Below are 439,712 nucleotides of genomic sequence, written 5' to 3'. Positions count from 1 at the left end.
CTTTGTGAGAGGCTATGTGGAAAATCATGTCACAAACACCCTACTTGTTGCGGCCTATCATACTCCACAGAAGGGAAAGCACTGCAAGACTGGATACGTTGTTAGCCCTAGACTGCCTGTAATAAGGAAAGCAGCCAGCAACTCTAGTCACCAAGGCCACCTGAGCCTCTAATAAGAAAGATGGGTCTAGGAACACAGCCAAAGCTACACACCTGTACGCTGCCCTGAGATCCTAGTGATATAGGGTGTGATACAGATTTTTTAATAAATACACCTGCTCCTTCAAGGGAAGTGCAACAAATCTGGAAGAGGAAACTGGGTTATTTCCCAGACCTATGACCCACCTACCCAACTTGCCTGGATTAAAACTAAGTTTATTGTTCCTCATCCAACCCACCACAATCTCCAGGCACTGGACCAGACCTGCATGACTATATAGGGGTGTGCACTCCGCCCTGGAATTATCTGGTAACTGCAAAAATCCACAGAGCATTTGATCTTCCAGAACAGAGATTGGCTGCTTCCAAACCCATCAATATCAGAGCAGACACATGCCCAATTGGAGCTCCTAAAGTCTATGGAATTAACCTGCTGTTTGTCTGTCTATGTGTCTAAAGTGAATATCTTCATATTTGGAAGATGCTGAGTGGGGAGAGGGGTAGCTTTGTTATTGACTTCTGTGGCTAACCAACAGGAATAGCCACAGCGCTGTCCCTGACCGTGATCTCCAATCGCAGTGTTCAGGGAAGTGGGAAACACTAACTGGCTGCTGATTCTGGCCGTGGGGTGGGGGTTGGGAGAAAGGGAGCATGTTTCTGCTCAGACTCATAGAAGTCAATCATCCATATTTCCACAGTGTGAAAGTGTTGCTGGGCTGGCTGGTGAGTGAGAAAGCTGCTACACCTGAGTAAGGCACAGGCAGGCTCCTTAGTTCAGTGGCTCGGTGCGAGGGGGGTTCCATCCAATAGATCTGGAGGGCACCATGTTGGAGAAGGCTGGAGTAGGGGATTTTTAAAAAAAAATCCTAAAAAATCAATGCATAAATGGATCTCATTCAAACTTGGCATGGCTAAAGCCTTCCTTAAGAGCTATTACCTTGCATGTTTCATCTCTTTATCTATAAAAATTACCCAGATGTAAGCATTTTTGTTAATTTCTATTTTAAAGTTCCTAAAATATCAAAGCATGAACTTTGATTCAATCTTGGTAGGGCTGAAACTCTCCTTAAGAGCTATTACTTTGCCAAGTTTTATCTCCTTAACTTTAAAAATGAGGGAGCTGTAAGCATTTCTGGTAATACCAGTTACCAGAATACTGGACGGATTTGACGAGGGGGAGAGGCTCTGAAACTGAGGCAGAGAATCACCTCTAGGAGCTCCAGATCGAATTTCAAGGCAGAGAAGACCCACTTTGCACATCTTGCTTCAAATCCCCAGATGATTGCTCCCAACTGCTTCTTTTAGATGTTTTAACAGCACTGGGGACAGTCAAAGCTTCAGAGTTTAAGCAAGATTGCACTTCCCGTCCCTTCATCGATCCAGATCATCCAACAGGGCAACCTAGGCCGATCTAGTCCAAAACTAGGCCTCAACCCAGACTGGAACAGATCTAGATAAACAGTTTCATCCAAGAATGTTTACAGCTGCCACACCACAATCCTCTCAATGACCTTCCCTATAAATGAGGTATTCACAACCACACAACAGCTATTATTAATCCTTGGGAGCGAGAAGCCCATGCTTATCTACTACTGCAAATTACCTGGAGATCTACCAGTAGATCCCAATATGCCTTCCACCTGCCCTTGCCTAGATAGCCTTAGAAATTATGATGCAATCCACACATACAGTTTAGTGCATGTTTACAAAGCCAGAGCATGTCAAGTGGATGGGGGTCTCTGCACAAGGGCAAGGTGCATTCAGCAGCCTTTACTTATGCAGTCTACTTCCAACCTCAACTCAAAATGAATCTTCGCTTCCACACTGAGATGTGAAGCACTGGTCACTTTTGAACCAATTGTTTATTTCCTGCAGCAGAAGTTGTATGTAATTTTTAGTATTTCTGAATTGGACTTTCGATTACTATGAAGTCACTAAAGCAATAGTGATGTCACCAGCCTTCATAGAAACAGAATACTCATCATTCTTAGATAAATAGCTGTGTCACTGATATACATTGCTTTGATCCATGGAAATCTGTTTAGTTCAACCCAAAACAGGATTATGAGGTTAGTAAATTTTTATTTAATTTTTGTTTTTTTGTTTTTATTAAACTTAAACATACATCAATACAGTAACAAACAAAACAAAACAAAATTTTACAAATTAAAAACATAATACATAGAATTGCATAACCTTATAACATTTCTAATTTAATATTTTGACATCATCCCATAACATAAAGTGCGCCCCACCCACCCCTGGATCTATTCCTGTTTCCAAAATCTCATTGTTTCTTCTGGAGGTGGTTTTCCACACCCCTTAGATAATGCATATTCTAGGAACTGATTTCCAAATTCCCTCAAAATCATTCATTTTTATTATCCCTCTTCTTACTTTTATATTACATGTCAATTTATCATTTATAGCAATATCCCAAATCTCTTTATACCAATCTTCGACATGATAATCTCCTTGTACCTTCCAGTTCCTAGATATGATCAACCTTGCTGCTGTCAGCAAATTCGTTATCAGTTCTTTTGTTTCTATATTACACTTTAATTCTCCATATAATGATAGCAATGCCACCATAGGTGTCTCTTCAATCTCCATTCCAACAATGTCTTTTATCTCTTTAAACAGCATTTTCCACAATTTTTGAACAAATTCACATTCCCACCACATATGTAAATACGTTCCTTTTTTTTGACATCCTCTCTAACAATTTGCTGAGTTCAGCTTGTTCATTTTATTTAATCTCACCGGGGTTAGATACCACCTCCATATAATCTTATAGTAATTCTCTTTTATTCTCACTGACATGTTTCTCAACACTCTTTGTCTCCATATTCCCTCCCAACTCTGTTGCCCTATTTGTACCTTCAGATCCATTTCCCACACCATCTTGCCCATATTTTCTGACTCCCCCTTCCCAACCAATATTCTATATATTTCACTCATTAAACCTTTTATCATTTTATTTCTTCCCTTCTCTACTTAAAATCAATTCCTCAAATTTCGTCATTTCTCTACACTTTCCGTTGTCCTTTAACCATTTCTTCGTCCACTGTTCTAATTGATAATTTAACCACAATAAATTCTTCTCCTTTAGTGCCTCTTCTAATTCTTCTCGAGTGTTCATCCTCCTTAACCAATTTTTTAGCTTATATCCCTCTCTATTAAAATTTTCCCCAATTTATCTTTTAGGTTCCCAGGAAAGTTTCCTAACATTATCACTGGTGTTATTGGGGAAATACTTGGAAGTAAATCCTTTTTATATACACGCCTTATTTCCCAGTGATTTTTTAGAACTGGGTTCTCTATTTCTTCCCCCCATTTTTTATTATATTCTCTAAAAAATATATTTTCCAATTTCCAATCTTTGTCCATTCCTTTTCTATCCTCCAACCAACTTAAATCTCCTACTCCTAACATACTTTCTACTATATGTCTTAGTCTATTAGCTACGTAATATAATTTTATATTTGGGAGTCCTAATCCTCCTTTCTTGTGTGTTAAATACCACCTTTTTCATTTAATCTCGCTTTCCTATCCCATTACAAAAATTATTTAAAATATTTTGCCAACTTTTTATCTCTTTTTCAGATATTCTTATTGGTAACATTCTAAATACAAAATTTACCTTTGGTAATATCTTCATTTTTACTAAAGCTATTCTTCCAAATCACGATAAATTTAATCCTTTATATTTTTCTAATTTATCTATAACTTCTTTTTTCAAGTTGTTTAAGTTCTCCTTTTCTAAATCCTCTAAATTTTTTGTAATTTTAATTCCCAAATATTTAATCATTTCCTTAATTTTCATATTCTTCTCTTTACTTTCCCAATCTTTCCCTTCCTTTTTGGTATAATTAAGTAACATCATCTCTGATTTTGTCCAGTTTATTCTCAATCCTGTAACTTCTTCAAACTCCCTCAGATGTTGCTTAATTCTTTCCATTTTCTCTAATGGATTCTTAATTGTCAACAATGTATCATCTGCAAACATATTTATTTATTTATTTTATTACATCCTACTTCCTCTATACTATCATCTTCTCTTATCACATAGTAAGTTTTAACAGAAACCTAGTGATTAAGATATTAATTGTCTACGATTAATAACATTTTCCTATCCTCAGAGTTTGAAAGCAATAAACAACTTCAAGTAGGAAGGCCCTTTGAAGAATGGCTGAATTTATTAATCTGAGTATACTAGAACTGTCAGAAAAATTACCTCAGCTAAAAAAGAGCATCAAGAAACTGAATAGCAGATTCACAGCTTTCTTAAATATCAGTACAAAAATGCAAAGAGCAAAGGTGGGGACCAAAAGGCACACCAATACTGATAGCTACTGGTATTTTAAGCTATTCTTCAGAGAAAAAACACAACTCAGCAAGTACATGGCTATGAAAAATAAGGTTGAAAATAAAGAAGAAAAGAGAGACGAGAACCAAGGAAAAATTTGCTATTTCCTGAGATTGATTAAGAGGCTGAGCACCTGGTGGACCCAACATAAAGACACAATAGTTGAAGATCAGGAACTGATTCCACTAGATTTATTTGATGTATCTTGTGACATGGCATAGGTTATCTGGTGCATTGAGTTTTCTTTACATTTTCCCCTATACTTTAATACATGATATACTCTTCATTGCCACTAAAAAAAGAATAAAACTGCACAGACTAACACTATGTATTTGGTTAAGCTTTTATGCTATTCAGTGCACTGCAAATTACTGCTCTGGCATTTATTATATATTAGCTATGATATCTAAGCAGGGTCTGCTTTTAGAGATGGTATACCTCTAAATGCAAGATGTCAGGGACAAACAACAAGGGATGGCAATTGCCTTCATACCCTGCTTGTGAACTTCCAGTTATCTAGGTGGTTGCTACTGGAAACAGACTGCACTATTTGGAACTTGGTCTGATCCAGCATTTAAGTTTGATCTGTCATCCCCTCTTTCTCTGAAGCAACCTCTAGAATCATTTGGGGGAATGCTATACAAGTGACAGTTCAGACCTCTGGCAAGAATAGCCTGTCCTTTCCTTGGCAGTCTGCTGGGCAGAAAGAGAGAGGGTGACCCTGCTCACTAATGGCTTTGGTCCTCGCACATCACTGTCAGGCATTACCCGATATATTACCCATGAGGGAATGTGGCTCTCAACAAAAAGAAGGTCCCCACCCCTGCCTTAAACCTCTAACTTTTGCCTCTACTTCCCCTTCCGTTAGTATCCTATCCCTATTCTGGTTATCTTCTTTTTTGGTTTAAATGGTAAGGCTGCAGCCAGAGTTTGTTCTTTTTAATGTTATTACTGAACTGTGTCTTGATGTTGAGATGATGATGACAATGTGGGTTCCTACAAAATAGCTTGAGAGAGAAATCAGGAAACATTTGTATTAAAAAGGATTTCAACCTTGAAATCCTTTTTAATACAACCAAGTTGTAGGAAGAAATCCTCTAGGAACTTTTATCAAAATTGATCAAGTACTTACCCTCATCTAGAGTTGTTTTTTAACTTGCAAAAATATGAAGCTGTCTTTGTAAGTATCAAGTGCTCAGTAAGGTATACAGCCCCTTTGGCTGCCAACAGGAAAAACAGATTTTCTCTGAGTTCAATACAGGGGAGAACACAGTACATCTGCTCAAAATGGGGATGAATGCACTTCCACAGCAGGCTCACTTCCAAAATGATGTATCTCAGAATCTACCCTGAGTAACCTGAAGGGGCAAACTACTTTTCTTAAAAGCTAAGACAACTTAATATGCAACCACCAGATGGCACATGGAACTAATTCTCTTCACTATAAAAAATTCTGTCCAAGTTATATGTAAAATTAGACAGTATCAGTAATATTTTATCATATATTTTAAATTATGTTAACACGTTTACCTTGCTTTTCCAAAGAAATAGTTCAAGAAAGCAAAAAGTACAGAATAAAATGAGAGTATTTTTAAAATATTTTGTATGTATCAAAATGCTTGCAATTCATTATCTCGTAACACCACAAGTGTTTATAATTCATTGCATGTATCACCCATAATCAAGGTTCTCTGGGGAACAAACAATGTTTTTAAATCACAAAAATCGATTAAAATACATGTCAGATAACAGCAACAAATAACAGGGCAAAGACTGAAACAAATTTAGCTAAAACAAAAACAAAAAGCTGTAATACCATCCTCATAGAACTAAAAATATGTCACAACTGTGTATGAGATTACAATGTTGAAACGTTAACATTTTAGTTTGCAATCCTATGGTCTCTGAGAGGTTGTCTACAGGACCACAGAATCAATTGGAACTCCCCCTCCAAGAATGGGCAGAGACGTCTGCCTTCATAGGGGGAAATCCAACCTTGGTTCCCCCTTTTAGTACCCATGGAAACATTCATAGCCATTACCAATGTTATACGTCCAATGTCAAGTCAGGGGAAAAGGGCAGGTTCCCAATCCCCTTGACATAACCCCAACTTGGCAGAGCAGTGAAAGATTTATGCCAGCCCTTGAGCTTGGGTAAATAATTTCCCTCCCATTGCAAACAATAGTTAAAACACATACAATCTATATGGAAACTAGTGGGGGGGGGGGTGGCAAACACCTGCCATGTTAGGTTCCCAATTTGGATGTCTTTGAGGCTCCAGTCTTAGAGCTCTCCACAAATGCAGGTAAGATTACAAATTTTAAAAGGCCTGTGTGTATGTAGGAGGGAAATAATCTTCATCCGGTGCAGAATCCACAACTGCAGGGTGGGGGCACTACTGAAAAGACTCCCCTGGAGATTTGGTGTTTATTCGTTCAGTCGTTTCCGGCTCTTAGGGCGTTACTAGATGAGGCTGTAGCGCGCATTACCTTCGGCAGTCGCGTCGAGGCTTCCAGATGACGTTCACGACGATCCGTCGTTATCCTGGGGTGAAGCCTCTTTATCCCGACTTTAAAAAAGTGAGTTCAAGTGTGCCTTTTCCTGCCGGGCCGCGGTAATTCAGAGTACGTGTGGGACGATGTGAGGTCACTGCAGTCCGCACTGGTCAGGAAAAGGCGTGCTAAGGGGAGTGGCCAGCGGCTTCGGTCAAGCCGCCTCCGCCATTTGCGCCCAGCCTGCCAGCTGGGGCAGCGCGGCGGAGCGGCTTTTTTTATTTATTTCCACAATGACAGTTAGCGCAGGAACGGAGGAACGGAAAGTGGCTGGTGCGCTGCTGGGGCATGTGCACCTGTTTTTTCTACTGCAACCTCTGCGTGGGTCAGTTTTCGGAAAGCCGGGCATCCCACAGTCCACCTTCATGGGGAGTTGGTGACTCCTTGCGGTGGGCAGCCACCGTGGCCGCATAATGGCGGTGCTATACGCTGCCTGTTGGTGTGGGTACCAGGCTGGCAGAGGGCAGAGCTGTTTGTGGGCTGCTGCCATGGCTACAGCCAGATGTGGGTTGGCTCCTTGGGATGGGGCAGAGGGCACAGAGGCGGTCATCGGTGGCGACACCTCAGAGGCATGATGGGAGATGTAGGCACAGAGTGCCCATGCAGACGATTGACCTCGGGTCATATTACACCCGCCACGACCCCCATCAGGAAGTGAGCGCATCAATGTTGACCCTCAACAGCACCAGCAGCACTTCAGCTGGCACTGGCACTGCCGCTGCCGCCGCAGGCTCCGGCTCCGCCAGCATCGCTGACGGCTGCGCAAGTTTGCGGTCTTTCGGACTTGCGCAAACCGTGCGGCGAGCGGAAAAAAAAGCCGCGGCAATCAGGCCGGTGTGGCTGCGCAACCGTGCTCGCGGCAGCAGCAGCACAACCGGCGCAAACTTCCGCCACAAATCGAAGGCAGGTGTGGATGATGAGGCGTCACGGCTGAACTGGAAAAGCCGCTTTCACCGCTCCTCAACGACGGAACACCCGGTAGGTCTAGCAAAGCCCTTAGTGACTTCATGGACCAGCCCACGCCAGAGCTTTCTGTCAGCTGTCGCCACCCCTAGCTCCCCCAAGGTCAAGTCTGTCACCTCCAGAATATCATCCATCCATCTTGCCCTTGGTCGGCCCCTCTTCCTTTTGCCTTCCACTTTCCCTAGCATCAGCCTCTTCTCCAGGGTATCCTGTCTTCTCATTATGTGGCCAAAGTACTTCAGTTTTGCCTTTAATACCATTCCCTCAAGTGAGCAGTCTGGCTTTATTTCCTGGAGTATGGACTGGTTTGATCTTCTTGCAGTCCACGGCACTCTCAGAATTTTCCTCCAACACCACAGTTCAAAAGCATCTATCTTCCTTCGCTCAGCTTTCCTTATGGTCCAGCTCTTGCAGCCATAGGTTACTACGGGGAATACCATTGCTTTAACTATGCGGACCTTTGTTGTCAGTGTGGTGTCTCTGCTCTTAACTATTTTACCAAGAGTTGTCATTGCTCTCCTCCCAAGAAGTAAACGTCTTCTGATTTCCTGGCTGCAGTCAGCGTCTGCAGTAATCTTTGCGCCCAGAAATACAAAGTCTGTCACTGCCTCCACGTTTTCTCCCTCTATTTGCCAGTTATCAATCAAGCTGGTTGCCATAATCTTGGTTTTTTTGAGGTTTAATTGCAACCCAGCTTTTGCACTTTCATAGTTCTAATTTAACATCTTGTCCCCAATGTTATTTAACATCTATATGAAGCCGTTGGGAGCGGTCATTAGGGGATTTGGAGCTAAATGCCATCAATACGCCAATGACACACAGCTCTATCTCCCTGTGACAACAGAATCAGATGAGGCTGTGCAGGTCCTGGACCAGTGCCTAGACTCAGTAATGGGCTGGATGAGGGCCAATAAACTGAGACTGAATCCTGGCAAGATGGAAGCCCTGTGGGTGAGTGGTTCCCGAGTCCTGGAGACAGGCTCATTGCCTGTTCTGGATGGGGTTGCACTGCCTCTGGAAGATCAGGTTTGTAGTTTGGAGGTACTCTTAGACCCATTTCTGTCGCTGGAGGCTCAAGTAGCCACCACAGCTCGGAGTGCCTTTTACCAGCTTCAGTTGGTTCACCAGCTACGGCCTCTCCTGGACAGGGACAGCTAGGCCACGGTGGTACAGGCATTGGTAACCTCAAGATTGAATTACTGCAATGCGCTCTATGTGGGACTGCCCTTGAAGCTGCTCCGGAAGCTGGAGCTAGTGCAGCTCGGCTGTCGTCTGGAGCTGCCCCTTTCCAGCATGTAACTCCTCTGCTGAGGGAACTGCACTGGCTGCCTATTCGCTACCAGGCCAGGTTTAAGGTTCTTGTACTTGTGTACAAAGCCCTAAACAACTTGGGACCAGGATACCTGAGAGAGCGCCTTCTCTCTTACCAACCTGCCCGGTCACTGAGGTCATCCGAGGGTCTGCTCCTGGTGGTTCCACATAGATCCATCCTCCGATTGGAGTCCACCAGGGGAAGAGCCTTCAGCGTGGTGGCTTCCCTCCTATGGAATTCCCTGCCTCTGGTGGTAGGCAGGCTCCAACCTTGTACTCCTTTCGGCGCCTCCTGAAAACATCTTTATTTCAGGAAGTCTTTTCTTAATATGCAGCCTTGAGTCTCTGTATTTGCTTCTTTTAAAATTTGTTTTAAGTGTTTTATTCTGTTTTTATTTTCATTTTATCTTGTACACCGCTCTGAAATTTTTCAATGGGGAGCAGTATATAAATATTCTAAATAAATAAATACATGGTTCTACACTTTATGACAGTTTGTATTGGCTGACATCTGACTATATTAATCAGTAAGATTGAGAATCAGTTTCTGTCTAAACATGTATAGGATTGCAGCCTACATCCGTAATATCCTCCTAAGCCCCATTTTAAAACAGTGACTAAGCCTGAAATTCTATACACACTTAGCTCAGACAAGTGCTACTGAGCTCAACAGGGCTTACTTTATTAAATATGCAAAGGATTGCACTTTATATGCAGATTTTGTGGCTTCAAAATTACAGCTACAACCCTGTACCTACTCACCTGGGAGTAATTCTCATGACATGTATAGGACTGTACTGTAATCAAACCTTTTCTCTCTCCCCCCCCCCCGCCCCACTTCTTTATTTAACACCCTGCCTAATGAAGAGTTCTGGAGGACTCAAACGCTTGCTCACTATTTTGTGACATTTTGGTAAGTCCTAATAAGATATTGTCCCATTGTGGATATTTAAATTGTGTTGCATTAAGCACTACTGAGATATTAGGATACATGACAGTTCCCAACATTTGTAAATTACAATTCTGAAAGTGTTGCAAAGCAGTTCAAGTAGGTCCATTTAAAAAAAAGAAATCTCCCTACTTTTCTCCAAGGAGCTTACACTGACATACATGGTGCCCACTCTGCTTTTCATCTCCACATCAGGCCAAGAAATAGTGATAGGGATTTAAACCTCTTCTGTGTCTGACACTTACTACCACACCACACAGACCCTCACCAGCCCAGGGTTATTTTTTAATTCACAAGCTTGTCATTCCAGAAACAATCCCAATATTTTTTCTAAAATGAAGATTTGCACTAATCATATCATTTAATAAAAAATATCACTGGTTGTTTAATAAAATGGACAAGAGTCCATGGGATGTAGATTTAAGCAATCCTGTACACGCTTTCCTGGGAGTAAGTCCTACTGAATGAGACTTACTTCTGAAGAGACACATATAGGATTGCACTGTAACACCCCCATTACAAATCATTTGTGGCGGTCTTCCTGCCATAGGTCTTTCCAATCGTAACAGCAACCAGGCCCAACCTTTTACGATTTAATTACCTCACATTTACTACACGATTCCCCCTCTCCCTGTACGGGCGGGAGCGCCACCCCGGCTGCAGAGTGAACGAGCGCACCCCTGACGTGACAGTTATGGCGGGAACGGACGCGGGAGCGCGCAAGGTGCGGGGAGGGCCACAGCCGAGGACAGCGGCGCGGATGAGGGAACGCGCTCACGCACGCGCACATGCGGCGCGCGCGCTGCTCCGTGACCCATCTCACTGAACAAAGGATTCTTGCTCGAAATCTCCTCTCCAGACCTAAAATGGCGTCCGTTCTCTCTCCGAGCACCATAGAGATAAAGGCGGGGTTATGTCGAAAAAGACGGCAGGGAGAGGCGAATGGGTAGAGCGGCTGCCTCTATCGTGGAGCCTCTCTGCTCATCTCCGGCTTCCGGCTCTTTGGTAGTAGTTTGTCGACGGAGGAGGGAAGCCGTCAGCGTGGAGCGGCGCTATAATGGCGAGTGAGGGAGAGACCAAGGACTCGGAGAAGGTAATGAGCCGAAAGCGACGGCGGAGACGGGCCTCGCTAGCTCCGCGCCAGCGGCCATTTGCATCTTCTTGGTATCATGCCTTCCGTGCCTGGGGAGCCACGGTCGTAGCCTATTTGGATGTATGAAGGGCTGTGGCTTCTTTGCAGCCAAACCGCTGTATGAGCCACCTTGATGGAATCAGACTAGGGCTAATCGAGCCAAGGATTGCGTTTCCAGCAGCGGCCACTCCATGCCAGTGGATTCTCACCAGCAAGCTCTGATATGTGCTGTCTTCCCCGTTTCACCACCAGCAGCTGACACTGAGATACACTGCCTCTGAACTGGGAGGTTCTGGCTTAATGAACGTGGTGGCTAATTGCCGTTCATGAAGCTGTTCTCCCCTAGAAAGCTGAACGTAGAAAACCCAGGGCACGCTTAAAGTAGATCCTGGAACACCAGCAGAGAGCCAAACCAGTCCTCCTGACCACCCCTGACCCCCCTCTTCATAGCGCATTGTTATCGTCGGGACGGTGACAGTATTCCTGGAAACGCCATTGCGTTCAGAGTCTTTGCTCAAAATCGCTAACACCCTTTTTGAAAACAAAAAAATCCCTGCCTTTTAGATGGGAGGGGTTAAGAAGGCAGCAGAAGGAAGGAACACTAACAAAATCTTGCTGAAGGGATTGAAAAATCTTTAAATTAAATATGGCTCAACTTAATCTGGTTATGGGTTAGACTGCTCAATTATGAAGTTATTCATATTTATCTGTGTTGATATACAATGTAATTGGAGATGTAATTTCCACAGTCTTAAAATATAATGTAATGTAACAATAGCTCTAAATACTTAAATTCTTATCTTTTGTTTTATGTTCCCTCTTCCCAGCATGGTGGGAGATAGAAGCCAGGCTTTTAAAGAGGCCTTTTGCTATTTGGGGAGGGGGGGATTCTTAATATTATTTGCAAACGTATAGGCCAATCAAGTAACCCTTATTATTGTTCTAATACAAAAGCAAGAACATATATTTTAATAATTTATTATGGTGTGAGTGTACCACTTTAAAATGATTAAATTAATGAAGTGCTCTCTACTAAACACTAAGGGAAATTGCAGAGCAACATGGTGGATTGCATCTTGGATCTCTAGATGCTGAATGCTCAGCTTCTACTGAATGTAGTCTTAATTTACTTCTTTTTTTAAAAAAAAATCTTAGAAAATTTTGACCTTTATTCATAGATTTTATCAGTGTTAGGCTCAGTATTTCCATGATAATGTAACTATAGCTCTAAATACTTAAATTCGTATCTTTTGTTTTATGTTCCCTCTTCTTTGCATGGTGGGAGATAGAAGTCAGGTTTTTAAAGGGGAGAAACATTCTTAATATTATTTGCTAATGTATAAGCTGAACAAGTATTGCAGCAAGTACAGAAACATATACATTTAAGTAGCAGTGCTAGATACAAATTAAATAAGCCCCAAAGCAATAATAGTGAATTTAAAAAACAAGAAGTAGTTGTCTCCAGAAATCTCTTAGGGTGCAGCGTTATGCATGTTTAGATAGAAAAAAGTCCCACAACTTCCAGCATTCCCTAGACAGCAGTGTTGGCTGTGGAATGCCAGGAATTGTAGGACTTTTTTCTATCTAAAATGCATTGGATTCTTAGTTTTCATCTTCATGCACTTAACAACAATAAAAATAATGCACTTGAAACATAATTTGGGCAGGAACTACACTACTACTTTAATACGGTTTATAACAGTAGTGACAACTGTTGGGTTGGGGCCCAGAACACACCCCATATAGTTTTCAAAGTGTAATATCCTGCTTGGTGTAGATCTGGCCATAAATATTTTAATAAACTATTTCTAGATCAGTTTACCGAAATACCACTTTGTGCATGCGGCAGCAAAAGAAAATGCAACACAGCCATAGGCAACAGATTCTCTGCAATAACCATGTCTTAATGTGTCATCTGAACCTTACTAATGAATGAGGTGGGTCTCCTTTGGGAGAAAGTTCCACAAAGTAGGTGATGCCTCTGAATAGGCCCTGTTTTTCATAGCCATCCACTGCACTTCAAACGGGGAAGTGGGGAGAATATAGAATGAGACTAAGGAAATGGATAGCTCATATGGGAGGGGGATGTCATACAGATATCCTGGTCCCAGTTGAGTTGGAACACTGGGGTACTTTGCAGATCAGTTGCTACAGAGTAGGGCAGCAGTCCCCTATCACCATTTCCTGTAACCTACCATCCAAAAAGTATGGGAACCACCACAATATGGTGCCACCGAATCCAGAAATATGGCTCAGAAGCACAATGTAGTTGATAGCATCAACTGACCAAACACTAACAGATCCTTTCAGCTCGCTTTATCTCCAAGTTCCAAAATAAGGATAGTTTTGACACCCCCTTCCACCCTGTAGCTGCATAGTAGTTGACAATCCAAATGACTAAGTATGTTTTTTCCCTTTGAAAAGCATCCTTTAGTAGTAACCAAAAATCTACTGTGCCATAGTAATATACGTGAATATACCCGGTCACTATGCTCAACATCTAAGGTCCTCCTCCGGGTGCCTTCTCCGAGAGAGGCTCAGAGTGTGGCAACGAGGGATAGGGCCTTTTCGGTGGTGGCCCCCAGACTATGGAATGATCTCCCTGATGAGGCTCGCCTGGCACTAATGCTGCTATCTTTCCGGCACCAGGTTAAGACTTTCCTCTTTGCCCAGGCATATGGCGGCACATCTTAATCACCCACATGTTTAGTTTTTTAACGGTTTTTAATGCTTTATGTGTGTATGTTCTGTGTTTTAGAGTTTTAAATTTTGTATACTTTTAGAGTTTTAAATTTTTAGAGTTTTAAATTTTGTATACTTGTTTTTATCTCAATTTTAGAATTTCTGTAAACCGCCCAGAGAGCCCTGGCTATGGGAGCAGTATATAAGTGTAATAAATAAATAAATAAATAATGATTAAAAATTAGTTTTCCTAGAATAGTCATGTAGGAGACTTGTACTCGGTGCAGCTTTTCTGTCATTGTGATCCAGTAGGAGAAGCTGTGCCTGCTAAAATTCTCAAAACTATTTAGTCCTTTCTTGAACTAAATTTGGCAGTCCTATTGGGCAGGTAGATGGTTGCTCTTGTTCATTAGAAAACCATACAATAAAATTGCATTGGTTCTGTGAGAATGTTTTGATGTCATATATTTCATTCTTCCCAAAGTCTTTTAAACTGCTGGGAATACTTGATGTCAGAAATGTCCCTTGTGCTCGAGAATCAGTGCTCTATGGATCATTGGGTAGTGTCGCTGTGGGCCTTGGACACTTTTTGGCAACTAGTAAGTAAAAGTGAACATCCATGTAAATTTGCAGGTATATCTTTTTGTGTGTAAAGTTGTCTGTTTCCATTTTCCCTTTACACTTTCATATGGCTCCATTCCTTTGCCATGCATGCATCACTTTAATGCACACACTGTTACATTTTATCAACACTTCAAAGGCGTGCCTACTTCCTTCTCTTTAAACCCCTTCCCAGCAAAGACATTCAGACCCGTCTTTTTCTAAATCTTGTATTCTGACAGTTCTTTAAACTTCTGAGCAGTTGGGATATTCATAAATATAATTTGGCAGCTGAATCAGTAAGTAAAGAGGACTCATTTCAGTCAATTGAAGTTAGATCTCTTTCAGCTGATAGCTACAGAGCCTGCATTATTTACATTTTTTGTTCAACACAGCCTGTCTTTGTTCCCATTATTCCGGTTTTGTCAAATTTCTCTTATGGTAGTGGTTAGCCAAATTTCCCCGTTTCCTGCAGTTTCATTCTGTGATTTAACATGTAATCTCATGGGACTAACTCCAAAACTACAGAAGTGGATGTATGTTCACACAATGGAAATTCCCCTTCCCCTCCTCCCTCTGCACACAGGGGCAGGGGAGGAAAAATTAATTTCCACTGGTGGAAAGACACTGTTGGTTACAACCCATTGGGCTCTGTACAAGCATAGTAAGTGTCCTGAAGATTATCTAAACCTCAATTATACAAATAGATATGTAAATACTTCTGAAATATGCTTGTTTTATATTTTTCCTTTCTTCATGCTAACTGCTTTATATATTTTAAATATGAATGAACTTCTCTTTCCCCTCAGGCAGAGTGAGACGATCCTGTGACTTTGGAGTGGGAGGTTTTATCCTGACAACACTAGGATGCTGGTGTGTATGTTTTTGGAATTATGGTAAATTATCACTGCAAGTGTGGACTGTCACATAATCATGCACGCATGATGGACAGATTTTGAGTTCAGCTGTCCCACATCACAGCATGCCAGACCATTCCTGAGGATATGGCAGACAGCCCGTGTGCACTTTCAGCACCTCGCTCTAGCCCTTTTGCGTAGGATTTTTAAAGTATTCACATGAAGATGCAGTATAGTCCATTTCATGTCTTCATTGTCTTCACTGATGCAAATTACAAGGTTTACTTCCAATTCTTTTCTTCTATGTTAATTTAATTCAAAATTTCTTTTAGGCCATCTTTAAACATAAAATCCTCTCAAAGCTTTTTATTTTAAAAATTGTACAGGAAGAGGGAGACAGCAACTAAAAGAGTAAGCATGCTTGTGCTCCTTATATAGCATCTTACTTGGGGTGGGTGGGTTGAGAGCAGTCGTATCAATATATATTTGTGTGATCTAAAAGAGGCGGGAGGGAGGTCTGTCATCCAGCTGCAACAGCCCAAACTAATATCTGAAATAAAGGGTTTATTTTCTTCCAGCAGGAGTATACCAAGTGGAGTTTCACTCAGAATGCACCTGCTAGCAGAAAGGTGGGAGGGCACCCTTTCTGATTCCCCCTTCCCTCTGGTATGTGGTAGAGGGGGGAAACCAACCACCTCCCGCTTCCCTCTGCCAACCCAGCATCACCTTTCCCCACTGTTGCAAAGGGTCCCCCAACCCTCCAGAGCAGATTTTTTGGGGAAGACAGGGACTGCACTGGGAGGAGGAAATCAATGAAGATCACCTCCACCCCAATTTTACTAATAGAAATGCTTCAATGGATCAGGAACCTTCTGTTGATGGAAGGAGCCCTTCCATCTAGGAAATATAGACCCTGAATCCAGGGCAGATAGGTGTGTGTGTGTGTGTGTATAGATATACATACACATCTATTCTATCGTTTGTTCCCAGAATAGTCTTGTTATCTGAGGAAGTCCTGTAAAGCATTTGTATCCTCTTTAAAGCTGGTTTAGTATGACAACATCTGAACAAGTAGTTTCTCTAAAGCCGGAAAATGGATAATACGTGCTTGTTTTTCTTTCCTAAGGGTCTATTGCAGATACAATAATGCAAAACTAAGGATTCAGCAACGCATGATTCAAGAAGGTATAAAAAACAAGATTTTGTTTGAAAGCACTCAGTTTGATCCAGAGAAGAAGACAGTAACAAACAGTGAAGGAAACAGCTCATAGTTTTTTGTAATAAAGAATTTGTAGTGATTATCTGTAACTCCAGTATGATAACGAATCTGCAAAACCATGGAACTTGCTTGTTGCTAAATTATTAAGCAAACAGAAACAGGCCTTTCTAGCAGTGCACCATTTCCCAGATCCACTTTGTATTTTACTTTTACTAGTTTCACTTTTGGCTGGTATGTAAATATAACCTGACTTGTCAGTGGGGGTCAGGGGTCAGGTATTGTTTCAGAAAGGCACTAAGTGATGCTTAAACACTTCTCCAAAATTGCTTAAACTACTAGTGCAGAACTGCAAGTATTTTGGCTTTGGAAAGTGATTCTGTAATGGAGAGCTGCAATCTATGTAAATTAGACCTTGATAGTAGTGTATTAAAATAGAAGAGCTGTGTAACAGGACCTAGGCAAAGTTTAATATGTTGGGACTTCAAAACCCATCAGCCTCAACTGGCCAACGGTTAGGGAAGATGTTAACTCATTTTCCCTTCCAGTTTAATGGGAAAGCTGAATTGTGTTGATTAGCAATTTGCCAGGAACTCCTTCAACCTCTTGTTTAATGGAGATATGAAAGCATATAATGCCATGTAAAATATTCCTTTTTTCTTCTCCAAAAATAGGAATGTATTTTCTGCACTGAAATAATGTAAACATTGACAATCACTGTGTAAATTATTTACCAAGCGCTCTTGCCCTGTGTGCTTGACACTGCTTTGCACCATTGACTGCAATCTCATTTGACATTTAGGTATCAGGCTTTATGCATTGCCTACTCTTTATGTTTGTACATAAGCATCTTTAGAAAGACATCTTCCTACAATAGTGGGCATGGTAGAATATCAAATGCTCTTCACCCGGTTATGAACAACAGGTACTATAAAATAGGATGCCGAATTAAAACACTGGCACAACCCCAATTCAAGGCAAATGCTTAGGAGATAAGATAGGAATAATAGTTGAGAGTTCTTTGATGTTCTTGCTAGAACTATTCTCAGTAGTGGAGGTAGGATGCCTGTGATACCAGTTTCTGGGAACATGAGATGAAGGGTGCCTATTGGATCTTGTCCTATGTGAGTCTCTCAATGGCAGCTAGTTGGCCACTGAAAGACATGCTGGACTAGGTAGACTTGTGGTCTGATACACATAGCTTTTCTGTCTGGATGCAGTTTGGCTTTTTTAAGCATTTTGCCTTGGTCACCTTTGAGCCTCAATATAATAACCACCTCCAGATTTATTTTACCATTCCTGAGCATATCTATTCATCTAGATCGTTTGTAGAGTAGTCTCAAAACGAACAAATTATTTTATGTTTTCAACTGAAGTTATTTTTAAAGTGCTCAGGTGATAGTTATTAAATCCATTTTCTTCTAAGATGTATTGGAATTTCTAAATATTATAATAGTTTATTTGAGTGTTTAATATGAATGCCTTGCCATTTAATTATACTTTCAGGAACCAGACTTACTTGGGACAATTTCCTAAGCATAGCCATGCCTGTGTTATGGCACCTTAATGACCAACGAACCACATCCCAGAATAAATTTTAGTCTTTAAGGTGCCACAAGATTGTTTGTACTTAATAGGAAGTAAATCTTAATAAACTCAGTGCGACCTGTAAGTAAACATGCATAGGATTGCACAGCAGTGTACAAAACTAGCATTTGTAAGAGAATGAAGCAAATGATACATGAATTATGCAAAGGCCATACTTTCTTTCCAAGCCTTCCATTTTTGCCTTTTACTTTATAAGATCATAATCACTCATAGACCCTAAAAGAAAGCAATATGTAGCAATGGGGAAGTATGGTAAATACCATGCAGAGAAAAGTAAATACTTGGAAGGGCAAATTTATTCTTTGACTTTGGATAGAAAGACTACATCAGCCATCACATATGAATTTGTCTAGCTAATGTTGCCTTCTCTGCCCCATTTCTCCTTGAGGAAAAAGCAGGTGAATCTACTAGCCCTGTTTCTACCAAAGATTATAATTCGGAAAAGGTCCATCAGTAAGATAAATGAATTATACCCCTATTTCTGTTCAGCCCACCAACCCCTCTAATCAAATCCTTGCCGATCAGATTACACATTTATGCAAAGTAAATCCAAGGTTAAACGAAGCAGTGATGCATTCTAACCCACCCCTTCCTTCTTCCAAATGTATTGGTATGCTTCTCCACCCTGATGCTCTCCAGATATGCTGAATAACTCCCAGCACGCTGACAGGGAGATGTTCCACACATCTGCAGGGCACCAGAAAGGATGCATTTAGAGACTATAAAGTAGTAGTGTTTACTGGTAAAAGATGAAAGTGGCATTTCATGAAAACTACATATGCTTGGTTATACACAAAGGCACGGTTTTGAGCCATTCAGTTGCTTTTTGGATCAAGTACTTAGAATAGCATAGACAAAACTTTTACAAGACAAGGTTTGATTAACATGTTGGTTTTTTGACTATACACCTGTTACTACACTTCCTGTGCTTAGATACCCTTGAATCTATAATCTATATAGGTCACAGAATGTCCCAGCCACTATTTCTTTAAGCTTTAAATATTTGATTTCCCCCCCCCCCAAAGAAAAATGAAATAGTAACTGTTATTCTAAAGCTTATTTTATATTCATTACCAGCCAAAGTAATACATACTTGAATCATGCTGGTGGGTATTGCACCTTCAGTATAGCAAGAGCTTCTACCCAAAGCTTATGCTTTCATTTTAGGATCATGATTTTGAAAGCCTTGACTCTACCCTCTGTGTCCTGGCACCCTGTGCATATGAGAGCAATTTAATTCATAAATTACTATGTTCTTGGCTAGGAATTTGTTTGTAAAAAGTGATGTGGTCTGATTTGAGCTACATTTTCACTTAACTGTTAAACAGTGTAATCTAATTGCACTGGCTTAACTGTTAACTTTCTCCCGAGCATGTAGTGGATTTTACAGCATCTTAATCAGGCCATAGATTTCCATTTCATATCTAAATATCCCACTCCCTCCAGTTAAGATTGCAGGCAAAATTCCTGTTTCACAAATCGGGTGAAGCCACCCAGTTACACATACCACAAAGAATCTAGAAAAGGGGGTTGGACTTGATGGCCTTATAAGCCCCTTCCAACTCTACGATATTATGATACTTCTGTCACTCCTAAAGTCATTGGAAGTTTGCGAAGCAATTCTATGTTGGCAAGACCTACGACTCCCGCCGCTCGTGTTAAAGAACTGCTGAAAACAAAACTGGTGAAGAGGAAGAATGAGATTGCAAAAATATAGTAAGGCGTGACAACAGATCACAAGAAACTGTGTTTTATATAGCACTATCAGTGTCCATAGCACTTTTAAAACAGCCTTCCCCAATCAGGCATCTTCCAAATGTATTGGGGACCAGAACTCTGATCACCCTGTTAGCATATATGAAGTATAAATGATGGCAGGCATGGCTAAATTACACTAGCTTGAGCTGAAGATCAGCCTCTGGTAAGACTTAAGACTTTCAGAGTATGTAATTACATCAGCACACATTCAAGGCACCCAATACATCAACCGAGGCAGTGTTTAGACATAAGGTTTAGACATAAAGTTCAAAAACTGATTAAGTCTGTGTGGCCACCAAACCCATGACAGTTAAACTGATTTATATCACTTGACACCAACATGCCTACTATAGCAAATGAGACATAGCACACATCCTTAATATATCCAGTTTAGTCAGTATACCAAGCCTTGTTTTAACCTGTTACATTTCACAAGGCAATATCCCACCCTTGAATACCCATCTGTTGGATAGATTGCTAAGAAGAAGAAATCAAGCAGTAAAGACAAGTGCAAGCAGCCAAGCACAATAGACTCCTGCAAATTCCCTTATCCAGGAATTAAGTTCAAGAGAACTCAATGGGGTTTACTTTTGAATAGGCAGGCTTTTGTCGCTAGCCGTTAACATGCTGGAAATAGAGCTTTCCTTACAAACTACGAATACTAAACTTAATAACTGTTAAATGCCAGAATTACTTCAACATATAGTAAAAGGTATATATAATTACAAATCATTCTTTTCTGAGTAACCTTTAGCAGAAATGGTTGTTGTTCTGTACAACAGACATCTACAGCCACTGCTATGTATTCTCACCAGAATACAGCCCCACCCTTATATAACTTGCTACTAATAGCAGCAAGCCACGATCAGCCTGAGCATCAAACCTGTAATAAAGAAATACTACTGAACATCCTTACAAGATTTTTGTCAAGAATAGTGTATTTCCATCTGTTTCATGAGAAAGGGAGAGTAGAATTCCAGATGGCTTGTCAGGAGTTAAGTTGCTTGAACACTGTAGCAACTGTTTTTCTCTTGTGTGAAAGCATGCATGTAGCGTGTATATACACCTCACTACATTTGTGCATCCTGCTTCTTAGTCATTAAAGGGATTTTAGACCAATGTGGTGAGAATCCCGGAACAAGAGTAAAATGATTTTATTTTATTGCAAACAAACGGCTAAAGTTAATTTCTCCACCCACTTTCTTTAGAGAAGTAAATCAGCAGGCTAAGGAGACACACCCATCTGAGAACTAACATGATTAAAAATTAGATATAAAATGGGTGAATCACAATTTCATTTGTTTACAAAATGGTGGAGTTTACTACTACAAGCACACTAAATTACACAGTATTTGTGGGGAAAGGGTTACAGACACACAGCTAACTTCATATAGATCCCATTAGACAACTGGATTTACAACAAGTTTGTTTAATAAGAAATGGGCAGAGCCAGCTTTTTCAGAATCAAAATGCAGAACAAATGGAAAAAGTTGATGGTGTGTACCTTCACAAGTTGAGCCTCCACAGACAATTGCAACCAGGTTTTATATGCACTCCACCTTCACTATTTAGCTTTAGGTTTGCTTTGCCCCCCTCAAAAACCATTTGCCAAATTAAAAAACAAAAATACACCCTAGTTTATTGCCAAAAGACTATTCTGATTTCCCTTCCGTTTTCCATACCTAGAAACCGCATAGAGAGGATGGAGTGGAAGATGGAGTGTAATGAGCATTATTTACATTTGAATTAATATTCATGGGGGCCACAAAAAGCCTGGTTGCTAACTTTTCTGTTGTGATGACTCACGACTGTTTCTTTGAAATTTGGGGGGGAGGGGGGAAATAAGAGAAAAGAAAATCTTTAATAAGAGGACACCAGATACAAAGCAACATTTTACTTTTGTTGTGGTAAAAAAAAGTCACATTTTACAGATAAAATGTAGAACCCTGAAATACTGACACATTCTCTTATCGTGCACAACGCTGAGGTTCTTTTAAGATTCACTTTAAAACTGCAATTAAAAATGTACAAAAAAAAATCAAAACCCACAAAGCTTCTAAAAAAGGAACCTGCAGGCACTTCCTCTTGTGGAATGTTTAAAAAGTTAGCCTACTAAAGAAAACAGTCGACTTCTTGTGAAGGTTTTGAAGAAATATGGATCAGTTCATTTTATTTGGGAATTCAATAGTATCCTTGGTGATAATGCTGACTCCATGGCTTCTGACCCCAGAATTGCTGCAAAAGAACATAGAAAAAAATAGTGAACTATTGTGTCAAATACCACACATTTTTTTTATTACTAAATAGTACATGAATGTTTTGGGGGAGGGGAATTACATGGAGCTTCTGACACATATGACAAGGAGGGAAGATCTCTGCACTGAAGCTTGAAGTTCCACTGATAGCATACAATATGTGTTACGTACAGGTACAGATCAACCCCCTTAACTTTACTCTTAAAACATTTTTATTTCTCATGAAGATCTCCCAAAGTCCTGCAAAAAGTTCCTATCCAAACATGCTTAAGACTACATATTCTACTAGAAACTGAAAAAGTCTACTTACACCCTGCTGCCACTGGTTGTAGCCCTGAGATTGATTTTTGTAGCCACGATTGTTTCCCCTTCCTCTGAAGTTCTGCAACAAAATAAACGGCATTGACCAAAAGCATACCATGGCTCTAGTGACAATTTACACAACAAAAAATTCAGTTTATCAAGTTTCACTGATGGAGTCTATTACATCAACCATCTAGTCCTCACATCAAATTTCCAACTGCTAAGGTATCATCCTGAGCATGATAAATCAAATTTCTCCTTCAAGTTTCTTGCTAGTCAGTACTAAGTTTTTAGACACCAGATAAGTACTCCTGCTGAATACATGCAAGAATCAAGGGGGCAAGACAAAACCATTGTCTGTGTAAAGAATTCCATATGCTTTGTTCAACTGATTTGTTGAAAGACTACATAGAAGCTTTAAAAAGAAGCACAACTGCAATGTTGCACAAAGTATATATGAAATCGGTGTTAAGGTTTTAGGACTCCAATGCATCCTTTAGACACTATGTTTTAAACTATCACCATCTCGACGTATGTTTTGTTTTGAAGCTAATTCTATTTAGCTTCACAACCTTTGCATTCAAAAGCTTAACAGAAAATGGGGTCTGCAAGTGGTGTGAGAGGATTTGATGCTTTCCAGTGCCAATGCTGAAAAGGTGTGGACTTTTCTTTGGGTAGAAGACTTCCGGGAACCCCACGTAAGATTAACACAAGTATAATTTAAAACATTTTTAAATTTAAAAGGAAACCAGTTCAGCATATTTTGTTTAATATTTGTTAAAATTGTAGAATATGCTAAGAGCTTCAGTAATGCTGGAAGTGCCTTTCAGAATGCAATTTAAAAGAAAGAGCCAGGAGTGGTTACCATTAACATGCAAACAAGGTTCAGACAGAAATACCATCTTCTGGCTTCAGCAATAAATTACCTGGTTATAGTTCCCTCTGTTGGGCATTCCACCTCTGTTATAGTTTCCTCTGTTTGAATAGCCACCTCCACCTCCACCACCTCTGGCTGGAAAGACAGGACCACGAGGGTATGGATAGCCTATTGCTCCGCCACTGCCACCACCTCCTCCACCTCCACGTTGGGGCATATTGCCACCTCTCCTGTTATATCCACCACGATTTCCAGGGACTGTGGGAGAAGGTTTATTAGAGGAGTAGAAGCTCTTTGGTTTAAATTGATCTGACTGTGGTCCCCCCTCCCCCCCCCCAAATTTAAGACAGTAATCACCACCCTTTGGCACTAGGAACAGAGACTGAGTAATAATTTATTATAGTAAAAGGTGAACAGTTGCACATGGAAGCCAAAGGCAGTTCTAGGTAACAATTGGTGCAAATAACTGTAAAATCTGATTAAAGCCCTCCTGAATCGAAGGCGTTTTAGGAACCGTTATGGGAAAAGTGACAACTCCTCCCCATTGAAAATGTGTTTAGCTACACCTGACTTTGGAGGCTTTACCAAGCACTTCCAATATGATTTTTCACAGCTATAATGGCTAGTTTTTTTGTTTTTAACTGAAAGCTCAGGTCACTGAATTGTCCTTTCTCTTAAAAAAACAAAAAAAATGGCTTCTAATGTTATTTTACAAAATTATATTGTTTATATAACCCCATCAATTTTCATGGTGCTGTACAGAACAAAATAAAACAAACCTAGGCTTGTTTTACTACCTAAGTTTTTGGTAATTAAGTCACTGCTTCCATCGAAAAAAGTCAAGTATCTCCACAGCCCTTCTCTTCTTTGGATATGGTATTTACTTACAAAATTATAAAACTATTAAGAGGCAAAGTTTAACAATACAGTCTACCTCCTCCTCTGAAGTTGCCACGCATGTTAAATCCTCCACGTCCTCTCTGTCCACCTCTGTTAAACTGGTTTTTACCACTCTTTTTATTACTCTTCTTTGAGCCAGTATTTTGTTTCTTTTCTGGAGGAAGGGCCTTTTTGCTTTCTTCTTTGTACTGCTCCAGAAGCTTCTGGGCTTCATCTTTTTGCAACTCTACGTAGTTGATTTCATCAAAACATTCTGACACCTCTGGCAGAGTAAAATTTCCTACAAGATAGAGAGTCCTGAATATTTAGCAGTTATTTTTGAAGGCATTAGAATAAGCCAAAGTTCCCCTCCTATATAAAAGGAATGTAAGACAAGTAATGGTCACTCAAAATACTAGGAACAAGATTCTTGAAAACTTGACACATTCTCCCTATTAAGTTGTACCGGGAACACATGTCTGCTAAACATGTTTAACTTTGTTTCTAGGGCACTTTATGCCAAGACAGCTTTGTGCATCTGCATGAAGCATATCATGACTGAGTAGTGTTAAGGACTGCAGCAGAGGGAACACAATACAGTGTTGTCTTACAAAGTTACAGAAGTCTTCCAGTTTTTTTTTTAAAGAGGCATTAACTGTTTTAAGGCAAGAAATTTTGAATCTTTAGATTTTACATTATTCCTTTAAACAGATACTCAACATCCTAGAACACAGTATAGATTATGTTCCATGCCTTTCATTTTGAGCACTGCATGCTCTGGAAGATCTTTTCCCTCCACCTCTGCCTTCTTTTGTGTTCTTTGCTTGTAGTCTTCATCTTTTGGGCAAACAACAACTGCTTTGCGCTGGAAGCCTGCAAACAGGCACATTTTTCTCCTCTGCGCAGCTGCAGACACATTTGTCTGAAAAAAATGCAGTAACTTACTACACGTAGCTGTCATTGTTAGAGCTAAGTTAAATTAGTGTGCTTAGATTTCACCTCCACATGTATAATGCAATGAAGTTTACAAGTAGAAGGAAGTTATCTACATGTTAGGCCCTAGATTCTAAGATAACCATTCTCCCCCTGATTTCAAATATATTACGAACTTGAATAGAACTGCTGTAATTTCATCTTTATGCCTCAAATATATATTGCATCTCCCACTGAAGTTAAGAACCTAACCCCCTTACACAAATAGCAGATTAAATGCATTATGTTACACAATGAACTCTAGCCCCCATACCTGATCCAGAATAAAGTTCCGTTTCTTACGAGCAGCAATCTCAATAAACTTGCCAAGACACTGTGGTGCTCTCTGCAACAGTGTGTTAAGTTTTCCTGTATCAGCCATCTGCCGCTTAAAACCTGCAACCTATAAAAACCAAAGTTATCCAACATTCATTGCCATAATTCTCTTCAATTTTCTATTTGCACTTCTTCATTTAAGAAATTGTGGGATTCCTAAAATCAGGCAAGTTTTTCTAATATGCCAGCCTAATTCAACCCATGTTTCAGAGACCTGCTTTTCTTCATGCAATGTTTCAACCCTGCAAGTAGCCTTTACAGTCTTTCGTAACCATAGATCCAATCTATTATCAGAATACCATGCAACTAATAAAAACAGTTGTCTCACCTGACCAGTGTAGAGCTTAAAAACCTGATCTGGTTTCGCTATTTTTTATCTGAAGTTTCAAAACTGCAATTTAATTATGTTAAAGGAGGAACTTGATACATATTCCTTATAAACTTTTTAAACTTTAGAAAGGGGCAGTTGAGATAGTCTCCTCCCCACGGCCACAACGTTTAGTAGTTCTAACAATCTACGAAGAGCTTTAAATGGATTCAAGATTGCTAACCTTAATACTACACATGCAAGATGGCTGAAAGTTCCCAAATACATGAACATAAGACTACAATGTTACAACATGTATAGGATTGCACTGCAAGTTGTAATCAGGACTCACCATCATTTTGTCCATAATAGTATTTGTTCCAAGGATGTTGTATTTTCCAGGGTTTTCTGCTGCATGTTTAGTGACCCATGTAGTCTTCCCAGCCCCAGGCAAGCCAATCATCATCACCACCTAATGAGAATTTAGCCATGACTCTAGTTAAGCAGGGCCATAAAACAACTTCATTCTATACTCAAAATGCAAAGTAGGTTAAGATTTCTGTCATGTGTGCCATCTTGGTCAGGTGACTAAACCATAAGCTGTGCTTCCTTTAGGGTTACAGGGCACACTGTGGCAAGCCGGCATTGACAGATCTTAATGCTTGGATAACTACTTACTTCACATTCTTTCTTGTGTTCTGGTCCCTTGGGTCCTCTAACTCTATCGTCCAAGGGAACATTCTGGATGAAGGTGTACCCCTCTGGTATGGGGAAATAGGGCTCATCTTTCTGCCCAAAGTTGAATTCAACTGCACAGTTATGGCAGAGAACATGCGGGAAAATGGGCCTTCCAGAAAGAACTTCCTTACTGATCTTGAAAGCAACTCCAAGTTCCTGTCCATTTTTTGAGTAAGAGAGTTCCACTTCATCACCATCAAAATTCTGTATTAACAGAGAAATGTTCTGTATTAAGATAATGGCAACTCATAATACAGATACACATATTTTTAAAAATTCCTGGAGTAGCTGAGGTTTAAACTTGAAAGCCAAACAAAGAAATAGCAGAGTCACCAAAATGAAGTTGCAGTTACTTGAACTGGTAGAACATAATAAAAATGGCACAGCAGCAAATAGTAAAGATTCACAATCCAGATGAAGAAATAAATGCAGACTTACAGCAAAACATCCGATCACATCATTTTCATCAAATTTCTCACCAAAATCTTCAATCTCACAATTGCATGTCTTTATGCCTTTTAAGGAGTATCCATAAGAAAATTCTTCCTCACCTGATAAACATGAACAGTTGTAGATGAAATTTCAAATTGTAGAGTGCTAAGCAGGTGCTAAGACACAACCTTTATCTGGATTATCCCCTCCCACAGAACCTTAGCACTGTGGGTGTATAGCAAATTGTCAGAAAGAACTTAAGTGGAACCTCTGCAAACAACTAACTTTTTATGTCACTTGCTAAATCAAATGGGCAGGTCCCATTACTTGCTTCCCAATCAAGGGGATTGGCTCAATAGGTTCCGGACTCTGAACCTCTGTTCAGGCAAGCATACAAGGCCAACGCGGTTCCGATACCTGTGCCAGCCCCATTCCCTCCAGAGCTGGGCTCCTCAAACAGAGATGTATGACAGATTAGGGCTAGGAATAACAAAGATGAGTGTGCAATCGCTTGAAGAATATTTAAGAATTTAACAAAATGCACAAGTGTTCTATCCCCCAAGAAGCATGTTCCTTTTGCATGTCAGATTTAGCCCACACATATTTGCAGCAGATATTCAAAACAGGCAGCATTTATAACTGAAGTTTTCTAGAACATAACTCCATTGGTTCTGTCATTTGTCATTATTTCATAATGACAAATATCAACAACCAGATAGTAGTAGCAGTTAACAAAAAGCTTACTTTCAAAATAGGTAAAGAACCTTCATTACTATAAGATCAGTACTATACTAACACAGGAATAAGCATTTTAAATCTATAGAGAATCACAACTTCATATTTCATGTCACCATCTACTACCTTCCACGACAGAAGAAAAACACCTTACCAAGCAACATCCCACTTGTGTTCAGTGACCAGCCAACTCTCACTTCATGTATGTCAATGTCTTTTGTATACAGATGCTTGACAGGGATCTTTTCAGTTACCTATTTTTCAAAAGAAGAAAAGAAAATCTGTAACTACAGCTGCAGTAATGAAAAAAACCCTGGACCTTGCAAATTGAGGCAAATTCAGACTTGATCAGTACAATAATCTCCTAAATTGTTTCAAGCGGATTAAGAATGGGACTTGCCACAAGGTGCTGCAGTGCGGCGTCCTCCTTTTCAGGTTTTCATCCAGGCAGCCATGCCCTTTTCCAGGATATTCTATTTTATACCCCTCCCATTGATATCCCCAATACACATTAACCATTCTGTGCCCACTGAGCTCAGTCCTCAGTGAACTATTTTTGGGATTACCTGTTTTGCTTTTCTCCAAAGTGATTTTAATTTGCAAACTTTGGGACCAACCCAAGCCTGCTGATATGTGCATGGGTAAGAATCCACATTTGGAGAATGAGTTTATTAGGATACATGGTACCACAATTTCAGTTGTTTCTCAACAGCAGTTCTTCTGTCATTACTCAATAGTTTCACGGACCAAACAGGACATTATGTTCTTTAAACATCATAGTGAATCCAATTCACCTTGCTTCACACATCAATTACAAATGATTCATAGCTACTACTCTGCCGTTATCCTTTGTCAGCTTTGTTTCAGATGAAAGTTTTCAGAAGCACTGTTAGTGAGCAGCTGCCGCTACTATTGATGTGGCTTACCTTCATCTCAAAACAGACTTTTCCTTTGGAAACTCCATAGGAAGCTCTTCCTCCAGCCCAAAGAAAGGCAAAACTTTCCATAGTCAGTGAGGAAGCACTAAAACGGTCTCTTGAAATTTTAAAGTGTAGATCACAATTATCTGTACCAAAAAAAGGGGGGGGGAGAAATAAAGGAAAACCTCACAGTTGAAACATGTTTCAATACATTCCATTGTAAAAAAAAAAAACACGTTACACCAAAAGAACCAAGTATGCACAAATAGCTTTATTTAGTTTAGTGTGATTTATGTTATGACTCTGTATATAATTCTGGATGACTGGGCATGTCTCATAATTGAATTCAAGCCCTCTTATACATGAATTCTCAAGCAAAGAAATAACACCAACTTTTGCACAAGATAGAAGATCCTCCCATTTATTCACTCTGGACCCAGAGTACTTTAAAAAAAAAACATTTAGTCTGACTACATAGTGTGGCCATTTCCAGCCACTTCTATAAAGTTTGCTTCATTGTCTTCTTTGTGCTCAAATACTTTAAAACAGGGGTGGGTGGAATGTAGATGGAGAACTACTGGCAAATCTGTGTGATTTCCAGTGGCAAGGGTCTTTGACACTCAATAGCAAGTAAAAATGCAAATGAATTCTAAAATAAATTCCCTGCCATGGCTGGCCTTATGTCAATAAGTTATCTCCCATCATCACTGTTCTTCGCCTGTAAAGAAATTGTGTTGTCTTTGTGCAGCTTTGCTAGCCAACTTTAGAATTGGATTAGAATCCCTGATCTATAGTATCTTGGATGTAGATTTGTATAATCAGGTCAACCCAGTCTATAGCTGATGAGTTGCACAATGTAGGTAAGCGAATCAACTCCCCAAACCAGGATTTCTTTAGCTTTATTTTTTACATTTTTATCCCCCATGCTTTCTCTCAAGGATCGCAAGGGATGAACATGATCTTCCATTTCATCCTCACAGTCCTATGAGGTAGTGTAGGCTGAGAGATGGTGACTGGCCCACGGCATGGCATCGAGTGAGCTTCATAGCTAAGTGAGGATTTGCTAACCACTATGTAACTCTTTCCCCCTGCCACTATTTTGTAACTGGTTCTGGTTGGTGGACCTTGGAGTTCTAGTAAAAAACAAAGTAGATGCCACAAATTTGAAAAATGCCCACCTTTGCTTTAAAATATACCCTTTATTCTGGTGCTTGCAAAGTATAATCTGGAATAGAAGCCAAGCACTGTACAATCTGGCATTGAAGATTGGAGAAAAGTTTCAAAATGACAGTGCCCCCAACATACACAGGTGCCGTGCAGTCAGCGCCTTGAAAGATTATTGCTTTATATAAAGCCTTTGGGCTAAACAACAGAGCAGGATAGAACAAGGCTATAAATACCCCAAGTGCTCTGCCAAGCAGTGCCACAGGTTATGGACCTGAAGTATAAAGTGTATCATAAGCAGGAACTGGTATCTCTTACAAAGTCTTAGTTATCTGTTTTTGTCCCTTCGCATATCTATACCAATCTTTGCTTTCTACGTCATGGGCAACAATAAATGTTATGCAGGCAGAAATGCATCTTGCCTTCTCTCCTCAGATTCTCCCCAACTGCAGTGTGAGATGTTGGTTCCACTGGCTGATGGACACGGTTTTTTAAAACTAGTATGTTTTGATTGTATTTGTCCTCTAGGCCTACTGTACAAGTTTGATTTTCTAAATCTCCTGTTAAAAGCATTTAAGTCTTCCTAAGCATATTTACTCCAAAGTAAACCCTGCTGAATCCAATTGAGTTTACACCCAAGTGTGCCAAAACAGTTTTTTCTTAGGCCATACCTGGTAGTAAGCTTCAATTAGAATCAGTAAAACAAAGCAAACTTCATGAAAAAAGAGTTCACTCAGATTCTATTAGTAATGCAAATATGCCAAAATAGCTTGACTGAGCCTCAGAAGACCTGAGCAAAGATCAGTGTTAATAACTTTTTAGGCTCACTGTTTTCAATAGCAGTGTCACGAATCCACATATGTCTTTAAGTAAAGAAGAGCTTAACTTCGACTGGACTTTAACTTAATTCTTTGAACATACAATCCAGCCAACTGGGGACAACTAGGTGTATGGTTATAAGAACCTGCAGCATAGATAAATATGGCTTACTGCTATCTCGATACAGTACACATGACTCAAACATCAGACAACACTTTCTATTAGCTTCCATTATTTACCAATACAACTTTACACCACCTCAAGGTGTTATGCCTTAAGACTGAAGCTGCCAATATCTAAGTGATGTGTGGCAGAAAATTCCACTACTGTACTTTTCCATGGAAAATTTCTATTTCTAAAAATGCAATGTTACATAACACATAGTAACATACTTGCTGATATATCCATTCAACTTGAGGAATTTCAAAGTTGTGATTTCATAAGAATAATCACTTGGAAAAATTATCTAATATCAGAACGTTATTTGATCTCTTTTCCCTTTATGATGTAAGCTACTGAGTTTTCATGTCTTAAAATATTCAAAGCATTTGAGTAATGATTAACAAATAAAGCTCTCAATATAAAATAAAATATAAATTTTGTGAACCGCCCAGAGAGCTCCGGCTATTGGGCGGTATAGAAATGTAATAAATAAATAAATAAAATATTTAGACCACATTAGGGCTGAAATTTTATACCAACTCATCTAGGACTGAGCCCCAATGAACTCACTGGAAATGACTTTTTACTTAACATTTAAAAGCGAAAAGGTTGGGTTTTTTTAAAACCCTTTAGTTATTTTATAACTTTAGTAACAGAACATATTGAAACTAGTATCCACATGGTTTGAGGCTTTGTGCCTTACCTTGTCTGAAATACGTTACTTTGGCATATTTCTAACCTATGCTCTATTTTGATTAAATACGAAGCAAACCCACAAGGAAGATCAAATTTGCAAGCTAGAGCAGGCACTGTACCTCAGTTGTGGCAGTAGACACAAGCTGCTTCCTCAAAATAATTGTTTTTAGAGACAAGAACACATTTCTTTACTTACAAGTATCAAGACAAACCACAGTGTCATCAAAGTGTTCATCCTCCTCTTCAACAGGTGGTTGTGGAGATTTAGCCCTGATTAATAAAAAAGTCACTTTAATTGAACTGAATAATTAAAGTCACTTTAACTGAACTGATCAAAGTATCTTTTAGTCTTCCATTAATAAAAATAATATCAAATTACCTGCTATATTTGTTCTCTTCAATATACTCAAAATACCCTCGTCCATGGTCTTCACGTGGCCTTTTCACTCCCCTTTTTTTCTCACCAGGTTTTTGTTCAGTTTTAGCTTCTCCTTAGCATTTTCAGGGGGGAAAATAAGGCACGTTGGAAACAGTACAGCAGAAAGCATCGAGGATCTATAAGCAAAAAAACCTGCTCTCGGCACATTTATAGCAATGGTTTCCACACCGCTTAAAACTTCGATCTGGCAGCCGACTAAAGCGCCAACCTATTAATACTCCACCTGCCGCTTTCAATTTGGCCACCTAGACACAGCAGTAACGCTGCGATGGCTGGAAACTCCGAGAAGGCCCGCCTTTCCCACTCACGGATTTATAACACGGCGCGAGACCTAGGCTCCGACTAAAGCGATTCCTCCGCCTCCATTGTACTCAATATTTGAACTCGAGCCCACAGCGCCCCACGGGCGGATGTGACGCAGAACAGCACAAACGTTCCTCGCACGTTCCACAGCGCGCCCCAGCGGCTCCTGCGAGCCACCCCTCCCCCTCTCACGCGCCCCTTCCTCAGTGCGTTCACGAAATGGCGCAAGCGCCCCTCCCCCTTCGAGACACGCGGCGCGCAAGGCCTGGAAATCCCCAGAGTCTGAGAACCTTCCCTTCCCCCTCCCTCACCACCACCGAAAGGGGAAAAAAAGATGGCGGCGCACCCTGACCCCGCTCCTGAGCTACCAACTGCCGCCGCCCATCCGGGTCCCACGCAGTACTCACCCCCGGGGCGAGCAGGCCCTCCTCCGGGCTTCTGCTGCTGAGCGGGCGAAAGCTGCTTAGCGCCGGGCTGGGCCGAGGGCGCAGGAGTCGAAGCCGAGGCCTCCGAGGCGGCACCGGCCCCTTTCCCGGGCGCCTCCTTCGCCGCACCGCCCTGTTGCTGGGCGCCATGGCCGTTGGCGTTCCCGCTGCTAGTGGCGGCGGCCGCAGCCGTGGCCTCTTCCTCCTCGTCCTCGCCCTCTTGGAAGCCCTGGTCGTCGCCATTCTCGTCGTCCTCAAGATCGTCGGCCGCTTCCTCCTCGCCGGCGGCCACCCCCTCGCCATTCTCCTCGCCCAGCTCCATGCCCTCCTCCTCCTCCTCTTCCCCTTGGCAGGCGCCGAACTCGGCCTCCTCGTCGTCATCGCAGGCCGCGGCCTGGTCAGAGCCTTCCCCTCCCGAGGGAAGCTGCTCCTGGGAGCCCGCGCTGCCCGGAGCGGCCTCCCCCATCTCCTCTGCGTTGCCGTTGCCGGGCTCGGCGCTAGCTAGGCCTCCCCCGCCGGCCTCCTCCTGGTCGAGCGCGGCCTGGAGCCGCTCCATGAGGTCGGCCTTGAGGCCCTTGTCAGAGAGGCGCCGCTTCTTCAGCTCCTCCTTGAGTTCCGACACCTTCAACTTTTTCACGTTCACCGGCGAGCAGCTCATGGCGGCGGCGGCGACGGCAAAGACTCGATGCGGTCTGGGCGTAGGTGGCTGGATCGTGTGGCTGCGGCAGCTGCAGAAAGGGACCCGCCTGGCGCCAAATCCTTTCACCAAGGCTCGCGAGGCAGGGACGGTGAGCGCGCTTCACGGGCTCGAGCACGCAAGCGCTGTGTTCACCCCGCCCCCGCCGCGCGCCTAATATACCCTCGCATTTCCCTCCTCCCTCCCCACCTCCCCCGTTACCGTAGCTATCAGCCCTCGCGCAGCTCAAAGCTGCGAATGAGTAAATCAGAACTTCTTTGCTGCCCGGTTCTTGATACGTTTAGGTGGCAAGTCTAAAATCAGGCTGTAGCAATCCAAACCATACTTACCTGGAAATATGCTGCGTTCAAATACATGGTTCGTATTTTTAAATTAATAAAATAAGGCTACATATTGAACAGTGAATATTATCAGCTACGTGAAATGTAGGTGCTCTGGTTAAGTCATACTGAAGTATTTTTCCTCACTCGGGCACCAGCAAAGGCTCCGCTGCCTTCCACAGGTTGCGGACACACACAATTTCTGCCTCAGCAAGCACCCACAAACAAGTTATAGGGTATTGTGCTAAAGTACCACTTGAAACTACTTTAAAGGTATAGTTCACAAGCAACTGGGCTAACAAATTATCCTTGAAGCTTTAACACACCAGTTTTCATGTACCACTTTAAAAATGCCCTTTGGGGATCCATATTCAGCTACTAATGTCTGTAGGAGTCATTACTCAACTGATATTCTCAGGTAAGTGTGCATAGGTGTGCAGCATTAATATCTTTTAACCATTTTTTTAAAAAAAAAAAACACCCCCAGAAAATAGGTCTTTATTTATTATATTTCTATACTGCTGAATAGTCAAAACTCAGAGGTTCACAAAAATTAAAACCATAAAATCTAAGGTGATAAAACATCAAACCTTGGTAAGTTTGAAATAGAATAAAGCCGAAGTAAAAACCAGAATAAAATTAGGCAAAACGAGGCAGCTAACCTCAAGATTAAGACTTTATTTAAATGTGATGCAGGTAAGCAAGAAGGGATTACTGATATGTCATTGCATCATATTTAACTGGGCTTCAGCTGCTGTGTGCAATGTTAGCCCACCAGTGCAGCACCTGACTTAACTAAGGATGTTTGGTTTGCTAATCATTCATATTCAGTGAGGTGACCCAATGTAAACAAGGCACTAGATGGGTATATCACTACACAGATACATCCATTTAAGAACTACCTCACAACAACACAGAATCAAAAGTTAGTAAAATCCATATACCCTGGTTGCAAGCTTAGCACACGTACAAATGATAATCAAAGCTACTTAAAGCAAAGTCTAAAAAGCTGTGCTATAATATCCCCGTCTCCACAAAAATTAACTTATATGGAAATTTCACTCCAGAGTCTTAAGTTACCATGCACAGGTCTGTGAAAACATAACATCCACAATAAATAGACAACTCAGAACTGAATTCCCAAATGCAATTTTTATTATAGTCCAACTCAATAAATTCAATTCTTAAACTTACAAGAGGGCTCAGGAACCAAGCCCAGCTGAAATAAGTTGTACTTCTAAATACCACTCAAAGCAGGAACACAATACTGGTTTTGAGTTTCACCACACTCTTCCTCAGGAACAAGGGAGAAGGTGTGGGAAAGCTATGTTGATAGAGGACATGATGAAAGCAGTTAGGCATTAACCTGTCCTCAGGCACAAACCATCCTTCCAACTGTGAGTGGAAAAAACAGCTTGTGGTTTTAAGGATATTTTGAGAAATAGAATATGGCTTGGAAAATAAATGCCTCAGGATGCCATTCTCCAAGGCCATTTCCTTACCCCTCCTCTAAACTGTGAGGGGGCTTTTGCCTGCACCATGCTCTTTGCTACTAATGTTTGCTTGTAGCATTTAGGCATCTCACATGCACAGCATTCAATCCCTGCTAATTTTTAGGGGAGTTATCATGTTGCCTGAACCCGGCCAAGGTAGCTTATTAATCATGCAGTATGGCTTACTTTCTCAAAAGGCCACCTTGAGAACCCATTGGCTGAGTTAGGATGACACGCTAATCAACGGTTGTTTCCTATTCTGTCCCTATTACCTACCCCAGTTGATTAGCGTGTCATTCAAACTTAGCCATTGTTTGTTGTTAGGTTGTTCAGGGTCGTTAACAAGCCACACTAAAGGTTTAACAAGCTGCCCCTCCTGCATTCAGACAACATGATAAAGCACTGTTCAACAAACAACCTATGGTTCAAAACAACCCACACTCAACTACCAAGTGTGGGTTAGTGTGTTGTGTGAACAGCCCCTCAGAGTACCTTACTCCATTTTGGCTCCCAGCATACCCACAAACGGAATACCCACTTCACTAATAAAGGGAGTGATAGAAGAGTCAATAGAATCCCATCAATACAAATAAAAAATGTTTAATATTCAGGGCCAGTAGCATATTTTTATCTTGTCTCCTTTTTCCTGCTGCTTCTTGGCAATACTACAATGGCCTTATCTCATACTCAGTTTTTAGTATAATAAATGCACAGTTTATATGTATGTATTTGTTATATTTCTAATCTGCCCAATTGTTGTGTAATCTTTATCTGTAGATTGCATTTCTCTTGGGTGTTGTTACATTTTCGCAGGCTGATGTGCACTATACTTTGTACTTGGGAAAATGTGACTGATTCTTCATCCAGGATCAGGGATGGCAACTTGTAGCTCCCCAAAAGTTTTGGCCTCAGCTCCCATCAGCCCTAGCCAGCATAGCCAATAGTGAGAGGTGAGGGATGATAGGAACTGTGGCTATCTAAATGTTTGGTCCTACATGTTGCCCACCCCTGCCCTAATGATTGCTAATGTGATGACTGTGGCCTGATTCGGACGACATACTAGGCAACGGAGGGGGGGGAGAGGCAACTGACCGTTCATTATTTTTCTGGTACTACCCAAACAACTTGTTGTCCCTCCCCTCGCCATGCAACTGAAAGTCTCAGCATCCTTCTGGGCTGCTGGTGCTCCTCCCTCTGTCCTCCCAGCCCTAGCCCATCATGCATTGAAAGTTCTCCCAGCTGTACAGAAGTGACCGGGTGCTTTCAGCCGCTCCTGCTGGAGAACTCTATAATCCACTCCAAAGAATGTGATGTTTAAACAGATGTTAACCTAAACAAATTCTGTACATTTGAAACAGCAACTCCATCCTGATGTCTTTCTTCTTCTGGCTTTGCAGCATAGACATTAGGGCGACAATATGCGAAGAGAGAAAGGGCTTCTGTATCTTTAACAGTTGTATAGAAAAGGGAATTTTAGCAGGTGTCATTTGTATGCATGCAACACCTGGTGAAATCCCCTCTTCATCACAACAATTAAAGCTGCAGGAGCCCTGCCCTCTTTTGTATCTGATCACTCTAGTATAGCTAGAGTCACAACTTCCACCACATAGAGAAACAATCCCAGGAACTGCAGAACAGATAATGGAAGCAAGTCATCCTTACACCTCCCCTGCCTTTGCATTTCCTCCACATTGCCTAGTCCTTGCTCAATCCTTCACCTCCCTCTTATAGCCACCCCAAAAACTGTTTATTCTTTCCAATCTCCCCTTTTACTCCCCTTCATAATCTTCCTTCCCCCTTTACCTCCTCCACGCCACTCTCCAGCCCTCACTTCTCCTCCCACCACCTGTAGCATTTCAAGTAATTGGTTCTGTTGATGTTCTGCACTGTAGCCTGGGTTGCTAAGGTCTGGCGTGGGTTAGTGTTTGCTTGTTTTTTTAAAAAATCAGGGATCAGGTCAGGTTTCTCAAGAAAGCAAGACATGAAGAGATCAGCACCACAAAAAAACTCCAAATGGGCTGGAGGTCAAACAGGATTGTCTGCATGTTGCTCCAACAAGGAGCAGATCAAAACTCGGCCTTAAATAAGACTTTGACTGTCATTATCATCATCATCTCATCTCATTTCTATACTGCCCAAAAGTTGAAGCTCTCTGGACAGTTCACAAAAATACATACCACAATACAAGACAATAAAACCATAGCATCAAATCTTTAATAAAATTGCTATAAAATAAAACAATTAGAACAGCTAAAACAGTTACAATAAGATACGGGAACTGATAAAAACAACTGACATAAATCCCCCATCATACACCCTTTTCACAATGTCATCATCCTCCAGTGTCTCTACCACCATTTTTTAGCTTTATTCAGCCATGATTTAACCTAACAAAAATGCAGTAACAAATATACCGCATCATCAAAGAGCTGGCGTATTTCTGGAATATTGGAATATTGTTGCAATGGTACAGCACAATTTAATGGCTGTATAAATGGAACATATGGAACCTCCCCTCACAACTCATGAAAAAAACTATCAGCTACTCTTTCTTGTAATTTTTATGCCTGTTAATAGCTATCACAAATTAATTGTAAATGAAGAGGAACTGCTGATTTGCAATTATCTGGGTGTGGACTGTAAATTAATTTAAGTTGGAGTTGATTTTGATGAGTCATTTATTGGTAAAATTTAAATAAATCCTAGTAATTATTCAAAAATTTGCACATATAAATATAAATCAACATGGGCAAATTTTATGTAGATTTGTGGCCTGCACCCTGAATCTTTTATGTGCCCAGCAATGTCTTGTTGCCCACCACTAGATCAGGTAAATTCATAGAGAATAAGGCTGAAATCCAATGCACACTTCCTTGGGATTTAGCACCCCACTTATTCAATGGGGCTTCTGAGAAAACATAAATATCATGGCTATTAGCCATGATAACGAAATGAAATGTCCATGTTTATAGAGAATATACTTCTGCTTTCCAGATGCTGGTGACAAGGCAAGAGGAAAAGGCATAACTTCATGTTTGGCTGTAAACTTCCATTGTCATCTGATTGGGTGCTGTTGAAAACCAACAGTTGGACTAGATCTGCGGTTTTCAAATTGCATTCTTTGTTTTCCTGGAAGCCTATCAGAGGTTCCACAATGAGATTATCAGTAATGGTGTACAGGCATCCCTAAAGGACAGCTTTCTCACCACTACCAATTTCCCCCAAAAATCTGAAGTGTTGGGTACACTGATGGTGAGCGTAATGGTCTGAGTATACATCCTAGAACATGTGCCCCATAATCTTCTGCTATGCACAGTTTAAACGGCAGACATACAGAAGTTTCTTAGCAGACAGTAAATTTTCACTGATTTGATTATTTATTATGTATTTATTTTATATATTATATTAAGAACATAAGAAGTGCCATGCTGGATCAGACCAAGGGTCCATCTAGTCCAGCACTCTGTTCACACAGTGGCCAACCAGCCCTCGGCCAGGGAACAACAAAGCAGGACATGGTGCAACACCACCCTCCCACCCATGTTCCCCAGCAGCTGGTGCACACAGGCTTACTGCCTCGAATACTGGAGATAGCACACAACCATCAAGGCTAGTAGCCATTAATAGCCTTTGCCTCCAGGAATTTATCCAACCCTCTTTTAAAGCCATCCAAATTGGTGGCCATCACTACATCTTGTGGTAGTGAGTTCCATAACTTAACTATGCGCTGTGGGAAGAAGTATTTCATTTTATTTGTCTTGAATCTCCCACCAATCGGCTTCATTGGATGACCCCGGGTTCTAGTATTTTGAGAGAGGGAGAAAAATGTCTCCCTATCCGCATTCTCCATACCATGCATAATTTTGTACACCTCTATGATGTCTCCCCTTAGCCTCCTTTTTTCCAAGATAAACAATCCCAATTGTTGTAACCTTCCCTCATATGGGAGATGCTCCAGCCCCTTAATCGTTATAGTTGCCCTTTTCTGCACTTTTTCCAGCTCTTATGATATCCTTTTTGAAGTGAGGTAACCAGAACTGTACACAGTATTCAAAGTGTGGTTGCACCATAGATTTCTATAAAGGCAGTATGATACTAGCAGTTTTATTCTCAATTTCTTTTCTTATAATGCCTAACATGGAGTTAGCCTTCTTTACAGCTTCCTAGACCTTAGCTAGACCTAAGGATTATCCCAGGCAAATGGAGGGGTCGTCCCTGCCTGCTCCCGGGATCCCCTGTGTGTCATTTGGATGTACAGGGATGATCCCGGGACAATCCCAGGATATAAAACTAGTCTAGCCATGGCCCTAGACTAACAATGCAATCCTATGCATGTCGACTCAGAAGTAAGTGAATACAAGATTGCAGGCTAAATCTTTCTATGCATTGTAAAGACTAAAGCCCAATGAAATACAATAAAGCCCATAAACAATTTTTAAAAGGCACAGATAAAAAGTTCAACATCAACAGACATATACCAGCATAATATCATAAAATGCATGTGGTGAGGCTTTTCGCTCCATTGCGACTGCGATTGCAGTTCTGTACCACCCCCCAGGCTCGTCCTCAAAATTTATCTCTGACTTTGATTCATGGCTGTCCTTTTTCCTCTCTGATAACTGTCCTACTCTTATCTTGGGTGATTTCAATATTCATGTGGATGACCCTCAAGACGCTGCAGCTCTACGATTTCACTCATTATCTTCCTCATGATCTTAAGCTTTGGTCTGATGCACCCACACATTCCCTTGGACACTGTTTGGATCTTGTTCTCACTCGGAATTGCTCTGTTTTGGACTTTTCTACTGCTGACTTTCCTTTGTCAGATCATCTAGTTTCTTTCATGATTACTCATAATCCTCCTCCTTCACATCCTGTTTCTCGCTCTTGTCGTGATTTGCAATCTATCAATTATGAGGCTTTTTCTCAGTCTCTAGCCTCCTCTCTTCCTTCTGTCTTTTCTGCTGTCTCCTTGGTCTCAGCTGTCTCCTTCTTTAATTCCTCCTTATCTTCAACTCTTGATAATCTTGCTCCATCTACAACTCGGATAGTTCGTCCTTCTCAACCCCAACCGTGGCTCACCTCTTTCATCCGCTACCTTCGTTCTTGTTCCCGGGCAGCTGAACGCCTTTGGCGTAGGACCAGGGACTGGGCGGACTTTGTCCATTACAAATTTGTTCTCTCCTCTTTCTCTTCTGCTATTTCATTGGCCAAACAGCAGTATTACTCAACGTTGATCCAGTCAAATGCTACACATCCTCAGCGGCTCTTTGCGTCCTTCAATTCTCTTCTGAAGCCGAATCCACCATCTCTCCCCGCCTCTCTGTCTGGTAATAACTTTGCCTCATTTTTCAATGCTAAAATCCAAACTATTCGCTCTGATCTTGCCAGCTCTGCTCTTCTTCCAGCTCCTGTTCCTCATCTGTCAGTTCTTCCTGCAAATTTCTCTGCATTCCCTTCGGTCTCAGCTGATGAACTGTCTACAATACTGCGCTCTTCGAAGCCTTCCACTTGTTCTCGTGATCCGATTCCTTCTCGGGTCTTTATTAATCTTATTCCTGCTATCCTCCCTTCCTTGCTTCATATTATTAATTTTTTTTTGTCCTCTGGTTCATTTCCTTCTGCTTTTAAGCATGCTACAGTCTCTCCTATTCTCAAGAAATCTACACTTGATGTGCTTTCTCTGTCTAACTACCGACCTGTCTCTTTGTTGCCTTTTGTTTCAAAGATCCTGGAGCGTGTGGTCTACTCTCGTTGTCTTGATTTTCTTTCTAGTAACTCTGCTCTGGATCCTTTTCAATCTGGATTCCGTCCTTTGCATTCCACTGAAACAGCCCTTACTAAGATTACCAGTGATCTTCTTATTGCCAAGTCTAAAGGGGTATAAGTATGATAAATAAATAAAATAAAAATAAAATAAAATAAAGGCCTTTATTCCGTTCTTATTCTCCTTGATCTTACTGCAGCCTTTGACACGGTTGATCACGATCTTCTTTTGGATTCCCTTCATGACCTTGGATTTTGTGGCTCTGTCTATAACTGGTTTGCCTCCTATCTAGCGGGTCGCTCTTTCAACGTGTTGGGTAATGGCAGCTTGTCTTCTTCTTTTCCCCTTTCAGTAGGGGTTCCCCAAGGCTCGGTGCTTGGTCCGTTGTTGTTTTCTTTATACAAGTTGCCCTTGGGTAATCTTATTCAATCTCATGGCCTCCAATATCATCTGTATGCCGATGATACACAATTATATCTTTCATCTCCGGATCTTTCTCCTGATGTTCACGATCGTATCTCGGCATGTCTTTCAGATATCTCAGCTTGGTTGCTTCATCGTCGTTTGAAACTTAATATGGCAAAGACTGAATTGCTTGTTTTTCCTCCTAAACCTTCTCCTCATCTCTCATTCTCTCTTACTGTCAATGACGTTACACTTACTCCAGTCAAGGAAGCTCGTAGTCTTGGCTTTATATTTGGTTCCTCGCTCTTCTTTATTCCTCATATTGAGGCAGTAGCTAAATCCTGTCGTTTTTTCCTGTATAATATTGCCAGAATTCGATCATTTTTGTCTGTCTCTTCTGCCAAGACTCTTGTTCATGCATTGGTTATTTCTCGGTTGGATTGTTTTATTATGATTTTATTAGAATGTAAGCCTATGCGGCAGGGTTTTGCTATTTTATTGTTTTACTCTGTACAGCACCATGTACATTGATGATGCTATATAAATAAATAAATAAATAAATAAATAATAATAATAATAATAATAATAATAATAATAATAATAATAACCCTAGATGTAAGTGTTGTAATCTGTCAGGGACTAATTGGAGATGTATAAGAGCCTGGGAGAAAAGAAAGGGCTCAGCCTGGTAATCAAAAGACAGAAATGTAGGCAGCAGGACGGATTCCTTGAATAGAGCATTCCAATTCTCAGGGAGGGGAACACCACTTTCATGGCTGAACTTCGGATTGAGGGTGTATATGGAGAAGGGCTTCTGAAGATGACCTAAAATGGGAGGGAAGCTGGGGGTGGGTGTCTGGGGGGCATTTCCCACCCACCCTGACTCCCTCTCCTGGGAAGAAAAAATAAAATTGCAAACCACTCCATAGCACTTGAACTCTTTTAGCACTATGTAGTGGCTATGGAGCACCATTTTCTTTGGGGTTTTTTCATTTTAATTCAAAACAGCAAGTGCTACATATTGTCTACCCTGGCCTAAGGGTACAGGAGATACATATGTAAGAAAGCATCCCATCAGGTACCAAGGTATGTAGAGCTTTATCAGTCAAAACCAGAACTTTTAATTGGTCCTAGGAAGAAATTGGAAGCCAGTGAAGGAGAGATAGTATTGGTATAATATGTTCATAATGACTGGTCCTTGTTAAAACCCTCACAAACATATTTTGCACTAGCTGAAATTTCCATACAAACTTCAAAGGCAGCCCCATGTACAATACATTATGGTAATCCAAATGGGAGGTTACTCTAGCATGGATCACTACAGCCAGATTATCCACCTCTAGATAAGGATTGTAGCTGGCATGCCAGCCAAAGCTGGTAAAAGGCACTTTACTAGGGGCCACTTGAACCTCTAATGACACTGATGGATCCATGAGCACCCCAAGCTACGAACTTGATCTTTCAGGGGGAGTGCAGCCCCTCCAGTACAAGTTCAATTCCTTCCATCCATCCTGAGGAACCATCCACAATAGGGCCTCTGTCTGGATTGAACCCTTATCCAGTAGGGTGACCATATGGAAAGGAAGACAGGGCTCCTGTATTTTTGACAGTTGTATAGAAAAGGGAATTTCAGCAGGTGTCATTTGTATGCATAGAATCATAGAATAGCAGAGTTGGAAGGGGCCTACAAGGCCATCGAGTCCAACCCCCTGCTCAGTGCAGGAATCCACCCTAAAGCATCCCTGACAGATGGTTGTCCAGCTTCTTCTTGAATGCCTCTAGTGTGGGAGATCCCACAACTTCACTAGGCAACTGATTCCATTGTCGTACTGCTCTAACAGTCAGGAAGTTTTTCCTGATATCCAGCTGGAATCTGGCTTCCTTTAACTTGAGCCCGTTATTCCGTATCCTGCACTCTGGGAGGATCAAGAAGAGATCCTGGCCCTCCTCTGTGTGACAACCTTTTAAGTATTTGAAGAGTGCTATCATGTCTCCCCTCAATCTTCTCTTCTCCAGGCTAAACATGCCCAGTTCTTTCAGTCTCTCTTCATAGGGCTTTGTTTCCAGACCCCTGATCATCCTGGTTGCCCTCCTCTGAACACGCTCCAGCTTGTCTGCATCCTTCTTGAATTGTGGAGCCCAGAACTGGACACAATACTCTAGATGAGGCCTAACCAGGGCCGAATAGAGAGGAACCAGTACCTCACGTGATTTGGAAACTATACTTCTATTAATGCAGCCCAAAATAGCATTTGCCTTTCTTGCAGCCATATCACACTGTTGGCTCATATTCAGCTTGTGATCTACAACAATTCCAAGATCCTTCTCATTTGTAGTATTGCTGAGCCAAGTATCCCCTATTTTGTAACTGTGCCTTTGGTTTCTATTTCCTAAATGTAGAACTTGGTATTTATCCCTATTAAATTTCATTATGTTGTTTTCAGCCCAGCACTCCAGCCTATCAAGATCACTTTGAAGTTTGTTTCTGTCTTCCAGGGTATTAGCTATCCCACCCAATTTGGTGTCATCTGCAAATTTGATAAGCGTTCCCTGCACCTCCTCGTCCAAATCATTCATAAAAATGTTGAAGAGCACTGGGCCCAGGACTGAGCCCTGCGGTACCCCACTTGTTGCCTCTCCCCAGTTTGAGAAGGTTCCATTGATAAGTACTCTTTGAGTCCGATTCTGTAGCCAACTGTGAATCCACCTAATAGTTGTTCCATCTAGCCCACTTTTAGCTAGTTTGTTAATCAGAATATCATGGGGCACTTTGTCAAAAGCTTTGCTGAAGTCAAGATATATGACATCCACAGCATTCCCACAGTCCACAAGGGAGGTTACCCGATCAAAAAATGAGATCAAATTTGTCTGACAGGACTTGTTCCTGACAAATCCATGTTGGTTCTAGTGATCAACGCATTGATTTCAAGGTGTTTACAGATTGACTTCTTTATAATCTGCTCCAGAATTTTCCCAGGGATGGATGTCAGACTGACTGGTCTGTAGTTCTCAGGTTCCTTCTTTTTGCCCTTTTTGAAGATAGGGACAACGTTAGCCCTCCTCCAGTCGTCTGGCACCTCACCCGTCTTCCATGATTTTGCAAAGATAATAGATAAAGGTTCTGAGAGTTCTTCCGCTAGCTCCTTCATTACTCTAGGATGCAGTTCATCGGGCCCTGGAGATTTGAACTCATTCAAGGAAATTAGGTGTTCTTTCACCATTTGTTTATCAATCTCAAATTGCAATCCTGCCCCCTCAACTTCTGCTTCACTTTCTCGGGGGGGGGGGGGTCATAGACCCGCTTTTGGGAGCAAAGTAGGAATTGAGCACTTCAGCCTTTTCTTTGTCATCTGTTATCAATTTGCCATCCTCATTAAGCAGTTGAACCACCATTTCTTTCCTCTGTCTTTTACTACTCACGTATCTGAAGAAAGCCTTTTATTTCTTTTAGCATCCCTCGCTAACCTCAGCTCATTCTCAGCTTTAGCCTTCCTGACGCCATTTCGGCACTTCTGCACCACCTGTCTGTACTCTTCTTTTGTGGCCTGGCCTTCCTTCCACTTCCTATATGTATCCTTTTTTGTTTTCAGGTCATCTCTAAGCTTTTTGTGGAGCCACATTGGTTTCCTCTGTTGTCTTCTATCTTTTCTCCTTGTTGGAATTGTTTGTAACTGTGTCTTTAAAATTTCCTTTTTTAAAATACTCCCACCCATCCTGCACTCCTTTTCTCATTAGGCTCACTTGCCACGGGACCTTACTTATTATAGTTCTGAGTTTATTAAAATCCAGAGTACGTGTATGGCTACACTCAACTTTTGTCTCCTTCGTAATCAAGAATTCAAGTATGATGTGGTCACTTTCCCCCAGAGTTCTTGTAACTGCCACTTTATCCACTAAATCATCCCTGTTGGTCAATATCAAGTCAAGGATTGCCGATCCTCTAGTTCCTTCCTCCACTTTCTGTAGGAGAAAGTTATCATCCACACATGTCAGGAATTTCTTGGAAGGGACGCTTTTGGCAGTATTTGTCTCCCAACAGATATCAGGGTAATTGAAGTCCCCCATCACTACTACATCACACTTCCTTGAAACACTGGCAATTTGTTTCTCAGAAGTTTCGTCCTCGTCTTCTCCTTGATTGGGTGGTCGGTAGTAGACTCCGATTATCATGTTCTTTTCATTCCTTGCCCCATTTATTTTAATCCAGACGCTGTCGACGGTTCCTATGCAACTGTGAAAGATTCAGGAGCCCAGTCCTCCTTTCCATATGGTCACCCTAGTTGCAAGACAGTCATGAAGTCCTGAGCTTGAGCTGTTCCAGACCTGGCAGCTTTGGCACAAATATTAGAGATCCCCCAGGAAAATCAACCTGAAAGTCCTCAGCACCAAATCCAAGACCACTTGTCAGCTCATTCAGGGAGATCACTAGGTAGTGGGGTGGAGAGTATATGAGCGGACTCTCCAGTCACCACCAATATAAAATTTAACTTAAATTTAAACTTTGCTGTTTTAATTCCGTATTTTAACCTATATCAATTTATGCTGTGTGGTTTTATCCTGGTTGTGCTTTTTATATTGTATTTTGTAATTGTGTTTTTAGACTGTTGGTTGTTTTATTATGCTTTTCAAGGTTTTAATTTTTGTGAACCCCCTAGAGAGCTTTGTCTATTGCGCGGTATAAAAATGAAATAAATAAATAAATAAATAAGATACAAACACTCCAGGTTGTCATTCAGCTGGACAGTGAGCCTGGAGAGGGAGAGATGGAATACAGACCATAACAACACCTCCTCCTTGACCCGCAAACCTATTCTGGTGCTGAACAGAGTATCCAGAGGAACATAGCTGGGAGAGACTAATTTTCCCCAGTTCTCCCACCCAGGACTCTGTCATACATATCAGGGTGGCCTTCTCATTCACAATCAAATGATGGATGAGAACTTGGACTCTGAAGCATTGTAGTTAGTTGTTAATAGTCTGTTAACAGGCTTTGTCTACCCATGTGTCATGGAGGAGGATTCCATCTTCAGAGGTTCCCTGACTCTTGTCCTAATAGTTGAGGAAGAGGATTGCATCATGGAGAGGCATCATGAGGTTTCTCTCTCCCCAGGATGTAGTTCCCCAGAAAGTTCCAAGGGATCAGCTTCCCTATGTCCAGTGGAAGTTGCCTTGCCATCTTCAGACTCTGGCCCATCAGGACACTTGCATGCCACAGCCACTGCCACACCATTGCAGCTTCAGCCTGCTAAAACAGGCCATGCCCCTTTAGGAGACAAAGCCTCATTTAGGGTAGAGGTGGAGCCAATTCATGTAAAAGAAAGTACAAAAGAAATGCTAAACTGGCAGCTCCTGCTGGACATGAGTGACTTCAATATGGACCAATTACAGTCCAGAGGCACAAGTGCAGTAAAATGTTCTATAGGCTTCTTTGCCTCATGGGAATCAGTGCATTGTAATGGTTAAAATGTCAGACTAGAATCAAAGAGACCCAGGTTCAAGTCCCCACTCAGATGACAGTGGGCTGGTTCTTATTTCTCAAAGTATCTTCCTTACAGGGTTATTGTGATGATAATATGGGTGGGTCAGACCACATGTACAGTTTTGAGCTCCTTGAGGGAAAGCAGGATATAAATCTACTACTACTAATGCTAATAATTTTTGTGAACCGCCCAGAGAGCTTTGGATATTGAGCGGAATGCAATAAATAAATAAATAAATAAATAACTACTAATAGGCTTTAGAGGGCAGGATCAGGCCCCTACATCTCTTGTACTCTAGAGAAAGCTCCCTCTAGCAGCAATAAACAAGCCTGCAAATTATAGAGGAAAAACTGGCAGAAGTGCCTACCTGTCACTGTCTGAAATTATTCCCAATATAAGCAGCTGGAGTGATGGACAGAAATAGGGATTACTGGCAATCAGCTTGAATAGCTCTGCCATAGTGATCCAACAGAATGGCCTGGTTTACATGTAATGAGAAGCCACCATGGGTGAACATCCCTGTGGCAGCCGCCACTATGTTCAGTATCGGGGCATGGTAGTGTGTCTCTGTGTGCCAAAGCTTCTCATTACATGTGAAGCTGGTGATGATATGTTGTTGGGGTGGTTGACAAACCCCCTGTAACCCTAAAACAGCCCATGGGTTCTGGGTGGCTTGTCAACCATCTCAATAATCCACACTTGCCTGATTTGCACAAGCAATGGTATATCCCAACACATCCTAAACATTCAAAATGGGGTCGCTGCTGCCGCCACAAGAGAAACCCCATGGGAAAATTCCCCCATGGTGGCTTCTCGTTATGTGTGAACAAGGTCAATATACGCTCACATAAAGACATGGCAAGCCTTAGCTCTACAGTTTGAACTAGATAGATTGGTCCAGGAAACAGTCCTTCCGCAGCAAAAGCAAGAAAGAAGAACCCATTCTGCAACCTGTCAGTGACAAAGAGGACAATTAGATTGGAACTTTCATTTGATTTTTTTAGAAATCTGCCTAGAGATCCTTATCTAAGCAGCAGAAATCAACTCCGTTCTGAGACAAATATGAGCTTTTTGAATTATTTTTATTACACCTGCAGTAGGGAACTGGAGATGATTGGGATGACTAGAAACAAATTAGTTTTCTATTTTGTGTTAACAAGACTTCTCTTTCTAGAAAAGGAACAGGTGGTAAAGTGGAATTCTCTCTATCTTCACCCTAAGCATGTCACCTAAACCGACAGTGAAATCCATTCATATTCTTTAAAAATGGCTAAAATGTGAGGATGGGGAGAGGATACTGCTAGCTAGGTTAAGAAAATTAGAACGTAAGGTATTTGTGAGCAGTAAAAAAGATCCTGAAGGAATGTTATTTTTATGTAAACAAGCCAGTACCTGGAAGTAGGACAATGGCTTTGGATAAAGAGGCAAACATCACCATTTGTCTTGCTAATATTGAAGGTCTGACTGGGGAACAGTTCTTTCTCGAGTAAATACATTTATTGGGGGAATATATTTGTAATATGTAGATTGCAAACAATTAATACCTTGTATACTTTTAATTTTAAATCTGATTTGTTATTTTGTCTAGTTGTCTTCCACTTAGGAAACTTGCAGCCATCACTTATTTCAGGCAGTCATCATAGCAGCTATTTCAGCATGGTAACAAATGTTTTCTGAGGGGACAAATAGTGTTGTGAGTCTGCCAGACTTGATCACTATGAATGAATAGCCAGAATCTTTGACAAATTACCCTTAATGTTTCTTAATGACTGTGGATATTGCCTGAATAGGCAATTCAAATGAATGGATGGGGCAGAGACCTGTGCCCTGGAGAAGAATGTATGAGAAACAGCAGTTTTGCATTTCAAATAAGCAGAGAAAGAAAGAGCACTTCTGACTTCTAGCTGAATGTATCTGAAACTCACTAGAGCTACTGCTCCCATTTATACTATGTGTTACAACTGTACATTTAATATATATATATATATATATATATATATATATATATATACATATATATATACAAAGACAAAATAACAAAACTGACTTTCTCATCCAAAGGAAACTCATCCAGACTCATAAGCACTAGCAATTGGAAGGCACTGTGCAGCTGTTCCGGGTTTTTCTCCTTAACTGATTTTTTGCATTAAGGAAAAAGACAGAATCAGTAAGAAAATATGTGTGTGGCAGGGTCATTAGTAGAAGATGCATTGTCTGGACTTCTCATAAACTTCTGAGAATAAGGCAGAGTGATGGCACTATAAAAGCCTACTCTGGAAGCACCCCGGTAGCATTACCCAGTGGGTCATATGTTAGCTGTTCTTAAGTGGACATATATCTGATGTTAGACCTGCATTTCTTCAAAAGTCTATCATTCTATTTCCCCCCTCTATGATAATTTCTCATATGATATTTTTAAGAAGTTAAAAAGGCACATTCTTTACTGTTTCAAGTGCCAAGTTAGTTGTTCTGGGTTCCCTTTACATTTGGCTGAGACAAAACAAGTTCAGTTACTTTAGTATAATTTATTTTGAAGATTTATACTCCACATTTCAATTAAATGCTTCTCAAGGTGGCTTACAAGCAACACATTGTAAAAATACAAAACATAATCCCCTCCTCTCCCTTCCCCCACATGCAGAACACTCCAGCAGCTCTTAGTCCTCTAGTCTAGCTCATGCGATGCAAGAACATGCTTCCCTTTAAAACACGAGAGAACATGCTTCCCTTTAGTTGATGTGAGAATATGCTTCTGCTGTGTGGCCTTTCCTTTCCTCTTGTGTAGTCTGCTCAAAAATAGTGCTTCTGTGCAGTATGTGGCATAAGGGAACTCAAACCCCTGCCTGTAGGGATGCTTGGGAACTCAGAGTAGCAGGGCCGATCCTGCCTATGCCACAGGAGCTCAGAGTGGGGAATACTATAGCACTGTGTGTAGCATGTGGTGAGCAGGACAGGAAGCTGTGCTGTGGGCATGTCTCTGTCGTTGTGAGTTCATTGGCTTCCTTCATCTGCAGGTGATATGTGGGCATCATTGCCACCATAGCCCCTGATTGATGGGAACTGCTGGTGTTTCTATAGCTGCTGTTTTGCCCGGTTTTGTGATTTTCAGAGTTTTGTGTTTTCCCCTCCTTTCCTGACCTGGGCTAAGCAGCTGTTGTTCAGATATAATGCTGGCATATCCTCCTGTCCCCCAACATAACTGGTGTACCGGAGTGCTTGCCCACTTATTTATTTTACTTATTACGCTTTTAAACTGACCAATAAACTAAGAATGCAGGCCATAAAAGTTTACTACCTCATAACTGTTTCTAAAAAGAGAGAAAGTAACAGGCAAACAAATCAACTCCTCAGCCCCACCTGTTTCTTTCTTTTGATAAATAGGGCCGGTTTGCATGTCATACTAAGCCACCATGGGTTTCTAAGCATAACTCATGCCACCCTGGTTTGCATGACATGACAGCTTGCATATTCAAAAGGAAGCCAGCGCACATCACAGCCCACCATGGTATAAATATACCAATGAACTTCTACAGAGCTCAGTCTCACAGTGCATTTACAGTGCACTTTATAAGCCTTGCAACATGGGAAGTAATCATAATTAAATATTTACAGTTCATCACATCTGAAGAACCACAGCAGGACTCTACAGATTTGGGGTTAGTCAGCACAGTATCCAAGTAGTATGTGGCTTTCAGGCATGCTTCAGTCACAGTACTCATTTTGCAACTAAGCATTTCATTGCTTGGATTTCTCAGCCATTAAAAGGCCCAAAGCTTTTGTCTAAGAAAAAGGATGGCAGTCATAAGTAGGGGTTGGGGAGAAATTCAATATTATTATTTTTCAAATAGTACTTAAAAACAAATTTCATGATTCTGCACACTTCAAACAGCTTGTCAATGCTACAAAGGAACTCCCTGCCTTCAAATGTCCCGGATTATCTCCCCTCTGCAATTATCTAATTTGTGGACAGTGCTCACCACGGTTTTCGTTTTCCCTTTATCAAAAGTTTTTCCCCCATCAGGTTTTTATATTAATGCTATAGGGAAAAGTCTTTAAAAACTCAAAATAAGCATAAAAGATGCCCTGTGTAATCTTCCCAGTAGGTCAAGATCTGTTCCTAAAGAGCGCTGCTCACCCTTTAGGTATCTTCTGTCTCAGGTGGAGATGAGCAGCAGTGCCTAGGCTGCGTGCGAGCGCATAATGCATTGTCACTGGAGAGCAGCCTGCACAAGTGCCCCTACACTACAGCTATTTTTAAACTGCTACCCTTTTGCTGTTTCCTGAGATTTCTCGCCTCCTCTTTTGAAAGACTCCTAACAAAACACCGAAGGAATTTTCCATCAATATGCGAATCGGCGTGACGGAACCGGGGGATCGCGAGAAAGCAACTCATACGCAAGCTAAGTTTGAGCTGGGCAAAAGCTGAGCCTTTGCCGCCAAATCAGGCAGCGTGACGGAGAAGCGGGAGGAGGGGCTGGCTAGGCCTCGCGTCTCCATGGCGACCGCTAAGGGAACGACATGGCGACTGCGGAAAAGGAAGGCGCTGCGGCGGGTAAGAACAGACCCCCGGGAGGCTTCAAAGCAGTTGGGTGATGGTCTCTTCTCAGGGCTGCTCCTGTGGTGAAAAGCCTTCCACCGAGGCTGGGTTGGTGCGTACATTGGAACCCAAACTGCTCTCCTCTCCATCCGTCGGCAGCCCTCACTTCTTGCTGCTCTGACTTCTCTCCTCTTCAGTAGTACCTGTCTCAGCACCTCACTGCCCAGATCTTCCGGCCCCTCTTTCATCACATGAATCCCCGGGGCAAAATATGTGCATACTTCAAATAACACCTTGATCTTGTGTGTTGTTAGGGGCTCCTATGATTGTACTGTTTGAAACATGGTTGCCTGCTGTCTGGTTTAAGGAGCATCTCTTATTTCGACAGACCCTCTCTTAGAAATGATTCCAGAATATTCCAGCAGCATGTAAAAACATTTTAGGCTATATTCATTGGTGACACTGGAATTAAAAAATACCCTCAGTTCAGCACTATTATAGCTCTGGAGCACTGTTTTGCTGGTAGGTTTTGTTCACTTTTGATTTGGAATTATTAGGGCTGCCTTCAAGATAGCCCCAAATAAAACACATTCACATATCAAACACTTTCACATACCTTGCATCATTGATCTCTGTAGTATTGTCACTTACGTAGAAGGTACAATATAGGGCTATTTGCACTATTTAACCCACAGTGAGGCTGTGATATGTGCAGGGCATGCGCAGCTGCCATTTTGAATATGCAACCCCTGCTATTGTGGAGTTAGTTGTCTGTTTTAGGGTTATGCGAGGGTTATTTAACGCCTGTATAACCCCATGCTTGCCCTGTTCACATGATACGACAACCAAGTGGGGGTTACATATTCAAAATGGCAGCCACACATGCTCTGCACATGCCACAGCCTCACCGTGCATTAAGTAGTTTGATTCTGGATTTGCAGTACATTGTCCTTTTTTTCTAGAAGGAGATATTGCCATGACAGGCTCTGAACACCAGGCCTGGCTGCAGCTACTCCTTGCTTAAGCCAAGCACCACCGCTTGATATGCCTGAGGTGAGGGACAGACATGGCCTTTCTCCAAACTATGTGGAGAAAGGGGTTAAATGGAGAAAGATTTCAATATATAAAATAATACACTGTGAGTTATATGTGCTGAGGTGAATTATTGTCAAAGTGGGTGCTAAATGTATAAACTTCAGATGATAAATGCCAAACAGACACGTGGGATTTTTGTGGTAGTTAAAAACAAAATAATTAAAATTTATTTTAAAAGTTCACAAGCATTGTTTCAAAATAAAACATTTAAAAACCTTTTTGAAACCTTTCATCCAATCCTTTCACCCATTCACACACGCTTTCCTTTCCCTCACACAATCACTCTTGAGCTTTCTTTATTATCAGCATTGTTTAATATACATCAACTATGTGCACACCACACTCCAAAGACACCACGCTCTACACTGAACCTCAAATTCTCAAGACCCAAGTACTCTAAACACCAAGAGCTAACACAGAGAGAGTGCTAAAGACTCTGAGAGTACCTAAAAAGTCTACCTCAATCCCCTCAGTCAATCCCTTATATATCACTCCCCCCACCCCAGACATTCTAACTCCACCCACTCATTTGGGAACTGACTTGGGTGTAACGCCACAGATATATGTGCATATGCACAGAGATTTCCTGCCTGTGCAGTTTTTGTGTGTTTGTTGTTTTAAGGCTTAAGCCCTCCAAGATTTCCCAGTTGCTGCAGTTCTGTGAGCTGACTTTTGTCATCCTCAAACCACGTTTGCAAACATTGCACTTATATAGTGCTCTTGAAGTAAACAGTTATCTATGCAGGTCAAGAATCCATCAGAAGAGGAATCTATAATTTAGTGATCCACAGAGGGACACTACTGCTGTGAATATTTGCTTCACATCTAATGATCACAAAAATACTTTACAGATATTGGGTACTTCCTGCCCCTGATGATTGGTGGACGAACTTTGTTTTGAATGGGATGATGAGGAGTAGAGTAAGAGTAGAGTAATTGTCAAAAAGACAATTGCCACTTTATTTGAAATTGTAGATCAACTTTGCCCTTCACTAGAGAGGGCAGGGACCATCTTATGAGAACATACCAGTTGAGAAGCAAGTTGCTATCACTTTTTTGAAACTGGCAAATCTGGAATTCTGTCATGTGGTGGCCAACTAATTTAATGTGTGAAGATTAACTGGCAGAAATTGAAATTGAAGTCTGCCTGGCATTGGAGCATGTTTTTCTATGGCAACGGAGTGCCTCAGGAACTGCTAACCACTGTCCCAGGTGGGAATATGTGTCACTACAGCTTCTCAGTAAAGAACTGACTCCTCACAGGTTAGCTGTAGATTCCTCCTGGCCAAGAATGAGGGCGTCCTGTCACTGAAACTTTGCTTGAGCAACAAGGTCTACCTGAGTTCTAGCACATCTTGTGTTTTTGGTCCTGCCTTCGCGACTTGCCCCTCTGATCCTGATTGCTCTTTGTTCCTGACTTCTAGTTTCATCCCCTGACTCTCTAGACTACAGCTCTCAACCCAGCCCTGACAGGGCTTTGAGAAGGCCAATAAGGTATATTTCCATCACCACCCTCCCTACCATTTCCCCCCTTTTCCTCCTCCTGTACTTCTGCAGCAAGGTAGAATACTATATGGTATAGCTGTCTCTTTTTGCATTTCTGATAGTGGGTGGATTTGGACAATGTGGGTTTCTGTAGTTTGTCACTTATGCACAATTCAAATACTCATACAGTGACACTGCAAGAGACAGAAAACCATCACAAATCAGATCAGAAAAAAGTGGGAAAGTGTCATAAGTTGCAGGAACACAGTGGGTTGGCTGTTTTGTTGTGCGAATTATGAGTGAGTGAGATGTACAGTAATAGAACAAAAGGCTAGTGAGTACTCTCCCTTTTGCACCTATTCTACTTTCTCCAGTCATGTTTATTCCTTCCTCTTTTTCCACCTCTTCTCTCAAATCTTCTTTCCTTGCCTGATTTCAAAGCCATATTGATGTCTTTGGTGCCCTAAATATCTGGTGCTGAGTACTCCAAAACTGAAATGTTCAGTGCATTTGAAATGTTATTCAACTCATGTTCAGAGAGAAAATTAATATAACTTTCATTTATGCCAATCAGTGGTCTTATTTGCCTATAATTTATTCTGTTCAATTTAGGATTTTACTTACTAAAAAGAAGTTAGTTGAATAACATAATCTTGCCCTCCCTAGGGGTTTGTTCCCATACTAACAAAATGTAACTCCCTAATTCCCAGTGTAATTTAATATACTATAAATAGTGCTGAAAGATGATAAAAAAAATGTGCCCACCTCTGAAATATATCTGGCACTAGACTGAAGGGTAATAGTATCAGTTAAGTGCATTAGGCCAGGAATGTCGCACAAAAAGACATTTCTGTATAATATGTAGGGTTCTTGTAAAAATACTGAGTAAACATAACAGGACAGTTTATTATATAGATCTTAACCAGTATTTGTTTCAATCCAGTGGCTCCTTACATGTACAGCATCTCCAACATACCAAGTACCAGGATATAAGAGACTCCTTACTCATTTCAATGAAGAGATCAGCTCTGTGTGCACATGCCTTTGCATGTGTAAAGTTGCTCCCTCCATTAAAGTGAGATGGAAATCCTATTGATGAGGAAACACTTGTACTGAGTTCCCAAAATCATAGATATATCTTTATGTTGCAACTCTAAGCATACTGACTTGGAAGTCAGTCTCATTAAAGTGAAATTTGGTTTCCTGGTAGCAGATCCTCCCTGCAGGTGTGGGTGACCAATTAAGATGGTCTGCCCCTGGAGATTTATGGAATCTGAAGGATTCCTGAATGCTCTGGGGGATTTTCCGACTGACAGGGCTGGCGATTTGGTCGAGGCTTTGGTCTCACTATGGAATGGTGAGTTGGGAAAGGCCATCGATACAATTACTCCCGAGCGCCCACTCCAGTGCTGCAGAGCTTGTAATTCCCCTTGGTTTACAGAAGATCTATGTGCACTGAAACAGGCTGGATGATGGCTAGAGTGCAGGTGGCGCAGGTCTCAGAGCGAGTATGATCGAAGTTCAGAAAAACTCTTCAGTATGCCTATTATGCAGCAGTGAGGATGGCAAAATAATCTTACTATGTCTCCATTAACTCATCCTCGAGATGTCGCCCAGCAGAATTACTCCAAGTGGTTAAGAGCTTCTTGGAACCAGGCTCGGGTTTAGAGAAACCAGGATTGGAACCCTTGGTCATCTGCTGTAATAAATTCTCAAGGCACTTTGAGGAGACAGTTGCTTGTATTCACTCAGAACTTGATGCCACAGTTATCACAGAGCCTGGGGAGGTGTCCAGTGCCCCATCTGGTCATGTTTCCTGGGATCAGTTCCAGTTGTTGCAGCCTGATGATGTGGACAAGACGCTTGAATCAGTCCATGCCACCACATGTAAGCTTGACATTTGCCCATCTTGGCTAATACGATCTAGCAGATTGGGTGGGTCCAGGGGGTGGTAAATGCCTCAGGGGGTGGTGCCTGCTGCCTTGAAAGAGGCTGTAGTGCACCCTCTCCTGAAGAGGACCTCTCTGGACCCAGAAGTATGTGAGAACTACTGCCCTATCACTAATATTCCCATTTTGGGCAAGGTGCTTGAGCATGTGTTGGCTGGGCAGCTTCAGACGTTCTTGGAAGAAACTGATTATCCGGACCCATTTCAGTCTGGTTTCAGGACGGCACAGTACTGAAACAGCCTTGGTTACTCTGAAAGATTACCTACTCTGGGTGAAAGACAGGGGAAGTGATCATGGTATCTTACTGGATCAGCTCTGTGAGTTCGGAGTAGGAAGCACTGTGTTATAGTGGTTCCACTTCTAGTTGCAGGGCCGATTCCTGAGAGTGGTACTGGGGGATTGCTGTTCCACCCCATAGCTATTACGTTGTGGGGTGCCACAGGGCTCTATTCTATCCTCCATGCTGTTCAACATCTATATGAAGCTGCTGGGAGAGGTCATCAGGGGTTTGGGGGTTGGGTGCCATCAGTATGCTGATGATTTTTCCTTGTTGTCAAAGTCAGCTGGGGCCGTGAAGGTACTGGACCAGTACCTGGAGGTTGTAATGGGCTGAATGAGGGATAATAAACTGAAGTTGAATCATGGTAAGACAGAAGCTCTGTGGATTGGTGGTTCCCAAGTCCGGGAATTGGGTAAACAACCTGTTCTGGATGGAGTTGCACTCCCTCTGAAGGAGCAGGTTCGTAGCTTGGGAGTACTCCTAGATCCATCCTTGTCACTGGAGGGCTGGAGTACTTGGGGTCAGCTTTGGCTGATCCACCAGCTACAGCCTTTCCTGGACAGGGACAACCTAGCCACAGTAGTCCATGTGCTGGTAACTTCCCGGTTAGACTACTGCAATGCACTCTACGTGGGGTTGCCCTTGAAGACGACTCAGAAGTTGTAGCTGGTGCAAAACGTAGCACTTAGACTGCTCACCAGAACATCTTATAAAGACCATATAACACCGGTCTTAAAAGAATTGCATTGGCTGCCTATACGCTTCCGGTCGGAATTCAAGGTGTTGGCAATGACATGGAAAGCCCTAAACAGCTTGGGACCTCCGTGCTTGAGGTAGCACCTCTCCCTATATATGCCTGCTCAAGATTTGAGATTTGTTGGAGGAGCCCTCCTCTGTGTCCCACCAATGTGAGACATTATGGTGGGATGTGGAAGAGGGCTTTCTGTGTTGTGGCACCCCACTTGTGGAATACCCTCCCCTTGGAGGCCTGACTAGTGCTGACGCTGGCTTCATTTTGGCGCCAAGTTAAAATATGGTTTTTTTATCAAAGCCTACAAGGGTTAAATTATCCATGGTTACACATAGTTTTAATTGATTTTAATTGTTTTATTGCTTTTAACTTTTTTTACTGATTTTAATTTGTTAACGATTTAATACATTTTTAGCTGTATACATTATTTATGTTTATATTGTTCTGATTTTATTGGTATGCCGTTCTGAGATCCCAGTGATAATAAGGCGGGATACAATTGTTTTAATAAATAAATATAGTCAATACAATCTTTGGTGGGGAATGTATTTTCAGTAGTAGCACCTGTACTACAGAGCCCATTTCTTAATAGGCTTGCCAGGCAACTTTGTTCTATACCTTTTTCAAGTGAGTTGCTAAGGCTTTCCTGTTTTAGGCAAGCTTTCAAGCATCTGCCTTGATGTGCTGCTGGCTGTGATATTCTCTGTTGTGGCTATGTGTGAGCTATTATCCCTTCTGCGGTACAGTTTCCAATGTTTTAACTGAGAGCCAAACAAGATCATGTGACTTTAAATTTGCCCAGTTGTAGCAACAAATATGCAGGTTTTAAAATCAGCCAGGGTGAAAATGATCAAAATCGTGGTAGGTGGGCATGAGGAATTTAATCCTTTGCTCCCCTGCTTGGATCCCAAGGAAAATCCCTCCTCTGAAGCTGGTATTTGCTTTTGAAGGATTTCAGAATGTCAGAGGAGGGGTTGACCCCAGCAGAGGAGGAAAGGTTTTAATTCCTTCTCCACGCCTGCTTCATGCCCTATAATTCAATAAACAAAAAACCTACGGTTTACAAAATAACGTTAAAGGCTCTACAGTTTTCAACCAAACTCCAAAAAGCAGGGAAATTGGGAGTTAAGGCTCACAGGCCTATAACGTCACATCCTCCCTAAGGAGGCAGAAAGTGCCAGTGAAATTCTCATTCTCCCAAAGCAGATATAAACCATGAGGACAGGATGGAGAATAGGATATGCAGAGGCGACTGTGGGGTTGTGGAAAACGGATGACGAACAACTTAGGGCAACCTACTTCTCTTTTTTTGTTTAGAGCAGCCCCTCCCCAACCTGGTGCCCTCCAAAGGTGTTGGACTACAACTCCCATCATTGCAAGCCAGTATGTCCCATGGTCAGGAAAGCTGGGACAGCAGGATAGGGAACGCTGTTCTATATCCTTACCAAATACAGGGGCTGCGCAATATTTTTTTCTCACACACATCTCGCATAGAGCAGCACGATTGATAACAGAAGGGGCACTATTTGTTGGAGATGTAGAACCAGAGCAAGGGCTGGCACTTTCAGCTTTTAGTAAATACCCTGCCCGTCAAAGAACCAATGTTTTTTCTTAAAATGTGTTCATACAAAATATACTCTTCACTCCCCACAATCCCTCCACAATACATCATCTCATCAGAGTGACAGAGGAACAGAAGAGGATTAGTTTGGGTATCTTGAATTCCTTTCAGATGAGATTAGTTTGCAGTCCTATACCACTTGGGGGGAAGCCCTAGTAAACTCAGTGTCACTGGCTTCTGAGAAGACATGTATAGGATCCAAGTATAAACCATCCTTCTCCAGCCTAGTACTCTCCACATGTGCTGCGCTGCAACTCCCATGTTATGGTGAGGATAAAAATAATTTTCATCAATAGTTTTTTAAATAATCCTTCCTTACACATGAATCTATTAGGTGGTAGCTCTGCCTTTGATCTCACACTGCTGAACACATAAGAAAAATCCACTGCGGTCACAGCATTCGCAGCATTCTTGATCACTGTCCATGCTGACAGAGACTTTTATGAGTTGAATGCCAAAACATCTAGAGATCTACATTTTGCCTGCCCTTGCTCTAGAACAGCATTCCCCAATCAGTTTTCCAGAGCCCCACAGTCACCTCTCCATATGTTTGAGAATACAAGTCGCAGCATTCCTGTCCATGGGACATACTGACTTGCAATGATGGGAGTTGTAGTCCAACACCTTTGGAGGGCACCAGGTTGGGGAAGGGTTGCTCTAAACCGCCCAGAGAGCTCAGGCTATTGGGCCATATAGAAATGTAATTAATAAATAAATAAATATAGATAAGTAGGTTGCCCTAAGTTGTTCGTCATCCGTTTTCCACAACCCCACAGTCACCTCTGCATATCCTATTCTCCATTCTGTCCTCATGGTTTATATCTGCTGTGGGAGAATGAGAATTTCACTGGCACTTTCTGCCTCCTTAGGGAAGATGTGGCGTTATAGGCCTGTGAGCCTTAACTCCCAATTTCCCTGCTTTTTGGAGTTTGGTTGAAAACTGTAGAGCCTTTAACGTTGTTTTGTAAACTGTAGATTTTTTGTTTATTGAATTTCATGGTTTTGTGTAACAGATGACCACACAGGAAAGAAGCCATATAAATGTATGGAATGTGGGGAAAGCTTTAGCTGTAGTGGGACCTTGAGTAGACATCAGAGAACCCACACAGGGGAGAAAAAAATATTTTTTAAATAATTTCCCAATTTACGCTATTTAAAAAGTTTAAATTATGCCACTATTTATAATTTTTACTATATTGACATTAATGAATCCACTTAAACCAAGGATCAGAGTATCTAGCATTTTTCATATAACTGCTTGATAACCCACATATCACATAACATCCAGATGAAAGGCATCACCAAATGTTGCTTCCTTGCTTATTTATTGCAGAGCTTTGGCTATGGGGCGGTATATCAACGTAATAAATAAATACACCCAGGCTATGGGGTGGTATATAAACGTAATTCCTTATGCCCCCCCTTCCCAGCTTTCCCTCAGCCTACACTACCTCACAGGGTCGTTGTGAGGATAAAATGAAGAGGAAGATGAAGAGGACTACATGCCCTGGACTACTGCAACTACTGAGGGGCATTGAATTCTATGATTCTAAGTCTACAGCAACTGGAGGGTGCCAGGTTGTAGCAAAAACTAGGTCCCTTAACCATTTCTCTGGTGTGAAGTAATGTTTTGGGTATAAGATTCATGGATGTACATTTTAGAAAACATTTTCCTTTCATACAAACATAAAGCAGCAGATTTAGCTTATAAGAAGCTAAAAGAGAACAGAGAAAAGAAAATATTTTCTATGTACAACCAAAACTATTCACCTTCCTTCACACCAAAACCATTCATTTTTTTTCACACCAGAGTTTTTTTTAAGAGACCTATATCTGTGTTCAAATTCAAAATACACACACACACACACACACACACACACACTATAAAAGAAAGCTTAAAATGTAGTTCAGCACCTTTTAAAGAAACACACACTACCTGAAGAAGTTTAAACTTATGACAGATAGACCAGGGTTAACCTCCTCTCATTCCTAGTCTCAAAATATTTTCATAAAGTTTAAACTTTAAGAGGCTTGGGTGAGGAACTGCCACCCCAAAGGAAAGTTTGCCATATATTCTTTACTTTGAACTGAGAAGGATGCACCAGCACTTCAAATACACACACAAACCCCTCCCTCTTCACAATCACAGACACACAACAATCAAACCCCTACCTGAGCCAGCCAGGTTTTCTTTTTCCTTGGAATCTAGGGAAGGGCCTCCCTCCAAGATAGGCAGATAGTTTCTCTCTCCCTCCCTAGCCTCCACAGCACTGTGGTGAAGGTGAGAGGGCCCAGACAGGGCCTTGGCTTATCTGCAGAAGGAAATGGTTCCTAAATGAGCCAGGTGGCCATCTTATTTCAGCCAGGCAACCATCTTATTTCCAACATTCCAATTTATTTGAGACAGGAAGGAGGGGGGAGAGCGATGCTACTGAGCATGCTCCATTTAGGAGTTATGGGTCTGTATTCACTTTAATGGGGCAAAGAAATATTCATTAAAAACCAATGGAAGTGAATTTTGAAAAAAGAAAAGCCATTCCACCAACTAGAAGGACAGGGGGACAAGATCCCACCACTGGTTTAAAGGGTAAGGATCCCAATCCGGAGCTTTTAGTGCGCAAAAAAATCGTAGCCATCCGGAAATAGAAAAGAGCCATTTTGAGCCAGAGGTTTTCCCCATTTTGGTACTTTGAACTGCCATCCTGCCCTCAATATTTCACAAATCTTCTTGAAACGCGCAGGGTATGTAAGACCAGCATTTCTTTCTGGCAGGTCTCCGTTTCAGAAAGATTGGTGAAACATTTTCCATTTTATGAACGTCAGAATGACCCACTCGCAATTTCAGCCTTAACATGGTGGAATGCTCTTTTCACTGATTGCCTATAACACAGGCAGGATCTACACTACTGCTTATAACGGTTTATAATGGTTTTGACAACTGTTCAAGCCCAGGACACATTACATATACAGTTTTCAAAACATTTTTAAAGTGTTGTATCCTGCTTAGTGTAAATCAGGCCACAGGGAAACACTCCCTTGTTTCCCTGTAATTATCACCACCTCCCTCCAGCTTATGCAATTTGCATTTTTTTAAACATGCATGTTAAATGCAAAGATGTATTGCTTGGCCCTCAGGTGTGTGTGTGTAACTTTCCCCCCCCCCCAATACATTGTATGTTTTTTGGATATATATGTTTTATGAATAATTAAATAAAAAACAGGCTTGTACATAACCACTTGCCTGTGGCAAGTAAGAATTGCCTTCAGGAGAGCAAGTAGGGAAGTCTCTGTAAATTATATAAGAATATCATTTGTTTGTTTCTTAAGATTTTGATATTTTACATGATTTACATTAGTATGCGTGGTTAGGTGGGAGGAAATAAAATAAAACTTGTTTAGACTTAAGCTGTAAGTCTCATTGAGTTCAATACGATTTCAGTTTTATCTACTTAATTTCAATTAGTAGGTGCTTAAACATGCATACTTTACTTTCTCTGGATTGGATCCTTTACCTAATTCTCATAATCCCCATCTGAAGCATGTATTTTACAACTGGTTAACAGGGTTGGGCATGATTGTGATTTTCCTTATTTGGAATTATAAGTTCTTAGCTGAGAAGTTTGAAATTATAGAAAGATAGGAAAAGTCCACACTTTCCTAGGAATGATTTCAGCTGGTGACACTGACAATGTGGGCTGCAGGGGCAAAAATGGATAGATTTAGGAAGAAAAGAAGAAATAGTGTGTAAGTGGCTATAATTACCTGGCTTCGGAATAGGAGAACCCAAAGGACTTCACTTCCTGGTTTGTTGCAAATAGTTAGAAAAATTATATGGGCATAGATTACCCTCAGGCAGGGCCGGCGCTGCCATAGAGGCAGCTCAGGCGGTGGCCTAGAGCGCCAAGCAAAGGAGGGCTCCGAAGAAGCTGCTCTCCTAGAGCGGCTTCCAGGCATGCTGTTCCAAAGCCGCCGCCCCCCAACCCCCGTGTCCTGGTTTCGAAGCCAGCGCCCGGCTGGAAGCTGCTCCTGGCTTCGAAGCCAGGATGCTGGGGTTGGGGGGCGGCAGCTTCAGAATGGCGCGCCCAGAAGCCACTTACGGGCGCGCTGCTTCGAAGCCTCCACCCCGCCCCCCCCAACCCCAGCGTCCTGGCTTCAAAGCCAGGAGCGGACGCGGGGGGCGGGGCGGAGGCTTCAGTACGGCGCACTTGCCTAGGGCGCAAAGTAGTCTGGCGCCGACCCTGCCCTCAGGTTTCTCCTCATTTAGTTATGAATTAAAAAAATGGGCCGTAAGCTTCAAGCCACATAGGCATTCTCAAGTACCAAGTTTACAAGAGACAGTCAGATGGCTGATGCTTCCAATTAGAGTTGGACCCTTGATCTCCTAGAATTCATGGCATGGATGAGGAGACTAAATGGAGGCTCAGGCATTATTAGGGACCCTGGAGCCAATACAATGTGGTTTAGAATTAGAATTTGGATGGAGAACCTTAAAATGGGCCTTCTCTGTAGAATTCTCAATAAGATTTAACATTGCTGTGCTCAGCTCAAGACTTTTTAGTGGCTGATTTCTGATGCACTTATCTTGGACTCAAAGACAGCAACTCACACAGAGGGTGCCGGGTGCCCGCATGGACTCCCAGGTCAAACTGCATTCCTGCAATGTTTGGAACCTGGCTCTGGACTCTGAGGACACTTTATCAGAGGTAAAGCTCTCTCTTTGGGTATGTTAGACAAATGGATCTCTTGGGAAGTAGGAAAGCAAGGAACACCAGCTCTGGAGTAAGTGTTAGAGTGGAGTGGAAGATCATACTAGAAAAGAGTCACAAAAATTGATAGTAGAAGTCAATTGGACTCTGAGTTGAGACCAGCAAGTGTGACCGATGCCCAAGCAGGAAGAATTAACAACTACTGCCTGTTGTAGTTGTTAATTCCTCAACCCTCAACCCCATGCTTTCCCTCTCCTAGGGTGTCGTCAGGTAATCCCAATGCCAAGGAGGGAGTGTGGGTTTTCTGGGTAGCCATCCAGGTCCCGGAGTCACCCCCGCCTTCTTCCTGGTGGAAGGCAATCAATCCATGACCCTGGATTGTTCATGGAGCGATGTTACACAGCAGTAAATCCCCGACTTTTTCAAAACGCAGCATCATGGGGAAGCCCCACAGTGTCTATGAACCTGCGCTTGTGTCATCCAACCGATGGGACGCAGATCCACAGCCACCACAGGGCTTTCCTCTCATGTAGACAGCCCCCATGCTTCCCACCAAGGCTCTGAATTGGACAAAACTTCATCACCTAGGTGCTGGCATGCAATCAGGCAGTCATTTGTATGTTTCCATAGTTACAAGGACCAACTCTCTTTCATCTAATTAATGGAGGAAGCATGTGCACACTGTAGCTCCTGCCCCTCTGTGGCCATCCACAGCCTTAACAACGTTCCTGGCAGCTTTCCAGAACAAGAATTTGTTCTTGAAGCAACATGTCAGGGTAATGCCAATGGAATACGTATCACATGTTACACATACCAAAACCAGCATATCTGAGCTCCTTGTAACAAATATTTGTCAAATACTATGCTTAAATCAAGATATACTATCTCCATTGCATTTCCATGGTCTGTCTGACTAGTAACTCCATCAAAAAAAAGGAGATAAGGTTGGTCTGACATGACTTATTCTTGATAAACCTATGCTAGCTCCTACTAATCAGTGCATTCTCTTCTATATGCTCAGACCTACTGCTTAATACTCTGAACAATAACTGTCACTGTAATGACTAATAATTAAACTTTAGGGTATTCTCATGCGTTGTTTCCAAGAGCTTTCAAGGTTGGGACATCTCTTGGGTCCTATTATCTTCAAATATTTATTTATTTTCTCTTTGTATGTAATTTTGATAAAGGTTGTGTGAGAAAAAAACATTTTGTCTAAATTCTAAAACAATGTTATTTAACTCACTGAGTTTAATGAGAAGTTTGATTGTGGATTTATATTCTGACATTATACATGTGTAGACTTGCACCAGAATAGCCATGGGCCATTCTGTTAGTTGAAATGTTTATTATGTTTTGTCTAAATTCTAAAACAATGTTATTTAACTCACTGAGTTTAATGAGAAGTTTGATTGTGGATTTATATTCTGACATTATACATGTGTAGACTTGCACCAGAATAGCCATGGGCCATTCTGTTAGTTGAAATGTTTATTATGTTCTGTTACAAAGTTCATTATAAGACAATAATAATGATTATTATTGGTCATGTAACATTATACTACAATTTATGCCAAAAAGCCCAAATGGCCTTTTGGGTGGCATGTAAAGTAACGCACAGTAACAGCCATCTGCATCTGTTCATGCAGTTGCTTTGGTAGAGACAGGGGCCCCCAACAGGGTGCCTGCCTACACCAAATATTTTGGTTGGCAGTCGGAAGGCTGGACTGAGGTGTCACCCTAGCTATTTCCCCCCTCTGCAATGAAATGGAGCAATTCCTCCATTCACTTTTATGGGGTTGAGTCCTCCCAGCTGAAAAATGGCTGGAAGATGGGTGATCTCCATCCCCACACCCCCACGCAAGAACTCTTGGGGTAACAGGGTCTTTGGCAGGGACTGAGCTCCCCCTCCAGCCAATTTTCAGTAGGGACAGATTCATCCCCTAAAAAAGTATTTCCCCCCACCCACCCCACTCACCAAGGACCCCTGGGGCAATAAGCCTATTCAGAAGTAAGTTCTATTGAGTTCAATGGGATTTATTTACGTAGTAAATGTGCAAGAAGAATAGATACGATAAGCTTTCAGATAGGAAGATGATATTAGAACACAGATTATGTAAGATTATTAAATGGTATGCCTATAAGAGCCCTTTATTTCTTAATTCTGGAATAGCAAGTCCATTTAGGTGACATTTTAATGGTAGGATTAACACCTCTGTTGGAATTAGGAAATGAAAGCTACACTTTGAATGGAGAAAAATGCAACACATTGCAAATTTCTAAGGTTAAACTTTTTCCCATCAACTGGTTCCTTCCCCTTACCATTTTGAGGGCTTGCTGATCCCATTTCTTCTAAGTACTTTAATTTTATTAAATTGGTAGGATTTGAAATTGGAGTGATTCAGCTGCATTGTGTGCAACTAGTGCTAAAACATACTTTTCTAAAGTACTGGTGGACTTTAGCAAAGTATCAGTTGAAAGTCACTTTTTAACAGAACTGATTGTTATAGCTGCACCTCTGTAATTGCTTCTTTTTCCTTCACTGACTTTATCGATGGTCTCTTGAAGAAGAAATGTTAGAACAGACGCACTGATGCTTTGAAGACTCTGTTATACAAGGGAATAGTATTATGGCTGCCATGTACAGATGACAGCAGTCAGAAAAACTGATCTCAGAATTCCTTCCTCCCATACTTACAAAGAGACAACAGCAAGATAGCTTACAAAGCATAATCTGAAGTTCCTAATAGATCTGGAGGTGCTGCTGATAACCCACATAGGTAGCAACAATAGCAAAGTTGCCATTTAACTATGAAATAAAACGTGCTGTGAAAAAAAGGTTTGGAAAGGTCAGGATTGCATCTAGAAGGATTCAGTGATTTAATAATTATTTTGTTGCTTATTATCAAGCTCAATGTTCACTAAAATTATTGCATGTAATAGGATTTTAGGCATGTTGTTGTTGTTATGTTTCTTTATATCCCGCCTTTTTCCCAATACGGGGACTCGAGGTGGTTTACAAGATTAAAATATATACAAATAAAACTTATAAATATAAATTTACAAAAGTTAAAATAGAATTAAACTGTATTACTAAAAGCAATTAAAAAATAACCATAAAAAATCCAATACATTAACATAGGTCCAGAGTATTCCCAAAGGCCTGCTGGACCAAAAAAGTTTTTGCCTAGCCTGTCTCCAAAAGTGTAACAAGGAGAGAGCCAGTCTAGCCTCTCTAGGAAGGGAGTTCCAGAGTTGTATTTTGGGAAGAAAACTTGCTAAGGACACTTGAGGTAAAGTTGTTCATTTGATTGGATCCAGCCTTAGTCGTACAGAGTAGACACATTGAAATCAATGGGAAGTTAGTTATTATTAATTTGCACCATAGATTTCAATGGGTATGCTCTAAGGACAGCCATGTCTGAATGCTACCCGTTTCAAACAGCTGGTACAGGAGCCCCCCAATTTAGATTTGGGTAATGACAGGCAAGGGGTTAAAGCTTCCCTATTTCACAGCCACAGTCCCAAACTCGGTTGGGGGGCCCATGACATCAGTTTCGTGTTGTTGTTGTTTTTAAAAAACCCATGTATGCTAAGACTAAAGACGTGAATAAAATCAAGTCTAGTTCAGCCCTAAGCTGACTAGATTGGTGAAGCTACATCTCCCCAAAGGCCATTCAAAATTGGAGTTACCTAGAAGCTATTAAAATACAAATTCAGTGCCAGTTTGGTAGTGAAAGCAGAATGAGAAGTATCAGTTATGTCCCACTCCCTGTTTTACTTAACATTCAGAGTTCTGGCTAACTCAAAAACTTGCTCATTATTTTGTGGCATGTTGGTTGGTCATAATAAGGTAGGGAGATTAAATTATTATTGATTTCTAAAAAAAAATGTTTTTGTTTCTATATTTTGTTTTACAGAGACTGTAATAGCAGAAATCCAGAAGAAAATCACAGATGCTTTTGAGGTGTTTGATCATGAGTGTAATAAAACTGTGGATGTCAGGTTTGGAAGATCTTTCTTTCAGAAATATTACAATGTTTTATGGCAGTGACAATATTATGAATCCTAATAGCTCTAGTAAGAAGCCAATATGGATATATGTTGATTAAGAAAGACAAATCGTTATTTTAAAGCGATAGTGGCAATAATTATTTGCAAAATAACCAGAAAGTCCTAGGTAATCCTTCCCACAAGCTTCTGGGGTTCTGCCACACAGTGTAGCAGAGTCTGAGGCAACGTGTTCCTCCCTCCACTTTTATTCAAAAGAACACCTCTTCCCTTTGCTCCAGTGCTTTGAATTGGCCTCACTCCTTGTTTTGAGGTGGCAGCAGCAGCAGCAGCAGCAGCAGCCATTCACACTGCATTACCAGCACTCCAGGGAAAGTATACTGCCCTAGAACGGGCTTTAGGAGACACTGAGTGGATAGATGGACTGGTAGCTTCTCTGTGACTTATTTTCAGGGCCCTTGGAGCTGCTCTAATAAGAGCACAAATTGAACGGAAGTTGTAAGACAGTTATGGAGGCAGGTATGACAGAACCAGTAGTGGAAGTCTCCTTTTGCAACAACAACTGAATTGGACTGTAACATTAGGCTGCAGGATTTTGTTTCCATAGAGACCTAAAAACAAGAAATTTACGTTACAGTCGTGTATCTACTTACATATAATCCTATAATAATCCATAGGATGTAGTCATATAAGCACCGACTGGACTTACTTCTGAGTCAACATGTATAGGATTTTTGTTGTTTATTTGTTCAGTCGTTTCCGACTCTTCGTGACTTCATGGACCAGCCCACGCCAGAGCTGTTGGCTGTCGCCACCCCTAGCTCCCCCAAGGTCAAGTCTGTCACCTCCAGAATATCATCCATCCATCTTGCCCTTGGTCGGCCCCTCTTCCTTTTGCCTTCCACTTTCCCTAGCATCAGCCTCTTCTCCAGGGTATCCTGTCTTCTCATTATGTGGCCAAAGTACTTCAGTTTTGCCTTTAATACCATTCCCTCAAGTGAGCAGTCTGGCTTTATTTCCTAGAGTATGGACTGGTTTGATCTTCTTGCAGTCCACGGCACTCTCAGAATTTTCCTCCAACACCACAGTTCAACAGCATCTATATTCCTTCGCTCAGCTTTCCTTATGGTCCAGCTCTCGCAGCCATAGGTTACTACGGGGAATACCATTGCTTTAACTATGCAGACCTTTGTTGTCAGTGTGGTGTCTTATTATTATTATTATTATTATTATTTATTTATATAGCACCATCAATGTACATGGTGCTGTACAGATAACACAGTAAATAGCAAGACCCTGCCGCATAGGCTTACAATCTAATAAGTTGTAGTAAACAATAAAGAGGGAAGGAGAATGCAAACAGGCACAGGGAAGTGTAAACAGGCACCGGGTAGGGCAAAACCAACAGTGTAAAGTCAGAACAAACTCAATATTTGAAGGCTATAGGGAAAAGAAAAGTTTTGAGCTGAGTCTTAAAAGCAGTGATTGAGTTTGTAGTTCTCAAGTGTTCTGGAAGAGCGTTCCAGGCGTAAGGGGCAGCAGAAGAAAAAGGACGAAGCCGAGTAAGGGAAGTGGAGGTCCTTGGACAGGCGAGAAGCATGGCATCAGAGGAGCGGAGAGCCCGAGCGGGGCGATAGTGTGAGATGAGAGAGGAGAGATAGGCAGGAGCTAGGCAGTGAAGAGCTTTGAAGGTCAGTAGGAGAAGTTTATATTGGATTCTGAAGTGAATTGGAAGCCAATGAAGAGATTTCAGAAGTGGAGTGACATGGTCAGAGCGGCGGGCCAAGAAGATGATCTTAGCGGCAGAGTGGTGGACAGAGACCAGCGGACTGATGTGAGACGAAGGAAGGCCAGAGAGAAGAAGGTTGCAGTAGTCCAACCGAGAGATAACCAGTGCGTGAACGAGAGTCTTGGCAGAAGAGACAGACAAAAATGGTCGAATCCTGGCAATATTATACAGGAAGAAACGACAGGATTTAGCTACTGCCTCGATGTGAGGAGTAAAGGAGAGCGAGGAGTCAAATATAAAGCCAAGACTACGAGCTTCCTTGACCGGAGTAAGCGTGACATCGTTGACAGTAAGGGAGAATGAGAGGTGAGGAGAAGGTTTAGGAGGAAAAACTAGCAATCTTAACTCTCTGCTCTTAACTATTTTATCAAGATTTGTCATTGCTCTCCTCCCAAGAAGTAAACATCTTCTGATTTCCTGGCTGCAGTCAGCGTCTGCAGTAATGTATAGGATAGCGCTTCTTAAAATTATATTTTAATAAACAAGGAAATAGGTCACAAATATTATACTAAAAGAAGAAGAAGAATTTACAGGTATCTATTTCACTGTGAGACCATATCATTAAAATAGAAGGACTTCAGATTTGGGTCAGTTCATGTAAGTATGCCTTTCCACAATAATCCATGTATGCTTGGTATTTGCAGTGTCACTTGCAACCTGAGTGCTTCCAGACAGGCATCTTCTAGCACTACAAATCAAAATGCATTGCACAGCTATTCTATCTTCTCCTTAATAGTTTTTCTGTGGTAAGAAAAAAAGATGGAAGCAGCAGCAAGAAAACACAAGAAAGTTACACATGGAATATGATGTAATAAAATTCCATGAATGAGGAGGGCAATTGCACAATAAGAGTCTCGTCTGAAAGCACGCAATGGCCTGGTTCAGACAACATGCTAAACCATGCTGCTTAACCACAAAATGGTTAAGTGGTTAAGCAGCATGGTTTAGGGGGGATCTACACTATTGCTTTTAAAGCTCTTTAAAGCACTTTGAAAACGTTTTGAAACCTGTATATGCAGAGTGTCCTGGGCCCCAACAGTTGTCAAAACTGCTATAAAGCGCTTTAAAGCACTTTAAAGCAGTAGTGTAGATCCCCCCTTAGTGTGTTGTCTGAACCAGGCCTATGTCTCTATGAAGTTGTCCACCTTGTTATTTCCTCTTGGTGCTTTTATCCACTGTGCCAGTTTTTCTGCAAATATAGTGGTTTTTGTGCCAATGTTCTTTTGAAAGTAAAATATTTGATTTCTAGTATACTTCCCTATTCCTTGTCTCACAGATACCAATACAAAAGTTAACACTTATTTATATGACACATCTTTATTTGGTACATCAAAAAGCAATAGTAAAACTTTTGGGGTCACAATTTATATTTGTATTCGCTTACTACATTCATTACATACATTTTTCCAGTAGTCTTTAATAACCTTGCAGTCCTAGCAGCCGACAGAAAGCTCTGGTGTGGGCTGGTCCATGAAGTCACGAAGAGTCGGAAGCGACTGAACGCATGAACAACAACAACCACCACCTAGCACATGTAAAATTACGTTCCCATTTCTCTGCATTCCCACCTGCACATTAGGATAACCTCTTTGTAAATGCAACCTAGAATTAAAGGAGAAAGGTACCACTTTAACAGGGCGATCCTACCTGCTGTGGTAGAGAGCTCTAGAACCAGAGCTTCTAAGATATCCAAAGCTCTGCCTGCACAAAAGGGAGGAACAGCATATCCGCCCTTCTCTCCCTCTCTGAGGGGAGTGTCTTCCATTTAACTCTGAATTCCCTTCCATTGGACACCAGTAGGAGGAACAGATCTATGCCAAATCCAGGAACTGCCGCAGAGGTTTCTGCAACTGCTTCAGGGGGAAATCCAAACTTGTAACTCACTCTCCTCACCCTGAAAGGGGGAGATCCAACAAATTCTGTGGCTCCTTGGACACCCTCCCAGAGAACATAGAATTGTAGCCTTAGGCTGAAGTCTTATGCATATTTAGATAGAAAAAAGACCCATAACTCCCAGCATCCCTTCAGCCAGCTATGCTATCTGGGGCATGCTCGGAATTGTAGGAATTTTATCCTGTCTAAACTTACATAGGATTGCAACCTTAATGTATTTTCCCTTATTTTGGCTGAAACCGACATGAATTATTTTTTATTCGATATACTGTTCCATTGGTCTAGATCATTTCTCTCTCACACCTAAACCCTTTCCTCAGACTTCTCTAAATCCATCTGTATATCCAGGTGTTTCTGCAAAAAGTATTATATTTGTTTTTGATATGTTGGATAGCACCGTTAACCGTCTTAGAATACTGTGTACAGTTCTGGTTGCCGCATTAAAAAAAAGATATTGTAGAGCTGGAGAAAGGACAGAAAAAGACAAATAAAAAGATCAAGGGGCTGGAGCAGCTCCCCTATGAGGAATAGTTATAACAGCTGGGATTGTTTAGTTTGGGGAAATGCTGAGTAAGGGAGACATGGTAGAGATGTACAGAATTGTATGGTGTGTAGAATGTGGATTGGGAGACATTTTTCTCCCTCTCTCATAATACTAGAACCTGGGGTTACCCCATGAAGTTAATTGGTGGGATAGGGCTTGCAGCTTAAGACAAATGAATGGAAAGAACTTTACAGAAGGAAAGTTTCCCATCCCTAGGAAAATGTCCCTTGAGAGTTGAGATGGGTTGCTTGCTTCTGAACAATGTGGGATGGTACACAAGTGGCTGCTGGGGGAGTGGGGAGCTGACCAAACTTATAGCTGTATTTATTAACAAAGATATTCTCTCTTTCAGGGAGATTGGCACAATTATTAGGTCATTAGGCTGCTGCCCAAGTGAAGGGGAACTACATGATATGCTTGCAGAGGTAATGTACACATTTTGCATGTTCTACCATCTTATAACTTCATGCAGGAAATCTGACCTCTTTACCTACATTAGTTGCAGTTAGAAATATGATATGGATGAATTTCATTCAGCAAAAGGAGTATCTCAGTTTGCCTTGTAGCCACACCTAAGTGCCAACTAAACATTATATTATACTCATAAGGAGGTAGTGGGGGCACCACCCCAGCACCACCCCAGCAGGGTACAGGAGGGTACATTGGCAATGTACCCTCCACCTCGCTGCTGCCACCTCACTTTTAATCAGCTTAAGTTAGGGCAAGTGAGCATCCCGTGACTCAAGGCTTATTTATTTGAGAATAGGGAGACCGCCAGCTAAGTTTCCATTCTTCTAATAGTCAAGTCTAAGCCCATCTTCTCTTCCGTATCTCCTGTTAACTTAAAGCCTGTTGCATAATTCAAACAGTCTAGCAGCATGGCGGGAATTTTATCCTTTTGATGATACAGGAATCCAGCAAGCCCAGGTGTCAAATTAATCCTTTATTAAAGGGGAATATAAGGGGGGAAATAGGAGGAAGCCAGCGGCTATGCACAATAAAGTTAAATAATTTACAGATTATCTTAAATTTACACTGGCATAGCAAGCCCACTCATGTAAAGAATTAGGGTCACTCCAATCTTCTGTGGAGCCTCTTGAGATGGTTAGACAGTGCCAAAAATAGGGGCAAATATTCCATTTTTATGTTATCTAATGTCGGGGACAGGGGCTGACAACTGAAGGGTGATCCTCCAGTGGAGTGAGATATCTGGGGATAAGTCTGAGATGCTCATAGGAAAGTCATGTATGAGGAAAGGCAATCCCCTCAGGAAGGCTGAATTTTCCCCCTCAGGAATTTCTTCATGCCAGTCAACCCAGCAGATTTGAAGGAGGCTTGGTAGTACATGATCTGGAAGGTTTCATAATATGATGTCTAGTTATTTTAGCCATGTAAATGGGAGACTAAAGGTGACAGGTCTTCTGGGTTCAAGTCTGCATCACAACACAGTTGTTTTTTTTAAAAAAAAGTGTGCTTAAGTGGGCCATTTTTATTTCTACGGAAAAGCAGTTGTGTCAGGCTTTTATCTAGATGTACTCCTGATGAAACTGCTTTCCTGGCTGCTGCTTGCCCCCGAAGATACTGTTTACTGCAAGCAGCCACTTCATGGGAAAATAATAGCCGAAGGGGATTTTTGGTGGGAAATTGGTGTAGGTCCCTGATCCAGTCACATGTTGCAGAGAGCAATCAGGATCAGGGCTCTTAGTGGCTGCTTTACTTTCAAAATAATTATTTCTTGCTTTGTCTGTCCTTAAAAAAATCATACATAAGTGTTGGGGCCAGTGCTAGTTTTAAGCGGAGAGGAAAACCGTATGGCAGATGTATGGTAATTCCAATTGGAAGATTAGAAAACATTGTGTCATGACTCCAGCACGCATCCTAAGAAATGCTCAAGAACAATCATTGCCAAAATGCAGCTTGCAGTGAAGGCTATGCAATTATGTATCCATAGCATTTGTCCGGAGAGCCTTATTGACTTTTCTCCCAGGGCTGGGGCTACTATGAACTACATGGCTTTGGTGGTGGATGAGGAGGGGTGATGGATAGAGCCCACCCATCCATTCCCCATGGCTGCCACCATCACCATGACTACTGCATCCTGGGTATATGCCAACAAACAAGCACCTGTCACCCAGCAACCCAACATGGAGTCCCACTGCTGATTTTTTGGTATGACAAGTACTGTTTTAATTTTAAACAGTATTTGCCACAGTAGTCAGGCTGGCAGGCTCCTCTAGGGCTTTTTAGAACATCATTCTCAGGAAAGTGGCAGTGGTGCAGGCACTCTCTGGAACCACCTCTCTCCTAATTCCTCACTCAGAATGAGGCATTGTGGGTGAGATGACCCCAGAAAATCTGGGATTGTTTATGCTGCTGCTATTAAAGCAGCAGTAAATTTGGTGAAAAGGAGCAGTTTTAGGGAGTGTTCAGGGGGAGCGGCCAGCAGTGTCCATTGAGTACATCCTTAAACATGTTTAACTGAAATAAATGAATATTCCTACCTTGTTTACTGCACCACCTTTTCTCTACCCTTTATTATTTTCCCTTTGTTGAATTTAGATTGTAATCTCCTTGGGACAAGGACCTTTCCCTTTGGGCTTTGTAAAATACACTGTTCATTAGAAAGCACGATGGTGGTGGTGATGATGATGATGATGATAAGAACAATAACAACGTTCTTATAATAACATTCAAATCAAGACTTTGGGGCACTCTACACAAGCGATTTAGTGCAAAGGGAGAGCAGTTTGAGTTCCTTTGCAACACATGACGTTGTTGGCAGTCTGCAGCTAACCAGCCGCTTCCCTCTTGAAAAGCCACATTTTCTGAAAGTTCTTTTGCTCCATCTTTTTTACTTAAAGTGGCTCTGTCCCTCCACATTAAATCCTGTGCATGCCTCTGTGACATATCAATGACGTGGTCAAGGGGTAGCCCCCCTCCCCCATTCACTCTTTTCCCCCATAAACACTACTGTCGCCAACGAGAGTAACTAGCCTGCCTTTCCCATTTATAAAAGCAGGCTAGCTACTCTCTCTTTCTAAAACAATAAATAAGTGTGCAATTTCAAAGGAAAATAAAATCTCTATCATACATTTATGAATAGGAAAGGCAGTGAGAGTAACTAGCCTACCATTCCCATTCATAAATGCATAATAGCGATTTTACTCCGCTTTGAAATTGCGCACTTACTTCTTTAGAAAGAGAGCTAACCTGCTTTTATAAATGGGAAAGGCAGGCTAGTTACTGTCACTGCTTTCCCCATTAGTTGGTTGAGAGAAGTAGTGGTTTTGTGGGGAGCCTGGAGAAGGAAAGGAAAGGGGACAGCCAGCCACAGGTTTTCACAATTGCGAGACACCTATAACTTCGCAGTAGCGAGACACCTATAACTAAGGAATTCTCTGGAAGGAAAGGGGGCAGCCAGCCATGGTATTTCACAGTTGCATGAGATAGCTACAACTTTGCAGTTGTGTGAAGACATCTACAACCAAGGAATACCCAGAAGGGAAGGAGAAAGGGTGGCCAGTATAGCAAAGGAGCATGGACAGAGCTGGGAACAAGCCTCCCCAATCAGGGAATCGTGATGGTTTGTCCCTTCAGAGGAACGCAGCAGTTTGCTTTTTATAGATAGCAACTGCTGATTCATTCATGTCTCCTCTTCAGAATGGTGCTGTGTGTGTGTGTAGTTTTCCTGTTTATTTGTGGGGAGGGGGAGGAGGCGGATTAGTTCTGGTAGGGGAAATGGAGGCAGCAGTATCAGTAAACCCCCCCCCCCACTGCTGACTCAAGAGTGCTAGCAGCAGGAGGCCATTGCAGCTCTTTCCCTCCCTGCAGAACTTTGATGGCTCCTGTCTGCCCGCATGTCTGTCCCCGAGCTTTAATATTGGTTCTCATTCGGTGAATGCAAGGGGGAAACTATCCCACATTACTCATCTCTTCCATTAAAGTTCCCTGAACAGTGGAGCATGGAGAGGGATGGGAGCAAGTCTCTCTCATTGATGGAGCAGCATCAGTGGGGCTGATGATGTTCACTTCTGCTAAGGAATCCGCCCACTCGATCTTAAAGTAAAGACAATTTCAATGGCAGTCTGACCTTTGAAAAGTAGGTTTTTAGCTACAGTTTACTCCACTTTTCCTACTTCATTTGCCACTGATAGACCAAAGCCGATATCAAAAATCCAGATTATACCCCAATGTGAATCTTAGGCCTTAGCTAGACCTTACTGAAAGTCTGGGGGAGAGGAGGGGAGACCTCGCGTTGCGATTAACGCGCAATCTCACTTTCGTTTACACGTAAGGTGCGACGACCTCAGGAAGAGAGGCGTCGTACTCACCATTTAAAAAATTTTCTTAAAGGGAGAGGAGCGCACGAACGGTTGTGCACAATGGTTAGTGTTTTTTTAAATTTCATTTCATTTCCCCATTCACCCCACCCTAACCCCGTGCACGGCTCCCAGCTCTGTGTGAATAAACCGTGGAAACGGGCCACACGCTTCGCGGTCTCAGGCTCAGCCCGAGACCGTGGAAAAAGCGGACCTAAAGTGTAGGGCTGTATCCCAGGGTAAGGGAAGGATGATCCCTCCCTGATCCCAGGATCCCCTGTGCGTCATGTGGACGCACAGGGACAATCCTGGGGTTCGCCCTGGGATATAGCCTGGTCTAGCTAAGGGCTTACTCTGTTTTCATGTAAACACCCCCATTAGGTTAGCTTCAAAAGATTACATCACAAATCTTGAGTTTGCCTGATCTTTTCCAGAAAAATATTTAGCATTCTTGTATGAATTTGGTATTCTGGTTTATTTCCTACTGTATTTTCCATTAATATTTGGTCCCAATTCCTATATTTACTTAGAGCAAGTTACAGTAATCACAATAATTTTCTCTCATCATTTTCTTAGAAAAAATGTCTCATGTAGTAAATACCAGCTTTAAGGAAATATTTACCCGTGAAAATACTGAAGTAAAATCGTAGCTCAATAATATTACCATATCAAAAGTGAATGTAGAAATAAGTCTTAGTAGTGTGACTTTACCCTTCCTTGCAGGTAAAGCACTTCTGTAACAATTCTTTAGCCAGTGTTTTCTTCTACAAGTGCTACTAGATTACCTCTGTTTCCATTTTAAATCTAGTGCTGGAGACGAATCTTCTGACAAAAAATACGATCTTGACTATAAATAATATATATTGCTTTTCATGGACTGTTTCTTCCAAGAGAAATAACTTCTCCACTGGAAGCAATTGCATATCACAACACTTTGTTCTTGCAATAGGCACCAACAAGAAAAAAAAATCAGAAAAGGCAAGTAAAATTAATTTTGAGATGGGTAAATTAGATCAGGAAGGCAAGGAAAGCAAATGAAAATTCTGTGCTAAATGAAAAAAGATTCTGTTTTGAAGGAATTTCCAGAAGGGGATCTGTGTTAATTTGTTGCAGCAGAACCAGAGTGCACTTCATCAAATGTATGATGTGCTATCCTGAGCTTCATGTGTGTATGTATGTGTGTGTGTGTATGTATATATATATATATATACACACACACACACACAGATGGTTGCATATATACCTGCAGCTCACGATAATACTTCATGTTTCTGTTGAAGCTTATGCCATAATACATTTGATACATTGATGGTGCTATATAAATAATAATAATAATAATAATAATAATAATAATAATAATAATAGTCTTTAAAGTTCTCCAAGACTGTTGTTTTGAAAAAGGAATGTTTTGCATAAATCTCCTATTACCACTAGAGGACAATGTTGAGTTATTGAAAATGCCCACTCTCTCTTGTTTTATGTATGACTTTGGAGTTCTATGCTAAGTAAGTAGTCACATGTTTTTTAAAGCCACATGTTTTTGCTGTATAATTATTAGACTCCTCTCTTAACTGGGTTCTCTTAATTTTAAATTCTGAGAATGCATCTGGTTAATATTCAGTAATTCTTCCAGAATATTTTCAAATTTTGAGATAGGATAGTCTATACAAACAGTAATAATTCTTATGAAGTTTCAATAGAAACGCATCTGTACCAAATATTCAGAAGCTCTTTGAGGGAAGGGGTCATCATTCAGTGGTAGAGTACATGCTTTGTGTGCAGAAGGCCCCAGGTAAGCCTGGAAAGACTAGAGTTTGAAACCCTGGAGACTCACTGCCAATAATTGTAGACAATGCTGGGGCAGATGGACCAATGATCTAACTTGGTATAAGGCAACTTCCTGTGTTTGTAAGATAATTCCAGAGAATCCCAAACTACTTTTTAAACTCCTCCAAGTTCAAAAACTATCTTGAGATTTTAGTGCAAGTGTAGTTTAAAGGGAAAATGGTTGTGGTATACATGTGGTGTCTTCCTCCTGGATTTTCATTTAAACCTATGGTGCTCAGCCTTATTTTCTGTAGAGTGGCAGAAAGGGAGAGGGGGGGATGGGGTGGGAATATGACAGAGATCGGGGATGGGATAGAGGCCATAGTTAGACCAGGCCTATATCCCGGGATCGTCCCGGGATCAAACTGTGTATACAAATGACACACGGGATCCTGGGAGCAGGCAGGGACGACCCCTCCATTTGCCTTGGATAATCCTTAGGTCTAGCTAAGGCCAGAGAATATGAGAGAACTATGCAACCCTGCAATGCTGCACACTCTGCAAATCATTGGCTTCAGCCCAATTTACTTTTTCTGTAGGTCAACAGGCCTTCAATGGAAAAAAAATCCCCACCCGTTTTAAATTATTCTTGTGCTAAATCACCAAACTGTTTATGAACTCAGGAATTTAAGGAGCAATGTGGGGATAGTTTATGAATGAGAAACTTGGAAACAAATGTTGATGCTTTCAGAGAATAGGTTTGTACATCCCTTTGTTTGTAAGAGCAAACTCAATCAAGGAAAGCATCAGAACCATCTATGGTTGTGATCGGTCTCTTAAAGCACCTGTCCTTATCCTACACCAAACTATAGTCAGGCATATCAGGCTTAAAGTGTTGTGTGTGACAGTACGGCTTGTGGTTAGTGCTAACCCCAGAGAACCACAGTTTCACTGACTGCAGAGCCTGAAGTGTTGTGAGTGGCCCAGTGAGTGCAAAGAGGGGTGAGGTCTAGTCTGGTATATCCTCTTCTCTCCTTTCTTGTCTGCTTGCATGGCACAGATACCCCATTTCTCAATGTTGGTTCATAGATCCTCTGCATCCATGTGGAGGACAAGATAGTTGCCTTTCTTTTGATATTTCTTGCCATTATTGGCAAGTTCCAACTGAGAGTGAGCTAGTTTTTCTTTCAGTTTTCCAGTGTGTCATCTTGATCACATCTTGATTTGTTTTTATTTTTAGGTAGAAGAAGAAGAACCAACTGGTTTTATTCGTTTGGAAAAATTTCTTCCTATGATGACTAGAGTATTAATGGAAAGAAGGTAACAGAAAAAGGGGATTTCAGATTCTATAATTTCATGCATATATGGCCAGTCTTAATTAAAGTTCTTTTATAGCTGCATAGATAACATCAGTTAAAAAAAAAAAACCAGTGATGAAAAATTAGGGAGCAATCCTATGCACGTCTAATTTGGGTCTATCCTAAGCATAGAATTGCGTCCTTAGTAGATTTTGTTTTAAAATATTAGTATATAACCACTAAGGGACAAGAAGGGAGCTTATTCTGTCTAATTAACTTCATTTGGTATGTCTTTCAGAGGACTTCTCTTAATTAAAATGCCAGCATTTTTTAAAGAAGAGATTAATAATGATTTTTTTTATATTTGAGTTTTGTTTCCTGATAAATATAATGCATTTCCAATGGTAACATAACATAAATTCACTAGCAAGATGTGCTGAAAACATACTTGGAATAGATTGTAAATGTATCAAACTAGCAGTGCAAATATAAGAAGTATGAAGCATAGAAATTATTCAGAGACCTTCAGTTGAGAGAGAGAGAGAGAGGTGGGCTGCATGGGTTTGTATTTACATTTTACATTAGCAATAGTAAGCAATTTTGCTCAAAACTCATTTAACTCATTTATTTATCTATCTATTTTTATTGGGCAGTATCCAATACAACAGTACCGCTGACATAAATGATGTTGCTCTAGCATAAATGACTTCTACAGCAATACTAATAATCCTTGCTGGCATGCATGATGGGTTTTCTGGGAACAGAAAACATAATTTATGGTAGTAGTATTGCATTGGATACTGGCCATATTTACTTCCTAAATTTATATGCATTTTCCACCAAAAATCATGCTCAAGGCAGCTAACAATAAAATACAGTTTCAATATAAATTATAATTAAAACATGAGAACACATCAATTAAAATACAATTTAAAATACATGGCAACCCCTTTAGGTTATCATACTAAATGGAATATTGAAAATAATATCTTCACTTCTCTAGAAATATCTTTTCAGATTACTGCAGGATTCTCAATATCTAATTTCTAAAATAAGTATTTAGAGGAGTCATTCCTTGCTCTCTAACCAGAAGTACCATTAATCCCTGATATGTGGGGCTGATAAGTGATATTTGATGGTTAGAGGAGAGCCATGCATATTTAGGACAGTTGTCATTATTATTCATAGATTCAAAATAGATTCCAGGGTAAAACCTGATTTGCTCTGAATCAAATTAAGGTCAGAAATTTGTGAATTCCCTTTTAATATTGTACACTTTGCAAAGGAATCTGAACCAAGTTCATGCCTAAATAAAATGTTTTCCGAAATGTTGCCTCTCCTCCTTAAATGTTTCTGATAATTCATGTTCCCACCACTGTTTGTTAGTCTGTTTCTGAGACTTGGTTTAGTGAGGGACATGCCATAAGCTATGCCAATGCACTTTCACTGAACATGGCTTTAAATGTTTGTGGTCCTGATGTTATGCTTATTCCACAGGCAAATATGCCAACACAAGATATTTAGGATTTGGGTAGCAGGGGCAAGGGAGCACAGGCTTCCAAAGTAGCAGAGCAGCCTTTCAGATGCATATTACACCACTGTTTTATTAATTGGATTATTTTAGATACCGGCCAATTCCAGAAGATGTTCTTTTATGTGCATTTGAGGTCAGTATCACTAAAACTGTACTTATAGGGGGTGGAATATTTCTCAAATATTGAGAGAGTAGGGTAAAAATCTACATCCCATATTCTCTTTCTGTTTAGGTTTTAGATCAGAATAAATGTGGTCATCTTACTAAAGATGAGTTGATCAAGTATATGACAGAAGAAGGTAAACATGTATGTGCTTTTGAGAAAATAATATCTTTGTATGGTTCCTTGAGTATCACTGTGTGACAACAGATTGACTGTAGAGATTAGCAACTGGAGGCCCAAGAACAAAATCCAGCCCCTTAAATACTATTAGCTCTTCCCCATTGCCAGTCTAGTGGCAGAAGCAGTGTATGAAGAGAACAGTGGCTGTGCTCATGGAACTTGTCACTAACTTACTGTGAGAACCAGTGAGTGGGCCACGTCCCCCCACCCTCCTTCCCCCCCTCAAACTGGCCCTCCAATAAAACTGGCTACTGATCTGGGATGTACAGTGGACTCCATATTGGCTCAGTTCTACACGCCTTGCTAACATTAGTGTACAGCTGAAGAACTAACCTGGGAGAGGGGATTTTGACCATGGGCCACAGGTTCCTCACCCCCGCATTATACTCTTGTATGTCTTTGTAAAACATTTTACATGTACATCTTGATCATGTAATCATGCATCAGATCTTGTTGTAACATGATAATATAAATTTGTAAATGTATATTTTTCTTTTTCTTGATGTGAATTAAAAAAAATTGAATATCAAGGATGCTTTAGAAGGTTAAGCAATAGAAAATCTCACAGCCATTTGTAAATATTCCTATTTCTGCTTCAGGTGAACCTTTCACACAGGAAGAAATGGAAGAAATGCTCTCTGCTGCTGTAGATCCAGAGACAAATACTGTTCGTTACAAAGATTACATTTCAATGATGGTTGTGGATGACAGCTAAGCACTTTGTGTAACTCATACGCCTGAATCTTCTGCTGGATACTGGCAAACGTTCATTGGAGTTGCTTTGTATTTGTCAGGGGATTTCAGGGATATTGTCCTTTTTACTTAATAAAATGCAGACATTCCAAAAGATAGTTGAAAATATCAGTCTGTTTGGATAAGAGACAATAAGTAAAATTCAGATGTTGCAAAGGAAACATTAACAGTGCCTTTATATACATGTCTACTCAAAAAAAGTACCATTGAGCTCAAGAGGGCTTACTCCTAGGTAATTGCATATAGGATTGCAGGCCAGGGCTGCACACTTACTAGGGAATAAGCCCCATAGAATACAGTAAGATTTACCAAGTAAATATGCATAGGATTGTGCTACTTATGTGGTATAAAATAATAGTTTGAGGGGGAAATACAGACATTTCATGAATACATTCAGTCATAGACAAACTAAGAAAAATATGGCATCCAGAGTGCAGGGAAATAAGCGTATGAATAAGAACATAAGAAGTGCCCTGATGCTGGATCAGACCGAGGGTCCATCTAGTCCAGCACTCTGTTCACACAGTGGCCATCCAGCCATTTGCCAGGGATCAACAAGCAGGAGATGGTGCAACAGCACCCTCCCACCCATGTTCCCCAGCAACTCGTGCACATAGGCTTACTAGAGATAGCACACAACCATCAGGACTAGTAACCATTGATAGCCTTCTCCTCCAGGAATTTATCCAACCCTCTTTTAAAGCCATCCAAATTGGTGGCCATCACTACAACTTTCCATAATTTAACTATGCGCTATGTGAAGAAGTATTTCCTTTTATTTGTCCAATCAGCTTCATGGGATGTCCCCGGGTTCTAGTATTTTGAGAGGGAGAAAAATGTGTCCCTATCCACATTCTCCATACCCATGCATAATTTTGTACACCTCTATGATTTCTCCCCTAAGCCTCCTTTTTTCCAAGCTAAACAATCCCAGTTGTTTTAACTTTCCCTCATAGGGGAGATGCTCAACTAACATTTTGAAGGAAACATTATTAGAAATACAGTCCATAATTAAAATTGATCCTTCTCTTTCGTCAGCATAGATGTCTATCTGTAAAATGCTGGATTTATAACAGACCTCTAAAACATGATGACTTTGTTCAGAGTTCATGAAAGAAGTTGTGCAAAGGTCTGTTGAGTACTCAAACTCAACCTAGTTGTTTGTCAAGGCTTGGCATTTGTAGGGGGAGCTGTTATGGAAAGGATTTTCTAGAACTAAGGGCTTTTGACTTGGGAACACTCTTTTCCCATTGTCCCTAGAAAAGCAGTTTGTTGACTTTCAGGTGTGCTGCAATGCCTTTGTTTACTCAGGATATTTTTAAAATCCATCCTAGGGATGCATTTAAGAAGATTCTCCTGACTGAATTGTGATTGTGCTGAATAGGAATAAGCCTGGAAGGCCTCTGTTAAGAATTAAGCCTCATTGTTTAAGGCTTTTAACAATCACACTTGGAAATATATACCTGCCCCAGAGTTAGCAAACTGGATAAGGCATGCATGATCACAAGAATGGACTTACAGGGAATTGAAAAGCAAAGAACAAGTGAGACATTATTAGGGTGGCCATATGAAAAGGAGGACAGGGCTCCTGTATCTTTAACAGTTGTATTGAAAAGGAAATTTCTGCAGGTGTCATTTGTATATATGGGGAACCTAGTGAAATTTCCTCTTCATCACAACAGTTAAAGCTGCAGGTGCCCTGCCTTCTTTTAAATCTGGTCACTCTAGTATAGCTCCTGCAGCTTTAACTGTTGTGATGAAGAGGACATTTGACCAGGTTCTCCATATATACAATGACATCTGCTGACATTTCCTTTTCTATGCCACTGTTAAAGATACAGGAGTTCTGTCCTCCTTTTCATATGGTCACCCTAGACAGTATAATTTATTGGACCATGAAGTTTGGGGTTATTTAGAATGTTCCTCTTAGCCTTCCTAGCCCTCTTGCCATCCAGCTTCTCAGGCAATAATCTCCCCCACCTTCCTTTGCTACTTTCCTTTCCAAACAACAGTACACAGCCCCTCTTGTCCCTTGGGCCTCTATGAGGTTTAACTTCCTTAGAGAAGTGTCCCTTGTGCTTATATGAAGTTTTTCTCCACATAACATTTATCAATGTTCTATTGCTGAAATCTTCCCTGATAATGTTTATGAACATCCTATGACATTATAGCAGTCAGCTAATGCTGAGGAAAAGGGAACATGCACAAAGAACTTGCAGTCATGTAAATGTTTAGTGTATTGGGTATATGAGATAATTGGGAAAAGAATCAACACACATGATATCTGTGTTGGAAACATTTGTACTATATTCACCGTAGAATATGTATAGTATCTTTTGAGGAAATGGCACAGAATGGTGACTAGAAGTTTTCCAATGGATGCAAATTTACACTTTGTCTGTGTATTCCTTCCACATTGATATACAACCACCATTAACCCCAACTTGCTTGTGGTGCAGGAGAAATTTTGTTTGTTTAAAAAGGAAGATATATAAGGTAACAGAAATACAAAGCTTATCCTGTGATCCCATACTAGTGACCATGGTACAGCTAGATCATCTGCAGATGCTAATATTGATGAATATGGCATGACTCAAATATTACTAAAATTTCCCCTAAATCCATGTTTTTATCTATGCCTCTAAACAGTGCTTCTCTGTACAAGTAATCCACATGGGAATGAGTAACGTTTAATGAATTTTCAACATGTGTCAGTCTAAAAATGTGAATGCTTTCATACCTGTATTAGCTGCTCCTGGACCATACAATATTGACATGTGAATGTTTCATTAGTGCAGACAGAGGCACTGCTGCTGATTTTATCCTGGTTGTGCTTTTATATTGTATTTTATATCAGGGTTTTAAACTGTTGTTTTATACTTTGAATGGTTTTAATTTTTGTGAACCGCCCAGAGACCTTCAGCTATTGGGCAGTATAAAAATGCAATAAATAAACAAACAAACAATAAATTTAAACATTCTCCATCTTGTGGATTGCTCACACAGAGAAGTGATTTTTGGTAGTAACTGAACATGGTGATTAGCATTATTTTGATCAGACTTAAAATGGAATAATACCTTAGTTCGGTCTTAAACTATGAACCCTAGTATAAGAAACTGCATATGGCAGAGGAAGGAAGGCAAAGCGTTATAAGGGGAATTAAAAAACACCTGTCCCAAATAGCTTGCTTCTAAGCTGTATAGAAGCTAATAAATATATCCCAGAAAGAAAGAAAAATGGTGCTGAAAAATAATAATCCTGAGTTTACCTGTATGGAAGGAAAATTATGACAGGCACAATAAAGAGGGCATTCATTCTATTCTCATAAAATGAACGATTTGATGTTTGTCCAGTGCCTGTATGCAGTGAGCTAAGACTACCAAATAGACTCCGTATGAACTAAATACGAACCGTAAGGAAAAAAGACAACAAGCTTCTGCTCTGCCAATAAATATTACAAAGTTCAAAAGATGTTTGAACAATGAAAGTTTATGATTCTTGTTTTAGCTTTGGCTTCCACAGACAACTCTATTAACAGGGCATTTAAGAAAGTGATAGAGGTTAAAAGAGTTCGACAATAAATAAATGTGCTTTATGCTATTCGTGAGCTGTTAATCAGGTTTGGTTTTTTTGACACAATTATATTTACACAGCACAATTAGTAATTTTACAAGGAATATCATGGCGGCTGCTAATGTGGTAGTGAATTCCATTGCTGCTGCCCGGAATTTGCTTATCTCAGGGTGCTTTTAATCTTCTTTTTTTTGTCACTTACGGAGACTACAGGATCACAATCCAGTAATAATTTCTCCTGCATAAAATCCTTATGAACACAAACGCCTCAAATTAATGTAGAGTGAATATGACTAAACACATTGAAACCAATGGGTTTAAGAGTGTTAAAGACCTTTGCTAGACCTACCTGTTGTTCCAGCACGGACAAGGGGAGAGCCCGCGATACAACTACCACGGGATCTCGCCCTTGTTTACACACGAGGCGCGACAAGCTCTGGAGGAGAGCTGTCGTGCCTGCCATTTTTCTTTTAAGTTTTTAAAGGGGAAGCAGCGCAGAAGCGCTCCAGCGACTGAAGGGTGAGGTTGTTGTTTTTTAAAAAAATTCTCCGCTCCCCCCACCCTGCTCTTGATGGGCGCAGCACTCCTGGAGAGTGCTGCGCCCCGTGTGCGGCTCCCGGCTACGCGCGAGTAATCACGCGAAGCTGGAGAGAAGCCACTTCAACAGGCCACACAATCGTGGTCTCAGGCTCAGCCCGAGACCGCAGGAAAAACCGGGCCCAAAGTGGTGCCCATTATCCCAGGGCCAGGGAGGGTTGATCCCTGCCTGAGCCCAGGATCCCTTGTGCATCATCTGGAGGCACAGGGGCGATCCCGGGTATCAGCCCAGGATAACCCCTCATCTAGCTAATGCCAAAGTGTGTGTTGGATTATCTTCACTAGCCATTACACAGCTGGAATTCATTTCTCTGCCCAGCCACAGCCACCCTAAACAGTTAAAGCAGGCAAGCAAAATACATGCATGATGTCTCCAGTATGCATTTTTATCTAAACCAGGCACTGAAAAAATAGAAACCTTTCATCTTCCTATTCCAACTGAAATTGGTAATCCTTTGGTTCAATACAGCAACCATTCTCTATTGAAAAATAGGAAGCATTCAAATCAATTTATAATGTTCAAAAATGCTGATATAATGCTGATTATATCATTAAATGCTGATAACCTGGCTTCAGTTGTCCATGCTCTGGTAACCTCCAAGTTAGATTACTGCAATGCACTCTACGTAGGGCTGCCTTTGAAGATGGTTCGGAAGCTGCAGCTCGTGCAAAATGCTGCGGCCAGATTGATTCGGGAACCAGAAGGTTTGACCATATAACACCTGCTCTGGTCCGCTTGCACTGGCTGCCTGTATGTTTCCGAGCCCAATTCAAGGTGCTGGTTTTGACCTATAAAGCCTTACACGGCTTGGGACCACAATACCTGACGGAACGCCTCTCCCGACGTGAATATACCCGGTCACTACGTTCAACATCTAAGGTCCTCCTCCAGGTGCCTACTCCTAGAGAGGCTCGGAGTGTGGCAACAAGGGATAGGGCCTTTTCGGTGGTGGCCCCCAGACTGTGGAATGATCTCCCTGATGAGGCTCGCCTGGCACCAACGCTGCTATCCTTTCGGCGCCAGGTTAAGACTTTCCTCTTTGCCCAGGCACATGGCGGCACATCCTAATTACCGACATGTTTAGTTTTTAATCGGTTTTTAATGCTTTATGTGTGTATGTTCTGTGTTTTAGAGTTTAAAATTTTGTATACTTGTTTTTACCTCAATTTTAGAATTTCTGTAAACCGCCCAGAGAGCCCTGGCTATGGGAGCGGTATATAAGTTTAATAAATAAATAAATAAATAAATATTATGGCTGCGCTTGTAGCGAAATGACAGACAAAACAATGCATTTTGAGTATTTATGCTCTTCATCAGGGGATATAAGGATAGTTTTGTTATTTGGTTCTCTTTTATGTCACCTTCTGCAAAAAACAAATCGTAAAGTTATCCATAATGAAAAACATAAATCCTTGTAATATACTGAGACTTAAAAAGCAAACAAAAAACCTCATGCTGTTGCTGCTTCACCTGGTGATTATCCTCTTATCTCATTTTGAAATAGCAGTGAACAGTGAGCAGCATCAGACGAGCATTTTATCCCACACTCGCAACTGGCCACTTACAGATCTTCGTGGGATATTTCGATGACGTGCAAATCTCCTGCTCTATTTCCTTGTTTTCACATCTTAAAATAAGCCACACAAAACCTGACTATTTTGAAATAAGTTAGGATTTGTTGGGATTTCCTGCCGTGTGCAGGAAAGTTCCGCTACAAAGGGTGCGGTTCCCATTGTTCTGTAGGGGCCACGTGGTCTTTGCACAATTCCCAGTGTAATTTCAGCTTGTCACTAATGCGGAACTGAAGCAGGGAGCAGAGCAACAGTACGTGATGGTAGGGATGATCCTCAGTGACTATTATAAAGTCATTAAAGAATTATAATCACCACATTTAATTGTTATGCTATATTGGCTGGTTTAAGAAAAAAGATATATTTCAGAGTTAGTGCTGAAATATTTTTATTTTTTCTGGAATTTGAATGTGTTCATCTAATTGTGGCATCAGTTATACATTACAGAACTCTAAACTGTCTTCTGAGGACTCTGTCTTGTGACAATAAAGCAAATCTCACACCTATGCAAACAATTCAGGTGCAAGTTCCTTAGAAGAGATGAATGAAAGTTGCCCCATAGCCAAACCTGCTGCATTCGGTGGTATCCAATGTTTGCCCTACTTGGAGTAGGCCTATTGAAATGAATGGTACTTTGGTTAATCATTATGAAATTAGATCCCATTAATTTCAGCAGGTCTAATCTAAGTAGGACTAACAGTGCATACTTATAATTGTGACTACAAACTGAATAGTGGGGCTCTTACATTTTCTTAAAAATGCTATTCATTTACACGATTCCTGAGAACATTTACTTACCATTTGTATCTAAGAGCATGACAACCATTCTCAGGGACTGGTTTTATTGGCTTGCTTCTGCCAGAACCTCTAATTAAGGCATATGAAATAATTGAAATTGTTGCCTTCTGTATCAGTAATTTCATCTTCAATTAAAATTTCACTTATATTTTTAATAACTCCCTACTCTGCATACAATGCTAATGACTAATTAGCCCCAGTTTCATTTCATTTCAATGCAATAAACAAGTAATGCCACAATTTACTAATTTTTATTCTAATAAAGAGTAGCAATAGAGCACCCTTGAATGCAGTGAGTGAATATTCATATCAAGGCTGAATTCCCTGAAATGTAATGAGAAACACTGGTTTTGTCTGCCTTTAATCTGCAAATGCTCTACTTTTGGGAACTCATTTTGCATAGTAGTTAGAATGACATTTATGAGCGAGCAACTCCTTGGTTAAAATCTCAGTTAATGCATGAGTTTACTGGGTTTCTTTTTCAAGCCATGTCCCATCTCTCTAAAAAAAAAGGGGGATAATAATGGAGGCCAACCATACGGGGTTGTTTTTAGTGGGCGAACTTAGATGTGATGGTGACATGCCTTAGTCTTACAACTGGATCACTGCTAATCTACCTATATAGCAGAGAGAGACGAAAGCTAAAGTGCAGCACAGGCAAATAAGAGTTGAAGTATTCATTCACTTGTGCTCTTCCATCCAAAAGCATTTTCTCCCTTCACAAGGCTATATAACCCTGGCTGGGAGAAAACTAGTCAGGATGAAATGATTGGGGGGTGCGGAAACATGGGTAAGACAAAGGCTCAAAATCCTTCTTTCTTCAGCTGATGTTGTACTTTAAATCTCTCCCTCTCAGTCTCCACTTAATAGGGAATTGGCACAACCTGTATGGGATTGTGCCGCCATTTCCTCTAGTTATTTGTTGGGATATATGTGAAATACTATGAGCACGTAGCAGTTATACAAGGTTTTCCCAAACTATGTATGTATGCATCCTTTTATTTGACTTGATCAAACATTATAAGTTGCTTAAATGTTTATTTTACTTGATCAATATGCCTGTCGATTAAGCAACATACATGCTGTGCCTAGTGAATGATTTGAGAACACTTGATGCTACAATATTACGATGCTAAGCTTGACACCTGTTGCAGTGGACCTTACTTCTGAATAGACATGCATAGAATTGAGTTGTGCTTTGTATGGTTGGAGAGAAAATGTCCAAATTGGTAAAATTGTGTGTGTGTACATGTAACATAAGATATTTGTAAAACAAAAATCTTCGTCAAACAAAAATCTATCTTTTTGTCTCATGACTATCTTTGACTTTCCAACAATTTTAAGTAAATGCATAATTTTCTATATTTGCACATTCATAGTATTATTTTCTTTTCTTTAGTTTTTTTCATCCAACAGTCTTGATAGTAATGTTACCAGATCCACAGACCTTTTTTTTGGAAAGAGACGTTTTAACAGCAAGAGACAACATAGTGGTTAGAGTGTTGGACTGAGAGTCAGGAGATCCAGGTTCAAATCCCCACTCGGCCATGGAAGCTGACTGGGTGATTTGGGTCAAATCATAGTCTCTCAGCCCAACCTACTAAACAGGGTTGTTGTTGTGGAGAGGATTATGTACGCCGAATTGGGTTCCTCGGAGGAAAAAAGGCGGGATATAAATGAAATAAATGTGTACAAGATTACATTCATACTTGTTCAAATTTGTTTCACCCTGTATTACTTCATTTAGTTTTAGATTATCATTTATAACCCACTTTTGTATTAAAATAAGAACAGCAGGTCGCAATAAAAAGAAAATACAATATAATAAAACCACACCAATAAAACAATGCACCATTAAAAGAGAACCATAATAAAATATGGTAAAATGTCAAGAGGCAGCAGCACCTGTTTACACACATCTTCTTTAAACTGGCTTGCTCACTCCATTTGATATTTCCGTTGATGTTCTTGCACAGCTGAATGCATCTGAGATAGAACAAAAGAGTTGGCCAACTCAGTCCACTATAAATGCATCCTCGACAACTACTCTTGTCATCAACCTGGCTAAACAACCCTACTTCACCTCTCTGATCCTCCAGGTATCCCAAGTGCTTTTTCTCTATTTTGATGTCCTGCTAAGGCTTATGCCTCCACCTCCCAAGTCCTACTTTCTGCTCAAGGTGTTGTTTCTTTTATCAGTGCTAAAATAGAGCCAATTCACTCAGACCTTTCACCATGCTCTTCCATGTCTCTCTGTTCTGGCATCTCCTACCATTTCTTTTTTCTCTGCTGTCACATTTAATGAGATTACTACCCCACTATGCTCTTCAAAGACCTCTACATGTCCCTTGATCCTATCCCCACCCAACTTCTACTTGCCATTTCCTCTGCCATTATCCCCACAACATTATCAATCTCTCTCTTTCTCCTCTGGCTCCTTCCCTTCAGCATTCAAACATGTTTCCTCTATTCTCAGAAAAACGTCCCTTAAACCATCCTCTCTCTCCAACTACCACCCTCCATCTCCAAACTACTGGAGAATGCAACACTCCCACTGACCCAACTTTCTCTTATCCAACTCTTTTTTTGACCTCCAATCTGGGGCCAGATCTATACCAAGTAGGATATTGCACTATGAAAGTGGCATGAAAGCGGTATATAAGAGGCAGGAGCCACACTAAGCAGGATATAGAGGTATGAAAGTGGTATATGGTATGTGTCAATGGGCCCCAACAGTTGTCAGTGCACTTCAATACCGCTATAAAGCAGTAATGTTGCTCCTGCCTTTAGTGCATTATCATAGTGCATTATCCTGCTTGGTGTAGATCTGGCCTGGGTCTCACTGTTATGGAAAATAACTGATTTCCCACTATTCCCTTCATCCGTTTCTTCCCTTCCCTCCCATCCTTCTCCCAACATCCCTCATTTCCCTACCCCAAAATGCCATCCTTGGGTGATTCCTAAGTGATATAGACGAGTAAGCCCCATTTACCTATTTGGGTAAGGTCGCTTACTCAAGTGTAAAGGACGAGCCCTAGCCGCTGGTTAAATCACCAGGTGCTTGCTTGTGCAGCTGGCATACACACACATACCTCTTTTCTTCTCTCCACGGCTCGGTGGGAAACCAGGGAGAGAAATAGGTGGAAAGCTCGCCCATCAAAAGAAATGTCAGGCGCCATTTTTGAGGGCTGGGGGCTTCTTCACCTTCCTTTGCACACGCTCCAGTGGGAAATTGGGAAGAGATAGTGAATACTGATTGGATGGAAGGAAGGTGAAGCGGGAAAGTTTCTGCCACGTAGGCAAGGTGGGACAGAAATGTCCCAGGGGACTTTGCGAAAGGGGTTGGGCAGGAAGGGAGATTGTGCAGAATTAACTGTTTCCCTCCCTATCTGAGCATGTCTGATGACATTAAAGGTGACAATTTGGGCTAATAGCTAATTGTAAGTGTAGGATGTTTTTCCCTCTGTATAAAACTAAAAGTTAATCTCTGTTCGTGGCCTCTGCTCCCCCATTTGATCGGAGGAGAGGACCTTTGCGCAAAGAGATTTCTTGGTACCTGGAGTGGAAAATAAACCTTCCTTTTGAAAACTGCATCCGGATGCCTTTTTATTGATTTAATTGGGTTGTAATCCACAGTTTTTACTACATCACCCCTTGCTTGTCACTGAAACTGCCTTCACAAAAATCTTTGCCAAATCCAAAAGCCTTTACTTACTCTTCATCCTCCTCAACCTTTCTGTTCTCCTGCTTGATTCCCTTTATGCTCTAGGGCTCACACACTTCTTTTCCTACATGTCTAATTGCTCTTTCATAGTCTCCATGGGGGACATTCTTCCTCTACTTTCCCTCACTCTGCTGGGATTTCTCAGTGCTCTGTACTTGACCATGTATTCTTTGTTTATATTTTGTCGATGAGTAGCTTCATTACTTCCCATGGCTTTCAGTATGGGAACTAGTGCACTATGCACTGATGACACCAAGCTCTACCTCTCTACCACAGATCGCCCTACATCTAGTTGGACATTTCCAGCTGCATGTCTGATATTTCTGTTTGGGTGCTTCATCATTATCTCAAACTCAATATTGTCAAAGACTGAACTTCCCACCTTTCCGCCCAAGCAATCTTTTCAATGTATTGACATTGGCACTATCCATCCTGTTGATTAGATACAACACCTTGGTTTTCTCTTTGATTCTTTTCTCTCCTCTGCCATCCCCACCTCAAAATTCAGACCATTGCAAAATTTTGTCACCTCTCCCTTTATAGCATCATAAAAATATAGTCCTTCCTCTCTATCCTTTTGGTGAAAACTCTTGTCCATGCTTTGATAATCTCTTACCTTGACTATTGCAATCTTCTCTGGTCTTCCATTGTTTCCCTTCATCTACTCGCATCGATCCAGCACTCCTCTGCCAAAATTATTAATCTGTATGCTGTCCTGAGATCTTATTGATATAGGGCGGGATATAAATGGTTTAAATAAATAAATAAATAAATAAATAAATAAATCTCTCTCATCATGCTGACCATGTCACTCCTCTCTTTAAAATCCCTTCATTAGCTTCTGGTCTACTCTCAGATCCTGCACAAGCTTCTTGTCTTTACTTTCAACGCCTTCCATGGGTTTACCCCTCCTTTTCTCTCTGTGCTTATATACAAACTTCTCCCTTCTTGTGACCTTTGCTTATCCAGGTCCACCATTCTCCACCACCCAAAAGGTATCCTGCTCCTGAAACAACTCTGGCCATTTTCCTTTGCTGTCTTATGCCTTGAACTGCACCCAGAATTCTCCTATGTGACTCCCTCCCTTATTTCCTTTAATCCCCTCCTCAAAACGCATTATTTCCAGGAGACCATTGGATCACCTCCCAGTCCCTATACCTTATTGTAACTAAATCAAAGTATGTGTAATTGAAGAATACATATTATTTCCCTGCATACTGTAGCGTTACCCCCACAATTGAGTATCTTGTATGTATCTAGTTAGTATGTCTGGTGAGTATGGAATGTTAGAACTGAGTGGGTGTGGTTTGTGACGTAATAGGTAGGGTAGGGAGAAGGAGTATATAAAGAGTGACTGAGGGGGGGCTGTTAGGGTGTTGGGCTGTTGAGTTTGGTTGGGAGTAGAGATTGGAATTGTTTGTGGAGTGAGAGGAGATTAATTGCTAGGGATTTAGGATTGGTGGAGAGAGAGAGAGAGAGAGAGAGAGAGAGAGAGAGGTGGTTGGTGAGTGGGGAATTTGGATTAGGCAGGATTGGAAGCATATTTTCAGTTGAAGCTTTTAACGTGACAATAAACTTATTATTTTGTTAGCTACCAATTACCACGTGTCAGCTTGGCATTATTTACCTGCCTCACAGTTATCAAACACCCTCACCAGAATATACCCACAGTACATTTAAAAACTGATCCTATATTTAACCTGTTTCCCTCATAGCTAGGGAAAGGGTTTTATTTAACCCTTCCTCAGGTTTTCACGTGGTGATGCTTGGCCTGAGAAAGGTTTGTGGCAGGCCTAGTATAGGTGTAATGTCGCACATACCCATGCCCCCTTCCTCTGTTGTTCCCCTTATTTTAGATTGTAATGCCTCTGGGGTAGGAACCTGGCATACCTGTTTATTCTAAAGCACCATATTCTTCAATGGCAGTAAATTAATAAACAATGTACTTAACCTTCCCTCTAAAATCAATGGGACTTAAAAGTGTTGGCTGGCTCATGCTCAACATTTGTGACCATCAAATTTTAATAACTATTTCCATACCCTTCTCAATTTTATATATTCTTTAACTCCAGATGGCTTCCCTGGCTTCCTAGAGTTACAATGAAAAATTATATCTGTGGCAGAGGAAATAGTATTTTGTCAAAGTCCAGTATTTGAATTTCTAAACAGATGGAATGGGTAGACCTGTCAATATAGAGCATCCAAATGCATGAAATAACTATAAACTGTAAAATTCATGTTCCATGCCTTCATGGTTATCTGAACGTGTATAACACTATATTTTATTGCTCAGAAAACACATATCAATAGGATATTAATAAGTATGCATTGATTTTTCCTGAGAAGAGCATATGATTTATGAAAGCCAATATTATTGCATGACAAAAAATTAGAAGAGCGCTTTGTATCCAATCAATAAAATATTCTTTTTTTTTTTTTGAGATCCAGAGACAACTTCCCCTCAAAATCAAATAAAACCAGCATAATAGTCCCACTTGGAAAAACAAATAGGCTTAGGTATGCATTGAAGTCTGCATTTATCAGGTAATTGTTTTTGAAGAAGAATAGCTGTTTTGCAATGAAACGAGAATCACTGACCATGTCTGAATTCAAATATATTTCTGCTGTTAGACCAGAAAAATCAGGAAAGCTTGAGTGCTTAACCCTTTTCTTACCTGCCATTCAACTACAGCATCCTGTTCAATCTGCTTTCCCTTCTGTGAGCCCCACTCTCCTGTGGAGTTCTAGGTCTGGTTTGGACGACATATTAGGCAACAGAGGGGGGAAGAGGCAACTGACCATTCGTTATTTTTCTGGTACTCCCCACACGACATGTTGCCCCAACCCCTGTCACGTGGCTAAAAGTCCTGGTGTCCTTCTAGGCTGCTGGTGCTTCTCCCTCAGTCCTTCCAGTCCTTCTTTGGAGTCCTTCCTTGGAGGTGGATTCCAATTTGAGCTCAGTCTTCAGTCTGAGAACTGGAAGATTTGATCCCCATTCAAAAGTGTTGAAGTAGGCACTGATCGGTTAAGGCAGCCTGGACAGAAGCTGCCGGACCAAGGTGACATCCCAAGGGTTCTCAATGACTTTTGCTGCTGGGCTGGCACGCGCCGGAATGGCGCTGAATGGCGTAGAGGCGAGGCGAGCAGCATGAGCAAAATCTCCTGTGTCATTCAGACTAGAAGCCAGGGTTTTGTTGCAATTTTGCACCCACACCGTGCAGTCGTCCGTCAGGCCGTCGGGAGGCTGACTTTCCTCTGCTGGTTTGGTGGCACAGCAGATTACACAAAAGAGCCCTCCACACAACATTTTAATCAGTGAGTCTCCAGATAAGCAACAGAGCAGCCCGTTGTTTTTCCCCGTTGTTTAAATTGACAAAACTACGTATTGTGAGTTGTGTGTCCATTTTGTGTCATTCCCAGCCCCCCACAACACAATAAACATAATGGACAATTGCCTTCCCTCCCCCCCAGTGATTATCAAGTAATCCGAACCAGGCCCTAGTTGCATGTAACCTGGGGCTCTTCCACACGTCGTTCTTGGGGCGCTTCCATCCGCCCCCAGTGCACCCCGAGAACGAGCGTGTAACTTGCCTGGTGAAGAGACGAGGAAGACACGTCCTCGCCGCCACCACAGCCACCCAGCTTCCTCCACGCCGGACGGGACCTTCTTCCGCCGAGCTTTTCGTCCCGTCCGGTGTGGAGGAAGCTGGGTGGCTGCGGTGGCGGCGAGGACGTGTCTTCCTCGTCTCTTCACCAGGCAAGTTACATGCTCGTTCTCGGGCTGCACTGGGGGCGGATGGAAGCGCCCCGAGAACGACGTGTGGAAGAGCCCCTGGAATCCAGGGAGGTGGGAGCAATTGAGGGGATAGGACATTGCAAATAGTGTAAAAGCAATGGAGAATGGTTCAAGCAGCCCCATCCTCCCCACCCACTTTTCACCAGTGTAGATTGCTCCCTCTTGAAGCAGCTTTTCTGGAAAACAGAACAAAGGCCACAGGAGTTTTCTTACATAAGAACATAAGAAGAGCCCTGCTGGATCAGACCAAGGGCCCATCTAGTCCAGCACTCTGTTCACAGTGGCCAACCAGCCATCAACCAGGGATGAACAAGCAGGACATGGTGCAACAGCACCCTCCCACCCATGTTCCCCAGCAACTGATGCACACAGGCTTACTGCCTTGAATACTTGAGATAGCACACAACCATCAGGGCTATTAGCCACTGATAGCCTTTGCCTCCAGGAATTTATCCAACCCCTTTTTAAAGCCATCCAAATTGCTGGCCATCACGACATCTCGTGGCAGTGAGTTCCATAATTTAACTATGCGCTGTGTGAAGAAATACTTCCTGTTATTTGTCCTGGATCTCCCACCAATCAGCTTCATGGAATGACCCCAGGTTCTAGTATTTTGAGAGAGGGAGAAAAATGTCTCCCTATCCACATTCTCCATGTAGAGTTACTTCTTAAAGGGGGAAAGAAGTGGGATGGGAAGCCATATCCCTACTTGGATACCCTACATGCAAATTGATGATACAGCAGATGTCATGTTTTTATGTTCACTTGATATACCTTTCTTAGGGAACATACCATATAGCACTTGGCAAGGCTCTTTGTCCAGATACCAAATGTGTTTTTTTAGGAAAGCAACACCGCTAATTAGCAGGGTCCTTGAGAATGTATGTATGGTGGCTGCTGACTAACTACTCATATATTTTACAATTAGCTCTCATTAAACATTCATTGGATTTTTCTTGTTAGTCTTCTTTCAGCTTGTTTGTATGCAGCCCTACTCAGAACAACTGAGCTGGCTTTCCTCTTGGGTCTCCCAAAAAAGGCTTTTAACATTTTTATGAGACTAACTACTAAGGTTTATTAGTGCCAGTCAGAGTGCAGTCTTCTGTCTGTAATGAGTTGACTCTTCAAAATAAAGCTGCTGTCACCTTTTATTTTACCTTGGTTTGAAATGTCAATCCCATGCAAATTGTGCTTGATATAATCAACATTTTCAACCATTTTTAGTATTGATTGCTATTTATTTAGAGGCATAAGCCAAAAAAACATGAATTAAAGCCCAAAATGAACTTCAGGACTGAGTGAAGGAACAAGTGCAGGGTTGATCCAATACATATTCGACGGTTTGCCCTTAATTCCTAATTGGTCAAGAACAGGCACTTCTGTCTTCCTCTAGGAGATTAATTGGTCCAACCTTTTTGGCCTGTCATGCTATGATGTTCTTCAGGTTGGTCTACTGCTTTCCATTTCCCCTCACCAGGATTCCATCCAGGTATTTGATCTTAGTTTCTATCTGACTCTGAGAATGGATCTGTTTGCACCAGCAGTCTTGACCTAGGGACTCTAGAGGCAGGAACAAGGTACTTTACTCCCAAGGTTGCAGATGGAGCAAACTACCAGGCTGGTCTTTACTGCAGATGGCTGAAGGGCAGCATGTCGGCTGAAGAGCACCTTCATCTGAGCGGCATGATGCTCAGCTGTTGACTGCCACACAACTCACCCATTGTAATAGAACAATCTTTCAATTGAGATCCTTATTCTCTATGTGATGGAATTCTTGAATGGTGCTCTTTATAGTGGAGTCTGCCACTCTACATATTTAAACTAACTTTATGATAGTAGAATAATAAATTAGCAAAGCTAATTTATGTAATCTTAACATGTCCAAAGGCTGGAAAGTTCTCAGAATGAACAGAATGGATATAAGCATGATTTGGGTATAAGCATTATTTATCTAAGATAGTAACATTATGATTGGGTATAAGCTTCATTGGAGTCAATGAGACATACTTCCTGGAGATAGATAGATAGATATGAGTTGTAAGGGGATGTTAGTTAATCCAAAGCTCATTTTTCTCAAATTAATCTCATTGTAATGAACAGCTTGATTATTATGATTATAATATGATTATACAGGAAGACTTAACAGTAGTATCTTCACTGGCTTTGTCTATCCCTGCAGCTGGCTTCCTCCAGGACTGCAGCAGTAGCATGTTTGTGGAGAGGGGGGATGAGGTTGGATTGGGATTTCTTTGGAACCAGCTAAGGACGCCTGAGGCGAAGAGTGAAAAACAATAGACTGGAAACCAAGAAGAGAGAGCTACAGAAAATAGTAGCAAGAATTGAATAAATGTACACGTGGAAATAGGCTTCAATACATGTTGCATTACTATCTACAGCATGATTCTGGTTCATGGGCATGCTTGAAAAGGAAGAATATATATGTTGGCCATGAGAACGTGGCTTCAAGATGGCTGTAAGCAGATTTCTTGTCCACATTCTAAACTAGGTGGCTAGTAGGAGGAGGGCTTTCTCCGCTGTGGCACCCCAGTTGTGGAATGAGCTCCCCTGAGAGGTCCGCCTGGCGCCTACACTGTACTCTTTTCGTCGCCAACTGGAGACCTTTTTATTCTCTCAGTATTTTAACACTTAATTTTAACTTAAATTTAAATTTTACTGTTCTAACTCTGTATTTTAATCTTATATCAATTTTGCTGCGTGGTTTTATCCTGGCTGTGCTTTTTATACTGTATTTTGTATTTGTGCTTTTAACCTGTTGGTTGTTTTATTATGGTTTTAATTTTTGTGAACCGCCCAGAGAGCTTCAGCTATTGGGCGGTATAAAAATATAATAAATAAACAAACAAACAAACAAACAAACAAACTAGCTATATGCTCAAAAAAGGCATCTGGGTTTTCAGTATAAAAACTACATAAAATTATGTTATAAATCAAAACTCAGGAATGAAGCCACAGAATGAACTTAAGACTGAGGGCCTTGCTAGATGACGGGGTAGCCCGATGCGAGCCCTGGGCTGGCCCCTGTGCGTCCAGATAATGCACAGGGGATCCCGGGCTCAGGCAGGGGCAACCCTCCCTTGGCCCGGGATAACCAGCATCGGTTGTGGCCCGGTATTTCCCGTGGTCTCAGGCGTGTAGGCCATTCTGCCGCTTTCCCCAGCTACTGCATTTACTTGCAAGTAGCCAGGAAAAGCAGAGCACTGCGGCCACCAGGGCAGGGTGGGGAGATGCGGGGGAAAGCAGATCCTGGGGGGATGGGGGGAATTGGGGATCGCGGGCGGGTGGGTAGGGGGAGATTGCGGTCAGGGAGGGAAATCGGGGCAGGGGGAGCAGGGAACCCTTTTTTTAAACAACAACAACACCTACCTTTATTGTTGGTGCGCTCCTTCGCACATGGCCCCTTTAAGTTCCCAAACAAAATAGCTGACGCAACGGGGCTTTCCTTTACCCCGTCGCATCGACGTGTGGATAGGAGCGACAGCCCGCACTACTGCTAGCGTGGGCTGGCCCCTCCATACGCGAGGATTTTAAGGTAGGTCTAGCAAGGCCCTGAGTGAAGGAACAAGTGCTGAGATGATCCAATACACAATGGAAGTTTGTCTCTTAACGCCTAATTGGGTAAGGATGGTCACATGACTGTCACCATATCTGGCTTTCATTACAAAGAAAAGTCTGAGAACAGGCGTTTGAAATACAGTATACATTTGCCTTTATTTATTTATTTAAACATTTGTATCGCACCCTATATCACTAGGATCTCAGGCTACCCTGGCAATTCTTTGGCGAGGGGTAAGTTTGCAGTGATTTGTTAATAGAATCTTATATCTAGCTTCCTCCTCTGTCCAGAACTCCTGCATTAGAATTACACTTTTATGGGCTTTAGGCAAACAAGAAGTTCCCACTCTGTTCTGCCCTTTTGGCCCATCTCCATCAAGCCAGTCAGAGCCCTGATTGGCTCTGCAGCCTCTCTGTTAGAAGGTGTTGATGCTGCAGCCTCCCACCAGCTCCTTTTTCTTCCTTTACTATGGGCTCCACAGACTATGGCTACCCAGTAAGCAGGGAACTCGGCTTTCTTTCAAACCTGTGGGATTTCCAGACAACATGAAACTTAAAACAGATCCCAAATTGCAGACAACATAAGGTCAGATACATGATGCATTTTGCATGTGTTAAATCAACACTGACCCTAGAGCAGGAAATGCCTATTCAGATTTAGGATATTGATTTGGAGAATGAGGGCAGTTCTGTAGGATGCATCCATAATCTCAGGAACATGGTAGAAAGTCCAGTTGCAGAAAGTGATAGAGGGATTTTGTTTTTAACTAGTTTTCCTTTACCATGAAAATTAAGAGCCATAGCACAACTTCTGTCCCTGGTTAATACATTCTTGCTAATAGAGGATTAATTTATTTCATGCAGTGAATCAATACATACATTTTCAGATCATTTTAACTTAATGTGTTAACTAAAAGACAACCAAAGACAAATTTGATCTTTTAACAAATAGTGGTTTTAGGATCTGCAGCGAGACTGAGTGATTTAGAAGCACAAATAGATTAGGTTTTATTTTTATTAGTCTTACTTTAAAAAAAACCCACAGCTGTACAAAACTTAGCAACTCATGTTTGAACCAATCTGTTTTTGAGAAAGTTCTTGATGTTCTAAGACAGTGGTGGGGAACCTGTGGCCATATAGGTTGTGGTAGAATGCAACTCCCATGCGTTCCTCATCCTTGTTTTTGAAGGTAATCTAAATGTACTGCCTTCTTAGACCAAGCCAAGAATCCCATAGCCATGCCCTGCTAAAGAACTAAACACTTCAAAAGTTGCTTGGCAGAATTCCAGAAAAACATACCTTCCACAGAACTCCAATAGATTATATACACAAACTGCAAGCATAGCTATCTAGACCTCATGAACAGCAGAGGCTGCTTTAAACAACGTTCTGGAAAAGCACAGCAGCCTCTGGTACATGTGTGGGTTTTGCTCTACAGGCATACTGTTGTCAAAAATTAACATGGAAATTAAATTTGCAAATACGTAACAGTAAATTCTGAATAATAGTACTGTAATAAGGATGGACAATAACACTTCAATTTTACATCTTAGCACTATTATTTATTAAAAATGTAATAAATAAATGAATAAATCTTCTGATATATGTAATACTTATGTTCATTTAGCAAATGCATTCTTTCCCAAGTTACAGATAAAATGTCATCTCTATTTCCACTTTTCTGGCACTCAACATCCTGTGTGGCAATCAATGTTGCACTGTATTCATTGTACAATTGTGCTCCACTCAGCAATAGCTAGTGTTTGGCACACGAAAGGTGGGTGATGAGTCTTACATCATGTAAGTTGCTCTTGGGCACACATTTTCCCTCAGGTAAACACATGCACAGAACCTGTGCTGAGCATTTTGTGGGTGGTGTGACTTCTGTGTCTTTGAGAGACTTTGAAGCCCAAATATGTACACAGATGTAAACAGTGGTGACTCATCCATTTCCATCCCTAGAACTTATCCAGTGCTCCTGGGAGTTATTAAAAAAAAACTGTTCAGGCTCTGTTATGTCACTGATGTAGTGAATTGCTGGGGGAGAAATAACATTCTCCCATCTTCCTTTTATTGCAATAGCATGAAAAACTGAGCTCTGGGGATAGATGTCTAACACACAATTACTCTTGAACCTTCTGTCCCCTAGGGCACCACAAATGTCCAAAAGATCCAAAATCTCCTGGTGCTTGAACCTTGCCCTTTGCTAGTGTTGTCTGAGTTTTCTGCAAAGTTGTCCACAGCTGCAAAATTCTACAGGTGCATGTTTGCAGAACAATTTTAAAATATCTGTGTAGTTGTTCACAGCTGCACTGATTTATAGTAGGCACATATTGGAAATAACACCCAATTAAAAAAAAAGACTGATAATTTAAATGGCTATGTCAAGAAAGGTCAGGAAAAGTCACCTATACCTGATCACAGAGCCATTCTCACCATCAGCAAAAATGGGGGAGAAAAGTCATAAATTGATTCTACAGGCTAAAACCATTCCCATATCCAAGTGTAACAATAGAGTGTTACTGTCCTTGCTGTAAAGTTTCATGCAAAACTCAGACGAAAATCACGTCAGAACACAACAAAATAAGACAGAAATAATGTGGTTTATGAGTGAGCAAGATGTTACCATACCCCCACCCCAAAAAAAATGTCTAGTGTGGATGAGAACCTCTATTGAGAGCTGTGCAAATCAATACATGTTTGATTCAATTATAATATTCAATTATAAAAACCAAACAAAAAACTGGCAGTTTAAGACTACAGTCAAGGCTATTTCGTGTTGGCTGAAGCACCACAAAGCCAAGAAATTTGAAGCTTAATAAATTATTACATTTATAACCTGCCTTTTTTTCCTCCAAGGAACCCAAGGTGGTGTACATAATCCTCCTCTTCCTCTCCATTTTATCCTCACAACAACAGCCCTGTAAGGTAGGTTGGGCTGAGAGTCTGTGACTTGCCCAAAGTCACCCAGTGAGTTTCCATGGCTGAGTGGGGACTAGAACCCAGATCTCCCGACCACACTGGCTTGTCTGATGCCTTAGCAGATGTGCCCTATGATCAGTAATCATGCTGTGCAATGTCACAAATTGTGCTTGCATATATCTTACCCTCCATACATGCACACTTTACCTTGGTCTTTCAGGCCCAAATCCAGATGGGGCAGATGGAATGCCGTGGACCAGCGATGATGACTCCCTGGTCCTGCATTACCTCATCAAGCTGAATGTATCCTCCTGTGAGTTGATCCATGCCTGTTTGTTGCTTGTGAGCAACAACAATTTGTGACATTGTACAACAAAATTACTGTTTGTTCCCAGAGGGAATCTGTTAAGGCATCAATCTAAGCTTCCATTTTCCTGCCTTTGTGGAGCTTGTGCCAATATGAGAGAGCCTTAAATCTGGTCTTAAACTGGCAGTTTTTAATATATATATATATATATATATATATATATATATATATATATATATATCACTGAATTTCCCTGGTTTTTAAAAAGTAAATTTATTATTATAGTATTCTAAAAAAACACAAATCTATGGTGTGATCATACTTAGAATACTGTATACAGTTTTGGTCACCACACCTAAAAAAAATATATTGTAGAGCTGGAACAAGTTTAGAAAAGGGCAACTAAAATGATTAAGGGGCTGGAGCATCTCCACTATGAGGGAAGGTTACAACAGGATGGTTTTGCCATATCCATATATGCATTGCACATTCTTACCAGCAGAGGGTACTCATATCCCACATATTCTCTCCAGAGTCTGCTTTGGGATGGAAATCATTGCTGTCCCAATATGACATACGGGCAACACTTTTGAATTAGCCAGTCCAACTCAATGGCTCAGTCATGCTGCAATTAAGTAAATAATACCATGTTGCTAATAACTAGCTAGTGCTAGTGAAGTCGGAAATACCTTTGTAAGATGTGCTGTAGGATAATACCAAACTGTGGGACTCTTTGCGTTCTATCAGGATTAGCTCTGATGGAACAGAAAGACAGAAACCTGGCATTTAACTAGTGTTAGAAAGTTTAGGTGGCAATAATCCCAATTTGTGGAGGGCATTTAGAGGTTGTAGTTACCTAATGATAATTGGCATATATACATGAATTGCCTCAGTTCCAGTACAGGATCCATTTTCAGATTCTTTCCTGTAGTGCAGGGTTTATTTATTTATTTTATTTATTAAATTTATATACTGGCATATAGCTGAAGATCTCTGGGTGGTTGGCCCATGAGCCACATGTGGTGTGCCATGGACATTTGTGAGGCCCCCATGGGGTCCCTCCCACTGCCATTATCGCTCTCCCCCAAATGCTCAGCGATTCTGTTGGGAAACTAGGCGTATATAGGGAGTATGCACCCTGTTTCCCACAGAATTGGGCTCCTCTCAGCCAGCCAAATAGCTGCTTGCTGGGCTGTCAGGAACATTATTTTGCCAGGGAACAGGACGCACACTGTTTCTGTACAATGAATTGTGATACCATGGATCTGGGGAATGAGCAAGCAACTATGTAGACCGTACTAACCGAGTTGGTCTCTCCACCCAGGCATTGCTGACACTCCCAATTGGATGATGATTGAGTGTGGAATGCCCCTGTGTTTTCTCCATTCACACATAATGGACTTCACAAGTACAGTATGGAGAAGTAGCTTGCCTGCCACTGTGGGTGCATGCAAAGGTGGCCCAGGTGATCACAAGAAAATAAATAGACCTTCGAAAATGTATAGATACATAAAAGACTCTTCTAGAGGACCATGAATACAGTGTGGGTATTTGTATATGATGAACTCTTAATAGATCCAATCTTTAAAATAAGTCTGATTTAATGATTTTATGCATTTTACTCAAGTTCTATGAGTTGTTGTGCTAGGTGTTTTTATTTTGACTTGTAATCTGTCTTGATATTGACAGAATATTGTCCCTAATTTCCACCTGATTAGGATTTCTGAATTATTACTCTGATTCAGGGTTAATCTTCATATTACATTTATCAGGAGTTGCCACCTAAAACAGCTCCAGAGCGTTTTCTGAGTATTGCCACCTAAAGTATCTCGCAGATCATTGGTTGGAAGGTTTCCAGGCCAGCAGAGAACATTTTGTGGCTGGTGCTGGCACAGAAGACTCCACACAATAAGCTGTGCAGCAGGCAACAACAGGATGTGGAAAAGATACCACCCAGGGGCAGTTTCAAGAAGTTGCCACATGATAAAATGGTGGCAGCTAGCCCCAAATCAGGGGAGGTCATCCTCTGGATCACGAAGTCCCAGCATGGCCGTTTCCCCATCCCTCCAAATGTCCTGCCCCCTGGCTTGGGCAGAGGGATCCCCTTGTTAACTCTAATTTCTGTTCAGAGATAACAAGGAGATATCATGGGAATTCCCTCCACTCTTGTCTGAGACTCACAGGACCAGGTCCTGCAAGCGCCAGCCAAGTCCCAATTAGGACACAAGTAGGGGAGAAAGGAGCTGTTGCTTGTAGGAGGTGGCTCCTGCAAGGGTTGGCTGAGTCACTTTCCACACAGAGAAAAGTATGGAGCTCTGTGCCTCTCTCTGCATGGAGAAGTGCATGGGGGCAATGCTGATGTCATGGGAGGGGCCCACCCCCTTGATGTCATATGGCCTGCCAGGTGATCCAGCCCCCAGACTAAAAGAGGATGCCCCCTGGTACCATAAATGAATGCATTGCCAGGATACAGCAGTCAATTAAATCATGTTTTGGCTTCCCCTGGTGATCTGAACCAGCGGCAAATGAACTTTGTTTCCTTCAGCAAGGCAACCCCCAGCTAAGTCTGCCCCATAACCTTGCTGAGCCTGTGTAATTCGAGGTGATATCTAAGGAGTGCTTTTTTTAGTGCCTGTCTTCCCCCCCCCTTTTTTTTCTAAACAGACAGATGCTGCAATTCCCCTTAAGCATTTCTCTTTTCTGAATGGTAGAAACCACCTGATATTTAAATGGTCTTCTGTGCTTGCTGCTCTAGCAGTCATCTGTAAAATATTGCCTCATTGACCATGTTTGAATTGGTGTCATGCATGCTTACTGTTCCTTGTCGGCAAACTTTCGAGGGTAACAGACACCAAGATGTTGCCGTTCCTGTGCTTCCTGGTCTGTAACGAGGCAGTAGCCTGCAACTTGGAATTTACAAGCTCACTGGCCAATCTGTTGCCCACCCCCACCCCCCTTTGATCTTCATATGTCTATAATCTCCCATGGTAGGCATACCATTACACACAATCTGACGATCCCTAACACATAACACAGCAGATGCAGTTCGGCAGGAACATCTAACAATGCGTTAATTAAAGGGCTGATGAAGAACAAAGCAAACCTGCCTGTTCTTCATGTGAAGTGCTGATCCTAGAAAATTAAAAGTTATATACGGTCGCATACATGGCACATGCCTGCCTTTGCTCACAGTGAATATGCTGGCACAGGAGCCAGACAACAATATTAATTCATCATTTATTTGTTCAAGTCTTATTGTTCTGATCTCCACTGTTAGCAAGGGGAGAAATACAATATGTTTGGCTCAAAATACAATTGGAACCTCAACATAAGCACCTAAGAAGAGTCCCGCTGGATCAGATCAAAGGTCCAGGCTCCCGCCTCCCACAGTCAATGAGATGCTGTCAAGAAACCCACTGGCAGAGCTCGAAGGCAATAGCCATCTCCTGCTGTTGCTTCCCAGCAGCTAGTATTGACTGGCATACTTGCCTCTGAACACAGAAGTTCCATGTAGACATCATGACTAATAGCCTAGGAGTGCAACCTACTTGCAGAAAGGTGGATTAGTAGACATTTTCAATATTTCATGTTTCTGAATCTGATCTGAAAATGATCAAATTAAGGACCCCTTATAGCCATGTATATGCACATGTGGAGCTCAGTTTGACATCACTGTTGTGCAACCAGTGTGTGGTTTTCTGAGTGAATCACTCAGTTGTCAATATGCAAATGCAAACCTGCAGGCAGCTATGCAACCAATGCGCAATCTGCTGGGAGTCCAGACCAATTTTCAATGCAAACTGGTGTGATCTCTGTCCCAGTGTGCTGTTGCACAACACCAGAAACAATAGTGGGACATCCCTTATGCTTTCTTTTTTTTAAAAAAAAATACAATCGGAACATCTGCTGTTACACTTCTGCAAGAATGTCAGAACTGCCCTGATGAAGGCCTATGTCTAATCCAGCCGTCCCTTTCACAAACAGAGGCCAGCCAGATACCCAGCAGCAAGCAGGATGTGATCCTCATTTGTCTCCAAAAGATCCAATGCTTCATACTGCCTCTAAACAAAGAGGCTATTTGGTATCATGACTAACATCTAACTCAGCTTTCCTCTTCCTGATGCCCTCCAGATGTGTGGGGACTGTTAACTCCAGCATCGCCAATGCTGGCTGGGGATGATGGGAGTCCAACACATCTGAAGAGCACCAGGTGGGGAAAGCCTGAGTAGGCCAACCTAAGCTCTGTTAATTTTTCTAAGCCTGAAAAAATATCCTTCTGGTAACAAATGCCATGTTAATTAATAATTTTGTGAAGAAAGACTTCTTTTCTTCTATCCTGAACCTACTGCTGGTCAGTTTCAGCCAGAGTTCTAACATTACAAGGAAGAATTTTTTGGAGCACTACTACTTTAGCCCCTCTTTGTACAGAAAGACACCTTAAACCACAGTGGTTAAGGCTTTTTTGTTAACCATCATGGTTTAAGGTGATTTCCAAACTGGACCCATATCACATAAGCACCTATTTTTTAAACCTCTCCCAGATTGATCCTTTTTTTTTTTGAGATTGGACCAGGAGAACTTTACATATATATCCGAAGTAACACTGGAGACCATTTTGTACACTGGAGCTGCCATGTCGACGTCTCCTAGCCACCCTCTCTTAGTCTTAACTCAGCCTTCCCCAACCTGGGGTGTTTTCTAGATGTGTGGGATAGCAACTCTCCTCATTCCCATGCTGGCTGAGAATGATGGGACTTGGCATCCTGCACTTCTGGAGGACACCCAGGTTGGCGAAGCTTGCCATAACACACACACCCTTGACAATATGGGGATAATATTACTGACCTATTTTACAGGGTTGCTGTAACAATTATTGAGATAATGAATGTGAAACGCTTTGAACGCTAAAATGGTATAAATGCTAAGTATTAATGTGATAACAGGTGCCAGATGGAGCGATTTCAAATAGCTTCCATGTGGTAAGTGTAATATGTAGACAGGCCCGAAGGCTTTGATTATGTGGGGAAAATAAATGCACACATTACGTAAAGCTGACATGAGAGCTTGGGTTGAAGCCAACATCGTCAAGTACACACTTACTCAGGGCTATTAGTATTCCATACCGAGTTGGTGTGGCGCAGGACTTACATTTCTGGGGAATCTCAGACTTTGTGTTGCTGCAGAATTTTTACACCCACACCCTGCCTCTATCTCTCATTAACTGTGTGGACATGTTTGCCACTGACCACAATGGAATGTGGATCTCACCCAAGGTCTACAAAAGGCTACGGATTCAAAAGGCAGAGATGCAGAGTCCTGCAGGGCCAATAGTACCTCTCCCTTTGCATGTTTCCTGCAGCGCCACTAGTCCTACAAGGTCACTAGCCTCTTGCCTCTTGGCATGTTTCCTTATCAAAGCACCCAATTTTTCCTCATACCCCAAATTACACTGAATTATAGTCTGGATCCACAACAAAGGAAGTATGTTGCAAAATATCACTTTCTGCTTTCTTGGAATAAAAGGCTACCACCAAGGTTATGCAAGTGGACTTGCACTCATGCAACAGAACTTCCCAATCCTTTCCTGACCCTTGTAGTCTCCTGTGCACCACCCCACATTTGTTACAGAGGGTCCCCCAATTCTCCAGATTAGATTTTATTCTTGGGGGGGGGGGGACTGTAGGGAGAATCCATTCTGCCAGTGGTGTCTGTTCTTCTTGTGGACAGACACCATTGGATACAACCCCAAATATGAATTTGGAGTAGAGGCGTGATGTATGAACTGTTTTTAAATGCCTCTCTGCGCATCTTAACCAAATAGGAGGAATTTGCCTTTATTTCAAAAGCTTATCCAAGCTCTGCCTGATGTTTGGGGAGAAATCTTGTAGAAATATTACTGCTGTCTTTTATAGTTTGAAATAGACTGTGTGAAAATTCCTCCCTGAAGCAGAAGAGTAAAAAAGCCCCACAGTTAAGATCTAAGGAGTTTTATTGTTAACCACTTGGTATTCAAGAGGTCTTTGTCTACACACGAAGACAGTATGACGTCATGTAAGAAAGAAGATGCCAAGGACACAGTCACAGGTGTGTCAAACATTGTTGCCTACTTTTCTCAGGATATATATATACACACACACGCATGCACACACACAATGGAGGCTGGTGGCTCCGATGTGAGTGGGGTGGTGAATCCGCTCCGAGTTTCAGTCAGAACTCTAAAGAACCTCCTTTGGAGTTCTGACTGAAACCCAGAGCAGATTCGTCTCTCCACTGCCATTGGAGCTACCACCCTCCATTGTATAAATATAAATGCACACACACACACACACACACACACACACACACACACCTCAGAGCACTCAGAACACTTGCAAAACCTCTTTCAGTACATTAGAGTCTTTGAATATAAACCGTGAACAACTGCTTTGGTGGAAGCAAGTGCGCTCCCCTCCTTCTCTTACAGAGGGAGAGATTAAAAACAACAACAACCCCCAAACGTCAATCAAGAAATACTGCAAATAAAATGGACCCTCCTCAGTCAGTCAATCGCAAGCCGTCTGCCGTTAAGCACTGGCAGCGTTTTCACAGGCTTCCCAGGCAGCAGTTGCAAAGGTTGCTCTGCAGCTCCTCCGCTGCTTACGGCGTGCTGTGTAGCCAGGGTTTTTTTCTCTTCCCCTTACAAAACTGACAGGCAAAAATGGGGAGAAAGATATTGGCTGCAAGCAACTCGGAGGCTCCTCCCAGAGACTGGATCCCGAGATTTTTGGACGATTTCTTTTAACTCGGTTACGCGAACCTTGGCGAAGGAAACAAGTTACCACACCACTAAGTAGCACAGGGAGAAATCGCTGCCTCTAAAGAACAGCTGGCTCTTTCTCTCTCTCCTCCTCCTCCTCCTCTTCTAAAATCTACCTTGGATGCAATCGTGCCTTTTAGTTTTTTTTTTGAGGGGGGGAACTGGCACTGTCTGCTTGGGAGGAAAAATGCTGCTCCTTGGATTTCTGCACAAATAGAAGAGTGGAAGTAAATGAGACAATGAGGACAAAAATGATCTGAAGAAATGACACGCTCTCTGACCCTTTTTTTTGGTTTCCTGAACCTTGGTGGTGTTTCTCTGGGCTCCAGGAGATAGACATAGAAGAAGAAAACCCTCCCACATAATTGACTTCAAGTGCAGAGCTCACAACCGGTGTGAACCTTTACTGGATTGGAACATTCCCCATTGGATACAAATTTCCAGGAAATTCTCCCGCGTGCACAAAGATCATCATGAATTCCGTGGCGGGGAATAAAGAGAGAATTGCAGTCACCACTCGAAACAGGAAATATGGGGTAAGTTGTCCTCAAGTATGAGGATACGAGGATGCTTTAAACCTGTCTGTGCTTTAATACAAAAGGGCTGCATGCTCTCCTTGCCAGTGGACATAAGCCCCAACCTTATTAAGCTGCATGTTTCCAATCAAGGTGCAGTGGCAGTGGGCATATTAACCAGTCCTGTTCAGTCTTCAGGAAATGGTGTGAAATAAATCTGGGCACGTTCCTTTCCCTACAGCAGACGCCCCTTTGCCTGTGGAGCACGACTTAACTTTTGCAGCCTCCGGTTCGATTTCATTGCCCGAGATGATGTATTTTGCTGCGATTTTGCAAAATCTGCAGGATACCATATATATACAAGGAGAGAGAGTCCTGACTTGTGAATGCTTCGCATGTATACGATAGGGAGAAGGCGGCCGAATTAACAAGGGGAGATCTAACACTCGTCTAGGCTGCCTTGAAAAACGTGCATGACCGTCCCCCCCCCCCCGCCCCTTCTGTTAGGAAAACCGCTCTTAGGTGGTGGCCACCGATTTCTTACGTATTTACTTTTGTTTTCTCGGAGATGAGACAAGGGAGGCGGGGGGGGGGTGTTTAGCCCGCCCGGGGCTATTGTTGTTGCTAATCTCCCCGGGTCGCTGCAGAACTGGGCTCGATTAATACCTTAAACTTTGCTGCCCTCCTTTGCCCACGATTGATCTGCTCTTCTCCTCCACCCCGCCCCCCTCGCTTTCTCCCCCCAGGTGAACGACCCCTGCTCCCCCACCAAATCCGCGGCGCCTTTCTCGCCAGAAAGCTGGTACAGGAAAGCTTACGAGGAATCCCGGGCCGGCAGCCGCCCAGCCCCGGAAGGAGCCGGCTCCATTCTGGGCTCCTCCGGCACCCCGTCGCCTGGATCGGGAACCTCCTCGCCGGGCTCCTTCACGGGGTCGCCGGGCCCCGCCTCCCCGGGGATCGGCACCAGCTCTCCCGGGTCGCTAGGGGGCTCGCCGGGCTTCGGCACCGGCTCGCCGGGTTCCGGCAGCGGAGGAGGCTCCTCCCCGGGCTCCGACCGCGGCGTCTGGTGCGAGAACTGCAACGCCCGCTTGGTGGAGTTGAAGAGACAGGCGCTCAAGCTGCTCATCCCGGGGCCCTACAGCAGCAAGGTGAGTGAGGGAGGAGGGGAGTGAGCTCGCCGTCCTGCTGCCCCGGGAAGGAAAAGCGTCGCCTCGGCTGCACGAGGGGCAACGTCGCGTTTAAAAGCCACGGACAAAGCCAGGAGGGGACGCGCACTTCTGGCCCCCGAGCTCTATCTAGGAAGAGCAGCGCGGGGGGCCGGGGGGGGCGCAGAAGGACACGCGCGCGCACCCGCCCACGTCACGCTCATCCCGCCAAATGGTCCAGGGCCCTCAGCTCAGGGACCCCCCAATGACCGCCCAGAGAGTGGCAGGAGATCAGGGCGGCAGAAGCAAATGTCCACTTTAGTTCTGTAGTCATGATGGTGCTGTTATTTAAGAGAACTTAAAATGCAAAACTGCCCATGCTTGGAGTTGTTGTTGTTGTCATTATTATTGTAGCTGGGAAACAAGTTAACATACCAAGAATGTAGAGGCAATTGAAAAGCATAGAATGGTGATTGTGGAAAGAAATGTTAGTTGTGTGCTTTGCAGCTGAAGTAATACACAAAACCGTCTGAAGCCCATCACCATAAGACCCCTAAAGTCCTGGGTCTAATGATCTACCTGTACACTGTTCCTGTAACCTTTCAGGTTGCAATGCTCTGGATGCTTGCAGTCCAAGTGCCTGCATGTTTGTTTGGATGTAAGCCTCCCGTTTTGAATGGGGCTTAATCTCAGGTGAGTTTGTTTACGATTGCAGTCTTATTTGGGTGTAAGCCCATAGGGCCCAGTGGGACTTAGCTGATGTGTAAACAAGCCTAGGAGCTGTTGACCTGAGTGGTGTAGTCCAATGGCTGGAGAACTGGGCTGGAGTCATTCTGAGGTAACCTTGGTCCACATTGTCATGGCCATGGACAACTCGCCATTTCTTGAGAGGGCAAATCCTCACAACCTTCTCTTTATGTGGCAGGCACAGTTTTCAGTCAATTTATCCTGTCTTCCAGCCCATGGGTCCCACACACTGAAGCAGTCAGGTGGAGAGCTGAGCCAAAATACTGCAAGGGATTCTGAGACCCATGTCTTGCTGCAACTAATAGATTGCCACTTCAAACAATTCTTTTTCCACAAGCCAGGTTGTCTGAAGGCTGGTGCTGAATTCAGTGCATGATGTTAGGATTCATAATGGATTAGCTAAGTAGTCATGTGATAAGATGGGAGTAGGCATTTTGGCCAGGTTTGCACTGAGACTGCATGTGGGTGGGGTGGGTTGTGCCACGTTTTTTGAATGCTCCTCCATTAATTCCCCCCTTCCCTCCATATAGAAAACTAGATGTCAGGAAGTGGTATAGCCCAAACACAGGTATACCAATTCCATGAGAAATGTGCCTTAATTTATCACTTACGAGAGCACAAATGGGAAATTATAGTAATCTGTCTTCATTGCATGACATAACCATAAGAACAATAAAGATGGTTTAACACTTTGTAGATTTAAATGTGCAATGTGTATAAGAAACCATTTTTGATAGTATTTTGAGGTTTTGAAATGACTGAATAAAACCATGTATTAAAATCATGCAATTCATTTCCATATACACTCTGATACTGATTGCATACATTTTAATTAAAAATCCTTTGCAGCTCAATCCTGTGTATGTATACTCAGAAGTAAGTCCCACGGAGTGTATAAGATTGCAGTCTTATTCTCATGTGTTCTGTGTTTTACACATCTGTTAGGCAGCTCTCCTCTGAATTAATTTTACTGCCTACATTTGGTAGTTAAAAAGACTTCTATATTGGCTATTGAGAGTAGCTGTTGCTCAGTTCAGTATTTTGTTGTTTCTGCCCTTTTAAAATACCTCAAATTTCAATTATATTAATGTATTCCCTTATCTAAATCAAGCATTGGCTCCACAGCTCCTTCCCATTACTGCTCCTCCTCCATCATTTTGCTTCTGTTGTGCGTCTGTGTATGCAACATCATATCTCACTGCAATTTCCATTGCAATTGCACGGGACACTTCTGGCAGGTTTCTGTAGCTATGCCAGCAGGCAGGTACATAAAGATTCCATTGCTAAAATGGCACTTGGATGATCAGAGTTACTCATATGCTATTTCATTTGTGCAGGCAGGGAAGTACGTCAGGAGAAAGCCTTGCCTTCTATTGTCATCTCTACAATATAGTATCAGTAATTTCTGCAGTAAACGTGATCAGTAATGATGGGGAGATGGAAGTCTCAAAGAGTCGAGGCATGTTCACAGTTTATGGTGCATCTTAAACTGAGGAAGCTACAGGGTATTGCAATTTGTATAAGCAAGATTTCTAAGCTGCTTGGAGGGGATAACTTCATACTACCGAGCCCTTATCTGGAGAAATGTCACCATGGGTGTGTGTAACAACATTACCCAGGAGCAACTGGTCCCATTGCACATCAGAACAACTTTTAACGTGTAGTGTGTCCATGAGGGCTTGTACACAACTTATATTTCAGTTCTAATTTCTTGCCCAAAGGACTTCCATATTATTAAATTAGTGGTTTCTCTCCCCTGAATGGTCATGACCCTGGAAATTTCTGGGATTTAAAAGGGTGTAGTGATAGCCACCAATTTAAAGGGGGTTGGATAAATTCCTGGAGGAGAAGGCTATCAATGGTTACTAGTCTTGATTGTTATGTGCTATCTCCAGTATACGAGGCATGTGCACCAGTTGCTGGGGAACATGGGTGGGAGGGTGCTGTTGCAACATGTCCTGCTTGTGGGTTCCTGGTTGACAGCTGATTGGCCACTGTGTGAACAGAGTGTTGGACTAGATGGGTCGTTGGTCTGATCCAGCAGGGTTCTTATGTTCTTATAAATGTAACACGGGAACATTACTTGGAAATAATCATGCTTCTCTGTGGATAGCTCTGATGATATATTACATAAAATAAATGTGCATTCCAATAGCCAATGTGAGTTAACATAAGAGAAATATGGAATATCATTTATTTGGTATCTCTTTGGTTTTCATTATCCAAGAGTATAAACCTAATCATGTGATCATGGTTCAAAGCCCCAGAGAAACATTTTATTTTTGTTCAGTAAAATTGTATCTCGTAAATATCATGCATTGATCACTCAGGACTGTGCAGTTATGTCAGCCCTACACATGTTTTGTCCTACAACTCCCATCAGCCCTAGTTGGCATAGGCAATAGCAGGGGATGTTTGGAGTTGTAGGTCAAAATATCTGGAGGGCCATGCATTGTTTATCCCCTCTGCTAGAGTGTTTAAACATTAGGAGGAACTAGGAGCCAGTTCAAATGTTCAAAAGAACATATGGGATCACGGTGTACAGGAGACTGGACCATTTCAAAATAAAGATGGGAGAGTCATATTTGACTCCCTAATCCCACCCCGCAATGCATGTATAAAGTTGGAGAGAAGGTCCCACAAGATTGCTTTCAGTGTGCAGGTACTGTTGATGTGGAGGCCATTCAAAGATGTTTGCCCTTACCTCAGCTGAGTCAGCTTTTTTCTCCTATACTGAAGAACACTATACTGAAGTTTGAATAAATACAATTTAATCTCTACAAATGCCGCAGAATGAGGTGATTGAAAGTATGAATTGTATCACATCTGAATGTCTGTTGGGGAATCACATTTTTGAATGCTCCTATACACTATGTGTATGTATATAAAATCTCCCCTGCAGGTAGAAAGCTAGCATAGCAGGAAGCAAGCTAGGCTACAAGTTCTATATTTGATGTGCTGTTTAAAAAAGGGTTGTTGTTGTTTTTGCATTGGGGAGCCATAAAAGGCATCTGCCACCTGCCCTTTGACGTGAGATAGCCCTCTCTAGCTCCTTGGGATTCACCATTTCATTTTATACTACATGTATAGATCAGGCTCAGTAGCGCACCACCCTGAGACCTGTCTTTACTGCCTCGGAAACTTAACCTGAAGAGATACAAGAGCATGTGCAGAATGCCTTTCATTCATCACTGAATTGCTGTGCCAGCCCTTTTCGTCTCTTGTTATGGGGCACAAGTTCTTCTAGGCATGAGCCCCCACACCTCTCTTCTTAGAAATTAAATAGTGTGAAAAATGTTTTCTGCATATTGAACAGCTCTGCATATCGTTTGTGGTCTTTTGAACATGGAGTTCTTCCGTTAGGTAGGATATTGAGCTGTTTGGAGAAATCTGTTCCCACCCCCCCACCCCAGCATAGCCACCCTTTGAAAGTAGTAGGACAGGATTGCCACATGTATTGCACAAAAGCTTTAACCGTCCCGAAAGCTCAATCGGAGGCTCTTGTGATGATGAAGTGTTAAAAGAATTGTAAGCGTCGCTTACTTCCATAGTAACCCTGTGAATGTTGTAGAGCCAGTGGGTTTCATGAATGTGACACAATGCCCCTAGGTTTGCACTGTCAGGCCCAAGTGTTATCAAATAGTAATATTTACTCTTCTACTTCAAAGAGTTTTCTTTGGCGTTTTGGATCAAGAGCTATCAAGTGAAAACATTGATTGCTGTTGAAGGGTCTCTAGCACTTGTTTGTAGAATTGCATTTCTCACTATTTATGGTGTTTGAAATAAAATATGGATAATCCTAAACTTCTTCCTGAGTTGGATTCTCTGTCTTCTTCTCAGGTTTTATTATATGAATTATTCAGAGCCAAAAGCTGTGATTTCCAAGCGTGCAATAAAATAAAATATAAATAAAATTAGGTTGAATCCTAAAGAAATGGCCCCTTGAGTGTAAACAACGGCTGTAGTGTTGAAGAAGGCTGCTTGGCATATGAGACCAGCTTATGCTGAGAGTCTTCCTGAGTATCTTGAAGGAAATGAACATATAATGTTTTGCTCTAGTGCTTATCCAGAGATCCAGACTATGTGCAGAAAAAATGCAAATGATTTTACAGTGAACAGCACGATGTGCCAAAACTGGTAAATAACATGTAGGACACACCTAGAAAAAGTAAAACAAAATACTGCAGTGGGGTTCTTTGAAGTTCTTAGTTGACTATTGGAAATGCCTGGCATAGTCATCAGCGTTTGGACAATTTATAAATACATCATTATATTTATCAGCTATAACTGAAAATGAAGAGAACAGGAATAGGAAATGTTGCCCAAAGCCAATGTCCAAGACAGCAGCTGTGTTTGCACAAAATCATTCATAAGCAGTGCCCTGGCACACGCTGCCCGATCATTCCTGTCTGGCTCCGCCCATCTACAGCAGCAGCTATAGTAACCAGAAACTCCCCAAGTCAGAATCAAAAGCGTAGCTTTATACCGTGTGGAACTTCTGATTTGTCACTCTCTTAACAAAGCAGAGCTTGAAGTTGGGGTTTGAAGTCAGTTTCTGATTCTTGGCTTGCTTGGGAAAAGCAAGCTAGGAGACCCAGTTTGGATGTAATGCTATCCCTCCCCCCCACTTACTGATGAATTCCTGCTTACTATAGCTGCTCCTGCTGACAGGAGGAGTCAAGTGGGAGCAATTGCGCAGCATGCACAAGCATGTTGCTCATGAACCATAAGCCAGAATTCTCTGCAACTCTGGCTAATAGTTTTGTATAAATGCAGCCAGTGTTAAAAACTGCTTGTAAGCGATTTCCCTAGATCTCTTTGCTTCCTCATATAGATGGTACTGGATTTCCATAGCTGTTAAGTTACATGACATGTGGACTGAGGTTCTACATTGTGCTGGTCAACCCACTTCTCCACCCCATGAGGTGGCATTCTGTTGGGAACTTGGTATCAACAAAATGACCAGAACAAATGCTAAATACTACCAATGTATGAGGTAGTCTAGCTACTGATGGTGCAAGAGGGAGCAAAAAGATGGCAGTGAAGACTGTTTTTAAAATGCTTGACCTGTCATCTTCCTGGAACAATCAAAATTACATTTCATCGGTTTCATAGGTCTAGAATTGACTTGAAAATTGCCAGGTCCAACTTTCATCCTAAGCAGCGTATCTCTTTCTCCAGCAGTAAGCTACTGAACTTTCATCCTCAGTGCTATGGCCCCCATATTGCATATTCCAGAACACAGGGTATAAGAATTGGGCCTTTGGCTTTGGTACACCATGAACCATGCATTTGCTTGGTGCTGCTCCCATCGCCTGCCACACTCTGGCTTTGACTAACACTGCGGTCATTGCCCACCCAGCTCCTTTTCCCCATCAAATCAGCCTCTGGTAAGGATGCCCAAGGAGGGCATGTTTTTTGATGCTGCATTTTCCTGGTCCAAGAAAATAGCTGGGCTGGTGCTTCATTAGCAGAAATTCAGTGAGGGTGGCTGGTTATATGTATGCGTGCAATAGGTATGTCTAGCTATATTGTTTAACCTGACAATGGCATTGATGGGAGTTGTAGTCCTAAACATCTTGAAGGAACCAGGCTGGGAAAGGCTGCTATAAAGCTTTGTCTGTTTCCAATGACTTAAATTGATTACCTGCAACTGAATTCAACATGGGGAAATCATCTTCCTTTGTGTGTAAGCCATAATTTCCTCCATGACAGCAGTTGCTGCTGGTAGTACACAGTTGTCAGTGTGCCCTATAGGAAGAGTCATCAAATGTGTGTTCTAATTCTTGCCCATTTATCATTTACGAATCCAGCTGACTTACAAGGTTTTTTGGGACTCCTGCTGATAACAGCCTGGAAATTTCATTAGGTCTCATAACAGTTGTCAGCAAAAGAACTTTCTAACCATAGTCAGCAATATTTGTTTCACATTTTGCACTTATTCCTTACTTAAAATGCATGTCACATGGACAGTCAAAGGTATGGCAACAGTGAATATAATAATCCCTTAGATGTTTGAATAGAAATAGTATATTTCTGTTTATTGAATATGTACATATGTACCTTTCCATACAGTAATTGTGTATTCTATGTTGGCACATATTTATAAAGTCTTATAATAGTGCTTTTATATTGTGTGACCTGATTGATTTTTGTATATGAAACTATGCAGCCAGGCATTACATTTGGTACAGAAAAATGTATGCTTAGCTTGGAACAAGGGTACCTAGTTCATAGTTATCACTGAAGTGTGGAACATTAACTTTAACAAGGAACATTCACTCATAATATGTCAACATGGGGAGAATTGAGGGACTTCAGGTTTGGTTGTGTTTTGCAAAGCTTTCATTCTAATTTCTGAAGTGGAATCCTTAATTTAGGCTGTAATTCCTATAGTAATTTACCCGGGAGTAGATCTCATTGATCTCTATAGAGCTTACTTCTGAGTAGATGTATATAAGATTGCACATTTAAATCTGCTCCCTGGCATGTCTTAGAAGAAAGGGACATGTATTCTTCCCCTGCTGTTAAACATATATGAATAAAATGTTTTAAAAAACAAACAAAAATGTAGGTAATGAAGAGCTAAGTCATAATTATTCCTCAATTTCCATGTCCCATTGGGGTAGGTGCTCCCAGCCCAAACTATCCCTATTTTGATCCTGTCTTAGGCAGATTGAGGGCTGGCTTTTATTTGATGTGTTTGCCAAAACACAAGACATTTAAGTAGTGGTTGGATGTGGGGTATGGATGATGGAATTTGATTCAGTTACAAATGCATCAACCTTCCAGCACCTACTACCATATTCCTAACTTAATATATATGCCTCAATAAATCTGTTAATCTTTTCGGTATCACAAAACTCTTTTTTGTGTCGGATATATTTTCCAATTCACAAAAGGAGCCTTAATACTGTGTTAAAATGCAGTATTTTTTATGAAACATAAAAGTATCAAACCCAATTGAATATATATATTCTTATATATTTGTTTTTAATGTTTACTGTTTATATCTTTTGTAAACTGCCCAGAGAGCTTCAGTTATGGGGCGGTATATAAATGCAATAAATAAATAAATAAATAAAAAATAATATATTAACAGTGAAGGACTTTAGTACTGTTAAAGAGTAAGCATTAAAGTAACTGGATGGAGCCCATTTTCAAAGCCCACTTACATACGTTTATGTGACTTTAGTCTCAAAAGCTGTCTGCCGCAAGTATGGTAAGAATATGATCCAGGCAGAGATAGGTGGTGTGTGTGTGTGTGGGGGGGGGAGGTGGTTCTATAAACATGCTTTAAGACAGCATGGAATAATATGTTGTACAACCCCACCCCCAAATTCTGCATCGCAGCAACTTCAAGTATTGAGAGCCTGTGTGGTATAGCAGACTAGGTGCTTACTATTTTACAAGGTGGCCAAGTGGTCTCGTCTCCCCCCGCCCCCCCCCCATTTAAACAAGAGCAAGCTGACGGTATGTTAATCTGTTTTAGAATGGAGCTAGGAATGTTGCTGCATAGTGACGTAGCATGGTTCTTCTCAGCAACATTGCCATCCCTGTAACCCACCCAAAGCCCATGCCTTTCCTCCCCCCCTCTCATGACACCCTAGGATCCTTTAAAAGGATATGCCAAGGATTGAACCTGCAACCTTATCCATGCAAAATATGTGCTCTATCAATGAGCTTTGAGCTCTCCCCACGGAGCCCCATGGGTGGCTGGTGGCTGAATAGGTCTGATTTATTCCCCTCTCTGTTAGAAACTGCATTATGGGAAGAAAATCACCCATTTTCTGAAGCTTTCCATCAGTTTTGCTCACATAGTCTTGATTTAGCCTTTACATTTCAGAGGTGCTCGGTAGTCAAATACTTGACTAATAATATTAATAATGAAAGACACCCTGCAGCGGATATAATGGAAAATAGGTCCCTGCTAGCTTGTGGCTACTTTAGAGAGACATTCCTAGCCGAGACAGGACAGTAATGAACCCTTCCTGAAAGCTTAGCAAGTGGCAGAATAATGGAATTTCATTTCCGTCCAGAACTTTAATTTGTGAATAAGCACAGCCAGACTGTATGGGGACTTAATTTCGTAGGGCAAAAATCTCAGTCACCTAATCATTTCATCCCAAGTCAGTGTAATGCAAATAGGATTATTGCATTAGAAATGTGATTTTAAATGGCCTGGAGCAGTAATTTGTCAGCATTTGGAAGGATTAAGGCCATTAATGTTTAGGCAGCAATAACCAATCTTTTGTATTGCATCACAGGTCACAATACCAAACAATAAGCATAACCTGTTGACAGCACATTTTGCAATTGCATGTCTCCTGGCAATGGGAGTGCCTACACATTTTACAGATTGTTCCTTTGCCCTCACATTACAGCACCTTAAATTCAGTGGTGTCTCATGGCTCAGATGTCAGTGGAGCAGTAAATCCGTTCCAGATTTCAGTCAGAACTCTAAAGGAGCTATCCAAGGCGCACATTTTAGAGTTCTGACTGAAACCTGGAATGGATTTGCCATCCCACTGACATTGGAGCTACCAGCCTCTACTGGTCAATGTCACTGCAACACTTTGCATTGTGGGATTCTTGTAACTGTGATTGTGTTGTTTTGATTATCAGTACCAATCTAGCATATACTGGGCTTACCTATTCTGGGCAGGGTGTTGGGATGAGGTATGGGAGTCAGAGATAAGATGAAAATGCAATACAGGAAGGAGTCCAGCTCTTACTATTAACAACAACAATTTATGTTATTAGATTTCTATACTGCCCAATAGTCAAAGCTAAGCCATAAAACCACCAAACCATAAAATACAGCATGATAAAATATAATATGAAGTGTTAAAAATGTTTAAACTGTAGAACCAGCAGTAGTAGCAATTAACTGAAGGACTAAAATATCTGGGAGAATAACGAGGTCTTCACCTGGTGCCCAAAAGACCACAATGTATGTGCTTGGTGAGTCTCTCTGGGGAGGGCATTCCAGAACTTGGGTGCCACAACTGAAAAAGCCCCTCTCCTTAGTATTTACCTGCCTTACTTCATTTTGCAGGGGGTCCTGGAAGAGGGCCTCTGAAGATGATCTTGGGGTCTAGGCAGGTATATGTGGGAGGAGATGATCCTTCAGATAATATGGCCCCTAGCCATTTAGGTCTTTGAAAGGTAATACCAGCATGTGGAATTGGGCCAGGAAATGGACTGGAGATCACTGCAGATTGCAGAGCACTGATGTAATATGATCATATTGACCAGTCCCCATTAACAATCTCACTGTTGTATTTTAGACTATGTTTCTGGACATGAAACACATTGCAGTAATCTAAATGAGAGTATTATCAATGTTCATAATGCTCTGGTCAGCATCCTCACTCTGCTAAGAGCTTCTTTTGTGTTGCTTTTGGAATATGCTGGTACATTGCATGTGCTTCAAAAGAGTCATGAAAATGTAATGAGGGAAATATAATATTACGCCCATAATCTTTTCGAAGAGAAGATTTGTGGAGGACAAAACTCTGGAGAGTGCTGTAGGGTTTATCTATCGTCTTTTGGAAATGAGACTCCTATATTTATTATAGTTCTTTAATAGCATTCTTCCCCTTGACAAACATTATGCTGTCGATCTGGTTGGTGGCATGGGACTTGCAGGCATGTTTTTGGAAAATGTGTTGCAAATGTTTGTTGATGAGAATGTCTTTGAGAATATTTGAGCATTCTGGATGGCCAATACAATTCTCAAAGAACTTAATATCTTCTTTTCTTACATGCCCACATTCTATCTCCTAAGAAAGGAAATGTTATTATTTGTAGTGTTTGCCTTGCAGAGGAAGGGGAGAATGTTATTGAACAACTATTTCATAATAACTTCCTCGTTCATTAAAAATATAATCCATTCCAAATATGGTTCAGCGGTATAACCTGGGCAGGCTGCCCAAATCAGCAGATTGTTAGAGGCAGAATGATTTTGTGTACGTAGGCAAGAAAGCAGTTCACACAGACTCAGTCGCATCAGCAGTCTAATACCCTGGATTATTTTTGGAACATCAGATAATTAGGATGGTTCCAAACACAGAACTGCACAGCTTGCCATGGCTTTCTGTACAGAGCACTTGACCATTATTCCCTGGTTCCTTCTTCAGGCCTGCTTTCAGCAATTTGTAATATTTATTTATTTATTTATTTTATTACATTTATATACCGCCCCACAGCCGAAACTCTCTGGGCTGTTTATAACAATTATATGTGACTGTCACAAACGTTAGAAATGTAAGACCTGTCACATAATGTGGTGGTGTGAAATCTGTTAGCTTTACAACCCAGGGGTGGCTAGATTTTCTGTGATCAGATGCCACAAGATGGAACCTATTGCTGTTTTTCTTCTTCCTCACTAATTCCACCATATGCAGGTTTCCCCTTTTCTCCCATCATTGTTTTGTTACCCCTCAAGTGTTCCTAATGCTAAGATCACTCTTTTCTCTCCCTTGTTTTGACAGCCCTTCTGTCGGGCTACTCTTTCATCATTGGTCCTTCTCTTCTCTGGCTCTTTTTCTTCTTTGTCTTCCTCCCCAGCCTGTTGACATACCAAGTAGCCGAATGACATAGTAATAGGGATGGACAGATCAGCCTATTTCCAGTATATGCCAGTTTCACACACAATCATTTCCAATTCCGTTCCATCCTGTTTCTACATCAATATGTAATCTTAAAAAAAAATCTGCATGAAAACTCAAATTATTTTTCTATATGTTTTTTCACAAAATACTTTTGTATGCATTATATTTTGTATGCATTATATGTAGAAATTTTAATATGAAACATACATTTTGAGCCAAGAACTGCATTGCAAAATTTGGAGAAGTATGAAAACCAAAGGAAAACTGCATTCCAATCTGTGTATTAGTCTGAGAAGTGCAAATCAGGTTGATTCTTTTAGGGTGCAATCCTATGCATGTTTAGATTTTTTTTAAAAAGCCCTACTACACCCCAGCTGGCTGGAGAATGCTGGAAGTTGTAAGACAATTTTTCTGTCTAAACATGTGTAGGATTGTACCCTTAAATACGTGGACCAAACTAAATCCTTGAGCATCTCTAATGAACCATTATTATTATTATTATTATTTATTTATATAGCACCATCAATGTACATGGTGCTGTACAGATTACACAGTAAATAGCAAGACCCTGCCGCATAGGCTTAACAATTCTGTGCTAATAGTTGAGTCTATTAGTTTGACTCATTAGTTTGAGTCAAGGTTTGTAATATGTTAATCCTCATATAACATTAGTCTTAACTAACATGTTAGAGCCAATCTAGGATGTGGTACATGGGGCTATATCACCATAGAATTTATTTATTTGATTTCTACCCTACTTTTCTACCAAGAAAATAGCACTCAAGGTAGTTTAAAATTATAGGAAATAAAAAAAGATTAAATAAAACCATGCTTAAACAGTAATAAAACAAATACATTAAAAACACAATTCAAAAGACAACAATAACAATAAAACAGCATCCAACCCAACAGACCAGCTTACATGCCAAAGGCTTGTGTGAATAAAAAAGCCTTTGCCAGCTGGCGGAAAGACTGCACAGAGAGAGACACAAACTAATCTCTCTCAGCAGGGAGTTCCACAGCTGCCAAGAAGGGCCTCTCTTGCATTGCCACCAAATGCACTTCTGAAGATGGCAGTACTGGAAAAAGTGCCTCTCCCGAACATCTTGCTCAAATGGGAGAAGGTGGTCTTTCAGGTTCCATAGGTCATAATCAACACTGAATTGTGCCCAGAAACAGTGAAGGTGTTGTAACAAGGGAGATGTGCCCGACCCTGGACAACAGTCTGGCTGCAGCATTCTGAGCCAGCTGAAATATCTGAGCAGTTTTATTTATTTATTTGATTTCTATACCACCTTTCTTTCAAAAATGGCACTCAAACCAATTTTCAAAGGCAGCCATACATATATTGCATTACAGTAGATGTACCTACATGCATGACCATGGCCAGTTCAGACATCTCTAAGAATGGGCACATTTGGTGGACCAGCTTTAGCTAGACCCAGCCTACTGGTGGCACCGAGCCCCCAAACTCTGGACAATCTTTTACAGTGTTTTCATGTATATGTTAAACAGCATGGGGGATAAAACAGAACCCTGAGAGACACCACAAGCCAATGACCATGGCGTGAAAATGGAATCTCCCAGCACCACCTTCTGAAATGACTCCCCATCCAAGAAGGCCTAGAGTCATTATATAATAGTTTCCCATCTCTTCTCAGACAAAGGCCTCGTAAGTATACCATGGTAGATGGTATTGAAAGCCTCGGAGAGGTCTTGCAGAACCAACAGGGACGCACTCTGCCTGTTCACTTCCCAGCATAGATTGTCCAGCAGGGCAACCAAATCAGTTTCTGTCCAGAAGCCAATCGGCCAGAAGCAAATTGACTTGGCTCTAGATAATCTGTCTAATCCAGAAATCCTTGGAGCTGAGAAGCCACCATATAACTCTAGCACTTTGCTCAAAAATGGGATATTGGAAATCAGTTGAAATTTATCCAATACAGTGGGGTTCAGAAAGTTTTAAACAGAGGCCTTACCACCGCTTCTTTTAGGCAAGATGGAATCAGACCTTACTGTAAAGAGGCATTCACCACCACTACTCTTACCCACTAAGCCAGTCTGCCCCTGGTTACTTTTACAAGATTAAGCGCAAAAAAAGTAGGCCTCACCTCTCCAAGGATCCTGTCCACATCCTTGGGCTTGTACAAATTGAAAAAGTATCCATTATAACTGGACATACAGGGGCCAAAGTTACATCTACTGAACCTGTTTCAATTATGGCATCCAAGTTGACATGGATATGATAGATTTTATCTACAAAGTGCTGCGTCGGCAGGGATACCATGTTACATCAAAAAACTCTTTGTATCAAAGACTCTATGTCCATGGAAAATGAGCAAGTTGGGAGAAAGACTGGCGAGAATTTTTCTTCTTAGTATGTTAGCTTTGTGACATGAAGGAACAGTTAATCATATGATTCCCTTATTTTCATTCTGAGATCATACAGTCTGACAACATAATAGCATAAGAAAAACCGTGCTGGATCAGTCCAATGCATTCTGTTCATGCAATGGCCAGCAGATGCCTGTAGGATTCCCACAAGTAGGGAACAAACGCAATAGCAGCCTCCCACTTGTGTTCTGCAGCAACTGATATACGAGGCATACTGCCTCTGATACTGGAGGTAATACATAGCCATCATCAGTAGTAGTCACTGATAATCTTACCCTTCATGAATTTGTCTAATTCCCCCTTTAAAGCCATCCAAGTTGATGCCTATCACTACCTCTTGTGGCTGCAGATTCCATAGTTTAACTGTGTGCTGCATGAAGAACTACTTTGTTTTATCTGTGCTGAATCTCCAATGATTCTGCTTTATGGGATGACCCCAGGTTCTAGTATTATGAGAGAGGAAGAAAGACTTGTCTACAGCATGCATACTTTTGTACACCTCTATCATGTCTCCCCTTGCTTGCCCTTTTTCTAAGCTAAACACTCCCAGCTGCTGTAACCTGTCCTCATAGGGGAGATGCTGCACCCCCTTGATCATTTTGGTTGCCCTTTTCTTCATGTTTTCCAGCTCTACAATACCCCTTTTGTGGTGTGGTGACCAGAATTGTACACAGTATTCCAGGTGTGGTCACACCATTGATTTGTATAAGGCCAGTATTCAAATCTTTAATTTGATTTTCAATTGCTTTTCTAATTATGCTGAACATAGAATTTGCCTTTTTCACAACAGCTGCACTCTGGGTCGACATTTTCATCAAGCTGCCCACCTCAATCCCAAGATCTTTCTCTTGGTCTGTCACCACCAGTTTGACCCCATCAGCATGTATGTGAAGTTGGGACAGTTAGATCTGGATTCCATCTACTGATCAGGGTTTCAACAGGATCATTGACAATACCAGCCATAGCACCCTGTAAGTCTTTCTAGAATCCAAGAGGATCCATCAGCCTTTGAGGGTGGACTATCTTAATAGGACTGCCACCCCTGCAGGGGTGGCTAGTAGCCATGATACTAACCCTGACCAGAAAATGGTCTGTCCATGACAACGCAGAGGTATTTATCACTTCTGCCCACAGATCCAACTGTTCGGAACTGAAAACAGCATCGAGGGTGTGACCTGCTGAATGTGTGGGTCCAGAGACCAGATGGGATAGGCCCATGTTTGTCATGGATGCCATAAATTCCTGAGCTGCACCTGACAAACTGGTCCCGAATGGGATGTTGAAGTTGCCCAGGTCCAAAAGCCTGGGCGACACCAACTCCGAGACCAGTTCCATGAGCTCAGCCTCTTGCATAGCGGGGTGGCCAGTACACTAACAGACTCCCCAATCTATCCCTGGTCTTCAGACTCAGGTACACACACTCGATGTGATTCAATTTCAGACAGGAAGTCTGGTCAGGTTAAGATTGTCTTTGTAGACCACAGCTACTCCACCCTCCACCCACTTTTCCTCACCTGCTCACTAACACAGTACCCAGCTGGGAGGGCCTGGACCCATGTCGGGCCACTGTCATCTCCCAGCCAGGTCTCTGTGAAGCATCCCAGGTCGGCCTCCTCATCTGTAAGAAGACCATAGATGATATTTGTTTTGTTTTTAACTGACTTGGCATTGCTTAGGAGCAAGGAGAGGTTCTTTGGGTGGCTTGGTCCACCACATGCCTTAGTTAAATAAAACCTTGTTTTTCAAGGTTCAAGAGATGTAACAAATATCCACTCGTCTTAGACGGTCCCCCCCCAAGAGTCCAAAAGGTGTTGGTGCTGTTGAGCCATCCTATCTCTTAGATGCAATATTACCACAACAAAAACTATTACTCTTTATCTGTCTGTTAGTTTCTCTGCTTGCTTAATGGTGGCTGGTAAAGGAAAACAATAAAAGCCCATTCTGGAGCAAATTAGAAGTCATGACTCATGTGTTTCTCCTTCTCTAATAGATGTTATTAACAGTTAACAAGTTCTCTAAATCAGGTTAATATTGGTGGTATCACTCACAGTTATCCCTCTGAAAGAATTAGCACACTCTTAACACTGTATAGTCAGTACAAGCCTCTTAAGACGGATTTTGGAGTTTCTGAAGCACTGCTTTTTGCTAGCTCTAATGACAGGGTTATCTAAATTTTGGCAGAATTCAAGGCAATATGTAGCAACAATGCTAGAGGTGATTTTCATATGGGTTTGTTTCTTCGCTTACATGTTTTCCTCTGTACTTTTTCAAAAGCTCTTTCATGCAGTGCTTTTGAATGAATTCTTCCCTTTAGGCAAAAACTACCATTGAAGACTGCTCTGAAACTGATAAGCTCCTAACTAGGGAACATGCCTCACCAGTGCTCAAATGGCTCTCCTGTCTCCAAATCCATTTCTGAATGCAACTCAAAGTGCTGGTATTCATCTTTACATGGCTTGGGACCAGAATACCTGAAGAAATGCCTATTCCACTCAGCCTGCCTGTGCAGTGAGGCAGTCTTCAGAGGCCCTCCTCTGGAGGTTTCTTCCATCTGGGGTGAGACAGGTGGTGCCTGGACAAGCATGCTGACTAGGCTTGGTACACTTTATAGGGATCGAGCCCTCTTATAGGGCTTTTTCTAAGGAACATTTAGAATTGCGCAGTGGGATGTGATTTTCATTTGGGTGTGTAGTTTGTGCCTTATGTGCAGGCACATTCTGTTGCTTAGAGTAATACTTCGTGATATTTGGAGTGGAAAAAACATCCACAGGGCTGGGATTTTGACAGCACTAATGCGGAGGAGAAGAATGAATTTTAAGCACATGGAGAGTTTTTCTCATTGCTGATCTAACTTGTCTGATCTTGGCAATATTTGCCAAAATTAAGAAGTGATACTTAGACTTTTAGGTATCTAAAATCAAGAACAGTTCTTTAAATGTCCAGCAGGGATGGCCATTTTCACATCCCCCAAGAAGAGGACTTGCACCACCCAAAAAGAAAACACAAATTTGCACGTGCAGATTTATATTTATAGGTGGAACGATTACAAGAATTTAAACGTCATAGAAGATAAGCCAGTTAAATTCCCATCTAGATCTCCCCAAATGCATCTATTAATTTTCACTCCAAGGCAGATTACTCAAATCAGTTTTTAAATTAATTTACCCACAATTTAATTTCCTACTACCAGATCCTGCACCAAAATCAGTTTTCCTTCAATTAATTACTTCCATTTATTTTCACATTATTACTGCCCATTCCGTTTGAGTGGTGCCGCCATGGTGGGTTCTTCCCTTTGGATAGTGGTGGTGTCTTACTCTGTGATGAGATAGTCAGAGAGGCTGGGGTGGCTCCGCCTCCTCCTTCTCCTCCTCCTGCTTGTGCTGCTGCTCAAAAGCATGCAGCCAAAGGCAAGCCAGCAGCTGAGCTGTGCTACTGCACCTATGGAAATTTCAGCTGCCATCCACTGCTGCAGTCTGGGCTCCCAGTCTGCTGTTACATTCCACTATCTTCTCTTCCTCCTCCCCAGAAAGCCCAGGCCCCCATCCCAGCACCTGAGTTTCTCCCTGCCGTGTGCAAACTGAAGCCTCAGGTGTTCCTGGGAAGGATGTTGAATGGAACATGGAATGGCCTCCCTTATGTAGAGGCAGACATTTCTGTACAGTAGCCCTAAAAAGGAATCGAAAACTATTGTTTTCTTTCTGAGGGCTATCTGAGACTACTGCTCCCCAACTGGCACAGAAGTATCAAGTACTGGCAACCACAGTACTCAGCTTTCTGGGGAGGGACTGGAGAAAATGACAGACAACTGCAGAGTGGGGGGTGGGGGGCAGGGTAGTGGATTATCCTGTGGCAGCCTTGGGAATGCTGAGAGTGGTAGGACTTTTTTTCTGTCTAAACATGCATAGGATTACACTGTTAGCCTCTGGAGCATCTTGTAAAATGCTGTTATTCCACCACCACCAACATTGGGTGTCTATATGTAAGCAATTTCTATCAGTGGGTAAACACTTTAGGGTAGCTAATACATCTTTGTGATTGCAATATATTTAATGATCTCAACCATAATGCAGTTATTAAAATGTTGCTATAATTATATAGTCCATTTTTCTAATAGAGAAGCTGCAACATGATTTATTAGTAACTAAATATTTCATTTCCCCCCTGACACATTGAATGTTTATGTTAAATTATAATTACATCTAAATTTCTAATGTAGATCATGCTTTTTGAAAAGAAAGTATAAACAGTGGGGGGGGTTGTATATGGAAACATTCACAAGGAAGTTTTAGTGTAAGGGCCCTTTTTACAGTGCAACATTAAGTGTATTGACAAAGACGTAAGTCCCACTGTTTTTGGTGGGGCTTACTCCTTGGTAAGTGTGTTTAGGACTGTGGTAAAGCCCACAGTCCTAAATACACTGTGCAACAGTTTATAAAGGTCTCACCATATTGTGAAAGTGCCCCTGAGTGGGTACAGTGCATTTCCCTCAATAACTGCAGAGAGTTTCCAGCTATCAGGAATTTGGTGGGGGAGGCAGGGAGGGAAGAAAAAGCTACTAGAGCAGAACGTGGTGTTTCCAGACAGACAGTAGCTCCAGCACCTCTCTTCCTAAACATGGAAAAAGCTATGTTCTAAGCAGCTTTGCCTCATTTGTAGCCTCCAGCATATGTAGCAGCTGCACAGTTGCTGTCATCAGACGAATACAGTGCTAGCAGGTAGATGGGCTGCACACATGATATGGATCTTTAAAATTTGACATATCCTGGTTTTTTTTACCATTGCCGCAGGTAACGGCATTCTCATATCATGCACGTAGGTATTTAATCCAGCCCTGACATATCCTTTATTGAAGGAAATAAGCTTTTTGGCCACAAAGGTCCCTAAGGAGGGTGGGTTTAGCAGCGTTAAAAAGAAATACACAACAGAACCATATCAAGAAACTACAGAGAGTTAAAAGACTGGTGTTTGGACATCACGACAACCCACAATGGATTAAATAAGCCATGATGGGCTATCGTGTCATCTGTCAGGAGGTTTTTAAATTCGCAGTGGCTTATTTGTCAAAAATAACCCAGTCTGAGAACCCAGAGTCTGCAGAGTGGGTTATTTAACCCATCATGGGTTATCATGTTGTGTGGCGGTCACTGTCGGTTATTTGGGTCACATACAGAGTCGCTTGGCAAGAGTGATCAGAAGAGTGATCAGAATAGCTATCTTCGAGGTGGCAGATCTGTTTCCATAATCTGCCTAGCAACTGTTTGCGCTTATAGCCCAATCCCACCCAAACCCTCCTCCCAGCGATGAGCTCTACAACCTCCCCAAGTGTCAAAAGCCGTCTCAGTTGAGTGGCAGCATCTACACAGGGTTGCCATTTTGCCTTGCATGCAACCTTGCCAAGGGATGCTGTGTATGGAATTTTGTCCCGCTTTTGCAAACTTCCATGGAGTTATAGCCACCACCACCCTTTTGGTAAAAATGTGCTATCACTCACTTTGTCAGTGCACAGGGTTTTCAATGGGCTACTTGTGCACTCCTGCTAAGGGAGGCTGTGTATGAAGTTTGGTCCCAATTGTGCAAACTTCCAAGAGTTTATTTGCGCCATCCCTTTTTGGTGCACCTGGGGTTTTCGCTCCTTTGTATGTAATCATGCAGGGTTTTGATGGTGCATTGGGTGTCTCTGACTAGGAGAGGCTATATATGGAATTTGGTCTCAATCCTGCATACTTCCAGCACCTTAGAGCCACCCCTGCCCTATCTCAGGGTGATGCTGGAAGCGCTGAATTAAACTTTTGCCTCTCATTGGGATATTGCGGAAGGTTAAAACAGGCTGATGCAATGTTGTCAATGGGCGAAACAGCACCACTGATGGGTCTAGGAACTGCAACTGAACAGGGAGGTGGAGGGATTACGCACTGTAGTACAAAAAGCTGCACACAGTAGTTTATTTGTCTGATTGTGGGGATAACAATAGCTTATTTTCAAAACAAGCTACTGTGAGTAGCTTATTAAGCTATCATGGCTTAAAGTGATGTTTGAATATGGCCAAAGTGGCACCATTCATATTAGCAGAAAACGAAGAAACAATCTAAATTAATCCAAATTTACAGTATGAAGTATTTTATTGATTGTTTTGATTTGTACTCTCCCTTTCTACCAAGAAAATGGCACTATGGGCACTCAAGAAAGGGACAAATGGCACAAGCAGGAATTGCACTAGTAGACATCATGGTATATGGCTAAAGCAGAAAAGAAGATGTCACCATGGAAGTTCCCACAACGGTATTCAAATGTATTCCCTCCAGAAAAGTATGAGTATAAACGCATTGGGATGGATGCATGCCTAGTCATACTTTGAGTAGACTTATTGAAAACACTGGGACTTCAGTTAGTCATGACTATGTTCCAGTGGTTCAATGGGTCTACTCTGACTAGGTCTGGATCCACTGCATTGGCAATATTATTTAAACCAGGGTACCCCAACCTTTCCATGGCCAAATTTGGAAATATAACATAGTGCTGTGGGTTCCACCACAAAATGCCTAATCAGTGGATCACCGCTTTGGTGTCTACCTTTCATGTCTATGAATATTAGGCTATTTCTTATTCAGCAAAAACGTTGATACTACAATTTCTTTTCAATAAGGGAGTACCTAATTCAAGGAATTGCTGGCAGTGCATGACAGCTAATGCTTCTTTTAAACATGTTTTGGCAATGTCCAGTAGTTGTTCTTTTTGCAGGGAAGTTATTATACAGAAAAAAATGTATTGGAACAGTTTTTAATATTCCATGATATATGTGCTCTTTTAAATTATTTATCTGCTCCATGAAAATTTACAAATGGTTGACGTAATTTGATTCTCTGCACCCTTTTGTAGAGGGTAATACTACAACATTGGAAGGATAAACACTCACCTCCTATAATGCAATGGACTGAGGAGCTTACAACATTTTCAGTATTTGAATGGGTGGCATATATATGCCCCCTACAAATGGATACTTATTTAGATATTTAGTCCACTTTTGTTGCAGCCCATATATAATTGCTAGAAAACTGTATGCATTTCAAACAAATCGAAGTATGTATATTAACAAATAGATTTATAATAATAATAATTATTTAAGAACTTTGGGTGCCTCATTGGGGAGCTCTGACTTAGTGATCCTGTTTGTAAAGAGCATGTTTTTACTAATGAATGTATTCTGGTATTATGCATGTGGAAAACCAGAATACTGAGATGGGAGGACCAGTGGAAATTGTTTTATGCTTGCCTGGGGAGAGAGGGGCCCTTGCAGGCCACGTAGTTCAAAAAGACAAAATAGGTGAAGCTGGAGCATAATGGTGGTCAGAAAGTGACATGTCCAAGCTCACATATCAGATCAGCACCCAAGGTGGGATTGGATCCCTATATGCCCAACTGCCTGATAAGGGACCTAACCACTAGACTGGTTCACCTTCTATTAGCTGCTTTGTCTTCTGCTGAGGCAGCAGTTAAATAATGGATGGCGCGTGCTTGAGTGCTCCGCTGTAGCTTTGTGTCTCTCTGTATTGCCTGTTTAATATTCCATTTCAGTTTAACCAAAGATGAAGCATCTAAAATGCCCATATCCTTTTAGGAGTAGTTTTCACTGAGGTAAATTCTTGTGATGTCTCTTTATAAGCACCGAACTGCACATAAATAAAAAAAGGAGGAGGATGGGGGTGGAGAAGAGAATTTAAAACAAAACAAAACATGTATTCTGTATGTTTTGCTGCCTTTTATCAGCATAGCAATGAAGCGTCTCCTCTTTCTTTCCTCCACCCTGGGGGAATGAGGCAGGGAAGTCACCCCGGTTTGGATCGTAGCAGTCACTGCAATGGGCACGTAGCAGCGAAGCCAAGAGAAGGGCTCTTTTTGAGGCCATAATATCAGGGGCCAGAGGGTGTGGTGTGGGAAGCAAGGGCAGGAGCGGAGCTGCCAAGGAACTAGTGTATAGTAATGCACACAGATGACATTGATAAATGGCTCCCCATAGCCAGCATCTGCAGCAAATTGTCAGACTGAGAAGAGTTCCCAGCATGCCCTATTCCTCTGTGTGAATGAAATCTCTGTTGAGCCATTATTTACCCATCTACCTGTGAAATGTGGGGAGATAGGATTCATTGCCCTAGTGCAGGTTTGATTTGATTTTGCTTTAATATACTATATATGTTTATTTCTTTTTCTGGTGTCGCCTTCTGCAGTGATGGATAATGGTTAGCCTGTTTCTGATTAGCCACATAGCTCTTTGGGTGGGGGCCGTGTAGAGGTAAAGTAAAGGCTAAATGGTTTTCTGGGTAAAGTACTAGCTTTCTAAGGCCTGGAATCCTGTTTCTACTATAAGGAAATTAATTTAATGGTTCTGACCGTTCTTTGTAGTTGGGAGAATGCACTGTTAAGCAAGTACTAAATATATTCTCAGGGTCCCCCCACCCCCAGAATAGGAAGAACTGAGGAAGTAAGTAAGTATATGTTTTAACTATTCATTGTCTGACTATTAATAACTCACGGGAAATATGTAAAACATGCCTGTTTTTCTGAAAGGGTGCAATTTCTTTCCTAGTACTTCGCCATGGTTAGCTGTGAGAATTGGCATGGCAAAAGTCCTTTCTACCACAAGATTGCTCACACTCACTCAGTTTTAAAATCCCGTTGTTGGTTGGTTTGTCGCGCTATATCTAGTGCACTAGGGTTATTTTGAAACAAATGAACTCTACTTTCACCGCCCCCTCTTTTCTTTCTTTCTATTTTACAATTTTCAAAAGATCACCAGCTTACATGCCCAGTCCTCGTTTATCCAACTACAGGGAGTAAAGAGCAGCAGCACTGAATCCTGAGAGAGCAATCATACGTGAAGGACATCTATATATTTACTCAAGCCATGAGGAAGCTCATGCCTCCCTTTATCACAGTATGCTAACGGATCCTGTCAGGAAGTCTAAAGCCTGTTAGAGCAATCAAAACAGGAGAGGTCCTAATTTGCTACAGCCCTTCTACTTTTTTTTTACATACTGCAGCTTCTTTCCCTCAAACATGTGCACTAAAACTTTAAACCTCTTTTCTCTTTTGTCTCTAATAACCAATAGCTCACCTGGATAGGATTGCCCTGGGCTCTGTGAATGTAGCAATTAAGTCTAACCCCTAAGACAGCAGCCTGCTGTGTTGCCTGGCCGCCTGCATTTATAAGAGCTGGTAAAACAGAGAAGTTCAGAATTGTCTCACCTCTAAAGCTTGTCATACATTACTATGAAGGGCAGATTTCTGAGTAGATGTTCACCGATTCTTGAGACTACTAAATAATCAACTCTCTAGATTTGTTGAGAGTGGAGACAACTCTCTCAAAGTCTGACTTGCTATGGATGACTACTCTTATAGTTCCTTTAAAAAAAAGGATACATGTCAAGTGCTATTGTCTTCTCAGTATTTTGTATTTACAATTGAATGGGATATATTTCATCTGCATGGTTTGAAGGACATAGAACATTTAGATAACCAGATGTTCCAATAACATCTTATTGGATACATCTTCTCTTATTAATAAGTTTATGTGTTGCATTTTGGCATTTCTTTTACTCCTTATGGCCAATATTGAACTGAAAATACAGTCTTCAACCAATTTAGACTTCCAATGAGCCTTCTTCCCTCACAGGGCCCAACCAGAATTGGAACCAGAACAAAGGAATGGGGTTTCTTACTTTTTTCCCCTGGTATGCACCTGCCATTTTGACCTCTGTTTCATTAGCGTGGCAAGCACTGGTCCCTTACACAATTGCCACTGTTGTTTGCTCTCGTGCTATTGTACCTGTCCCACCCCGCCCCTTCTCTTCCCCCCTCCAGTTCATTGGTTCTTGTTGGGTGATGGACGTGGTTGCCTTCTCTCCCCCCCCCCCCCCGCGTTCTGGTTTTGTTGTCTAGGGTTTTATTGATTCAGCATTTAATCGGCTCAGCGCAGTTTCTGCAGGCGATGAGGGTGGGGTTGGAGCAGCAAAAGTCTGTTCCACAGACTCAGCAAGCTGGAGAACTGCCCTCCCCTCCTCTTTCATCAACAGGACCACCCCCAACAAAAGCAACATAGCGGGAAGACAGCAATACATGGGATGGAAGGGCACTTTTACTTTCCTTTGAGAAAAAATATTGGACTTTCTGGGTGTTTTTTGTGACGCGAGGTAGGCCAGAAGTGGCGGGAGGCAGACGACGATGTGAGAGGGATCTGCGAAAATTCGTGAGTGCCCAGCACCAAGCATGCAATAAAATGCACGTCTGATGGAGCTCTAGGTCAGAAAGGTAGGGATACTGAATGTTTATATTGCAATCCTATGCATATCAGAAGTAAGGACCATTAACTTCAGGGGGACTTACTCCCAGGGACATTTGTACTGTATATGATGGCAGACTATTTAGTAGGCATGAACAAGAAACACATCAGAATGCATTTTTGGAATAGGATACCTTGTATTCTGCAGTGCAATTGGCCTAATTTAGCAGGCCAAGAACCAGCCTCAAACGTACATACTATCATTCCTCTGGTGTTGCCATGAGGAAGACCTCAGAATGTTTCATTTCTGTTATAGATTAACTATAGTTTTTCATGCCATCCAAACCCAGACTACTGTGGTTAAATGTTGTTACTTAATTTTAATATGAAAGAAAAGACGCAAAGACAAGAAAAGGAATATCAGCGAAGCATTAGGAAGATCTTCCCGATGATAAAACCTGAAAGGGAAACAGATTGGCACTCCTTCGTTAGAGGTTTTTAAGCAGAGATTGGACGGCCACTTATCAGGGCTGCTGTAGCAGTGGATGTCCTGCATCAGCAAGGGATTAAACTGGATAATTTTTGAGGTCCCTTCCAACTCTATGATCCAAATCTATGATTCTTATTCATCTAGGTACAGCTAGGCTGTAAAACAAGCAATTGTTGTACCTAGGCAGGATCTACACTACTGGTTTATAACGGTTTAGACAAATGTTTGGGCCCAGGACACATAATATATACCATTTTCAAAGTGTTATATCCTGCATGGTGTAGATCTGGCCCTAGGCTGAATAGGGTCAATAGGGTCAACCATTTCCTTAAAGTAGCATGCATATCATGTACTCAGACTCCTCTCCACAGGCATTGCAATTTAAAGTTAAAGAGCACTGGCTGGTTGTGTAATGCCTGTTGACACTCAGAAGTCTGCCTTCTAATTGTGTAAGTGTCACTGGAGTGTCAATAAAGAACAAAGGCAATAATCAATCCAAGGCCTAATTAAAGACTGATGCCAGGAAGTTAGAGGGAACCTAACTTACTTCTAGGCACTCCACTAAATAGGCAAGTGTTCTTCGCAGTGATTCAGTTTTCCACTCCATATCACCTTAACTATGATAGCAAGTAACAGTCCCTGTGGTTTAGTGCTTAGTTCGGTGGATCAGATTAGCTGTGATAATAGGAGTTGTATCTGCTTAAAACACAGAACTGACCCAATTGTATAGAAAGGGGGTGAGGAAAGGCAAAAAGAGTTCAGAGCCCTTCCCCGCCCACTTCTGACCTCTCCATTGCTTCTTTTCCCAAGCTGAGCTCTGATCCTGGAAATGTGCTTGATGGGAGAAACACAGCTTAAACAAATACAGCTGCCATTATAGCTAGGTTGGCTGTTTGCTGTCTGAGCTTTTCTGTGCCCCCAGTTCAGAATAATGATATTTGAAAGGAGAGATACATTAGTTATCCATTTCGTATTTTCTCTTCCATATCCTTTAGTCCCCTCCACCTTTCCGTGACTATAAGTACTGAAGAGAGATGGTTAGAGAGGCCACACACCCCTTTACAATGTTGTATTTTCCTGAACAAGGTGTGCTGCTGTTCCAAATTTCAGCTGCCTAGAAGCTTGTTCTGGTAACTCAAAGATGGTGAGAGGATACATGTTCAGAAGTGCTTTTGCCGGTAAATGTTAGAATGACCTGGTAAAAGAGACCTACCTGGAAGGTAACCTATGTTTCACTGGATGGGGAATAACCTGTGAAATAGGTCAGTTCAACAATACATTCCTGTAGGTATTTGCAAAACTCAGATTATGAAATTAATTACTTTAATGAGCACATTCATGGATACTAAGCACTTCAGAATGAGCAGCATATAGTGGTGATTTGTATGTAATAAATGTTATTCCCAAAGTTATTCAGACTTAGAATTGGCAAACACTACTACATTTGGGTAAAATTCCTATAACTTTCACTGGTCACAAATTAACCTCACTCCTTGATCAGTATAAGATGGTTACTTTAATGCTGTTTCCAAAACCCTCAGCTTGTACCAGTGGAAATGTAATGTGGTTGGTTTTGTTTATGAAGTTATACTTTGTTTAATGTTTTCAGTCAGCTGAACAAGAACTTTATTATATTTAACTGACTATTTATGTAAAATGTACACATACAGACACACTCTCCCCTAAAAACCACAGTAAAACCACTACACTTGTAACAGTCAATTTGTGCGGGTTCTGGAAACAGTGCTCCTGGCAGCCAACTCCTACATCTTGAGGATGGTGTTTTGTTTATGGCCAGTCTGTAGTTTAAGACCTGCCTGTTACACACATTTTTAAGTGTAGCAGTGGGTTGTGGTTGCCTTAGATACAGACTGGTAGAACAATAAGGCTCTAGCATGTTGCCTCCTCTCCAATGAGGTCTGCTGTAGATCTTCTCCCTGAAGTGGTTTCTTTGTTCCAGTGGTGCAGAGTGCCTTCCAAATCTCTTCCTCCCGAGTGTCACTGTCATCCGTTGCTCCTCCTGCTCCTCCTTCATCCTGCCCCTCTTTCTGAGCGGGACCCCACAGCTGTCTTAATAGCATCTCTTGTGCTCTGCCAAGAACACTCCATCTTCTCTTAGACCTTGGAGCATGGCCTCTCTCTGTCACATACCTCTTACCTTTCCTTCTAGTAATGTGACCAGCTTGCACCAGCTGCAAATGTACGCCATGCTATCTTCAGGCAGGAAAACAACCACAGCGCATACCTTGCAGGTCACCAGTGTGGAAATGCATCTGTCCATTTCCTCTTTCTTATGGGTTCTCCCTCTTTACTACCAGTGCAGTGGTCCTTCCTTCTTCTTATTCACTGAGCAGCTCTGTTAGTAGGTCCTTCTGTCCATTTAACTTATAGGGAAATTTTAGAGACCTCTACATTTAGAGATCTCTCCTTGATTGCTTCTGAAATCTGCTGCCAAACCCCTGTTAGTTCCCCCTACTCATTCTCTCAGTGAGTTCACTCCCTGGGAAATGGCTGGTTTACATAACTTCTAAAACTATTGCTGTAGCCTCTGCTTGCTCAGCAGGAAGCCATCACACAATGAGCAATCAAGCAGCTTGTTCAGGACCCACCCCTTGCAATCAAGCAGCACTCAGGGCCCACCTCTTTTCAAACTGCACAGCCTCTCAGGTTCACCTTTCTCCTTGTCTTCCTCCTGTGGAGCTTCTGATAGAATCCCTTGTCTTTTCTACCTGTAGAGCTCCAGTCCCAAACTCCTGTTTGTTCTCCCTATTTGCTTCTCAGTGAGCTCAGTCCAACATCTAGGGGCTTCCAGGTGGGGAAGGCTGCTTCAAGCATGTTTCCCCCATTCCAACCCAATATCTCACCTCCCTCTTTTTTTTTAATGTAAAGAAAGAAAGAAGACACCAAATTCCCACTTTATTTATGAATGGGGCATGACTGCTGTATCTTGTCCTAACTGATCTGCTTTTGATGTGGCCATTTCTTGAATCCTGACCTCACCTTCCCGTTTTATTTATTTATTGCATTTCTATACCACCCAATAGCCGAAGCTCTCTGGGTGGTTCACACGCACATGTCTTTTGCGCATGTGTCTTTATTCCAATTGATGGGTCATTGCTATTATATCCAACATTGTAGCCATAGTGGAACCTGTGGAGACTTAGCTTCTTCTTTGAAGTTTCAGCATTTTTTCTTTAAGAAGTTGTAAGTTTCTAGCCCTTTTACCTATGGAAATATAAGGAAAGTGTGCAGGCAGTATTCTGTTCCTGTCTTCCAGTTTTTCAGCCAATGAGTGCAAAGACACAGGGGTGAATTTGCCTGTCTTACTAGCTTGCAATGATATTTATGACTTGGCTTTGTTCCTTTGTTTTCAGCAGGCCATACATACATATGGGCTCCAGTATATCCTTAGACCCCTCCACACAAAATTTCTGGCAACACCACAATTTTGCACCAGCACATTGGAAGATCCAGCTGCCAGTCATACAATATGCCAATTTTGTAATACAATGATAAACTTTGCACATTGCTTTTGATGTAATGTATAATTAGGAGATGATTCGTGGTTTTTTTTCTCTGATAGAGAAGTGTGCTCCTTTCCTTAGCCTTTATATCAAACATTTACAGTGATGGTGATTAGACTTCTTTTCTTACAATAGTCAACCATTTGCTGTACTTTGCTAGTACATTTCTAGGTATGGACCTGTGCCTTACATGGCCATGATTGTACTATGAATGTAGACTCTTTCATGGAATCTAGGATTCCTGGTATTTCTGCTCTCATTTTTGAGTTGCAAGTTTCTAGCCCTTATGCTAAAAAGCAGGGGCGGGGGACACACTGAAAATATATTGACGGTTTCTACTTGTCTTAGAAATTAACTGTATTAGAGCTGGTTGTGAAGGATTCATTGGCTCCACTTAGCACAGCATCTAGATTCTCTCTATGGTATCCAGTTTCTTTTCCCATTTCCTAATATGCCTGCCATTCCCACCATGTCTCTCCCTGTCCCCTTCTCCATTTATACTAGCTCTACAGGATAACATATGTAAATTAAAGAAACCCACAACATTCTTCCCAATTTGCATAATTTTGGATAGGTGTTTTTTTTTTAATACTGAGCCCTAGGCCCTGACAATTTAATGTCCAAGAAACAATTCTAGCTATAGATCATTTAACCAAATTTCAGATTTATGGCCAGTTAAGCTCACATCTCTTTCGTGTGCACGCACAATGTATTTTCTGCACTCCTCTTGCTTTGCCTCTGCCTTTCCTTCCTTTTAACAGCTGTTTTTTGTGGCCATTGGTAAACTCTAGCCTTCAAGGGCTATTTGCCACCTGGATAATTATAACTTCATAGCTGTTTTAGAACATTTTCCCCAAAGGCAAGGAGAGATAACTTAGGTAAATGACCTATAATTTTAGGCCATAGATCTTTCACCTTGGCACATGTTCAGGATATTCCTTTGAATGCAAGGGTGGGAGGGAAGGCATTTGTCTGAAAAATCAAAGCAGCTATTTCCACAGGTAGTTATCCAACTTTCCAAGGCCTGTTTGAATGGTAACATTCCAGTTCTACTTTTGAGCAGTAAAAATAATGGGCACGTTTCTGTAGGTTACCTTTTCTTCTGAAAATAGTTATATATTCTTCTGCATCTGCAATGCACATTTGTCAATAAGCACATATATCTCAAACCTAGTGTTGTCAGCTTTTATTTTGGCAATGCTACTGCTCTGTGAACAGTTGCATGGCAATGCAGAGAAGAACCAGTGTGGCACAGTAGATAGAGTGATAGATTTGGCCTGGAGAGACCCAAATTCCGACCCTTGCCTAGTAATGAAGCTCATATGGTACAACAGGCAAATTGCTGTCTTCTAGCTTAACCTGTACCCTCACAGGGTTATTCTAAAGCAGTGGTAGGCAACCTTTTGAGAGAGAGGTCCACAGTGGCTCCTGCAGAATCCTTTGGCGGGGGAGTCACATTGGACAGGAGAGGTGGTGAGTGGGGCAGCACTAGATGGGGCCAGGACACGCACACACATTCACAGACATACACAACACGATAGTCAACCCTGGGGAAATAATCAATTCAACAGTTGTTTATCTAGGGGGTACTCCCACACAACATGATAATAATCAACTGTGGTGTGGATTAGGATCAGCATTGAGTTGATTATTAGTACACGCTGAGTTGACTCACTCATCCCCCACCTTCTCCTCCCTCCTTAGGCCTCCTGCTAATATCCCATCAGCCATTGCTGCCAAAAATCTATCTTGCTGGATGGACAAGAGTGGCAGCTGCCACTTTGACAGCTCTTGCCTTGTGACTCTGTGGCTGATGAAATAACCACTGGTGCCCTCCACACAATAACCCACGGTGGATTAAACAACCATCGACTATTTAAACCACCATTGGTTATCATTTTGTCTGAATCCAGTCTCTCTCTTTCTTTCCATCTCTCCCCCCCGCCACGATTGCTGGGGGAGAGGAAACATGCTTTAACTCCCACCCCCAGCATGATCCCGATCAAGATCACTGTTTCCTGATGCTAGGGTTTAGTTAGGTGGTTTGCTATTTATAATGATTGGCTGATTATGTGCATGCCCATAGAGCTCTAAAATCAAGAAAAAATATTACTTAAAAAAACTAGTAAGGCTTTCTTTAACACAGGAACAGAAAGGTGGGATGAAAACATTTTAATAAATTAGTAACAAAACTCGCACAGCAGGCAAGAATTCAGAAGGTGAAGCTTTTCTCAGAGGGGTGGAGAAAAACTCCGTTTATCATGTGATTTCTTTCTCTGTTATACTTTGTGTTCCTCCATCCATAGACTTATCCCATTTCCTCTTCACAGAAACTTGTGAGGTAGGTCAAGCTGAAAGACAGTTCTTTGCCAGGGGGCATAGACAACTGGTAGAAAATGGAATCTCGGGAAATGGTGAAGCAGGCCCCACAATGCAAATGTAAAAACATCCAACCCAACAACGTGTTAAGTACTAGAAGCAATAGCCACTAGAGGTACTTCCAGATGAGGCTTTTTTTGTGCAATCAACCTGCCTCGAGCACAGAATTTCACGCTGGGTCCGGCTGTTGTTGCCTCTCATTTATACCCCCTCCTGTGTTTTCCCACCTCTTCTGTCCTTTTTTCTTACTACAAAGAATCTGTTAAGGAGGGAAAGATAGAATAGCTGCACAATGCCTTTTGATTGGTAGCGCTAAGAGCTGTCTGTCTGGAAGCACCGTTGATTTGCTGCAATGTGCTCTGTATAACCCCGCATTTGAACAGTGTCAGTAAACTTTAACTGTTTCAGAATGCAGCTGTAAAACCTCTGTCTCGAGACAGTTATTCAGAGCAGGTGACTGTCTTCCGATCTCTAGGTGTTCTGGACTTCAACTCCCAGAAGCCCTTGCCAGCATGGGCAATGCTCAGTGATACTAGGAGTTGTAATCCAAAATATCTGGAGACCTACTCTCTGCTCATCCCTAGCCTAAATGACCACCTCCAGTCTCATAAGGCTGCCTGCTCTCTTAGATGTTGTGTTGCCACCACCTGCAGTTTGGTTGGCAGGACACATGAGCGGGAGTTTTCTTTCACTGCACTTAGACTGGAATGCCCTGGCCTGGGAGAGATCCATCTGGCTCTCTCCCAGATGACTTTTCACTCAAAGATAAAGACTTTATTCAGATAGGGGTTTGTCCTCCTGGGGGTTTGATCTCTCTCCCCCTGCCTTGTCTGACTGCTTGCTAGGTTATTTTTGTATTATCTGCTGTCTCCTGTTCATTAAATGGTTAGTTATTGTTTTTATTGATTTGTTGATATAAGCTGTCCTGATTAACTTTAATTGAGGCAGAAAGGCACAGTATGTATCTATAAAGAGGGTATGTACATCTGTGTGTAAAAAGGAAGTAAACAAACCATCCATTTATACATACAGACATATGTACGCTCGTAAATATGGAAATATCTGGGAAGGATTGTATTAACAGATCATCTTTTAGCAAGTTGCACTGCAGCCTAGGTCAGTGTGTTCTAGACAGGACAGATCTGGATTCAGCTCAGGACAATTTCATCCCCTTCCCTCTACTAATCTTCATCCAGTGGTAAAAATGTTTATTTATATCCCACCTTTTTTCCTCTGAGGAACCCAAGGCAGTGTACATAATCCTCATCCTCTCAATTTTACCTTCACAACAACAACCCTGTGAGGTAGCTTGGGCTGAGAGCCGGTGACTGTCCCAAAGTCACCCAGTGAGCTTCCATGCCTGAGTGGGGACTAGAACCTGGATCTCCAGACTCCCAGTACAACACTCTAACCACTACATCACACTGGCATGTGTTGCCAACGGCTTCACTTGAAAAGACACAAAGCATATTTTCAGTTTATGAAAAATGGAGATACACATGAGATTATATACCTCTTCTGTTTTTTTAAAAAATGAAACAAGTAATACCTAAGCGTATGTATTTGTATTTATGGCTGTGCCTGTGCTTTACAACTGTGATGTCTTTACTGCCAGTATAAGTATCATTAGGGAGCTCTACTACTCATGAGAAGATCAGTTTGTGCAGCAAATTGTACTTCTGGATCCAGTGTCTGAACGGCCACCAAGAATACAGACATAAGCCATCTCTGATCTGGGTTGATCCTTTTAAAAATAGTATTACTTCTATCATTATTATCCTAGATCTAATAAAGTGAATTTGTGAAGTTGATAATTTCATTCAAATGCTTTCATGAATGAATATTATGCCAAGTAGCACTAAGGAGTCCATCGAAAGCATTACACACACTGCCATGATTAATAGGAATTCACCCTTGTATTTCTTATACTTGGAGATCTATAAACATCCTTACCCTGGGAAGCATTCTACTTGCAACCTGCTTACAGCAAGCAAGATTTTCCCGACTCTCCTGTCCCTGTTTTGTCAACCTCCTCCTTATGTCCTTCATTTTCTGCTTCTTATCCTTGTCATAGGTGGCTTCCCCAGTTATTGCTCATACCCTCAGCATATGGAACATATAATGGATAAATCCCATCCATACAAAAGAGCAAACACAGTAAGGAATTTGGTCTGTCCCATCTGTCAGAGTGGTGTTACTCTGCGTTTTTTATTTCCAGTTCTTCTCTTATAGGTACAGCACATACCCACCAATTCCCTGGATTAAAATATATCTGCTGGGTGTTACACAGTGTTTCAATTATCCTTATAATGGCCTTGTTCAGAAGACACCTTAAACTGCGGCTTTAACCACAGTGCATAGGGCTTTTTGACATTCACTGTGATTAAAGCCATGGTTTAAGGTGTCTTCTGAACAGGGCCACTATCTGGTTTCTTATCTAGCACCAGCAATTCAGGTGCTACCATTTTCTCATCCAAACATTTCTACATCTGATGCCTGCCAAACTCCCAGCCTGAGAAGATGTAGTGTTTGGGCAAGTGGGATCAAGATCTCTTTGGATTCCCTTCTTCCTCCAAAGGTATATGATTGTGAGCCAACTCTTAAGGATTGTGGTGGACTGAGTGATTCAGAGCCTTGAAAATGTGCTTGGAACCTTCAGCTCAAATTCTAGTTCAGGTCAGCACAGGTCCATAGTGATAAAAACTAATTACATTCTAATGGCCGTTTAATGACTTCTCTGAAATGAGCTGATGGTTATCAGCAACCTCACATTGACCCGGATTAGGCTTTCCACCTGGCTGGTCTAAAACTTGTCTGACCATTGTGTATGTGTGTGTGTTGATTTATTATTCCCACATGCTAATTTGATCACAAACATAATGCCAATTAATGACTTTACATTTTGGATTTATTGTTATTATTATTAGCTATATAAAATGCTCCAGTTTTTTCATTGCTGGGTGTGAAGGGAGGAAAGGAGTCACCCTAGCTCCCAGCTGAGTAAGCTGGGACAAAAGGTTGTTTGGGCTGAATAACAACCCTGCAAAGTAGAGAGCCAACGCCACTTGTGCCCATCTCAGCCTGAGCCAGGGGACTCTCAGGCCTTACAGGACACTCCTAGGGCTTATGAAATAAAATCCCAAATGGGCACCTTCTGTTTCAAAATCCTAGGTCTGAAATTTTAAACTATAGCAATAACTAAGCAGAAGGCTCTGGATTTAGTACCAAGGCTTACTTGGAAGGAAGCTCACCCACAGTCCTTAAGGTAGATAGTGAATTAATTTACAAGGGGAAAGGGGAATAAAAGGCATACAAGTATACTTGAAAACAATGCTTCAAGGTAAAAGCAATAATGCTTACCTAAACATGCCTATATGCAGCTAAGCAGGGGTCTTCCAATAGGACAGGGCCAAACAGGCCTACATTTTGTCCAAAGCAAAGGCAGAAACAAAAACACACATCAAGGGCCACTGTCGCCCTCCTGATTTCATGCTCAAACCCTTGCAACTCCAAGGAGATCACTGTTAGTCAATCGCAGTCTGGCTAAGGCATTTTTCCCAGGTCCCAAGTTAGATGTTAGAATACCCAGACAAAGTCAGCTGAGACCACTCAGTCCAATTAACTGGCTCTTGGTCTGACTTTGAGGCATCTCCCAATAACACGCATGCAGGTGGCACGTCACTATGTGCCACTTCTGTTTGGCAAAATGGAAACTCTGAAACTGCTGGGACACAGGAAAAAAATGAGTTCTTGACACTACAGGTGGAGAGAGGGGTTAGCAAAGTTATCTATCTCTTGGCAATGGCAGCACAAACGGGACCTGTCGTTGGTACCAGCAATGTTCTGTGGCTGGCAACTGCGGGGAAGCCAGCCAGCTAAACTTGCTATCAAGCTTTTTGTCAATCCTTTATCTGACAGAAATCTAGAACTCTATTTCTCCCCCTTGCTGGCAATCTCTTTTTTGATTTGCTTTTCCATAGAGAATTTCAGCAGGATGAAGATTTCTTTGTTATTGCAACTACTGTGAGTGACTCAATATTTCAGGACTCAAGGTGTGAATGTTTCGCAAGCAATTCCATATGTTAAAAGGATGCTAATTCCCTGATTCCTATGTAGCCAAAACAGCACCATCCACACACAGGAGGAAGATTTCAGGTTTGGGGGAACACAAAGATTTCCAGAAAAGGAAAAACATCTTTTGAAAAATAAACAAACCAAGCGGGTCATAACAATTAAAAATGCCCAGTAGGTGTAGAAGACTATCTGGCTGTTCAAACAACACATGAACCTACACTCGGTGGTTGAATGTAGATTGTTTGTTGAATCATGGGTTGTTCTTTCAACTGTGGGTTATCATGTTGTCCAAGCCCATACTATTTTCCACAGAGTGGCTTGTTAACCATGCAGCGTGGCTTGTTAACCACGCTGAACAACCCAGCAACAAACCATGGGTTTTCAAGGTGAATTATTCAAGAAAAATAAGCCACACTGCATGGTTATCCAGCCACTTTGTAGAAAATGTCCTGGGTTCAGACAACACGCTAACCCATGGTTCAGCAAACAACCCAAGGGAGAGAAATATAGTTTTGGATATAGACAGTTTAGAGAATACACTAACACTGCACATGGGTTAGCGCGTTGTGTGAACATCCCTTAAGGCCCCATTCACACTCTCATGGGAGCAGGGATGATAAGGGTAGGAAATCCATGATGTGTACGCCTGCCACACAACTGCTCTCTTGCAGAGTGCTATGGTTAATTTACCCCTCCCTGCTCCATGGATAGATTTGCAACCTCTTGCCACGGCATCCTCATATCCCAGTGGACGCTGCAATCTGCAGCAGCCTCTCCATCCATCCAAAGGGCTGTGCGACCATAGAAAATGACTACGATGGCAAGAGTGGCACAGGAAGTTATGGTCCCCACAAATTTAAAAAACATATTATTTTTTCTTTTTTGTCGAACAGGGCCAAACCACCACAGGATTCCCACCAGATGACATGGGAACCACCATAAATGGCTGCTAACTATCTTGCAGAAGATGGGTAGAGGGTGTGGATACTTGACCTACTGTTGGGGGGGGACGACACCTGCCACACAACGCATTAACCCACTGTCCGGATCGTGTATTTTAACGATCCACAGTCAATTAGCTTGTCATCTGAACAGACCCCAAGTGTCAGGGTGGGGATTCGGTAGCAGAAACCTGGGAGTGGGGAAGGAGTAGAGAAATGAAATGGAGTATTCTGAAAAAGAGCATAGCTGGTTGGTGGGAACTTTTAGCATGAGCACTTTGCACAGTAACATTTTATTGCAGGGTCCCAATGATTAAAATCATAAGAACAATCACCCTCTTAAGGATTGATTAAATGTAGAGATATTGCCTTCATTCAGACAGTTACATAATAGAAATGAAGGATGGGGCGGAGAATGGGGGGATGCAGAAACAAAAAAGCAAATAATTGTACTTTACTCTCTGCAACATATTTAGTTTGCAGCTTCCTGATTAGAGGACAAGGATGAGATCTCTTTGAAAGGCAATGCTCAGCTGTATAAGGCCATCTTTAGTCCATATTGGGGGCGGGACAGAAGAAAAGAATCAATTCCCTTCCCCTTCTATGTCCCGACTTCTCCTTTAACCTTTTCTAACCTTGTCTAACCCATTTTCTAACTTCTCAATTTAAAGTCAATTATTTTATACCAATAGCTAAGAGAAACCCTCCTTTAATTGCTTTATTAGTTTTTCTGGGAATAGGATCAGGCAGTTCCCGTCACGTTTCTAAGCCTCCTTATTGATTGGCAATCAAAAGGCTTGCTAGGACTATCCTGTTCACTGGTATTATCAGCCTTCTCTCAACATGATTTAGATCTTAGTTTTATTCTTTGTGTATGTATTGATCTCATTTTGAGATTGCTGATTCCCTGCTTTCTTTTAGGTCTTTGGTCCTGGCTACTTTTCTTATTGACAGAGGTCTTCAGCCATACATAGGTGATAGTCCCCTCATTAGAGGAGGACATTGTGTCTGTTTTAAGAGTTACAGCTGGTAGTGTTCACTGGTTCACTGTCCATTGGAACCCATTACTCTGGGGGGATGGGGAGGGTTTGCTCCTGTTTATGTTGAGTTTTAGTTGGATTGGTTTACATGATTATCCTTAATGATTATTATTGATGTTTTTATTATTTTGTGAACCACTGTGAAACGGTGTATTTGTAAACTTTGATGAATAGCAGTGTATAAATATTTTCAAGTAATTAAATAGGGTCTCCATGTATTGGTTTTCTCAGGGTATGGTTCAGGCAGCAGAAAATAGGACTCCTCGCAATAGAACTAGTAGCCCTTTTGGCTTTCTAGTGGACTAAAGGCTGGAGGTGGATCTCCAGGGTTTATATCCCACCTACATCACCCAACACCTGTTCATGAGTCATGAAACTCAGGGAACAACCTCTGAAATAGTGCAAGGCTCAGACTTTACAAGAAAAAATAATCAGGTAAGCTTGAATCCTTATATTTACAAGGACACTTGGATTAGGAGTTCTTTGGATCCTGTCAATAGCCAAGAGTTCTTACCTATACTTTTGACTAGCTTCACCCTATTGGCCTATAAATCATGGTGGGGGGTGGGGGCGGAGAACCCAGGCTAAAGGCCTGGTTCTCACATGGCCTACCCATGGTTTGGGTTGCTGAATTCTGAGTTGCTGTGATGTGTGAATGCTGCTGTGCTATGGTTTGTTAATCACAAACAACCCAGAAAGAGAACCCGTAGTTTGTTGTTAGGTTGTGAACTCTGGATTGTTTAAACCTTGGCTTGCTGTTATGTGTGAACCCAGGACCATTGGCTGTTTATAGTTGTTTTGCCAGGCTACTGAGGCGAGTGTTTAAAATCAGCCACTCTACATGCTAGTACTATAGCAATGCAAAGACATTTGGGATATAGGGAGGGAGCGGGTGAAGGAGGAGAGAAGCAGGGATTGAGAAAACAAATCATGGTTTGTTTGATCATCTACCAGACAAATCCTGGTAGGGCAAACCATGGCTTAAATAAATCATGGGCTAGTGTTATGTGCAAACCAGATCAAAGTGTGTTATGAAGGAGTTGTCTAGGACATTTACTTGAATAAGAAATCCCTGAACTGTAACTGCTGCTGAGTTTATTTGGTTTTACGTAGTATTTTAAACTTTTAAAAATACAATTATGTTTTGTGTATTTTATGGTTTCAATGGTGAAGTGCATAGAGAGCCTCAGCTATTGGGCAGTATAAAAATGTAATAAATAAAAATAAATTAAAAATAAATATTGTTTTTTAACTGTAAAAAAAATAGTACCCTGAGTTGCTATTCTGTGTTTGAACAATATACTGAAGATATTAATTACTACAGACTGTATTAAATGGAATAAAACAGAAATTTTATAATGCAGTGGATTTTCATTAATTATTTTCCAAATCCTCTTTTTTGTTCAGTAAAGTTGTTTGTGGATATAAGAAATGTATGAAATGTTTGAGAGTAAGGGGGAGGAAGCTAATAAAGCAGTTAACTTTTTGAGGCAACCAAATTTCCCTGGGGATAGTCAAAAGCAAGAAGCAAGATGTTTAATACCTGATAGGATAAGCACTTTACAGGAGAGATAATAATAGGAGTTTGACAAGTGAATGAATGATTATATTAACATTTCACACAGGAATCAGGTAATGGAGCAAAGAGTTTCAAAAGGCCAATGTTGTAAGACAACAACATGAAGGGCAACACCCCTCATATAACAAGTAGCAACAAATCCCTATAATTGAACAAAGATTTACTGAAGCTGTTGTAGACTTCCCAAATTACTCTTCTTTGGAAGAATAGCTTAAAATGAGCCAACATCTAAGCAAATATATTGACAATTGATATATATATAGAGAGAGAGAGAGAGAGAGAGATTTCTAATTCTTTACATTCTGAAGAATGAGGATCATTCAGTACAATCTGTGTAAAAAATGAAAAAGCCTATAATGTTCAAATAGTACCTTTTATGATAAATTTCCTCTACAATGTTATACTCTAGTCCAATTCTTTTAAACACTTGTAAATTATCTCAAGTTGTGATGCATAAACTAATTAAGCTGGAGTGTTTGGCAGCCCAATGTAAAACCCAGTTTAGTTAAAGTATGTGGAGTGGAGCCAGCTTGTGGCACTGAGCCTTTATTGCTTTTGCAGACAATTAAAAAAACCACTTTCACTTGTGCTGATCAAGCACTCCAAATACACCAGTTTAATTTGCCTATCTTAGAGCTGATCTGCAACCATTTTGCTGGGTTGTAGTGTGAATTACTGAGCTCACAATCTGATACCCATTGCATTTGTGGTGTGGTGGTCATCTGAGTGCTCCATCCATCTTGAACACAGATTTCTGACAAACCTGGGAAGTTCATTGTACTTCCAGATGGATGGCTCCTAGTGCTGCTGATCAAAAGACATTGTGCAGCTATCCTGTCTTTCTTTCCTTGATGGATTTGTTGTTTTAAGAAAAAATTTTTTGAAGAAGCAGCAGGAAAATATGGGATGGTTACAAGTGGAAGAAAATGTTGTCTGGATCCCTTGTAAAGTTCCATGAATGAGAAAAGACAATTGCACAATTAAAGCTATGTCTGGAAGCATCGTCTGTCTTTGCTTGTTCCTTTCTCACTGTCCCAGTTCAGACATCACACAATCTTGGACTGAGAATGAGTTATGTGTCTGTGTGCTTCCTTCTTGCCCCTCCCCTCCCCTCCCCTCCTTGCAGATTATTTCCTGGTTGATAAACAACAATTTAAACTATAGTTCCCTGGTTTGGACATTACAAGGCACTGTGGCCATTCTAGTTGGGGATGATGGGATGTGAAATACAACATCTGGAAAGCACCAGGTTGGAGAAGGCTACCCTATCCTTCCACTTTCTAAACCAGGGCTCCCTAAAGCGAATCACATAGACAAAAAGGCAAGAGGGTTGAAGCAGGGGAAAGCAGCCTTTCTGCGGCATGACAGGGATGGGTGGCCGGTGATGGCGAATAGAATGGGGTCACTGCTGTCTGGGTGGGCAGAGAGTTGTGCAGAGGATGAGGTGGTGCTTGTTGATTCAGGAGCTGGGGTGGGGGTGGTGTCGCAATCTCCGCTTCAAGCTTAGCAAAAACAATATGGGGCTTCTTTTTCCCAGCAGGTTCCTTGCATAATGAAATTTCATTTTCTCCCTGTCTCGTCGATATGTTTTTCTGTGTCAGTGGGACGCAGCTCCATGTCTTCTCCGCCGACAGGATGATTTTCTTGGCAATCGGAGATTATAATTATGTGTTTGAAGCCTACAGTGAGGGACGATTCTTGGCCAGTGATAACATGACAATGATTGCACATAATTGCTGAAAACAACTTTGAGTTTTATTAATGAGATGCTGCAAACAACATCTTGTAGATTATTGTCTCATTTAACAGCCAATTCAGAAAAGTTAAGTGTCCCATAATTTACGTTTATTTTTCCCTGTTTATCCTATACTGGCAGTTACTGTCCATAACTGCCAATCCTTCAGATCCAAAATTGACATTTTTTAATGAGTGTTTTGCTTTTTTAAAGGAAAAAATAAGGAAAATAAATGTATGTGATTAGCACATCATTGATTATTCTCATTGAGGATATGTGAGATTTGCTTTAGTAAGGTAGCTGCTTTGTTTTGTGTGGCAGAAAAGGAGGGCTATCTTTTGTGAACATTTAAAAACAGTGGAAGTGTTTGAGAAAGAAAATCCTTTCAAAATCCTTTCAAATGACTGCTGAAGCTTTCCAGATCTGGTCCTCTAAACAGCCTGGATGACAAAATGCCAAGGCTCTTTGCACAAAGAGGTTTTTTTTACTATTTCAAAAACAGAGTTCAAAATCCTGATTGGCTGGGTTGCTTTTTTTTGTTTTAACTAGAGCCACTGTCCGTGTTCAGAAGACACTTAAAACCATGGCTTTAACCATGGTGAAAAGCCTTATTCACCATGGTTAAAACCATGGGGCATGTCTACACCATGCCTATATCCCAGGATCGTCCCAGGATTATCCCTGTGCTTCCAAATGACACACAGGGGATCCTGGGAGCAGGCAGGGACGATCCCTCCGTTTGCCTGGGATAATCCTTAGGAGTAGAAAGGGCCGTGGTTTAAGGTGTCTTCTGAATGGGCCCATTGTGGTGTAGTGATTAAAATGGTGGATTATGACAGGGGAGACCTAGGTTCAAATCCCTTCTTGTCTATGAAGTTCATAGGGTGACTGTAGGCCAATTACCATCTCTCAAACTAAGCTATCTCACAGGGGTTTTGTGAGGATAAGGGAGGGAGACAGTGGAGGCTGGTGAATCCACTCCAGGGTTCAATCAGAACCAGTCAGAACTCTAAAGGAGCTATCCAAGATTGATTACTCTTTTAGAGTTTTGACTGAAAACCAGAGCAGATTCAATGTCTCACTGACATTGGAATCACCAACCTCCACTGGAGGGAGATGGCCAGTGTCTGGTGCCTTGAGTTTCCTGGAGGAAAGGCAAATATAAATGTAATATATATCAACCAACCCACCAACCAATCAAGGGGAGCTTTGGGCATATTTCTGGTGTGGGGAAATTCAAAGAGTGGTAAGTTGCATCAATGGAATTGCAACAATCCAAGCTAAACAGGTATACTCGCCTTAAGATTTTCATACATTTTAAAGAAATGTTTAAAGTTTTTCCTGTTTTGAGAACAAGGGCCCCCTTTTCCTTCACTGGCAAGCCCTTTGCATTGTGTACAGAGTGGGTGCACACGTGCTACCTGTGCTCCCAACCTCTACTCTAGGGATGGGGAACCAAAGTTGGCCCATTCAGTCCATGGGGGGGGGGCCTCAGGTGAAGCCCCTGCCTTCCCTGTGAGCCAAATCTGGTCTGCTAGGCTGAGGGCACCCTCCTGAAGGCTAGCTGAGAGATTGGAGGTACCTTGCTGGTACCTTCAATCAATGATCAGAGATAATAGTGGGGATTCCTCTTAGGGTGACATTGGACATCCCAATTGCGAGGGGAGCAGCATGCTTAGTGCTTTGCCTGCCCACATCCTTCCCAAGGCGTGGGCCAGACAAAGCCACCCCACTGAGGCACTGGCTCTTCCAGCTGGCATCTGGTCAGGGCAGCTTTGCTGTAAAGCCAGGTCCTTGACCAAAGTGTTGGCTGGAGTTGCTCCAGCTAGCCCTTCAGTCAGGATCTGGATGGCATCAGGGTGCAGCCCACCATATCTGGCCTATGGCGGGCTCAGTGAGGGGTGTACACAGTCTCTCCCCCCCCCATGGCCTTGATCAATGGTCTTCAACTGATCAAGACCTGAGACTTTTAACCTGTAACATGGGACCTACTTTCACAATTTTCTCCATGCCCAACATAGCAGCAACAGCTTTGCTGCGACCCATCTGGACTGATGTCACGAACCACTCTTGTGTCGTGACCAACCAGTTGAAGACCACTGGCCTAGATGTTTAATGGAATGTCTTCGATGAGCTTATGTCTGTACAATTCTCTCTGAGTGATTCCCCCAGCCCTGGCTTATTTACTAAACATTTATTTATTTATTATATTTTTATACCGCCCAATAGCCGAAGCTCTCTGGGCGGTTCACAAAAATTAAAACCATGAAGAGCATAAAAACAACCAACAAATTTAAAACACAAATACAAAATACAATATAAAAAGCACAACCAGAATAAAACCACACAGCAAAAATTAATATAGGTTAAAATATGAGATTAAAACAGCAAAGTTTAAATTTAAGTTAAATTAGGTGTTAAAATACTGAGAAAATAAAAAGGTCTTCAGCTGGCGATGGAAAGAAAACAATGTAGGTGCCAAGTGAACCTCTCTGGGGAGCTCGTTCCACAACCGGGGTGCCACAGCAGAGAAAGCCCTCCTCCTAGTAGCCACCTGCCTCACTTTCTGCAGCAGGGGTTCATGAAGGCATAACATTGGCAAGAAGGCATAACATACTATAGTCCCAAGCAGGATTCATTCCGTGTATATCTTTTTGGTTTCAGATCTTTTCGGTCTGACATAGCTGGTATTAACTCCAATAGACATTGTTAACATTTTTACATTTTTAAGTAGAGCAACAAGAAGAGCAGGTTTCTTGTTAATTGTAATTGTACTTCAGTTCTACAACAAAGCAGCTAGGCAGATTTAGGGAAAACACCACAGAGTGGCAAATACAGTGGTTATTTATTTATTTATTTATTTATTTATTACATCTCTATACCGCCCAATAGCTGGAGCTCTCTGGGCGGTTCACAAAACTCTCTGGGCGGTTCACTTGATTCGTCCGTAATTAAACACTTGCTGGAAAGCTCTGTGCAGTGTTATTGGTGACAAAATCTATGAAAGAAATGCAGAACTAATTAAGCTCCGTCCGACGAGCGTTTTACTGCATGCTCGTTACTGGGCACTCACGGATTGCTCACATGACATCGTCTGCGTCTGGTGCGTCGTCCGCCCCTTCTGGCCTTCATTGCGCCGCAAAACTCCCCAGAAAAAGTCTGGTTGCTGCTCTCTCCTGCTGGACTGAATGAGCCTAATTACTTCCTGTTTTCAGGAAGCGATATCGGAGTGACTACGGAGAAGCAACGGGAGCTGCGTGCTTTGACCTAGATGTGATGGGGATCATTATCACCTTTTCTAAGGTGAAGTAGGTGTCGCTTTCCTGGTATCTGGTCACTTGAGCAAACCTTGATTTGTTGAGGTAGAGAAAAGAAAAGCAGGGAGCCACTTTGAACCTAACATCCCTCCCTTCATGAGCAAATGCCTTGGTTCTATGGAATTGCAGGGACACAGCTGAGCACCATCCAGATGCATATCTGCTTGTGCTTGTAGATTCTCTGGACAGGCAGTACGGCTGTGAGCCCAAGTTGAACCATCTAAAGCACAATTTTTCTGCCATCTGCAAGTTGAGTATTTCTGGCTCTGGACTATAGGTTATATTACTGAAATGCCACCCAGTGTGATTAAATATGAAAGATAGATTTTCTTCTTATTTCCTTTCAGCTGCAGGTCTTACCTTTTGTGCTGCCTTCCTCAAGATTTATAAGAATCTGAAATTCCAGAATCTTTCTCCCAAAGGGCTCTGCATGACAGTTGCATCTTTGAAGCTGGAGATAAAAGGCTTTGGTGTTTTTGGCCTGTGCCGGAATACATGATGTGCTAATGAATCTCAGCTTTATCTTGCAATTGCAGTGTAAAAAGAGATTGAAAGGACTAGCCTTGGTTAACTGTAGAAAGGGCAGGATGAATGGTTTTTTGTTTTTTTAAACAGTTTAAGGGCTATTGGATCTTTGTGAAATATGTATGCCAATGGGACAGTAATAGTTTCTGATATGGAAAAGGAAAGAAAGAAAAGTAGTTTAAGCTGTTTGTAGGACTTTACTAAACCCCTACTTTTTGAAGCTTATACCAGAATTTAAGGTACCACAAGACTCTTTGTTGCTTTTTCTGCAATAGGCTACATGGCTACGCTTTGGACAGTGTTATCTTTTGAATGTCACTATACTAGGGTGACCAACTGTCAGGATTTCCCCGGATTTGTCCTGGTTTTTGTTCTTTCCATAGTGTCAGGGGGGATTTTCTATAATTTTCAATAATGTCCTGGAATGACACACCTTCCCCTTTAAGGCTGCCATTAGCATGGCAGGAGGGAGTGACATGCTTTCCTGAGGCACATCATTCCCCCACCTCGAGCTCCAATTGAGGTCTTAAAGGGAAAAGTGGGTCATTCGTGGACATTATAGAAAAGGCCCCAATTGGAGTGGATGGTGGTGGTGCAGAATGAAATCCTTTCCCCTCCTCCACTCCAATCGGGTTCGTTAAGGTGGCGGGGGAATAACGTACTTTCTGCAGGACTCAGAAAGCTGCTTCCCACACACACACACTAGGAGTCCTCTTTTTTGGTTTCCCAAATATGGTCACCCTACACTATACAACCCTTGATTTCTGCTATACCAAACAATCATGGTAATAACACTGAAGGTCCTTCAACCCTTCAGGTGCATTAACCTAGTGACTTTACAACAATAACATTAGTTTCTGACTGAATCTTTGAAGAGATTGTATAATTAAAGAAGGTCTATATTCAACCAGACTTTTAAATAGCAATCACAGAACGAGAGAAAATAGCCATTGCAGGTGTCTTGGAATATAAAGGAATGATCTTGGATTGTAATCTTGAACTTACATACGTTATGAAATGGTGCTGATTTTGAACAAAGCCTCTTTTATCACATATAATCTTCATTTTGAGAACAGTTTCTCAGAACATTTCTGTTATTTTTGACATTTCAGAAGAAGCAACCCGCTTTTTTTGCAGAACCAAATCTCTTTTTGTAGATTCATTTCAAATGGTGTTGACATCCTCCAGTGCAATTTTTGTGTGAAACTCCTTTAAATCCAAGTATCTCTCTAGTTTTCAGAAAATCCCCTTATTCCAGATAAATTTGTCTCACATAATGAAACAATGCTATTTCTCTTAGATTTCTCCTGTTTTGGTACCTGTAAACATAACACACACACACACACACACACACACACACACACACACACACAGCAAAACTGAAGATTGAGGATTTTACTTGAAGTTATTTTTCCTGTTTATGAAAAGTATGAATTCATATTATTTTATTATTGTGGCTTATTATTTATTAACACTGGCTTATTACTGACATTATTCAATTAATGTATAACTGCTATCCATTTTATTCATGCATTTTCACTCAAAAACACTCTTTCCAATACCAGCTTTATCTTCTCAGTTTTGTCTAATTACATAATATTCCCATAATGATTTCTTCCATATTATAGTAGGACTATGAAATATATGGTATAGAAGCTTGGCAAAAGAAGTTTCCAGAATATATGCTTAATTTCCTGTTTTATTTCTCTATGTGCAACAGAAATTGTTTGTTTCTCAAATTGTTTTGAGAATTAGTCTTGGCCATTCTTTCACCGAATCATTTTCAAGATGTTCCAGAAGACAAAAGAGAATTACATTAGCACAATATACATTTTGACACTGTAACTACAAAAGGTTTTAAATAAAACAATTCCTCAAGGCAAAACATGTAATTTATTTTCCTTTGAGTGAGTTACATGTTTATGAAGATTAACTAAGTCGCTAATGCTAGACAGTACTACAGCCAAGAAAAATTGATTTAGTATAGCCCTTTTGTTTTTGCATCTCATATTCTGTAGAACTACCCTGGCTTTAAATGAAGGAAAATACATTTATTTAGAGAGAAGTACCATTACCCCCCCCCCCCACACACACACACTCTCTGCTTTGGAATGTAAGGCAACACATTCTTTTATGCACAAAAAATCTGTGGAATAAGACTTTCAAACATTTTTCTAACAAGTATTGTCATTTGATATTTGCCAGAAAGAAGTGGTGTCTGTGAACCACATGTATGTATACAATTCTTTTATATACAATTTCAAAATGAAAATGTATTGGTTCTGTGCCAATAAAGGGAAACATTATATCTGAAGGATATGATGATGGGGTTTGGTTATTCCAAATGACTCAGAGATTCCTTACAGCCCAGTGCCTCTGACTGCAAAGAAATGTAGATTCCCTTCCAACTCTGGTGTTTAAGTTGTTTGTAAGTAGAATTCTCAATGTAGATGCCTGGAGGCACGACCTCTTAAGTCCTAATAAGGACATGTGATAGGCAATAGCATTCTAGTAATATGTTTCAGTGGGAGCTGGAATGGCCCAAGTCTCCAAGAACACATAGGTGATATGTGGAGATCACCCATCTTCCCCCCCACCCCCACTAGACACGGGGCGTGAATGAGTGGAGTCTATGTATGTAACAGGAAGTGAGTCTGTGCTGGAACTGGGTCTGAAAGGGAGGCTGCAGGAAATCCTATGGCACTATGGGTCCCCTAGAAATCTGATGGGAAACAGGAATCTGGTGGAATTTTAATGCTGTGAACTCATATCTTACGTTTAGCCTGTATATGTGTAAATAAACATTGTATCACAGAAATACCATAGGTCTCCTGTGACCACCTTCTAAGGAAACTGAACCTTGAGTAAATGCTGGAACCCCTGAAACCTTTCACTGTTTGGAAGAAGGGGGCACACACATAACATTAGATGGAATTCAATTACAAATTCAATTACAAATTGCCTAAGCACGTTATGTGGTCTGTAACTGAATTCCATGACCCTTGTGTCTGAGCTTATGTATTTGTGTGAAGTGAAACAAACTGGGTTGTTTCTCCAGCCCTTGTGCATGCTGGTCGCATTACCCGTGCTATGTCGCAGGTTGCCATGTCATTTGAACCCTGTGCGTCGTGACTGTGGCTTCTCATCTACCCCACAATGCTTACTGCAAGCCATGGTTTATAGGGTGGGTAAGAAGCCATCTCTGCTGTGCCATGTTCTGGGTTTGAACATAGTAAGGGTAATTAGGGAAATGCTGGTTGCATGACTGCCTTTGGGAGAAACAACCCATACTGCATGGTTTCCTCTGCTGATCATCTGAACTCCGTCACTTTCTAGTATGTTTAGGATTGCAACTTGAGATTATACTATCCTGAAGTAATACAGATTGTCCCTCCTTGACTTCTCACTCCTATATATCTGTGACAAAACAAATCTGTAAGATTTGTGGCCTCCAAGCCATTTGTGAAGTGCAAGTCTTATATTGTAACTTGTTTTATATTTTCATTTTTATAACCCCAGGCAGTACACCTATGGGCAGTGGGGGAAGACAAAGAGCTCCAATACTTTATCAAACATATAGAATCATTGTGTTATTGTTTAAACCATTTATTAGACCAGTAACTATCCAAGGCACAGCAACTGTTGGATAACCATGACTCTGGGATAATTGTGCCTCAACTGTTATGGTATCAGAGCAGCTAAAGTTGCACCCTGTCCTTGGAAACTGGGATAGGCACCATACCCCCTGTGTCTTATATGTATCCTTTTACAACAAAGGAAACAGTAGTGCCTGGTTAAGCTGTTGTTTCATCCTCTGAACGTGATAAAATAACCCATTATTATTATTTTTTACTTGACTTGTACCCCACCTTTTTACCAAAAATGGCACTCAAGGCAGCTTACAATCACTATTCAAACTTGATAAAAGCAATAATAAAGCAAATACATTAAACACAATGAAAAACACAACAGTAACAGACCTGCTTACCGGGTCACTTTGGTAAGTTACAGGGAGGATAGATGAAAATTGGGAGAAACGTTTAGATGATAAGAACAGTTTGCCAGTGGAGCCAATTACTGAGAGGGCTTCTGGGTTCTCCATTGCTGGTGGCCTTCAGGCCTTTGTTGGGGATGCTTTAGCTCTTCGTTTCCTGCCTCAAATGGGGTTGGACTAGGCTGCCGACAAGACCCCCTACAACTCGTTCTGTGATTGTGGGCAATGGTCTCAGCACACTGACTGATGGACAGTAGGGTTCAGCGAATGGAAATGCTAGCATAAGTGAGAATTGTTTCATTTTCATTCTACTTCATAAAACACCCATCAGTGTGTCATGAAGAACTGCCTTAGGTCAAGGAATTGGGCAGCGTTAATGGTAAAGATGGCAAGTTGAAAAGGTATGTACTTGACTTTGTTCTAACCTAACTTCATTATTTTCCTTCCAAATAAACAAATAAATAGTTCTGAAGCCATGAAAGGTCTTAATTTCTGTTTCAGTTGGATCTGGCATTCTCTCATAAAAAGGATGCACGGCTTTAAACACAAAATGCCAAATAATTAAAACAGGTGTTCCCAGAGTGTGGTTTAGAAAAAACCCACAAAAAACACCAGCATGCAGGCAACCTAGGACCATTTGAACTTGCTGTAACCTGACATGCTGGCTATTCCAGAGCCCTTCAGACAGGATTCTCATAACATATTAGCATGCTGTTTTAAATGGCCCTGGATGACCAGGTCAGTTTTGGGTTGACCGGAAGACAATGTGATTTTGATCTTGTTCCCTTCTGGTTGACCTGAGAGAGGCCTAGGTCAGCTGGGAGTGGTTGCCCCCGTTGCTCTGTGAACCCCTTGGCCCACCTTATTAATTCTCAAAATGACTCAATTTATCCTGGTGAGTCTTGATTCTGGAGGCATGGCCTCATTAGATCTATCTTGGATCACTTCCAGGTATTTGGGACAGGGAATTGTGAAAGAAAAGAGGTGGGTGGGATTAGGCTTCCTTTTATTTAGTGGTTAATTCAGTTGGTTTATGGCTAGGGTTTGAATGGCAATCAGTCAGCTCAGCAGGGGAGCTTCTCCATGGTATCTTGTGATACGGGCCTGCTAAGTGTTTATAACAGAATGAAGGCATGTTGTGTTAGGACATTGTGTATATTTAACTAGCGGTATATTTCCCAGTCAATCTAATAGGCGCCTTGTGCCTGTATGGATGTTAGAACCAGTCTGTGTTGTCTTTGTTATTTTAAATAAAGAAATGATTATGTTTGTGTTATTGGGCACGTTCTAAATTAAACTTCTGTACATATTTACAGAACAGTTGCAACAGTTACTTTCCTTTAGAAGCCTTTTCTTCAAATTTAGAAGAGACGGACTCTGGCAGAGCGGACGTGAAAGCCCCCTCTCAGTGCCACTTCACTAGTAGATTAATGTGTTCTGTGTAGGTAAGATTACATTGTGAAGGAAGGGGTCAGGAAAAATAAAGCACAAAGCTCCAGTTAAGATAAGGACTAATTGCCTCCCTAACTTGTTAATAAAGTCTCTCATAAATGACCTTTTTAATGGTTCCTTTTTTGATCAAAGTACTTACATGGTCCTCATCAATGTAACATCTGAGCATATGGAAACTATTAGGTATTCTACCCCCCCCCCCGATCTTTCACATAAACCCTATGTGGTATAGAAGCATGTCATTTTACAGCTGGTGATCTGAAGCAGAGGTTAAGTGATTTGCCCAAGGTCACACTAGACGTCTACGCTTGAGCCAGCAATGAACAATAAAGGTGTACATTTTATTTGTTCACAAGTAAATGGATCTCTTCTGTAGAAGCATCTACCAGTTTAAAAAATACTTTATTTTTAAAAAGTTGATTAATCATTTGCTTTCTGATTTGATTAGTCAACCACTGATTTGATTAATCCGTTTGTATAACCAGCATGAACTTGCATGTTCCCTGTTCAAATTTCAATTTAGGCATAAACTTGCCTAGTAGGTGATGAAAAAATAAGTTTTGGTCACCGCCATTTTAGCAACTTAGATAATGGTGGTACCTGAAAGGGTGTTTTTAATCATTAAAACCAAATTTAACATAATGTTATAATATTTCATTTAAGCATGTTGTAGATTGCAGGGGATGAACAATAACTATTAGCGGTAGGAGCCACTCATCTGGAAGCCGCTCAAGGCATTATTCTGTAACCCATCCACAAGAGGACACTGCCCCTGCCCCGCCCCCGCCTCCTGTCCATTGTGCTGCAGGAATAACCAGACCTGGCATACAGGTTGATCGCCCCCTAAAGCAGAAATCAGACCTTGCCAATATCTCCCCTTGTTTCTTTTCTTCTGTAATCTGAATCCGAGAATTCAGCTTGACCGTATTTCCCAACACTGAAGCATTATAGCATTTACGCCATGGACAACTCCTGATGCATAGAGACATACAGAACAGAATACTGAGATGTCTGCCTTCTCTAAGCTCTTTTCTTATGAAGCAATTGCCTTTCCCTCGAGACCCTTGTGTTTCTGTCAGGGCTAAGTGAACATTTCATATAATTAAAGGGGGGGATGCTGTTTCAATACAGCTTTACAAACAGCAGGCAATGAGTCTGCTTTATCTGCAGCATTGGAAATGCATCTTACAAGTTACTGGTGCCAATCATCTTCTTGCACTTGGTAACCTCTGGAGAGGCTATTACTAAGACTTCTATTGAAAAGAATGGGAATGAATGTTTACCTGAAAGAAAGAAAAAGAAACCCCAGCATTTCTGAGCCAGAAGAGCCTCAGGTGTAAACTGCACAGCTTGTGAAGTGTGCAGCTAGTGTCTGAAAAAATCCCAGATCAAGGTTTAACAAATTGTATGCTGCTATACTGTATGTAAACAATCGTATTTGGGTTGGAATGTGATCAAAGTGCTCCTGCTCCAAAATGGCTGAAAAATGAGCAGGTCAATGCCTGGAAAACATAAAACGACTAAATGAAAACGCGGTCTTGGAGTGTGATTAGCAGCTGGCTTTTTCCCAAGCTCTACCTGTTCAGCACGGAGCTAAGTTTGTGGTGTTTATTTTTTTTTAACAGACATTTTAGGCAAAAAATGGGACTGGAGCCAATATATAGTGGGACTCTCTTTTTAAAACACCACAGTACTAACATGTTCACTGAAAATCTGATTTCAAACAACGAAGAGCCCAAATACACCCCCTCCTCATGGTGCAGCTAGGGCTGGAACCTAGGGTCAAAGCCCACAGCCCAGGAGGGTCAAAAGGACCACACAGAGACTAGCAGGTGCAGAAGGAAACTCCACATTATTCCTTGTAGTCGCGATGGTGCAATGTTTTAAAATGCAAAACTGCACATGCAGGTGGTTTTTTTCCATCAGAGTTGACAAACAGCTTTGTTCTTCTAACTGGTCAGGGCAGGAGCTACACTGCTGCTTTAAAACTGTTTATAACATTATTGACAATTGTTGGAGCCCAGGACACATGCCGTATATAGTTTTCAAACTGTTTTCAAAGTCTTACATCCTGCTTGGTGTAGATCTGGCCCAGGAATGTAGAAGCAGTTTTAAAGTCTGGAATGGCGGAAAGAAATACTAGTTGTGTGCTTCACAACTAATATGATACAAATGGCCATCTAAAGGGGGTCCCCATAACACCATTACGTCCGGTGTCTAAAATTACTTAGGTGCACCACTGTCTTATTCACTTCAGTGTTGGAGATAGCAGTTTGTGAGAAGTGGGATTAAGGGGACATTGGTTCCATAGCCTAAACAGGAAGGTCTTATAGTGGTTCTAGGAAATGTTTATGCTTAGGCCAGGGGTCCCCACTGTGGCACACCCCAGCACTATGGCATCCATGAATGAAGATACGTGGTCTACCATAATACAACCTTAATTGAAAATATTGTGACAGGGTTACAGTATATTACAATCATATTTGATATAATGGATGTTTCCAGTTGCATTTTAAAAGGTAGATAAATGTAGTTTAAGAGTGGGGGAACCGTTTTTCTGTCGGGCCACATTATCTTGGGGGAAATTTGGGCGTCCCATGCTGGTGATGGATGGGGCCAAAAAACAAAGTGGACGAGATCACTGATTCTCTCTCTCTCTTGCTCTCTCTATCTCTCTCTTGCTCTCTCTCTTTCTTTCTGCCACCTTTTCTTTCCTGCTTTCTCTCCTCCCCTGCCCAGGGTGTTTTTGCCAGAGGAATGTACTGATCCCTTGCAGAGGGCTATTGAAACTAGTCCAAAGGCCATTTGAAATTAGGCCAAGGATGACAGCTTGTCTACCCCTAGTTTTTAACTATATGATTTCAGTAGTATTGAAATCGAAAATATGCTATTAAAATCACGAGAAACTGTTTCTAGCTTTGCATGATTTCAAACATCTGATGTATTAAGTATATTGATTATACCTAGGGTACATAACATAGCAGGCATGTTTTAGTGGGAGCTCTATACAAATTAATGTTGCTTTCAATATTTTAAGCAGAAGAAAAACATGTTAAGGGTGCAGTCCCATGCATGTTTAGATAGAAAACGTCCTACAATTCCCAGCATGGCCCAGCCAGCATAGCTGGCTGGAGGGATCCTGGGAGTTGTACAACCTTTTTCTGTTTAAACTTGCATAAGATTGAGCCTTAAATTACCCAGAATATCCTGGGTTGAAAAATCTCCCAGCAAGTAGATAATGAATAACTTAAAACACAATCCTGTACATGTCTACTCAGAAGTAACTACCATTGGGTTCTATAGGACTTACTCCCAGTTAAGTGTGTAAAGGATTTCAGCCTTAAGTGGAAATCCTCTTAAGTTGTTTATTACATTTCAATGGATCTAGACAGCTAAACTCTATAGCAAGAGTAGGTAATGGTTTTGGGCTGTGGGTACATTTGGCAATTTGAGAAACTGTCCTCAGCACCACCACAAAATGGCTGCCACAGAAGGTATAACAAAGGATAAATTACCTCCTCAAAAGTCAGAGGTGGGGTCTGAAACCCAATAAACTATGCACACTTTTCAGCACCAATAGAATTTTGTTTCATAGCAGTCCCAGCTGTCAGTAAGAAAATATGTTAATTGGGGGGGGGGGATGGGAGAGATAGGGCACCTTCTTAGGTGCCAGAAAAGCTATCTGGGTGTGCATTGATGCCCACGGGCAACAGGATGCCTGGCCCTGCTCATAAAGTAGTTCATGGCCCTGACTATGGAGCAGGGCTAAGCATCATGGTGCCCATGAGTAGCAATGTGCCACCAGACGCCTTTCTTGGCAACCAACAACGTGGCTTATCCCTCCCATTTCCCGCCCCCCTTCCAGTTCCTGGCTTTATCCAGATGTGTTCACATGGTTAGAAAAGAATAATCTTTGGACGTGCATTCAAAGATAAAGTGAAGAAAATAATGTGCTGGAAATCTTGTATTTAAAGTTAAGAAAATAAAGAGTCTGCAAGAAATAGAGGTGTTTATGTCAGTTCATAGTTTCTCCCGTTCTCTCTCTCTCTCTCTCACTCACACACACACACACACAGAAAGAGAGAGAGAGAAAGCAAGAGAGAGACTATGACATGCTATTAATTTTGTTCAGGGTTTAGCTAACTTAGAAAGTTTTATATTTTTCAGTAGATCTAACCTTGAACACTATTTTGGAAAGTGCAAAACTAACATACAACTGGGGAAGAATTCAACAACCTCTATCTTAACATAGCTGTCAACAAGACAAATTTTCCTCATTCCAAAATCTCTTTATCATTTATCACTACTGATATTTTCAACTCGCGTTACCTACGAACAGAACTATTAATGATAAAGGGTGTATTTGTTGAATTATTATTTGGGATATAGCTAGAAAAAATAACTGAATGCTGCCAACATGCAGTTATCTTTAAAATATCATTTAAGAAAGAGAAATTGCAAGAAATCTTATAATAGGGAAAGCTATTGAAAACTTCAAGACATTACTGAATGTAGAAAATAGAAGAGTATCTGTGATAGTCTGTTGCAAAAACTGATTCCCCCCAGTTCCTCAAAGACTACAAATATATTATGGCATAAGCTTTCATGGGCTAGAGTCCACTTCATCAGATATATGAAGTGCTATCCTCAGTTGGTAGAGAGAGAGAAAATGTTAACAGTGGGGTCAGATGGCAATGAAATGCAATTTATTTTTAATTTCATTGCCATTTGATCCCACTGTTTACATTTCTCCTCTCCCAGTACCATATGTTTACCAATTGAAGATAATACTTCATGCATCTGAAGAAGTGGGCTCTAGTCTACAAAAGCTTACACCATAATAACTTCGTTTGTCTTCAGGACTCTTTGTTGCAAGATTCTTTGATGTTAAATGTCGAGCAATAGATGTTACCAATAAATAAATGAAGCAGACCATGTAATGCTTGTACAATATTAAATTGTATTAAATATTGATGTGGTAATATTACTGAATTATCCAAGTCTTGCTAGATGGTATAGTTTTAACATTTATAGGTGTTGCCTTCTTTCCCCTGCTTTCTGCTGTGTGCAAATGGCGAAGCTTCTCTGTACACGCCAACACTTCAAAGAAGAACATAGGGTGCTCCTATGCATGATTGGCGTGGGCTAGGGGCAGAGTTCTGCTACCCAGCAGCGGGGCTTGGAAGACAACACTGGGGCCAAAGCAATCCAAACTCAAGTGCAGTAAGCAGGAATTTAAAGCACTTTCAAGCAGATGGCTCCAGATGGCAAAACAGCAAGGCAAATGACAGCCTACAAGGCAGTTCAAGTACATATTCAGCACACTTGTATTTAGGGAGGGCCCTAGCTGGCATCTCCAGCAAAAACTATCAGGTACCAATCGATAGGAGAACCCTCCACCTAAGACCCTGGAGAACTGACTGCTGCTAGTCAGAACAGACATATTGGGCTAGGTGGACCTGTGGTCTGATTTTGCATAAGGCAGCTTCTGACGTAGTGTATTGCATTTATAAGACATTGGCCCGACTCATAGCTAAGGACCTCAGAGGCAGAGCAAGAAGTGGTTAACTCCAGATCAGGCTGTGAATTTGTGGCAGAGAATTCTAAAGCGGAAATAACAGTTGAGCCATTATTACCATTGAGTGCCTCTGAGCTTATGCAAAGGGATTTCCTTATGCTACTGAGCAACTGCAGCTTCCTCCCCCTCCACACATGTAGAATTAAGAAGCAGAGTTTATAAGGGGATGATCTCCTGCACAAATTAAATTCTCAACTTCTCTCTCTTTACACTGTTCTCACCGCTGTCAGCAAATTGCAACTAGGCAGCAACACACATATTCTGCTCCTCTCTGCACAATAATGCACTCCTACTTTCCCCTTCTCTTTCCTTCCAGCAATTCTGAAGAGAAGCAGGTTCTTTTTCACATCTCCCTGTTTCTTATTATAAGCAAGCTTTCCCTCCTCCCCCTAGACTTAATTGTGGCAAGTCTCCAGGAGACTATTTTTAGTATAAGGTTTGAGTCCCAGTACATTTTACTTTTTGAACTATCTCTAGGGTGACCATATTTTGGAAACCAAAAAGAAGGACAACATGGTCGGCCCCCAAGGGGATGTGTCCAGCACCAAGGGGATGTGTCCAGCACCCGAACATAGCCTTGGTCACATGTCTGATTTTACAGCATACATTTAAGACAAATCTGTTCTACATAACATCTTAATGTTAAAATCACTGAAATAAAGAACAAGTGAGAGATTCAATGTATCTGAAATTAACTTCACTCACTCCTACTTTTGTAGGTTTTGCTGTACTTTGAAGCTTTTGCTATACTCTGTGTGTTACATTCTCCCCTTCCCTCAAATATATTTTCTGACTGTATCTTCACTCATTGCAAGCTGCTGTTGTTGTTAATAACAGGGTTTGCTACTGGCCGGCCGGATGGCTGGCGTTTTTTAATTTCAATTTTTTTAAAAAGCTTGTGTATAATTGTCACAAGTTTCTCTACTCTAACATTAGGGTGGGTGTTGTGGCAGTGAACACTACTTTGCCCATTCACACTTCTCACTTATATACATTAGCTTCTCAAGGCTTGTGTGTTGGAACCACTTCGCACATCCAGACTTTGAACTCCTGTCTACTTCCTGCACAAACATGCGACTCTGAGACCCTCTTCCTAATGCCCTGCGTTTCATGCCAGCACCATGGGGCTAAGTTACAATAGATGTCTCTGGGTTGCCTGTGCAGCCTCTGTTGTCTCTCACTCTAAGTCATTGCAGACAAACCAAAGCCTCCAGCCTCAAACAATCTCTCTCTCTCTCCCCCCCCACCCAAAGTCTCCCAATGGTCCAGCTAGGCTGCACACTTGTGGCTCGGGATATTGCTTATTGCAGTCTGGTGACTCTTACATCATCATCATCATCATCATCATCATCATCATCATCATTATTATTATTATTATATTATATCCTGCCTTTTGCCCAATACTGTAAAAACCTCTGCCACCAGCCGCCTCCACCTCCTCTCCTCTTGCACAACCTTGATGCACTCTTAAAACACTCTGCGTGGCAAGCCAGCCTCAGGGCCAAGCTACAGGTGCATCTGGGTTGCCTTCAGCCTCTCTCTGCCTTATTCCAGCCTGCCAACATTTCCAGCCTCAAATAATCCCCCACCCCCTCTCTCTCTGCCAAAGTCTCCCAATGGTCCAGCCAGGCTGTGCACTTGTACCCTGTGGCTGGGGGTAGGGCAACAGCTTATGGCTTGGTTGCATCCGGTGACACTTGTTTTTTTTAAAAAAAATCCACCACCAGCCGCCTCTGCCTGCACCAAAACTAGACTCTGAGACGCTCTTAAAAAGGCTCTGTGTGGTACAGCAGCCTCTCAGGGCTCAGCTACAGCCATCTGTGAGTTGTGGCTTCAGTCTAACTCTGTCTCTAAGAGATATGCCAACCAGCCAAAGCCACAAATCTATCTATTTTTCTCTGGTATGCATTTCAAATGTTCTTCATTGCATCCCAGCAGTGCAGTCAGAGCCTAGCTCACAAGTGTACAAAGTGAAGTGGAAGGGAAGTGGTAGCGAAGCAAAGCAATGATATGCCAGATTCCAACATTTGCAGCAACAGGGCAACCTCAAAAAAGAGAGCCTCTCTCTCGACTGGCACCCTACTGTTGGTTGTGAGAGTTTTTCTCTAAAGATGACCCTTCATCGCCCATAATGTGGAAATTTGAGAAAAAGGCCTCTGGCCCATTCTGTTTTGCCCTGTGGGTGGCTTTGACTGACCTCTCCTTTCCCACATTTTGATTTGTGGATGTCTTGCCTCTGCTGAGCTCCAGGTACCCGACTGCACACCAAATCTGCCAAAGGAAAGGTGCCCTGCTTGGCCAGGACTTCTTACCTAAAGACTGGAGATCCCCTTAATGCCAAGGGCTGAAACTGCTCAATATGCAATACCCCAAAGAGGAGGTTTGACAACCTGAGTTTGAAGGATATGGCTCCAGCAGTTTTAAAACACAATAATTTTAAAACTTTGAACTTTTAAAAAAAATCCTAAAAAAAATATGGATGAACAGAACTGATTCAAACGTGGCATGGCGAAATCTCTCCTTAAGAGCTATCATGGTGCCAACTTTCAGCCCTTTCTCTTTAAAAATGATGTTTAAAAATAATAATTTTAAAACCTCAAACTTTAAAAAAAAATTCCTAAAACTCAATGGATGGGCAGATCTATTTCAAACTTGGCATAGCTAAAGTCCTTGTTAAGAGCAATCAAGGTGCCAAGTTTCATCTCTTTATCTTTAAAAATAACATTTTTTTAAAAAAAAATTAAATCCTCAAATTTAAAAAAAAAACTAAAAATCAATGGATGAACAGATCTGTTTCAAATTTGGTATGGCTAAAGCTCTACCTAAAAGCTATCATGGTGCCAACTTTCAGCTCTTTATCTTTAAAAATGATGGTTTAAAAAATAATTTTAAAACAATTTTTAAAAAATTCCTAAAAAATCAATGGATGAACGGATCTGTTTCAAATTTGGTATGACTGAAGCCCTTCCTAAGAGCTACCATCGTGCCAAGTTTCATATCTTTATCTTAAAAAATGATAGAGTTATAAACATTTTTGTTAAGTCTCATTAGAGCTGCTCTTTGGAAAAATCCGGATTTCCCCTCTCCCTCCCGGATTTGTCATCAAAAACCTGGGCAAATCCAGTCATATGGTCACCCTAACTATCTCGTCTTTCCATCTTTCGATCCCAAGGGAGAGGCGGGTAAGAAATAAATAAATAAATAAATAAATAAATAATAATAAAGACAATAATAAAACAACATAAACCATGTAAACAAAACCCCAAAACAGCAGCAGCAATAATTGACACGGCAATAATTGATCACTTTATGTCTGCAGGACAATTTTTTCAAAAAGGCATGTTTTTCACTCAAACTTGGTCACTTTTTGGAAAGGACCTGCCTTCAGTTGGCAGTTTATGCACTAGTAGCTTCGATGGAAATCCATGAACTCGTCCCTTCATCTAAACCTTGTAAACCTCCCTGCTACCACAATCATATATTACAGGGCTAGGGCAAATGGCTGGCATAGTGGGCACCTGACAAGGGCTCACACCCTAGCAAGGGGCCCTCTGAGAAGAGCCCCTGCAACCTGCTTGTTCATCTGCCAGACAACAGTGATGGTGTGAAGGAAGAGCAATAATGGTGGCAGTAATGAAGAAGAGGAGGAGCAGCGGCAGCTGATGAAAATGATGGTGACCGACACTCACTGAGGGAGCGGAGCCCATTGAGAGGGTCTTGCCCAAGAGCCCTCCAAAACCTGGAGCCAGGATTGCATGTTACAGCTGACATGCAAGTATGGATCAGGCTTCCCCAACCTGATGGCCAATGGGAGTGCTAGTTGTAGTCTAAAACATTTGGAGGGTACCAGGCTGGGGAAGGCATGTGTAACTCTTGGGCCTAGAGTCTAGGTGCACCACAGGGAAGTTGTACTTTACATTTAAACCAAGGGAATGTTAGCTATTGAACACAGACCTAAGCTTGAACATAGAACATGGGCTTTACTACAACAGAGAAATATAATCCTACACAAGAAGCATAAACCTGAGATCTTGAAAACTCTTTTCTGCCAACGTTTCCCCTAATCCCCTATTTTAAAGCTTACTATATTTGTAAAGTCCTCAAATAGTTGCAAAAAAATTAAAATAATGATTTCTGGATTCTCTTCAAATATTGGTAAAGAGCCAAAAGCAAGGCTGGTTTTGATTTTGGCCCTGTACATTTTCTTTGAATCTCTTACTAGTTCAGAGCTGTTTTATTATTTATTTATTTATTTATTTATTTATTTATTTATTTATTGCATTTCTATACCGCCCAATAGCTGAAGCTCTCTGGGTGGTTCACAAAAATTAAGACCATTCAAAGTATAAAACAACAGTATAAAACCATAACATAAAATACAATATAAAAGTTTTAAAATCATTTAGTGCCATACAGAAACTTTGTCCAAAGGGGTAGAAAATGTTGTGGTTAAATGTACTGTTCACTCTATGTGTGCTTGCTTCCCCATGTGGGTAGAGGGACTGATGTTTGGGTGGTTGAGCACACAGCCTCTGCTGCTCCCCGGCTGCCTTTCTTGGGCAGAGGCGCATCTCAATCAGGCACGCTGAGCCCACTTTTCCATTGCCTTGTTGAGCAGTTTGCTGCTCAAATGATGGTTGGCGTAATGTCCCGCCTCCATTGCTGATGCCTCTCTTCCTTGTGCATGTAGCATTGCAGCGTGGACTGCTGCGTGGCTGACGGGGACCTGCAGCCACCTTACTTGGGCAGAGGCATAGCTAGATGGGTGGCCGCCACATTCACCACCCCCTCCTCCACCATCTTCAAAGCCTCGCTTGAGCAGCAGACAGGGTGGGGTGGCCTTGCCTGGTGTGTAGCTTCTGCTGCAACTGCCTTACTCCCTCATCTGGGCGATTGCTAGGGCTGGCCAGTGTGCTGCCGCTGCACCGCTTTTGTCAGGGCAGCTCCTCAGCTGCTGCCTCACTTCCTCGTACGGGCAGTGGGGGCAGGTGGTATGCATGATGGAACAGCAGCTTAGCTCCCTCGCTTGGACTAGATGGTAGCTGGCACCCTTCGGCTTCCTCCTTCACCACTAACATATTGGCTGCACGAGCAACTGGAAACAAAGCCCTATGAAGAGAGACTGAAAGAACTGGGCATGTTTAGCCTTGAGAAGAGAAAACTGAGGGGAGACATGATATGATAGCACTCTTCAAATACTTAAAAGGTTGTCGCACAGAGGAGGGCCAGGATCTCTTCTCATTCATCCCAGAGTGCAGGACATGGAATAATCTTCCTGACTGTTAGAGCAGTATGACAATGGAACCAGTTACCTAGGGAGGTCATGGGCTTCCCCACAGTAGAGGCATTCAAGAGGCAGCTGGATAACCTCCAGTCAGGGATGCTTTAAGGTGGATTCCTGCATTGAGGAGGTGGCTGGACTTGATGGCCTTATAGGCCCCTTCCAACTCTACTATTCTATGATTCTATGTGCTCTGGCTATGCATCTGATGCTGCAGCTGATGGCACTTCCCTTTTTCTTGTGCCAGGCATGGCATAAGTGTTGAGGTCGCAGAGTGCAGGTGGAAGCCTGAGCTGTGCCTCTCTGGACCCAGCTGGTAAGAGCACACTTTGGCTGTGTGCTCTTTAGCTAAGAGAGGCCACTACAGTCTGTGGCAGCAACTGCAGCATGTGAGCAGGGTTGGCAGTGGTATCATCAGGTAGTGATGGGTCCTTCTAAGAACAGAGGCCTTTGACAGATGCTCCACCAGCCCTGAAAACAGACAGGGCTTCAGAGTGGGTGTTAGCACACCAGGATAAGAAAGGCCTCTTTCCTTAAAAATATGCAAGTTGCTGATATGAGTGACCATAGTCTAATTTATCTCTAATAACATCCTCCACAACGACAAAATCCTTCCTATTACTTGATATCAAGATCATGTCATTACACCAGAAGACATTTTGTGCCTCTAGGAATAGCGCATTGTCAGAAGGAACTTGAGGCATGCATGGTGCCTCTGAATTGATGCAGACATCGCCATCCGTGCAAATTTCCCCAAGTCTAGACAAGCCCTCAGGTTGTTTCAATGCATTGCAATTTCTCTGTGGAAAATCGCCTTCATTGTCAGATTCCCACTGTACAGGAGACATTCAGTCTGCCAATTATCAGTTTCCCCCACCGAAACCATTTTCCCTGCAAAACATTGACAACAACCAGATAGCCTGACAGGATTTTGCTCTTTGCTTTAGTTAACTGATGGAGGTTATGTTTAGTAGGATGCTGTTTATCGTCACTGGATTGCTCAGGCTTTGTGAACGGAAGGTCATGGGCTGTGTGTGTGTGCTCTTTCTTTTTGTCTTCCTAGTAAAAAACATTGTTATTCCTGATGAAACATTTTGTAATTTAAATATTTCCTTTAAAAGCTTTTACAGCTATTCTCTTGTTCTACTGCAACAGTAACATAATGAGAACAGTCCAGTTTTCCTTCAAAAACAAAGACAGAGATTTTCTTTGCATCAAGGTGATTCATCGACAGGTGGTTGTAAAGCAAGGTCAGACTGACACTAAGACAGGGATGCAGAACTCGCAGCCTGGGGGCTTCATGCCCCTCTCATGGCCTTAAATGCTGCCCCCCCCCCCCGGCACAGGTAGCTGCTGAATTCCCACCCCACCCCAGATTTATCTCTACCATAGCAAGATCCTCCTACAACTGTTAGTAGCAAGGAAAGATCAATTGGTATCGGGATTACTGGGATGTGCATTTATATGTGTGTGCATGCAGGTGTGTGTATCTGCACGGGTGCATGCATGTGGCTCTGAACCCTGAGTCAGCTCTTGGAGCTGAAAAGGTGGTGCACCCTTTTAGTAAGAGCTGCAGAACAGCAGATTTCCAAGCAATACAAAGGCTAAGATTCCCAGCCCACTTATTCCAGGCTCTGGAGTAGTTCATCTGGAGTAGTCCACAACAAGCAGTATGCAGGCTGCCACCTAAATCCTTGATGACAGCAGAAAGGAAACAGACGTTGATAAAAGGTAAAATCCAACCACCTCTGTCCAAAATGGAACCCCTCTATCCTTGCTGCAGTACCTTGCCCTGCTTCTGAGTCCTCTTGGACTGCCATTTTTGATCACTCACAGTTCAGTTTTATAGGGATGGCCTTTTACGGAAAGAAAGGATGAGCCTCCTGACAGAATGCTAATCTAGGCACAAAGGGAGCGGCTGTAGCAAAGACCCCCATTGTCTGATTAATGCAGCTGTGGCAAAATACTGGGTGATGGTTGAGTGAAGATTGTGGCCGGCTGGAGCCATTTGAAGCACATTTTGAATAAGGCGAAAGGCTATTTTAGCCTTCTCCAACCTGGTGTCCTCCAGATATGTTGGACTAAAGCTCCTAGCAGTACTCTGCTTGGGCAAGATGGGAGTTGTAGTCTGGCACATTGCAGGAGGCTGGACTTTTGCTTTCAGGGTCTTGAACTCAGCAGTGCTATCTGAACATCTCCAACCTGGTGCCCTCCAGATGTTTTGGACCAGCTCCCATCAGCCACTGCCAGTTCCAGGTTTTAGAGGATCCTTATAGAATCATAGAATAGCAGAGTTGGAAGGCGCCTACAAGGCCATCGAGTCCAACCCCCTGCTCAATGCTGGAATCCACCCTAAAGCACTCCTGACAGGTGGTTGTCCAGCTGCCTCTTGAAGGCCTCTAGTGTGGGAGAGCCCACAACCTCCCTAGGTAACTGATTCCATTGTCGTACTGCTCTAACAGTCAGGAAGTTTTTCCTGATGTCCAGCCGGAATCCTTAGGTAAGACCCCCTTGATGGCCCCCCTCCCACGCTGACAAGTCCGCCTCCATTGTCTCCAGCTGCTCTTGTACCTCATCCTCTTTATCGTCATTGGTACCACTGGCTTGACTGACAAGCAGAGAGCCAGGGAGCAAGCAGGCAGGAGCATCTACAGCTTCTTGCCACCACTGTGGTCTGGGCCAGAGCAAGGAGCAGGTGAATGAACAGGTTGCAATGGTGAAAAGCAGCAGCAACTCCAGGTAGCTTTTGTGGCCCACTGCAGGTTTTGGGCCCTTAGTGGGTGTCTGACCATATCTGCCGTTGACGCCAGCCTGACCATCAGCCCCGCCCAGAATAGCCAACAGTCAGGGATATGGGAAGTTGTAGTCCAAACACCTGTGGGACACCAAGTTTGGGAAGACTGCTATAAAAGGAGGAAATGTAATGAATGCAGGGCAGGCATGAGATTGTCACTGTTATCTCGACTATGCAACTGGTGCTAGGCCTTGGCTTGTCACAGCAAGCCAGTGTGTGTAGTTGCTAAGGTGTTGGACTGGGAGTCGGGAGATCCGGGTTCTAATCCCCACTCAGCCATGGAAACCCACTTTGGGCCAGTGACAGACTCTCAGCTCAACCTACCTCACAGGGTTGTTGTTGTGAGGATAAAATGGAGAGGAGGATGAGGATGTATGCTGCCTTGGGTTCATTGGAGGGGAAAAAGGTGGGATATAAATGCAATAATAAACAAACAAACAAACAAACAAACTGGGCCTTCCACATAGCCTTTGGTTTTTCCTTCCAGCATCAAGAATGCTCTCTTTTGGAGAAATGCACTAGCTTGATTTGAATTGAGGTTGGACTTATAGAAAGAGATTGCCCAGCCACATCTTTCTTCCCTTGAAGTGGGGGAAGGGGCAAACGAGACCCCGTTGACCCACAGACACAGAGACCCCCATAGTTATTAAAGTTATTATTACTGTTATTTTCTGTAGCACCATGAACTTCCATGGAGGTTTACATAGTAACATAAAAAGAGAGATCTCTGCCCCAAGGAGTTTACAAATAAGTTTTGTCAGGGGTAGAGACAGGACTGAACTGGAAAGGAGGTATAGGTAAGATGAGATGAATATTTGCAAATGCATTTGCAAATGTGAGAATTATATTTTGATAAAATAATAAATTGTGTTAGGAGAAAAATTCCTATGAACAGCAGAACTTGGAAAGTTTCACTATAAGGCTTTAGGGGTTGTCATGGATTTTTATGTGTTAAGTGAAAACCTTGGGCTTAGTGTATCATATACAGAAGGATATTCTGCTCACCTGCTCCTGCTTCCTCTAATTCTGCTTATGAAATTCAAAGAGTTCTCTGAAGTACTGATAGGGATATCAATCACATTCCATATTAGGTTACTAGCAAAGGAGAGCCATTAGCTTTAATATGTAATAACTGTGCCATGAAGATAATAACATAAAATCCAAGAAATGCAATTTAGAAAGGCTTTCTGCTCCAGCCTTGTGACTTCTGAAAGTCTTTTATAATCCTGTCCCTTGAGTCATAGGAAAATCTTGTTTGCTGTATTCTTTCAACTTTGTTGTGGGCTGGGGTTGTGGTGTGTGTGTGTCTTGTGCATCATGGACTTATCATATGTCCCAGTCTCTCCCCATATAGACCTGCTAAAGCAGATAGTGTTTAAAATCTACTCTTAAGTTCCGTTACAGGTTGCTGTTGCTGTTATTGTTAAATTACAATGTAGCTGTGGAATAGATGCCCATTGTAATTTATTTACTGATCATATGTATCACATAGAATCATAGAATAGTATTGCTGGAAGGGGGGTATAAGGCCATCGAGTCTCTGCTCATTGCAGGAATCTACCTTAAAGCATACCTGGCAGAAGGCTGTTCAGCTGCCTTTTATACTGCCTGTTTGGTGCATTCTCTTCCCCTCCTTATTGTTTTATTATGATTTTATTAGAATGTAAGCCTGTGCGGCAGGGTCTTGTTATTTATTGTTTTACTCTGTACACACCATGTACATTGATGGTGCTATATAAATAAATAATAATAATAATAATAAATAATAATAATAATAATAATAATAATAATAATAATAATAATCTTGAATGCCTCTAGTGTTGGAGAGCCCATGACCTCCCTAGGTAACTGGTTTCATTGTAATACTGCTCTAACAGTCAGGAAGTTTTTCCTGATGGCCAGCCGGAATCTGGCTTCCTGTAACTTTAGCCTGTTATTCCATGTCCTGCACTCTGGGATGATTGAGAAGAGATCCTGGCCCTCCTCTGTGTGACAATCTTTCAAGTATTTGAAGAGTGCAAACATGTATTGGCTTTTACCATTCCGTCAGAATAATGGCGTCTGGTGCTATGTACAACATATTTAACTCTTCTGAAGTCATTGTCTCTGGATCTGATTGTAAGGGATATGTGACTGAGTCTAAACAGATAGGGATTCTTCCTCTGAGCACGACATTTAAAGGGGAGGGAGCCTTCATATTGCTCATTGACAAACAGGGTCAGGCTGATCTGGGCTCTCTCTTTTTATCTGTTTAGACCAGAAGGGAGGGGGCAGAACTATAGTCTGGTGGTGGGGCAAATTGCTTCCACAGGCCAGATGACATCAGCAGGCATGGCCACCCTCACTGATGTCATCATGTCTCCCCACCCCAGCAATCATTTTGTTTTTCTCCATGCCAGGAGAAGGCTGCTCTTCCCTGTGCTGGCCCCTCACAGGCAGCTGGTTGGCCACTGTGTGAACAGAGTGCTGGGTTAGAAAGGCTTTTGGTCTGATTCAGCATGGCTCTTATGGGTTTTTTTTTGGCAGGTTTCTTTTGCATTTATATCATACACTTCTGTTTCAGCCAAGGTTCTACTGTTAAGAAATAAAGCCCTAAACAACTGGGGACCAGGTTACCTTAGAGACCCCCTCACCCCTTATGCCCCAGAGCAGTGCCTGTGGTTCTCAAGAGGAATACTTCTGACAGTGCTCCAAGCTTCTGAAGTTTGCCTCAGGAATACCTGCAATAGAGCATTTAGTGTTACAGTATCTGCCCTCTGGAACACGCTCCTCGGTGACATTAAGCAGGTGTCTTCGGTCTTGATCTTTAGACATCTGTTCAAAGCCCACCTCTTTACGCAGGCTTTCCTTGAAGGGTGACCCAGCCAGTATGGTTGTAGTTGATAAGTTTATTTTACTGTGATTTTATTGTTATATTTTATATTTTTATCATTTCTGTAAACACTTTGATAGCCACTGGAAAGCAGTCTATAAATCTCCTAAATAAATCTTGCTGTACCTGAATATAATTTGCAGGAAAACATATTCCCCTGTTAAGATTAGCAATGATAAACAGCTATCTTGGGTTCTTCTCTTTCTGACTTTATAAACTTCCACATTTAGTCTGACAGCCAATTTAGATAGCTTATATTTTTCTGGGTAGGAACGTGTTTGTAGATCTCATGAATTAGATGTGTGGCAGACAACTGAAATTGTGTGTGTGTGTGGGGGGGAGAGATGCAGTAAAGTGGCAGGAGGAAATTTAGTTTAAAAGAAATTGACAGGTTTACTACATGGCATTTCAGTTCTAGATCTTGTACGTTTGACTTCTTATGAAAAAAACGAAAATATATATTTTTATTGCTGTTCTTTTTGCTTTGCTAGGCACTTTGGTAGATCCAAACTTCACATTACCTTAAATGTATCATTGACCCCAGGGGAGAGGTTGATCAGGTGCCAATAGTCAGTCGTACGGCTACAGCTGGGCTGTTGGGCCGAAGTCCAGGGCCGTGCACCCCGGGGGTGGGGGCTCCAAATTATCTCCCGGGCCACGTTCAGACATCACTTTAAGCCATGATGGGTTAATAAGCTACTCTCTCTTATTTCCCACTCACTGTTATTCCCCACCTTATCAGAAGAATAAGCTTATTAAACTACTGTGTGTAAACTGAGTCACCCCCCCCCCAGCCCCCTATCCTGCTGTAGTCCTCCTGCCCCAGCAGTGGCGCTGTTGGGCTACTAGCCACACATCAGCATCTGGGCTGGCCCAGGCAAGCTGGGGTCCACTAGGAATGACACCACCTTGCCACAGCATCCCTTCTTCCTATTTTTTTAAAAATAAACCTTTTATAGTTAGAGGCTAGCTAGCCAGGCATATACATTGTTACAGATACTCATTTTATTATTTTTACCTTAAATATATGTTATCCTTTTCTAAAACAAAATAGTGCTTATTCCTAAGTACATGTGTTTTGCATCTGGGCAACAGATGCAAACTCTATTTTATACCTGTTGTCATGATGGTGCTATGATTTAAGTGGGTTTAAAATGCAGGACTGGGCATGCTCAGGGTCTTCCTTTTTTAAATCAATGTCGGCAAGATTTTGTTTTGTTTTCCTCCCTCCCCGCCTTCCTGCATGTCATAGTCCTGATCCTGATCCTACCCCCTCCACCTCACCCCTTATGGCTGATTTTTTTAATAAAACAAACAAACCTAGTCACGTTAAATTTGAGTACACTTTTAACGTAACATAGTTTTGCCCTTATGGTTAGAAAGGATTTAATACTTTAGTGATAAGCTGTAAAGTACTTGTTATTAGTAATAAAAATTATTTCAAATTACAGTATTGCAACTTTAAAATCTTGAACTGGACCATTCCACGGTTGCTTTTTCATTATCTCTGTTATCTATTTATTTATTTATTCATTTATTTATTACATTTTTATGCCGCCCAATAGCCGAAGCTCTCTGGGCGGTTCACAAAAATTAAAACCACAATAAAACAACCAACAGGTTAAAAGCACAATTACAAAATACAGTATAAAAAGCAAACTCTAGGGAGTTTGTTGCACCAACAGTCACTCCAACTCTACTTTTAATAATCCAGAATGAAATGTTGATGTAACCATTTAAGATCTGAAATCATTAACTGCAGACAATGGAATCCTTCTGCTCTCAGTTACACTAGTTTTAAATAAGAAGTAACTTTACTATAGCCTCTAAAGTACTTAACTACTGGTGCATGTTGCAAGTTTGCTCTTTATTTTCCATCAGTTGGGGCTGTTCATACAACACACTAACCCACACTCAGTGGTTGAGGATGGGTTGTTCTTGAACTGTGGGTTGCTGAACAGTGGGTTAGCATGTTGTCTGAACCCAGGACATTTTCTGCAGGGTGGCTTGTTAACCATGCTGTATGACTTGTTAATCACCCTGAACAGCCCAACAACAAACCATGGGTTCTCAAGGTGGCTTGTTGGAGAAAAATAAGCCACACTGCATGGTTAACATGGCACCCTGCGGAAAATATCCTGGGTTAGACAAAACATGAACCTATGGCTCAACAAACAACCCACCGTTCAAAAACAACCCACATTGAGTGTGGGTTACCACGTTGTGCAAACCAAGTCACTGTGAATTTTTTGTTCACCCAAAATGAATAGCTATCGCCTAATGTTAATGATAACTAATAATAATAATAATAATAATAATAATAATAATAATAATAATAACTAGACAAAAAAATATGGGCAAGCATATCCTTTTTGAGATGAATTAAAAACTAGGTGGCAGCTGTGGATGCTGTCTGTAGAAGTTGTTGTCTAATATGATTCCACTTTTAAACTAAGTCATGTTCCATCATGATCACATTACAGTGATCTCCTGTAGGCTGAACAAATAAGACAATCAGAAAGTAAGAACAGCCTTGGTGGAACAGACCAAGAAGCACCTAGTCCAGCCTGAGATCCCCAGATATTATTGAACTACCTCTCCCATCACCCCAGCTAACATGCCCAATGGGCAAAATGGTGAGAGTTGTAGTCCAACAACATCTGGGAACCCAAGTTAGTGAAAGTTGATCAATAAAGCATTTTATTTCCAACAGCAGCTGCCAAATGCCTTTTGGCATTCACATGCCCCAGCATGAAGGTAATAGCATCCCTCTATTGTTTGTAACCCACATATTGCATTCAGAGATATATTTCATTTGCACATGGAGGTTTCATTTATCTATCCTGACTAATAGCTTTTGCTTGATCGATCTAATCCTTCTAGAAAGCCATCTAAGATCAATTTTACATGTGCTGCTTACTACCTCTTCTATACAGTTGCTCTCATGTAGCTCTAGGCACATTGGTGGTTTGGTCCATATGTGTTTTGCTATTTACTTGTCAATGGAAAATGATATTGCGTTATAACAGAAGGAAGGTGAGTGAGGCCTTGCCTTGAGTCAGTATCACAGTACTGGGAAGAGCTAGGTGAATCTAATTCTGCATACAATCAGTCTGTGTCTAGTGAGTTTTGATTATTGTATCCCATTTTGTTTCCTTACTTCACGCAGCAGCCCACATAAACTTCCTCAATGGATTATGTGCAAAGGTTCTGCACGTATGGCTAATGTGAGCAGTTCCTTTTGAGCACAGATGCCCCTACCCTAAAACTCAATGGTTTGTTAACTTATGGGAAATGTACAGAGAAAACATGAAAGGACATTCCTTGCAGAGCAGTTGATTCTGATTTTCCATTTAATTTTCTACACACGTAGTAGATAGCAAGAGCTAAACTGACTTTGACCTTCACAGCCTTTTTGTTCAATTATTTTAAAATCTCAGTATGTTTCTATTGCAAAAGAGAAACCAAATGGGGAGCCATTTTGTAGTTAATTTATCACCTGTGGTTTTCCATAACTGTTCCTTAAAGCCTCCTGGAGTAACTGTTTGTTTCACATTTCAAAGGAAGGGAGATACAATCTTGTTAGGGTTTTATGTTTGTATTAAAATTTCTATTAACTCTTTTCCACAAGTGCGGCTTTATATTAATTAGTTCTTCAAAGACCTCAAAAGGTATTAATAATTTAAAAAATCTGGAGGAGACATGAGGTGTATTTCTTTAGATTTTATAGTTTTGTGTTTTCTAAAAGGAAAAAGACAAAATTCAGGCTGCAGTCCTATACCCACTTCCATGGGCGTAAGCTCCATTGAGGTCAATAAGGATTACTTTTGAGTAGACATGTACAGGATTGCATTATTAGTCTTTTAGAGGAATTATAGCCATGGCCTGTTCTAATTTGAAAATGAGGGGAGTGTTGTTACCCAGATGAAAACAAAAGAGCAACTACCCCCATCCTATGCAAATCAGAACTGGTGAGGTTATTTCCTATAGAATGAGGAAAGCTCTGTCCATAGGAAGAAAAGACAAAGTCAAGAAGGCATTGTTACAATTTGTATGTTGCGGAGGCAGCGTATTTGCCCTCATTTTGCAAAACGCATTGAGTCTTGGGCTTATACAAATCCAGATAATACAAAATTGGTAATAAACATGGATGCAAGTGGCCTTCTTATTCAGTTGCTGACATTGGTGAGGGATTTATCATAGGAGTTTATCACTGGTAGGGTGACCATATGAAAAGGAGGACAGGGCTCCTGTATCTTTAACAGTTGTATTGAAAAGGAAATTTCAGCAGATGTAATTTGTATATATGGAGAACCTGGTGAAATTTCCTCTTCCTCACAACAGTTAAAGCTGCAGGACCCTTGCCCTCTTTTAAATCTGGTCACTCTAGTATAGCTCCTAATCACTGGTTTTCTACTACGTCCCTAATACTGCAATATGTTATATGTGGGGTTGACTCTTTGGAAACTGCTAATGGTTTGAAAACACTGCAGCTAGACTGCTAATCTGGACCAGTTGAAGAGATCACATCTTGCCAATTTTAAAACGGCTACGCTGTTGCCTGGTCCATTATCAAGCACAGTTTGAAGTGCTGGTTTTAATGCTTAAAGCCCTAAGTGGCCTGGGACCCAGATATCTAAAGGGTCCCTCTCCTTCTGCGTGAACCTGCCTGAACGTTAAGAGCATTCTTAGTGACCTTTGCAAGATCTCACTGTCATTGGGACTGGATATCTAGTAGATGTGCCAAACACCTTACTCAAAAGGATAATGCTTCCTTCTTTTGCTTCTCTGTCTTTCATTTCACTTTGATTTTGTATTACCTTACATTGAAGTTTCACGGAAATTGGGTGCTTTCTTCTGTGAACTCCTCTGGGCAGGAGTGAATTTGATTGTATGTAATAGCTCCATTAGCTGGGCAGTATAGGACAAACCAATCAAGGCAACACCCTTGGTGGTCTGCAGGCTTGCCCTCCCCACATCACTACAAAGATCTTTTTTTCCCTTTCAAAAACACAAAATTTCAGAAGGTTCATCCTAAGGGGTTTTCTCCATGGAAACTCATGCACACACTCACACACATTATAAGAAATATATCCTGTGCTTCTCTGGGCAGAAATGGCCATGAAATTAACCTTTAATCATACTATTTGGGAGACAATTGTGAATTGTGAAAAAAGTATATTATATTGGATAGTGTGAGGGTCCTTCATTACTATTTTGTGCTATTTCAAGATGCTGGGCAAAATCCATTAAAGATATGGATTGAAATAAAAGCTCTTAGTTTTAAATGGGAAACACCTGCTGATATCAATATTGGACTCTAATTGCAGACTACAGTTACAGCTTATGGAAAGAGTTTTAACACCTCTTAGCTCTGTAAATGCTCTTTTCCTTCAATCTATTCTGTGGTCGGATTTACAGTAATATATCTGGAAGACACTCTAATGATCAAATTCAGGTATAGGTGTTATTAGCTCACACACAGTCACATGCCTTTGAAGGGGTGTGTGTGTGATTTCCTCCCTGAACAAAGTGTTAGCCTGACTTTTGTGTAACACTGTTAACTTTGAAAGGATACATAAACTGGCATACCTTAATTAATTTATTGGCCATGAGGTTACCCTTGTGCTCTTGCATGTTGAAATTCGAAAGATGACATTTGCTTGTATCCTAAGAGAAGTAAAAGTTCATGAATGAAAAGCTTCCTATCCCCTCTTCTCCCTGCAGCCACCTATGACCCCCAAAAAACTTTGATCACAGAAGTGCTCCAGCCCCAGAAGGGGCAATCATAGATCCGACCCCCCTCCTTTCTGTGCCCCCTCACAGCCAGCATGGAAAGAACTGTGCCAGCTGTCCTTGGATGTTAGAAAATTGACCTTGGAGAGAGAGGGAAAAGAGGGCGTTCTGGTGGACGGAGAGGGGACTGGAGAGACCAGGGTATGAGCTATCCTAAGACTCTTCCAACCTCCTTCCCTCCCCTTCCTCAATGCCATTGCTAAACTGCCAAAAAGCCCATCTGGCAGAAAACACAATGGTTAGAGATGGGGAAGCAAAGATCACCTCTGTCCCTGCCAACGTCAATTCGGAGGCTTCCATCTCATGATGGCACAAACTGATTTTTGGATGGGCAGCTTCTTCCTCCCCCTGCTGCTGTATATGCCCCATCCCACATAATTCAGGAGGGGTTCCAACCTCCAGATTGATTTCTGGGGCATAAGTAGCTGCTGTGGGTGGGGGAGGACACAGGAAATGTTTCTTCAGATAATTTTCTTACGACATTGTGTCTTTCTGATGCAAATTATTCTTTTGTAACCTATTTTACAGTGTTCTTACTGGATAAGGCTCATGTGCTGAAACTGGCCCAAGAGGCTGATATTTCCCAGGTTCTCACATGCAGTTTTATTTTGTGCTGAACCAGTAGCTCCGATCACATTAGTGATAAGATGCAAGCAGGCAAAGGCTCACTGTGTGAAGATTCATGATCTGTCTCATTATGTCAATCAATGATTCCTCAAAATCCATGTGTATCATAGGGTGTGTACTCCTAATTTTCAAATGTTTTACTTAGAGGTGTTATTGTGGTATTGCAGCGACAAGAACTAGGCTGGATGTGGGAAGAACCTAGGTTCAAATCCCACCTTAGTCCTCACTCACACATTGCATGGTGACACATTTGCCATTGCATGGCAATAGAAAGCTGTGCCCAGTCTTAGCTCTCTGACACATTTACTGGACATGTACATAGTGCCAGAAACATTGAAGTTTTCATTACTCACAAATATTTAACAGGTAGCTAAAAATGAAATCTGTGACCCATGTCACCCAATGAGACACCTTGTCCAAGCCGTTATCTGCTACCTCACAGGATTGTTGCGAGTGAAAAGTATTGCACTAAACACTGTGGAAGAAAAATGCTCAGAGCTGATCCATTTTAGTCTAGTATATTATTCTTTCCCCCTCCAAAACTTACTTGATGGGCTGTTGTGATACCATTTCACACAGCATGAAATTTACAGAGCTTCTGGCAGGGAACTATCAGTGTAAAGGGAACAGTATAAGAGGAAGAAAAAAAGCAAGTGTGATTGGGATGGATAAAGAAAGTTGGAACAGGTGGTCAAAGCAATCACAGATGTGAAGTATTCATTTAAATGTGAAAGGTTCATGGAGTACACGGAAGGTCAATGCAACAGGGATTAGCACCCCCAAACCGAATTTTTGTACTTAAGAGAACACTTATTTTGTACCTGATGAATTTGGGTTTCATATGAATTCAAATAATTCATAAATATTTACAGGGGTCGGATTTACCTCTAATTCCACTTTGTGAAATAGAAGAAGAAGAAATAGTACTACTATTACTACTAGTGATATCTTTTTATTATGTAAATATAATGTTATGTTAGTAAAGGGAAATTCCATCCATCTTAGAAACTGTCTTAAGTGTAAATCTTTCAAACAATGGGAGTCATTTCAATAGTGTATAGATTTACACTTCTGCTATCTGACTTCAGAATAAACTGTTTGTGGTTAAAGCAAAAAACACTGGATCCCTTTCAGTGTTTCTGGAAGATTAATTGTTTGGGGACTCATATTTTAAAGATGATAACTAATGTCACTAGATGTTTATAGAGTTTGAAAGAGGGTTATATGTTATGGGTTTTTTTTTTAAAGATAGTAATGTGCTTCAGATTAGTATAAATTGAGGTTTTGTCTTGGAGTATGCTAATAAATATAATCAGTTGCAGAAGTCTTAATTTAATATTAGGATGTATTTTTTTCATCAACAAATCTGAGATCTAGCATTGATTCATTTTTAGCAGACATCATCTGTTCTTTATTAGGAGTTGCATAAATGCTACCAATGTAAGGTTTTAGGATTCTGTAAACTAAAAACTGAAAATGAGTTTCTTTATTTGCCCCAGTGGATGAAGGGTGTAACCAAAGACAACCAGAGATTATCCCCAGGTGTAATAAATTTGAAAGATTCATTTAAATCACAGCAGATGAACAAGCAACCAGACTTGTGAGATAAAGGCACACTTCACAAGAAATCAGAGAGAAATAAAAGCATATTCTAGATAATGAATTGTAGAGAAAATATAATACAGTGATTAAATGAAAACTGAATTGTGGAACAACTGACATTAAACTATAAAGTGATGTGGCTCTTATATGCAATGTTTATACTATACAAAAAGAGATACAATTTGTTCCTTATGGCACTCTAGATTTACCCCTGAACTCCTATAGCCAACTAGTTAAAGCTTAAAATTCAAGTTTAAACTTAAGGTTTTTATTTCATGTTTATTATGTTATTATATTAGAAAGTTTGTTTTGTGACCCACCCAGAGAGCCTTGGCTATTGGGTGGTATAACAATGTAACTAATAAATAAAAAATAAGTAAATAGTTAAAGCATACTTATGGTTCTCAGCTATATAGCAGTTTGGCCTGAACGGTTAAGGAACAAAGACTTATAGGTAAGCGGCAGTTACTGCAGCCGAAACTCTCCCCACGGCCTGAGTTCGATCCCAGTGGAAGCTGGTTCTCAGGCAGCCAGCTCAGGTCGACTTAGCCTTCCATCCTTCCAAGGTCGAGGTCAGTAAAATGAGTACCCAGCAAGTTGGGGGAAAGGTAGCCACGACTGGGGAAGGCAATGGCAAACCACCCCGCTACAAAGTCTGCCAAGAAAACATCAGCGAAAGCAGGCATCCCTCTAGGAGTCAGTAATGACTGAAGTGCTTGCACGAGAGGTTCCTTTCCTTCCTTCAGAAGACACCTTAAACCCTGCAGGTTAAGGCCTTTGCTTAAGCAGCAGGGTTTAAGGTGTCTTGTGCAATGCATTTTGCTAAACTCTGGTCACTTTCTAACCCCAGTTGGACTGTCTGCAGCAGGGTTAGCGTCTCTAACCGTGGTTTGAAGTGTTGTGTGCGACAGCACAGTTTGTAGTTAATGCTTTCCCCAGGGAACCACAGTTTCAATAACCACAGAGCCTGAAGTGTTGCCTGAACAGGACTGTAGCTATCTATCCCAAGCAGAAGAGACAGGTTGGCCCTGTTCAGAAGACACCTTAAACCACAGTGGTTAAGGATTTTTAAAGTGTTTTCTGAACAGGACCATTATGTGGGTTCAAATGAAGGTTAGTACAAATGAATCCAAGATCCATCCACGATCCAAGAGCTAAAAAAGAAATCTAGGTGGAAATTGAGGATAATGTTTTTTTTAAAAGAATAGTGAAGTCTGAGCTAAACAAGCGGATAAAGAAAAAGGAAGGAGAAGAGAAGAGAAGAGAAGAAAGTTTATTTGAAGATGTCCATAAGCCAGAAATCCAACTGAGGTAAAGATAGCTATATGTACCAATTTATCAGAGCTGTTAAAAATCCAGCATAGTGAAAGTTAGTTCTGTGTAAAAATCACAAGGAATAATTCTGATAAGGGAGGAGTAACAGGGATTAATGGGAAATGTGTGAAGAGTCAGTGGAAAACTCAGCAGAGAAAAACGTAAACCATTGTCAAACAGTTGCAAGCAAAAGAATGAAATCTAAGGCCATGGCTAGACCAGGCCTATATCCCGGGATTGTCCCGGGATCATCCCTATGCATCCAAATGACACACAGGGGATCCCGGGAGCAGGCAGGGATGACCCCTCCATTTGCCTGGGATAATCCTTAGGTCTAGCTAAGGCGTAAGAGCAAAGTCCTTTTTTTGTTCATAGAATCATAGAACCATAGAATAGCAGAGTTGGAAGGGGCCTACAAGGCCATCGAGTCCAACCCCCTGCTCAATGCAGGAATCCACCCTAAAGCATCCCTGACAGATGCTTGTCCAGCTGCCTCTTGAATGCCTCTAGTGTGGGAGAGCCCACAACCTCCCTAGGTAACTGATTCATGAGGAGGGAGAAGTTGCAGCTCACAAAGGGCATCAGGAAAACCTCCACAGGTATGTGAAAAAAGAGCTAAACTGAAGATAGGTTCCAGTGATGAAGAAGTGAGGCGTTGCTTTTCTTCCTAACTCTCTCATTGATAGATGACAGATCAGGGACAAGAACTTTATTACCCTGTCTTTCTTTCATGCCCAGAAAAATTATCGGCATACTACGCTTTAATTCATATAGTTTTCAAGAGGTGCATAACTGTCCACTTCAACATCTTAGTATCCATGCTACAAAAATTGCCTGTTTATAAACCTGAGTGGGTATGTGATCAAGTGAGTGTTATTCTGATATTGCTTTAGTAATGAAGAACCCAGTCATGCCCAGTCCAGGGCAACATCTACACTACTGCTTTAAAACGGTTTATAACAGTAGTGACAACTGTTGGGGGCCAGGATACACTTCACATACAATTTTCAAACCATTTTCAAAGTGTTGTATCATGCTTAGTGTAGAACTGGACCATATTTCTTATAGAACAACTGTTTCAGCCTGGAAAAAGATATCATACTGCACTCATTTGGGGCTGATTCCATCACCCCCATGGTACATAAACATATCTTCAGTAAATTTGTAGGACGAGCATAACATAATTTGTTAACATAAATAAATGTTACAAATGGAAAATATTAGTCCCAAATCTAGGAGTTTGTTTTTGCATGGCAGCAACTACTGTTGAGAACCTATGCACATTTAATCACAATTTAAAACAATACAAAACAGCCCGGAGTTTTCAATGTGTATCTTAAAATACATACATTTCTACAAGCGTGGAAACATAGAAACACACATTTTTATTTCAGAAGTTTATTTGTCCTAAATTTTGAAAAATGAATCCTAGAACCATAGAATAGTAGAGTTGGAAGAGGCCTACAAGGCCATTGAGTCCAACCCCCTGCTCATTTGCAGGAATCTTACCTTAAAGCATACCTGACAGATGGCTGTCTGTCAAAATCTTTTCCTTCCCCTAGCAATGAATTTTGAAATTGTATTCCAGTAAAGTCACAAAGCTTTACAGCAGGAGCAGCTGCCAAACAAAACAACAAGTTCTGAGATGTGGTTTTGTGAATATACTAGTTGGTTCTCTATGGACAGCAATAACTGTGAGTAGTTGCAATGTAAATAGAGAGTGGTTAGTTGAAGAACTGAAGCATATAAAGTCTCTAACGGATGTTCTAGAAAATGTTTAGCCATGAAAGGAGTCAGTGACCCTTGATTCTGTACAGTGATATTATTCATATTTTGAAAATACATGTAGGGAACCCAGCCACGAGATGGCCAAAGAGATCAATCAGTCCTAATAACAAACTTAGAATCTTGAGTGTTGACAGCATTATAGCTAAAACAGGGATATTGAGAAACAAGAGGGAGCTATCTGTGAGCTTAGGGATCCACAAAATTTGCAGAATTGCAAAAAATATTTAGGAAAAAAAGCTAAGAGGGCAAGCCCCCCTCCCAGTATCAGTCAAATGTGGACTGACCATGCTCTGTGAGGACAGAATTCGGGGCGGGGGGCACAAAAGCAGTGTGGTGAGGGGGAATGGAGGGTGCAGCTGCAACCCTGAACAGAAAAACTCCACATTGCAATTTTTTTGTTGCCGCAGGTCCCACTTCTGTCCTCGTATTGTTGGAATACTCAGACTTATCTTTCAGATCTCCCGCAATCTTCTCTGAAGCTTATGTATCACATATTTGCATTGTTTTAACAATTACAGAGGAATGTCTCTTTCGCTACTTCCTCCTATATATCACACGGCTGTGTAATGTCAGAGCAAACAAATTGTTACATGGTAACAACCTGACTGTTTGAAGGAGCAAAGTTGTGTGGAAGTAATGTCTTAGAGCAGGGCTAGGAAACTGTGTATGCTCCATATATTTTGGACTACAACTCTCATAAGCCCCATCCACATGGTCTATAGCCAGGAATGATAGGAGTTATAGTCCAAAACCCCTGCCTACCCATCATAGGGCCAAGCTATATGTTTATGTTAAACACAAAAGACATGCCGCTCGTCCTTATTAACAAAAAGCAATTGTGGTGAGGGGCCAACTTGCATTGCGATGTGGGGGGAGGGTGAATCTCCTCCCTCACACTATTTTTCCTTTGAAAATAGCCCCTTACAACTTCTGTTTACCTCCTGAGATGCTGTTTAGGGCAAATAACAGCTGTGGGAAGGTGATTTTTGGCACGGAATTGCATGGAGGAATAGAATAACCAGCCCTCAGTATGATGGGAGGGGGAACAGATGCTTTTTGTTAATTCTGAAAAATAAAAGGTCCTAACTGTGTCTTAAAATAGCATATGTAATATAATGTATGGTGTAGTTTGGCCTACACTCACACAGCCTCAGACAATACCATTGCTGCCAGCCTTTTTCAAGAGTGTAACAGTTTTCAGCCCATGCAGCTCAAGTGGTTAAATGGTGGTTAACTATGTTTATTTTCCATAAGGAATGAAACAGTTTGCTGTCAAAGAAATCCTGACAGATGTGAACGTAAGGTGCGTTTGAATCGGAGATATTTGAAAATGTTGAAGGAGCAGTAAAGATAATCTTTAACATAAATATGCAACTGAGCTTGCAATCCCTACACTTTATGTAGAAGTAAGTTGCATTTAACGCAGTGGGGCTTACTTCTGAGCACACATGCATAGGACTCTGGAATAATGTCTACAGGTGACATAAGATTAGATGACAGCTTAAAAATAAACTGTTACAAAACAGGCCGGATTTTGTCCTCTCCAGTTTTGTTTCTGTTACTATAGATAATGATCAGACTAAACTGATCATACACAAATATTCTCCCTGTCTCTTCAGTACATTCTATGCTGATTTTAGAAGGAGGCAGGAAAAAATAAGGATGCATAAGGCTTAAAGCAGCTCTTTTTCTATTGATTGTAATACTGCTGCCACAGCTACACTGGCTAGAATGCTAATTTGCATTACAAATGTTCCTTCTCTGTTTCCTTTTCCTCATTAACAATCTGCTCATCAGATTCAGCACAAACAATTTATTGATTGCATTATCTTTTTAAATTGTTTTAAACATTTTCATGCTATTTATGGTATTTTATTGCTTGTTTTGATCTTGTTTAAATTATTATTGTTATTATTATTATTATTTGCATTTTTATACTGCCCAATAGCCAAAGCTCCCTGGGTGGTTCACAAAAACTAAAATCATTCAAAGTATAAAACAAGCAGTATAAAAACATGATATGTTTTAACTTTGTATGCCACCTAGGATATTTTACAGATAACATAGGGTATAAATTGAATACATCATCATCATCATCATCGAGAGCTTTTCAAAGGTGATTGTTCAAGCTCATACTTTATGGGTGTAACTATCAGCACAACAATTATCTATCAGTTTCACTTTCATATTAGTTTAACTTGTAGGTCTTCATTCAATGCATGTAGTTTGGTGTGTGTGCTGAGGCTCCATTCACAGAACTATAGTTCCCAGATTCCTTGGAAATGACTGTGAATCTTGTTTAAATCAGGAGTAGATATGATCGGAGAACCCTCTGACAAATCCATTGCTTCTAGGTGAAGTCAGCCTGGATACTGGAGTGCAAATGCAGATGTCATTCTTGTCCATCATCAGTAGATGCCTAATAAGGAGTGATTTTTCTGGGCTTGGTGAGCTCCCATGCCACGAAGGTTGGATTGCACATGATAAGCATAATCAACAGGAGCTCGGATTTTATTTTATAAAGGGCCTCATGAGGCACCTGGTGCATGTTGTTCTTTTTAAACCACAAAATCTATCTTCATTTCAGGGGCTTTTGCTAGGGAGGATTCTGGGTGCCAAGTTTGATTTCAGCCCTGTAGAAGCAGCCAAGTCAGCTGAGGGTGCCACTTGAATGCAAAGAGGGCTGCTTTCTCCAACATGATAGGATAATTGCAGAGAAGCTGGATGGGTGGGTGAGGGGAGAAACTGTGTGTAGGTCTAATCAGCATGTAGCAAGCGGGATGTAGCACTGCCCAAGGCTACCTGTAGCACAAAGAGCACTTTCCTTTCAGGTGGCATTCTCTTTCTTTATCTCCCCCACCCCCCACCAGTGATTACTCCTGGACACATAGACAGCAGAGTAGTAACTCTGAATAATGGTGGGAGATTTTGATCTTTACAAAGAGTTGGGCGTCTATTCTCTGAGCCGCCCTCCTACTCCTCTCCCTCCCCTCCCGAGTTGATTAGAAGATTTTCCAGCTGACTCTGTAACCCAAGTAAGAGTGTATTTTGATTGAGGCCTAGGTAGGTAAGATTACCAACTACACTGAAAGCTTTTCTTCCTGTCCCCCCCCCCCAATTGTCAGGAGCAAGGAGTGGGGGCACTTGGGGAATATTTGGGAAGAGATTTGTAATCTTAGTCTTCATTGGACCACACAAGTCAAGAAGCTGTTCCTCACTCAGGCTTGTCAGCAGTTGACTTAATCAGGGTAGGGTTGGGGCTGGGGTGATGGTATGTTTTCAGCCCACACTTGGAGATAAGTGCTACGAGGCCAGCAAGAGCATGCTGTTTAGTAACAGGAGCTCAGTCTGGGTCTCTCCCTTGTGGCTCTGCCCAAAGGACTTTGTGTGTGTGTGATGTGAGTGGGAGGGAAGCTGTAACGGCTCGTTCACCTCTGAATGGTCTCTTTCAGCTTTGCTAAAGAAGGCTTTCCAAGGGAGAGCATTCATACCCTGAATTAGACAAACAGGTCAAGGGCTTTTAAAATTGAGTTGACAAAGGAATCAGCTTCCTTGACAACCTCTAGTTACAAGGTGCAAATGCTAGGAAAGGGAGTGGAATGCATGAACACCCATATTAAACTTTCTGTTGAAGGAATAAAAGAAACCCAAACATCAACAAAATAATTCTGATATTCCGCAAAGAGTGCATAAACATGGCGTGTTACAACAAGGAAATAAAAGGATGATCTTGCTGTGCTGTAACAGACTCATTCCTGTGGCTAACAGTATGGTGACCAGATGGAATACAGGAGACAGCTCCTGTACCTGTCATGACTGTGCACAAGAGGAAATTTTGGCAGCTTGTCATGGGAGAGAAAATTCCTCCTATATACTATTATTAACAGTGCAGGACTGTTCTATGCTTTGTGGCATATGGTCAACCTAAGTCAGTGGCGAGTCACATAGGAAGAATTTCCCCTGCTGAGATTTGTCACATATCATTATTAGCAGACTAGGGTATCCATAGTGCAGTCACTTCAAAATCTAAATAGAATTGCTTTTGGAAATATTACAGGAATCAGTGAATCAACTTGTGGTGTGCACAGGATCAAAATAATTCCATCCTATAATGAGCTTTCCTACACGAGGCTATTAATCCTTTGTATCTACTTTTGGTTTTGTTGCAAAATGGAAATCTGAGTGCTATACGGAGAGTGTTTCCTTTTCTGCTACATAACCTGTAAGCAGCACTGTGGTATAGCAGCATAGTGCAAATACCAATAGGGTTTTTCACTTCTGTATTTGCACTATTCCGCTATACCACAGAGTGGAACCTCTAGAGGAAGTGGAAACTCTAGAGGTTTTTATCCATGTTCTAGACATTGGGTTTTGTAGTGTGTTCTGTGTGGAAGCTGGAAGCATGTAAGTATGTGCAGGGCTGGCCCTGTCATGATGCAGATTGAGGTGCCCACATAAGGCGGTGGAGCAGAAGTGATGAATTGCACCACTCCACCCCATCCCCGCTCTTACCAGGAGGGCCCACCCCTGCTGCTGTCCTAGCGCATTCAGCAGGTGCTGTGAAGTGTCCCACCAGTTGCTGTCTTGCTGTGGCATTTGCTTCAGTGAAAGAACAGCTGGCAGGGCTCTCCAGAGCAACCACCCTCTTGTTTCCCCCACATCACATGTTCCACCTTCCCCTTAGCTTTGCTTCTGCTGCTACAGTGAACTAAGCTCTTGCAGGATCTGGCTGACTGAGCTTTTGTGAGACCTGACTGAGCTCTCGTGAAAGCCTGGCACCCAGGAAGGGATGCAAGGTGGGGGCAGCAGCTGGAAGGGGCACAAGGCAGTGGGGGGGGCAGGGGATAGAGTGTGAGACAACAGCACATGCCCTCGCCTCAGTCAGTGAGAGACCTTGGGCCCCCGCTGAGTATGTGTAATGGTCAGTAGGTTTCTGATATTAGGTGGTGCTGATATGTCAAGAAAGTGAACCTGTTGCATGGACTGGTCTAGGCTCAGGTTGATAGTAGGGTAAAATTCTCTTCCGGCAGGCCTTCCCAGTCAAATTTTAAAATGTCTTAAAAGGTTTTAGGATTTTAATAATGTATTGGTTTTATGTTTTTAATCAGTTTTATGTACTTTATATTTTTGTATTCAATGTTGTTCTCCATCTCGATCCAGAGGGAGAGGCGGGTAAAAAATTATTATTATTATTATTATTATTATTATTATTATTATTATTATCATCATCATCATCATTATTATTATTATAATTGGAGTCCTGGTAGAACTTCTTAAGTGATACCTATCCTTGAGTACAAATCATGAAATGTACTATGACCCATATCCATCCTCCAGGATACTAAGGCTGCAATTCTGAATACACTTACCTGGGAGTAAGTCCCATTGTACTCATTAGGGCTTACTTCTGAGTAACATGTACAAGATTGCGTAACAAAAGATGTTAGATTAATGGGCTCAGGCAGAAAATTTATCTCCCACATCTTCCATTCTCCCCCCTTTTTTAAATAACCAACACACTCAATACGTTGTGGCTCAACATTTTGAATGTCCTGGAACTCACTGAACCTAGGTCCTATTCGAACCAGTTTTTTTTTAAAAAAAAAAGATCTCTCTCTCTCTCTCTCTCTCTCTCTCTCTCTCTCTCTCTCTCTCTCTCTCTCTCTGTGTGTGTGTGTGTGTGTAAAACCACTGCCTTATTTTTGGGTGGCCCCATTTTTCTTTCAAACTGATAGGTACTGGACCACCCAAGTTGAGTATTAGATGGAATTATGATGATATTATTAGATGATAGTTGTGGATTGGTTCCAGTTCTTATCCTTCCCCAGTCCTGTTTATTTCTCTTTGTATGGTCAGAAAGCTTATTCCGAATTGCTATTTAATAGTCATCTCAAGCTGTGAAGCCCTACACGTTTTTCTTTTGGGGTTTTATCTTTGTACATCAGTGCAAATTTTGAACTGAGAGTTTTGGACTAATTTGATTCTGGGTGAATTTATATTAAAAGTATACTCAGCAGGAAGGCATGAAATAACTTTCCAGAAAGCAGTGAGATGGTTGAGTTTGTACTGTTGACTTAACAAGTTCGGTGGGATTGTAAAAAAGAAAGAAAAAAGTAATAGGCTGAGCTATAACTGCTTCTCCATAGTGTCAGAACAGTGGGCCACCTGTGGTTGTGCCAAGAGCCAGTTCTGACATTCAGAAGGAATCATAATTCTCTAGTATTTCTTTCTTCTGGGATGCCATCTCTATGTGGCTATAATGGGATCATGCCACAAAGCCATTGTCAGAGAAAGATACATTATTACTACATAAAGTATTTTATCATCTCTACATTTTGACACCTGGTGGTCATGAACAAAGGTGCTTTTCTATTTCCTTAGATAATAAACATGTCCAGTTTGGGTAAGAGATGCCAAAAGTTACAGCTGCCTGCTATTTTATTGTTGTATTCTTCTAGGTTAGGAGGAGGGTTCACAAAACTTTACATTGTGAAGAAGCATTTTTATCTCAATCCAAAACACATCCGACAAAACACTGTATATTTTCTAACCTTAACTTTCTGTAGAAGGATAGCCATAAAATAGACTGATGACTTACAGGATTTCAGCCTGAAGTTTTGCTCTGCCAGATTTTTGTGAGGTTAGATTCTTGATGTAAACATTGCTGTTTGGGATGAGAAAGAGCCAGACCGCACAACCCCCATCTTTTGTCCCTCAGTGAACTTTTGCATAGCTGTTTGCAGCCCTTTTTTTCTCTGATCTGCTACTTCAAAGGGATCCCAGCTAACTAGGGATCACATTGTGAACACCACAGCATCACAGCACCATGTACCAAATCACATTCAGTTGAACAAAGCCTCCACCATTGCCCTAATGTTAGGGACCTTTTCTCTCCCTCTCCCCTGTATATGTGTTTGTCTGTGTGTGATTTGTAGCCTTCCCTTGGGTGAAATACACATCCAACTGCATGAGTAACAGTAATATATCTCTAGTAGTAGTCTTCCACCAGAAAGAAAAGAGACTGCTTTACAGTGTCATTTTACTCAAGGGTCTGTTATAGTTATCGACATGGTTGGCTATGTGCAGGAATCCATGATGGAGCCATTAACTGTTCACCATGTATGCAGAAAAAAAGGAAGAATGGACTTTAAGCCAGTGAGCTTCATAGCTGAATGAGGACTTGAACCCAGATTTCCTGTGTCCCAGTCCAACACTTCAACCTCTACACCACTTTGGCTTAAAGTCCAACACCTTATCCAGTATACCCCAGTGGCTCTCCATATGGACCTGCAACTACTACATGGTTCTTCTCTGTTAGTCCTCACTTTCTTCCCAACTCAATTAGAAAATCTGGCTACAGAATAATAATACAAACACCTGGGTGCCAGATGTGTACAGTTGGCAACCTGTCACTGCCAATCCATCCTCCAAATAAGCCTGAAGCATTCAGGAAAACTAATTTATTTTTGCCTCAACATACTGCTTCTAATATTCTAGTTATAACGAGAATATGGGAATTATCCTGCTGTGTACCACAGGGTTGGTTCCATTTTATCACCTTTGCTATTTAACTTCTGTATGGAGCTCCTGAAGGGTTTGGAGTCTTATCAGTGTGTCAATGACACCAAACATAATCAGGTTACATGATGCAGGCCTCCCTTTCCACTGATAAATACTGCTTGGATGTGGCAAAAAAAAACACAGGACTTTGTTTATGGGCTACTCCGTGTTACTTTTGCAAAAACAATAATGTTTGAATGTAAAAATATAGATACATGTTTGCAATCACATCTCAGGGAGCTGGGATAGGCCTCAGGTCACTACTTAGTTTTGTACACGGTGCTAGCCAACACGGGTTTGCCTCTACATACTAGATGTTTGAAATTGTGTGCGAAATGATAGCTGGTACCTCTTGGAAATTTCAAGCAACCAATATATTATCTGATAGTTGCACTACTCATACAGGGGGGCGGGGAGAATCTTGTGAGATAGAAGGTGGTATGACATGTTCTTTTCTTTTTAACAGTGGGTAGAGGAACTATTGTGAGAAGGCACCCTGAAATGTAAGAATTTAGGAACAGTCATCTTTTAAGCTTCTTGCTTGGCATAAAGGAGAAGAAAGATAATCTGTAACTGTTGCTGGTAGCAGTTTTGCTCATTTGTATTCACCACGTTAAAACCACAGGCCCTATTTGCACAGGACCCCCACAGACTTCAGTTTATTTGAGCATTCTGTTATTCCAGCAGAAACGGTGTCGTTTTAACAGTTGGGAGCTTCAATTTTTCAGCAGCCAAACCTAAAGACTGGAGAAGGTGGCTACACTCGGCAGTTAATTTGGTTTTAGAAGAGAGAGTGTGTACTTAAGTTAAGGTACAACATCACCCAGAAGGTGGTCCAGATGTATGGAAAGTTATAGACACACACATTAAAACAAACACGGTTTTCTCCTAATAAAGAAATCACTTCATTTTTCCATTCCATGTCCTGAAGAGATGGCAAAGGCATTGCTTAAACAAAATAGCTTCTGTGCTAGCAAACTAGATCCATGAGACAGACTATCAAGATGTCCTAGAATGGTAAAAAGAAATGACCCATGTGGTTCCAATCAGAGAAACAACCCCCATTCCTATCAGTATTCCTTAAGGTGCAATCCTATGCATATTTAGACAGAAAAAAATCCTGCAACTCACAGCATTCCCCATCACTGGTTGGGGAATACTGGGAGTTGTAGGATTTCCCCCCCTGTTTAAACATGCATAGGATTGCATCCTTAATTTGTTTCCTCACCTCTTGCTGGAAGAGAAGGTCTGGAAGGGCATGTCTACATCAGCCATTAAATCTGGGCTGGTCTTTTGTGCGTTCCTGTGCATCCATATGACGCACAGAGAATCCCAGGGGCAAACGAGGATAGTCACAGGCTTTCTGTGGGATATTGGGAACCACGGAAAACCCAATGTTCCCCACGGTCCCGGGAGCAACCCACAGACTGTGGGTGGTGTGGCCACCACTCCCATCATGTAGCCCCCCCCCAATTGTACATGGCATGCCCCCCCCCAATCCTGACAAGTGAGACCTACATGCATAGAGCTGTACATAAATAGGGGTGCCATGCTATCAGGGGTTCTGGCTTGCATGGAGGACTATGCACTTACAGCTGTATGCACATAGGCCTTTCCTCTCCAGGCATGGGCACTATACACACAATGTGCTGTTTGCAATGCCCAGGGATAGGGCCATGTACGGTTCTTTTCCACACCCATGTGTTCAGGTTAATGGTTTTAATAACACCTAAATAGGGCTACTGAGGGTAGGGAAAGCAGGCCATCTAGATGGAGGATTAAATCTGGTCTCATTCTCAAGCGTGTAACTTGGCAGTTCTCATTTCCTAGACTTGATGTTAACTCGAGAAGCTGAGGTGGTAGTGGTGGCCAGGAGTGCTTTTTTTACCAACTTAACAGCTGCAACCCTATCTGAAGAGTTTGAACTGTGCTTCAGTTACTAAAACACTCTGTGTAAGGCTGCCTTTAAAGTCAATTTGAAGACATAAGAAGAGCCATGCTGGATCAGACCAAGGGTCCATCTAGTCCAGCACTCTGTTCATACAATGCCAGCCAGCTGTCGGCTGGGGACCCACAGGAAGGACACAGTGCAACAACACCCTCCCACTCATGTTCCCTAGCAACTGGTGTATATAGGCATACTGCCTCTAATACTGGAGGTAGCACATAGCCTTCAGGACTAGAGCCCTTGATAGCCTTCTCCTCCAGGAATTTATCCACCCCCTTTTAAAGCCATCCAAATTGGAGGCCATAACTACAACTTGTGGTGGCAAATCCCATAGTTTAACTGTGCTGTGTGAGAATAAGGACTTCCTTTTATCTGTCCTGAATCTCCCACAAATCAGCTTCATGGGATGACCCCTCTTCTAGTATTATGGGAGAGGGAGAAAAATGTCCCGCTATCCAAATTGTCCACACCATGCATAATTTTGTACACCTCTATCAGGTCTCTTTTAGCCTCCTTTTTTCCAAGCAAAGTAATCCCAGGTGTTATAACCTTCCCTTGTAGGGAAGATGCGCCAGTCCTTTGATCATTTTAGTTGTTCCTTTCTGCACACCTTCCAGCTCTACAATACTTTTTTTTTTAGGGCTGGTGGCCAGAACTTTACACAGTATTCTAATTGTGATCACACCATAGATTTTTAAAAAGGCAGTATGATACTGGCATTTATTCTGAATTCCATTTCTAAAAATGCATAATATGGAGTTTGCCTTCTTTACAGCTGCCTCACACTGGGTTGACATTTTCATCGAGCTGTCCACCACAACCCCAAGCTCTCTTTCTTGGCCGGTCATTGCCAGCTCAGATCCCATCAGGTTGTACTTGAAGTTGGGATTTTTTGTCCCAACGTGCATCACTTTATACTTGCTTACATTGAACTGCATCTGCCATTTGGATGCCCATTTTCCCAGCTTGAAGAGATCCTGTTGGAGCTCCTCACAATCCCTGTTTGTTTTAACCTTAAATAATTTGGTGTCATCAGCAAACTTCCCTGCTCACTCCTAATTCCAGGTCCTTTATGAACAAGTTGAAAATAATTGGTCTCAATACAGATCCCTGTGGAACCCCAGTATTTACTTCCCATCATTGAGAGAACTTCAGCTTGTGCAGAATGTGGATGTCCCAATATTTGTGGGAGCCACCTGGTTTGTTTGTGTATCCTGTTCCTTCAACACTGGTTGCCAGTGCATTTCCAACGTAAAGTGCTGGCTTAAACCTTTAAAGCTTAAAGCGAGAGATGGGGCTTGGAGGAAGAAGATTTTTCTGCGTCTAAAACACCTCTTCCCCACTTAGGGCCCTCCAGATGTGTTGGACTGCAGCTTCCAACATTCCCAGCCAGCATTCCCAATGCCCATGGTGGCTGAGAATGTTGAAAGTTGCAGGCCAACACAACTGGAAGGCACCTGGTTGGGGAAGGCTAGTCTGAAACCCCCAGAGATTTAGAAAGCTGCTTAATAACATGGCAGCCAGGGCTTTACGCTTCAGTTTGTGAAGACTCTGGTAATTCTTGACCAATCAAGTATCAGTTTTGACTGCCAGACTGCGCACACACATTTTTCTTTTATTACAGGCCTGCACAATTTGTGTCCTACCAGTCTGAATGCAGCCCACTAGCCATGCATTGTAGCCTGCCAGGCACTTGTGCAATGATCTCAAATTTAACAGATCTACCATATTGGAAACTATTAATAATGGTTGTATGTCTGTTTGGCATGAAGTCACTGACTAATGTGCACTCCAACAAATTGTGTGGAAGCTCACAATTAGCAGTGGAGGTGGAGAGTATTATTATTATTATTATTATTATTATTATTAATTACCCGCCTCTCCCTCTGGATCGAGGCGGGGAACAACACTAAATAAAATATAATACATAAAATTAGTTAAAAGAGCATATAAAACTAATAGAATATTAAAATAATAATCACAGCATCTTAAAATTCTTAGGTTTAAAATTCATCTGGGTAGGCCTGCTGGAAGGTTAAGTTGGACTACATATAATTCATATTAAAACAATGTGTGAAGCCCCTGGCAAGGACCAATTCTCCATTTTTCCATATGTTGAGCAGGGTGATGGGAAAAGAGCTTCAGTTTTATTCAGTGACAAGGCGTAGCAGGTGGATGACACAAACAAATGTGGTACGAAAAAGAAGAGCGAGGCAACAGTATGGACAGAATGTTTTGCATATCCTAGCTGTATGGACAATATATAGCTCACCACCTGCCTAACCCTTTTTAACTTAGTAATTTGTGGTACAATCATCTTTGCCACTCTTCTTCAATCTGGAGTCATCTGATTCTTTATCCCCTTTCATGCTCATGACTCTGGTTTATACTAGTGTGTGCTCATGATTTTAACTTCTATTGCACTGAGTGGCTAAATTCAGTAGCTTCATAGTCAACCTTTGCTTGAAACAGAACCAAACTTTGTTAGCAACAACAACAGCAGTACTAAACATATGGTTATAACCTTGAGTAATTGTCTGAGTTTTGAAAAGCTCTGAGCTCCTCTCTCCAGCTGGCACTTCGGAAATGCGTGCCAAAATACCATAGACTTTTCAAGTCGACATGAAGTCTCACAAGCAGACCTATTTCTGTAATGTTTCCTGCTGAGTTTTAAAGCCCAAGAAACTCAAATAGTGTGCATAACTTGGCATTCTCCTGTTGCTTATGTTGTTCTACCCAAACTATACATAGCTGGAAGTCCTTCTGCCTGTTTTATACACACCTGTGGGACTAATAACACGCTGCTCATTAAACCCCCCACCATGCCCCCTGGAATTCATACAAACAGTACACTGATGCCAAAGCATAGCAATTATGCTCTTCCAGCAATCTGTTTTAGGAGCTTTGATGTACATAGTAGTGATCGAATCCAGTGGTCATTCCAGTCTCAGTAGCTTTTCCTGGAATGATCTCAGAACATTTCTGCCAAGGATAAAGTTTGAACTTTATTAGCCACTGATTTTAAAGTTGCTGTCCAGGCATAGAAACGATATTAGAAAACACTGATTTCCAACTTGTTTTGAGTTATGTACATCATATCTTGTTTGTAGTCCTGAATTTTGTTTCTTTTAAACAAATTGGATTTTTATATGCTGGGAAATCAGTAATGGTTGGAATAATTCAAAACTAGTTTTGTAAAGGAACTCTTGCTTCATCTTTTTTTAAGATGTGATATACTGGGTGTACTATCTTGGGATCTAAAATCCTAGCTGGGCCTGTGCTCCTACTTCTGCTCTCTACCAGAGTAGGAGTGATTTTCCATATGACTTCTTTGCTTATCTCTATATCTGCCAAAAGCGGAAGGAGGAAGAACTTAATAGCCTAAGGTGAGGGAAGGGATGGACCTGCGCACATTCAGTGTCACATCTGCATGGAGGCCTGTCAGGATCATTGACAAGTTATTTAATGAGCTAGTGAGAGAAAAAAAGGAAGCCACATACTGTTGTGCTGGATGTGGATGTGGTTGCAAACAGGAAAGGAAACATTGCTGTAAATCATAGGTAGAGTCTTGAATTTGAAGCCAAGGCAACTATTTTCAGAGCCTGTGTGTAGAATAGTGATTGGCTATATCTGGGTCAGCTCCAGGTGACTGTAATTGCATTGTCAGGGTGTGTTCGATGTAATGCACCTGCCTTGTTTGGTGTTGCAGAGAGTAAGGCTCTGTGTGTTTCTCTGGAACACATGCATCAAGATACATTGTGCCTGATGATATCTGAGAAGGAAATGAGGTTTGTTTCAATATTGATACACAGCTAAGGTTGCTAGTGCCTAACCCTCCCTGAAGCTGCTGTGGTGACTAGAATATTTATATTGCTTGGACATTGGGTCTTCCTCAGAAAAGGTTTTATTTCCTAAGATTTATTTATAATAACATCCAGGATCTTTCATGCTGAACACTCTCTGGAGGTGAATATAAGATGTACCTTCTCTCAGGTCAAGCCCATTGCCAGAGGGAGGTTAAGTTTCAAAGAACAACACCAGCCCTGTTGTATGAAGCAGATGAAGCAGGAGAACTGGCAATAGTTGTGTAGCCTGACTAATCAACCAGGTAGAAAAGAAGGTAGGGACCTCTGTCTTGCTGTGAGGTTAGGCAACCTCCATGAAGTGCAGCAGAAAAAAAAGCCTAGAGCCCCTCTTTCTTTCTGGTCATGGCTACAAATGTGGTGAAAAATGTGATGTGACTGTTAGCTATATTCAGGACCTTGCATCCTATGCCTCCCCCATTCATTTTCTGCACTAATGTAACCCACATGTTTCTTCATGCAGAGTAAATTAGACCTGCCTTCCTCAACCTGTTCCCCTCCCAATGTGTTGGACTACAACTGCCATTGTCAATAGCTGCTGGCTATGCTGTCCGGGAGTGCTAGGAGTTATAGTCGAACACATCTGGAGGGCACCAGGTTGGGGAAGCCAGAAGTATTATCTTTTCATTTCTATACTACCCAAAAGCTGCAGTTTTCTGGATGGTTTACAACAATTCGTAAGATAATAAAATGCAGCATAAAATACAGCATAGAGTACAGCATAAATATTTAAACATACAAAATTTAAAACAATTTAGACAGCTAAAAACAGTTTCAATAAAATAGCCTGATTACTATTATTATTTACAATATTTATATACTGCTTAATTATCTAACACAGATTCCAGAGCAGTGAACATAGGTATAAACAGTAAAAGAAAGAAGATTAAAAAAGCAAATTAATTGTTCAATTTAAAAACAAAGAAACCAGAAAAACAGTGGCTACTCAATTGAAGAAAGCTGGCATAAATGCCTCATCATGTGCTATTAAATGCTTGGGAATAAGAGGGCAGTCTTAACTTGGTGCCAAAAAGATGACAGTCTTTGTGCCAGGTGGACCTCAGTGGGGAGCTCGTTCTATAGTCAGGAGCATCACTGAGAAGGCTTCCTCCCTTATCACCACCCTCTGAGCCTCCCTTGGAGGAGATACTTGCAGGAAGGCCCCAGATGTTGATCGTAGTGTCCTGGCAGGTTCAGATCGGGTGAGGCATTCCATTAGATATTGTGGCCCTGAGCCGTGTAAGACTTTTTAGGTTAAATCTAGCACCTTGAATCGGGCTTTGAAACATAGAGGTAGCCAATTCAAATGGTCCAGAATTGGTCATGTGCTCAGATCTTCTAATAGTCTTACTGGAAACCATCCACAAGTAGGATGATGAGATTTCTCTCAAACTTGCATCTTTCAAGCTATATATGATGCCAGTGGAGAGCAGGTACCTGATGCTCTTGTGCAGCCTCTAGCTCAGAAAGTTGTAAGTCCCCCAATGTTTCCCTGCTGCTATCCAAGGTCTTCTTGAGTTTCTGTTAACAGAACTGCTTTTCAGGCATTTGGATAAAGAGGTATCATGATTTATTAATCAATTAACCACAGCATGTTAAATAGCTATTCATGGTTGTTAAACTGTGAAAATAAAAACATTTCCATTTGTAATAAAGATGGAGGTAATTAATATGACCTCCAAACAGTGAATACAGAACTTGCTGCACTCCCCCCCCCCCAATTCATAAACATTAGCATTCTGTAGCTGGTTCAGGGCCCTGTTTCCCCATCCCTATCTAAGTAAAAGTGCATGTTGTAAATACAAGTGGCTCTTGGGACAAAAACCAGCAGATGGCCATCACTGTTGTGCCCTGCTTATAAACTTCTAGAGGCATCTGGCTGGCTGCTATTGGAAACTCAGTGCTGGACTGGATAGATGTTGGTCTGATCCAATAAAATGAATAGATATTCTTAATAGGCAGTATCCAAATGACATTGCACTAGCAGAAACTAGGTTCCAAACTTTGTGCAAGAGGAGAAGCCAACTAAAGTTACATTTGCATGAGCACAGTTGTGCAAGCAGCTCTTGCACAATGAAAAGATTTGGTGGAGCTCCACTACTGCTATTTGAGTTTGCAGAATGACACCATGGGGTACTACCCAATGTTTCTTAATGATTTTAAAAGTAAGAACCAAAAGTCTAGTCTCTTCTAGGGATGTTGAAGAGATAGTTAGCTTTATTAAGTTGTGTTGGACTACAACTCCCAGCATCTTCAGCCAGCATATACTGGCAATTGTAATCCAACACATCTGGAGAGCATCAGTTGGGGAAGGGCCCCTAGATATTCTTAAACTGCTCTATCCTCTGTGCATTCCTGCTGCCTTGGTCAGGCCCATGTAATTTAGATTTGAATAGTTTATGTATCTAGGGATGGAAGAGAGTTTAATTCAGTTCCCATTTTGATACTGAATTTACCAAATTTGTGCTTCCTGAATAAATATGCAAGCCAGAATGCAGTTCTTATTTAGTATTCACACTTCTTTGGATTTTGTAATGCAGTTCTCTGAACAAAAAATATTTACTTATTTATTCAAAGCATTTCTATCTAACTCTTCTGTCAAAAGACTTCCAGAGCTGCTTATGACATTCAACAATCAGGCTGTCCCTCCCTGCCCTGACGCTCACCATCTAAAAAGATGGGAGACACAAGGAAAGGGATTCGAAGGGAGGGGGGAGGAAGAAACAGAAAAAAGCAGGTCTAATATTATTAGTGGTACCTGGATCTTTGGTGATGGGAAGAGGGTAATTTTATAAAAGTAATGAATAGATTACATTATGTTTGAACTTAGATTATTAAATTCATGATTAAAGTCTCTCTTAATGGGCAGCGTTTATGATTGGCTTGATCAATGAACCTCATTAATGATTGAAGATGGCATTGATTTTTGTGAGGTTGAAATGATGTTACGGGTAGCTTTAGAGCAGTTAAAAATGCAAATGGGGTAGATGTTCATGAGTCAACTCCCAAATCTATTTCTCAGTGGTATGCAAGAATATGACACCTAATTAAGATCTGGCGAAACATGGGGGTTTCTACATCCTAATTCTTTTTTATTGTAAACCACCCAGAGAGCTTCGGCAATGGGCAGTATATAAATATTCATGCTATAACAAATAGCATAGAGATGTTGTTGTTGTTGGTTTTGTCATCCCATTTTAATGGTTTCCTATTTTCTTCTGTTTGGCTTTTTTTTTTTTAGGACCCAGCATTCTCTTCAGCAATTCATGACAAACTACAGGTACCGAACACCACCCGGAAGGCGTGGAACGAGCGAGACAACCGCTGCGATGTGTGTGCCACTCACTTGAACCAGCTCAAGCAGGAGGCTATTCAGATGGTATTGACGCTCGAACAAGCGGCCAATACTGACCATTGTGATGCTTCCCCTGGCTCCCCTCCTCCCCTCCCCAATATTCCCACCTTGGTGGGCTCTCGGCATATGGGCAGCCTGCAACCCAGGGATTGGGCATACATGTCTGCTCCTTACGCAACTTCCAGTTATGCTGGCTTTCTACCTAACAAACTCAGCGGGAAATCGAACAACATCGTTAACGGGATGGAGAAGAAAAATTGTTCTTTGGGACACCAGGCAAAGGTCAGTGTACAGTTGGCCACCAGTCCCAGCAATGGTAACATCCTGAATTCTGTGGCTATCCAGGCTCATCAGTACCTAGACGGCACCTGGTCCTTGTCAAGAACAAATGGCGTTACTCTGTATCCCTATCAAGTAAGTAGCGTTAGAAAGGATTTCCCCACCCCACCCCTGCCTCATTGAATTATATCTACAGAGGGCTTCATGACTAATATGTATTAAGTAATGCACTATCATGTTGTTTAACATACCGTAGCCGTTTAAGTGTAGGAAATCAGGTCACCCCAATGAAATATAAAATGCAGCTTATTTCTGCAGTCTTCATCTCTGCCAACCATACATTAAATTAATGCTGAAAACAATGCCAAAGAAACATACGCACCAGCATACCTACCTGCCCTCAAAAATGCAGGCAGGTTGTTGCTTTATAGCTAGAAGACTAGTAAGCATGGACTCTGGAGGCTCAATCATTTATAACATTAAATAAGTAGAAAGTTCAGTGGCACTGTTCAGTATCAGAAACCCTAGCTGTAATAAAATAATGATGATGATGATGATGATGATGATGATCATCATCATCATCATCCTCACCACCACCACCACCAAATAAAACTTGGTTGTAATAATTATGTTGATACAAACTAGTAATAATAGCATAAGATTCATGTAAATAGTAGCAAATGGTGTATGGGTTTCCAATTTGATTCCCTAGTATTTGCATAGTTGAAACGAAAAGAACAATCTGGTGTGAGAAATACATGGGCAATTTTGTGGTGAGAAAATGCAAGTCGTGATCTGGTGGCGTACTGTTGGTAATAAAAGATGTTTGGTTGTACTGTTCAAAATAACTGAATATCTGAAGAATCCATTTTGTTTCTTATACTGCTAAAAAGTATCCTTAAATTATTGATATAACTATGCCTGTTGTTATTGAGGGTCTAGTATGTCATAAAGGGAATGAAATTATTATATCTATGAAGTAGATTTTTAATAAAAGACAATAGATTCATAACCTGATCTTAGACATGTACAACAGTACTAATTGCTTAGTATGATTTGATTACAGACTTCTACAGTTATACATAAAATAGTACTTCTCCATGTGCATTGAGTTGTCACCTTTTTTTTGGATGGGTTCATGACAGGCAGAAATGCAACAGGTAAAACTTTTCTCATTCTGCCAGGAAAAGCTGTAGCTGTTGAATTTCAGCATGTCATGAAGCTGAGATGCCTCCAAAGGTGTTGACCCTATATATGTGAGCTAACAATAGCCCTTTTGGGGTGCCCTCCCCCTATGAGAGGGACAGTGGGGCTGTATTCACAGTCTCCACTCCACTGTTTCATCCTCATTAGACCCATCATCCACACATTGTGGGGAGGGAAGGAGAAGTGGGGGCCTGCTGAACACATGTATGCTTCTTGCATGATTTAGAAACCTGCATGATCAGAATTCTAAATATTGTGCGTAGCCTACACATGAGGAGCAGGCTTCATTCCCCACTAATGCATGGCCGGGGGCGGGGAGGTGGGGTTGTAGCCACTAGAGTGGGTCTCTTTCTTCATTTGATTGTAACCATGAGTCTGAAGCAGAAATTGGGTAATTTCCAAGTTCTTAAGTGCCTCATTCGGGAGCATGATGTTGTGGAAAAGAGGTGAGCAGAGATTGGTGAAGCTACACAAAATCATCCTGGAGGCTGCTTTTGAGAAATGCTGGGCTAATAGGACTAGGGAAAAACAACTCATTGGATAAAGAGCATTGCAGTTCCAGCAGTGGGGTTCATTACCCCCCACATCATAATTTGTCAGATTGATGCCCAGGAACAAGAGCTGTGGGACTGGCTAGACTTAATGGCTCCTGATGTGGGCATCTCCCCATTGTAAATTAGCTTTCAGTTAGATAGCCTAGACAGCTTGCCAGAAATGGTTGACTGCTTTGAAGGCTGATCTTATTTTTCATACTGATTCTCTGCATCTCAGATAAGTGGAGACCTTGGCATTCTAATGTTGTGTTGCTCCTAGAGGTAGACTTGCATACTGAGAAGAACATCTGCTACCATGCTGCCGAGAGAGTAGCTCATGTATCATGGAAAATAGATCCCATAACCCTCCATTTAGTAAGGTTGCCATATTTAAGTCCCTCCCTGTAGCTGTGCCTTTAATAAGCTGATCTGCATCAATTAACATGTGATATAAGCCTGGTTCAGATCTTCAAAAGGCTGAATGTGTGAAAGGGGAGAGATTGGGGTCACTTTCCATACTTATCATGACTCTCCCATCAGTGGAGTTCAGTTTGACTGTATGTTTTGCAGTGTTTTTACCCACTTAGATGAGGTATGTGGGTACAGTTCGCAGTGCCCCCTCTCCAATTATGGAAAGATCTCAACAAGTCCCACCTGGCACCAACATTGTTATCAGGTCAAGATTTTTCTTTTCTCCCAGGCATTTAACAGCATATGTTGAGTTCTTAATTGACCCTTGAGTTTAAATTTGTTTTTACATGTATATTGTCTTTATATGTTGTCTATTTTTACACATTTATTTATTTATTTAAAACGTTTGTATCCCGCCCTATATCACTAGGATCTCAGGGAAGTTTTAAATGGTTTTAAATTTTGCATATCGATTTTTAATGTTTTAATCTTTGTAAACCGCCCAGAGATCTTCAGCTATGGGGCGGTATAGACATGTAATAAACAACAACAATGTAATCCTATGTTCAGATGCGTAAAGGACAGAGACAGCAGCAGAAGCAGTCCTGTCCTGTCCCCACCTGTATGTACCTTTAGGGCTAAAGTTTGACTCCATGTCATGAAAAAGCTCCATTTGCTGATTATGAAGTTGCTTTTAAAGGCACAAGAGTAAGGGCATATTTCTTTCTCCCCCTAGACAGTTGGGAATCCTGCTACCTAGATCAAGATTTCTGAAGGCTATGACAAGTGCAGCAACAATGTTTCACATTTATTGAGTACAGCAGGAATGAAATGTCCTGTGTCATTGTAACCCATGACTGTGTATATCTGGAGTGGACAATTGGTGGTCTTCCAGGGCCGGATCTACATTATTGCTTTAAAGCGCTTTATAACAGTTTTATAGCGCTTAAAGCGCTTTATAACTGTTATAAAGCGCTTTAAAGCAGTAGTGTAGATCCGGCCCAGATGTTTTGACTATTATTATTATTATTATTTATTTATTTATATAGCACCATCAATGTACATGGTGCTGTACAGAGTAAAACAAATAGCAAGACCCTGCCGCATAGGCTTACATTCTAATAAAATCATAATAAAACAATAAGGAGGGGAAGAGAATGCACCAAACAGGCAGTATAAAAGTCAGAGCAAAATCAAGTTTTAAAAGCTTTAGGGAAAAGAAAAGTTTTTAGCTGAGCTTTAAAAGCTGCGATTGAACTTGTAGTTCTCAAATGTTCTGGAAGAGCGTTCCAGGCGTAAGGGGCAGCCGAAGAAAATGGATGAAGCCGAGCAAGGGAAGACTACAACTTCCACTATCCCTGACATAGGGTGACCATATGAAAAGGAGGACAGGGCTCCTGTATCTTTAACAGTTGCATAGAAAAGGGAATTTCAACAGGTGTCATTTGTATATATGAGGAACCTGGTGAAATTCCCTCTTCATCACAACAGTTAAAGCTGCAGGAGCTATACTAGAGTGACCAGATTTAAAAGAGGGCAGGGCACCTTTAACTGGTGTGATGAACTGGACATTTCACCAGGTTCTCTATATATACAAATGACACCTGCTGAAATTCCCTTTTCAATACAACTGTTAAAGATACAGGAGCCCTGTCCTCCTTTTCATATGGTCACCCTACCTGACAATTGGCTATGCTGGCTAGACCAAAACAGGTTGCTCACTGTTGGTGTATATGATAGAGCAGCAGCCCAGGCTTGAATTTAACTTTGAGAAACAGATACTTCTATTTCTTAAGAAATAGTTCAGGTTTCAAAACCACAGCTTTCATATGAAATTTGGCAATGGAATATTAAAAAACAGGTTTAAAAACTGAAATATAGTCCATAGGAATTTAGCTGGGGATATGGGAGGCCTACCTTTTGGTCACACCTATGACATCAGTGTCACTGTTTCTCAGTTTTAGTTATGAGGTATAATGTGAATAATTGTGATCCAAGATGATAAAGAAAGCAAAGATAGTAAAATAATTTGCAAGTATAGAAAGCAGCATACATAAATGGTAAACTTTATCTACTTTTAAGAATTGGTCACTGACTTTACTGGGAACAGGATTGTACTAGGAAACAGAGATCCTTTTTATTGTCTCATATAATATTCCTTTCATGAGATATACACATTGATGTTCTTTGTAACATGTTTAAACTGTAACTCCCAGTTTTTAATGCACCATTTCCAGGAAAACAAAGGCTTATTGAAGGCAGTGGAAAAAATCTTTTTTTTGCAGTCTTAGATCCCTGGAGTGCAGAGATGTTCTGGCCAACCCACACACCCAGCTTCCACCCCAAACACACACACACACACTTTCTCTCTACAGATAACTAGGAAGAACATTAGCAAAGGAATGATTATGAAGATGCCGCCTAAACATCTTTTCAGAGCATGCAAAACAACCAGGCGGTTCTGTTGTATAATGTAGGTCTGCTGTGCATTTAGGAAGCAAAATAGATTTAACATACCATCATAAAGGGGCCATTTGAACAACATTAAAAGGTATTTTGCAGCAGAAGGATGCTGCTGATTCTAAAGAAGGACTACCACCTTAGGAACAAAACAGAAACTGATTGCAGCTTCCCATACAATATATATTTAGGTACAGATACCCGAGTACAAAATGCACATGCTACATCCGTTGTGAATGGCGCATGTGAGTATTATTCATTAGTCTCTGTATAATACACAGAATTTGCAGCTAGGAAACAATGCACAATACAAGCATGCACTACATACAGGCATGCTTATTCACCATTGACGAGACACGCATGGATTATGTACTTAGCAGAGAACAGCAGGACTCTTTTCAACAAGGTATAGATGTTTTTAAATTTCAGTTATGGTTATTTGGATTTGCATAATTTGGTCAAATTACAGCTGCAATTTGCACAAATTTCCATTTACTCATTTTTTAAATAAATATATATATGGGAAAAGTTCCTGGATTTCAGAAAATGGCTCAGCTCACAAATCTAAACCAAGTTGGTGGTGCCACAGAATGCTGGAGAGTCCAAAAAGGGCCAGATTTCCTGGCGATGGACATAGAATCATAGAATAGTAGAGTTGGAAGGGGCCTATAAGGCCATCGAGTCCAACCCTCTGCTCAATGCAGGAATCCACCCTAAAGTATATCTGACAGATGACTATCCAGCTGGATCTTGACTGCCTCTAGTGTGGGAGAGCCCACAACCTCCCTAGGTAACTGGTTCCTTTGTCGTAGTGCTCTAACAGTCAGGAAGTTTTTCCTGATGTCCAACCAGAATCTGGCTTCCTGTAACTTGAGCCCGTTATTCCGTGTCCTGCACTCTGGGAGGATCGAGAAGAGATCCTGGCCCTCCTCTGTGGGACAACCTTTTAAGTATTTGAAGAGTGCTATCATGTCTCCCCTCAATCCCTATTCTCACATGCAAGGATGCAATTAGGGCCTCCGATGCTTATCTTTGAGTGTGTGTAAGTTGATATGGGTGAAGGTGGTCCTTCAAATAACCTGGACCCAAACCATGTAGGCATGGAATCCCAGGCCTGCAGACCAAATATGGTCTGGGTGGACTACAAATCTGGTCCTCCAGGATTTCCTAGATGGCCACCCTTCTTTGCCACATCACCAGGTCGCCTCTCTAGCTGGTTTCCTTCTTTGGATGTATTTAAAGAATTCTTTACTGTTGACTTTAATGTTCTTAGCAACGTGCTCTTCAAAATATTGTTTTACATCTCTTTTTGTCTGCTTGCACAAGTTTATGTTTTTTTTTGTTCTTTGGGCAAGAATCTAATAGAGAAGTTTCCTTTTTAAAGTAAAATGTGACTGTGTTGGACTTCCTTAGGAATTTTCCACTAAAATATTTATTAAATCTTATAGCAGTGTGGTCACTGTTTCCAATTGGTTCAACAACCATTTCTCTTTCTCCCTCTCCCTCATAATATTAGGACATGGGATCATCTGTTGATGCTGATTACTGGGAGATTGGGGAGGGGGGAGTATTTCTTCACACAGCATATAAACTTTGGAATACACTAATCCTGATGGCTGTATTACCTCCAGTATCAGAGACCATATGCCTATGTACAGCAGTTGCTGGGGAACATTATTGGGAGGGTGCTATTGCAGGTCCTACTTGCAGGTTTTCCACAAGCAGCTGATTGAACAGAATGCTGGACTAGATGGACTTTGGTGTGATCCAGCATGGCCCTTCTTATGTTCTATTATTTTTCTTTTAGCTCTTTATTTTCCATTGCTATCCTTCCTCTGAAAGATTCCCTCCACTGCCAGTTGCAATTAAAAGCAGGATTTTTTTTTACATTGTGAAACCCCCCACTTCCTACGCTTTGTTTCCTTTATTTTACAATTTAATTTCATATAATTTATTTTTTTAACTTCCCCCTTTAAAAAAGCCATTGCTTTTCATTTCCCTCAAGCACTACCCCCACTTCTCTAACAGAAAGTAAATGTTTTGCCCTTGGTGCTTACTTGCCTTGGAAAACCACAACACAAACCTCTCATGGTGCAGAGGGAAAGGGAGAGATGGAAAAGTCTTGTGAATTCTGTTCAAAGAAGAAAATGTAGGATCTTAAAACAATGCTTTTTGTAATGATGTCATGTTACATTTGTAGCTGCCAGTTACCAAAGACTGAGTATCCAAATAATGAGAAATCAATTGGGTAGAGATACCTGTGTGAACCAGTGAAGAGTGAAATAATCTGATTTCATATATGATTATTTTTTCCACGGATAGACACAAAAGAAAAATATATATTTAGAAGGAATGGCCTTTTCTGTTTCAGTTTTGCTCAGTTCTTGTTTGGGGGAAAAAATCTTGTCAGTGCACTAGTGGTCTTCTAAAAAATCAAGTAATTAGCTTTGGTGGAGTCATAAGTCATCAGCTGACCTTCTTACCATGAAGTCATCAATTGAGCGTGTGTATTACTGTAATTGGCTAATTATATCTGACTGTCTAGTTGTGTCCTCTTTTTCTTTATATCATGAGGGGAAGCTGGATTCCATGCTAATTGTATTTTTTTTTAAAAAAAATTGCAATCACTTTGGTATGATTTGATCTCACATGGCATTTTTATGCTTGGCTTAATGACCCTAGAATAATTCATTTTCCCATCATGATACCATACTGAACAAGGGAAGTGAGAAAGAAAGAGTATCCCAGCAACTGAAAAGAGCTAAGGAGGCTTATCCTGTGAGTACGAGAGCCCCATGACTCAGCTGTGATGGGAAGAAGCAATCTATGAGCCCATAAAAAGAGTGAGATAATCCTTTAATATAGTGCATGACATGAGATCACAATTAGTAAGGATTTGGATTCTTGACTTTCTCTAGTCTAGTTTGCTCAGCTATGAATATGTCTTCCTGTCAGATGATCTAGAACAATCTGAGCCTGGGAAAGCTGCAAGTTTAATAAAGGGGAGCAGTCGCTTTTCCACTGGAAAGGGCTTTCTCCTGCGAAGAAATATACCCCTTTAAAGGAGTTTGCCATTGCAAGTTTCAAACACTCACACAGCTATATATAGCTTTGAAAATATACAGTTCAGTTTATAAATGAATTTCTAATCAACTCTTCTTTTGTGGGCAAGTTTACATGATCTTTAGAAAACTACTTAACTTGTTTCTACTTGAAGCAAGGTATTAATTCAAGGCTGTAAGGAATGAAATGGGAGAAAAAGTGTTCCTGGATAATTAGGGATTTCCCTGCATCGCTGTTTCATCTTGGGACAAGGATATGTCATTTAGGAAGCCAGAATAGATTGAACTATAGAGGTCATATAAGAGTTCCTGAATGATCTAAGGAAGGGTGCTAAAAGAACTAACTTTCACTTTAAATAGGAGAGAGAACATTTTAGCACTAGTTTTCTGACTTTGCCTCTTTTTTAACCAGTTTCAGCTTTAAATATATGAGAGCCAGTGTGGTGTAGTGGCTAAAGTGTTGGAGTCCAACCTACCTCACAGGGTTGTTGTTGTGAGGATACAATGGAGAGGAGGAGGATTATGTATGGTGCCTTGGATTCCTTAGAGGGAAAAAAGCAGGATATAAATGTAATAAATAAATAAATGATGTGGATATGCCTTATGTTTTAGTCTTTAAGGTGCTATGACACTGTTTCATGTCAATCCTAGGCATGTCAGAGGTAACTCCCATTAGATTCAATAAGACTTGCTCACAGATAAATGTATATAGGACTGCATGAATAAAGTAGTGAACAGTAATAATCTTAATGTTTTGGCGTTTTATCACACATTTATGGAAATTATCTGAATGCATGCAAAAATTAAAATACTCTGTGGTTTCTTTGTTTTGGTTTAATGAAGGACTTCAGGAGTGTGACAATGATAGATATAGAGGGCTGGATTCAGAATTAGTCCTACTTAGAGTAGACCCATTGAAATCAGTGGGACAAATTCATCATGACTATTTTACATGCTTTTGATTTCTGTAGGTTTACTCTAATTGTTACACAATCTTGATCCAGCGCAATGTCAGGAAAAGAAATCTAAGGGTACAGTCTACTACTTGGGTTGCCTTGGGTAAGCCATATCCTCTCTCAGTTTCAGCACACACACACCATATCCAATATGGGGGATTGCAATACATCTGTTACCTTAATTCTCTTCTTTGCTGTTCTGAATGCGTGGAATCACAGACATATTATCCTAGCATTAGCCCTGATGCTACTACTGCCAGCATAGCAACTCCATAGGATATCCTCCATTGAATGATACAAAATTATATTGGCTAATAATTTTATCCCAACACAACAATTACCTAATTAATACTTTCTTTATATTGGAATATATCGCATGGGTGTGTTTCACATGAATTTTAAGACCAATTGATGCTCAGCTAAAGAAATTTAAAATGAGTTTCATTAGGAATATTTAACCTCAAACTATAAAGAATTCAGCAATATGAAGGGGGAAAAGTCCCAATGAAAGCAACAAACATTTCTATACTTGGCAAGGTGAGTGGGAAGGTTTACAGCATCTTCAGTGGCAATCTCAATGAAAAGTTATTCTTATTCCATTCGGATATAATTTCCAATATATTTTGTTTGTTTTCTTCATTAGCAATCATCAATACACACCTTACTGAACTAGTTTTTAGTGCTGATTATCACCTTTATTGTGTACATGTAAAATGGTGTAACATGTGAAGCAGCCTTTAGTCTGACCGTTAGCCTGAGCTGGGGTGTCCGCCAGAACTGACTCTATGCACTTTATGAATGACATGAATGAGAAATGCCAATTAACCAGCTGCTTCTGAATATTACACCTGCTCTAGTTGTATTTTCCTGTAGAGCAAAGTGAGGTTACACATAGCCAGAGGTGATAAAGCATTGCTCCCAAATTATGTAACTATTTTAAATGCAATGATCTGTTCTAAGGCATAATGAGATGGTGCATCACCTTTCATAATCACCTCATGTAGTTGGTTATCCCCATAAGAGTTCAAGGATTCAGAAAGAAAGGCTAATGACTTGTCACCTTTGAGAGAGTTAGACTGTTGGTCATGCCTAAGGTCACTTAGGTTATGCAGGGAAATATTAGATTTCTAAAGGTGATCTAGCAAGTAAAAGCCTTAGTATTCATGTCAATAATAATTTATATTTAACAGTCTTTACTGTTATTTGGCACATACTTACAAGGTACATACTATATTATGAATGCTTAATATTCAAAAATTAATTTAGGAAAGGACAGAACTGTAGCAGATAGAATTTGCCTGCCAAAGAGCCAATGGTAACCAATCTGTATGGCTTCAAAACATTTATGAAGCAATAAATTCAGTTAAGTGCAAGGAAGCAATATGTGTTTGAAAAGTGGGATAAAATATAATATAATCAATATAATTAATATATAACATAATATGAAATGCTGGTTTAAGATCCGGTTTTGGTCATGCTAAATCAAGAAGACTGTCATTCAGATTTTTACTTAGAAAGCTATTCAGACCAACAAAGCTATCTTTGTTGTCTTAGCAGTTATTGAATGGCCAGCTTTAAAAAAGCACAGTTTTAAAATCATCTTTCTGTATCAAGACATCTTCCTCTAAATGTCACTGATGAGCATTTGAAAGTGCCATAGTTTAGGTTCTTAATCCAACAATGATTTTTTGTGGGATTAGATGCTAAATCAGGGGATTAAGTTGTTGTTCTTAGATAAATGGGGTTGGGGACTTTAAAAAAAAAGGTGAGGGAAAGGGTCTTTTGTTACCTGCTGCCTTACCTGGTGACCTTGTCAGCCACCACAGGTGCCTCCACCCTCAGCAATAATAATCCTAAATGCCTTGAAGCGATGTTGGCAGCCAAGGCTTAACTAGATCTCTGATTATCTCTTCAACATCGTATTGCACTTCAGAGCCTGCTTTAAACATTGACAGAGGCCAGTTCATCTGTATCAGTTCGTGCTGGAATGAACAGTCATCAGGAGACACCTGGCCAGTTAATGGATAGTAGTTTGTATACCTGACAAAGGAAACTATTAAAAAGACATGGAGTTCAGACACTGTAGACTGAGGGCCTTGCTAGACGAGGCCTTAGCGCACTGTGAGGCATGGTTTCCCTGCTGTGTGTCCAGATGGGGACGGGGCTGCCAAGGGAGGGGGCAAAGATGGGGACGGGGCTGCCAAGGGAGGGGGCAAAGATGGGGACGGGGCTGCCAAGGGAGGGGGCAAAGATGGGGATGGGGCTGCCAAGGGAGGGGGCAAAGATGGGGACGGGGCTGCCAAGGGAGGGGGCAAAGATCAGGGATGGGGCTGCCAAGGGAGGGGGGGGAGAAGATCAGGGACAGGATCAGGGATGGCGGATGGGGGGAGGACGAGCGAGCAGGCAGGGGGCCATGGGGGAGGGATCAGCAGCGGGTGGGGGGCTTAAGGAAAAAAAAAACCCTGCCTACTCCGGAGTCTTTGGGCCGCATGTGGCCCCTTTAACAACAACAACAACAACAAAATGGCCGACGCTACAGGGCTTCCGCAGTCCCTGCGCGTCGGCCGTCTAGGAGGCGGGGCAGTGCGCACTAAAGTTAGCGCGCCATCGCCCTGCCTCCCTGCCAGCTTATCCAGCAGGGTCTAGCAAGGCCTTGAGTTAAGACCCTGAGCAGAGGGTTGGAAACTTATGAAATAGTTGCTTTCCCCAGTTAACACCAGCTAATTTGAAATGCATCCATAGCCTTAGTAGTCAACAGAAGACTTTCTATGTATTTCACTGGGTTAAGATTTCTCCTTTAGTGATCTGGCTGTGTATCTCTGCTTTGTTCAGATGTGGCTCCACAGGCTATTGTACATTCAGTCTCTCCATTATACAGATGTGTATGCACCCCTTCTGTTTGACAGTTGGAAGAAACATCCCCGTAGTAAGTAACGGATTGGATCCAGACTTTGCTGTCAGCGAGGAGAAGGTTACTTTCTGACCCCACTGGTGGAAAGGGGAGGGTCCAACTTTTGCTGATTCCTCCCTCCCCCTGCAGCCCCCTTTCACACGCTGGTCTAGAGGGTCTTCCAAAACTCCCAAAAAGAGATTTGGAGGGCACAAGGAGCTGCAGGGGTATGGGAGAATTGGGAAAAGGCACCTCCCCCCTTTCAATGTCAGGATCGAAATCTGGATCTAACCCCATACAATACAAACCCCACCTCATGCTGCTATATGTTTCATAGGGGAGTCATTTGACATTTGTTTTCTCTTGGTTGCATAGGTTTAAGTGACACTGACCTTTTCAGTTTTGTTTCTTTAACAAATTTGTCATTTGTCAGCGTTTGCCTGATGTACACCTCTTGCTATATGTTCTTGAGGTTTTTCGATCAAGGAGGATTAAGGAAGATATTCTCTGTTGAATAACAACGTGAAAGATCTGATCCTCCAAATTTTACTTTGCTGATTTTACTCAGCCAGTTGATATACCATTGACAAAAAATCAGGAATATTTCAAATCATGTCTGTGTTTGTGTAATGGTATAGTTTGCACTGAAATAGCTTTAATGTCTTTCAAGAAGTTTACTATTCAAGAGAACAAGCATGTTTTTATTAGTTGTTTTATTAGGTATGAACAAAAGTTGAAGTGATTCTTATTAATTGCACTTTTGCAATTAATAAGAATTAGATCCGATTAGTAGAGTTTAGCCAGCACCTCTGATGACAAGTCTCTATGCCATCAAATCAAAATTGGGTTGGAATGGTTTTACATCTATTGTAAAACTGTTGCAGCTGGCTAATTAGTTTAATCTTTTTGTTTACTTATAGAAGAATAAACCAAATTTCCTTGAATTGATTTGAATTCACAAGAGCATTAGTTAATGTAGCTTTTAAATTGAGTTTTAGTTTAAGGTAATCTTTCCCAACATGGGATGTCTTGGACTACAACTCATTCCTCCCCCCGCCCCCGACGCCAATCCAAGGGCCTTTAAGGCGATGATTGACACGAAGGGGGGGGGGAAGGCAAAGTGCGCCCTGGCCATGCTAATGGTGTGCTGGGGAAATTGTGCACTTTCTGGAGGCCCTGGAAAATGCACTTCACCAAGCGCACAGCTGGGCCAGCACCCGGAACAGCCAGCTGAGCAGTGCTCGGCGAACTCGTGTGGCGAGTGCCCCAAGAATTCTCAATCTCCTATCTACAGGCAACTCATAACTGATTCAGGTTCTTTCATAGGAGGTTTCTTTATTTCTACAATAGATGAGAAAACAGTAACTTCTGTGGAGCTGCATGGCACACTGACTCAGCTCCAAGGCCATCACTAAGGGAGAGAAGGGGAGAGGTTCCACTTGAGCTTCCTCCAATGGGTAAAACTGGCAGATTCTCTTCAATGTATACATCTCACAATAACCCATTGTAACCTTTAATGAATTGCACTGCTGATACAATCAATTTCACAGCCCTATCTGCATTTCCCTAGAACTCCCAACAACACTGCAAAGTTCTTATACACTATTCCAACACACAGCCCCCCACAAAATGGGTATCACAACACTGAGTTACTTTGCAGGACTTGTGTAACCCAGACTTCCCTCAGCCTTCTGCAATATGGGTATAATAATGATGAACTTTATCTGCACACATTGTCAATGTAATTTTTAAAATGTTTATAAACTCAGAAAAAAATATTTACAAAACCCGAGTTAGAAAGATAAGAACATAAGAACATAAGAAGAGCCATGCGGGATCAGACCAAGGGTCCATATAATCCAGCACTCTGTTCACACAGTGGCCAACCAGCTGTTGACCTGGGACCAACAAAGCCAGACATGGTGCAACAGCACCCTCCCACTCATGGTATCAGCAGCATTATCGTGCTTGCGAGCAGTGGCTGTTTAGAATACCGTCTATGGGCTTTCTTTGAATATTTGGAATTATACTGTATATTGTGGAAAGTGACATCTGATTATATTGTTTGGAACTTTTAAGTCAGTCCCGAGAAAAATTAGCCCACGGTACTAATCAGCTTGGCACACTGGCCATTGAGGAAGACCAAGAGTTGAAACGCATCTGGCCAAATTGTTTTAGTCTACTGAGCATTTTTTGTCTAGCAGTTTGATTGTTTTGTTGTATTATTGTACATGTGAAATGCTCTGTGTATGTTACTTTTAACATATTTTAGTTTTTAAAATTGCATTTTTTAACCTGTTTCCTTAACTTCCTTGCTTTCATTTACAGTCCTAAAGCCAGCCATTAGCTATGGCATGAGTGCTGTTCTGCCAGCAGAGGTAACCCTTACTCTGATGGCAACCTTCTTGTGTGCTCCCCCAAAGCCCCATGGATGTAGATGTGCTGCTGGCACTGAGGGTCTGGGAGGGATTTTGGGTGTGGGATCCTGAGCTGCTTCATTCTCCCAACACAGGAGCCTTCTCAAAAGGAGCACTCAACCATACCAGCTCTGGTGTTGGTGTATTTAATTTCCCCCCATTTACCACAGTGGGACAGGAAAAAACAGTGGAGAGGATGACAAGGGAAGAAAGCTAAGGAAAAGCCGCCATTCTGGCAGCAGCAAGCGTGCAGGGCTTCGGAATCCTCCCACTAGCACCATAGGATTGCTCTATAAGATCATTAAAAAGCTGGTTAAACATGTACAAAATTAAACACAAAAACCTTGTAGGTCAAATGTTTGGGCTGACTCAGATATGTAAATATTTTCTGGAATCCGAAGTGAAAGAAAGGAGAGAACCCTACAGGGAAGGGTCTTAGCTTAATGTTAGAGCATGGGGCTCACTTTCAGGAGGTCCCAGGCTCAATCCCATGGAGCTGGGAAAAGCAGTGGAACGAGCTAGATGCACACAGTCTCGGGCTCAGCCCGAGGCCGCAGGTAATACCGGACCAAAAGAGGTTCCGGTTAGCCCGGGCCGAAGAAAGTTTCAGCCCTGACTGACCCCGGGATCCCCTGTGCGTCATCTGGACGCACAGAGGTGAGGTTGAGGTCAGCCCAGGCTGAAACTTCCATCTAGCAAAGCCCATATTCTCCCAGTATTTTAATAGTTTATCATTAGTCTTTTAACCTTGCTGTTTTAAATCTGTATTTTAAAGTGATATTTTAAATCTGTATAAATCTCTCCATCGTGGCTTGGTTTTACCGTGGTTGTGCTTTTATATATTATGTTCATTGTTTGCTTTTTTAAATATTACTGTTTGTTTTATATCATTGTTTGTTTTATACTTTGATTTGTGTGTGATGGTTTTAACTTATGAACTGCCAAGAGAGCTTCAACTATTGGGTAGTATACAAATGCAAGAAATAAATAAAGCATCAGTTCTAAAATTGATACCTATAACAATAACATGCCAACTTTAAGGATATCTACTTGGAGTTAAGCTCCATTGAAACATATGGGATTTATTTCCACTAAATTGTGTTTGGGGACCAGGCTGAAAGGGAGAATTCCATTAAGCACTGCTGCTGTACTGATCTCTGTTCATCTCAATGGGATTTCTGGATGCTTCCCATATTGTTTCATAGAAATGCATGGAAGCTGCACTGCAGAAAGACTCAGTAACTCGCTTCTTGCAATTGGCTAAAGATGGAGAAAAGTATTACAGAGAAGCACATTTTTCAGTTTACCCAGAATAAGGGAACACAGAAGAATGCTGCATTAGAACACATAAGAGGGAACAGAAATGTTGTATAGAAGTAGTTTGGAATTCATGGCCAGAAGAGGTCATCAAATAACATAATATAGCTAGATGACTTTATGGCCACTAATTTGGTCTATAGCTGTGCAAACTATGGCAGTGATAAGGGTAATCAGACTTTTTGGAAGAGATCATAAGATGATCACCTTCAGGGTCAGAAAGAAATTATTTTCATCTTGCTCTGTTATTTATTCCTTTTGCATTCTTTTTGGGTATTATAGGTATAGAAACGGATGGTGTCATAAAAATAAGATAAAAACCCCAATAGGTAACTCATTAATACTAAAACAGCAATCCCAGTAATAGTGTTTGAGAAGAGAGCACTGAAGTGTTTTACTGGAAAATATTGAAGCAAAACTATTGTGTTCATCATGACAACTGGGCAGAATAGCCAAGTTTCTGGTGCTAGTTCAGATCAACTGCTAAGAGGACCAGTCTGGTCACATTTTTACCAATATCGGTGATACCCAAATACATGTATTCTGTATAATGTAGCCACACAGTATCTTTTTGAAGCATTTATACAATGAATCTAGGGAATACACAAGAGGCTTTTATTTATTTATTATATCTGTATAGCACACAATTGGTAAATGACCTCAGGCTGATTTACAATTGAAAAACCACACAGCAGCAGCAGCAACACCAACAAAAAGAACATAACAAAATACAATAAGAGCATTAATACAATATTTAAACCATTTAAATATGATTGAGCCAGCAGTACAATTCATAAAACATTGAGCCAGCAGTACAATTCATAATCAAGTTACAGGTTAATGATTAAATGCCTTCTTAAACAGGAAGGTTTTAACCAGGCATCTAATGTATACAATGAAGATTCCATGAAGATAATTTCACAGTACCATTTGGTGTCATGGTTTTTGTGAATTTATTTACCTGGTCTATCTAGATGTCTGACAAAGAGTTTACAAGGCATGGAAAGGGGTTGATGAGGTTGTTGGTTCCTGGGCCATAAGAAAACAAGCAAACTTAATTCAGCATCTTATTCCCCACAGTGGCAAACTAAATACTTCTGGGAAGCCTATACAAAGGACATGAAAGCAATAGCCCTCTCCTGTTGTTCAGCTGGTGTTCCCTAGTATAGCGCCTCTGTACTTGGAGGTTGCATCATAGGCATCATGACTTCCTCCATGAGTTTGTCTAATGCCAGTCTTTAAGCAATTTAAGCTAGTGGCCATCACAACATCATGTGGCACTGAGTTCCATAAATTAATTACATGCTCTGTGAAGAAACCCTTCTTCTGTCTGTGCCAGTTCTCCTGCTAATCATTTCATCAGATGACCCTGACTTCTAATATCATGAGAGAAGCCATGGTCCGCCATGGACCAGAATGGAGCTTTGGCCAGTGGGCGCTATAGAAATGCAATAAATAGGGTGACCATATGACAAGGAGGACAGGGCTCCTGTATCTTTAACAGTTGTATAGAAAAGGGAACTTTAGAAGGTGTCATTTGTATGCGTGCAGCAACTGGTGAAATTCCCTCTTCATCACAACAGTTAAAGCTGCAGCAGCTATACTAGAGTGACCAGATACAAAAGAGGTCAGGGCTCCTGCAGCTTTAACTGTTGTGATGAAGAGGGAATTTCACCAGGTGTGGCATGCATACAAATGACACCACCTGAAATTCCCTTTTCTCTACAACTGTTAAAGATACAGAAGCCCTGTCCTCCTTTTCATATGGTCTCCCTTGCAATAAATAAATAATTCAACAGCAGCACACCAAAACTATTGAGCTGGGCGTGGTCAGGCATGGGTTACTCTAATAGCAACACAAATCTAAATTAGCAGAGCTGATTGTAATTTCAGTGGGTTGTAATTAGGCCATATTTTGAGAGCCAAAAGCTAGCAATAGAACTTTTAAATCAGTGGTAGTTTTCCAGAAATGGAAGTCTTGTACAGCTTTCAATTTGGGCCTATTGATCTGGAAGCTCTGAAAAATGAGTTGCTATAGAGCCAGTTTGGATAAGCCTGGTGATTTGCTTAGGTTTATTATTATTATTATTATTATTATTATTATTATTATTATTATTATTATTATTTATATAGCACCATCAATGTACATGGTGCTGTACAGAGTAAAACAGTAAACAGCAGGACCCTGCCGCATAGGCTTACAATCTAATAAAATCATAGTAAAACAATAAGGAGGGGAAGAGAATGCAAACAGGCACAGGGTAGGGTAAGCAGGCACAGGGTAGGGTAAAACTAACAGTATAAAGTCTGCACAACATCAAGTTTTAAAAGCTTTAGGAAAAAGAAAAGTTTTTAGTTGAGCTTTAAAAGCTGCGATTGAACTTGTAGTTCTCAAATGTTCTGGAAGAGTCATTACTGAAATGACTCCATTTCTTGGTGACTGAGGAATCACTAGGTGCTGTTGAGATGATTGTGGCAAGAGATTTTGGCTCTGACTCTGAAAGAGGGCTTTTTTTGGCTGAGTAGCTTTTAGCGTCAGGGCTCTCATGAAATCACCTCTGTTGGATTAAATAGTTGAGCTATTTATTTCTACTGCTGTGGTGAATCTGCTGTGGCAATGACAGATGGCAGTTAGATCATGAAACTGCCCATCTCTCTGGAACTCTTGAAAGCTTCATTTCTGGGGAAAACTCTTCTGAAGCTTCTGTGCCAGATAGCAGATATGGTGGCCATTCTGGTCTCCTGATCAGCAGGATGGAGCTGTCCAACAGTGTCAGCAGTTAGAGGGCCCAGTGTTGAACAATAGGTAAGCTGTCCACAAACTTACTGGCCACTGTAGGAACAGAGTGCTGGCCTAGATAGGCGTTTGGTCTGAACCAGCACAGTTCTACTCATGTTCTTATGTCCTGAGGTACCGTACTTAGGTAAATAGGGCACCTGGAACTGGCAAGCAACAGGTAATAATTTGTGAAGGGCCAAGCATTTGAAGTCCAGTTTTCTGAATAGATGTGAATGAAGATAAGGTATGTACTGGAAGGAAGCAAACAGCAATGATAGCTAAAACGGAGTCTCCTTCTGTAGCCTAAAATAAAAATAAGAGAACACCTCTTGCTTCCTTCATGATAGGAATTTAACAATGTTTAGTTCAGAAATATCAAATAGTGAGGCAAATTGTATCTTCCAGCTTCAATAGAGTTCCTTGCTGTTTCTTCCTATCTGACTTGATTTTGTAAGCCAGCATTATCTTCAAGAGTGTCTTCTTCAAGTCCTGATAGATGTTACAGATAGATGATATATTGTCACCTGGGAATTGAAAACACAAACGTCTCAGGATGTGGAGGTGGAAGAATGCCAACAGCTAGACCTTGTAGATGGACATTTATGTAGCAGGAAAAGTACTTTTCCATCAATCCATCAGTCTGTTGCTGCATTTGCAGGATGATGTGCTGAGAGGATCTTCCAATGGGGCCATATTACCAGTTGTAAAGAGGGTTGCCACAATTGGAGAAAAGAAGTGGAAAATAAGACTAAACAGCAGAAACTATGGTGTTATGGTTGAAATGGCATGGCTGTTACCATAACATAGATTCTGAACATTATTTACATAATTCATTGTAATAACTAGGGTAGGACAAAGTTTTTGAGATGAGGAACACTGTCTTACACATGTTTTTAACTTTTGTAAACCGCACAGAGCGCTTCGGCTATGGGGCGGTATATAAATGTAATAAATAAATAAATATACTCTAGTTAACAGCTAGGAAATATATTCACTACCTCACCTCTTTGCATCTTTTGATCTGCTGAGATATAAAGTTAAATATGTTAGGGGCCTATAATTTGGGACCTATGTAAATGTGGAGACTATCTGAAACTCAACACAAAATGCTAATTAATTTGAGAACATAATATAATACCAGAACACATTACTGCAATATGAGGAAAAAAAACTCTGCATGAAGCAAACCAAATTCATAGACTTGAACCAATAGAAAAATATATATGAGTATTTAATGCTCATTTCCAGAATGGGATAGGCTGACGGACTTCTCTTCTGCGAGGTCCACTGACCTGTGACGTTCCAGAAATAAGCATTTCCACTCATTTATTTGTTTATTTCATTTTTATACTGCCCAATAGGCAAAGCTCTATTTAATATTGTTTTTGGAACTGCTAGGTTCCCATTCCGCTAGTGGAAGCTTTGCTCACGCGGAGGCAGTATTGGATACTGCCCTAATTGCCCTTGGCATGGGAAATACTAGTGGAAGGGGAAATTACACTTGCTGGCTTGTAGAGCAACTTCTGGGAGAAAATGTGTACACTAACAATGCTAGTCCATGTTTGTTTACTCAGAAGTAAATTCTATTGTTTGTAATGGGGCTTACTCCCAAGTAAGTGTATTTAGGAATGCAGCCCAAAGTAGAACGAAGCAGTTTTCCTTGGGAAAGCAATCTTTTGCCTAATGACTTCATTTTTGTATGTATGATATGATGAATATCCAGTGCTGAGAAAGGTGTAGGTGATCTCCTTTTCTATTCTGTGAACTTAATACAGAAAAATGTAGGGATTAAGCTTTCCCTGTTCTCTGCATTAAGCTGCTGTCTCTTCACAATACAATTTGGAACATAGGGAATAGTAATTTTCTTCCTGCCACTCTCCTGGCTGTAGAAGTTTGTCATATATCTTTTAAATAAAGACTAATGATGCGGTTTAAAATGTTGCCTGTATGAAGAGGTGCTAGCTCTCTATATTGCTTACTATCTTGCTGGAGATTAGAAGGAGACTGTTCTCTGTCTCTGTAATGCCTTTAAAGCAGAGGCTGCACACTGACACACTTGGGTAGCTTCTGGTGCCATTCCTGTCAGCGGGGAAGTGGAAGGTCAATGGCTTACAGATTGCTTCTTGTGATGTGGCAGCAGTTAGAGTAAGATCTCAACTTCTTACTGTGTCCTGACACTGCTAGCTGGCAGCTTATGTGTGGATAAGTGAAATATCTAATTATAATAAATACTGCAGGCAAGTTGTACAAGTCATTGTGGCTGTTCTCAAAGCTCTTGCTATTGAATATTATTACTGATAGTTTAGAGATACTGCCTACAAAGGGAGGTGGTGGTGATGGATGTGGCAGCTATGAGTATAGCTTATATTTATATATCATAAACATATACATCATATATATACAGAGAGAGAGAGAGAGAGAGAGAGAAGGAAGCATAAAGACAGTGAGCAATGTTGTTATTATAAAACTGCATTGCTGAAACTCCACAGCTTTCTTATTTTTGACAGAAACTAATTCATGCAAATTATCTGATTAGAACCTCTACTTTTAAGGGAAGAGGAAAATGGGAAATCCTTAGACCAAAAATGTCTGAAGAGGGCAGCAGCCTCAGACAGATGAAAATGGCCGCCGTTTTCACACAAGTGTGTATAGACTGAATACACGTAGGATGGAGAGGGGGAAGGGTAGGGAGTGGCAGACCCTGCTCTTGCATACTCATTTGAAGGTCAAAGGAACGGAGCCTACATGTGTTCAACTGTAATCTGGAGAGCTCTCGTCATGCAGCTGGGAAGTCTGGGTCCTGTTGTTCAGACTCTGTTCTGGGCTTCAAATGTACATACAAAGGTTTGGGGCAGGGCTACCTCTGTATTCCTGTCTAAGCTCACCCATAGCCTGAAAAAAAGTTTGTGGTCGAGCAAAATGGCCTCTTCTAGGTTCCCCTTTATGACTTAGTACATGACAATGCTCCTCTGTGGCTTGTATAATTCCCCAAACCAACAGCAAATGGGGAAAAAAATAATAATCATGGAGGAAGCTGAAATATCCTGGTATATTGGCCCTGTGGTAACTGAAGATGAGTGGCAATAAATAAATCACTAGCCTTTAACACATCCACTTACATTTATTAAAGTATATTTGTCCTCTGAGAAAACAAAGCATTAGAAAAAAGCCTAATAGGACAGTTTACTTATGTGGAATAAAATTTGCATTGTTTCTGGGGGTGGGGTCCAAAGTAAATGAGCAGAGATGGTTGAAAACAAACCACTACAATTTATTTGTTCACCTTCCTTCTTGTAAAGAAGACAGAGCAGTGCACTTGGGACTCCCAAGAAGTTTCCCATCCACTTAGCATCCTAGATGAAACTACACTGAAAATCTTTGAACTGTCTTCAGGAGTTAGCATCAACAGTGCTTTGGGAGAGAGGGCATCTCTGCCCTCACTTCCTGTGTATAACTGAAGCTCCTGGGACTGGCATATCTCTCTTCATGCAGAAATGTGCAACATCTGGATTGAATGAGGGTAAAGGGGAGCTTGTGCATGTTACAACTCCACCTTCCAAAGGCATGCTGCTGCTCTGAAAGTGAGGTTTAGTTCACATGTGAAAACTGGTAATTTTGAGTGAAAGTGAAAAATGAATGTTATTGTTAGCTGCCTTGGGACGGGGTGGAGGGCAGAAAAGCAGGATATAAAATTAAATAAATAAATTAATAACATGAGGTAAAATGGGTAATATTCAAGGACACTTCAACTTGGCTTTCAGTTGTGGAGGCATTTGCCTGAAATGGTAAAAGGCAATAATCAGAGGTGACTGTCTGAGATAGGTTGATGTCAAATGTTCAGGTTATCAAGTGATAACTGCAGAGACTATGTGGATAAATGTAACATTTGAATTCAACCCGAAACTGAAATACTGAGGAAAGCATGTGTAGGGGCCATGTGCATTGGAGTCTGGGTGCATGCTGTGGTTTCTGAATCTCTTTCCAAAAGCAGACTCTGTCCTTTCACCTGAGAAGATGTCACTAAAACTCTGGCTCCTTTCAGTCATTTTTCTTGTGCACTGAATTAGTTCCCCCCTCTCCTTCTGCACATCCATTGAATGTCTTGTAGAGTTCTTGTGTGTACAGCTATACATCGAAACTAGGGCTTTCCTCATGGAAGTGGGAAGCTCATTAGGGGCAGGTTTCCCAGTCATGTGGACAGAGCTGTCTGTGCATATAACTGAGGATGTGATTGAACCAGACAAGTTACCTGAGTGAGGTTATAGGTTGACATACCAGTCACACTGATTGGTTGTCATACTGTATGTGTGTGTGTGTATCTTCCCAGCCCCATTTCTTAACCTGCACTGTTTTACTAACTATGGTTCCATATAAAGCCTCTTGAGTCCTTTACAATAAGGTTGAGTCCATGCCAGGAAAGGCAAGGAAGAACAAGGTGTAAAAGGGACATGGTCCAAAGAGAAATGGAGGTCCCATCACAGGCCTACTTTTCTGCTTCTATGTCTGTGTGGTTGGGGTGACTGGGTTCCATTTTCTCCATCTTTCCATTCAAAATTCTTGCTGCTGTCACCATACCCCTGCAAAGGTATACTTTGCCTTGTAGTGGGGGGGGGAGCACATTCTCAACTCCCTGTGGTGGGACTCAAACCCACATCTCCTGTGTTCCATTACCGAGTCTGTTCTTCCTTGATAAATACAGCCCCCTCCTTCTCTCTTGCAAAAAGCTCTGATGTCATAGAATCATAGAATAGCAGAGTTGGAAGGGGCCTACAAGGCCATCCAGTCCAACCCCCTGCTCAATGCAGGAATCCACCCTAAAGCATCCCTGACAGTTAGTTGTCCAGCTGCCTCTTGAATGCCACTAGTGTGGGAGAGCCCACAACCTCCCTAAGTAACTGGTTCCATTGTCGTACTCCTCTAACAGTCAGGAAGTTTTTCCTGATGTCCAGCCAGAATCTGGCTTCCTTTAACTTGAGCCCATTATTCCGTGTCCTGCACTCTGGGAGGATTGAGAAGAGTGTGTGTGTGCATGCGTGTGTGCGTGCGGGCATGTGCACAATATGTTATTAGCATTGTTTGTGTAATCATTGACATCCCAGCAGGACACAAGCCTTCTCCTGGGAAACCTCTGGCTTCTACATGCATATGTTTGGCCACTGGGCCATGGGATGCCTCTGATGGGAGAAGTGCTGTGTGCTCTCCTTGACAGTCTAATTGTGCTGCGTGCCTGTGAGGGATGTGTGTGTACTGTGTAGGGTGATGCTGTTGTGGCGTTCCTGCTGTCACTGCATGTTGATTGGTGCATTCCCTTCATAACTAGTGTGGGGACATTTTTGTTGCAAAAGAGTTGCCAAGGATAACTGTGAGAGTGGTTGTTGGCATTGCTATATTATCATTTGTTTCTGTTGGTATTGCTTTGCTCTTATCTTTGCAAGAGTGAGTGCATGGAATCAAAACTAGTGTAGCTGCAGCTAGCATAATCACACCATAGAATGACCCTGTCAATTGTATTTTAGCATTGTCTTTCATAAGCAATGTCTCTTTTAAAAAGATTACCTATTTTAATATTTTGTGAGGCCACTGGTGTATTTTGAAGGATAGCCGAATTTGGTCGTTAAAATGATATGTTTATTTGAGTGAAGGACGTCTGTCATCACTTCCTTGGAAACTAATCATATTTCTTTAGTGGCTAAGAGGGAATCTGTCTCTGAACCTACTTATCAGTTGCTTCTGAGCACCTTCAATACAGGATTGTATTCAGTTACCATACACAATAGCGATAGAACAATGTCTTTATTGCTTCTATTTTGAAGTCATTAATCCACTGTTGAAACCAGACTGAAAAGTGTATCCCAACTGTTCTTTGATCAAGCAAAGAAATGTTTTATTTGTGATTTAATTTTAGGAATTTGAATTATTTTACTCTATTGTTCAGCAATAAATGTGAGCTGAATGTTAGGTATTTGTTTCTTTTAAAATACTTCATCATAACATTTTTTGCTAAAATCCCCAAGTTCATTTTTAGAGATAGAAGCACATGGATAATAGATGCAAAAATAGCTAGTGCTCACATCTATGCTTCGTCTTAAACTTATGGGATTGGGACCTGAATCTCTAGCTGAAAGAGCCATGGAATAATTGTTAAAATAAAATAAGGGAAGAAGATAGTTGTATTAATTAATGTTGCATTCAGAAGCACATTAGTTAACAGTCCAAAGACCCCAGTTCAAATTTAGCTGAGCCATGAGCAATTTGGGTAACTAAATCTCAATCACAATGTCTTCTTCTTCATGGTCTCTGTGCATCACACATATGGGCTTTGCGCCTGCGCAGAGCTAGTTCCGGAGACTTCACAAGCTAAGAACTTTCCGGCGGGAACCCCTCCCCCACCGTCCACTGAGCATGCTCGAGGGTTCCCACCCAAACTCCCCAGTTCCTTTCGACCACTACAGAGTTAGCAGCTCCGTGAGACTTCGCTCACTATTTCTCTTGATTTGCCTTACCTTTGCTGAGAACTCGTTTCTACTCCTTCTTCTCTCTCTTCCTTTTCACCTCTTTCCTATATTTTTTTTTAAAAAAAATAAAATTAAAATTATCTTCCTACTTACTTTCGTTTTCCTCTCCTGCCTATGGCACACAACGCCTTATTCAAAAAGTGCTCCAATTGTGCTCAAAAGATCTCCTCGACTGACGGACACTCTCTCTGCCTAGTCTGCTTGGGTGAGTCCCATAAAGTTGAATCCTGCGGATTTTGCCTCATGTTCTCCAGGCGAGCTCGTAGAAACCGAGCAGATCGCCTGAGAGCGATACTCTGGGAGAGGGCACTGGCGGCGGTAGATCCACCCGCCTCGACTCAATCCAGCCGCCGCACTATGGAGTCATTGCCCTGTTCACCTCCTGAGACCACCTCCAGGAGTTCCGACCCCAGGGAAATGCCGGCACCCAGCTGTGCTCTGCCTCCTCCTCTGGCTAAAAAGCCATCTAAGAGGCGAAATGAGAATCCACAGAACGAGGATTTGAGAAAGAAAAAGAAAAAATCTAAACACTTGGAGAAGAATAAAACCCTTCCGCTGCCGCTGATACTGAGCTCCCCGATACTGAGCCCTCCAATGTGAACACCATCGACACCAAGAGCTTCGGTACCGAACACTCCGGTACCGATCTCCCCATCCATCCGGATAATCTCCATCCCGATCAATGACTTGGTACCGATTCCATCCATTTCTGATGGGGAAATCAGGGACTCCCCATTGCTGACTGCTCCGCTGGTTGCGAACCCACCCAGACATCGTCAAACAACGCAACCGCCCAATGCAGACAAAGAGCAATGCTACCGACAGTCTCTTCGATACCGAGATGACTCCCCTGACTCTGTTCGGTCTGCTGTATCTCAGTTCCGACCACCAGTACCGATGCACCAGACCCATAGATCACGTTCCTCCTTAAGGGATTATGATAGAACCTCTGAATGGTCCCTTCCTCCCTTCCAACCTCCTCATTGGGAGGACTGGAGATTTCACAGAGAACGTGAATACTTTTACACCAGACAAGGATACCCTGCCTACCCACGGTACCGGCAGCCCCCTTCAGCATCGCTTTCCCACCCTCCCCCTGAGGATGTCACTCCCCCCACTATTATGCACACTACTGGAGATACCTCCGTAGCTCTCACCTCAGTACTGAGACAGCAACCGTCGCTTATCTCGGCAACAGCACTTTCCTCTAGAACCGCACGGATCGATACCGAGCTCAAACAGCCTCACCTGCAATCAGACGACGATTACGATTCTGACTCCGACTCTTCGGTTCCTCCATCCATTCCGTCTCCCACGGACCTGGTCTCTTCTCCGGAAAGATCATCCCCTTCCAAAGATATGGCACAGTTCGGCGAGCAAGTGCAGCGCATGGCTTTATCACTCAGGATCAAGATGTCACAACCTAAAGAAAAGTTAGATGATCCTGTCTTTGATGCAGTTTCTTCTGAGTCCTCCACACCCGCAGCGATTCCTTACTTACCTGCGTTACTCCAGACTGCCCAGCAATGCTGGAAAATGCCATCATCCATGCCTGCTACCCCCAAGAGATATGAATCCATGTACAAGATTCAAGAGACAGAGGCACCCTTCCTATTTAACCACCCTAAGCCCAACTCCATCATCGTTGAAGCTTCACAGGGGCGAACTCAGAAAAGACACATTGCCCCCATGGACAAGGAAGGCCACAGACTCGACCTTTTCAGACGAAGAATTTACTCTTCCACCGCTCTTTCCCTATGGGTAGCCAACTACCAGGCTACCATGGTGCGCTATCAATTATTTCTATGGGAAAAGATGTCATCTGTTTGTAAATACTTACCAGACGATCAGAAGGACCTAGCCCAGGTTTTCTACACAGAAGCCATGAGGCTTTCCAGACAAGAAATTAATACAGCTCGGCATGCCACTGACTGTGCCTCTAAGGCAATGATAGCAGCCGTTGCTTTAAGAAGGCATGCATGGCTCCGCTCTGCCGGTCTGCCCCAGGAAACCCACACACGCCCCAGGAAACACACTGCCGTTTGATGGCAATGGCCTTTTCAATTCCACTAACGGTGAGGCAATGGACAACATACAAAAGGCTAGAAATACAGCGAAAAAGATGGGCATAGGGCAGACCCACCAGCCCTCTTATCACACTAAACATTGGTTTCGCAGCCAACCTACCACCTATTCTCGTGCCATCACACAACAGCAGGATCGTCCTCCCAGATACCAACCACAGGCCCAATATAAGAGACAACAGTTCCCCAACCTCTTCAGACAGTCCAAGAACAAATCAGACACCACTTCTAAACGTCACCTTTGACTCACTGACCCGGCCCCTTCATTCACCAATATTCGGAAACATCCTCACCCCTCATTTTCACACCTGGGCCCACATCATGGCAGACTTTTGGGTACTACGCATCATTCTACAAGGCTACAAGATCACCTTCTCCCTTTCTCCACCGCTCGGAATCATAAAAAGCACCCAACCCTCCCCCCATCTGCTGCAAGAGACAACTTCATTACTGAAAAAGGGACCCATCCAACACGTACCAGACCACAATATCAACAAAGGTTTCTACTCACGCTACTTCTCCGTACCAAAGAAAGACGGGGGACTGCATCCCATCTTAGATTTAAGAGACCTCAATTTTTACATAATTACGACAAAGTTTCGGATGACCACCCTCACAGCCATTCTTCCTCTACTCCAGCAGGATTCCTGGTTTACAGCCGTAGACCTCAAAGACGCCTACTTTCACATATCCATCCATCAAGAGCATCACCACTTCCTCCGCTTTATGATAGGGAAACAGATTTTCCAATTCCAGGTACTCCCCTTTGGACTAGCAACAGCCCCCAGGGTCTTCACCAAATGTATGTTGCCTGTGTGCGCCTTCCTCAGAACCTTAGGCATAGAAATCTATCCATACCTGGACGATTGGCTCCTGGTAGCCAAATCCCACACAGCAGCCATGAAAAATACTACAACCACAATCAACTTACTCACATCCCTGGGCCTCTGCATCAACGAACAAAAATCCACCCTCCAGCCTACCCAACGCATCAAATTCCTAGGAGCGATTCTGGACTCCACAGTAAACAAAGCCTTCCTCCCTCCAGACAGAGCAACCACACTAGTACTCCTTACTCGAGCTCTATGCTAGCACAGGCCTGTGTCGGCTTTCAAAATTCAAAGATTACTAGTGCTGATGAAAGCCACCGTTTACGTGGTTCCCTGGGCATGCCTCCGCATGAGACCGCTACAACTTTGGCTCCTGCAAAACTTTGACAACCCATCAGATGCCCACCGTTGCAGACTCTCCTTACCATCTCACATTTGTCAGTCCCTCCACTGGTGGACAGTCAGAGACAACATTACGGGGGGCATGGATTTCACAGCGCCAATCCCCTCAAGAACTGTAATGACAGACACCTCACAACTAGGATGGGGAACCCATTGCAGACAGTTTAAAACCCAGGGCCTTTGGAGCCATGCAAACAAGACAAAGCACATCAATGTACTAGAGCTCCTGGCTGTCAAAAAGGCACTCATCTCCTTTCAGCACATCCTATCCGGTCACAATGTCCTCATACTCACGGACAATATGTCCGTAGTATGGCACATAAACAAACAAGGCGGAACACACTCGATGGACCTTATCGAGTTAACTCTAGACATCTTTCAATGCGCCATTGCCCTAGGCATCGTTCTCTCTGCCCTTCACATCGCAGGGCAGGACAATGCTCTAGCCAACAACCTCAGCTGATACTTTGTTGATGACCACGATTGGCAACTATCACAGAATGTCCTAACCATCATCTTTCGCCTTTGGGGCATACCGGTCATAGACCTCTTTGCCTCCCCCATCAGATAGAAAGAGAGAGACCTTCTAACGTCTAGAGAGTGAAGCGTGGTTTCCAATATAGAAGAGGGTGAAGGGAAGAAGGCTGGCAGGGTAATATCCTGATTGAGATGGAAAGAGGAAACCACCTTTGGGAGGAACGTCGGATCGGGCTGTAGGACCACCTTGTCATGATGGAAAACAAGGTAAGGAGGGTCAATCCATAGGGCACATAATCCTAAAGCTCTGCGAGCTGATGTTATGGCCACAAGAAAAGCTACCTTGAAGGTTAGTAGCCAAAGGTTTGTTGTTGCGAGAGGCTCAAATGGTTTAGATGATAGCGCTTTTAATACGACGGAGAGGCTCCACTGAGGTACAATCGAGCGTATGGGTGGAAGCATGTTTTTCATATCTTTCAAGAAGTGCTTTGTTAAAGGGTGCATGAAAACAGTAAAGCCATGGACGGCAGTGTGGGAGACCTCTTTGTGGTAAAGAAAACTTTAAAAACATGATGTTACTGGATGTCTTAAGAAAGCTTTCCCAATACAGCCAAAGTACCTAAATCTAGCCACATGGGGGTGCTGTGACAGTGACTGTTCCAACCCTCTTGCATGGGTAAACCGCTTCAAATGGAAGCGGTAAGGAACCTACCTTACTTCAGAAATCGTAGGGTATGGAACAGGCCAAGCTGAATCAGAGTCTGGGAACAAGTGATATAGAGATAACTACCTGTGGGGAAGATCTATCTATCTATCTATCTATCTATCTATCTATCTATCTATCTATTTTGTAGCTGCTGCAGATATTACCCATTGTTACTATTGGTAAATGTCAATAATATTATATGAATAAAAACTCAAATACCATTTATTTTTATGGTAGGACCATTTAGTTCTCCACCCCCACAACTTTCACTGCAATGAGCCACTCCACAGGATCTTAAGAGAGACCCGTTTTCAATTACTGTTATTGTCAAGTAGAAAAGGAAGAGGCGGAGAGAGGTTACATGGTTCTTATACTTCTTAAGACAGAACAAAGAATGGGAATTTGGGAAGAACATATGTGTTGTCCACGTGCAGTTAAACATTTTTTGATACAGCATGAAAGATTGCATTGTGCCATGTTTTGTCTATTATTGCTGAGTTAGGCAGTGATGTCCTGCCAGTATATTAACAAAGGCCGCACTCAAACTTATCCCAGTAACCTATTCTAAATCTTTGCACACAAAGAATGAGCTTGCTGGCGAAATACATGTGTGAGGAAATGAGGAAACTATTTGTCTGATTTCCCTTTTGAAATAGAGCATGCTTTCCGAACCATTACAGAAGACTGAGGAACTCTTTTATGAAAAGCCCATGCTATGCTGTATGTGTGTCTTTTACTGTTGCTATTTTATCTGCCATAATATGAGGACGGAATATGGGTATATTTCCTGTTGGTTCAGAATTGGCACTGTAGTACAATGTTTTCAAACTAATCTGCAGAAATGTGTAGATTACTCCGTATGGGGAGCGTTTGCAATCAGTTCCAGGTTCTTTACTACATTGCACATGAGATTATTATTATTTTGTTCCTGTTTCTTTTGGCATTCATAGATGTTCCTTAGTTTACTTGATTTTTTGCCTGTCTGCCATGAAATAGAGAATGTAGCTGTCACACCTGGCCAGATAGCAAAGGCCATATTTGTGACTGAAAAGTACCTAATTTTATTCCTCTCCTGAATCCTGGGATGGAAAGACAAAACTAACCCTTCAACAGTGGTGATACAATAATGCTCAATATATAAGTATGCACAACTATGCTTGTGTTTTCCCCATCTGATCTTGCTGTTATCTGTGAAGAAAAATTAATTTTGTTGTTGTTATTATTATTATAATATAATCATCATTATTATTTCATCTCCTATAGAATCCTAATTGACACTCAAGAATATCACTTGACCTGTCAATGGGAATTGCTGGTGAGAGGATATCATGTGGCATTTTGGCTTGCAATAGTGCTAAATCAGCTTGTTTGCAGCTTGGCTTATCTGTCCCATTGTTCAGTGAGAAGATATCTCAGTGCTTGATCTTTTGTGTGCACTGAATTGTTATTTAATAGTGGCCTCTGTCTTGGTTGAGTTAGATGAAGGGAGTGATACATGATAAGTACCATGCCCAATCATTCCTAGGAATCTCCTTTCCTTCCCCAGAGGAGGAAATTATTTTTCATGCTGTTTAGTAGTTTCTACTGTGGATTGGCATGAAGATTAGACCTGTACAATTTATAATCTTCCAAGCTGAGCATAATCCACCAGTATTTTGCTTGCCAGGTGCTTGATCTCTCCCCCTCCCCCTGTTTTTGCAGTCCCAGGCAGGCAGAAAAAAAACACTTTAGTTGGCTCATGGTAGGCTGTTTTACTTAGCTGGTGAGCTGTATTCACCTTGGTGGGTCACAAGTTGGGCATGCCTGATGCAGATGTATATAAAACAACACAACCGTACTAGAAAGTATATTCAGTGCACAGTTGGAAGTAATCCGAGTTTGACAACCAGATGCTATTATTAACACTGTTTACTTGGAAATGCTCTTCACTGAAATCAAGGTGAATCTTTCCTAACTAAATATGTTTAGGATCAAGGAAGGCATGACTCTTCTAAGTAGAATTCCTAGAAATAGCTGTAATAGGTCTTCCCAGACCAAAGGATGACCTGATGAGAAACAGAGAAGCTTTCCACATATGGATGAGAAGGCCTTTATTTATTCTTTCTGTTTTGCCAGGGTTTTGGCAACCATCAGGTTGCCTAAACCAGTGAGAGAAGGCCAAACCATTCACCAAACAGGCACAGGAAAAAGAGTTAAGGCTAGCCTTGTAAGAGAATATAGGTTTATCTGAGACTGTAGAACAAACCAACCAGGAGTTAAATGCTACCACCGTAAACACAAGCAAGTTTCACTCTTTGCATTCAAATTGTACTACATAGAATAAATGCAACCCTGCAGACAGCTTTACTTATGAGACGAAAAAATTGCTAGGAGGGGACAGGTGACGAGGAGAGAAGAGAGATACAAATTTGACAGAGGCTGGCAATGCCATCTGATATATTATATGAGAAGGATTCATGTAATATGCAGCATTTTCAAATAATAAAAAGCTGTTAAAGTATATTCTATACATTCAATACTTTTGATATGTATTATTCCATAAGAAATTACAGCCAACAGCATGTGAAGAACACATTATCATCTTGCTCTAGTCATAACCACGTATCTTTAATGCTCAGAATAGAGTGTTCTCCTTGGTCATCCAGCCCCATTTTGACATACATGAAGCATGACTACATTGCAGCAATCTCTCAAATGTTTGTGAAGGTTTCCTTTAATAAATAGGCTTTGACTAATGTCCCCAAGTTTCCCACTGTGCTCAAATGGAGCAAGGATAATGCTTTACACTTTCTCCTCATATCCATCCATCAAGAGCAACACCACTTCCTCCACTTTATGATAGGGAAACAGATTTTCCAATTCCAGGTACTCCCCTTTGGACTAGCAACAGCCCCCAGGGTCTTCACCAAATGTATGTTGCCTGTGTGCGCCTTCCTCAGAACCTTAGGCATAGAAATCTATCCATACCTGGACGATTGGCTCCTGGTAGCCAAATCCCACACAGCAGCCATGAAAAATACTACAACCACAATCAACTTACTCACATCCCTGGGCCTCTGCATCAACGAACAAAAATCCACCCTCCAGCCTACCCAACGCATCAAATTCCTAGGAGCGATTCTGGACTCCACAGTAAACAAAGCTTTCCTCCCTCCAGACAGAGCAACCACACTAGTACTCCTTACTCGAGCTCTATGCTAGCACAGGCCTGTGTCGGCTTTCAAAATTCAAAGATTACTAGTGCTGATGGAAGCCACCGTTTACGTGGTTCCCTGGGCATGCCTCCGCATGAGACCGCTACAACTTTGGCTCCTGCAAAACTTTGACAACCCATCAGATGCCCACCGTTGCAGACTCTCCTTACCATCTCACATTCGTCAGTCCCTCCACTGGTGGACAGTCAGAGACAACATTACGGGGGGCATGGATTTCACAACGCCAATCCCCTCAAGAACTGTAATGACAGACACCTCACAACTAGGATGGGGAACCCATTGCAGACAGTTTAAAACCCAGGGCCTTTGGAGCCACGCAGACAAGACAAAGCACATCATTGTGCTAGAGCTCCTGGCTGTCAAAAAGGCACTCATCTCCTTTCAGCACATCCTATCCGGTCACAATGTCCTCACATAACCACGTATCTTTAATGCTCAGAATAGAGTGTTCTCCTTGGTCATCCAGCCCCATTTTGACCTACATGAAGCATGACTACATTGCAGCAATCTCCCAAATGTTTGTGAAGGTTTCCTTTAATAAATAGGCTTTGACTAATGTCCCCAAGTTCCCCACTGTGCTCAAATGGAGCAAGAATAATGCTTTACACTTTCTCCTCCAAACAGAAGGAATACTCAAGACATAATGGAAACTTACAGTGTTAGGGGGTTATTTTACCTCATTACTTTTAATGAAAATGAAGTGAAGTCCTAACCAAAATGCTTCAAAATAGGATTGTAGAGGCAGTAAATGCATTTAAAAGGTCATAGGTATGCTGAATGAGATACTCTTCCCACCCCACCCCAAAAAGCCACACATCGTGCTGGGATGAAATGCCACCCAGTGAGCTAGTTATATCTTCTTTTTTCTTCCATTCTTTTTTCTTCCTTTTTGCCTTTAGATTTCCCAGTTGATGACTGAGACTGGCCGAGAAGGATTGACGGAAGCCATGCTGAATCGCTACAACGCAGATAAACCCTCCTTGTACAGCCTCCCTGGTTCCCAAGCCACCTGTGTTGCCAGTGAAACATCAACAAGTACCTCAGTGGCAGCTTCCTTTTTTGCCAGGTAAGAATGAACATTGGGCTGCTCTCGGCATCTCTGGATTGGCAGGCAGTGTAGGCCGACAGATCTAAAGTATACAAAAGGATTGATAAAAGAGTTTGATACTGCAGTCAATGAGATTTGACATGGAATAAATAATTGGAACTGGTGCAACATGAGCATGTGTGTGTGTGCTATATCAACTATTAGATTTAAAAGGCAAAAAAAGATAAAGACTTTATTTGCCAATAAGCTTTCCTAGGCCCTGAAAGACCACAGTGGCCTGCACAAATGCGATTTTTACAAGCCAGTAACAACATAATCTTGGTATATATTATTTTTTTGTTAGCAAGAACACAAGTCACCTAATTATTGTCACAGCTTTGAAAACCTATGCAAGCTGCTCATATTTCAATGTGGAGATTTTTATTTATTTATTTATTACATTTTTATACCACCCAATAGCCGAAGTTTTCTGGGCGGTTCACAAAAATTAAAACAATGAAGAACGTAATAAAAATAATAACAATCTAAAAACACAAATACAAAATACAGTATAAAAATCCCAACCAGGATAAAACCATGCAGCAGAACTTGATATAAGATTAAAATACAGAATTAAAACAGCAAAATTTAAATGTAAGTTAATACCTTACGCCCACTTGAGGGAGATGCCAGAGGGGTTGTGCTTCATCATTTTACTCAAGTCATTCCACTTGGCCCACTCAGTCTTCATTACGAAGGGAAGAATGGAATGTCAAAACAGATATTACTTGAAATGTGTATCTAGCAGCTACAAACATTTTTTCCCATTTTTACTCTAGAGTAAGTGCAGCCCTCTCCCTCCCCTGATATGGGCCCTAGCCTGGAGGGGTAGAAAGACTTTTAAGACCTGGATTGGGCTCTTTGCATCTACTCTAGAGTAAACAGAAAAAGGAAATATAGCTGTTAGACACACACACACACACACAGTAATGTCTGTTTTGGCCCAGAGGGGATACAATCCACTGGGAACTTCTTTGGCTCAGCATATATTGCTGAGTATACTGAGCATACTGTTCAGGTGAATTCTTCCTGAGCATGTAGTCATTATGCTGAAACAAATGGATGTTAAAAACAAGATCATAGTTGCTCAGGTGTTTGTTCAAGAGAGTTCCTCAAAGACTGTAACCATCATTTTCAAAAGAAATGTTGAAAAGGTTCAGGTGGTTTCATGCAGTTAGAAAAATGGTTATTTTTATGAAAAGCTGAGGCTTTCTCCCGCATTTCAGACCCAGGTTACTTTCTTCTATACAGGATCAGTCACAGCCTGTTCTCAGCCATGCATGTGTCAGTAATTTCATGGGGAGACAGAAGTGTGAATCAAGTGCTATGCAGTTGGAAGCAATTTCTGTGATTATGACCACATTATTTTTAGTGGCCACAATAACAGGAATTGTTATGGTTGTATCCATGTACTGCCTAGATCACATTTCTATTTCTCCCAGTTATAAGTTGGATCTACTCACAAAAGGGAAAGGTAATGTCATGAGATAGCCCTCAGTTTCATGACTTCTATTCTAAGGACACATGCACCAAAGCATGCAAACATGGACAGCAAAAATATATGGCTACTGTCCTTTGCCAGGTTAGGCACACTAGTCCAACTAATGTCACATTCTGGATTGTACAGCCTAATTAATTTTCAAGTTTATTTGTTTATTTATTTTTATTAAATTTCAACAAAAGAAAAGAAAGAATGTAGCTTTGAATATATTTGAATATATCAATTTCAATGCATACATTTGGAATGTATGCTATATATAAGATACAGGTTTCTAAGAACTATATATAAACTTCAACAAAAGCAGCCCAAATATCCTAATAAGTATCCATTCACAAGTAGTATCGTCTATACATTACCCATTCAAATATTGAAAGTGTTATAAGGTCTAATCCATTGCATTATAGAAGGTGAGTGACTATCCTTCCAATATCAGTCTTTGCACTGACCATGCATTAACTTGCAGGAAACAGGTAGATAATTTAAAAAAGCATGTATACCAGTATTTAGAAGTTTTCCAATACACAATTTATCTGTATAATGACCTCCTCCCCCAAAGGGGCAACTATGCTTAAAATAAACATTAGCTGTTTTATACCTCCAACAATTAGCTGGCTTAGACAAACCCTTATTAAAGAGAAGTTGTAGTATCCAATAGACACATAACAAAAGTTTTTGCTGTATAAGACGCAACCTGAGATCCATAGACTCATATATTGACACCATTCAGCCGTAGCTTGCAATTCATTTTCAAATTGCTAGAAAAAGAATTTCTCGTTTCCCTAATTCTGTGCAAATACATCCTCTGAAGAGGAAGGACTTTTATTGCAAACATGAAGTATCCTGCATCTCTTGATACTTATAGAGGTTAAGTGTTAAATTTTAGCTTTTACTCTCCGGGCAGTAAAAATGAAAATTAAGGGCATTAATCTTTCAACCTTTATACAGTCGTGGCTCAGTTAACTGTATAGACTACACCAGGTTACATCACTGTTTGCATGCTTAAAGGTCAGCAAGGATTCATAGATAGATCTTACAATTAAAAATATTAATGCTGTTGTGTATCTGAATTGATAAATACAAGGACAGTTCTGTGTTTTGTTTGTTATCAGAATATCACAGCTTCAGGCACTCAAGAGTCTAGTGTAAAAGCACCTGATCTTGCTGCTCTCATGCACTTGTATAATCTAAACTATCATCCTTTGATTTGTTAACTGTCTTCCCATCATGACAATTACTGAATAAGACAGTTGTTAAAGCACAGCTGTAGCGTCTTTTTAAATTCCAGCCAAGATTTCCCATGTCTGCTTAGTACTGTTAACAAGATTTCTAAAAGAACTAGTGTTTTCTTAAGACAGCAATTCATTCAGCCAACTTTCTTTCCCTGCAATTAGTGGGTAAAAACTGATCGCTACTTGAAATTGTAAAGGAACCTCTGTGTAACTTCAAGAGAAGTTAATATGCATCTAGCTGCTTTCAGCTTGGCTCAAGGGTATATGAATTCAGTATGGTTTGACTTTATAACAAGACTACAGTATGCTAGAGAAACAAAGTAAAATGGCCATGTTGTTTCAGCACACAGCTGGTTTTGCAGCATACCACACTTGAGTGTGATAATCAGTCTTTGTATCTGTTGACTAGAGATGGGTGAGAAATTTGCTTAGTTCGCATCAACAATGATGCAACTAGGGCTAGATCTTGAGACTGAGGTACAGGGGCCTGCAATCGGGGTGTGGGGGTAGGCAAATTACCATCTAAGAATGGAAGGTGATGGTCAATGGCAAACAGGCCCCATATCAGTATGGTTGATGTTGGGCCTAGCATGTTGGTTAAACCATGGCTGATGCAGCTTGCCAGAGCAATCTTTCTTCTTATTTTATTTATTTACTTCATTTTTCTACTGTCCAATAGCCGAAGCTCTCTGGGTGGTTTACAAAAATTAAAACCACATGGTACAGCATAAAATATAAAATACAGAAGCTTAAAACCTCAATATCAAAGTACAACCAGAATAAAAGCGAGCAACAAGGCAGATATTTAAATATACATTTAAAACAGCAGAGCTAAACGTCTAGGATGCTAAAATGCTGGAAAAGTAAAAAAAAGTCTTCACCTGGCAGTGAAAGGAATACAACATAGGCACCAGACGAACCTCTCTAGGGAGCTCATGCCACAGCATGTCACAGCAAGAAAGGCTCTCTTCCTGGTAGCCACCCCAAACTTTCTTCGTATTAAAAAAATATAGAGTTAGGGGGCAGCTGATATGGCATGTCCATGGTTACAGATGCAGTGTGGTGTGTGAATAGAGCAGGGGCAGCCGCATGATTATGATCCTGCCTTCCACACCTGGGGAAGAACATCTGTATAGGCCTATAAGATATAAAAACATGGGGGAAAGAAAAGCTGAGCCTGCATTCAAATCCGTACACAGCCCCCGTCTTTACAGCGGCGCTTTGGTGCCACGAGGCGCCTTGCTCCCACACTTGCGTTCCTTCCTGGCATCTGTATGGGAAGGAAAGCAAGTGCGAATTTTCCGGCTCTGGAGAAAAAGAAAAAATTTAAAAAGGTGGGGGGAGAGGAATGGGGACATTCCTCCCATCATTTACTTTTTTTATTATCTGTATCTGTGGACGCGAGTAGAGGGACTGGGTGAACCACGTCTCCTCCCTCTGTCTGTCCATTCCTCTCCACTCCCACCCCCATTTCTTTTTCTTTTTATTATCTGTATCTGTGGAGCTCTGCTGCCAAAAACATTGGGGTAAGTGCCGGACTTTTTTGGAGCAGAGTTTCTAGGATTTGCCCCCGGATGGCTTTGCAATGGTGGCTGCATCATGTAGAAGACGTACTGCTACTGCAAAGCCACCCCGGGGCAAACCCTTTGTGTAGACATGCCCATGAAATCACTGAGTGGTTGTGCCAAGTCACTAACTCTCAGTTAACCTCCATCATGGTGTTGTTGTGAGAATAATATGAACTAACCTTATTAATTATGTTCTGAGCTCCTAAGAAGTTAGGATATAAATGAGATAAATAAATAATGGAGGAAGTGCAATGGCCAAGGCACAGATAGCAGTTAGTGAGCAATCCTATGCATGTTTAGACAGAAAAAAGTCCTACAACTCCCAGAATTCCTTTGCCAGCATGATTAACTGGGGAATACTGGGAGTTGTAGGAATTCTTTGTGTCTAAACATCCATAGGATTATACCCTTAGACATTTATTTTGGGCTGCATCATATGATATGCATATATTCTTCAGAGATATTTTCATCTAGCAGAAGATAAAGTAGGTGCATTTAGGTTACTGCAGAATTTCCAAAGCACATGGTCAGCCTCAAAGCAACCAAGCAGCTTGTAAGGAAAGCCCCAAATTGCCCGTTTACGTAAGTGACTATGGCTATGGAGGTCTTCACATATATATGAGGGTTTGTTTGTTTGTTTGTTTGAGGATGGGTGAAATCAGAACTGACAAAGCTCCGTCAACATAAACAGTAGGAATGTGAGTTTGTGCAAAGGCCTTCAGTAAGATTTGCTTTGTTCACCTGTGTGAAGCTAACTGATAAGATGACCCCACCTGAGTCAATAGGATTAAGCAGTTCATGTGGTCTAAGACCGCTTGTGTGAGACATGGCTAGAGCAAAATGTGTTAGATTTTCAGAGAGGTTTAGAATAGTTGCTCTTTCACGTAGAAGTTAAACTGTGGGATTAGTGATATACTTACAAATAAAGTTCATCTGGAAAGGCTCCCAAATTTCTTCAGGAATGTGTTCCAGCATGGTTTTTGGCTGCTATTGTATATAATTTGTAAATTAATCTGCCCTTTTTCTCAAGCATAATTTAACTAAAAGTGATTTCTTTATTTTTTCTCCTCTGTCCACTTCTACCTTGTCAATATCCCCATTTCATTGTCACTGGATTTAATCTTTTCCCCCCTTCTTCTGCGAGGCATTTGGGATTGCTTTTTGATTCTTCTTTTCTGTTTCACCTATAATTTTCTTCCATTGCTAAAGCCCATTACATTTTAGCTTCTTAATCTTTCTTAGATTCCTTCTTTGGTTTTTGTTGACAGTACACTGTTCATTCTTTGGTTTGCATTTTGATTTTATCTTAGTTGGATTATTCTAATTCTTTGCTTATTTTACTTTGCCTTATCATATTTTATGCATTTTATTTTTGTCTTTCATAGTGGTCATCTTATTCTTTGGCACATGGCTTTCTCTTAGTTGGTTACCTTATCTCTTCTATATTAGGTTTGTTATTAATTTTATACCATCAAGTCCATGGCATCCTCATACCTTTCTTATTAGATTTTATTTATTTTCCTCTGCTATCTCTTCTTTACTTCAATTCTTTTCCCCCCTTTTTTCTAAATAGCACATTTCTACAACTTTGGGGTGTTTCTGTGTGTTTTTGCCTCTTTTGTTTGCAATGCTTGAGATCAGATCCATTCAGTCCTTTCAGTCTTAAAACATATTTGCTTCTATTATAGTGCAATCCTATGGAAGTCTACTCAGAAGTACATCCCATTGACTTCAATGGGACTTATTCTCAGGTAAGTATTCTAGAATTGCAGACATAGGCCCTTTCTACACCTAAGGATTATCCCAGGCAAATGGAGGGATTGTCCCTACCTGCTCCTGGGATCCCCTGTGTGTCATTTGGATGCACAGGGATGATTACGGGACAATCCCAGGAAAAAAGGCAGGTGTAGAAACAGCCCTAGGCTGCAATGTTATGTATATTTAGACTGAGAAAAATCCTATAATTCTCAGCATGCTCCAGCTAGTTATGATGGCTAGGGAATGCAGGGTTTTGTAGGATTTTATTTTCTGTTTAAACATCCATAGGGTTGCTCCTGTAGTGTACTTTGATTTGACTATCAGCACCCTTTCATATTTTTTTCTTTATTTCTCCCCTCCTCCCACTTTTTCCACTATCTAGTGGGCTGGTAGATATAGGTGCTTTGTGAATAAATATTACTATTAATCATGCTTAAATGATTAAATGACCTTTTTATTCTCCCAGCATTTTAACAGTCTATAAATAAATTTAAACTTGGTGTTTTAAATTTGTAATTTTGCATTGCTGCTGTTTTTATCTGGTTGAGCTTTTATATTGTATTTTATATTATGGTTTTATACTGTTGTTTTATACTTTGAATGTTTTTAATTTTTGTGAACCGCCCAGAGAGCTCCGGCTATTGGGCGGTATAGAAATATAATAAATAAATAAATAAAATGTGTGTTTTTTAATCCTCATCATTTTTGGAAATATTGGGGCTATTCGCATATAATGGTGGCATTTGGTGGTAGTAACAACCTAGGAAATAGCTTGTTAGCATGACATCCAAACCCAGGCATTTTGGGTTATTCATAGCTTTTAAAAAAAACACCAAAGTTAACCTAAGAAAAAATCATGGGTTAACTTTGGGTTGTTTAATCCATCGCTAACAGAGTCACATCATGCTAACAACCTACAAATGGGTGTTTGTAGGTTGGTACTGCAAATTGGATGAGGCTCACGCATGGCTCACATCTGCAAAAATCATGGGTTAATTAAGATCAGCTCTATGTGCTGATCCTTTGAGAGGAATGGTAGTAAAGCCCCAGCCAGTCTTAACTCTTGATAGCACTGAAGTGGAAGAGATTAAATTCTGAGTGGAAGCTTTTTCATTAAAGTCATTCTGTTCACTGCTGTTTTGTGTCTTGTATAAATCAGAGCACAATTTTGTTTTAATTCATTTATAGCTGGTGATGGGAAATACTGTAATTCTGCTATGATGCTAGACATCAACATACCCAAGTATTATGCCTTGAGATGAAAATCTTAAGTTTTCATTGCCAGAAGCTTCTGAAGGAATTTTGCCAATAGTTTAAGATGAAGTAGATATTCTGGAATGGATTCATCTCTTCAACTAATTTACCTTACCTTTAAAATTCAACTGGTGAGCATTTAAAAAAAAAAACCTGCCTCCCCCCCCCTAAAATAAAACCATTATTTAATACCTCAACTCCAAGGAAGGAACAATGTTCTAAATGAAATCAGATCTCTTCCATTCTCCTTGTGCCAGCTCTTTGTTTAACCATTGAGGAGGTTGCTTACATTCATCCCAGATGTTCATGGAAACAATTCCTCTCTTAATTTACAGCAGAATCTAGATCTATTCTTTGTAGTTGCTATAACACTTATAAACATGTAAAGATCTTGTAGCGCTATACTGCAATTGTATGCCTCATCCAGAAGCAGACGTTCAAATGTTGTGGGTAAAATCAGAAAGCCTGTCTTAATTTAATAATTTATTTTTCAGTGATCAAAGCTCTTCTTGAGGATATTGAAATGTCTGAAGAGTCATTGCACTGAATAGCCAAGTGGAAGGGTGGGTGGGGGTGGGGGGGAGATGGAGTACAATCCCATAACTGGTGAAGTTAGGCACCTGTCCTAACACTCTTTGCACTGGGACAGAGCGAATCTTCCCAGAGCTGGGGAAGCACCTGTAATCATCAACCATGTGATATGCCAGGGAGCTGATCTGAGCAGCTGCCAGAGAAGGCTAAGCATGTGGCTTCACTTTATAGTCAGATAGCCTCAGGGGCACACTTTGCGGCATAGATAGCCAGTCTAGTCCCCAGCGAAGTCAAGCAGAATGGGAGGCCCTCTCTTCCCCCCCTCTTAACCGATACCACAAGATGTCGTGATTGCCACCAATTTGGATGGCTTTAAAAGGGGGTTGGATAAATGCCTAGAGGTGAAGGCTATCAATGGCTACTAGCCCTGATGGTTGTGTGCTATCTCCAGTATTCGAGGCAGTAAGTCTGTGAGCACCAGTTGCTGAGGAACATGGGTTGGAGGGTGCTGTTGCACCATGTCCTGCTTGTTCATCCCTGGCCGATGGCTGGTTGGCCACTGTGTGAACAGAGTGCTGGACTAGATGGGCCCTTGGTCTGATCCAGAATGGCACTTCTTATGTTCTTATGTTGTTATCATATATTAATTGTAAATAATTACTAGAAGTTGTGAGAGATTTGAACCCCAGCAATGGTGTCCACCTCCTTTTTGTGAGGTAGTGTGAGTTGAGTGGACCAGTGCAGTAGCCCTTTCCTCTTTCTCACTCAGGAGTTTGTTCACAGTCTCCTATTAGCATTGCTTTCCTCACACTTTCTGAAAGCCGCTGCGGAGGGTCTTTAGGTCACTGGTAGAGGACAGACTTTGCATGGACATGCTCTTGGGTCAATCTCTCCAGTTCAAAGATCTCAAGTAGGAGAGCTGTAAAATACTGCTGCCTGATATCCTGGAGAGCTATTCCCAGGTAAAGAAGGTGATCATGGGTTAGATATTGTTCTGGCTCTGTATAAATCAACTTCATATTGCTTATATGGGCCTTCCTCATCCAACAAATAGGCCATAACCTTTGTACAACAATGCCACTCCTTTCTCCCATTCCAGTTCAGTACCTTTCATCTTCTTAGTCAAATAAAGTGACAAATGCCAGCAAGGAATGACATAATTACATCTGACCTTAATATGTAAATCAGTCTGTTCTTTCATTTCCTAAATCATGGCAGTAAACTTTTATTTATTTATTTACTGTACTTTTAAACCGCCCAGAAGTTTACAGTACAAATATTAAAACAAAACAAAAATGGTTATGCCGCATTCAGTTTTTATCACTAGATGGCTACAGTTTGTATTTGTTGAAGGCTTACGTAAAATGGTCAGGTTAACTGCTGGTGATCATCAAAGTAGTAAACAGGAAGATTCAGTGCATTTCCATGTTATATCTTGTATAGAGCCTATGAATCTGCCTTACACTGTTGCACTGCACTGATCCATCTAACTGAATACTCTGAATGAGAACAGCCCCCTAGGTTCTCAGGCAGCGATTTTACAATCTGAGAAGAGCCAGGAATGGTATAATCCCTGCATTATAACCTGAGATGCGCTTAGGCTGCAGTCTTCTCCCAATTTATTGCCCCATTGAACTCAATGGTATAATGGTTTTGAGAAGACATGTTCGCAATTGTGTTGTTCACTGGAGATTCCAATGATTGCATAAAAGTCTGTGTCCTGAGCTTGAAGCATACTTTACCTGTAAATGTTCTAATCTTGTTACGAGTGTGATGGAGAATCTGATCTGATTCTGGGAAGATGCCCATTCCATTTGATATGTTGTGTTTCTTTTCATCATTACTGAATTACAACGCAGCATTCTATTGATTGCTAAACTTTTTGAATACATCAGGAGTCAGCAAGCTGCCCACTGAGAAATAGTAGGCACTGAGGCCATTTGATACAGAGCAATGTGCTAAAACATCAGCCATGCTCAATATTAATAATGATGGCTTAAGAACATGCAGGATAGTTGAACGAATAGTATGTGATATATGGTGGACTTCGTAAAATATGACTTTCCCAGGGCATGGTCTAAAGGCATATGAGCAGCCAGCTTGCTGAAGCTAAGCAGGTTTGGGTCTGGTCGATGCTTCAAGGGGAATCCCATGTAGTGAGTTCCATGATGGCAGAAAGGTGGGTTATACATGTAATAAAAAAATGAAATAATAATTCTGAAATAAATAACTGTAGTTAAATCAAAGTGAGCTCCTTATTCAAGTACCCTTAAATGTTACTAGAGAAGCAAAATTATGTAGAGAATCATTAGGAGGGCAACTTGTGGCTCTGTTGGTTAGTGCTGATGGGAGTTGCAGGCCAAAACATTTAGAGGGTTACAAATTTTCCAGCCCTGCATTAGATCATCAAGTGAATTTTACTTCTTGGTCCTATTAGAAAAGGGGTAGTTACTGTATTATCACATGGCTGGAAGAAATAGAAAACTGCTAAGAACTATGGACAGAAGTTCGCAACATTGTCCAAGAGGTGGCAACAAAAAACGTCCCAAAGAAAAAGAAAACCAAGAAGGCAAGATGGCTGTCTGCTGAGAAACTGGAAGTAGCCCAAGAAAGAAGGAAAGCAAAAGGCAACAGTGATAGGGGGAGATATGCCCAATTAAATGCAAAATTCCAGAGGTTAGCCAGAAGAGATAAGGAATTATTTTTAAACAAGCAGTGCGCGGAAGTGGAAGAAGACAATAGAATAGGAAGGACAAGAGACCTCTTCCAGAAAATTAGGAACAGCAGAGGTAAATTCCAGGCCAAAATGGGTATGATCAAAAACAAAGATGGCAAGGACCTAACAGAAACAGAAGAGATCAAGAAAAGGTGGCAAGAATATACGGAAGATCTGTATAGGAAGGATAATAATATCGGGGATAGGTCAGACTGTGTGGTCAGTGAGTTAGAGCCAGACATCCTGAAGAGTGAGGTTGAATGGGCCTTAAGAAGCATTACTAATAACAAGGCAGCAGGAGACGACGGTATCCCAGCTGAACTGTTTAAAATATTGCAAGATGATGCTGTCAAGGTGATGCATGCCATATGCCAGCAAATTTGGAAAACACAAGAATGGCCATCAGATTGGAAAAAATCAACTTATATCCCCATACCAAAAAAGGGAAACACTAAAGAATGTTCAAACTATCGGACAGTGGCACTTATTTCACATGCCAGTAAGGTAATGCTCAAGATCCTGCAAGGTAGACTCCAGCAATTCATAGATCGAGAATTGCCAGATGTACAAGCTGGGTTTAGAAAAGGCAGAGGAACTAGAGACCAAATTGCCAATATCCACTGGATAATGGAGAAAACCAGGGAGTTCCAGAAAAACATCTATTTCTGTTTTATTGACTATTCTAAAGCCTTTGACTGTGTGGATCATAACAAACTGTGGCAAGTTCTTGGGGGTATGGGGATACCAAGTCATCTTGTCTGCCTCCTGAGGAATCTGTATAACGAACAAGTAGCAACGGTAAGAACAGACCACGGAACAACGGACTGGTTTAAGATTGGGAAAGGAGTACGGCAGGGTTGTATACTCTCACCTTACCTATTCAACTTGTATGCAGAATACATCATGTGACGTGCTGGGCTTGACGAATCCAAGGCTGGAGTTAAAATTGCAGGAAGAAACATTAACAATCTCAGATATGCGGATGACACCACTTTGATGGCTGAAAGCGAGGAGGAGCTGAGGAGCCTTATGACAAAGGTGAAAGAAGAAAGTGCAAAAGCTGGGTTGCAGTTAAACCTCAAAAAAACCAAGATTATGGCAACCAGCTTGATTGATAACTGGCAAATAGAGGGAGAAAACGTGGAGGCAGTGATAGACTTTGTATTTCTGGGTGCAAAGATTACTGCAGACGCTGACTGCAGCCAGGAAATCAGAAGACGTTTACTTCTTGGGAGGAGAGCAATGACAAATCTTGATAAAATAGTTAAGAGCAGAGACACCACACTGACAACAAAGGTCCGCATGGTTAAAGCATTGGTATTCCCTGTAGTAATCTATGGCTGCGAGAGCTGGACCATAAGGAAAGCTGAGCGAAGGAAGATAGATGCTTTTGAACTGTGGTGTTGGAAGAAAATTCTGAGAGTGCCTTGGACTGCAAGAAGATCAAACCAGTCCATACTCCAGGAAATAAAGCCAGACTGCTCACTTGAGGGAATGGTATTAAAGGCAAAACTGAAGTACTTTGGCCACATAATGAGAAGACAGGATACCCTGGAGAAGAGGCTGATGCTAGGGAAAGTGGAAGGCAAAAGGAAGAGGGGCCGACCAAGGGCAAGATGGATGGATGATATTCTGGAGGTGACGGACTTGACCTTAGGGGAGCTAGGGGTGGCAACGGCCGACAGAAAGCTCTGGCGTGGGCTGGTCCATGAAGTCACGAAGAGTCGGAAGCGACTGAACGAATAAACAACAACAAGTCTAACACAGCCATGCCAATTTCTGAAATAGTCTTTAGGCCTGCTGCTAAACCTGTCTACTTGGAAGTAGGTCCTGCTGAATTCAGTGGGTACTACAGCTTTAGTTATTAAATGGAATAATAATCTTTGTTAGCAGACAGTCCAGCCCTCCAGAACTGGTCTCTAACTGGTCTTGTCGTGGTGCTAATTTTTAGCTGGCACTCTGTCTTTGTCATGGGCAGCTGACTACCAAGATTTGCTTGTATGCTAACAGCAAAATGGAGTCTCAGCCTTTTGCTTAGTATTGGTACTGCTCATTAGTTTCCCGTGGAAATATGGGAATTAAGAAGTGAAGAGGTCTTTTGTTTTGATATGACAGTCTTAGCTAGTACTTTTTTTAATTAATATTTGTTTTAGTGGCAAATGCTTGTCTGCGATTTATCTAGCCAACATATTAGCCCTCTGTTTTGTCATGATTTTTGTGAAGTGTGTGGAATGCCCCCAATTTCTAATTGACTTATATGGCTTATTCTGTTTCCCTTACCACCCACCACCCCCAAGGTCATGGGTCAAGTTGTTCAGCACAAATACAATCCTCTGTGCTCATAAGACTCAGCAGCGAACACTAATTGTGGTTTGACATTGAGTGTTTCCTCTTTGTGCCTTTGTTTGCAAACAGCCAATTACGTGCACACTGCATGGCTGGAGAAACACAAAGATGACACGGGAGTGTGCAAATCATTGCATGTTGCCAAATTATTTGGGTTCCTTTTCTTTGTTGGCACCAGATCAGATCTGGACAATTGCCAACATACAAGATTTTATTTGTCCAACTGGATCCACCCAGCCTCACCCACAGCTCGTATGGAGTTTGCGTATACAGGAAAAGCGAATGCAGAGCAGGCCAAGCAGTGCATGGAGTCCTGTTTACAAGTCACAGAGGAGCAATATTGTAAAAGATGTAGTCTTCAGATAAGACATTGTAGTCCAATTTTTTAAAACCAAGTGGATACTTATGTTTGGATTATTTTTACACTCAATTAGCTGTACTGCTCTACTCCTCCTCCTTGATTTGTCTTCCTCAAAATGGGTTGTCAGATCATGGTCCAAAGGGGCCTCATTAAACTTTAATAGCTTTAAATAGTCAAGGAGAAGTTCAAGAGGCGGAGAGTCCTTACAGCGCTGTGGTAGGGCCTGCTCAAATAGTGCATGGTTGTTAAAGATTCCCATTCAAGAGAGGAATTGGTAAACCTCAAGGTTCCTTTATATCCCTGTCAAAGGCAGCCATCAGATCTATTCTCAGGATGAGTCCCTTGTGCAGACCATGGGTTTAGTCCAGTTGCTATGTCTCGGACTTGACTACTTTCTGTTTTGTTTGTCAGAAGATTAGATTCCTTTCCACCTTTTCTAAATCCCCAAGGATATATAGCCTTGCCACCATTGATATATCAATACTATTTGAAAAGCCTATTAAGTTCTAACAGCAATGCAATCAAATGAGCATTGTGAGTGACATTGATTATCTTTTAAATTGCAATAGAATGAATATCCAGCAATCTGATTTCCTGCATAGATTACACAGCCAAGGGGAAGAAGATTAGGTTTAAAGGAACAAAGAACTAAATCTAGTCTTGAATATGAACTTCTTTAATCTATGTGCATTCTTATTCCAGTATATCTTCTTGTTCACAAAGTTGCCTCTAGCCTAGGCCCTTTCTACACCATCCGTTTTTTGAGGGATCATCGCTGTGTGTCCAAATGATGCACAGGGGATCCCGCGAGCAGGTCGGATTGTGCACCTTCTCCCATACAATTGTTTGCATGCCTGATTGTACGCCTTCTCCCATACAATCCGGCTTGCACACTCAGGTCCTCTGGGAAGAATTTCCTTCAGCCAGCCAAAACTAGGCTGACAGGTATTACCCAGGGGACCTTCTTTTCTGCTGCTCCCAGACTGTAGAATGGCCTGCCGGAGGAGATTCATCAACTCAGCAGTCTTTTAGTATTTAAGAAAGCCATAAAGACTGATCTCTTCTGGTAGGCCTATCCAGTGGAATTTTAGGATGCTTTTAGGATGTTTTTTATTATGTTTTAACAATGTATACTATGTTTTTAATCAGTATTATATATATTTATACTTACTGCTGTTCCCCGCCTCAGTCAAAATGGAGAGGCGGGTAAGAAATAAATTTATTATTATTATTATTATTATTATTATTATTATTATTATTATTATGTGGACAATGGAGGCAATTTGGGGGATGTTGAGGTTAGGTGGGTGGTGACTGAAAATTGGGCCTTCTCTGCCTTCCCAGGGCCATGTCCCCAGTACCTACTCAGGTGGGTTTTAGGCAACAGGCAAGAACCATTTTATGCAGGTAAAGCTGTAATTTTAAGAGCCAACTGCTTTTAGGGTTGTTCCCCACCCCCATTTTACATTATTGTAATTCTCCTAGTGTTGATATAGTTATTTCTGAAATTGAAATAATATATGGATGAGCCAGGGTATAAATATATTTTAGAAATGAAGTGCTTTTTCATGTTATAATGCTGTTATCTACTGCAGAGGTTTTCAGACTGTGTTCTGGGGAACATGGTTTCTTGAAAGCTTAGAAAACCTTAGCCAGTGCAGCTGAACTTTCTCTGTAATATACAAATACAGAGGAAAGTTGGGCATGTTCTAGGACAGGGGTGCATTGAAGGTGTGTCTCTAGATGTTTTGATTTCAACTCCCATAAGCCCCTGACAGCATGGCCAATGGTCAGGAACACTGGGAGTTGAAGTCCAAAATATCTTGAGATCTATTTTCTGTCTACCCTTGTTCTGGGCCATACTCTCAGTTTTTCAAGCAAACTGAATGTATACCATAGAACATGCCCCATAATAATATGCAGTGCAAGAAAGAAAAACTAAAAAAAAAAAAAAAAACTGAAAGGAACAAATATTCATCTATTAACATTAACATCCCTATTAATCTGTAATATAATTTGATTCTTCCCAAAGAGAGATGGGTTTCGCCCTTGCCCTTTTAAATGACTTATATTTACCCAAACCTTTGACCTGAATTTTATCACTTTGGACCACAAATACCTGATAATTAAGCGAATGGAAGACATAGCAGTTAAGATAATTGTGCTGGAAGCACACTTGCTCATTAGTTGCATTCTCTCATTATAAAATTCATTGGCATTGCTTTTTATTGTGAATTTTGAAAAGTGTTATGAGTCATTGAGCAGCTATTTGAGTGCAGGTTGGCCTGAATCAATGATGCTGAACAGGATTAGGCAAACTCTGCTTCTATCTTAAGATACTTTTAATTAAATTTCAATTGACCTATCAAAAAAAGAAGAAAACTAATTACAGTTATTAAGAGGTATTTTTGCTGACAGTGGCCTGTCATTGGGAGGGGGCGGGAATGAATCTACTGGGATTCATGGTGTACACTTTGTACACATTGCTTACAAGACTTTTATTGTGTGAACGTTATGCTCAATTGGAAAGACTGGGAGAGAAAGCAGTAACTTGATATCTTCCAGCATCACGGGTGCAACACAGGAGAAATTATTTATGTTTCATTGAAATCAATGGTTCTTAAGGGCTTAACTGTGCTGTACATGTTTCTATATAGTATCTGCCTTGTTGGCACAAAGCAAATGTTACATCATTGTAGCTGGTTAAGTTCCTTCAGATTGCTCTGAAGAATGGATATGACCCCACTGTATGAAAAGAAACTTTCCACACGAACTCTGGCGTTTTCCGCTGAGCCTATGAACTGTTGCAGTCATAGGACTGACACTTAAGGAGTGATCACTAAAAGGGTAGAGTGAAATTTGACATTTTTGGTGCTCTGTAGTGCTATGGAACAGCAAAAAATAATAATTAAAAAAATCATTTCCCCTAAAAATATACTTTTTTTAAAAAAAGGTGGTTGGAGCCACATGTTACCCATCCCTGCTTCATGACTTTATGACATATTTTATGACATACTTGCTTATAAAGTGTTTAAGACTGTAATCATATACACACTAATGATTGAACTCAATGAAATGTACCTATGAGTAGATATATATAGGGTTGCATTGTAAACATGTGCTTTGATCCAGAAATCCAGTCCAGGGTGTGCTCAGATGTTCATAGTTCTCTTGTGTATGTGGTGGTCCCCATTGACTTAAATAGAAAGAGACAATCTGCATGTGTAAAGGAATGAACGCATTTATTTTATTTATTTATTTATTACATTTCTATACCGCCCAATAGCCGGAGCTCTCTGGGCGGTTCACAAAAATTAATCGACCCTCTACTGAGCTGAATGGGAAGCCACTGTAGGTACATTGTGATGTACACAATAATACACATTAAATGAGAGCAAGTTGCAAAACTCAAAACTATTTTTGGACTACATCCCTTAAAATAAAGGCAACAACTATCTAGTGAAAAGTCTATAAACGGTACATGTGGTTGGGTAAAATAATTTAATAATCCCGGGTTTTGCCATCTCGTGAAGCTACTAGGGAGTTAATAATCTAAGTAGAATTCCAAGTCCACAGATGAAAATGTTTCTAGGAATCTGGTTGAAAGCTAAATGTTTTTCTTTCATGTAGTCATTTGGATAAGCCTGCAGCAACATGAATTAGCAGCTTTGATTATATATCATCAAGTGTGGGAAACCTGGAACTATGGTTTCTAGCGCAGAAAGAAAAATAACTTCTGAAGTCTTTAGGGTTTAATTCTGTATTTATAATGAACAAACAGAAGTCTGCGATTAAATATTTAAAATTTGGGAAACTTACTTAAACAAAAGTAAAACATGATTCATACCTTATATAACAGAATGTATTTATTCTATCATTTTCGCTATGAGATAGTCCTTGTTACTATTATTATTATTATTATTATTTATTTATATAGCACCATCAATGTACATGGTGCTGTACAGATTATACACAGTAAATAGCAAGACCCTGCCGCATAGGCTTACAATCTAATAAAGTTGCAGTAAACAATAAGGAGGGAAAGAGAATGCAAACAGGCACAGGGAAGTGTAAACAGGCACCGGGTAGGGTGAAGCTAACAGTATAGAGTCAGAACAAACTCAATATTTAAAAGCTATAGGGAAAAGAAAAGTTTTTAGTTGAGTTTTAAAAGCTGTGATTGAGTTGGTAGTTCTCAAGTGTTCTGGAAGAGCGTTCCAGGCATAAGGGGCAGCAGAAGAAAAAGGACGAAGCCGAGTAAGGGAAGTGGAGGTCCTTGGGCAGGCGAGAAGCATGGCATCAGAGGAGCGGAGAGCATTACTGATAGTAATGATATACTGTAACAAGAGACCATGTACTCTACCACCCTGTTTCCAACAGTGGTTAGCTAGAAGCTTCCAGGGATCCCAAAAGCTGGGTATGATAGCAGTAATCCTCTCCTGTTGTTTGTCATTCAGGAATTAGTATTCAGAGGTACTCTACCTCTGAACACAGAGGTCCAATTTAAGTATCATGGTTAATAGAAGGGCTGGCTCTACCATTAGGCAGAGTGAGGCAGCTGCTTCTAACAGCAGATACCAGGGCTGGCAACAGTCCCCCATTCCCCTAAAGTAGATTGCTGGCCTCAGATATGCTGGAGGATATTGTCCCATCATGGGTGTTGACATAAGATTCAGCTACGATTCTGGTTGGATTTTGTACATGGAATGGGAGGGGAGGCATCTTGTCCTTCACCAAGGGTAGCAAAATGTCTTATGCCAGCCCTAGCTAACTGCCACTGTTAGCTAACTGCCACTGTTAGCTAACTGCCACTATCCTTTATGAATGATCCCCTGTTAAAGCCATCTAAGCCAATGGCTATCACTACATCTCTTGGCAACAAAATCCATCTGTTATTATGTGTTGTGTGACAAATTACGTCCCTTTGTCTGTCCTGAGTCTACAGGAGGGAGCGGTAGCTCAGTCGTAGAGCACCTCCTTTGCAAACAGAAGGTCTCAGGTTCAATCCCTGGCATCTTGAGGTAGCGCTGAAAAAACTGTTGCCTGAAAACCTGGTGCCTAGTCAGTGTCGACAATACCAGGCCAGATGGACCAGTGATTTGGCTCAGTGTAAGTTTGCTTCCTATGATCCAACGTACTGCCCACTGAGTGACCCTGTGTTCTAGTATTATGAAGGAGAAAAAACTATCTCTACTGTCTCTGCACATACATAATTGTATTTCCCCCTTAGTCATATGGAAATTGCTCAAATCCCTTGATGATTAAATTAAACTGTACCCTTTTGACATGTGGCACTAGGCATTTAAAGCTCCACTATCCCAAATGATTCCAATCCTGCTTAGCTTGAGCAAGTCTGCTGCATCATGTGCCTTCAAATAGCATCCTGGGGTTGCTTATGGCAAATGTGTGGAACCTCTTGCAGTCCGGTGGCCAAATTCAATTCTCAGAGAGGCTCTTGGGGTCTGGCATTCCAGTGGTGGGCATGGCTGAAGGCAAATAGCTAAAAGGCAAAGGCAAAAGGGCTGGGGGCCAAAAATACAACTGAATCCCCAAATACCAGCACATTGTAGCTTAGAGCTCGCACTATCAGTCACTAAGCCTTAGGAGAGACGGGGGGAAAACTGCACGAAAGCCAGGAAACCACCAAATCATCAGTGGTTGGGTAAGGAGGTGTGGGCAGGGGAAGGGGGCATGGCCATCTCTGGAATTCCGGTGTGTGTGGGAAATTGGGACCCAGGAGGGCCGGATTTGATTACCGGGCTTGAGGTTCCTCTCTGTTGACTTATGGTATAATTTAAATTTATATCATCCTTTTCAATGTTTCCAAACAATTTTATGGTCAGATTATATATATTCAACCATCATCTGAAAGTTAATTTCTGGCCTCATGGTAAATTATCACCATGCTCGTTAAAACTGGAATCCCATATTCAGTGGCAACAGTATCTTTTTGCTTTCCAAGTGAAAACTAACCACAGAAGGCCATTGCCTTTGTATTCTGCCTGTGAGTTTCCCAGACACGTCTGGAAGGCCACTGTAGGTGGAAAGAGTATGGTTGTATAATGTAACTCAATGAGGGGCTTATTCTGTTCTTAACATTACTATATACTCACTGATGTACCTTTTGTGCACTTAACTCAATACCCTTTTATCTATGTATTGTTGCTGGGTGCAGGATCATAATCCATATTGGTAACAATTGGTGTGAGGTTTAGAACGTCAGAGAGCTCTTGCTTAGGCAAGCAAATGTACTTGTCAGCCAACTTCACAGGAAACTCACAGAGCATTTGCATTGTTGCACATTGTATTATATAGCAAATTGGTAGAGTGGAAATAATATGTGATTATTTAAGGTCTACCAAATGCCAGTTCAACTTAACTCGTTCATGTTGCCTTCATCTGCGCAATGCTTCTAAAGAAAGATGTGTTTCTTTTCTTACTATAGTGTGGTGGTGTTTTTTGCTTTTTTGCTTTAAATGAAATAGTTTATACAGTTCTATAAGTCTATAATCTATTGCATTTATGTGACAAATGCTATTACTTCTCTATAAGCAACTACACAGAGAGAATGAGTCACTCTTGCTTCCTGGCTCAGGCTGATGCCTTAACATCTACCTTAGCAGAATTATACCTGGATCACAGAGCTCAACACATTAGGTCCTGTGGAATTTATAGTTTAAGCTGCAATTAACATGGCACATGGTATTATTACGTTATGATTCTGATACTGAATGTAAGAGCAATATACAATATATGAGATGCATGAGAGTTTTTAAATATAGATATATAGACACTAATTTCATGTAGTCTGGGGCCCCAAGTAGTGTTCAGTAGGATAGAATGCTAGGTTTTCAGGAAATTCTGCAATGAATTTTTGAACACCTGCACAACCAAAGACATTCGTAAGTGAGCAACAATTTTACAGATGTCACAAAGGGTAGAAATGTTCCTATATATGCTTGCCGTTGTCTGTTGATATCACATTCATTTAAGAACTATTTAAAAATAACCAGTTGTTTACCCACTTAATCAACTTAACTAACTGCATTTATTGAAACATTCAAAGTGTGTTTCCTGAGAATTGGTCAACAGGAAGTCAGTCAAAAAGGTGTGATCAAGTAACTCTGGACTTTGAATTATGTACAGTATATAAGATTTTAAATAACAGAACTAATGATGGATGAGCTCCCCTTGGCTGACTCAGAAATAAGTTGAGCTACCTCCCTGAAAAACCAAGAAACAACTTGGTTTAGTTTCAGCCAATCCAATTTGGAATGAGCCATCCTAAACCCCCCCTTTCCTCCCCTGCCCGCCCGCACATGCCATACTGGTGTGATAGCACTACAGTGTAAGCTGCTAAGCCGTGTGAGGGAAGGGACAAAACTCCCTCCGCTCCTCACTGAAGTCTGGGAAATGTCCAATGTTCTGACTCAAGTTTAAGGTAGCTATATTTTATACCTGTGAGAGCAGCTACATAGGCGGCAACTACATGAGAAAGGGCCTTTTCTGCAATGGCCCATCACTGCAGGCCTTTTAAGAAAGCCCTGAAAATCTATTACTTTACTCTAGGCTCATCCGATGAGGTTTCATCAAACTGGCTTGTGGCTGCCGCTGTCTGTAAATTTTATTTTAGGCTGGTGTTTGCTGTTCTTTAGAATGTCTGTTGCTGCTGCTCTTTTTATTGTGTTTTTACTGTTTTATGTGTTTTTATCATTTTTAATACCACATTAGTTTTTGTTATGTGTTTTAGTGTTGTATGCTGCCTTGGTAGGGCTCTTTCCCTGAAAGGAAGCCCAGGAATATTATAAATAAATAAATAAATAAATAAATAATACAGGTATGTTGTAGTGTTGTGTGCCCACATGGCAATCACATGCCATGGTGCTGTTCCACTTTTTTTCTGTATAGACCCTGTTTGACTTTAACGGGGAGCCTGGCTCCTCATTGATGCAACTCTTATGTATTTTCATTGACAGCATTCGATTTTATGAACTTCTAGTTTTATTTTGTAGGTCCATCAACCGTTATTCTTGTAAAGCTGGTGATGGGACAATTGTATGTTACAAAAACTGATTGAGAGAAATGCGTTATGAGCCGATTTATGGGCTCTCACCCCAACCCTCCTTCATTTACCCACTCCACATTCCCGCAACTAAAAACTGAAATATGGTCAATTACATTGTAACTGTGTTTGTTTGTCATGCAAAGTGTAGAAATGGTCTTCTCTCTGTTTTGGAAGTTGATGGGGTAAGGCAGTGAACATAAGCACTATCAATTGAAGGACAATTAAAGCTCCATCCGACGAGCGTTTTATTGCACACTCGTTACTGGGCACTCACGGAGTTTGCTCAGGTCCCTCACATAACGTCGTCTGCCTCCTGTATGCCTTCTGCCCCTTCTGGCCTTCCTTTTGCGACACCCCCCCCCCCATTAAGTCCAATGTTTTTTTAAACTCAGAATTGCTGCTCTCCCCTGCTGTATGCAGGAGAAGCAGCGCCATTAGAACAGCGGACTCAATGGGCCTCATTCTCCTTGGGTACTTCCTCTTTTGAAAAGAGAAAGTAACTTGAGGAAGGAAAACATGGGTGAAGAAGCAAGGTAGGGAGCGTGTTAACCCCCAGTGTGATGGAACTTTTAGTTACCCATTACACATGCTGTTTCATAGCAGTCTTGCATTTGAGAGGGAAAGGAGGCTGCATCATTGTTGCTTGGGAACTAGAACAACTGCCCTAAACCTCTCAGGGAACAGGGAGTATGATCAAAATATTGATATAGACCCTTCCCTATGACTACCACCACTACAAGGCAAACACACACTTGTGTTCCAATATTTCTGAAGAGTGCTGTGCCGCATACTTCACTCCTACTAAGGAAAAATCATATTACTATTCATTAAACAAAACCCCATGGTTTATAAAACAACGTTAATGCACCAAAAAGCAGGGAAATTGTGAGTTAAGGCTCACAAGCCTTAACGCCACATCCTCCCTAAGGAGGCAGAAAGTGTAAGTGAAATTCTCATTGTCTCAAAGCAGATAAAACATGAGGACAGTATGGAGAATATGATATGCAGAGGTGACTGTGGGATTGTGGAAAACTGATGACGAACAACTTAGGGCCACCTACTTCTCTTTTTTAGAGCAGCTTTCCCCAACCTGGAAACCCTCCAAATGTGTTAGACTACAACTCCCATCATTGCCAGTCAGTATGTCTCATGGTCAGGAATGCCTGTGGAAGATGATGCAATAAACTCACCTTGTGCACTACTTAATACATTTGTTTCCTAACGCTAAAATTTATAATGTTTACTATATTAAGATTAAAGAATCAATTTTCATCAAATGCAGATCAGAGAATCTACCATTTTACATATTACACTTCAAGAATACACCCTTCTCCTCCTGAGAAAACGTGCATAAGGGACTGTTTAGGTTACAGAAAAGGCGAGTGAGGGAGACATAATAGTGGTGTATACAATTATGCATGGTGTGGAGAAAGTGGGTAGGGAGACATTCCAGAAGTCATTCATCCCTGTATATCCGGCTTCCCAGTCCCTCAAACAAGCATACATTCTGGCAGCCTGACATGGGAAACCCAAATCAGTGAGACTTCTTTATTGTAGGAAATCTCATGGCAAAAACTTAGTGGTTATACACTTCAGAAATCATATAGCTGATGGTAAGTAGCTATATGATCCAAGAAATTGCAGAACAGTCAAAGTTAATAACTATTTCTGTGATGAGATCCCCATCAATGTAGTTTGCCCGTTGCCATCTCCACAGTTCCAAACACAAGGGAGGGTCAATTTATACACAGGTTCCAAACCTGTACAAGGCAGGGGGATGATTCCTGACATATTCCCTCAGGCAAAGGCGTAAATTCTTGAAAGGCCTAACAAACCACCCAAAGAGAGCTAGTCCAACCTTGAATTATACGTTGGTAACTCCAGGCAACTTGGTCAAGACCAATGCAAGATCCAATGAAGGGTAAACCCACAGACTCAAGGATTTCTGTGCCACTGTTTTCACACAGGAAACTCGCTGCATGAGTCCAGACAGAGGAGAAAGTCCAAGCATCACAGATCAAATTCAGACTGCCAATGCACTGAGCTGATAACAAAGCAAACAATAGTTCAAGTCTATGAAAAGCCTCACATACTTTTCATGGCAAGTCCTTAGTAATCCAAAATTCCAATCAGGAGGGATTATGTGCAGAGTGCTTTCAGAAGCCCAGACAATAATGGATCCAAACAGGAATGGGTTTGGGGCATTGCAGATGAGATGTTCCTAGCAAAGGCGCCTCACCTTTGCATCAGCTTAAAAAGGGAGCCTTAGGCCTCTTCCAGACCACTTGACAGAGGCTTTTGGACTTTCAGCAATGCCGCTGTCCAAACAGGGCGGCATTGCTCAGCCTACGGAGATGACGTTTCAATCTGGGCAAATGCCCACACTTTCTCTTTCTCACAGACCGCTTTTCTGCCAAGGCCAAGGCAAGCAGGTGGCTGTGGGAGTAGGGTAACTCTCCATCCCTGCTCTGAGAACACTGACAGAAATCAACTCACACAAATTCTAACATTCCAGAGACTGAACAGGCTCAAAGCCTTCCAGACTACTTCTAACTAAATCTTAACTACAAACTACAAGACTCCGCAGCAGTGCCGAACCTATCCCTGACACTGCCTGTTTATTCATAAGTTTAAAATAAAATAAAATTGTGAGTTTTAACAGTGCAATCCTATATGAGTTCAATGGAACTTGCTTTTACTGAAGTAGGCATTGAATCGCAGCTTAAGAACTCTTTCCAGCCTTTTTGCTTCACTCTTGATTCCCTGAGTTTGTCAAGCAAAATATTTCTGGCTTATTGTGTTCAGCGTGCACATGGTTTGTTGGGTTGCAAACTTTGCTTGTCCAAAGTGACCCCATTTTTCAGCCATTATAGCATGTTTGATTTGATGCTACTGCTTTTTGCACTATGTTCTTGTCTGTCCCTTGCAATATGTAGTGAGAAACCACTACGCCACTTGGCTTTTCTACCTTGGCTCTTGGTTTCCTCCTCCCTACAAATCCCCTTTCCTTTTGTGTTAGATCTTTTGTGTTGTAAACCTGTTGGCAGGGGCTGTTATATTCCCTAGGTTTGTAAGTCACCTTGGGAGACTTTTGTGCTAAAAGGCAGAATAAAAATGCAATAAATAAATAGGCTTGCATGCAGTTTCATTCTATTTCTAAAATAGAAAAAAAATCGCTCTCACTCAAAAATGTTTTTGAAGAAGTGACTGTGATAAAAATAATAACAATGAAAAATTCATTATGCAAGATATGGCATACTTCTGATTCTGATGCACAAAGAATCCTGTGTAACTGGGAAGTTTGCACTTTTCTTTTTGTTTGAATCTGCAGCCATTACCCTGAGAGGATGTGAAATTACTGTCATAGTGTGAGGCTGGATTGACAGTGTGGGGCTTTACATACGTCCTCATACCCCATCAGCCAAGCAAAGATTTGACTGCTGCCATCTGTGGATGACCTTAAGTACTACAAGACACTTCCGCTGCTGTGTTATTTGGATTTCCATCCTAATTACTCTTCTGTGATCAGAGTAGCTGGAAATTGAAGTGGAAACCTCAAGAGCTCCCAACACGATAAGACAGCCAGGGATGCGAAGGTTATCATCGTCAGCTCTGTATGCTTAATTAGAAATTGAAGAGAAGATTATCATTTACTCCACCAGAGTGTCAAAACCCCTCATTGGAAATGAAACCGATCACAAAAAGCATGTAAAAAACAGGGTTTGTGAACCATAACTAAAACCTGTTTATCCGGGGCAACCACTGGAAAGAGAAAAGGCGAAAATGCTGTGGCTGGCATTTCTCAAGCAGAACTTTGAAACGTGCAATGAAATAATTAATCATAAGTTACTGCCACCTTGCATAAAAGCCTGACTCTTACCCATGTTGCTTTTCAAATGGTGCTATTTTTCGATAACTTAAAAACTCTAAACTCCAAAATGTTATTTCTCTTATACCTGTTTAGTGGGATGTGTAGACTCTCCCCACTATGCCAGTAATAAATGGATGGCTGAAACTTAAAGATGGGTCCAGATCACCTAGTGGAAAAGAAGTCTTGGATGAGGTCAGAGGAGGAAGCTGCTTTGATCTCCCGTGAATCTGACGAAAACTAGGTGTGCAGCAGGCACTGAGGTAGTGGAATACACAGATGGAAGGCAAAGGACTTGTACGGGTCCAGGGCTGCACAGGGGAGAATTCACAACTACAAGTTTGGATGCTGGCTTTCCCTCCACCAGCTGGGAAGATAGTGACCATTCTCGCATTACAGTAACACTTCAGCCCTGACTTAATAAGCCAGGATATGCATGTCCAGAGAGTGAAAATGCCTAGAACTCCCAACATGCCCTAGCCAGCCATGCTGGGGCATGCTGGGAGTTGTAGTTGTTTTCTCTATCTAAACATGCATAGGACAACTACTGAATAAGCCAGAATATGCATGACCAGCATACTTCTGCCCACAGCCACTTTCTTGCTGCTCTATCACATGAGGGACAAAACAAGCCCCCCAAATATAGTGATGGAAGTATGGCGGTGTGATCTGGATGTCCTTGTGGGACCCCTTCTCAGTGTGAATGGGCTTTCTATCAATGTAAGTTGCTTGAAGCATACCTGCTCAAAAGCCTTGGGTTTGATAATAATTCTGGCAAAGTGCCCAGTAGCTTCCTTTGTTAACGATAACAGCTTTAATAAAAGCTAAGGAAACAGCCAGAGACTCCTTCTAGAAGGAGTATGTTTTACTTCCTCCACTTCCTCCTCCCTCTCTTCTCTGTGGGTGAGGTCATCAAGCTGTGTCTGTGATGAACTGGTAGCTTTTGGGAAAAGGCAATTATTATTTATTTATTTATTTAGAATATTTATATACCGCTTCCCATTGAAAATTTTTGGAGCGGTGTACAAGATAAAATGAAAATAAAAACAGAATAAAACAGTTAAAACAAAATTTAAAAGAAGCAAAAACAGAGATTCAAGGCTGCATATTATGGAAAGAATTAGTTACCCTTTGCAACTGCTCTGGTCACAGCAGTGTCTCAGACAGAGTCAGAGAGCTGAATTTGTGTTCTTATGCTGAGGTGCTAGCTTGGCTCTAGAGATTCTAGAGGGCTTAGAAACCGCTGAGAGAGCTTCGGCTATTGGGCTGTATAAAAATGCAATAAATAAATAAATGTCTGATGTGGGAGCATCAACTTTGGTACATCTGTTGGAGTGTTAATACTGTGAAATTCCAGCCTAATCTACACCAAGCAGGATATTGCACTATGAAAGCAGTATATAAAAGGCAGCTATTAGGTGGATCCACAGTTGGCTAAAGAATCGGGTTCAAAGAGTGCTTAACAATGGTACCTTCTCAAACTGGGGGGAAGTAACGAGTGGGGTACCACAGGGCTCAGTCCTGGGCCCAGTGCTCTTAAACATTTTTATTAATAATTTGGACGAGGAGGTGCAGGGAACGCTGATCAAATTTGCAGATGACACAAAATTGGGTGGGATAGCTAATACCCTAAAAGATAGAAACAAACTTCAAAGTGACCTTGATAGGCTGGAGTGCTGGGCTGAAAACAACAGAATTAAATTTAATAGCAATAAATGCCAAGTTCTACACCTAGGAAAAAGAAATCAAACGCACAGTTACAAGATGGGAGACATTTGGCTCAGCAATACTACAAGCGAGAAGGATCTTGGAATTGTTGTATATCACAAGCTGAATATGAACCAGCAGTGTGATGTGGCTGCAAAAAACCCCGCAAATGCTATTTTGGGATGCATTAATAGAAGTATAGCTTCCAAATATTGTGAGGTACTGGTTCCCCTCTATTTGGCACTGGTTAGGCGTCATCTTGAGTATTGTGTTGCGTTCTGGGCACCACACTTTAAGAAGGATGTAGACAAGCTGAAGAGGGTTCAGAGGAGGGTAACAAGGATGATCAGGGGTTAGGAAACAAAGCCCTATGAAGAGAGACTGAAACAACTGGGCATGTTTAGCCTGGAGAAGAAAAGATTGAGGGGAGACATGATAGCGCTCTTCAAATATTTGAAAGGTTGTCACACAGATTAGGGCCAGAATCTCTTCTCGATCATCCCAGAGTGCAGGACATGGAATAATGGGCTCAAGTTACAGGAAGCCAGATTATGGCTGGATGGCAAGAAAAACGTCCTGACTGTTAGAGCAGTGCAACAATGGAACCAATTACCTAGGGAGGTTGTGGGCTTTCCCACACTAGAGGCCTTCATGATGCAGTTGGATAGCCATCTGTCAGGTATGCTTTAAGGTAGATTCCTGCATTGAGCAGGGGGTTGGACTTGATGGCCTTATAGGCCCCTTCCAACTCTACTATTCTATGATTCTATGAAATTTCACTGCTCAAACAATTGGGATGCAAGTAACAGTAGCTTCCCATTATATCCAAACTGGGAACATTCAAACAGGTCAGGATTCATAAGCCAACTTTAAACTATAGTTTAAAGCTGGCTTACAATCATGACTTGTTTGAAAGAACTTAAACAGAGTTCGTGGTTCAACATTATGCATTATATTAAAGTGTTGAATACTAGTTTGTTTTGTTATTCACGCAAAGGGAGGAGTGAAGTGGCAGGGAAGAACCTGTGTACATGTCACTCATGAGTATCCTGGGTAATTGAATGTGTAAACTTCAAAACTGTAGTGGTAGCAACAATAAAAGCTTTGGAAATTTCTCATGCATGTATCAGTTTGCTTGTGGAAATTCCCCCTTGATCTTTATTATCAGAGTGACTTGAAAAGAGGCTTTATTTTTAAATTCTCATTTTAACATTTTCTAAACCATGTACATAATCTGGGGCTATGCACAGAGGGACACTCTTGGGGCTTGCTGAAAGTCTCTTATAAAGGTATGCCTTCTGCTCCACATAGAGGAATAACAAGAGCATTAACAGTGAACATCTGCTTGTGTTGTGTGCATAACCATAGTGCATAGGTCACTTGGAAGCTGCCTAGGAAATAGTCTGATGTTTGTCCTTTCAGTGGTGGTAGGTGCACTTTGTTACTGGTGGGTTGGATGAAGGACCACAACAATCCCTATAATTCAGCTCTGACTATCCTCACATAGACTGATCTACTTGAATATTCCTTACTACAGACTTTAAGAAGAACCATTCTGGATCAGACTAAGGCCTTACCTAGACCTAAGGATTATCCCAGGCAAATGGAGGGGTCGTCCCTGCCTGCTCCTGGGATCCCCTATGTGTCATTTGGATGCACAGGGATAATCCCGGGACAATCCCGGGATATAGGCCTGGTCTAGCTATGGCCTAAAGATCTGTCTGGTTCAGCATTCTGTTTGCCTGTATGCTTGTGGAAAGCCCACAAATAAGCTTCTCCTATTCATGTTCCCCAGCAATTGGTATTGAGATACTGGAAGTAACATAAGCACCATCATGTCTAGCAGCCATTGACAGATTTATCCCCCATGGATTTGTCTAACCCCCTTTTAAAGCCACCCATCACCACATGTTGTGGTGGCAAATTCCAGTTTAACTATGTACTGTGTGAAGAACTTCCTTTTATTTGATTTCCATCTGGGCCTTTCTGCCTCTGAGTTTAGCTAGAGGTAGAGCAGCTTAAGCATTTTTCCTGTTTAAGATGTGCAGTGCTGAACAGCCTACATTGCTGTGGCAGAGGTAAAAAAAATCTAAATTAGTAGCTGAGGTTTGCATATGAGAAAAGGACTAGGAGTGTCCCCCAAGCCCCGGTAAATCTCTCATCCTCTTGTATAAACACAGGCTTGCAGATGCTTCTGGTTATGTTAGTTTTGATAATGAACCCATTTGCAATTTCACCCCCAGCTGTTGATTTAGTCCAGTAGCTTTACATCAGATAACTTATTGAAATGGGGCTAAGTGACAGGCGGAGATGGTGGTGGTGGGAGGGCGGTAAGCAAATTGAAATGTTTCTGATGTGAATGGAAGAGAGTTGTGGGTTGGGACAAGGCTTACGAAAAGCATATTTAATTAAAACCATTAATGTGCAGGATGCTAGAACGGAATTGCCCAAGGAATTTTTATTGCATTTCAGTGCAGCTTTAATCTATGGGCAGATCTGTGTTCATCAGCAGGGAATTCATATCTTATTGCAGTACAGTAGCATGATTTAAATGCAGGTAAACATCCTTATAAAATTCATTACTGTTCAGAATGATATCCAACTTGTTCCCAGTTCTGTTCCTAATTTTACCGATTTTGATTTGGGTTGATCTTCTGATGACCTATATTTTCTCTTTTAAAAAGAACCAGATGGAGATATAAAAAAGTATTTTGAAAGCAGAAGTTGATGGCATTAAAAAACTACCACTTTTAAAAATCAAGCTTCATTTTGGGGCTCTGTGATTTAATTCTGCATCTTTTATATTTTCAAATAGTTTTCTCTATAGATTTACATAACCTGTTGAACTCTGTTCTGAGGTCGACACATTTTCTTTTAGTCAGCAAGGAGGACTCCCTTCTAGAGATACAAACACTTTCTAGACTTTCAAGAAGTGTTCCCTGTTCTGCTGGAGATGTTGAAATACTAATATTCCCCAGCTGTCCAGACAAAAGTCAAGATAGTATCATATCCCACCCCACTCATGAATTACTTTCCCCTTTGTGATGCACTGCTCTGTATACTGTCTCAGGTGAACAGGTTACTGCTCTGTGAACTAAATTCATAACCCAGCATAGGTCATCAAATAGAATGAGAACTAAGTTAATGTAGCCAACAGAAATGGCATCTGGGAATATTCCTCTTGGCATATTGGATCCCTTGACTTTGAACATATTGGCTGTGTTTTTAATTATTTTTGCCAATAATTTGTCAGAAATGTTCTGTCTTCTCTCAAAAGACTCTGCAAGATTGTGCTGGGTCTTATGTAGTCCCAAAACCCATTGGAGGCAGCTTAGCCCAATGCTTGGTGTACTAGGATTTAAGCTCATTTTGTTCCATTGACCTTAATAGGGCTAAATTGGCTTCAGCACAAATATTTTGGTTTTGGATTGATCTGAGGACTGGTCTGCAAGAAATTTGGCTGCTATCCAGTTTGGAGATAAATGTGGATTAGTAAATCCAAGATGTTATATGTTCTGCTATTGATGAACTCATACAGTCCTGGTCCCCATTCCTCCTTCCATTAGAGTGTAATTAATTACAGTTGAAGCAATTGTTGTAGATTTTAGTTACTTTGGCAGGTCATATTACTTTAAGTTATGTCCCACAGTTCATTATACACACAGTTGGAGATGCTTCTTTTCTCACCAACCTAATTATAAAACTTAAATTTGTCTAATGAGATTCTGCTGTCTGTTATAAGCACTGGCATACAATGAATGATTGAAGAATCCTTGAGGTGCCTTTGAAGAATGTCATTTTCTAGCATACAGAAATTGATGATGACGATGATGATGATGATGGTGATGATGATGCAAATATTATACATTTACATACATTTATTATGGCTGCCTCACAGTACTGCACATGGGGTGCAGCTCTATGCCCACTTATACATGCTTCACAGTGCAATTGTATGTGCATTTACTTGTGAGTCAGACCCATTCTGAGTAAGACCCACAAGACTTAGATGTGAGTAAAGACACAAAGGATTATGCTGTAAAGCCCACTGAAGGTTACATTACAGGCACAATATTACAACCACTGATATTAGATTCTAGTCTTTTAGAAAAGGAAGTGGAGAATAAAAGGTAGACTTTTTGGCAAAGATGGGAATTCATCAGTTTTTCTTGTCGGTTTTTTCATCGGTATTAATTGCTGTATTGATTATAGGTAGAAACAGTATGGGGATGGGATGATAGAGAGATGATAGAGATTACTAAATATAAGGATATGAATGACAGTGGGGGAGGGAAAGAGAAACACTGAAAGAAGAAAGGGAAGAATTGCAAGGTGCAGAAAGGAAAATAGACGTACATTAGAATATGTTTTGCGTGTTTTCATGAGAAGTGCAGCCAGAACTCTGCTTATAGCTTGCTCAATACCCAGTTCACTCTCTTTCCAAATCAATGCCTGCATTTATAAATCCGGGGGGCAGTGGGGAGAGCATTTTAATGACATGCGAAGGCTTTCTTGCTTGGCACAGGACTCAAGAAAAGGTTGCAGAGTGCGTTTTTATTGGTCATAGGAGAAAGGTAGCTGGCTTTGATTACAGACTGGGGCTTGCTTTGGAAAAGCCATAAAAGCAACGGGAGTGACTCAGAAAATATAGCTTGTGAGCAGTAATGTAGACTTTGTTAGTGCAACATTCCTAAGACAAAATATAGCCATTTATGTATTTATTTGTACACACACACACACACACACACACACACACACACACACAGAGGTGTGTGTGTGTGTGTGTGTGTGTGTGTGTGTGTGTGTGTGTGTGTGAGAGAGAGAGAGAGAGAGAGAGAGAGAGAGAGAGAGAGAGAGAGAGAGGTTCCAGTGGCTTTGCCCAGGGAAAGATGTTTATTTTAATGCCAAATATGCATGCACACAGGAACAGGACAAAGTTCTAGTCCAGATAGAGCATCAAAGGCCAGCTGGGACTGGAATAAAAGAGATAGGGATAGAGATGAAGAACAGCAGCAGGACAGAAATGAGGAGTAGAAAGAAGTGGGGATTAGAAGTAAAAGATCAGATTTCTGCTCCCTTGCTCATAACAAAAGATAACTGAAAAGGGAATTATTAATAGGGATTGTGGAAAATGGAACTGCATGGGTGTCCAAGAAGACAGCAGAGATTGGAACACATTCCCAAGCAGGCTGCTTCACTGAGCTATATTTGGGAGGTGATGTAAATGCCCTTAGACTGCAGTTTCAAGATCCTTCACCAGAATCAGTAAAGGAAATGATCTGTCAGCCTACAACCATGCATGGGAAGAAAGATGTAGGTGCATTTATACTTCCTGAATGTTATATATTGGAAGAATGGTGAAGATGAATAAATAAGAAACCATAATTCTTCAAGCAATTTTAACGAAACTGTTGATTGTGCACATCAGACAAGGAATCCCAAAAATTAGGAAACAGTGACTACTTTTGCAGTTTTAAACTGCTACAACAAAGGTGGAGGGACCTAAGTTAAGGCAGCTACTATATATGTGCAGTGTTATGGCCCTGGCTTTTGGCTTTCAGAACAATAAAAACAATGAACAATGAAGAAACAGCAATCTGCATCAGGATTGCCAGAAGGATGGTGAGGTTAATGCAGAGATTGCTGTTTCCTCACCTGAACACCCAGCTATCTTATCCCCTGATCTCAGCAGCAGGGAGGGGAGATTTAAACCTCCCCATCCTTGAATGTTGAGGGATGTGTGTGTGTGTGGCCCACCACCTGGCATTGCATGTGACCACTCCTGCTCTACACCACGGGTACACGGTTCAAACACATCCGAGGGGCGTTTTAGATTTTTAGGTTGTTTTTTTTTTGCTGCATCCATATCACAGAGGAAATGAAAATGGTTTGTTAGGATAACTGCTTGTTGAGATTTTATTCATGTGCAATTAGAAGGCTGCACTGTTCTAAGCTTGCACTATATTTATTTAGTTATTTACAAGATATCTATACCGCTCTACATTCAATAAAATTCCTGAGCAGTCAACAATAAAATGGAAGGGAAAAAAAATTAAAATACAGAGTTAAAACGTTTTAAATTATAGAATCATAGAATAGTAGAGTTGGAAGGGCCTATAAGGCCATCGAGTCCAACCCCCTGCTCAATGCAGGAATCCACCTTAAAGCATACCTGACAAGTGGTTGTCCAGCTGCCTCTTGAAGGCCTCTACTGTGGGAAAGCCCACAACCTCCCTAGGTAACTGGTTCCATTGTCATACTGCTCTAACAGTCAGGAAGTTTTTCCTGACATCCAGCCGGAATCTGGCTTCCTGTAACTTGAGCCCATTATTCCATGTCTTGCACTCTAATCAAACTGTGGCTGGTTAATCAGGAAAGGCTTGTTTATATTTGGTCCGTCCTCTTCCCATTTCACCACTTCCTGAAATACCTGGTTGGCTTTTGTTCATGGCTTGACATGAACAAAAATATTCTCACATTTGTAACATACCAACATCATGATGCACTTCGCAATCACTTCGCAAGCTTTTATGTTAAGGAGGATGTAGCTATTCATTTGGGCTTTTGAACAGGTGTGAGGAATTAAGTTATTCTATTGCCATCCCTGTATTTAAATCATCAAAAAGCTTAGTAATACGCTTGTTAAGAGGAATTAATGGATTTCCTTAAATTTTAGATCTCAACTTTGCTTTCTTGATGAAGGATTTTCTGAGTGCAAAGAGAGGTTACAATCAAAGATGTCTAAATAAAGTAGCATTTTTGCAGGTGGTGTCCCATATATGGTGAGTGTTGATCTGAAAATGCTCTGTGGCAGTGGACTATCATGGGAATGAATGCAATATACTTTAAGAGCCTCAGCATATAAATCATTTTGGAGCAGGAAAGTCGTAACAGCTCCACCATGCAGCTGTGTGTTCAATAGTGAATTAGGCTTTGCCGTTATTCTGTGCTTCTTCTTGTGTTCTCTTGTTGCCTCTGCCATGAGCTGCGACCAAGCCAGGACTTTGGTGATGCATGTTGGACTGTATGATGTTCTTTCCCCCCCCAATTTATCTAAGAATCATAAAATAGTAAATCCCTCATAGAACCCCTTTTGTGAGTAAACACCCACTTTGTGCAGAGTCTTAATTTGATACTAAGGATGAGTTAGTAACAAGTAGCAGTACCAGGATATTATTGATGGCCTTTGGATGCATAAAAACTAGCAGCAGCTTTGGAAGGACTGTTTTAAGACCCAAGATGGCCTGGTTTACATGTAAGGACAACCCAAAGTATGGGTTGTTGTTGAATCATGGGTTGTTGTTATGTGTGGGAAGAGAACCCATTACTGTTTTTGGGGTTGTGAACTCTGGGTTTTTCGTGGTTAACAACCCATAGTTAAACCATAGTGCAGGGTTCATACATAGTGACAACACACAATTCAACAATACACAATTCAATGACAGCTCATACTCTGGGTTGTTGTTACATGCAAACCAGGTCTTTCTAGGCTTGGCTAGGGCTCTTTTTAAAAAGCCATGAAACCAAACAATTAAGCTATTCACATTCATGAAATGTGAATATAATCACATTTAAGCACCCATCCTGGCTTCTTCCCTCCTTCCCGCGAATAGTGGGGGTCAGGGGGAAGGAGCCGGGATGGGGGGGAGTTCAGGGACATCGGGGTGGGTGGGGAATGGGGTTAGGGGGTTGTTTTTGTTTTTTTACTTATTTTTTCGCTGGAGCGCAAGTATGCTCCAGCTCCTGCCCTTTTTCTTTTCATTTCTTTTTTAAAGGTGGGCACAACATCCTGCTTCCTCCCTGGATGTCGTGCGTCACATGTGAACCCAGGGGGAGGATCTCACAATCAGAATAACCCTAGGTGTAGACATGCCCCTAGTCTATCACCGATCTGCTTGTGAGAACATCTACAGTAAAACAAGCTGAGTAGGAGCTCAATATCTAATGAAAGAATAAAAATACAAGTTATACAACATATAAAAGGAGTGTGTGTGTGTGTGTGTGTGTGTGTGTGTGTGTGTGAGAATCAGAAAAAATATAGACAACTGTACTTGATTGGAATTTGATCAAACATTTGAAGGGCTTCAACATAGGAAATAAATGGAAACCATGGTGCCATAATATCTTTCTAACAGTTGGGATTCCTTGCTTGCTGCAAGAAAGTTTATACATAGTCATAGGTCTCATAAATGTTATCAACCCACTGCTGTTTAGTTGGTTGCTTTGGAGACTTCCAATTACAGGCTATAAATGACTTTGCAGCTGTAAACAATTGCTTAAGAAGGTCATTATGCAGGAATTTAGGGTCATTAGGTGCAAAAAGATGAAGATGTGTAGCTTTAGGAGTTACCAGTGGTCTAATGTGGAGAAATTCCTGACAGTAATCAGCAACCATGTTCCAAAACTCCTGCTCTGTTGAACATTCTCATCAAAGTTTAAAGTATGAGGCAATCTGATCACATCTCTTCCAACAATATTGACAATAATTTGGATGTATGAAACCTTGCAGAAGTTATGTACCAGTTACTGAGAACTTTGGTTTGTTTTTCCATTATATTAGTGTTGACCAATAGAGATGCAAAAGAAGTCCAGATACACTGCTAATCATCTCCAAACCACCAATCATCTCCTTCCAAAGACTCACCTAAGTCTGTCTCCCATGCCTTCATGTAGGATGGCTTGTCATCCAATAACAGCATTTGGAGGATTTTATAAATAGATGATATCAAACCTTTATCTGAAGTAACAGTGACTTCTATAAAAGATTCAAAAGTAGTAAGAGTTTTTTTGGCTGTTCTTAATGTGATTATGGTTAAGAAATTGATGCAGTTGCAAGTACTGATAAAAAGTCAGCACAGTTGGTACAGTTCTTTTCAAAACATCTGATAAGGAGAGAGGTTCCACTTTATCCAATCAATCAATCTATATACTTTTGCTGCTATCCAAGCACAAAAATCTTGGAGATAGTTATATGCTGTAAATTCTGGATGATGCAGCTACAGAGATTAGTGGAGACATATCAGGTGCCATTTTCCCCACCAGCATTTCCAAGCATTTCCAAGTAACTGGTGCAGAGCGGTAAAGCAGCAGTTTCTGCAGCTGAAACTCTCCCCACGGCCTGAGTTCGATTTATTTATTTATTTATTTATTTACTTATATACCGCTCCCATAGCCAGGGCTCTCTGGGCGGTTTACAGAAATTCTAAGCTGGTTTCAGGCAGCCGGCTTGGGTCGACTCAGCCTTCCATCCTCCCGAGGTCGGTAAAATGAGTACCCAGCTAGCTGGGGGAAAGGTAATAATGGCCGGGGAAGGCAACGGCAAACCACCCCGCTATAAGGCCTGCCAAGAAAATGTCAGCGAAAGCTGGCATCCCTCCAAGAGTCAGTAATGACTCAAGTGCTTTGCACGAGAGGTTCCTTTCCTTTTTTCATAATGTCTCTAATCACCGGGTGCTCAAAGATACACTTAGGTCTGTCACAATGTCTGACCCGTATGAAGCCATCAAGTGGATAGGTGCAAACTGCCTGTTGTTCTGTGACTGTCCACTCATTGCCATCAACCATGCCTCCACCATAGGGTGGGACACAGAGAAGGGATTGTCCTGATCTTAGGGAGGGTCAGAATTGTATAATACGTCTATGTACATATACTTTTGAGCAGGGATAAATTCTGCAATGGAATCCTTCAGACCTATCCTCTGGGGAATGTTACACTGTCTGATGTTGACTACCAAAGTCATCTTTAATTGATCTGGTCTAATATTTGAAATGTTGCTGAGGCATCTTGGAAAGTGTTTTGTTAATTGCCAGAGCTTCAGATAAAGCAATACCTAATGGCAAACAATTTAAAGATTGAAATATGTCTGTGTGTAATCCTGAGTAAATATTTAATTGTCTAATTATGAAGGCTTAAATATTTTACAACTGGAAATAGGGATATGCATCTGAATTGGTTAATGAGCCATTGTGTATGAAAAATCTTAGGGGAGCTGGTAGAAGAAAAATAACCTCTCGGCCAGATGGGCATCCTGTGTGGGGGAATTGAGATGGCTGCAGATGCCATGAAGAGGAAGTTTCATTTGAGATATCTTGGGAAGCTATCATATGAGTCTGTCTGGGAACAATCAGTGCTTAAATGAAACCTTGTGATGGAGCGTAAGTGTCTAATATGTTCTTCACAGGCACCTGTTTTATCACAAAATTATATGTACATTTCTATTGTACACAATGCATTCTCCATCTATTTCATCTTAATACCGACAAGTAAGTCACAAATCCACAAGAGCTGAAAAAAGTAATGCTACTTTCTTCATGCATTCAACCTGCAAAAGAAAGAAAGATTTATTAGTAAGGATGTTTACAAGACACAGTGTTTCAGTCATGGACATGTTGGGGTGGAGGCAGAAAATGAATACTCTGTACCAGAGCCAGGGACTGCTGTATCAAACTGTAAAAAAAAAAAAAAAAAAAGGGAGAGAGAGAGACCATGGAGGAGAAATACATGCTGTAAAACCAGCTTTTCGGATCTAAACCACTGTTTACATTCTATGTGTTGATATATTCTTGTCTAAAGTATGTTTTCTTTAAAAAGCCTTTCCTTTATAGTAAGGAGGATGGCACAATATTACCTGGAGTGGCCTTGTGTCCTACTTTACAGAAGACAGTCCTGTATTTGATGGTCCATCAGTGGACATTCTTCTATGTGAAAGCATCCCCTCTATGAAGACCTTTCCAGTCCAAGTCTATGATTAAATAGACTTATGATTAAAAAGAATCATAAGAAGGAAGAGCCCAGAGGTCCTGTGCGTACCCATCCATATTAACCACCTGGACACTAGACTGAGCAGGAACATGGGTCACCTGGTCACAATCTTCCATTATTATTATTATTATTATTATTATTATTATTATTATTATTATTATTATTATTATTATTAATGTTTATATGCTGTCCTATAGCCAAAGCTCTCTGGGCAGTTTACAAAAGTTAAAAACAGTGAACATTAAAAACGAATATACAAAATTTTAAACCATAAAAAGCATAAAATACAAACAAACCCCGACAATATCTGTTTAAAGGATATTTTTTTTAAGATGCCTTTTAATAATGTGCTGCTTTTAATAATGCATTAGTTTTAAATGTTTTAATTAGTTTTATGTATTTTATGGTATTTGCATTTGTGTTGTACCCTGCCTCGATCCAGAGGGAGAGGTGGGTAACTATTATTATTATTATTATTATTATTATTATTATTATTATTATTATTATTATTATTATTATAAACCACTATTCTGGGGTAAGTTAAAAAACTCAGCATATGCTGTTAAATGCTGTTAAATGCCTGGGAGAAGAGAAAAGTCTTGTCCTGGTGCCGAAATAACAATGTTGGCGCCAGGCGAGCCTTATCAGGGGGATCATTCCATAACTGAGGTGCCACCAATGAAAAGGCCCTCTCTCTTGTTGCCATTCTCCGAGCTTCGATGTTGAGCATAGTGTACGGGTAGGTTCATGTCGGGAGAGGCGTTCCATCAGGTATTGTGGTCCCAAGCTGTGTAAGGCTTTATAGGTTAAACCAGCACCTTGAATTGGGCTTGGAAATGTACAGGCAGCCAATGCAAGCAGCCCTTATATGCTTGAACCTTCTGGTTCCAGTTATAAATCTGGCCACTGCACTTTGCTCAAGCTGCAGCTTCCAAACTGTCTTCAAAGGCAGCCCCGTGTAGAGCGCATTGCAGTAATCTAATTTGGAGGTTTCCAGAGCATAGACAGAGGTTATCCCTGTCCAGATAGGGGCGTAGCTGGGCCACCAAGCAAAGTTGGTAGAAGGCACTCCATGCCACCAAGGCCATCTGAGCCTCAAGTGACAGAGATGGTTCTAGGAAAAACCCCAAGCTACGAACCTGCTCCTTCAAGGGGAGTGCCACCTTGAAGTGGACACCCACTATCTGGTCAGAAGAACCACCCACTATCCACCCACTATAATGAGATGTATTATGTTTGGAATGCTGGATTTTGTGTTTGGAAGGCTGGGTTTTTAAGAACACCCATGACTGTATTTTCTAGTTCTTATAGGGTCAAAGTAGCCACATACAGTATAACATTACCTGATGGCCCTTTTTAAACTGGAAAAAACACTTCTTAAATTAACAACAGGGATCAGAGAAGCAGCCCACCATTTTCCTGAACTGTACCCCATCCACCAGTTTTCTCCTTAAAATCCACATTTGGAACTCCATGGTGTGGGGAAGCCACTGGGTAAATTTGGAGCAAGAGGAATGCAAACATGAAAAATGTTCCCCCTCCCTTTCCCCTATTTTACTGGTTCAAAAAAGATAGTCCGACAATGTTGCACATATCTATAAATGTAATGGCTAGGGCCCTTACAGAAAAAAGCAAAGCCAGATATTTCATCTCTTATTCAGACATCAAGCTGTGTTAGATTTCTGCTTAAAAAGTTCTCAACTGGCTATGAGGGATTTCTTCTCCCAGCTGTTCATTTTCTCCTCAGCTTTCTCTTAGTCCTTCTAAAATACCGCACACCAAGCAACAGACCTCTTCACTCACTCTCCACAGACTGTTCAGACCACACGCTAACCCACCATGGCTAGCTCAAAAATGTGATCCATGGTGGGTTAGTGTGTCATGTGGTAGGAGAATTCCCTCCCCACGGTGGCCAGAGTACCCACGCCTATTAACCATCTTCTGCAAGATGGTTAGTGGGTGTCGACAGTGGTCCCCATATTGTTTGAGGGGATCCCCATGAGTTTTTCAGGCTGTTTTGGCAGGAAAAAAAATGCTGGCGACCATAGAGCCTGCCAGCAAGGGCAACTGACACTTTTGGCGACAGTCTTGCTGCCATGGACATGTGCTCCCACCCTCATTTCTCTGATGGAGAAGTTGCCAGCTGCCTGTTCAGCGCACGGAGAATGGTCGGTTAAACTGCGCAGAGGTGAGTGATCTAACCGTGGAGGAGTGGGTAGCAGAACGAGGAGTGGCGTGGTTCCGCAGTCATGTGGTAGGCCCTCTTGCTGTGGTTCAGCTACCCTCTGAGTGTGTCTGACTAGTCCCTAACACTAAAGTCCTTACTGTCAAATCCTTGTCATTTCCCAAATGCTCTTTTTTACCTAACTAGAATCGCCAGCCAATCAGAATCAAATTTATCTGATCTAGGCCCCATGTAACAATATTCAAAGTGATTGTCTCTCTCTCCATCTTCAGAACATCACTAAGTAACTACTATAAAGACCTTTGACAGTAACAAACAAGGCCTCAGGCCTACTCACACACATAGCTTCACAGAGGCCACACAAAGTAAACATGTCATAACAACATAGGGCATTTCTTTACACTGGCCATTGATTTGATTAACGTCCCATTTTCAGGTAGGGGTGAGGCAGTCATCATTGCTGTGTCCAAAGATAAGCTTTTAAAAATTTCACACCAATTTGATGTAGCTGTTAGTTTTTAGGTAAATATGAATCAAGCGAGAATGGGGTTCTGTCACTACAAAAGGTGTCACTATAAAAGTTTCCAGGGTGACAAGGATTTCAAGAAATAGTGGCTGTAGTTATCATAGAATCATAGAATAGTAGAGTTGGAAGGGACCTTAAATAGGTATTTGTGCTGTGCCTTACCTGATTCAAAATGTAAATTGGCATCTGTAATGGTTTGTGAGACAGTTCAGTGGCATTTTTGTGTTTTGATTGCTTTACTTTTAAAATTTCTTTAACTTATGACTTCACTCCCCCCAATTCTTTCACCGCTTTATTTTTCAGAAGGAGTGTCAGCAGACAACTGTCATTCAGACTATCAATAGATCACATGTTGTGTGCAAAACGTCTGTCTCACAAGATAACCTTACCATTTTTATATTGCTGACAAAGTTCTGGGCTCCAGAATAGTGTGATACAAGCTATCCCTCCCTAGAAGTAAAACACTTCTGATAGTTGGTTTACTCATCCATGAAGTACTGTCTATCTTTTGCGCCAAAGTACCAACAAAACTAGTCCCTAACACTAAACACCCTAACACCCTCCCAACAAAAGAGGGTTCTTTTTTCAGAATCCAGTAGAATGTTGTATATTGTTTGAAATATGTGCAAGAATTATCTTGCTTTGGTCCCACCAGGAATTCTATTAGTGTAGTATTTACTTTTCTTTGAAAACTATAGGCCATGTATTTTTTTTTTTTTTGGTCAACATTGAGAAAGTCATATTGCAAATTTATGCCAAGTTAGAGTCATGACCTTTTCCCAAGCATAAATGTTTATATTAAAAAATAATTCAAAGCAGTGTGCAAACAGTTAAGAATAATTTGTACCTAATATTTAGGGGGAAATTGAAAGAGGAGTAGAAAGGGACAAGTATTGCCAACTCTACCCACTTCTGGAAACTGGTTTCAGTGCCAACACCAATTCATGGAAGATGTGAAATGGAAATTTAATATATTTAGAAAAGAGTATTTTCTAGTCCGGGGTGGACAAGTTGTGGCCCTCCAGATGTTTTAGCTTACTACTCCCATTAGCCCTCACCATTGGCTATGCTTGCTAGGGCGATGGGAGTTGCAGGCCAAAACATCTGGAGAACCACAAGTTGCTCTCTCCTGTCCTTGTCCATTGTTCTTCAACAGGTGGGTTGGAATTCACTACTGCAGCCTTCTGCAACTTAATGCCTTCCAGATGTGTTGGAGTACAACTCCCAGAGTTCCACAGTCAGCTATCCACACATCTGGAGGGCATCAGGCCGAGGAAAGCTGTACTACTTGGGTCATGGTGTGACCTAAGCTGGGTCACAACAGTAGCAATACAATACATGGGGTGGAGTAGTGGGTCCCCATATGCATGAATGCTACTGTGTCCATACTAGTATCTTTTCTGAACACTGCTACATTTCTGCTGTAGAGGGAGCATTGAATGCAATCTATATAACCTAGTGAGAGCCAGTGTGGTGAAGTGGTCAGTGTGTTGGACTGGAAGTCAGGAGATCAGGGTTCTAGTTCCTGCTTGGCCATGGAAGCTCACTGGGTTACTTTGGGCTAGTCACAGATTCTCAGCCCAAAGGGTTGATGTTGTGAAGATAAAATGGAGAGGTAGAGGATTATGTATATCGCCTTGAGTTCCTTGGAGGAATAAGGCGGGATGTAAATGCAATAAATAAATAAATAAACCTAAGAGTCAATCCCCACAAAGACCACACTAGGATTTTGTTGGCCCTTAGCAAGACAACATTTGTCACACAACTATTAATATACATGCATTAACAACTGCGGTCCAGCTGAGGCCCTAGCATCATTATGGAACGGTGAGATGCAGAGGGCCATTGACTTGATTGCACCTGAGTGCCCTCTCTGGCACTGTGGAGCCCGCTCTGCTCCCTGGTATACTGGGGAGGTTGGAACAGGTTGGAAGTCGGTTAGAGCGCAAATGTCACAAGACTTGAAGCAAAGATGACTGCGAGCACTCTAGAGCACATAATTGTACCTATTGTGCATTGGTTACTTTGCTGCCTCCATTGTGTCCTCAAGTAGCCATCCAGCGGAGATCTTTCGAGTGGTCCAGGGGTTGTTAACACTTTCCACAGCAAATGGAGCCCTGGTTCCCTCAAGGACCCACTGTGACCTTTTTGCATCTCACTTTGAGAACAAAATCGCTTGTTTCCGCAGAAAACGTGGCATGTTATTAGCACAGTTCTAGTCGAGGTGTCTGATGCCACTATCTCCCAATTTTGTAGGATCAGTTTCAGCTGCTGCAGCCTGATGATGTCGGCAAGGTACTTGTAGCAATGCGACCAACCACATGCCCTCTTGATCCTCACCCCTCCTGGCTAATAAAATCTGAAGGGGTTTGACTGGGTGAGTCCAGGGTGTGGTGAATACTTCTCTACGGGAAGGGGTGGTCCCACCGTCCTTAAAGAGGCAGTAGTGCAACCACTCCTGAAGAAGCCCACCCAATGGTATTTGACAACTATCACCCAGTTGCAAATACCCCTTTCTTAGAGAAGGTATTGGAGAGGGCCGTGGTGAAATAACTGCAAGCACTCTTGGAGGACACTGATTTCAGTCTTGGACCTGGTTATGGGACTGAATCAGCCTTGGTCACCCTGATGGAATAAGTGCAAGCACTCCTGGAGGGACAGGGTGAGTGCAACCCTGTTAATTCTGCTCGATCTGTCATCGGCTTTTGATACCATCAACCTTGGTATCCTCTTCGATCGACTCAGTGGGATGGGCATTGGAGGAACTGTGTTACAGTGGTTCCAGTCCTACCTGCAGGATCTATTTCAGACAGTAACACTGGGTGATCATTTCTTGGCCCCTTGATAATTAAGCTGCGGGGTACTGAAGGCACCATCTTGTCCCAAATGTTGTTTAACATCTATATGAAGCCACTGGGAGTGGTCATTAGGGGATTTGGAGCAAAATGCCATAAATACACTGATGACACACAGCTCTGTCTCCCTGTGACCTCTGAATCAGGAGAGGCTGTGCAAGTCCTAGATTGGTGCCTAAACTCACTAATGGGCTGGATGAGGGCCAATAAACTGAAGCTGAATCCTGGCAAGACAGAAACCCTGTGGGTGAATGGTTCCCGAGTCCAGGAAATAGGCTGTGGTGGCTTTGTGGCTCAGAGTGCCTTTTACCAGCTTTGGCTGGCTCACCAGCTATGGCCTCTTCTTAGCCACATTGGTATGGGCAATAGTAATCTCAAGTCTGGATTACTGCAATGCCCTCTATGTGGAGCTGCCCATAAGACTGCTCCGTAAGCTGTTGCTAGTGCAGAACTAAGCAGCTCGGCTGTTGCCAGGACCTGCCTCTTTTCAGAATATAACTCCTTTGCTGAAGGAATTGCACGGGCTAGTGAGCCAGGTTTAAGGTTTTGGTACTTGTGTACAAAGCCCTAAACAACTTGGGACCAGGATACCTAAGAAAGCGCCTTCTCCATTACCAACCTGCCTGATCACTGAGGTCATCGGAAGGTATGCTCCTGGTGGTTCCACGTGGACCAATTGGAATCCACCAGGAGAAGATCCTTTAGTGTAGTGGCCTCTTCTCTGTGGAACTCTCTGCCCCTGGAGGTCAGGCAGGCACCAACACTAGGCTGCTTCTGGTGCCTCCCAAAAACAACTCTGTTTCGAGACGCTTTCCTCAACTGACTAGCCACTGTTTTTCTGGTTTCTTTGTTTTCAAATTGAACAATTTTAGTTATCTTTTAAAATCTTCTTTCTTTTACTGTTTCTACCTACGTTCACTGCTCTGGAATCTGTGTTAGATAATTGAGCGGTATATAAATATTGTAAATAATAATAAATAATAATAACAACAGTTAAGAGACAGTGGCCACACGTAGGAGGGAAAGTAGTATTGGAGCAACAAGCCCTGCCAGAAGCTATGTTTGTTCAGTAGATAAACAGCATTCTGCATCCTGGTGCCCTCCAGATGTTTTGGACTACAACTCCAAGGAGACCTGACCATTGGCCAGGCTGGCTGGTGCTGATGGTAGTTGAAGTTTAAAACTTCTGGGGGGAACTAAGTTGGGGAAGGCTGGTATAAGCACACCCAGCATACATGCAAACGGTATGCACATAGGCTTGCAATAAGCAAGAGTCCTGATCACTTAAGCAAACCTAGTCATAAAAGTTTTATGTATTGCACTGTCTAATGAATGCATGTGGGTGGGAAGCACACTCTGTCTTCTATGTATCTTCATTGTTTATCTAAACGGGGCTAATAGCAATCAGGGTAATTATGTTTCTAAATTAGGTAATTGGGGACATGACAGCTTAATTCTAATGGCATAAAACCCCCTTTTTAAAAAAAAAAGTTTTCAAGAAGCGTACACAATTGATTTTAACATTTATGAGCTTCTAGGGCTCTCTAATGCCAACTGAGTCTGTTTGCTCACTTGTCGACTTGCCATCTGAGGCTAATTTGTGGTGCAGTCTATCCCTTGAGCGTTCCTTACCAGATAGAAAGGATCTGTTGAGCTGGCAGTTAAATTTGGGCTTCATGAAGTACTGGGTTTATCCTTAGGCATTGCTTCATCGTCTTGACCCTTGCAATTTGCTATTATTTTAGAGGCAACAGCCTCCTCTGAGAGAAATATTTTTGTAGTTGATTATACTGAGCTGGAAGGAGGCAGGGTTTCCATCAACAGTTATTGTAAAAAACAACAAACTATTTTTTGCAGTCCTTTTAAAATAGGTACATTAAATGCAACATGCTTCTCTCTTAGGGACAGAATCTGCCTGATCCAAAAACAACTCTCACTAGGCCCTACCGATGCTGATCTCCCTGGTGTGTTTGGTCTACATTTTTAATTTGGATATCTTTTTCATTGGATGCCTTTATTCAATCTGCTCTTATATAATAATAATAATAATAATAATAATAATAATAATAATAATAATTTATTTCTTACCTGCCTCTCCACTTGGATCAAGGCGAGAAACAACAGTGAATATAAAACACATTAAAAACTGATTAACTGATTAAAAACATAGCATACATGATTAAAACATCCTTATCCTAAAAACATTCTAAAATTTCACTGGGTAGGCCTGCCGGAATATTTTTATACGTGTTTATTATACTAGTGCTTATTACGCCATGCCGATTAGTTATGTTCTGTTGTAGATTTTACTATCGCTTGCTGTGTAGGACTTTTTTTAAAATGGGAGGTGGGGTATAAATACAACAAATAAAATGAATGAATGAATGAATGAAGCAAGAACGTGGGGAAGAAAGGATGAGGAAAGTGTGAGGTACATGCAGTTCCCTGTTGTGGTGGTGGTGGTGGTTGTACCATTGTTTTAAGTTATTTATTATATATGTATCACATAAAACACTCTCACACTTTTCCTTTCCATTCATATCACAGCTTTCCTTTTTCTTCTCCTCAGCCTAATTTCTTTAAGCCAGCTTTTACCAGTGTTGCTTTTTCTGTTTCATTTTTTTGGGGTGGTGGTGGTGGAGGGAATCAGACCAACAGCAGAGTAAAAAAGAAAATGTTTTTATTGTATAGCTGTATCTCATATTTCTTGAGCAACAGGTGCACATGAGTATTCAGCTGTGTTAAAACTGTAAGATATACCCTGTAATGTTCTATTTTAAAAGTCTATGTAAGTGTCATTCCCCTCTAACCATAAACAATTATACTGGAAAGAATGTGCACATTTTCAGTATTGAATCTGCTAGATTCCTTAGGAACCAGCTCCGGCCCTGTGAATTACGGGATGAGTACCCTAAATCCACCCTGTCTTTTATTTATTTATTTATTTATTGGCCTCTTGTTTTCGTTTTGTTTATATCCCACCCTTCCTCACAAAGAGCCCAGGTCAACTAACAACCTATATAAAACACAGTACACCAAATAAAAAGCATTACAATCATGACCCCAAAATGAGGGTGGGGAACCATATTCCCACAGGGGGTGAGATTGTCCCAGCCAATGACTTATGGGCCAGATGAGGTCAGAAGGTAGGGCCCTGCCAGTGACATGATGTCATTGGGTCCCCAGCCAAAGCACTGGTGGGAGCTCTTCTAATCAGCATTTTGCCTTCTTTCTCTCTCTCCCTCCCTGCAGAGGGATTCCAAGCCTTGGGCTGGATGGGGAATCTCCAAAGGCCAGATTAGGCCTGCAAGGCAGAGGTTCCCCCATCCCTGCTCTAAAGTCACAAATATAAAATAAACTATTAACACAATCAGTCAATTGATCAAAAACAAATCGAGCACTTTCCTATGCCCCAAAGTCTGCACAAATAAATGGATTTTAACTGACACCTAAATTAGGGCGACCATATGAAAAGGAGGACAGGGGTCCTGTATCTTTAACAGTTGCATAGAAAAGGTAATTTCAGCAGGTGTCATTTGTATATATGGAAAACCTGTTGAAATTCCCTCTTCATCACAACAGTTAAAGCTGCAGGAGCTATACTAGAGTGACCAGATTTAAAAGAGGGCAGGGCACCTGCAGCTTTAATGGTTGTGATGAAGAGGAAATTTCCCCAGGTTCCCCATATATACAAATGACACCTGCTGAAATTCCCTTTTCAATACAACTGTTAAAGATACAGGAACCCTGCCCTCCTTTTCATATGGTCACCCTACCTAAATGACAACAGCAGGGGGAACTGTTGAATCTCTACCAGATGTGAGTACCACAGCTGGAGTGCCACCACTGAAGAGGTCCTGCCATGTGTGGTAGCTTCACAGGCCATTTTCGTTCTGGTAGTAGGAGATTCAATCATTAGACACACAGCTGCTGTGTGACTAATGGTCTCTTGCTGAGGGCCCACAAAATCCTGGTGCTGTCTTTGTAGGGATGGGCTCCTAGGTTATATAGATCACATTCTATGTTCTCTCTACAGCAGAAATGTAGCAGTGTTAAGAAAAGATACTAGTGTGGGCATTGTAGCCTTAAACTATTTTAGAACTGCAATCTTTCTTTAGCCCAAACATGCATGTGCGGAACCACTACTTAATTATTTTTACCATGTGTTCTATTGCTACTGTTGCGACCCACCTTAGGGTCAGAACTTGACTCAGTAGTGCAGCCTTCCTCAGCCTAACATGTTCTCACCATGGGTCTGATATTTCAATATTAAAATTATACAATGGCTAAAAAATATCAGTAAAAACAGCAATAAAGCAATCAGCAGCCAAAACAAATAAGCTCAGCTCCCTAAAGCCTGGTAGGTTGGGAATATTTTTGCCTGCATTCAAAATAGGCTTGTCTGCGGATTTTGCCATGCCTGGGCAGCTACCCTCAGAAGCTCCCCAGTGCCAACTGCTTCCCCCACTCCTACTTTCTCCCCAAGCATTGCTGGCACTCCTTCAACCGCCAGCCTTGCCCTCCCACTCACTCTCATGTGGGCTTACTAAGTGCTGCCCTTGGGTTTGCTCACAAGTGGAAGAGGGGTGGGGCAGCTGCTTGCCTTGCACTCATGCACAAGCAGGTGTAGTCTGTTGTAGTGCTACAGCTGCAGCCACTGGAATAAGCCTGCTCACAAACAAGGAAGCGAGCATCAGGGTGAGTGCAGGCTGGTAGTTACAGGAGCCACATCAGGGGCCCAAGTGACACGGGGGGTTCAGTGAAGGCATCAGCCCAGGGGCGGAGATGGGACCGGGCATGTGGTAGGGTAACCATCTGTCTGGTTTTGCCTGGATTTGTCTGGGTTTTCACTCAAGGGGGGGGCAGGGGGATTTTTTAATATTAATAATGTCCGGGAAAGGTGCCCAGGAGCTCAGTGAGTCTTTGCCAAGGGTTTGGCTAAAGGAATATCTGCGCACTTTCCGCAGCCTGGAAAGTGCGCAGATAGGTCACACCACATGGGTGTTGATGCCTGGCTTTCTACAAAAGGAGATAAGAGATACTTCTAAATGAAATTAGCTTCTGGTAGAAGGCACGCCATAGCACAATCTATCACTGAAAAGGCTCTGACACTAAGATGGACACTTTAGCAGGGCTTTGTTGTCTGGTTTCAATGTTTCTGGGATTTATTTAGGTGAAGATGTTTCATGAGTTACTCAGGATGTCAACAAACAATGGCATTCTGAACCATTTGGAGTTTCCATGTCATCTTTAGAGGTGTATGTAGAGTGTATTGCAATAGCCTAATCTAGAAGTCACCAGGGCATGTATGACAGTGGCCTAATCCCCAGATTTTGATAGTAGGTGTAACCAGTGGAGCCTGTTGGCTCTGATTTCAGTGGGACTGTGAATCCATTGCAAGTTTCTGTCAGAACCATCCAGAACACTACAGGAGCTATCCAAGGTGCTGAACCCTAGCCCAAAAATAGGGGTAAATGTGATGGTGGAAACATTTTTTCCAGTTCTGCCACTGCATACGCCTTCGTATGGGCTCTAAACCATGTTTGGGCAGATTATCCTGAGTCTTTCATGATCTGCACTCAAGATGTCATCCCAAGTGCTACATCTCCCTAGAAACCCATTCATTGGGATTGGTCTAGGACCAATTGCTTCAACCTCTGACATGGACTTCAACCTCTGACTCCCTGTAACTTGAACTTGGCTCAAGTTACAGGAGCAGTACAACAATGGAACCAGTTACCTAGGGCAGTCGTGGGCTCTCCCACACTAGAGGCATTCAAGAGGCAGCTGAACAGCCATCTGCCAGGAATGCTTTAAGGTGGATTCCAGCATTGAGCAGGAGGTTGGACTTGATGGCCTTATAGGTCCCTTCCAATTCTACTATTCTATGTTTCTATGACTATGAGATTTTTGTGGTTCTGCTTCATGGGAGCCAGCAATTCAGTCCTATGAGGCAGCAAAGATGTAGCATGACTGCAACATCCATAATATTTTAAGAATAACTCACTTTCATATATGAGCAGTGTAAATACGTGTGTCTGTGTTTTGTGTATATACATAGAATTGGAAATAAGAATATACAGATAGAATTATTTCATTTATATTTAATTATAAGGTTGAAACTGTAAGAACAGAAGGGATGGGTCGTGACTCAGTGGTAGATTATATGCTTTGCTTACAGAAGGTGCCAGGTTCATTCCCTGGCATATTCAGGTGGGCCTGGGAAAAATGCTTCTGTGAAAGACTGGAGACCCACTGCCAGTCAGTGTTGACAATACTGGGCTAGATGGGCCAATGTCAGCTTCCTAAGGACACCTATAAGGCAGCTTCCTAAGGACACACAATTGGATGGTTTTCTTTTTCACAGCAGCTGCTCTGAAGAGAATTCCTAAACTACAATATGCTAATAGGAGCTCCAGCAAGGTGTTTATTTCATTTTGCCCCTCTCTCTTTCTCTTTGCCACACACACACACACACACACACTGCTTACATGCACATGCATTCTCTCCCTCACAGAGAGGCACGCAAACCCTTCCCAGATTACAGAGAAGAGAGTGACTGATGCTGTTTCTCCTCAACTGCTGAGAGATCAAGTTGCAACATGTTAACAAGATCTGCTATAGAGGAGAAATTTGGGGATGGATCAGGGTGCTGTATAGAATATGAAGTAACAGTTGGTTAAAAAACAGGAGCTGTATCTTGAGACTGAGACAGCCCAGCAAGGCTAGAATTCCCTGGCACTCAGGATCCTGGGTTCCTTCTTAGAATATTCAGACCCCCTGTGGATTTTAATATTTTTGCTTCCTTTACTGTCGCACTTCTTGGCGACATGACTGCGGATCTGCGAGGAACCTTTGAGCGAACCTACTTGTTAACTGGCTTGAAGAAATGGATTGCACATTTGATCATTTAGCTATAATGTTAAAGTGCTGATGATGGACTGGAGAGCCGTGTAAGTGGATATGATTTTGTTTACTTGAACAGTAAATCAAGGGCTTGGGTTCCTAATTTTAGTGAAAAACAACTCTCAACATATACCTTGTAAAGATATGATTAAAATCTTCCTGGGTTTGCTGTTCACTTGATACTGGCAAGTTAGTGGTGATGAAATTATGCAGTCTTGTTATTGAATGCATGTGAGTGACAGGGTTGAATCTAGACTGTTCCTTATCTTTTTGGTGCAGAATCTGCAATATGCTTGGAAGGATGAAATCCAGCCAGATATGACACTCAGATTTTATTGTAAACAATTGTCAAAATTGTTGTTTGCCTCTGCTGTAGCTAATTGAAACGGTTTCCTCTCCAACTGACATAACACACTTTTGCAGAATCTCTTGGTTCTGGGATGTCAGCTGGCAGCTCTAGTGCAGAGTAAACAATGAAAAAGGCTTCTGTTTTACATTTGGTGTGTGAATGAAGGATAAACCAGCACCACTCCATTACAGTAAAGGGATTTGTTCTTCTTCAGACCTGGCCAGATCCAGGTTATTGCCTCATTTGAGTGAGATGGTTGACACATGTAGAAACTAACCAATTGGGAAGAAAGGAGGATTTAGGAAGCTCTGTACACTATTATACTACATATTATTTTTGACAACTGTGTTGACTGAGTCTTCTACCACCCACTTTCCTCTCTATAACTTCTGTATATATTTATGTGTCAGCAACTTCTCTTTTATAAGGCAATAATCTGGATGTGGCTACGTTTGCTGTTATTCAGCTTCTGGGATGGGATGGGAGGATGCCTCCAATTGTAGCCAACTTGCATGTACAAGACTTGCTGGTTTCCTTAGCCCAGGAATGTCTTCATGTTCCCAGAAATAGCCATTTGGTGGTCCAATTCAGGATTATCTCAGGGAAGACTTTGTGCCATGAATTAGAATGACAATTGAGTGCTAGATGGGTGGAGGTGATTATTATGTAAAAATCTGGAATAGGGAAGATGTGTTTTAAATCACAGGGTGAATTCAAAATATCTTATATAGTTGATCAAGGGCTTAGATTCAGGTCCTGGGCTTACTCTTCACTCATCAGTGATTTGGCAGGGGAAGAAACACTCATAATTTTATCTTGCAAGCAAGAACAAAACACCTGATCTTTGGATGGCCAGAAAAGAGAGGAACCCCTCCCAGTTTTAGCCTGCTGGAATATGCTAAAGTGAGTGGGTAGTGTCTGTGTGCGGGGGGGGGGGGATTCAGTTGTTCTTCTGCTTAAATGTTATGTAGAAATGGGAGTTTTCCTAAATTACTAATGGGAGACATTAGTCACAGATTTTATAGGAATGATGAGGAAGAACTTGTACCTAGGAAAAATCACCCTTATCCCTACCCTGTTTCCAAGTCACAGTCCAGCAGGGCTTGATTATAAGGGTTTATTAGATCCTTGGCAGACCACTACGCATGTCTTGAATCTTCCCTATTTGGTAGTTATTTATTCTGTAGTTATTTGAGGCACACAGGGGAAGGCAATGTCATCTGACAGGGTCAGATCTGAACAAACAGATCCAGTCTATGTAGAACAGGCATATCAAGGTTGCGTCAAGTAGGTAGAGTCGAGTCAAGGTAAGTCCATCAGGCACAGCAACCCAGGTAAATGCTGAAGTCCTCTTATGTAAAGGGCAGCTGCAACGAGATCACAGCTCAGAATGAGCTTTGTTTACTGGAGATCTCTTCCACTAGGAAAACAGGACGAGGATGTTTCAGCAGCAAGCTAGAGCCAACTAAAGACTTAGATAGGCAGCCATGCTCTGTAGTGTGGTTAGCTCCACCCCTTCTGGAGGAACTGGCTGGACTGTTAAAGGGCCCTTGCCTGATTCTGTTGTCTCAAACTTCTGTGAGGCTTGGGAGATGGAGGTTCTGCTGGGGATTCTTCCTCTGACTAAGAGGATAATGTCAAGACTGTGTCTTCTGGCTCAGTGGGGCCTGAATATAGGACTGACTGTCCTTCTCCTGGAAGAGCGGGCTGATCCTTGTCTTTGTCGGAGTCCTCTCCTGTACCCTGAAAAGGCCAAGGGTTGACAGTGTGCCATGATCTGCTTGATTACTACTTGATTGATCACAAGCTGTGCAGGCCTACTCTAGGTTAACACACACACACACCAGTTCTTTCAGCCTGTCCTCATATGAATTGCATGCTAGACTCCTTGTCATTGTAGCTTTTCCAAATTGTCTATATCCTTCCTAAGTATAGCGCCCCAAATTGGATATAATTGAGGTCTTTCCAGTGTTAAGAATAGTGATGTCTTGTCTCCATCTTTGATACAACCTACACTGGCATTGGTATTTTGAAACAGCATATAACTGTTGGGTTATTTTTCAGCCTTATTCACCCACCTACCCACCCTATTAAAACCCCAAGCAAATGCTGCATAGCCAGTTACCATCCATCTTAGATGATTGAATTTGGTTTTTCCTTCCCAATTTGCAACATTTTACATTTGTACTTGTTTAATTTTGCTGCTCTGTGCTGAGTTCTCCAGTAGTATATTGAGCTAATTTAGGGTGACCATATTTGGGAAACCAAAAAAGAGGACACCATTTTGTGTGGGGAAGCAGCTTTCTGAGTCCTACAGAAAGTACGTTATTCCCCCACCACCTTAAAGAACCCAATTGGAGTGGAGGAGGGGAAAGGATTTCATTCTGCACCACCACCATCCACTCCAATTGGGGCCTTTTCTATAATGTCCACGAATGACCCACTTTCCCCTTTAAGACCTCAGTTGGAGCTCGGGGTGGGGGAATGATGTGCCTCAAGAAAGCGTGTCATTCCCTCCTGCCATGCTAATGGCAGCCTTAAAGGGGAAGGTGTGTCATTCCAGGACATTATTGAAAATTATAGAAAATCCCCCCTGACACCATGGAAAGGACAAAAACCAGGACAAATCCGGGGAAATCCTGACAGTTGGTCACCCTAGCTAATTTTAGATGTTTAGTATATCCTAGAATGTTTGAAGTTCCTCTCAAATTGGCATTGGCTATTTTCAACTGTGATGTTCAGATCATTGAAGAAGTTAATGAAAATTACTGAAAATGTGGCACTAATTCCCGTGGAATGTTATTCTACAGCATCCTTATAGGCTCTTTGTTGTGTGGTTCTGAAATCTATTTTAGAAATGCGAAGCAAGCATTTCCCACCTTGGATTTTGGTGGATTTACCTAAGAAGGCCAGCAAAGACCTTCTTTTCCCCAGTCCAGACTTTCCCTCACTTAGCGTCATGTATTTTTGCTGTTGCTGCTGCTGCTAATTTTAGCCTGAAAAGAATGGCTGCACCCAATATTATTAGAAACTAATTAAAAATAATGTTCTCCAAATGGCCGGGCATACTAGTTTCATACAGCAATCTTACAGTCTGCAGTTAAGCATTCAAAATAATTTGGCTGGCTTCCAGCTTCATGAGATGGCTTAAAATAGTTAGGGGTTTCCTCCCCTGCCATCACAAATCTAATATATCTGGGTATTAGCACAATGAAAAACAGTACAGTTTGCCTAGAATTTCAGCCAGTATTTTAATTTGGCTTTGGGGAAAACACCATAAGTACAGCTTTTCTAATTTTGCTTTTTCTTAGAATATCAGGTCTGGGGCCATGGCAGAACTGGGCATGCTGTGTCCAGTGCACATTTCATTACAAGTCTCTCGAGTCCATCTTACATTATTATAAAGATCCCCTTTGTAGCACACATTGTTATTGGAACAAGAGCACAGCTTTCATGGTTTGATTATATTAGACAAGACACTTAACATTTCTTTGTCTGAGTTGTTGAGTGCTCCCTGTGCATCAGAGCATCAAAACCCTTCTAAAGAAAAAATTGAATCAAGCTTTCCAAGAGCTTAGTAGTGAGCTCAATATCACAGTAAAAACTGTAGACATTGAGGGATGGGTGATCAGTACTTGGTAAGGTTTGGTTCATCAGTAAAGTTTGATTGTGCAAGTGAATAAATATATCAGTTTTCATGTGGTCTTGAAGAGATTGACAGGTATGACCCCTCTCATCAATGATTGATTAAAATTAAGCATAATCAGAGTTCAATCTCCAAACTGCACCAAAGGCATGACTGACAATTTATCAAGGGCTTGTGGTGAGCCCTTCTTAAATATCAGGATATTGCATTACTATTCACTTTTATACATCCTTAGTGGTTCTGGATGAGGAACAGAGTGTTGGATCAACCCATACGAGTCAGGCATCTGTTGTCAGAAAGGAGAGAGTCTGGGAAAGAATCATGTCTGAAAATGCCAGGATGGCCACTGCAAATTGTCTACAGTAGTGTAGACAATACTGAGCTAGATGGACCAATACTCTGACTCAGTATAAGGCAACTTTCCACGTACATAGAACATGTTAGAGAACAAGGCACTAAATAGTCACTAGTGGAATGTTATAAAGAATAGTGGAGAGCCTTGTGACTCCAAATTTTCATGTTAATAGTTCCCTACCAGCAGACCTGCAGAATACTGCAGGTACCCCTGGAAACCCAATCTGCTTGGATATATCAGTGCAGCACAAGTGTGTCAGAGCAATTAAAAAAGACAGAGGTATGAAATGAGCTGCAACTAGTGATGTTTTTTTATAATTATAAACCTATTATTTGTTATATTTGAATACTGGCATGATCATAAGAACATAAGAAGAACCGTGCTGGATCAGACCAAGGGTCAATCTAGTTCAGGATTCTGTTTACATAATGGCCAAACAGCTGCTTGTGGGAGCTGTAATCCCAACAGATAAATGCAAGGAAAAATATACTGCTTATCACTTGAGTGGGGAAGGAAGATGACAAAAGGCTCGTAACATCATCACTTTAATTTAGGATCTGAAAAGATTTTAGAACATGTTATCAACAAATTTCACTCTACTCTTACAAGTTCATTGTTTAGGCATGTATCTCTGGGGCTGCAATCATAATTGATTAAGCATATAAAATAGTAGGATATATAATAATAGTCAATACTGGATGAGATCCAACAGTGTCCTTCCATTAATGGAACAGATCTCCCCCCTGCAGTCTCCTGTGCACCCTCAGAATCTGCTCCAGGAGGTTGCAGGACCCTTTCGATCAGATCTGGGAGGTTCAGGTGGAGGAGGAGGAGAAGAAAGAGAAGTCCAGTCATGACAGCGGAAGCCTGCTTGCATGATGTAGATTGGAACCTACTGAGTTGAGACAAACAAACCCTGTCATACCAATCTAATTTCTACTTTTAGCTGGGTATTTGGACAGGCACTAGCTGTGTTAGCTGAATTCAGCTAACAGATCTAGGCTTAAGAACCAGTCAGAAAAAATGTTGTTCATTTGGAGCATTATTACCTGTTTTTAATTCTTTAATTGCTGACTCCCCTAGCCTGATAATTTCTTATAGTCATTTAAAAATTAACATTTTAATAAGCTTGCTTAGTGCTTGTGTATTATCATGACAATATGGATGGAAAATTAGAAATAAGGTAAACTGGATGCAGTAACTTCATTTCCCAAATAGCAGGTTGCTATATCTACAGATCTGTTCTGTGCCATCTATAAATGGCCCCTAATGCTTCTTATTAAACCTTCACACAGCCTGCTACACTTACTATTAAAAGTAAAATGATTAGCGGCCAAGGGCACTGTTTCTGAGGAAGGCTACAGAGCAATTTTTCTTAGTGAACGAGAGTTTAGATCTGTTGCTGTTTTCAAAGAGTCTTTTAGAAAAGCACTGATTGAAATCAGTAAAAGTGCTGAACGGTAAAATGGTAGCGTCAAGGTGAGAGGATAGGAAAAGAAAAAAGCTCTAGTTGCCTCTAAGGAGTTTCACATCTGGTGCTGTTCAGATCCCAGAAGCTCTAAACTGATAAAACCAGCTAGCAAAGATAAGTCTCAAAATGATCAATACCTTACAGATAGAATAAAGCTTTCATTTTGATCTGAGATTGCTTTTCTCAAGATAAATAGGAAGAGTTATTTAATTTTTCTACCAGGCCATTTACGCGTTCATGTTCCACCTCTTCTTTTCACATCGCCAATAGTTCTCCCTTGGTCATTTCTACAACAGATGAAATGGAACGTGTCAGAATATCTAGCGATAAAGAAAACCAACCTCCAACATTAATTTCTCTGGATTAAGTGTAAAGTAATGTAAGGTTTACAGGGTGTTAAATCATCACTCTTCTTCAGGCCTAGCAGTGTTGGCTCTTGGGTGACCATAGGTATTATGCGGAAACAATATTGTTTCAACACAAGTGCCTGAATCTTTAAGGCTGGCCTTAAACTGGAAAAGTTTGGTCAGCACTGACACCCGTACCAGTTGAGAAATGAAGAAAAACCAGAAGACAATCTCACATGTTCCATAGAAGCCTTCTAACTTTCTGGACCAAGTATGACCAGAGTATATGAAGAGGTCTATGACTCATGGGATTTGTAGAGAGGCTCTCTTCCTCTTTCGGTGGCATATAGCTATTGGTGTACAGTTTTAGGATTGCTTTCTTTCTTCTAATGGGCCCTCAGTACATTTGAAAGTTTGGCAGATGTCCACACAGTGCTTCCACCTCTCTGATTACATCTGCAATTACTAGCATGATGGTAGCACGAAGGCAGAGTATCATTTATAGTGTATGCTATGGTGATTCCCCTCTGTTTTAATTATGAACATACTTGTAAGGTCTTCCTTCCAATTGCAAATAGCTTTATTTCAGTTTATAAAATTAAGCATCTGTTCTTTGGGAAAGAAAACTAAATGTCAAACTTTTGCTTAATTATCCAGCAGGCATCAAATCAACAGTTATTATCCCCCATAATTTTTTTAAAAAAATTAGCTTTTTAATGAAAGACCAAAAGATAGTGAGGGAAGAGTTGCAAATTCTAAAAGCTTTCTACCCTATGCAAATTCTTCCTGTTGGTATCTTTCATACCTCTATACAATTTACTGATTCCCAGCAATTAATTATTCTTTTGAGTAGAGTGTATTCAATCTTATGTCATTTTTCAATTCTCTTGATTGAAAATAGAAGAGTGAGAACACAAGGTTTATTTAAGTGCTAGCACTAAATGGTAGCAACACTAATGCATTGCAGACTTATCATTTTTGTTCTAGGTAATTTAGTTTGTGGATTCTTAAGAATAAAAAGAGGTAGCATTTCTAGAGACTCTAAATGACTATGTCACGACACGGTAGGTCATGGAACCTACAAGAGGCGAGACGAGAATTGAGTTAAGTGACCACAGTGCTATCAAATTGAACATATATGTATGTGGACAATTATCAAATCACAGGCACATTTGACTTCAAAAGAGGAAACTTCTCAAAAATGAGGGGGCTAATAAAAAGAAAGTTGAAAGGGAAAGTCTAGAAAGTCAAATCTCTGAAAATCGATCAAGAAAGATCTTGGGTTACTCAAAACTACAATTATAGAAGTTCTGGTAGAATGTATACCTTGATCAGGAAAGGTATCACCAATCCAAGAGGATGTGGTTAATGAGCAGAGTCAAGGAATCTATTAGAGGCAGGAAGGCTTCCTTCAGAAAACTGAAGTATTGCCCAAATCAGAGAGAAAAAAATGAAAAGAAATTTGTACACCCAAAAAGGCAAACAGGCAATAAGGAATTTATTGCAACAAAAGAATTTGAGAAGCCTATTGCTAAAACATTCAGATCAACAATAAAAACTATTTAAATAAAACAGAAGCAGGAAACCAAATAGAGAGGCAATTAGACCATTAGATGATAAGAGATTTAAAGGAGTACTAAAACAGAATACAGATATTGCAGAGAAGCTGAATTAATTATTTGTATCTGTTTTCACTACGGAAGATGTAGGTCTGATATCCATGCCTGAATTGACTTTTTCAGGAAGGGAGTCTGAAGAACTGAGGCAAATAGTGAAGTTAAGAGATGAAATCTTAGGCCTTGTTGACAAATTAAAAATTAACAAATAATCAGGTCCAGATGGACTCATTTAAGAATTCTTAAAGACCTCAAATGTGAAAATCCTCATTTTCTAACAAAAATATTTGGCGTTCCAAAGATTGGCCTCTCTATCAAAGGTTTGGAAAACAGCCAAAGTAGCATTAACTTTAAACAAGAGATATGAGGTATCCTATAAATTGCAAGTCAGTTATTTAATGTCTGTTCCAGATAAAATTGTGGAAAGCATTATCAAAGATAAAATTATCTAGGACATTTAAGTACAAGTCTAGCTGAAGAAGAACTGGCATGGCTCCTGTCTCACTAAATTTTTTGGAGCATGAATACATATGCGGATTGGGGAAACTGGTAGACATTGTGACCCTGTTCAGACGACACACTTAGCCACGGTGGTTAAGCATTTTGAGCTAAACATTATGGCTTAACGTGTCGTATGGAACATGACTTAGTGTGCTGTGTGAACCATTCCTAAGCATGGTGGCTGCATAACCATGATTTAAACACGCTCACTAACCATTTGCTCCCCAAACTCCCCCTGCATTTACCCATCTGTATTTCCCCTTAAATTACTGGTGTGACTTTTACTGCTATCTGTAGATGAGTTCTCTTCTTTTTCCCAGTCAAACCACTTTTCCTTCCTTCTCTCCAGCAAATCCCTCAAACCCATCTATTTTTGGGCCACCAGTTATGCGAAAAGAGATCAGATCAGAAAAGAAGGGGAATTGTCTGTTGCATCTTTAGAACAATCTTCTTGTAATTTAGTTTCTGCATCCTCTTGAATTGTCCAGGAGCTATAGCAGAACTAGTACTTAGCTGTACTCAAGCGCCATAGTCTGGCTGCTTGTATATTTAATCTTCTTTTTCCTTGCTGTCTCTTTGAGCTATCTGATGTAACAGTTATGCATGTCTTTTAGTTGTTTCCAGGGCTCCAGCTGAATCAGAAATGTTTCTCTTTTAGAGATATAGTGATGGATGTTCAAAGCTAGTTATTTTAAGGGCAGCTGGAATGGCATATGCATATTTGGTTCTGTATCAAGAGAATGTGACAACTATCAGTGAAGGCTAAATTGTAAATATTTTATATAATGCAGTAATTGTCCCAGATTATTATTAAGAAATATTAGTAACTTCACGGTGGTGGGTCCATAATTTATATAACAATATTAAGCTGTTCAGAAAACGTTGGACTGAGCCTTAAATTGTAATTCAACACAGAAGGCTGCCTTGCAGTGGTGGTCTTAAGTGCATTTCATTGTCTATAAATTAATGAGAAAGCCTCCTCTTTCAAAAATAGTGGCTCCCACAATTTTTGATGGGCGAATGCAAAATGCAGAGAGAGAGATCAACTGTGCCCCATTCCAGTTCCATGTAATTTTTCTGTCAACAAGAGTATTAAAGTACAAGAAAGAGAGCTGTGGTTTTGGATGTGATGCTGCTCTTTTTCTGTATCGGAGATCATGAAAGATTTAAGCTAGCCGGAATAGGCATGAATAAAATCTCTCTCTCTCTCTCTCTCTCTCTCTCTCTCTCTCTCTCTCTCTCTCTCTCTCTCTCTCTCTCTGTGTGTGTGTGTGTGTGTGTGTGTGTGTGTGTGTGTGTGTGTGTGTGTGGTCTTAGGTTCATTTTTATTATTTCATTTCAAATTCCAATGACCACTGGGACTATAAACATGGATGCAACTCAGATCTATCAATAATTAAATTGATTTGAGCTTATGAAATCTCCTTGTTTAAAATATTGACCAGAATCATTTGCATTGTAAAAGTAACTTCTTGTTCAGCCTAATCTCCTGAAAAGAGAGATTAGGTAAAGCTTTTAGGTAAAGTTTTGCAAAATCTGGCTGCTTTCAACAACAGCACTTTATTAAATACATACAAACATCCCTGTTCTGTTATATGACTAGGAAATGCTACCTCTAACTGCAATGTCCATAGTTTGAAACCATGTAAAAGATAATAGACTGAATTTTAATCTTAAATTTTAAATATCACAATTCTCTGATATTACATAAATATGGATGGCATCTCTCAATAGAGGGCAGTCTTCCCCAACCTGGTGTCCTCCAGAAGTTCTCATCAGCCCCAGGCAGCATGAAAGATAATACTGCTGGTACTTTATAAGAGGCTCATATGAAAGCCGTTCCCCATCATGTTATTAAGTGACCAGTACATGGAACTAAGAGCAGAGGGTTTTCAGTCAGGCTTGGGGAGGTTTTATAAAGAGTTTATAGAGATTCTATACCCTGTCATTACCCAACCTGGTGCCCTCCAGATGTTACATACCAACTCATCTGCTCCAAGTAGCATTGGCAATGGTCAGGAATCCTGAGAGTTGTAGTCCAAAATATATGGACGACACCATTTTGGAGAAGGCTAAAGTATACCTTACTATACTGATGGTGATCTAGAGAATATTATGGTTAGCATCACATATAATACCCTTAATTCCACCCACCACTACACAAAAACTGTTTGGATGAGAAGCCAGAGACAGGTTAGACAGTCTTTCCTTGAAGGTTTATATTGTTTTACCTGTGTTTATCAACGTTGATGAGCCGCCTGGGTTGATATGTAGACATTTTTCTTCTTAGAGCTCTATCACACCTACTTTTTTCCTGGTATGCATCTGCAATTTCCACCTCCGTTTCATTAGCACATCAACTGCTGGTCACTTTCACATGCATAAGTTGTTATGCTATTTCGCCTTGTTTACCTTTTCACCTGTGCGGGCTAGCACTTACTGGTATTGCAAACCCACCCCGTCCCTTCTTCTTCCCTTTCCAGTTCATTGGTTCTTGTGGTTGATGGACATTCTGATGGACGTGGGCACCTCCCCCCTTCGCCCTGGTTTTGTTGTCTAAAGTTTAGCGATTTAGTGTTTTATCGACTGGGCACCTTGTACAGCGGGCAAAAAAAGAGAGGGAACTGAAACGCATGGATGATAGAGCAATGAGAGTGGGGTTGGAGCAACGAAAGTCCGTTTGACCACCCCGCACTCCTCTTTCATCAGCAAGACTGCCCTTCAATGCACATGCCCCAAAGAAGGAATGTTCTGCGACATAGTGTGAGGACAGCAATGCACGGTTACGGAAGGGAGGTTTTATCCTGCATGAAGAAAAAATACCATACTTTCCCTGCCCCAGAAAAACACGAAAATGGAAGGGGACAGGTGAGGTGACTGCAGGACAGGGATGACATTGTGTGAGGGTTGTGGGGCAAAACAGTAAACAATGCATGACAAAAGTGTGACTAAATGCTGGTGCGACAGAGCTCTTAGTTTTATCTTTTGTGATTTTAACTCTTCTGGTGTTACTTCAGTGGCACGTTCAAGTACCTCTCCTCCCACCCACCACACATTCCAAAATGACACTGTAACAACTTCTTATATTTTTTTAAAAAGGATGCTAGATTTGCTTCATGTTCTTTTAGGAGCCCTGGGGTGGGGGGAATCCTACAACCCAGAACCTTGCATGGAAATGGTGCATCATGATGGTGCTGCAAACCAGTAGATTCTTAGCAAGTTTGAAATTGGCATCTCAGAGAGAAAATCCACTGATTTTAGTATAATTACCTATTTGACAAAGGGGCCTTAAGATTTTGGAGGTCAATGTCGGTGTTATGATTATGAATTTGGCACTGACTGTGTGTAATAATTATGTAACAAGCCATGGGAATTAATTGCTGAGTGATTATAGTACCTCCAGCCGAGTTTGGTTACCAGGTACTGTAGGATGCCAAAAGCTGAATGAGTTAAACCACCCAAGATGTAAAATGGAAATAGCTCTGAAAGGCACAGCTTGGATAACTTTATTGTTGCTATGAAATTAAATACATGCATAAAAAATAAGAACAACAAGCGTCAAGTGTTTACTGGGCTTTTAAGAGACATATTTATAGATCCTCAGAGACACAGAAATACACACACACACACACACACACTGATGCAAGAAGAAACTGAAATTATTTCCAGATATTCTCAAGTCTGTTTTAAAATTGTTAAATGAAAGTGGAACAAGGTTTGGAGAAATGTACAGACCGAAATGAGTTTTATCTGAAAAGTTCCACTTCATTCATGATTCATCTCACTCAGAAGGGCATGACAACACATGCCTCTGATGAAGTGAACAGTGTCCACAAAAGTTTACACCAGAATAAATTTGTTCGTCTTTAAGGTGCCACAAGATTCTCTATTGTTTTTGCTACAACACGTAGAACACTGAAGCTTCCTTTTCCTTGGTTGGTTAGGTTTAGGCTGCAATCCTAAATATACTTAGTAGGAAATAACCTCCAATCCATTCAATGGGACTTACTTTTGAGTAGACCTGCATTGGAGGTAAAATAGGGGTAGCAGAAATGTACTGGTTGGTATTCCTTAAATAGAATCAGAGTCAACTGTTTAGTTTGCCCCTGTTGGCAAGATCAAAATTGAACATTTTGATACATCATCTTCAACAAACAAGCACTGCTAATTTTTGACCCTTCAATTTCTGAAGGGCCAGGATGTGACCCCAAGGAACCACAGTACTTGAATACCTCACAGTGATGTTTTACATTGCTAATGGTTTGAGTTCATAAATATATTAGATTTTTTTATTGTTTAAATTACTATCTTCACCTGTCTTCACTGGACTTTTCACATGTTCTAGTACTTCATTACCTGGATTGGCCATTAAAGGAGATAACAAAACACTGCAAAATAAATTTGCTGAAGCCCCAGTCAATATGGAAGATCTACTTTGTATTAGAATTGTACACAAAGCAGATAGTAGCTTTTCATACACATACTTTTTATAGATTTCATAAATCTCTACTACTTTTTCTAAATCCTCTTCAATGTTGATACATCTGAGGTTCCACAGATATATCTTTCTTTGACTTCCTGTCTGTAAGTAGAAAGTCTCATTCCGTTATTATCCTCCTTTCTTGGTTTTTCATTTCTAAAAGGAGAGAGAGAGAGAGAGAGAGAGAGAGAGAGATGTAGCACATATATTTTACATCCATTTTCCAATTGTTGGCCAAAATGAATCCAGGTTCTATTGTTTTAATGCCATTCCAAAGGTTAGTACTGTCAAAATGGCATATCATTCTAAGGTTTTGAAAAGGCCAGTTATATTCCAACAATGTTTCTTTTTCTTTAAGGAAAAATGTCAGCAATGGACCTTTTAGTTCAGTAAGTACTTTAGAAAGATTAAATCACTAGTTAAGAAAGCTAAACAACACGCTATCAATGTGTCTGGGTAAAGAAGCAGGAGACAAGAAATGGATCAAACTATTTATCAAAAACTATATTCCAATAGAATAACTTGGGTTTAACTGTATGCATGTGTAAAGGAAGGTGTGTTGAAAGAATAAGTTGACCTAATCCTTGAAAAATAATTGATGAGTGAATTTGAAAATATACAGCAAAGTGTTCCAAAATGCATGTGTGACCTTTGCATTTTCTTTACCGTTCTCTATATATTTTTTATTAATGAAATTTGGGTCAAAACAGGGAAATCAGAGAGCACAGAATTGGAAAACAGACTTTTTAAAAGGCTGTTTAGACAATAGACATAACCAATGTAAGAAGACAGTTGAGGATTAAGGATTCAGTTGGAGCCCAGTGAGTGAGATAAGCAAGGTGCCAAATTTCCCTTTTGTCCTTGGCCAAGTTACCTTGCCTCAGTGTGAAGCAGGTTGGCTAAAGAAAGGCCTGGGCAACTGCCAGGAGAAATACAAGCTTTTTCTCTGATCCTTTTTCTAGTCTAGCTTTTGTGAATATGCTGAATATGCTGGGAAGCAGATTGCTAATTCACGATTTTTAACCTGGGTAATGTTTATAATTGAATAGTGAATTCTGCTCTCCAACTCATCTTATTTTATATCATTTTACTTCAGGTAGTTAGTGTTTTCCTGTCTGAGGAAGACTTGCTATTTCATAATTTGGGAATACTTTGCAGAGATCGAACATTTGAAAAATGGGTTAGTAGTTCTTTGGCCCCTGTTCTCCATTCAATAAGTCTATGAACATTTTTTGGGCCAGTAAGAACAGTGGAGGCCAGAAGTGGGAGATGCTTAGCAAGGGTGGCCATATGGAAAGGAGGACAGGGCTCCTTAACAGTTGCATAGAAAAGGGAATTTCAGCAGGTGTCATTTGTATGCATGCAGCAGGATCTACACTACTGCTTATAACGGTTTATAATGGTTATGACAACTGTTCAGGCCCAGGACACATTACATATACAGTTTTCATACTATTTTAAAAGTGTTATATCCTGCTTGGTGTAGATCAACCCTGGTGAAATTCCCTCTTTAGCACAACAGTTAAAGCTGCCCTCTTTTGTATCTGGTCATTCTAGCTGTGCTCTAGCTATACTAGAGTGACCAGATACAAAAGATACAGGAGCCCTGTCCTCCTTTTCATATGGTCACCCTAGCATAGCAAGCTTGCCAGGCCTGTGATTGTGCTTCAGCTGTAGCAGTCACAGTTTAAACTGACATATTGAATTAGGTAGAGCAGTTACTATATTTTCCCAGCTGACGCTACACGAAAACATGTAATATATAGGAATTTTCTCCCATTCTGCTCAAAATTCTTTGTTGTGATTTCTTCCACCTGCATGCTTGAATATTTCCAAATATTACTTCTATGTATTGACAGCCAATCATACTTGATTTCAGTGTTTAGTGACTTGAAGGTTTAAATTTGACAGGTTGATGCACAATGGTATTTTCAATGGTGTTTCAGATGGCTGATACACAATGATAGATCATAGTGGTTTTCAACATATCCCTTCAGAGAACATTTTTCCTATCAGTAAAAGAACCTCTGTGGCTTGGATCCCAAAAGTACTCATGTAAACAGGTTGGAGAAATAGATCTGTGTTAGAGGAGGCTGAGTGGGGAGGGGGAATAGCCCTAAAATTGAATGCATTTGGACAATTCCTCCTTCTCCCTCAACCCACTGAACCAATGTGAACCACTTTCAAGGTTAGACTGGCAACAACATGTAAATAGTGTTAAATCAATACTTTACTGACTAAAGGTTGTATCCAATGTTATTTATTTATTTATAACATTATATACCGCCCCATAGCCGAAGCTCTCTGGGCGATTTACAAAAGTTAAAAGCAGTGGACATTTTAAAAGTATACAAAATTTAAAACCACCAAGAAATATAAAAACAACAGTATAAAACAGTATCCATTTTAAACACAAACAGTTCTGGGGTCCATTAAAAAACAAACAAACTTCGCATATGTTGTTAAATGCTGTTAAATGCCTGGAAGAAGAGAAAGGTCTTGACCTGACACCGAAAAGATAACAATGTTGGCGCCAGGCGAGCCTCATCGGGGAGATCATTCCATAATTGGGGGGCCACCACTGAAAAGGCCCTCTCCCTTGTTGCCATCCTCCGAGCTTCCCTCGGAGTAGGCACTCAGAGGAGGACCTTAAATGTTGAGTTCATGTCGGGAGAGGCATTCCATCAGGTATTGTGATCCCAAGCCATGTAATGTTAGTCCTAGTTAGAGTAGACCCATTGAAATGAATGGGACCGAAATTAAACGATAAATTGGTTTTATCTGATCGAAGCAGGCCTCTGAAACACTCTTAGGGAGGAGTTGGATTTAAGTGAGTGAGTGGTGTGTGAAGGACACTGTATGTGAATGTACTTGTGTGTATGCACATAACCCAGCAACCCCAGCAGAGGCCAAAACGGCTTGTGCATCCTTGCCCTAGGGCACATCTGGGTTGGGCCTCACTGTCACACACTGTGAACAGAATATCCTATCATCTATCCAACGTTCCTGTGTGGTTGGTGCATCACAGAGGAGGACTAAGCTGCCTTTTAACTATTCTTGTGATAAGCTCCCAAATAGCCCAAGTTTCCTCAGTAATTTGAGGAGTATATTATTAACAATACCATATTTGAAAGTAATATTTGAAAATTGCCATGTAATTGTATTATTTATTTTGTAGTTAACTTATTAAGGAGGCAATCCTATGCATGTTTAGGCAGAAAAAAGTCCTACGATTCTCAGCATGCCCCAGCCAGCTCTGTCTAAGCATGCATAGGATTGTGCCCTAAGGTATTTAATACTGGACAGTAGACTGCTGAAGCCTACTGAATGAAAGCCATCAAGAGATGCTAAGCCTAAAGTATTTGAATGTAAAACTGTAAATTTTAAAAAAATCACATTCAAATTTTGCTTTGGTATCTCACATTCAAAAATGGCGAAGTTCAAATATTTGTGGATAAAGAACATGAGAAGAGCCATGCTGGATCCATCTAATCCAGCACTCTGTTCACACAATGTACAAACAGTTGTCGACCAGGGACCCACAGGCAGGACACAATGTAACAGTAACCTTCAACCATGTTCTCCAGAAATTGGTGTATATAGGCTTACTGCCTCTGATATTGGAGGTAGTACATAGCCATCAGGACTAGTAATCATTGATAGCCTTGTCCTCGAGAAATTTATCCATCCCCCTTTTAAAGCCATCCAAATTGGTGGCCATCACTACATCTTGCGGTAGTGAATTCCATAGATTTCAGCTCTAACCAGTCTATACAACAGAGCTTGTATAATAAAATGGTCTTCTTTCTGAATTTAACGTGTTGTGATTCAGTTTTTACGGATTTCTAGAATTTATTTTGATAAAACATGCAATGCCTTTTTAAATTTTTTAGTAAGATTCTAATTTATTTAATAGATTTTTATATCGCCATCCATATTTAAAAATATCTCTAAATTGATCCATGGTCATGTAACTTGCATTTAGATTAGTGGAATTATGGTGAATGTAACACAGTAATTTATTGCTGGCACAGTTATAAATTGAAGTGAAATATATGAAGAGCCAAATGTGAAAATGTTTAAGCTGACTTCATTTGGAATGTCCAGATAAGAATGTAATAATGTCACCATAGAAATTCATAGCCTAATCCAATTAAGTCTGCAATCTCCTCCTTCACTCCATCTTAATGCTGTTACTAAATGCAGACTTTGTGGTTAAAACAGCTAGCCAGCATTTTTCTCTCCCTCCCCACTTTGCTTAACATCCAGCCTGATGGAGAGTTTGTGACATTGTGGTCGGTCCTAGTAAAAGTATAGCCTGTGTATTTTGGATTTTTTTTTCTTATGGACCAACACACACTTCCTTTACTTTTTGTGTACCAAGTGAGAGTGTTCAGGAGAAAACCCCCTGCAATGTTCAATATTTTTTCCATGCTAAGTCCCTTCTCAAATGCCAAGTGCTGCAAATAAACATTGTGGCCAAATATTTCAAAAGTTGGATTGCAGCAATAATCAAGAGTTGAATATAGGAAAAGTCTGTTTTTAAATTAAAAACATGGCAAATCTTAGCTCTCAGTACCTAAATCAAAGTGCAAATTATTTAACCTACTGAATTGTTAGTTTGTATGATTCTCTAACTGCTTTACAAATAGCATAAAGTTGATTGGTTGCCACATGTCAGGAAGTAGGCTGGATTTTTATGAGGTGTCAGAGGTTTAAAATAGCTAGTGCTAGGGTCCTTATATGTTCATTAATTTCACTTGGGCATTTAATAATGAGTATTAACATAATTGTGATTGGCTGCTTACATCCAAGTACTCCACAGGTAGTCATGCTTCACCCAAAGCCTTAGGAATGACAAACAGTTCTTTGTGAGCCAGAAGTCCGTTTATGAAACTGGAATTGTCCAACATAAATCGCTGTTTGTGCTCCCCATTAATTTAGTGACAGGCACGACGTGGCCTATGTGCTAAACTGAAGAACTGAATAAAATGGTGTAAATAAGAAGTATGTCCACTTCGATCAGTAGACTTGTCTCCCTCAAGAAAACTAGCATAATAAGGATCAAACTTTCAAAGTTATTTATTTTAGAGTCAGTGACTGTACATGACATCCCTTTAATTTATGTAACCGTTTATCAAAGTCTTTGTTTTCTTTGGTATCTTGTTTCCTCTACAGAGCTGCTCAGAAGTTGAATCTATCTTCCAAAAAGAAGAAACATAGGCCCTCTACATCATCTGTTTCTGAATCTCATCTGTTTTCTACCAAATTCAGCACTATCCTGCAGACTTCTCCACCTCCTGCTCCACCATGTTTGCTGAGGGCAGTCAACAAAGTGAAGGACACTCCAGGATTGGGCAAGGTATGGATTAACACACAACATATCTGTACGCCGCTCTGAGATCTTAATGATATAGAGTGGGATACAAATGTTTTAAATAAATAATAAATATCTATCCATCTATCTGCATATATATATATATATATATATATATATATATATATATATATATAGTTAGGGAAGAAAACTCTTCCCTCACAGAAGACAGAGGGCTGTTTCATTCAGCAAAAATGTTTGTTGCACTTACACCAGTATTAGTACAGCCTTTCCTGAAACAAACATTTACATAGGAATGTACGCAAATTTCTTTTCTGTTTAGAAATGATAAAAATTGTGCACTTTGAAATGCGCATTTTCAACAAATATGCATTTTCACGTATTTCAAGAAAATGGGGAAACTTGTGCTCCTTTGAAAAATATGCACAGAAATTGACACTTTTGCCATTTGAAATGTGCACTTTTCCTATTTGATCAAGCTGAAAAACAGGTTGAAAATGAAAATGGAAGCAAGGTGAAAGGAGCTCCAAAGTGCTTTTAACAGAATTTAGGTGAGCCTGAAAATCACTGGTTTCCGGGTCCCTACATTTACAGTAAATTCAGTGGTGCTTACTTTTAAGAAAATGTGTGTACAGCTTCAGTCTTGTTGATAACAGCATACACACTGGGGAACCCTGATTTCTTTGCCACCTGTACACTAAGATATAGCACTTGCTATTCACGTCTTTACTAGAGAAAGTACCAGAGAACATGATTGTTGCGTAAATCAAGAAGCAGCTTTGGCACAATTCATCATGTGTAGTGGGGCTACAGTGCACTTTCAGAGACAATTCAGCTTAATGCATACAAAAATATTTTGAGGCAAATTCTTAAGAGGTGAGAATTGAAATGAATGACATCCTACATATTTTGTAAACAATCATGTGTTTTCACCTAATCATAATTTGAGGTTTCTTTGTAACGTGGCAATCGAATTAACTTTTAAAATTGAAACATTGTTAAGTGTAATCTGTTTATTCCAGAAGATAGTTTAGCCAGCCTTTATTGATGTCTGAAGACTATAGAGGCCATGATGTACAGTTTTTCAATCTGAATTTCAAAATGTTTCGATTCAATTCACATTGTAGATCTTAAATCCATATGTGTTTGAGCCGTAAATATGATGTGTACTTTGTATCAGTGGTCTTTCTGGAAGTTGTTAGGCTGGGTGTATCAGTACCAACTGGTTATAGAAGAAAAATTTAGTGATTGGCTACATTTATATATCAGCTTTCTGCCAAGATACCCGAAGTAGTTTACAATTTTAAAATTCTAAATATCAGCTTGGGCATGTTCTCTTCTTCCCTTCCACAGGGCACATTGGTCCTCAAGTAGACCTTGGGATGATGTGGGAGGGGCTGACCCAACAGTTCTCTCAGGCTGTTGATGGTCTTCTGAGGAACTGATGGCATAAGCTCCTTGTCCTATGCAAGAGGAGGATGGTATGGGCAGTAAATGCAACAGGGAAGAATTAGAAACTCTTGCGCTAAGGCAAAACTTCAGATGTTACGAGCTTACATCGAATCTGACTTCATCTTGCTCTCCTCTCCCGACAGCCCCCCTCCACCCCCTCCCAGATCTGTTCTGGAGGGTCCCCCAACCCTCTGGAGCATATTTGGGGCAGGGGGACTGCAGGGGGAACAGGAAAATGCTATTTTTAGGGTGCACAGGAGCATAATTATTTCCAATTAGAGTATTTATCAGATATATTCAAGAAAGGATATGTTTGGAGAAATCTTACACATTTTCTCCATTCCTGCCCCCTCCCACCACAAGCCTCTCAAAAAGATAGAATTGTAGAAACTATGTTTAATTCATGTACTCTGCAGTCTCTAGCATAAAAGTTCATATCTTCTACTGTACTTCTCTTGAAGTTATCCTGTAATTATGACCTAAAGCTCATATACTTTCATTTCAGTATTCCCATAATTTTACCTTTGTAGCATAATTTACATTTTAATATATCAGAGATAGGAGTAGGGAATATACATGAATAACTGCAGATGAAGAATATTAATTCCTCAGTCAAAATCTAAAGGACACAGAAGTTATGAAAAATTTCAAGGATGCTGGAATGGCAAGATAATGATGATGGCTTATTTTATTTATATAGCAAGCTGGTGCAGTGTGAAGAAAGTGTTTAATTCCCCTTTAAATAAATAGGTAGCAAAGTTACATATTCAGGTCTTATTGATGCCAATGGGATGTGTATATATCACTTCCTCCAGTTTGCATCCACTTTATGTGTTGTACAGCATTCTGTCTCAAATGTATTTCCTACACTGCAGTCATTTAAAAAAAAATCCAAATCAACATTCTTGACAGCATATTTCTTTTTCAAATGCAGATCTCCTCATTAATTTTATTTCATTTATTTATCTATGCATCATCTCCTATATTCACAGATCTTTAAATTATTTTAAAAAGATGAATCCTAGGTCAAATATATAACAAATACACTAAGATGTTTTTGTAGAAAATAGAGGAAAGGTTCCAGAGTTGGAGACCAGCTACTAAGAATGTCTTTTCATGTCTATGTTTTCATATGTATGATCAGAAAGAATTATCAAGAGAATTATGTTCTCGGCTGATAATAAGATGTAGGAGCTACATCTAAGGGTGTTATTTAATGTTGTGTTTCCATATTTATATTTTAAAAACTGAAAATGCTAGGAAATGCCCCCAAACTCACACCTTTGTAACATTGAGTATAAAATGCACAGACTCTAGATAAGGTCTGTATGTGCGCTGTATGTTTGTAATGCAATTGGAATTGATGTTGTAACCATAGCTGTTCATACTGATGAAGAGTCATGCTGTAGTTTGAACTTAAAAGCAGCTTGCCTCTTCAACATTGAGCTGCTGTGAAATGAAAGCTTGGACTGTGCACATGCCTTTACATATATGTAGTATGTCGTTACATCCAACATTTCCATAATTACAAAGATAAATGTGTGCTTACCTTTTTAATGTCTTCTTTTCAAAAAGCATTTTTTAAAATAAATAAATGTAACATCAAAAATGGCCTCAATACAAGATAGCTAAACAACTAAAATATATAGTCCAGTGTGATCTAGATTGAGTGGATTGTTTCAAAATAATTAGTAGATGCCAAACTATGCTACTGTAAGAATTCCCTTATTTAATTATTGGTTAGGGCTAAAGAACCTGACTGCACCTGCTTAATTATATATTTGCAACCGATATCACCCCAATTTTTGTAGACATTAAGGTTATTTACAGTGTAATCCTATTCATTCTTGAGAAGTAAGTCCCACTTTGTTAGATGGGGCTTCCTTGTGGAAGATAAAGCTATCAATGGTTCCTAGTCATGGTGGATATATTAACTCCAGTATTGCAAGCAGTATGCCTGCATATGTCACTTGCCGGGGAACAGTAGCAGGAGGATGTTGTTGCAGTCGTGTCTTGCTTGTGGGTTTAATGTGGGCATCTGGTTGGCCACTGTGTGAACAGAATGCTGAGCTAGATGTGCCTTTGGTCTGTTCTAGCATGGTTGTTCTTATGTTCTCTCAGGCAATATGCAGATTGGCGCAATATAAAAATATGTATCTGAAAAAGAACAGGTCACCCATTGGTTTTTCTCCTCCATTCTTTAACTATCTCTTCACAAAACCTATTGAAACTAGTTGGGATTTAGCATAATTTCCTTCACCCTTGACAACATAGTAAGGATGACAATATAGCCCCAGGATTGTTTCACTCTTATTTTACCCTAATTTCACTTTCACTGCTCTAACACGATACTTATGGTGTTTTTTTAATGGAGTTGCACCAGTGTCAAATGCAATACCGCAGCTGAGATTCAAAATCCTAATGAGGGAGCAATGAGTGAAGAAAATTACATGTCATGGGTCTTCTCTGACCCCCCCCTCTCTCTTCCAGATCAATTCCTAACCAAATCCAATTAAAGTAAGAGGTGTATACTGAAATGAGCTCTATACTGCAAATTGGTTAGCAGTCTGAAGCACGCTGAAACTCATATCTACACACACATCTAGCCCATGGGTGATTCAATTTGTATTTACAGGCCAAAGCAGCAGATTTGTAACCTGATGTTTCTATAGCTTCCCTACAGTTTCTTCTCAAAAATATGTCTTTTGTCTTGAATCGAGCTCCACTTCCATAACAAACAACAGCTGGTGCTATTTGGTTCACATTTCTTCTGCCCCAGTATCCTAATCACTGGATTCTTCTTTATTCTTGGGGGGAAGGTGGTGTGGGACTGGAGCAGGAGTGGATTCCCCGGGGGGGGGGGGGTCCCTCCACCCTGATGCAAATGGGAACCTGGCTGGTAAGTGGGTGTTTCAAAGTGGGGTGGTGAAGAGTCCCTCCACTTTCCTCCATCCTGCTCTGAAACACCCGCTTGCCAACTGGTTCCCCATTTGTGCCAGGGTGGCGGACATCCCAAGCACCCCCTGGAAACCCACTTCCCCTTCCCCTTCCTTCTTTATGTGTTAGTTCCATACTTACACAAGCACAGAATCAAGGCATTAAAAAAATGGGAAGGGTTGCCCTGGGAGTGTGGGCACCCTCTCTCACCCCTTCTCATTCATGACATCCTCGCTTCCACAGAAGAAATGGGGCACGTTCTCAGCTCCCTGTAGGGATCTTTCTGAGCATAAAAAAGAGGACCCCCAGGGGGGATCTACACTACTGCTTTTAAAGCGCTTTAAAGCACTTTGAAAACGTTTTGAAACCTGTATATGCAGTGTGTCCTGGACCCCAACAGTTGTCAAAACTGTTATAAAGCACTTTAAAGCAGTGGTGTAGATCCCTGTTATGACGATCGATCGGAGCTAAATAGGGGGGAGAGTTTGGGCATGATAGTGAATGGTGATTGTGGCCCTGCTGGATAAATGTGGTTTCAGCTGTTCTTGCCAAATGGCTCATTAGCCAATGTCTTTTACACACAATGGGCTGACAGAGAACACATCTTGGGTAAAATAACCCTTACTGCAGACCGTGGGTTCCAGGGTAGCTTATTTTCAGTAAATAAGCCACATGGGTGGCAAAAGCAGCACGTAGATGACATACTAACCCATCATGGGAAAATAAACCATCATGAGTTAGCATATTGTCTGAACCCAGTCAATATGTTGTTTTAAGAATTAACGTATATGAGGTTTCAGCTTGTGTGCTTCATCTCTCCTTCGCCTCCCTTTCTCCACAATAAGAGCAAAAGCTTCTGTTTTCAGTTTTGAACTGAATGCACTTCCCGGTTAGCCTGGGAAACTGTGGCTTATTCTGGCTATGGTTAGGGAGAAATGTGGCTTGATCAAAATGTGGCTTGATATACAAGATTGTTAACTAATGATAGTTATAACCAGCCACAATTCCCCAAGTTCAAAAAGTGGAAGTGGAAGCTTTTGATCCCTTCCTTTTATACACAGAAGAGGAACAGAGGGGAGGGGGAAGCATGCAGAACCAAGGCTCGTGAAATCTCATTCTCATCGTGACAAAACACACTTTGTTGTCACAACTGAATGGGATCATAGACATGAACTGGGTCATAGAGAAGAAGTCAGTGAAAGGGAGGCTAATGTTGATGTGCTTGTGCAGTATAAGGGACCATTCATGCCTGTAATGTTGTGTAAATGGCCCCTTTATGGCCTCCATTTGCGCAACATTATTTTTACAGAAATTCCCGAGCCACCATTTCTATGCAAATGGTGGCTTGCTATGGGGATGGGTGGCTGCTGAACGACTGCCCTTTGATTCAGAGAGCAGGGTCCGGGGGGGGGGGGTAGGGTGGGATGAGTCCATTGGACTCACCCCCACCTCAGACTCTCGCAATGTCCCTAGTTCTCTCCTCCACCTGTGTTTATTTGGGGATCGGGCAAGGCTCCTAACCTGCAGCCTCATTTTAGCAACTGCACAGGTGCAGGAAATTAGGCTAGCACTACTACAAGTTTAAAAAAAACTGAAAAAAAACTACAAGACCTATTTGAAATGGAGAGGGCACAGAAGAGCTATGAATAAAACTTTACCTTATTCAGTTATTGTAAGGTAGGGTGACCATATGACCAGATATGACCTGTATAATATTGCCAGGATTCGATCATTTTTGTCTGTCTCTTCTGCCAAGACTCTTGTTCATGCATTGGTTATTTCTCAGTTGGACTACTGCAACCTTCTTCTCACTGGCCTTCCTTCTTCTCACATCAGTCCATTGGTTTCTGTTCACCACTCTGCTGCTAAGATCATCTTCCTGGCTTGCTGCTCTGACCATGTTACTCCACTTCTGAAATCTCTTCATTGGCTTCCAATTCACTTCAGAATCCAATATAAACTTCTCCTGTTGACCTACAAAGCTTTTCACTGTCTAGCTCCTTCCTATCTTTCCTCTCTCATCTCACACTATTGCCCCGCTCGTGCTCTTCGCTCCTCTGATGTCATGTTTCTCACCTGCCCAAGGGTCTCCACTTCCCTTGCTCGGCTTCGTCCATTTTCTTCTGCTGCCCCTTACGCCTGGAACGCTCTTCCAGAACATTTGAGAACTACAAGTTCAATCGCAGCTTTTAAAGCTCAGCTAAAAACTTTTCTTTTTCCTAAAGCTTTTAAAACTTGAATTGTTCTGACTTTTATACTGCCTGTTTGAAACAAATCCGTTAATCCATTGATTTTTTAGGAATTTTTTAAAAATTGAGGTTTTAAAATTATTATTTTTTTAAATTGTCATTTTTAAAGATAAAGAGATGAAACTTTGCACCATGAAAGGATTTAGGTAGAGCTTTAGCCACACCAAATTTGAAACAGATCTGTTTATCCCTTGATTTTTTAGGATTTTTTTTAAAAATTGAGGTTTTAAAATTATTATTTTTAAAATCGTCATTTTAAAAGTTAAAGAGATGAAATTTTGTACCATGATAGGATTTAGGTAGAGCTTTAGCCACACCAAATTTGAAACAGATCCGTTCATCCATTGATTTTTTAGCAATTTATTAAAAATTGAGTTTTTAAATTATTATTTTTAAAATCATCATTTTTAAATATAAAGAAATGAAAGTTGGCACCATGATAGCTTTTAAGTAGAGCTTTAGCCATACCAAATTTGAAACAGATCTGGGGCCAGTAGCAAACCCTGTTAACAACAACAGCAGCTTGCAATGAGTGAAGATACAGTCAGAAAAGATATTTGAGGGAAGGGGTGAATGTAACACACAGAGCATAGCAAAAGCTTCAAAGTACAGCAAAACCTACAAAAGTAGGAGTGAGTGAAGTTAATTTCAGATACATTGAATCTCTCACTTGTTCTTTATTTCAAGCGATTTTAACATTAAGATGTTATGTAGAACAGATTTGTCTTAAATGTGTGCTGTAAAATCAGATAAGTGACGAAGGCTATGTTCGGGTGGGCACGCTCCCTTGGTACTGGACACGCCCCCTTGGGGGCGACCATGTTGTCCTCCTTTTTGGTTTCCAAAATATGGTCACCCTATTGTAAGGCCTATAAAGCTAGCAATTGCTATAGTTGTGTGCTAGGAAGACAGACATTAAGACCTGATCAGAAGTACTTAAAGCTTGCTTATTGATAATTGAACAGTAGATATCAGGGCTGCAACATGAATCAATTTGATTAATTGATCAAAGTTTTGGAGAGGCTCTAAATGCGATTTTATGCATGTCAACTTAGAAGTAAGTCTCAATGGGGCTTTACTCCCAGATAGGTGTATATGGGATTGTAGCCTCAGCCCAAGTGAGAGAGATTCCCCGAAGTGGGAAAATTTCTCTGAGTCTGCTGAGAAAATAAAATATAAATAAAATGGTATGGAATGAATTATGAATGAATGAAATGAGAAAATTAAAATAAAAGCTTATTGAAGCACAGCATTTATAGTAGTAAAAATAATGAAAATATGTTATTTTTCATCAGAAATACTGGTTTTGTACAGATACAAACTCATGCATATTTAGGGCTCAATCTTATTCAGATAGTTGCCAGCCTTCGAAATTGGAGGCAGCCAACAATCCTATGCAGGACAGCTTGTATGTTGCCTAGACAAACATTTTTTCCTTCTAGCCATGGCTTCAGGGAGGGGGCAGGAAGGAGCCTGGAAACCCAATAGGAAGCTGTGAAAACCAGTTTCCATGGTCTCCTCCCCGACCACAGGATAGCCCCTTTTTCACCTTCCCCATGCTCCATTTCTTAGCGCAGAGATGTAGCTGGCGTGGAGAGAACTGTGCCAGCTACCGGGGGGGGGGGCAGGGAGAGCAGATTCTGGGCTCCAAGGTCAGAGCCCAGGTTCCACCCGTCATTTCCCAGAAACTGAAGAATCCTATGACCTTTCAGATGCTAGGGGGCATAGGGCTGCTTTATAAATTGATTAATTAATAAACTAAAATTCAGATGATTAATGAACTAATATTCCTTTAATAGAGACAGCTGTAATATATGCTATTCATTATGAGTCGTGAAGCAACAGAGTTAGCTGTAGTTTGTTTAAATCATTGCTGATTGATTAGTCCGTAGCAGTAAACCTTCTAGCCATTTTATTTAGAAAATTGGATGGAAACAAACAAATATGATGCATGTGTGCTCATACAAGGTATGTGGGGGCAATAACAGAATTAGGCTACAGCAGAAAGTTTTTTTCATTGATTCTTGACAATCTGCATGGCAGGACCTTTTCCTCTCTGACCGCAACTATTTTTCAATGTTCTGAGTTTTCCAGAAAGCCCTTTCGGCTTCTGAAATATGCATTCCCTAATATTCAACATGAGAACTTTTAAAAAAGAGGCAAGAAGAAAAGCTATTTTTCTTTTTTAAACTTCGGCACTGGGACATATAGTAAGTCAAAAGTTAATTGCTGTAGGACAAATGAGAGTTAAAACCATTATCCCTTGGAAACCATTTCTGAGAGGAAGAACAAAAACTGTTTCTCCTCGGAGTTACCATGGTTACTGAAATAGGAACAAGAAGGAATACCCCATGAGGCATTTTAAGAAGACATATGTGTTCATCATTGTAGTCAAACCGATTGTTCTATAAATTAAATAGTTAGTTCCACTTGGAATGAAAGCCAAGTGGCCTTTGGCCCTCAAGTTAGAGTGGCCTGTAACACAGATATTCTTCAGGAAATAGATTTGATGGATATGACTGAGATCTTTGCTGGCTAAATTCCAACTAACTGTGCACTTTCAGGAGAATGTTTAATACCGTCCAATACAAGCTGTTTTTAAAAACATGATAACAAACACAATCCCTTAGTTAATCAAAGATGGAAGAAAAGCCAAGAACAAAATGGAATCCCTGACATCCCCTCCCCATAGCCTTACTTTCTATGTATCTTTCTAAGCCAAAGCCTATTTTGACCCTGCCAATGCTCCCCTGTAGTATAAAATAGTTGTGTTTCTACCCAGCTGCACCAGGAATGGTGTATATGTTTATCTATGACAAAGGGCAGGCAGGAACCAGTTACAGCCCCGGTCCCTTTTCTCTTGGAGAGTGGGAGGTGGTGGCAAGGACATGTTTTTGCATCTCCACTCCCAGTGATGTAGAATGTCATAAACATGCTTCATGCATTACTCATGTGAATGGATATAGTGTGTAGAAAGGGACTGTATGGACCAATCCCCAGTGATACATGGCTCCTCCCAGCCTCCCCCCCTCATATTTGCATGGTCATCTGAGGCAGGGGAACTTAGACCTCTATGGATGGAGGTTTTCCTAGACTCTAGGACCCAGGTAAGCCATTGTATGTAGAAGTGAATGTGTGAATGCTTCCCGGCCTCATATATCCACATGAACCCAGGTATAGTGTGGCAAGAAAAAGCTGTTTCAGGGGATGGGGCTATAGGTGTGGGCCTGCAGGCCCTTTTGATATACTTTATATATACTAAAGACTATAATCAGTGAGTTGTTCTCTTAATTAATGATCTTGTATTGTTATGTAGGGTTCTTCATTTTTGTCCCCTGTATTTTTAACTTCATTTCAAAATAAAATTCTGTGTAAAAGAATAGCAAAATGAATTTATTCTTCCATCAAAATGATAGAACATTGATTGAAGGTAATATTTCTATTAGTATCAAAGTCTCTTGGACGACCAATTTAAGCTTTAGAAGCCTAAGCTTCAGTTATGAGCATATTTGAAACCAAATCCTCTTGAGACCTATTTCTAAATAAATGTGTTTAGGGCTGAAGTAGATCTAGAATAGCATAATTGAAGTTAATTGGAATGCTCTAGAGTAAGTGGGCTTGGTACTGGAGCTTAACTGCCTTTAGCCTGACGAAAACTTGGTCATAGCACATTATCTATAGCACATTATCTAATAGCCCAGTTAAAGTTAATGGAATATACTTCCACATAATATAGAGATAATATACCTTACAGTATTTAACAAATTCCCTTTTCTGTGATGGATGAATGTAAGTGTTAGAAGATTCATTAAGACTGAAGGCTCATTCACACAATTGTTTCAGCCCATGACATCCACAGGCTTTAGTCAAGTTTCGGTTGTATTGCCATAGCCTGAAACGTCATGAGAAACCTGTTTTGTTTGGGGCTGAGCCCTGGTTGGCTTTTTATGTGTAAGGGAACCCACTGTTCCTTTACTTCCATTGATCCTGCTAGAGTAAAGAATACTATTTTGTTCGTTGCATAGTTGGTGGGGCAGGGAGAGTGGAACTGGGAGCAGGTAAGCCATAGAGAAAGAGAAGTTGTGACGGCCTCCTCTTTTGCGGGTGCACTCTGATAATCCTGTCCATTCTTGTAAGTGAATGTTATGAAAGCCTTGAGTTACTTGCCCAAAGACTGTCCTAGAGATGTTGCTGGACAGGCATTTTTTGGTCTGTCTTGTACACTGAAAGATATTTCATTGTGAAGACCTGTTTCTATCAAGGTCCTTAAGAATTTGGTGGAAACTGCTTTTAAACCTCCATCAATAGATGGGGTCAAATGTATCATAACAATGCTGGAAAAAACACCCACAGTGCATTCTGCAACTCCGGTACTTCCAATATCAAGCGAGCTGCCAGAATGGTATGGGTTATGTCACTATTCGATGACACAGCATAGTTCCCAGCAATGCTGTTTAGGGAAAAAGATGCCTACATCCATGGTATATTTTTTAAAAATATATTTTTAAAAGTAATTGCAAAAATAAAAACCAAACAAAAGTTCAGAAATGTACAGACTTTGACTGCAGTTTGTGTTTGAGTCCACATTTGGTTCTGGAAGGTGCAAATGTAATAAATTCTAGCAAAAAATGAGCTGAAATGAAGTTTTGAAATATGTGGCTGTGCATATGCTGCTTGACTATTATATCCTATGGCTCCAAGTTCTGTAAGAATTAGACTGCATTCGGCAATATTTATTTATTTATTTATTTAATTAAATTTATATACTGCCCCATAGCCGAAGCTCTCTGGGCAGTTTACAATAGTCAATGCTGGGTTAATAGTCAACTCCACAGTTGATTATCGAGGGGGTACTCCCCACACGACATGAATATAATCAACCATGGTGTGGATTACGGCCAATGTCAAGTTAACTATTAGTCAACAGTATGTTTGATTGACACATCCCCCCTCTCATCCCCCTCAGACCTCCTGCTGGTATTCCATCAGCCATTGCGAGTTCTGCTAGCTAGAGTGGCAGCCGCCGCTTTGGTCACTCTTGCCAAGGGGCTCTGAAGTCGCTGAAAATAACCAACTGTGTGTGACAAAATAATCAACAGTGCCCTACACACAACACGATAACCAACAGTTGTTCAAATAATCAACTCTGCACATTGTTGGTTATTTGCATTGGTTATTTCGTTCGAATTACCAACCGTGGTGTGAAAAAGTCCCAACAGATGACACAATAACCAACTGGTGGCTGTTTAACCCCACCAGTGACTATTTAACCCACTGTTGGTATTGTATGTAATATAGAAATGAATGCTAATTAAATGAACTTTGGAAACCCTTGATATCTGTTCCCATGTACAAGTCCATTCTTTGGATTAATGAACTTTCGTTTTCAAATAATAGAAGAGTACAGATTACAATAGAGTTGAACATAACAAATTGCTACCTTGGAATTAAAAGCTTTGAAATGTTATAATTTGTATCAATACCGCTCAATAACTTGATTTCTTTTCTTTTAAAAAAAGCTTTTTCTGCTTTTTTAGACCACCATTTGTACATTATATGTTGCATAATACAACTATATTTTTGGCATTAGCCTAGTCCAAGCAAATTAGTCCTAATTTGCTCTGCAGCTTTCAAAACTGCATTCTGAACACAGTTCTAATTATTTACTGAGATTTAAATCCCTGTGGAGAAGGTTATTACAAATTAGGAAAGTCATGATCAAAGAGACTAAAATTATAAGGTGATTCTAGTATGATACTGAGTAAAGAATTCAGGCTTGGAATGCTCCAGATCTGGGAATATATGCAATATATTTGTGGCACAGGCAAGTGCAGTATGTGTTTAAAGAAACACATATGTACTTTTTCATTCTGATGACATTGTTCTGCCTGTGAACTTAGTCCCTTTTCTTTTGTTATTTGATTCCTCTCTGCATGTGCCCATGAGCCTTGTTCTATGGAAGCTGACAGGTTGGTAAAGCTATTGGAGAATCCACTACAGCAATGCTATAATAACAGAGACTAATGATCCAACAGAGTCTATTGATTCAGACACAAGGTCGCTCAGCTTTGCTCTTTCTTAAAGACACTAACTTTTTCTTGGCTAAATATATAGTTGGTGGTGCATTAAAGAAGATCTGAGGATGTACTTACATCATTTTGAGGAGGTATATTCCTTTACTTTTCATTTGTCAGAGACAATCCTACTGCATATTTGCAAGAAAGATATCTCAAAGTGTTATATACAAAATGGAAAGGTTATGCATATTTGTGTGAGAGAAGGGCTGCTAGATGTAGGTCCCCTACACACACACACACACAGAGAGAGAGAGAGAGAGAGAGAGAGAGAGAGAGAGAGAGAGAGAGAGAGAGAGAAAGGGGGGGAGTCATTTTCTTTTTACCCCCTGAAGTTGGGACTTTTTGTCTGAAGGTACATCCCCTCCAGGTACCTTCTTGAAAGTCAAAAGCTACCCAATTTGGCTTCTTTTGACTTTTTCTATTTTTTCCTTTTTACCTTGTACCCTATCTAAAACTATCCCAAGCTTTGTTAATATAAAAACTGTCTGGTTTCTTTCTACTTCATCTGCCAAGAACCCGTTTTTCACCTAACAATGGAGACAGTTATTGAGTAACAGCTGTCTTTATAGTTTTAAAAATGGGGGAGCACACAACAGACAGTATATCCTAACCATATGAAAAGGAGGAAAGGGCTCCTGTATCTTTAACAGTTGCATAGAAAAGGGAATTTCAGCAGGTGTCATTTCTATATATGGAAAACCTGGTGAAATTCCCTCTTCATCACAATGCTAGGAGCTATCCTCTAAGCTTAATTTAGCTAGCAAAGCTAGGCAGTTACCTTCAACTAAAACAGGGTCATTTCCCACAGTCCAACAGGCACTCTACCTCAGAGAGGGTCCTTTGGGAGAAACCTCTCATGATTCACTACCCTAAAAGACCACTTCCCACCTGCTCTCAACTCCGCATACTTGACCCTACAGCGGACTCTGGGATCTGTCAACTCTGAAGTCCCCTCCCCCACCAACAGAGGCTGAGTTCCCAGGAGGTGGGGGAATGGTCACTGAGCTTTCAGCATTCAGTCCAATAAGCTGCTGGGAAGATACATCCTTGACTCCAGAAGAGTCTTGGAGAATCTCCTTCCTGCTTCCTGTGTTGTCTGGTAAATTTCTGGTCCTGCTTCTTCTTTTGATTCTGAGTCTGCCCCCTCCCCCCAAACCTCTTCCCCCACACTAGGGAGAACAGGCCTGATCCTGACAGGTGGGCCTTATTGGGGAGAACATTCCATAATTGGGGTGCCACCAATTGAGATGTCACCAATCTGCAGCTGACTCACATCTCTCCTCTCTTTCTCTTCACCCAATCTCAAGGAAGCAATGGAAGTGATAAACCAACGACTGGAGGCATTTGAGATGTGGATGGGGGTTAACAAACTGAAACTAATCCAGACAAGACTATTAGTCAAGAACACTGGTGATTTGGGTGAAGTGGCTCAGCCTGTTCTAGATGGGGTTGCACTCCTCTTGAAGGAACAGATATGTTGTTTCGGGGTACTCCATTACTTTTGCTCAATATTTATTTATTTATTTATTTATTTTATTAAATTTATATACCGCCCCATAGCCAAAGCTCTCTGGTCGGTTTACAAAATGATGGCAGTTGCTAGGTGTGACTTTTATCAGCTTCAGCTGATAATCCAGCTGGGACATTTCTTAGAGAAGGCAGAATTAGATTCAGTCATCAAAGTTTTAGTCACCTCCAGATTGGATTGTTATAATGCATTACACATGAGACTGCCTTTAAAGACAGCCCAGAAGTTTCAGTTGGTCCAAAACGCCGCAACCAGAGTTTTGTCTGAAGCTCACAGATCAGAATATATACTCCCATCTTACGCCAGCTCCATTCACTTCCTATTTGCTTCCAGACTTAATTCCAAGTACTGGTTTTAGCTTTTATAATGGGCTATAGGGTAACCTGGTCCTCTCCCATATAGGCATGTCTGGGAATTAAGACTGTGTCAGATACCTTGCTCTCTCTGCCATCCTGGAGACAGCCTTTTCTGTGGTGGTGGCACTACTCTGGAATGCTCTCTGAACTGAAATGTAATAGTCTTTTGCTTGTGTACCTTTCACAAGAAATAGAAGACACTTTACTTTTAGTGGCCTGGTCACACTTAATGCTAACCCATAGTTTATTGAATTGATTGTTTGTTCCCCAGGGCTTGTTTGGAAGACAATCAAACAAATCATGGTTTGATTCCTCAATCCCTGGGTTGTTTGTTTCCCTCCTGCTTTGTCTGCTCCCTCTCTGTATCCCAAATGCCTTTGCAGCGCTGTAGTGTTGGCATGTAAATTGGCTGGATTTTTTTACCACTCTTCTCTGCCACCTCTATAGCAAAACAACCCTCGATTATGGGTTCATATGTAATGGCAACCCATGGTTTAAGCAACTCAGAGTTCACAGTCCAACAACAAATCATGAGTTCTCTTTCTGGCTTGTCTGTGGTTAACAAACAATGTTAATAAACTATGTTAACCGCACAAATTATGACAACCCAGAATTCAACAACCCATACCATGGGTTAGCATTATGCATGAACCAGTGTAACAAGAAAGAAAGGGAGAGGGGAGAGATCTAGTCTGAAAGGTACCCCAAAATAGAACATGTACTGCCCCAGTGCATTTCAAAATACACTTCTTCAGAGACTTGACAAAGAAGAAAATACATTTGTATAACATAATATTATCAAAATAAAATAATCATAAAGAAGGACCATCAGATCAGGGATTTGGAAACAAAGCTGTATGAGGAGAGACTGAAAGAACTGGGCATGTTTAGCCTTGAAAAGAGAAGACTGGGTGAGACATGATAGCACTCCTCAAGTATTTGAAAGGTTGCCACACAGAAGAGGGCCAGGATCTCTTCTTGATCATCCCAGAGTGCAGGACATGGAATAATGGGCTCAAGTTACAGGAAGCCAGATTCCGGCTGGACATCAGGAAAAACGTCCTGATTGTTAGAGCTGCACGACAAAGGAACCAATTACCTAGGGAGGTCGTGGGCTGTCCTACACTAGAAGCATACAAGATGCAGCTGTCAGGGATGCTTTAATATGGATTCTTGCATTGAGCAGGGGGTTGGACTTGACAGCCTTATAGGCCCCTTTCAACTCTACTATGATTCTAAAATACCTCATTTTATTGCTGCCAGTTCTAAAGCAGAACAGCTTTTAACCTTGCTTGTGTTAGGTTTTTATTTTGTTTGAAAGTCTTGGTTGTATTATGTACTCCGTTATTACTTTTAGAACTTGGTTGTTGTATTTGTACTCTTTATTGGTGATCTTATATGGTTTTATGTTTTTGTATGCCACTCTGGGTACTTTCAGTAGAAGAGTGGGATATTATTGTTGTAGTAGCCATAACAGTTCTTATTGGTAGTCCCACTGGGTGGGCCAGGGCCAGGGCTATGTAGATGTACAGGTGGCTTCCTATAATGTCGAAGGGTAAAGGAGCTAGTGTACGCGGAAGGGGGAAATGAGATGCTGACAGCCATTTCTCTCGCAACATTCCAAATATGTGGGGTTGGCACAGTACAGGCTTGTCAATCCTGTCCTTGTTTCTCCCATAGGAAATGCAACATATCTATTCAAATAGTGTGAGACATAGTTAACCCTCTTAAGAACCCTTGCTCTATACCTGGGTGGCTTATGCCCATGTTCAAGAGATTAGGAATGCAACGCTGCCTTCAATGAAGTCAGCCCACACACCTTAGCCCCGCTAAGGCATCTGCCCTTCTCCAAAGGTCTTTGCCTTGCATGCAAATAAATTAAGCATTGGATTTTGCCTTTAAATTACTGTCAGCTCTCAGGAGCGTGCTGAGCTATGTGCTGGCACGAGATCTGACAGCGGCACTAGGGATGTGTGTGCTGTCTGGCCACACAGAAGGTGGAGGCACGTACACTGATTGATAACAGCATGTGCAGATGTGATAAACATAAGGAGGCCCACGCTCCTTTTGGGAAAGTTGAACAGCAACACAGATGAGGAAACGGAGCTCCCCAGGAGACTCGTACTTGATGTGCAGTGGGAATCGTGAATCTTTTCCGATTGCAGGGAACAATTTATCATGAGGACTATTATGTGATATGAGGCTGGAATTGAACCTCACCAAGCTATTTTCTACTTTATCGTGGCATATTAATAATGCAGTGATAATAATAGAAGTACAAATTAAAAAATAACTAGATAGGGAAGATAAACAGTCATGTTGAAACTCAGGGGAACTGGGATTGCTTTAAATGAATCAGGACAGCATAGGAAAAATGTTTCTAGGTTCTCACTCACGCAATAATTTCCTTGTGTTTAGTAAAAAACTAACTAAAAAAACCCTTATTCCTCTAGGCATGTTGCTTTAGTGTACTGTTATAGGATAATAGACATAATAGTTTAAACTTGGGGATAGGTTTCTGTTGTATTTAACCAGTTTTCCATCATCATATGCTCTAGATGCAGTGCCACTACCACCCGCCAACCCTGGCAGCCCTTCCTCCTGTACAATTTATTTTGCCTTCAGGATAAGGAGCCATTCAAGTTGTCCATTTCACAGTATCTGCCTAGCCAAGGTACAGTAATGGAAGATAACAGAAATGTTTTAAAAACATAAGGACCCTACTGGATCAGACAGGAGACCTATCTAGTCCAGTGTTCCGTTGCCACAGTGGCCAATCAGCTGTCTATAGGAAAACCACAAGCAGGACACGACTGCAAGAGCACCCCAATAGTCACGTTTCCCAGCACTGGTATTCAGATGCATACTGCTTCCGATACTAGAGGTAATATATATATAGCCATCCTTAATAGCCTTACCCCCTATAAAGGGAATAATCCCCTTTTAAAGCCATCCAAATGGACGAACATTGCTACACCTTGTGGTAGAGAATAATGTAGCTTATGCACTGTGTGAAGAAGTATTTCCTCTTGTCTGTCCTGAATTTACCACCATTCAGCTACATTTAATGACCTCTGGTTCTAGAATTATAGCAGAGGGAGAAAAACTTTCTCCAACTTCACGTCTCACAACAGTTCCTGCCTTATTTATTTATTTATTTATTTATTTATAAAAGCATTTTACCCAACTTTTAGCCAAAAGGTCTTCCAACATGCATAACCATATTAGTACTCATAAACTCCCTTCATGCGTTATCAACGGGAAGGTGTATTGTTTGTTTGTTGTTTCAACCGTCATGGTCATGTCAACTTTACAAATACATAGATAAACACACAAAACCTTTACAATATAAAGGAGTAAAATACAAAAGGATACAAAAAAGGTTTTCATTAAAAAGTCCCCACACATATGTAAAAGTTAGTTTTAATACAAAGAATTAAAATAAGACATTAAGAATTTACATTAAAAGGGCCATAAATGTATAAAAGTTAGTACTGTGTGAACCGCCCAGAGAACTTCGGCTATTGGGCGGTATAAAAATGTAATAAATAAATAAATAAACAAATAAAGTATTAAAAATTAAAACCATGAAGAACATAATAAAACAATCAACAATCTAAAAACACAAATACAAAATACAGTATAAAAAGCACAACCAGGATAAAACCACACAGCAGAAGTTGATATAAGATTAAAATACAGAATTAAAACAGTAACATTTAAATGTAAGTTAAAATTAGTTGTTAAAATACTGAGAGAATAAAAAGGTCTTCAGCTGGTGACGAAAGGAGTACAGTGTAGGCGCCAGGCGGACCTCTCTGGGGAGCTCATTCCACAGCTGGGGTGCCACAGCGGAGAAAGCCCTCCTCCTAGTAGCCACTTGCCTCACTTCCTTTGGCAGGGGCTCACGGAGAAGGACCTCTGTGGATGATCTTAAGGTCCGGGCTGGTACATATGGGAGGAGGAGTTCCTTCAAGTAACCTGGCCCCAAGCCGTTTAGGGCTTTGGATGTTAGTATCAGCACTTTGAATCGGGCCCGGACCTGGACTGGCAGCCAATGAAGTTGTAAAAGGACTGGCGTAATGTGGTCTCGCCGGCCAGGCCCTGTTAGTAAATGGGCCACCCTGTTTATACCAGTTGAAGTTTCCGGACTGTTTTCAAAGGCAGCCCCACGTATAACGCATTGCAGTAACCCAGACGAGAGGTTATCAGAGCATGGATAACTTTAGCTAGGCTATCTCTGTCCAGATAAGGGCACAGTTGGTATATTAACCTAAGCTGATAAAAGGTGCTCTTTGCCACTGAGTTCACCTGTGCCTCAAGTGACAATTCTGGATCCAAGAGCACCCCCAAACTACAGACCCGATCCTTTTAGGAGAGTGCAACCCCATCCAGGACAGGGCACCTCGCCGGACAGATGAACCACCCACTAACAGTACCTCCGTCTTGTCTGGATTGAGTCTCAGTTTATTAGCCCTCATCCAGTCCATTACCGTGCCCAGGCACCATATTGACCTCTATGAATCTTCTTCTCAATTTTTGATCAACGGGAAGGCTGCACTGAGGGGCTGTGCTGTTTCTCCTGCCCCTAATGTTGCATAACTTCCAGCTCTGCCGCCCCAACTGTGCACTGAGCATAGACTTGTGCATTGGCAAAGACTGCACACATATGTGAGCTGAAACTCTGTGCAATTTGGGTTCCAGCATATGGGCAGGGCTGGGGTGCTCCACATGAATTACTCTTGAACAGCACTCTAGTTACCAAGAGTAGTTATTTTATCTACTCTCTCTGCCAGTACAATATACAATATCACTGCAGAGGCCACCAGTGAGGGAGGAAGCAGCAGCCAGGCACCTCTCCACCGTGCTTGGGTCCAGCTCCAGCTGAGAGCCCCCTCCCTCCTGCTACCAACTGTCTCTGCAGAGGCCACCAGAGAGGGAGGAAGCAGCAGCCAGGCACCTCTCCACCGTGCCTGGGTCCAGCTCCAGCTGAGAGCCCCCTCCCTCCTGCTACCAACCGTCTCTGCAGAGGCCACCAGTGAGGGAGGAAGCAGCAGCCAGGCACCTCTCCACCGTGCCTGGGTCCAGCTCCAGCTGAGAGCCCTCTCCCTCCTGCTACCAACTGTAACTGCAGAGGCCACCAGTGAGGGAGGAAGCAGCAGCCAGGCACCTCTCCACCGTGCCTGGGTCCAGCTCCAGCTGAGAGCCCCCTCCCTTCTGCTACCAACTGTAACTGCTGAACTTTCCAACTAAGATTGTAGTGCCTGAGTTTGCTTTCCATTTCCCCCTCCTCCTCCTCCTTCCCAGTCCCCTTTCCTTTTGTGTCATGTCTTTTAGATTGTAAGCCTGTGGGCAGGGACTGTCAAGAAATACTTTTGTAAGCCGCCGTGAGAGCCTTTTTTGGCTGAATGGCGGCATAAAAATCCTTAAATAAAAAATATACAACTGACAAATGGTTGAATTATTAGATAGCTTACAAAATTTAGATACATTTACAATATACAGCAATATGGCTGGGTGTACTCTATAGCTGTTGCTCTTGAAATGTGTGTTCCATAGTGGCACAAGATTAGACCTCAGAAGACACAAGGCCTCACTCTTCACTTCTTTTGTTTTAGCAATATAGTCAATTTTGTGATTCTTACAGAATGTTTTAATCATATACAATGATATTGGAACAAAATCCAAAAGAAAAGAAAAAAGACTTCAATCCTATCCTCACTTACCTAGAAATAGGTCTTATTGAACTCAATGGAGCTTAATGGTCTAGATAGGTCTAGGATTGCACTGTAAATTCACATGTTCCGAGTAATGATAGACATAACTCAATATGTGGTAGACAGCCAGCAACAGACCCAACAATCATGTGATAACAATGATTATCAGCTTAGTCTGTTTGGTTTTGAAAGAGAGAATTGCTGTTGTCTTATAAACAGCCCAGTGTTTTGTCCACTGATGTGTAATTATAAGAAATTAACACAAAACAGATAGTTGAAGGGTTTTCATCTTGTGTTGGCATTATAGGTAAATAAAGACTACAAAGGGTCTTATATCACTTTAAAGACGGTTCAAATTGATTGGAGCATCTAGATTAGAACCTACTTCCTTAGATGCAACTGGTGTCATAAGGGTCTGAACTGGACATCCTATAGATGCCCATACTGAGTATGATGATGCTAATGCATAAAAAAGGGGTCCCAGGTCATGTATGATGAAGTGGGCTCTGATCCACAGATGTTTATGACAAAATAAGTCATCCCTACTGTTATGGAGACTGATGTCACTGCCCCAGGCAGATGATTTGGGGTGTCATTGAAGGACAGCAAGTTGTTGACTATTTGATTTGTTATTATTGTATTTTTACTGCCTGAAAATGGGGTAGAGAGATGTGCTTGTGAGTTTCTGCCACAGTTGCTGAAATAACTTGCCCATCCTTGGGTATATACATCTTGCTGATGTGGGAGTCAGGGCACCATTTGCTTTTCCACCTCAAGCAGCAAAATAGCTTGGGTCTGATCTCCATGTAACTGAAATAACCATATTCTTTCTGTGTATTCGATTTCTCTTAAGCTCCCTGAACAAAGGACCTAGCCTATTCTACTCTATAAAATGCTACGCACACTGTGCAATAACAATAAATTTGTTCATCTTTTAAATAGCTAAAACACTCTGTCGTTTCTACTACAGTGGACCAAAACAGCTACCCCTCTGGAAACAAGCACTACTTTACAATTACTTATTACAATTACAGTATCATGAAGATATTGCCAATATCTTCATGAACCCCCATCTGAGTTACACTGGCTATCTGAGAGAGAAGTTGATTGGCTTGGAAGTTTAATGCAAAAATACAGCTAAAAATCTTAAATTCATTGATTTCACCAAGGCCTTGCTGCAAAATGCCTCCATTTGTGAGACTGCCAGTATGGGAGTTCAGTCTGTAAATCAGACTCCCCCTCTAATACATTTAGCAGTCAAAAGAGCTTTCCCCTTATTATTTAAAGGCATAATTTACTTAGTAAAATAACACATTGTGATCATCCAGTGCTACAGAAGTACCCCTTGTATGAATCGTTTTAAAGGCTCAAGGTTTACACCAGCATTTCAGTTGGTTAAATGGGAGGAGAAAGCAAATACTAATTTTGTCTGCAGAGCATGAGAAGATAAAGTTAATAGCTCAAATCCTAGCGTGGACAGCTGGACTGCGTGTGGAGATTTTTTTTTTTTTACCATGTTGAAAAAGATGGAATTTTTTGAGAACAGCCTGGGTTGTGACAGCCAGGCTATACAGCAACCACATCCTCCACAGTCTCTGTATCTCTGCAGTTTTGGGGCCAATGATGCCTCCATTTTATTTATCTGGTCAATGTGTACAGCAGGGCTTCTGAAACTTTCTACCTTCAGTAAAAAAAAATGAAAATTCCTGTTGCTCGCTAGTCACAAAATGGCAGTATAGCGGTAGTTGCAGTAAAGTGGGGGATTGAGGCAGAGTTTGACACGATAAACTGGTGAATAGGAGTTCTCTGGCAGCAAAGAGCTGGTTTGCTCTAATGACATTAAGCAAATTCTGTGCAAATCATTGTTGTCTTTGTCCTCTTTTTTGGTTAGGCAATTTCCTCTTTTTTTTGGCAATTAATAAGTGGCCACCCTAGTTCACCAGAGAATTTAGGAGTGCCCAACTTCACATTACATGCGGAAAGGGAGTATTGGATTCTGACAGAAACAGGAATTAATGTCCTGATCATGGGAAAGTTAATCCATGAGAATTGTTTAGTTGTGGTTAGCCAGATGAATTCTGACCAAAAATTCTGACCACTATTCTTTTTGACATTGTTTTGTTGTTTTTTCTATTGCCTTTTCCATGTATCTTATTTGCAATTTATTTATTACTTATTTATAATTGACATTTATAGACTGCCTTATTTGCTAAAAAAAAGTTCAAGGTGCTGTACAGCAGTTTAAAACCTTAAAACAATAAAAGTCAGAATATTACAAACAGTAAAACATTATAACATTAAAGCAACTACTAAACTTTGTGAACTGCCCAGAGAGCTTCGGCTGTGGGGCTGTATATAAATGTAATAAATAAATAAATAAATAAATAAATAAATAAACAAACAAACTTCTAAATTAAAGAGTGGCATTTTACACCCTTTTTAAAAGTCAGGAAAATGGGAGGCAATTGTCGTTCCTGAGGGAGTGCATTCCACAGTTTGGGAGTGCCACAGGAGAAAACCCTTTCATAAATGCTTGATAAACAGGCCTCTGTAGGTGGGGCCTTCAAAAGGACCTCTCCTGCACAGCTTAATACCAGGGCAGTCTCATAACAAGATGGGCCACACATTTCAGAAAAGTATTATAAATGTTGATTCTGCTGTCATCATATTGGCTGGTACTCTGGGCAGACATTCATTATGTGCAACTATTAGTAGGATACTGTAGTATGTCTTTGACAGATTACGTGGGGGGAAAGCATCTCCAAATGAGAAATTAGGTTCTTTTGAGGACCAGTGTCTGCAGTCAAAAGGCTAATCGTCCAAATGACAGATATACATGCTTGGCTTTCCTCTTTGTCCTGCCTTCATTGATACGGGATGAACATACTGCTGGCCTTTTGCAGTGGGCAATTTTGCTAGAACAATATCCTCCAGAAAAGGCTTTTATACGCCAGGGATGACAAGTGTAGCAAATTGCTTACCAAGTCCAATCCTGCAGGCTTCTCTTTCTACATGATGCCAAGTCCCTAATACAAGAGCCACAAAGCTGGAATACAGTAGCTTCTGTTGTTCTTTGTAAACAGCATCCTTTTATGCTGCTATGCTGAATTGTTGTTTTTCGGTGAGATTTTGTGGCTCTTAGGGGATAAAATATTTAAACAACTGAAAGAAACCCCTATGTTATAAGTTAAATTTGCTGTTGTTAATGTTATATTGTGTACACACATATTTTCATGCAATTAAGGAAAACACTATATTGTTGTTCGACACTTCTAGTGATACACAGGGTGCATCAGTTTGTGGACGTCCTCAGCTAGTAATTTATCACATTTGTATATCTATCTATTTCCAAGGGACTTAGATAGTTTTCCAGTAATATTGTTAGCTTGAGAGACAGTGAGAGAATAATTTGTCCAAGATCATCCAATGAGATTAATTAACTAATTGTCTGTAAACTTTCCCCCATGAATGGCATTGAAGGCTAACAAGTCATGAACACAAAAGTAAGCCAACCACAACATAAAAAACATCAAGCAAGATGTAGGTGTGTGTGTGTGTGGGGGGGGAATCAGCGCAGTACCAATCTGCAGATAAAACAAGCCACCACAAATAGAATCAGTCTCTGAAATTTATCTGCCAAATTAAAACAAGCATTAAAAATAACAAGCACAAACAGAGAAATAAACTTGAACTAAGCACCATTAGCCCAGGCTAATTCACCTTCTATTCAGGCACAGCTGAATAGAAGGTGCCAGGTGGATCTCTTGTGGGAGAGACTTCTGCAGACAGGTCTCAATCACAGAAAATGTCTCCTGTAGCTACCCACTTAACCTTTGCAGACAAGGGAACCCCAGGCAGGTTCTTACCAGAGCAAGCAGTCCTTCAGGTACCACAGTTCCAGGCTGTTTAAGCTAGGGATGGGCAATTTGTGGCCTTACATGTTGTTGAACTGCAACTCCCATCAGCTCTAGTCAGCATAGCCAGTAGTGATGGATGATGGGAGCTGCAATCCAGCAGCATCTGGAGGATCACAGGTTGCCCACTCTTGGTTAAAGTCTTTAAAGGTCAAAGCAAGGACTTAGAATTATGCCTATATAAACAATAGGAGCTAATTGAATTCCTTGCACATAGGTGTAATAAGCTCCCACAGGTGAGCCCCTATAAACAACCTGCCGTGTTCTGAATGGCTGAGTGGGACTTGGATCATAGTCTCCCAGGTACAAGTCCGCCATTGTATCATCTGTACCACAGCAAGGATCAGCACAAGATGATCCTCCATATGGCAGGTTTCTGACAAAGATTGCCAAGGTGTCCTTAGAGAAAAGATACCTTTCCTACATTTGTCATCCCAGAAACACCTTTTCTGGAAGTTATTGTTGTTACACTACAAAAGGCTAGCACTTTGCTTTGCCAAGGCTGTTCCCGTTCTGCCAGTTCTATGCTACAACTTGTAGATAGAAGATTGCAATATGAAGGTGCTCAGTGAATTTGTCTTTGACATGTACATATTTTAATTATGTATTTTGCCTAACTTAAGTAGTACCACACTCACCATACTTACTTCACAGTTGTATGTACTGCTGAGTGTTATTGTCTTTTCAACAAATGTGTAATAAAAATGTATTACATGTAATGAATATGTTGTTACACTATATGTAATAAACATGTAGATACCTTAATAGTAACCTTCTGCCCTATTCCTGCCTGAGAAAGGAAAGTAATGTGAGAGATAAATGGGCAGGGGAATGAACAGATATATTTTACCATTCTTACCTCCTAAAGCCTCTTATAAATGCAGATCAAGTAGGTGCAAAGTGATCCAATTAGTCATTAGTTGTTGCAGAACATACATTCATGGGTTCCTGAGGAAAGATTTTATTTATTTATTTATTTATTTATTTATTTATTTATTTTATTACATTTCTATACTGCCCAATAGCCGAAGCTCTCTGGGAGGTTCACAAAAATTAAAACCATAATAAAACAACCAACATGTTAAAAGCACAATTACAAAATACAGTATAAAAAGCACAACCAGGGTAAAACCACGCAACAAAATTGATATAAGATTAAAATACAGAGTTAGAACAGTAAAATTTAAATTTAAGTTAAAATTAAGTGTTAAAATACTGAGAGAATAAAAAGGTCTTCAGCTGGCGACGAAAGCAGTACAGTGTAGGCGCCAGGCGGACCTCTCTGGGGAGCTCATTCCACAACCTGGGTGCCACAGCGGAGAAAGCCCTCCTCCTAGTAGCCACCTGCCTCACTTCCTTTGGCAGGGGCTCACGGAGAAGGGCCCCTGTAGATCCCATTTGCACACATGTATGTTGATATAATGGTAACTTTCCAGACTTATTTTTGCAGTGTTATTCTTTCATTAAATTTGCACTTTAATGCACACGCATAATGTTTTTCACATCTGATTTGAGTCTTTGCAATCAAAGAACATGTGTGCTTTTCCCTATCCACTATAATTATATTTGTCTCGTCTCACTTCCCTTTTTTCTCAGCTGTTCTCCATTCGACCATGTCTGCTCTGCTTTCTCTTACCAATGTGCCTTCAATTCTTTAGAAATGTTACTAATTCATTAGCTGTTGGTATCTTCTCAAAAATGAACTATATGAATTTTTGATAGAATCATAATATATCTGCATGATCCATCTGTTTCTTAAACAGGCTATATGTGTTGAGTGATGAATTGCCTTAATAAATAAAAAAAACAGTGTATGCTGCTGTATATAAACTGGTCCCTTATGGTATACTACACTTCTCAGGCTTATATCAACACAGTGTTCAACAAGGCATTCATTCATAATAGAAGGGTCAAAAACACACCTAGTCTGCCCTGAAGATCAGTATTTGTCTTCATTAAATTGATGGTCGGTTTGTAAAATATACAACCTCTCCTTTGTCCAAATAGTGTTCCAGGTAGACAAAGGTCAGTAGCAATATGAGTTGAATATGGGCATTTAAGAAAAATTGAAGAATCACATTTCATGACACTGAACAGTAAGTTGGACGCCATACATACACCTCCTGCTCTATAGGAGCTCAAGCCTAAACACAAAGTAAAGAGCAGGGCCACCTTCCATCCTTTTGCTTTGGCAAAGTACAGCTAGGAATGTGGAAGAGTCGCTTGAAAAAGATCTGCCCATTCATTTCAATGGAAGGAGAAATTCTGCATGCAAAAAAATAATAAATATGCAGATCTGCTTCCTCAGTTCAGATTAATGGGGAAGTTCTTGAGAAAGTAGGAGCTTATTCATTTTATAGCATTTTTAGCCCGCCCCATAACCAAAAAGGCTCTCAAGGCAGCTCACAAAGCTATTACTTAAGCCTGCAGGCTGATAATATAAAATACTGTATATGACACAACAGGAAAGGTGATTGGGAGGGAGAAGGAAAAAAGCAAATTCAGGTTCTTAGAAGCCTCCGAACTCAGAAGCGTCTGTGGATCCAGTGCCCTGTTGGCCTACAGCTGGCAAGGTGGGAGTTGCGATGGAGGTGATTTTTGCCTCTTCATGCTCCTGCTGTTGGGTTGCTTACTCTAGATGGGCCTCTGAGCCTGTCTAATGGAGTCGTGCTGGCAGGAACGGGGCTGGGACTGGGGCTGGAGAGGTCATAGGATTCTTTGTATCCTGACTTCCTCTATCCCCTTCCCTTCTCTTCCCTCATCTTCCTTCCCACTGGCAAGTTCAGAAAAGCAGCTGGAGCGGTCTTTCCGCAGCAGCTGTGAGGGTGGGGGGGACAGGTTCAGATACCAGAGCCCCCCTTCTGAGGTTGTAGTAGTGTCTACAGCCTCGTGGGGTGGGGGAGCTCCAGAAAACCATATGATCCTTGGGACACTGTCTTGGGACTATGGAGTTGCTCTCTCAGGCACTAGATTTTTAGTTGCAAAGTTCAGCACAATACATTGCTGGATCTGGGTGAATGTAAGGAAGGAAGAATCCTTAGCCTTCTTGCATTACTTACATTTCTGAAAATGTCTAGAGTCCAGAGTTGAAAGGTCCAGGACAGGAACAAATATTCATCACATGGTACTCTATTGGAGTCAGGACAGAACTATGTAATGGCTAATGCTGCTCAAACAAGGATAGAAAGTGAAATTTCTTTTTTCAACCATTTAGTATTTTATTTATTTATTTATTTATTTATTACATTTTTATACCGCCCAATAGCCGAAGCTCTCTGGGCGGTTCACAAAAATTAAAATCATCATAAAACAACCAACAAGTTAAAAATACAAATACAAAATACAATATAAAAAGCACAACCAGGATAAAACCATGCAGCAAAATTGATATAAGGTTAAAATACAGAGTTAAAACAGTATAATTTAAATTTAAGTTAAAATTAAGTGTTAAAATACTGAGTGAATAAAAAGGTCTTCAGCTGGCGACGAAAGGAGTACAGTGTAGGCGCCAGGCGGACCTCTCTGGGGAGCTCATTCCACAACCGGGGTGCCACAGCGGAGAAAGCCCTCCTCCTAGTAGCCACCTGCCTCACTTCCTTTGGCAGGGGCTCACGGAGAAGGGCCCCTGTAGATGATCTTAAGGTCCGGGTAGGTACATATGGGAGGAGGCGTTCCTTCAAATAACCTGGCCCCAAACCGTTTAGGGCTTTAAATGTCAATACCAGCACTTTGAATCGGGCCCGGACCTGGACTGGCAGCCAATGAAGTTGTAAAAGGACTGGCGTAATGTGATCTCGCCAGCCAGTCCCTGTTAGTAGACGGGCTGCCCTGTTTTGTACCAGCTGAAGCTTCCGGACCGTTTTCAAAGGCAGCCCCACGTATAACGCATTGCAGTAATCCAAACGAGAGGTTATCAGAGCATGGATAACTGTAGCTAGGCTATCACTGTCCAGATAAGGGCGCAGTTGGTATATCAGCCTAAGCTGATAAAAGGTGCTCTTTGCCACTGAGTTCACCTGTGCCTCAAGTGACAGTTCTGGATCGAAGAGCACCCCCAAACTACGGACCTGATCCTTTAGGGAGAGTGCAACCCCGTCCAGGACAGGGCAAACATCACCTCGCCGGACAAATGAACCACCCGCTAACAGTACCTCCGTCTTGTCTGGATTGAGTCTCAGTTTGTTAGCCCTCATCCAGTCCATTACCGTGCCCAGGCACTGGTTCAGAACAGTCACTGCCTCACCTGGGTTTGATGAAAAGGAAAGGTAGAGCTGGGTGTCATCCGCATATTGATGACACCTCAGTCCACATCTCCGGATAACCTCCCCCAGCGGCTTCATGTATATGTTAAACAGCATAGGGGATAAAATAGAGCCCTGCGGAACCCCATGGCTTAGGAGCCACGGCACAGAGCAATAATCCCCCAGCACCACCTTCTGGAATCGGCCATCCAAGTAGGAGCGGAACCACTGCAACGCAGTACCTCCAACTCCCAGTTCAGACAACCTATCCAGAAGGATACCATGGTCGATGGTATCGAAGGCCGCTGAGAGGTCCAGGAGAACCAACAGGGTCGCACTCCCCCTGTCTCTCTCCCGACAGAGGTCATCCCACAGGGCGACCAAGGCAGTTTCCGTTCCAAAACCAGGCCTGAAACCCGATTGAAATGGATCTAGATAATCCGTTTCATTCAAGAGTGCCTGGAGTTGTCCTGCAACCACCCGCTCAAGCACCTTGCCCAGGAAAGGGATATTAGCCACCGGCCTGTAGTTGTTAACATCCTCTGAGTCCAGGCTTCTTCAGGAGTGGTCTAATTACCACCTCTTTTAAAGAGGCCGGCACCACTCCCTCTCTCAAGGAGGCATTTACAACCTCCTGGACCCAGCCATAAAGTATTAATGGCTTTATGTTCTTATTTGCAACCAAGGCCAGATCTACACCAAGCAGGATATGACACTTTGAAAACGGTTTGAAAACAGTATATGGAATGTGTCCTGGGCCCCCCAACAGTTGTCAAAAACATTATAAACTGTTATAAAGCAGTAGTGTAGATCCTGCCCAAATGTCAATTTCTTAAGTTACTAAAAATACAGACCTATGCATGGCTAATTACAAGTAAACTCACATTGTTTTAAAAAGAGGCTTATTCCTAGGTAAATGTGTATAGCTTTGCAACCTCAGTCACTTGCTTTGATATTATGACAGAGAAAAGCTGTGATAACCTTTAGCCTATTTGTAATATAAGGGAAGATTCTAATTGTTTAGGAAGCATTCTTCTTTTTCTTTCAGAGGAATCAGTAATATACTGTCCTGTCCACCCTCAAAATAATGCTAGGTTTCACCCCAATGAAATTACAAGGTGTTGTCATAAATAAAGTTGATTCACAAATAAGTGGAAAGGGAATGGTTTCCCAGATGTACAAATCAACTAGTAACAGATTAATGTATGTTAAATAATCCTAAAAACACCTCATAAAGTTATTTCGTTGGGAGATTTGGGGCTCTATTCTTCCTGTGTTACTAAGCTTTGCAAAAGCACCTTTCTTCACAAATAGTATCCATTGCTAAATGAGGTTTAAAAGCAATTTCTTTCCTTGGCGAGATGCTCAGGTGGATGGTTGCTGGGCAACTCCAAATACTCTTGGATTAAGCTGATTTTCTAGGTTCATTTCGGAGCCCTCTTTTGGTATCACTAACATATCAAGCTCCATCCTGGGGGCTGAGAGAGAGAGAGAAGGAAGGAACCAGTTAAATGCTTAGAGGCCTCCTGGATCCTCCAACTGCATGCAGTTCCAAAGGATGAGGTCCCAATGTATTTTGTGATGTAGTCTCCTTCCCTCTGAGTCTCTGATTGGGCAATGTTGTGGCATGTCAGCGGAGGGCCACTGGGAGTTGGAATTATGGCAGATGTACGTCGCAATTGGACTTTGTTGTGTCCTGTGTATGTGTATATTTGTGTGTGGAAATTCTAGTGAAACTGTGACAACCGAAATTCTTTGCGCTTTTTTCGCAGAAAACATTTTCATGTGTACTATCGTCTGTGGGTATGGATCCTCCATTTTATGAGTGCTTATGTGTGCTCTCTCTTATTCTCAAACATTTGCACCCCCACTCTCAAATCATTAAAATGCACTATAGCTAATCTAACCCATAACAGGCAGCATAATTAGATTCATATTTTGAATGGTGCAGACTTCATAAAGTTCTCTTACTAAAATAGAAAACCACTAATTAAATAAAATGTTTTGTATTTATTTATTTTAAGGTCACAGCAATGGAATTCACTGGATACATTTACTTGTCAGCTGGCGGCAAAACTCATGTTATGCTAGAAGCATTCAGTAAACAGTTTGTCTTTATATTTCTTTAAAGGATCATATTAAAAAGTCTGTGCTCTCAGATGGGAATGATTACTCTTTCTTTGTTGCCCTGGAAGACTTGCTTCTCATTGACAATGTTTTTGCTATTTCACAGTTAACAAATGCCAGAGTGCTGCTTAAGGGTCTTATATGCTTTCAGGCTGAACACACACACAGACACACAGTACAAGTGTAATGTTTGAAACAGAGTAGTTTTAAGCCAGAGAAAGGGTGGTTATAGCACTAGCAGGAGGCTTTAAAAGTACTATGCACATCTTTCTGCTCTCAGTGAAGGAAAGTGGAGGATTATCAATGGCAGAAAGTTAAACAATATTATATCCCACACTCTGTGCTCCCATTACCAGCTATTAGTGTCTCACACAAGAAAGAAGGCTGAGAAAGAACATGCTGTGAAGTGTGCATATATATCTATATGAATATGGAAATTAGATACAGGGGAAAGTGCAATGACACTCAACTAAGTTCTCAACCCAACTGATCTCCCTCGGTTTTTCACCCATATGCATAGGCCATGTCTAGACCGTGCCTTATCCCGGGGATCGCCCCGGGATCATCCCTGTGCATCCACATGACGCACAGGGGATCCCGGGGGCGAGGAAGGATGATCCCTCCATTTCCCCAGGATAACCAGGACAGATTTTAGCCCAGTTTTTCCCATGGTCTCGGGATCATAATGCAAGTAAATGCAAGGAGCCAGGAACCAGAATTCCCATCAACCTCCAAGCACAGTCCAGCCCCCCTGCATTTCTGCCTGATGGGCAATATTGCCTGTCTAGCAACAGCACCTCAGAGAGGGAGGGAAGGAAGCTGGGGTGGCCATAGGAAACCACATCATGCATTTGCCCTGATCTCCTCCCCACGCCACCCCCAGGAATGCCTCCTTTCCCCCCATCTCTACACTCCGTTTTGTGAGTGTGGAGAGCACGTTTCTTTCTGCAATAGCTATGAGAGGGAGGAGGCGGGGTGGAGAACACTGTTTCCTGGTTCCCAGCTCGGAGACCTGTCTAGGAGCGCGGAGCCAGGAAACTGAACAATCCTACGTCTCCCCAAATGACGTCGAGGGGAAATAGGATTGCTCCCTCCATTGGCCAAAAAGTTTTTAAAGCTTAGCACATTTTAAATGGTATTATACTGGTTGGATACTGTGTTCATATTGTTATGGTCCATCTACTGCTGCTATATTTTGGTGACATATGATGATTTTTCTAAGATGCCTATTTTTATCTGTTCTGTAATTGTACTTTAATGTTGCATGGAAGCTGCCTTGTGACACTGTTTACCTCAAAACGTAGTTTATAAATATTTTAAATAAATAATAAATCTAACAGAGAAATCCTATTCTTGCGTTTTGCCCACTAGGCAGGGTAGGATCATTCCTATTTATTTATTTATTTATTTATTTATATAGCACCATCAGTCCTGGGCTGGTAGTGAACATCACTATGCTGGTAGAAAAAAATGTTCAGAGGTGTAGCGAGGTCATAAAATCACCCTGAAAGATTCTGTGTTGTGGTTGTAGCAGTAACCACTGCATAACCCCAGCAGCTGAAATTTGAACTGACAGCCTTGAGATTTCATGTATCAGATGTAAATTAAAAAGAAATCTAAATCCCAGATGAGCTACTAGGAGTGATTCCAAGTTTTTCATAACAGGAAGTTGCTTTTACATAAATCACATTTTTTTCCTCTCGGCTAAGTCCGTCTGGTCGGTTGCAACTACACATAAATTTCAAAAGAAGGTTTAGCCTGTGGATGTCCATTCTCCAGGAGGACGATTAAATACATTTGCCTTATTGTATCTAACAGTGAATGGTAAAACCCCTTTCTAAACTTGAATCATATTCCAGAACATCTCTGAAGAATGATTATGGTCTGTGGAAAAGAATGATTTGCATTTTAATACTGCGCTATGAAATTATGATGGTCTATGACTAGGGACTCTCATATGTTATGGAATGTTAGTGTTTTCAAATCAGGGTTATTTTTTGGCATTAGGACTATGTGCCTTCCCCTGCCCCCAGTCCGGCTTTCAACTCCCATCGTTTGGCCACCAGCAAGAGAAGCAGCAGCCATCAGGCACTTCTCCATTGTGCCTAGATACAACACCAGCTGAAAGCCCCACTAATTCCAGCCACCAACTGTTGACTGCTGAGGCCTCCAACTGCTGTTGATGAGGGAGAGGAAGCAGCAATCAGTAGAGGCTGGTGGTTCCAATGTCACTGGGGTGGTGAATCCACTCCGGGTTTCAGTCAGAACTCTCTTTTAGAGACTTTTAGAGAGTGGATTTACCATGCCAGTAACATTGAAGTTGCAACCAGTCAGAACTCTAAAGGAGCTAGCTCCTTTAGAGTTCTGAATGAAACCCAAGGCACATTCACCACCAGCCACCAGCCTCCATTGGCAGCAGTTCTTCCAATGCATCCAGCTTCAGAGACTGCTGAATTATTAACTGCTGAACTCTGTAACTAAAGACAAGTACCCAAGTTTGCTTATTTCCTCTCAATCGTTTTTCTGTTTGTGTCATAACATTTAGATTCTAAGCCTGAGGGCAAGGACTATCTTATTACTAATTTTTGTAGGATGCTTTAGGGGGCTTTTTTGGCTGAAGAGCGACTAGGGTAGAAATTCTTTAAATAAATAAATTAAACGAGAAACGACAGGGCTAATTTAAATATCCATTGCCTCTTTGTGCCGAGGAAAGGAGAAATACTGAAATTCCTACAATACCCTAATGTTACTGCAGGAATTATATGCACTGAAATTATGGGCAGTTAATCTATAGAGCCCTTGTTCCTTATGGTGAGGCATAATTAAGGTGTCAGAAAAAGGGTTGCGAACTCATCAACAAATCAGTCTGAGCTGCTCTAGTGCCTGAGCTGCAAAAACCATCCAGCTAAACTTTTTGTGGCATGGAGATCATAGTGTGCAATGTGAATGTCTGCAACTCAAGCTGTGGTTAAAGGTTCAAGAAAAATAAATAAAAGGTGGCCGTGTTGTAACTCCATATGCATCTCGATGAAATGGATTATCTGGAGCTTTTTCAATCAGGGTTTCGGCTGCGATACAGGACTGACACTGCTTTAGGTTGCCTTAGTGAATGACCTATGCTGGGATTTGGATGAGAGCGGCATGACTCTATGAGTTCTCTTGGACCTCTCGGCAGCATTTGATACCATTGACCAGGATATCCTTCCGGACTGCTTGGCAGCGCTGAGCCTTGGCGGTTGTCTTTTGCAGTGGTTCCAGTCCTTTCCATAGGGTCAGGTTCAAAAGCTGCTGCTGGGATATTAGTCCTGTCTGACTCTGCAGGAAAGGCCCTTGGGCTTTCTCTTATGTTGCTCCCAAATTACACTCCCTCAAGAACTACAATTGGACTCTACTCTTGGCCTTTAGAAAGGATATAAAGACACGTATTTTCAGTGCAGCCTTTCAAAATCCGTAGTTTTAACGTAGCCTTTCAAAATGTGTAGTTTAAATATTTTCACTGTTTTTAATGTTTTGAATTTTAGTGTTTTAAGGTTTTACTGTTTTAATTTGTTATCCTTTGCCTTGATGGCTTTTTAGTTGATAAGGTGGTATATAAATGTTAATAATAAACAAACAAACAGGGTCTAGTTTAAAAAAAAAGACAAGGTGGAACTCGTAAAAATGAAATTATCATGTGGATGTTATTATTATAGTTTTTACTTATATTATAGCACCTAGACAATTTATGGTTAGAAAAGACAAAGGAACTGTTGCCCAAAAGCTTCTGTTCTATAGGACATGGCACATGCGGGGGACCAACTGTCTAGAGCCCTTCTGCACTATTCATAATCTCTTTCCAGAGTTGAGCCAGAAACAAGCCATCTTTTCAGCTATTTATTATGTCAGTGGGAAAGAGGTTTCCATGCTATATCAAACCTCTTTCTTCTACTTTCTGTTGGGTTAACAGTTTAAAAGGACAATTGGTTTCTGTCCTTCTGCTTGCTGTCAAGGGCCATTTAGTATAGTTTTCCACAGTGCAATAAGACCTGGTTGAGCCTGCATTCTTCAGCTGTAGGCCTGGATGTCAAGAGAGGTAAAGTGTTTGCCATTTGCTTGGCTTGTGTTGTTTGCTCAATTGACTTGTTAATCTATAGTTTTAAAATCCCAATATAAATGCAGTTTGCAAACTGATTTGGATTAAGCAGCTCAGACTGTATAGAGTTACAAAGAGGATTGTTTTAGAGTGCACCTGGAAGTCAAGATAAACTAACTCGATATAAGCAGCAGCCTGGAAACAAAGTGCCATTATGGCAAAGTTTCCTTCTAATAAAGCTCTGATAATCTCCATCACACACGTTCTCAATCAGATCTTATTTTGTGTTTTAGTCATGGAGGAAAGCTAATTACGAAGGACACAAAAACACATTTGTAGGACTCGGCAAAGTTAGATTTTAGAGTTTTTGTGGATAGCAGCTGCAGGGCATCAATCTGGACCCGTGATAAATGATTCTGACATTTTCCAAAGACAGAACTCACACGGAAGGCTTTTTTTTATTTATTCTCAGATGTCAGATTCTGCATTATTGATCAGGTGCCATTCATTAAAGGTTGCTATATGATAGTGGAAGGGGTGAGGGAGACACAGCCCCTGAGCTACATATAACATAATGAATTATTCCATTTAAAAGAGCTTCACTGAGCGAATGAAAAGCTTGCACAGTGACAATGTCTGTCATCAAGGCATACCAAAATTAAAAAGAGAACAGTAACATTGCCTGAGTTTGCAAGAGATAATGTATGCAGTGAATACTAAGAACCCATATCTACCATTAGTTACCTGCTTCATTCACAGAAACCATATAACTTATTACAGTACTTAACGAGTCTCTAAGCAGTGTTGGAGATCATTACTCCAGTTCTGGCTAGAGAGACTGGATACATTGTTTAGCTACTCTACTGTACTAGACTGCTGCAGTCATCAATATTAAAGTTCAGTAGTCGTGTAGGACTGTCCTCTCATCTAAGAATGAGAGGTGGCAGCATGCAGCAAAGCAAAGCTTGTTTTGTCTTCCAGATTATCTTGCTGTACTATAATAATAATAATAATAATAATAATAATAATAATAATAATAATTTATTTCTTACCCACCTCTCCGCTTGGATCAAGGCGAGGAACAACAGTGAATATAAAACACATAAAAACTGATTAAAAACATAGTATACATGATTAAAACATCCTTAAATCATCCTAAAAACATTCTAAATTTAACCTGCCTTTAAGCTGGAAACCCTGTGCTTCTGGCAGTAGAAGGATCAAATTGGAATCAACACTAGGGCAAATCCCAGTGGCCTGTGTGGAGTAAATTAGTTAATACTGCTCTAACAATATAAATATTTAATTCCAAATGTTTCACACCCAGTAATTTTTGTTGTAGTCATATACTGCTGAGGTTTAAACACTTCAATAGTTGCAGCTTCAAAGAAGAAGCCATGTTCCACAATTACGCATTGGTGAATTGTACCAGTGAAATAACAAAGAGCCTTGTAACATCTTAAAGACCAACCATTATGACATATGTTTTCATGGACTGAAGCCCATTTCATCAGATCTTTCAAAAGAACATCTGATGATATGTAGTACCCTTGGTTATTTGCCTTTGTTGTTTGCAAGTACTTCATCAGATGGCTTGACTATGTAGCCCTGCAAATCTTTTCATTAACACAGTAGAATATTTTTTGTTGCTGTTGCTGCTGGGAAAGTGTCAATACACTGAGAAGTGGGAGTAGTGCAGAGTTAAGCGATATGGGCAAGTAAAACTCCTTGTGAGTTCATTTACCATAGACTTTCTAGATGTTCTTTAGAATAAGACTTAGTCAGTCTCTGTATGTCGGTTTTGTAGTTTTTGTAGTTTATTTCACTGAAGATGCTGTAAGGCTTTTGTTATATGGCCTTTTTCACTCTTTCCCAAACCCTTCAAATGGAAATGTGAGAAATAAATGCATTTTCCAGGACCAAACAGCATGCTCTCTTAATTGCATTTCTAAACAGCATGCTTATTTTATTTATTTGTTTGTTAAACTACTTGTATCCTTCTTGTCTGGTGCAAAAGCACTACTCAGGCCGTAGCTAGACCTAAGGTTTATCCCAGGATTGTCCTGGGGTCAGACCTGTTCATCTAAGCACCACACAGGGCATCCAGCGCTCAGGCAGGGATGAACCCAGGATGATCCTGGGATAAACCTTAGGTCCAGTTATGGCCTCAGAGCATCTTCCACTATAAAAACACACACACACACACACACACACACACACAATATGAACTCAGAAGACAGGGTTCACAGTTAAAACCAATACTTAAAAACATTAAGTTTGCAGTCTTCAGCAACTGCTAAAGAAACAGCGAGGGAGGGGGCCAACTGCACTTCATGGGGCAAGTTTTTCCATACTTTAGGACAGGAGTCCAGAACCTCTTTCAGCCCAAGGGCTGAATTCTATTTCTCCCAAGCAGACCACTCCAAATTTGTCTCAAATTTGACTATAGAAGAAATCCGGTGGCAACTCCATTTTAGATGGTAAAGAACGGAAAATCAATAGCAGGTTCTTCCATGTTCCCTTCTTTTGGAATTAGGCCCTTGACAAGTGGGATCTGCAAGGGATGAACAACATCTTTTGCCTACTTTTCCCAGTGCCTTTACCTGTTATGCTGTATAGAGTGTTGCCAGACAAAACATGAGTATTATATAGTTATACTAGAAGGGAAGGGAAGGGAGAGACATAGGGCTTCTTTAAATGAGCAATTTATAGCATGCTCGTGTCTAGCCACTCATGGAAGTTCATGGGTCATTTTGACATCTCCCATTCCTTTCCCCAGTTAATCTGTTTAAAAATAAACCTAGGAAAACCCAATTCTTCTGAAAGTTGTGCTGTAAAACACCCAATAGAGGGCGGTGTTCCCATTCAACTATGTGCTTCACCAGAGGGGGGAAATCACGCTTGCCTCCTGTGGAGAGGAAAGAGGAAGTAAAAAGTGCACGTGACCCATTCAGGGGTCCTCTTTATCGCACCGCTTCTCCTGCACACAGCAGGAGAGAGTGGCAATTTCCAGGTTTAAAATAAATTAGACTTACTGGGCTGTTTTTTTGTGGCGTAAAGAAGGCTAGAAGGGGCAGGAGGTGTGTGGGAGGCAGACAACGTCATGAGAGGGACCCGTGAAAATCTTGAGTGCCCAGCAACGAATATGCAATAAAACACTCATCTGATGGAGCTCTGTATGAGCTGGGAGATTTTAAATTACAGATCATGTGGTCACTGCTCTCTTCCCGTGTAATTCAGCTTTTTTCAAATGCGGAAGAGAAGCAAGAAGCAGAATGCCGGTAAGGAAACATGATTTCCCCCTGTCTGAAATCACTCACACACAATTCTGGAGAGCTGGAAAAGGAAAGCGTGACCCTTTCCTTTCCTTTCTTTCTTAAACACCCCTTATAATGCAGGGGGAAACTTTTTAAGATCACAGCACACATCCTCCAAAACCTAATCTGAGATACTTACTTAAAGCTGTCAGGAGAATTAGCGATCCAATTCCCTTTCTGCTACTGTACCCTTTCTTTCTTTCTTTCTTTCTTTCTTTCTTTCTTTCTTTCTTTTTCAACTCCTTGTCTCAGCTGCTCTCAACTATAGAATTCATTGATAGACTCACTCATTCTACCTTAATATTCTTTTTGGTGGCTCTGTTTCATTTCCAAACTGATAAGCACTCAAACACAATAATGATTACATTATTAGAGAAAACGATTATGACATGCATATTCTTTTGCTTACTATTTATATTTTTAGCTTTGTTCTGATTGAAATATAGAATCATTTTTAGTTACTAAAGAAAAGAAAACCCCAGACATATCCATACTTTCCCCTTTTGCCATGTTTTTAGCCCTATAAACCCATTTTTTAATCTCATTGCTCTTCACTGAACATTATTTTACGGTTGTTTGTACCACTCCTAGAGGCGTGATCCTGCATATATACAGACCTGTTGCCTTATATAGTAATGCCATTTCGTTGGATTTATATGGAATCCCAGCAGCAATTCTATTTTGCTGCTTATGTTCTCCCTGACAGATATTTTACCTGTCTAAATTTGCTTTCCATCTTGCCAACTCCTGAACCTTTTTTCCTGCTCAGTCCTCTCAATCAGCCTTCTTTTACTGAGTGAATGTGATTATCATTCTTCATTCTCCAGCTTGGCACGTATCCTTATACGTCTGCCTGCCTTAAATTGCAGCTTGTCACCTTTTCTCATTTCAACTTTAAAGAATGTGATTCTTTTTATCTGATTGCATTGCATTATATTCCCTCTGCTACACCCTAGACTGTCACATGCAGACCTGAAAACCTTCCTTTGCATGCAATCATGGAAACTATATTGGTATAAATAACAACATATAGGATAGTCTGCTGCCTCTGCCGGGTTATGAATATTCTTTAACTTTCTTATAATTCAATGGAATTGTTGAGTAAAAATGCATAATTTCCCCCATATTTAAATTATAATTTGATTCCATAAAAACAGAGCTAGCTTCTGTTCTCTACCTTTTTAATTGAAATGAAATGATGAGAAGACATACATACTCACTTAATAATTAGAGTTACCTTGAAAGTAGCTGCACAATTTATCAGTCTGTTTAATATATGGATCTAATTCTGTTTAGAAAGAGTTCCTTTCTGTATGTATTTCATCAATTTCTGTATAATAACTGCTTTGCCAATCCACATGCGTGTTTTCTTCTGTCATCCTATTCCTATGCTTCTTGCAAGTGTCTTCCTGCTATTGGTTCTGCTCTGAGCTGCAGCTATAGCTGTAGAGTAAAACTATAACTTGAGAAGTAGAAACTGTCAGGTTTCCTGGAGCAGTGCCCAGTGCTAGCAGTCCGCCTGCTCTAAACAAGTTGCACTAGTGGGAATAACAGCTAGCACAACTAGAAACTAGCACTTGCTATCACGACCTTGGAAACTAGCCGAAATGACCCCTTCCAGGACAGGACAGGTCTTTGGAGCTCCTTTCCATGAGGGAGGGAATGATCCCCATGTGCTTATTTTCCCCTAATATCATTCTCCCATAGTTAAGGTTTCATGATTATTTTAGGGTGACCATATTTGGGAAACCAAAAAAGAGGACACCTAATGTGTGTGTGGGGAAGCAGCTTTCTGAGTCCTGCAGAAAGTACGTTATTCCACCGCCACCTTAAAGAACCCGATTGGAGTGGAGGAGGGGAAAGGATTTCGTTCTGCACCACCACCATCCACTCCAGTTGGGGCCTTTTCTATAATGTCCACGAATGACCCACTTTCCCCTTTAAGACCTCAATTGGAGCTCGGGGTGGGGGAATGATGTGCCTCAAGAAAGCATGTCATTCCCTCCTGCCATGCTAATGGCAGCCTTAAAGAGGAAGGTGTGTCATTCCAGGACATTATTGAAAATTATAGAAAATCCCCCCTGACACCATGGAAAGAACAAAACCCAGGACAAATCCAGGGAAATCTTGACAGTTGGTCACCCTAGATTATTTACAGCAGGCCCAAGTTTCAGGCTCTGGCATATCCGGAAAACACCTTCTCAAGTAGCAAGCCCGCCATATGGATAAAGGGTATTAATGGTCTGACTCCACATAAGATAGCATAATATGTTTCCTCATCATCCACTTCATTCAGACCTGGGTGTTTTTTGTCATTGGTGGTGGTTGCTATATTGCCGGATGGCCAATAATGTCTACAGGCGTCCAATGTTGCATCAGTGGACTTCCACTCATGTGACAGGATTTCCCTTTGCATTCCTCCCCCCTGCAGCCTCCCCCTCCCCCAAATCCATTTTGCCTACAGTTTCTGTCCTGTTCGTGGGTGTCCAGCATTGACTGCAACCCGATGTTATGTCAGTAGTGATAACAAGATCTAGAGACAGTAGTAACGTTCCCCTGCAGGAGTTCATAACTCTGGTGTTGCAACACCAGAGGGAATTGAGTTCTATGAAGTGTGATTCCCTTATGTACACAAGGTCCCTGGATCATGGAAATGCTCTCTCAATTCTTTCACGGGCCATAGTATCCTATAGTACTATTGTAGTTGTTTGCCACGTAAATGTCCTCAAAAGAAGTTAACAATACTACTGTTAAAAATATAAGTTTGTGTATGAGGCCAGGCAGTGTGGTGATCATTTGGTTTCATGCCAGGGGATAGGCTACGCAAACATTATAATAGTAGGAAAATCCCTTGGTGAATTTTAAATACCATTGTATATTTTGTGTCAGTTGCCTAGGGCTGAGGGCAGAATTTAATGGAGCAAATTTGACACTTACCAGATGTAAAAAAGGACCTACTTACTTCAGCCCTTTTCTGTAACTCAGAGATTTTTGATACCATTCCCATGTTCCTTCTGAAAACGTGTGTGGAAATTACTCACCTTACATTTGTTGAAAATCTGTGTGGGAATTATTTACCTTCTTTTTGATGTGGAAGATTGTATGAATACCTACTTTTCTTTTTCTTGCACTGTTGTAATCTGGATTTTACTGTGGGTTGGATCTAGAGTTCCACTCTGCTCATAAAACTTCTGCTTACAGAGAGCATGGGAGGTGATTTTTCCCAGTCCCCAGCTCCCTTCGGCAGTCCCTAGTGCTACCTCACCCTCTATTCTGGAGAGTCCCCCCAATACTTTGGAGAAGATTTTTGTGGGACATAGGAGACTGCAGGGAGGAGGAGGATTGGTGAAGGTCATCCCCCCTTCAGCCAGTAGAAAAGTGCTGCTGGATTAAAAGCCTTCCAATGGTGGATGGGAGGCTTTTACTGGATTCAGCTCCTTGTCTTTGCTGTATCAGTTCCATGTTTTCTATGTAATATATCATTATTTTATTGCCATTGTATTTTAATGTACCTTTCTGAATAACTCTTGTCTGAAGAGAGGCATGTAAATAAATAAATCTTGTCTGTAGCAAATAGAAATTTTGTTCCAACGAAGACTTCAGAACAGACAGAAGACTCAATACCTTTTTCTGTGTGTATAATTTTGTGTGCATTTTAAAATGCTTTAATGCCCTCAACAGAACCAAAAATCAAATTTGAAGAATATCAACAGCACTGTTGCAGCAAATGAATAATAAATGTACCCAAAATACACAGTGTAATTACCTTTTCCAAAACATTTGCAAGGGCATGCAAAATACCAAGAGTCACCATCCTTTTAAAAGGGTGAGTAACAGCTATTATTATTTTTTTTATATCAAAGAGAAGCAAAAGGAAAAAAAAACACTACCTATCAACTCTATGTACCTCTTTAGCAATTATCAGTTTCTCACCATCACCGTTCAGACACAGAAACAGGCTTCATTGTATAAGTACCCCCCTTTGGTGTGTGTTTATAAATGTGTAAAAGCATTTTGTGGGTGAAAGTGAGGTTAAGTTTCTTAACTGTCCATTAAAAACCTCCTAGCCAGCTTCTGTTCCTTTAACAACAGCTTGATATGCAGGAATCTGCAGGGGTCACTTTCCACAGCGTGGAGACAAGTATTATCACTTATTAACGTCTGCAAATCAAGATGCTATAAAGGTAAGGACAGAAGTCAGTAGAACAAGTTCTGCCTTCTGTTCCTACATCTGATAGCCTGTGTAAATCTCATGCTTATATTTTTTCCAGATGTGAAATTCCCCAATAACAATAGTCTAAAAACAATGTAAGTAGGACTGCGCAAGCATTCCTCCATTTGACACAAAAAGGGTTGAGTTTTTTGTGAGCACCTGACTTGTGTGCTCGCAGTACCTTGAGCCTCGTGGGCACTTAGAGCACCCATCACTACCACCTTTCCTTTCCTTAATTCAACAATTTAGCTTGGAATCAGAAAGAAGATGGGAGCAGTGAAGATGGCAGCAGGGTTTTGGAAGCTTCGTGGAGAGCCTTTCTGCATGGGGCTTTTATTATGCGCTCATGATTACTTGCTCATGATAGTTTAAGGGTTCTTTACATGACATTGGCATCCTCCAAGGCCTCTGCCATGCGTTGCAACCATTATTGCTGGGTTTCTTTTATATAGCGGAAAGTGCAGTTTTTTTCTGAATGGTGTTACATTGATAGTGTGTAATTATGTAATTGTGATATACCATAGGGCCATCTGGTGGCTGTATAATAAAGCTAATTGAAATGCAGGGAAAGAAACCCCCTAGAAAAAAAAGCATGAGCAAAAGAGCTGATCTCAATCCCACAAAGAATCCGGAAGCAGAAGCCCCGTTAAATGTGCAGGATAAAATTCTCATGTAGAAATGCCCAGAGTGTCTGCCTGCCAGGGATAGGAGTGGGATTACAGTCTCATCATCTCCAGTGTAAAAATTATGTTATTTGCATAATTTCTATTGGGCAAAGGCTCTTTAGTCCTTAGAGGGCCTTCTCTTTGGTAGAAATGAAAGAAAAAGAACTGCAGCATTTCCCGGGGGGGCGGGTTAGGGTTTAAAGCAGACATTACTTTATATCCACAGCAGCTATGTCTTTTTTGTTTTTACACTAGATAAGGTGCAGGGCTACCAATCCAGATCATAAAAGCTCCCCTATCCCACATGCGTCCCCCATCCCCCATAAGGTCCTAATCCTGGTCAGGCTCTGTGCCTAATAGTATCAATGTGTTCCTGAATTAAAACGTCAAAAGAAATTCTGTTTTAAACATGACAGAACTTCAAACTCAGTACATCTGCTCTGTGATTTACTTTTGTGAAGTTAACCAGCTTTTAAAAGGGGGGGGGGTTAAAAATGATCACAGTGCCTTTGAGCATGTGAAAAAAGCCATTGCTCTGGGGCAGGAAACTGCTTATTTTGAAGTAGCTTATAAATGTACAGATTTTCTGATGAATCAAAGCAAGGATTTCCACCAGGTTCAGCTTTTACAACCACTAAGACACTGTGACTAATGACAGAAGAGAAAACACGGAGTGCTCACATTTTTCTAGATTCTCACCCCATTTATGCTGTTAAAATTCTGGATGGCTGTCAGTCCTCTGTTAACTGAATAATATCTGATTGGAGGTAAATGAAGATCCCTACATATATCTGTATAGGATTCACATTTCCTAGTTTTGTGCAAGAAACACCTATCGTGTGAATATGTAAATAAGTCATAAGATGATATAGATTTTATTGCACTGTTCAATTTTGTGGCTGCTTACAGCAAAAATGCATGCTTCCTTCCATTACTTAAAGCAGTAGCAATGAAGAATTACAAAGCCTACTCTTCATTAACCTCCAATAAGTCCGTTCCTATAGTCAGCAATTGCCATTACAGTGATGGAGTGCTAATGTAGCTTGATAGCTCTGCTCTGCCTCTGTCTCCATGGACAGTGCCACTCCTGCCAACCCCCTCCCCTTGCAGTGCATGTCCAATAAAAGGTGCCAGAATGACTGATGGGACAAGTGGCTCATAAAGACACTGCACAGAGTGAAAGTGCTCTTATGCATCACACAAGTAGCTAAATAATCCAAACATGAAACCTTACAGTTTGAGGATAGGCAGAGTTGCTAATGCTGTTGATAGAGACCTCTGAATACCTCCCATTGTATACCAGCCCCCATCTGGTAAGTAATACATTCCTACACCATGACAGTGACCTAGGTGTCAGGGAGGGTTATCATTGGCAAACCGCTTGGAAACTCCCGGCAGAGCGTGGGTATTGAAAAGCCCAGGTATAAGAATTATAGCGTGGATTCTGCTTTGTGGCATTATTCAGAAATAACTCTGCTGGGATCAATAACCGGAAACAAAACACTTAAAGACATGTCATAAAATTCTACGAGCCTTATACAAAACGGAATGTCAGTAGAAAGATCCCATTTGGCTCTGTATGGTTTTGCTAAGTTCTTATATGAAGAAACAAAAACATACATGGATTCTTTTAAGCAACAGTTTTGGAGCAAGCTGTCTTCTAACCTATTAAGAAATCCCAGCAAGATAAAAATGTTTTGAACTTACTTCCATGCAAGTAAACCAAAGTAATTTAGTGCTCTTCCAAATGATCTGCTATGGTATTTGTTCCACAAAGTACACATAACTAAATATAGCTTGTGTCTAGTGTTTTTCATGATCCTAAACAACTGAGGTACTGTCAGTGAAAGGATCAACTACCAGAAGTTGGGACTGCACTGAATATTCTCCAATTTCAAGTCATTTCAGTCATTTCAATTCATTTCAGTTATGAATTATTATAACAGTGCAATCCTATATATGCCTACTTAGAAGCAAGACCTATTTGAATTCAATGAGACTTATTCCCAGTTAAGTTAGTACAGGGGGCTTCCCTAAATGAATGATTTATTACACACTTGTGATTGGCCACTCATTAAAGTTTGCGGGTCTTTTAAACGACGTTGTGAATGACCAGTATGTCTCCTGCGACATACATAAACCGCCCAGAGAGCTTCAGCTATGGGGCGGTATATAAATGTAATAAATCAAATCAAATCAAATCATTGGAAATTCCATCATGAAGAGAACCACTTTTAAAGTGGTAACATCTGAAAAAAAAGAGATCTTCCACAACCAGATGGCACTGTCTCAATGGAACTGAATAGAATTGAACAGAGGGGAAATATTCAATTCAAACCACGTGGCTGCCCCTCTCCATCTGTGAAATTAAGCCCATAACAATCACGCCAAAAAATCAGGAAGCAAAAATGCCACGGGTAAGTAATGTAATTTCCCCTTAATGTAAAGATACCCTAGGATTGCACAACTGCTTTGAATGTATGAATATCCACCTTTTTTGGTCCTGCTCAGTGTCATCTTCTCTCTGGCTACTGCTTCTTCTTCCTTATTTGAGTCATTTGGCAATCCCAACCAAATAGAGTTCACATTGTGAATAGAATGATATCATAATGCTTTGTTGCCAATCAAATTTGGTTTCATGATGACATCGCTGAAAGCAATTGGAAATAAGGGCAAAGCTTCTCAAGTTAATCACATGAATAATCCCATCCAATCTGTGATCATGCGGTGAACTGGGTGACATCATATTGCTATGCTGGCAACAAGCTATGGCTACAGGACAGTGTCACTGAGGGCAAATGCAGGCAATTGAGAGTTAGAGCAAGCGATGCAATAGAATGAATAGGCGATATTTTTTGCAAGGACTGTCAAAACGGGATGTATTTTTCAGCACTACTAAAAATGTTGCAAAGAGAAATTGAGTAGCTTCTACTGGAAATAAAATGCAGAATCTGGTGGTTGACCTGATTGACCTTGTTTACTTCAAGTAAAATATATACTGAGAGTTCAAAGTGGGGAGAACTAGCTACTTCTTTTATTGTTATGAAGAAATGACAGGATAGAAAATGTGAAATAAACAACTTTAATTTCTTTCCCTTGACTACAAAAAAAGATGTTGCAAATTAGTTTCCAGTGATCTTGACAGTAGCTAGGATCTGAAATGGCAAAAATAGAATTGAAGTTGTTGGGTGTTTTTTTTAAAAAAAAACCACACCATACAAAAACTCAAACTACCCCTGAGTTGAATGAGTTCCCTGCTGTTCTTCCTTCAGGTTGGCTCCCTCGTATAGTGTATTTCAAAGTCTTCCACTGGCTTTAAATCCTGTACCCCTACTTACTCATAAATTGCATGTGAAATGGGAATGCAGTCAGCCGTATGTCTCCATCCGTTCTGCCTGATGAAGTCCATTTTGCTTACTATTTTCATAACTAGGTGCTGTGGTATCTACTTGGTTTTTAAGTTATCTACAGAGGACAAATCTTCTATAATTTGCATGTCTATGGTATTTTTCCTCTGACAGTACGTGAACCACTTTACAAATATTATTAAATCTTAAATTTCCCTGAGAAAAAGAAAATTATTTTTGACTTTACAAAAGGAACAAAAAGAACAGCAATTTTCTCCTTTTCAGAGAAAATGGGAGAATATATGTACAGTGCAACCCTGTACATATTTACTTGGATGTAAATCTAGGGTGACCAACTGTCAGGATTTCCCCGGATTTGTCCTGGGTTTTGTTCTTTCCATGGTGTCGGGGGATTTTCTATTATTTTCAATAATGTCCTGGAATGACACACCTTCCCCTTTAAGGCTGCCATTAGCATGGCAGGAGTGAATGACATGCTTTCTTGAGGCACATCATTCTCCCACCCCGAGCTCCAATTGAGGTCTTAAAGGGGAAAGTGGGTCATTCGTGGACATTGTAGAAAAGGCCCCAACTGGAGTGGATGGTGGTGGTGCAGAATGAAATCCTTTCCCCTCCTCCACTCCAATTGGGTTCTTTAAGGTGCCGGGGGAATAACGTACTTTCTGCAGGACTCAGAAAGCTGCTTCCTCACACACACACATTAGGTGTCCTCTTTTTTGGTTTCCCAAATATGGTCACCCTAGTAAATCTTACTGTGTTCCATTGAGCTTTCTCCCAAGTATGTATGTGTAGCCTATACAAAGTGCTGGTCTTGCACACACTTGTAGTCTCCCCTCTCCTCCTAACCAACAGGAGGGATAAACAAGTCTTCAGTTCCACTTCAGCAGATTGCTGGTTTGCTGTTACACGTGAAACAGGAATTGTGGTTTAAGATAAATTCGAATTTGCTAAACAAACCACCGCAATAATCCAGGATTTGAAGTTGGTTTGTTTAGTAATTAACTAGAGTTTCTTTTAAACCACAATTCCTGGTTTATATACAACAACAACCAAGGAATCTGCAAAAATGAAACTAAATTTATGCCTTCTCCCAGCCATGCATCAGAAGGGGAGAGGAGAGGGGAATGCTTGAGCCCAGCACACTGTGCAGACTCATTCCTGCAACCCTAAATCATAGATTACCATTATGTGTAAATTCACGCATTGAGTGTCATGCAGAAGCAAGTCAACAAACAAAAGGGGCACTATAAAAAGGGATAGGGGTGATTTTCCCAGGGGTGCAATTCTGGGAGACTTCCTGTGTGTGATAGAGCACATCTTTCTGAGCATTTTGCTTTACTCCAATTTGAGGTTAAGCTCTTTTCTAAGCCAGATAGGCTAGTCTAAGAAGGTTAGAGGCAGGTGTGAAATATGTTGATTGCAATCTAATAATCACTTAAGGAGTGTCTTCTAACAGGCCAGATCTACACCTTGTGTTAAATCATTACAAATGTGGACTTAAGAGCAGGAAATAACACTATGAAAGCGGTATATGGAACGTGGATTGTGCCCCAACATTTATCAGTGCACTTCAATACTGCTATAAAGCAGTAGTGTAGATCTAGCCCTAGTCCCAAAGGCATGTTCTTTTATCAAGAGATCACTTTATGGCCCTTTTACATACAAGAGAGCCCTTTATAGCCCACTTTACATATAGTGAAGATATGACAAATCTTTATCACTTACTGCATTATAGCTCTTGGAGAGCATTTCAAATGCAGAGCATTAAAGTTGGGTTTTTCATTACCTTGTGCTGAAGGATACTGAGAACACAGCATTTTATCTGTGTGCATTTGGATTATTTAAAACATTTAAACCACAGATCTAACTTTTATTACTCTCATTTCATTGATCCCTTGGTTTTAGAAGTGCAGCACTGGATCTGATATGTTGGCCTCTAAAGTTGTCTTTTCATTTCCCTTAATTGAGCCAGTGGAGAGCAGTTAATTTTTTAGTTTTTATTTAACAGCAAGGTGAAAAGGTAATATGCTGCCTTTGTATGAGAAGAGCATGCACCTTCATACACCTAGTAATTACAAATGTGCAAATTATTTGTTATGGCCAGAGGGAGGTAACTATGTAATAGTGGATTCCAGACCTAATCTTACCTGCTTAAAATTTATCTGCAGCTGTAGGGCTTTAAAACTTTGATTTGTTTAGGCTGCAATCCTATACACACTGACCTGGGAGTATGTCCCATTGAATTCCGTGGGACCTACTTCCAAATGCATTGTTAATTATTTATATTATTATTTATTTAATGGTACAAACTATCTAGAGTGGTTCTCATCGAGTCACTGCTGAAACCTAGAAGGTTCACTTTAAATATTGATGTCTTGTTGTTTGCAACCCTTAATGAAAAATATGGGATTCTTCTTCTGTGTTTGCTGACAGGTGAAGGTCATGGTGCGCATTTGTTCTACCCTGGCCAGAGACTCTTCTGAATCCAGCTCCTTCTTAAAGGTTGATCCTCGCAAGAAGCAAATTACTTTGTATGACCCATTGTCCTGTGTAGGCCAGAATGCCTTCCAAAAAAGGAGCAGTCAAGTGCCACCCAAGATGTTTGCATTTGATGCAGTTTTCCCTCAAGATGCCTCTCAGGTAGGCAATGTGTGACACAGACGAAGCAGTTGTCATACTGTTATTAACAAGTTTAATTTTATAGTGGTATTAGGGGTCCTTGCCCAGGAGTGCTTGCCCAGAGCCAATTTGGCCTTTCAGCTGAAAAGTTCCCATGTTGGCTATATACAGGGGAGAGGAATACTTGGAGTGTCACTAAGAAATTAAATGGTCTCTTTATTAGTCAGGAAATAACGGCCAGACACCTTCGGGTTTGAGCCTCTTTTACTCTTTGTCTTCCTCAAACAAGATCCTGGTGATCCTGGTCATCATCAGCTCCATCTTCACTGAGATGAATTACATTTATCTGTGATAATAAATAAATAATGTTCTTCCCTTTGTGACAGGCTGAGGTATGTGCAGGAACAGTAGCTGAAGTGATCCAGTCTGTGGTGAATGGTGCAGATGGATGTGTGTTTTGCTTTGGGCATGCCAAACTAGGTTAGTATGTTTCATATTCAAACAATAATGTACAACAACAACCCCTGTCTTCTTGTATGATTTCCTATATGTATTCCATATAGTTCTGATGTGTCTCTTTAATGCCATGTAGCAGTGGGAAAAAATAAATATGGCAGCCCTTGCCCCTCACCATAGCATTATTTATTTATTTATTTATTTATTTATTACATTTTTATACCGCCCAATAGCCGAAACTCTCTGGGCGGTTCACAAAAATTAAAACCACAGTAAGACACATTAGAGCAAGGGTGAATCTCTTTCAGACCAAGGGCCGAAAAAGCTCTCAAGGGGACACATTACAGTGGTGGGCATGGCTCAAGGCAAAAGGGTGGGGCCAAAATGCAATGCATTTTGAAGCTTAAAGCTCTTACTGGGAAGAAAAAACTAGTCTAATGCTGGGAAATCACCAAATGATCAGTGGGAGAGGGTGTGTGGGACCAGTTTGAGCAATGGGATGGAAAGGTTTAGGGCATGTCTACACTTAAGGGTGAAGAGGAAGAGAGGAGACAGGATCATGGACTTACCTGCTTCTGCAATCCTCCCCCAGCATCTAGATGGCAGCATGATGCCTCAGAAGGGAGGAGGGATGTTGCGGGCGCCATTTTTTTTCCAGAAGAGCTGCACGTGGCCCTGATCCACAAAAAAAGTTTAAAAATCCATGCCCCAACCTACCTGCCATCCTGGGGATGGCAAAATTGCTGCCCCCTATGGACACGGAGCCACCCTGCGTGGCTCCGTGCCCATTCCTGGCCCTGGGAGTGTGGACCACGCCAGCCACGGTCCTTGGAATGATCCCGGGACCATGGCAAAAATTGGGATAACTGGGCAACCAGTTATCCTGGGAAAATGCAGGGGTGGTCCCTGCCTGCCCTCAGGATCTCCTCTGCATCATTTGGACGCACAGGGATGACCCAGTGACGACCCAAGGAAAAAGGCTTGGTGGAGACATGCCCTTAGATCAGTTCTCAGCCGTATTGGAGGTGTAGTGGAGGGCTAGGAGGCTATTCGGTCCACTTTTGACATCAGAGCTCTAACAATGAAGAGGTTAGACCTGGAGATCTTTCTGCAGAGTGGGGAAGAGGAGATCCAGTCTCTCCATAAGATTGCAGCCTTGATCTCCAGTAATTTGGCTTGAGATTATAAAGTGTGTTTGGATGGATTCTGTTTATAAACTGATTAAGGTTTATTTTACATGATAGAATCACAGTTCTATAGTTGTAGGTGGGTTTCATCACACTGAGTTTTACAAATTGGGGCCTGGGCCACAAAAATACAATCAATAAGTGAATCCACCCAGTAACAGTAATACTTTATTGCAAATCAGGATTTGGCCTGGTAGTGTTTAATTACATATGCATTTATATTAGTGCTGTGTCAAAAATTTCTCCCATGAGAATTTCGACCATTCTCATTCAATTTGATAGGGGTGGGGAATTGCTTTCAAAAAGAAATTCAAAGGAGAATAAATTTTGGAGAAATTCCCATGGGTTTGGTTCTGTGTTCTTGTGCTTACCTTACTTATGAGACAACTGAGGAGTGTGTGTGAGTCTCCAAAATTGCCTTTCATTGTACAGTCATCTCTCTGACAGCCTGTAGCCTCCTTGGCTTCCTGCACTTCCAGCCCAGGGAAAGTCATCATGAATTTATTCCTTCCATATGGCCTTTTCAGATCAGGAAGTGCAGGCAGCCTGGGAGACTGTACAACAATGGTGAGATGTGTAATAGAAAGAAAAATATAGACAGTCCCTTCAGCCACAGGTAGGTGATTCCTACCTGTGAGAAATTGTTGTAGAATTCCTCCTCCCTCTAGAGAAATTGGGTGAAATTGTGTCCCCAATTTCTTTAACCACAAATAGGGTGGAGAATTTTGGGAGGCCACTTGTGAACAGCTCTAATTTATATCGTTGTTTTCTTCATAATTTTATGTTTGCAGTTATTTTAATATCTTCCTTTCCTCCAAACAGGAAAATCCTACACTATGATCGGAAAAGATGATACCATGCAGAACCTCGGTATAATCCCTTGCGCCATCTCTTGGCTTTTCAAGCTGATTAATGAACGGAAAGAGAAGACAGGAGCCCGTTTCTCAGTCCGAATTTCAGCAGTAGAAGTTTGGGGGAAAGAAGAGAATCTGAGAGACTTGCTGTCAGAAGTGGCAACAGGCAGCCTACAAGACGGACAGTCTCCGGGTGTCTACCTTTGTGAGGACCCAATTTGTGGCATGCAGGTGAATACAAAGCTCTTTTAAGTCACGACATATACCTAGTGGTGCCAAGTTTTTACTAGGATGGTTTCAAATAAAAAAAAATACCCAAAAGCATAAAGTTTTCTAACATGGAAGTGTTTATTCTCAGGCACATGAGAAACTTTATGACCTGCAGCTGCAGGGCCATCTGCTCTCCTGGCCTAAATATTTGTGCCTTTGGCATAACTTGATGTTGAGCAGGGACCTCTGTTTGCTGTAAAATGTGAAAGGACTCAGATCAAACAAAATTTGTCTCTTTCCTATAATAATTTCTTCAATGTATAACAACACACTAAAATATTTACAATATTGCACAAATAGCTGGAGGCCAATAATATGGCTGTTTATATCTCCATGAACGACATTATTTATAGTAGTAGGATTAGTAATGTTGTAGGAAATATTAATAGCTGCTTATTAATTGCCACCAGGCTGTGAATGTAAGCCCTGGTCAAGCCAAGAATAACTCCAGTGTTCTTTGGACAGGAACACCCAACTGGTTTAAAAAAACAACTTCCTGGCCAAGGTGAAAGATACACAAGTTGCAGTAGCCTTGTGATCCCAGCCTCCTCGCGCCCCCCCTTCACACAATTATATCTTGATCCTCTAGGCGCCCTTACTGACAGGAGCAACTCATAGACCTCTTGTTTGTACAAAATGCCTACTGTTGTGTGCTTGTTGGGAAAACGGCCTGTATGGTGTGGAGTTTTACCTTGCCCTGTTAGCAAAGAATGTGGCACAGGGACAGAGGAACTCTGAATGTCACAATGTCAGAACTAGAGATGGGGAGAATTCAATTTGGTTCACACTTCAATTAAAACTTACAAAATTTGCACTTCCTGAATCAATATGCGAACCAGAAAGCAGTTATCTTTTGGTATTTGCAGTTCTCAGAATGTTGTGGTACAGTTTTCTGAACATAAAATTCTGTACAAAATGCTTATATAAGGGGGAAGTGTGCGCAAAATGCTTATATATTGGTGGAAAATGTTTTTAAATGTTACATTAGAGAAAACAACTTGCAAAAAATGTATATATTAGACAAACGTACACACAAAATGCAAATATTAGGAAGATGCACATGAAAATGAGTACAAATTTTTGTACAGAAAATTCTCTCAAACTGACACAGAATCAGGATGATATGAATCTAAGATGGGAAAAGTGAGAAACAGAAATCTGCCCCAAGAATGCTTGTTATTGGGTGAATTAAATATATAAGAATAATTAAAATAAATAAAAACCAATAAAAACTAGTCAGGACGTAAATATGTTCTGTTAGACATTAAGGAGAGGGCAAGAGAAACTATACATGTAGCTATCATTTTTCAGCAGCAGCAATCACCATCTAGTTTGGCCTTGAGAGAATGTTCAGAGAGAGAGAGAGAGAGAGAGAGAAAGAAGTGGGGAACATTTTTCATGGTCCATTACAAGGCAGTTCACTCTACAAAACAAATATTGCAGAAAACAAGGAAGTATGGACATGGGCCTGCTTTGAACGTAAGTGGAAGCCAGGAACGGCAGTGTCCAAGGCCGGCCTGGCTGTGAACGAGAAGCATCATGGAAACCACAGGATTCAGCATCATAGATCTGGGGTGAAACACTGTGCTCTTTACTTTTCTTTCTTTCTTATATGAGAGAGAGAGAGAGAGAGAGAGAGAGAGAGAGAGGTATTTCAGTTTGGGAAATTTATTTTGCCACAGGTGTTCTGCAAAGCAGAATGTTCTTTTATCCAGAGCATACTGTATTTTGGTTTTGCCAACAGAAAGTTACTTGCCAGTCTTGCATCTCAATAAGCACATTTTGTGTGCTTTGCATCCCCTGGGTTGCCTTGCAGCTTCAGAATCAAAGTGAACTCCGAGCCCCCACTGCAGAGAAAGCTGCCTTCTTCCTCGACGCAGCTATTGCCTCACGTCGAAGCAGTCAACAGGATTGCCGGGAGGAAGATCACAAGAATTCTCACATGCTCTTCACTCTGCACATCTACCAGTACCGAATGGAGAAGAGTGGCAAAGGGGGAAGTAAGTCCCACTGTTTCTCACCTGTTTCTATAAGAAATCAGCATCTGAATGACTATGCAGCTCAGAGGAACTCATGGGAATGTGCCAATGTACATATGCAAAGGTGGTATCATACCATGGGGCATTCCTGAAATATGAGTACACATGGATGTGCCTAGGGATATCAGAGGAGTCTGTCTGGGGAGGTGAGGCTCACCAAGGGGCCTTGCTAGACCCTGCTGGATAAGCCGGCTGGGAGGTGGGGCGACGGCACGCTAACTTTAGTGCGCGCCGCCCCGCCTCCTAGACGGCTGACGGCAGGGACTGCGGAAGCCCTGTAGCGTCGGCCATTTTTTTTGTTAAAGGGGCCACGTGCGGCCTGAAGTCTCTGGAGAAGGTAAGTTTTTTTTTTTTACTTAAGCCCCCCACCCGCTGCTGATCCCTCCCCATGACCCCCTGCCTGCTCGCTCGTCCTCCCCCCATCCGCCATCCCCAATCCCGTCCCCGATCTTCTCCCTCCCTTGGCAGCCCCGTCCCTGATCTTTGCCCCCTCCCTTGGCAGCCCCGTCCCCATCTTTGCCCCCTCCCTTGGCAGCCCCGTCTCCATCTTTGCCCCCTCCCTTGCCATCGCCGATGTCCAGCTTCCCCCCCTCTCCTGGCTGGTCCGGTCTTCCCCCTGCCCCTCTCTCCCCCCCCCCCCAGGCGAGTAAGTGAGTAGCCGCAAAAAGCCACGGACCCTGCTAGACGTTCCGCAGTCAGGCCAGGGCTGTGGAAAAGGCGCATCATAAGCGAATTCGCTTATGGCGCGTTAGGGGAGGCTTCAGTGCAGCCTGGGCCCGGATTCCCCTGTGCGTCATCTGGACGCACAGCAGGGAAACGGGGCCTCACAGCGCGCTAAGGCCTCGTCTAGCAAGGCCCAAGCTTTAGTCTGCTCAGCCTCCTGGACTTTGGTTCGCTTTCCCAAAAACTGGACCAAATTGATCTGCATCGAGTCAGGCCATCTTGCAGATTTCCTTTTTTCATTATTATTTGTGTAATGCAGTTTGCACAAATTACAACTGAAATTTGAGCAAATTGCTTCTTATACTAAAGGGGGGGGAACCTTGGAAAGCCTTGGAACAGTCCCCAGATTTCAGGAACAACCCCCCTGCTCAGTTTACAAATGCAGGCCATTTACGTGGCACCATGTTTCTCACAACGGACGTTGCTTGGTCAAATCCAGAATCATCTTGGCTTTTGGACGATGCTAAGTAGTGTGATTCAGGATTAGTCAGGAATTAATTAATGATGTCATTAATTGGGCAATTCTAGGAGGAAAATAAAAATGAGGGGGTGATGGCATCCCCGCCCCCCGCCCGGGATTTTTAGAAAAAAAATAGGAGGAAATGTTTTTTTAATGCAATTTTCTCTTCCCCAACCTTTTCCACCTGTTTTTTTCCCTTTCTGGAATTTCACATCTCAAGCTTTCAGCTGTTTTTGGAAGGAAATACTGTATCAGTCTAAACAACTCTCCTACAAAGTGACCTGAGGGAGATTTCTCCCTGTTAAACTAGGCAGCATATGAAGTTAAAAACAATTTATACAAGATAAAACAATCAATAAAATTATATGACATAAAACAATATATAAGTCAGCAATACGATTCTAAAAAGGGGAAGTCCTACCAGAATAATAGAGTCTTTAATGCCTTCTTAAAGACATTCTAAGAAGTCAGCAGGCACATTTCAAATGGCAAGTCATTCCACAGCTGATGGGCGGCAAAAGAAAAGGTCCTCTGGCGTAAGGCTGACAATTTCAGATTAGGCAGTCATAGAAGATGATACTCAGAGGACCTTAAATGGTGGGCTGGAACATAGGGGAGAAGGCACTCCCTAAGGTACCTCGGACCTACATAGACCATAGGGCTATTTCAAGGTAAGAACCTGCACTTTATATTTTGCCCAGAAACAAATTGTGTACAGCTAGAGTCGCTGATATTAGCAGTTTGTCAATAGTATAAGCAGAGCGGCGGTGTTAGAAATTGCCCATTGTATAAAACAATATAGATCTCAAAATACAGTAATAGTGTATACACTTACTGTATATGATTTACAGTCCAAACATCTCATCAAATGATCATTCTATTTGCATGTCTTTCAGTAACAACTCTCATAGAAGTGCTAGGCAGAACTCAATTAAATAAGGGTTTATTAATTAACCACCCTTCACTGAAAAAGAAGGCTGTGAATGCTCATGCTAACTTGCTATTAGGAATGAGAATGGCTTGTTTTAAGGAGATTACCATTTAAATCACGTAATTTTCCTTGTTTTTACATACACATACCTACTTTTGTAATTATTTTCTAATGCAATTAAATGAAGCAATCCTATAGTTTTCCCAAGGCAATCTTGATAAATTACACCACAAAAAAAAAATCAAACCCCCTACTGGTTTTAGTTTTATTCATATTTAATTATTGGGTGACCTATACAGCAAGCTAGAACCAAATCTCTGATCTAGACTAAAGTTAGTCTTGCTCAACCCCCCTTGATTTCATACTTCAAAACATTTTGATCATTAATTAAATTTATTTTAAAAAATGTAACAAAAGTATAGGCACAATAACTATTTTAGTTTTTAAAAATTAAATACAAGAATAGATTGATCATTATAGTACTGAAAAATAAATGGGTACCTGTTTAAAAAGAAATCTCAGGTATTTTTTGTCTTCTATTAATTAGTATAATTTTTTCACTTAATTTAGGCTTTAGGCTACATAACATACTCTACAAAAATTCCTTCCATGACTGCTGTGTCGGCGACTGGCTGTAAGAGTAGTTTTCCAACTGAAGTGGAAAAACCAGAAGGACTATTTCACCATTATCCCATAAATTTAACAGGCTATCTTGTCTACCAACTGGTAGAGTACTGATAATTTGGTCATTCAGGTATTTAAATTGCCTCACAGCATTATTGGGCTTTGCAAATTGTTATGTGTTATAAATTGCTGTGTGTTATGTATACCTGAATACTTGAGGAAGATTTCCTGTAGTCAAAATGGAATTTTGCTGGGGGTTTCTAGTAAATTGCAATTATATCTTTTTTGTAGACTACCAGATACAACTGTAAACTGCCAGATAAAACTTTTTGATGTGATTGGTTTCCAGGCATTTACTGATATAATTGTATTTGGAAACCTTTTGATTGTCCATTATTGATCTGACTGTTCTGAGTATAATTCAGATTAATTGTACCATTAAATATTATGGAGTTTGCCCCCCAAAAAGCCATTTACTGGTATAGTGCAGCGTTGTTTGGTTCTTTGTACCTGGAGTGATTGTTCTGAACTCACTCACGAACGCAATCCACTTCAGCCAGTTTTGGTGTCTGTGAAGTCCATGGGACAAAGCAAACTTAACTTATACCCCAAACTGCTTCAGAATACAGAATAACATGCTTCAGAGCACAATCCTACGTATGTCTATTCAAAATAAATCCCATTGTAACCCTCTTTCTCTTTCTTGCTCTATTTAATGGGCCCTATGCGTTTACTATCTATACTCTGCAGATAATGAAGAGAATTAATTTTAATTCTAGAACAACGCTGTATGTGTCTACTCAGAAGTAAGTCCTCTTGAGTTCAATAGGGCTTACTCTCAGGAAATTGATCATAGGATTGTAGTCTGTATTTCTACCACACTTTCAATGATCCATCAGCACCAGAAAACTAACTCTTATTTGCTACTCTCTCTCTCTCTTTTTCATGACAGTGTCCGGAGGCCGTAGCCGCTTACACCTCATTGACCTGGGCAGCTGTGTTAAACCTCTCAGCAAAAATCGTGAAGGAGGTTCTGGACTCTGCCTTTCATTGTCTGCACTGGGCAATGTCATCCTTGCCCTAGTCAATGGCAGCAAACACATTCCATACAAGTAAGTGATTTCTCTTTCTCTCCTTTTCCCTCTTATCAGGAGATAAGCAAATAGCTGACATGCAATAAGCAATGACTAGATTTGCAGATATATACCATATATAGATTTAGATATATAGATATATATCAGCTTTGCTTGTACATATGTGTGTGTGCCATCACACCTACCTACACAAAGTTAGTAGAAATCAATAAGGCAGGAATGAATTTCCTTCTGATCTCATTGTTTACAGTTCTTTCCCCACCATATGTATTGTAGATAAACCGGAAAATCCCCAAAATACTCCATTCAACTAATAAAGTGGGTTATAATCCACAAATGTTTATGCCCAAATAAATGAGTTAGCTTTTTAAGTGCCACAAGACTCTTCATTGTTTTTTTCCTGAAATAAACTAACCTGACTGCCCTCTGAAAATAGTATTAGTGCAGTGGGGTTAACAAAGGAAATTGCTGAGACAGTGGGCACATAGGTGATATTGCTTATCTACATACCTCTTAATATCTCATGTCGGTCATTCAGATCTGAGAGTATTATCTAGCCAAGGCAGTTGTGCAGTACCTTTTCCAAACCCTAAATACCTCTTGACTTTGCGAATGATGTTGCTTTTCTAGTAAGCAGAGGTTTGCAGCAGCCACAGCCTCTGGCTCTTAAAACCTTTGAAAAGCAGGTAAGGGAGAAAGGATTTGCAAAGTGCTAAAAATTCCAGGGAGCACAGTCATGGATAGTTTGGCAACGAAGGGAGAGGCTGCCTGTTTCTGTCAGAGGAGAAATATGAATGTTCTGATGTGACAAGAAAGCACTATGTAATGATGCCTTCCAAGGCAGCCTATAAATTCTTGTATAAATAAATAAATAAATAAATAAATACTGCTGAAATTTGACATTTCAGCTGTTTTTGAGAGTTCTTGTTTCACGTACGAACTCCAGCATGACTCAAGCACCTGTTTTCAGAGGAAAATGTAAAACATAATATAAATGCAATATCTGGTTTGAAGATTGAGAGATCACAGCAAAACATGGTATGCTATTTAATGATATTATTCTCCAGTTAAACTTTGAACACTTGCTTGATTTACAAAGTGGGAAACCCAGTTCCTACAGCAAAGTTTACTTTGGACAAAGTATGGCCTATAGTACAATTATATATTTTAACTTAAGTGCTAGTTTGAAATTTGCCTCTAGGTCAAGCTCTTGATAATATCAATTAAAATCTCTCTGTGATGTCTGTATGCTTTCACGTGATTGTTTGGACCTAAAAAGAAGGCAGGCTAAAGAAAAAGTGGGGGAAATACCACCAGGCTTAGCCTACGGAGTATTGGTGTTAGTTAACTGCAACAGCTGTTTTTCTTGGCAGTGTATCTGGAAGAAAAGCAGCACCAAAAATGTCTTCCGCTCACTGTACTGGCAATTTCCTGCTGCAGTGATTCACAGCTGTTACTATACAGTTCTTCTGGGTTCCTGCAGACATACAGGTGCCAGACCACTTGCTCATGTTTGCATCTATCTCATGAAAAGAAACACAAAGCTTTCTCTCAGAAAGCTGTTTACAGAATCTATCTGCAAATGAAGCATTTGGCCTGTTCAAATGGTTTGTCAGCCATCAAACAGAAACTGTCCCAAGGATATAATTTATATAAGAACACACAGACCTTGAGATACAGTGCCCTTTATCGACATCACTGAAGCTGATTCTCTGTAGGATCAGTTCTGGATATGAGTGGGTACTGTATTACATCCAATTGAGTGGCTCCATGGGATCACATTCAAAACAAAGTGGACAGCACAAGTTAAAGAAACTCTAACTTTCCAGATGAATGTCACCTACAGCAAGGTTCCGACTTGTTCCACAAGTTCCACAAGCAAGGCGATGAACATGGGTGTGCCATGATGCTGACCAGGCTGTCCATTGCTCTTTGTTTTTTATTTAAATAAATAGGAGACACGTTGAATCCATTCACTCATTTAATGTATTGTCAGTCTTCTCCCTTATTCCCTGCTTAATTGCAATATATACTAGGGGTGTGCAAAGCGGGTCTTCTCCACCTTGAAATTTAAGCCAGAGCTCCGTTGAGGCAATTCTCTGCCCCAATTTCAGAGTGGCTCCCCTTACTCCACCCTGTCGGATTACCCATCAGAGAACCTCCCGTTTTCGAATAATTGCTCTATTCAATGGAAATTAATCAAACGCTCCCATTTCTTAAGGAAAAATGATAAAACTTAGCATGGTGATAGGTCTTAAGTAGGTCATTAGAAATGCCAAGTTTGGAGCTGATCCCTTAAAGCCTTGATTTTTTAGGGATTTTTTTTAAAGTTCATGGTTTAATTATTATTATTTTTAAAAAGCACTGTCATTTTTAAAGATAAAGAGATGAAACTTGACACAATTATAGCTATTAAGTAGGGCTTTAGGCATGCCAAGTTGTATCAGATCATTCATGACTTGATTTTTTAAGGAATTTTTAAATTCCCCCCTCAAACCATTGTTCCCCCTTAAACAAACACACACACACACACACACACACACATGTTAATCTGCCCCTGTGCATTTATGGAGGGAACTTTTATCCCTTATTTTGCTGATGCAGAGCTCCACTGCTGCTGGTGGAAGTCTCTACTCCAGCCTTCTCCAACCTGGTGTCCTCCAGATCTATTGAACGGAGCCCCCCACCCTGAACTGGAAGCCCACAAGCCAATAGGAGTAATAGTTTAATTGAAATAAAGAGCCTGCCTGACTCAGGTGTAGAGAGCTCCAGCTATTGGGCGGTATAGAAATGTAATAAATAAATAAATAAATAATAAATAATAAACTTACTCACTCTTGATGCCAGCCAGACCAGCTGTGGATGATTGACTTCTGAGTCCGAGCAAAAATGCGCTCCCTGAAAATCCTGTTACACCTTTATCTGTATATACATTTATCTAGTTGGTATGAATATGCCCAGGTAAAATAGAAATACAGATTTGTAGTGTGCATTCTAGTCTCAGTCTCATCTGCATAGTTTTAACCATTCATTTCAGTAGAGTCACTCCTTTGCCTAATAATAAAGAATTACCTATATGAGCCCAATTAAAATGCCCATTTTTTTTAAAAATTTCAGGCCTGATAAGAATCAAGGCATAATGGTTTTTAGAAGCCACACTGACTCTTCTAGCTTTCCATTTCTAAAGTTTACATGGCAGTGGCAGTAACACAGAGGGCTCGTGGCAAGATGTGTGCCACCACTAGGAGCCATCAGGAACAGGGGGAGGTTCCACTGCAAGCCCTTCTCACTGCTACTAGACAAGTTTAGGGCAGGCAAAAGGGAAGTGAAAAGGTGACCAGGAAAGTTATTTATTTATTTATTTATTTATTTATTTTATTACATTTATATACCGCCCCATAGCCGAAGCTCTCTGGGCGGTTTACAAAAGTTAAAAACAGTGGACATTAAAAAAAAAGTATACAAAATTTAAAACTTATACTTAAAAGAAAGGGAAAGCACCAGGGATGTGCACATACACACCAATTCAACTTGGAGCATGATTCGGAGCTTCCAAATTGGCCCTGATTCAACTTGGGGTGTCTCAATGCCACTCCAGCCCACTTTGGATTTTGTTCCAAATCCAAAGCAGGAAGGGTGTTGTGCTCTGACCTGCTGTAGATCTACTGTTACAAAACTACAATGGTCAGAAATGGCCCTTTCTGGCTGCCATAGTTTCCAACAGTAGATCTATGGAGGATGGGTGGCTTGCTGGTGCACACGGAGGCTTCAAGTAAGTCCTGTAAGTGGGTGGGATGGGAGTGGGCAGTGGCTGGCAATTCAGCTGAATCGGCTTGAAGTTCAGGGAGTTATTGTGGGCTTGGCCTCCTGAGGAGTCTGGGCCTGATATGGAATGGAATGTGATGCTTCAAACTCAGGGAGTTCACTTTTCAACACCTCCCCTGACAATCAGATGTAATGCCCATTACTAGAGCTTTCTCGTTCATTGAAATGAGTGAGGAAGCTTGCAAGCAGAGGCATGCTCTGGGTACAAATGCAAATCCTCAGGCCTGGGGGCCAACTCCTGCCCTCTTGGAGTCCCAGTTTTACCCAGTGGGGCCCACCCCTTCTTCCGGACCCAGCCCCATTCTCATGACTAGCAATTGTTTTTTGGTTTCCTGACTTTTGTTCAAGTTTTCCCCATTCTTAGGGCTCCATCACACCCACTCCCCCCCACCGTTTGTCTCTGTGATTTCTAGCTCCATTTCATTAGCGCATCAAGCTAATGGCCCCTTTCACGTGGGTTTGTGGTATCACGCTACACCAATGAAACCTTTTCCACTCTGCCCCGCCTTGCCCCTTCTCCTTCTTCCTCCAGTTCATTGGTTGTAACATTGTGATGGGTGTGGGCCCCTACCCCACCTTGCTCTGGCTTTGTTGCCTAGCGATTTACTGATTTAACATTTCATTGGCTGGGCTTCATTTCTGCGGGCAATGAGAGTGGGGTTGGAGCAGTAAAAGTCCATTCAACCCACTCAGCACAAGTGCATTGGTTTGACACAGTGCTGGAAAAGGAGAACCGCCCCGCCCTCCCTTTCATCAGCAAGCTCTCCCTTCAAAGCTCACACACCCAGTAAAGGAAATAGCGAGAGGACTGCACTACACGGGGGCTGAAGGGCGCTTTAATTCCATTTGCGGAAAATAATCCAGACTTTCCCTGCTCTAGGAAGACACTAAAAAGGGAGGGGAAGAGGGGGGTGTTTGCAGGACAGGTATGACGTCATCTGAGTGCTGTGCTGCAAAACCACAAACCAGCCATGAGGCGAGTGCAATAAAACGCTAGTGTGATGGAGCCTTTAGAGGTCGAAATGCCTCTTCTAAGGCTTAGTTACTGGTCCTAAGAGACTTAAGCTCAGATATGTTGGCTATTTTGTATTTTGGGCCCTTTCCTTTTGCCTCTTTTGTCCCTTTTGCCTCTTTCAGCCCACGAGAACTTCTCTGAAGTGGAATTCAGCCTTCAGCCTGAAAGCCATTCAACACCCCTGGTATAAACAATATAAACTTTGGCTTTACAAAACTTCCTTCTGAATAAAGGGCCCATTGTTCTTTAAATACCAAACCCTGTAAAAATCCCCGGCTTTCTAGAAAAGATAATGGAATTGCGGTCTGTCATAACTAAGTTTTATAGGACTTATTGAAGGCAGTAATGAGAAGATTTTACTCAGATGCGTGCAGAAATGGTTACCACTGCTTTGTTTCTCTAAGTGCATTATATTATCTGCGTCTGATTTCTATGATGAATGCACCTTTTCAGCCCTCAAATGAATACTCATTTGCACAAATTCCAGATACTAGTTCATAGAGCACAGTGTTCAAAAAATGATGTTGGTTGCTAGGCAGCCGTGGTGATAATTCATGGTAATGCTGTTTTGGAAATAATCATTTTATACAGTATAATGACTATTGGAATGCAAGAGATGTGTTTAGAAAACGGTAGGCATTTATGAATTCCTTACTAAATAATCAGTTTAATTTATTTTAGGACACCAATCTTTCTTCTAGAGATGCATTGAAATTCTACAGCTTTCTGAAGTTTGGGTTTCTAGGACTACCTATAATTTGTAATGTAATTTGGTGAATACTGTTCAGGACGTACATTTATGTACATTTATATCAGCAAGTAGCTGTTAAAAATTACAGGAATTATTCACCTTTTAATGATGCCCCCTGTAAAAGTTGATATTGTTGGATCCTCCATAGGATCGTTTCACACAAGCCAGTTTCAAACAAGTAGGAAAGAAACAACTTGGGGAAAGCACTCATGAGTCCATCACCATGTGATTGTATTAGCTAAATGGGGAGGAAGGTTTTTTATTTATTGCTGCTTAGATATTTCTATAAAATTCACCATCCCTCCATTAGGTACCTAAGGCTAACCTGGCATATAGGCTGCAATTTATTTTATACTAGTGAGATGCCCACCAGGGATATTTGAAACTTGCAGCATGGCCCAGTCTGCCCCTTCAGAGGATGCAAATAGGTGAGAGGGCAGAGGGTTGTCATGATCAGGCCTGTTTCCCTTAGTGTGGGAAAGGGATTTCAGACTACCAATTGGAATCAGATTCTGAAGCAGAAGAAACAGGACTAAAAACATACCAGCCTACACACAGGAAGTGGGGGAAGAGATTTTCCCAGGCTCATCACTAGCCAGTGATGAATCTTCACTGGGCCTTATTAGTGAAAACGTTAACAACTCAGAATTTGTGGGAACTCAGCAATCCTCAGAGAGGGAAGGAACTTCAGAGTTGGCAGATCCCAGAGCCCACCACAGGTTCAAATGGGCGGAGCTAAAAGAAGACGAGAGGTGATCAACTTGTCTAGCTTCTTGCCAAAGTCTTCTTCAGTGGAAACCTTCTTCAGAGGGACTCAGAGAAAAGACCTTCCCTTTTGTTGAAAGGACAATTGTCTTGCTTAGTTAGCCAAGTTTTAGCCTAGAAGAAAGTTCTAGTGTTTACGCTCTCTTCAGGTGTGAAGAGGTGTTTATTTGCTGAATAAAGCTTTGTGGATTACTTGGCAGACCTCTTTATTGTCTCACACAGCAGCAGGAGGGCTTGGAAATACGACAGGGGTGGAGATTGATCTAATGGCTACTGATGTCACAATAGCCTTTAATCATGCACAGTGAGAGTGTTTTACTTAATGGAAGAGGACATACAAATGTCCCTCCCAGGCAAAAGATTACTGTTCTTCAAGCATAGTCCATAACCTTCTCTTCTTCACAGCTTTCTGGTGATACCTTCTTTTTTGCTTATGCGTTTTTATTGTTCTTTATTCTATGTAAATAAAAGGTAGTGTTTGTTTGTATGTCCTCACTGGACTCGAAAACCATACATCCAATTGCTATGAAATTTTTAGGATTTGTTCTACTTCTGTCTGGAATGGTTTTAGGAATAGTGAAAATTTTGACTGCCATCTTGAACCAAAAATCATTTTTTTAAAAGATACTATTTGATCAATTTCAACCAACCGTCACATCATTATTCAGTGAGCAGATTTTTACCATACAACATTCATGTTATTTATGTTTTTTAGCCATCAAAAAACAAAACAGAAAATAAGCCCTTAATATTGAATAACAAAGTTAAAGTATGAAAAAAAGAACAAACAATTTGAAGCCAGTTATAGGCCGAGTTATAGGACTGCCCCCTTCCTGTTTGCTATGGGGAAGCTCCATCTGAGGGTAATGGAGAGGACAGGCCCCCTCATTCGGAGGACTAGGGCTGGACCATCTCAGGGGCCTTGCCTAGGGGTGCCAGCAAGTGTGCCTTCACGCAGGCAGGGTTGGCACAGTATATCCAACTATGAAGGCTTCGCTGTATCAACCTAAAGTCAATTCCAAACCGTGCAAATTGGATCCATTCTTCAGTATTTAAAATAAAGTATCCAATGTTGTCACAGCACTAGCACAACTGATGTTGTGCTAACATAAAACAACATTAATGCAATGTCACTAGCACTTGCTAGGCAAAGGAGGAAAGTGGTGGTTTTCCACCAAAATTTGGCAGCATAGTTTGCCACAGAATTTTGGTGTGAATCACCACTTTTCTCCTTTGCCTAGCAAGCACTTAATAACATTGTGCTATTTATTTATTGCATCTTTATACTGCCCAATAGCTGAAGCTCTCTGGGCGGTTTACAAAAACTAAAACCATAACAATCATTCAAAATATAAAACAAACAGTATAAAAGCATAATATAAAATACAATATAAAGACACAACCAGGATAAAATCAGGCAGCATTGCTAGCGTTGGATTACGGTCACACCATTGGTAATTGGCATTAAAGGACTCAAAAACGTTATAAATAGTCTAAAATTTGCATTACAAAATTGAAAAAGGATTACACGTATTTACATTACAAATCACTAAATAGGTTCTATAAATTAAACATTTTTCTGCCTCTCTGTTGTCCTTCCATTGGCTGGTACCACATAAGCAGTGCTGCTCCAGGTCTTTGAGGGCCTTTTGACCAGACACCCTTCCTTCCGTGAGTCTCCCTTCTCACTGTCATTATCACCGGCTGTTATTGCTCTTCATTCTCTTTCTCATCATTGCTCCCACTTGTTTAATTGACAGGCAGAAAAGCAGTGAGAAAATAGGCAGTGATTGCTCCTTTTCTTACCACCACTGTTGTCTGCACCAGAGCGACAGGCACCAGGAGAACATTTCTAAAATATTATGTTCCCTTTTGGGTATGTCTGTATGGGAATGATGTTGACAAATTGGAACAGATTCAAAGGAGAGGAGGAGGAATGATTAAAGGTCTAAAGGGATTGATTTATTTATGAGCAGTGAGTACAAGAACTGAAGCTTTCTTGGAAAAAATGACTAAAGGAAGCTATGTGAACGATTTACAAGATTTTCAAGGGTATAAACACAGAGGACAGAGAATCATTATTTGTACTCGCACAAGTAGAATCCATTTGGGATGAAGGCGTAGGAACAAATGAAGCAAAGGGAATCACCAAATCATGAAACTGTCAGTACAGAATGAATACACCTGAAGGTCAACTTGAGAAATACAGGAGATTTCCCAAAGATATCTATAACAGATTATTCCATGTTTCTAAGCTTTATCTCCTTGAGTAGTATATGGGCTATTGGTAAGTTGAGGTTGATTTAACTTACCAGTGATCTATAGTATCTGCACAGTAAACTTCTGGAAATTGGCATTGGTATGATAAGAACCTATATTTGTATAGTTCTACAATATCATTTTGAACATGGGCAGGTTTTACTATAACCTACTACAGTTTTGCAGAGAGAATTCCTGAGTTAATCCCACGATTATCACCTTGAATGAAGCAATCCGTAGGGTTGCCAGCCTTTCAACCCAGCTGGTCTATCCTTCTTTGCTTGCTCTCCCTATTACCTCTCTCCATTTTCCTGGCACAAAAAGTATGCTTAAAGGGATGGACCTGTTTCTTACAACTTCATAGGCTGTTTGGATTAGTTTGGGTGGCTGCTTCTTGCATAATTGGTTTATAGAGCATTTCTTAGAACATTTCCGTCACATAGTAGCCAAATCAAACCCATTAAACTGGAAACATTTCCACTTCTTTAATTTCCCCCCAGTGAGAGATTTATACCACTTGGGATGTTTATATGGTGATTAACAGTGCTATAACAAAGAGACTTCATTTGAAACTTGGCAAAGCTGGTTTTTATAATGCCTTATATGAGTCTCCTATGTTACTACTTAAAGTCAAATCCTATATTATTCTTCCCATCTGGAATAAGTTCTATTAATGACATATAACTCTTCAGATGGACAGACATGATACTAACAGAACTCAAAAACAGGTAAGATCTCTTAGGCATTGCAGTCACTACAAGAAGAGTTCTCATCTATTGGGGATGGAATCACCCACTACCTATCACAATAAATTAATGTCATGCTGAATATTTCTGAAGTTTCATTTTTAATACAAAAAATGTCATTTAAAGGGTGGGAGTGAAGCTGTCACCGAAATTCAAGCTCCTGTAAGGGCCCCCACCCTATAAAAAAGGGGGCATTTATTTATTGAGGTATTTATTCCCCACTTTTCAACGCAAAACATCTTCATAAAATGACTTGCAATATCTAAGCTATATTGGGTGGTTGTGAAATGTTGTATCCCATTTCAGCTTAATACTTCTACAAATATTCACTGCAATTCTGAAATTAGTGGCAATTTCATTGGCTTCTGTTAGTTTGGATTACACTTCTAAAGAGACATCTGCTTTAGAATGCTGTGTGTGTGTGTATCTGCAGTGACATTTTTAAGAAACTTTCTGCTGTATCCTTGTGTGAAATTTTGGCCAAGTAAGTGTTTTTATTAACCTCACCATGTGCTCTCAGCTAGCTACCAGTAGAAAGCAAAGAAGTTCCCAAAATGGTAGTAATCACTTCCTAACAGACCAACTGTCCTAGGCATTTGGGGATGCCTCAATGTCTCTTAGAAAAACCAAGATATCTGGTTGTCAATACAGAACATGAATAGAGCAGTAAAGCACAGAAAGGCTTAGAGGTTTAAATCCATAAGCCTACTAATGCAAATAAAATAGAAACATACGCTTATTATTATGAACTCAAAAATCACTTGACAGTCAAACATACAAGAAAACAATATAATCCAAACCCTGGCTCAAAAGCAAACATTTGTTGTCCGAGGGTGACAGGAAGGACGAGGCACACATATACATGCATAGCTACAGAGTTCTAGCCAATTTAAAACCCATTTTCATAAGCTATGGAGTACATGGAAACTTCCCTTCATTATGCTGTTGTCAGAAATAAGGGATTTCAAACAAGAAGTTACTCCCTAACAGAAAGCTACAACTACAAGTTGGATCTGCAAGTCAGAATCTCCTAGGGCAAGATTCCCAGCCTTTATTTTTTATTTTCTTATTAGTAAAATGTGTATAACAACTTTCAGTTACAGAAACTCCCAGGGTGTCTAAGAGCCACCCATAACAATGAGGGGATAATTCAAGGGGAATGCAGCTCAACCCAGAACACTCAACACAAATCAAAGCAAATCATAACAGCAGTTAACAATAAAACTGCTAGATGAAAATCTGGTCAGGTGACATGCTTGGAAGGTCTTCATCTGGCATCAGAAAGACATCAGATTTGATGCTGGATAAGCTTCCCACAGGAAGGCATTCCACACATTGGGTGCTATAACTGAAAAGGCCCTGCCTCCAGTTTTCATCTGCCTAACATCAGAAAGCAGGGGATTCACAGGACGACTTCTAAGGATGGCCTCTGGGATGATCATAACATCCAGGGAGGTTCATGTGGAATGAAGAGGTCCTTTAGATCTCTCAGGCCCAAGCCACTTAGGGCTTTAAAGGCCCTAAACTTTGAATTATGCCTTTAGTTGTTTAAAACAAGTTGTCTTAGAAATGGCCCCTTTGGTTACTTCCAGTAATCTAGAAACTGTATTTTAGATTAAATGAAGTTTCAGAGAAGTCTTCAAAGAGACCCCCATGTTCAAAATATGGCAGTAAACTAATCTGGAGGCAACTACAGCATGGATAACCCTGACCAGGTTATCTCCATCGAGGAAAGGTCACAGTTGGATTGTGTAACTCTTTGGTATTCAGTGGTGACACTGTATTTATTAGCATCCCCAGACTATGAGCCAGATCATTAAAGGGAAATGCATCTCAATCCAGAACATGTTGAACACTATCTTCTCTTCTGTTCACACAAACAACCTACCAACAGTGTCTCCATCTTGTTGAGACCGAGTTCCTCATCCAGTCCAGAAAAAGCTTTCAGGATATATCTATATATTGAGAGAGAGAGACACAGAGAGAGAGAGAGAGAGAGAGAGAGAGAGAGAGAGAGAGAGAGAGAGAGAGAGAGAGAGAGAGAGAGGATGACCACAACTTCCTCTATGAACTTGGATCAGGCAAGCCCTGAAAAGCCAGTCAGGGCTGGAGTAGGCGTGCATGATAAGTGGGAGCTTCTGCCTAGCAATTGAAATGGTGGTGTTCCATGAAAGGAAAGCAGTCAGGCAGAATCTGCCTCACAAGCCTGGTCAGGGGAAATGTGTAAGAAACAGACAAAATAATGGAACATAGTACATGCATAGATTGGCTGGAACTGGCTTTAATTGGTTGCTGTCTACAAAAATAGAAATGTGTGCCTTTTATAAAATGGAAACTAATCAGGCCCTAGAAATTATGACAATTACATATCCTAATTTTCTAAATTGTTAAGCAAGTAACTCCCTAGGCTCATGCACACATGCATGTGCCTCTCTCAATGATTCACACAAATCACTGCAGCTTAAACAAGCCATGCCAGGCGTCATTTGCTTAATTACCTGCTTTTTGTGTTGTCTGAACCCAGGCAGCATGGCTTATTTGAGGGGGCAAGAACCCTAAATTACCCATGGCCTATTGGTTAAGCCACAGTGATCTTGTGAATCAGATCAATGTCTGCAATATAAAGTGATGGCTTGCATGTGTAAATGTGCTGTTACAGATATAACAGCTGGCCAATGTTTCACATCACCTCATATCCTCACCAAGGCAAGGTTTTCAACGGAGTTGGTTTACACAATTAGCTGCTAGACATCAAGTGTAGTACAATCATCAAGAGAAGAGAAATCAAATGATGTACATGCATTTGGATGAAATAGCCCCATCTATGTTCTTTATTAATACTGGATTTTAAAAAACAACAACAACTTGAAATACATTATATCCTGTTTTTCATTCCAGAAGATTCCCCAAAGGATGGTATCCAGCTAGTTTCCTTCTACTGATAAAAGGCATCCATCTGTGGAATGCGAGGGGGCAGTTTTCTATGATTTGCTATCGCCCTGCACCCGGATACCCCTAAATCTGTTCCAGAGAGCCCCCCAATCATCTGGAGCAGACTTTGGAAGGCACACAAGGTTGCTGGAGGAGGGGGAATAACTGAAAATCTCCCCCTCCCCATTCCACTAATGAATGCATTCTGATAGCAGAGGGACACTAGCTGGATACCACCAAAAGCAGCTACCAGAACAAAGAGTTTAAAACAATATCAGACAATAATAAAGCAAAATGGGCAGCAGCACTTTCCAGGGTCTGTGTTTCATCTCCTGCGTGATTGTAGTGTCTTGATATAATGGAGGCCTTCTCCATGCTCCCTGATTTGTTCTCATACGTCATATAATTTTTCATTCCCTTCGACACAGTTAGGAAGGAACTACTGCTCTTTGAACCATTTACTTAGGGGCACATCTTCCTTCAAGTCAGTGTAACAGACCCCTCACAGTTCTCTGTTATTCAAGACATATGAGCATTTTCTTGGCATTTCCAACAGGCAAAGTCCAAAGGTTTTAACATGGCTTAATCCTCCATGAAATGATATGAATCAAAGTAGTTTCCCAATCACTGTCCACAATGGGGGAAACCTGCAAAGGTTATGTTTCATTTCATTGATTATATTTCTGTATATACCATCCCACAGCTGAAGCTCTCTGGGCAGTTCACAAAAATGTTCACTCTTTTTAGAGATGGTTACTGTAAAGATATTCTAGACTTGCTTGCTGTTTGTGTATTTAAAATATATGATTTTATTAGTGATGCAGACACATTTGGACAGGTTCAGGATTTGTTTGGTATACAGTTTCCCCCCAGGTTGTAATGGGTATGCCAAACTTAACACCATCCTCCCTGAGTTCTTTTACAGATTGTAGCACAAGCTGAGGTGGAGAAGAACTTCCTGGTTTGACCCATCACCCCCTTTCCAGTTACTTGGCGGCTGCACCAGTGGAGGGAGGGAGGAAGAGAGAGAGAAAGAGAGATCTAGGCCATAGCTAGACCTAAGGTTTATCCTGGGATCATCCTGGGTTTGTCCCTGCCTGAGCGCTGGATGCCCTGTGTGGCACTTAGATGAACAGGTTTGACCCCAGGACAATCCTGGGATAAACCTTAGGTCTAGCTATGGCCCTAGAGGCCGCAAATGTTCCCTGCCTCCTGGAACATGAACATTATAATCCCAGGAATCACGGTTTCTGTGAGTTGTAAATTTTTACATCTTCTAGGGTCCCTGGCATATGGGATGCTAATATTTCAGGTACCAGTGGAGAAAGAGACATTGGGGACCTTAGAATTCTGGTACTGCTGCTGCAACCACTGCTGGGCAAAGCCAGACAGCTGAAAAAAAGGGGGGGTTTGATTATGTCATCTACAGTGCAAGGGGCTTCCAAGTTTGGAATTAAACTGAGAAAAACCTACATGTTTTTCTGATCATTCAAGAAAATCCCTTGGTTTACCAAGCCAAAATTATGGGAGTTTTTATTATTTTATGCTCTAGTAAAGCACTCGTTTTTATTATCTTATTGTTTTTAAATTGTATTTAATTGTTTTGACTTAATTTGCCTCCATATGAACCATTCCTGGATGCTCCTGCCACCAACCATCCTTCATCAGTCAATCACCCCACATACTTCCATAAAGTTTATTTTCAAACATGACTTTGCAGTTCTTTAAAAGAAAGCTAAGGTTTTCAAGAAACAGCTGCACTACAATGTTCCTGTAATGAGGCTTAACTGCATGGGACATAGTCATGCCATTTTATTTTGCTTTGGCTTGCCTTTGCCTGAAGTTTTGCATGCTCAAATATGCACTGTGTAGAATGCTATAACTTTTAAATGGATCACATTCTTCCGCCTTTTAAAAAGTTGCTTAATAGCTAAATATAATCATCACAATCCAGAAAAGGGTAGTCACGTTGAAGGCCCATTGAAATCAATAGGACTTTTGTCTGAATTAACTTGTCCCATTTCAACAGGACTAAAGCATGACTCATTTTCTCTGTATTGGAGCCAATAGGTGGGATCCAGATCGTGAATGAAAGGGCTCCTTCCATTTGTGGAGGGAACTGGGATTCAGTGGTTCTCATCGGAAGAAGGGGGTAGCACATTTTGGGGCAGGATTTTTTGCCAGTCCCTTTACACACACACCCACACACCATCTCCCATGCTATACTGAACATTCCCCCATCCCTCTGGAGCTGCTTTTTAGAGAGCACAGCAGGTTTCAGAGAGAAGGAAGAATTGGCAAGCACAAAGTTCAGCAGAAGAAGAACTTTGCTGAGCCCAAGACTGATTCTAACAGTATGGAGGACAGAACCCCAAAAGGCATCACATGCTTTTCACAATGTGTTTCTTGTGGTTATATCGGTGCCATGGCAGTCTTCCTCAAATCATCTTCTTTACTCTAAACTTGTTATTTGCAGACTTTTGGTCTGTTTTCTTGAATTATTAACTAAAGTAATTTATACACCGTTGGACACTTAATTTACACCTTACCTTTCAGAACATGGCTCAGACATGTTCCCTATCCAGAAAATGTATTTATTAATAAGTGACAATCTCATGAAGCCTCCAGTATGTGTTTTAATTTCATTTTAAGATACTAGTACGCCACATTTTCTTAAACATTTAACTTCTAAAAGGGGGAGATAATATTACTGAAGCAGCAGTCTCTTGAAAGCATTATTTTTAGCCTATTAATTTCTTTGTGGTTTACATAGTTGTACAATGCTTCAATCTGTGTAAGAATGATCTACGTACTGTGGAACCACATATTGAAATGATCTTAATTAGAGCTTTGTCTGAGATGAAGTATTCTTTGATGTAGTAGTTCTTTGTAATTCTGTGTTTGTAGCAAGTTTGTCTCATTTTTGCTTTGTGCTTTTGGGGTGTGGGGGAAAGAATGGCTTTAGTTATTTAGCAGACTTGTTGGGAAGAATCTACTGCTGCTAGAACTGCTACTAGGCCTACTGCCAATTTTTAAAGAGTTAACTGAACTTTTAAAATACGTCTTGGAGGATTGATCACTCATCATTACCTAGCAGTCCATCTGTTCTCTTTTAATATCATCTCTTAGCATCAGTGCAGAATTACAATGTCACCCACAAAGATGACTTGTTCAGAGATGTTGAGAACTTTAGAAAAGCAAGAGCATTACAAATGCCATTTGGAAATGCTATTAGTAGAAAGAATTTGGTGGTGATGAGATCTGTCTCTTTGAACGGCTCTACATTAAGGGGAAATTGCATTGCTTATCTGGGGCTTTGGGCTTCCTAGTTCTTTGGTGTGATTGTTATGCACAGGCAACCACGTGCTTTGAATTGAATACTACTACTACTACTACTACTACTACTACTACTACTATATTTATTTGTTACCCGCCTCTCCTTCTGGATCGAGGCGGGGTACAACACAAATAAAAACATAAAATACATACAACTAATCCAAACATTTAAAACTAGTGCATCATTAAAAGCAGCACACCATTAAAAAAGGCATCTTAAAATTCAACTGGGTAGGCCTGCTAGAAGAGATCAGTCTTTAAAATAATAATAATAATAATAATAATAATAATAATAATATTAAAATTATTATTATTATTATTATTATTATTATTATTTATGGCTTTCTTAAATTCTGGAAGACTGTTAAGTTGACGAATCTCTCCCGGCAAGCCATTCCACAAACTGGGAGCGGCAGAAGAAAAGGTCCTCTGGGTAATAGTTATCAGCCTTGTTTTTGTTAGCTGAAGTAAATTCTTCCCAGAGGACCTGAGTGTGCGGGGCAGATTGTATGGGAGAAGGCGATCCCGCAGGCAGCCTGGACCCAAACCATGTAGGGCTTTAAAGTTGATAACCAACACTTTATTCTTCGCCTGGAAACTAATTGGCAGCCAGTGAAGAGATTTTTCCCATCCCTTTGCTTCTTTTGAGACAGTGGCATCTAGTGGCAGAAGATTCTGTTTCCCCCCAGATGTTACCTCATTAAAAGTGGTTCTTTTCATAGCGGGATTTCCAGGGGATACCGCAGGAGATGTCCTGGTTGTTGACGAAGTCATGCAATGGACCTGAACACTTTTGTGAGTGGCTAATTACAAGCTTGTAATAAATTCCTCATTTAGGGAAACCATTTGACTCATATCTCTTTGACTTTGTCTTAAGTGTAGCTAAAGACACAATAGGATTTCACACTACTGAGCCAATAGGATGGCTATTTCATAGCCACTTAAGTGAGAAATGTTATTTTGTTGATTGACTGATTGAGTACCCTTCTATTCCACCCTCCTCCAAGGAGTTCAGGGTGGCCCTTATATTTATTCTCACAACAACACTGTGAGGTAGGTTAGGCTGCCAGCCAGTTACCCAGGCAGTTTCATGATTGAGTGGAGTTGAACCAGGGTTTCATCAGTCCTAGTCCAACACTCTAGCCATATTGCCATGCACCAGGTTCCAAGAGTTAAGGATATTAACTTACCTGACTATTGCCTACTGCTGGGAGAAGCATCATATATCAACCTTGATCAAGAGAACCTCAGTGTGTGCTGAAGGGCAGACTGTTCCAACTTATCCATTAATCTGTACAGGCGTAGGGCAAGCTCTCCCATCGCCCAAGGCCTGAAAATACATGCACTGCTGCTGCTGCCACCTTGCACTCTCCCCTTCCCACAGCCACCTCACACACCCTTCCATTTACTGTGTTATGCCCCTTCACCCCTTCCCCATCTTTTATTGCACATGCCCCCAGTTTTTCCCCATCACATTCCCCCATCCACCCCTTCCCTCACAAGTGATGCACACCTCATCACTTCCCCTTATATTTTAATGCCCCCTTGCCCTTACCTCATCACCTCTCCCCTTACTCGTACCTAGTTGTGTGCCCCCTTCTCCTTACCTCATCCTGTACCACCCCTTCCCTTGTCACTCGCTCTCCCCTTGCCTCATTGCACCCCATCCCTTCCTCTTACATTGTCATGAGTTCCCACCCCTTACCCTTACCCCATCACACCCCAGCCCTTCCCCTTCGCTCATTGCTCCCCATCCCTTCCTCTTAGCTTTACCACCACCGCCACATTGGCTCTCTGAAGAGCTGCATGACTGGAAGAAGTGGCTGGCACAGCCCTCACAAGAGTCCACCCATCCACTGTCTAGTGCTCATGGAGGGAATTTTAGGGCAGGTGGCTGAGAGCAGCCAGCCGACTTCTGCTCCAGAAAATCCCACCAGCTGCTCTCTTGCTGTCGGATTTGCCACAGTGAGAGAGGGTTTGGTGGGGCTGTCTGGAGCACCCACTAGTGTCACTGAGCCCCAATGGACTCGCACTTCAGCTGCAGCAAATTCCACAGTAGGGGAGCAGTTAGTGGGTCTCTCTAGAACACCTGCTGGAGGTAGTGGGGGGGGGAATGGTGCAGTTTTCCACTCCACCCATTCCACCACCTGATGCAAGGATTTCAGTCCATCTCATGGTAGGGCCAGCCCTGAATAGCACCTAAATAGTTTCCCTCAATTAGAGGATGGGGTGCTCTTTTAGATTTGTAAATCTTAGGGCCTAAGCACTGCTGTATTAAAAAACACACACAACAACAACAACACAACAACAACAAAACAATTAGCTTCGGCTATTGGGCGGTATAAAAATGTAATAAATAAATAAATAGATTTTGGGGAAAGGGTGAATGAAAATGCCCTTATTGCTATCAAAATTGAAATGAGCAAAGCTTTCACTGGCTGCAGTAGAGCAAGCATGGCACGCCATTGGGATCCCATTCCTTCCATGTGACCTTGATATGATATAATGACATATTTACTGAACTAGTTTCCATTAGGCTACAAAGTATTGAAGTCAAGATAAAATTTGTTCTCTTGTGTACGATCATAAACCCTCTTAAAATGACTAAGTGGGGGCTGTCAAAAAGTGCAGTTGCTGTACACTGTAATAAAAGGCATGTATCACATGGGAAAAGTAAGCAAACCTGAACTATTGGAAGATGTTAGCAAAGCCATAATGTCCTGTACTCTCAAAACAGCCATTTAGCTATTGATTTTATTTATTTAGTGTTCATTGGAGAACTTGCTATCTTTCAGAATTAATTGGATATAAAGCCAGAGTGCATTTCTGAGACTATAAGCACACAGTTGGACTGCACAACAGTCTTAAGAAATTGGTGTACAGCTATACATACTTGTTAAGTCTTGTCAGTAGCAAGATGTAATTATATGGATGTAATGACTCCCCTGTTACATGTCTCTAAACAAACATCTACAAAAAGCTTCCTCTGATGTCACTCTCTAGTCATCAGCGATAGGCATGTCTAGTGCCCCCACACTTACGTGCCACAGGATCTATGTTCTTACGTCGAATCTGAGTTGAATAGTAGGATTAGTGCAGTAATAATGACTTTTAGTTTTTCCTCTCCTTTACTGTCAGTTAAGAATATATCCAGACCATGTAGATGCCTCTGCTCTTGCTTAGGTACTCTGGTCCATTGTCAGAAAAGCAAAAGCTGTTTTTAGAAAAGGCAGCTACCTTTTTCTTGATGATTTACATACCAGAAGATGTTATGGCCTGTAGCTTAGCGTACGAATTATCATCAACAGCTATTAAACATGACAGTTAGAACTGAAGCCTTAATGTCCAGAGGTGGTATGCGTTTGATTTTCAGATGCTTGAGACAAAACAGCAACAGGAGACAATCTCTTTTCTCTCACCTTCTCCCCCATTCCTCCCCATCTGCCTCTTTTTCACAGTGGCAATGGCTGCTCCAAGCTTCCCTCTCTCCCAAAATGGTGGCTGGATGTGCAGTAGGTGGCAATAGAAAGATAAGTCAGAACCACTCACTGCTTGCTTGCCTGCCCTGGTAGTCAATCAACTGGTGTTAGAAGCAGCAATCAGGTGCCATTGCCATCTGCTATGTTCCTCAGGAGCCCAGGAAATCTTCTTAAGGCATGTGATGCAGTTCAATTGCTGAAGCTGACAAGGTCTGGCTTGAGAAGTGTCTGGATGAGAGACCACCTAGGAACCCTATGTAAGCTGCTCTGTGTTCTTTGGAGGAAGAATGGCATATAAATACAACGAAGGAAATATACCTGACAGTACCAGATTCTGCGGGGACAAAAACAGACAATTGCTATTGCTATCATACCAGGCTTGTGAGCTTTTAGGGGCATCTGGCAGGCCACAGTTGGAAACGGATGAACCTTTGATCCGAGCCAAGGCAGTTTCTTATATGTTCTAATCCACTCTTGATATAATCTTTTGCAATGTGACAACAGATGTGATGCACTGTTGGTGTTGCCTTCCTGCTGAACCAGATGTGTGATAAGCTTCTTGGCCTCGTAGGGCTTGCTCAGGTAAAAATTCAAGCTAGGTGGCAGTTTTGCCAAGTGCATTTTGGGAATGTCTTACTCTCAGATTTCAAAACTATTGAGGAATGTAGGCTCCTGTGTCAATGACACTGGAGCAATAAATAAATATCTATTCGAGTTCGTAGCTAATGAATGGCATCATGGTAAACAAGTAAATACCAGGATATCTTTGAAGGACCATGAAATTTCAGATTAAAATTGGATAGCCCAATGTATGCTACTCAGGACTCCTTGTAGAATGACTAGAATACAAATGTGATAATTAAATAAACAAATAATTGAAGGCTTTTGACATGTCTAGCCAATTTCTAAGAGTCAGTGGATAGGAAAGCAACCACCCATTAGAGGTTGATTTAATTTGCTTCACATGCTGGTTGCTGTTGGTGTGCAGAGATATTTTTTTCACTACCACTGCAAACCTTTTTTTTTTTTTTTAAGAATAAAGATGATATAGAAAAGCTCGCTGATGTTGGGCCATAGCACATGAAAGGCTCAGTGCATGCAGGCAGTTACCATGGAGAGTTATTTCAAACAGACTTCACATGGCAGCCATTTTGTGTACACTTACTCTGTGTATAGACAAAGCCTACTCTGGGTAAAAACAGTGGAAACCATTCTGATTAAGCCTCCAACTTTAGGTTTGGTTTAGTGTGAATTAGTTTTCCACTTGGTCACCAGATCCCTGCCACAGTACTTCAAACTTCCTAGTTATCAAATGAAACCCCTCTACTTTTTATATAGTGTTTTTTTTAATGAATGGGAGAATTTCAAATAAGAACCCCTAAATTTAAAGGGTGTAAAGTTAGATGCTTCTATACAAATGATGACATTTTGATATACAATCTGATTTTCAGTGAAAGGTGAGTAACCTCCTTTCTTGTAATGATCTCTGTATGAACATAGATTGCCCATAGAGTTTAAGCTGGTATATTAAAGTAATGGTTTGTCCCATGGTAGTTTGTGGCTAATCAAGGCACAAGAATATTTGTACCCCTAACCTTCCTTGGTGCTACATTTCACATGACACATGAAGCTATGGCTCACCACAGATTAAAGGCCCCAGAACATATGTTTCCCCATTTCAATTTCCCTCCAGAGACTTAACTTTGTTAACTGGAATATTGAGGATTGAATAATTGTGTTTAATAAGATAATTAGGGATAACAGACAGTGTTTGAGGGCTTGTTAGTGACTTTGCTATTGCTGCTGGATATAATGGTTTGGAGCTATTATAAAAGCTTGCTTTCATGCTTTTATCTGAAGGGATAAAGCGTATGAACTGAGGCACAGTTACAGGCAAGAAAGTCATTTCTGTAGCACAGATACAGCTCTGTTGTGCTACAGACTGAAAGCACTAGGAGACTGGAACATAAAGGCTTTCTCCTCCAGAAGCCAAATATCTTACTGAGTGACCTTCCCAGCTTGTTGGGTAGTTGATCTATTTATACTAGGTGCAATTCCAAACCAAGCGGTTTCTAAAACTGAACAGCAGTGAATTTATTTTCAGGTACCACTCCATATAAAATTGCAATTAAGATAACAAGATCAGTTCCCCAGTGCAGGAAACTGGGAAGGTCATGCTATAAAATTGTTGGCATCTTGATGGGTGGCTTGTGCAAGCAAGAAGGGGCTGTTACTGAAGATCAAGAAGATCTCACCCAAGTAAAGTAATTATGAAATCTTCTTGAAAGTTCATTAATATGCACTAGACAATCACCAATATTTGATGGTACTTTCACTTGAGGAAATAACTGGCATTCCATATTTGACTTGTAATGAACCACAGCAGGGGAGCACTAGGCAGAATTTATTATGCTCCTCTGCACAGTGATACTAGAAAGAATTGTGGACTGTGTTGTCATTAGGGTATTTATTATTTACAAAATTTATATGCCACTCCCTATCGATTTTGGAATGGTGAACAAATAGGGTAGAAGAATAAAAATAGAATAAAAAACTACATTTTAAAAAACAAGGTTCAGATTAAACCATGACCGGTCATTTAGGGAAAGCTTCTTGGAACAATAAGGTTTCAGGAGGCACCGAAAGCAATACAGCGTTGGTGCCTGCATGACCTCCAAAGGCAGGGAATTCCATAGGAAGGGGGCCACTACATTGAAGGCTCTTCTCCTGGTGGACTTCAATCAGACTTTGTCTTTTTAATAGATAAATGTACACTCAGTCCTTTTGTATGTAATTTTTGCTGGAATGATCTAATAACTACAATTTAAAAAATGTTGTTGAATATGGATGTAATCAGACCATAGGTCCATGTGGAGCCTCCAGGAACATGCCCTCAGATGACTTCAGTGACTGGGGTTGATAGGCACTGTCTCAAGTATCCTGGTTCCAAGTTGTTTAGGGTTTGTACACTACAAAATCCTTGAGGCATTTTCACTCTCCGATATGATTCTGAAAACCTCTCTTAGTTGCATTAATATCACCTACTAAAAGTCACCATAGGAGTTGGGACCATCAATAGAGTTTCCCTGGTTCCACATTGATGTTCATCAGCTCACTACAATAGGAGATCTGCCCAGAGGTGGGAATTTTGCTGAAGACGATGATTCCCACGGCAAATGTAATGCCTAAAACCTGCCTAAGATGTCATAACCTCATGTCATGGAGATGAATGAGTTCCCTCTTTGGAAGAGACCCAGGAAGTGTGAGTGAAAGATATGCAATTAGAGACGTGTAAACCACCTAGTGCCTTGCTGAGTAGTAACTGGGAACTTCACTAAGCCATTTGGCAAAGTGGCCAGGTAGACAAGAGTTCATTTGCCAGTGTCTGATCTTTCCCTTTTATCCTATCCTTTCTGTCTAATGTAAATTGGCAGGGCCTCTGGGTCACTTTGGACAATAGAAAGAAGTGCTGGCAGAGAAAGTGTGATCTTGTCAGATATTCCTTATTTGCACTTTTTGTGTAACTTTGAAGTTTTACTTTGAGGAGAAATATGAACATAGCTGAAGGTAGAGCTAACTATCTTGTCACTGAGATGAATGAGTTCCCTCTTTGGAAGACACCCAGGAAGTGTGAATGAAAGATGTGCAATTAGAGATGTGTAAGCCACTTGGGTTTTCTTTGTGTTTCATTAACATCTGAAGCTGCTCTGAGCTACATCAGGAAAGTATGTTTTGTTTCAATAGTTTACTACCTTCCATTTAGTCCTTACTATAAGCAACAGCATACTGCTACACATATAGCACCAGTGAGGTCAGTGGATCTTTCAAGCATACAGTTGATTTGAATAGCACTGAGCAATGTCAAGATTGATTGACTGAGTTTAGAGGAGGTCACTGTCTTGTGTTGCCACCTGAAGAATTCTACAGTGATTGCAGCAACTCTGGGTAATCAGGTCACAAGTAATAGCAGGGAAGGTCATTTATTTTTGGTGGCACTATGGTGTGTCAATGTTTTACATATTCTATGCAGAAAGTGTCAGGATCAGAGCTTTCCTTCCGTGTAAAGGGAAGAAATCTAAAAAAGGACATGAAAATATCATTTCCACTTTGTTTTGAGCTGATTGCTGTATTTAATGATAAAAAGAAATGCTCTCCAGAAGAGTGTACACACATACTTAATAGGGAATTAACAAATATTAAAGATGGATTTCCTTCAGTTTGGGTACTGTACAATGCAATCAATCAGCTATATATGAGTTTATATACACACGTACATATATGCTCAGCAATAATTCACTTCAAGTGATCATTATTGTATAGCAGGTGTGTCATTTGATATGCGTCTCTTTATAGATGCAGCATTCGAAACATGATAGCTGCTCCATAATCGGTTTCTCGTAGTCAGTCTCATAGTTATCACATATTTAAGTTAGAGAAAATTAGCTCCCCAATAATATTACTATAACATGAAAACTGTGTTTCATTGCTCTTAGAAGAAACCTGACTCATAACATAATCAGGCATTTGGCAGAGAAAAGAAAACTTACTCTCATTTTGCCCTTGGGATGTTCGCTTGCCCAATGACTGTTCTCCTTGCACAGTAGCTGATGTCTGTGCCATGGATGAAAAATGTAAGGAAGGACAGCTCTTAAAATGTCTCCATGGTTGATTTGTTAGTCATCTCCTGCTGCCTTTTACTGCTGCTCATAGCGGTGGGGGTGCTTTCCTTAATTTTGGCCTTTTTACAGGCCACACACGTTCCAGACAGACTTCTCTTCTGGAAACTGCTTATTTCATCTAGCTTTAGTGAGCTTCCCATTTCCAGTAGGAAATGATGGGCGGTGTAGTCAAACACATCTTGAGGGTACCAGTTTGGGGAGGGTTGCCCTACTCCCTGCTTTGTTGCTTCGGTATAGCCTTCTGGCATGAGATTTCTGGAGAAGGAAGGACTTAGAGAGTGTTTGCACAGGAACGTCTCGCTCTGCTCGCCGAGTCCTTTTGTACTAACCAGGAAATGCAGGGGATTGCACCTGGAAAAGGAGGTACCAGCTCATGTAGAATTACATCATTCTCATGTAGTCTCTGCATTCACATTGTCTGTACTAGGGCTGTGCTCCGCTCTGTTTTGGGTCGGAGAAGCGGATTTAAGGCGGAGGTGGAGCGGATTGGGGGGGCAGCAGAGTGTCACAGAGCGGATTGACCGTTACGCGGAGCTCCGCATCTTTTTGCAGCTTCGTCCGCCATCTTGGATTTTTCCCATAGTATTGCATTGGGCAAAAACACGCCTATAACTTCTTTGTTTTTTAAGCTACTTAAAAAACAACTTACTGTGCTTAGAGAGTGATGATTGGGGGTCATTTGTGTCGATTTTCAGAATTTTTCAGTGTGGGGTTTGCTTGCTATTAATTTCTTTAGAATGGCTAAAAGCGGGAGAAGGGAAGCTCTTGTTTTCTCCCTTGATTGACAGATTCAAGTCCCTATCGTGATGATAATGTGAAGCACCCTCCAATCCCAGTGCTGGAGAGGGGTGGGACTAAGCCAGAGGGAGCCAGAGACAGTTTCCTTTCTCTGGAGGGTTCGTTGTAGCTGCGTTTGCTTGGGGTGTGTGTGTTAGTTTGTTTGTTTCTGACTTTTGCTTAGCTTTCCTTTGTTCTGTTTTGACTTATTGCTTTATATAAATTTATAATTCTTCTTTTGGAGTGTTTGTTTGTTATTTCCCACCCACAACCCCTTCCCTTCCCAATCTATCCTCTCTTCCTCTCTCTCTCTCACTCAGTGTGTGTGTGTTTGTTGGGGCTGTGACTGGGTTTGCTGTGCACTGCTTGTTAAGTGCAAAAATCAAATAAAGTTTGAGCATTCAAATAAAGTATGGGTAAAGCACAATACACACTTTTCCCATTTCCCCAAATAATAAATACTTCTGTATATAGAAAAATGACGGAGATATTGTCCTATAGATTGCAATGGCAAACGCTTTTCAGTGGATCCCTATGGGCAAGTTTGTTTTCCGTATGGGCAAGTATTGTCCTTTACTTTCTAACGCATTTCTGAAAATGGCGTGGGGGATTTTCAAAATTTCCCCCAAAATCACTGGAGGCTCGGATTTGCTTCAAACTGAGCAAGAATGTGAATACATGGATAAACTCTCAGGTTGGCAATTTTGAGGTTTCTTACGTGAAAACTGATTTAGCTCTCGAAAGGGGTGTGAATTTGGGTTAGGGGGTGAGGCTTAAAATGAAAAAAAAAAAAACCAAAATCAGGGCATGCTCGGATTTGCTTGAAACATGCCATTAATGTGGATCTAAGTGGCATCTGTGAGGGTGCCCATTTGCAAGTTTGTATCTGTAAAAATGTCGGAGTAAATCCCATTTCTGAAAATGGGGTGTAGGATTTTCAAAAATCCCCCTAAAATAAGTGGAGGCTCGGATTTGCTTCAAACTGGGCGTGAAGGTAGATAGACGAATAAGCTCTCATGGTGCCAATTTTGAGATTTCTAACTTCAACAGTAAAAAAGTTATAGGCTTTTGTATTTCAATGCAAGTCTATGGGGGGGAACACGGAGCGCCGATCAGGATCTGCAGCGGAGCAGAGTGGACCATAGGCAGATCGACGTGGAACAGAGTGGACCTGATCCGGAAGTTGTGGATTGGGATCTGGAGCGGATCGGGGGGTCCGTGCACAGCCCTAGTCTGTACTGTGTATGAAATACTGCTTTTTTAAAAAAATCTAAGCGCTTTTGCTAGCATTTCTGCTGACTGGAATTATGGCAAGTACAAAACAGGACTGACCTTCTCTGCCCATTGTTACTCTGCCTCTAGGGATTTCAGAGAAATGCTCGATCGATTCAAATGAATTTGGTTTCTGTGACCTGCAGATTCCATAGCAGACCAGCTTTTTCTGGGTTGCGAGGATTCCACAGACTTGCAGACCAATTGTTTTTTTACTTTGCGGGGTGGGGGATTCACACAAATTCGCACTTGCACCAGGTGTGAATTAGCTCATATGCACATTGGCAAGTGGAACAGAATTCTCATGCATCCCTTAAAAAAACTTGATTCTTTCAATGAGCAAATGAAAGAACAAATGACGCCTACAATCCGTGAAAGACAGCCAGAACAGATTTATGGACAGGCAGTCCATACATCCCTGTCTGACTCTAATTTCCTGTAATTGGGCTACCTCTATCAAGGGACTGTAGTTGGAGGGTGTATTCTGACAATTACTAGTTGAAACAGATTCTTTTATATGTCCTTTATTTGTGAGTATTATAATTCCTGGCATGCACACACAACCACTCTAGTCATCTGTTGTCTGTAGTGTGTATCATCAGCACTGTTTTATGGATCTACCATCATCAGCGCTATTTTTGCAGTTTGAATTTTTCTCTGACATATGCATCTGGACCCTAATTAACTCATAGCTTAACGGAGCTTACTTCTTTTAGGACAAAATTTATTATGAACTGCCATCTATAGAGAGATGCAAGTTCATTTAGAGTAGCCCTTTTAATAGCCTGGTGGGGAGATGAAAAATAACATTCTTCCCCACAAACTAGGACCCCTCTGCTGGTCAACTGCATGATTAATTCCATATTTTAACCTATATCAATTTGTTTGCTGTGTGGTTTTATCCTGGTTGTGCTTTTTATATTGTATTTTGTATTTGTGTTTTTAGATTGTTGGTTGTTTTTATGCTCTTCATGATTTTAATTTTTGTGAACCACCCAAAGAGCTTTGGCTATTGGGCGGTATAAAAATGTAATAAATAATTAAAGGTGGAATAGCAAATTTGTTTGTTTATTTTGCTGTTTGTTTGATGTTTGAAGTAACATTCAGAGATGGACAAGCTCTCTTAATTGTTTATGTAGTCCTAATGATGTGCCAAGTAGGAATGCTTGAGGAATTTTATATTTGTGAATTCTGAACAGACCTGATCCACACTTCCTGAACAAATGTGCAGATTAGAAGGTAACTAGCCTCCAGATTTCACATCTCTCCGAATTTAGTGTAGTCCTTGGTTCAAAAAACATATGGAAACTTGTGCTAAAATTGTATATTTTATGATGAAATGCATTTAGAAATGCATACCTTGAGATAAAATACATTTATAACTGTGTATTTTGCAGGAAATATGTTCAAAAATATATTTTTTAAAAAGTTTTGTGCACATTATTTTTTTAAAAAAAATCACAATTTTATGTGGAAATGGGGTTGAAGGAATTTATGAATGAACATGTGCAAAATTTACATGGACCAGAAACAGATTGATCCCTCCACCCATAGTTCCAAGGGCATAACTCAATTTCAAAGGACAGACTAAATGAAGGATGAAGAGATTCACCAATGATTGCTCTGAGAATTCAGCTAAGAAACTGTGCACATAAATGTGAGCTAGTGATTAAAACCATTCTGGTTAACCAATAAATTACAGTGGTAAAATCAGAGTTGAGTTGTACAAATTATAAAACGTAATTGAGCCAATAGCATAGCCACAAGTTTTTAAGAATTCAAACTTTTTAGCCACAGGCTGTTGTTATACAATACAATGTTGAACAATCAAAGAACAGAACTTATATTTTATGGTAAAAAAAAATCAGACTCAAAAATATAATTTAAAATATAATTTTAATATAATTTAAAGGAGAACTGAAGATTAATTAATCTTTTAACCTGTTGGTTGTTTTATTATGGTTTTAATTTTTGTGAGCCACCCAGAGAGCTTTGGTTATTGCGCGGTATAAAAATGTAATAAATAAATAAATAAAATAAATAATCTACTAGCAATATAGATTTGAAACCCTTCACTGTAAAAAGAAACTTATAAATGATATTTCCAAGAAAAACACATTTCCTATCCTTTGCCAGTGAAAGAGGAAAGGCCAGCTGTCAACATACATATATTTGGTAAATAAGCAAAAATGACATTCATTCTGGTGTTCTTCTTGTCCTTCATTTCCATAAACTATTTTTTCATTATGTAAAAATTGCCCCATCCACATGGGTGTGTAGTGCATAGGTGTGTGCAACCTCAGATGTTGCCTGCATGGTCTCTGAGCTCCATCACACAAGTGCTATAGCCTGCTGTCGACGTGGGTTGTGTGCAAAGGACTCAGATGACATCATCCATGTCCTGCCCTAACCTCGCTTCCCCCTCCCCCCAAGCACTGTTTTTTGGCGTGGGGAAAGTCTGGTTCTTCTGGTAAATCGAAAGGACAATGCTCTACCCTCAACGTGTATTTTCATCCATCGTTTTCAATCTGATGTTCTGTGGGTGTGTTTTAAAGGGGCGGTATTGATGACGAAAGAGAGGGGCGTGCCTTTTCTCCAGCGGGTGTTTTTAAATTCCAGTTCAAATCCTTTCCTTCTCCTGCTTCCTGGCTGCTGGGTTGAATGAAAGAATGGTCTATTGTACTTTTGTTCGTCCACGTTTGCTTCATGACTTGTTTTGGGTGGGCGGAGAAGTGAGAGGGGGATGCATTGGTGACATCACAGAGGTGGGAGGGGAGTGAGGGAGAGTGTTCCTCACCTTCATCCCTAGGAGCTTGGGAGAGGCTACCTGGCATGCTCTCTGGGCTGGTTTCCCCACCAAGGTGTTAAACTGGACTGGGCTGGCTGTGTAGCTTCTCTCCCCTCCCCTTTCCCTCTCTCCCCATCTCTCTCTCCCTCCCTTCACCTGCATCTCTTTCTCTACCTCTCAACACTATGCAACCTCCAGTGACAGCTGATAGGAGTTGTAGTTGATTAATCAATTAATCTATGGATTAAATTTGCATGTGGGTTATAAGCAGTCCCTCTGGAGCAAAAAGAGGTCCCATTGAACTCTATATTCTTACTCCTGAGTAGGCATTTTCACCTTAAAATAAATTTGGAAAATGCACCCTCCTTGCCAGCAGCGCCCTCATTTTTAAAGATAAAGAGATCAAAATTGGCACAGTGATAGCTCTTGAGGGCTTTCAGCAAGCACAATTTGAAACAGATTGCATCATCCCTTGTTTTTAAGGGATTTTAAAATGATTTTTTAAAATCCCCCCCTTAAACCCTTTTCCTGGTAGTCCACAAGTGTGAAGAATCGAAGGATTGATCTTCCATGGCTTTGATTATGTGAAGCTGGGCGTCTTCAGGTTCATAAACTACAGATCTGCTGGTTCCCTTACTCAAAAGGGATTTACCAATATGCCTTGGTAAATGCAGATTTCAACTGCATTTACATCCCACTCATACTAAAATCCCATGCATGTTTACCTTTGAATAAACCCCATTGAATAAAGTGAGACTTACTTCTGAGTAAACACATATAGAACTGACTTTTAGTAGTGTGGTCACTCAGAAACTTTCTTTTTAAAGTCTTAAAACAGCAAGTGCTCTGCAACCCATGCTTACTTCTGAGGTCTTACTTCTGTTTACTCAGAAGTAAGTCTCTCTCTGTTCAATGGTGTTTACTCAAAGGTAAGCCTCCATCTGATTTTACTATGTTCACGCTCCAAAGCCTCCAGGCAGGGTGAGGAGAATGGGCGTAGCCTAGGCAACAGGAAATAACCAGGGAGGGAGGGTGCGGTGTCCAGCTACCACCAACCACTTAACTGTAGGGGAAGGTACAAAGGAGATCTGGGGGGTGGGGGAGAGATGTGCATCTCAACGGAAGAACAGCGATATGCTAGTGCACATGAGAGAAGAGGTGTAAACATGAATGAAACGTAAAAGCGCAAAGGTGTAAGGTTTCCTTTGGAAACGAGGGCGGATAATTCGAGCGTAAACCAGGGCAAATGTGCAGGTGTGATGGAGCATTCTCTCTGTGATCTGGCTGCTGGGGCTGCACACACAGAACCTGCTTCAAAAAGAAGAAATCATCGCTGTTCAGCTCTTGGCAGGGATGGGGAAGTTGTGGGGGCTGGGGATTAAATTCAGATCTCTTTACCCCTGAACTGCTTGGTGGGCACGCTGATTGCTTTTTGAACAGGATTCCACCCTTACAGTCCTGATCTGGATAAAGGAGAAAAATCACACACAGAGCACTTGTTCGGGTACGCACTTTGAAACCCCGCGCCGCACATAATACTCGTTTGGGTGTTTGATTCCTTATTCAGCCAAGGACACATGCATGAGACCTCTATGGTTCCTCGCCTGATCAGGGTGAAAGACTCTAGTGTTTATATGCAATATTCAACAAGAATTTCTGACTGCCCCAAAAGTGTTTAAAGACTAAAATATTCTGTGTGTGACAAGCAGTTAATGACTGATGCTCTTTGAATGTTTTTCCCATCTTGGGGAGAAGAGAATTATTATAGAACAAGTTATTGCTTTTGAATAAGACCTTGTTTGTTATTAGAGTTAGTCAAGTTAAAGGAGAAAGCACTGAGAGAATACGCTTTAACATGCTTCCTACTGCTATGAACTGCTTTTTGTATTCCTGGAAAGGAATACAAAAAGCAAGATGAAGAAGTTCATTGGTGACTGTTCTTCTGAGCTTTCAGCTAAAGTTTGTAGGAACACTGAGCTAAAATGAAAGCTGAGTTGTGCAAATTACAAATCACAATTGAAACTTTAGAATAGTCAGTTAAAATGCCAAGAAACCAGTGAATTATTGACATTTACTGGCAGTTCTTCATATTTTAGGGGGCCAGTGGGAAATACCAGAAAACTGTGAGCATCTGGTAACCCACCAGAATTCCCATAATATACCTGCAATCAGTTTCAAAAGATCTTAGCAAAATCCAGCTTCATTTCCTTGGCCAATTGGCCAGTGTCAGCATTTACCAAGGCATATTGGTAAATGTTAAAAATAAACCTTTTCCAAAAATCTTTTTCTGTACCAAGTGCTTATTGAAGTGCTTATTCTGTACCCATGCTTTTTTATAGTGGTGCTGTGGAAACAGTCATATTGTTGTTGAGTGTTTTCTTTTACTCTGTGTGTTTATTGCATTTGTCCTTACTTGAAAATCAATAAAAATAGTATTAAAAAATAATAATTCATGAAATAAATTACAAGCATGGTATAAATAATTTGTATCCCATGATAATACTAATCTTCAACCAGCTAAGTACAGAACGACAAGAGAAAATGCTTCCAAAGTTCCATTTCTTTGGAGCCATTTTTTATGGGTCCAAAGGGGGGAGGAGAGGAGAGGAGGCAGATAATCCTGTTGTGTGAGCTGAAATCCACTAGTGTGACTTTGGATTTTGCCCACTGTTTGTACAATTGTACGGTGCATTTTTATATAAGCTAAAGGTTGATTAGTAAATATTTATGTATATTATTATTATTATTATTATTATTATTATTATATTTATATTTATATGGTATAACTTATACATTGGGATGTTAATGATATTGCAGACTTTAAAATTATGTTGCAGATTTTATTTCCTGTTATATCTTTTCTAGAAGCCCCTATTTTGCCATGTCAAAGAAGAAAATTTAGGCTACAATTCTATGCACACTTACCTGGGAATAATTCTTTCACTGGGACTTAGTTTTGAATAAATATGTGTAAAGGGAATGGGGAATGTATGGTTGTCCAGATATTGGACCAATTCACATCATCCCTTACAATTGGCTATGCTTGGTAGGGCTCATGGTTCTTGCAGTCTAACAACATTTGGAGGGCTACACATTCCCCAACCCTGAAGTATAAGACTGGATACTATAGCCGTTTGCCTGAGAATATGACATGTATAAAATTCCTCTATGAGATATTACAGACTTTGAAAAATGAGTAATTACCAATGATAAAAATTACGTTCTATCACATTCTGGTTTGTTTTTATGTAGAATGACATAAACCTTAAGTGTTCAAATGCAATAATGAATTGCAAGATGAATGATCAATTGAGGTATGGCAAACTGATACAGTGGCCTCTATCACTGTGGAAATATCACAAAATATACAAGAGTAATAGTAGTAGCTACTGGCATGGAATTCTTTTGAAGAAAACTGAGGGAAAGAGTTACAAAAACAATATTGCTATTGCTATATTGTGGAAATGGGTCTGGCGTAGAGTAACACAATTAAATTGGGGACACAGTCCTATGCATGTTTTCTCTGTGTAAGCATGTATAGGATTGTGTCTTAGGTCAGGAAACCGTTTCTGTTAGGACCATTGGTGGATCACTTCCCCACCCCTCATTTCTAGAGCACTATGGTAGAACAGTTCAAATGGAAGTCACAGAGTTTCTGACATTAACTATAACAGGCAAAGAAGTATGCATCGTCATGCTTTGACTTGTTACTAAAGTAACAGTATTTTGTATGCTCTTTAGTAACAAAAACACTAAACATACCACTGCTGTGATGTTTATAAAATCTTGCCTATTTTTCATGTCTTCATAACACATGGCCTACTTCGACATTCACGTTTTAATCCTCCTTTTTATCGTAATGCTTGCTTACAGAAAATGATTAAGCAGTAATGAAATGCAAACCCCATTCAACCCATTTTAGTTAACAGGACCTTGAATAATTTTCAGCACAGTGAGTTGTCACAATTTCTTCCTCGCCCCTTTCCCCTTTTTCTATTTTCTTTGTCTTCAAACCTGTAATTCTTCAAGAAGTGGACCGACTCTTATCTATGTTTGTCCAGCCTATAAAACACAATTGATCTCCAAAACTGAGCATGGCTATTGACATTTCTGTAATATAAATGTTTCCCGTTTTTCTAATATTAAATTCATTCCATCCCATTTCTGCATCAGTTTTCATTTAAAAAAAAAGGCTACACAAAATTTCATACACATTTTTATGTGCATTTCTCCTAAGTTACACATTTTAACACAATTTTTGCCTAATATTCACATTTTTGCAATTTCCCTTAATATAATGCATTTATATGCTATTTCCATCAGTATACACATTGTGCACTTTCTCCTAATAACAGAATCTTTCTACATTTTTGTATTTTGTATGCATTTTTTAAAATCAGAAAACTGCACCACAAAACTCAGACTAATGCAAATACTGAAGCATAACTGTTTTGGTTTGACAAGTGCAAATTCGGTAGCTTCGCATTAAAGTGCAAACAAAACGAATGCGTTCCTTACCTGTTTAAAATATAACAAAAAATATAACAGTGTCATGACACTGCAAATCAGCTGCCTAAGGCAGCCACCTCACTCCACCTAATAGTGTGGGCATCCCTGGAGGCTGCACAATGGTTGGGATTATTGTTAAGAAGCAGAAGACCCTAGATTCACATCCTGTTCTGGTGATAACTGTTCTTAATTCCTGTCTGTAAAATGGGACAATAAATATTAAATAAACATTCCTGGCTCGATCAAAAAAATGGTCCCAATTAAATGGAACAATTAATGTGAGGCTCCTGGCCTTCAGGTCAGACTCTGTTAATTAGAAGGCCCATAGCTGTCTGTCTCTCCAGTATTTTCTTTCCAAGTGTGTCCAGCAGAATGCCTCTAGAAGCTCACAAACAGGGTATCCTTGGTCCCCAACACCTGATAATGAGGCATATACTGCCTTTTGGCATAAAAGTTTCATTTAACTGTCATAGGTAATGACTACGAACTCCATGATTTTGTGTAATCCTTTTATTAAAGCCATCTAAGACAGTGGCTTTCACCAAATCTCATGGTACTTTAAGAACATCATCTTTCATAGTAATGTGATGCTGGACAGAGAAGCCCAGATGTCAAACTATTGAAGAGTACTGACGATTTCACTGCAAAGGTCAGGCAGGGAAGCAATTATGAGGTTGCAGAATGTGGACTGGACTGAACAGTAGAAGTTGTATCAACTCCTCCTCCTCCTCTGCAGTGTACTGAATTATACTATTTTATATTAATCGGTTGTACAGAAAGAAGCATGTTCAAACATAGTGTTTATATTTACCAACTACATTAAATATATTTACAATTACTCATTCTGTGCCAATAAATGACTGTATTACAGCAGGCTTGAGGGCATACGTTGTCTTATCATGTAATAATCACATGCCTAGGTGGTTAATAATATTTGCTATTGGCCTAGTGCCTAGCAAGAAAGCATGATATGTGATTTGTGTGGGCATAGGAGTCATGTCCTGGCGTGTTACATTGCTTTTTTGCTTTTTTTGAAGTCCTGTTTGCAGCTTTAATTTTGCTGTCATTGGTGATGGCATCCCTGTCTTTTTATTGGCTAGAATCCTAAGAGAAATAGAAAGGAGGAAAAAAGAGGAGGGGGAGAGGAGGAAAGAAAGATAAAATATTTATGACTTAATATGTTTAAAGCCTGGAATAAATGCATAGTAAGATTGATTCAATAATCCCCCAGGGAGGCAAAGCCTTGATCTAATGGCTTTAGATTGGATCATATTCTTTATATATGTCCTTCCTCTTTGCGGAAAAATGGTTTGTTGTTCATCAGTAAGTTCTTTTTAATTAACTTGACAACCCTGAAGACCGAGTGCTCCTTTCAAATCATTCACTCAGGGGGGTACATCTGAATGCAGGCAAAGAATTTGGAGGCCTACTTCTTACTGAAGCGATAAACCTGGTTTCGGACTAGGGTGGTCACATGGGGTTTCTGAAAATGATAAATGGATAGGCAATTCTGTTCTCCTCCCGATTCCTAGGTTTGTTCACCATCAGCCTTCTTTCTTACTAGTGCAATATACTTATCTACAATATACTCACTTGTGCAATATACTTAAATCAACTATTTGTGTCAGAGCCCAGTTGAGTAAACAGAAAAGACAGTGGTGTCAGTACTTAAGGTGATTCATTTCAGATCTCTGAATGGTATAACCCAAGATATCAAACATATCTTGAACAAGAAAAAAGTTGGTTTAGTGGAGACATCTCAAAGTGGAAAATGAGGCCACATCGCCATTCTCTTGGACAACCCAAAAGCAATAAGAGTAGAAAATTCAAGGTATGGGGCAGTAACAAGCTGAATATTCAACAAGATGGGGCAGGATATTTGACAACATGTTATTCCTAAAGGGCATCATTTGCAACCTCGATTCAGGCAAGCTGTTCCATCAATGAAACCAGGAGGGTGATTCACCTTCTACCCCTCACCCCCCTGTGCACCCTCAAAATCTGTTCTGGAGGGGTGGAAAACCCACAGAGTGGATTTTCAGGCAGCGTGGAAGGATGCAGTGGGGAAGAGAGAGGGAGAAAAGTCCCATTGCTCACTACTGGACTTCCACTAGCACAACATTGGATTTATCCCTCAGCCTCTCCCACCTCCAATCAACCAGTCCAAACTTTCAACCAATCAGAATACCTTCAGCTGATCTCACACATGACCCCAAGCTCCAGTTGAGAAGCAGATAGGAAGTGATAGAAATCTCCCTATACCATAGACTACAGATGTGTCATCAACATAGTAAATACCTCCCAATCTACTGAAACCTATTTAAAGAAAAGCATGGCAATGAAATCTACCCCAACTGGAATTCAGGAGGAAATGCAGGGTTGAGGCAGAATTAATTCTGCATTGAATTTTGGCACCATCCACTACTGTTGAGTTCCAGCTCTGGGCTAGAAACAACATGCAAAGAAAGACCTGAGGATGTCCCTGGGCCATGTTAGACCTCACTTCCCAGCTCAGTGTGGTGTTGATGATGCCATTGACTCTGTGCTACACTGGAACCCTCCCAACAAGCAGGACAAGGCCTCCCACTAGCTTCCAGAGCCTAGATTGAATTTTAACATCCATTTTGGATTTCCCAAGCCATTCCAGAGTTTTTGAGCAGACCATCATTAGCTTATTCCAAGATGCACCAATTCTTTCTGCAGTGGAAACCAACAATTCCTCTTCTTTGTAAACGCAACAAAGAGAATATTGTTCAATATTGGTCTGCCATCAAGAATAGCTTCATCATATGGCACTTTACAGATATCATTTCAGCAAAGAATAATGATTTCTTTAGGGTGCTACTGTCAAAGTGCTATTCCACAATTGTTTGGTGCAGGCAGATGTATCATTTCTCACTGCATGTGCCCCAAATATTCAATAGCTTGGAAAACCTGAGTCAATGAAGTGATAAGAAAAGATGTCTGGAGTAGCTGTATTGATGGCTGGAATCAGCACCAATGTACATTCCCAAAGCAATCCATCAGTCATTGACAAAGCAGCCATCAAAGTCAATGGTCATCTTCCCCATAACTCAGAATTCTAGCTGCATCTTTGGGAACAGAACTATTTAATTGGCCTGCCACATAATGGGGCCTAAGATAGGAGATTTGTTCCCTCAGATTAAAAACGCCTCTTCAGAATGTTCCAATCCATATTTTTCTTCATGTTACTTTTATTAAATAGCTGAGATAAGAAAATACTATTATCCATGGGTGGTGGGTTTTTTTACATAAAGAACACTTTAACAGAATACCTTTTCGGTCTGACTTAAATTGGTTTCTGAAAATAGTAGCTTAGGTTTCTTAATGTGAATATATATATATATATATATATATATATATATATATTCTGAAAGAAATAAAACACCCTGTTCTGTGTCTATTTGTCATCTATAATTTAGATTATAATAGTTTAAATCCAGTAATTTAAACAGCTGTTTGATAAAGTATCAAAAATGGCAGCTATTAGGTGACGTATCTTCTGGCATTTTTCTGGCTGTGATTGCTTTTTCCCCTCTCTCTTTTTTTGCCCAATTATTAGTATGTCTTATTGAAAGAGATAATTGAGCCATTGACTTGGGAAATCCAAGTCTGGATATAAAATGCAAAATATTTGCAAATTGTCTGATTTCCCTTTGTAATTTTCTTTTTTGATGCAGTTTATCCAGATATGATAACATGGGAGGGAGCTGACTGTTACGTACAGCAAAGTGGAAGAGATCACCAAGATAAATCTAGATAAGAATGAGTATAGTTGGAGAGCAGTTAGAAATGAGACATTGCAGGCTTTAAAATCACCTGTTGTAACTTAAAAGGATAATCTCATTTAATTCCTCTCTAATTCTTTCTGATTTTTTATGAACAGACTAACACTGCAACTTGCTGCACCTTATTTCTCTCCCAACACTAAGGATATATCTTACTGTAGCGCAAACATGGTTTAGGGAACTTATGCATATTCATCATTTATAGACTGTAGGAAGACCACACCAATTTGCTGATGATCACTCCATATTCTCTGGAGACATAAATGTACTCTGTTGCCCTTTTGCACTGTCATTCCATGTTTTGCTTTGATGGGAGCATGAGTAAATGAAAGGCTTGGTATTGATTTCTGTACAGATGTTATTAATTTCCATGTCCATTGTCCTTGGAATGGTGGTTACTGATGCACAGAAGTTGATATTGCAATATTCCTTGATGAACGGAAGATGCACTAATCTTACACGGCAACCTTTTATCTCTTGAGTGTGTGGGTTCAAAGCTGAGTCAGGTCACCAATGAAATGAGTTCTGTTGCCTTGCTGTCATCTTAATGGACTTTTGTTTGCATCACATGCCATCATATACTGTAGTGGGATTGACTAGCTCTGCCCACAGGAAGCTAAGAACTAGCAGCATCAGCACAGAATAAAAGATCAAACTTGTACTTTCTCGCAAAAAAGATGTTTAGTTTAAACATAATGAAAAAGAACTATGTGCTGCTGAATGGATCCATTTGTGTAGCAATATGGCTTGTTGTCGCCAGGTTCTCCTTTTAAAAAAAATGTAATCAAGAAACAATTTCCTAATTTTGTACTATATCTGCACAGAGTAATTTTAATGCCCCTACATATACAATATATAATCTCATGGCACTTGTATCCCTTTCTCCCCACCATGCATTTTACAGCAATTTATAATAATAAATATAAAACTATTAAAATCGCAGCAACCATCATACATTTTAAAACAAAGCAGCAATTATTGTGAACCACATAAAATAAATACTTGATCCAAGAGCATGTTGAAATAAGGAGGTGTAGGCTTTGCTCTTGAGTGGAATGGATCAAGAAAATCAGCTATACCCAGCAAGATCCGGAGTTGTAAAGCAAATGTCTGCTTCAATGCTTTGTCCAGAAAGGGTAGGATGAAATATTGCCACCATCTTTGCTTGTTGGACAGCTTGTTTGTTTCCAGCAAATATCTAATATTTATTATTAATAATGGATTAATTGTTGTAAACCGCCCAGAGAGCTTCGGCTGTGGGGCGGTATATAAATGTAATAAAATAAATAAATAAATAAATAAATAAATAAATAAATAATTTAATACAAGAATGGAATGTTCCCTCTGACAGGGAAGCATTTGTAATAATACACTTGTTAAAATTGCTGCATTTGTCAAGTGTGTGTGTGTGTGTGTGTGTATAAGAATATGGCCCTCTTGCTTGAACCCAACTTTGAATAAGGCTGAATTAGAGTCTGAGAGAATTTGTTATTGTTGGGAGGGCAGGAGGGTTGTCGATGCCAAACGTAATCCTGATCATCTCTGATACTATCAAGTGGCCATTAGTTGCATCGCTAAAGCAGCCAATGGGTGTAATTTTCTCCAGGATCCAGCTAGAACTAGTTAGTGTGTGTCTCTCCACACAGCAAGTTCAAGCTGCTAAGTTGTTTGGTTGATATCTATTGTTCAGGAGTAAAGAAGGTTCTCAAAGGCTGTAGCTAGACCTAAGGTTTATCCCAGGATCATCCTGAGTTTGTCCCTGCCTGAGTGCTGGATGCCCTGTGTGGCATTTAGGCCATAGCTAAACCTAAGGTTTATCCCTGGATCATCCAGGGGTCAAACCTGTTCATCTAGGTGACACACAGGGGATCCAGTGCTCAGGCAGGGGCAAACCCTGGATGATCCCAGGATAAACCTTAGGTCTAGCTGTGGCCTAAGATGAACAGGTTTGACCCCAGGGTAATCCTGGGATAAACCTTAGGTCTAGCTACGGCCAAAGTTACCCTGACTCCTGCTGTTTCTTGGCCTTCGAGTAGGCATCTCTCACACAGAGAACTCTCCACTAAACCTATAGAACTAAACTAGGAAATATTACAATCGCTAATATCACAGCAGTATTACATTCACCGAACCCAAAGTACTCAAAATAAGCCAGACAGAGTAGCTTTCTGGGCGGTTTACAAAAATCAACAGGCTGGTGTGCATTGCTATCTGAGGGTGTATTATCCTGAAACATATTACAGCCATGGGATCATCCTGCAGTTGGGGTCCTAGAACAGGATGCCTTGTACAAGCTTTTACCCCTTACAGTTTTACAGCTAGCCTGGGTGTTCTAATGGCCAAGACCATTAGTGGGCAGCGGCTTTTATATGAGACCATGTTCTTTGTCTTTAGTCATGCCATAATGATTGGGACCACTGTGTGACTGCAGAAGTCTTGATCAGAAGGTGTCTCTAGCCATCAGGTTAAGTGTAATGACCTTGCCCACTTGTTAAGATCTGTGTCTGAAAGCAGCAACAGATGCTAGAATAGTAGCTCAACAAAAGAAATGTAGATATGTACGTTCCCTTCCTATTTCCTGTGGGCATGCAATACCATGAAAATGCATACACACTCCCTAGCAGCCCAGCTAGACCATCTACTTTTTAGCCTCCCTATATCCAGAAGTATGTGAATCGTTACCGCTTGAAGTGTGTGTGGAGGATGTCTCTTTGAGCTTTCAGGAATTGAATCCTATTAAGTCAAGAGATTATAAGAGTAAGATTTTTAAGTGAACCATGCATTTCTCCAGCACAATTCCCATCCGTTTCAACCGTGTCCTCAAAAGAGAACTCCCAGTGGATTGTGCCCATGTTAACAGCATTGAATTAATGCTCCTCACCACTATGGCATACATAGGGACTGTTTTACTCCTGAATTATCGTATGCATTGTTGACAGGAAGCAGGGTTGTTGGTGTTTTTTTTTAAAAAAAGCAAAACAAGCTTTTTGTTGAGTTTTTGACAGCACATCACTCTTGAAGTAATAAGTTGGTTTCATTAATGGCTTACATTTACAGAGTTTCTTCACTGCCGATGCAATTGTCATGCAATACCATTTTCAGGTCTCATTACAATCATTGGGAGTGCTAGAGAGGAGGAGGAGGAGGAGACAGGGTATTAGAATTTTAAAACAGAGTCCATTCAGTGACACAGTGAGTGACAGGAAAGGAAAACGGCATGAACTAATCCCATCTTCAGTCATGACAAACAATGAGCAGAAGTAAAACTAGTGCCTTAGCTTTTTAGTATAACAGTGTTTTCTTTTTAAAAATGTCCAGTTAGTTGTGAATAGGTTACTGGTTGTGAGCTGGCATCCCATGTTAACAACAATAATACCACTGAAATTAGGGAAATAAAGACAGACATGAAACCCTTAAAAGATAGAGACTCTCACTTCAGCATAGTGGATTTTCTAGCTTGTTCAGCTGCAGATGTAGTGCACTAGAATCCTGAAGAACAATGCTAATTAGTATTCCATTAAAAAGGAAGAAATCTTGCTGAGACCTGGAGTCGCATCCCGACAGTCGAAGTGAAACATGGCTCACTAATGTAGCCTTAATTCTTTTTATTTTGCAGAGACAGCAAGCTGACCATGTTGCTCCGGGAGTCCCTTGGGAACATGAACTGCCGTACCACCATGATAGCTCACATTTCGGCAGCTGCAGGGAACTATGCTGAAACACTTTCTACCATCCAGATTGCATCCAGGGTCTTAAGAATGAAGAAAAAGAAAACTAAGGTAAGGGTAGGGGGAAAACTCTTGTTGTCTTTCAATGAAAAGAGCAGAGTAGACAGCGATCTTACATAAATAGAGGGGGCCTTAAAGTGCAGCTTCTAACAAGATCAATATTCAGAATTTCTGAACGGGGGAAACCATGCTTAGTGTTAGATGGATTCTTTTCTTGTTTATCACAGTTATAGATACAGAAGGGAGTTCAAATTCTTATGTTGCTTTCTTAGGATATCTCTGGCATTGAATCCTGGTTCAAATTCAGGCTGATATAATTTAGTATAATCATTTTCATTAGCAACCTATTGTTGAATGTAAGCTGAGATCAATTAACAAATTCCACAAATATTACTGCACAAGTCTCTGTTCACGGAGTGAAATCTCTGCAACAGAACATCATGCTATTTCCCCCCATTATTCCTCCAACAAGTACAAACTTCTTTAAAAACAACAACCAATAGTAGTTGATGTGGTCAGGATGGTGCTACTAATTCAATCAATGAATTCGAATATACTGTAATCTTTTATCCTGCGAATGAGAATGAAAGGCGAGAGGTTTGGTGTTCTGATCTGAACACAGTATAATTTTTTGGAGAAGTTCACATTTCTGAGATGAAGGGAGATACCAAGAAATCATGGTCATAGCCCTTATTGGCCCCGCTTCTCAATGTTCAGTTCTGATAAAATCAAACCCTCACACATCTTTACAGCAAAAACATTTGATCAACTAAAATATAGAAACAATAACAGCTATCTGCGTAAACTGAAATTTAAAAAATAATAACGCAGTATAGCCTGGTTCAGACAACATGCTAACTTTTAGCAGTTAGATATATGGGGCAGGGCTTTTATAGTGTTGGCAACCACGTGCGGAAGTCCCTCCTAATGAGGCTTGCCATGCTCCAACAGTTTCTTCTGGCAGGTGATGTCCTTTTTATTTATACATTTTCTCACCTTAAGCAGATAATAGGCTATACCCTATTACTCACCTATAGTCACTTATATAGGAGGAAGCGTAATTGAACTCATATGTAGGTTCCCTCTGTTAGTTTCTTATTTTTATTGTCTTAGTAATTTAATTTCATTCATTTCATTTCATTTATTGCATTTTTATACCGCCCAATAGCCGAAGCTCTGTGGGCGGTTTACAAAAGTTAGAACTACAACAATATTTAACAATATACTAATCAGCAACATCACAATAATACTCAAAAATATACTAAATACAAGTTCACAGCAAAACAAACCAGATAAAAACCGCCCAGAGAGCTTCGGCTATTGGGCGGTATAAAAATGTAATAAATAAATAAATAAAATAAATAAATAAAAAGATAAAAAGAAAAGAAAGCTTGGTTGGAACAGCGTTTCTCCCCCTGAAGCAGCGCCTCTCTTCAGCTCCAGCCTTGCTTTTAAACCTCCAGGTGGGGGGGAGGGGAGCAGGTGGAATAGCAAACCCTTGGTGGAACAGTGTTTCTCCCCCCGAAGCAGTAATTGTTGTTACTTCATTTTTTTCCAAGAAATTAGAGCATCTCTAGCTGACATTGTTGCCTGACTACATTAGTACCTAATGTGCAAGTATGAAGACTATACTATTGAGGAACAGTGTGGCCAAGTGGATAGAGAATTGGAGCTGGATCTGAGAGACTTGCATTTAAGTCCTGATCTGTGAAGAGCCATGTTGTTTTGGGCAAGTCGCTCTTGCCCAGTCTCAATTCTTCATCTGAAAACTGGAAAGAATATTGGCAAATGCCATAAAAAACCTTTCAAATATAGCATGTTTGGAATAAGTCAGTATCCCTTCACTTTAGAACTCAATTTTATTCACTGTGATGTTACCATGATCAGGCAGAGTGATATAGTAGTTGCTCCACATGGAGTTGCTTAAAATGCCAAAGTGTTCTTGTATAGCAGCTTACTGTGTGGAATTGGACATTTTCTCCATTGCACCACAATCCATAACTCCAAGGTTCTGAGTGATGTGGAGAAAATCACCAGATCCTTGTGGCAATCTACTGCATGTTGAATGAGACATTCAGCTAAGCAGTCACCACACACGTCACTGCTTATGTGTGTGCATCAGGTCTGGCTTTCAGTTCCTTGGAAGGGATTGCTTGAAATTCCAACATTTTATCTTTCTTCCCATTCATAGTACACATCAAGCTCTTCTGGAGGAGAAAGCTCTTGTGAAGAAGGGAGAATGCGGCGGCCGACTCAGTTGAGACCTTTCCATTCTCGGAATGTTGTTGATCCAGACTTCCCTATTCTTCACTTGTCAAGTGACCCCGATTATTCTTCTAGCAGTGAACAGTCATGCGACACTGTCATTTACGTTGGTCCCAATGGTACAGCCCTCTCGGACAAAGAGCTGACAGACAACGAAGGCCCCCCTGATTTTGTCCCCATAGTTCCTGCCCTTCAGAAAGCCAAAAATGAAGGCAAGCTGGAGGAAATGAGCGAAACAGACCCCAGCACCTCTGAGAGAGACTGCTTGAAGTGCAATACATTTGCGGAGCTCCAGGAGAGGTTAGATTGCATTGACGGCAGTGAGGAGACAGACAAATTTCCTTTTGAAGAACTGCCTGTTCAGTTTAGCTCTGACCAAGTGACTAAGTGCCCTTTGTCAGGCCAAGTGGCAGAGCACAGTGATGTGTCAGAGCCAGGCGGGGATGAGGGCCTGGCGGACTGCCAGGAGCTGGATAAAGATGTCAAGGAAAACGTAAATGCAACAACCAGCAAAATTCAGGGAAACCATTCCCCCGTTCACACTGGAATGCTTAATGAGGTTTCCACTCCTCCATCCCCTAGGAGTGTCACAGGCAGCCCTAGCAGCCAGATGAACTGTTCCCAGCAGTCCCACTGTACAGACCTGCAAAGCAGCCGAGAAAGTCTTAACACCTGTGGCTTTGTAGAAAGCAAGCCCCGGCCCATGGGTTCACCACGACTTGGTATTGCAAGCCTTTCCAAGACATCTGAGTATAAACCACCAACCTCTCCTTCTCAGCGGTGCAAAGTTTACACCCAGAAGGGAGTATTGCCCAACCCCGCACCTCCACCATCCTCACTAAGCAAGGATTCAGGGATGGTGTCCAGTGAGTCCCTGATGCAGCCAGAGATCTGCACCCCTCCCATTGGAATGAGCCCTCAGATCATGAAAAAGTCACTGTCTTCCAGCAGTGGTGATTATGGAGAGACTATTGACAATGTAGAGCAGCAGCAACCATCTCTTTCTCCCGAGGCGAAGAAGGAGATTTTGAGCACCACCATGGTCACAGTACAGCAGCCATTAGAGCTGAATGGCGAGGATGAGCTGGTCTTCACCCTGGTTGAAGAGCTGACCATTAGCGGGGTTTTGGAGAATGGACGGCCAACGAGTATAATCAGCTTTAACAGTGATTGTTCTGTGCAAGCTTTGGCCTCTGGCTCTAGGCCAGTCAGCATTATTAGCAGTATTAGTGAAGATCTTGAATGCTATGCCAGTACAGCTCCTGTATCTGAGGTCAGCATCACCCAGTTTCTGCCTCTTCCAAAAATGGGACTGGGGGACAAAGCCGAAGAGGCTGAAAGCAGGCGCTCATCTATTAGCTCCTGGCTGAGTGAAATGAGTACCGGAAGTGATGGTGAACAGTCATGCCACAGTTTCATTGCGCAAGCCTGCTATGGCCATGGGGAAGCCATGGCAGAAGGTCCTGCTTCTGAGCTTGCAAGGGTTGTACAGAATAGTAGTGTGGGTTGTATAGATGACAAGCAAAAGCCAGCAACTGAGGATATATTTGTACTGCCAGAGGTGGTTGACGAAAGTATTAATAAAGTGTCACCCATCAAAGGTTGTAAAATATCTGCCCTGGGAAAGACAACAGTCACAATATCAAACACAGCAAGTCTAAGCAGTTGTGAAGGTTTCATGCCAATGAAGACCAATATTACTGTCTATCCATGTATTGCTGTTAATCCCTTTAAGGCACAGGAGACGCATGAGGGTATTTCAGTGGTAGCATCACCAGCAAAAAAAATCCATTCTCAAGAAATGAAGGAATCCAGTATAAGGAAAGAGATCAAATTTGATGATCCTTGGCTAAAGAGGGAAGACAGCGTGAAAAAAGAAAACTTTGGTCCTAAGTCAGAAGCCATATCTGAGCAAAATAAGAAGCAGAAGTTGGCAGACAGGTTTAGTAGTAGTAGCGGAGAGACTTCTAGCTCCCCAGGAACTGAAAGCCTGAAGAGGGTTGTAGATGGGTGTGAAATGGGACTGCCTTGTTCTGCAACTCACAGTCCAGTTCATTCTACCGAGAGCTTAAAAAATGGCAGCCTCACAAGAAGCTTCCAGAAAGCCAACAAGCTGGAAGACCTGGATGCAGTTTCATATCATTATGTTGAGGAGAACAATGTCATTGGTTCTCCTGTTTTGTCGCAGACTTCAAAAGCTAGCCTGGAAAGAAGGATTGCTTCTCCTAAGCACTGTGTTCTCACACGTCCAAAGGGGACACCACCATTGCCTCCTGTCAGAAAATCTAGCCTTGATCAGAAGAACAGGGCCAGCCCTCAGCACAGTGCTTGCAGTAGCAGCACCAGCAGCCCCTCAAACCAGCCAGTACCTTTTCTAGCTGGTTTTCCTGATGAGCTGAATGGGAAACAAAAGGGTTCCAGTATGGAGAGCGCTAACAATAGTAGCAGTAAATTGTTCAGTGCCAAACTTGAACAGCTGGCTAGCAGAACCAATTCCCTGGGAAGGTCTACTGGGAGCCATTACGAGTGCCTGTCATTGGAAAGGGCAGAGAGTCTGTCATCTGTCAGCTCCAAGATGAGTCCTGGCAAAGACACTACAATGCCCAGAGCTGGGAGAAGTCTCAACCGCACCGTCATGTCCTCACCAACTAACTGTGGTGTTTCTCAGTCTGCCGGTGCCTCGCCAAAGGCCAGTCAGTCAAAGATCTCTGCAGTGAGTAAGCTCCTTTTGGCAAGCCCAAAGGCTCGGAGCCTGGCTGCCTCAACCACCAAAACACTTAGCTTTTCTACAAAGTCCCTTCCTCAGTCTGTGGGACAGAGTTCAAATTTGCCTCCAAATGGAAAGAATATGTCCTGGTCCACGCAGTCTCTCAGCAGGAACAGGAGCTCTGGCCTTTCTTCAAAACTGCCCCTCAGAGCTGTCAATGGGAGGATTTCAGAGCTGCTTCAGGGGAGTGCAGGCACGAGAGGACTGCAGTTGCGCAGGAATTCGGACACAGATGACCGTGGTGGCGTTCATGGAGATGAGAAGTCACCAGTTCACCTGCTGCCATCGCCTTACAGCAAGATCACTCCACCCAGGAAGCCTCACCGCTGTAGCAGTGGCCACGGAAGTGACAACAGCAGCGTCCTGAGCGGGGAACTGCCACCTGCCATGGGGAAAACAGCCCTCTTCTACCACAGTGGAGGAAGCAGTGGGTATGAGAGCATGATGAGAGACAGTGAAGCAACAGGAAGTGCGTCCTCAGCCCAAGACTCTATGAGCGAGAACAGCAGCTCAGCCAGTGGGAGGTGCCGAAGTCTCAAAAACCCAAAGAAGCGTTCAAATCCAGGTATGTCCTTGGCTGTTCATGTTGAAAATAACGTTTGGAAGGTGAGCCAGCCTTCAGCGTAAGCTAGATTTGCCCAGGGCAGCAGAATTCTCTTCTTTGGAGAATGAAAATATGTGAGAGAATACATATATGTCAGTGAAATGCCTACATGGCCCAGAGTGAAATTGAACAAAGACAACAAAGGCTCATCTACAACATGCAGGATATAGCACTATGAAAGTGGTATAAAGTGGTATATAAAAGGCAGGAGCCACACCAAGCAGAATATTGCGGTATGAAAGCGGTATATGGTATGTGTCAATGTGCCCCAACAGTTGTCAGTGCACTTCAGTACTGCTATAAAGCAGTAGTGTGGCTCCTGCCTTTTATATACCACTTTCATACCACTTTTATAGTGCAATAATCCTGCTTGGTGTAGATGAGGCCATAGTGCCAGTGAAACTGAAGGTGCCCCAACAACCTTAGTGGAAGAGTTGAATTCTGTTGAAACGGATGAGTGGTTGTCAACATATCATGCAGTTCTTTGGATGGCTAAAATTAATTCGTGGGTCAACAGTTTCCAGCAGCAACTTTGTTTTTTTCTTAAATTTAAACACTATAATAGATATACATGCTATTGCCTTTACATTTTTACAGGTATTCTGTTAAAAATTTCTACATAATATAACATTTCAATCACATTAAGTTTCACCCCTCAAATATTTTAGGTAAAAAACCTTGTGTTTACTTGGGCAAAAAATTAACATGGGGTAGTGTTGTTGTTGTTGTTTTAACTTTGTTGTTTATTAAATACAAGTAAAATAAACATGCTAAATTACATTTCCCTTGGGCAGGGGTCCCCAACCTTTTTGGACCCGTGGGCATACTTGGGAATTTGAGAAAATGCTGTGGGTGCCGCTACAAAATGAGTCCTATGGAGGATGTGGCTAGTCATATAATGGCCACTGTGGGGGGCCTGGCTAGTCAAAAAAGATGAATGCTTGGGAGAAATAGCTAGGCTAGAGGTTGCGGGAGGGAAGGGAAGTGATAGAGGGGAGAGGGAGAGCAAGACTAAAGTCTAGGAGTGGGAGAATGGCAAGGTAAAGAGGTGGGGGGAATAGTGAGGCTAGAAGCTGGGAGTGGAGAGAAACAGCAAGATAAAGGGGTGAGTGGGAGAGACAGAGCAAGGCTAGGGGCTAAGAAGGGATTGAAAGAAGAAGGCTAGGGAAGGGAGAGAAATTGTGAGGAAAGGGCTTGAGTAGGGAGAATCAGCAAGATTACAGACTGAGATTGGAGAGAGAGAGAGAAAGCACAGGGGACAGAAGAAGTTTGTACGGGGCCAGGGAGCAATTGTTTCTTTCTCTTCTGGCCTGCTGAGCAACTGATCAGTGGCAAGTTCAGGAACAGGAAAGAGAACCAGGTGCTGTAATGTTTTTTAAGGAGGGGGGGTTATTATTAAAAATACATTTTTGAAGAGCAAGGACTGGAGAGATTTGCAGGCTGACATGTTGGGGACTCCTGCTTTAGGCAAGGGTGGGCCACTTGTGGCCCTCCAGATGTTTTGACCTTCAACTCTTGTCACCTCAAGATGGCATAAGTGATGGTGAGAGATGATGGGAGTTGTAAGCCAAATCACCGAAAGGGCCGCAAGTTGCCCACTCCTGCTGTATGCATCAGAACATTTTCCGATGGAAACAGATTTTTTTTTTCTATGCAAATGAACTTAATCTGCGTTGAATTTTTTTTCCAATCCAAACCGATGTTTTGCCAATGCAAATGACCCTATGTGGGTTCATCTAATTTGTGTAGGGAAATTTTCCGGAAAACTTTCCAATTCAAAATTTCCCAGAGAACCCACCATACTGGATGTGAATTCCTACTCTCTCTGCTCTCAGGTGACAGGGACTTCCACTGTTTTGCCTCCAAGGTATCTGAAAAGGAGGGAACTACATGAATTATATACGACAGCCATCATGGCCTACATATGATGTTACAGCCATTGGGAGTTTGTTCACTAAAAAGTTGGCTATATAGAAAATATCATTCTATACTTCTGCCAATAGTTCTCTTGATGTAGCAGACAGCCCCATCTGCAATGTGTGGGCACCACTATGTGATGTATCCTCTGCTGTTCTTGCTCTCAAATCCTCCCTCAAGAAAGGAAAGGAAGTAGTTCAAGTCCATAGGCTGGAACATTCTGGATATATTTTTGATACCTGGTACACTCTAGTTACATTTCTCCTGTTGGGGCACAGGATTCTTTGTCTGTAGTTTTTTGAAGAGGCTGAATAAGCATCTGTCAGGGATGGTTTAAGTCTAGCAAATCCTGGTGTAATGCAGGTGTTCAGATGGCTTGACCCTTGAGCTCCCTTCCAGCACTCAGACACTTTCTCTGGGAATTGCTTGCCCTGTTTTCCTGGTATAGCTTAAATCCATTGACCTTCAGCACGATGTGTAAAGCTCATCTTTACTGAATTGTGCAAAGACGGGCATGTGTAAAGCAAGAGGGACAAGTTAACACTTAATTTTGAGCTTGAATGCATCTATTTTTGTCCGACCAGCACTTTGAATGGATTGTACCTGTTTCTAATTAAGTCTGTAGCAGGTCATGTTTTTTTAAAAATTAAAAAATCAATGCAAAGATTTTTTTTGTCATTAAATATTTGCTTGTGAATTAATGAAGTCATTCATTGCCTTAGAGCATATTTTCTCTTTACATCTCCCTCACCCCCTTAGCAATAAAGTCATATTTCTATATTTTGTAGAAGCACAATCTTTTACATGTCAACAGATTTATGTGGTCATAAAAGCAAGATTATGATTACAGCACTGGGTCAAGATTAAGCTGGGATGCAAAGGGGGAGTCTCTTAGCCTTAACATATGGATAAAAGTAGTAGTAGTACTTCAGGTTTCCCCCTCTCTCTTAAAGACAGATCTCCTTCCCTTAATCCTTGTCCATGTATAAAAGATTGCCATTATGATTTTTTTTTAAAATAAATGAAATAAAATAGGAACCCAAGGCATTTCTGCTTGGATATTATTTTAATCTGTGATGTCAAGAGTGTTGGACCCTTCCTGATTTGCTGTCATGGAGACGCATTGCTATAATGGATATGGTGCTGTAGATATGCTCATTTCAGGTCAGGTGACCTTGTCCGGTTTATTTATGATTATTATTAACGGAAATGCTAGCTGTCAGGCGTGATCAACATGAATCAAGAGAAAGCGCCTTTAAGAGAGGCCACAAAGACTTTTAAGGAAATCACCAACAGTCTTGTCAGGTTTCACAATTACTTTTGAAATTCCGACATGTTGCAGAGGCAGATTCCTCTTTTCTCCCTGTCTCCTGGAGATTGCAATCTTTTTTTTTTTTTTTTGGTTTTTCTTAAGTGCACTACTTGTATGTACTTATGTAATGGTTTTTAGAACTTGGGAATCGAAGGGTTCGTGACAGGTTTTGAAAGACAAGACCAATTTACCTTTCAGTTTTAGTCCTGGTTACATTTCAGGTTCTAAGCATAACAAGCACAGGAAGATGCTTGTAGCTACCTGACTGTTTTGTAGCTTAAACAAAGAAGTTGTATTTAATCATACATACATAGACACACACACACACACACACACACACACACACACACACACTCCCTTTAGTCACCAACCTCCCTGTTCCCTAAGTATATATTGATTTTTTCCTCTTGCTTCTTTAACAGAGGGCCTAAACTTTCCATTATTTGCCACTGTAACCTAGTGTTATCTATTCACTGTACTGAAACAATGAAAGGACAGTTCATAGCAGATTCTGGATTCAGTTCTTGTAAATAACATTTAACGATTGTTTGTCTCTCTTCATTATGTAAGTGCTTCAAACTTGTTTTCATCCACTCCTTCCCTTTGTGCATCATTATTGCTCCAATTGTATAGCTCAAGAGGCAGAGGGTGCGGTCCTATGGGCACTTACTTAGGAATTTAAGCCATGGTGGGCTGAGGTGCATGCAGGTGGCCATTTTGAATATGCAAGCCTCGACTAGAGCTTGTTGGTGAAGGTGGGTTATTGGTGTGGTCAACAAACCACCCACAACCCTAAAACAGCCCATGGTTCTGGGTAGTTTGTTAACCATGCCAGCAACCCATCCTTGCTAGGTACGGCTGACACAACAAGAACCCAGTCGGAGTTTGAATATTCAAAAGTCACCCAGCGCACAGTGGCATGTGCTTCAACCCATCTTTGTTTAAGTTACAAAACAGTCAGTTAACTGTAGTGATTGTGCAAACCCAGTCAATGGGACTTCCTTCTGCATAAATGTTCATAGGATCGGGCTGAGAGGCCAGTAAGAGCCAGGGCTGTAAGTAGGTTCCTTCTGTTTCTGGCTGCTTTGCCTTTGCCTCAGTTAACCAGACCACCCATCTCCTAATGCCATTTCCATTTCAGAGCAGCCAAGTTGGTTATAATTGCCTTTTTGTGACAAACCTTCCCTCCATCGCCACCTCCTAGCATCCGCGCAGCTATTTATTCTCAGGTTTCCCCCTCCCTCCTGTTAACCTCTGCCCCCTAAGAGTGAATAGGGACTAAGGTAACTTTTTCTTCAAATAGGAAGGTGTGATTAAATAGCCAGATAACTTACGCTGAGAGGCAAGACTGACACATACATCCACGTAATTACTAGCCATTATAAGGAAAAAATTATATTTACCCGGAGCTAGAAGTGTAGCTCCTTATAAGAATCCTCAGCGTGGCTGGCATAACAGCTCTTGGCTTCAGCCAGTCATAAGGCTGCTTGCTTGCACCAAAGAGCAGCAGCTCTGTCACTGCAGATAGTAGGGAAAGCAATAGTACTAAGTGGAGACATGACCCAGACAAAGTTAAGGACATTCAAGTCCCATTGATTTTAATTGGAGTGCTCAGAATGTACTTATCTCCCTCTCTCATTGAAATCTATAGGGCTCAAAGGTTCTTCATTTTAGCTGGATCATACCTAGTGCTTTTAAAATTAGGAATGCCATGGTGAAAGATAGTTTAGTGGTTCTCTGGAAATTATGCTGGGTACCAGGATTATGCTTATGACACAAATGCTTATGCACATCAGTATGCAGGCAAACCCCACTTAGATGTGGCAGCAGCTCTCCAGGATAACTGAAATCCTTTTAGTTGGAGAAGTCATAAGTTGAACCTGGGAATATAAGCAAGGAGTACATACTCAAGAGTCCTTAACATAGATTAGTAATGGCCTAACTGTTGAGAGTGCCTTTGTATGCACTTTTAGGGCCTTGCTAGACCTACCTGATAATCTGACCGGGAGTCAGGGCGCCGGCACGCTGCAACTAGCGTGCACTGTCGCCCTTTTCCACACGTAAGGCGCGACAGGGCAAGGGAAAGCCCCGTCGCGTCCGCCATTTTGTTTCCCAGTTAGAGGGCCATGTGCGCAGGAGCGCACCGCCAGACAAGGTAAGTGGTTTTTTTTAAAAAAAATAAAGGCCCCCCCGCTCCCCCTGCCCCTGATTCCCCCCCACAATGCCTGATGCCCCCCCGTCCGCTCGCTCGCCCGTCCTCCTCCCATCCGCCAGGCCCGTCCCCATCCCCGATCTTCTCCCCCCCCGCTTGCCAGGCCCGTGCCCGCTCTTCTCCCCCCGTCCCCGATGCCCGTGCCCACTGTTCTCTCCCCACTCACTCCTGCCGGGTCAGTCTTTCCCCCGGCCACCATCTCCCCCCCCATGATTCCCCCCGGCCTGATGGGCACAGCGGTCTTATGGAGCGCTGTGCCCAGTCCGTGGCTTCTCCCAGCTACATGCGAGTAAGCGAGCAGCCGGGAAAAGCCACGGAAGTTGCTAGACCTTCCACAGCCCCGGCCTGAGGCCAGGGCTGCGGAAAAACCGGGCCATAAGTGAATCCGCTTATGCCAGTTCAAGCGAGGTCTTAGCCCGGCCTGACCCCGGAATCCCCTGTGCGTCTGGATGCACAGGAGGGAGACCGGGCCTCACACCACGCTAAGGCCTTGTCTAGCAACAGCCTTACTGTGAAAAATCAGAACTCATTGGTGGACAATGAGGATTCTAAAACAACAACAACGTGAACATGCAAAACTAAAATCAGCTTACCTTTTGATTATAGCACTGAAGGAAATGAAGGCATTTTTATTGTCTGGGAGCCAGGGGAAAGTTGTTAGTCTTTAAGATTCCTGGCCTGCTTTACCTGAGACCAGTTTTCCTGATAAAAGAACCTCTATAGCCCCTCTATCCCAGCTCACTTATTGCTGTGCTTTACGGAAACTTTACCATTCCCCACAGAGGAGTATCCAAAATGTAATTCTCTTCCTCCAATCTCAAATGGCACAGCCCATTGTGTCACCACAGAACTCCACCATTTCATTCTGTTCCATGTATAGATCAGGTCTGACTTAAGGAGGACAGTTCTTGGCTTCCCTTTTGCTAGATTTTGAAGAAAACAGAACAAGCAGTGGTCACCAACAGTGATGAGGAGACTGCTTGGCTCTCTAGGGAGTGCCTCTGTGCACATTGACTTTGCTAAGGCTGGACTTTGGGGCAGAGGTCCAGAGTCCTGCAGCCCAGGAATGGGGCCCAAACAACCACCAGAAGGGCAGCAGCAGCAGATAATGCGGTGGGACGGAGCAGGAAATAGGTGCAGCATCAGCACCCAGCATGGGCAGCTCCTCATTGAGACTGTTGTCTGTCACTATACTACATCATTTTTTCTTTTCTTTTTTTATAATTTAGTTGGACATGTGTGCTGTGCAGCACAGCACCTGCTGTTGACACCCCAGCTGCACCCACTATCTTCAGATTCACAAAGCGGCTGTGGGGAAATCAAGATGGCGGGTACGGAGCCTCGACAGCAGACGCTTTGCTGTACAGCATGCTTGCTGACTAAACATTAAGAAAAAAAAAGGGGGAAAGGATCGCTTCTCATCACTACTTGATAACCTCTGTGTGTGTGTGTCTGTGTGTGTGTGTGTGTGTGTGTGTGTGAGAGAGAGAGAGAGAGAGAGAGAGAGAGAGAGAGAGAGATGAGGAAAGAGAGACAAACAACAAGGAAATCTGGAAAGGGGGAAAGAGCAAAGGAGCACAAGGGTAGAAAACAGGGCAGCAGCAGCACAGCATTGGACGTAAGGGAAGACACTGGGGAGGCAGCTGCCAATGGATTTATTATAGGGCTGATCATATTACTATTGTTAGTTTTTCAGTCTCAGCCCACCAAAATGCTCTTGAGTTTAAACCAGTAGAAGTCTTTCTACCTGAGGTAAATTTGACGTCTCCCCCCCACCTCAGTGTGAATGTCCATTTCTTCAGGTGTATCACTCCAAGTAAATGAGTCTAGGAAAGAAAACGCAAACCTATAATTAGGTTTACCTCCAGCATCAAGGCGTCACTTCAGCTCTCAAAAAATCTTCACAAACGTCTTGGTTCCCCCCCCCCCTTACATGCTATTTATTGACTTCCAGTTCCTGGCCCCCTGTGGTGTTTCCAATCCATAGCAAGCCCTTGAGCACAAAATGAATATCATTTGCAACAGGATGAGGTTTTCCCAGGAAACTTTTGAGTTCTTCCTTAGACTACACACATACTCACTCACACACACACACACACACACACACACACACACACACACTAAGGTTTGTATAAAACAGGCCCATGTACATTTTCTATAGATAGAAGGGTTCTTCGTCTGCCTGAAACTGTGATTAATTATTGACTGTAATGCTGGTTTGGCAGAGAACCAGTTTTCCATCATTAGGAGTTTACATCTATATAGATTACAAGATCTTTGGTGCTCACTTTGTTTCTTTTTTTTAGTGCTTTTGCTTCTCTGTAAACCAATTAGCTCAGAACTGGAAACGTGCTAAGCCCACAAGACAAGGCTCAGTGCAGCAGAAGCTGCATGCTTGGGTTTTAAAGAATGGCGCGTCATGGCCAGTCTTTAGAGAGCAGCTTGTTGCAGGCAGACAAAGGGCCCCAATGTAATTTGCTCCTGGCTGGCTGGCTGCCTGCTGGCAAGGGCAGGGCTGGCTCACTTGGAAGGGAGATCAAGGACATGGGTATTGAGGCATACAAGAGTTTATGTGGATGACTGCTTTGGGAGAGAGAATCCAGCTACAGGTTCTTCAGATGTGACTAGTAGGACTTAACACAGCTGAACTTGCACATCAAAGAAGCAACGGTCATGTCTGTAGAAAGGGACACCAATTCAACTCAGAGCAGATCCTGGAAAGCAGCAAAGGGCTCAGGGAATGAAATCGAGTCATTCAAGTGGGGCTCGAAACGAAATGTTTCAGTGTAGCCTCTCTTCTAAACAGAGTGTTCCTGTTAAGGGTTCCAACCAGCCATTCCCTTCAAACAGAACATTCCAGGCCCTGTCCATTTTTTTTCTTCTTCAGCTCATCTTCTACACCCCATGGCTTCTGAGCATGCTCAGTCTTCACTGGGTTGTTGTGAGGTGGGAGTTGGGGGGATGGATGCAACCTTAGATTTTTTTAAGTAAGATTTTTTTATGTCAGGATTCTCCCAAGCGTGCTGATACTTCTTTCATGTTACTCAGTGGCCTTGTTTGGGCTACAGTTTTGGCAGCACGCCCCACCTCAATTCACTATTAGAAGGAGAGATGAGTAACATGTATTAACATTTAATAAAGCAATGTGGGGGATAGGGTTGCCCAATGTCAGTGTTGCCTGTCTCTGACTGTTTTGGGTCAATTTTGACACTCAAATATGTGTGAGGTTTCTCTTTCAGTTTGCTTTACACTGGAACCTTTATGATTAGAGATAATTAAAGCTTCATGCTGTGAGATTTTACAAGCTGTATGGTTCTTTGTTTTTTTGTTTTAAATCACAATTCATGCTCTCTCCTACTTGTTGCTAAGCTAAGCTTCCCTTCTAGGAGAACTGACTTATTTTTTTAAAACAAAACACAGAGACTAAGAAGTGCCAATAATTAGATTAAATGTTACTCCTCACTTGCTTTTGGGTGTTAGACTTCTCTTGTTATCTGTGTAATTTGTAAGAACAGTAGTTCCAAATGCCATCATATGCCAATAAGGATTTATTTGTCAATATCTGAGTGGATGCGACAGTTACACTTGCTGAGAAGGCTGGAATCTGTCAATATTGGGGTCACTGAAGAAGCATTTCACGTAAAAATATCCATCTCAAAGCATTCTGAACATATTTCGTTAGCAGATTATTGTACTGATGCATTTGTTTTGTTGCTATTGTTTGTAAGTGTTACTACCCACTTTACTGGAAGGAGTCTAAATAAGATAATAAAATCCACTCCCTCCAAACGTCCCTGCAGATAAATTCGTAACTTCTTGATAATGATTTCCAAGTAGTAAACGACAGAAGCAGGAATGCCACATTTGGGATCTAGAGGATTATTTTGTTCCAGGTCATATTGGCTTGTGTACTTTGGTGATACACCTGCCAAATTTTTAATACAGTGTTTTTATTCTTTGATTTTAGCTGTTGTTCACCACTTCGAAATCTTTTGGATGTGGAGTGGTATATAAATATTGTAAATAAATAAATAATATACATAAAACAACTAAAATGTTCAAAAACCAAAACCACACACTGTGCAGGACAGTGTTTCCTTTCCAACGTTCTCAGAACTGAATCTATGGATCACTACGATCTCAACTTCTAATGCCAGAAAAATGTGCCATAAGAAAATATACTAATAAGAATGATAAACCAAAGAAGTATCCAAAAGAACTGGAATTCAGCTCCTGTTTAGGATGAGCCATAATGCAAGAGAGTGACGTGTGCCAAAGCATACTTAACTTTGTGTTGGATTGTGGGCACAGTCTTTGGAATAGAACCAAACAACATTGCACATACTTACTTTTCAGCTCGTCCACAGTTCACGATGATGGCAACAGTGATGGTAATTCATATATATTTCTAACCTTGCTGGTGACGTTCATAGTAGTAAAAGCAGCGGATGATCCTCTGTGCTTGGTGACCCTTTTAAACACTTGAATGCTGACTGGAAAGCAGAGATGGTGGAATGGGCCCCAATTGCAATTTTTTATTTTTGTATTTTTTTTTTGTTCATTAAAAACAACAGCATTGATTTTCTCAGGTCACAGCCAGGCCATTTCATGCAGCAAATCTGTGTTGAAAGGGATCAGAGTAATCATTTTTTACACGCTTGACTACCACGTGCCAGCACTGAGCTTTCGACCGCATGAATATAAGAATGATTTAATAGAGGAAGTTAGCAGTGGGCTATTGTGCACGTTGAAAGCGCCATGGGACATGCATGATTGAGTTGGACACCATTAGGCTACTTGTAAATAAAACCTGCTAACTTGGCTGGCTTGGAATTAGCCTACAATTGCCACTGGCTTGTCTGGAGCAGGCCCCTCTCTTTTGGGAAGGCTGGGAAAGGGAATAAACTAATGCATTAAAAAAGCTAGGCTTGGAGTGCCTAGGACAATAAACAGCTCAGAATCACTTCCATATACAATAGCATCAGACAACTGGCACAGAAATAGTGAGCTGAAATCCAGTCCCTGTAAAGATAAGCGTTTGTAGGGGAAATGGAGTGGGGGAGAGGAATCACTATTCAACGGGTGGCCAGAGATATGTGGGTGTTGGACACTGTCTCCTGCGACCTACATCTTCCCTGGGACTTCTCCCAAATTACTTGTCAGTCTGCCATGCTCAATGAGGAGCAGCCTTCTGACAGCAGTGCTTATTTACAGGCTCTAAATGGTCTGCCTCAAAACTAATGACGCTGGATCAGGGAGCCACAGGGCAGATGTGGAAGAGATGTTGGTGGGGCAGGGAATGGCTGAAAGAATTAACTAGTAAATATAAACAATTTATAAATTGACCAGAAATGAATATGTGGATTTTTATTTGGATTTTACAAAGAGCTTCTCCTTGTGAAAGGATCATTGCTACCTCCGTAGTGCATTTATGGAAGGCTGACTAAAGGCCATGCATTTAGGGTATGCTGAATACTTGAACAATGAAAGAGTTGTCTGTGTTATTGTTTCTTTAAGAAGAAATTGTCATATTAATTCCTATTCCTATCATCATCATCATCATCATCATCATCATCATCATCATCATCTGTATTCAGTGGCTGTTGCTATAGCGTCTGAGCCCACAAAGACTGTAGCTGTCAGCCATATGCTACAGGTTCATGAAACATGGCATTAAATGCCACATTGGTGCAGGTGAGTTAAACTGCAGCAACATGATCCTTTCAGAATTAGATTCTGAATCTCTCTTAGTGAAGGAGGATGCAGAACCAATTCCCAACTGCTCTTGCTGCCAGTTATCTTCACCGCTCCAATGAAGGCATCAGGCTTGTTACTTTCTATAGCAAAGCTAGGCAGCAGCTAGAGATCATTCCCAGTATTTGCATCCCTTACTCCCATGGAAGAGTTTTCAAGTACCATAGGTAATCCCCAGTTGCCACCATCACTTATGCTCTTCATTGGTTGGAACAAGTTCTGGGGTCAATCCCAGACAAATGTGACAGGGAGACAGTAAGCTGCTGCTTTCTTTTGGAGGCCAGGAAGTGCACTATGGCATTAGGTGGAAAGCAAGCCCATAATTCCATTCCCCCACATGGAAAAGAGCCAGGGGTTGGGACAGGACCACAATGCCCACCATATGGTGAAGACAAGCAGTAGCAGCAGGTGCCAGCTCTCCAACTTCTGAAGTCTTGAGACCCAAGAAGGAGAAGGAAGAAGAAGAAGAAGAAGAAGAAGAAGAAGAAGAAGAAGAAGAAGAAGAAGAAGAAGAAGAAGAAGAAGAAGAAGAAGCAGCAGCAGCAGCAGCAGCAGCAGCAGCAGCAGCAGCAGCGCTGTGGCACCCCAGTTGTGGAATGGGCTCCCTGTTGGGTTATTGTGCCAGAACTTTTCTCTCTCTGGAACTCTGTTTGTGCTCAGAAACAAACACACATCACGCAGGTCTTACACAGCAGAGCTGGTTTATTTCCTTCAGGCTTCTGTGCAGTTCAATTCAGATCAGTTCAGATCAGCACACTGAGGCATACACAGAGAGCAGTGATCAGAGAGCAGTGATCAGTAAGCAGTGATCAGATTCATTTTACACAAGTGAGAAACTATATACAGATCTACACAATTCTTATCTACATTACATACAGCTGTGATGAGGCTAACTTAGAATCTTGGCAAGGTTCCCAGAACAGCCTCTATCTCAAGGTAATTACCCACAGATAGTCTTTCTCTGTTTAACCCTGAGATAGCCATACACACACAATTTTAATGACTAAGCAAGTATTTCTTTCATATACTTAACAGTCCTCCTCTTGCGCATGTTGTTTAAATTGTGTTACAATCTGAGACCCAGCTTTAAAAGCATCTCTTTATGTTTTACCATTGAACGTTCCACCTGTCCTTTCTCATTTTGTTTTATTTTGAATACCCATTTACAGGTAATGGCTTTACAACCTTTAGGTAAAGGTACTAGCTCCCACGTTTCATTTTTTTCCATTGCTCTGATTTCCTCTGACATTGCTTCATGCCAGCCCTGAGCTTCTGTAGGTTCCATTTCCTGAATTTCCTCAAATGAAGTAGGTTCATAGGCTATTAGTAAAGCTCTATGAGAAACCTGTTTGCTTTGGTATTCATCTGAGTAACGAATTGGAGCTTTGCGTTCCCTTTCCGATCGTCTTGGCATAGTTACAGGCATAGTTTCCTCCTCTACAGTTTCTTCCCCCTCCCTCTCTTGCTGAGATTGTTCAGGAATTTCTTCTGTTTCTACAGCTTTCTGTTCTACAGGCAAACTTACATACTGTTTTGTTTCCTGCATTTGTTCGTGAAAAACTACATCTCTGCTTACAATTACACTTTTGTGATATGGAGACCACAAACGATAGCCTTTTGTTTGTGTATCATATCCCAACAGTTTACATTCCAATCCTCTTTGAGCTAGTTTTCCTGGTCTGTTTTCTTTCTGAACATGAGCAAAACATTTACTTCCAAAAACCCGTATATGTGACACTCTAGGTTTTCTTTTGTAAAACATTTCATATGGGGTTTTTTCATGTACAGAGTGGTAAAGCCTGTTTAACAAATAATTTGAAGTGGACAAAGCTTCTGCCCAAAACAGATTAGACAATCCTGACTCTTTCAATAGAGCTCTTAACATGTTCTGCAAGGTTCTGTTTTTTCTTTCTGCAACTCCATTTTGAAATGGTGAATATGGAGCAGTAAGGTCATGTTGTATACCCTCATCACTGAGGAATTTTTTAAATTGGTTGCTAAGAAATTCACCTCCCCGGTCCGTTCTTAGATTAGCTATAGGTTCTTTAAATCTATTTTTACTCCACTTAACAAAGGCTTTAAACTTTCCAAAAGTTTCACTCTTCTGTTTTAACACATACACAAATCCAAATCTACTGTAATCATCAACAATAGACAAGAAAAATCTGTTTCCTCCTTGACTTGTCTCAAAAGGACCTGCAAGATCTGCATGAATTAATTCAAAAATTCTTTTTGTTGTTCTCTCACTATGTTTTGGAATGTTTGACTTATGACACTTGGTTTCACTGCATACATTACATTCTACATAGTTAGAACATGGTTTGATTTTCACCCCTTCACACAATTCTGGAATCTTAGAAATTGTTTTATAGTTAGCATGACCAAACCTTTTATGAGTTAAATGGATACACTCTTGGTGTGGTTTGCAATTGGCTATTGTTTTTGTTGTGACTTTGCTGGCTACAACTTCATTTTCTGTACAAGTATTAATCACATACAAAGATTCTTTCATTATTCCCTGCACACACACCTTGTTTCCCTGTTTTATAGTACAATTTTCTTCAGTAAAACAAACCTCATACCCCATTTCTGTTAACTGAAACACACTTAGAAGGTTTGTTTCTAATTCTGGTACATATAAAACACTTTGTAGTTCAACTCCCAGACAATCAAAATATACATTACCCACACCACAAATCTGGATTTTTGTTCCATTTGCAAGGGTAACACACTTTTGCTCTGAAGTAGAAGTTTCCAAGGTTACAAATGAAAGTTTGTCTTTTGCCATACTTATTGAAGCCCCAGAGTCCAAAAACCAAGGATTCATTGTCTCTTTGACTCTTGCTAGAAGACACTTCTTTGTTGATTCAGCTTCATTCATGTTGTTTTCTTCTCTCCACTTTGCTGTCAACTGCTTTTTCTTGTTGTTGTTGTTGTAATTCCGCTGTAAATGTTCTGTGGAACCACAATTAAAGCATTTCCTTGCCTTTAATGCAGCCACCACATCAGAAGATTTATGGCTTTGTTGAAATTCAGCCACAGGATGTTTAAGGCTCTGTTGTTTTGAAGCTTGTCTTCTTTCATAGGTTTCCAGTAGTTTTCCAGCTACATACTCGAGGGTTAAATTTTTCTCCATCCCTCGTGCCCTGAGTTGATTGAAGATTTCTCTCATGCTTTTCAAATGGTTTGACATAGACTCCCCTAGTTTCAGCTTCATTCCATACAGTTTCCGGGTTAGAATTACTTTACTGCCCGCTGTTTCTCTTTGATATACAGCTTGTAGCGCATTCCAGCACTCTTTTGATGTATTCAAAAACTGAATGAAGGAAATTTGAGAGTCTTCCACAGCTAATGCAATAACTGCCATTGCTTTTGCATCGTCCTTAAACCATTTAGCATTCTGTGGATCTGCTCTATCTGGTGGATCCTCTGTGACTACATACCATAGTTCAGCCTGAATCAGATACATTTGCATTTTGTAAGACCATAATGCATAGTTAGAGTCATTCAGCTTTTCCAACAATTGATGCAAACCAGACATATTAGCTCCTGCCATTTCCTCTGCTTTAGGAATTGGTATCTCACCGTCCTCCTGCTCAGAGTCCTCCTCAGAGTCAGCCGACTGAGATTTTTCCTCACTTTGCAGCACTGGCTTTAGCTTGATGTCTTCCTTCATCAACAGTTTTCTGTTTTAGCAGACTCCTGGTTCTGGTTCTGATACTGCACCGTTCCCACCAAGTTCTGGTTCTTCTGCCTGGGTTAGGCTGGCGTAGGCTTCCTGGACTGGACTGGGCCCATAACCTTTGTTGGGTTATTGCGCCAGAACTTTTCTCCTTCTGGAACTCTGTTTGTGCTCAGAAACAAACACACATCACGCAGGTCTTACACAGCAGAGCTGGTTTATTTCCTTCAGGCTTCTGTGCAGTTCAATTCAGATCAGTTCAGATCAGCACACTGAGGCATACACAGAGAGCAGTGATCAGAGAGCAGTGATCAGTAAGCAGTGATCAGATTCATTTTACACAAGTGAGAAACTATATACAGATCTACACAATTCTTATCTACATTACATACAGCTGTGACACTCCCCAGAGAGGTCCGCCTGGCGCCTGCACTGTACTCCTTTCGTCGCCAGTTGAAGACCTTTTTATTCTCTCAGTATTTTAACACTTAATTTTAACTTAAATTTAAATTTTACTGTTTTAACTCTGTATTTTCATTTTATATCAATTTTGCTGCGTGGTTTTTATTCTGGTTGTGCTTTTTATATTGTATTTTGTATTTGTGCTTTTAACCTGTTGGTTGTCTTACTGTGGTTTTAATTTTTGTGAACCGCCCAGAGAGCTTTGGCTATTGAGCGGTATAGAAATGTAATAAATAAATAAATAAATAAATAAATAAGAAGAAGAAGAAGAAGAAGAAGAAGAAGAAGAAGAAGAAGAAGAAGAAGAAGAAGTAGTAGTAGTAGTAGTAGTAGTATTGATAGTGGGGGACGGGGACAGGGGCAAGGGAAGGATAACAAAACAACTGTTTTAAAAGCTGTTATCGAAGATCACTTTTCCAGGTCAAGTATCTCAAACTGCATCGCTGGACCTTTTCTTAAAGGAAGCCAACTTGAAGTCCAAGACACAGCCTACTATTGAGATAAATATTTCTTTAACTTGTTATTAACATTTAATTACTCAAAAACAGTAACAGTGCAATTCAATGCACGTTAACTCGGAAGTTCGTCTCACTGACTTCAATGGAACTTACTTCCATGTAAGTGTGCATAGGATCCTATGCATTTTTAATCCTACAACTCATAGCATTCCCCAGTCAGTAACTTATTTCTGTCTAAATATGCATAGGATTGCACCCTAACTTTTTCTTGCTCTTGCTAAGAAACTCACAATCTCAGACTTAATATATCGCTGCCAATACACTCTTAGAAGAACATGAGGCAGTTCTCTCTCTCTTTCCAGAGTTGCATATCTACACTCATGTAGCATAATAAGTCACAGCAGTGGGGCTGGGTTTGAATACCGGCATTGGTTTGATGGCATCCATTGTGCCCTTGCACTAGTACTACCATTTGATCCTATGAAATACTCTATTTCTGTAGGGTTAGTTTGGTGGTCCAATCTGAGTTCAAATCTGCAACCTTGCAACCAAGTGGGTCAGAGGATAAAGCATAACCAGTGTCAAAGGCCACAGACTCAAGTTTCTAACAAATTTAAATAGTCGGTTTATTGATATACAACACCAGAAATTAATATTATCTTTATGTGAAAATAAAATAATTATCTTAAGGACAGGCATTCTCAGTGCTGTCAAACTTGTGTGTGTGTGTGTGTGTGTGTGTGTGTGTGTGTGTGCTTTTTGAATGCTTGAAGTTTCCCCTTTTTGTGATCATGAATTCTTGGTGGCACTCACCTTAAAACACTGCTGTGTAGATGTTTTTTCTTACACAATCCATCTCAAGCAAAATCAGATAAACCACAGAGACTAAATGGAGGGACTCGGAGGCAGCAGGAATTCCTCTTAAGTTACACTGTGCCTTCTGTGTCTAGACTAATAAGCAGCTCATTAATCAATGCTTATTTAAAGTAGATTAAGTTTCACATCACCTTTTCTGCAAGTAGGAGAGAATTGTTTCTTCCTATCCCCCCACTCTCCACTTCTATATTGTTTTTAGCAACATGAATAAGTATTTACAAATGTAGTTCAAAAGGTGAGAACCCATATAAACAGGATCAGTCAAGTTCACAAAGGCACATCACTCGATCTTCAGAAAAGATGTAGATCTAATTCCAGAATCACAGTGAATTGAAATCTGAAATGCGTGGATCATCTATCAGGGCAAGTAGAGTGTCCTCCTGCAGCTTAGCTACCTTTTCCTCTCTTCCTAAGAAAATCTTCATGTCATAGCAGAAAATGTTCCATAGGAAAAACACCACCAAACAACTTTCTGTTGAAGAGAATCTTATTTCCAACCAATAATAATAATAATAATAATTCTTACCTACCCCTCCCTTTGGATCGAAGTGGAAAACAACATTAAGTACAACAATACAATATAAATCAAATGCATTAAACCGATTAAAAGAGCATATGGAACCAATACAATATTAAAATAACAATCAGGACATCTGGGTAGGCCTGCCGGAAGAGACTAGTCTTTATAGCTGTCTTAAAGTTGGAGAGAGTATTAAGTTGACGAATCTCCTCCAGCTGGCCATTCCACAGTCTCAGGGCAACAGAAGAAAAGGTCCTCTTGGTTAACAGTTGTCAGCCTAGTTTTGGCTGACTGGAATAAGTTCTCCCCAGAGGACCTGAGTGTGTGGGGTGGATTGTATGGGAGAATGTGATCCCATAAGCAACTGGGACCCAAACCATGTAGGGTTTTAAAGGTAATAACCAACACTTTGTACTTCACCCAGAAACTAATTGGCAGCCAGTTGAGTGATTTTAATGTTGGTGTAATATAGTCACCCCTAGGTGTGCTGGTGAACAACCTGGCTGCCATATTTTGAACTAGTTGAAGTTTCTGGTCTATGCACAAAGGTAGTCCTATGTACAGTGCATTGCAGAAGTTGAGCCTCAAGGTTACCAGTGTGTGCACCGCTGTCTTTAGGTCTTCCAACTCTAGGAAGGGTGCAGCTGACATATCAGCCAAAGCTGATAATAGCCACTCCTGCCCATCTCATCTATCTGGGCTGTGATTTGGAGTGATAGATCCAGCCCATTACCACCTCCAAGCATTCATTCAGAGGAGACACACTATCCTTAGCTGACGCTGTTATCGAAGGCATAGAGAAATATATTTGGGTATCATCAGCATACTGATAGCACCTTGCCCCATGCCTCTAGATGATCTCGCCAAGCAGTTTCACGTAGATGTTAAACAGCATTGGGGATAGAATGGCGCCTTGTGGTATGCCATACAACAGCTCCTTTTTTGAGGAGCAACCATCCCCAAGCATCACCATCTGGAACCTACCCAAGAGGGAGGACTGGAATCACTAGAGAGTAATGCCCCCAATTCCCAATCCCCTCAGGTATTCAGAAGGATACCATGGTCGATGGTATCGAAAGCCGCTGAGGGGTCCAAAAGTACCAGCAGGGACACACTCCCCCTGTCAATACTCATGCGAAGATCATCCACTAAGGTGACCATAGCGATCTCAACTCCGTATCCCGCTCTGAAGATGGTTTGAAATGGGTCCAGAAAATCTGTATCATTCAAGACTGCTTGGAGTTGGAAGGCACTCCTGCCCATCGAATCTATCTGGGCTGTGATTGCCCTCTCAATCACCTTGTTCCCAAGGACAAGGGGTACGGGGAGGGCTTTTTTTTTTAGAAGCGGACATACCACCACAAGTTTCCCCAAATATTGTTTTGAATTGTCAAATAACCACAGCAGCCTTTCAGATAGCAATGTTAGTTGGCTGTTATGATTGTGTGGGAACAGGGGGTGGGGAGGATGAGCTGTAGTGAAGCAGCTTCCAACACTTTTTCAAACTAAACCAAACAAACAAAAATACTTTGAGCAATGTTTGGAGCAGTTTATGTTTAATGTTAAGCAAGTGCATTTCTGAGAGTCATCTAAATTATTTTATTTGGGGTTAAAAATAATCTCTGTGTGCTCACAGTGCTCCCTTCCTATTGGCATAGGACTAACATCTAACAGCCAAGAGATTTCATTTAGAAACTGGTTCAAGTATCTAGGCCAAATTGTCCTAATCTCTCCTAGGAGGTGCACTGCAGTAGCCATCAACTAGAAAATAAGCCAGATATATATTTCTCCCATCTGTCTCTGTGGTAACTTGGTGAAGAAAAAATAGCTCCTTCTCCAAATTTCTATTACATACAGATGCACGCACGCACACACACACACACACACACACACACACACACTTCTTTCCTTCTCTCAGCCAGAGTATTTATGCTTAGATTTGTGTGTTCAAAGTAATCCGTACTAGAATTGAAGCAACGTATTTTTGAGGCAGGCTGGGGGTGGGGGTGTTCCTGGCAGTGCCTATATCAGAGATTGCCAAGTGGCGACCCAAAGGCTGGAGGGGGAAGATTTTGCCCACAGTTTCACTCATAATGAAAATAACATGTTTTTTTCAAACCTTGTGAGAAATAAAGCAATTCCATAGTTTATTGTTACATCTCTCTTTAGATATTGTTTTGTAATGCTCCAGCCAAGCCCAAGCACATTCTGCACCATTACTAAGAGATTCTTATTTCTTCATAAAGTATGGCATTTTCCCAAGGATGCAGACATTGGACAGTTCTGCAATAAGAATAGTAGCTGCAGTGCTCTGTTTGGAGTCCCTACCCCATGCAAAATGGCCTCCAAGTCCCCCTAACATGACTACACCAGGGGTGTTGAAGGCACGAATTCATGAGTTGTCATGGGTGACTTAAGTTATTGCTAAGTGTTTTGAATCGTGAATGTGGCATAGTGTTACTCAACTCCTCTAACGCATATCGGTCAGTCCGCCATGTCAATTGTACTCTCTCCATTTGTTGTGATTATTAAGAATAATGATTGTCTTTCAAGATGGGTGATACCGTCTTTTGTTGAGGCTGTTGCTTTCCACTTTACCCTTTTCTTTTGGCATGTCTGGCACCACAAGACTCAGGACTGTGGTGAGCTCTTCTAGCTGAATCATTTGGCTGTGTCACATTTGAGGAGATTTACAGTGCAATCCTATATCTGTCTACTCTGAAGGAAGTTCCTTTGAGTTTAATCACACTTACTCTCAGGCAAGTGTGTAGGGGATTGCAGCCTTGGAGTTGTTGTTTTCCTTTACTTGGATTGAATGGAGAGTCGGTTTACACTTCTGTGGAAACCACTCTGCATTGTGTCTCATGGGAGCTTTCACCACTGGAAAAACCATTTATCTGGAGCTGCTCTACATGAAGAGCAGGCAATTTGCTTCACATTGTTGTATGTAGTAAAAATGCAACGGCATGAAATGATTTAAAGTGGACAAATGAAGTAAGGACACCAACTGGTGGGGATTTTTGTTTTGTTTTGTTTTTCGTGTGGTGACTGGTAATATGTATGTTGTGACCAGTCACAGCCAGATAGATAGATCACAGATCCCCACAGCTTGACTTACCCCATATTTTAAAGAAATTCCAAACTTGAGTGAGCTACACTTTCATCATGTGGCTGTGACCTGTAGAATAACAACAACAACAACAACAACAACAACAACAACAACAACAACATTTATATACCGCCCCATAGCCAAAGCTCTCTGGGTGGTTTACAAAATGTTATCTTCTGATGGCTGCACTATCTCAATTACTGCTACATTTTTTGGTTGTATCAGTCTCTCATTCCGGAGGCTCAGTATGATAATGTTTTGCAATCCCTGTGCTAAATGTAAGGGTCAAAATCAGTGGATGCTGGTGGCTCAGATGTCAGTGGGAGCTTCCGGACCTTGGACAGCTCCTTTAGAATTCTGACAGGTTCTGGCTGACACCTGGAGCAGATTCACCACCTCAACTGGTCCAAATGTAGGGTCAAATGGAACAGCAAAAACCATACATGTAAGTACTTGAACAATTGTGATATTATAGACTTCTTGATTGTAATGTTCAGAGCTAAGGAGCAGTATCCCTCATGCTTGCTTCTTTGCGTGCTGTACGCTCCTCTTTGCAGAACAAAATGAGAGACTTCTCATATGATAACAACATCTCATAATTGGTTTTGTTTAGGTTCTCAAAGGCGGAGACTTATTCCAGCTTTATCTCTTGACACAACATCCCCTGTTAGGAAACCTACCAGCCCAGCAGTACGCTGGGTAGATGGACCCCTGCGAAGTGCGCAAAGAGGCATGGGAGAGCCCTTTGAGATCAAGGTCTATGAAATTGATGATGTGGAGCGGCTCCAGCGACGACGCATGGGGGACAACAATGTGAGGCCACCCTAACCTAGTCATTTCCATTTTTAAACTCCCAAAGATGTCCATTATGTCTTACTGCATTTTGTTTATGTATACAGATAACTTCTTAGCCCTTTCCCTAGATCTAAGGGAACTTTAAACAACAAAGCAACAAATCTGAAGTTGTCAAATAACACACTATGGAATAGATAGCCTGTTACTTCATTTGTTGAGTTTATGTAATTGTTTCTATCAATAATTTGGCTGAAGGAAATCTAACCTGGACTCATTTTTTTCCCTTTCCTTTTTTCTTCTTCTTCTCTTCATATATCATATTGAGCAGGAAGTGGTTTGCTTCAATGCTAAACTGAAAATCTTGGAGCATCGGCAGCAGCGAATCGCTGAGGTCAAGGCCAAGTATGAGTGGTTAATGAGGGAGCTGGAAGTGACCAAACAATATCTGATGCTGGATCCTAATAAATGGCTCAGTGAATGTAAGCTTTTACTGCCTCTATTTGATGTATTACATTAACACAAGAGTTTACCAATGCTGTAGCTAAGCCATGAACAGCTATGTTTATAAGCAAAAATTGAACTGACATTTGACCTGGGAGAGATTTGGATTGACTGTGTTTCCAGAGCTGTTCCCACATAATTCCTATTAAACTGTGACATTGGAACCGAGTGGGCTGATTTGATCAAGAGCTGAATCCAAGAATTGTACAGCATTGTAGTGAAGAATATTGCCATCACTAGATTAACTCTTATGCGTCTCACTCCACAGCTTCTGAAAATGAGATTCCCCCCCCTTTTGCCCTCAGATCGCTCAGACATATGAATTATATTATAAATCTTCTCTCCTGCTGTGAAATAATACTTTAAGGCAAATTTGACTCTTGGTTGAAATGGCTTCTGTAAGATATTAATTTTGTGTTTTTTTACATTTAGCCAGAAAAGGGTACAGTTCATACAAGTCAGTCATAAAGGGATTAAAGAATCCCACATTCAAATTAGGAAGGATACTTCTTAAAAGAAAACATTTTTTAAAAAAGAGATATAGACACAACCAAAGCTCCATACTATCTAATAGGTGAGGACACCTCACATTGAAAGAGATAAACAGATATAAATGGGAATTATTTTGCCCCAAAATCAGAATTGGATCGGGACAGAACTACGTTATGTGAGCTCCGCTCACCTGCCCTGTTCCAGAAACGAGCATATTTATTCTTTCCCGATTGCCCCAGGAAGGCTAAAATCTCTGTTCTGTAAGCGGCGGGTGCCACTTGCAGATGGGAATTGGCGGGGTGAAAGAGAATTGGTGGGGTATAAATGCCCCATTGGGGTCTTCCCATGAATATACTTCTATACTCAAGAAGGTTGTGTGAGTAAAGTCCAACAATGTTCTTCCACTGCACAAAAGTTTGTGCAAGAGAACACATGAGCCCTGGTATAGAACCTACTTAGGATAGCTGGGCTGCCCATGTTTTTCCAACCATATTTCCTCGGTTCCCATCTATTGTGCATGCATGTGTGATTGGACTCTTTTTTTGGCAATGTGCTGGGTCTGTCCTGCCTCTCCACCTGCTTCTGTTTCCTTTCTCACAGTTGACCTGGAGCAAGTATTCGACTTGGATTCGCTGGAGTACTTGGAGGCTCTTGAGTGTGTGACTGAGCGACTAGAGAACCGCGTGAACTACTGCAAGGCCCACCTCATGATGATCACCTGTTTTGACATCACTTCCAGGCGCCGGTGAAGGATTGACCCCCCCCCAAGAACATTTCGGACTACTGCCACCCCCTTCCTCCCTTTTGAACAGCACCCCAAAGACTTAGAATGAGGATGAAGGTTGGTGTCACGTTCTGACTGTGTGTGAGGAGAGATGGTTGTCTCTATGATGCTGAAGAGCGGAGCATAAACTGAACAGATGATGAAAAGCAAAGACACTGAGAAATAAGGATATGGAGTCTCCTAGCCTGAAAGAGCACTTTGAGAAATCTTTAAGGACATGTTTGTAAATACGAACTGCTGGCAGAAGTGACTCCCCCACCCCCAATAACTGAAGAGGGAGGAAGAGCAGATGTAGGGCCACTGCTGAGGGCACCATTAAAGTAAAAATTCACGGAAAAACTGTCTTAAGTGCCTTGCAAATCTTTATTATCCAAACATTTATGTTCATACTTTCTTGTGTACAGATGGTGCTAGTCAAGAAAAGAAAAAGACAAAAAATCAAACACATTTTTTTTGAAATGTATTTACAGCCTGATCTTTTTCCCTCTTGGTGTTTTATCCTATTTCTGACTTGCTGTTTCTACGTAACTTGTGTTTGTAGAGATATTTCTTAACAGATACCGCATATAAATAAATGTTAACTGTCTTTTACTGTTGCACACCCGAGTAAGGCCACTCAAAGAAAGAAAGGGGGGAAAAGCTCCTAGATTAACCCACCCCCTGCCAAATTGACAGCAGTGGAAGAGGAAAGGTCCCCCAGCCCTTGTTACAAAAGAACAGAAATGTGGATTTTCTGGCAGAATGACAAGACTTCATGTGGCATTGACCTCCCTGGAAAAATTCGTGTCTTCATGATTTTTTGTTTGTTTGTTTGTTTATGGCACTGAAACAACTGCATTTACAACACCACTTTTTATGTTCAAATGAAGACTGTAAAGCTCCTATTTCTATTCTTCACGCAGACCTGCTGCTTACTCTTTTCTCTGGGTGCTTCAAGCCTTTTTGTGTGGTTAAGGAGATGCTTGTGGGTAAACCCAAACAGTGGAGGCTGGTGGCTCCGATGTCAGTGGGGCGGAGAAATTCGCTCCGGGTTTCTGTCAGAACTCTAAAAGAGCTCTCCAAGGTGCTTCCTACCTTGGAGAGCTCCTTTAAAGTTCTGACTGAAACCTGGAGCATATTCAGTGCCCCACTGCCATTGGAGACTCCAGCCTCCACTGCATGAAACTGTTGGGCTGTCTGGTCTATGAATATAAGAACTGAATTGCTTTAAATAATCAAATCAGGGTCCTTTAGAGCATCATCACACGGGGGGGGGGGGGAATTGTGTTTCCTTACCATTGCTTCTCCGCCCATGCTTTTGCCCCAAATTCCTTTGTCTTTCAAATGAGGAAGTAAACAATGTTCACATGGCCCATTCAGTGGACCGTTTTTATTGTGCTGCTTCTCCTGCACACAGCAGGAGATAGCAGCAAGTTCCATCTCAAAAATAATTTGGATTTACAGGTGTCTTTTTTTGTTGTATGAAGAAGAGGTGGGATACAGACGAAACACATTGTGAATAGGACCTGCAAAAACCCGTGAGTGCCCAGTAAGGAACATGCAATAAAATGCTCATCTGATGACGCCCTTAGTCCAGCCTTCTGTCTTCATCTCCAAAAGTAGTCAGGCTAGATGCCACTGGCAGCTTACAAGCATGGCTTGAACATTGACCATACTCTGTCATTTGTCCCAATATTGGAGTTTTCCAATAACAAATCTATCTCATGATGCAAGTACCATGAATTGTGTGATCATGAAAGCAAAGCTGGATGAAGCAGTCCTGCTCCTTTTTGCCTGACTTCTCCTCTTGATATTGCAAAGGGTACTGAAAACAGCACAAAGGAACACTTGGGAGAAAGGAAATAATCAACCACCATTGGCCAATTTTGTATGACAGAGAGAAAGAGAGAATGGATGGATGGAAATACTGCAGGCAGTGGAAATAGTTCTGAACTCTTTATGGATAGGCCATAAAGGTTAGTAATGTTTCCCTGCAAAAAATATCTTCCCAAAATATTTTCCCAATATAATTTTCAGAAAAGAAAAGACATGAATTAAAATTCATGTATTTTTTCATAGATCAAAATATACTGTCTTTTTTTTCTTTTTTTCTTTTTTGCATCCACAGAGTTTCACATGAGGAGCATGTATTCCATTCAGCTTGGAAATAATTACAAGTTGCATATGAGCACTTCGCTACTCATCTGTTTTTTTCGTTTGCTCTTAAAGAATCACAAACTCGAGAGTTTTACATGGGGAGCATGTATTGGTGTCACAACAGGAGCCCTGTTGTGACATCAAAACAAATCCAATGTTTACTTCACTGTTACCTGAATGGAAGTCTGAGGGAATGTCCAGAAGCCCACGGTTTGTTTCAGGAGGAGGAGACACTGCCTGGGTTTGGACGACATAAACCCACAAGAAAATGTAGTCCTTTTGGGCACCGGGTTGCATATGCAGGCCCCCTCGGGGATTGTCACATTGTGCAAACCCAACAAGCGTGGGTTATGCAAGGCTTGTTTAACCCTCGCATCACTCATGCTCACCAGATTCGCAAAATGCAACAAACCTTGAGTGGAGTTTGCATGTTCAAAATGGTAGCTGCCATTTGTGACACAAATGTTGTGTGATTTCTTCATAAGAGTTCAGAAAATCGATGCCAGTTTCCCTCAGTAACCGGTAATACCAGCGGACCAATTGGAGAAAGGGTGCTGACATAGGGAATGAGGTGCCTGAGATGTATGTCAAGAAGACTGAGGGGGACTGAGCAGGGAAACATGCTACTGAAAATTGCAGAGGAAACGAAAAGAGAGCCCACACTTTAATTTTACATATGTCCGCCGCATCCATATCTAATATTCTGGCTTGATGGTGATGCAGACCATTTATTATTGGCTGTCTATCTACACTTATTATTGGACAGAATTGTCCTCAGAGAACATGGAAAGATGAAAAACACAAGGCCAGTAAGTCCATCAGGGAAATCAATAGTGTGCATATAAATACAATGTCATTTACACAAATACCTTAATCCATCTCAGTGTTCTATGCAACAAAAGCAGATGTCCCTGAACATAACCTTAGGTAAATGAAGAACTTGATGCAAAGATTGGTCCTAAATATGCAGTTTCTCTATCTGATCCAAAAGCCAGCTATACACATAAAGATATATATATGCTAAAATCCTGCCATTCAACTTTTTGGGAGGGGTGGCAGAACTAGTACCCTCATCCCCCTATTCCTGAGAAACAGCTGTTCAGCAGGATTTTAACATTTTTACAAGACTTCCAAGCATGTGTTCATCATACCATTATTAGTAATGAGAAATAATAAGAACATTGTTTCTATTCATCATCTCACAAAGGATTCACTTGAATGACCTGATGCAATAGCCAAAGCCAGTAATAGATTCAGACAATAAGTGCTGTTTCAGCAACATAATATAGCAGTATGATGTTAAGCAATGCTTGCCTGTAATTCAATTAATATCTTACTGATGTGAACAACATTACATCAGTCCTGTTTTTGGCTTCTAGCTGTAGGGAGAAAGATAAATAAATGGATGGGTGTGTCCCCCCCCCCCTTAGCCATAGCTGCTCTCCTCTTCTGGAAACATACGGTTTGTGGATCTAATTCTTATTTCTCATATATTTATTCAATTCCCATTGACTCCCAGTTATTAAACTGTAATGAAACTATTATTATTTTTAGAGCAAATCAGTTTCTTATTTGATGTATGGAAGAGTACAATGAACATTGGTTTAGACCTGTTTCAAGTCAACGCATGGGGGATTTGGATAGCTCCATTCATAAGCAATCACAGAGCTGATTGGGAAGCAATTATTATTATTATTATTATTATTATTATTATTATTATTAATTTATATAGCACCATCAATATACATGGTGCTGTACAGAGTAAAACAGTAAATCGCAAAGGCCCTGCCGCATAGGCTCCACACTCACCCATGGCATATGCAGTGTTGTACACACAGATTTCTTGCTTGCTATACAAATAAGCCCTTCAATTTTTCTTATTTGTTTTCCAAAATCTGATGCTAGAAAGCAAATATGTTTCTTAACAGCCATGCTACATATATATTTCTCACTTTTCTGGGTTAAAAACAAGAAGAGAAGGGGAAGAAGGGGGCACATAGACAAAGCACCACACCAATTTTTGTTGGTGTTTGGGTATTGGAGCTAGTATGGTTACTCACAAGCAGCAAAGCATAATTTATGAAGCTCATCACAAAGCTATATCAATAAAACCTTTACAGTCCCTCTCACCAGTGTGCTGGCTGTTTATGCCACATTTTATAGAAACTGTATTTTAAAATGAGTATTGTGTTATCATCTGTGCTTGTCCTTCAGCCTGCTGCCTTTGCCTCATATAAACCTTTGAAAAATTGTAACATGGCATAAAATTGATAGAAAAATACATTTGGGTGTCAGTAATTTAATGTCTGATGCACTCTAGACCTCCAGGATTAGTTCTGTTTCCCATGTAATATAAGAACAGCTAGTGCTTTAAAAACAAAGAGTGAATCTTTGCGCACACACATACACACACAGTTTCAGTCTCTGTGTGTGTGTGTGTGTGTGTTTGTGTATGTATTTCGACCTGATATTTCTATCCCCAGTGTATGGACCTTTCTAATTGGTTGAGGACTGCAAAGAAGCAGATGAGCTGTTAGTTTTAAATGTCTTTTCCTGGTCCATGTTGAGAGAAAGGGTTATACTGCAGACATTTTGGCATCAATATGTGAGAGCATGTGTATCTGGCATGTCCTATATGATGAAAGATGCATATAAAACAGCATCTAAAATGGCTGTTGTCTTATTGTGATCATAATCGAAATGTAAAACATAAGACTAATATTCATTAAATGGTGATTCTCCACCACAGATGTTAACAGACAACGCATAGGCCTATATTTTAGGGTTATTGCACTTGGATATGGTGCACAGCCTCACAAAGTCCAGAGAAATCCTGGCTGGGATTCTTTTGCTCCTCTTAATTAATATTAATTGGGACATCTAATTAGAAATGTCCATGTATTAAGGTTACAAAATAAAAGATGAGCACCCACCATTAATACAGAAGACTTTAATGCCCTTTCTTCTACTTTTCTAAACTATTTCCAGATGGAAGTTGTTTATGGAGGATCTGCCTTTGGCCAATTAAGCAGATGGTGCATATTTCTCAATGGGCATCTCTTGTCAGAGTATCAAAACTAGACCATAATACTGCTGGGCGTGTGTGATTTGTACTTATTTTGCACAGCATCTTACACTACAATCCTATACATGTTCACTCAGGCAAGTGGGTACAGAGTTGCTGTATCTTTTGCTACTGAATTACTGTTAATCAGATTCAGATACTGAATTCCAGTCCAATGATCAAAATGGTCCAAAGTGTTCATGTTGCAGGAAAACCTATGGTATGCTCTTTAGGTGATGAAAGTCAGTGATACTCATTCAAATTAACCTCTTAGTCTCCCCAAGGGGGTGGGGATATGCATTTTATAAAACTTTGAGTGGTCCTACTCAAGTATGGAGCATTCTTTTATGATAAAATAATGGTATAAAAATGGTGCTTAAAGCAGTTTCAGCAATATCTATATTACATATACTCTCTCTATGGATTTAGTCACCTTATATATTGCAGAATATGTGTGCAAATGGTTATCTGAATAAAATACACACTCACCTAGAGATTTTATGTATACATAGATACTTTTTCTAAATTTTAACTCTTTCCCTAGTTTTCCTAGCTGAAACTGCTATCTGTCATCCATCAATTATTTGACGTATGAAGGACATAATTTATTTGTAAACTCAGGATGTTCTTGCTTTATATAATTGCTTGTACTTTATAATTTATTTACCCACCATGATTGGAAATGCTTATCTAAGTGCTATGCATTGAAGTGTACATTTGCTGAATCCATTTCATTCTGTCTGTGGCTGTCCTTTTTCATAGTAACAGTGGTATAATAAAGTCACGTAAGGTTAGAAAATGCCCCTTGCTATGGGCAAAATGCTTCTACTGAGTCACTCATGAGAAGTTCCACAAGAAGACAGATCCACAAACTGATATTGTGCCATATCAGCTAAGCTTTATTGGAACAGAAAGAAAAACACAGCAGTAGGACAAGAATGGAAAAGAAACAGAAAAACACAGAAATTTGCAAGTTGATTTAATGAGTATGTCAAGCCTTTTGCCATTAAAATGTAAAGTTTACTGTTTGCTGGCTTAAAAAAACTCTTTTACCTTTTGTGGTATATGAGGTGTGAAACATATTGTCAAAATATGATGTTTAAAAGATATCAAAATATAGTGGCATTAAATGTTTACTTTTATCTTACCAGTCTTTCTGCTTCCCAATGAAAAAAAACATGGTTCTTTCTACAGACTTCTGAGGTGGGTATTTGTCAGCACAAAATGTAGTTTTTACACAGCCCCTTAAGAAAATCTGCGATAAGAGAAAGCACTGACCTACACCAACAATACGAATTGCATTCTTGCTGATTCTGCCAGCAGACTGGCTAATTAAATAATTCCCTGAGGACGTAAGAGTCTAATACTGGAAATTTTAAGGGATTAAAAGATTTACTGGAAAAGTTATTGTTCCTAGCAAGTTCACTGGTTGGCGCCACCGT

The 439,712-nt window shown here is 41.2% G+C and overlaps 4 protein-coding genes across 6 annotated transcripts; 3 read left to right on the top strand and 1 right to left on the bottom strand.

Annotated features, from left to right (window-relative positions):
• The first annotated feature begins 11,226 nt into the window (after positions 1-11,226).
• On the top strand, positions 11,227-16,872 carry LOC134397556 (cytochrome c oxidase assembly protein COX20, mitochondrial). The gene is made up of 4 exons (XM_063124314.1): positions 11,227-11,395; positions 14,601-14,715; positions 15,526-15,589; positions 16,700-16,872. The coding sequence occupies exons 1-4, from the start codon at positions 11,360-11,362 to the stop codon at positions 16,842-16,844; spliced, it is 360 nt and encodes a 119-aa protein (XP_062980384.1). The 5' UTR covers positions 11,227-11,359; the 3' UTR covers positions 16,845-16,872.
• Positions 16,873-21,293: 4,421 nt separating this feature from the next.
• HNRNPU (heterogeneous nuclear ribonucleoprotein U) lies at positions 21,294-33,728 on the bottom strand. Its single transcript, XM_063124313.1, has 14 exons — positions 32,900-33,728; positions 32,130-32,241; positions 31,947-32,020; positions 28,916-29,055; positions 28,144-28,243; positions 27,261-27,373; positions 26,763-27,026; positions 26,437-26,556; positions 25,716-25,844; positions 25,223-25,391; positions 24,525-24,770; positions 23,640-23,848; positions 22,721-22,792; positions 21,294-22,390 (listed from the first exon to the last, which is right to left on the bottom strand). The coding sequence occupies exons 1-14, from the start codon at positions 33,573-33,575 to the stop codon at positions 22,337-22,339; spliced, it is 2,478 nt and encodes an 825-aa protein (XP_062980383.1). The 5' UTR covers positions 33,576-33,728; the 3' UTR covers positions 21,294-22,336.
• A 17,848-nt stretch (positions 33,729-51,576) lies between these two features.
• EFCAB2 (EF-hand calcium binding domain 2) lies at positions 51,577-81,754 on the top strand. The gene is made up of 7 exons (XM_063125637.1): positions 51,577-51,631; positions 67,424-67,508; positions 72,093-72,165; positions 79,067-79,146; positions 80,749-80,791; positions 80,891-80,957; positions 81,601-81,754. Exons 1-7 carry the CDS (start codon positions 51,598-51,600, stop codon positions 81,714-81,716), a joined length of 498 nt encoding a protein of 165 aa, XP_062981707.1. The 5' UTR covers positions 51,577-51,597; the 3' UTR covers positions 81,717-81,754.
• A 27,921-nt stretch (positions 81,755-109,675) lies between these two features.
• KIF26B (kinesin family member 26B) lies at positions 109,676-433,207 on the top strand. 3 transcript variants are annotated; one of them, XM_063124311.1, is made up of 15 exons: positions 109,676-109,949; positions 110,675-111,076; positions 204,421-204,816; positions 237,973-238,139; positions 306,242-306,425; positions 355,068-355,274; positions 355,640-355,733; positions 357,719-357,981; positions 359,837-360,020; positions 363,750-363,909; positions 404,449-404,611; positions 406,752-410,157; positions 431,112-431,311; positions 431,622-431,772; positions 432,887-433,207. In XM_063124311.1, exons 1-15 carry the CDS (start codon positions 109,887-109,889, stop codon positions 433,033-433,035), a joined length of 6,189 nt encoding a protein of 2,062 aa, XP_062980381.1. In that variant the 5' UTR covers positions 109,676-109,886; the 3' UTR covers positions 433,036-433,207. The 3 variants fall into 3 exon arrangements, with proteins under 3 accessions (XP_062980381.1, XP_062980380.1, XP_062980382.1); XM_063124310.1 differs by having other exon boundaries at positions 204,421-204,948; XM_063124312.1 differs by lacking the exons at positions 109,676-109,949; positions 110,675-111,076; positions 204,421-204,816; positions 237,973-238,139 and adding an exon at positions 287,753-288,345.
• The last annotated feature ends 6,505 nt before the right edge of the window (positions 433,208-439,712 follow it).

The sequence above is a fragment of the Elgaria multicarinata genome, chromosome 4, assembly GCF_023053635.1.
Source record: "Elgaria multicarinata webbii isolate HBS135686 ecotype San Diego chromosome 4, rElgMul1.1.pri, whole genome shotgun sequence".
Classification (NCBI taxonomy): Eukaryota; Metazoa; Chordata; class Lepidosauria; order Squamata; family Anguidae; genus Elgaria; species Elgaria multicarinata.
The sequence above is the reverse complement of the archived record's forward strand: the minus strand, read 5'-3'. Positions and strand labels throughout refer to the sequence as shown.

What these genes read in the sequence shown, in the direction of transcription:
- LOC134397556 (XM_063124314.1), top strand. Translation starts at nt 11,360, where the DNA reads ATGGCGAGTGAGGGAGAGACCAAGGACTCGGAGAAG. An exon ending in AGACCAAGGACTCGGAGAAG is followed by an intron (nt 11,396 to 14,600) that starts GTAATGAGCCGA and finishes TTCTTCCCAAAG; the next exon opens with TCTTTTAAACTGCTGGGAAT. An exon ending in CTGACAACACTAGGATGCTG is followed by an intron (nt 15,590 to 16,699) that starts GTGTGTATGTTT and finishes TTCTTTCCTAAG; the next exon opens with GGTCTATTGCAGATACAATA.
- HNRNPU (XM_063124313.1), bottom strand. Translation starts at nt 33,575, where the DNA reads ATGAGCTGCTCGCCGGTGAACGTGAAAAAGTTGAAGGTGTCGGAACTC. An exon ending in ATGTGATCGGATGTTTTGCT is followed by an intron (nt 27,027 to 27,260) that starts GTAAGTCTGCAT and finishes CTGTTAATACAG; the next exon opens with AATTTTGATGGTGATGAAGT. An exon ending in TGCAGTGCTCAAAATGAAAG is followed by an intron (nt 24,771 to 25,222) that starts GCATGGAACATA and finishes TCTATCTTGTAG; the next exon opens with GAAATTTTACTCTGCCAGAG.
- EFCAB2 (XM_063125637.1), top strand. Translation starts at nt 51,598, where the DNA reads ATGGCGACTGCGGAAAAGGAAGGCGCTGCGGCGG. An exon ending in AAAGGAAGGCGCTGCGGCGG is followed by an intron (nt 51,632 to 67,423) that starts GTAAGAACAGAC and finishes TTTGTTTTACAG; the next exon opens with AGACTGTAATAGCAGAAATC. An exon ending in TTCTTTTATGTGCATTTGAG is followed by an intron (nt 80,792 to 80,890) that starts GTCAGTATCACT and finishes CTTTCTGTTTAG; the next exon opens with GTTTTAGATCAGAATAAATG.
- KIF26B (XM_063124310.1), top strand. Translation starts at nt 109,887, where the DNA reads ATGAATTCCGTGGCGGGGAATAAAGAGAGAATTGCAGTCACCACTCGA. An exon ending in ACCCAATTTGTGGCATGCAG is followed by an intron (nt 357,982 to 359,836) that starts GTGAATACAAAG and finishes GTTGCCTTGCAG; the next exon opens with CTTCAGAATCAAAGTGAACT. An exon ending in TGAAGAAAAAGAAAACTAAG is followed by an intron (nt 404,612 to 406,751) that starts GTAAGGGTAGGG and finishes TCCCATTCATAG; the next exon opens with TACACATCAAGCTCTTCTGG.